This window comes from Triturus cristatus, chromosome 10 (assembly GCF_964204655.1).
Source record: "Triturus cristatus chromosome 10, aTriCri1.1, whole genome shotgun sequence".
In the NCBI taxonomy this organism is placed as follows: domain Eukaryota; kingdom Metazoa; phylum Chordata; class Amphibia; order Caudata; family Salamandridae; genus Triturus; species Triturus cristatus.
Genome location: NC_140593.1, coordinates 948,012,666 through 948,589,381, shown reverse-complemented (window position 1 = coordinate 948,589,381; position 576,716 = coordinate 948,012,666). Strand labels below are relative to the sequence as shown.

The 576,716-nt window shown below is 45.2% G+C and overlaps 1 protein-coding gene across 5 annotated transcripts; it reads right to left on the bottom strand.

The window, feature by feature from the left end:
- Positions 1 to 114,794: 114,794 nt before the first annotated feature.
- NKTR (natural killer cell triggering receptor) lies at positions 114,795 to 491,672 on the bottom strand. Of its 5 annotated transcripts, none has more exons than XM_085628781.1 (17): positions 491,535 to 491,672; positions 469,532 to 469,625; positions 410,643 to 410,717; positions 405,195 to 405,302; positions 360,635 to 360,679; positions 358,179 to 358,266; positions 316,542 to 316,571; positions 292,462 to 292,607; positions 289,721 to 290,366; positions 280,098 to 280,256; positions 224,385 to 224,472; positions 187,800 to 187,948; positions 184,584 to 187,433; positions 175,009 to 175,104; positions 148,449 to 148,511; positions 130,185 to 130,277; positions 114,795 to 116,401 (listed from the first exon to the last, which is right to left on the bottom strand). In XM_085628781.1, the coding sequence occupies exons 2-17, from the start codon at positions 469,608 to 469,610 to the stop codon at positions 116,326 to 116,328; spliced, it is 4,791 nt and encodes a 1,596-aa protein (XP_085484907.1). In that variant the 5' UTR covers positions 469,611 to 469,625; positions 491,535 to 491,672; the 3' UTR covers positions 114,795 to 116,325. The 5 variants fall into 5 exon arrangements, with proteins under 5 accessions (XP_085484907.1, XP_085484908.1, XP_085484909.1 ...); XM_085628782.1 differs by having other exon boundaries at positions 114,795 to 116,398; XM_085628783.1 differs by having other exon boundaries at positions 148,449 to 148,508.
- Between the last annotated feature and the right edge of the window lie 85,044 nt (positions 491,673 to 576,716).

Here is a 576,716-nt window from a genome sequence, read left to right as displayed (position 1 = left end):
GCAACCATTTCAGTATTTACCAATAAGAATCCTCCAGCGGCGTTTGTTGACAAGCGATCCACTACTGTTGAAAGTTTTCTAATTTTGTTCGCATTCAGAGATATTCCCACTGCGGGTATCAGTGCTCCAAAAATGTCACCTACAATTTCAGCCCAAGATTCTCTTTTACTTCGTGCTAAATGATTACCTAAACTATGTACACCATCTTCTCCTCTATCCATGTGAAAATCTTTGGAAAAACCAGGCCAACATAACATGTGCCATACCAATGGTCTGGCAAACGATAATATGCCCTGTTCCCACAAATGAAATACAGTCCTGGAAAGACTGGATCTCTTCCACCTTTAAATCCCCATCTTCCCATGATACGGTATGTATCATGGCACCAGGCCCGGACTGCCAATGCCGGGCACCGGGCAATCCCCCGGTAGGCTGCCAGGGGTGGGGGCCGGTTTTTGGGCCGGGGGCCGGTTTTTGGGCCGGGGGCCGGTTTTGTTGCTCACTGTTTGCTCTGTACTGTCTCTGCTGCGTGACTGCGTCTCCCTCGCTCGGTGCGGAAAAAAGCAAAATTTATGAACACAATAATGAATTTATTTAATCTGCTGACTGTAGGTCAGTGCTGGATAAATAGCGCGGTGCGCTGAAGTCTCCACCGCCGCGTCTGCGCGGCCTGCTCTTAGTCGCAGACTCGCAGTTCACCCACCTTAGGGGGGTGGGGCGGGTGCGGCTGTTGGTGGTGAGTTGACACATGCGCATTGGAGCTCACGCAATAAAAAGTGCGCGTGATCCCCAGGTTCCAGAACGCAGGCTGCAGCAGAGACTGAGACCTTGACGAGTCGACCAGAGGCCCTCTCTCGCCACCCCATAATTTAATTTATTTATAGCCCCCTAGCCCCTGCCTGTCCCAGTGTGTCCCAGTGCCGCCCGCCGCCAAGTGAGTGTTGTTTTTGCATTTTTGCTAATTGCATTTTCAATCAGATAATGCACAGCAGTAGGAGCGCGGGGTCAACGGGTAGGGATCGACCTGGTATTCTCCGATTGTCGTGTTCACCGAGCTCAGGTTTGTGTATGTAAGTTACGTAACAGAGCAACAGGAGAATCCAGATCAGAGTCTGATCTGGATTTTCCTTTTGCTCTGTTACGTAACTTACATACACAAACCTGAGCTCGGTGAACACGACATATGGGCAACTGCGTGCATTGTTCCGTCCTATGGTGTGGTGGCACTGTAGTGTCAGGGCAGTGTTCCTGGTGCAGGGGAGTCGCGACTCAAGACCGGGCTGGAGCGGGCCAGAAATTTCAAAAGCAAAAGGGGCCTAAGGAAGTAAGGGGCAAGGGGGCTACTACTAGGCACAGGCCCGGGTTCCGCAACGTAGTGGCACTGCACCGGATTTTGTTTGTTGCTGTTGCTTGCCTAATATGAATGTGAGCAGGGTGCGAGGTGGTGGCTGGCCTCAGGCCTGGCACTGCAGCCAGCACGGGTTTAGGATTATCGCCTACTGCCTGACACGCGACGCTGCTCCCTGACACTAAAAGCCGCAGGACTGGGTGACTGTCCAGCGCTGATTGACAGTCTAGTTCACGGTGCGATGTGCGTCCCCTGTCTCATTCCTCTCCTTTCTTTTATTTGCTCCCCTGTGAAATGGATCCAAAAAAAAAAAAAAAACACTTTTGCTGGAAATGTCGTATTTTTCTGTTATTTTATTTCCAAGGTGCAGCTTCGGGAATAAAAGGTTAAAATATGATAAAATAACTAAATAAAGTAAGACAGAGTGGTAGCAAGCTGGCCAGATTGATTTTATTAACACCCAAACACATTAGCGTCACTTTTACAGAGTTTGCCAGTGAAGCGCTATTTTTGTTTTCTTGTCTTTGTTTTTCCTGGGCTTGCACCTAGTGCACCAATCCTGGAGGTGCTGCAATGTGTGGATTGGAGAAAAGAAATGTGTACTGCGGCTCTGCGTCCAGGGATGTGGTCTTTTTTACCCTACTACTGCTTACATTTTGTAAGGATATAAGCAATGGACGTTAAAATGGGTCCATTCAGGGCCTTGTTGTCATGTCCTCAACTTTTCAGGCAAAAGCACTCACTGATTTCTGAATAGTGAGTGTAAAAGCGCTAAGCTAAGCATGTTGTTCCTGCTTACATTTCACATGGTTTGCTAATTTTGCATTCCCTTTGAGTGTTTGCTTTTCCAGGATGTTGTTACTATTTTTTGTAGGCCACATATTGCTCTTGTCTAGTGCGTCATTTAAATTGAGCCACATCCAGGTGTTTATAGCCGGCAACAATTGGGTTGTAATTGAAGGTAGTGTGAGTTTTTCTCAGTGGGGCAGTATGGTTTTCAGTGGGGGAGAGGATGTGGCACTATGGCCAGAGCTGCTGAATTTGGACCTGGTGAACCAGGTTCAGCCTTAATAACCAGTCCATTAGACCACTCTCCTGAGTGAGCACAACCCATGCTAGACCTTAGAAGGCTTCGCAAGACCTTAGAAGCTCTGGTGTCTTAGCACCAGCAGGCGGATCCTAGCAGTGGCAAGTGTGGTTTAACCTTCAAGGCTTGTCCACCACAATCCATACTGAAGTTCACCTCCAGTCTTGCGGGCAGGCCTATGAAGCAGCACACCCTAGAACAGTGACTGTCATTGAGGTCACAGGACCCTTGAAGGGCCAGCTCTAGGGCAGTGCAACCGGTGTGACCGCACCGGGTGCTGACTTTGGGTGGAGGCATTATGTTTGCAAGTATATTAAGATTTTAAAAGCGCTTGCTGCCTCCTTCCTGGCCTCCAGCAATTTTCGGCATCAATAAAAATGGCATGATGAATCTGGTGTTGAATGTTCTTCCTAGAGAGAGATCTGCATATTGTTTAGTGGAAGTTTTGACTTATGGAAAGGTAGCTCAGAGTGTTAATGTGCCTGCTGCAAAGAACATGTACCATGCAGATCACAAAGTGCACATAATGTAAATAGGTCAGTGGGCTACTGCTTTTGTCAGAGAGATCCTATTGTTACTTGCAGTTAATAAGTTAAAATCCTAACATAGAACAGTGAGCTATTAATGCAAAGGGCACCACCAGTGCTAAGGCCGTCCCTGCCCTTGAGGGCAGTCTTCCTCACTGACCTGGCTGTGCCTGAGGCTGCGAGCAAGACTCCGGCTATGCTAGCAGGCTGCACCATTACCTACCAGGCCCGGTTCTAGAGGGTGGGCCAGGCCCACCAAACATGAGCCTCCTTAGCCCTCGCAGTCGCAGTGAATCTGCCACCGATGTACAACAACAATAAAAACTGTTAACTTGTGATTTACGATCCTGCTGCAGAGCAACCATTTGTCGGTTGGTAGTTCGTAAATGCAGATAAACTGAATTTTATGGGAATAGCTCAGTGGGTTACTACCTCTGTCACAGATATCCTTGTGTTACTTGCAGTTCAGAAGTTAACATAAGACAGTGACCAATGAACTGTCATAAAAAAACTGCATACAAACTTCGCTTTTTTGTGTTGTGATGTAGTTAGAACTTCTCCATTCTTTCATTATTCTAATGTTACTAATAAGAGTTTGTTTGGGCAGTTATACATTTTTATCAGTAAAGCCAACCCTGACCACTGGAGTACTCTTTAAATCCTGACTTTGTGCTTCTCCGAGTCCCGACCAAACCCCCGTAAAATATACTGCCCACCAGAATGGATGAAGTGATTTCTACACCTTGTAATCCTCATTAGTTTATGTGACATTTCGCGTAAACTGATTTTGATTTATTGTCTCTGTATAATGTGTGCTGCTGTTATGTAAAGTACTGTGACACCTTACACTGATATGAGTAGTGCTATACAACGAATGGAATGGGTATGAGAGAGGGGCAATGGAGAGATAAGGGGCACTAGTGGAGGGTGGCAGTGAGGGAATACCAGAAAGAGGTCATGGGGTGGGGGGAGCTACGGAGAGATGAAGGGTGTGGGTGGCAGACAGTGAGGGAGGGTGGCAGTGAGGGAGTCAGAGGAGGAGGTCCCGGGGTGGGGGGGAACTACAGAGAGCTGAGGGGCACTAGTGGAGAGTGGGAGTGAGGGAAACCGAGGTGGAGTTCATGAGGTGGGGGAACTACAGGAGAGATGAGGGGTACTAATGGAGGGTGGCAGTGAGGGAAGCCAACGAGGATGTCATGGGGCAGGGGGAACTACAGAGCGATGAGGGGCAATAGTGGAGGGTGGCAGTGAGGGAATCTTATGAGGAGGTGGGTCACAGGCTGGAAGGGAACTACAGAGAGATGAGGGGCACTGGTGGGGGTGGCAGTGAGGGAATCCGAGGAGGAGGTCACGGGGTAGGGGGGGGAACTACAGACAGATGAGGGGCGCTGGTGGAGGGAGCGGTGAGGGAATCTGAGTAGGTCATGGTGTGGGGGGCTACAGAGAAATGAGGGGCACTAGTGGAGGATGGAAGTGAGGGAATCTGAGGAGGAGGTCATGGGGTGGGGGGGCTACAGAGAAATGAGGGGCACTAGTGGAGGATGGCAGTGAGGGAATCCGATGAGGGGGTCATGGGGTGGGGGCAAACTACGGAGTGATGAGGGGTGCTGGTGAAGGTTGGCAGTGAGGGAATCTGAGGAGGAGGTCATGGGGTGTGGGAGCTACGGAGAGATGAGGGGCACTGGTGGAGGGTGGTAGTTAGGGTGTCTGAGGAGGAGGCCATGAGGGGGAGTGGCTACGGAGAGATGCTTTATTTTAGCACTATTTACAAAACTCAGGATATAAAAATCATTTAATGTTTGCACATTGTCTTGTACACTTTTTACTCTGAACATTTGCACAATTGTTTGAAGTTAAGTGCGTTTTTAAATGTCTTTATGCTATTTTATATGAAGAATAAATTGGTTATATTTAAATTCATGTTTTGTGCTCGACATTTCATTTTTTAGTGTTCTCTGTAGGAATGTCTGTGTTTTATGACTGTGTATCTTGGTGCTCCTTAAGGTAATGATTTACTATGCTTTAAAAGTTAATACAATCCAATATGTAATGAAAAGTGTTGAAAAATACTTTTTTTTTTTGGCCTTTCTGTCTCCCAAATTTCTTGTGTGGGGGGGACAAGTTCAACCCCCCCAAACTCCCCCTAATAGGGGTTGCTCACTGCGCTTGCTCGCTACACACCATGTGGGGGCTGGTCTCACTTTTATTTCTCTCTGATTTACTACTCGTGCCTATTTTTGGTGCTCTATGGGTACATATGACTGGGTGGGTAACCTGGTGCTCTTGAAGGTCATCATCTAATATTTACTGTGGTTTGAAAGTTGATACAATTGAATATGTAATGAAAAATGTGCTGTAAAATTCACCATTTTGGTCGGTTGTTTTCCAAAATTCTCTTGGGGGGAGAACCCCCCCAAACCCCCCTAGTAGCGGTCGGGCTCGCTCGCTACGCGCTGGACGGAGGCTGGTCTGCCAAATTTGACGGGGGCTGGTCTGACAAATTTTGCCAGGGCTGATTTCAGTTCCCAGTCCGGCCCTGCATGGCACTCACTATTCCCTAGAAAATAATTGTCATATGCCGTCTGATTCCTTCTTATAAACAGTTTCCCTTTCTGAGGCCAATCTAAAGTCATAGTTGGACTCGATTCTCCTCTTAAATGTTTCTCCGTTTCTACATCCCAAACCGTTTTCTCCACTTTCCCTTCTGAAACCTTCCTTTGCATTTTCAATCTCCTTTCTTCAACCATATCCAAAAATGTCTTCTCCTCTTTCTTTAAACTGCAAGTCAAGTTATTTCTAAATATATATTCTAACGTTAGTTCATTTGTCTCTAAGAAAAATTCACCTAATACTTTTGCAGGTTTTACTTTGTTTAGCTTGTTAATTGCTGGTACTTGTGAAAATATAGTATCTACATCTGAAAAATAATACTCTAATTTACCTGTTTGATAAAACAAATTAGCTATTACACTACATGTTATTCCATATGTTACAGAGAGATGATGATAAGTCACTCCTTCAAATACAGATGCAGGTAATTACATACAAACGTAGCAATCCCTTACGTCCATAGTTTTTACATATTCATACAACAACTTTGAAAACACATTGTTAGAGAAATCTGTTATTGACCTGTCTTTATGTAAATAGTTTTTATCTATTCTAGTTGGAACTACCTTTTGAATCTTCCCTATTTTAGTTATGTTATCACTATGTCCTTCTAATGTATCAACAGTAACTTTAAATGAAATTATTAGAGCAAGAATACTCCAAAGAAGCATTAATAATACTGTACAACAACAACACATTTTGGACCATCTTCTAAGGAAGGTACATCTACTTTTGCTACTTTCTATGTTTGCCATCTTTCTAAAATGAGCCGTGTCTTTTGACTTAGCCTCTTCTACTTCACAATGAGTTTCTACCCCTAGGCTTCTAAGCACCTACGTGGTTCTATCAGTTTTTATTCTTTTTCAGTGTCTTATTGTTTTCCCATCAGTAACTTCCTTGTCTTATTCAATTTGGCATCTCATCATCTTTCACCTGCCCTTCGTTTTCAACATACAGGTTGACCTGAACATCCGCTTCTTCTCCAATATCGGACAAGATAACTCTCAGGATTTCCAATTCTTCGTCTTCCTCAACCACTTCCGGTACAACCACCTCTGGATTTCCTTGGCTATCCGCCTCTTCCTTCACTACAGGCAGGGCCACATATGTCCATTCCCGTGATTTATACTTCTGGTTAGGCTTTCTTGTTCGTTTGTTTTCTTTGACTACTGTCTGTTCTTCTTCTTTTGATCTTTCCTGACTCGTTACTTCATTCATTCATTATCAGCTTTATTTCGGCCACTAGGGCCATAAAAGAATAAAACAGTACAGAAATACAATAAGAAACACAATACTCACAGCATGTTAAAATACAGCAGTTAGGAGTTACTATTTAGCAGTAGGGAACCTATTCAAGCTCAGTGTTTGATTTTATACAGCGATTACGACTAATCCACATAGCTGTTAGGAATTTCGCAACTGCAAACACTATAGGTGCTGATAAGTCAGTTTTTAAAATTCTATAAGCTGGAATGTGGTGCTTAAAACCCTGATTTTTTAAAAGTGGAAGGAGCCAGTATTTTCTTGATCTATGGTATGCTCGACAAAAGAATATTATATGCAAGTCAGACTCAGAAGGATGGCCACATGCTGGACAATGTGTTACTAACTGTGAATGTGACCATCTGGCAGTGTGAGCTCCTAGAGGCAGAGTGCCATAACGCCATTGCAAATAGAGTTTCCTAGTTAGCATTGGTTCAATAGCATCTAGGACTACTTCTCGATTGTACATGTCTTTGAATCCCAGGAATTGCTCCGTTAAAGACCCAGGCCTAGCCTTCATAGATAGAATGCGTAAATTGTGCTCATAGTAGGCCAATGAGATGGTTTTACGAGAGGTCGTACAACATGCATTGGCTGGGTCGGACCACAGATCGGGTCTACCTATTGACTCGCAAGAGTGTTTGACGTACAGTAGCCATGGTACTCGGTCAGTTCTTACAAGAAGCAAGATCTCTTGCAACTCCGTTCTGTAGTTCTCGAGCTCTGGGGTACACCATAATTTGCGCCAAAAAATTAATGGTTTAAGGCCAAGTTCGACCACAATGGGTCTTAAACCCATATCTAATCTTAGAGGTAGTAGTGGTGTGCTAGTCGGAAGAGCTGTCAGCTGCCTCAAGAAGTTGTTCTCAGTGATCTGTAATTTCTGATTTGATGTATGTCCCCAGATTTCGCCCCCATATAACCCAGCCGCCCTAGCCTGAGTTTTATAAATGTGGAGACGTGGGCCTAGTGGTTTGTAATTCAGCCCACTCATCATCCTGGAGATGGCGCCTGTCATCTGTGTCAACTTCAGATGTACTTTTGTCTGATGTGAGTCCCACTTCATAGATTGGTTAAAAATGACCCCCAAGTATTCAAATGTATATACCCTCTCAAGGCTGGAAGTCCCTATCCGCGGGTTCGATCGGGTTGAGGCGGGCGGGTTGAAGATCATATATTTAGTTTTTGTGGTATTGATCTCCAAACCATGAGACTTACAGAAGTCGACAAATCCATCGAGGACCCTTTGTATGCCCATAGGAGATTTGGAGAGCAGCAGGGTATCATCCGCAAACATAATTGCTGGTACCCTGGTGCCCGCCAACCTAGGGGCATCAATGTTACTTAACCCGTTTAAATGGCTAAAAACCCCGTTGACAAAGAGGCAGAAAAGGGTAGGTGTAAGCACGCAACCCTGTCTAACTCCTCTGTCAACGGGAAAGGGTTCCGAAAGGGTTCCTCCTCTGCCACACCTTACCCTTGCATAATTGCCCTGATGTAATTTTTTCAAGATAATAAGTAGATCAGCGGGGGCCCCCAGGGCTGTCAAGACAGGCCAGAGTTTGTCCCTAGGGACTAAATCGAATGCCACTCGCAAGTCTACAAATATTGTGTATAGGCTACCCCCCTCAATTGTTACCGACTTCCAATAAAGGAGGTTCAAACAGAAGATTTGATCCACCGTTGAGACACCCCTCCTGAAGCCTGCTTGGAAGGGGTTCAGAATATTGTGTTCGTCTATCCAGACCTGAAGTCGGTTCAAAATCAGTCTACCAAAAAGTTTTGGGGGGACGTCTATGAGACTAATCGGCCTGTAGTTGGCTGGGAGCAGAGGAGAACCCTTTTTGTATATGGGGACGATCTCTGCGCCCAGCCAAGAGGAAGGGACTTCCATGCCACCCAAAATGCAATTAAATAGTAGGGCAAGATAGGGTGTTCAGATATCCGGCTCCTGCTTGAAAAGGTCACCCGGAAGACCATCCAAACCAGGAGCCTTGCCTGATGCCAGTCCAACAATGACCGCTCTAACCTCCTTGATTGTGAACAAAGGCATTTCTATGGGTTCTTCAGCCAATGGTAGGGGAGAAGCGGCCAATTCCCCAGCTGGTAATTGGTATAGCGATTGAAAATGGTCTGACCATACACTGGCTGAAATATTCGGCTCCAGTGCTGTGGCCAGATCCATCGAACCAGTATTCACTATTCGCCAAAATTTACGTGAGTCACCCATGGCAAGTGATGCAGAGAGGGTTTCCCATTTTTGGTGTTCCCATTCTTTTTTTGGCGTTGCTAATTAAAATTTTGTAAGCAGATCTCTTGGCCCTGATTACCTCACTTCCCATACCGGCCTTAATGGAAGTCAATAAGCTTGTTTTAGCGTTGCGGCAGGTTTTATTATACCAAATTGGTCCAGCAACGCGACCATTATCCCTCTTTACTTCGCAGGTGAAGATTGCGGATACTGAGCCAGAGAGGTCTCTATGGGACTGCCCTAGTTGTTCTTGGACACTCTGGGTTGTGTCATGAGCCATGAGTCCCTGGACCTTTTCAAGTATGGGAACTACCCTCGCGTAAAGCATGGGAATCTTCTCTGGGTTAGAGATTAATTTCTCCCACTTTACTCTGCGTCTGTTTTGTGTGAGGCCGAGCCCAGCCTCCGGAGGCGCCCACTGTCTCGGCGTTGGGTCTAGACCAGGATGGACATATTCCAATTCAAGCGCATTGTGGTCGCTGTCCTCCCTGGGTAGCACCCGGAAGTCAGCAATGCCTACCCAAAGAGCTAAAGGAACAAGTATATAGTCCAATCTTGACTCCCTACCCTTGCTATTAAAAGTGTAGCTAGCCGGTTTATCCGAGGATGCCCTACCATTACATGCCCGCAGACCATAATTCATGGTTAAGGCGGTAATTTGTGTGGCAAGAGCGGTCCAAGCTCTAGGAGCCGATGCTTGCAGGGGAGGTATGGACCATTCCGTGTCTTCCTCCTCTGCTAAATCCATCAATAGGCCCGGAAGGGGCTCATAGTGGGAATTAAGGTCTCCTCCTATCAGAAAGGGAATTCCATGGGAGACATCATCTAAAACAGCAGCCAGCTCCTCTATCGTGTGCGATGTCTGCGAGTTCTTAGTTGGTCTGAAGTATACATTGATCAGCAGAAGGCTGTTTGCGTTCAGCCATTCAAGCCGGACCACAAGAATATCGTCCGAGTTTTGTGAGTAAACATCAGCCCTGCATCCCAAGTCGCCAGATACCCAGATAGCCAAGCCTCCCGAGGGGCGTCCTATGCCAGCCCATTTTGCCTGCGCAGAGAATGTGGCAAAACCCGCGTGATAAAGATGTTCACTCGCCCAGGTTTCTTGAAAGAGGCAAATGTCTTGGGCCTGGATATATGCACACCATTCCGGACAGTTTACTTTGTTAACCAGACCCGCCACATTCCAGGATAGGATCTTAAGGCAGGGGCCGTTGAGTCTCTCTGTTGGTGGGGTTATAGGTACAACCTCCCTCATTACCTGCCCTAGGGGTAAGACGCCCTGTGTATACACCACTTGCAGTGGGGATTCCTCGGGAGAACTGGGTGTTGGGAGGGGAGTTCCGGGATCTATCTCCATGACCTGGTGTACCCCGTTGGTTTTAGTCTTTTCAAAGGGAACAACCAACCTGTCTTGTGTATCAGTAAAACCATAAGACTGTGGGATTTCCTCCCCCTCTATCTCCGTTGGTCATTCCACTATATCAAGACTGCTAAATCTATTATATGTGGGAAAATAGTCAAGGCAAGGTTGCCTGGTATGGGGAATTAGACTTGGTACTCTGGAAACCAGATTTCTTGCCCTTCTAGGCACTATTTCCCATTGGTCCTCTCGCAATTCGCAGTTAGGAGGTGGATAGAAAAAAGACAGGGGAAGGGAGTGTATTGATGACCCTTGTGTCTGGCATGGCCAGCTACATATGTGCGAGACAGTGAGGGGATCTCTAAAATTAATCAGGGCACAATCGCCTTGGATTGACTTCCTAGTATTGCCTATCCAGGGGATTCGCCTCGCCATCAGCACCTCGCTATATATTCCTTCTGGTAGTGGCCTGTTCATAGAAAGCCAGTGAATCACCTTATTCTTCAAAGCCCCCGGTGATTCTCTGATAGAAAAGTTTAGCTCTGGGATACCAGCTAGGATTACAGTGTATGGTATTGCTTCAGGCGGCAGATCAATGGTTCTGTAATTTGGATCATTACCGTTGGTGCCCATAGGAGGTGCCACTGTCTTTACTTGGTCACTTTGGCCTTTAACTTGCGTTGTGAGATTATGGTTAGATGGCACTGCAGGGGTAATGATTGGCTGCTGCGATTGTATAGGTTGTAAAATCGAGCAGCCAGCCTCCCCTAAAATCTCAGGTATAGGAGTATTAACGGCACCATGTGATTTATTCCTTGGGATCTGGTTGGGTAAGTTAGGACCCTCAACTACTGGTGTGGAATCCTTCTGTCGAGTAGCTAGTGCATTTTCTATCTTTCCTAAACAGCTTAAAATGGGGTTAAGTAAATCCCTCAGAAGTGCGCCAATATTCAGTAATGTGATGCCCTCCTCTCTTGGTGCAACATTTGTGCTTGATGTTTCCTTGGGTGGGTTATTAGAAGATAAAAACCCTTGATTTTGTATTCTAATCATAACTTGTTTGGTCATTCTAGTTGCATTGTTGGCCCTTGTGGGGGTACGTTTAGTGGGTTTATTTTTACCCCTTCTTATAAATTGAGCCCCTCTTTTGGTTTTTGGAATTGCTCCATCCCTGACAGGTACTGTGGTTGGGTCATGCTGAGCAATAAGAGTGGAAATTGACTCTCTGTTGAGTAGATTAGATTCGGTGATGGTTGTTGGCATCGATGCAATAGGTGGGGGGAGGGGTAATAGACTGAAATCAGTGTGAGTAGAGAAATCACATTCGGATGGTGAAGAATTGGAATTACCATGTACCAAGTGCTCAGATGTAATAGACACAATTCCGTTTGCCCCCCCTTCTTCTGTTAATATGCGACTAGCTAAGGGATCAGGGGATATAACATGTTGGAGGTGGCCCAGGGAAGATCTTTTGGCCCATTCTAGCTCTTGGGAAATACGCCTTTCTAATATGGTGATTTCATCTATGAGAAGGGGCCCCGCTTTAACAAAGTATGTGTCCAATGTACCTTTGGGGGCCCCCAGGGCCGACGATGTTTTACTCCTAGTTGTTCTTGGAGACATCCTCGCCTGAGTAGTGACACGGGAGGTGCCGGTGAACCTCAGCGCAGGATAGTAGTCCTCCTCCTTCCTCGTCCGCCCTCGAACGGCCTCAAACGGCCCGGTCTTCGCCCCGGGCTACGGCCCGCTCGCGTCCCGCTAGCACGTGTGGGCGGGGCTATGTTAATAAAGAGGGATAGGTTCAGCTCTTGGCGAATTTACACGTGTCAGCCGATATCTCAGTCTCTTTATTTTGTTTGGCCACACTTCATCTTTGGCCGCTCTTTTCAGTTTACTCCCTTTATCATTCTTTTCAGTTCTCCAAGCTCTCTTTCTCAGAACTCGGCCTTCTGGTATTTCATCTTCGCTTTCCTCAGATTCTGTTTCAACTTGCTTTTTACCTTCGACGAGTTCTTTTTCCACCTCTTTTGTTTTCCCTACTTCTGTCCCTCCTCGAATCTCCATCACGCAATCTTCCTGCTGACTGCTTGTCCCTGCTTCTAACTGGATGTTGGAGTTCCCTACACCTCCTCGGGGGTCTTCCCCAATAATCTTTCCCTCTCTCTCTGTATCTAGCACCTGTCCATCTAAAGGTGTTGTTTCAGGTGGAATTTCTCTCAATCTTTCATTTGGCACTTCCTTCTCACAGATTTCTTTTATTGTCTCTCCACTGTCCTTTTCTTTGTTCTTCCTTTGTTCTTTCTTGGATGAATGGGCTCTTTGTTCGGTCTCTGAGTCTGAACTGGATTCAGAAATCTGCAATCTTTTCCTCAGGGAGTTACTTCTGGGGACCAAAGTTAACCTTGGCTCTGTCTCCCCCCTTTCAGAGTTTTCTCCTTCCTTATCCTTTGGCTCTCCGTCATCTGACTGGATTCTGACTCATCAAAATACTCTCTCTTTACAATCCACTGGATTTGGAATTCTCAAGGTATGACTTGCATGGATCCAGTTCTTCAATCGAGCATACTTCACAGCTGTTGTCGTAGTCAAGATGACTTGCCTTGGTTTTCCCCACCTGGGAACCAAACAGTTTCTTCTTCTGTGTACTTTTATCCTTACCCAGTCCCCTGTGCTCAGATCATGAGCTGGCTTCTTTTCACGAGTTGTGGTATCTGCTCCAACCTGATGAAACACAGAATGAACTGCGTCAGCCAGGCTTTTACAGTATTCCAATACCATGCCATCAGTTATTGTCATCAGCTTGTTGACTGGTATAAATACATGTCTCATTGCGCGTCCCATGAGGATTTCATGAGGACTAAAACCAGTAGTTCTGTCTGGTATTGATCTAATAGGCATGAGTACTAGAGGCAAGACATCGGGCCATTTCATACCTGTGGCTAAACACATTTTCCCTATTCTGTTTTTGATAGTACCATTAATTTGTTCTACTACACCAGAAGCCTCTGGTCGGTAGGCACAATGCAGTTTTTGTCGTACATTCAATGCTTCACAAATCAGTTTTATGATCTCATTATGAAAATGTCCTCCTCTGTCTGATTCAATTGTGACTGGGAACCCAAATCTAGGTATAAATTCCCTCAACAATAATTTTGCCACTGTCATTCCATCATTTCTTCTTGTTGGGAACGCCTCTACCCACCTGGAGAATAGGCATACCATTACCAAAACATACCTCAAACTGTTACAAGGAGGCATGTCAATGAAATCTACTTGCATTCTGGTAAAAGGTCCTCCCTCTCGGCCTATTGTTCCTAGACTCACCACTGTTTTTCTTCCTGGATTGTATTGCTGACAAATTAGAAATCTTTGACAGATACTTTCTGCCACAAGCCTGAACTTGGCATTAAACCAAGTTTGTTTAAAGGACCGAATCATGGCATCTCTCCCTATATGTCCCTGTCCATGATACATCCGTGCCATGGCAGACATCATGCTATCAGGCATTACTGGTCTTCCATCTCGATAGACCCACACATGATCTTTCTCTCTTGGTGCACATCCTGCTTTTACCCACTGTTTTACCTCTTCCTCTCCTGCTTCTTCCTGCAATTGTCTTACCTCATTCCAGGTTCCCACAGTGTTAGTAAACATTGGGAAACACAAAACCAATTCTTTTTCCTTTGCCCGATTGATTGAATTCTGATTTCGTGCACAATACTGTGCCATGTCATTGGCAAACTTGTTTCCAGTGGCAATGTAATCACCACTGCGGCTATGAGCAGCACATTTTACCACAGCCAATTGCCTGGACAGCTGTATTGCCTCAAGCAACCTTCCAACCACTTCAGCATTCTTAATGGGAGTCCCACTTGAGGTCAAGAAACCTCTTTGCAGCCAAATTTGGCCGAAATCATGGACCACCCCGTAGCCATACTGGCTATCAGTTATCACAGTCACTCTCACACTTTTCCCAATCTTACATGCTCTGGTCAGGGCGATAAGTTCAGCTACTTGGGCCGACCTTACTCCTTTCGAATAGGATGCTTCCATCACTGCTGCAACTGTACATACTGCATATGCTGCACTTAGCACTCCATCATCTGTTCGCAAACAGGATCCATCAACAAACATGACGTAATCACTTTCTGGTAAAGGGTCATCTTTGATGTCAGGCCTTGGTTTTATACAAAAATCAAGTACATCCAAACAATCATGATCTGCTTCATCTCTTACCTCCACATGCTCCACATCAGGCAACAGTGTTGAAGGATTCACATTCACGCATCTCACAAGACTCACATTTGTTGCGTCCAAAATGACCTTTTCATACTTAGTCAGACGGCTGTGCGTCATATACTGAGTATGACTCCTTGTTAAAAGAATCGCCACATCATGAGGCACAAACACTTTCACAGGATATCCCATCACAATTCCTTCACTCTGTTCCAAACTTCGACATGTAGCAGCTACTGCTTTCAGACACCCAGGAAGGGCTACAGCTACTGAGTCCAACATGGATGAAAAATACGCAATTGGTTTCCTCAGTTTTCCATGCTTCTGCACTAGAACAGAGAGTGCACATCCATTTCTCTCACTGCAATACAACTTGAACTCCTTATCATAATCAGGCATACCCAGTGCAGGCGCTTCACACAATCCTTCTCTCAATTTCTTGAATGCTGCCAACTCCTCTTTGTTTAAATCAATTGGATCTCTCACATCACTTCTTGTCAGTCGTACCAAAGGTTTTGCAATCAAGGAAAAATTTCCTATCCATTGACGACAATATCCAACCATTCCCAGAAACATTCTCACTTCTCTTTGGGTTATTGGTGGACTCATTCGTTTTATGATCCTGATCCTATCTACAGTTATTTTCCTGTGTCCTTTCTCAATGCTGTGTCCCAAATATTGGACTTCTCTTTTACAAAATTGTAATTTTGATGGTGACACTTTTAGCCCTCCATCTGCCAAATGATTTAACAAAGCTACCGTGTCTACCTCACAATCTTCACGAGTTTTCGATGCCACAAGTTGGTGATCGATATACTGGACTAGTACTGAATTTTCAGGCATTTCCAGACTCTCCAAAGACTTCTTCAATAGCTGGTTAAATATTGAGGGGCTCTCTGTATACCCCTGTGGAATTCGGCACCATGCCAAAATACGCTCGCCGAAACGAAATGCAAAAATTTGCTGGCTGTCATGGTGTAATGGGATGGAAAAGAATGCATGGCACAAATCAATCACTGTGTACCATTCTGCGTCATGAGGAATCAGATATAAAATCGCAGATGGATTCGGTACAATAGGACAACATGGTACAACAATTTTGTTTATCTTTCTCAGATCTTGCACTATTCTGAACTTCCCACTAGGCTTTTTCAGTCCCATTATCGGTGAAGTACATGAGCTACTCATTATTTCTCTCAATATTCCTTGCCTTATCATTTTCTCAATCACAGGAGTAACTCCTTCGATTATTTCAGGAGTCAATTTATATTGTGGGACATTTGGATAACTTACTCCTTCTTTTACAGTTATCTTTATTGGATCTATATTCCTCATCAATCCTACATCTTCTCCTGTGAAGTCCCAAACTTCTGCTTTTACTGATTGTTTCAATTCTTTTGGTAGTTCGTCAGGGTTGAATACAGCATATGTTCCTGTAACCTCTTTCTCTCTGTTTGCCAGTGTCATTTTATACAACACATCATCATCTGGTGTTTCAAAGGCTATTCCATCTGGAGTACAAAATATAGTGCAATTCATCTTGCACCATAGATCCCTACTTAACAAGTTCACAGGACTAGTGTCACACACAACAAATCTGTGCAATTCAGAAAATTTCCCTATACTAACTTTCACTGGTTCTGTAAGGTAAGTTTTAATCTGTCTGTTGGAGACCCTGACTACTTGGATCGTTTCATCCGAGAGAGGAAGATTCTTAACATCAGCTGATCTAACAGTTGATCAAGTAGCACCAGTATCAACTAGGAAAGTAATATTTTCATTATTAACTTTTCCATCTACAAATGGGCCTGTCTGGTCTACTTCTAGAGTTGCGCCAAGTACGCACTCTTCTTCCTCCCTTCGGCACCGTCAGTAACCCTCTTCTGAATCGCTTTCATCGCGTTGCAGCCAATACTGCGAAGCAGCGCTAGCGCGTTGTGGCTTATTTACCTGTTCTTCGTTGTAGAATCCATTCTCCTTACTATACTTCTGGCAAATTTTGTTCTGTGGAAAAGGTGGTTTTGGTACCTGATTCTGTTGTGTTACACCCTGCTGCTGTCGTTGCTGTTGACCACTCACCTCATTCTGCACCTGTGGATTCAAGGATGAATTTTCATCCTTAGTACTTGGTGGATTTTTACACTTGGATTTCCAATTCCCTATCCTACCGCAATTATGACACGGAAATTTCTTTTTAGCTTCCTCAATATTCCCTTTATTTTTCCCAGGATTAAATCTCGGTTTTGACCCTGCTTGTTCCACTAATTGTGCTTCTTGTCTCTCTGCTACTTTTACCTGTGCCCACATTGCCTTCTCTTTTAGTTTTCGCTGTTTTGCTTCAATTTCATCACTGAAATATTTGGCATGTCTCAATACTTCGTTTATTTTCTTGTTTTGCCAATCTACCGTATGCGGTTTTATCATTTCACTAATTTCTGGACGAAGACCATATACAAACCTGTATACGAAATGACTCAAATCCTTGTCACTCAAATTCTCATCTCCACTGAATTGTTTAAAGGCTAAAATTAACCTCTCATAATAGGCATGTACTGATTCTTTGCTTTCCTGATGTGTTCTGTCAATTTTCACCCAATCTGTCTCCTTAGGGGGTACTTTGTTCTTCAAAAATGCCATAACCTGTTCGTATTTCTTCATTACCTCAGGGTCTGGAGCTCCTGTCTTAGTAATAGCAAAATAGTAATAGATTGGCCAACCCAGGTATTCCTGGGTTGGACAATCTATTACTATTTTGCATTCTGTCCATAAATCAGCTGGTACAATTATGTCAAACAGGCTATTCAAATCAATCCACAATACTTTGGATAATTCCACAAATCTGTCTACCTGTCTATACCACTCGACGGGCTTTTCACGCAGTTGAGGGAAGTCATTCGTAAATGACAAAATATCCTGTCTAGTCCATGGTACATGCACATATCCTCCTCCTGGAATCTCTCTCATAGGGTATCCTGTCACAACTTTCTCTTTTTCTCTCATCGGATAGGCTGAAAATGTTTTGTCTGAAACTTCGTCTTGCTTAGGATACCATCTGCTCTTCCATTTGTCCACGTCTTCCCATTTTCTCAATAAAATTATTATATCCTTAATCTGACCTATTCGTCCTGTAGTATTCATGTTTTCAATGTCTTTTTCAGGGAAATCTACTCGATAGGGATTCTGTAAGGCTTTTACCTTTTCAATATCAATACCCATTTCATTTGCAACTTCTCCTAATCTTTCATGAAGATTTTTCGCTCTCCATGTTACGCTTTTGCACAGAAATAACAATTCCTCATCTTGGTACGTTTTTTACTTCTCTGTCGGAATAGTTCCTACTATTAATTCTTCCAGTACCATTCGTAATTTAGCTACATCTATTGACTGAGATTCCTTGTCTTTCTTTTGCAAGCTTCTCAACCATTCACTCAACTCCTCTGTAGATGGTCCTACTGGCTTCTCTACATTTCCTTGTCCAAAATCTTTTTGTGTTTCTGACATGGTCTCTATCATTGTCATATGTTTCTCTGCACAGTTCTGACCTACAAACGGGTTGTTTGAAAAATTAGGTTCAATCATACTCATAGACTGTCTCCATGGATTCTCACTCTGACTCACTCTTGGTTGTTCAACTGATTTATTACTTTTATAAGGGACTGTCAAACAATGCACTCTGTCCTTTTGATTGTCAAAAATAGGCATTACTGGACCTATCTTTACTGGTACGGTTACTGCTTCCAGATTCTTAGTTAATTCTCTTATTTTCTCCGTTAGTTCTAGGGTTGTTTTGGCTAATTTTGCTGAATTTTCTCCATCCAATTTTCCTCCAGACTTCTTTTCTACCTCTCTAGTAGGATTGTTTCTTCCTAAATCTTGGAACTCCGGTTCCGATTTTATGATTCGTACTGTTTCTTTCATTGGGGCACTTGGAGTTAATATTTCTGGTTCTGGTCGGTATGGTGGCGGATTCTTATAGAACATATCATCAAGAACATCATCCTCGGATTCATTCACTCCATACCCTCTCGATTCCACATTATGTCTCTTTTCTACACACTTTCGTCCTTCATGCTCTCCTGCAGTTCTTATGGGAAACAAACCCTCAGTCATACTTGCATTCCGCCACCTTCTCATTCGATCATCATGTGTCTCATGTCTGTACGATCTGCCAAACAAGTACCTATATCCTCTACCATTTCTCTGTCTTTCTCGGCCATGCATTTCGTCTTCCCATTCCGTCAAAGCCTCAAATTGAGTCGGTTCTAAATTCATCATTTTCTCTCTCAAATTTCTCAAAACAGCCAAATTAAATGAACCATGTTCTAAAAAAGCTAATACTCCGTCCTCCTTTGTATACTTAACCCAGTTGTCTAACCAAATACAGGTGTGATATACATATTTTGCAATCATTAAAGATGCAGGGGTTTTCGGCGGAGGAAGTAACTCTCCTTCCCTAGTTTTGACCGGTTTGTCTTTCTTAAAGCACTTCTTAATTTTCCCGAACCATGACTTTTTCTCTTTTTCTGGTGGATCGTAATACATTTTTCCTTTCTTTTCGTGTCTCACTAGTTTCTCCTTACAACTGTACCGCTATTCTATCCAATCACAGCGCGACTCACACTAACGCACCAATCAGCAGCGTCTACGTCACTGTCACAATTCTCGAATCCCAGCGCGACTCACACTAACGCACCAATAGGGAGCGTTTTACGTCACCCTGTATTTCTCCACTCCTAGCGCGGCGCACACTAACGCACCAATCCAGAGCGTTTTATGTTTCTACCCGACTGTCCAATCCCAGCGTGGTCGTTCTGACGTCAGCAGCCGCTGCGGCAGCTCCTGCTCCTGTCTACCCCTCCTTTACAAATCTGCTCAGTAAGTTTTTGTTTCAATTTCTACAATTCTGTTAGTAACAACATAAAAACATCTCCATTGTCCGCTTCACTAACCAAAGAATAGCAATAGACCTTTCTCACGAGAATTCTGTCTTTCCCGAGAGCAGTGCTCACCTCTGCCCTACTACGGAATCGTTACTTCCGTTGATAAAGTAGCACATCCCTCTACTTCACCCTTCTAACAAGCATTAGCTAACTGTTTCTCTAGTATTTAAGACACATAGTTGGAGACCCAATGCTCCTGAGAAATAAACCCAGAGTTTCACAATGAACCCGAATGCCTTTACATTCACGCACTTTCACACATGAAAAAGTAGTACATTCACACAGAATAAGCTATTACAAGCAATAATCACCAAACCATAACAATAAAAACCATCATACTGCTACCAGAAAACTGATGCAGCGCAGAACGTCAAATTCCCCCTTCGGCACAGACCAACTACCTCGTCATTCAATTCACTCACATACATTCATTGGTGGGGCCCATAACACCAATATACTTACACTCGGTTGACCTGTTTTCTGAGGGAAAATACTTTTCTCAACGCTGACATGAGAGTAATACCTTTACCTTACCCTTAAACACATTGACCTCAGGCTTCTGAGATATCCCTCTCATAAGGGGATGGATCATTTAGTTGTTTTACTTGGCTTTAATGAATAATCATACATTACTTCCTTACCACATTTACTTTATTCAAATAACTGACAACGCATTTGTCAATTAATCAAGTACTCTTTATCTAAATTATTTTGCAAGAAAATTAGAAATCGTCATCATCAGCATTTCAGAGCATCATATTTACCTATTCTGGCTAAAGTCGTCCTCTAAGTCAATCAGTCAAATAAGAATTATTTCAAAGTTTAGGCCGCAATTCAGTCTCTCATAGATTCAGGATAACAGCTGTCCAGCAGTGTCACCGTCCTCTCCGTCAGCATAACGTCAGGAAATCAAGTTCGTCAAAGAAGAGCGAGCAATCGAGCGTGCAATCCTACCCTAATTTCCCTACCTACTTTTATAATGAAAATACTAACAAAACTGTAGCAAGATTAGAGAGTTCTAATTGGTCAATTTCGACTGGCGATGAGCGGTTCTCAGGGTGTCGAAGCTGAAGTCATCAAACTTGCTTGTTCCGGCTTTTAAATTGGGCATTGTGTTAGTCTTGGACGGGTTCCCGGAATTACCTTGGAAGGTACATGTTCTCCCAGGGTCAGGTCCAGGCCACTGTTGCTGGCGGTGACGCATGCGCACTTCACCCAGAACCTCGTGTTGTCAAGGCAGTCACGTTTACCATCCCGTTCAGCCATCTTGTATAGGCCAAAATGGTCAACTTAAGCAAAAGAAACACAAAAACGTAATTAAAAGATGGAAATGACAAATAAAATGTTATCCCCTTACTAATACCCATATGTGTGTGTATTTATCTAGCAGAAGCAACAATCAAAGCGGTTTATACTCACTGAATAAAGCACAAATCACAAATACATCACTTAAAGCAACATATAACATATAATATTCTAATTTTCTACTATTAATATGCGTACACAAGTTAATTCACAATTAATATAGCCATGCAAAGTGCAATTCCCACGTATATTTCTCTTGTTAATATAGTTGGTGAGTTAACACTTCAAACAGATTAATAATATTACAATTAATTGATTATTCGGATTAATATAAACGTGCAGAATGGGGGTATACAAAATGTTGTACTACCCGCTCCAGCACTACTACCAACTGAGAGCTTGTCTAAACCGTTTCTGGGGGGACGACCAAGTGTACCCCCTCTTGTAAAAGGATCTAGAAGGGGGCATGGCTAACCGTCGAACATGGTCGACGCATCTTAGCTGAGCTCCAGGCTGGGCCTTACATCCTGACAACAATCCTGATATTGCGAGGACATCCAGAGCTATAATACGATCGTCGGATACCTGAAACCCAGGGTCGAACTGACTGGGACGGAAGAACTCTGATTCTGGTGTGAGTAGTGACAATTGCTGAAGCAATGTCACCATTGCAGTGCACGCCGCAAAGGCTGCCGCGACCCATCAACACCTGCCGAGATTGCCCCAAAAGAGAATTTCGGAGTAAAACACGATACGCCGTCCTCCTGCCCAGACAACCAGCGCCCCCCTGCTACCAACGAGACCGGCCGCGCTAGTGGCGGAGAGAGACTGTAGTAGCCGGCCGCGGACTGGGTGTCCCACCTGCGATTGTGGAGCAGGGGCCTACCGAATCTGGGCCGCCGACACAGTGCTGGACAGAGTCCCTGCTCCTGGGGCCCTAGGACCTACTTCGGACTGCGTCCAAAGCTGCAATAACAACGGCGCAGCCCCCACTTGGAGAGCTGCCCGCGGCCTATCTCCGAATCCCAGAGGGCCCCGGAGCGGCAGTGCCGGTGCATCTCGAACATCGTAGACCTGGACTTTCAAGCTGAGGCGTCCTCACCAGCGATATAAAGATCCCGGATGCAGCGACTGCGGTACAGCGGCCAAACCCAGCAAAGTAGCTTGGGCAGTGAACATATGCCACGCTGGTGCCTGGGCCTGGTCGCCGCCTCGTCAATTCGGACGGCTGTGGGAGGAGTGTTGATGACCGATGCAGGAACAGGTATTTTACCCTCTGTTGCGGCGAGGGGTCCCCCGAACCAATACCATATATATTACATTTGTTGATGCCACTCCGATCCCCGAGGCCAGCATCAGGCCAGGACTGAGCCAGCATTGACCGCAATGTGATCCTTGGCAGATTCGTCACAAAACAAGGTTTGGCAGCCAGCGGGGACCCAGGAGTTTGACCTGCTATTGCCAACTGGATGCTATTAGACAAAGCCTAGACAAATTTGGCCGTACCCGAACTCGTGCAGCCCGACCAAGTAGGCCAAACTAGGCCCCAAACAGGCCTTGACCGTCTATGAATGCGACCTGAGGCCCGTTCCCTGAACCAGGAGCCTTGCCATAACCTACTGGTACCTCGATCTACTGGAATCCTCTGTTTATTAAAGTGCAGGCAAGTATTATGTAAACAAGGTGCTGAGGTACTCCCGGAGATCCGGTTCCTCACTACAGACACCGGTGGGCATTGATCAAGCAAGGAGCCCAACCCGGTACCTGCTCCCCAAAGGAACCTCAACAACCAGTGAGTGCGACAGGTCCAATAAGCTATACACTGCGTCAAGATCCCATAACCAGTCAAACGATCAAGACGATGCAGCCCAGGCACCCGACCCGACTGCATTCCACCAACAGCAATAGGGAACCCTTCAGATAAATTAGACCTTATCATGCAGGAAGTCTGCGAATCAAGGAAGGCGATTGAGCAACAAGCAAGCGCACTAACAACGGGCTTCACGCTAATAAAATGTGTTTAAAAAAAAAAAAAAAACAACGGGCTTCACGCCAATAAAAGCTGATCATGACAAAATAGCTTCGACAGTAAAAACAATAAATCGCTTCTCGCTGAGATGTTACCACAACATAAAATCCACTCAGACCAGATAGAACAACTACGACGTCAGGTGTATGACCTGCAGGACAGGGTTGTTGATGCCGAGGGCCGCTTACGAAGGAACAACGTAAGAATTGTAGGCCTGCTGGAATGCAGCGAGAAATCAAATCCGACCCAATTCATAGAACAGTGGCTGCGGGACACGATCGCCCCTGAGGGACTGACAGACTTCTTTAGTGTGGAAAGGGCACACAGAACTCCTACGAGACCACCGATGGTGCCCGCCACATGATAAAGAACTGCTGGAACTAGAAGACAAACTAGGCAGACTGGAACAGGCAGCGATCGCGGATTCCTCACAGGAAGCGGCCCTGCAGGATGCTCACATTACACACACTGAGTTACTTGAGCGCCTGCGCTTAATTGATTACCGTACTTGTACACAAAAACAACATGCGGAGGTACCCTTTTGGCCAGGATACTAAGGGATGCGCAATCCCCCACCATTATCCAAGAGAAAACTACACTTGCAGGAAACACAGCTAATACGCAATCGGACATAAACACAGCATTTAGGGAGTAATATGAAACACTGTATGCACCATCTAGAGATTTTGAAGAGGTTGCAGTAGAGGAATCAAAAATTAGCTAGCATTCGCGCCAAGAATTTTCAATTCTATTAAGGACACGGAGGCGAGGATTATGCTTCTCTTTCTATTTATTGCTACCCACAGCAGCCAATGAAAACTTTTGTTACATGAAAAAACAACACTTTTCTCATGATGCATATGTCACATCACTTCCTGCAGGGCCCCATAAGAGCCAGCCATACCGGAACTAGTCCTCTTTCTTTGCTCCGAGCAGAAGTCCAATAAGTATTAAAGTTCAAAAGTATTAAAGTTCAACAACAACAGCTTCCAACGTGGAAGAACACCAGACCAGCTGGGAAACACGCCACTCCGTACGACGGATCAATCCATCTTCTTGTCAGATCCTGAAAGAATAGAAATAAACAGCCCGTAATTTCTGTCAAAACAGAGTATATACAGCACGGGTGGGCAAGAAATTACATTACAGTAATTTAACCGGGTGGGATAATCCTCGCCTCCGTGTCCTTAATAGAATTGAAAATTCTTGGCGCGAATGCTAGCTAATTTTTTATTCTATTACAGGACCGGAGGCTTCGTATTATGCTAGTTTAACGCTGATTAAAAATAACAGAGGATATATCTCCCACCGGTTTATAGTAAAATTGTTTAAACGTGGATTCAGACGACCAGTCTGCAGAACGCATTATATCTTGCACCGTAGAACCCAACATGAAAGTCTTGGAGGCCATGGCGCCTCGAACAGAATGTGCACCAAACACTTGGGTATCTACCCCTGCCTCTTGCATAACACCTTTCAGCCATCTGGCTATGGTAGCCGCAGTAACAGGTTTATACGGTTTTTGCAGAGCAATTAACAGTTGTACCACACCATCAGGCCTGAGAGACCTGGTACATTCTTCGTAAGTCTTGAGACATTGAACCACACAAAGCTTAGCATTATCAGGAAAAGCATGATAATCCACACAACGTGACAAGGTTTTTGTTCTAGACGTAATATTAAACGAAACGCCCTCTGGAGTAAATACTCTACCTGTAATATCGAGCGCTTTAACATCCGAGGAACGTCTGCAAGCCGCTAGGCAAAGTAACATGGCCAGTTTGGCCGACAACTGCTTCCTGGACAACCTATTGTTGTCCGGCCAACTATTGAAGAGAGACAGAACCAGCGAGACGTCCCACAAAGAGGAATACTTTGGTTTGGGAGGATTGGCTACTCTAATGCCCTTTAGGAGTTTACAGATGAGAGGATGCATCCCCACAGGCTTGCCCTCGATCTGAGAGTGGCCTGCCGAGATGGCGGAGCGGAAGTTATTAACCGAGCGGTAGGCTAAACCCTGCGACGCCTTCTCCGAAAGAAAATTTACAACATAGGGTAATCCTGCCCCCACGGGATCCACATGTTGTCCCACGCACCAACGAACCCAGCATCCCCAGGCTGAAGAATATCATTTCTTGGTAGAGGGGGCCCATGCCTGATTGATAAAGTTTGCAGCCTGGTCCGAAAATCCTGGCATTTGCCAACGCTGCCTGAAAGTCTCCAGGCCATCAGGGTCAGGTGCCCCGATAGCACCATCGGGTGTGTCTCCCCCTGAGGGCCCTGGAGCATGGTCGAGGACCAAGGGATCCGCCTGGGGAAGTCGCAACTCGCCTCCATCAGCAACGGGAACCAAGGCTGCGACTTCCACAGGGGAGTCACCAGTATCACCTCCGCTTTCTGACGCATCACTTGAGTGAACACTCGGGGAATGAGGATGAACGGTGGAAACGCGTAGTTCAACTGTTGAGACCACTCCTGAGCCAAGGCATCCGTCGCCAGCGCCAGAGGGTCCGGCCTCCAGCTGAAAAACTGCGTCATTTGACGGTTCAGCCTGGAAGCAAATAGGTCGATCTCGCAGCGTCCCCAAATCTCCTGTAACCAGTGAACCATCCGCGGGCAAAGTTGCCAGTCGCTGTAGTCCTTGAGGTGGCGAGAGTTCCAATCCGCCACCACGTTGGACTGACCCGGAATGTACTCCGCTACCACCGATATCTGGTTGTTTAGGCAGTAATGCCAAAAGGCCTTCGCTACCTCCACCAGCATCGAGGACCTCGTGCCCCCCAATTTGTTGATGTATCGGACTGCCGACACGTTGTCCATCCGAAGAAGGATGCAACATGAGATCTGCCGGGGGGCCAACGTCCGGATCGCAAAGGATCCTGCGAGGAGCTCCAGACAATTTATGTGAAGATTTAACTCCTCCAGGGACCACCGTCCCCCTGTGGACATATTTCCGCAGCGCGCTCCCCAACCCCAACGGCTGGCGTCGGACTCTATGACCACCTCTGGCAACGAGCCGAAGATTGCTCTGCCGTTCCACGCCTCGACGTGGGCCAACCACCACTGCATCTCCTCCCTCACCTCCTGGGTGAGGGGGACTACGTCTGTGTAAGAAAGGCCCTTCTGTAAGTGCTGGATCTTTAGGCGTTGAAGGGCCCTGTAGTGCAGGGGGCCTGGGAATATCGCCTGGATGGATGACGCCAGGAGGCCCACTATGCGGGCAATCCCCCTGAGCGAGACCATCTGCTTGGATAGAAACGAGCGTAGTTCCTTCTTGATGTCCCGTAGCTTGGAGCTCGGGAGACAGAGTTGGGCCGTCTGAGAATTTATGACGAACCCCAGAAAGTCTATCGTCTGATTGGGAGAGAGGACCGATTTCGGTTCGTTGATCACGAACCCCAGGTTCTGCAAAGTATGAATGGTCATGCGCAGGTGCCGAGCCACTAGCTCCGGAGACTGCGCCATAATGAGCATGTCGTCCAAATAGACAATCATGCGAACCCCTTGTTCTCTGAGGTAGGCCACGACCGGCTTCAGCACCTTGGTGAAGCACCACGGTGCTGAGGAAAGTCCAAAAGGAAGGACCAAATACTCGTACCACCGGTTCCGCCATTGAAACTGAAGAAATCTGCGGTGGGGACGATATATGGGAACGGACAGATAAGCGTCCTTCAGGTCCAGACGGACCAACCAGTCCCCTTGTTTCAGTAGATCCGCCAATAGATGGATGCCCTCCATCTTGAAGTGTTTGTAGGTAAGAAAGTGGTTGAAATCCTTCAAATTGAGTACTAACCTGTAACCGCCTCCTTTCTTCTGTACCAGAAAAATATTGCTGCAGAAACCGCGAGGGCCCTCTCTGCAAGGAGCTATCGCGCGTTTCTGCAGCAATGCGTCTATTTCTGAATCTATGAAATCGCACTCGCGTTGGGAAAAAGAAAGCTGTCTGGGGCGCTGTACCTGACGGGGCGTCTGAAAAAACTCTAGTTGGAACCCTTGAACAGTCTGTAGTACCCAAGCGTCTTGTGATATCTGAGCCCAATTGTGAAAGAAATACCGAGTACGCCCCCCCAAGGGAAGAGGAAGTAAATCTGAAGCGCTCACCTGAGGAGTCAGCGGCTTGGAATCCTCCACGGTAGGAGCCTCTGTTAAAGCGCCGTTTGTTGAAGCGCTGTCTGGTGGGGTAGAAGGTACCACCACGGGTGGAGTCCCAGTCACCCCTGCCGCGTCCGAAATCTCCTCGCTGGGGACCTTGAGTGTGCTGACGGCCAAACGAGCGTCCCCGCCCTCGTCCGGCCCTATTGAAAACACCGGCGTGAAACACGCGCTTGATCCCTGCTTGAGCCTTGTCCAGGGTAGTAAACGTGCCCACATACTTCGCAACATCCTTAACAAACCGGTCCCCAAAGAGGTTCCCGTCCGCCAACGGCCCAGGTTCCGACGCGGCCAGCTCAGTAAGGTTGGCGTCCATCCGCATTAATATCGATTTCCTGCGCTCTGTCGATATCGCGCAGTTGGCATTCCCTAACAAGCAGATAGCTCGTTGGGTCCAGCCTGCTAGCACGTGTGGATCGATCGCACTCCGAGATTCCTGCGCCTCAAGGGTCATTTCCAAAATTTTTGCCAGGGGCCCGACCACATCCAGGAGCTTGTCTTGGCAACCCCGCCAAGCGCGATCAATCCCTTTCTTGGGATCCTTGGCGAACTTTTTTAGGAACGTTAGCATGCTGGGGTCAATGTCCGGCGTCTCCGCCACTTTGTCCGAGAGGTCCGGTCTTGGGCATTCTGACTTTAGCCTACTGCGCACCTCCTTGTCAAACCCCTTGCGTAAATTCTCGTGCAGGTACGCAGCCACCTCCGGAGCCGGTAACCAGTCCGATGATCGGGGGTGCACGATATCTGCGGGGTTAAAAGTAAAGGGTGTAGGAACCTCTGGGGGTTCCGCATGCTTGGTCTTCCTGGACTTCTTTTTAGGAGGGGAGTCGTCCGGTGTGTCCGAGGAAGTGGACGTAGACTCTGTATCAGTGTCTTGAACCTTCTCACGCTCTCGAGTTGGGCGCGGCAGCGCCTCATAGGACTGTGAGTGTGGCCAAGGCTGACCCCGGGAATCCCCTGACGTCCCCTCTGTTTGTTTAGGGAAGCCATGCTTCTTAGCAAACCTCTCCAGCTGTTTAGTGATGGGCTTTAAAGCCGTCGCCAGAGCTTGCTGTACAGTTCCAGGAACTGCTTTTTCTAGGGCCTTGCTGACCGACTCCTGGACAGAAGCATCCAGGGCCTCAACAATATTGTCCTCAATGGCAGGTCCTCCTACCTCCTCCTCGTACAAGGTATCATCCTCCTCATAATGCACCCACGTATCCATAGTGGAACCACACTTGTAGCGGTACTTGCTCATAAGGCAAGAGCAAAGAGGAATCCAAGGGGGGAGCCAACCCACAGCACAGCAGCACCGGTACCTAGCTCCTCAGCCAACAGCTGTAGAATAGTTATTTCAGCCCACAGGGCGTAATGGAGCCAAGAGCAATATTAAATATAAGGAGGTGTGCTCCCTCCAGGCCCAGGTCGTTCTTACAGCCAGCCAGGCGTCAGCAGTGCTCTTTCGGTAAAAACTACAGCTGAAATGCTGAAAACGAAACTAATCGGGTCGTTTCGATGTGCGTAGCCCAAATCCTACTAAATCCTACTAGATTGGGCTACGCACGTGGAAACGCTAACGAAACTAAAACTAACCGGCTCCTGGCGTCAGCGGCGTACAAGGGAAGCCCAGCGCCCATGAAAAATCAATTTTGAACCCACCGGAGGCGGGGCGGTACCAGGTGCTGATCGGTAAGCGCAACGCGCTAACGGGGCATGCGGTGCGGCCGAGCGTCGCGTGTAAATCCCCTAAGTTTGAAATCATGCGCTTTTCGCGCCTCGGCCCGCTAATCGGCAAAATATGCCGTCGATCGAACCGCGCTCTACCGCGGTGTTCACAAGGCGCCACAGCGCGATTCAAATCCCCAGCAAACCAAAGGCTGCACACAAGTCAGGGCGCGCGCGCCGGAACATAAGCATTATCAGCATAAGTTTACAATAGCCATCGCTAGTAAAACACATGAGCATTAAAATTAAATCAAATCGTAGCTCTCCACTTAACTGTCTGCGTGAGCAGCAAAGAAAGAGGACTAGTTCCGGTATGGCTGGCTCTTATGGGGCCCTGCAGGAAGTGATGTGACATATGCATCATGAGAAAAGTGTTGTTTTTTCATGTAACAAAAGTTTTCATTGGCTGCTGTGGGTAGCAATAAATAGAAAGAGAAGCATAATACGAAGCCTCCGGTCCTGTAATAGAATTCCTGAACGGGCTTGTATTTCCCCAGCTACTAGAAGCACAACAAAAAAAAACTAGCAGAACCAATTTCGACAAGCATTGGCATAGTCAATAGGTCTCACCTTTGGGACCATATACGTTTTTAGTTTTGCTTTACATTATCGTGGGTGGAAGCTTTAACATATGTATTCCGCATATTATTGAACTGCATTGAGAAGTACTTATTTAAATTGTTTTTTTGTACAACTAAACTGCAGGGGACATATGAACAATACTAATAATAGGGTACCAAATTAAACTGGCAGAGAATTTAACTGAAGGATTGGGATGGTAGAAACACATGGCAACAGCAGCTGGTATAATATGGTTAAGAAGTAAGTTCTTTGTGTGCATATATATAAGGGTCGCAGTGCCTGCCACGGATTAAATACGGTAGGATGTATTAAAAAAGTCGCAATACGTATATTGTTACCTTTTTGCACACTTTGCTGCAGAGCGAAAAGCTAACCTTTTGCCTGTTTCTGTTGCTGTTTAAATACCACCACAAACAACAACTTTTTAAAAGAAGCCTAGGTCAGAATTTCGGTCTTTTTTTTAAGTCCACGAACAGGAAACACGTATACTGAAGAAATCTGTGTGCACGCAGGAGCCACTAGTACAAATAAAAGCAGGGCTGACTCTGACTTTCATCCTTCCCACTGTTCATAAAGCATTAGCACATTACCATTACGTTAGGTAATAATAACAGCACATAATGTTATAGTACAAAAAACTAACAGCTTGTAAAAAGTGGTATGTAAATAGAACATTTTATTATTAAGAGTGATTCCCAAACAAAGGCTTCGGGCCACGCCTCTGCTTGGCGTCAACTTTACCTTAGCATAGGCGTACACAAGAACACTTATCACATTTTTTTTCATCGTGCACCTATTAATAAACCTCACTTGCAGAAAGCAGGGTTCCATTCCAAACTAATGCAATAAAATAACTATATAAAAAGAGCGATTTTCATGCATATCCGGAGGGTTGTTTATGCTCTCAACATTGTACATTTAGCATGCTCTGAAAAGTGCACACAATAAGAAATGGAAAGGGAAAAACGTACGAACAAGCAAACACAAATGGGCACCATAAATAGTTGTGTATACAAACAGAGAGAGCAAGCCACGGACAGTGAGATAGGGACAGGTATAGATATGCAAGCATACACAGGGATAGACAGAGATCAAGCAAAACAAGGGCAATGAGAAAGGCTATACAAATAACTAAACAGAGACAGTAAAAGACGGACATATACACAGAAACAAAGAAAGAGAGGCACGTTGCATTATCGTCACAGGATTACCACTGTCTTTATAACGTAGCCAAAAAGACACTTGGGAGCACCCGCTGCGCAAGACAACAGTTCCATACACAAGGGTTCAATAGTATATATAACAACGCGTTCAAACATATATACAAAAAAATTCACTGTCAGCCAATGCACTGCGACATGTTTTAATGCAAGGATTTTTAAGCTCACAACAAAACAATTTTAAGTCACTCGAAACCGAGTACGTCAAAGTTACCAAAAAATAACTTTACTGCTTTGTTACATATACTGTATGCCTCTGCTCTGTTAGCGGTAAGAAATAGAAAAAAAAGTGAACGTGCAGCAGCGAAACAGAAAGACACCACATTAATTAAAAACAGATGGCGCCCTGCGCGCTGCTGCCCGCTCCCGCAAGGTGGATGCCATGTCAGGAAACGTCTGCTTAAAAACTAAACTGAAAGACACCGCTCTAATTAAAAACAGATGGCGCCCTGCGCGCCGCTGCTCGCTCCCACAAGGTGGATGCTGTGGGAGAAAACATTTGCTTAAAAAGGTGGGACATGTACCCGCCTTTGGCCAATTGCGTGCTTTCTTTTTGGAAAGACGCACGCAAAGGCCAATTCAATTAATGCAAAAAAAAAGTAAAATATTGTCTCGCAGACTACTTAATTTTTTGCCTAAACTGATACTCGTAGATCAATGCGGCTTTGTGCCTGGCCGTAGCACCTCTCTCAATATTATACGACTACACCATGTTCTAATTTCCACATCAGCGGACAGCCCCGGAGCTGGCTGCATCTCCCTAGGCCTTAGGCAAGCTTTTCAAACATTAAACTGGAAATATATGTTTTAAGCCCTTTTGAAATTTGGAATACCGCAGGAGTATGTGCGTTGGGTCCGCTTATTGAACAAGGAACCCCCCGTATGGGCCCACACGGGAGCCAACATTTCAAAATCCTATTCAGTAGCCCGAGGCACACATCAGGGTTGCCCAATTTCTCCACTGCTGTTTGTATTAGCGCTCGAACCACTGGCTGTTAAACTCCGTACGGTGGCAGCAGACAGGGGCATCAAGATCGGAAATGCCACCCACACTCTCTCCGCTTACGCAGATGATAATATTCTCTATTTAAACAACCTTCGGGAGACCCCAAATTCATCCCAAGTATATTTGCTCAATTCCAGAGCCTCTCAGCCTATTCATTAATGAATCCAAGTTGTATGCCTACTATTTCAATGATACGGCACAGACATAGCCGGTCTATTTTGGTTCCTGGGTATTCCCAACAGCACCCACCATGTTTAAATACCTTGGGATACAAATACGGAGGGGTGCGCAGGATCTAATAGATGGCAATCTCGTACATGCTATCAACGCACTTAAAAACCAAATCGCATTTTGGATCTCACTGCTCCTCTCTGTAGCAGGGACAGTGGCCATCTCAAAAATGGTCATGGTCCCCAGACTGCTATATTTCTTTACAAACCTGCTCATATTGGTCCCAACACACATTTGCAAGACCTTGAACACGCTCCTATCAGAATTAATATGGAGTAAAGGCCGTAGTGGAGTGGGGATTCAAATTGACATTAGGGCATACTGCTATGTGAGCCAAATGCAGTGGCTATCATATTGGACCCCAGGTCATAACCTGCAAGAGATAGGAATGACACAACAAACACTGGACAAGGGAACCCTCCATACCCTATTATTACCAAGAGGAAAAAAAACAATTGCGCCTCCCCTCTACTGAAAGTAGCCCTTTAGTACTGTAAAAAAGCGCTCCAATATACTAATGGTTTACCTCCTTATGCCCCTAATGTTGCATTAATAGGGATCCCTACACCATCTAGGGTAGTCTCTACTAGATGCATTTCCAGATGGTCACGGGGAGAAGTGAACACTGTCGGGATGCTGTTTGCAGGTGGCACGATATTAGAGCATGAGAATTTTGTCAGGGAAAAATATCTTACATGCGAGCATCAGTAGATATATTAAACGGACTTGGGCTTCAGACAACAGAGAGCCCCCCACGCACGATTTAGTACATACATTGCACCTCAGGGGCAATGAAAGACATTTAACCTGATGGCTATATAGAGGTATTCGCTCCAATGCGGCAATACCACTGGAGACGCTCGGAGAAAAATGGAACTCAGATATAGGAAGAGAAATAACTGACAAGCAGGAGCGGTCCATGTGTGGAAATGTGCCTTTTAATGAGCTCACCAGTGCAGGGGTCACCCTTCTCTGTCCACGGGTCCTTAGACCAACAAAATAGAGAATGGCACTGAAGCTGGAATTCAAATAACAAGTCTATTAATCACTCATGAGTGGGACTACGTCCACACAGCACTCTCAAGTGCTGCCTGAGGTAGTACATTGAAGTCACAGAACACAGGACTTATATACAGCTTTTCCTGCACTGGTAAGCATGTGGATACAAATAGAAGGTACAGGCCTACACAGGAATAGTTACCGACAAACATGGGCAGATGGGAGATCACTTAGTCAGCAAAACGGGAGGGGGAGCAGGAGTGCTTATGGCAGCAGTAAGAGATTGACAGTTGAGTCTGAGACCAGGTGTTCTGGCAGCTACAAACTCTTAGCATGCATATTGCTTTTAGCTGAGTCAGGAAGTCAACTAAAATTGACAGCACAGGCAGGAAAAAAGACGAGCAGCAGAGGATGGGAGAATTACAAAGCCAGCAAAATGGATGCCACACCCAAGCTGGTTTCAGCTTATGCTAACAGAAATTATTTCAGATTTCCGCAGACGACCCTTTTAGCATATGCTGAAGACATCTTCCCATGCTTTTGAGGGAGTACAGAAAACATTGTGCACATCTATTTGCATTAATTCAGTAATTTCTTGGTCCATTGCCAAGCGAGCACTTACATTTGTGACATTTCGTTTAGTCGGTATACATGAGGTACAAGTAGAAATACATAGGGAAAAGAGCATTGGGCCACATTGAATACATAGGCAACAAGTAGAAAGAATCGCAACAATTATACATAGGGCTTACAATAATTTCCAATCCCATACAGTAAACATGTTCCATAGCCATCCAGTCAAAGTCCATGTCCCTGAATACTGGTGGATTTCAGTGGCTATTTTGTGCATCTTGGAAATTGCATCAAAAACATAAGGAGTGTGGTCAGGGATATAAACGCAGCAGCTACTCACGATGATGCAACATGCTCCACCACGGTCAGCCAGGATGACATCAAGGACCATCCTCTTTTGGAGCGTCACAATTCTCGCAATTTGTAGTTCTTCTGTGATATTTCCAAGTGCCATTGCTGTCTGATTGGTTATAGCCTCTACAACACGTGTCAAGCGTCGGATCTTTCTGCTGTTTAAGGCCGCACCAACAAAGAAGAATAGTCCCAAATTAAAGTCAATTTACTGCTGTAGTGCAGTATCAGTTTGATCCACCTCATCATTGTTTATTGTCCTCTTGAATCGACTCTTAGAAATGTCACTATACAGTTTATAGTCTTTATGGTAAGATGCAGGTGCCAAAAACACAGGTTGAAACAAAAAGGACACATAGCAGATGCCGGACAAACGAATAGGTAGATGATAATAACCTTTACTTCCGCAAATGAAATAGATGTTGTGTGAGGACAAAAAACTGCTATTGTTCATTCCAGTAATATTTAACACTAAAGTACAGTCACTTTTTTACCACAGGGATATCGCCAATACTGCTTACACAAAGATCCGCTCGAGCTCTAGTAACAGCAATAACAGGAGGCCCATTTCCCTTGATGGTTCGAGCGTTGGGGAAAAATTAGTGTGTGGAGGAATTTCCTCGATTATACTCCTCCATTTCCCATACAGTTCCTTTAGCTTGTGGATCTCCTTCCTCAACAGGATAACAGACTTTATTCAACTGAGCGTTAAGTCTTCCTACATCAAAGTTAGTAATATTAGTGATACGAGAAGCCCACAATAGTGCAAACCAGGCTCTGCGGGAGCCATTATGAGAAAACGGCAAAGGAATAGAATAAAAGGTGTTCCTCTCTTTTTCTGATGAGCTGGCATCATTCCACATACCCAGCAGTTGGTAACGTTTGTAGCATTGTGTGTATGGTGCAACATCTGAATGAAAGTGTTATTGAGGTAGGACATTCTGTGCTTCTGCTCATGATAAGGAAGAGTAAAGTAATGATGTTCAATGGGGACAGGAATAGAAGCAGTCAATAGATTTCGGACAGGAGCTACTTCCTCTACAATCCATATTATTATAGCAACAGTAATAACAGTCAAAGTAGGTACAGTAGCAATTATTGTTCTTCTGCTACAAACTCTTACAGCAGTTGGTTTCTTCTCCTTAGGCATATTCATTTCGACGACCAACAACAAAACAGATGGTGCCCTAAGGTCCTGGGCAGGTGTTGAGTTCTTCACTAACATTGAGACGAATAGTCACTAAAAGGCTACCCCCCTTTGTAGTCAGTCTTTAACCACCCAGGACAGTGGCTCAAACAGTCTCTTTCTGCGATGAAATGTCTTTCTTTCTGGATCGAAGCAGATATCTAGATGTACCAGGGATCGTGTGGTCCGGGAAGAATTCTTCAGGTCTTTCAGGTGACACAGCTCGTCCTCTCTCGGTGACCAAAATGTTGCGATGACCTGTCAGCACAGCAGGGCTCATGAAGGAAGAGCTTCCCGCACCTGCTGATAAATATAAGACAAGCTGTCAGTTAACTGGGACAAATAGTCACTCATCAACATGTCTGGGGTACATAATACTGTTGCAGAACGAAGAGCTTGGCGTAACTGTTGGAAGGTGCTCTGGCACTCAGCAGTCCATGGGAGGGGCATCAAAGTGTCTTTAGTCAAAAGGGCCAACAAGGGTTTAATAATTTACGAAAAGCTAGTGATCCACTGCCTACAAAAAGAAGTAAGGCCAATCAGTACACGAACATCCTTCTGAGTACGGGGCACAGGAGTATCTAAAATGGTCTGAATGCGGTCTGGTGTGAGTGCACGTCCCTCCTTAGACAGGAGGTGACCTAAATAGGTAACCTGCTGTCTACAAAATTGCGATTTCTTCCGAGAGACTTCGTGATGATGAGAAGCAAGAAATTATAATAATGACAGTGTTCCTTCTTTACACTGTTCAGAGGTATCGGCAGCCAACAAGATGTCATCGACATATTGAATAAGAGCCACCCCTTTTGGCATAGGAAAAGAATCAAGCTGCCTTTTCAATGCCTGACTATAAATGCTAGGACTCTCTGTATACTCTTGTGGAGCTCTACAGAAACTGTATGATCTATTATTCAAAGTGAAGCCGAACAAATAACGGCTATCAGGGTGAATAGGTATTGAAAAAAAAAGCATTTTTCAAATCAATTACACTAAATGTAGTGGCAGTAGGAGGAACCATAGTAAGAAGTGTTGCGATGTCAGACACTACTGGGTATTGGGACACCACAATTTTATTAACTTCTCGTAAATCAATAATGAATCTGTAAATTTTAGTATCAGTGTTTTTTTTTTTCAAAATAGGAAGGATAGGGCTATTATAAATGTTATAAGGGACTTCTTCCACAACCCCCACCTTGATCAAATCCTGAACAATGTGTGTCAATGTTTCCTCGCCTTCCCAAGATATTTTATATTGGGGCAGTCGAGGCAATGAAGCACCTTCCTTCACTTGAATATGCACTGGTGGAATATCCATTTGTCCCACATCAGTATCTGATGTAGCCCATAAAGTACTAGGTAATGATGCCAGAGCAATATCTTCTTTAATGAGACAAGACCTCTCAACCAGTGGATAGTTCTCATTTAATATAACACGCACACCTTCTGGGGAACAACGTATTGCAGCACGAAAACGTTTGAGCATATCGATACCCACAATGTTATCCGGCGTGGTAGGGGAAAGCAAAAATGGACATGCTGCAGTGAATTTATCAAGACTAAATGCAAGTGGCTGTGACAGTGGGCTAGATGTAGGTGTCCCATTGAATCCTATCGATGTTATCATTGCGCCAGACAGGGGAGCCCTAGTAACCAATTTTTTAGACAGAGCACTACGAGTAGCTCCTGTGTCAACCAGAAATCGATCAGTAGAGCCCAAGACATTTGCACCAACATATGTACCTTTCTGATCTACTGGGATCTCAACTGGTTCCTTACCCCATCCTAGGCATTCCTATGCATAATCAGAATCCCCAAGACCATCAGCTGAATAATCTGACATTTGATATTGATTTTGTCTATCAAAAGTATTAGAATAGGGGAGGAGCCAAGATGGCGACCGGGACGGCAGCGTAGACTCCCGGCTCCGTGAACCTCCGCATCCCGCACGGATATCCTGCACGAGATCCTCAACCTGTGCTACGCGGTTGTGTTTCTGAAGGAGAGTGGCACCCGACTGTGTGACTCCGAGGTTTCTGGCTGCGGTATCGCCGGAGAAACGAGCATTTGAACTTTGCGGCCTGTGCGGCCCTGGAGCCGGGACCTCAAGTGGACGCCGTGGCCGGGTGGCAGTTCAACAACAGCGGCCTGTTGTGACTGGGCGGAGGCGGTCCACCGGAGCGGTGCCAAACTCGGCCTACATTTCGTCGTGGTCGTTTCTACTGTCAAGTGTAGCGGTCCGAGTGCATGCCCGTGGGTGCAATTCTCAGATCCTCCGGTGGCTGCCCCTGCCTTTGATGGTGAGCTGCCCGGCTGCCGCCCGTATCCTGCCCTGATCCTTGCGGGCCGCCCCCGGCTTTTTACGGGAGCGGGTCCGTAGTGGGGACGACTGTTGCCCGTGACCACGCAACGGATAACTTTTCGCCTGCCCCCGGAACCCGGTCACCAGCGACGTGGCCATCGGGACGCTTGTCCCAGGGTCCCGGCCCCGGTGGGGGTCGGGCATACTTGGCGGCCATCTTGTTGCGATGAAGCCTACCATCCTGTCCGCTGGGTCGCAGCGGGATTGTGAGAGTGCGACTTTTGGGAGTGTGGCGGCGCGATCGCAGAGAGCTGTGCTGGGGTACGGCGACCTCCTCGAGGCCCTTGGTGCTCTTCACTCCTCCTTGATTCATGGTGTCGGGGTCTTGGGGAGTAAGCTCGACGGTGTGGCGTCGGCGTTGGGGCAAAGGCGGCCCGCCTGTCCGCACGTACATAGGGCCTACCCACACTGCGCACAGGGGGACACTTTGGCGGCCACCCCTGAGGTTAGTGCACGGCTGGACACTCAGGCCAGTATGCTACAGTGTGTTCGTCCAGCTGAGGGCCTGATCTGTCCCGGAGGCGTCGGACCTGAGTGGGGTGTGGTAGCCTCGTCCCGTACGTGCCCTCCTGCGACCCAGGGACAACTCCAGCAACTATTGTCTGCTTTGGCTGCTTCTGCCTTCCTGGACCTTGAGTGCAGCGCATATCCTGGGGCAGCACTGGGAAGCCTGTTTCTCCACGCTGCGGACTGTGTTGATGCTCAGAGACTTCCACCCCACCTGTGTGCGTCGCTTCTCGGACGTTTTTGGACAATTCTCTACCTTGGAACGTTGGATATGGTGCTGGGTCGAGGGGTAGGCATGGGCAGAATTCCAAAGAGTGGTCAGGGATAAGGCTGATCCTTCAGGGGTGGTCATCTAGTGGACGGGCGGGCTCAGGGGTTGCGTGCTCTCCTGGCATAGCTAACAGCATAATAGGTGCATAGTGCTCCCCATCTTGCTTTGAGAAGATCGCTTTTGTGCTGTTTATTGTTCACTTTGGGGGAAACTTACCGTGGGGTATGTTTTGAAGGCCCTCCTCCAGTTTATTAATACTTTCTCCACCCCCCCGTCTGGTGGGGTTCTTTTCCTACTTCTTTTTCCCTCTTCTCCTATATTTCGGGTCTGGTTCCAGGGCGACAGGCACACTGCTGGGGGGGGGGGCCGTACTCATCTGCAGAGGTGCAGGGTGGGGGGTTGGGGGAGGGGATTCTTTCGTCTTTTATCTCTTTTTCCATGGCCTCCTTTTTCTTCTCTGATTCTTTTTGTTTTTTCTTTTTCTGGGATCAGTGTGATACACCTCCTTTGCTATGACTCGTTGCCGCTCCATGTGTACCACAATTTCCGGGGTGCTCTCCGGGAGTTCTGGCGGGGGACTGCAGGCGCAACTGCTTATGATACTCTTCCTCATCCTGATGTTCTTGTGTTTGCGCCATTGACCTAATAGATTGCTGTAAATCGTTTACTTCTATTACTCTGCGTACCTGTAATTGCTCTTTGAAAATTGTCTGGCACCTGATCCTTCTGCCTTGTTTCATTATAAAACGAAAACCTTTTTCTCCTGGTGCCCTACCTACGCTGTTCACAGTATTAGCATCACGATTCTGCTCCCCGATGTGCTGCCTGTGTTTATACTTGCCTGTTTTTGCTCTGATCGCTTAGCGGCCGGCCCCGGGGGGTTGTAGGCCCATACTTGTTCTCTATTGAACTGTCAATAAAGGTTTTAAAAAAAAAAAAAAAAAAAAAAAAAAAAGTATTAGAATAATTTGGTCCGTGTCCAACTACCTCAAACATGGGACGAGTTCCTATTCCTACCCTATTTCCTGAATTCCCTGGGCGTCCTCTCATAGTTCGTCAACCCCGTTGATACTGCTGACCTCGCAAAAGGTAGAACGCCAATGTCCAATCTCTTTACAATAAGCGCACTAATCAGAAGACAAAGTTGATTGAGAGAAAGTGGGTACACCAGGGGGTATATACTGCATGTCCGCCTCTACCACCACCTCTGAATGGTGGACCATATACTTGAGCCAACATAACTTTCGTTTTTAACTCCTTTACCCTCTTTGCCTTTTGCTTCCAATACCAGACGCTCATAATACTGGGCCATAGTCAAAAGGGAGACTGGCGAAGGCATAGTCCATGAACTCTCGCTGGCCTTTAGGCGACTAGCTATTTCAGGCAACATGTTAGCAACAAATTTGTCGACGAACAGATACTTTCCCGTGTCATCTGTCAATGACTGTCCACAAAAGTCATGGAATGTCTCTTCAAATCGTGTAAATAAATCAGAAACTGACTCATCTGCTTTCTGTTTACAAGACGCTAACATTGTCCAATCTATTTTCTTAGGGGGTATGAGAGTTTTCAACTTAGTCACAATAGCTTTGGGAAGATCTAATATCTCCTGTTGTGGTTTCTGTGCAGACTCTCTAGCTGCATCTATTTCTTCTAAATGCACCCAAGTATCACCATATGCTCCATTATCATCTATTTTCCGAATTGTTCTCCACATATCAGGGGGTAAAATAAGTCCAAAAAACATATCAATATCTGGCAAGCTCATAGTGCAGGAGCTAATGGCGCCTTCCACTTCTTCATAGAAAGCAGCCGGATTTTTTCGCGGGTCAGGCAAAGCAGTTTTAAGAGCCAAAACATCTGCTTTACTCCAAGGAGTATAGACACAATTATACACAAAATATCCCTTTGCATCATCTGAATATTTATTAGCACTTGTTCCCGCACCCTTCGGAGAAACATACAAAGGCGTAGCTTCACGCATCGGTTTTACAGTAACTACAGTATCACTACGGTCATTATCTGTCCCTGAAATTTCTTCTTTCTGCCCTGGGGTCTGAACTGTTTGTGCAGTTTTAACTTTACTAGCTGATTTTTGCTCCGCTTTTAAACATAGTGTATCATGTCTTAATTTAACTACTCGCCTAATTAAATCAGGTATATTTGACAAAAGGAAAGTTCCATAATTTAATTGTTTATAATCAGAATTAATATCATTGGGCTCTAAGTTTTTAGAAACGTTTCTAAAACCAAGTATTACCTCCCAGGTAAACTTCTCTGCAAAATATAACTGCTCAAAATCCTTCCACTGCTGATCCATCGCTACAAGGTCTGGAGCAGAAGTAGTCCCACAAGCTTTTTTGCGAGCAGTGGATCTGATAATGGCTTTTTCGTCAACAGTCAAAGTAGAGAGAGTCTGCCGCCCATCTTACTTATCCAAGTCTTTATCATCTGAAGAAAGATGTTCTTCTTCAGAAAGATCATTCTCAGGGGCAGAGGGAAATTTATAAGGGGGCGGAGGTCGATCTAACAAGATGGAATCATCCTGAGGTTTATTAAGTATAGGATAAATGGGGCGCCTAATAGGGTACTGGGCAGTTACCTCTAAACGACGCTCCCTTTCCTCTTTTTCTTTTATTGCCTTCATCTCTTTATTTTTTAATTCCAATGCTTTTTGATATATCGTTTTTCGCTGTTCTTTTTCTGCTATAGCTTCGTCTTTCCTCACTCTCTCTTGCACTTCTTTCTCCCAAATACATACACAATCAAACATATCTTGTCGACTTTTTCTCTTGAATAAACACTGCTCTACATATTGAATCTTTTTAAAGTCAAATGACCCATCCACTGGCCATTGTAGATCAGGATCCTTTTTCGTGTTTGTGTTCCAAAGTGTACTATACATTATGGAAGAAATACCATATTTAACATACATATGTCTATTAGGTGTCCCCTTTGGGGAAGCCGGCTGACTTCTTTCTAAATCCATATTGGTACCACCAAGACAGCAGCACAACCTTCGGAGTGTGCTGGATACAGGCATGCTACCAAGTTTTTGTAAAATATTACTTTTCCAAAATATTCAAAAGTAGAGAAAAATCTCCACATTACCTGCCTTTATTTTTTTTGTAAAAATTCAATCAAACAAACAAAACCAGAATCTTGGCCAAGCAAACAAGAGTGCTGCTTCAGTGACCTTACCAAACAAGAGTCTCCAACCTCCAACTACCAATCTCTTGGTCGACCTAATGGTCACTGCAAAAATAACGCCAACGGATACCTCAGTTGGGACCGGCCAACACCTGGAGGGTCAAATCAAGAAAAACTGAAAAATCACTTTGGCTGCAAAGACAAGGGTCTCCTCATGCATGACGTTTCCTCAGTAATATTCCACTCTTCCGTCAAGACCACTCCTTTGGATGGCCTCATCTCCGATGAAGACCCACATATCGGGTGCCAACTGCGAAAATGTGCCACACCGGCACAGGGGTCACCCTTCTCTGTCCATGGGTCCTTAGACCAACAAAAGCGAGATTGGCACTGAAGCTGGAATTCAAATAACAATTTTATTAATAACTCATGAGTGGGACTACGTCCACACAGCACTCTCAAGTGCTGCCTGAGGTAGTACATTGAAGTCACAGAACACAGGCCTTATATACAGCTTTTTCTGCACTGGTAGGCATGTGGATACAAATAGAAGGTACAGGCCTACACAGGAATAGTTACCGACAAACATGGGCAGATGGGAGATCACTTACTCAGCAAAGTGGGATGGGGAGCAGGAGTGCTTTTGGCAGCAGTAAGAGATTGACAGTTGAGTCTGAGACCAGGTGTTCTGGCAGCTACAAACTCTTAGCATGCATATTGCTTTTAGCGGAGTCAGGAAGTCAACTAAAATAGACAGTACAGGCAGGGGAAGTGACGAGCAGCAGAGGATGGGAGAATTACAAAGCCAACAAAATGGATGCCACAACCAAAATTATTTCAGATTTCCACACATGCAGGTAACAGCGGTGGGGCCGGGTAACGGGGGAATTTCGAGGGACGATGCCAAGGGAAAATTATTTATTTATTTACCCGGCCCCACTGCTGTTACCTGCACGGACCGTGGCTGCTGACAAGGAATCGGACTATATATTGGAATACCCCAAAAAAGTATCTACTCTCGACTCAAATCTGCCTAGCCTCGCCCGCTTTGCTGCTGTATCTAAATCTTGAATGAATGCATTTAAAAGCGCCTTTCAGCAGCCATTTTGTAAATGCATTAGAAACTAAGGGAGTTATTTAGTGTTTTCCGGACACGGTACTCCACCGCAAACACGGGGGGAGTACAATGTCTGCCATAATGATGGTCCACCTGCTTTATTTAGAGACAGGGAACCATTATGTTTGTGCTGGTGGAGCCCCCGTTGGCTCTGCCGTCAGAGACCTTAGACTAGTGGCTTCTCGGACATCTGGCCCTCCGTCTAAGTATCTCAGACAATCCGCTGTTTTTAAGGTGGGCACTCTGTTTTTTTCCTGTGCGGGCCTGCCTAGATAATTCCATAGCCATTTGCATATGGCCATGTCTGAACTGGGGTGGCAGAGTGGGCTTAAGAACGGTGATGGATCAAACCCAGATCTGTTGACTGGGTGTGAGTGTTTGATTGGTTCTGATGCTCCGTCCATCACCACCCCCTTTTGTACCGCTTTGTTCGCTATAAGTTGGCAGGGTATGCTCAGACGTGAGTCCCTTGCTCACTTTGCCACTGGTTTCAAGCAAGCCTGGCTGAAGACGGCTGAAATGCCAGAAACCGGTCCTAGGAAGCTTGTTTCCGGTCCAGGGAAGACATGGCTTGGCAGTTCAGGCTTGACTGTTCCCATGAGGCACAGGGTCAGACTGATTTGCATATGGCCATGTCTGAACTGGGGTGGCAGAGTGGGCTTAAGAACGGTGATGGATCAAACCCAGATCTGTTGACTGGGTGTGAGTGTTTGATTGGCTCTGATGCTCCGTCCATCATCACCCCCTTTTGTACCGCTTTAGAAAATTCCATAGCCATTCCAAGCAGAAAAGATTTAAAATGACTGCCACACCCAGAAAGAAAAGACCCAGGGTTTCAAGGCTATTCGTTTTTTCCTTAAAAAAAAAAATAAACTCATTTGGGAGCTTGTTTTTGGAAAACATAAACATTTGTGAAATGGCCGCATAAACTATGGCATCCGCTCAGCAAACTTACAGTGCCTTCATCAGAGCCACCTTGGAGGGGGCACCTCCGAGGGCATAGACATCTCTGCCTGGAAGGTGTCTAAATATGGAGGGCTGTAGTTTGCCAGGGTGGCAGCGTACATACATACCTCTGCTGCACTGCTTTGAAAGAGTACAGCCTGCCAAACATTAAATAACTCCCCAAGTTCTTAGCTCACTCCCATCATCGTGTCTAAGTACCTCCTAATAGTCACGTCTGTGCTCCCTCATTACCCTGACAGGACAAAGCTCCACTTCATTCTGACTTCTTCTGCTTAAATGGCCACACCTCAACCCTTTGTGTCTGTTACTTTATCCATAAATATATGGCTTCCCCCAGAATACTCAACTCCCCTCCCATCAAGCCATGATGCCCTTGTTGCTGGTCATCTCAAACACCTAAAGCATCCATAACACATCTCCAAGAAAAGTACCGTAAACCTGAACCCTTCCCATTAAGACAGCATGCTTTACTTCTGTTCTCCCCACTTTTTCTCAGTATTTCCATTGTCACTGGTTTTCTTCTTTTTATTTATTTAGAGTTTTCCATAGCGCGGGCAAAACCCGAGGATATCAGAGCCTTTACAGACATTGTTCAAGGCAGTGTTGGATAAACATAAAGTATTCTATCTAAAGACTTCCCCATCTATGCCATCTCCTAATTCTTTACTGCATTCGTCAACCCCTAGGGTTTTATACCCCAGGAAGGATTTATATGAAAGAAAACACCGGTCAATGTGTCTCTTACGGCAGTAATTGGCCGGCCTATTTCGATCAAACCTAAACTAAGTGACACGCCATCATCTCTCCTCTATGCCAAGGCTCAGCCTGCCCTGTATCTTTTCTGTGCGTCTCTTCCCTGATGCTCTGTTGACATTGGTGCCAGCTAGCCTTCGATCAAGCACAGCATCTTAATTTGACCAAGCACAGGATTATCAACAGTATGCTGGTCGCCTATTGTTCTACTTCGGGTGCCAGCCAATGAAACGAGAGAAACTGTCAACAATACAGATGTTCCACCTGGCAATGTGGCACACAACAAAATGATGCAGTCATTGAGGCGCTATAAACCACTGCTATAGGTATTCTGGCACATACTTGTCTTTTGCTGTCAGTTTATTGACTTTGGCAACCTCAACCTCGTTGTCCACTTTTTTCAGCCATCTCCCTTCCCCATAAACAGACTGCGACTATTCATATGAAACGCTATTTACGGTTTTGCAGTTTTTTGTAGCAGAGAGTGGGCCTAGACTAGAGCATTAAATCGCATTACCACACAGCCAGACTAGTTATGCATATTTGTAAACCCCAGGAGATTGAGTGATTTGCCCAGAATCACAGGATGTTCAGCTGAGGCTTGGATTTGAACTCTGTTCCCAATTTTCCAAGCTCTGCAGCTCGAGCAAGTAGGCCACATCTCCTCTTCAATTTTTCCATCTCTTTGGCCCTTCTTTTCCACACCATTTCCTCTTCCGGTACAACCTGAACCACTGAGTCACCTGGGGCGGCTTTTGGCATGGGCGAGCTGGGAGGCCAGGGCACCGACCTTCAGAGGGGCTCACGGAGCTCTCTGCATTAAGGTCCTTTGCACAGCAAGGCCCCTCTACCTTGGCTCCAGTGTTTGAGTTCAAAGTTGTTATAATCTTTTTTTAGGTCTCGGCTGGCGTTGAGCGCGCATGCGCTCCTCGCCTCAAGACTTATAGTAATCAGCTTAGTTTGAGAGAAGGGGACTCGAAGCGCGCCACTCATTTTTATTGGGTAGCGTCAGCGTTTATGTTAAACGCTGGCTTCCCATTGAAAAGGAGGGTTTTAAGTTGCCTCCCTTTGGCTTTTTTGGACGGCCCACTTGGACGGGCTCTCCTGCTTTCCTTCTGGCGTAAAAGGTTTCTTATATTTATGGGGCCATGTATTGCAAACACATGGCCCCATAAAGACAAGAGATCCTCTTTTATTTCGGGACGGCGCCGCGCTTCTTTTTTTCACTGCTACAATGCATCTCCCCCACCGCACCCTATCACAGACCTCCCAGACTGTGCCATGCCAGGCCTAAAATATCCAGGTGACTTTGTATTCGGATACTCGTAACTTACATCTGGAATAATATGGAACACGACGTAAGCACTGGTTCGATTACACTTTTGCTGAAGGAGGAGGTAGTCTTTACTTTTATACAGTACATTGAATAGGATTTGGCATTTGCTTTAGTCAGAATAAAATTTGTGGTGCTGTAGTTTCAGCGAAGCACTGAAGGGTTTCCTGTAAAGATGCCTGCTGGAGTTCTGTGGGCAAAGCACTGGTTACCGATGGATGTTCTGAGTGAGGGAGATGTTGGAGCGTTCTAGTCCTGGAGATGCGGTGAGAGCTCTGGCAAAGTACTGAAAGATGTGATTTGGAGAAGAGAGGTCACGTCTGGAGCCCAGGCTGTGGTAGCCATTGAAAAGTAGTTTTGTGTAAGAATCTTTAACAGTCCTCTGAACAGATGACAGTCCGTATTTCAGGGGGCGACCATGGCTTTTGCTTTACCTATGCCGGAGTGTTGCCTCTGCAGTGGGGGTGGGTGGTGTTGGCTATGGATATGGAGCACTATATCATTAAACAAATGTGTGCTTCTCAGAAAGGGAGAGTTTGTAGACTGAGAAGCTTACGGGTTCAAGTCTGTACTTGCGGGTTGTCCTTTGGGTGTGAAGGGGCCCTCGCTGCTAACAAGAGGTCTGTCCCCCACTGTAGGATCTTTTCAGCCCACGGTTGCAGATCTTCACGAAGTTTCTCATTTCTCACTTCCTGGCAACAGGTGTATAAAACCGAGAAGTCTGCTAATGTATCTGGTTCTTGACGAACTGGTTGTGCGCCTGGGCAGCCACAGGGTTTGTTTTCAGGGAATGTTGGAGGGCAAGCTTTGTTTGTTTCTTGCAGTCATGGGTGGAAGCACTGTACCGGTCAGTATGTGCAGGGTTAACGAGGTTGGGGGTGACTACAATGTGCTTCTCTGCTCTCCTCAGACCTTATCACTTGGCTTCTCTGCTCCTTTACATGGCCTCTCTAACAATCTACTTTTCTGCTTTCCTCCGACTGTCTCACCGGGCCACTCTACTCTTTCACTGACCCTCTCTCTGTCACTTGGCCTCGGTGCTCTATCAATTAGTCTCTCCACTCTCTAGAACCATCCAGCGTAGCAATGGGTCTCTCTCCCCTCAAAAGGCTCTGTTTACTCCCACTAGCCCTCTCTTCCCTATCACGGACCCTCTATTCTTTATCCCTTGTCTCTGTTCTCTGTTTTCACCCTCTTTGCTCTGTCACCAGGCCTCTATTCTCTATCATTTGACCTCACTGCTCTTTTTCAAGTCCTCCCTGACTCCATGAATGTCCCTCTCTCTCTGCTCTGTCCCTGGCCATGTGCCTTCCAAAGTCCCTCGCTTGTCTCTTTAAGTCCCCCAGACTGTCTCTTCTCTGCTACTGGACCCTCTGCTCTCTCTCCATGAACCTCTCGGTTTTCTCTGAATTCACATCCTCTGTCCCTCTCATGTATGCCTGAGTCTCAGACACTCTTTTCATTTCTCTTTCTCCCTCTTTTCTCCCTCTTTCAAGCTCTTCATACCTTTTCTATTCTGTTCTTTCCCTCCATGTGATCCACTCCTTTCTCTCATTCTACTTCTATTCCTTCTTCCCTACATCCCTCTTTACCACTTCTTCTTTACCTCTTTTCTTCCCCTGTCTTTTTCCCCTCTTCTCCTGTCCATCCCTTCCTCTCTACTTACATATGTTTGTTAGCCTCCCTCCCGTCTACCAATCTCTTGCTTCCTCATCCTCTCTTCTGCTCTCCCTATTCTTCTGTATCCATCTCTACTACTCTCTACTACCCACTCTCTATTACTCACGCTCTACTACTCACCCTTACTACTCACCCCTACTACTCTCTACTACTCACCCCTACTACTCTCTCTCTACTATTCTCCCTCTACTACTCACTCTACTACTCTCTACTACTCACTCTCTATTACTCACTCTCTATTACTCACTCTCTATTACTCACTCTACTACTCTCTCACCACTACTCTCTCTCCACTACTCTCTCTCCACTACTCGCTCTCTACTCTCTCCAACTCACTCTCTCCTACTCACTCTCTACCACTCTCTACTACTCTCTAGTACTCACTCTAGTACTCACTCTCTACTACTCTACTACTCTCTACTACTCACTCTCTACTACACTACCACTCTCTCTCTACTACTCTCTCTCTACTACTCTCTCTCTACTCTCTACTACTCACTTCTACTCTCTACGATTCACTTCTACTCTCTACGTCTCTGCCTCTCTCTCCACTACTCTCTACTCTCTACCTCTACCTCTCCCTACCTTTACCTGTCTCTACGCGCGTGTGTATGTGTATATATATATATACATTTATATATATATATGTATGTATATATTTACATATAAATGCATGCATATGCATGTTATGTACATGAAAATTTGAAAAACACTAATAAAAGCAAAGCTAAAAAGCCACTTTATTACAAACAGAATTGCTTTAACTTAAACAAGGCCGAGACCTATTGCATTTTCAATGCTTGTTTAACGTGTTGCAATCGCTGTATTTAACACCCCTTCCGTGCCCTCCCATCTACTTTTAACCTCCTGCTGTCACGCACCAATACACCCCTCCCCTCCCCACCACAACAGACAACTTGGCGCCAGCCTGAAGGAGCGGAGCTGTGAGTGATTCAGGTGAGCTGGGGAAGGTGCAAGATGTTTGTGTTCAGAGGCCAGTCACCAGCAGCCAGGGCAGTATCTGCTGCCATGCTAAGTATTTCATTAGGTTCCGCCCGCATAGTGCTTGCGCTGTGCTTGTGAAATCTCTTGTATTTAATATATCTTAAAAGGGGGCTCTTATCAGTTCCCATGGCCAAATTACTGAGTTCATTCGCTTTTGTGTGGAACTTTTTTTTTTTTTTTAACTTCTCCTGGCAGCACACATTTACCATACTTCTACTAAAGCTGCTCACACTGTCAAGATAAGATTTATTCCCACGGAAAAGCCAGACAGCTTCTAACAGTATGTTGAAATGCTTGTTTTTTATTACTTCGCTGTGTTAAGCAGATGCTTTAGCCTTAGAACGTTTCTGCCATTTCCTCAGTACCTTTCTTTGTACTTGGTAGGCATTATGAAATTGATTTTTTCAACGTAATCTATTTGGTCATTATGAATCAAATTCTAAATGTTGTTATAAAGATTGCGCATTAAAAATAAAGGTAATATACAAGAGCTATGTTATATTTTGCTACTAAACTGGCAGCCACAAGTGCAGTTACCTTGCAGACAACAGGGCCATGGTTTGAATAGTGCAGCAGGTGCAGTAGCGCCGGCCCCAAAAGTTGTCAGAACTCCTCTAAACACATAATATTACCATATTTGACTACTAAACAGGCCGTCACAAGTGCAGTTACTTTGCAGACAACAGGGTCATGATTTCAATAGTGCAGCAGGCGCAGTGACACCGGGACCAAAAGCTCTAGGCACCCCAATAAACAACTAACATTGCTGTATTTTACAACTAAACAGGCAATCACAAGTGCTTTTACCTTGCAGACAATAGGTTCCTGTTTTGAATGGTGCAGCAGCACCAGGCCCAAAAGTTGTCAGAACTCCTCTAAAAACCTAATATTACTATATGTAACTACTAAACAGGCAGTCACAATTGCAGTTACCTTGCAGTTAAAAGGGACATGATTTCAATGGTGCAGCAGGTCTAGTGACTCTGGACCCAAAAGTTGTCAGAACAGCCCTAAACACCAAATATTGCTACCCTCAACTTCAAAATAAGCAGTCACAAGTGCAGTTACCTTGCACGCACTAAAGTTATGATTCCAATGGTGCAGCAGGTGCAGTGACACCAGGGCCCAAAGGTCTAGGAACCCTTCTAAACACCAAATGTTGCAATATTTTACTACTAAACAGGTAGTCACAAGTGAAGTTGCATTACAGGCAGCTGGGTCATGTTTGTAATGGTGCAGCAGGTGCAGTGGCACAGGGGCCAAAAGTAGTCAAAACTCCTTTAAACACCAAATATTGCTATATTCAACTACTAAATAAGCAATCAAAAGAGCAGTTACCTTGCAGGCAGTTGGGTCATGATTTCAATGGTGCAGCAGGTGCAGTGACACCGGGGCCCAAAGCTCTAGCAACCCCTCTAAACACCAAATATTGCAATACTTTACAACTAAACAGGCAGTGGCACTGATACCAAAAGTTGTCATAACTCCTCTAAACACCTAATATTGCTATATTTTATTAATAAACGGGCAGTCACAAATGCAGTTATCTTGCAGGTACTAGGGGCATGATTTGAATGGTGCAGCAGGTGCAGTGGCACCAGCCCCAAAATTTGTCAGAACTCCTCTAAACACATACTGCTATTACATCAATTAATTCTATTATTTCCTCCTTTCATTTTTCAAAATGTTGCTCTTACTTACCCGCACTATACCACTAGTAACAGCACAATACATTGCCTTTTTGTACATAAACAAGTCATAACACTTTAATAGACTTTATGTAACTTATATTGTACAACTACTCAGCAAGCTACAACTTACAACAAAAAACTGCTCATTATTAATCACATAGGTGAACATAATGCATTTACCAATGCTTGTGTCTTTTGATGCAGCCAGCCAGGGACAAACCAATGGCAGGGGGCCTCCTGCTGCCTCATTTTATTCACCAGCAGCATCCAGGGCGGCATATTTATTTGCTCCAAGGGGGCACTCCGAGCTCGGGTCTGCTCTGCTATCGTTGCAGCAGCGCCTGAACAAATTTCTATCTACCATGGAACTGGGACTTTTTGTAGACACTGCGGACAGCCCGCAAAAATAATTTCCACATCTATTTGCCTTCTCCTATTCTGTGTAAAACCCTCATCTTGACATAAACCCTTCTGGTGCGATCACCTTGCAAGCAACTTTTTTTTCTTCACCAGACCCAACAGTTGTATTTTTCTCAAATCACACTTTTCTTTCCTGCAGCCTCCTTCAACAAATCCCTTAACCTGTGAAGTTTATAGGGTGGTAGCCTCGACTTCCTCGACACAGTCCTGTTTAGTGCCAAGAATCGGTAGCTTGCCCATGGTTCCCTTTACATTTTTTCGATGTCAACTACACCACAGATGTAGCCTTTCTTCAGGTCAGGGCCGGCTTTAGCACTGGTGGCGCCTGTAATGTCTGGCGCGCGCGAGGCGTTCTAGCCTTCCGCGCTGCCGGAGTGCGCTAGCGCTGACGCGTGACGTCAGACGCCGGCGGGTATAAATAAAGAGGCGTGGCCTCGGCGAGTTAGTCGGGAGCCGCGTGTAAAGAGTAAATTACCGGCTCCTGTAATTCTTTAGCGCGAGCGCGCAAATTAGCGCTTCACAAACGCTACACTGGCGACGAGGGGTGTTTTGAACCCTGCATCTGCTGCATGTGGCCCCACAGAGATGAGCAGCTACCACCCATGTCTTTTGGGCCTGAGAGTGGTGTCCCATCCCAGAGAGGGCCCTGCTGAGCCAGCTGATAGTTCCTGTGGGACACACAGGGAGAGCCGGTGAGCCCCATCATTGTAGCCCGAGAGGTGTACGTCACGCCTGTGTGGTGGCAGGGCTGATGCCAAGAGGAACCAGACGACGGCCGCCCTGTACCCCGGAGCAGGCCCAGGCCCAGTGGGAGCATCCAGGACCCCGAGGACCCTGATGCTGGCTCCCGGAGGTATGTGTGCCCACTCAATGGTGTAGAGGCCCGGAGGGGGACCACGCTCGACGCACATCAGGGGGTGCCCACCACTCGCTTTCGACGAAGGGGGAGAAGCAGCCGGTCTTCACCGCACGCCACGCACGTGCCAAGATGGCGTCGATTCCCGCCATTGAGCCGTTTGTCGTTGACGGTGCCCTGTCGTCCCTTGCCCCGCGCTGGAGGGATTGGACAGACCGCCTATAAATATATTTTGAGGGGGCAGGCATCTCGAGGGAAAGACGCAGAGCATTGCTACTCCACCTGGGAGACAAAGACATCCACCGCATCTACAAGACCCTCGTGGAGGCAACGCCGAAGACTTACCTCACGCTGCTGAATGCTCTAAACGCCCATTTTGAACCCATGGCGAATAGAGACTATGAAAGATTTATCTTTCGTCAAGCCAAGCAGGAGGCAGAAGAGTCCCTAGATGCGTTCCACGGAGGACTGAAGGAGTTAGCCAGCACGTGTGGATTCCGGGATGAGCAGGATGAGATCCGAGGGCAGATCATACAAGGGTGCTACTCGTCCAAGCTCCGTGTCACGGTCCTCCAGGAAGACGGAAAGCCCCTAGCGGACATCCTCACTCTAGGACGGTCAAAGGAGCTCTCGCAGGCGAGGGCCTCGCACATGGAAGCAGCCCTGCATCGCCCCGTGAAGACTGAACAAGTGCAGGTGGCGGAAGCGGTGAATGTGGTACGGCCCAAGGTGAGACCTGCCGGAAGGAAAAGACAACCGGAGACGAAGAAGAAAGAATGCGGGTACTGCGGAGGTCAGCCCCACCACATGCAAGACTGTCCGGCCAGAGGGGAAAAAGTGCAGCGCCTGTGGGTGGATGAACCACTTCGCAGCGGTGTGCAGGTCCACCAGAGTCAAGAAAGAGGCGGCACATGCAGTGCAAGAGGGGGCGGATAGCGAAGACATGGACGATGACACCGAGGAATACCCAGTCCACTACGTGTTCGCGATCAACCAACCACAAAAGAAGAAGCGCAGACTTCCAAAATGTCGCATCTTGGTCCAACAACAGGAGGTAAAAGCGACCATTGATACAGGGGCGTCCATTGAGCTGATGGCCACCAACGTCTATCACCAGCTATGCACCAAACCTCCGCTGCGAGAGACAAAGATCCGAGTATTTGCGTATGGCCAGAAGACGCCCATCCCTCTCATCGGGTGTTTCAAGACGGAACTGCAACATGGGGAGATGAAAATAACCACCACCATCTGTGTCACGAAAGAGGGCAGTGGGATGCTGCTGAGCGGGCAATCGGGCGAAGAGCTGAGACTGATATCGTTTGCCATGGCGGTCCTAGAGGAGGAGCTGGATACCATGACGGAAGAGTTCGTCGAAGTCTTCAAAGGAATCGGGTGCCTGAAAGGGAAGGAAGTGTCCTTACATATCGATCCATCTGTCCAACCAGTGGCGCTGAGGCACAGGCAAATCGCGTTCCATCTGAGGCAAAAGGTCGAGGAGGAGCTGGAGGCTCTGGAGAAACAAGGCATCATAGAGAAGGTCAGCGGGCCAACCCCATGGGTATCCCCGATCGTCATTGCCAGGAAGCCGAAACAGCCAGGACAAGTCCGCATCTGTGTGGATATGCGCCTCCCCAACGCCTCCCCAACGCTGCAGTAAAAAGGAAACGACAGGTGGTTTTCGAAAATGGACCTACGATCAGGCTACCACCAGCTGCCACTCCATCCGGACTCGAGGTACATAACCACCTTCTCCACACACGTGGGCCTCAGACGGTATCGGCGTCTCAACTTCGGCATCTCGAGTGCCGCCGAGGTATTCCAAAATACCATTAGAGAAGTCTTCAGCGGGCTCCCTGGAGTGCTCAATGTGAGCGACGATCTGCTGATCTATGCGTCAACCATAGAGGAACACCACCAGAGGTTGAGGGGAGTCCTCAAAAGGATCCAGGAGTCAGGCCTGACCCTGCACCGGGAGAAGTGCCAATTCTTGCAGAACAAGATTAGTTTCTTCGGGTACACCTTCTCGGATCAAGGAGTGGCCCCAGACCCGGACAAGGTGAAGGACGTTCAGGAAGCCCCAGCCCCAACAAACATCTCGGAGGCCAGAAGCTTCCTGGGCATGGTCAATTTCTGCGGCCGCTTCATCCCTGACCTCTCCAACCTCACCAAACCTCTCAGGGAGTTGACGAAGTCATCGACTACATGGCAGTGGGGCCCTGAACAAGAGCAAACGTTCCAAGCAACGAAGGCAGCCCCTTCGGCGGACACCACCTTATCGTACTTCAACCCTGCGAAGCCCACCAACGTGGCGGTGGACGCAAGCCCTTTTGGTCTGGGAGCGGTGTTAGCTCAACTCCAGAGCAACGGAGAGTGGGCCCCCATCGCCTACTTGAGCCGGTCCCTGACCGAGACAGAACAGCGCTACTCGCAGATCGAGCGAGAGGCCATTGCCATTCACTGGGCCTGCAGCCATTTTCACGTATACATGTATGGCCACCACTTCACGGTGGCGACTGATCATAAGCCTCTCATACCTCTCTTCCAAGGGTCAGCATCGAAACCACCACCCCGGATCGAAAAGTGGATACTCCAATTACAAGGGTACGACTACCGGGTGGAGTACAAACCGGGGGCCACGAACACAGCGGATTACCTGTCAAGGCACCCGCGGAAAGCCACCACGGAAGAAAGGGAAGAGGCAGAGGACACAGAGGAATATGTCCGGCTCGTGACGGAGCGGTCACGGCCCCTTCCGATGAGCCTAGCTGCAATCATCGAAGCGTCGAGAGGTGACGAATACTTGCGAGCAGCGGCGGAGGCCGTCAGGTCAGGAGATTGGAAAGCAATCCAAGAATCGCTGAGTCGGAGGACACCCCAAGCCAAACTGACACTGGAATCCATCCTGAGAATAAAGGGTAAACTGTCCATCGACGGCCAAGGATGTCTTCTACGAGGCCCTAGACTGGTCATGCCGGCCAGCCTTGCCCAGCAGGCAGTAGACTTAGCCCACAGGGGGCATCAAGGAATGGTGAAAACTAAGGGCAGGCTCGAAGCCAAGGTATGGTTCCCTGGCATGGACGCTATGGTAGAGCAGACTGTGAGAACCTGCATTGGTGCCAAGCGGCAGGACAGCCGGACCGCCCTCACCCAGTGGTAACCGAAGCAAACCCCCAGAGGCCGTGGGAGTGTGTGAGTGCCGACTTCGGACACCTCCCAGATGGACGTTATGCACTAGTCATTATCGATGACTTTACCAAATATCCAGAGGTCGAAATAGTGGGGAGCCAGACAGCCAACGAGGTGATATCGAAGTTCGAGAAAACCATCGCCACTTATGGCATATTTGAAGTGGTCAAGACCGACAACGGACCCCCCTTCCAAGGGCAGGAGTTTGCAGAGTACCTCAAGAGTTGGGGGATCCATCATCGCAAGGTGACACCACGCTGGCCTCAAACCAACGGAGAGGTGGAGAGATTTATGCGGACCCTCAATAAGACCATACGCATAGCCATGGCGGACGGATCTCCATTGGAAAGGGCGATTTACAGTTTCCTGAGGGAATACCGGATGACCCCCCATGTCACAACGGAGGCAGCGCCGGGAACAGCCACCATGGGAAGAATAGTGAGTGACACGCTTCCCCACCACCCGACCTGGGTTCCGGTACAAGCCAGTAATGGGAAGACTCTGGCCAATCGGACGCGCTCGAATGATCAAGCCAGCCGACGGAGAGGAGCTAAGGAGTCCACGATCCAATGGCAAGATCAGGTGTATGTCAAGGACCGCTACCCAGGAAGCAAATTCAGACTCCCGTTCGAACCACGACCATGGACCGTCACCCGCCGGACAGGCATGATGGTGACCGCCCAAAGAGGAGCTGAAACTGTTACCTGAGACGTGTCCTTCTTCAAGAAAGTCCATCCTGGGACGCCTTCCCGTCCCGGGTGCGAGCCAGAGGGACAAAGCCCTGGCCAACTGAGCGGAGACCAGGAGGGGGGGGGAAGGTCCGAGTGAAGATTGTGACTCCCAGTCCCTACCAGCCACTCCCGGGGGTAACCTGCCCGGCTGCTCCCCGTCCCGGGAGGAGCATAACACCCCAAAGCGCAGGACCCCCGAGGTGGCCCTACACAGAGGCGGCCAATCCCGCTATGGTCTGCGGAAGAACCCCGCACCATCGTCCCAGTTGGCGGACTATCTGGTGTAACCTGCAAGGACTGGCAGACTGGTAACAGATCCATCGTTCATTTGCATTTTGTGTTTATTGGTTGTTGTTTTTGATAAAGGTTGGAAGGAGTGTAATGTCCGGCACGCACGAGGCGTTCTAGCCTTTTGCGCTGCCGGAGTGCGCTAGCGCTGACGCGTGACGTCAGACGCCGGCGGGTATAAATAAAGAGGCGTGGCCTCGGCGAGTTAGTCGGGAGCCGCGTGTAAAGAGTAAATTACCGGCTCCTGTAATTCTTTAGCGCGAGCGCGCAAACATGCAAATTAGAGCTTTAACAATGTTTGTTGGTGCCCCCCCAATGACCACCTCCACCACAGCTTCCCTCACTACCACTATTTGACAGTGCCCCTCAAGTCTCCATAACTGTCTCTTAGATTAATTTAGTTATATAGCGCCACTCATACCAGTTTAAGGTGTCACAGTTTACATCACACACACATTGCACAGAGACAATCATACGTGTGTAAATGAGTGCATAGGAAATGCTACATAAGACAGAGGCCTGCAAGGTGTACGAGTCACATGTCATCCATTCTGGTAGGCAGTATACTTTAAGCGTCCTTGGTCTGGAAAAATGCAAATGCAGAATTTAAAATGTTACACCATTGTTAGGGGTTTTCTTTAATAATAAGAATTGATTTCTACGGAAATGAACCCTTTTTGCAATATTAGGATAGCAAAAGACTGGGCAAAAAAAACATACAGCTCTAATACATTCCTTGCAGTTTGCATGCAGCCCTTTGATGACAGTTAATATATGAGGATTTTAATTTATAAATTGCAAGTAAAAAAAGGATCTCTTTGCCAAAAGCGATAACCCATTGACCAATTTATATTATATGCACTTAGTGACATGAATAGGACACATTCTTTGCAGCAGGCATATTAACCCTCTGCACTACGAGTCAAAATTTCTTAGGCAAGTCTCCGGTTTCTCTCCAGGAAGAACATGAATCAAATGAGTTATCTTGACATTTTCATTGCTGAGACTAGGAGCGCGGCATCAAGTTTTCTTTAGAACAATAAACATGGCGCCCCCATCCCGAGTAAGCGCCCGGTGCGATGGCACCGATCGCACCACCCTAGAGCCGGCCCTGCTTCAGATTCAGTGGCCCCGTATACTGCCCTTGGTCCCCTCAGCCTCACAAATAGGCAATCCAGGTAGTTCAAAAAAAGTTCGTGTTCGGACAGTTTTTTACCACCCACCCAAAGAAATTGCTGAACATCTTACACAATGTGTGGAACACTGAGCGTCCACAAAAATATGCGCCTTAAATTGTACTCCGAGCAAGTAAAAATATTCCTGGTGTAATTGTAAGAGAACTTGTTTCATCCTATACCACTCCCAAAGATCATTTCAGCATGTTACAACTCCAGGTAAGCATCTCGCGAAGCAGAACAAAATGTAATGCTTTAAAGGAATTTTCAAATACTATGTAGTACTATGTAAGACAGAAATGTGATGGTGTGACAATGGTGTCCCTCTCTTAGATGATCTAGTCCCGTCTACTATAAATCCCAAAGCCAGGATAGGTCAGAAAGAAAGGGAGGTGGGATAGCAGTGATCTGATGTACCCCAGAAGATTTGCCAAAGCGAAACACGCATTCAGCTAATTTAAGTGAACAGATGGTTTCATTTTCTCCTCTAAACTTTCTAAATCTTGGCTGATTATCTTTATTCTCTAGTAACTCCACAATTGTTTTTACCAGGTTGGAGGAGATATTGATTTAGCAGGCCATTGGTTTTGAAGAAACTAGTGTTAGGCCATTTTAATACCTGTGTGAATGTGATGTCTTATTTCAGCACTGTAGTTCTCCTGGACAATATGGAGACATTATGTACTTTGACCTTGCTCAGGGGGTAGATGACCCTTCACACTTGGCTTGGCATTCCCTTGAAATGATTTTTTGTTTTACTGATTATCTTAATAAATTGTTGGGACAGAATAGTCCCTGGCATGGGGATGGATGTGCACCCCTGCTTTGAGTGCCCCAACTCTAATGATGTTTGAATCCCTGAAGCTGATTTTGTTGTCATGGGCGAACACTGATCATGCGTTTGTGCCATGACATTGGCCTGTCTCAAGGCTTGAGGTATTTTTTGGACCCAAAGGGGCACCCAAAGCGCTACTCTCATTGTGGTAAAAGGCTACTAGGAGTTCAGCAGCTAAGAGGAGTTAAGCAGCATGAGCACTGTGGTGTCAGCACACCGTGTAGTGATCAGTAGGAGTGAACAGGTCCTTTTACCTTTGTCACTGAAGTGAGGCCTACAAGCTCACTTATTTAAAGGTCTGCTGATGTGGGCTTAATTTAACCATGGGCTACACCAGTTTAGAATTTAGTGCTGCTCAGTGTGTGTCTGTTATACATGTGCTGGGTGTCAGCATGTCTGTGAATGGTACAATACATGGAAGATTCTGTGTTCCATTGTGGGAGACCCAGGGCAAATTAACCCGTTCTGTGCCCATGACGAGCTGGACTCGTCATGGAGCACAGTTGCGATGTGCCCATGACGAGTCCAGCTCGTCATGACACCCACCCACGGGGGAAGCGCTGGCGCTCCCCCCGTGAGTGGTTGATCTTTTTTTTTTTTTACTGGCAAGGCAGGGGAAGACCTTCCCCTGCCTCCCCCATGCCCGTGTCATCAATGACGTCAGCGCGCGAGCCGCGCTGACGTCATTGGAGGTTTCCCCTTTGTTCTCCGTGGCGCAGGAAGCCATTTGCTTCCTGCGCCACAGAGAAGAAAGAGGTGAGTTTTGGGGCTGGGGAGGGGGGATTTGAGTTTTAACGACTCGAAATTGTTATTGTTTGGCCCGGGAGTCGGAATTCAATAGCTGTGTATTTATTTGTGTGCACTCTGACTGTGCACCTTATATAAATGCCAAAGTGCAGCAGGATGGAGAGAAATAGAAGGTTTTAAATAAGAAAAATAAATACATAACTAAATAAAGCAAGACAGAGGGGTTGAAAAGTGGCCAGCTTGTTTTTTATTTACATCCAAATACATCAGCATCACGTTACAGAGTTTGCCAGTAAAGCGCTACTTTCGTTTCTCGTCTTTCTTTGAACAGCATTGTTGTTCCCAGGTGGTTGATGGGTGGATTGGAAAACACAATGTGTACCATGGCTCTGTGTTTATGGATGTGGTCTTTTTATACCATACGGCTTACTTTTTTGTAAGGATATAAGCAATGGACATTGAAACGGTTCCCTTCAGGGCCCTCTAGTCATGTCCATAACTTTTCAGGTAAAACCACTCGCTGATTTCTGAATAGTGAGTGAGAGATCGTTAAGGTAACCATGTTGTTTCTGCTTACATTTCACATGCTTTACTTAATCTTGCATTTCCTATGAGTGGTTGCTTTTATTTTTTTGAGGCAGCATATTACTCTTATCAAGTGCATAATTTGAATTGAGCCACATCCAAGTGTTTATAGCGGGCACAATTAGGTTATAGCTGAAGGCAGTGAGAGGTTCTCTCAGTGGGGAAGTATGGTGTTCATTGGGGGAGAGGATGTGGCACTATGGCCAGAGCTGTCAAATTTGGAACTGCGGAACCGGGTTCAGCCTTCATGACCAGTCCACCAGACCACTGTACTGAGGGAGCACATTCCCATGCTAGACCTTCGAAGGCCCCACTAGACCTTAGAAGGCTTGATGTCTTAGCACAAGCAGGTGTACCCTAGTGGTGTCAATTGTGGGTTAACCTTGAAGGCCTGTCCACCACAATCCATACTGAAGTTCATCTCCAGTCTTGCGGGCAGGCCTACGAAGCAGCACACCCTAGAGCAACAGTGATCCAGTCGCTGTGACTGTCACTGAGGTCACATGAACCTTGAGCAGGTTAGGGCGATGCGAACGGTGTGACCTCACTGGGTACCTATTTCGGGTGGATGCGTAGTGTTTGCAAGTATATTATGGTTTGAAAAAAACTTGCTGCCTCCTTCCTGGCCTCCAGCAATTTTCAGAAACAATAAAAATGTCATGATAACTTTGGTGATTAATGTTCTTTCTAGAGAGAGATTGAGTTTTGTCTAGTGGAAGGGTTGACTCCTGGAAAGGTAGCATAGAGGGTTAATGTGCCTGCTGCAAAGAACATGTACCATGCAGATCACAAAGTGCACTGCTTTAATGGGGGGACCATGATGAATGGTCATTTAATGTCAGCTGTAGATGATGGATCCCTGAACAGTGTCATGTATGTGCATGTTTGCATTGTGCGGAGGGGATTACCAGGTAATTATTCACGCAGCTCTCTGATGGATGTCAAATGCGGTTTTTCTGAGTCCCCAGATAGATCATGCATTCTGTGTGTTCTCTTTTGTACTGCCAGTCACCGGTGTATTCAACTCTGTAGCCTTGGACCGTGTCATGTATGTGCATGTAACTTGCATGATCGAGGTAACTATTAGCGGTGATACTACGCGTCTCTCGGACCTCTTTCAAGTGGTCGCCGTCCTTTTTCCTCAGCAACCCCCCCCCCTCCCCAGGGGCGGCAATCTGAGAGATAGCCCCGGGCGCCACAAGCTCTAGCTACGCCTCTGCCCCCGATGTCTCTTTTATGCATTCCTGCTGCACGAACGTGCAGCAGGAATGGCCACTAGCGCCAGGGTTTTTTTGTCTTTTTTTAGGTTTGGGGTGGTTTGTGGGAGCGGCCCCTTAGGCAAGGGTCACTCGCCTTATGGCCACTTTATTTTTTTTATATTTTAAAGTGCAAACAAAATCAAAGAGGTAGCAGACGATACGTTACAAGAGGAAAAAGTGATGTGTGCATGTTACAAAAGAGTACAAAATACAAGTAGAGGTAAAATACTGCAATAAATGGCAGACACTCAGAAAACATGAGAAAACGTTACGTTACATGAGGCAATGGTGGTAATTGTGCATGTATCAAAAGCAAACAAAATACAAGAGGTAGTAAACAATACGTTACAAGAGGAAAAGTGACATGTGTGCAAGTTACAAAAGAGTACAAAGTACAAGTAGAGGTATAAAAGTGCAATAAATGGCAGACACTCAAAACACAGGAACACACTTGGAGGGCACTTCTATAGGCATGGAGAACAGAATTTCTTATAATGTAAAGACTTCCTTCAGACAATAGAGAGGGCGTGAATTAAGTTTGGAAGGTTCTTTGCAGGAGGAGAACTTTGAGGTCAGTTTTGAAGGACTGGGAAGAGGGGGTGGTCCGGAGCTGAGGCTGAGTTCCAGATTCTCGCCGCGTTGCCTGTAAAGGATTGGGCCATCGAACTTTCCTTCTTGAAAGTGGGAGGTTCAAGCAATACATTTTGCGCAGTACGTGATGGTCTAGAGCATTATATGCATATGTGACAATGTTTTTTTCTCCTTTTTATTCTAGTCTAAAGCTTTTGATTCCTGTTTCCGGTTTCGACAGTGGTTGTTCTGCAGTTTTGTGTAGTTGCATTTTTTTGGTAAGAATTGTTTTTTTTGTTGTATTTACTCCAAATGAGTAATATTGTAATGTTTGAATGAATTTTTTTGTAGGTGATGTCATAATGGCAGCATATTTAGTTAGTGGTTTGAGCATGAAATTCTTTGCGATGTGTTTTGCATAGTCTTATGTGTAATTTCTTTTCTCTTTCTTTTTTAGTGGGATATTGTTGATCCATACTGTGTCTGTGCAGAGTAGGTGGTGGTGAGTAGTTTAGCTGCCTCTGGCAAGTGAGTGGTATTGTTTTGGAGTATATATGTGTTTTTGATAAAGGTGCTTTTTGTTTATTACTTATTTTACAAAGTGTTTGTTGTTGTTGACTTGTTTGACAAGTTACCTTTATTAATAAGCATTATGGCTAGCCGTAGAATGACTGCTCAACAGGTGGTTGGTATGCTTCTTGAATCTTCCTCTGAGCAGGATTATGAGACTGACAGTGCGTCTGAGGGAGAGGAAGATTCTGGCAGTGAGTTTCCCCTCCACATGGAATCATCGGATGATGAAGGTACTCTCAGTGCAGATGAAGGTACTCTTGGTGTGGATGAAGTAACTCTCAGTGCGGATGAAGTGCCTGTCTTAGAGGAGGAAACTGCTGTGCCGATGGTGCAAGAGGCATCTGGATTGCAGTCTGAGGCTGCTAGGCTTCCTACTGGAAGTGCTGGACTTTGGGTTGATCCAAACATGGTTCAGCCGGTGTTGCCTGCCTTTAGCGGTGATGCAGGGTATAGAGTGGATTGTGAACACTTTTTGCCTATACAGTTTTTTCAGTTGTTTATGGATGATGTATTTTTGGGTGAGATTGTTGAGCAGAAGAATTTGTATACTGAACAGTTTTTGAGGGACAACAGTGACAAACTTAGGCCCCAGTCTAGAGCTACCCGGTGGACTCCCACATATCTGGAAGAGATTAAGAAGTTTTTGGGTTTGACTTTATTGATGGGTGTGATAAGGAAGCCAACCTTGGCTTCATATTGGTCTACTAGCCCCTTGTTGGCAACTGCCATATTTCCTGCAGTTATGACTCGTAATCGGTATTTACTTTTGCTAAGTATGCTGCATTTTGTTGATAATTCTATGGCGTTGCCACGAGATCACCCTGACTGTGACCGTCTTTTTAAGATTCGGCCCGTTCTTGATCACTTTGTAGATTGATTTTCTGAGATCTATACTCCAGGGAAAGAAATATCTATTGATGAGTCTTTGGTCTTGTTCAAGGGCCGTTTGGTTTTTAGGCAGTACATCCCTAGCAACAGGGCACGCTATGGAATTAAGCTGTATATGTTGTCTGAGAGTAGGACAGGATATGTTTTTAATTTTCGTGTGTACACTGGTAGAGATTCTACTATTGACCCCCCAGGTTGTCCGTCCACTTTTGGAGTTTCAGAGAAAATAGTGTGGGATCTTGCTAGAAGACTGTTTAACAGGGCCACCATTTGTACCTTGATAACTTCTATACTGCTGTGCAATTATTTAAGGAATTGTATAAAGTGGACACTTTTGCATGTGGCACAATCCGCTCTAACCGTAAAGGTTATCCGAAAGAGCTTGTTTGCAAAAAACTTCAGAGGGGCAGTGCAGTTCCTTGCGTAGTGATGAACTACTAGCTGTAAAATTTGTGGTCAGGAGGGATGTGTACATGCTGACTACCATCCATGATGAGAGTACTTCACCTGTGGCTGTTTGGGGTCAGGTTGCTGAAGTGCGCAAACCTGTGTGCATTCTAGACTACAATAAACACATGGGTGGTGTTGACAGAGTAGATCAGAGGTTGGAACCTTACTCTGCTATTCGGAAGCCTTATGTTTGGTATAAGAAGTTGGCCATCCATTTCTTCGAATTAGCAAATTTCAATGCTTTTATTGTGTTCAAGGAGTGTTCTCCTGCGTCAAAGTTGACATTTCTTTAGTTTCAGCACTCTGTGATAGCTAGCCTTGTTGTTGTGGAACAGGCAAGTGTTCCTAGATTTGGAGTGGTGGAGGATGTGGCTCGATTGAAAGATCGCCACTTTCCTGATTACATCCCTCCCACACCTTCAAAAGATTTTCCCACTAGGAGATGTAGAGTCTGTTGGCGAAGAGATAAGCGGAAGGAGTCTCGTTATTTCTGTCCCGGGTGTCCTTCTAACCCTGGGCTGTGTATGCCTGCTTGTTTTAGAGCGTACCACACGCAAAATAAATTTTGGGAGCTTCCATGAGTGGTAAAGTGTCCTGCCTGGTCTCTATTGTTTAAAAAAAATATTCTGTTTCAAGGTTGGCATTAGTGCAATGTATTTAGTTTCAGATTTTGTGTTAGAAGATTTGTATCTATTTGCAATTTGTTTGTGTTTTTTGGATATAAAATCCTAAATGTGATGGTGGTGTGTGTAGGTTGGCGCTTGGCTGGCGGTGTGTGTGTTCTGGCGCTTGGCTGGGGGTGTGCGTGGAGTGGCGCTTGGCTGGTGGTGCGCGTGGAGTGGCGCTTGGCTGGAGGTGTGCTTGGACTGGTGCTTGGCTGGAGGTGTGCGTGGACTGGCGCTTGGCTGGCGGTGTGCATGGACTGGCGCTTGGCTGGTGGTGTGCGTGGTGCGGTGCTTGGCTGGCGGTGGGCGTGGAGCGGTGCTTGGCTGGCGGTGTGCGTGGAGTGGCGCTTGGCTGGCGGTGTGCGTGGAGTGGCGCTTGGCTGGCGGTGTGCGTGGAGTGGCGCTTGGCTGGCGGTGTGCGTGGAGTGGTGCTTGGCTGGAGGTGTGCGTGGACTGGCGCTTGGCTGGCGGTGTGCGTGCACTAGCGCTTGGCTGGCAGTGTGTGTGGACTGGTGGTGTGTGTGGACTGGCGCTCGGCTGGCGGTGTGTGAGTAGTGACTTGCTGCTGGTCACTACACACACTGCTAGCTGAGCGCCACTCCACGCAATCCATCAGTTTGTGCAGTTGCTGTGTCAGGAATGTGGGCGTGTGGAAGTGGTGGGCCCTTGAATGGCGCTGTCTGCTGGTGTGAGTGTTGTAATGTGATGGGCCCGCGGCTGGCGGCGTGAATGTTTTGTATGTGTCACACGTATGAAAGGTGTATGAATGGCCTGTAAAGAGGTTGGTGCCTTGTCGTGGCTTTACAGCTCACGAGCTGTGAGTCAATGGTTCAGTTTCTCGTCCTTTCAATTATTAATAGTGCATTTCATTTTTGTGAAATCACTTGCTAATACAATTGTATATACTGAACCATTACTCACCCTCGTGCCAAATCCAACCAGTATGTGTGCGTGCTTTAGGATTAGATGGCTGGGCAGTAATATTTGTCTTTTTTGTCTTCCTGAAGCAGGGTGTACCTTGTCCCTTTTTGTGAATGTTGTGATGTGTTGGTTTTGTGCCTGGTGGTGTGAATGGTCTTGTTGTTATCACGTATGAAAGGAGTGTGAATGGCCTGTAAAGCGGTTGGTGCCTTGCCGTGGCTTTACAGCTCACGAGCTGCGAGTCATTGGTTCAGTTTTTTGTCTATTTAATTACTGACAGTGCATTTCATTTTTGTGAAATCTCTTTTTTATAAAATTTAATATACTGAACCATCACTCGCCCTCGTGCCAAATCTAACCAGTATGTGTGTGTGTTTGAGGAATAGATGGCTGTGCAGGAATCTTTGTATTTTTAGTTTCTCTGCCAAGGTGTATGTTCCATGTAAGAATAACCCACCAACTGTAGATATTGTCGTAAACCCATGGGAGTTTATGGTGATGTCTCTCTTGTGAATTCCAAAAAGTTATTTTATCCACAATGTCCTGCAAACCTTAAAATGTCTGTCACATTTTCCTTGCAATATTCTCACGCTGTAGAAACAACTAATTATGTCAAAACGATCTGGTTTTGCAAGTGGGTCAACTGTCTTTTTGGCTCGCGCTCAGCCACCCAGCGTTCCCCCAGGTCTCCCGGTAAAAATGGTGCCTCACTTGCGTGGGAGGCCCAAGTACCCGCGACAGGCAAGGGCCCAAAACGTAGTGAGGCGACATCAAAATTGCCTATCTCAAAACCACCTGGTTTTGCAAGGGGGGTCACCTGGGTTTTTGGCCCGGTGCTCGGCGGCCATCTAGGGAAACCTACAAAACCCCTACATTTCTGAAAACTAGACACCCGGGGGCTTCCAGGGAGGTATGGCTTGCGTGGATCCCCTAACCTTTCCTTTCCCAGAATCCCCTGCAAACCTCAATTTTAGCTGCAAAAAAATCACATTTTCCACACATTTTTGTGTGGGAAAGTTGTGGCATCACCGGGCTCACTCAAATTTCCCACCACCCAGCGTTCCCCCGGGTCTCCCAGTAAAAATGGTACCTCACTTGTGTGGGAAGCCCAAATACCCGCGACAGGCAAGGGCCCAAAACGTAGTGAGGCGACATCAAAATTGCCTATCTCAAAACCACCTGGTTTTGCAAGGGGGGGGGTCACCTGGGTTTTTGGCCCGGTGCTCGGCGGCCATCTAGGGAAACCTACCAAACCCGTACATTTCTGAAAACTAGACACCCGGGGGCTTCAGGGAGGTATGGCTTGCGTGGATCCCCCAACGTTTCCTTACCCAGAATCCCCTGCCAACCTCAATTTTAGCTGAGAACAAAATCACATTTTTCACACATTTTTGTGTGGGAAAGTTGTGGCATCACCGGGCTCACTCAAATTTCCCACCACCCAGCGTTCCCCCGGGTCTCCCAGTAAAAATGGTACCTCACTTGTGTGGGAAGCCCAAATACCCGCGACAGGCAAGGGCCCAAAACGTAGTGAGGCGACATCAAAATTGCCTATCTCAAAACCACCTGGTTTTGCAAGGGAGGGGGGGGGGGGGGGTCACCTGGGTTTTTGGCCCGGTGCTCGGCGGCCATCTAGGGAAACCTACCAAACCCGTACATTTCTGAAAACTAGACACCCGGGGGCTTCAGGGAGGTATGGCTTGCGTGGAACCCCCAACGTTTCCTTACCCAGAATCCCCTGCCAACCTCAATTTTAGCTGAGAACAAAATCACATTTTTCACACATTTTTGTGTGGGAAAGTTGTGGCATCACCGGGCTCACTCAAATTTCCCACCACCCAGCGTTCCCCCGGGTCTCCCAGTAAAAATGGTGCCTCACTTGTGTGGGAGACCCAAGTACCCGCGATAGGCAAGGGCCCCAAATTTTTTTTTGATAGGCAATGTTGATGTCGCATCACTACGTTTTGTATAGGTTTGCTAGGTTTCCCAAGGTGCCCGCAGAGCTCGGGTTCAAAAACTACAGCTAGGCACTTTGCCAAAAAAGGGCCATTTTTTACTGCGAAATTGAGGTGTGACCATGTTGTGTTTTGCGCCGTTTCCTGTCGCAAGCACTAGGCCGACCCGCACAAGTAAGGTACCATTTTCCTCGTAAGTCTTTGGGGGACGCGGGGTGGGTGGAAATTTGTGGATCCATGCAGATTCCGGAACATTCCACCACAGAAATGTGGAGAAAATATGTTTTTTTTGACAATGTTTTAGGTTTGCAAGGGATTCTGGGTAACAGACCCTGGTGGGAGGCAGTCAAGTCACCCCATCCTGGATTCCCCTGGGTGTCTAGTTTTCAAAAATGTATAGGTTTGCTAGGTTTCCCAAGGTGCCCGCAGAGCAAGGGTTCAAAAACTAGAGCTAGGCACTTTGCCAAAAAAGGGTCCTTTTTCACTGCGATATTGAGGTGTGACCATGTTGCGTTTTGTGCCGTTTCCTGTCGCGGGCACTAGGCCGACCCGCACAAGTGAGGTACCATTTTCCTCGTAAGTCTTTGGGGGACGCGGGGTGGGTGGAAATTTGTGGATCCATGCAGATTCCGGAACATTCCACCACAGAAATGTGGAGAAAATATGTTTTTTTTGACAATGTTTTAGGTTTGCAAGGGATTCTGGGTAACAGACCCTGGTGGGAGGCAGTCAAGTCACCCCATCCTGGATTCCCCTGGGTGTCTAGTTTTCAAAAATGTATAGGTTTGCTAGGTTTCCCAAGGTGCCCGCAGAGCAAGGGTTCAAAAACTAGAGCTAGGCACTTTGCCAAAAAAGGGTCCTTTTTCACTGCGATATTGAGGTGTGACCATGTTGCGTTTTGTGCCGTTTCCTGTCGCGGGCACTAGGCCGACCCGCACAAGTGAGGTACCATTTTTCTCGTAAGACTTTGGGGAACATGGGGTGGATGGAAATTTGTGGCTCCACGTAGATTCCGGAACTTTCCACCCCAGAAATGTGGAGAAAATATGTTTTTTTTGGACAATTTTTTAGGTTTGCAAGGAATTCTGGGTAACAGACCCTGGTGGGAGGCAGTCAAGTCACCCCATCCTAGATTCCCCTGGGGGTCTAGTTTTAAAAAATGTATAGGTTTGCAACATTTCACTAGGTACCGGCAGAGCTAGTGTTCAAAAACTACAGCTAGACACTACGCAAAAAAAGGGTACATTTTCATTGCGAAAATGTGGTGTGTTAACGTTGGGTTTTGAGCCATTTCCTGTCGTGGGCACTAAGCCTACCCACACAAGTGAGGTACCATTTTTATCGGGAGACTTGGGGTAATTCAGATTTGTAAAGGAACTGTTATTACCTATTGACTTTTGATGCATTTCTGCCTTCCAAATGAAAGACATTGTGTAAAAAAGAAGTCATTCTAAAAAATGACTGATAATTCTCATGCTAGTATGAGTATTCCCAATTTCGGAAATGTGCAAATATCTACTGTTTCTAAACTCTATATTTTGTTCCTATTTCAGAAATACATAGGTGTCTTTCATACCGATTTTTCCATGTACACATTTTTACAGAATAATTACTATATACCCGGTACATAATAAAAAACCATTGCAAGTTCTTGGTGAACCTACAAGTCCTATATATCCCCACAACCAGTAATGTCCAGCGGATGTAACGGTATATTGCTTTCAAAGAGCTGTCATAATTAGAAGAAGTTAATAATTTTCAATTTATCCTATATTTAACTGTTAGTTTCTATAAAGAAACCTTGATGGATCTACACAAATGACACCTTGCTGAATTCAGAATTTTGTCTACTTCTCTAAAATGTATAGCTTTCCAGGATCCATTATTGCTTTTGTACCCATTTCTACCATTAACTGGAAGGAGGTCGAAAGCACAAAAAATAGCAAAAATAGGCTATGTCCCAGAAAAATGCCAAAACTGTGTAAAAAATGTTGGGTTTGTGACAAAAGTCTGGTATCCCCTAAAAGCTGGGAAAATGGTTATTTCAACCCCACAAACCCTTTTTTGATAACACTTGCAGGGAAAAACCCAGATGCTTTCATTTGCAGCCCGTTTTTCCAATTTTTCCGAAAAAAAACCTAAATTTTGCTGTATTTTGGCTCATTTCTGTGACCCCTCCAGGGGAATCCACAAACCCCGAGTACCTTTAGAATCCCCATGATGTTGGAAGAAAAGGACGCAAATTTGACGTGAATACCTTATCTGGTCAAAAAGTTACAGGGGCCTCATCGCGCACTACCCCAAATAGCCAAAAAAAGGCTTGGCACAGGAGGGGGAAAAGGCCTGGCAGCGAAGGGGTTAAAGGAACATGAGGAGGTAGAGGAATCCTCCAAGACAGATTCAGAGATTGCTGCATTCCTGTCAGCTGGGTGGGGCACACTAGAGGAAGGGAGAGCTAGGCCCTTCAGTACACTTCAATGTGTGCTCTTTGATTCAGAGGCAGGTCTCTGAGAAAGGGCCTGGACACATCTCGGGAAAGAGATGGGGCTGGTAAAAGAATCAAAGCTTCTCAGGCTCTGGGGGTTACCTTTTAATACACATATAACTGTGGCTGACATCCAGGTGTGAACCTCTGGTCATTCCAATGGCCTGTGTTGTCGGGCTGTCAGATTTGCCATCGCTCCTGCTGTGGCAGACCGCTTTCTAGAGGAAGGCAGGGCAGAGGAGAGAGCACTTCAAAAGGAAGCGGACCCCAAACATAAACTTCAAACACTCAGACACTAAATCGCATTTGGTGTCTGGAAATGAACTATAAGAAGGGGAGCTCAAGGCCCCCAAAATTGTCAACTATCAACCAGCCAATTGAGTAGTGCAAGGAAAAGCTCTGCAAGACTTCTGCCTGTGACCAGGACTGGGGGTCAAGGCCTGACAGTCCACCAGCTGGGTGAGGGGATTTCACTCAGGGAATCCAAGACCACCTGCCCCTGGAGCACCAGTGCTTCCCAAGACCAGTGTGCTCTGTGAGAAAGAGGAGGGCGTTGGAGGTAGCCAGGTCCAGTGGGTAAGCCTGATAATTGGATCCCTGTGACGGGGTGTGAGGAGACGGCTGCTGCACCGCTCAGGTCGCTGCCTGTGTTCAGGGTAAAGTGTCCAGCTCCTTTATGCCAGAGGAGGGCCACTGTGAAGTGAGCCATAAACTCTGCTGCACTGATGGGGTCATCACCTATGTGCAGGTTTGAGGTTGGCGACACTGTATGCCAGGTGGGGCCGCTGAAATGATTTCTGCTGTGCCCATTGGGCCATAGCTACTGTGCAGAGTGAAATTGTTAACCCCGTATGCCAGGTGGGACTGCAGTGAAGATTGTTGAGTGTTGATCGGGCCACAGCCCGTGTGCCGAGTGAATTTAGCGACCTCCGTATGCCAGGTGGGGCCACCGAGAAAATTACTGCTGTGCCCATCGGTTGATAGCTCTTGTGCTGAGTGAAGTTGGCGACCAGCGCATGCCACGTGGGGCCGCCGTGAAGATTGCTACTGTGCTGATCAGGACGTAGCTCATGTACAGAGGGAGGCCAGTGACCTCATATGCCAGGGCCATGGCGGCCACTACTTAACAGAGGTGGGGGGGTAAATGGAAAAAAAAAGTTTAAAAAACCCACTTACCTGCAGGCCGGCCGCTGCCTCTCGGTCCTCTTCAGTGGACTCCAGGACTCCAAGAGCAGGAAGCAGGAACCAGGAAGCACACAGGCTCCCAGACTCCCTTAGCCAATCAAAACGCTGCGTTACAGCAGTGTTGTGATTTGTCTGAGTGCCATGGTTCAGCGCTCAGAGGGGGCTGGGCGAATGTGCATGTTCTCCATCCAGGCTGTGCAATACAGCCAGTGGAGAGCATGCAAAGTATGCATTACTGTTTGGCTGGTCGGCCAGTCAAACAGTCATGCACACTTGAGAGTGCCCACCACTCCTCCCTTGTTCCTGTGTGACAACCCAGCCTACCTTTAACCAGCTGAGCCATGACGAAAAATAAAATGATAATAACAATGCATTATCATGATTTTTTCCCCCTTTTTAAACTGCTCACAGAGCAGTGGGGCGACGCTTCTCTGCCTTATGGGAGGAGTGGCCACAGTGCCAGGGGTCCACCGGGACAAGTGAGTAAACATAGTCATTTGATTCGTGGGAAAAAAATAAAAAACACTGTAATGAATTTATTCTCCCTAATTAGAAAAAGTCCTTGTGGGAAATTAGGATGTTGGTTGAGGCCGGGGGGATAGGAGGGGGGAGTGAGCCCTTCTCAAGCAACAGCCACAATCCCTGTCAAGGTGAACCACTATAAATGTCACTAACTGAACCTGTGCTTAACCCTTTGGTAGCATGGCACAGAAGCAGTCAGGCTTAACTTATTGGGAATGAGTAAAGTAGTTATGCAGCGCACAACAGCAATAAAGTGGAAATACAACCCAAGAAAACTCCCACACAAATCTAGAAATATAGAGTAAAATATGATGAATTATTTGACACCAAAACAACAGAATTCCAATCAGTAGAACTAGAAATTCAGGTAAGTAACTCCTAAAATCGCAAAGCACCACTCATGGTTTTCTGGTCATGCAAGACCTGGTGAAAGTCACAAGTTTAGGTTGACCACAACGGAGCGCGGACCGAATACAGGGATAAGGTTAATCCAGTTGAAAACATTACCTTCTCAAAGTGTGGCTTGGAGAGCAGGTCAGTCATCACAACGATTGTTGCTGGAGCTTCACATTGGCAGTCACCACGGGAATGTCGATGCTGCAGTTTGAAGTGCAGATCACACATTGAGGGTCATCACTGACGGTCGCTGTAGTGCAAAGAGGCAGGTTTACCAGAGTTTTCCATTGGCGGTTGACATGGACACCACAATCTTGGCGTGAACAGGCTCGTTCGAGGTCGCAAAAAGCCCAAAACATCAAGCTTTCTCCTTTTCTTCAAGGAGGAGCTCAGTTCATGCCACACCAAGGATCCAGGAACTGGGAGGCACCTCCTGGAGATCAGGAAGTAGCATTTAATGTACAGACCCTGCGTACATGTAGTACCACTTTACTAGGGACTTACAAGTACATTAAATGTGCTAATTGGGTGTAAGCCAGTTTTATCATGTTTTGAGGAGAGAGCACAAGCACTTTAGCACTGGTTAAAAGTGGCAATGTGTGTAGAGTCCTAAACCCAACAAAAATGAATTCAGCAAAACAGGAAGGGTGAAGGCAAAATGTTTGGAGGAAGGACAGCACGAATAGCTTCCGTTATGCTCCGCATCAAGAGAGTTGCTTCCGGGGGATGACGCCTCGTTGCTGAATGGAAGGGCGTCTCAGGGTGGGCTGACCTTCCCCCTGCACAATTGAAGTTTGGCCTGTGGTGCAGATTATCGGAGGAGGAAGTGTGGTGGACTGGATTGCTCCACAAGCTGGTATGTGGTCCATAATGGGCCTCTGGCACTTGGTAGTGGAGGCGGCACCTGAGGCAGTACGTGGCTGTGAAGATACAGTACGAAAGGCGTGGCACTACGGTGAGGGAGCACCGTGGTTCGAGTCCCCCCCTACAAAGTAGGGAGCAGATTCTGGCAACCTTGGAGGAGCACGTTAGGTGCTTCCTGAGGACAGAAGGAGCTTGAGTGATCGCGGAGGCAGCCCTCCTAGGTGCGGGTATGGCTTGCTGCTTCCCAGCCTCTACACATTTGGACGCTTAAGGAGCAAACCCTTCCAAACTCATTGGAAGCGTTAAATGAAGGAGGACCTGTGCTGGAGCAAGTTGAATCACTAACTACCTGCTTTTTATCTATCATGAGACGAGACCTTTACTAAACTTAACATTAATAACATATTACAATCTGTGCATTTGTATTGTAAGAAAGGTAGGTATTATTTGCTAAGGATGGAAGTATGCAGCCTTCCTTCTACTGGGAACCACTTATCAAATATAGCACATGACTTTCTCAGGGTAGCGAGGCAGAGCAGTCCAAGGCCTACTCAGGGGGGCTGGTGTGGTCTAGTACCCCTGGCCACAGGCATACAACAAACATCTAATAAATCATTGTCCAGTCAGTGCTTTGTTAAAAAAGGAAAAGTACTTTATTAAGCTCACACAACTCAATTCTATGCTTTCAATTACACATATAAATGATGGCATGCGAAAATACCTATGGCGACACCATCCTGACATATCACACCCCTAGTGAGCCTTGAACCTCATCACCACAATGCCCCCACAAGCACTAGATACAATACAATGGGGTGTAGTTATAAAAAGGCAGGCCTACTAGCTTAGTTGGGTTGTCACAATATTAATAAATTCAGAAATGTCTCATAATATACCAAAGCAATACAAGTAAAATCATTAGGGAAGGCAGCATCCTAAACAACATTCATTAAAAGTACCTGTACCGATTCACTGTACAGAGAAAGTTGTGTTTTCCTTCTGATAATGCATTTTAGCCAACAGAAATGGTTTATTCAGGCCTCCTTTGCCTCTAAATTTGCTGTTCTTGAGGAGGCTGATTTTTACTGTTCTTCCTCTGATGGGCGAGACCTCAGGACCAGCCTACCTGCTATGTAGCTCCTTGCCCAGGGCCTGTCTCCTGTATGGGATCCTGACACCTCTCTTAGGCACAGGGGCTTCTTTAGCATCAGTTTCAGGGGACCCACGGCAGAGTACTCACCCAGTTTGCATTCCTCAGGTCCTAGGTTTCATAGGCTCTTGCAACACACCTGTGTGTCTGCAGGAGTTACAGGCCTCATCATTCTGGAGGTCGCACACCTGCAGGACTTGTCCACAATAGATCTAGAGGAAGCCCCGCTAAGTTTCCCTCTAGCAGGTCCATCCCTCTACTGTCCCCCCCTTGGTTGTAGAAGGCCAGCTCCACTGGCCCTGGAGTAACACACCCTAGTCTTTGGGTGAGAACTGAAGTCCTAAGATCCTGAAGTCCACCTCTGCCGCAGTCAGGTCTCTTCTCTGTTCCATCTGGGCATTCGTCATGCATCACTTCCCTCAGGTCCAAACTGTTCTCAAATGTTTCTCCCTTGTGCTTGGGATTTTAAGTGAGGATTGAACATTCTAGAAGGTAGTACCTCTACCCAATCCTAGGGTGACACATCATGCCACCAACTCTCCTGCAAAGCATTTAAGGGCACTCTAACATGAAGACTTGAAGTGGTCTGCTGAATGACCTCTCTAAGAGCCTGGAAACACATCTTTAACTGTCATAGCACCTGGTCCCTTCCTTCTAATACTTCAAAGGGAGCCCCTCCTGTGTTTGACCTCAAAGGGCTGGCCTTTTTCCTTCATATATCTGTGGGAATTAGCCAACCCAGGCAGGTGCAGTGTGAAAGGTAATTAGCACATACAGAGTCCGTCATCACTTTCTCCGCTCCTAGGAGCAGGCCTGTTTAATGGCTAATGTCCTTATTATGAGGTGAGCCTCTAGCTGGCTAGCAGAGTAATCAACTTGGACCACCAAGAGGAACAAAAGCCTGGAATCTAATTAAAAGTAGAGCCAGAGCAATATGACAATTCGTCAAGGGCCAAAAGGAATACAGATATGGCAAAGTGACATTGGATCTGCATCGGGGTTCATTTTTACCATTTGATCACTGCATCACGCTAGTCTTTAGGGCTCACATTGGTGGAATTATAGTTTAGAGGAGATGTCACCCATAGTGTATAATACACTGAAGCACACACTTTTCAGTAATCACTACAGATGTAAGTACTCATACTATTACTGTCTACTCATATAATAGGCATACACCAGGTAAGCAGCAATCCCTGAACGGTCCCTTCTGTGACAGGATACTTGTGTGCAGATACCAGGCTGAGTAAGATTAGTCTCATATGCTCAGCCCTTATACATGTTCACATGCAACCAGCACAAAGCTACTTACTCTAGCAGCAGGGGACGTTACTTAAACGTCGGACCATAGCAGTTAGCACCCTCAATCCATTATATTTTAATGTACAGTTAGAGAGACTCAGATAGTGAGTCTCACTCATGGAAGAAGTCCATAAACCAGGTATTGTAAAAAAAATCCATGGGGATTAAATGGGCAGAACCCATTTCTCATGTGATGAAGGGAGAGTTCTTCTCCTGAAGCACACTGTGTTGATGTTTAACTTAATGTTACTTTTAATGGAAATTTTCCTATGAAATTATGTCTATGGTGTTAATGAAAAGACTTTGGTGGTGGGACGGTTGCCTCCCTAAATCTGGTTTCACCTCCGCTTCTTCCACAAGAAGAACCTGCACTCGTAAAGCTTTTTTGTGCAAATATTTATTTAAATGCCAAGGTGAGAACATTTAAGGGCTTCGGCTATTGCTAGCCTTGCTCACGAGGCAAGACGCCATATTGAAAGTGCTTTACATACATCCCTAAGTGTAACGTCAACATGAATATAGAAGAAAGAATAAATAACATGTAAAAAGGAAAATGAAAAAAACAAGGTTTATAATCTGTTACATAAATATTCATAGTCCCAGCAACTATTTTTATTAATCAAAATATAATCAACGACAACACCCTTGATCATTAGATGAATTAATCTCACAATGTATCGTATGTCTCTGAATAATGCATTTCAGTATGAAAAAGTTTCATTCGCCCTGTTATACGGTACCCACTAGAAAATGTAGCACTGTGTATTAGGACAACATGACTTCAGAATTCAGGGACTGAGTCCATCTACATCATCAGAGACTGTTGGCCTAACTCCTAGCTTGCTCACAGTGACTCTCCACAAACCCTAACCCTTCTGGGGTAGCAGGTGATATTAGCAGCCTTGAACAGGACACTCTGATCCCTAAGGGAATCTTGGAAACCAATCTTACCCCTTTTATTGTTTACTTATGCAAGCCCTCAGTAAACACAAGAAAGATACAAAGAAAGTTTTCAATACATTTATTGAAACAATCGAAATCTTGTATAGAGAGAATGATTTGCAATATTTAGGCAGATATAAGAAAGCACGGTAATCAGCATTATGAACTCAAAAGAGGACCACATACAGTGGAACACAGGTAAACCACACAGGTCAAAAGCACAGGGATAGTCAACATTTAGTCCCTATAGCAAAGACACTTAAAAAACAAAACGGTATCAATCATTCACAACACAGTTGGATGGGTGATAGACCCATCACCATTTGGTCTCGAGGTGGAACATCCATTGCGGAGCAACAAAAAAAGGACCAAAATAGCACAAATCAGGAATAACACATGGTATGCCTAAAAAAACACTAGAAAATATAGAATATATCAAGGATGGAATCATTCTATAAATGGCATGAAACATGTTTACAAAGCCAGACACAACTGCTTAAAAAAGTGCACCACTCCAGCAGTGTTTGAAGCATTAAACATACGTTTCACAAGTTCACAGAAATGACAATGCAGTGTTGGGCATAGCAGGGATTGAATTTCAGAGGACAACCTTGCTACTTGTAGTTCAAAGGTTTCACAGGCGGATGCAAGTGCCATGTCCTTCTGAAAGAATAAGGCATTTTTGTCTGCTCAGTTTGTCAAAGTTAACCTACAATGCTGGAATGGAAGAACGCAAGCTTTCCCTGAAACCATGTGCGTTGGGGGAATAGCAGAGTATTACAACGTGACTATTTGAGATACCGAAACCACCTATGGGACACCTGCTCTCATCCAACAGCAACTTTGATCATTCAACATCAAAGAACTTCCATTCAAAAGTAATCTAATGACTGTATGAATGGAAGAAGCTGGTACTCCCTTCCAGTAACACGCCAGATTGGCCATCAAAGCAATGCACGCTCCGTGAAGTGTCACTTGTTTACAAATGAGTGAGTGGCCAAGCATAGATTCACATTCATTTAAACTAACAAACGCCTCTCATCCCCCACTAACACATCTGTAAACAAAGGGCAACGACCACACCTCGTGGACAACTCTCCCCCAGACTCATAGCTACACGTCTAAAAATGCTTCATGCAAGATGTAAACTGAACATTAAAATTGGTAATGAGATCACCCGAGTATTAACCTTACTGCTGACTGAGTTACGCTACTGTTGTAATTTCTCGATGTATAACATTGTTATTTAGCATCTTTCTTAGCCATCAATTGTTGCCTACGTGTTAAATTTAAAAGCAAAATTAGCTCTGTGGAGTTCAAGTAATTCCAGGGCATGAAGCAAGATTTTAAAACCGGTAGTGTCCAGCTAAAATGCATAATTGATGTTAGAAATTGGATCCCTAGCTGCAGAGGTATGCACCGTGTCCTAGTAGGGATCGCAATCCTAGACAGGGTAAGTTGGATACACAACCTAAATTAACCTGTGCTCACGCTCTGGTAGCTTGGCACACAGCAGTGAGACTTAACTTAAGAGGCAATAGGTAAAGTATTTATTCAACACCTGAATTAAAGTGACACAGTGAAGATACCACAAAAAGACTACACACCAGTTTAGAAAAATAGAGAACATTTATCGGAGTAAAACAAGACCAAAATTACTAAAATCTAAGAAGTAGAACTTGAGATATGCATTTTTAAAGAATAAACTGCAATATAGGGCTTAAACATCAATAACACTAAGGGGTTACTTGAGGTCGCACTAGACCTGGGTAAATCCAAAGTTTCAGGCCAATCATGATGGAGGGCAGGCCGGCTACAAGACCTATGCAGGGCCCGCTGAAAAAGTACCTTGGATGGAGCAAGTGTCGAAGACTCGATTGCGTTGGTTCCGATTCACACAGTCTGGTCGATGCATCGAAGTCAAACCTCGCAGTTAGGTCCCGCGTCTTTGTCAAACCCCTTATGATGCAGGTGCTGCATCATTGTCGAGGTTCGCAGTAGTGACTTCGGATCAGTGCTGTCTCATCGAGTGTCGCAGTCAGGACCTCGGTTTGGCACTGCATCATCGTCGAACCTCACAGTCGAGTCCCACATCGTTGTTGAGCTGCACCAGGATTCCCTCAGATCGGCACAGTGTCAGCGTTGAAGGTCACTGCGTCGGTTCCGATTGACGCAGAGGTCACGATGTGCCTATTTTGGAGCAAAACCACTGTAGAACCCACTTCTGAGGTCCAGGACTGGAGGGGCACTTCAGGCAAGAGATGACTCACAATTGGCAGAGTCCAGCAGCTGACGCAGAGTTGAAGGAAGTCTTTGATGGCCCTGAGACTTCATGAACAGGGTCCAAGCCCACAAGCCCTTGGAGAAACTTGAGTTCAAGGATGTAGAGAGCAGGTCTAGTTCACTCCCAGGCAAGAAGCAGCAGGCAGCAGGCCAAGACATCAAAGCAGGTAGCAAAGTGGCAGTCCGTCCTACAGCACAGCAATCAGCAGGCAGAAGGCCAACAGAGCAAAGCAGTTAGCAAAGTAGCAGTCTCTCCTGCAGCACAGTAGCTCTTATCTCAGGCACAATGTCCTTCGTTTCAGCAAAGTTCTGATTTGGTGGTGTCAGGGGTCCAGTATTTATACCCAGTTGTGCCTTTGAAGTTGGGGAGACTTTAAAGAGACATTTGAATTTAACAAGGTCTCTGCCTTTCCTGATCTGGCTCCAGACTCACTACAGGGGGGTATGCAGTCCTTTGTGTGGGGACAGGCACAGTCCTATTCATGTGCAAGTGTCAGCTCTTCTCTCCCAATCTTCCTCAGAAAGCCCAATCAGCCTTGTGATGTGGCCATCAGGATGGAAATGTCACACCCCAGCTCCCTTTGCATGTGACTGTCTAGAGGGAATATACAAAGCCCAGCTGTCACCCAACCCAGACGTGTATTCAGAGACAGGCAGAGGCACAGAATGGTTAAAGTAAGAAAATGCCAGCTTTCTAAAAGTGACATTTTCAGACTTGCAATTTAAAATCTGACAGCACCATAAATTGTGATTTTAAATTGTGAGTCCAGAAACATCAAACTCCAAATCTCTATCCTTTCCCAATTGGAAATTACACTTAAAAGATGTTTTAAGGCAATCCCAATTATGTCTATGGGAAAGATAGACCATGCAGTAGAGAAAAACGAATGCAGTAGTTTTTCACTACCAGGACATGTAGAACTCAAAAGTACATGTCCAACCTTTTAAATACACTTTACACTGCCCAGGGATGCCTAGGCCCTACCTAAGGGGTAACTTTTAGGTAATAAAAGGGAAGGTTTGGGCTTGGCAAGTATGTTGACTTGCCAGGTCAAAATGGCAGTTTAAAAGGGTACACAATTTTGGACCTTTTTGCAGTCCTGAGATATGTTTAAGGTCACTGAAGTGGGTGGAACAATCAATGCTGCAGGCCCACCAGTAGTATTGAATTTACAGGCCCTGGACACAAACAGTGCACTTTATTAGGGACTTCTAAGTAAATTAAATATGCCAATTATAGATAAGCCAATTTTACTATGTTTTGATTATATCACTTTAGCACTGGTTAGCAGTGGTAAAGTGCCCAGAATCCTAAAGCCATTAAAATGAAATCAGCAAAACATGAGGTCAGAGGGCAAAATGTCAAGGGAAACCAGGCCAAGGAATGCCAGGTCTAACAACTGACCTAAGCGGACTCTGCCCATGGTCTAAAGAAGACATGTCATTTTCTATAATGTCATTAGCAGACGATACAATGTTATGCAAATTGTAAATAAGAATTCACAATGTATTCATGCTATTATCAACAACAGCAAATACTTTTTTTAAAATAGCTTGATCAATTTGCCTTAAATGTATAGCAGCTTTCATCTGTGACACACTCCATATTTCATTGCATTTAAACCAAAGTATGCCATGTTGTACATGATGCAGACTTCGGTATGTTTTTGTCCTCTAGGTTTTTCCGCACCATACACCACTTCTTAGTAACCCCGCCAAAGCTTCCTCCTAAGTCACTTGGAACAAAACTGCTGGCTCTTTCTCTTTCTGGAAATTACTCTATTTTTCCTATGTCCTTTTCATGGATCACCAAATAATAAGGATGATGGACTAGGACTGGGGTTTGATATATCATTTGATGGGACATCTCAACACAGTACAATGTCTTTCTTCATCTTTATTGTAGCTGAAAGTACAGGTAATAAAGTAGTGCAGATAATATTTACCATATTCTATGGACTGGAAATATTTTATTTTTTCTGCATTAAAGCTTGAAAAATCCCCGTCCTGTTCTACCCTTAGTTATATTATAACTGTCAGTAAGGTGGCAGTGTTCTTTAATGACACTAACCTTTCACACCTAAAACTTCAGTTAAGTAAATATTACGTTTTGCTCCAACCACAAATCATCCTATCAGAAGTCAAAGCCTTGCTAAACTACTACATCTTAAATGCTGCAATGTAAAAGAAACAAAATGGTTACTTACCGGTAGTAATTTTGCAGTTTGATGATTTTTCTGCATTTGGTGTTTTGTTCACCAGCTTGCAGCCTCAAACCCATATGGCAGAATCCTTTGTGCGTGTTCGCCACCTTTCGACTATTTTCCACTTGACAACTTGTCTTGTCCTTTTTGGCTTCCTGCTGTGCTTGAGAGGGTCCTCTTTTTTCTTAGACTTAATGTCCCCATTTCTTGGGGAGGTAGGTGCATCACATGTGAATCCAGAACATTCTTCAAACTGAAAAACTACTCCTCCTGGTAAGCAAACATTTTGTTTTGCAGCATGAATCTTTTCTGGATTCACATGCTGTGTACTGATTTTGTAGCAGTATCCTTACTCACCCTTGGAGGTTAGGTTGAAATGGGATTGAACTTGCAAACATATGCTTCAATTCTCTTTGACCAATCTGCAACTCGATGCTCACTTGAATGTCCACACAGTAGTGTCTTGTTAATGTAAGAATGGATGACCAAGTGGCTGCTATACATGTTTAGTGGTATGCTTGCTAGAAAGGTTAAAGTGTCTCCCTTTCCCTTGTGGAATGTGCTGTGGATCTTGTCTGTAGCTACACACCAGTATTTTGGTGGCATATCTGGATTGTTTCGATTATCCGTCTTGCAATGGTGATTTTGTTACTTGTGAGTCTCTGTTTGAGTTCGGGAAGGACACAAAGAACTGACTTCCTTTCCAGACTTCCTTTGTCCTTTTTAGGGAGTATATTACTGCCCTACGCACATCCCGAGTAAGAAGGGCTTTTTCAGCTTCTGTTTTAGGTAGTTGGAAGAAAGCTGGTAGCTAAATTGTTTGGTTCACATGAAACTGTTAAATGACCTTTGTTAGGATGTGTGGGTTGCTTTGCCTGACTACCGTGTCTTTGAGTAGCTGCACGTAACATGGCTCGTTTAGGCCCAGGGAGAAAAAATGCCATTTTATATACACTTTTTTTAAGTTGCCTTCTTTTCTACATGTTGACATTTGACACACATTTGCTTGCATGACTGCGCAGGATATGGTTCTTAGAATCCACATTTGCTTATATTTCAACTTTGTCTGCACTTTATCACGACACCTTGAACATTTAGTACAAGGGACAAAGTTAATTGTTCAAATGTTTTTTGTTGATCGTCCGGTAGACGACATAGCTATAATAAGAGGACAAAACGCCAGCCTGGCTGAGGTCTCGGCACAGTAGCATGGATCTGTTTTATTATACAAGCATGAGCACTTCCGTGTTCTGTTGTCACTTGAAAGTTGCTGCTTGTCGAATTCCAGCCCAGCCATTCCGGTTTCTCTCTGTGAGGAGGGATGTCAAACTTGTGACCAAGATGTGCCCCTGAAGACACCTTCAGGTAATGGGAAGTCAGATCATCCAGGAGGGGATTTGGCAGATCTCCCGCCCTAGGCAACTAGGTTAGGGAGCACACTGTAGGAGTACACTATACACAGTACTTTTATACCGGCATATATACACTGCTTTAGCACAATGGTGGTATTGGTTATCCTTTTCACTGTTCTCGTGATGCTAATAACTCATTTGTGTCAGTCTATTAATCATTGCAGCACATATTTTATACAAGAATTGCAATGCTTCAATAAATATTGAAATGCCTAGTTGTAGACTTCTTGTATATCTCTTTGGGTATGCACGAGTGACTGAGTGAAAGGGTTCTCGATCAGTTACCATGATTCCTTGGGGGGTCAGGGTTGTCATGTTGAGGTTGCACAATCCATTTGGTGCCTTCCTAGGTTCAGGGGTACTTATGGTTGCATTGTGAGCTAGCAAGACTATAGGTCAACATATCCTGAGGGGACGCATAGTATCAGCCTGGCACCATCCCAACGTTTATGCTGTTCAACAAATGCAAGTTCCTACTGAGAAAGTAGAAGCCATTTGACATCTGGGTGGTTAGCGCTTACAGTTCGCTCACCTTGCATAGTGGTGCAACAGCAATTAGGCAGGTGGTCTTTGAGGTTAAGAACCAGAGTTCTTTCTTGTGGAGCAGTTCAACTGGCTGCTTCATGAGCTGTGTCATCCCATTAAGATCAATAGGGTCACCCTGTATTCCTCTGAACCTGGGTTCATAGTTATAAAGCTACAAGTGGTTCCGTTGGGTAAGTACCATGGGGTACTGGTTCAGAACTCGATTATTTCTTTCACAATCAATAGTGATTTTGTACTAGACGTTTATAAATGTTCCACACCTCAGTAAGTTTTTATCAAAAATATACATTTATTAAATAGTTTATGTTTTTCTATTTTACTCGCCAATTGTGTAAACAATTTTATACAAAAAGATAATAAAAATGGGGGCTGTCTGACAAAGAAAGCACAATAACAAATACACAGACAATTCAATGGGTGACTGTGGTGACATATAGTGCAAATGGGTGACCTTTCAAATTCAAACAATAAACAAGACCATAACAAATTCTCCATCCTTTTCAGGTCTTTCACTTTAGCTAGTCCTATTTCTTAAATTAATTGCTATAGTGAGCCAGGACATGACATGGTTGTACGTCGACGTTTCAACCCTGTATAATATATGTGTTTGTAGATACATCAAGAAGGGTCTTCTTCAGGACAAAAGAATGAAGTGTGCAGTTGATTACCTGCGACCCGGTTATGTCATGTTAATGGTGGTGACAGTTCACAAAAAAGGTTGCATAACCCAGGGGTAGTATAAATAGGTCATGTATGGCAGGTTAAGGGCAAGAATCAGTTACATATCAGATATGTCAGAAGGCCAGTTTGCCTATTTGTTTCCTCAACCTTGTTTGAACCAGTACTTACTGAATCCAAAACATGTATCCACTTGCACTCCCTGGTGTTAAGTTTAGACTCTATGTCTCCTCCTCTCGGGTCTCGTGTCACTTTCTCAATGACCCAACTCCTTAGGCTGTCCACCAAGAGTTTTTGTTCATGGAAGTGTTCCACCAGAGGCGGCCCTTGTGTCCCACATTGAATCCGGCAGCAATGTTGCATGATGCATTGCTTAACCCTTTGCTTCATTTGGCCTACATAGATCCTATTGCAGGGACACCTTATTGCGTATATAACCTCCTTAGTAACAGTTGGTATGATGGTGTGCTGTGTATGTACGACCCAAGTGATCAAAGTTCCTGCCTTCCGTGATAAGTTCACAGACCTTGCACTGCCCACACTTAAAATGCCCTACAAGTGGAGAGAGATTCAGTTGTGTGCGAATGTCGGAATTATTCTCCGTTTTCAAGAAGGAACTCACCACATAATCACGGATGTTTTTGTTCCTTCTGAAAGCAAAGAGATGTCTCGTGTGTGTCAATTTCAGTGGCGACCAAATTCCAGTACTTGTTAACGATTTTTTTGATGGCATTGCTCTTAGTATTGAAAGATGTCACGCAAACAAGTTTGTTCTCCGTTTCTTCTTTGGATTTGATTTCCAGTAAATTCTCCCTAGGGCAATACCATGCCCTTTTCCTCGTCCTTAGTAAGAGCCCTCTGGGATAACCTCTTTTGCCTAGGCGCTCAAGCAAAGTGCTAGTCTCCTGAAAGAAATCAGTTCTGCACACGCGGTTTCGTCTCAACCTCAGAAACTGTCCGTACGGGAGATTGTCTCTCAGATTTCAGGTTTGATGGGAATCATATTTGAGCAATTTGTTCCTCTCTGTAGGCTTTCTGTAGAAAGTGGTGTATAACTTAGAGTCTTCTACCTTGAGATATATGTCAAGGAAACTAATCGTGTCTCTGTGGTAAGTCATCGTGAATTGGATGTCTGATCTTGCATTGAACCAATTAGAGAAGTCAAAGAGACTCAACTCATCATCGGTCCAGATCATGATAATGTCTTCAATTAATCATTTCCAAATCGTTATGTTATTCAGGAAGGGGCCGTCATGGTCATATGTGTGCATCCTCATAGGCATCCATAAAGAGGTTCGCCAGACTGGGAGCAAATCCGGCTCCCATTGCTACTCCCTTACACTGAATGTAATATTGGTTCTGAAAGAGAAAATAATTATTTTTCATCGCCACACTTAAGAGATCTAATAAGAATTCTGCAGGGACCCAGTGTGGACATTCCCTCCCGTCAAGTACTTTGCACATGACTTGAAGAGCTTCCTCTTAGGGAATGCTTGTATAAAGCGATTCGACATCTAGTGTCACCAAGAATTGTTAGTCACATCAAATGGTTGCTCTTCTACCAGCTGTATAATATGCATTCTGTCTCTTATGTATGATCTTGTTGTTGTCACTATAGGTTTAAGGAAGTTGTCAATATATTTGTTGATGGGCTCCAGGACAGAACCACACCCAACACTATGGGTCTACCTGGTGGTTGTGTCTGAGTCTTGTGAACCTTAGGTAGTGTCTATATTGTTGGTATACGTGGATCCTTTTGGTTTATAAAGCCTTGTTCCTGTTCTGTCAGGTAACCCCCTTCCACCCCTCTCGTTGTCAGTAGGGTCGCTTGCAATTTTAAGGTAACTGTCTTGAACCCCCAATTGTTTCACAATTTCCTGAACATAATCAGTTGTATTTTGTAGAACTATTGCACCGCCCTTGTATATATATAATTATATATATATAATAAATATATATTTTTGATAAAAACTTACTGAGGTGTGGTACATTTATAAAAGTCTAGTACAAAATCACTATTAATTGTGAAAGAAATAATCAGGTTCTGAACCAGTACCCCGTGGTGCTTTCCCCATGAAGTCAGTGTAGTGTCAACAAGGCACTAACCATCCAAAAGGCACGGGTCTCCAGAGTCAGAACCTGTCCAATATGTTATAGGGAGGAAAACAGACCTAAGGAGGTAATACAAGTTATGTATGAAAGCCCTAACTCACCAACCTGGTTGGTGACATGCTTCATCATCGGGCTCCACTGGGTATGGCCGAATGCCATCCCAGTGTGCTACAACGCCAGGTTACTGCGGAGCGGGATTGTGTGTGGTGACAGTGAATTTAAAATTCCCAATTGAGTCAAAAAAATAATTTAATAGTTTTGCTAATTGGAAAAAATTAAAAAATAAAAAGGAGTGAGGGTCAAAAAATAACAGACCGGGTTCACTCCATGGCGGTCAACATGTTTCTGCCTTTATGTGTGTTCGACAGGCTTTCATCAGGACCAGAGTGGGAGTGTGGGAGCCCCGGTGGTATGAACGCGCTAAGGTTCACCCTACCGTGGGCTGCTGTGTGAAAAAATATATATTAAATTATTTTTTTGACTCAATTGGGAATTTTAAATTCACTGTCACCACACACAATCCCGCTCCGCAGTAACCTGGCGTTGTAGCACACTGGGATGGCATTCGGCCATACCCAGTGGAGCCCGATGATGAAGCATGTCACCAACCAGGTTGGTGAGTGAGGGCTTTCATACATAACTTGTATTACCTCCTTAGGTCTGTTTTCCTCCCTATAACATATTGGGCAGGTTCTGACTCTGGAGACCCGTGCCTTTTGGATGGTTAGTGCCTTGTTGACACTACACTGACTTCGTTGGTTTGTAACCTTTCCCTTGAGGGGACTAGTCGTGTTATTACCCTTCCTCTTCTGTTGTTAATTTGCTTTCCCCATGAAACCACTTGTAGCTTTATAATCATGAGCTGTGTCAGCACCAGGCTGAGCTGCCACATGGGATTTGGTGTTAATGTGGGAGGAGCCATTCTCTTTGCTCCCTCTAGGAAACTTTTGTTCCCGGGTGCCGTGAATAAGCATCTTCGTCTATGTACTCTTGTGTAGGCCACCATAGCTGCCAAGTGGACTTTTACCAAAGTGTTAAACTTGTCTAGTAGGAATGTTATTTACTTGACCACTGTGTTATCGTGTCCTGGTGTGGAACAGTTCCCTCTCTCTGCACTACGGGTATTATCTCACCCATTTTGCCATGTAGCATTTTCTTGACTTTGCCCTTTGAGCTTTCTTTAGGATGTCAATTGATCACTTAGGGAGATCTAGGCATTCCAAACTCTATGACCTTAGTCGCAAGGCTTCTAGGTTCAGGCTGTTGGGTTCCGGGTGGAGGACTCAGCCTCCTTGTATGGAAGCATGTCAAGAGTAGCTGGTAGTCTTTTTCAGTTTCCTTGATTAATTTAAACAAGGTCTGAGGACCATGTTTATCTTGCCCACTGTGGGGTGATTAAGATCAGTGTCATATTAGACTGTTTGCACTTGTTTATCACTAGAGATAAAAGGGAAATTGGCAGAAAGGTCTATACAAATTTCCTTGACCAGTCTATTGACAGGTCATTTCCCAGGGTGTGGCAGCCTGGGTTCGAGTTCTTGGCATTTTTTGTTTTCTTGTGCTACGAAAAAGTCCACCTCTGGAGTGCCACACTCTTGGAACACTTTGAAGTACTTGTTGGTTTAGATGCCATTCATGTGCAACGGATGCTTGTCTGCTTAATGCGTCTGATTCCATGTTTGCTACCCCTGTCAAAAGTATAGCTATCAAGGTTAGTCTTTTTCTCTGGTTGGCCCTTTTAAAAATCTCCTGGGCTAGCTTTGATAAGGCTTGTCCCTTCTTGTTTTTTTTAGATAAAACAATGTTAGTGTTGGACTTGCACAGTCTCTCCCCAAACCTGCATTTGGGAAGGCCTTTAAGGCCAGGAAGACCCTGGGGTCTTTTATTAGTGGACAAAAATGAGGGGTGTGTGTGAAAAGTTCAGTCAAGCCCCAATTGGTTACTAGAGGCACAAATGATAAACCAAATGCTCTCTTTTGTGGCAGCATGGGAGGGCAGTTAGGTTTATCAGAGAGTAGTGCTAAGCATTTACTGCACACACAAAGGCAGTTAAGTGAGACACACACTCAAAGAAACCCAACAGCAATTTATAAAAAATAACACTGATTCTTGTATGGATTTAGATACCAAGGTTATCGGTATCTGGTAAGTACTTTGAGTTAGGAATTTTGACGAAGTTCACTGCAATTTTTGAAGCGGTAATGTTATCATATGGGGGAAAAACATGTACTGCATTTGGGCACTTGTCAGCGACTTTCAGGACCCTTCTCCTGGACTGAAGAAGAGTATGGGGCAAGGCCCAAGGCAACACCAACAGATCACCTCTGGCTGCACTTGGGCGGCCAGGTGCAGAGGTGTGTTTCAGGATCGGGTGCCCCGTTCACTTCAATGGGAATGGTCCGGTTGAAGAGAAGCTGCAAGCTGCGACTGGGGGTCAGTCAGTTTGAACCCACAGGAGGACTCAATTATTGAGTGCTCAGGCACACAGAGACACAGTTGTTTCACTTCTCATCGGGCTGTGGGGCTCGGATGCAGTGATGTCTTTAGGCGGCGGGTCAGTGCGGCAGGAGACACCCGGGGGGCTCAGCCTTTGAGGGTTTCAGGATCCCATTGGCACCGTCACCTCCCTTGGACTCTGCCTGTGGGGTGCGGGTGCAGAGGTACTTTGAGGTGTCGGAGGCTCACTCTGTCTTTGCTTCTGCAGGAAGGGTCAACAGGACAGCTGGGCCACTCTGTGTGGTTCTCACTGTCCCTGAAGACCCTCGACGAGTAGGTCGGGTTTTCTCCGCATTGGGGTCTTGGCTGGACACAACAAGTCTCTGTTATTGCAAGAGGTCCGGTACCCCAGGTACTCAGGTATTGATGCTGTGCAACTCCAGCCGGTCCTGGTGTCCCCACACTTGGAAGGAGGATGTATCTGACCTGTTGGAGCAGGACAACCTCTTTCTGGGAGGCTTTTGTGTTGGTAGTCCCATTAAGTGGCAGGACAGTGAACCAAATCTTGCTTCTTTGTTGCCTGCAGTTGTGGAGAAGTAGGTCCTCTATTCCAAAAGAGTTCTCTGGCGATTTGCGATGCACTGGCAGCCCTCTGGGTTCCTTGGAAGCAGCACTGGGGCAGGACGGGTCAGTTTCTCCACGAGGGTCGGTGCAGTAGGCAGGCTGGTAGGGTTGGCACCAAGCGGGTCGTTGTGCCTCGGTTCTCATATCAGCAATCTTCTTTGTCCACTCCTCCTTTGTGTCCGTCAAATCGGAAACTCTGGTATCAGGGGTGCCACCTAAATAATGTATGTAGAGGCGTTAGAGGGTGTCTCGGGTAGTAGCTTATTCGCTACCTACCTCTTAGGGTGACAAGACCCTCTATATGACCACTTCCAGTGGGAAGTGGGCATAACCCTGAGCCAGAGGACCTAATTCCACCAAGAACCAAGATGGAGGAATGTTCTTAGGCATGCTCACTTCAGGTAGTCCACCTTAGGGGTGGTACTAGCCTGAGGGTGAACACACCTCCTGACTAGCCAATTATGCCGCCTGTCCTAGTGTAAAATGGGTCCTGGGTGGGGGATGGAATTTCACCTGTCTGGGAGAAGACAGGGTTGTATTTCATAGGCGGTGGAGGCCTTTGAAGCCACCTGCCTATACTGATTACTAGTCCTTCTGCTTGGAGGAGGTGACAACACCTCCCACCAGAGCAGGCATTGTTTCTGACCACAGAGCGTGGGCTTTCAGAAACACATCTTTGGTGGCAGGCTGGACAGGACCAGTCAGTAAATATTCTAGAGGTAGGTAGGTTTTCAGGGGGTACCTCTAAGGTACCATCTGGGTGCATACCTTAATAAATCCATCACTGGAATCAGTGTAGGTTTATTAATATGAGGTGTTTGATACCAAACACCATAGGTTTCAGTGAAGCCATTATGTAACTGGGAAACTTGTTTTAACCAGTGCCCAGTACATACATACCTTAAGCTGGCTTCCCCGTTCACTTGTACTGTCAGTATTTGTACTGGACAGCACAGGGGCATATCTACTCATGCTGATATGTCCTCACATATAATACAAGATACCCTGCCCTAGGGCTGTAAGGCCTGCTGTAGGGGGTGACTTATAAATATTACATGCAGTTAGGGGACATGGCAAACAGGGTGTGTGGCATGTCGTGTTTTCACTTTTCAGAGCACCTTGTCACGCAGCCTACATTAGTTTGGTGATGGGTCCCTTAGAGTGGCACAATATATGTTGCAGTTCTAAGAGACCCTCTTTAGTACCTATGCCCAAGGTACCAGGGGTACCACTTACCAGGGACTTACAGAGGTGCTAAAGGCCTTGGCAATTTGGGGATCAACTGACCAGTTACCTTGTTTTGGGGGAAGAACACTGGCACAGGGGACACGGTTAGCAGGAACCCAGTGCACTTAAAAGTTGGATCAAACACCAGGCAAAACGTGGAGGAGGGGTGGAACTACTGGAACACAAACCCAGTGTCCTACAGACCGTGTTGAGTTCCAGGACATCTGTGTGTTGGTTTGCTTCCTCTGCTTTCCATAGTCCCAGGATGTTGATTTCTCCCATATGCACAACCCAGTCCGTGTGGAATGTGTCTGTGGCAATGGTCATCGCTTGAGTTTGTTACATGAAAGGTATGCAGACAACAAGAATCTGGCTATCGGGGCACTTCTCACTCTTTTTAGTAGGACCGAGGTCAGAGGGTATTTACCTCAACCCAACAACTGTTTCAAAGATTATACAGTCTAGTACGGTCCTCTATGTACGGAATAATAGGTTAACTTAAAAAGGAATCACAAAACAGGTGTATGTCAGACCACTCACAACAACACATCCACTAGACATTAGAATATGTGTCCCACCAAGAAAATTTGTGTGGAAAAGAGAAAGTGCCTCACGTGCGCACCACCAGAGTAGGCCTACTTAGAACGGGTATATAACATGCTATGTTTTTAATATTAGGCAAGCTCACGATTTCAGAGTCAAAATTGTGTATGTGAGTTTTAGCTCATTTTTAACCTTGTTTGAGACAATTTGGTCTCTTGCACTTAACGGGGTCTGGTTTTCTTCTATTTTTTCTATTAGTGATTCTCTCACTAAGTACACCTCTACACATTTATTTTTCTGGACACTATTGTGAGAAAGTGGCTCTGTATATACTGTTCCTCAATAGGTACAGGGTGTACAGAGTCCACAGACCCCAAGGGTTTAACAGTGGTTAAAGTTAGATATAACCTTACTCTCCAAAGTGGTAGCCTGGTCGAGCAGTAAGGCAGTATCAGAGGACAGTGTAAAGCATTTGTTGTACACACTCAGTCAGCAAATAGTTCCACACACTCAATAACTGAACTCTAGGCCAATGGTTTGTATATATAAAAATATATGCTTGTTTTATTTTAGAACCAACACTTGGAATTAAAATATACTTTCCCAACAGGAGAGGTTTCATAAAAATACTTTTGTATATGCAATAGACTTTTTAGTAAACAGTTACAAGTAGTTGCAGTAAGCAACTCTATTTCTAAACACAATACATTGAGCTCAATGATAAATTCAAATTATATGCAACAGATTACTTTTTAGATTACTTTTGTAATTCCAGGCCTGGATCCTAGATTCAGTCCTGGGTCAGTTCTCAGAATCAGTTGTTGAAAGTCGACTTTGGTACTGTAATGATTTTTAACTAATATTTAGCTGTTTTAAAAGTTAGCACTTAGAAAAAATTTCAGAGCAAACAATCAATGATTCCCTATGGAAGAAAATTTAGGTTACAGGTACAGTAGGTTATCGTTACTTTTGTAATCCAGTACTGGGTGCCTAGACTCAGTACTGGGACCTTTATCCAAAACAGGCAAGTAATTACGTTTTCAGATGTTATACGATTTTTGAAGAATATTTAGAAATTGCAGAAATCAACACTTAGAAGAAATTTCACAGAAAAACAGTCAATGGTTTCCTATGGAAGAAAAATGAGTTAAAGGTAAGTATAGTTGTGGGTACTTTTCAGAGTCAGTGCTGGGCACCAAGATCCAGCACTGGGAGCTCACCTAAGAGCAGGTGAGTAAATTCGTTTTTGTCACTCGGCTGATTTTTGGTGATTATTTGAAGATTTGAAAAGTCCACACTTAGAAGAAATTTCAGGAAAAAGCCAGTCAATGTTACCCTATGAGGAAAACAGAGTTTGCGGTTTAAGGGTAAGTACTCGACTGGCAGAGTTGAGGTTCTGGGCACAGACTCAGGGGTCTCCCAGGGTCAGGTAGGTACAGTTGTTTCACCCTCAGCGACTCTAGGGCGGCCGGGTGCAGAGAGAGTTAGGCCCAATGTTATCCTATGAGGGATAGGGGGGCCTTGTTTGGTGGCTGCTGTCTGGCAAGCCACGCGGCTGTGGGAGCTTGGCTCCTGGTCACTTACTCAGGGCAAGTGGGGAAGTAGGTTAGAGTAGAGTTTTCACGGCCAGGGCCACTCGGGCGGCTGGGTGCTTGGTGCTTTTGAGCCTTCGGGCGCTCAATTGATTTATATGGGAAATCTATGGTTTGGAAAAAGACTGCAGGCTCGGGGACGAGGACTCTTCAGGTGCCACCACCACTTCGAGAGGTAAGTTGGGTAGTTGGAGGATAGGTAGGTACCCCGGGATTGGACACAGAGGGCCGTGGGGCGCCGGGTGCAGGGGTGCATTTTGGTGTCGGGAAATCTTACCCTCTGTTGATCGCGGTTGGGGTGGCACTCTGTTCTGAGGCTGCAGGCTTCTTCAGGATTGTCGAGGGGGGTCCTTGGGTGCCGGACTCGGGGTCACAGTCGCCGTGGGGTCGTCCTCGTGGGTTTAGTTCACTCCGGCACCGGCCAGGCTGGGCGGGTGCAGAGTGGGCTGGGATCGCGGTTCCGGGCTGCTGCCAGGGGTGAAAGGTAGGTTCTAAGTAGAGCCTCTACTCATGGGAGTCCCAGGGGATCAGAGTTCAAAGGTAGCCAGGTCCTCCGGGGTTTCTGACGTTGCTGGCCACAAGAGATGCCGGGTTTGGAGCAGGAGCAGGTTCGAGGTCGACAGGCCGGTAGGGCTGGGGCCAAAGCAGTTGGTGTCTCCCTCTCCTTCGCAGCTGCAGGGCAGGTCTTCGTTTCTTCTCGCTCTTCTTGTAGTTTCGGAATCTGGAATCTGGGGAAAGAAGGTTCAGGATGCCCCTAAATTCTAGATTTAGGGGCGTTAAAGGTAGGTGAAGGCCAGGGACCAATGGGTCCTAGTCCTGGGGTGGGTACACCCCCTATCCTGCCTCTCTCCTGTGGGAGGGGGGCAGTAGCCTAATCCTGATAGGGTAGGGCCTCCCATCTTCAAGATGGCGAGAGCCCGGAGATGTGCTTCACCTCGCCTCCCCCACCTGAGGGGTGGGGTGGGCAGTCTGGCACATCCCCTGTCCTTGTATGGGGTTTCCGGCCAAGCTTCCCGCCAGAGTGGGGGGTTGCAGTGGCCTGGGGAAACTCCTAGAGGCGGCAGGCCTTTGAAGCTTCCCTTTGCTCATCCTGGGGGAGGAGATTTCTCACCTCACCCAGGATGTGCATTGTTGCAGGCCCGGGAGAGCAGGGGCTCTCCCACCCAGAGGTCCAGCAACGTGTCTGCTGTGTGGTAGCCTCAGAGCAGACGTGGATTGTAGGTTAGTTGTAAGGAGGCATCTCAAAGATGCCCTCTGGGGTGCTTGGTACATTAAATCCCACACTGGCATCAGTGTGGGTTTAATGTGCTGAGAAGTTTGATACCAAACTTCCCAGTCTTCAGTGTTGCCATTATGGTGCTGTGGAGCTCGTGTTTGACGAGCTCTCAGCACCATGTACTCTTGAATGGCAGCACTGCACTTACAGTGCCCGGGAATGGACCTGGGTACTGTAGGGGCACAGGGCTCCTGCTCCTGTGCCCACACCATGGGCATAAGGCACCCAGCCAGAGGGGTGGCTGACATATGCCTTGGCAGTGTAGGTGATGGGCATGGCACACAGAGATGTGTGCCATGTCGACTCTTCATTTTGTCCTGCACCCAGACACTCAGCCTGCAAAGGCAGTGTGTGTGTGTGTAAGGGTACAGGGCCTCTAAGGGTGGCACAATGAGTGCCGCAGCCCTTAGGGGCCTTCCCTGGTCACAAGGCCCTGGGTACCTAGGGTACCATTTACCAGGGGCTGACATGTGGCCAGGGTTTGCCAATTTGGAGTTTGTGTGTTTTAAGGAAGGAACATAGGCCCTGGGCACCTGATTGGCAGGAGTCCAGGGTACACTCAGTCAAAGTACATTCAGCAATTTAGCAAAAAGTGGGGGCATACCGTGCAAGAAAGATGGCACTTTCTCACAAATATACATTTTTTTCACTTTACATGAGAAAGTTGCCGATGATGATGAATAAATGGGCAAGCTGGTGAGAACCTGCCAGTAGCTCCTCTGGTGGTGAGTGGTCTGACATACACCTGTTTTGTGATTCCTTTTTAAGTTAACCTATTATTCCAGGCATCGAGGACCATACTAGACTGTATAAACTTTTAAACAGTTGTTGGGTTGAGGTAAATACCCTCTGACCTCAGTCCCACTAAAAAGAGTGAAGAGTGCCCTCATAGCCAGATTCTTGTTGTCTGAATAGCTGATGGGTGGAGGGTGATCTGGCTTGAAATTGTCCCTCTATAACTCCTTGTTGTTTAGGAGACATGAAAGGTATGCCCATGTTTCACCACTTCATGTGTTCGCATACCTTTAGCATTACATCCACTGGATCGTTCCTCCCCATTGGCTTTTTGAGCCGTTCCTGGATCGGTCTCGCGTGCAGCCTTGCATGGAGAATTAGTGGGATGCAGGAGGCCATCATGCTGATAATTTCCCCCACACTCCTCACTGTCAGAGGCTGACCCCCTGCAGTAGCGGCAAGCCTGTTCTGTTTTTACCTGGATCCTCTAGATGGTGGGGAAGGCTTTTGCCTCTACTGTGTTGATTCCTGTTCCTAGAAAGAGTTTTTCGCTTTCTGGTGGTGATTTGTCTACGTTTATCCCAAACCCCAGCTTGTGGAATGTGTCCAGCTCCTTCTGCATCATGAGAACAGGCTTACTTTTACTAGCCAGTCGTCTATGTAGGGATATAGGTGTATCCCCTTCCTTTTCAAGTCGCCATCACTGTGGCCAGGCATTTAGGTACCACTCTGGGTGCTGGTTTTACGGCAAAGAGAAGCATTCTGAATTCTTCGTGTATCTTGTGTACCACATAGCACAGAAATCTCTTATCTGTTGTTCATGGCAATGTGTTTGTAAGCATCCTTTAGGTCTATATGTGCCATATAGTTATTTTCCAGCAGCAGCAGGATGACATTTCATACTACTGTTATCTTCAATTTTAGTGTTTCGATACATTTGTTTAGGAAGCGAAAGTCCAGGATTTAACGTAATGTTCTGTGTGGCTTTCACACATAATACAGTGAGTATTTGCCTGGTTGACATCCGGTGGGGGTACTCCTTCTGATACCTGCTTTTGCAATAGTTAATCTACTTCGCACTGCAGACATAATCTTTTGTGTTGTTTAATCTCAGTTCTGAGACCTGGAGTGGTTTTTACAAATGATATGCAATTCTATGATGTTGAGAATCCATTTGTCTATGTGGCACCCTTCCATTCCAGTAGGAAGGAACTGCACTCGTATTCTTTGGGAAGATTGAAGGCGCAGTTGTTCTGAGTCACTTGGTTGAGGATCTCACTCCTCTTGAAGCCTGTTCTATCACCCTTGCTGTGCATCAAAGGGTTGTGCTGTTTGATAGTGCCACTGTTGCAATGCCCCATGCTACTGACTTGCCTCCTGGTAGGATGGTTGTGGTGTAGCAGCTTGAAAGCTACTTCTTCCAGCTGCTCTCTTAATGGGGGTTGTCCCTCATCATTGGTGTCTTTGAAATTGCAACACCCCACATGGTTTTTGCGGTTTCATTGCACTTTTGAACTGCTGTAGTGTGCTGAACAGCTCTCCAGTGGGCTTGTTGATGATGCTTGCCTGCACCTCATTCTTGAGGGCTGACACCCGCAGTCAGGTGCATCTCCTCATGTTTATCCCTGTGACTGTCTGCAGCGGCTAGGCATATGTTGACGATGGTCTTTCCATACTCTATGACTGAGGCTGCCCGATTACGAAACTGATCCTGGGAGAGGTTTCATTACCTCCCACATTTCTTCCCAATGTTTTTGGGCGTAACCGTTCAGGAGGGCATTGGAGCTAATGAACAAGTTGCTTATCTCCAGTAATGCCTTGTCTGGTAGAGACTATCTAGTTGCAGATTCCTTACCTTAGAATTATCCACAGGAGTTAGACTGGATCTGGAAACTTTCTGAGCAATACCTCTTTCTGCCGGTAGATGACATTGTTCAGCTCCACGTCAGCGGCATCATCCAAACCGGAAGTGACATGCATAGTGCTATATAGGTGCCACACAAGTGCGCTGAGATCAGTTACTTTTAGCGACCTTTTCAGCCTCAAGCACAGAGCCACGAAGGTTGCTGACTTACCAGTGTTTAGACACTAAGGACCTCTTAAGAGTTACCTTGTATGGAGATGTCCATTTGCAGAGCAGGGAAGGATGGGATGATCGGTGAGGAATCTGCGGCTAGACAGTCTGTGATAAAGTGTTACTGAAGGTTAGTAACTTGTTCATCTGAGAGAGACTTCTAGCTGCAGAATCCCTACCTTAGAATAGCTACCCAAGCAATATCACTTCGGAGGTAGGTCTGCGAACAGTTTTAGACTAGGAAGTCCAGGAGGAAGAATGGGCAAAGTGCCCGTCACAACAGACTTGACGGTCCAGGTAATAGGGTTTGGTAAACGTGTGCAGACGCAACCACATTGCAGCGTGACAGATGTCCAGGACAGGGACTCTGCGAGCTAATGTTGTGGTTGCAGCCTTGGCTCTGGTAGAATGAGCATGCAAGCCCTCAGAGTGTTGCTTCATGGCCAATGTGCAACATCTTATTGCAGAGCACTATTCATCGTGAGATGATCTGTTTCTGCAAAGCTTTCCATTTCTTTGCCCCAATGAACCCAATAAAATGTTAATCGTCCACACTCTTTTTAGGTCCATAAGGGGGAGTCTCTCCTCTTCTTCGGATGGGAGAGGCAGAGCAAAGACGGCAGGCAAGGTGATGGTCTGGGTCACATGAAAAGGTGTCACCACTTTTGGGAGGAAAGAGGCACGTATTATGAGCACTAGTTCACTTGGGAAGAAAGATGTGCAAGGAGAGTGCATATAAAGTGCATGCTGCTCGCTAACTCTCCTGACCAATGTAGTGGGCACTAGACAGGCAATTTGAAGGATCACCACAATTTCAGTTTTGAGATATCTCTTTCGCTTGACTTCAAGCTGGAGTACGGTCAGCGTCCTTTTCTTCAGGGTCGGGGTTCGGCTACAGCTTCCTTTGTCCTCTCTCACTCCCAACCATCCTTTGACGTTGAAATTTCTCTCAAGGACGACCTTCGCTGGTGTCCCAGTGTTGGGACCCGGGGGCCCTTTTGCTTTGACTTTCCTCTGGTCGACAAGGGTTTCAGCGCAGAGGCAGTATTTTAGGGTCTAAGGGTTTGGCTCAGCTCAATTTCTTTTTGTGCATTACTTGAGCAAGCCTTTTGTATTCTCCCGCCTTGGGCTTTTTCGGCGGCTGCCATGGTGCGATATAGACAATCTCTCCTTGGGTGTTGGACCCTTCTGCCATCGCCACCTCTGCCTCTTCTATGTCTTTGGTGCTTGAGGGACCTAGGTCGCTCATTGACTAGCTTACCTTTTTTTGCGTGTATGGTGGCGTAGTGTGCATCCCTCCAGGTTCTTAGTGGTTTTGTCTGGAACTCAGCACACACTTCGCAGTCCTAAGTGATGTGGTCTCTAGGAAAACAGAGGTTGCAGACTTGATTTACTATGTGAGCCAGTGGTGGACCTTGACAAATAACTTAAAAGGCGTGTTTTCTATGTACCCCGACAAATTTTGCCTCTTAGACAGCATTCTTTGAACAAGTGGTTAGTCGCCCATGTGCTTCCGCCTACTTTTCAGTGGTCTTCAGTGGTTTTCGGTTACTTTTTGTGCTCCTTCACTACTGCAGTCCGTCATTTCCCTGATGTACTCCATGATCCATTGATAATCTTTTTTCTCTTTCTGTGTTTGCAGAGCTTTGACTGTTGCTTCCAGGCCCAACAGCGGAAAAAGAATGTGAAGATGGTGACTATGCACACGGGTTTCCAAGGCGCACATCTGACGTCACAAGGGGACAGACATTACCACCAAATGGTAAAAGATGAAGCCCAGCAACAGCAAAAAAGAGGACTAAGAAAAGTATTCTGGACCCAACCACTAGATATAAAGAATAAAGCACAGCATGGGAATCCCAAAAAGATGTATGCTTCAAAACTTACAAAGAAGTAAGGACTCCAACTGAAGGCAGTCTACCATCCTAAGTGGCCATCAAACGCCATTGACTGGATCCCAATTGAAGAAATTGGTTATTCAAAAAACTGTTCATACTGGCAACAGTGTTCGTAGTACGTACAAACCATCTTCAAGTACCAAAAAGCAACACAGGACTCTTGGCTAAAGAAAATGTGCCCTCCTAAACCACTGACTAAATATTTTTGAAGAAATGGGTGGTGGAGGTGAGGGAGGAAGAGTAGCATTGACTACTGAGATGCTTCTATGGAACCCTTGAAAACTACAGCCTCCATAAAGTATTGGGTCACGCACCAATTCCAGCAAACTAATAGGCACTTGTTCTATCTGCTGACATTGACAACTTCACCCTCTAAAATACTGAGAAAATATCTTTCTGATGGATACTATCAACTGCAGATTCCTTATTCCAATCACCAGACTAATTCCAGAAAACTTTCAATAGCTCTTCCTTGCTAGCAGAGGGTGCAGACTGCAAGTTGCCACCAGAAACTGCACCTTGGTAAAGTCCTTGGAACCATAACGTATGTTGTGGCGCACCGTAGAGCACTGACAGCCCGTGGACGACATACCCGTAGTAGACGGGAGTGAAGGAACTACATGTCCCGGCGCGCATTGCGGGGTGACGCTCTGACGTCATCACGCACGGCGCGAAGACGAAGAAAAAGGAACATCCGGCATCAAGCGGGTGCCGGTTATTTTGGTTTCCAGGTTCGAGGGCGGACGAGTGTGGCGTTCTGGTAGGGGTGCTCAGCACCAAACTTGATTCCTCGCTGACTTTGTTTCGCACTGTCGTTTTGTTGCGCATGTCCTTTCTAAGAACTGAGTTTAGTAACGGTACCTCTGCGGTTCCGTTGGAAGCCTCCCCTAGGCATTGCGGAATCGCCCGTACTGTGAGCCATTTCTCTAGAGTTTATTCATTAGCGCGAGCTGGCAACTCTAAAGCACTGAGCCGTACCTAGTTCCTCACAGACAGTGGGAAGCATTCCAGTGGTGCGGTGGTGGGCACACCTGCTGGTGTGGTTTGGACTTTCCTCCGAGACATTTGTGAAATCATCTCATATCCTAGTACGCTCTACCCCAGAAGCATGGGAGTAGCGCAAGGGGTGTGCTGAATCTGTGAAAGGAGTTGCAGGCAACGAACAGGTTCACAAGCTTCGCTGCCCCTCATTTGTTTATTTGTATTCTAACAGGGGCGGAGAGGTGACTTCTGTCATACGTCCTTCCCCTCCCCCTGTTATACCCGAGATCCAGGATTTGTGGTAGGTCCGTTTGTTCAGGGAGTGGACCAGTGTGGAGGGGAATTACCGATAAGGGTATTCATCGGCTAAACAGTGTCATTTCTGTAGGTTCACGAACTGCCCTGATCCCCGGCTCTCCAGGTCTCCCAGTTCAGGAGTGCTTTCTTTCTTTTACAGGTACAGCAGGGGAAGTAGGGGAAACATTGTGTACAGGAGTATAGGGATTGTCCTAACCATAGCGCCTTGTTATTTCTCTTTCAGGTCTCCCTCCCCGCAGTCCTCTTCCTTTCCTTTCCTTCCCTCGCCTGATCACCCTTCTGTGTCTGTCATATACATATACCAGACCAAGGGGTTATCGGGAGGTGGACCCCTTACAGCATCGTGCGACCCTGAGGACGTTGGACGGCGACAAAATAACCGGCCCACGAATAGCTGTCCTCCCAGTCGCACGGTGGGATGGCCACCTTAGAGGACGTGTTGGCTGCTTTGGCCCTGTTACAGGCCGAGGTAGTTGCTTCTAGAACAGAAACCGCCACACTACAGGCGCAGGTAGACCGCTTGGAGCGTAACCCCTTTGACGCGGGCTCCCCCCGCTCTATCCCAGCTGCCCCAGTGGTGGTAGAAATCCCCACGCCTGTTCCGTTAGCCACCCCCGAAAGGTTTAGTGGGGAAAGTGGGAAATTACAGGTCTTTCTCACGCAGGTGATGATGCATTTTACCTGTAAGGCCAGAGCTTTTAACACCAACCATTCGAAAGTTGCCTTCTTGCTCTCCTATTTATCTGGGGACGCTGCACAATGGGCCGTTCCATTGGTGAGAAGAGATGATCATCTTCTGTATGATTGGAATGCCTTTTTGGTAGAATTTGAGAAGACATTTAACCGACGTGCGGCCACACTCTCGGCCGACAGAGATCTGCTGGAGTTGCGACAGGGCAATAGGGACGTCATCTCCTATCTTAACGACTTTAGGAGACTGATCACGGAAACTGAGTGGCCAGAAGGTAAACATGCGGCCATCTTTCACCAGGGTCTAAGTGAAGAAATGAAGGATGTGTTGGCACAGATTGACTCACAACCCACCTCCTGTGAAGCTCTCATCAGTTTAGTCCTGCGGCTGGACCATCGCATGAGCGAAAGAAAAGGGGAGCACAGAAGGAGGGAGAAACCAGTGCCTAGTGTGGAATACTCTCGGTCTACAAACACCGCTGTGCAGAATAAACCAGAGCCCATGGAAATTGGCGCGGTTCGTTCCCCGCTCTCATCGGAAGAAAGAGATTACCGGAGGAAGCGAGGGTTGTGCCTGTACTGCGGTCGGAAGGGACATTTCATACGAGAATGCAGCCTAAGACCGAAGGTTCCCCGACCAGAACAAAAGGCCGCGGTCACCCAAACAAATGGCTCCACGGTGGGAAACGACTCGGCTTAAAGGATGAGGAAGGGAGTCCTTTGAGCACAATGTATATCCCTTCTTTGGAAGACCTACAATCGCACAACAAAAACCACTTCTATGTCGAAGTGCACATCCTGGTGGAAGAGGAGTGGATTCCGGTCAGAGCATTGGTGGATTCAGGGGCCACGGGGTGTTTTATGGATCAGGCCCAGGTAGTAAGGCTAGGCATCACCTTGCAAGAGAAACTCAAGCCTGAGATGGTGTTCGCAGTGGATGGGAAGATGTTGGATTCCGGACCGGTGAGATATCATACTGGGCCATTGACAACGAGACAGGGGACGGAGCATCAGGAACTTCTTTCCTTCAACGTCATACCGGCACCCCATTATGGATTAATTCTGGGGTTGCCTTGGTTACGTCTCCACAACCCTCTCATCAACTGGCATGAGAAGACCTTATTATATTCCTCAGCTTACTGCTTGGCTAATTGCAACGTTTCACCCAAGAATCCAGCCACATCGTTGGCTATCTGTTATCAGGTGGCGACTGCAGTGGAGCATGCAGTTACCTTGCCAGACGCATACAAGGAATACGAGGACGTCTTTAATGAAGACAAGGCAGAAGTCTTACCACCGCATCGGTCGTACGATTGTCAAATCGACCTCATCCCCGGAGCGGTCATTCCCGCTGGACGCGTGTACGCCCTAACCGAGCCAGAACATAAACACCTCAGGGAGTATTTGGATAAATACTTGAGCTTGGGCTTTATACGAGTGTCTAAATCTCCCGCTGCATCGCCTCTCTTTTTTATTCCTAAGGCGAATGGCGAGCTGCGCGCGTGTGTGGACTTCAGGGCCTTAAACGCCATTACGGTGAAAAACCGGTATCCCCTTCCTTTAATCAATGTACTGCTGGAGCAGGTAAAAGAGGCAGTGATATACACGCGCCTTGACCTCAAGGGGGCATACCATTTGGTCCGTATGAGGAGAGGAGACGAGTGGAAGACCGCGTTTAAAACGCGCTTCGGTCTCTATGAGTACTTGGTCATGCCGTTTGGGCTGTGTAACGCCCCAGCGGCCTTTCAGTTCTTCTTAAATGATGTCCTTCGCGAATACCTTGACCACTTCGTCATAGTATACATAGACGACATCTTGATCTACTCTATGGACACCCGAGACCATACACAACACGTTAAGACCATTCTTCAAACCCTGCGACGCCATCACTTATTTTGCAAGATCAGTAAATGTGAGTTTGGGGCAACATCGGTGGAATTCCTAGGAGTAAACCTCACCCCTTGGGGCCAGGAGATGTCGGAAAGGAAGGTATTAGCAGTAAAGGATTGGCCAACCCCACGTAACCTTAGGGATGTGCAGTGTTTCCTGGGGTTTGCTAATTTTATCGTCGTTTTATCGACCGCTTCTCGGATGTGGCAACCCCTCTCACGCAATTACTGCGTAAGCAGTCGACGTTTCAATGGACTGCAAGAGCCCAAAAAGGTTTAGAAGAGCTAAAGGAGGCCTTTTCGACGGCCCCGGTGTTGGCTCATGCTCACCCTGAATACCCATTCATCGTGGAGGCAGACGCTTCTGACACAGCGGTAGGAGCGGTTTTGTCTCAAAGACATTGCGAGACAGGACGTTTACATCCGGTGGCTTATATGTCCCGAAAATTGAACCCCGCTGAATGCAACAACAACATTGCAGAAAAGGAGCTGCTCGCCATCAAGGATGCCTTCAGTGAATGGAGGCATCACTTGATGGGCGCCAGACATGTAGTTACGGTCTACATGGACCACAGAAATTTACAGTTTATGACTGCAGCCAGACACCTCACACCCCGTCAACTAAGGTGGACACTCTTTTTTGCAGGATACAACTTTGTCACTTACAGACCTGGAAAGGAAAACAAGAAAGCAGATGCATTGTCCCGGCAAGCATCCCAGAACATCACCTCAGCTGTTCCTAAAGGAGCCATTATCAGCCCAGAACATGTGATAGGGGCGAAGTGCACGGATCCGTTCTTAAGGAGTGTATTACAGAACGTTCGAACACCAAAACTGGAAGGACTGGCTGAAAGATAATCCTGATTGGAAACTGGTACAGGGTCTACCAATACGGGGAAAACAACTACTCCTCCCCATCAGATCATTAAGGCTGCAAGCGTTCAAGTGATGCCATCACCTGCCCAGTGCCGGTCACAACGGCAGGGAGAAAACACTTGACAGGATCCTGAGACAGTTCTGGTGGCCTTCGGTGCGGAAAGATGTGGTCACATGGGTCCAGGAATGCAGAGTTTGCAGTCAAATGAAGGCATCTCATACCAAACAAACAGGACTGTTGCAACCTCTTACCACACCCGACCTCCCTTGGAAGAACATCTCGGTAGACCTTATTGTGGGCATGCCTCGAGATAAGAGATGCACGGTGATCACGGTGGTGGTGGATTATTTAACGAAGATGGCGCACTTCGTCGCTTGTAAAGCTCTGCCCTCGTCAGGTCAGTTAGCGCACTTGCTCTTGGAGAACGTGGTACGCTTACATGGATTGCCAAGGAAGATTGTCTCCGATAGAGGCGGCCAGTTCACAGCCCATTTCTGGAAGGCCTGGTGTTCAGCCTTGGGAATTGAATCCAACATATCCACCAAACCCTCAAGCAATACCTTCGGTGTTACTCCAGCGCTTCTAACAACGAGTGGGTGGATTTACTATGGTTAGCGGAGGTAGCCTATAACAGCGCTTCGCACACGTCCACCAAACTTACACCTTTGTATTGCTCTTATGGGTTCCATCCTTGGTTTTCACCCTTCCTAAACCCAGCACATGTTACAAAGGTACCTGAGGCGCAGAGTAGGATAGAACTTATACAGGCAAACTTACAGGTAGCCAAGAGCAATCTGAGGGCCGCGAAGCGCAACTACAAAGCATCCGCGGACAGGCATAGGAGGTCAGGGCCTGTCTATAAAGTGGGAGACTACGTGTGGTTGTCCACAAGAAACATACGTTTTAAGCGCTTTAGCGTTTTTAATCCCAAATTCATCGGTCCATATTGGGTGATTAAGATGGTAAACCCTGTGGTTGTGAAACTTTCTCTGCCTTCAACGTTAAGAATCTATCCTGCATTTCATGTATCCCTAGTGAAGCCCGCTGTGGTGGGGCCCACCCGTAAGCCTGCACCAGTGGTGGTACATAGCGAGGCGGAGTACGAAGTGAGGGGTGTCCTTGACTCCAAGATCTACCGCAACAGGTTGTGGTATCTCCTAGCATGGGAGGGATACGGGGAGGAAGAGAACTCGTGGGAACCTGCCTCCCAGGTCCACGCCCCTAAACTCGTTGCCCTGTTCCACAAGAAACATCCCACGAAAGCGTGCTTAGGTCAGTGCTCTTCGGGAGAGGGATGTACTGTTGTGGCGCACCGTAGAGCACTGACAGCCCATGGACGACATACCCGTAGTAGACGGGAGTGAAGGAACTACATGTCCCGGCGCGCATTGCGGGGTGACGCTCTGACGTCATCACGCACGGCGCGAAGACGAAGAAAAGGAATATGCTACTTACCAGTATGCATCTGTTCTTGGCATGTAGAGCTGCAGAGTCACACACTGAGGATAAGATCGCCATCTGGTGTTGGGCTCGGATGATTGCAGGTTGTTGTTGTCTTCGGAAGAAGCCTTTGGTCACGAGGTTGGTGACTCCTCCCCTGGACAACAGTGCGCATGGGCATCCACTCCATCGTCAGATTGTTTTTTCGCCATGATGGGAAAAGATGGAGTGTATAGGAATGAAAGAAAGGATGTCCATGTGCAATGTCTAAGTAAGACAGATGCTGGAACAGATACAGGTCCCGGGGAGGCGGGCGGGCGGGCGTGTGTGACTCTGCAGCTCTACATGCCAAGAACAGATGCATACTGGTAAGTAGCATATTCCGTTCGAGGCATATGAGCTGCAGATCACACACTGAGGATAGATTATACAGCAGTGCTTCCCCTTAGCGGTGGTCGCCTGTATCTGTTGCAGCAGTTTGAAATAAAGTTTTTAGGACAGCCTGGCCCACTGAGGCCTGTTGTTTGGCCTGCACATCAACACAGTAGTGTTTAGTGAAGGTATGCGTGGTAGACCACGTGGCTGCCTTGCAAATGTCTTCTAAGGGAATGTTACCTAAGAAGGCCATAGAAGCCCCTATTTTACGCGTGGAGTGCGCCCTAGGGGGAACTGTAAGTGTACGTTTAGCCTTTTGGTAGCATATTTGGATGCATTTAACTATCCACCGGGCTATACCGGATTTGGAGATGGGATTGCCGTTATGTGGTGGTGCGAAAGCAACAAAGAGTTGTTTTGTCTTTCGAAAAGGTTCTGTCCTGTCGATGTAATAATGAATGAATGAAAGGAAACTTATAAACGCGCTACTTAGCCCGAAGGCATCAAGGCGCCTAACCAAAAACAATTCAATAGTAAGGCAGATCATATCTAAGCATAGGCCTTGGCGAAAAGCCATGTCTTAAGGGCCTTCCTAAAAGCCAGCGCCGAGGGAAGAGATCTTATCTCCAAGGGCAAGGAGTTCCACTGCCTGGGAGCAAGAGTTGAAAAGGCTCTACCTCCCCACTTAGCTTTACGTATCCTGGGCACTAGAAGCAAGAGCTTATTAGACGACCGGAGAGTTCTAGGGGGTGTTTAGGGGACCAGCAGATCCCTCACGCCACCGGACCGTTTAGTTGCCAGGGCTCTGTAAATCAGAGTCAGGGACTTGAAGGATATCCTGGCCTCAATTGGGAGCCAGTGTAAGGTCCTTCTTGCCGTATGAGCTGAGGCCCGTTTGGGCAGGTCCAAGACCAGTCTAGCGGCAGCATTCTGCACCATTTGAAGACGGGTCACCAGGCCACTATTGATGCCTAAATAAAGAGCATTACAATAGTCAAGTCTGGAACCTATCAGTGCCAGGACAATTTGTTTCCTGGCCTGGAAAGACAAATAGTGCCTGATCCTCCGTAGGATGTTAATAAGGCCCCAACAGGTGGAGATGGTCCTCTTTACCTGTTGATCCATCCTCAAGAGGGGATCGATCAAAACACCTAGGTTTTTAGCCAGAGTCGTCGGTATGGGGCACACCCCCATAGTGGAAGGCCACCAATCAGCCGACCAAAGATCCTCCTTTCCCCCGAACACCAGAATCTCTGTCTTTTCCCCATTGAGTTTCAATGAATTACAAACCATCCATTGAGCGACTGACTGCCTTCATGCAGTTTTTAAAATTGGAGGCAGCCAGGATAGTAGGTTGGGTAAAAGACAGCAGAATCTGTGTATCGTCAGCATAAGAAATTACCTCCATCCCGAAAGATCTAATAAGCCTGGCCAGTGGGGTAACAGATGTTAAAAAGGGTCGGACTTAATGCCGACCCCTGAGGGACCCCACAAAGCACAGGAAGGGATGGAGACAAGAACTCCCCCAGCTTTACTCTCTGTTCCCTCTGATTCAGGAAGGATACCAGCAGACTAAGTGCCGTACCCTTGATCCCTATCTCTCTCAGCCTTGATGTTAGTACTGAGGGAGACAGGGTATCAAAGGCAGCCGAGAGATCCAAAAGGATGAGGAGAGTGGTCAGTCCCTTATCAACCCTGGTGCGAATGGTGTCAAGCACGATGGTAAGGGCAGATTCGGTACTGTGTTCTCTCCTAAAACCGTGCTGAGAATGGTCCAACCTATCATGGGCTTCCAAAAAGTCAACAAGATGCTTATTTAGGTGGATTTCCAGCATCTTGGCAGGAGCTGGGAGCAACGAGATGGGGCGAAAGTTTTTAAGCACACCCGGGTCAGGAGTGGATTTTTTTAAAAGAGGCTTGACCACCGCTTTCTTCCACTGAGGGGGGAAGGTCCCTTCCTTCATTGCCCCATTCATCACACCCAATAAGGGTGGAAGAAGACAGTCTTTGCACTGTTTAAAAAGTTTAAGGGGGCAGGGATCTAAGGGGGAACCCGACCTAACCTTAGCCAGGAGGACTTCAAGATCCAGTAGGGAGAGAGATGGAAAACTGGACAGACTTCCAGAGGACACCTCCTCAGATAAAGATGACAAGGAACAATCTGTGGAAATGGATAGAGTCACCCTTTGTAGCTCCAATGCTGAATGAATATCCACAATCTTGGTGTTGAAAAATTGTGCAATATCATTACACAACTGTTGTGAGCTTACCACAGGATCTGGCATCTTTAATGAGATGAGCGTGTCCACGATTTTGAAGAGATCTTTGGGAGAGGAAAGTGAGGCGGTAAGAGAGGTGAAATATTCTTGTTTGGTTTTTATTACCTCCTTCTTATAAGTCCTCAAGAGAGTTTTATGTCTGTCCCTCTCACACGAGTACCCACTAGACCGCCAACGACGTTCCTGTCTCCGTAATCCCTGCCTAAGCAGTCTTAGTGATTCAGAGAACCAGGGGGCCGAGGGAGTTCTTCTGGCAGAATAGCACAAGGTGGCCGGTGCAAGTTCGTCAAGGGCAATTGTGACACCGTTCTCCAACCTCTCCACTGCTGATGTTACATCCTCCCCAGGGGTAATCAATAGCCCTGCAAGTTTGGGAGCGAGTAAATTATTAGTTAGCTTTTTTAAATTACGTCTTCGTTCAAACTTACTAGGCTTATTACCCCTATTGCTGGGCAAGGAGGTCGTTAAGACCAAGGGAATCGCATAATGGTCGGACCATGAGAGGGGAAAAGGCAGTTCAGTGACCAACCGAGTGTCGTTAGAGAAAACCCCATCGAGCGTATGGCCAGCCGAATGGGTGGGTCCTCTGACTAACTGTGTCAGCCCACACCCAGAAAAAGTATCCAGAAGAGATTGGGTTTCGGACGAGTCCACCTTCTCTAAATGAAAATTTACATCCCCCAAAACAGTGAGATGGTCACAGCCAAAGTATGGCTCTAGGATCTTGAGCATTTGACTGCAGAAATCTGTTTTGATCGCTGGGGGTCTGTAAATGAGGAGGCCCTTAAACGGTACTCCATATGCACCATTAATAGAAAATTGGAGAGCCTGAAAGGACTCCTGAAAATCGTCTAAGGGAGTGATGTGGCAGGACAAATGGTCCCTGTAAAGAATGCCAATCCCTCCCCCCATCCGGCCCACTCTATCCATTCTCACTAGAGTATAGCCATCTGGGACTGCCTCCACAAGATCAGGACCTGAGGAATCCTTTGCCCAGGTTTCAGTTATGAAGACCCAGTCCGGGACTCTGGACAATACGAAATCCTTAAAAGCTAGGTTATTTTTGATCAGGGACCTCGCATTTAAGAGGAAACCCGTGTTGCTCCTCACCCTAGAATCGAATTTGGGCCTCTGAACAACAGCTGATGGAGACAATCCCAGGACAGGAGAGCCGAAACAGAGACAGGTGGGAGATGTCAGAAATCCCTCAGGTGCATACCCATGATGGCAAGGGAGTATGGACGGTTTTAAAACGGTGAAGTCCTGCCTCGTATATACTAACCTCGGTTTCTCCCGTGCGATGTCATCTACCCTTGCGCCATCCAGCCCGTCCTTAGCGCGGACGGGCGCAGACGGGCTGGACTCTGGCGTGACTCCGGCGGGAGTACGGCGGGAGTACGGCGAACACGCTGCGCGATCACGCTGCGCGTCAGCATGGCGAGGATATATAGGGCTCTACTCGGGGACCACCTGCGAGCTGGAGCGCTGCGATGCAAAGGTGACTACCAGCCTTCCCTATCCAAAATGGCGCCTAAAAAAAACACAATTCCGGGCGCCTAACGCGCTGGGGATAACCCGCTTAAGCAGCGGCGAGGAGCCAATTTAACGTGCGAGAAAGAGGGGAAATAAAATCAGGGGAGAACTGCGCTAAATAAACATAAAACAAATGGATAACAGGTAATTTTAAAAATATTGTCTGACACTACGCTTGAGGATGAGCAGCCTTAGGATGCTTGACAGACCTGAAAGGGCACCTTTTAAAGGCTTCCTAGTTGATTGCCTCTACTCGGGGACCACCTGCGAGCTGGAGCGCTGCGATGCAAAGGTGACCAGCCTTCCCTATCCAAAATGGCGCCTAAAAAAAAAACACAATTCCGGGCGCCTAACGCGCTGGGGATAACCCGCTTAAGCAGCGGTGAGGAGCCAATTTAACGTGCGAGAAAGAGGGGAAATAAAATCAGGGGAGAACTGCGCTAAATAAACATAAAACAAATGGATAACAGGTAATTTTAAAAATATTGTCTGACACTACGCTTGAGGATGAGCAGCCTTAGGATAAAGCAAGGCTCTTTTGACATCTAAGGTATGTAGGGCCCTTTCAGCTACGGAGTCTGGGTTTGGGAAAAAGACTGGTAGCTCTACTGATTGGTTAAGGTGGAAAGGGGAAATCACTTTTGGAAGAAATTTAGGGTTTGTCCTAAGAACCACTTTGTTACGGTGTAGTTGTAAGAAAGGTTCCTCTAGTGTAAGGGCTTGTATTTCACTTACTCTGCGTAGGGAAGTGATTGCGATAAGGAAAGCTACCTTCCATGTTAGGAATTGTAATTCACAATTGTGCATAGGTTCAAATGGGGGACCCATAAGTCTTGTTAGAACCACATTGAGATTCCACACTGGGGCAGGTGGCAATCTTGGGGGAAGAATTCTTTTGAGACCTTCCATAAACGCTTTGATGGCTGGTACCTTAAAAAGGGACAGGTGTTGCCTATTTTGCAAGTAGGCTGCCAAGGCTGCTAGGTGTAAACGTATAGAGGAATACGCTAGATTGCATCTTTGCAAGTGTAGTAGATAGCAAATGATGTTTTGGATGGAAGCATCCAATGGATGTATGTCATTATTAGCGCAGTAGATGGCAAATCGTTTCCATTTTGCGGCATAACATGCTCTAGTAGTAGGTCGTCTTGCTTCCTTTATGATATTGATACAGTCTGGAGGGAGATTGAGGTATCCGAACTCTAAGACCTCAGGAGCCAGATCGCTAGGTTTAGTGTTTGAGGATCTGGGTGTCTGATTTCTCCATGGTTCTGGGTTAATAGATCCGGGGAGAGGCGTAGCCTTTGATGTGGAACTAAAGATAGTTCCAGAAGTGTGGTGAACCACGATTGACGTGCCCAAGTGGGAGCTACTAGTATTAGCGTTAGCGACTGTTGTTTCAGTTTGCGTACCACAAATGGAACTAGTGGGAGAGGCGGAAAAGCGTAGGCAAATCTGCCTGACCAGTTCATCCATAGGGCATTGCCCTTCGACTGTGCGTGTGGAAACCTGGCGGCGAAGGTTGGGCATTTTGTGTTTTCGGGAGTGGCGAACAGGTCTATGTCTGGTTGTCCCCATTTTTGGAAGAAGGGGAGTAGAACCTTGGGGTGTAATTCCCATTCGTGGATCTGCTGCGTGTGGCGACTTAGGAGGTCGGCCACTTGATTGTGGATCCCTGGGAGATGTTCTGCTAACAGGTAGATGTTTTGGGGAATTGCCCATCTCCAGATTTGCTGTGCCAGTTGGGACAGTTGGAGAGAATGTGTCCCTCCCTGTTTCTGTATATAATACATTGTCGTCATGTTGTCTGTGCGTATGAGGACAGTTTTGTTCTTTAGGTGTACCTGAAAGGATTTTAGTGCTAGTAACACTGCTAAGAGTTCCAGGTGGTTGATGTGGAGCAGTTTCTGTTGACTGGTCCATCTGCCCTGAGTGGTATGGTGAAGGAGGTGGGCTCCCCACCCTGTGAGAGATGCATCGGTAGTTAGCACAACTTGTGGAAGAGGCTCTAAGAACGGCCGCCCTTTGGACAGGTTGATGGTGTTCCACCATTTCAGTGAGCGAAGTGAGCGACTGTCCACCAACACCAGATCGGTAAGTTGTCCGTGAGCTTGGTTCCACTGTTGTGCTAGACATTCCTGTAAGGGACGCATTTGAAGTCGTGCGTGTGGGACTATGGAGATGCATGACGCCATCATGCCTAGGAGCTGCATGAACACTCTTGCTGGAAGAGATGGATGAGTTTGAAATTGAGAGATGAGATTTTGTATACTGGCTATCCTGGTAGTGCTGGGATAAGCAATGGCTTTGGACGTATCTATGGTTGCTCCTAGATACTGATGTAAGTGGGAAGGTTGTAGATGGGATTTGGGGTAGTTGATAGTGAATCCCAAATTGTGGAGAGTTTGAATTGTGCGATGAGTGTGGAGAACGCATTTTTGGTGAGTATTGGCTTTTATGAGCCAATCGTCCAGATAGGGGAAGACATGGATCTGTTGTCTTCTGAGGTGCGCCGCCACGACTGCTAAGAACTTGGTGAACACTCTGGGTGCTGTCGTTACTCCGAATGGGAGAACTGTAAATTGATAGTGTTGCCCATCTACCACAAATCGTAGATATTTTCTGTGAGCGGGATGCATAGGGATGTGAAAGTACGCGTCCTTGAGGTCCAATGTGGCAAGGAAGTCTCCCTGTTGTAATAGTGGGAGGACTTGTTGGAGGGTGGTCATATGAAAATGATCCGAATGTATATACTGGTTTAGTAGTCTGAGATCCAGTATGGGCCTTAATATTTTGTCCTTTTTGGGAATGAGGAAGTATAGAGAATACACCCCTGTTCCCTGATGTTGAAGAGGGACTGGTTCTATCGCATGTTTTTGTAACAGGGATTGAACTTCTTGTTTGAGGAGAGAGAGATGATGTGAGGACATTGGACGTTGTTTGGGTGGTATGTTTGGGGGGGATTGTATGAGTTCGAGGCAGTAGCCAGACTGGATAATTTGTCTTACCCATCTGTCTGTGGTGATGGAAGTCTAGACAGGTAGGAATTGTTGGAGCCGCCCCCCCCGACCGGAGTGGAATGGTCTGGGGGGAGTGGTGGCAAGTCACTGTTTGGTGGCTGGGGAGGTGCGGGTGTTGTTGTTGCCCCGCCCTCGACCTTTGTTATTGTTTCCCCTATAACCTCCTCGGAAATATTCTCTGTTAGGGGATGTTTGTCCAGAATTTTTAAAGATGGACGTGGTCTCAGTTGCCGTGTTTTTGGAGCCTCCTCTATAAAAGGAGCGACGAAAGGAATCCCGGGTTTGAGGAGACTGCAGTGCTCCCATAGACTTGGCAGTCTCATTATCCTTCTTCATTTTTTCTAATGCAGTGTCCACTGCAGGGCCAAATAGCTGCTCTTGGTTGAAAGGTTGAGCTAGAATTGCGGTTTGAACCTCCGGTTTAAAACCGGAAATACGGAGCCAGGCATGTCGTCTGAGTAAGACGCTAGTATTGACCGCCCGAGAAGCAGTGTCTGCTGCATCTAAGGCGCATTTAATGGAGGCATTAGATATTAACTTGCCTTCTTGAATGAGGTCAGTGGCCTGGGATTTAAAGGGTTCAGGCAGATGTTGCAGAAGGTCCTCAAGTTGGTCATAATGCGCCCTATCATACCGGGCTAACAGGGCCTGGGTATTGGCAATACGCCAGTGGTTCGCCGCCTGTGCGGCGACTCGTTTGCCTGAGGCCTCTAAAAGCTTAGACTCCTTGTCCGGGGGAGGCGTTTCTCCAGTTGTCTGTGAGTTAACGCGCTTCCTGGCATTTGATACGACCAAGGAGTCTAAAGGGAGCTGGGCTTTAATGTATGCAGGGTCCTGCGGGGCTGGTCGGTACTTTTTTTCGATGCGTGGGTTGAGAACCCTAGCTCTAACAGGGTCTTTAAAGACCTCAGTGGCATGCTTTATAACCCCTTTAATCATGGGCAGTATGTGAACAGTTTTTTGTGACTGCTCAAAAGTATCGAGGAGAAAGTCCTCTTCAAGGGGGTCCGTGTGCATTGTGACGCCATGGAATGTTGCTGCCCTATTTATTAGTTGGCCAAACCCCAAATGGTGATCAGGAGGGGAGGGCTTGGAGGGGTAGGTAGTGGGGTCAGGCATGTCAGGAATTGGATAAGACCAGTCATCTACTGGTGCTGTGTCTGGAAATGTAAAAGGGTCGTTTGGATCAACAGGATCATTAAATAAATCAGGGTCCGCCCCTCCCCCTAAGTCATCATTATCATCCTGTGGAGGAGGTGAATGATAGGGAGATGGTAAAGGTAAAGGAGAAGGAGGAGGGGGACGGGTTAGGAGGTAATACAGGAGAGGAAGGACGAAGTGGTGAAGTAGCACAGTCCTTTTTCCGTATGGGAGCTGGAGGTGGTGTGATGTCCAGCTTCCGTTTCTTGTATGGGACGGCAGTCACATGTCCAGTTTCGGGATTGATGTAGATCCGCTTTTGAGTAGGATCTGGGCGAAAAAGTTCATCCGGCTCCGAAGGTGGTGGCGGTGATGGCCGTTTCGGGTCTTTATGAACTTTTTTCGGTGTGGACGTAGTTTTCGGTGCCGATGGATTTTTCGGTGCCGATGGAGTTTTCGGTGCCGATGGAGTTTTCGGTGCCGATGGACTTTTAGGCATCGATGTCGAAGAACGTTTCGGCGCCGGTGGAGACTTCGGTGCCGAGGAACGTTTCGGTGCCGAAGGAGATTTCGGTCTTGAAGCCTGTTTCGGTGCCGACAGTGGTTTTTTCGGTGCCGAAGGTGTTATAGGTACAATCACATGAGGTTTGCTCGAGCCCGAGCCACCTACAGGCTTAGATGTCTTCGGAACCGGGCCCGAGGGCGGGGCTTCTGAAGAGGATTTCCGGTCGCGACTGGGCCCAGCTGGCGGAGCCTTGACCAATGTCTTTTTGGATGGGGCAGGGGCAGGGGGGGGTGGTACTCACACGCTGCCCTGGAGTGATGAGGTCATCGGAATCGTCGGCCTCGGACACTATCTCGAGATCTTCGGTGTCATCTTCAGGAACATCCTGAGCAAAGATGTCCTCCGGTTCTGGAGCTGGTTTGGCCATAATATGGCGTCGAGCTCTTCGGTCCCGGAGGGTCTTCTTGGAACGGAAAGCGGCACAAGCTGGACAAGTCGATTCGTTGTGTTCCGACGACAGGCAGAGGTTACAAACCTCGTGGTGGTCACTGTGGGGGAACTTCGCTCCACACTGGGGGCATTTTTTAAAGGGTGTCCTGTCCATCAGCCGCTTCCGGAACCGGTCCGAGTTGATTTCGATGTCGATGGAATGAAGATTGAAGAGTTAAATCGATTGCTGGAAGTTTTCTGCTGGAGCGGAAAAAATTCATCCGAACCCAATGGCGGAAAAAAACAATCTGACGATGGAGTGGATGCCCATGCGCACTGTTGTCCAGGGGAGGAGTCACCAACCTCGTGACCAAAGGCTTCTTCCGAAGACAACAACAACCTGCAATCATCCGAGCCCAACACCAGATGGCGATGTTATCCTCAGTGTGTGATCTGCAGCTCATATGCCTCGAACAGGAACATCCGGCATCAAGCGGGTGCCGGTTATTTTGGTTTCCAGGTTCGAGTGCGGACGAGTGTGGCGTTCTGCTAGGGGTGCTCAGCACCAAACTTGATTCCTCGCTGACTTTGTTTCGCACTGCCGTTTTGTTGCACATGTCCTTTCTAAGAACTGAGTTTAGTAACGGTACCTCTGCGGTTCCGTTGGAAGCCTCCCCTAGGCATTGCGGAATCGCCCGTACTGTGAGCCATTTCTCTAGAGTTTATTCATTAGCGCGAGCTGGCAACTCTAAAGCACTGAGCCGTACCTAGTTCCTCACAGACAGTGGGAAGCATTCCAGTGGTGCGGTGGTGGGCACACCTGCTGGTGTGGTTTGGACTTTCCTCCGAGACATTTGTGAAATCATCTCATATCCTAGTACGCTCTACCCCAGAAGCATGGGAGTAGCGCAAGGGGTGTGCTGAATCTGTGAAAGGAGTTGCAGGCAACGAACAGGTTTACAAGCTTCGTTGCCCCTCATTTGTTTATTTGTATTCTAACAGGGGCGGAGAGGTGACTTCTGGCATACGTCCTTCCCCTCCCCCCGTTATACCCGAGATCCAGGATTTGTGGTAGGTCCGTTTGTTCAGGGAGTGGACCAGTGTGGAGGGGAATTACCGATCAGGGTATTCATCGGCTAAACAGTGTCATTTCTGTAGGTTCACGAACTGCCCTGATCCCCGGCTCTCCAGGTCTCCCAGTTCAGGAGTGCTTTCTTTCTTTTACAGGTACAGCAGGGGAAGTAGGGGAAAACATTGTGTACAGGAGTATAGGGATTGTCCTAACCATAGCGCCTTGTTATTTCTCTTTCAGGTCTCCCTCCCCGCAGTCCCCTTCCTTTCCTTCCCTCGCCTGATCACCCTTCTGTGTCTGTCATATACATATACCAGACCAAGGGGTTATCGGGAGGTGGACCCCTTACAGCATCGTGCGACCCTGAGGACGTTGGACGGCGACAACGTACTTGTCCGGTACCATAATTTCTTTTTTCTGCACCCATTGACGTGGATCCGGTTGTTCTGAGAATTTCATCATGAAAAACACTTGGCACTCCTCATCAATTCTGCCCAGCTGTCCATTCTGAAGGATGGTTAGAGATCAGAATTAAATTAATTCCAATTTAGATCATTGTACAGCACGGTTTTAGAATTATGTTCTTCTCCTGATAGTTGCTGCGAAGGGCATGGAAAACATAGAAAGGGAACTTAACTCAGAAGTTGTGGCGGGTGCTTTATGTACCAGTAATGTTACAGTGGCATAGTTTCCAACGCAGACATTGAGCCAGTGCCCATGTGGAAGAGCTATTGATTTATTCCAGATCCAGCCTGGCACCTGGGATATTCAAGAGAGGAGGAATCTGCAAGTAAAGCATTCACCAGAAGGATAGTTACAAAAGGTAAGCAACTTTTTCTCTCAACTGCATGTAGCACTATACTTAAAAAAGAGAAAACATTTAGCTTTCAAGAGACACTCGTATGCGGGAATCTCATAAGTCTGTGTTTTGGCTTTATTAAGCATTTTTATATTTGATAAATTTCAAGTCACTACTCATTTGAACATTTTCAGTGTAGGAAAGCTATAACAAGCACTAGAAATCCAACATGTTAATGGAAAACGTATGATGGCCAATCAAACGTTTTACTTTTATTTTTAGTTGTGCTTTTAGTTATTACACGATATAAAACATACACATGTGCACACCCAATATTGTCAATCCCTTCTTGCCCAAAAACAAAACCTACGGGACACTTGTGAATTTTAATTCCCTTTGTGCACCCCAGCACAGAAGTATATGGATAAATGTACATGCTACCTACTCTTGCTTTCATTCTACCATCTTTGCTGACAGTTTCAGTCAAGCAGCAACAATCTCATGACTAAGCCAATGGTTAAAGACTATACCTGCTAAAGCCTGGAATTAAAAGTCTACATGGTCTTGTTCTATTTAGAGGCAAGCCAAAAATGTACACGTTCCATTCATTTTACTGGGGAGTATTTTTATATAAGTGCTTGCATGTCCTGCGAAGTTTGAAATGCTATTTAGGAGAAATATTAATACATCACAATTTTATTTGTGCACATCGCTTAAAATGCTTGTCACGACAAAAAAATAACTGTGTAATCTCAATTAAGGTTTTGCAATGTTGCGACGCCTCACACGCCTGTTATGAAATTTTCTTTACGTAAGCCATTGCATATTGTGAATTAATAACATTTATATATATTGTAAACAAGATTTTGTGAAAGGAAAATATAAATATATGCAATGAAAAGTTGTGGCTGTATCAGCAACAGATTCCATTTTGGCAAATAATGTGAATTAATCTCATCATAAAAAGCCTGCTCTTCCATACGTTTATAAAATCCGAACTTAAGTTGAAAAATCAATAAAACGAAAATATTGATAAAGACGCAGAAACCAAGCATCAGCTCACCTTTAAATTGATCTTTATTGTAAACATATTTAGTCATATTTAACGCAAGGGGAAAATAAAACTTTCAACAGTTCGAGAGATTTGTGTACAATTCAGACAATGTTTGCTAAGCTGCAAAACTTCCCTTTACAAATCAGTGGAACAATTCCTTACCACCATAAGGTATACAAATCAATGCGAGCAGATATGTACAGCAGTCAGCAGCTAGGAACTATTTCAGTTTCACAACTGAAGCTGATCCTAGATAAAAAATAAAGATGTGTTTCACAATTATATAAACAAACCATTATGAGCAGGCCAGGATTACATTCGCTTGCAGAAGCATCAAAGTACATTTAATAGTGGTGAATTTAGCAGAAACCACCCTGAAATAAAATGACAAGTCTATTTCTTTAATAAATGTGATTCACATTAGTACAAACCTCCTCCACTCCATGTCTCCACCGAATATAGGAAATCCACATAAAAATCGTTAAACTTAGTAGAAATTTCATTTTTTTCCTGGAGGAAAAGCCACCGGTTATTGCTACCCTACATATTTACAGCATCTGTATTTTCCAAGCCTTTTGAAGTACGAGTAAATTGCGTTGAAATATCAAAGTCACAGAAACCAAGTTTATACAATATATTTAGAATATATACACAACACCTGAAAAAGGTGTTTAAAATAGAAAACATCTAACCATTATGAAACATAGATACAAGTCAACCGTTGTAAGCAGTTTGAATTGCGGTTGAAATATGTGTCAGTATAGTATACAGCGATCATGTAACATGAATTTTCACTGCACTTGGTCTGTTGCCATAAAAAGGTCACAGCTTGCTGAGGCATCAATATGAAATACTGTACAGGTACACCTCAAAGGCAGCAGGCACACTGTACTTAAATGAACCACGGACCGTTTAAGGGTGTTTCTTTGAAGTAACTGCTGAGCGAGTTCCTTTGTCCAAGGCTGAGCCTTTTTGTATTGAAGGTTGAGCATTACTGTGGTCCAATGGAACAAAGGTATGAAGTTACCTTATATTCAAAACTGATGGGTGGAGTAGTTATTGGGTCTAGTCACGGTTTACCGGCGAGTAAAATTAAAAGTGACGTCACCAACCCGAGAATGAGTTACTGAGGGCGTTTCCAGGAACAGCTTTTCTTTCAAGGCACAAATAACAACATATTCTGCCAATAAACATCCAGCAAAACCTATGCTGTGCAACTGACATTTTATTACAATATATATACGAGAATAAATATATAAAGGAAGCACTGTTCCGGGAAAGCTATAAAACAATATTAAATTACGAAATATTTTTGGCTTCGAAAGTGAAAAATAAAGATCAGTTTTCATAATTTTCTTAATGAGCATCTGATTGTAAACAATCAAATCTACGTCTTTTTCGTAAGCTGGCCCTTGTCTGCTACCAATAAACCAATAGTTTATCTTCCTGTCACATCGAATAGGGACTACTCTCCTTGCAGCAACTTGCCAGGGTTTGTAAATCGAAAAGCAATACAATATCCACAGGGACGTGTTCTCAGCCATCGGTGCTGCTGTCGCTGAACGAGTAACTGCGGTCACTTCTGCTGGAGGCATAAGATCTCCGACGTCTGCTTGAAAGGGGAACAAAATCAAATTAATCAATAATTTAATTGCTTTGCAAACAATTTATAAATATGGTGCTCTCTGGGGTAGGTGGAGCTGGGACAGGATGAAAGTCATTCCCTGTAACCCCCCCTACTCCTTACAGCACGGTTCAAACAGTGGATCAGGGTACAGCCATAGTACCAGTATCCACTGGCCATGGACCATGACCGAGGATGTGCAGACAAATTAGAGCCAGTTGTTAATGAATAGAATTACACATGTATTCGAAAAATATGAACATCAAACTTTTACTAGATTATGTTGCCTGTGCTCCAGTAGCCAGACACGTTTAAATGTTATTTTACTCTAAGAAAAAGAAATACAGGGTGTTTCTCCTTGCTGGGACACAGAATTATGCTGCACAAATTAACAGTGTTTGAAATTTGATCTAAAGACCAAGATACCCATAGCCAACAATGACACTGTGGTTTACAAGGTTTCTTTACTGTGTACGGACCCTGCATCACTTGACAATTAAAACTATAATAAAAACAAATTGGGCGTGTATAAAAAGTAAGTTTAGGGGTAGAATAAATGAACCTCTTAAGTTTGTAATATCTATAATGCAAGGTAGTTCTGAAAAAAGGTTTCTGAAAAAAGTGTTTTGCTAACACTGACTTGCAACAAGAAGCCAAAAATATAGGTGAATTCAGTGAGTATTACCAAATGTCTTACCCTCATGCTTTCTCACATTTCTCCTGATTAAAACAGTACTCCACATGTTTGGGTGGGCCTATAATCTGGGATGGGAATAGTCTAAGGATACAACAGTGGAAAGCAAAGGAAATTATGTTGATTTTTGGACAGCATCCACCTCCGTTAAAACACCAACCCTTAACATTTCTGAGAGCTACACCATAAGGGAATCCTGGGAGGTATGACTTGTGTAGATGTCACCATTTTGTATTGCCCAGAATGCCTCACAAATGCAACATTTTACACACAAAAAACCCCACAGAATGTCCTCACGTTTCTATAATAAGGAGTTTCTGATGAACGGCAAATGTCCAACCACCCTATGTTTCTAACAAGAACTAGCTCACATGTATAGGTGGGACTTTTGCCATGGAGAGGACATACAAAAAGAGACCATGTGAAGTGCATGGTCAATAATGGCTCCAGTTACACTTCTCCCGTTTTCCTGTCCTGTATAACATGCTCGCTCAAACATATGGCGTACTGTTTTTCAGCAGGCATTTAGGAACGGTGGGGTTTTTTACCATTCGCCAGTAGTTTTCTGGTTGCATTCTGGGTAATCATGTAAGCAGGGATTCATACAAGCCACCTAACCCTAGAATACACTAGGTGTCTAGGTTTTAGAAATGTCTGGAGATGGGTGCCCGCTTACCCCTGAACCAAATGCTGCAGACATCCCATATGGAAGCATACCCATTAAAAACATTCTAGTGTCTAGTTTGTGGATATCTGCTCAATTCCATTAAAACCCACAGGTCTGGTCCCCAACCCAGAAAGATGGGTGAACACAGATGTGAGCCAAACCTTGGTAGGGATAGCTTACTTTGTGAGGAACACTGAAGGGAACTGCCATGTTCGTGGAGAAAAAACTTGCTGAAAATATGGCAAATGTAATAAAGACATTGCCTGGGCCAGGCAATGAGGGTGAGAGTGGTCCCTATAACTATTCATCAAACGTGGAGGAAGGTGTTTCTGTGAGGAATCTGCAGGTATAGTATCCACCTGAGGGATAGTTGCTGCAGGTAAATAACTTTTTCTTCTGACTGATACTTCTACCTGCAGGCTCCTCACCTGGTGGATAGATTCTATAGCCATACCCACCTAGGAGGAAGGCTGATGAATGCTTATACCAGGAAATCCTGCAGAAAGGATCTGGCAAAACGGCCATCTCTACTCACCTCAGAATCCAGGAAGTAATGCTTGGTGAATGTGTGCATAGAATTTAACGTGGCTGCTATCACAGCTCCCCCTCAAGGGCAGAAGTGGTGGCTTAGGCCCTGGTATAATGGGGCTGGATTCCTTCTGGAAGCTCTTAGACAGCCATAGCAGTTCTTAATGCTGAGGATGATCCACCCCGAGAGGCGTTTTCTGCAACGCCTTGCCCTTTCTGGCACAACAGTATGCTATGAAAAGCTGATCATCCAGTTCTGTGTCTTTGGTGAGGTCCAGGAACTAGTTGACCGCCTGGCAATTATCCAATCCATTCAACCGCTGCTCCTTTGTGGTATGGGGTAAGGGGTAGAGATCAGCAGGGTAATGGATTTACTCAGTCACCACCTTAGGCAGGAGAGCAGCCCTGATCCTCCACATCAACTTGCATGGGCAAAAAAATAAATAAAAGGAGGATGAGAACGAAGAGCATGCAACTTGCTCACCCGTCAGACTGAAGATATCACTACTAGACAAAACTGCTCTCAAGGTCAACATCCTTAAGGGACAACTATGCAGAACGTTCCCATCAGGAAAAGTTAACACTAAATTAAGAACCCACTGGGGAATAACAAAGGAGGTTGGAAGATATAGATTTGTTAAACCCTTCAGAAAACACATCAGAATGGGGAATTTGAACAGGGATGACTGGTCTGGCAGACGGAGAAACACCAACAGTGCAGCAAAATACCCCTTGACAGTATCAATCGCACAACCCCGATTGACTAATTCGGCGTGATGAGAATTACTTGGGCTCTGTTTTGGTGCATCTTCCTAATGATCCAGGGAATCAAGGGTAAGGGGGAAATACATAGTACAGCAGAAAATTCTATTTAAACTGAAATGCACCCCCAAACGCTTCCCTTAATGGATACTGGAGGGCACAGAATTGGTGGCATTGAACATTGTTCAATGGGCAAACCGGTTCACGTGGGCGAAGATGTCCTGGGCTACCTTTGGCAGAAGTTACCACTCCTGATCAGCAAGATAATTGTTGTTCAGACTGTTAGCTTTGACATTCAGAGATCATGCTAGGGGATCAGTGGTTATCAAGATCCTTTGGTGGTGTGCCCAACACGACAGTCCTAACACTTGCCCACAAAGCACATCACCATTGTGTTGTCCATCAAGATCTGGACGAATCAACCTTGGATGGAGGAAAGGAAGGCCTTGAGCGCCAGCTAAATTGCCTGCAGTTCCAACAAGTTGATGTGAACAACCTATCCTTCCGGAGACCAGAGGTCTCTGATCTCCAGACCCTCCAGGTGAGCTTTCTAATCTACCATGGAGGCACCTGTCTGACGCAAGGGCAGGGAAGGCAATCCTCATCAGAGTAAAATAAAAGAATACATGAACGTATTCATAGAGTAACAAGGAGAACCAAAAATGGCTATGCCACCGGAAAGACAATCCAGAGAGCAAAATAAGTAAATACGGAGGCAAACATACCGCAATAAGGGAGCAGTAGTGCTTAATACTTCAACACCACAAAGTGCAACAATAGTAGCGGCAGGAAATAAGTCCTGAGCGTGACCTAGAGATCCACGACCATGACTATACAAAAGAAAAGCAAAAGACACTTCAAAATAGCTCTATCAATAGAGAGACCAACAACGCTGATACATTCATAGATATTAACATGAAAGAACTTCCCAAAAGGAAGGCACCCCCTTACAAGAGACCAGCCAAGGGCGCTGTAGCGCAGAATCTGCATGGCTGTCAAAATAAACGGACACAATCAAAAGTTATATCCGTTAAATTCTCTCGCAAAGTGTCAAGGAAATTCGACTCCCGCAACCAAGCGTGTCTGCGAAGAGCAACAGACCTAGCCATGGGTTTACCAACAGAATCAGTGGTGTCCACAGCAGACAATGGTAAACTTCGCCATATCACGGCCATCTTGCATAAACTGAAGGAGGTCAGGCCTGACCCCTTCAGGAAAAGAGCGAAGCAGATTGGCAACAGAGACCCAAAAAGCGTAGGAAGCTCTGCCCAAGACACAAGACGTGTTAAAGACCTCAAGGTCGAACTAGCTGAAGAAAAGATATGTTGGCTACACATATCCAACCAGTTGGATTCTCTACCTGGTGGAAGCAAAGGAGCAACATCTAGATCCGGTAAGGCAAAGCCGTAGCAGCTTTCACCTCAAGCCCCTTATTGGTAGGATGTCGAGAAAGACAGACAGGGATAGCCGGAGAAGGACAATGGTGATGGGAAATGACACAATCAACTGGCCTCGTCCAAGTTCCAAACAAAATATCATACAGAGACTCTCCATAGGGCAGAAGAGGGTTCAACACATGTCGCACACTGATGAAGTAGATCCTCCAAGGGATCAGAGGACAAAGTTACTGAAGTAAGATGCAACTGCAAGATACTAGCAGCTTTCTTTACAACCTCTGCATAAGCTGCACTAGCCTAAGTCCCCATTTGTGGCTGAGAAAGCAGGTCAGAAACAGGGGAGGGTTGCAGACCAATGTCCTCACCTAATGCAGACCAAGGAACCTCCATAAGAGGCTGAACATGACCAACCAAGCTGTTGACGTCCCTGGCGTCTTGCAACACTGGGGAAACAGCAGCAGAGACTCCGGAGTGCAAGGGAGAAGATCCGGGAACCGCACAGTGTCTAAAAGGTACATCTTTGCCGCCCACCGACATCAGGGTGTCGTCGTATCTACTTCAACCTCCATGACCTTGTCCGACGCCCCCAGCGACACAGCTGGAATCTGCACTGGGTTGTGCAGCGACGCCGTGACGACTCCAGTAACGTAGTCGGGGATCTTGATTGGCGCAGAGTGGGAACACGCCGGTGTGGAGCCAGTCAGAGTACCCTCTACCTCCTTGGGGCCCAAAGGTGTCCTAGGCGAAGGCATGGGCCCAAAAATGGCATGCAGTGCATGATAGTAGGTCTGCATCTGGGTCATAGTCGCCCAGGCTCAGGAAAAGGAGGAAGGCACAGAGTTGACCGCTGTGTGACGTCCTCCGCTAAGGAACGGAAGGAGCCGGACAAGACTACATCGTGACGCAGTGAGGCCGAAGGCCGCCGCGTTTTCGATCTCTTACAACAGGATTTTGATGACAGATAAGCTACACTCGCGATAATGGCTCTTCGACGGATCCTGGCTAGGAGCCTCTGAATTCGGAAGGAGATCGACGTTGCTTGGACCCAGAAGACAGAGAGCCGAACCATCAGAAGCTTCATCCTACTCTCCCGCAAGGCTTTAGGTTTCAGGTGCTTACAGGGATGGCACTCCTGGGAGTCGTGGTGCTCCCCCAAGCTCCACATGCAGATGGAATGGGGGTCCGTAGCCGACATCTGTCGAGCACAGGAATTGCACGTTTTAAAGCCTGAAGGCATAGGCTAACTGTCCCCTGACGCCAAAAGGGCATCAAAGTAGGCCCAAAAACGGCCTGAGGAACCGCTAGGCAAGGATCAAATTAGTAACAAGAGTGCACCACCAACGGCTGAGTGTAGAAGTCAAATTCGGGGTCGGGTGTCCAATGTTAACCAATGGATACTGGGGGGATCAAAGTTGCGCTGCTCACAGGCAAGTAAAGCAGTGGCAGGGTTCAATCGCCAAGAGTTAAGGTAAGCACAGGGGCCACAAGGCAGCACCAAACTTGCAGAGTGCAAACACAGCTTCGGGCACCCAATGCAAATCAATGGGGGAGATTGGTTTTGAAAAGAGGCTACGGAGTCGGCCAAGGAGGCTGAACGAAGAAAACCCACAACTGCCCAGGTAAGTTCTGATCCTAGGGGACGTAGGGCCACCGTTGGTCAAGCTCCCCAAGGCCCAGGAGATTCAGGGGTGTCATTTGGCATCTGGAACAGCCTCCCGGGAAATTGCGGTCAGGAATGGGTCTTCGGATTGAGGCTACAGGCATCGAGGGGAGTCCGGGAGGGGTCAGACCACGCTGGACTCTGACTCAGAATCGCTGGGGAACCTTTGCAGGACCGGTGAGCCACGTGGACTTGGGGAGTGGGCGTTGGGTGCTGAGGTGGGTCTGGAGGCGGTTTTGCAGTTCCTCAGGGCAGAGCTCCTAGGTTTTAAAGTTGATTTCTTCTTGGACAGGTCCGCTTTCCACTGGAGTTTCTTGATCTTTATAGAAGGCAGGTGGTCCTCCCAGGGCTTTGGACGTTGCTGGGCTTGCAGGACGAGTCGACTTGGATAGCAAGGGCGAGAGGCAGCAGACAGACTGGCAGGGCTGGCGCAGAGTCAGTCACTGGTTCTTTTTCTTCATTGCTGCGGCGGCTCTTTGGGGTACGGGCTTCGTAGGTCATTCTGAATCTGATTTCAGGGTCTGGGGGTGCCACAAATACTAGATTTAGGGGCGTTATAGGGGAGTGACAGGTAGGGACCAATGGGTTCCTTCCTTGGGGTGTCTACAGACTCTATTATGCCACCCTCCTGTGGGAAGGGGCAAAGCCCTAGACCTGATTGGTTAAGTCCCACCATCTTCAAGATGGTGCGCACTGAAATATGTGCCTCACTTCACCTCCTGCACCTGAGGGATGAAGCTGGTGAAGGGTGACACACCTCCTTTTCTCACCAAGTTTTCTGCCGGTTCTCCAACCAAAACTGGAGGTTTGATCCAGGGACTGCCACCTGCAGCTAGCAGCAGATACTAGAGTCACATTACAAAGGCGGCAAGGCCTTTGAAGCTTCCCTCTCGTGCACTGTGCTCATCCTGGGGGAGGAGGTTTGATACTCTGCCCAGGATGAGCTTTGATTTTGGACTCGGAGAACAGGAGGTCTCGACCCAGGGGTCCAGAAACATGCCTGGTGGCGGCAGGCTGCACAAAGCCAGTCAGAGACCACACCATGGTTGGTAGGTTTTCAAGGGCACCTCTGAGGTGCCCTCTGGGTACATGTTTTAATAATCCCAACACTGGCATCAGTGTGGGTTTATTAAGAGGAGTTGATTGGTACCAAACAGTGCTGAGTTCAGTGAAGTCATCATGGTGCTGGGGAACTCTAGTTGTTGAGTTTCCAGCCCATGTACTCTCTATGGCTTCCCTGGCACTTACAATATTAAGAATAGTCAAACATTGTAGGGGCATATCTGCTAATGCAGATATACCGCACCGGAGATATAGTGCATCCTGCATTAGAGCTTGTAAAGCCCGCTAGATGGGTGACTTAGCTATACCTTAGGCCGTGCTACTTTGACTTGAGGCACTTCCTCACAGACTTCATCACACTCTTAGTCCTGGACTCCAAGGACTACATCTTCCTTGGCGACCTCAGTTTTCACATCAGTGACCTGAGCTTCCACACAGACGACCCCAGAGACCACAACACCCCGCCCACCTCCTTGACAGAATGAAAAGCCTCAGACTGACGTCCATGCCCCCCTCCACTCCAGCAACTGCGTCATATAGTCATATACAGCCATGTCACAAAACTCATATGGACCGATCAATCCATGGTCTACTTCACCATCTCCAGTTCCTGCACTTCCACCCTCAAGACGGACAGCACCACCCCCACCGTAACTGGGGAAAAATCTCAGAGACCAGCTGGATAAACGCCCTCAACACCTCCACCTAAGCCACTACCTAAGCCACTACCACCAATTTGGAATTAATTAATTACTTCAACAAGTGGGTCACCAACTGTGTTGACAGAATCGCTCCCATCAACAGCAACAAGCAGAGAAGATTCACCAAAAAGACCAGCTGGTACACACAAGAACACGAAAGCAGGAAAGGAAACGGCTTGAGTGGAAATGGCACGCCCGCAAGAACACCTCAGACAGAGCAGCCTTCAGTTGCTCCCTCAACATCTACCACCCATCGATAAGGGCCATAAAGAAGACAGCCCTAGCTACATGCATGTAAACTAGCACCAACAACAGCACAGAGCTATTCAAGATCATTAAGTAGTTCTCGAACCCGGCCGCCAGCTTAAACACTATTACACCCTGACAGGAGCTGACGCAACAACCTCACCGACTTATTCCACGAAAAGATCGCAACCATTTATCAATCATGGCATTTGTAAAGCGCACTACATACCCGTGAGGGACTCAAGGCGCTGGGGGGATGGGGGGAGCTGCTACTATTCGAAGAGCCAGGTCTTAAGAAGTCTTCTGAAGGTCAGAAGGTCTTTGGTCTGCCGTAGGCGGATAGGGAGGGTGTTCCAGGTCTTGGCGGTGAGGTGGGAGCATGATGTGCCGCCGGCGTTCACTCTTCAGATGCAGGGGACGGTGATGAGGGCGCGGTCTGCGGAGCGGAGCTGGCGGGTGTAGAGGCTGAGTCGGCTGTTGAGGTACGTTGGTCCGGTGTTGTGGAGTGCCTTGCGTGCGTGGGTGAGGAGTTTGAAGGTTATCCTCTTGTTGACAGGGAGCCAGTGCAGGAATCTCAGGTGGGGTGTGATGTGGCTGCGGCGAGGGATGTCGAGGATCAGGCGTGCGGAGGCGTTCTGGATGCGTTGAAGCCGTTTCAGGAGTTTGGCTGGGGCTCCTGCGTAGAGTGCGTTTCCGTAGTCCAGTCAACTGCTGACAAGGGCCAGGGTGACCGTCCTTGTTTCGGTGGGGATCCACTTGAAGCATGCGGAGGCTGTTGAAACAGGAGGAGGAGACGGCGTTGACCTGCTTAGTCATGGAGACGGTAGAGTCGAGGATGACCCCTAGGTTGCGTGCGTGGTCGGTGGGTGTGTTCCTAGTGCAGTCGGCCACCAGAAGTCGTCCCAGGCCAAGGGGGTGGATCAGAGGATGAGGACCTCCGTCTTGTCCGAGTTCAGCTTCAGTTGGCTGTTCCTCATCCAGTCGGTGACGGCCTTCATTCCTTCGTGGAGGTTGGTTTTGGTGGTGTGAGGGTCCTTGGTGAGGGAAGAGGATCAGCTGGGTGTCGTCGACGTAGGGGATGGTGTGGAGGTCGTGCCGTCGTGCGATGTGGGCGAGTGGTGCCATGTAGACGTTAAACAACGTTGGGCTGAGGGATGAGCCTTGGGGTACGCCGTAGATCTTGGTGGCTTTGGTGCAGAAGGGGGAGAGAAGGACGCTCTGTGTTCTGCCGGAGAGGAAGGAGGAGGTCAAGTCCAGGGCTTTCTCTTGGATTCCGGTGACGTAGAGGCGTGTTCATAGTGTGCAGTGGCAGACCGTGTCGAAGGCGGCTGACAGGTCCAGGAGGATGAGGGCCGCGGTTTCTCCGTTGTCTAGCAGGGTCCTGATGTCATCGGTGGCAGTGATGAGGGCAGTTTCGGTGCTGTGGTTGCTGCGGAACCCGGACTGGGAAGGTCCAGGATGCTGTTCTCCTCGAGGAAGCTGGTCCGTTGTTTGTTGACGGCCTTTTCAATGATCTTCGCCGGGAACGGGAGCAGGGTCGGAAGTTCTTGAGGTCCTTGGGGTACGCCTTGGGTTTCTTGAGTAAGGCGTTGATCTCTGCGTGCTTCCAGCTCTCCGGGAAGGTCGCTGTCTCGAAGGAGATGTTGATGGTTTTCCGGAGATGGGGTGCGATGGTGCTGCTGGCTTTGTTGAAGATGTGGTGTGGGCAGGGGTCTTCCGGGGAACCGGAGTGGACGGTGTTTATGATCTTGATGGTGTCGTCGTCGTTGATGTTGGTCCAGGCGATCAGGCGGTGGTGGTCGTGGGAGCGGGGGTCTCAGTGGTTGCCGGGGTGGTGACGGCGTTGAGGCGGTCGTGGATGTCTGCGATCTTGCGATGGAAGAAGGTGGCAAGCGAGTCGCACAGGTCTTGCGAAGGTGAGATGTCGTTGGGGTTGGAGAGTTCCTTCACGATGTTGAAGAGCTCTTTGCTCTTGTGTGCTTTGTTGTCTAGGCGGTCTTTGAAGGAAGTCCCTTTGGCGGATCTGATGAGGTGGTGGTGTCTGCGGGTGGCGTTCTTGTGGGCTGTGTAGCTTTCCGGTGTTCGTTCACGGATCCAGTTTTTTTTTTTGTTTTCGGCAGGTTCGCTTGGAGGTCTTCGGTGAACCAGCTGGCTTTCTTGCTAGTGTGGGTGATAGAGGGCTTCTTGAGCGGGGTGAGGGTGTTGGCGCAGTCGTTGATCCACTGTTTGAGGTTGCGAGTGGCGGTGTCGGGGTCGGTCGGATTTACAGAAACTTCGATCCCTAGCCTTCATCCACAGACTTCGACAGACTCGCTCCCACTACAACGGACACAAGCCACAGACTGACCACCTGGAACCACCTCTACACCAAGGACACCACCTCAATCTTGAAGTCCATCCATTTGGGAGCCCCCACAGTTCCTTGCCCGCGCCACATTTTCAACCATGAAAACCAATGAATCGAGCTCACCACTCTGCTCAACACCTCAATCACCACCGCAACTTTTCCGGACACCTAGAAACGTGCAGAAGTCAGACCACTTTTCAAGCAACTCTCCGCCAACCCCAACAAACACAAAAATTACCAGCCACTTTACCTGCTAGCCATCAACAGGCAACTCATGACAGACCTCAACCAGAACTAGCTACTCAATGCCCTCCAATTCGGCATCTGAAGCAATCACAGCATGGAAACCGCCCTCATTGCAGCCAACTACAGCTAAACCATCCTTGACCGAGGTGAAACAGCATCTCAAATCCTCTTCAACCTCTCGGCTTCCTTCAACACTATATCACATCACACACTGATCAACAGACTCCACCAGATTGGTATCCAAGGGGAAGCACTCAGATGGATTTCCTCCTTCCTCACTATAACTCAGTGGATCTGCCAAAACACCCTACACCTCCGAACCCAAGGAAATAGTCTGTGGTGTACCGCATGGTTCAACCCTATGCCCCACTCACTTCAAAGGCTACATGACGTCACTCGCCAACATCAGATCCCACAGACTCAACATAATACACTACGCAGATGACCCCCAGCTGATTCTCTCACTCACCAACGCCCCTACCAGGAACAACTACATGAAGCTGAACACAAAAAAGACAGAAATACCCATCTTCTTAAAAAACAACTACTACACTTGGACCGACGCATGGCGACCCTCAGACCTGGGACATGCAACCATTCCCAAAGACCACGAAAGAAACCTCAGAACATCATAGATAACCAACTCAACGTGAAATCACAGATAAACGCCATCTCCTCCACCTGCTTCCTCACCCTGCGCACGCTATGGAAGATCTTCATTGCAACTAAGACCTGGAACGGCCTCCCTACACAGCTCTGAACTATCCCCTCTCTCCTGGACTTCCAAGGAGCACTCAAAACCTGCCTGTTCAAATGAGCCTGACACTTACAAGCTCCTGGATACCCTATCAGGTGATTAGCAGCCTATATAAATCCAGTTTGATGATCTGTTTTTGTGGCATAGTTTGCTAGGGCATTCTACTATGCCCTATTCAGCTAATGGATGACTCCTAAGAAAAGACCCCCCTCATTTGAAAGGCTGTCATCACCATTACAGAATCAATGGTAGTCTTCTTCTATTCAAAGAATCGAGTTTGTAGACCTTTCAATTTGTTGTTCATTTTTTGACAGAGAGATCGTACTAACTCTTTGAAGCTTATGCCTTCAAGATTTTCGTCTGTGCTTCGAAGGCCTCTCCCTCTTGATCATCTGCAAAAGTGGAGTTGAGGTGTTTTGACTTTCCTCTACCAGTGGCTCTCCTTGTGTGGAATCCGTGGGAGAATTATTTTCTGATTTCTCTTTAATGGATGATATTATCAAGCTAAAAGCTTTTTTACTATTCACTATTTTCTTAAAAATAAAAACATCACCAAACAAATTGAAGAATCTTTTGAGGCACTGTGGGCTTTTGTTCTTCACTTTTGGGAGGTAGTTGTCATTTTTTGTAGGTAGCCATTCTTGTACTTCTCTGCAATAAGCACCAAATTCCTTGAGGTCCAAATGGATTTTATGATCTCCTTGAGCCTCCTCTGCCTCAACATGCCATTACAAATAGGAGTTATACCATGCTCCTCTCCTGAGGCAAAATTAATTCCTTCAATGGTTGGAGCCAATCTCTCTTTTTAAAAGCACGTATTCTCCTGATGACTTCATCTCACCCCAAAATGCCAAAATAATGTTCTTGATGTATTAAAATTTGTGGCTTGAACAGCAAGCAAGCCTAACAGTCTTCAGACATATGGTCTTTATTAAGAAAGAACATGCTTATCAGGTGTTTGTTGCTGGGAGCTAACTTACAAATGCAGCTTGAGCAGAACTTGAACAGACTTTTTATACTTAAAAATGGAGTCAAAGAGACATTGAAAAACTCTGATAAACCTTTTCCAATCTGCCAGGAGAACCTACACAAAAACATGGTCTTCTGTATAATTCTGGTCTATTTTAGGTGAAAATCTCAATTACTTTGCTTTCATTCCAAGAGCTCTCTTCTACCACTTTCAAGCCCAATGAGGAAAAAAAAGATTCTAAAATATATGGTACGTTTTGGGGCATTGTGGGCTTAACGACGATTTCATAAGGTCTTCCATAGCTCCACCTTGGTGGATGCTCACTCTAAAAAAACATTTTGTTGGAAACATTTCTGGACCAAAGCAGTAGATGGTGGAATAATGCACAGCATGAGAATCTAGTAGAGAATTCTGACCCCAAAAACCTCCAAAAGCAAAACTAATGAACTGCGGTTGGCAAAGGAAAATGTTACCGAAGTCAAAGTTCCAGAGTACTCGGTGGTAGGTGTTATGGGCAACAGATGGAAAGGCAAACGGAACAGTTCGGATTTTAAATAGTCCCAACAGTCAATGTTCTATTTGGAAACACAGCATAGGCCCACCAAAGGAAATCCAACCTTAGAGGCCTAGAGAGAACATATTTCAACAACAGATGTTTTACGTCAAACTTTTCTCAAGGCTCTCATGCATAAAAAAACACTCTACAGACCCATTAGTTTTCATTGGCAACCTGCACCGGATTAGGATTACAGTTTTGTTGCATCCTTAAATAGCGATTCTGGAAACAGAGCTACCAGCCTCAGCTAACGAACGAACCCAAAAAAAAGAAAAAAACTCACACATCAAAATTCTTCTATTGTTATTCTCTAGCTGACGACACAATAATACAGGCTTGCACAAATTGAGGCTAGTCAAAGGCAATTCAGGCTCCCCTACAAGCACAGTGGCTTCATGACCACACGTTGCCATCCTTAAGGTACTTGGGACGTTGTTAGGACTGGCTACAATCACCAGACTGACTGCAGGCTCCTAATGTTCCTAGACAGGCTAATTTTGAGTAATCTTCCACACTGACTCAAGTCAGCTGGGGTTTCTCTTGTCCTCCACATCCTTGTTGCTCATATTCCCAAAATTGCTCATTTGACTGGACAGGTATCAAAGCAGAGCTTTCCTTTGTTGTTAACTTAGTCCCAGGTTTAGATAATACATTTCGATGTCATGATACTGGCCAAATATCTCTGGCTGTAGCTGGTGCTATACAGCTTATTTTGACCTCCACTCAAAAACAAGACCATCTCTGAAGGGCCAATATTTATGGCAAATTGGGAGCAGCCAAAGGAGACTAGGGTCAATCACAATATTGGCTGGTTTAGAATCAACAGTTATAGCTAAGAATTGCATGGAACATCTTCCTCACTGGAGGTGAGCCATTCTAACAGTTCAAAGATGTGAATGTAGAATTCCTTAGAAGAGTTGCTTGAGTTTTTCGACAGGTCCATATGGGAGGCCACAGATGGCCATTTAGATAAGTACTGTATTACAGAGGACAATGTGGAGGGACCCTAAGCAGGGGTAAGTTCTAGCTGGGCAAATGGGCAGCCTAGTTAGTTTTGGAGAGTCCTTTGTTCTCAAGCAGACTGAAAGAAGAAAGCATCAAAGGCAAGTCTAGATTAATCTAAAAGCAAACAACTTGCTGTATGTTATATATATTTTAAAAAATGAGCCACAAAATACCTGGACCGTCCATCATAACTGCGCGATCTGCTGTAACTCCTCTTGCTTCGGCTCCTACTCCTACTGTAGCTGTCGTATGTGTAGGATCTGCTTCTATGAGAAATACAATTTGAGAGAAAACATATTACATAAAATACACAAATACAGCTTTGTGATGGCACAGGTCTTCCTATTCATAGACCATCAACTATTACTAATAGGTGGCCTACCACAAGGCAGAAGGAAGAGAAACTGCTTATTTGAAAAACCTTCTGACATTAGCTGGACCTGGTTGGTGCCATACATTTTAAATTCAGCAAATATACTTTCTATAAATGTATTCCCTAAAATAAGCTTGACAGATCATAGAGGTAGGAAATAGCATAAAGGGTTGAAGCTGGGGTTTTAATAAAGGGGAGAGCGCACATGACAAAGAAGCCAGAACAGTCAAAAAACGTAACAACTTCCTTGTATGCCAACTCAATTGTATTTCTAACATGTAGGAGCTTCTCTAATAGGAAGGTGTCGGGGCAAAGTATCAGCTATACAAGCTTCAGGTTAAAAAGTTCATGCTCACTTCTCTGAGGAAACAGTGTCACTATGGGATCAGCCTTCCAGAGATTAAGATCTGCGAGTCACATAACATCTAAGTACCATAAAGATGTACTTTGCTGGCACATGTGTTAAAAAATCACCAAAGACACCTACACTTTGACTGAGCAAGCTTGAGAAGAACATATAATACGGAAACTGCCTCCCAACTACTGGCAGAGGACATGTGAAGGAGACTGCACAAAAGGAGGCATCCATGAACCCTTGTCCTACTCTTGTTCTTAACAATGGGCAGCCATCCATTTTCTTGACGATAACAATGCAGAACATTTGATACAGGTAACCACCTCCCAACTACTGACAGAGGACAAGGATGAACACTGGAACACTGAACATACACAGCAGGAATCCATGAACACGCGTCCTACTCTTCTTTTTAACATTGGGGCAGATAACCTTTTCTTTCTTTATAAAGAACGGGAAATATGAGCCTGCAAAGATTGAAGCCTTGACACATAGATCAACAGGTTACTAAAGATCAATACCAGAAGGACGGGGATTAAGATGATGCCTTATCAAATGCAGTTCTCAATTTGCAAGGAGGACAAAAAATCTTGTAAGAGATTTGGTTCAATCCCAAACAGGAACCCATACTCCAAACACTTGGAATTCGGCTGGACATCTGCCAGAAAGAGTCAGCGCAGTATGCCCTAGTTACAGTGTATAGCCATGTGTGCACTCTAGGGCGGACTGAATATATCCCGCATCTGCCAGGCTTCAACTATCCACCTTGTTAATTTAGAGTGGACGGACCAGTGACTCTTTTGGAATTAAAAATTATAACACAAAGACCAAGTAAATCAGTGTACGATGAAGGAATAGGTTACTTACCCTGTAAGCATCGGTTTGTTGCATTATTATGAAATCTGTTTATTGGCATTTTGTTAATATAAACATAGCACATTTGAATTACCTGACGGGCAATGAGTCAGCAAGTCTAATGATACATCCCCAATCATGAGCATGGTAAACAACAGGATCAAGTGCCGCACCCGTTTGCTATGAAAGATGAACCTTATGGGTCTCTTAACCAGCACCGTTATCTCAACATCCCACTTAGCTTTCACGTCACCGGGGGGTGTTCCCAGGGGAGCCACTCATAATACACCCATTGTCCCCTAGTGCAGTCCTCTAAACAGTTCCGTTAAACAATAAGAAGAAAGAGGCAAAACAACAAATGCCCCAGCATAACAGCAGCAGCAGGTTCGGTCCTTACCATAAACCCCCCCACGGTCCCTACCCCCCCCCCCCCCCCACCACCAGCTCCCCGTCCCCTGGTACAGACAGTGCCATTGATAGCAATTTTCTATTCCCCTGCACATCCCCTGATTCAGCTAAGGCCCCGCGGCATTTCCCATGCCTGACCCCCAGACCTAACCTCCGCTCCGCCCCCCCCCCCTCCTCAGTGAGTGCCTCCTCAACGTGTGTCCCACAGATTCTCAGGGCGTCCCCATCTAGCTGCATCAGGATCTGCAAATGTGTGCCCCACTGGTTCGCTATAGGTGTGCGCCTGAGGCCAGCGTTTCCTCCCGCAAAAGGGCCGTACCCTCCGCCCCTGCCCACACCAGCAGGGAACTTCACCATGCTTGCGCTCGGGGGTGGTTCTGCTGCCTTCCAGCGCTTGGTGAGCAACCGCTTCGCCACCACCAGACCTAAGTCGAAAAAACGAGAGGCAACCTTCGTGGAGGGGTTTCTACGAAACAGGTGCAGCAGGCAAGCCGGCAACTCCTGCGGCGCCAGTTGGCCCGTGCATTTACTTAATGCTCCATGCACCATCCGCCAATACGAGTCCAGCGCCGGACAGCTCCACAACATGTGCACCAGCCCAGCATCCAGAGCCTTGCAGCGTGGGCAGCTTGCATCCGCGCGATGGAAATACCGGTTTATAGAGTCGGGAGTGAGATATGCTCTGTGTAGTATAAAGTATTGAATTTGGCGAAACCGCATGTTTCTGGGAATCCGCATCGGCCCCCTTAGCGCATTACTCCATTCCTTGTCAGCCATGGGGCGATCCAAGTCCGCTTCCCATTTACGGCGCAATGGAGACAAGTCGGTCGCCACCTGTGTACGCAGGGAAGCTGCGAACCAACGCATCATATGGCTCCCCCATCCCATGACATGCAGGTATTGCATCATGAGGTGCTGCTCCGGTTGCTCCTGAAGAGCTCCCCACCGGCTCGCCAATGTCGTTATTAGTGAGCATCGGTTTGTTGCATGTAGTAATATAGATTTGCATGTTGTGCATACTCCTGCCATCTAGTGTTGGGCTCAATGTGGCAAGTTACTTTTCTTTCAAGAAGTCTTTTGAGTCACCAGGTCTGTGTGATTTTTCCTTTTGCATAGATTTACATGGTCACGGACTCCATTGTTGTATTGTTTTTATGTCCAAAGGATGAGGGTAAATAAGGAGTAGTGTGTATAAAAAAAGAACAGTGAGTATACAAGCACAAGGAAATGTATTGAAAGGAAAAGAAAATCTAAATGTCTGCGTCCGTCACTGGCTTTCGGGAAGAGTGTGTGCACGTATGATTCAACAGAACTACATGCAACAAAGAGATGCTTCCAGGGTAAAATATTCTGTTCGTAGCATGGGTGTGTAGATGCACATACTTTGCAGATTGAAAAGCAGTCTTCCTGTAAGCACTAGCTAGCCAGTGGATTTAGCAGAGGTTTGAAACAATGTTCTGAGGACAGCCTAACCAACTCTAGCCTGTTCACAAATTGTTTTGTAAATGAATGTAGAGTGGACTGAATGACAGCTTTACAGATATCGGCTTTGGAGGCATTTCCAATGAAAGTCATATTAGCACCCTGTTTGAGGATGAAATGTGGTTGGGGTGGGAGGGTAGGGTTCTTTTAGCTTTATTATACCAGGTTTGGGTGCACTTGATGATCCACCTGGCTATTCTTGCCGTTAAAATGGAATGTCCTTTATGGGGTTAGGAGAAGGCTGCAAATAACTGCTGTGTGTTATGATAAAGTTTAGTTCTGTCAATATAATACATGAGAGCACGTTTAATGTCTGGAGTGCGAAGTGCTCTTTCAGATACTGAAACAGGTTGTGGGAAGACGACTGGGAGCGGATTAGACTGGTTGGGTTAGAATGCAAAGACCACCTTGGGCAAAACCTTAGGGTTGGTTCTGAGAACCAATTTATCCTTCTTGAAGTGCCTAATTGAAGTAATTGTGATAAACAAAGCCAACTTCTATGACAGAAATTTAAGACGGCATGAATGCATGGGGTGAAAGGGTGAATTGTCTTGTAAGGGCAATGTTAAGGTCCTGAGAAGGGGCAGGGATTGTCTTGGGAAGGGGTGGTGAGTGTCCTGAGAAAGGGCAGGGAGTGCCCTGGTTGGAATGACCCATTTGAGGCCTTCCAAGAAGGCTTTGATAACTGGGATTTTGGAGAGAGAATAATGTTCCCCGTTTTGCATGTAAGCTGCAATAGCCGCTAGGTGTAAGCTGTTAGAGGTATAGACCAAACATGACTTTTGAAGGTGAAAGAGATCACAAATAATGTACAGCACGGAAGGGGAAAGTGGATTAATGCAGTTTTGAGTACAGTAATGCACACATCGTTTCCACCTTACAGGGTAGCAGGTGTGTGTGGTAGGTCTGCATGCCTCTCTGGGTATGTCCAAGGTAACCAAACTCTGACTTCAGGAGCCAAATCGCTAGGTTGAGCTGCAAGGGGCCAGCTGCCTGACATTGCCCAGATCTTGAGTGAGAAGGTCCGGCCTGTTGGGGAGATTCTCGTGTGAGATAAAATACATCTCGAGTGGGGTAGAGAACCAGGACTGTCCTGCCCATGTCGAAGCCACAAGGATGAGGGTGTTGGAAGTTTGCATGAACTTCCTGCCTATATATGGAATTAGTGGAAGAGGAGGAAAAGCTTCAGAAAATATCCCTGACCAATTGATCCATAGAGCATTGTCCATGGAGCGAGGGTGTGGAACCCTGGCTGCAAGGTTTTGGCATTAGGCTGTTTTTGCTGTGGAAAACAGATCCATGCCTGGGGTTTCCCACCTGTGAAAGTAGAGGAGCAGGACCTGCAGGTGGAGTTCCCACTTGTGGACATGTTGCAGCGTTGTCGTACTGCTGAGGTCTACAAAGTGTTCAGTCACCCTGGCAGATATGCTACTAGCAGATTAACTCTGTGGTGGATGACCCAGTGCCAAATTGGTTGAGCTATGGCTGATGAGGAAGGGGAGTGGATGTCCCACTGCTTCCATAGATAGAACATGGAAGTCATATTGTTGGTATGCAACAGGACTGTTTCGCCTTGAATCTGAACAAATGAATGTTCTCAGAGCTGTAAATGAGGTGGTCACAGACCTTGGACTGTCATGCTGTTTAGATGCTCCACCAATCTGGCAAGGATGAGTCCATGGTGGCGGTCACCTGTCGACCAGAGTCAAGGAAGGGCCTGTCCCACAACAATTTGTTGCCGTTTCTCCACTGCAGAGAGAAATGGGTACTGGCCCTCACTAACACAAGATCCTCAAGGCGACCCTGTGCTTGTGACCAGATTGGAGAGGCACTGTTGAAGCAGATGCATAGGGAGTTGAACGTGGAGCACTATGGCGATTTAAGATGCCATCATACCTGGCAGGCGCATTACAGTGCGAACTGGAAAGTGACTGAGGGGCTGAAAAGGATGCAATTGATGAGAGGCTTGCACCCTTTGCGAACTGGGTTAGGACTGGCCGGAGGGTGCCCTCCTTTTTGGCGATTAGGAAGTATAGGGAATAGACACCTTTGCCCTGGTGTTTAGGGTTATAGGCTCTATGGCTTCTCAGGAGAAAAGTACCTGAACTTCCTGTAGGCGTGTGAGATGTTCAAGGCTGAGGGTATGGGGGCGAAGTGGGATATTTGGTGTAGTGGTTGTGAGCTCTAGGCAGTAACTGTGCTCTATATTAGACAGCACCCACTTGTCTGTGGTGATTTCTTTCCAGTGGGGAAGAAATCCCTCAAGTCTTTCTCTGACAGGTGTGATCAGGGGGAATGCTGGCTGAATCCGTTTTTGGAAGCAAAGCTCACTTGGTGGAGGTGACTTTACCCAGTCTCTTAAAAGTTGTTATCCCTAAACCCCTTGTAAAACCTCTATCGGCTTGATGCTGATAGCCCTGCTGCTGGTATGAATGGGATGGTTCTGAGGAGGTGGTGTCTGTAATGGTGCCTGCAAAGGGAACAAGAGGGGGTCTGCAAGGCACCCACTGCCTTTGCAGTTTGTGTTCTTTTTTTATCTTCTCAAACACTGTGTCCACTGGAGGTCTGAAGAGGTGCTCCCCCTCAAACTGCAGGTTGATGAGGTGCTGTTGAACCTTAGGCGTAAACTGGACACACGGAGCTGCAAGATGATGGAGATGTTTACTCCCCTTGCAGCATTATCAGCTGAATCCAAGGCAAATCTAATGTTGGTGTTAGAGAGAGACGCCTTGCCTTCATTTACAAGATGTTCCTCTTTCTTCCAGTACTGGTTTGGAAGGTGTTGCAAGAGCCCCTCCATTTCCTCTCATTTCCCTGCAGCATCTATCACTAACTAACCTTGTCAAGAGGTGGAGTGTCTCCAGTACCCTAGGACGCTGCCCATTTCCTAGCTGTAGTGGCCACAAGGGAATCAGGAGAGATATGACCACTGATATAGAGCGAGCTGACTTGTATTTGTGAGGGAGCTGACTTGTATTTTTTTCTTAATGTATGGTGTAATCATGAAAGAACTTAGTCTCTTTCAAAATTCTGGAGTAGATATGCCCATTCCTTTTAGCATGAGGAGATACTGTACGGAGTGCTTGTCATGGAGACAGTCTCTAGAAGGAAATCCTGTTCCGTGGTATAGAGGTCCACTTTGTGGTAGGCGGTACCATGCTGAATGACGCTATGGCGAGGCCCTGACTAGAATGTGTTTCAAGTCTGCGGGTGAGTCTACATTGTAGTTTTCCTAAAGATTCCTGGGAGCACCATTGTGTACAGGTGCAAAATCTTCGGTCGATGAATAGGGGCTTAGGCTGGGGGTGTCATAATAAGATTCTGGGGTCCTTTGTGGGGAGTGCATTGGAGATGAGAGAGGGGGTGGAGTAGGAGGTGGGGATGAGTGTGGAAGAGGTGGAGGTGGTGAGGGTGGAGGATATGGTGAAGGAAGAGGAATATGAGGAGGCAATTTGTCCATGAGTTTTTGGAAGACCATGAACCTCCAGTGGCTGAGCATCCGCTGGAGAAATGTTTGTGCTTTTGGTGTAGAACCTTCTTAGAGGCCACAATCTTCCCAGTGCGTGGCTAGATGACAACTTTGGGCTATCTGACACCCAACTCCACCTGAAACCTCTCAGGCGTTCCTCAGATTGAAAGGCTTGAGTTTTTGATGCCACAGGTGGTTTAGACGCTGACAATGGTGCCAAATGTGTCTTCGGCACCGAGGATGGCTGGGATAGCAGATGGGGCTTGCGCCAGGAAGTCTACATCTTCGATGCTGCTTGTCTATAGATGCTGATTTGTAGTCTCAGCGTCAAGGCAGATTGAGGCTCGAGGGCTTGGCAGAGTCCATCCTGTGCTCTGCAGTCGCAGCGGTTCTCATCGTGGTCTGGCGAGTGGCACAATTTGCACACAGTGGAGATCGACCCAGGGATATTTAGCATGACACTGGGGGCATCTTTTGAAAGGCATCCCTTCCATCCCCTCAAGAGCGTTGTTATTCTCTGAAGGGAGGATGAAGCATGCAGTGGCCCAAACAGGCCTGGGCACTGGTCGTCAAAGGAAAGCGAAACCAACGTGCAAGTAGAGTGATGTGTCGAAGATTGTACTCGCAATAGGGTGGAAGTCAGCGTACTCAAGAATAGGACAGGAACTGACCAATTTGCCGAGATCAGGAGCACACTAGACCACAGCCGAACCAACGTTGGAGAAAAACAATCTAACAATGGAGAAGGTGACCATGCGCACCTACACCTAGAGTAGTCAACAAAACCTTGTGACTCAAAAGACTTCTTTGAAAAAAGAAAAAAAAAAAACTTGCAACGCCCCAGCCCATCACTAGATGAAAGGTGTATGCAGAGCATGTGTAACTACAGCCACTCATGCTAAGAACAAGTAGTTGTCCACCTTTAGCAATCCTATCTGGACGAATAATACATATTTTCTTACGGCATGAGGATTACCCCTCTAAACAACTGCAAGAAGAGATCAGAACAAGTGAAAGAGTATTTATGCCAGCAATACACCCGTCATTCATTTCTATTTGATCTTTGGGTAATGAGAGACTAAGTCATTTGTCTCAGATGTAGTAGGCCCAGCACACATGAACAACGATAGTTAAAAGATAACCTGTCAGAAACTAACCACAGAAACTGGAACTGAACGGCTAGACATTAGAGACACACTACAGGCTCCATTCAATTACAAAAATCTCATATTTAAAAATATCACCCAACAAACTTTTGTAATCAGTATCGCATCATGAACAATACTCCAATAAAACATTCAACGAAAGATTATACAATAGCGCTATGCTAGTTATTGTAAACTAACTATAGCAACAGTAGGCTCTGCGTTCCTATACCAAGATTGTGGTTTTCTGCCTTATGTTTTGCTCCAAACACATACACACAGGTACAAAGGAAAAGCTACTTTTTTCTGTGTTAAAGGTTGAATATCTCTGTGTATGCACCACATACCGGAGCACAATACTGCCTGGACACTTGAGTTGCTGGAGGACTCTATGGTCATACTCAAAGAGGTAAAGAGTTCTTCCACAAATAGAGGAGATTTTGATTATGGTGTATCAGTTGACAAGCAGACCAGAGAACTGGCCATTTACCTTATGCTCTTTATCTGGCAAATCTGGCAAGGTCTAGTTTACAGTTTTCTTTCACTAATGCAATAACTGATTTCCCCTGTATCTCCTTCTCATGCATCTTTCCTCATCTCAGTGATTAGAGATTTTGTGGAGAGGTTTAAAAAGTTTCTTCCAGTTAGACCTTCTCCTTGCTGGGAGATGAATGTGGCACTATTCAAGTTGCTGGGTCCCGCGTTTGAAACTTTGCATACAGCGGATTTGTGATCTATCCTGGAAGGTCCCCTTTTCAGCAGCTTTTACCTCTGTGTCATGATTCCCCAGGTCTTCCGGGCTGTCGGCTTGAACCCTGTCGCACCCCGAGACTGGGTAGTTTGCTGCATAGGCATTTTCCGTGCGTCCTGAAGGACGGAAATAAAAACTACATTTCCCATGATTCCTTGCATAAGAAACGCTGCCGTCAGGGACAGAGAAGGACTCAAAAGCATTTCCGCCTCCCTGCAGCGCTGCCGATACTTCTGGAGTGCCATGTGCTAGAGGTTTGGTGTGAGGCGTTCCTTTGCTCATCTCATGGGGGTATGTAAGGGTGTTGAAACACCACCTAAACGTTAGATCTCATTCTGTGGCGGCGTTTCCTTGACCTAAGAATTTGCTTGGTTGACATTTTTCTGACTTACGAGCTAAACCTAATAACGATCTCAAACACATACTTGTGGTGTCCCTCCCTGTTGGCGAGACACACGTTTGTGTTCTCATGCAGGTGGTAGGGATACCGGTAGCATGTATATGGTTGGAGATTCTAGAGTGCCATATTTGACATAACACTCATGTTCCTCACTGTTGGTGAGACACAAGTCTCGTGCAGGAGGAAGTCTTATTTCCTACGCTAAGAAACAACCAACAAACTTTCGAAGTTGGTCGTGCAGGTGTCCAGATTTGAGGGGCACTTTCAGTCGCTTTGTATTCTATGTTGTTTTCGCCAAATGTGTGTTATGTAAATATTCAACGTTATGGAATATATGCCCTGCATTACATGTGATTCGCCATCCATCTAGACAGAGGGCTAATTATACATATAATGCGTGTTTTTGTTATTCAATGATTTCTCTCTACGTTCAGGCCGCTTGAACAGGGAATGGTTGAAGAGTCTTATTGGTATCTCTTACTACCCTGTGACGAGAGGTCTAGTGTAAAGAGGGTAGGTTTGGAGACATGAACTACCTCTTGTGAATGTTATGTCATATACGATGTTTTAGACAGGGTGTTGTGGTGATCACTCATACATCTGTTTGTTTCCATATGTGTGCCAAGCAGCATGTGCCCCATCCAGAAGGCTTCTGGGTCCTGTTCCTATGCTGAATGAATAGGAAGTGTGATTACTTCCAGGGCGCATCTGACAAGTTCTTGTTATTTTCCTTTACAGGTATACTGTCTGTTACATTAGAAGCATGTCATATCTCGAGTGGTTTCTCTGCAAATTGCTGCTCACAGGATATTGTTTGTTGTTATTTTAGGTCTCCCTCCCCGCTGTCCCCTTCCTTTCCTTCCCTCGCTCGATCACTTCAATGATCTGCGCTATCACAGCATACAGACTTGAAGCTATCGAGAGGTGGACCATTTTTGAGCATCGTTCCGATCCTGAGGAGTTGGTGACACAACACTCTGTGAGGAGGGTAAGTGAGCTTTAGGCTATGTTTGCAGAGGAACTGCACATGGTTTTCCATCAGAACAAAATCATTATGAACACATTTATTTTCTTCCACAGGTGGTTTCAGATTTCCTCATTAAAAAGACTATTCTATGCCCACCTTCTTCCACAAATCCATCGACCGAGAGATCAATACATACCTTCCATGCATAACAGTAAAGGGTTTCATAAGGTCAAGCAATGCTTTGTGAACCATGGTGTTGTAGGACAGGTCTAGCTTACTATGAGCAGAACACAGCCATTTGAACAAGTTGCTTACTTTTGGTAAAACTATTTCTGGTGGACACTTTAACCACAAATTCCTCACCATTTGAATTATCCCAGGCGTCAGACTGGACCTGGAGTATTTCCAGCAACTGCTTCCAGGCACCAGTAGGTGGCACCATCACTTTATGGCAGTTTTGCACGACATTCCAATAGTTATGTCACAGAGCCACATGTAGGCAATACCCATGCACACAGATGTCAGTTTTCTTTTGAAACTGTTCGGATCAGTCATGACAGACCTCAACATGTCAGTCTGCAAAACTTAACTTGGGACATTGTTTTACAATCAAAAGGTTTGCTCCACAGAATGGGGAGGAGGAAAGATGGTGAGGCCGATGCGTTTATACAGGTTATACTTCTGAAAGCAGATTTCTAACCTTTTGAAAAATACTAAAGGAGAAGTTCCCAAAATGAGGAGGGTCTGAGGAGTGGACATACACCAGGCAAGATGCAGTACCGGGTGGGCTAAAAAAAAAAAAAGGCCCTCCTTACAGACTTTAGCATTGAGGAAACAACAAAAATCCAGCAAAAAGCTGATCACCCACCCAGTAATGCTTAGTCCAATCTATGTAAAAAGTCAGAGCCCTCTTTGGATCCAACCGATGGAGAGTGATAGACTAGCCTACAAGGAAGGCCAATTCTACTTTTCAGATTGAGGCACCAATTTGTCAGGTGAAAAATTAAGTAGATAGTGGCTTTGCAGACAGCACCTGCAGCTGATTGACAGGTGTGTAGAAGTACCTGCAATGAGGAAAACAGTAAAAATTGTTGGCAACGTCTGGAACAGCGGTACATATGTTCAAAGGAGGAGCAGATCAAAAACCTAAGAAACAAGTCAAGGTCCCACTTTGACATGACAAAGGGCGCAGGTGGAAACAGGGGTGTCCTTTCAAACCCTGCATCACACCTGAACTGGTGATTTAAACAATAATGGGTGGTCAGGCAAATGATAGAAAAGATGACAAATATCCTTGCTGCCCACAGACTTGATAGACAGGTGTCGAGCCACCAGGAAAATGACCACCACTTCAATGGAAAATTAAACCGCCCTCAGTTGGTTCCACTCAGTTTCCACCTGTGGAGGTATAGGTTTCGTTGCTGGGACAGGAGGTCCTTACAAAGAGGTAAACTGAATGTGAGACAAATGTTTTGACTCAGTAGGTCGGAGTACCACTTTGTCCTGGCCCAAACCATGGCTATAGGGATGATCGAGGCCAGTCATTCCTGATTTTCAGAATGTAGGGCAAAAGCAGCAGTGGTAGAAAGGCATACAAAAGACCACAGCCACACTGCAGGTAAAACTGTGAACTATGGGCGGTGGACAAAGTGATGGATGGAATGCTTGAATTTATCTCAGACACTTGTAAATACTCGTGCAGCATCCCAATCCATCGTTATTTTGCACGCCATCCCACTTCAGTTTGGACCCAGCTATATAATAATCAGTCGTCACCCTTTCCAGTCGGAACAGTCTAGCCCAAACTGCCAAGCCAGATCCTCCCTGAGCTGAACACAAGCATCCCAGGACTGGTTTTCCCTAGTTATGGACTAATCAGCCAGGTACAACTTGGGTCCATTGACACTATGTGCATGGAACCCACATCTGAGCATACTTAAGGTGACACAGTAAAGTATACAAAAAAGTGATGAATGGAATGCTTCAATTAATCTCAGCCACTGGTATTTTCTCGGGCTGCATCCCAATCCATCTTTGTTTTGCACACCATGTCACCTCAGTTTGAACCCAGCTCTATGGAAATCAGTCTTGACCTCGCTCCAGTCCGAACTGTCCAGTCCGAAATGCCAAACCAGGTCTTCCCTGAACAGAACAAATGCAACCCGAGACCAGTTTCTGGCCTCTGTCAGCCACTAACGAAGGTACTGGTCTGCCCCGTATGAGATATTAATGTTACCCAAAAATAAACTCCAGTACTAAGCCCACTGCAGGTGAAGTTCCACTGCAGAGAGTGCATGTGCCAACAAGCATAGAGAATCCATGGGATGACCGAGGGTAGGAGGCCCAGAACCCTCAGAACAGTCTACACTGTAAAACAAGTGTACCTTGAGATCCCAACCTGAATGTTCTGGATTCGCTGAAGGGCAGAAAGACGTTGAAAGCCACTGTTACCCAGGACTGCTCTTCTGAATAGAATCCTTAGGGTCAGGTGCAAGTGGGCTTTTGGTTTATTGATTGAGAACCCCAGGAAGGACATAAGTCAGAAGACTGTCTGCAGGTTGGCTGAAACAAGCTCGCTTTCAACAGCTTGTCATCAAGGTACAGGAATACATGTATCCATCCAGAAAAGATGTGCTGCAACCACTGCGATCACCTTCAAAATACCCACAAGGGCAAGGTGAGGTAGTAGGGTAGAAAGATAAACTGGAATTGTTCTGACCCCATCAAAAACTAAAGGAAGCATCTTTGAGGGTGCAGGATGTGCACATGAAAGTACATGTCCTGACAGTCATAGGACAACATACTGTCTTGGGCAGGGAAGATTTGAGTGAGAGTCAAGATCTTTAACTTGTCCTTTTTAAGGGAGGCGTTCAAACAAATATCTAATATCGGCCTGAAGCCTCTGCATTTTGTGGGCACCAAAAACCTAAGAGTACTGGGAGTTACACATCACACAAACCATTGATACAGCAGGGTAGGAATCACAATTTGTAAGGGACGCCCACTAAACACCCCTTCCAAACAGATTTATTATCCACTTTTAAACACACATACCAATATTAAGAGGCTTTCATTCGGTAGATGGGTTTAGTAAATCCAAAAATACTTTTCAGTGGTCGCAATCCCAATGATTAAGCGAATCAGAAGGTTTGTGACTGTTAAAAAGTTTTACATCTGGTGCATGTTGTGCACCACTCCCGGGCCTTGAAAGAAATACTGAAACCAGGGAATGTAACGAGAATCTTATCTATCAAACATATCCTTACATATTACTTAACATGATCTGTGCAAGTATTGGGGATGCCATGGATATCGGTCACAACAAGTAAGCCTACTGTGCTTGGACTGAAACTGGCATAAAAGGTAAAAAAAAGCATGGGTATAGGTAGCAATCTTATGATTTCAAGGCAAAGAACGTGGGTGTAGGAGTACAACCTCAAGGCAACATACCATGACCCTGCTTGCGTGCCATCAGAAATGAAGTAGTTTCCTTTTAGAGGGAATACTAGAAGCCTCCTGGCCATGCATAAAATAGCAAGGTTGAAGTCCACTTAATGAAATAAAGTGATATCTACTCATGGTGCTGTTCTGGTAGGAGGCTGACTTGATGACAAATGGCCGAATGCCATATTGTTTGTTTTAAGGTTGACAGCTGGTCAAAGTGCATGTCCCCCTATTTCTGGACACAGTACAAGGTAGTTAAGCTTGTCTGTTCTGATGAGTATCGTCTTCTTGCAAATCACTTTGTGAAAAACACTGAGTGCCAGATGCACTGCCATCAGTTTTATTTGCAGTACTTGCTGTGGCTCAAACGTGCTCCTCAACCTGTAATAGGCGTTCCTGGTAATGCTCCCTTGTGGCTGAGGGCTGTGAAGTGACCTACTCTAAAAAAATTGTTGTTCTGACGTTTTAGTCTGAGTTGAACTCTTGGCTCTACTAAAACTAGATCTTCTCACCAATCTGTTGCTTGAGACCACTGCCTGGTCGGACATTCCTATAGCGGGCAAATGTGCATGCAAGCATTAGGAACTATTAAACTACAAGATGCCATCATTCTCAGCAGTTTCATGATTGTTCTTGGTGTGAGAGGAAGCAAAGTACGGGGAAAAAAAGCAGCCTCTAAAAATGAGAGTGTGTTGGCATTTCAATCTATGCTTTCCATGTTTCTGGTTCAGTATGGCTCCCAAAAAGGCTAGGATTTGTTGGGGGAAGGTGTGACTTGCTATGGGGGCTGTATACAGTAGGAGATCGCCGAGACTACAGGTGGTGGGCAGCCGATGCTGATGGTGAGGTGTGCTCGCCGCTACCGTCCAGGATTTCCATTCCTGCTCCCGGACCAAGGGGGAAGGGGACACTTGCCTGCTGCTCCGGTTGCAGATCGCCCCCCCCGGCGTGATCCTCTTGAGCCGAGCGATCCAACGTGGGATTGACACCTTTGCCCTGCGGGGGCACCTTCTGGAGGTAGATGCTCTTAAGGCAGGCGCCTAATGCCAGACTTGGTGCGACAATTGTTGCAGCCCTTCTGGCCTACTTATGTGAAACTGGTGCATGCAATGCTGGGAGACCCTCCTGGGTCGCAGCGTTTCAGCGGTCTTGCAGGGGACGCTCATATCGGAGGGCTACAGTGGAGCCTGGTGCCTCTCGCTATATATCGGTGGACTTCCGCCATCATTGCAGTGTTACCTGTATTATCCTACTAGATATTTAAGGGCGCATTTCTCCTTAGACCGCCCCACTGCTTTCTGCCACACTTCGCACCAAATCTGTTTCCCGCGAGTGGACGCTCCCTTCCTAGAGGCTTCTTTTGAGCTGCAATCTGAATTGAAGGAGTAAGCAATGCGGCACTGGTCCTACCACTGGCAGTAGGGCGCTGGACTTGGGCTGAGTGACATGAGGGGGACACTGGTGGTGGGGACATGGGGCAGTGAAAAGAAACCTGCCAGGCTGCTTGGGGCTTGTTCCTGGGGTCTCTCCTATCTAGGGAGGCTGCACCATTGGTTGCTGCAGATCCCCCGCCTGTTGTGTGGCAGCAGTTTCTCGTGGCTGAGCAAGTTTGTCCTTCCTCGTCTGGTGAACTGTCCGGGCCCACTTACTACTGGTCATTGTTGGGGTGTCCTCCTCAGTCCCCTGTAGCTGCCACCAATGGTGCTATAGGAAGAGTGGGTGGGGGAGCAAAGAGGGCAATTTGATACTCACCGCCACCTGCCAAGGTACCTCAAAACAAGGGAACGATCCAGGTCAGCTGATTTGTTCCTGTACAGAAAGGAGTTTTATAGACACAGATATTCAGAGTCTTTTGAGGCAATATGTTTGGCAGACCCTCACTCCAGAGGGTTCTGCAGCAATTTATTTTTGTTGCAAAAGAAAGGATTGGTTGGTGATTATCTGGCAAGAATTCACTCACTGGATTGTTTACACACACTTCAAGGTGGCAGGAATCCATCTGTGGAGAGACCTACTCCAACAACATGACTGGATGGACAAATTGGATCTAAAAAAAAAGTCCTATCTAACACTCCTGATATTTGCCCCACACAGGAGAAATTTCTGCAATTTAAGTGCAATATATTATGGTATGAATTCAAGGTACTCCCATTTGAGCTGTCTTCAGCTCTATAGTGTTTAACAAAACTGACGAACCCAGTAGTTGAAGCAATGCCAAAGGTGCAAGACCAAAGTAGGGTGATTCTCCTTATCTCTTGGTTGATTCAACTGCTCCAGGAGTTGGGCTTTGTGATCAACATCACAAAATGCATACCGATTCTTTCCCAATTAATAGAATTCTTAAGTTTTCAAGTGAATTTCCTATGGGCCCAACTATAAAGAAAATCAAGAGTGATTGGAGGTAAGCATTGTCCAAAGCAATTGTTTCATTGAAGCTACAGGCCAGGATTGCGGGTTTGCTCTTTTAGTACTAACTTTAATGGTTTAAAAAAAAAAAAGAAAAATATATGTGGGCAATTTTGCATGTCAGTGAGAATGAGTGAAAGTGATGGACAGGAGGAGAAATGGGTGAGTAAAACAGTGAGCAAGAATGCATGAAAGTGAGAGAGTGAGGGGGGGGACTGCACATCAGGAGTTGGCCACATGGTCTGGCATTAGGTCAGGCTCTCAACCTGCTGATATTGTGATCAGCCAACCTGTAACAATAGACTGGGTCAACCCAATAATCCTCAGAACCAGGTAAGTGTAGATAGGTATCAAATATTGGGTTCACTCGTGGGTAGGGAAACAAGTAAAAAATTACACAATCAGCTAACTGTCACTGTGCTCAGTTTTTTTGGCCAATTTGTAGAAGGGTCTCACTGAATAATGTGCATTCTAGATCATGTGAAGAGGAAGGTAGGTGAACAAAAGAAGCTGCTTAGAGAATATGCTAGCACTTGATTCGAGGGGTGTGTTGCACTGCTTAGCTTAGCATGTTGGAACTGGAATTAAATTATGGATTTCTCTTTACCAATGGCTCTGTGGTAGTTCAACCTTAGACCCAGAACCAATTCAGCTATGCCTCTCATGCAAGGTCTCCAATAGGAATGGTGGCAAGAGGGTTCTGATCAAACAAAGCAGCTTTTTGATGTGGTAAAAGGACATATTTTTCCTGTAGATTCTCCATGCTTCTTCCAATCAGTCTTGGGACAAAAGTTAAAATGTTGTATTTTGCTTTAGGTGCCCAAAAAAAAACCTGCAAAAACTTTATAAGACTTATGAGACACACTTGAATATGAATGTAGATACAATTCATAAAGTGGGTTTCTTACTTGTACACATTTTCAATGTATTCCAGACATCAACTGGAAGTTTTTCAAATTTCAAGGATAACTGTACTTAGATCCATAAAGCAATCTCTTCATTTCTTAATTTTAGTTTAATCATTTTATGACAGGAATACACAATGTCATGTCGACTGATGTCTTGTCTGCCGAAAATAGTTGCTTCTTAAGAGCTTTGAACTCTGTTTGCACATGGCAAAAATGTATGGGTCCCAGTTAAAGGAAATTATTTGTTCTACATTCAAGGATATTTTTCAGGCATCAGAACCTCTAGGGCTAGTTGTGAGTGTAAAGGTAACTTTAGCCAACTGAGAATCCCATCTACCCTACTTCTAGAATCTGAATTGTTAAGTAATCATAGGCACTGACCAGGTAAAGCCTGGTTTTAAGTGCAAATAGGGGTGAATATGTACTTCCCAAAATAGAAACTTTACATTAATCTTCATTAGCCTCTATTTGTTAAGTTAATATAGGATTCAAAACTCATATCTTAACTAACCCATTCTCAGTGCTAATTATTACAATACCCCGAACTGAGCAAAACAGCCATGTATTCAAGAGCCATTATCAATTGGTCCAATCTTGCAGGATCGAAGACAATGTTCCACACTGTAGTAAATATGTTTACCTGGCCCCCCCAGACTCCTTTTAGTACAAAAATATTTTGTAGGCTCCCCCTAAAGACCATACTCGAGTATAATATGAATAGTGCCTGGATCAAAATCATTTGTACCCCACATTTTCTCCACTGATTTTCATTAGAATTGTAGCAGGGTTAGGAAATGCCACATGCTGGTTAGGGAAGGCCAAAAATGGACATCTAAAGCCAATTTGATGTTGGACATAAAACATGCAGATAAGATAGAACCGAGGAGTCCTTAATAAGGAAGATATCCTACCATGAATAAATTAGGGTAAGTCCAACCACCCGAGTCCCTTTGTGAGAATTTTTTGAAAAGAGAAGCTATAAACAAGAAGACAGAACCAGGAAGGTGATGTCAGAGAAGCAAGGGAAAATACCTAACAAAGGCTCGGAGGTCGTATATTTTAGCTGCAATATGAAGCCCTCCTAGACATGTGAGGAGGTGTCGGATGTCTTGGAGGACATCTCTTTAAGGCACATTGAGGATGTACAATTTACTGGTATGTTTGATAAAATGGAAAACCGCAAAGCTCCAGTGGCTGTGGCTTCTAAATTGTCCTTTTAAAGCTTTAATATATTATGTTAAGAACTAAAATAAAAAGGACGAAAAAATTATACCCAACGTAACGCATGTATTCAACCAAAAAAAAATCTTCTGTACCTAGGGAGATATTCTATGCTTCTGAATGGCAATGAAGTGCCCAGGCTAGATAAAAAAAAAATTGTTGCTTCAGAGTTCTACATTCCTTACAGGACTTCTTCATCAGTGAAAAGGTTGTATCAAATGTCATCAAGTAAGAAAATCTAATTAAAATGTACCTTGATCTTCTGTGGCGACTGTAGGAACGACTCCTGGAGTGGCTTCTGCTGTAGGTACTGCTACTATCGAAAAGAAAAAAAATTAAGATGCTAGTACCATGTGCATTTTGTATTACAGCCTTTTATATTTCAAACAGAATTCCTAGCAATCATTCAAACAGCATCCACTATTAATAAAAGACGTTCAAATGTTAATTTAATTCATGTTTGAGGATTGTAAGGCTATCAGCACAGTCCTACTCTATGCATTGAGATCTGGAAATACTTACTAGATTCTACTCACATAAAACAGGCACTTCACATGTTATGGAATACTTTAATTTCACCTAAGAAAAACATATTGTAAAACAACCCTGAAAATGTATTAAAAAATAAATAAGATTTGTGAACTGAACCCCCCTACCTATTGATGGAAAAAGGTGTGCACTATCAACCAGCCTGACACAAAATGGGTGCTTTGAAAAAACACCTGATTTTATTTCTACGTTTTAATCTAAAGAGGGGTTTTCTAGCTTTGTACGAATATCGCTGTTTATTGCATCTTCTGCTAGAAACCTTTATTTAAAGCTCTCCTGACTCCCTGCATCCACGCTACCCTTGCTTTCTTGTTCACTCACAATACCCTCTTAGCTTAGCACACTGCACTTCCTAGGTTGATAATTATTTATTTGTTCTTAAATGAATACTAGACTGTTCACGTTTAGTAAGGTCTGTGCTCTACAAATATAAAAGATATCGTTGTATACTAGAAAACCTATTTAACAATAAGCACTTTGTAACACAACAATTACTATCTAAAGTAAATAGTCTTCACTAATTTTACACTATTAGGGTGGGTTGCAGGGCTGCATTAGTAACAATATATTTGACTAGTTTAAGGGATATAGAAGAAATGAATCCAGATGTCAATGCTCAGAGCAGCTGTACTGCGCTACTGTCTTATTGGGCTTAGGAGCAGGACGGTAAGAGAATGCTTCCCATTTTGTATTCAAAACTTTCATTGGTAAAAAGTCACAGCTTACCTATCCTTGTCCTAGAAACTACTCACCAGTTCTGGCTTCCAAACTTTAAAAGCAAAGGCCTTTCAAAACCATAAAAGGATATCAGCCAAGCATGATGATCCATTAGCATGGATGGGTTGGGAAAAAATTACCATTCGCTCTACAGGTTCTTTCATTTGGTTTGAAAATCAATAGGGCTCTATCTGGGATAACCACCCAACCTCGTGGGAGCCACCATGGAAAGGCTGCTTAAAATATTGCCAACTTAAGGTTACAACGATTATGATATCACAGCTATTGAACCTAGTTTCTGAGATTCTTTATTAGCAACCCTGTTGTTTATAAGAAACTTTATTGCGTATAGTTCCAAAGAAAGCAAACACATCAACAACCTCCCCATCCCCACACCCCAGGTCACCAGATTACATACAATAGAACACCTATCATTCTTGTATTACAGTTACAACTACCATTCTTTGTATGGTTCATCATTATCCCAATACATTTGTCTGTAAAATCTTATGTGTTACTTTCCAGGTGGTCTATTGTTTGGCAGATTTATTAATTTCACTAACAAGTTGGCCCAGTCAGCAAGATCATTTGTCAGTTCCTTGTCCCTTCTTGTATTTCTCGAATGTTATTCAAGTATATCAGTTACAGCCCATTCTAGTAGATCCGTCCTCCAGTAATCCATTGGGTGTCACCTAGACCCCCTAAATACGATATTTAGGGGGTCTAGGTGACACTATTACTATTTTACGCTTCGCCAACACACTTTCCAACTTCTCCATTCGCGCCTTCTTTTTGAATTTTTGCATGGTAAGACATACCCCCCTGTAAGCATTGTTTTATTGACCTCTACGGCAAACCATCAACATTTGCAAAAAATGTAACCATTTAACCACTCTATCCCCCCCATGAGCATCCCCAGATCATATGCAGAAAGTCAGCCATTGTATGCTGCATCTAGGGCATGCGGAGGTTTCATCTTGGTAGATCATGGCTAATTTGTTTAAGCGTGAGATAGGTCATGTGGAGGTCATAAAACTAAATTAACCAGCCAGGGAGTCGAGCATTGTAATTACCTCTGTTGTGGAGGGTTCTTCCAAGAAAGCAGTCTGGAGTGCAATGCAAAATTGGCCTGCCCCAAGGTAACCCCTTCGATGCGTGCGTCGACCAACGGCCGTCACGAGCACTACCTCCGTAGTGCTGCGCACGTCCGTTGGCCGCCGCGGCCCCGCCCGCGAAAGATTTCAACCGCACCGCGGCGGATTTTATGCCGTGGTTAACGGGTTAAATGCATACTTCAACTCATCATTAGTAAATAAGACAATTCCGGACCCAACCACTAGATGGCGGAATAATGCACAGAATGTGAATCCAGAAAAGGATTCACGCTGCAACACCGATTGTTAAGATAGTGGTCTCCCACAGAACCACACTTACCCTCCTGCCATCTATTTACAGCCATAGCATTGCAAATATCTTTAAAAGGTTTCAAAACCCATCGCTGGATGTTTGGGACATATAGGGGTCTTCTCAAAACCACTGATCACTCTTACCCATATCGCAGCTGCCTGTTTCTGCCCGTTTACCCATCATGAAGGCTTCAGCCAGGTCATGTAAGGGGTGGGTTTCAGCCAATAATGCTCCTCCCAATTGTCATTCGGGTTAAATAGTGTGTTACTCAGCCCTGCATAATTCACATAAAGGTCAGGCAAACTCAGCCCACCCCTTGTCCATAGGAGCCTCAAAATATCCAGTCTAACCCCAATGCATTTTCCCTACCAGATGTAAGAGCCAAGTAACCTATCCAACTCACAAAAATATCTTGAAGGGCAGGGTATACATTGGGTTCAGTAATACATCCAAGAACCAGGACAAAACACCATCTTTGCCAATGCTATCCGATTCGGCCCATGATGGACAATGGTAGTGTACTCAAGAATGCTACCAAGCATGCTAATCCAAACATCACCCTTTCCATATTGAAGTCATACTGCGCACCAGAGTCAACCGTCACCTGGATGCCCATATATCGAAAGTGGTCTAGCTCCCACCTAATGCCCATATCCGGCAGTTGCTCCAGGGCTATTCACCCCTGCGAATACAACATTTACCTTTTACTATTCATCCTTAGATCAGATATATCACCAACTCTAAAAGAAGAATCTCTACCAACTGTTGTGGGGTCTTTAAATATACCAACATATCATTCATGTGAGGAAAGCAGTATATTATATGGTGTGGTTGTGTGACCTCACCATGTAATAAACTAACAAACCTGTTTTGGGTCCAGTTAGGCTCGTTATCAAAACCTTAAATCAACCCTGGGTAGCTGTGGCTTCAAGTAGTCAGGCTTTGTCAAAGGAACATGTGCAAAGCATTTGAAAGTACCAAAACAACTGAATAAGAAAGAAATGCAACACGAAAATTCAACACCAATTTATAAGAATCTGTTATTTTATGGATTTTTAGATAAATAACCAAAATGCACAGGCGAGTTCCAGAGATCTAAATTATTAAACAAATAGTAAGTCAAATTGCAACGATGCTTAGGCAACTACCACGGTTAGCGGTTACTTGGAAAACTTAAAAAAAAAACTTTTGCAAAGCAGAGTACTCCTCCAGACCGATCTGGGCAGCCAACTCCGAATAAGAGCAATTCACAGGGGCCAATGAGGCTTGGCAGGACAGTTACCTTGCACTTAAAGCAGTTTCCAGTCAGCGTCCAGGCTCTATGGGAAAAGTGCCATAGATATCAATGGAGTGGTCCTGATGCAAGGAATACAGGATGTTGAAGTAGCTGATCTGTTGGCGGGGTACTTCCTGGGGCCAACTCTCAGACCACGAACACAGTGGGGTGACTCTTGCCACAAGGTTCGAAGTCAAACCAAAAAACAAGTTGCCACTGGTCTACTGGTCTGGTTACAGCGAAACCAGGGGTCCCCTAATTGAGACTAGCGTCAGTCTTGGGAGACCAAACTGCACTTGGACAAATCTCCTATGTCACACGGAATTGGTGCAACTTTTGAGCTTGGTGGACAAGCGATTGCGACTACTAACTTTCCAGGGCAGGATTCTTCAGTTTTTGTGAAGCTAGGAGGACAGAAGCTGTCTCATGGCCAGCAACTGTAAACGGTCACTGGAAAGTATGGGCAACAGACTGGCGACATTCTAAAGTTGCCATTTACTGAAAAATTAAGTTAAATAGACTTCAGCACCAATTCAGGTTCAATGCAATGATTCTTTCGATACCCTGAAGTACCAAATTTAGTATACCATTCAGAAGTTAGCTCAACTGAGTAGTCAGCATGTAACACAGTGCTCGCCAATGGGGCGAGGAGCTTTTCTACAGTAAAAACACAATTTGGGGGTTTTCCTGTCTGGAAATATAAAAATACATGTTTTTCTTTTCAATATACAGCACACTGCCTTAGGCCTCAATTAGCCTACCTTAGAGGTGACATATACATCTTAAAAAGGAAGGTTTGGGCTTTGCCATTACTTGAAATGGCAAAGTTGAGTTAGCAGTTTGCTATACCAGCCTGCAGTGGCAGGCTGGCAGACATGCTTTAGTTTGTCACATGCAACAGTTTAACTTCCACACACCCAGTAATCCTAGTACAATATATTAGGGACTGATAGTAAGCTAACCTATGCCCAATTGGGTTTTAGCCAATTAAACATACACTTTTAAGGGTCAGTGCACATGCACTGAGGTCTGGTCAGCAGGGCCCAGTGCATCCCAGAGTCATTACACACGCATCTAATCAAAAAGCGCAACACAAAGCAGGGGTGAACCTGAAAAAATCAATTTCCCCTCAATCCATTTAACAGGATATCACGAGTCGTGACCTCCAGACCCATGCCCCATTCATAGATGCGCAAAGTGTACATGCCAGGGTTTCCATAGCAAAGGCAAACATTTGGGATAGCGTGCACCACGGTCACATCCCCCTCCCCCGAAACATGTACTCCTTCGACACTCAACCCCCCTCAACTTGTACTCTAGCTATGGGCAGCTTATATACCAAGCGTGCCCAAGAGTAAAAGTCAGGCCCAAACCCCATGTGCTCGATCACAACCCAGAGGTACTGCCAGGATACCGTATCAAATGACTGTTCTGTATTCAATTTTGCTTGTGGCAGAAGTTAAAGAAAGTCCACAAAAGAGCTCATTACATGGGTCAGACACCTAATATTGTGCATGGTGCTCCTGCCGGATATAAAACCGATTGGGCTGCATAGTCTTAAGCTCCCATGACCCAGAGCATCCTGTGTGCCAGGGCTTTGCTCAGTACTTTCACACCAGTACTTTCAATGATCATAGGCAGGGGGCTGCATGACATCAAAGGCGGATCACTATTTCCCTTTAGAATTAAAGCGATCACACTGGTCTCATGGACTGTGCCAAAATCCCCATCTTTTTAGCTTCATGAACACTTGAATTGGTTCCACCACTACTGTACCCAACATCACCTTGTACAGATCTACTAGCAAGCTGTTTGTGCCAGGCGACTTATTTTTCCATCTCGCCCAGGGCCTCTTTAAGCTCTATTGCCATAAGTGGCGCTTCTAGTTCATTTCTTTGCTCCAGGGATAGGAACGGAAAGTGCAAGTAGGTGAGGTAACTCTGCTCCTCATCTATGGGCGTATTTTCTGAGTATGTATGTATTGATTCTAGGTAATTTTTACATTTGTAATGTAGCCCTACTCTGGATATAAAGTCCTCCTCCTCTCGCAAAACATCAGTACAAGGCCTCTCTCTTGAACAGCCAGGGTAGGAGGCGAACAGGCTTGTCACCCTCCCTATAGAGCCTTTGCCTAGTATGGGTATATTTATCTAGCCTATCCCATGTACTGGACAGTTGTTCCTTTATCTACAAAAAATTGTGCTTTCCACAGGTCAGACTACTTTTTGATCACGCTTCACCACCTCTGTTTATGTTCAAACATCATTTTGAATCACACAATTTGGGATATGCATTCCTCTCTCAAGGCAACTTTGTAGGCTTCCCATTCAGCTGAATGAGTCTCTGCCGCTTGGCAGTTAGTTTTGAATAAATGTAAAGTCCTGAATATGGGATACAAATTGGGGGATCTACCAGTGTCAAGTTTCAGTCTCCAGAGTGGTATCCTAGAGAGCTTCCGCTGCTACTTCACTGTGAGCAGCACTCGGGAGTGGTAAGAAGGAAATATATATAAAATATGTGACTGTGCCATTCTCTCTAAAACATGCCTGTGTTGTTATAATGTAGTCAAACCTGCTGTATGTACCATGTGTGGGGCGAATTATACGAGAATTGCTTGTGCAATGTGTTCTGAAACTGCCATATTTCCACCATCACCATTTCCCATAATGTTTGTTTTAATCCAACCACCATATCAAGCTTTATCCTCCCTAGGTGGGAGTCTGTCCAGCAATACATTGAGCACACAGTTAGATGAGCTGTGTGTGTATATGTAGGGCCGCTAGTCAGATGATGTCCCTAAAGAATGTCTCATCATCTATGTTGGACATGTAGACATTTAACAAACAGGTATCTATACCATAAATTATGCCCCATACTAACATATTCCATTACTTTGGGTTGGAAATAGTTTACTTGCGCTGAAATGGTAACCTGATGCATTTCAGATCAACACCCCTCCTAGAATAAGTCAAAAGGTTATGATGCAGTGATATGCCTCCACCATTACCATATCAATTTATCGATTTCAGATTTCAGCAGATGTGTCTTCTGCCACAATGCAATTTGGGGACCATATCTCTTGAAATAGGTATAAACTCTATAGCGCTTAGGATGAAGTCTCTCTGATGCCAAGAAATTAATTTCCTGTCAGACATTTCCCAGTTTACAGGTGGTTGTGTCAGCCGTGGACTAGGTGCGGAAAAATGTGTCACGTACGTTTATGGGACCTTAGCGTGTGTAGCACACAGTGCTGTACAATGAATACTAAGTGAATTCTAAGCACATAAGCCCATCAAAAAGTACTGAATGGTCCCATCCACCAACACGGCAGATGCTTTAACAAAGAATAAATTAAGCATCCAAGCAATGAGTTTCTTGGCAGCTCCAACGCAACACAGCAACCCTTAGTACTACCTTCCCACCACTTGTAACACATAGAAAATAACTTCCTAGTAGAAAAGATAACTGGGAAGTTTAAGAGTATGACATAGCTCCCCAACCCCCAATTTCCAGGTGCGTTACAGCACCCAATAGCCTTTAGAACTTCATTGTTCTGTTCAGGGGACAGTAGCCTACTCCACTGGAGCCAATATCATTACATTAGTTTACCTCTCCCTCCCCAACTCAAATTTCCATTCTGCCATTATACACTCTTCCATCCTTCAAAATGTTTTTTTCCAGGTTCTGACAGGTCTCCTGCAGGCTTCACAAATTTATTTTATCCTAGCACCCCAACCAGCTCCCACTTTATCTGAAGTGAAAAAAAATGGACTTTTCCCATTTGTGAATACTATAAGGCGAGCTGGGTGTAGGATAAGTGCTGGAAGCTGATGCTTCTCTTCAAGGAATTTGTTTCTCTATGGTTGTAACTTTCTGGTGTAGTCGGGTAAAATTGGAGTGATTCTCGTAATTGGAAGTGGTTTGTTGTCGTACTGCTTGGAGTTTGGCTTCTCTATCCTGGTAATTAAGAAACTTTGCTATGATTGCCTGTGGCAGGGCACCAGGTGTCGGCCGAGTGGCGTGTCCGACAGACTGTGACAGACTACCTGCCTGCACTGCAGGGTTGTGCTTCTGGTGGATCTTTTCACCAGCAATAGGGAATGATAAAGGAATTTGGATTTCTATGAAAAGCCAAAATCACATGTGGGAAGATTATGGCATCAGGTTTGAGAAAATCCCTGAGCGCAAGACATCATGCAAGGCTCAGGAAAACACCCTCCTTATTTCCTTAGCTCTTCTAGTCAATGTAATAGTGACTACTAAAACCAATTTCCTCAAATAGGTGTTTGAGGTCAAATTTACGCGCAGCTTTAAATAACGATCTTATCACATTAGATAATATGTTCAGTTCCTAAGGAACAGAGGGTTTCCTCGCTGGGTGATGCCCTTTTTTAGGTGAAAATCTATGTACTGTTGTATTCAGACATGGGCTTAAGAGTAATCTTTAATAAAACAGCAACTCCACCATATAGCCAAAATGGACTTGTGGAGCATACATTCATGTTTTATATTCCACTAAGTAAACAAGCTATCTGAAGAAAACTGAGGTAATGGTGACTGACAGGGAAGAGGAAGCTAGGTGAAATTTGAAACAAGAAATCTCATTCCTGATCAGCGTACATGGATGAATGTTCCACGAGGTCCATTTCACAGTCGGTCCTCTCTCAAGATATCCCCCACCTCAACTAAGAATGAGGCCTGGATCTGCGGCACTCTCCATAAAATACTAACCAGTAGTTCAAATAGCAGGTGACAAAGTCACTTGTCAGGTAACTACTTCTCTCCAGTTATCCAAAAAGGAATGCCCCTTCCAGGGTAAATGCATGCTTTTCTTGAAATGGTAATAAAGGATGTTCCTTTAAGCTGCTTTGGCTGTTATATGAACATTAGTAAAGTAAAATTGCAAGCCAGATATTGCGAAACCAAGACAATCAGATGTAGCGTGTATTCTGGAAATGACTCTCCAGGGACCATGTGCAGAATGTCTTCCATTTAAAGTCACAGAGTTGCCAGACGTTTTGCCTCTTTTATAATGGTCATGCACTCTGGCAGCATTTAAAAGCTAAGTTGTCACTGTATGTGATGCTGGGCTGGAGAGAGAATAATCAGTCTGGTGTTGAAATAGAGGTTGAGTTATCTTCCTGACAAGAGAAATCGGCCTAGAAATCGTCACTTGCATAAACACTTAAGAGGTATGAGACTTCTTCTCATGTCACTTGAAGTAAATGACGATTTTTGGGAGAAGAGAAATATCTAAAACAAGTAACACTTCACAAAATGATCACAATTAATATTGTATGGTATATGTGACCTGGATACTTTGATACACTCCTGATATGTCACCTCTGCTGCAACAGAGATCTATTGGCAGCATCCAATACTGGTTGAAGACTTATTTTGAGGAAGACCTAGCAGACGACCTATTGGAATTATTTAAAGACACTTTAGCTTAGTTTACCGGTTTCACCTTATCTGCACTTGACCCATGAACTAATGCGGTCTCACAATCAAGAATTAGAAGTTAATGGCAGATAGGCTAAACCTCTTAGAAGATGGTCCTGGTTATTCTTTTGTTAAGTTATTATACTGACTTCATTTCGTCTGCTGGTGCCATGATTCTCTGTTAAGATTGTTGGCTGGGAAAATGGACTTGAGGGTTTGCTTGAGAGCTCTCAGTTCAGCATCTTGCTGGAATAGGATATTTTCAGCTCAGACTAGGATCCTTGATCTCTTTGATAACTAATGTGAATTCCCAATACCATCACAGATGCATTAGTTGCAATTGCTGGGATGGGCAGGCGCTTCTGGAGAGAATCCAACTTTTGTGGTTTGTTTAACCACCAAATTATAGATTTAAAAAAAAAAAGAGGGGCTGAAGTTAGGCAGCAAGGAAATACGCTGTACTTTTAAGTTTGGAGGTTAACTATGAAACTCTGGAACCTCGTGTAGTTCTTTATGATAGTAATATGCATTATACATCTTGTAGGCCTCTCACACTTTTCAAATCTTTTAAGTGTGCGTAAATTCTGTGAGACAAGCATTCTGAACATTTATTTATTGGTTCGCCTGTAGAAGATCTTAGGAGTAAATGCCTTTACTCTTGATTCTTTGGAACCTTATTACATCTATTTCTTAGAAGGGTAAGAACGTCTCGATTTAGAAGGTCAAGCGCAGAAGCTTGTGGTTTTTCAAAGGGAAATGCTGTAATGAGAATTCTCGACTATAAAAGTAAATGTGTCCTCTACTATATTGCAAATCAATTTGTTCTTTATGATTCTGTGATGGTACGTGACATGTACTCCCTCTGCAGTGCTTTCAAGTAACAACTTTAGAGGGAGTTAAAATACATAGGTATGGAGTCATTCTGGGTAGTATTTTTCAAGCACTGCCTAAAGTGGATATATTCCTCTTACCTCCCCTATGGCTAATGCTTCTCCATGTGTTGATGCGGACACCACTGCAAGTAAACCATCTCCCCAAGGAACTGGGCTAGAATTAATTCAACAACATACTCTTCTGCCGATGAATAGATGAAATTTTAAGATATCCACTTTAGCCTTTGCCTTTTTACCTAGTCGTTGCCAATTATGCCAAACGATAAAGAATGTCTAAAAGCCAAGTCCATAAATGTTTATTGGATATTAGGCTTAAGACTAGCTCGATGAAGCCAGCTGGCACACCAGACGACAGTGGAAATATCTATGCTGAGGTGTGTCAGCCACATCCTTCACTTCCATTGAGTGTTGCTCGAAATGCTTGCTTTCTGGAAGCAGTTATGAAAATGTATTCACAAACCCCAAAACAAGTTGTCAGAAACCTAGTAGAGGAGCTGAACTCACAGTCATTAGGATGCAGATTAAGAATCTACAGGCTTTCTCAAACTGAACCCATTTGATTATTTTCCTTGTGGATGGATGAGCACCAGAAGTGGATAAGGACAAACACTTTTTTCTGAGAGCAGAAACAAATACCAACTCTGGAGAACTGGTACTTTTCCGAAACAATTTGAATAGTGTTTCCCAAACTGTGGGCCACCAGCTGATTTTTGGTGGGTCACAAAAATCCAAACAATAAATAAAGAAGCCTTTAAATCATGTATTTATCTTGCCACCTTTACTGTGCTTCAAAGACAGAGGTCAAATGTCAGGCTATGTCTTCTCATAGTTGCTGCTTATGTTTTTTTTTCTAACATGGGGATTAGGGTCTACAAACTGCTCTCACTTTGCACTCAGAAAAAGACAAGTAAAGTTAAATATTTGATAATCTTCGTGGCGTACAGGAAGAGTGAAAGGAAAGGCTGCAGGATGTCATTTGTGTGTAACACAAACTGTTCACACCAGTAAAATATGAACTGTACACATTTAGCAGTTAGAAAAAGTAAAAATGAAGCCCAATTTTTTCGAAATTCTGAAGTGTGATAGAAACAAAGATCTTAATAATATGAAAACAAATCAATACACTTTATTTGGTGATGCACAAATGATAAATATTCACAGAAACCCGATTTCCACACATCATGTGAGTGCAATATAGCTGTATCACTCAAATTGTAGGTCAGTGTAAATTTCGTGGACATTTGAATCGAAAATGTGCTGTCTGTGACAGTGCGCTACCACATGATGATTTAGTCACATTAAAAAAAATAGCTTACCTATTGTCATTAAAGCTATTTGTCGCTCTAAAAATTGGGTTGTGGGTCTTAAAAGTTTGGAAGTAGTGAATTACAAGGTATATATTTCCTCTCTTGCCTAACGTATTAACATTTTATGGATGCAAGTCAATGGTAACACAATAAGTACCAAAGGAGTTGAAATGTGGCACAAGGTTGCAAAGTATCAAAAATTATTGAAATGTATACATGGGTAAGGTAGGCAAAAAAAAAGGTTTCTTAACAGCCATGTTGGAAACTTTATAAAACTTTGTGAGGTCATTCACCAGCAATGACCTTGAAAGTGACAGGATTAGGAACTATTGGGGAATGCACACTCCGACGTGTTCCCAGATTTCTTCTTTTGATGCTCACGTAAGGATAGGGTTGTTGTCTGTCTCCTAGAGTAGAATCTTCATGCAGGGCAACTGTCCACTGGAATTCTGTTCTATGTCCTAGAGTGAGACATCCACCTGGGTTGATGAGCTTTAAGTGTTCTGCAGGCTTCCAGATCTAGGACTTGAAGATCTTGGAAAGTGACGCTTGAAATGAGTATTGCCTACCTGCAAGGCTGCTGTGTGATCCCCCAGCTCATTCGCAAGATACAGAATCTCATTTAAGGGAATTGAATTCAAGCAACCTTATCATTGAAAATATCTCAACATCTTAGACTCCAGCCACTTACATCTTAAAGACTGAATCACTTGCTAGCAAAAGATGACTCAATGGCAAGTCTCTTGACTTTGAAAGGAATGATAAAGAAAGACAAATAAAGTGAGTATCCACGGACGCATCATAGGGCGTCTCTACAACATAAAAGTTGGAGCCAAGACACTACCTCTAGGCACTTCACCTAAATTGTGCACCAAGTCATTTTTGTCAGTGCACTTATGATAAAAAGACCCAATTTCAGTTAAATAATTGGCCTCATTTCATGTTTTAAACTTGCAATCAAAGTTACACTATTCTACAGCATGGCTATTAGACACCACAGACACAGCTGCTCGCTTTGATGAAGAAAAAAGTAAATATTAAGTAACTATAACTTGAGCCCCCGCCATACAGTATTCTCATCCATAATTTCACTGCAAATGTTGCAGTGATATTATAGATAATATCATAGAAGATAGCAGCATGGGTTATGCATATATGTAACTTATGTAATATATGGAGTAATTGGCACTGCATATCGAAGGCATGAGTTATAGTTGCCTTAGGGCATGAGTTATAGTTACTTGAGATAACTACAACTGGTGAATGTCTTTGGTATTCAGAGTTTAAAAAGCAACATTGCTACTGAACATTTCACCTAACTATAATGCAACTTTAATGTTTGTATTTGTCTGAATTACTACTTTTTTTTTTTTTAAACTCTAAGAGATATTTAATTAGCATACGTAAATCTAACCTCTGCAGGTTGACTTCAGGGCCTGGCCTGTGGACAGGCCCTGCCGTCAAACCCCTGCATGCAGCCAGCCCTAAGCTGGCCCTCTAGGCCCCAGCCCCCCCCAATGCAGTGGGAGCCAGCACGGTTCCTGTCTGGAGGGAGCAGCTAGTAATGGTGCTCCTTCTAGGAGGGAGTAATATTTCCATCTGTTTCCCTGCCTGCAATATTGTGGCAAACATTGTGTTAGCTCCTTTGTGGCAGGTCCTTTGAAAATGCTACCACCAAGCAGGAGCAAATGCAGGTTTCCCTGCACACACTGATATGGGCAGGGAAACCGCTATGTCCCGGAGGTGGCCTCTCCGTGATCTTGCTAGTGAGCCGGGCCAGGGTGATGGGGGTCCCTGGGGGGCAATAATGTCTTGGGGAGGGGGTCGCAAGCCCCCCCCCCCCCCCCCTTCATTTTACTTAATTTCACAGTCCCGGAGGATAGGGTCCCCGGGGCCAAAAGCAGCCTGGCGAGAGGGCCCTCAAAAAGACAACAGGCCACAGGGGATGGGGTCCGTGGGCCAAAAACAGCCAGGGGAGGAGGGTTGGGTGCCCTCTACCCCTAAATAAAATGTCAGGCCCAGGGGTTTTGGAGATCCTATGGTTGAAATAGGCCTGGAGAGGTGGGACACGTGCCCCCCCCCCCAAATAAATCCCTCTCCCCTCTGGACATTGATCTATCCCAGTTTTTTTTTTATAACACAAGTGCTGGAGCCCGAATTTTGTTTTTTAATTTTGCTGCAGATTCCCTGATCCTCCGCAAATTCACAGCAAAATTTAATTATTATTTTTTTAATGTTTTTGTCCAAGGCGGGCCTTTCAACACCAGGCCTAGTTGGTCAGGCCTATCGGAGTGGGGTAGATGGGAGTGGGGTAGATGGGGAGTGGGATATATTGGGGTAGAGTGGGGTGGTCGGGTTGATTGGGGAAGTTTGGATTTGGGTGGATTGGAGTGGGGTAGAATGGAGTTGGGTAGATTGGGAGGATTATAGTAAGAGAGTGGAGTGGGGTAGGAATAAGGCAGATAGCGGTAGACTGGGGTAGAGTGAAGTGGGATATATTGGGGTTGACTGGAGTGGAGTGTGATTGGGCGGGGTTCATTTGGGAAGATTGGAATGAGGTGGAGTGCAGTGAGGTAGATTGGGAGGATTATAGTAAGGTCGAATGGAGTGGGGTAGATAGGAGTAAGGCAGATCGTGGTAGATTGGGGTAGAGTGGAGTATATTGGGGTAGACTGGAGTGAGTTGGGTGGGGTTGATTGGGGAAGATTTAAATGGGGTTGATTAAAAGAGATTGGAATGGGTGGAGTAGAGTAGATTGGGAGGATTATAGTAAGGTAGAATGGAGTGGGGTAGATAGGAGTAATGTAGATAGTGGTAGAATGGAGTGGGATAATTTGGGGTAGACTGGAGTGGATGGGGTTAATTGGGGAAAAGTGGGATGGGGTGGTAGATTGGGCATATTAAAATAAGGTAGAACAGAATACAGTGGGGGTAGATTGGTGTAGTGTGGAGTAGGGTAGATTGGAGTGGAGTGGGGTAGATTGTGAGAGTGGGGTCTACTGGAGTGGTGCAGGGTAGATTGGGATGGGGTAGACCGCAGTGAGGTGGAGGGTGGTAGAGGGGGTAAATTGGGGTGGAGTAGAATGGGGTAGACTGGTGTGGGGTAGATTGAAATGGGGTAGGTAAAGTGAAGTGAGATATATTGGGGTAGATTGGAGTGGGTTAGATTGGGAATAGTGGAGTGGGTGGGGTAGACTGGAGTGGAGGAGGAAGAGACTGGAAAGGAGGAGACTGGAGTGGGGAGGACTGGAGTAGGGTTGTTTGGGGTGGAGCAGGGTAGATTTCAGTGGGATGGATTACGGTGGAATGGGTTAGACTGAAATGTGATGGGGTAGGTTTGAGTGGTATGTGGCAGAGTGGAGTGGGGTAGATTGGAATGGAGTGCGGGAGATAAGAGTGGGGTCGATTCTGTGGATTGGAAAGGGTAGATTGGAGTGGGGTGGAGTTGGATAGATTGGAGTAGAGATTGTAGTGCAGTGAGATTGGGAAGGAGTAAAGTGGGGTAGATTGGAGTGTAGTAAGATAGATTATGGTGGAGTGGGGTAGATTGGGTGGACTAGTGTAGAAGAGGGTTGATGAGGGGGTTAGTTTGGAGTGGGATACATTGGAGTGGGTTAGAGTGGAGTGGGTTAAACTAGGGGGGTAGAGTGGGGAGGGGTAGATTGCAGTGGGGTGGGGTGGAATGGGATAAATTGATGTATAGAATGGAAACGTAGAGTGGAGTACATAGGGGTATATTGGGGTGGAGTAGATTGGGCTGGAGTGAGGTTGGGTAGAGTGGAGTACATTAGATTGAAGTGGGGTGGGGTACATTTGGGTAGAGTGGAGTGTGGTAGAGTGGAGTGCGGTAAAGTAGGGTGGGGAAGAGTGGATTGGGGTACATTGGAGTGGGGTAGACTGTGGTTGAGTGGGGTAGATTGCAGTGGAGTGGATTAAATTGGGACTAAGGTAGATTGTAGTGGGTTGCATTTGGGTATATTGGAGTGAGGTGGGGTAGATTGGAGCAGAGTGGGGTAAATTTGAGCGGAGTGCTGTAGACTGGGGTGGAGTGGAAGTAAGAAGCTGGCTCTGTATACCAGTAGGTGGTTATACCGTGCACAGAGTCTAGATTCCCCCAGAAGTGTACAGGGCTTAATGCAAACCCAAGATGCTCCATTCATGGTAGTGTGGCCAAGCAGCCTTAGGCCTAGAGAGGCACAGAGGAGTGCAAGACATTTATTGTACACACAACTAATTACTGACACGACTCAAAAAGTAGATCCACACTCATTTTACAAAATAAGGTTTGTGTTTTAATTTAAGACCAAGATCTTCACAATTAGGCCAGTACGTTTAAAAAAAATACTTTTCACTTTCAAAAGTCAACACTAAGTGCAATTTCTGAACAGTTCAATGTTATTCTATGGAGGAAAAGAATATTGCCTTCATACAACTAAGTACCTGACTTACAGTTCCAGTCTTTGGAACCAAGGTCAGCAAGGATCAGGTGAGAACCAAAACTGCACCACCAGCGGCACTGGGGCGGCTGGGTGCAGGGTGCAAATTCAGCGTTGGGCACCCAATGCTTTTCAATGAAGAACTTGCTTCGGATAAACAGGCTTCAGGCTTTGCACCGGAGATTGCAGGAGGAAGGCCAATGACAGCAGAGGTAAGTAGAGGTGTAGGGGGTCGTAGGGGCACTGTCGATTCAGCTCTCCAAAGCCCAAGGGCTTCAGCTGCAGGGGTGCCTTTGGGCGTTGGAGTCTTCTTACCAGAGCCAGGCAGGGAAAGCCTCTGGAGTCAGGCTGCTGGCGTCATCGTGGAGTCCAGGCGGGTTCAGTCAATTCTGGACTTGAGGTCAGGATAGCTGGGGAACCTGTTCTGGGTCAGTGTGCCAACTAGACTCGGGCCGTAGGCATTGGGTGCAGAGTGGTCAGGACTCGCGGTTCCAGCTGGCACCGGGGTCTTTAGTGTAGGATTCTTAGGGACTGAACCACTGTCCTCAGGAGTTCTGGTCTTCGTCAACGTTTAGGCAGTCTTTCTCAGGTTTCTGGAAGTTGCTGGCTGCAGGACTGGTGTCGTCTTCTCGTAGGTTCCTTGAAGCTGGAGACAGGCCAGTAGGGCTGGGGCCAAGGCAGTAGTCATCTTCAGGCTTCACTGCACGGCGTTGCTTTGTCCTTTTTAGGTCACAGGTAACTAGTCTCAAGGTATGATAGAGCCTCCTAAATACGAGATTTGGGGGGAGTTTTAAGAGATTTACAGGTAGGACCTCACCGGACTACATCCTCTATTGTGTCACCCACCTGTGAGAGGGGCATAGTCCTAACTCATCGTCAAGATGGAGGGGACTGGGGGGCGTGGCCGGGCAAGGTGGCCGATCAGACCTAATCCGTCTCGGCTCCCGGGCCGCCTTGACGGGGATAGCAGCGTCTGCGGCAACTCACGTTCATCGCCACTGAGGGCTGCGGGTGCGTGGCACGGTGTGGCAGTGGCGGCGGGTGGTGGTGAGCGCTGCTCGTTGCTGGATTAGCTCTTCTGCCGGGACAGTGAGGGACACGCCGGAGCGTCATGGCGGCAGGTCCGTAGCGGCGACCGGAGCCCTGCGCGGACCCAAGGCAGCTGTGAGGACCTCTGGCGATCGTCGGACTGCGCGGTGAGCATGGGATGGCCTGGGGGCACCGGCGGTGGTGCCGGCGTTTCGACGCAGTGGTCGGCTGGTGTCTCTCCATGAATGCCTGACTTCAAGATGGCGGCAGCGCGAGGTACTGTGGCGATCCTTCGCGCTCCTGACCGGCGGCCCGGCGCCGACTGCCCGCTTTGTCGGAGAGGGCCCCTTTGAGCGTCAAGCCCGGAATCTTCGTTCTGCTGGGCATTGGGTGGCCTCTCTGGGTGAGGCCCGAGGGCACGGGACCTGTCATCTACTGCTGATCAGCCTTATCAAGCCTACACAGCTCCTCTTCATCGCGCGCACCGCCAGCGCTTTCAGTACGCGATCCTCAAGGCTGGGGACCCTGCTCCTCACCAGCTAGCATCGTACTGCCCCCACTGCGGTGGTTCATCGCGGGAGCACCGCGTCAGGAATGTCCGCTGGGCCCTGAAACTCTCCTGAACCTCACGATTCCACCCACTGACGGGGCCACGAGTATATTCCCGAGAGCTTCCTGACTGAGCTCCTGAGCGGCGCGCCCCGCTGGCGTTGGGGTGCGAGGCCTTGTGGCAAGGCAGTCAATCCTATTGCCGTCGTTTGCGATCACTAGCCGGTCCGGAGTTGGTGCACTCAGCGCTGCCTACACCAGCCCGACTCTGATAGTCCTGCCCTATGCCGCCTAAGAAGACAACAGTCAAGTCTGCAGGCAAGGTCTCCGATTTCTTTTCAACCACAGATAGGCGCTCTTCGCTGCGGGGTGACGCAGGCTCCGCTGAGATGGCGCTCACGAAAGCCGATCTGCTAACTATGTTTAAGGACTTCCAATCTGAAATACGCAAGGACATTTGACACGACATCAAAACTTCCATTGACCAGCTACGAGCCGACCTGACCGAGCGTCTGTCCTCCCTACAACGGGATGTGGACTCAGTCGGCACCAGAGTCCTGGACCTCGAAGCCCACCACCAGGAACAGGAGCAGCTCTCCACCGGCCTACGGGACGATGTCACCTTCCTTAAGGAGCAGCTCCATCAATCGTAGCTGCGGGCAGAGGACCTCGAGAATAGGGCTCGGAGGGAGAACATACGCATTAGGGACCTGGAGGAGGGCGCTGAGGGGCCTGACCTAGAGGCTTTTGTGGTCGGTCTCTTCTCGGAAATCGTGTCTCCACAGTCTCAAAATAAAACTGGACAGAGTTCACCGGGTGGGGCCTCTACAACAGGGAGAGAAGAGACGGCCGCGTGATGTCCTGGCCAAATTCCACTCCTACAGGGTCAAGGAGGCTGTGCTCCAGGCAGCCAGGGCTAGGGAGTCCATCGCATTCCAAGAACATACTTGCACCATCTACCAAGATGTTGCTCCAGCGACGTTGGCTCGGCGACAACTGCTTAGACCTATTACCACTAAATTGCGGGACGACAAGATCAGATACAGATGGACGTATCCTTTTGGGCTCAGTTTTGAATTTCAGAATAAACTATGCCATATTACCGACCTTCAGGAAGGCTTGGATTTGCTAGGCATTCCCTCTGGAGGAGATGCCAACGTCCAGGGCACAAGTACCGGACTCGCCCGAGGAGCTTCTTCATCATCTTCTGCCTGGTCCCGCAGGGGGAGGCGCTGAACGTCTGCTGGAGGCCCCGGGGGCTATACGACTCGTCTCCTGGCCTGCTTGCGGGCTTGGCAGCGGCCCCTAGGAGCCTCCGTTGATACACGGGGGCCCGGCTCCTGCCGGGGGAGCCCTGCACCCTGCTGGGGCCTCTGCCGCTGGGGCTGCGGATCCTTCCTATCAAGGAGATGGGGCCATGGACGCTGCTGACTGCATACGTAAGACTGATGTTGTTTCCTTTGGATACTAGTACCGTGGTCTAGTCAAGCCAGGGTGTATTATGGCTAGCTTGCGGATACCTTCTGTGAGCCACACTGTGATGATTGTTCTGTTTTCCAATATGGTTGCCTGCTTAGTGCGAGTGTCTAGGATTGGGCTGGCGTTGGGTCTGGCCTTACTGTTTCTGTGGCCTTCCTGAGAGCCGCTTATATTTGCTATTGGTTAACTTCCCCGCCGAGGCGGGCGTGGACCGGGTCCTCGGACCTGTTGTCCCCCGTGGTCTCAGAGGGGCCGTCTGGGCTCCACGAAGGGACCTTCAGTTACGTGTGAATTGTTGCTATGTTTTTCCTTGTTCATTCTTTCTTGGGGGGGGGGGGGGAGTGGGTGGTGGTGGTGGCTTTCTACCATGGCTTAAGGGGGTCTTTCACGCTTTCGGGAGGGGACGGCCAGTGGGCTCTGATCTTCTGCTTCTCCAGTGGAGCGGCTTGGGGGTGGCGGTGCGTTGGGAGTATTCAGGCTGGGGAAGGGATGTAGTTTTCTTTTTGTGATGTGATGCGGATCTCAATTGGAACTTGGAATGTTAGGGATCTCAACTCCCCCCAAAAGCAGCACAGGGTATGGAAATATATTACTGACCATCACCTCGACATCGTGGCCCTGCAAGAGACGCATCCAGCTAGGGCTGACGATTCACGTCTCAGACACAAGCTCTTTCCCCTAATTTATAAATCCTCTGCCCACACGAAACATCGAGGGGTGGCCATCATGTTTCGCTCTTCTACACATTTTCAACCATTGGGGGTTCAGAGCGATAGAGAAGGGCGTTGGGATATGACTAAAGGTCGCCTTAGAGGGAAAGTCTGCACTTTTGCGGCGTTATACGCCCCCAATACCGGTCAGACGGTTTTTCTCAACACATTTCTGGGGAAATTGACTGATTTTGCAGAGGGACCGCTGGTTCTTATGGGCGATTTTAATTTAATATGGCAAACAGAGCTGGACAGTTCCTACGCTCAACGGGCAGGCCTGGGTTCCTTCTCTGGGGAGACACAGCAACACATGCATGATCTTGGCCTCCTTGATACTTGGCGCGCTCTTTTCCCACAATCACGAGACTATACGTTTTATTCACATGTCCACCGTACATACTCCCGGTTGGACTACATCTTTGTTAGCCAGTCTCTGCAAGGTGTGTTACAGGACGCCAAGATCTTTCCCCTCTCGATATCTGATCACAGCCTGGTCTCAATTGGCTAGGGGCTGCCCCGACCACTCCCAGGTGGCATTTCCCTCCGTCGCTTTCGCGTGATAAGGAATCCTGTTCCAAAATCAGAAACGCCATCGCGGCATTCTTCGACACTAATAGGCCAGAAGACACGTCGGAGTTTATTACCTGGGATACATTGAAAGGCTGTTATTCGAGGGGAGTGTATAGTTAGCAGCGCGCCCACGAGAGAGAACTACTAGAGACTGAACTGACGGCTCTTGAACGTACCCACAAGGCCAACCCCACAAGGCGAACGCTACGCGGCCTTACAGCCCTCCGAGGTAAACTCAAGGCCATTTACAATAACAGGGCAGAATTCACACTTCTTAAGCTACGGCACCTATCATACACCCAGGGCAATAAAATTGGGAAACACCTTGCCAGACAATTGAAAGGCAAACGGGAGAAGGAATACGTGGACGGCATTCTGGGTCCCTTGGGGGAACTTACTCATAGGGACGGGGACAAGGCAGAGCTATTTGGGACTTTTTATGGGAACTTATATTCTGGCGATTCCTTGGACGCGGACGCTCAGCAGGAATACCTCCAGTCGCTGTCTCTGCCCCAGGTGTCGGCTGCTTGGAATGACTTACTCACTGCTCCTATCACTTTGGAGGATGTCACCAGGGCTATTCACAGCCTGAAATCTCACAAAGCCCCAGGGCCGGATGGCTATACGGCTCTCTTCTACAAAACATTTGCCCCCGATGTTTCTCCCTATCTTGTCCGTCGTTTCAACAAAATGGCGGAAGAAGGTTCAGCTTCCGGCACCATGTCTGAAGCCGTGATCTCCGTGATTCCCAAATCGGAGAAGGACCCCCAGCTTTGAGCCTCCTATAGGCCGATTGCCCTACTCAATCTTGATGCTAAACTGTATTCTTCGATTATCGCCAAACGCCTAAATGACCTTATGCCCGCCCTTATTCACCCAGATCAGTCGGGCTTTATCAAAGGGCGTCAGGCGCACGATAATTCCCATAGAATCATGCACTTGATTGAAAAGGCCAATAAACGTCAGATCCCTGCAGTCTTGGTGGGCTTGGACGCCGAGAAGGCCTTCGATCGGGTGGACTGGGGGCTCCTATTTTGCATGCTTGGGGCATTCGGTTTCGCGCCTAAATTTCTCAACATGATAAGAGCTAACTACCGTCTCCCCCGCTCTAGAGTGGTGATTAATGGGGTACACTCTTCTACCTTTTTCCACTCGAGAGGCACTCGCCAGGGATGTCCCCTCTCACCCTTACTATTTGAGCTCAGCATTGAACCCTTGGCTCTAGCGATCAGGAATAACCCTGCCATCCAGGGAATACCATTTACAGGAGAATCCCATAAGATATCACTGTTCGCAGACGATGTCCTTTTATCCCTGTCAGAACCGGCGTCGTCCCTACCGCCCTTGCAGGGGGAACTTGAGCGTTTTGAGCTCGTGTCAGGGTTCAAAACCAACTTAGGCAAATCATACATACTCAATCTTACCCTCTCACCTGCAGAGGTTCTCCGGCTTCAATCTCTCACCCCGCTGTCCTGAGCTACCTCCTCTATTCAATACCCGGGGGTTCATCTGACGCCGAGAATTGGGGGGCTCTATGCTGCCAACTTCCCTCCCATTCTAGCACGTATCCAAACAGAACTCACGAAATGGAAGCCTCTCTTCTTGCCTTGGCCAGGCCGCATTCATGCGATCAAAATGACTCTCCTGCCCAAACTTCTCTACCTATTTCAAGCTTTACCCATTGAATTGGAGCCTGATTTCTTCCGCAAAGTGAAGTCCATGATCCTGCGTTTTATTTGGCAGGGAGGTCGAGAACGCTTCTCTTATTCTCTGTTGCGTCACTCCTGCTCTGACGGCGGCGTGGGCCTCCCGGACATCCTCTTATATTACAAAGCAGTGCAGTTGAGAGTTCTAACTGAATGGTCCCAACGGGACTCCGAGAAACACTGGCTTCATATGGACCGTAGTGTGACGGGGCAAACCATCTGGGACCTGGTGTGGCGCGCGCGGCAGGATAGACCCCGGAACACGTACATCAGCACCCCTACACGCACCGCTCTTAAAGTATGGGATTCGGTCTCGGGTGACGATAGGTGGACCACGTTTCCGTCCCCGTTTACCCCGATCCATTTTAATCAAGCATTCACTCCTGCCCAATACGAGGGTCCTTTTGATGCCTGGAGAAAGGGAGGCTGCTTGGCTCTAACGCACTTGTTCCATAACTCTGACCCACTCACTTTTGATCAGTGCAAGCAAGACTATAAACTAGAGAATGCTGAACGATACCATTATACACAATTGATGCATTGGGCCCTCTCTCCTCCAGTGCGGGACGCTGCTACTCGGCCCCTCACAAAATTTGAGGCTTATCTCACCAAGACTACTAGTATGAAAGGGGTGATCTCGATCATATATCGCTTCCTTCTTAAAACAGCTTCATCCCCACGCCCCAGATATATGTCTATGTGGGAGGACTTAATCCACCGTCCTATCTCGGACGAGGAATGGATGCATCTTTGGTCCGACATTGCATGATTCAATTATTTTACAGAGGTCAGGGAGGCACACCTGAAGACTATGATGGACTGGTATTTGCATCCAGCCAAACTCCGGCAGACCTTCCCTGCCACCTCGGATAGATGTTGGAGAGGGTGTGGGTTGCTTGGGGACTTCCAACATATTTGGTGGGACTGCCCGACTATCCGCCCCTTTTGGGAAGAAATCCTGGCGCATATCAAAGATATGCTGGGTTACCCCGTCCCCACTACCATGGCGGGAGTGGTTCTGGGGCTTCGTGATGCCTCCCTAGAACATCAGACACGGGCCGATAAAATGATTATGTGGCTCTGTATTGGAGCAGCTAAAGTCACCCTGGCAGCCGCTTGGAAGCGGAGGGAGGCTCCTGCGGTTTCCCTTTGGCACTCCCGCCTCTGGAGATTGCTTAGCTTAGAGCGTATGGATGATATTTTTAGAGATAACTATAAGAATTTTGAATTTAAGTGGGGACCCCTTGTCTCCTTCCTTTCCAGAGTCCTCCCAGCTGCTGTTTGTCCCTCTTCCATAAGAAGCATCCACCTCTTTCAATTTTGATTAGAGCCATGTGTCGCATACCATCTCGAATGTTTGTGATTTGCCGCCACCACGGGTAGGGTGGGGGGTGGGCATTGGGGGGTAGGGGTTTTCCTTTTGATCTTATACTGCTAGTATCCCACGTTGGGAAACACCTGTACATGCTTTTTTCTTTTTCTTTCCTTATGTTTCTTTATGCTATGTTTGGCATTCCACTTGCGCAACTTGGGGAGGTTGCCATCGCAGAAGGAAGTTAAACTTTCTACAGACCTGCCTGTTTGCTTCGTACCTCGGCACAGACTCTTTTTAAGCTCCATTTTGTTTAGAAACTGTGTTCTCCAGTCGGCCTACCTATCGAGAAAAGGAGTTGGTTTTGTGTTGATGAAGGCAAATCATTCAACTGTTATGGTCATGCTGAAGTTTTCTGTTCCCCTGCGCGGGATCATGTGAAGGTACCATCCCCGATTGTAAGCTGTAAAAATTTAATAAACATAACTTTGAAGAAAAAAAAACAACAAAAAAAAGAAGATGGAGGGGACTGAAAAGTGTGCTCAACTTCGACGACTCCTGAGGAGTGGAGTTGGCAAAGGTGGGTACACCTCTCAATCTTTCAAAGTTTTCCTGCTCAAAGTGGTGGTGTAAACTGGGGACTGTCATCTGCAGCTAGCAGCAGATGCTGGGGTCCGCATTACAAAAGCTACAGGCCTTTGAAGCTTCCCCTTAGAGCACTGTGCCCATCCTGGGGGTAGAGGTGTGACAACTCCACCCAGGATGTGCATTCTTTCTGTTTCAGAGAGCAGAGGCTCTCCACCCAGAAGTACAGAAAAATGTCTGTGTCGCAGGCTGCCTAAAGCCAGTCAGTGACCACACCAGGGTGGGTAGGTTTTCAGGGGCACCTCTGAGTACATGGTTTAATAAATCTCACACTGGCATCAGTGGGGATTTATTACAAGGAGTTGTTTGGTACCAAACAGTCTTCGTTTCAGTGAAGCCATCATGGTGCTGGGGAACTTGAGTTGTCGAGTTTCCAGCCCATGTACTCCTTATGGATTCCCTGGCACTCACAATATTTAAGAACTGACTTAGTATTGTAGGGGCATATCTACTCATGCAGATATGCCCTCACCTGTGATATAGTGCACTCTGCCTTAGGGCAGTAAGGACTGCTAGAGGGGTGACTTACCTTTACCTTCAGCGGTGCTGGCTGGCATGACACCCAGGCAGGGTGCCATGTCGACTGTTTTTCACCTCACAGTGGCATGCAAGCTGCAAGGGAAGTGGCATAGTCCTAGTAAGGGGGTCCCAGGAGACCCTCTTCAGGTTCCAGGCCCTAGGGTGCGTAAGTACCAATTTTGGATATGTTTAGAAGGAAGAAGCACTGGCACAGGAGACCTGGTTGACAGGGACCCTGTGCACTACAATCCAATCCACATCAAGTACCATGCAAAAAGTGGGGGCTAACCATGTCAAAAGAGGCACTTTCTCACAGTGGGGTTGATTGAGTTAGACTGAGTGGAGTAGACTGGAGAGGGGTATATTGGGGTAGAGTGCAATGGATTAGAGTGGGGTAGACTGTAGTGGAGTAGATTGGGTTACAGTTGGGTATATTGAAGTAGGGCTGTTTGAAGTGGGGTAGACTAGGGTGGAGTGGGTTAGATTTGGATGAGGTAGAGTGGGGTGGGTAAATTGGTATAGGGTAGACAGGAGTGGGATAGACTGAAGTGGGGTAGACAGGGTGAAGTGGAATGGGGTAGACTGGACTAGAATAGATTGTTGTGGAGTGGGGGTGGGGTAGACTGGTGCACTGGAGTTGAGTGGGGTAGATTGGAGTGGGGTAAGTTGTGTGGAGGGGCGTGAGTGACAGATTGAAATAGCGTGGAGTTGAGTTTCATGTCTTAGAGTGGAGGGGCATTGAGTAGCACGCCGTGGAGTGTCATAGAATGAAGTGGCATGGTATAGAGTGGAAGGGCATACAGTGGAGTGGCGTAGTGTGGAGTATGCATGATGTGGTAGTGCAATGCCATTACAGACAACATATTTTAAGTTGAAATGACCATACATTTGCACCGAAATATGGTTTTACAACACACGAACTATAGTGTGCAAACTTCATCACAAAGTACACTGATGTGTTTTGATCGTATTCAAATATTTGTTTCCACCACACTTCAGAATAAAAATAAATTTTAAAAAATGTGGTTCATTCGTACTAATTTTCTTCTATTTTTTTTTTTTTTTAAAACAGACATTGATTTTCATGAAAATACACATTCAACCCAGCCGCCCACTGACTGGGCAACAGCGGAATGGTACATTTGTACTAATTCTGATATATTCCGAAACATCAGCACAGTTAATTTGTTTTGTTCTATACTAGAGAAAAAACACAGCCTACACCCTCTTCTCTTACACAGGTACTTAGCAGGATTGGCACATAAATTATCTCACTTTGAAGTAAGAGAAAAAAAAGTAAACACCAAGATCCCTTAGAAGGCAGAGAATTAAATTTGACCTCGGTCTCAGAATGCACATGTGACAAGATAAGAACAAGATTTAAAGGCCTATGTACAGAATGCAAGCTTGTGGAAGAATAAAGTAAACAAGGTCTTTGGAAACGGGAGGGATTACCTCAAGCTGGACAGCCTAAAACAAATAAAGCAAGCAAATGGAAAGCCAAAAAATATATTAGTTACCAACCACAAAGCCAATGGTAAGCAACGCGGGTGGGGAGAGGGGTTGCTTTCCTGGGTCAGATTTCTGAATGTCTGCAAGATGTCTTTAGCGTCTGGTAGACTTCGACCAAACAAAACTCGCTCTTTCTGGATGTAGATCTAACTTTCTGCCAAATTTGGAGTAAATTTGTTCAGCGGATAAAGCTGTAGCTGTGTCAAAAATGCCTCCATAGAAAATGAATGGCGAAAATCGGTTTTGGGACCCCTTGTTTTCCTTCAGTCCCCACCCTCCCCCCAGCTTGACGGTTTAATCACCCGAACCTTTGCATGCGCAAACTAGTCAAAAAGAAGCACTTAAAAAAAATTATTCATCGAGATTCATCAAACGCATCCAAAGTTATTAGTAACACAAAAAATGCATTATATATGTATATATGTGTATTCTTTTTTCAAGGATTTGGTGAAAACACAAAAATACTTTCCACTCATAAATTACAGAGATGCAGTCATGGTAATGATCACGCTGAAATAGACTGATGAGTTGATTCTGCAGACAGTTTAAAAGACATGATAGTACTATTAGTTAAAGCAGATTTTTTTAAACAAATGACTTTGCATTTGTAATCAATTTCATACAACTGAAACTGAAAAGGTAAGAAAAGTGTTTAGGCATCAGTACTGAAGAATGTAAAATGTGGTTGATGAATGAATATTGTTATATCTGAACTGGGCAATAATGTGATCAATAGATAAATCAGAAGAGCTCACCTACGACTTCTATAACGGTCTGAGGAGTAACTACGACCTCTTGTTCGATGTCTACTGTAGCGTCTTTTGCTGTGACTTCTAGAATGACTTCTTGACCTACAATTGAAATTAAGTTTTAAATTTAAGTATATATCAGTGCCAGAACAATATCTCCCTATTCTACTATACAAGCCAATTTAAACAAAAGCCTGACAAACTATGTATTGTGAACATAATTTGAGTCAAATTCTTGAAAACCACCACCAGAAAAAGTATGATAGGTTTACTCTTCATATCTATTATTAAATACTGTCTGTATCATTTAATATTCACAAGACAAAGGTTGTCCGATTCCTTATCGCACTAGGAACGCACCAAACTCTAACAGAGACATCCTTAAATGCATTTTCATTCAAGCAATCACAAGAGAACTCATTCTAATATCCAAGACCAGGATCAATCTACAACAACCATCAAATAAGGTATATGACTAGGGTGAAACAAATGGACTGTTAACTTGAACAAAGCTAATCATGGTCATGGTCAGAAAGGTCAAGAAATCTGGAACATGGCATCTGAAAGGTATACAAATGAAAAAACATATCCAATACATATACATGGGAGTAGTAATGGACAGTCGGGTCATCCCTCCCCCACAATTGATAAAATCAAAAGCTTCTTCCTTATTGCACGCTTGCCTAAGTCTTGCCAAAAAACACTTGGGCCCCACTTTGGAAACAAGTTTAAAAGTTATTCTTGCAAAGCTGCACATCAGGTGTAAAGAAAAGGCCAGGCTCTTGGATCAACTGATTATAAACATCTACCGACTAGTATTTTGCCTAGGAGACTCTGAAAGATGAGGGTCTTTTGCAAAAATTTGTTTAAAGCTAAGAACATCAAAGGAAAACACATCAGAACACCAATTGGATCTGCAGATTTCAAACCCAAGCACGAATATACCTGCACATGCTTTTTTTGAATAGTCTATGCAGAATCCTCAGATCACGGATTTCTGAGTCACACCTATCACTTCCACTACATTTAAAACACAGCTATTAAAAAACATGGAGTGTTTTTCATCAATAGAAGACAAACAGCAAATTGTGAAGCGTGCGTATGCTTGGATGATTAGTAACAACTATTCAAAGTTCAGGTGACAACCGGTCCCGAGCATGTGTTTTTCAGAAACCATCAAAAAAACTTTTGCAATATCGACTTAGAGGCTTGCCGACCTTAGATTTTCTTCCAATAGGCTGAAGTAAAACGACAATCAGCCACAGTAGACTGTGTAGGAATTACAAGGAACCCATTGTCCATTTAGTCTGCATGTAGCCTGAATTTTTACAGGAGAGGTAAATTATCTTAAAACCACTTTTTAACCAGTGTGGAATTCGTTCTTGCAAGCATGCAATTTAGGCTTGTGATGAAGCAACCAATATACATCATGTAGCACGATTCACGAAATTTATGGCCATTGTGGAAAAGAAAAGAAATTAAATCTGTACTTTCTGAAAAGGAATATGCTACTTACCAGTATGCATCTGTTCTTGGCATGTAGAGCTGCAGATCTACACACGTGTGCATAGATCGCCATCTGGCGTTGGGCCCGGATGTTTGCATTTTGTTTTTCCTCTTGGAAAGTCTTTGGAAGTCACGAGGTCGGTGACTCCTCCTTTGGATCGTATTGCGCATTGGCTTCGGCTCCATCCTCAGATTGTTTTTCGCCAGCAGGGAAAGATGGAGCGTAGTAGTAACAGTGAAGATGCCCATGTGTGTGCTATCTAAATAAGATAAGCTGGAACAGATAAAGGTAGCCGGGGAGGCGGGTGGGCGTGTGTAGATCTGCAGCTCTAAATGTCAAGAACAGATGCATACTGGTAAGTAGCATATTCCGTTCGAGGCATATGAGCTGCAGATTACACACTTGTGCATAGATTATATAGCAGTACCCACCATTAGCGGCGACCACCCGTATCTGTTGCAGTGGTTTGAAATAATGTTTTGAGTACAGCCTGGCCCACACTAGCTTGTTGCTTAGTTTGCACATCTACACAATAGTGTTTGGTGAAAGTGTGCGGTGTTGACCATGTAGCTGCTTTGTAGATATCATCTAATGGGATGTTCCCTAAGAATGCCATGGAAGCCCCTATTTTTCGTGTAGAATGGGCTTTCGGGGGAATGGATAGCGTTCGCTTTGCTTTATGGTAGCAGATTTGAATGCATTTTACAATCCACCTAGCTATCCCCCATTTTGAGATGGGGTTACCTTTGTGTGGTGGAGAGAAAGAAACAAACAGTTGGTTGGTCTTACGTAAAGGTTGTGTTCTCTGAATGTAGTAGAGTAAGGCTCGTTTCACATCCAGTGTGTGAAGAGCCCTTTCTGCAACGGTCTGTGGTTGCGAGAAAAACACTGGTAGTTCTACGGTTTTGTTTAGGTGAAAGGGAGAAATTACTTTAGGGAGGAATTTTGGGTTTGTACGGAGAACAACTTTGTTATGGTGCATTTGGAGAAAAGGTTCTTGAATGGTGCTTGTATCTCACTGACCCTTCTAAGGGAAGTTATGGCTACAAGAAAGGCGGTTTTCCATGTTAGGAACTGTATTTCGCATTTATGGAGAGGTTCGAAGGGAAGCCCCATTAGCCTTGTGAGAACGATATTTAAGTTCCACACAGGTGAGGGTGGCACTCTGGGGGGAATTATTCTTTTAAGGCCTTCCATGAAGGCTTTCATGGCAGGTACTCTGAAGAGTGAGAGATGTTGCCTGTTTTGTAGGTAAGCTGCAATAGCTGCGAGGTGTAGTCGAATGGACGTATAGGCTAGATTGCACCTTTGTAGGTGGAGTAAGTAGCCTATTATGTGTTGAATGGACACGTCCAGTGTATTGATGGTGTTATGGCAAAAAACAACAAAACGTTTCCACTTGGCGGCGTAGCACGCTCTAGTGGTAGGTCTTCTAGCTTCTCTGATGACGTTCATACAGTCAGGGGGAAGATTTAGGTACCCGAATTCTAAGATTTCAGGAGCCAGATCGCAAGGTTGAGCTGCGCTGGGTCCGGGTGTTTGATCTCTCCATGGTTCTGGGTTAAGAGGTGTGGAGAGAGGTGTAGTTTTTGGTGCGGCACTACAGATAGTTCCAGCAGTGTGGTATACCACGGTTGTCTGGCCCACGTTGGAGCTACTAGGATTAGTGTGAGGGAGTGTTGTTGTAGTTTGCGCACCAATAGTGGAATGAGTGGGAGAGGCGGAAAAGCGTACGCAAATTTGCCTGACCAGTTCATCCATATCGCATTCTCTTTGGACAATGGGTGTGGGTATCTGGCGGCGAAGCTTGGGCATTTGGCGTTTTCGTGGGTGGCGAAGAGGTCTATCTGTGGATGCCCCCACATTTGAAAATATGGGTGAAGAACTTGCGGGTGAAGCTCCCACTCGTGGATCTGTTGTGTCTGTCTGCTGAGCAGATCTGCCACTGTGTTTTGGACTCCTGGGACATGCTGAGCTAGGAGAAAGATTTTCTGGGGTATCGCCCATCTCCATATGCTCTGTGCTAAAAGAGAGAGCTGTGGAGAGTGTGTGCCGCCTTGTTTTTGGATATAATACATGGCTGTCATGTTTTCTGTCCGGATCAGGACTGCCTTGCCTGAAATTTGGGTTTGAAAGAATTTTAGGGATAAGAAGATTGCTAGTAACTCCAGATGGTTGATATGGAGTAACTTTTGTTGAGGTGTCCACTTGCCCTGTGTGGTGAGATGTAGTAGATGAGCTCCCCAGCCGGAGAGCGATGCGTCCGTTGTCAGTACTATTTGAGGAACCGGGTGCAGGAACGGTCGACCTTTGGAAAGGTTTGTGGTGTTCCAACACTGCAGAGAGCGATGGGTGCGACCGTCTACCAACACCAGATCTGTTAAGTGACCCTGGGCCAGGTTCCATTGGCGCGCTAAGCACTCTTAGAGAGGACGCATCTGGAGTCTTGCGTGAGGCACTATGAAAATGCAAGAGGCCATCATCCCTATTAGTTGCATAAACACTCGAGCTGGAAGGGAGTGTTGCAGTGCGAATTTTGCGCGTAGAGCTTGAATGCTTGCAATCCTGGCCGGATTGGGGTAGGCTAGTGCTCTTGAGGTGTCTATGGTGGCACCGAGGTATTGTTTTATGTGGGATGGTTGGAGATGGGACTTCTGGTGGTTTAATGTGAAGCCCAGCTGGTGGAGTAATTGAATGGTGGTAGATGTGTGTTGAACACACTGATTGTACGACCCGGCTTTTATCAGCCAGTCGTCTAAGTATGGGAAGACGTGGATGTGTTGTCTTCGTAAATGTGCTGCTACCACTGCTAGGCGGGAGCACCTTGAAATGGAAGTGTTGTCCGTCCACTACAAATCTGAGGTACTTGCGGTGAGCTTTGTGCACCGGAATGTGAAAATACGCGTCTTTTAGATCTTGGGTGGTCAAAAAGTCGTTTTGGGAGAGGAGCGGAAGTACCTGCTGAAGCGTTACCAAATGAAAATGGTCAGAGTGTATGTATGTGTTTAGGGGCCGGAGATCTAGGATGGGCCGCAGTCTCGTCCCTTTTTGGTATGAGAAAATATAGGGACTCCCATGTTTTGTTGGTTGGTAGGAACGGGTTCTATTGCTTGTTTTTGTAGGAGGGAGACTACCTCCTGCTTTAGGGGTATTAAATGTTCTTGTGACATTGGGCGCTGCCTGGGTGGAATGTTTGGGGGGGTAGATATCAGTTCTAGGCAGTAGCCTGATTGAATTATTTGTGTCACCCATTTGTCTGAGGTGATGGTAGCCCAGACGGGAAGGAAATGTTGGAGTCTGCCCCCGACCGGAGTGAAATGGTCTGGGGGAGTGGGGGGGAAATCATTGGGTAGGCGTTGTGGCAGAGCGGGCGTTGTTTGTTTTGCCTCTGCCTTTATTATTGTTACCCCTATAGCCGCCTCTTTGATAACCCCTCGTGAAGGTGGACTGAGTGGGGGATTTGTACGAAGTGGATGCGGTATCTGAGGAGTAGCCTCTAGATGAGCGGCGAAAGGAGCGTCTAGGAGGGTGTGACTGTAAGGCTCCCATGGACTTCGCCGTATCTGTATCCTTCATTTTTTCTAGGGCCTCATCTACCTTTGGGCCAAATAGATGTTCCTGGTCAAAGGGATGGTTAAGGATGGAGGCTTGTACCTCCGGTTTAAACCCTGATATTCTCAGCCACGCATGGCGACGCAGGAGGATGCTTGTATTGATGGCCCTGGAAGCGGTGTCTGCTGCATCTAAGGCACAGCGTATAGAGGTGTTTGTAATTGATTTACCCTCTTGAATATGTTCGTTGGCCCTAGCTTTATATTTCTCAGGGAGGTGGTGCATTAGGCTCTCTAACTCGTCATAATGTGCCCTGTCATAGCTGGCCAATAGCACTTGAGTATTGGCGATGCGCCACATATTGGCTGCTTGTGATGCAGTGCGTTTCCCTGATGCATCCAGTAGCTTTGACTCTTTGGTGGTGGGGCTTCGCCTGACGCCTGGGAATTTGCCCTTTTACGTGCAGTGGATACCACTAGAGAGTCTTGTGGCGCTGGCCCTCTGATGTAGGAGGGATCTGTGGGGGCAGCTATGTATTTTTTCTCGATGCGCGGGTTAATGACCCTGGCTCTAACTGGGTCCTTAAAAACATCTGGCGCATGCTTTACCACTCCTTTAAGCATAGGTAATATGGAGGTAGACCTATGTGTGGTGTCGAACATGTCGAGGAGGAAATCTTCCTCCACGGGGTCGGTATGTAAGTCTACCCCGTGATAGTGTGCCGCCCTTTGCAGTAGGTGGTGGAACCCCAATGAGTCGTCTGGTGGAGATGGCCTGGAGGGGTAAAGGTCATCTTGTGGGACGTTGGGGATATCAGGTATATTGTAGTCGTCCCATGGGTCTGGGGATCCTGTAGGAGAGGGGTCCCCTGTGGGTAGGTCCTGTGGGACATCCCCTGTGTCATCATATGGGTCCCCGTGATCATCATCTTGTGGAGAAGGGGTGGGAGAACGATGAGGTTGGGGTGGAGAAGGCGGAGGGGGTGGAGGTGGAGAAGGTGGAGGAGGTGAGGAAGGTATTCTGAACGGGGAGGTAGCAGAGTCCTTCCTCTTTGGAGGTGGAGCAGGCTTCTCCAAATGTCTCTTTTTGGAAGAAGGGTCAAATATCCAGTTTTTGGATTGTTGGTGAGTGTTTTTTGCAAGGGATCTGGTGTAAATAAGTCCGGTGAGGCTGGTCTGTCCGTCGGCGCCGAAGGAATCGGTGCCGTTGGCTTTTTAGGCTTTTCCGTGCCGGTTCGTTGTTTGGAACCTGGTTTGGGAACCTCCGGACGGTTGGTCGGCGCCGAGATGGATTTCGGCCTCGAAGTGTCGGTGGCCTTGTGTGCTTTGGTCGGCACCGAAGATGGGGTCGGTGTCGAAGAGCTGGGTTTCGATCCAGAGTGCTTCGGTACGGAGCTCGGTGTCGATATGGAGGTCGGCTTCTTTTTCGGCGCCGAAGCGTGTTTATCGGAACCGGGAGTAGGCTGGCTCGAGCCCGAGCCGCCGGAAGGCTTGCTTGGCTTCTTCACCGGGCCCGAAGGTGGGGTGTTGGAAGCAGTGTTCTTGGTCTTGCCTAGGCCCGGAGGCGAAGGCGTGACCGGAGCCTTTTTAAGTGCCGGCAGGGGTGTGGGGGGGTGGCATCAGTACTCACGACCCTCTGCGCCGGGGTGATGTCCTCCACTTCTGAGTCGTCGGCCTCGGAAGCGCTGACGAGGCCCTCTTCGGTGTACTGCTCTGGAGCGTCGATGCCTTCTCCGAAGATGTTGTCCGGAATAGTCGTCAAGGAGTGCGCCATAGTTCTTCTGGCTCTTCGGTCCCGAATAGTCTTTTTGGACCGGAAGGACTTACACGCCGGACAGTCTCGAGCCTCGTGTTCAGGGGAGAGGCAGAGATTGCATACCTTGTGGAGATCGGTGTGGGGGAATTTGGACCCACATCGAGGGCACTTTTTAAATGGAGTCCTTTCCATTAGCCAGGACCGAAGCTTGGAGAGGCCCGAAGGCCGTCGTCGACGACTGGAACTGAAGGTCCGTGCCGATGAGAAGGCGCGTCGAGTGGGGGAGATCGCGATCAAAACAATACCGCAGTTTAGGGTGAGGATTGCGCGTTGACCGTCGAACTGGAAGCTGTTCGGAAACGGAGCGCGAAGATCACATCCGAGCCCGATGGCGGAAAAAAACAATCTGAGGATGGAGCCGAAGCCCATGCGCAATACGATCCAAAGGAGGAGTCACCGACCTAGTGACTTCCAAAAACTTTCCAAGAGGAAAAACAAACTTCAAACATCTGGGCCCAACACCAGATGGCGATCTATGCACAAGTGTGTAATCTGCAGCTCATATGCCTCGAACACAATGTTCAACTACCAAAAGGCCAGGTTTCAACAATCCCACCGCATTATGCCAGCGTTGTGTCATCCTACTCCTAACTGCACATAAACCAACAATTAATATTTTGATGATCACACTGTAGAATTTAATTTAAGGAATCTTATTAGCACTTTTTTATCGTCAGTTTTTTAGTCTTTTCAATTGGATAATCAGATGTAACAATCAGAATGTTATCACTTCTAAACTATATTATGTTTATAATCTTTCATGCAAATGTTTTAATTAACTAAAGCATGAGATAAATACATTTGAAATTAGAGAACTTGTGCTTCCTGGTACCTTTCAGGTGTTGATTTTACTTGTACCAGACGTTTGTGTGGTGATACAATCATCTAGTTTGAAATATTTACCTAGAATGTTTAATGAAAGAAGAAGAAAATAAATAGTTAAACTATGTGAGTGCATGCTAAGGTGGGTCATTAGCTCTCATTAGAACAGTGGAATGTTGAGAGCTCCATTGAAGACAATGGAGTAGCTCTGGGCTTATAATGGCTAGTATAAGCCTTCAGCTCCAACATTCTAATGTGTGTCCTTGTTTCTCCCTTCTAAATTTAGAGAATTTTACCCCAAGTTGACAAAAATTTTAATAGCCTAATAGCCCATGTGCCTCAGGCTATACTGGTTGTTAAAGGTCCTCTACCTTGTTATATGACCTTACCTGCAGCTTGAGTCCATAACTTGGTTTTAACAACTGGACAGCCCTCAGCAGCGGGCTATAAGGATATAGAATTTATGCACAAGGAAATATGATGTGCTTATTGGGAGGAGTTTAAGGAGGGAACCAGGCTATGCAATAAAACTTGTTTATTTGATTTGATCTTTCGACCAATTAAACGCCCTCCAAATCTGGCTCTTACATCAATATGGATCTAGATGCTCTGTTTTCACTTGTATGGATATTATGGCCACATTCAGAATACATTTTTAGTGGCGGAAAGTTTCACAGATTCCACATTGCCTCCATTGAAACCTACAAAACATAAGAAATGCAGACAGTCTCTCCTCCATGGTGGCTACTTCCACCCAGTGCTGCGGAGCTGGCAGACCTCTGCCACCCAGTTCAATGTCAGTATCCTCCATCTGCCCAATCTTTGTAACAGACACACTAGAGACTTCTGAGTGTTAAGAATCAAATTTATCTGTGCCTACTTTACTCCTGCCAGGCCTAATCACTGACCCAGACTGCTATCGCTGTTCTTATACGACCGCAGATTTATTTTACATGATGTGCTCCTGACCTATCAGAGCTGGTTACTGGGAGGCAGTTGTGATGAGTTGTCAGAAGTATTGGACTTGGAGCTGGAACTCTCTCCTTTGCTGCTCCTCTTGGGGTGGATGATGGTGTGGGAGGCTCTGGGCAGACAGAGCTTTCTTGGAAACTGCTTTTGTAGTGGCTAAAAGAGATACTGCCGCCCAGTAGAAGGCCCCCAAGGCCCCATCACTAACATTATGGAGGTGTAGGAAGGACTAGTGCGCGCAACAAGAAAAACCTGTGTATGAGGCAAGGGGATGCTCGACTAAGCATGCAAATGTTTGAGGTACATGGTTTGGGGCTTTGGGTATGGGCACTGGAGCAGAATGAGAATGCAACAGATACAGGTCTCTTGTAGTATATGCTGGTTTGAATAAGCTAATGGGCTTGCTGCTAATTGTACTTGTCATCGGTAGGTGTGTTTTATGGACAGATAATGTGACTATGTGACATGTTCCCTTCAAAAACAATAACATTTTGTTTATAATAACAATGAAAAAAACCAGGGGGTGATAGCGTATCCTTGGGTAAAAAGCACTAACACCAATTTGTGTCTGGCAAATTAAAAGAAAGAACTGTCCAAAGACAATCAATAAACTATTCAAGTTTACTAATATGCATTTAACTTCTTTAATCTAATTTGAGATCACATTAACCAGTTGAACTTTATAAACTTCCTCTTCCCCATTGCCGTAACTCACTCAACTTCCAATGCAATTTAACCATTTCAATTTTGCTTTCGCTTTCGACATGGTCCTTGCCCTTTTTATAAAGTGTCTGCATCTTTGCTTTTAGTTCACTCAAATAACATATATAGTAACGAAATGTAAAGGAAAAATGTTTAGTAAAAAAACATAAAGAGATATGGAAGTTAAATTAAAGGAATCTCAAAAATCGCATACCTGGAAGTGTAACTTGAACTTCTCGATCGACTTCTTGAGCGGCTGTAGGAGCGTGAATTTGTGCGGGAATTGCTTCTGCTGTGAGACCTACTTGGACTTCTGGATAGGCTTTTACTATCTGAATTTACAGAACTTTCTTCACTTGAGCTCTCCTGGTTTCGAGGTCGCCGATTTAGGCGGGCAGTCTTTCGAACTTCATCAAACAGGGATCCAGGTCGCACTCTATTTTTGCTTTTTATCTCTATTCTCACGCCCTGAGGTTTACTTTCTTGTTCCGTGTTAGTACTGACAATGGCCATATTAAAAGGGGCCAAAGCTGCCTTTATGCTGGTTGGACCCTGTACAGGTTTCCATTTATTGTCCACCAAGTTATGAAAATTCGTAATATGTTCGTTTTGATTGTGATTGTTCTCACCAGTCACAAGTGGTAAAGCATTATTCAATTTTCCAGTTTTGTTAACTTTAAGATTTTCTTTTTCATTCCCACTTTTTGTGAGATTGGGAAAGCCTTTCTCAGCATGCTCTGCTAGTAAAGGCTGGCCACTGATAATTATGGAAGGACTTGTGACTAATGGGGAGGGCACTTCTGCATTATTCTCTGGTGAGATGTGATCAGGCGTACAGATATCCATATTGTCATCCGACTGAGAATCATCTTCTTTACCAACTTCACTTTTCTTTCCAGAAACAATAGCAAGTGCATCACCTGACTCATGATGTGTTGCCGGGTTTGAAATATTTGAAGAGCTGGTTGGGTCACTCGTCTCTTTACGTGGAAGGCTGGGACTCGTCAGCGGATTACATTCAGTTTTTCTACTGGTCTTGAAATTTTGAGTTGTTTTGTTTTCAGCCTGTTGCCGTTTTTCTTTTTTCACAAATTTAGATATTGGCTTTTCAATGACAACTTCCTCTTCTTCCTCCTCACCAAACTCCAATGGAGGCTGCCATATTAAAGCTGGCTTCCGTTTCTGAAGTTTTTCTTTCTTCTCTTTTTTCAACCTTGCCTTCTCTTTTGCTTTTTTTAAACGTGCCCTCTTTAGGTTCTTCTTCGTAGACCTATGCTTGTGTTTCTTTGACTTTTCTCTGTGATTTTCAGAAGCAGAGTGGGGCTTCTCAACGTCAGATGAGCCTGGCTGACTATTAGAATTCTTATCACAAATGACAGGTTTCTGAATTTCAGGGGACTGTGCTTTTGATTTCAAATCACTTTTAACATCGCAGACTTCCATCTCAGAGTCAGAACTTGCTTCACCTTCTTCCTTGCCAGAAGATGGAATGGGATCATCAGGGAGATGCTCGCTTTCTATTTTTTCTGTAACTGGTGTAGATTCAACTTTACTATTTGACTGTGCTGGTCTATTTGGGTTTTCATCATCAGGGTGTTTATCAGAAGATATTTCTTCTTCTGGTTCAGGTTTTTCAGAAAGCTCAGTGTTAGCATCATTTCCTAATACCAATTCCGGATCAACTGAGTTTGAAATTTGATTAGATGCACGTGTCTGATCGCATTTTATGTTTTTATTGGTGTTAAAATGGGAATTTTTTGTTGCTTTTTCATGAACTGTTTTGTGCATCCTCTTTTGACTACATTTTCCTTTTGTAGAATCTGTGAATTCCATAGCTGTGCTCTGCTCTGCTGCTTCATTACAATCTACAGTTGACTGACTGTTAAGTATACTTTCAGAGCTACTTTCGATTGTCTTTACTGTAAGGTTTTTCTTTTGTTTGATAGTTTTCATCTTATGATTACGTCTGGCACTTTCGTTATCAGAATTAGATGTTGATGACCTAGAACTAGATGAATTAGCACTGTGATATCTGTTCTTGGATTGAGATGTGGCTGAGTACCGAGACCCTGATCTAGAGCTAGTACGACTTCTTGACCTAGAGTAAGATCTGGTGTATGATCTACTTCTAGAAGATCTACTCCTTGACTTTTGTCGATAGCCTGAGCTCTCTTCACTATGATCGCTGTCTGAACGTGGTTGGCGCTTATTGTATGAACGGGCATACGTTTGCTTTTTCTGGGATACTCCACCACTCTGAACTGTTACTGCATTAGGAGTCTTTGATTTTATTTCTTGAATTCTTTCATATGATGGCTTCCAGGGCTTTAGGCCAGGTTTCCATCTTGAAGGTGGAGGGCTATCACTTAAAGGAATTATAGGAACATTTTCTGATTCAGCAGGTACTGTTTTCTCATTATGTTCTACAACTGGTTTCGAGAGCTCATTTTCTTTTGTTTTACCTTCAGCTCGTCTGGCGGAATTATTTTTGGGTGATTTAGAAACGGACCTGCGATGTCTGGACCTAGAGCTCGACTTAGATCTTGTTCTAGATCTTGTACTGGATCTAGACCGCGACCTTGATCTGGAGCTTGACCTACTTAGCGTTCTGCTTGAAGATTCAGATGCAGTTCTTGACCTTGAACGCTCTCTAGCGTATGACCTTGACCTGGACCTGGACTTGGACTTGGAGTACGACTTGGATTTTCTTGATGATGAAGAATAAGATTGCTCTTTGTCAGATTTAGACCACTCTCTTTTAGATGAATGTCTTGAAGACACAGAGGATGAAGATGGTGAAGATGATCTTCTTTCCTGACCGTGGGAACCTTTGGTCCGCCTGAGAGAAGAACGAGACACTCCCACATCTAGGCCTGCTTTTTTTTCTGGCTTTGGTTGTTTAATCTTTCTAGATTGTTTCTGTTTTTTTGACTTCTTTTTATGTTTTGTCCTTCTTTCCTTTTTGCGTTTTTCTTTACTTAAGTCTGAATAATATCCATCATGTGACCAAGACCTTGATCTTTGGGATAGACTTCTATGTTCCCGTCTTTTGCCATCATTTAACCTACAAAGAAAATTACAATGAATTGCTTGAGAAAAAGTTTTGACTATGCATAATTCTTTAACTGTAGTAAAACCAATACAACGTTCCATCCCACAAATTACAAAAGCAAGTCCTAACCAGTGCCTTATGGCTAACAAAGTATTTTACCAGGCCACATTGCAAACTGATGTGCCCTTTAATTGCAATCAAGGTACAAATATGCCAACTTCACCAAACATTGGTCTGCAAGCCTAATGTACAAATTATCTTCACTTAGAGGATATGACTTGTACTACTGACAGTCCTAATACTTGGAAAAAGGTCTGAATATTATGTATACACTCTAAATCGATATCTTCAACAGAGTTTGAAGTTTTAATAACCTACTTGTCTCCTTTACTCCATTTTTCTCCACTTGAAGGTTTGTAAGCTCTTACTCTTTGCATTTCTGCTTTCCAGTGAGGAGGTGTCTCACTGCTTTTATCATCATCTTCAGATTCTGAACAAGATCTTGACCGAGGCGGTGTGTGATATCGCTAAAACCACAGAAAATGGCAAATGAAATCAAATGGAGAGCAGACATACATGTACACTGTCAACCTAACTTCAAGGATCACATTTTGTATTGAAAAAAAAAAAAACTTACAGCAAGTGGTTTGCAGCTTGTAGTTCAGCAGATTCACATGCTTTGCAAACTGCTGCTATCTTGTGTTGGTCGCAAACATTACAAGTTGGTTATCTTCGAAATAAAGGTTCTCATTTCAAGACAACTCAAGAACCCACCCCAGAACCCATAAAGCAGACAGAACAAACATTTAGAATGCAATAGGTCTTACACTACTGAAAGTTTGAGCTATTAGCGCTGCATTATTATTTAAAATGCAACAGCTCAAACTTTCAGTAATGCAAGCATTAGGTTTTACGTGGCCGACTTGGTCACAAGGTACAATGTGAGCAACTGTCTAAAACAAGGAAAGGTCAAGCTACGATTAGGGGATTTATAGGGGTAGGGCTAAGCTGCAAAGTGGAAGGGTGTTCGGAAACTGAGGATGGAACATAGACGCCCTCAGAAAACAGCTCTATTCTGATAAATGTTCACAACAAGCTTTGCATGCCGCACTTCATAAATATATATATATTTTTCAAAATAAAAGGATTTTGGCAAGCGGCGCTACAAGACAGTCGCACGGCCACCATATGTGCTGCATAAAAAAAATATAATTTAAAAAAAAAAACAAAGGATTTAGGCGTGTTGTGCTATAAGTAAGTTGTGGGGCTGACACTATTGAAGCTCAAACGCGGCATGCTACCCCAGATTTAACAGTAAAAAACAAGCTTGGCGTGGACAAAAAGGCTTATATCCTTACCGCTCCATTAAAAAAAAAATATTTAAAAAAAGGATTCGGGGGAGCTGCGGTATAAGAAAGTCAAGTGGCCGCCATTACTGAAGCTCCAATGTGGCATGCCAGTGTGCTTCAAAAAGAAAATAATGTTCACAAAGGTCACAGAGGGTAAATAACAGATCTTGAGTAACCACACAAGTAACAGGGGCAGTCCTTATGGGAGGGTGCAACAGGAGAAAGGCGGTACTAGGGAGGGACTAGAAAAGAAATTAACCAAAGAAACAATAGCATTTGGAAAAGACAATCAAATGAGCCAATTAAAAATATGGGCGGAGCTTAATGCCCTTATCCTGAATACATGGCTGCCTAGGTGAGAGCTAAAAAGACTGCCTCTTAGATTGTGGTTTAGCAGGAGGGTGAGAGAAAGTATGTGAAGTGAAGCAAAAGAGACCATTGTATGCGCACTGGTTCATTAGAAATGTGATGAAATAAGATCCTATAACTAAATTTATAGCACTGCATGATATCTGCTACAAGAAAACGTTTTGGTGTGGTTTGAAGTATGTGCTACTGTAGATCACATGCTTCGCACAGACTGAAAAGTAACTCCTTCCTCTCTAAAGCAGAAACAGGTGGTTAGGATCAAAGTTTGAACTTAGTGCCCAACTTGTGTCTCCCAGCATCCATGAATATCCAAACAATACTGCTCATCAAAGTATGAGCGGTTGACCAGGTTACAGCTTTGCAAGTATCCTTCAGTTGGAAGTTGTCCAGGAAAGCCACAGTGGCTCTTTGTTTTACTAGCAGAGTGTGCCTTTTGTGCAGTATGCAATGCTTGTTTTGGCCTTGCATAACACCTGCATGCACACTTACCTATCCATCTTGCAATGCCAGACTTGAAAATTAGCCTTTCTAAGTCGAGACTGACAAAGACCACAAATAGTTACTTTATTTTTCTACACAATTTAAAAATGAGGGCTCTCCTAGCCTCGAAAAGTGTGTAAAGCCCTTTCTGCAATCTAGTGCGGTCATCGAAGGAAACTTCACAAGCAATAGTTTGAATAACATGAAAAGAAGAAATAACCTTAGGCAGAAAACGAGGGTGTGGCCTAAGGACAACTTGATCCATGGGCACCTAGATAAAGGGTTCCTCTACCATTAAGGCTTGTTGAGTCACTGAGTCTCTGCAACGAAGGGACAGCAGAGAGAAAAGCCACTTTCAATTCAAAACTGTAAAGCATGAGTGTACCAACTCAAAGGGAATCCCAAGAGCCTACAGAGGACATTAAGATCCCATAGGGTCTGGTGGAGTTCTGGAAAGGATGAACCTTAGGCCCTCTACAATGCTTTCACAACTGGAATTTTAAATCTAGACTTGTGGTGTCCATTTTGAATGTAAGCTGCTACGACTGCCAAAGGAGCTCTTAATGATGTGCAGGTTAAACCTGCCTTTTGCAGGTGCTTCAAGTATCAAATAAGATATTGTACTGAAGCCTGTCGTGGATGCTTATTGCTTTCGTGCTATAGAAGAGAACAAATCTTTCCCATTTTGCTGCACATAAAGCGTCTACAGTAAGCTTGCAAGTGTCCTAAAAAATGAGCATGCACTCGTGTCCGTTGAAAGTACCCAAATTCTAACATTTAACGTGCCCAAATGCAAGATTTAAGGTTGTGTGGTCAGAGAGATGCAGCCGAACCCAATACTGTGTGACAGTTCTGCATGGAGAGGTAGATTCTTGTGTGGGTTTATCAACATGTCTAGTAGTGCCGAGTACCAGAGTTGCCTCGCCCAAGTTGTACTGACTAGGATATCCTTCATTGGAGCCCATTTCATTCTCTTTACTACTGGATCAGTGGACATGGAGGAAAATATCACTAATCAGTTCACCCACAGAGCATTGCCCTTGGTCAGTGGGTACCTCAAAGCAAAGTTTGACCATTTTGCATTCTCTACGGTGTCAAAGAAATCTACTGCTAGAGTCCTTGGCCATCGTTGTCCACTCCTGGGGGATGTTCCACAAGAAGAAAGACCATGAGTCATATTTTTAATGCCAGGGTTGATAGTTGGGAAGAACGTGTGCCCCGTTTTTTTATTGTAATAAACAATGATCATGTTGACTGTGCCTATGAGGACAGTATTTCTGCGTGTTATTGTGCACAACACTTGTAGTGCAAGATGAACTGCCTTAAGCTCCAGCAGACTGATATGCTGTTTGCTGTTTTTGAGACCACCGTCCATGAATTTTCAGATAGAACAAATGTACCCACATCATGTGAGGGAGGAGCCTGTGATTATGGCTGCTTGTGGCTGAAGGTTCGACAAAGGTTCAGCCCAGTAACAAGTTCTTGTTGTTCCATCATTTTAATTTGTGCTGAACTGTGGGCTCTACTAACTTTACATTATCAAACTGACCTGATACTTGTGGATTAGACACTCCTATAGTGGGCGTTTTTAACAAATGCATATTTGGAACTACTTCAATAAATATTCTTCGGAGCAGTTTCATGTGCATTCTCACAGTCAGAGGATGCAACATCTAGCAATGGGGAAGAAGTCTTTGAAATGCCATCAGTCTATTGTTGGGATAGGTTTTCCCAGGTAACATGCTCACTATGACTCACAAAAACAGTTGTGTTTGGTGGAGAGAGATGTGTATTTTTTACATGTACATTGGAGCCTCTTCTGTAGAGGGACACTGCCTGCTGAAGGCAAGTAGGGCACTGCTGCCAACTGTTCTTACCAGCCAGCTATCCAGATATGGAAAGACATGAAAGTGCTCCGCCACCACTACTGCCACACATTTGGTGAAAGCTCTTGCGGTTGTTCTTACCCCAAAGGATAAGCCTTTGAAATGTTTATCACTTACCTCACATACTAGTGTTTACCCAAAGAATAGAATATGGAAGTCAGTATCCAGAGATCAAGGTTTCCTACATAGTCCTCAATGTAGAAATTAACTGCAGTGGAATGGCCTCCTATAGAGTGGTCTCATTGCAATGCTCAACTATGGAAAGGTTGAGCAGCCGTAGCTCTAGAATCAGCCTTTATTTTCAGTCGACGGATAGCATCCACTTTGTCTGGAGTTATTTCTTCCCACTGGAAAGGATATAAGCCTTTTTGTCCCCCAACAGGTGTTGTGTGATAGGTGGGGGAAGTGAGGGGCTGAATTCAGACCACCTTAGCATGCATGACCTTAAGAAAGATACTATTTAGTGTACAACTGGTTCCATACAGCACCTCAGAATTACTATTAAGTAAGAGGTTGGTATGTGTATAAAGCATAGTTTGTTTCACTGTTTTTTTTTTGGTACAATTTCAAATTTCTCATCATCCTACCAGAGTGTGTTACTTAACCCAGCGGCCATAATGCAATAGTCTAAGTACTTCCTCAAAGCAATAAAGCCAACTCCCCAACCCTAACCAAACCTAAATGTAAACCTGGTGAAGGTTACAGGGATTCATTCAGCGATGTCTAGGGAGCTCCGTGGTGAGGTAAGGGGCAGGGACGGCGATTGTCGAGGGTTGTGGGTTACTGTGGAGTGAGCAGGCGACAGGGTGTTCACTTGCATACTGTACCCAAAGAACAAGTTACTTACCTTCGGTAACGCTTTTTCTGGTGGATACAGTATCTGCCTGTGGATTCCTCACCTTGTGAATATCCCCTGCGCCAGCATTCCACGGAACTTTTCTTCCCCAGCATTCCACGTCGACGTGGGCGACGTCACAATACATCGGCTCCGCACGCGACTCCGTACGACGTCATCGGAGCCATAAGAAGCCCACGTCGGCGTGATGACGTCAGATCCACCCATTTTTTCCGTGCCTTCGAGGCGAACAGGTGAACCAACGACAATTCCAAGTATACACAGTATATAGAAAAACCAATACATATACATAGCATACAAAACAAAGGAATGCTAATCGAACAAGCATTACCTACAAATGTACAAGAGAAAATATAAGCATTTCAAACAAGACCTATTTCATGGTATACAAAAGGTGGACAACGGGGAGGCGGGTGGGTTGGTGAGGAATCCACAGGCAGATACTGTATCCACCAGAAAAAGCGTTACCGAAGGTAAGTAACTTGTTCTTCTGATGGATACATCTGCCAGTGGATTCCTCACCTTGTGAATAGATTCCCACAGCAGTCCCCACTCCCGGAGGAGGGTGTCCACCTTTCTATACCAGAAAGTCTTGCAAGACAGAGCGCGCGAAGTGGCCCTCCCTCCTCATCTCAGAGTCCAAGCAATAATGCTTTGCGAAAGTATGGAGGGAGGCCCAAGTCGCGGCCTTACAAATATCTGCCACAGGAACACCCCGGGCCAGAGCAGATGATGAAGACTTAGCTCTAGTAGAGTGAGCACGAATACCCTCAGGAGGAGTCTTACCAGCCAGGGCGTAGCAGATCTTGATGGTCAGTATTATCCATCTTGACAGCGTGCGCTTGTGCACCGCTTTACCTTTAGAACGACCAACGTAGCCAATAAAAAGCTGGTCATCAACACGAAAGTCCTTGGTCCTGTCCAAATAAAAACTCATAGCCCTCTTCGGGTCAAGGCGATGGAGTCTTTCTTCTTCTTTGGAAGGATGAGGGGGTGGATAAAAAACAGGGAGGGTAATAGACTGCCCCAAATGGAAAGGAGTAACAACTTTTGGCAGGAAAGCAGCCCTGGTCCTGAGAACCATCCTTTCAGCATGTAAGGTAAGAAAAGGAGGTTTGGAACTAAGAGCTTGAAGCTCACTTACCCTCCTTGCCGAGGTTATGGCGACAAGAAAAACCACCTTAAAGGACAACAGCCTCAAAGGACAATTATGAAGAGGCTCAAATGGGGACCCCATTAAAAAGGTTAAGACAAGATTAAGGTCCCACTGCGGCATTACAAATGGAGTAGGAGGAAACATGTTTGTAAGGCCCTTGATGAACCTCAGAACAACCGGAGATTTAAATAACGAAGGCTGATCTGGAAGGCACAGAAATGCCGATAAGGCCGAAAGGTAGCCCTTGACCGTGGCCACAGCCCTGCTGAGCCAAGGAAAGAGCAAACTGAAGCACATCAGAAAGATGAGCCTTTAAAGGGTCAATGGACCTCTCCCCACACCACTTTACAAACTTAGACCACCTGTAGGAGTATATGGACTTGGTGGAGTGTCGCCTGGCCGATAAAATAACGTCCACCACATCAGGTGGGAGAGAGAAGGAACTCAGGTTGCCCCGTTCAATCTCCAGGCATGAAGGTGTAAGCTCTGGAGGTGGGGGGTGTAGAACCTGCCCCTCCGACTGCGAGAGGAGGTCTGCCCTCAGAGGGAGACGGAGCGGAGGGCACGAGGAGAGGTGGAGAAGATCTGTGTACCACACCCTTCTTGGCCAGTCCGGGGCGACCAAAATGACTTGGGCCCGGTCTTGGCGAATTTTCCTCAGAACCCGAGGAATCAAGGGTATGGGAGGAAACGCGTAAAGGAGTCGTGAACCCCAACTCAACTGAAACGCGTCCCCCAACGCCCCCTGCATCGGAAACTGGAGACTGCAGAATGACGGGCAGTGCGCGTTCTCTCGGGTGGCAAACAGGTCCACCCGAGGAGTCCCCCACGTCCGAAAGACGTGACGAACCACCTCCGGATGGAGCCTCCACTCGTGGTCGGCGGAGAACTGCCGACTGAGACTGTCCGCACGCACGTTCAGCACCCCGGCCAGATGATTTGCCATCAGACAAATCTGATGGTCCTGAGCCCAGGACCACAGACGCAGGGCCTCTCTGCAGAGACAAAGAGACCCTACTCCTCCCTGTTTGTTTATATACCACATCGCGGTCGTGTTGTCCGTCAGGACTTGAACTGACTGACCGCGAAGGGAAGGGAGAAAGGCCTTGAGTGCCAAACGAATCGCCCGCAACTCCAGAAGGTTGATATGAAACAACCTCTCCTCTGGAGACCAAAGACCCTTGATCTCCAGATCCCCCAGATGAGCACCCCACCCTAGGGTGGAGGCATCCGTTATCACTGTGGCCACCGATGGAGGTAGATGGAAAGGCTTTCCTTGGGACAGATTGCCCTCCACGCTCCACCAAGACAGATCCGCTGCAGCTTCTCCGGAGATCTTGATCGACTCCCCGAGATCCCCGTTGTGCTGATACCACTGCTTGCGGAGGCACCACTGGAGCGCCCTCATGTGCCAGCGTGCATGGTTGACCAACAGAATGCAGGAAGCGAACAGACCGAGCAGGCGAAGGACCTTCAGAACTGGAACAACCGCTCCACTGTGGAATAAAGGGACCATCTCCTGAATGTCGAGAATCCTTTGAGGAGGAGGGAATGCTCGACACACAGTAGTGTCCAGTACTGCCCCTATAAACAGGTTGCGTTGAGAGGGCACCAGGTGAGACTTGGGCACATTGATCGAAAAACCCAAGTCGAATAACAGCTGAGTTGTCACCTGCAGATGACGCTGCACCATCCCTGGGGACTCTGCCTTCAGAAGCCAGTCGTCCAAGTAGGGGAAAACCGGAATCCCCGACCTCCTGAGATGAGCAGCCACCACTGCCATCACCTTTGTGAAGACTCGAGGTGCAGTAGTAAGACCAAACGGGAGGACCGCAAACTGATAATGTTGCGACCCAACCGTAAAACGGAGATACTTCCTGTGCGACTTCAGGATTGGGACATGGAAGTACGCGTCCTGCAAGTCGAGCGACACCATCCAGTCTCCTTGCTGCAACGCTTGAAGAACCTGCGCAAGGGTCAGCATCTTGAACTTCTCCTGTTTCAGGTAAAAATTCAAGATTCTGAGGTCCAGAATCGGACGCAATCTGCCGTCCTTCTTGGGGATCAGGAAATACCGGGAGTAGCATCCCTGACCCCTTTCCTGCTCCGGAACCACCTCTATTGCGCCCTTCTGAAACAAAGCTTGAACCTCTTTCTGCAGGAGAAGCAGGTGGTCCTCCGAGCAATAACCTTGGCAAGGAGGGTAAGGGGGAGGAAACTCCCGAAAGGGAAGGGCGTACCCAGTCTCTACGAGGTTCAAAACCCAAAGGTCGGTTGTAACAGATTTCCAACCCCGTAGAAAGTAGGACACCCGACCCCCCACAGGTCTTACATGATCCGGGATGGGGGATCTAGGGCTGCTTCCCTGAAGCCTCATTTGGAGCAGAGGAGGAGGAGGAAGAAGAGGGGTTACGACCAGAACCTCTCCGACCCCTTTGCTTCCCTCTATAGGAGCGATAGAGGGGATTCTGCTGCTGTTGTTGCTGCTGTTGTTGTGGCTGTCGAAAGGAGCGAAAGGATGACCTTCCGAATCCCCTAGCCTTACGGAAAGTTGAACCTCTCACAGGAACCTGCAGACCCAAGGACTTCGCCGTTAACCTACTGTCCTTAAAACGTTGAAGAGCAGAATCTGCCTTCTCCCCAAACAACTTTTGTCCATCAAAGGGCAGATCCACCAGCGTGGCCTGGACATCTGCAGAAAACCCTGAGGAACGGAGCCATGCTTGTCTCCTCGCGGCAATGGACGACCCCATAATTCTCGCCACAGAGTCCGCCGTATCCAGCCCAGACTGGATCACCTGCCTGGCAGCTGCCTGAGTGTCCGCCACAACCTCCATGAAGGACGACTTATCCCCCTCAGGTAACTTAGGGGCCAGAGTTTTTATAGAGTCCATCAGGGCATGAACATAACGCCCCAGCAAGCACGTAGCATTTGATGACTTCAATGCCATACTTCCTGAGGAGAAAGACTTTTTGGCCGCCTGATCAACTTTCTTCGACTCCCTATCAGCAGGAGATTGGGGGAAAGCACCCGAAGCATGTTTAGAACATGAAGCCTGCACCACTAAGCTCTCCGGAGAAGGATGCGTGGATAAAAAATCCGGGTCTCCTGGCGCAACCCTGTATCTCCTTGCCACCTGCCTGCAAACTGCTGGAGCTGACAGAGGCTTCTTCCACACCTCCAATACTGGTTCCAAGAGAGCCTCATTGAAAGGTAGCAAAGGCTCAGAAGCCGACGTCGGGGAGTGCAACACCTCTGTGAGCAGATTGGACTTGTATTCCACAGAGGGCAGCTGCAGATCTAACAACTCCGCGGCCTTCTTGATCACAACATGGTAGGGCGCCAATTCCTGTGGTGGAGAAGACCTTGCAGAAGCATGCTCCCACTCCGGGGTGGTATCCAAACCACTTGCTACCTCTATACCTCCAAACTCATCCGAAGAAGAGTCCACTTCACCTTCTTCCACCTCAGCCCGAAATCTTTCCTCCTCCAAAACCCTTTGGGCCTCCCGCCTCGATCGATTCCGGGGAGCCGGCGTCGTCGACGTCGTACGCGGCGTCGGTGGGGCCAAAGGCATCGGCGTCGGAGGCGCTACAGGTGGAGTCGGCGGCGCCGGATGCGGCGTCGATGGAGTCGGCCTCGGCGTCAAAGAAGGCTCCGAAGATTGACCATCCATCCGAGGTCGAGCCGGATTCCCAACCGGCGCCGGAAACTGCCAAGAAGGCGCCATCGGCATAAAAGGCAGAAAAGGAGCCTGAGCGTATTGCTGCGGCACTCCTAGAGAAAACGCCATCGGACCCACGGGACCTGCTGGTGCTCCGGATGGGAAGGATGCTCTCTGAAAAATGCCATACATGGCATTCAGAAATCCCGAAGGATCCGTACCTGGAGCCGGGAATTGGGGATAAGGAACTGCCCCTGTATCCTCCTGTGGAGCCACAGGCGTCGGCTCCTCCGAATCCTCCACCGGAACCACGGAGTCATCAGGCACCGGGACAGACTCTTCCTGCTCCTGCTCCACATCAGATTCCACCCGACCAGGAGTCGAAGCCTTGGACGGCGCCGGAGACGGCGTCGGGGAACGAGCCGGAGTCCGCTTCGGAGAGGGAGACTTCGAAGACTTATCCGGAGAAGGCGAAGGAGACAAGATCTTGCTCTGACGTCGACGAGGCGAAGCCGACCTCGACCTCTTAGACTTCGAGGACCGACGCCGAGAAGAATGCTTCCTCTTCTTATGGTGCTTCTTCGACTTCGACGACCTCGAAGTCGAAGACTCCCGCCTGGACTTCTCCTTTTTCCTCCCTCTCTTCTCCTCACCGATCTTCTTCATGAAGAGTTTGGTCTTCCTCTCCTTCAGTGCTTTAGGATTCATGCTCCTACAGCACCCGCACTCATCCACATCATGATCAGAAGAGAGACACCATAAACAATTCTGATGCGGATCCGTCATGGACATCAGGCCTCCGCACTCCCTACAGGGCTTAAAGCCCGACTTCCTCGTCGAAGACATTCCGATTTTAACAAGAATACACCACTAGATTACAAAGTATCTAGAGAGCACTGGGAAAAAACCGTTGCGCGTCGACGGCGCGGAAAAAAGGGAACTGACGTCATCACGCCGACGTGGGCTTCTTATGGCTCCGATGACGTCGTACGGAGTCGCGTGCGGAGCCGATGTATTGTGACGTCGCCCACGTCGACGTGGAATGCTGGGGAAGAAAAGTTCCGTGGAATGCTGGCGCAGGGGATATTCACAAGGAAAGGAATCCACTGGCAGATGTATCCATCAGAAGCGCTTTTCCAAATTGTTCACAATTGAACGTGCAAACAGGGCACTAGGTCCCCTGGCAGGACCCAGGGCCACACCGAGGGCCATCCTAGCTTGAATGTTCAACTTGCAAGATTATGATGCCATTCTTCAGCATGTCCGAGTACAAGGCCCACCTCGGCTTGGTAGCCGAAATATATCAATATTTTGCGATTAGACAAAAAAACGCAAGACCTATGAAAAAACAATATGACTGTTAAATTGACAATTTGATCCATCTTGCTAAACTACGAGTTTAGCACGAGGGCAAGGCGCAGTTCTTCACCACACCTAAGGTGATCAGCTGGGTAGATGCGCTGCATGAGATACTGCCGCGTGGCGAAGTCTCTGAGAAGCGAAATAAATCACAGGTGGTGAGACACTTGGTGAGACAGCACAGGTGGAACAGAGGATCATCCGACAGAGGCAGCCCTGGATGGACTAGACAAATTGTCTATTCCGATGGCACCCCCATGGAGATGATGTAGGGCTGGACACAAGCGCATTGTTTTCAGTGCATGGGGATCTGGTAGTGACAGCACGGAGAAGGGGCCGCCTTGAAGCTGATGTCACCCCACTGGCGGTACTATTGAGGCACAGGGAGGCTTGCTCCTGCCGGCCTAGCTGGCTGGGTCTGCAGGCCCTGGACGGCTGGATCTGCCTGGCTGTGACGTTAGATAATTTTAATTCAGGTGGAGCGGCCACATGAGGGGCCAGGACTTAAGATTCCTGTGTGGACTACTATGAATATGCTTATTATCCTTTCTTCCTCAGGTTTACTAAGCTGGCAGGAGTAGAAGTGAGGACCACAGTTCAAAGGGGGAAGCTTGAGAGCCTTAGGCCTCACAACTACCCCTGGAAGGAGAGCCTCCAGCACAGTAGGTTTATCGCTGGGGTGGTTTGGATTCTTGTTATACTGGGGATGGGACAATGGGCGCTGTTTTCCAGACTACTAGTTGCTGGGCTGGGCTGGGCTGAATGGGGTGGGGGCAATTGTGGGTCCTTAAGACTTTAAGAGTTGCTGTATTTAGGGGCTTTAACTGCTCTTGTACTGATCAAGCTTGGTAGAGGCTACACCTGGCCTGTGTATGGTTAGCCATCTGGTGCGAGTGTGCCGCAGTGTGGATGAAAGCTGTCAGGGACAATCTTGGGAATGGTGGGTAGGAGACCAAAGTTTCTGACTCGGAATGTCAAAAGCCTGGGTAGATTAGAAAAAAAGACACAGGGTCTACGCTTTTATGAAGCGTTATGGTGTCTACATCGCATTTCTTCAGGACACCCATGTTCGGGTGGATTGTGTGCCGCAGTCAAGAAAACGCAGGAGGGGTCAGCTCTACTCCAATTCCTGTAAAGTTTTTGCATATGGAACGTTTATCTGGGTGGCACCAGGGGTTCCTTTTTGTCACAAAATCAACACGGAGGGCAGATATGTGATCCTATTTGGGGCACTGGACAGAGTGCTTGGTCAATGTGTATGTCCCCCATACAGACTACCCAACCTTTTTCAGGTGGGCTACGACATCTGCAACTGCAGCAGACACATTCTGGCTGGGGATGTTAATTGTGTGATGAAAGCAGGGGTACCATTTACTGGGGATTTACAGGGGTGCTAAAGGTATTGCCAATTGGGTGAACAATTGCACCGTTTTCGGGAAGAGACCTGGCAGTGGGGAACTGGAAAGGAGGAACCCAGTGCACTTTTGTCAACATTGTATCAGATACCAGGCAAAAAGTGGGGGTGACCATGTAAACAAGCATTTGCAATGCAATAGGTCTCGCATTTGCGCGACTTTAAGCTAGTGTCATTTTAATGACAATGCCTTTTATTTAGGTTTTAAAAACGAAAACGAAAATAAAAGACATTGTTATTTGCAATGTCAATAGCTCAAACTCACATAAATGCGAGACCTATTGCATTGCAAATGCTTGTGTTTTATAGAATCTGGTCACCCTGTGGCGTTGCTATTCATAGCAATCGCTTCCTGTGACCGACTGATGTTAGTCTGCACAAGAGAACACACGCTCGGCTTGACAAAAGTGCAAAACTCGCCAATTAGCCTCTCTTGAGCTCTGGCAACACAACAAGGAAAAAATGGGAACTGAAAACTAAACTCGCTGACGAGACACAGGTTACCCCAGCAGCCCTGCCATCTCCGTCCTACGGTTTAAGCAAAAATGGAAGTGATCTCTGAAGTGTGGGAAAAGTCAGGGTCTGCAAGGAAAGTGCGTGTAAGTGTGCGTGCATTGAGCTCCGATGACCGAGTGCGTGCATCAAGCGCCGATGACCATGTGCGTGCTTCGAGCGCGATGACCGTACACCTTAAAGAAGCACGCTGCCTCTCGGCGCTCACTGGCACGAGGAGCCACACTCTTCAGCCAAATAAGAGGAACCCCATGGGTGGATGCCAGAGTTTTTATTCTATTTTTTTTATGGTATTAGAACGATTGTTATTAAAACGGGATTTGCGGATTCCAAATGCCAGCAAACGCTGGCCACCATATACGAGCTGGAGGATGCCTGGCAACATTCAGGCGCAGGCTGAGCACTCTTCCTGGTGTGCTGCAGGCAAAGGAGCTGCTTTAGAAGACGGGTTACCAAAACCCAAGCCTCACGCTAACCGAGGGGCCTCTGCAGTCTGGGGCTGCGCTGACCAAGTTCCCACCACGACCCTGCCCCAATACACCCAGTTCTTATCCAGACAGGCAACTTGCGAAGCCTGGATCCTCTGCCCCATTTTGCCAATTGAGCATCCACCCCCTGAATTGGCAGGTGTAACCCCCCACCCCCATCCCCCTCCCCCAGAGATGTAGCTGTTGACTGTGCCCCTCACCCAGAGACTTAGTTGAAGCTTCTACCAAAAGGGGCGTAGCTATCAATTGCACAGCAGGTGTGGCACCAGGGACCAAGGGTGTGAGGGACACACTCCACTCACACAATGACTGTTTCACTATCCTGCTAGTGGGTCCATTTTGCTTGTTTGCACTGGGGCCCATGGCACCCATACCACACCCCTGCCCACACCCACAGAGGAGGGCTGTTTGATGTAGTCTATTTAGTCCTCACGGTGTTATAAAATAAACGCCTCGAGAACAGTTGTGTTGCATATTTTCGTGCCAGTCTCATAAATCACGAACTACGCCTGTCTCATAAATGGGCGCTGGGCTCCGCCGGCCTGGGAGCGGACTGACCGCACGCCGCCTAGTCTGCCGAAATTCCTCGTTAATTTGCTTTGGAGTGAAGGGAGTAATTGTAGAAACAACAAGCGGCAGTGAAAGCGATCGCGAAAGTGAAAGCGATCGCTATTGTAAAACAAACAAGCCCGCGAGTGGTGCGCGCGCGCGCCACAGCGAGATATGTGGTTTCAATTATCGCGCCCGTGTCTGGGCACGATAATTGACCACATGGTGGCGGTGCGGGTAACCGACACCAATAGGCCATGGGCAGAGCAATGCGCCCACCTTTGGCCAATTGCGTACTGTCTTTGTTAAAAAGATGCACGCAAAGGCCAATAGTGTGTCCCAAAAGGAAAAGCACACACACGAGCGTGTGCGATTCCTAGGTCAGTTTTGAAACCCCCTACAAGAGGTCTCTCGCTGCTTGAGCAGTGCTACGCACTGCAACGCTAGGCGTGAGACCTAAAAAGGGGCACTTACCCACAGTCAAGATGAAGAGTTACATATTACAGGTCTTTCTATTCAGTGTCAAAACACTTCAGATGATATCACACCAGAGTTTTATTGATGGAGCACTCCTCAAACCAGTGTCTGATTTTTTTTTTCTTGGATCAAAAAATGGAAAAAGATATACTAATATGCATCATGATAATGTCTTAACGCAATTAGAATAATACGTTGGCAACATGATGTAAAACGAATAGTTTCTTACCTGTCGGTGTAGTTTTGCAGCTTGAAGATCTTTCTGGATTCACTAGCAAACCCACCCACCTCCGCCAGAAAGATGAGGCAGGAGAGGAAGGTGGAAGGACAGAGAGTAAAAGAACAAAAGAATACTGAAAGTGGATACAGTGAAAAAGGAAAATACTAAAGAACGCCTAGGGTTAAAAAAAAAAAAGAAAAGAAAAGGTAAACAAGAACCCGAAGATGGCGCCCCAAGGTGGGACTTCCGCAGGAAGCATGCCGACCTCAAGAGAAGTACACCAAATGGTGGGACGTCGACTCCCAACCACCAGACGGAATAATGCCCAGCATAGTGAATCCAGAAAGATCTGGTAAGACAGGTAAGAAACTATTCGTTTTGCAGCGTGAATCTTTCTGGATTCACTATGCTGTGCATAGACTTTGTAGCGGTTTGTCATCTTTGTGGCGGCTGGGTGGAAGATGAGCGTTGGTCGTTGAATATATGTTGAAGCACCTTTTGCCCTACTTGTGCTTCCTTGTTCATTTGTATATCCACGCAGTAGTGCTTAGTGAACGTATGCACTGAAGCCCATGTTGCTGCCAGGCATATGTCTTGAATGGGTGTGTTTGCCAGAAAGGCAATCATTGCTCCCTTCTTTCTTGTGGAGTGGGCCCGTGCCCCCTCCGTTAGCTCTTGCCCTGCCGGTTTGTGGCAGAATTGTATTGTTAGTGCGATCCATCGCGCGATGGTGCTCTTCGTTACTGGTCTACCCAGGAAGCTGGTTGCGAAGGACACAAAAAACTGCTTGCTTTTCCTGTGCTCCTTTGTTCTCTCGATGTAGTGCATCACCGATCTTCTAGCGTCTAGAGTGTGTAGTGCCCTCTCTGGGCTTGTGACTGGGGTTTGAAAGAAACTAGGTATTTGTATAGTTTGGTTCATATGGAAAGCTGACACGACCTTAGGCATGAAGTGTGGGTCAGTCCTCATTACGACTCGGTCCTTGTGTATTTGGATGTAGGGCTCTTGCAGCGTTAACGCTTGCAGTTCGCTCACTCTGCGCAGCGAGGTTATTGCTACCAGAAAGGCTGTTTTCATTGTCAGCATTTGTAGTGAGGCCTTGTGGATGGGCTCAAAGGGCGCCTTCATAAGTTCCGTCAGGACTATGTTGAGGTTCCATGCCGGCGGCGGAATCCTCTTTGGTGGCGCTATCCTTTTTGCACCCTCCAGGAATCTCTTTACTACTCGTGACGTAAAGAAACTTTCTCCCATCTCACCTCGTGTGTAGGCCACAATCGCCGCTAAGTGGACTCTTAGCGAAGACTAACATAGTTTGGCTTTTAGTAGATGCGTGAGGTATCTAAGCACCGTTGACTCCCTTGTCAACTTATTTTGCAGTTTATTTTTCCTGCACCACAGTGTGAACCTCTTCCACTTTTCCCCATAGCATTTCCGTGTGGTCGGTCTCCTTGCCTCCCGGAGCACTCGCATAGTGTTTTGAGGTAGCTTAAGGTGTGCGAACTCTATGTCTTCAGGAGCCATGCCGCTAGGCAGAGGCTCTCTGGCTCTGGGTGTAGAACTTCTCCGTTCTGCATGAAGAGTAAGTCTTTTCTTTTTGTGAACTTGTGTGGTGGCCCCTGTGCCATTTCCACTATTTGCGAGTACCATGTCTGTCTTGCCCACAGTGGTGCCACTAGGATCAGCGTCATGTTGCTGGTCCTGCACTTGTTGAGTACCCTGTGTATCAGTGGAAAAGCGTAGGCAAATGTTCTTGACCAACTTATCCATAGGGCATTCCCCTGGGATAGTTTTCCTGGTTGTCTGGATGCAAAGTTTTGGCATTTTGCATTTAGGTGTGTTGCAAACAGGTCTATTGTCGGTGTGCCCCACCTCTTGAATAGTTTTTGAGTTTCCTGCCCATTGAGTTCCCACTCGTGGGATGCTGAAGTCTGCCTGCTGAGCCAGTCTGCTTCCACATTGTCCTTCCCCGGTAGGTGTATGGCCAGCAGGTCTATTTTGAGCGTGATGGCCCATCTCCAAATTTCCTGTGCCAGGTTGGACAGGGGGAACGATTGTGTCCCTCCCTGCTTGTTTATGTAGAACATAGTTGTAGTATTGTCCGTTTGTATCAACACCCTTTGGTTGTACAGTTTTTTCTGGAAGGCCTTCAGTGCTAGCAGTACGGTCTTTAATTCCAGATAGTTGATGTGTCTGACCGCATCTGCTGGAGTCCACAGACCCCTCACTCTGAGCTTGTTCATATGTGCTCCCTATCCTATCTGGGATGCGTCTGTGGTGATGTTCACTGTTGGGCTTGGTGGTGTTAAGTGCTTCCCTATTGTTATGTTCTCCCTGTTCCACCATGCTATCTCTTCTTGCACTGCGTGCGTTACAACCACTAGATCCTCCCAACTTCCGTTTGCTTGTGACCATTGCTGTTGCAGCCATTCCTGGAATGGTCTCATGTGTAGGCGCACATTGGGAACTAGGTGAATGCATGACGCCATCATCCCCATGATCTTGCTCGCTGTTCTCACTGTCCGAGCTCGCCCCTTCTGGTAGAGGCGCGTCTCCTTCAGCAGGGCTAGTGTCCTTTTCTCGCTGGGCATCACCATTCTCTTTACAGTGTTGATCTGCGCCCCCAGGAAGATCTTCACTTGTTCTGGTTCCATTGATGATTTCCCCCAGTGTGTTGAGAACCCCAGCTTTGTTAGTGTTCTTGTGACGCGCTGAGCATGTTCCTCGCATTTTTCGCGTGAACTTGCCTTTATTAGCCAGTCGTCGAGGTAAGGATACACGTGAATCCCTTCCCTCCGCAGGTACGCTGCAACTGCTGCAAGGCATTTGGTGAAAACCCTTGGTGCGGAATTTAGACCGAATACCAAGGTTATGAATTGGTAGTGATCCTTGTTGATGGTGAACCTTAACAGATTCTTGTGCTGCCTGTTCATTGGGATGTGCAGATAGGCATCCTTGAGATCCACGGTGGACATGAAGTCTCCGTCTCTCATTTGTGGGAGTAATTTTTGTTGGGATGTCATTTTGAATTTTTGCTCCCTGCCGTACTTGTTTAGGAATCGTAGATCCAGGATGGGTCTTAGTGTTTCGTCCACCTTTGGTACCAGGAAGTAGCTTGAGTACACTCCCTTGTTCCTTTCTTTGAATGGTACTGGTTCTATGGCCTCCTTTTGGAGTAGCTGAAGTGCTTCCTCTACGAGTTGCGCTAGCTCTTGTCCTGAGTGTTCCCTTCTCTTTGGTTTTTTGTTTGGAGGTCTCCTTTCCAACTCTATGCAGTATCCGTACTGTATGATGTTGAGTATACATTTGTCTGTTGTTATTTTTCTCTATTCTTGGAGGAAAAATCTGAGTCTGCCGCCCACCGGTGTTGCATGCTCATAGGCGTTTGGTTCGTGTAACCCTCTTTTGCTGGTTCTTTTGTGCTCTACCCTTGGAGGGATGCTGTGGGTGAGCACTCTCCTCCGTGCGAAGTCACTTTGAGGCGGGTTGGTCTCCCCCTCTTCTTCTTGTGCCTCGTCCGTTTCCCCTACTGCGAAAGGAATGGCCCGAGGCTGGTACTGCCAGTTCTGTTTCTGCTGCCCCTGTTGCCTGTGACCCTCGCCTTGCTGGAATGTTTGATGTGACGTTCCCGGCTGGTTTCCTCCCCTTCCGTAAGGTCTCGGTGTCGGGGTACCTCTTCTCATCCCTCTGAATTGCAGGGCCCCCATGGACCTCGCCGTCTCATTCTCTTATTTGAGTTGGGTGAGTTTCTCATCGACTGGTGCCCCGAACAGCGTTTCTCCATTGAAAGGGGTGTTCAGGATGTTGTTCTGTACCTCTTGCTTGAATCCGGAAATTCTGAGCCAGGCCTGTCTCCTTTCAGTGATACCTATTGCCATCAGTCTGCTTGATGTCTCTGCCCCGTCCAACGCTGTTTTAAGGCATGAATTTGCTATATTCTTCCCCTCTTCCACTAGATGCGAAGCTCTTTGTTGGTATCGCTCGTCGAGATGCTTGATTAGGTCCCCCATTTCGGCCAAATGTTGGTACTGGTGCCTGTTCAGTAGTGCATTGGAGTTCGCCATGCGCCAGTGCATTGCCGCGTTTCTCTCTATTTTCCTGCCAGTGAGGTCCATCCTTCTTGCTCTCCTGGTCAGGAGGTGGCCCAGAGGTTGCCGGAACATTGGCCCTCTTTCTGGCTGTAGATGCGATAATGGAGTCTGCTGTGACAGATCCCTTGATGTATGGAGGGTCCTGAGAGGAATGTTTATATTTTTCTCTGTTCTGGGTGTGATGGATCTGCATGTTGCAGGGTCCTTGAACGCCTCCTTCCCCTGGTTCATGACACTCTGAAGCATGGGGAGGAACTGGCTCCTAGTTTGGATGGGGAGCAGTGTCTCGAGTAAAAAGTCCGCTTTCGGTTTTTCCTCCTCTAGTTTAACACCAAAAGCTGCAGCCGCGCTCTTTACGACCATGTTGTAAGCCCCAATATCATCTGGCGGCGAAGGCCTCGAAGGATAAGTCTCCACAGGCTCTTCTGGATTTTCGTCGTTGAGGTCCTGCCATTCCAGGTCTTGCGTCGTCGACGGCGCCGAGCCGTAGTTCGATTGCGGTTCCTCCTCTTCTTCTTCTCCCTCATAGTAGAGATCATCTTCTTCTTCTTCGGGAGTTTGACTGCTCTTCGGCGTCTAATTCGTCCTGGTCTTCGACCTCGACGATAACCGTCGGTGGTTTCGTTGGGATTGTAAATTTCTTCATCTTCTCGTCGAACTCCTTCCTCTGAAGGATGCTCTCCATCTCCGCCTCAAGCCTTCTCTTTTTCTTCTCCATTTCGGAGGCATGTTCAGCGTCGAGCGCTGGCCTTTTCGACGGAGCTTGCGTCGACGCAACCTTGTCCTTCGTCGTCGAACGCCCAACCTCGTGGGCCTGTTTCGACGAACTTTGTTTTTCGGCGTCCTTCGGCACCTGGGAGTCCTTCTCGAAGGATCCGCTGGGCCTTTCGTCCTTGGATCCACTTGCGGTCGTCGAAATTTTCGGCGCCGGTGTTCCTTTCGAGGACTTAGACTCTGGTTTTCGAGAGTCAGTCTCTGTTTTTCGGGGCCCTTTCGGGGTATTTGTGCTCGATGTCTCTCCTACCTTGTCAGACGTCTTCTTATCGGTCTCTGCGACCGTGAAGTCATCAGGTCCCTCGGCGACGTTTTCTTCGTCGTCGGTGGAGAGGCCCAGGTCGTACAGAGACGGGGCCTTACCCTTGCCTTCCATGTTGTAGTTGGCTCTCCTCTGCCTCTCTCTCACCTCGAGTGTCTTCGGTGTGAAGGCGGAGCAGGCGTTGCAGTCTTTGCTCTCGTGGTCGACTGGCAGGCAAACGTTGCAGACCGGATGTTGGTCCTTCTGCGCGTACTTGTGGTGGCAGTTACGGCAGAATTTAAAAGGTGTTTTGTCCATTCCTGCGCTCAGTGTCCCCGAGTGCGCATTCTCCGTTGGACGTCGACGATCAAGGTTCTCCTCCTTCTTCGTCGTCCCGGCTCGATGTTCTTCCTGTCTGTAGTCTCCTTTAATTTTCCTCCGATGAAACTCGTGCTCTTCTTCTTTCTTCGTCAAAAAACTCTGGAGCTTCTCGATGACGATCCAGACCCAACGGCGGAAAAAAGAATCTGAAGATGGCACCCCAAGGTGGGACTTCCGCAGGAAGCATGCCAACGTCACGAGAAGTACACCAAATGTTGGGACGTCGACGCCCACCTGGGCTACAAAAAAAAAAAAAAAAGACCAAAGAATGACTACGTTTTCGGACCCAACCACCAGACCGCGGAATAATGCACAGCATAGTGAATCCAGAAAGATTCACGCTGCAAAACATATTAATCATACAGCCAAAGGCATTTTTTTATTGCAAAAAGAAGGAAATGCTTCTAAATTTTTTATAACAAAAAAAGACGTAGTTGATGATGATTTGGATCTTGAGCAGAAACTATGGTACTCATGATGTCACTTTCTTTGGCGTTTTGTAGTTTCTACCATTGTACAGAGGTGCAGCAGGCTATCTGGATAGGTTTGGGAGTATTGTGCGACATGGCATGTACTTTCACATGTGGATAGAGAGCAGTGTTGCAGTGATTGAAGAAAACATACATAACCTACATGAACAATACTTCTCACATCAAAATGGCGCACGGAATGTTTTCCATAATACCTTTTAGGTAAGTCCGGCGTATTCGCAAGTCAAGGTAGCTTTTAACGGCCACATCATGCGAAAACCTCAAAGCATTGATTGAGAGTGCCGTCAGGCCAGACAAAACTAAGCTACACTAAGTGTCCATTTGCATGTTTTTCTTTCATTGTATTATACGTAGTGGTGGTGTTTTTCTGGTAATGTTGGGTGTATGGATTAAGCACGGCTCAGACTCCTTTCTGAAGACAGTTGACATTTGTTTGGCAATGTTATTAGAAATTGATAAGGGGTGGGGGAAAAAGAAGCACAAATAGAGAGAGTTAAGAATGTGCAGGAAACAGTAAAAAGTAAATGAGGACACCAGGCAGACATTCATGAACAATACTGCCATGGACCAGTTGACTAGAACCACACAGATGAAGAGATGTGCACTTTGGAACGCCAGTGAGATGAGTGCCCGCCAACAGGTATACTTTAAATATCATACATTTGGACATTATGCTAAAGGTTCTTTGGTAACTGAGAATAGCCAGTCACAACAAAAGAAATTACCGGCTCGGTCATAGTGCTGTAGCTCTTTCCCAAGAGAAACTTAAATATTTAACTGCTCACACTTTAGGTGTGCTGAACAATGAAAGAGCCATATCACTAAACACATGAAGGTGTCATTACAAATGAAGGGACAAATGGAGTGACGTTAACGAAAAAATACACAGAGGACGAATTCTGGGTGGAAGCGAGTTTTAACATTGCCCAGTGAAACTTATCAAGCTCCGCTTGTTTGCAATATTTGTATAACACAAACCCTAAATGTAGCGGCATGCAGTATATTAAAAAAAACAAAGATACAATCAGAGACTTGAGGGTGCCTTGGCTCTGAGAATGGAGGTGGTCTTCAGTTCTTTCCTAATTGGAGAAAGATTGGGGTAGTCCTGATGAAAACAATTACAGATCCTGGGGGCATAAACTGAGAAGTATTGTTGTTTTGCTTTTTTTTTATACTTCTTAGTCTCCAATATGATGGCGTCCTGGCTGCGGTTATGGCAAGAACCACTGGCAGGTGTTAACTTGTCAGCCAGATAGGGAGGATACCATTCGTGATGACCTTGTATATTATGCAGATGGTACAGGCTCGGAAAGGCAGTGGAGCTCTATCAGCGTGTGGCTGATATAGTTATAGTATTTTCAGGCCCTTGAGGTATGCTGTAGCTTTTAGGATGCCCTTAATGAAAGCAAGTATGGACTCTATGTGGCCTTGGAGCAGGGTGTTGATACCATCCAGATGCAAGATTATGAGGACTTGAATAGGAGTTCTGACTGTGCTCTGTGAGGAATGGATTAATTTTCTTCAAAGTCAAACTTTTGGGGGATTTAGATCTCATTTGAGATCAACAATATAAAGCAGTGAGAAAATGGTCATGAAAAAATTACCAACAAACAATCAAAACACAACAGCTGAAATAGATTTAAGAAATTTGAAAAGTTCATGACAAAGTAACTAATTTAGATGAGATTTTACCATGTCAATCTATTTATCAACTTGGTTTTACATTTACAAAACAATTGCCTTATAAATCGATTTCTAGCTTCAACAACTATCGTGTTCGGACAAAGAGTACATGGCTACTAAGGTCATGTACCCTACCATCACAGAAATCACATATTAAGATAGCATTGCTGGTGCCAGACCAATTTTTTTTATTAGGCCTTAAGGGCAAAATACCTAGTCTTAACATGAGTAGTGTTTGTCTGACGCTATGTTAGAAGCAAAGACATTTGGGTTTAGGTCTGCTTAAAAGACATATCGGGGTAAGATTTTTATGTTTTTAAAAACAAGCAGTGTTTAATGTCTATTAAAATTAATTCTATGGGCTGCTTTTTTTAAAAATAGCTTGAGGTGAGCAGGAGTCCAGTCTGTAAGTGAACAAATGCAATTGGTTATGGGCAGCCCTGAGATCGATATTAAAAGTATTATTTTTTGTACCTGTATCAAAGGTTTTCCGCTTTAACCAATCTCGCAGGGTACCATCTGAGGCGAATATAAGATTTTATGCCCGTAGGAGCACATTTGCCATAGATCTAAAGTAGGCATTAGTAAGTGCAAATTCCAGGCACAAGGCTTGAACACAAATTGCATGATTAAGGGAGAGTAATTTGCGGATAATCTTCCCTTCATATAAATTCATGAACAACCATTTGCAGAGGGGAATATACACAAGAGCATAAGAGAACAGGAGAAATATTATTTTAGAAATTACAGTGTAGCACCTTCTGGACGAATTATAAATTCTATTGAGGGCGCCTATGAAAGCTAGTGTCCTGTTCCCTATATGCGCTACATGTGACTTGTTTGCAGAGTTATGTGTATGTTAGTACAATATCTAAGAATTCTCCACCCCATTTCTGAATTGTAGGAACTGGACAGCTTCTTCCCCTAAAAGGCATCACCTTGCTCTTAATATTTATTTTCAGAAAGTTATCCCCTGCATACAGAAATAGAGCATTTAGATTTTGTTGCAGACCAATTGGGGGAAGATCAAAAATGGCAACACTGTCTTAATACAACAAAACATGCAAATCCTGTAAAGCAATTCGAAGAGAACAGTTCTTATTATGAATGAATTGAGCAGTTAAACCATAAAGACAAATAGAAAACCAAGGAGGAGCTAAAATACAACCTAATTCCAAACCATTTTCTGGGAGACAAACCCATGTTCCCACCCATCAGGACTTTACACCAAGTGGATAAATGTGGAGTAATAATCAAGCCCAATAAATGTATAGGTATCTTCAGTCTGACCAATTTTTTCCAGTAGGTTAGTCTATCCACCATGTCGTAAAATCAATGAATACAGACTATAAAATGTGCGATTTAGACCTCACATATTTATCAATCAGGGTTTGGACTATTGTGATGTTGTCAGATACTGAGTGTTTAGGTTTAAAGCAGACTGATCTTGATGGATCACTGCAGCGGAATACGGTCACTCCTATAAATGTGCTAGGTTGTTTGCCACTAATATCTTCCCTGTGGCATCAAGGAGGGCAATTTGTCAGTAGTTACATGGTGAAACACAATAACCAGCAATAGTATCATGTTTTTAAAGGGGTTGGGCACTGTTTTTTGACAACTTTTTTTCAACTTATTTTTTCTTTTATAAATATTTATATGTCTTTTGTTGTTTGACACAGAATGAAAGGATCATCTTATAGTGGAAACAAAATGCTACATTTTCCTAGCATTTTGCTATGTTTAAGTACAGACAAAAAATAAAAAACGATTCAATAATCAATATCATTATGAAGAGATAAATAAGCAGCACACAAAATTTAAAAGTTACTATGTCTGAACTAATACATGGTTCTTGTTCCAACATAAAGAATAACATTTTCTTAATCAATTATTACTTCATAGATGATTATGGCTAGTGGGCAAAATTTCGATAAACAGGTTAAAGTACATAGATAAATACGGATATGGTATAATAAATACACATTAAAAAAATAATATATATAAATATATGAATATATATGGAAAAATTATTGATATCAAACTTCTATAAATATAGCCATAAAAACAGTCATAAATATAAAAATGTTATAAAATCACATTTTACATTTAGAGAATTACAGGATAAATCCCTTCTTGAATATTTATCTCTAAATTGCTATTGTAGACTCAGTTAGTACCTACATTGTCAATATCTATATTCTGTTTAAATGTTAGCCCATTAGTTGTTGGATCGTTCACTGTTCAGTTAATTATTAGAACCTAAATTCCTCCTGTAGTCTCCTCACGCTTGGCCGACTTGAATTAATTGATCCAATAAAGTTCAGGTTTATGAAAAAAAGGGAATGTGTTGGTGAAAATACCAGAAAAAACCTCGCCCAAATTTTTTTTTTACATATACATATCTATATGTATAAATGTGCAACTTGTGCTTAAATATAAAATAATGAATAGAAAGATAAAAGATGATAGTAAAAAAAGAGAATATATATATATATATATATATATATATATATATATATTAGCAAGACGACTCCTTCATGATGTCTGTTTCCACAGCAAAGAGTCACAGACCCAAGAATGGTGGCTCAAACCGTATTTATTTCACCAAGCCTTATGACGCGTTTCGAGCATACAAAGTGCCCTTGATCACATGCGGAAACGCAGTCCGTTATTTGTTTTTATACTTTTTAGTGCTCAACACCTGTGATAAACATAAAGAAAATACTTTCCAGCACCGCGATAGGTGAGTCAGCAGCAGAGAAATATACACATTTGTTTTATATTTGATACTCATATTGCTAATCTTACTAGTTTAAATACATGTCAAAGAGTGGGCATATAGATAAATAAAAGTAGTGCAAACTTATTACACAATTGTTGTGTTAGCCAAGACAACATCTACTTAGCAGCGTTACTATAGTCTGTGTTTGTAAAAGTATAAACATGTAATTAAAACTTGTTTATAAAATCTGGATTTGATAAAAACCTAGAATAAATATATATAAATACAAATAAATATATATAAATACATATATCAGCAAATTCATTTGTTACCTGCACAAACCAAATTGTGGCTTGTGCTAGCCTATTACTGCATAAATGCTTAAAAGACTTAAGACCTTAGCTGCATGCAAACATGCCCACAAATACTGCATTCTTTAACCGATAAGATGTCTATTAACTCATGAGTGATAAAATTTCCAATCCCTGTATGTTGCATTAAGCTAGACTCCATCACTACAATCATTGTATTTTTATTAAAGTGCTATGTGCTAATATGTTTAAAAAAAATTTAGTGCATAAGTGCGTGGAATTAAAGTGTTTTACCTAAAAGAGAATAGATAAAAATGGAGGGAATAGCAGCTGACATAGAACTATAATATGTCATTTTAGAAATCTTCTCATAGCACCTACTAAAATTGTTAGAAATTATACACTATAATGGTCTATGAGCAGCCTACATTACATGGACTACGGTATTGTATTCTTCATACCGTATCCAATGGTGGACAGATGCGAAATTTCATGGTCAGGATCATACCAGGGGTTATTAGGGTGTTAGTTAGAGCTAAACCTTCAAGTATATCTAACGATCAGTTTGTGACCCTTCATGATGTGGATTACAGAAAGTTATGAAGGTCTTCTGTATTATTGAGTCCATTAGGATGTTTGCTATCCAACTCAATAATAAAACGTGATTCCACTTGTCGTAGAGAGCGTTCTCTATTACCACCTCTACGTGGTTTGGGTATTGAGCTAATGACAAAATAATTTAGGCATTTAAGATCATTGTTGTGGGTTTGTTTAAAATGCCTTGCAACAGGATAGGCATCATTGTTATTAACAATAGCTCGAATGTGCTGTAATATCCTGACATGCACCTGCAACTTGGTGCTGCCTACATATCTGAACCCACATGTGCATGTCAGGACATACACAGCAAACTCAGTTTTGCAATTGTAGTTGCCTATAATTTGCTTAGGTTTAGCATCAAATGGAGTCATATAGCTAGTGGTGTTAATCCCAAATTTGCAAGCTCTGCAACTTGAACATTTAAAAAAACCTTGTTTGGGTTGTAACCACATTTTGTTGAGACTTATCTCTGGGCTGTTTCTGACCAATTGTGTCCTCATTGATGTGCCTTTCCTAAAAGTGATCGTTGGACTGTCTGAAACAAAGGGTGCCAATACCGCATCAGTGAGGATGATAGGCCAGTTGCGCTTAACAATGGATTTGATCTTTCTCTCTTGCTGATTGTATGTGATGATCAGTCGTGGTGCCGAGTCATCATTATGTGTTGCTTCAGTGTTGTCTATTGTGGGTTCTAAAAGACCTTCACGATTTTTCAGTTTTACTTTGGCCAGTGCTTCTTGAAGGACAGCCTCATTATAGCCTCTCTCTCTGAATCTTGAAATAGCTTCATTGGTGCATTGCTCTAAATCTTGTTCATGGCTGCAGATTCTTTTAATACGTAAAAGTTCCCCAAACGGAATACTTCGTACTAGATGTTTAGGATGATTGCTAGAGGCATGGAGGGTTGAGTTACCTGCTGTAGTTTTTCTATGCAGTGTTGTAGTGATTTGCTCATTTTTGATAATGACCTCAACATCAAGAAATTCAATTCTTTCTGCGTTTATATTAGATGTAAACTTCAGATTGACATTGTTATCATTGATGGTATTGATAAACATTTGTGCATTATCTACATTGCCCTGCCACACCACAAAAACATCATCTATATATCTGAACCAATACTTAACATGTTGGTTGTATATTTCCGCGTGGGTGCCCCTGAGAACCTGCTCCTCCCACCAGCCTACCATCAAACAGGCCTAGCTGGGAGAGAAGCAGGATCCCATAGCCACACCACGCAACTGTTTATATACATCTGTGCCAAAGAGAAAGAAGTTATTATTGAGACACCAACATATACAATCCAGTAGCATGTTGTTGTGATCGTAGGATTCAATAGCTCTTGAATTTAGAAAATGTCTGATAGCTTGTAATCCTGTCTCATGTTTTATGCACGTATACAAGGATTCAATATCCAATGTCATAAGAATCATGTCTTTATCCCATTTGATCTTTTTGATTTTCCTTAAAAAATCTCCCGTGTCTTTTACATACGTTGGTAATTTTTTAACTAGTTCTTGTAAAAAGAAGTCAATATATTGGGATACGTGTTCGCTCATGCTGTTTATGGCTGATATTATTGGGCGCCCAGGGATAGGTACAGTTTTCTTATGAATTTTGGGAATGAAATAAATAATTGGAATCACTGGATGTGTTATCTGTAAAAACTTAAATTCTTCCAGTGAGATCATTCCTTCTCTTTTAAACTGGTGTAGTTTTTTGTCCAAAGAGTCTTTCGCTTTGTTGTACTCTTTCCAGTTAGATTTTGCATAGCAAGTAGAATCCTGTAATTGTCTTTGTGCTTCTTGGATGTATTCAGTTTTGGGCCAGATGATGATATTACCTCCCTTATCACTCTTAGTGATTACCACTTCATGATTTTTTCGCAATTTATTAATCAATGCTTGATATTGTAACTCGTTGTAATTCTTTTTACGCCTTTTCTTGTTCAGCTGAAGATTGAGTTTTTTCAATTCTTCCGTCACTGTCTCATGGAAGATATCTATGGCATCTTTGGGCATTATTGGTATAAATGTTGACTTCGATTTGAAAGGGCTGCTCCCTGCCCCTTGTTGCCTGATATCCATATTTGAAAGTTGATGTTGTGTGGACATTTGCAATGCAGTGTCCTCTGTGTGTGAAATCGTCCCTTCTTTCAATTCATGTACAGTACGCAGCAGTGGGATATCTGTAATTTGGAGACCCGATTTGTTGCTGGGATTATTCTTGTATTGTTCTTTTAAGCCATTTTTTATAGCAAAAAACTTTTTTAGCTTGAGTTTGCGGATGTATCCAAATATATCTATCCTAGTTTGAACATAGTTGAATTCATTGGGTGGACAATACGACAAACCTAGGCAGAGTATTTTTTTCTCCGCTGTTGTTAGAACTATTGATGATAGATTGACAATAGTTTTCTCATCTAGATTCTCTACTTGCGCCAAAAGTTTCTTTTTGATTTTGTTTTTTGTTTTCTTGCGCCGCTCTCTTCTTTTGACGTTGCATTTTTTTCTTTGGCTTGTTCTTGTTTCCGTGGTCTCAATGTGTTGCGCCGATCTACCGCTAAAAAATCCACTTCTTCCCCCAGACTCAGTCTTCTTAGTTCAGCATTAGTTGTGATGCTGTCGCTGTCTTCTGAGGCTATGTCGCTACTCAAGGTATTGATGTCCGATTCTGATAGCGAGTCTTTGGATGTACTTGCGATTTCTGATCTAATATTAGTATTGTCCTTGAGTGGGGCTGCTTTGTTATTTATTCTTTTAGCATTGGTAAATTTACGGGCAAAAGTATAGATCCTCCCTTGTTCATAATCTGCTAAATCGCGAGCAAATTTGTAAACTTTGCGTGTTTTGATTTTGTCCTCCTGTTTTTTGAGGCGTCCGAGGATCTCTAGTTTCATTTTAGCTATGAGTTCATTTGGTTCAAGTAAGCTTAGTTCTTCATTGATTTTATCGATCTCCTTGACGAGCTCTAATCGATCTATTTCAGCATACTTAATAAGGATGCGTACAAGGTTCATCGATGCATCCAAATTGCTTTGTCCCCATTCCTTTAACATAGCAGTATTCGGATTTTCAAAACTGGGAGCGAGGAAAATTCTCAATCCTCTTGGTACACGCCCTGCTTCCTCGTACTTGATTAGGGACTTGTTTTCCCACCATTTAGTGACTTCTGAACGTTTGCATTTTTCCAACTTTTTAAGAAGCTCCCTGGCCTTGGAATCTTTTCCAGCATTGTCGGTGTTAGACTGTGTGTTTCCTGCCGCCACCGGTATAGTAGGTAAATTTTTGAATAGTTCATCGGCAGCTGCCTCCCGCTCCCGGACCTCATCCGCTGACATAATTAGGCTTGCGCTGGTGCCGGGTCCCGTAAATCAGACCTCCGGCTATTGGTTTGCTGTGCCACACCTCCCCTCCTATGCAGATCCCGATATTGCACTCACCGCAGTGGCGTTCGATTTCGGCGGGTCCTCCGACCCGTCCTCCTTCGTCCTCACGTGCGGTGGTTTCCGTCGGTTGCCGTAGGGGGAGGCTGCCTTGGAATCCCTTCCGGGTGTGTAGAGTTTGTTGGTTGCAGGCAGCTTCCTTCTTCTGGCGAGGGGGTCCGTAAGCGGAATCAACCGGTATTCCGTAATAATGAATTAGCAAGACGACTCCTTCATGATGTCTGTTTCCACAGCAAAGAGTCACGGACCCAAGAATGGTGGCTCAAACCGTATTTATTTCACCAAGCCTTATGACGCGTTTCGAGCATACAAAGTGCCCTTGATCACATGCGGAAACGCAGTCCGTTATTTGTTTTTATACTTTTTAGTGCTCAACACCTGTGATAAACATAAAGAAAATACTTTCCTGCACCGCGATAGGTGAGTCAGCAGCAGAGAAATATACACATTTGTTTTATATTCGATACTCATATTGCTAATCTTACTAGTTTAAATACATGTCAAAGAGTGGGCATATAGATAAATAAAAGTAGTGCAAACTTATTACACAATTTTTGCGTTAGCCAAGACAACATCTACTTAGCAGCGTTACTATAGTCTGTGTTTGTAAAAGTATAAACATGTAATTAAAACTTGTTTATAAAATCTGGATTTGATAAAAACCTAGAATAAATATATATAAATACAAATAAATATATATAAATACATATATCAGCAAATTCATTTGTTACCTGCACAAACCAAATTGTGGCTTGTGCTAGCCTATTACTGCATAAATGCTTAAAAGACTTAAGACCTTAGCTGCATGCAAACATGCCCACAAATACTGCATTCTTTAATCGATAAGATGTCTATTAACTCATGAGTGATAAAATTTCCAATCCCTGTATGTTGCATTAAGCTAGACTCCATCACTACAATCATTGTATTTTTATTAAAGTGCTAATATGTTTAAAAAAAAAATATATATATATATATATATATATATATATATATATATATATATATTTTTTTTTTTTTTACCTACTGGCGGTCGCCAGTAGGTAGTTATAGTTAGGACCCTGTTTCCATAGGAAATCCGCAACATTCTATTTGGAATAACTTTGGCGCCGGTCGACGAATCCTCGCAAAATTTTCAAAACTAATGGGGCGCTACGCTCCTACCCTGAAAGTCTCGGGGGGACTCGTCAAGCGGGGGCTGAGAAAAAAGGGGGGTCCCAAAACGCGTTTTCCCCATGCATTTTTCCATAGGACCTTTAGACACCGCTACAGCCCGAACGGCTGAACAGAATTACTTGTAATTTGGCAGAGAGGTAGTCCTGAGGTCAAGGAAGTGCCTTTTGTACGTCTGGTGTAAATCTGTTCAGTAGTTCCTGAGAAAATAGCATTTAAATCAATATATATATATCTGTAAGCGCGCTCCGAGCGCGCACCGTAAGCTTACCGTACGCGTACGGTGCTGTGCGCGAGCGCGATTCTGATTGGCTGTTAGATCTTAGTAAACATTCGAAACGGTCGAAACCAGGAAGTGTCGGCCGCCATTTTCTCTCTCGCACTCGGAGGGGGAGGAAAAACAAAGTTGGATATCATAAAAAGGGGGCAGGCTAGACAGCTCCTTACCACCTACCCTTGGTTATGGTGTGCCAGAAGGCCATCCAAGGCAAAAAATATATTTATTTTTTTTGAAAAAACGCCGATTACGCTTACCATACGCGTACGGTAAAAAATTAATTAAAAAAAAAACCAAAATCCATATCCCCCCCCCCCCCCCCCTTCCCCGTGTGCAAAAGGTGCCTGCTGGGCACCTTTTGTGCATGGCATATCGAACATCAATAAACATGTAACATAAAACATTTCAGAACGAAGCGCATAATATATCCTCCGTGTGCGGACGGTGCGCGAAGGGCATCGTGCGTACATGGCCCATCCAGCCTAACGTGGGCACGCGGTGCGCATAGCGCACCGCGTGCCCACTGTGCGTGCACGGCACTAACTGCGTTAAGTGGGCGCGCGGTGCGCTTCGCGCACCGCGTGCTCACTGTGCGCGCACGGTGCGCTTCGCGCACCGTGCACGCACGGAACGAACTGCGTGAAGTGGGCGCGCACGGCACGAACGGCGGAAAGTAACTTAGCATTTAAAAAAACGTACAAATTTACTGAAAAAACCATAGGTTTCACACACGTTATAGTTAGGAATTAGTATTTAAAAAACCTTGCAAATTCACTGAAAAAACCATAGGTTTCACACAAGTTATAGTTAGCTGTACATTTCACTCGTAAAAAACCAATGAAATTCCACGTTATAGTTAGTGCAGGCAACTATAACTCACGCGACCGCAATCCTCTGCTGATGCTAATACTGTATTTAGACACTTATTTGCCCATGTCTTCTTCCATTAAATTTTAGCTATACATATATTACAAATATTTTTTTTTCATAAAGACACATATGTCATTAGCAGAGGATTGCGGTCGCGTGAGTTATAGTTGCCTGCACTAACTATAACGTGGAATTTCATTGTTTTTTTACGAGTGAAATGTACAGCTAACTATAACTTGTGTGAAACCTATGGTTTTTTCAGTGAATATATATATATATATATGGAAGCAAAGATATTTAGTAGTAGCCTTACTCTTACTAATGCGCCAACATATCGTATATATAATTATACTAGATGCTTAAGTTGGTCCAAATGTTTAACTAGTGTTGGTTTAGCTAGATGTCAAAGTTTGAATCGGGTTTTCAGTAAGGAAAGGTATAGAGTTAGCACCATCACGTACTTCCTAACCATTATAAACTGGCATGAAGCTCCTCCGAGCTATTAAGTTCGTTCGGGTGCTTACTGTCCAAGTTTAAAATATAGTACATTTCCAAAATCCTGAGCGTTTTTTCCCTGTCCCCACCTCTTTTGTTTTTAGGGACAGAGTCAATGAGGAAGTAACTGAGATCTTTGGGGTTACCCTCATGTTTCTCCTGGAAGTGGCGCGCTACTGGATACGCCTGGTCATGGTTCTTAATGGCACGTATGTGTTGGAGTATTCTTTTATGCCCTGGTAGGATGGTACTACCAATATATCTTAATTTACACGGGCACTCCAACACATATACCACATGATCCGTCTTACAGTTTAGAGATTTGGTAATTTCATTGTTGGGACCACCAAATGGTGTAGAGTAATTAGTTGTAGAGACCCCATATTGGTAGGCTTTGCACACCTTGCATTTGAAGAATCCCTGTCTTTGTGCCAGCCAAGATCCCTTGGCTGTCACACCACAAGGGTCATTGTCTACCAACACATCCCTCGTTGATACACCTCTTCTATATGTGATAGCTGGGCGTTTGGGGATCATTTTACCTATTACAGGGTCCTGTCTGATAAGGTACCAATTTTTATTGATGATTTTCCTTACTGCTCCCTCCAAGCGGTTGTATTAAAAAATGAATCTAAAATAATTTTTTGAAACTTCGTCTGGGGTGCTATATTTTGGGGTTTGATCAATCAGTGACCCTCTGTCGACTTGATTGCATTTGATTAAGGCTTTTTGTAAACATTTGTTGCTGTAACCTCGTTCCTTAAAACGGCCAATGCATTCCTGATGAGCTATTTTTAAGGTTTCGCCATTACTGCAAATACGCTTAATTCGCAGAAGCTCACCATAAGGAATGCTTTGTATGAGGTGCTTGGGGTGGGCACTACTGGCATGTAGAATTGAATTCCCAGCCGTCGGTTTCCTATGTAATTTTGTTTCCACTTTACCATGATCTATATACACCTCTACATCTAGAAATATTACCCTCGTGTTGCTGATGCTGGCAGTAAATTTAAGGTTTAAATCATTGATGTTGAGCAAATCAATGAAATCCCTAGCCTCATTTTTGTATATATATGTATTTTCTATATGCTTCGGGATCCCGCACATGGGCGGGGATTATTCATAGATTATGAATGTTGATGAGTATCCCCTGGATGAGAACTAGTTTGACAGAAATTGTTGCGTATATAATTCCACACCTGGAAGACCAAACCGTTAAACCAAATAAATGATGTTTGATCAAGATGCAAAAAAAAGGCTGCCTGAGCTATAGCTACAGTATTCTCCGAGACAATAGTTTTTACCATGTAAACTTCATCTAGCGCACTACTAGCATGGTTTACTGTGAGAAAGTGGCTCTGTATATACTGTTCCCAAATAGGTACAGGGTGTACAGAGTCCACAGTCCCCAGAGGTTTGGCAGAGGCTAAAGTTAGATATAACCTTACTCTCTAAAGTGGTAGCAGTAAGGCAGTATCAGAGGACGGTGTGAAGCATTTGTTGCACACACTCAGCCAGCAAATGGTCTCACACACTCAATAACTGAACTCTAGGCCAATCGTTTATATATATAAAAAATATATGCTTGTTTTATTTTAGAACCAACAATAGGTATTAAAATATACTTTCTCAGAATGAGATGCTTTGTATAAATACTTTTGCAATATGCAATTGACTTTTGTAGCAAGTTACAAGTGGTTGCAATAGGCAACACAATTTTAAACTAATGCATTGAGTTCAATGGAAATTTCAAGTTATTTGCCACAGATTACTTTTAGGATTACTTTTGGAATTCCAGGACCGGATCCTAGATTCAGTCCTGGATCAGTACCTGGAATCAAGTGATGAAAGTCGACTTAATTACGGTTATGATTTTTAGACAATATTTTGCTATTTTAAAAGTTGACACTTAGAAAATATTTCATAGAAAACAGTCAATGATTCCCTATGGCAGAAAATTCAAGTTGCAGGTATAGTATGTTCTCGTTACTTTTGTAATCCAGTACTGGGTGCCTAGACTCAGTACTGGGACCTTTATCCAAAACAGGTAAGTAATTACGTTTTCAGAAATTATACGATTTTTAAAGAATATTTAAAGATTGCAGAAATTGACACACAAGAAATTTCACAAAAAAACAGTCAATGATTTCCTATGGGAGAAAATTGGGTTACTAGTGAGTACAGTTATAAGAGTCCGTGCCGGGCACCAAGATACAGCACTGGGAGCTCACCTAAGAGCAAGTGAGTAATTTTGTTTTCGTTACTCGGCTGATTTTTGGTGAATATTTTACGTTTTGAAAAGTCCACACTTAGAAGAAATTTCAGGAAAAGCCAGTCAATGTTACCTTATGGAGAAAATTGAGTTATCGGTTTAAAGGTAAGTACTCGACTGGCAGAGTTACGGTTCTGGGCATAGACTCAGGGGTCTCCCAGGGTCAAGTAGGTACAGTTGGTTCACCCTCAGCGGCACAAGGGCGGCCGGGTGCAGAGAGAGTTAGGCCCAATGTTATCCTATGAGAGGTAGGGGGGGGGGGGGGGGGGGGGGGCCTTGGTTGGTGGCTGCTGACTAGCAGGCTACGCGCCTGTGGGAGCTGGGCTCCTGGTCACTTACTCGGGGCAAGTGGGGAAGTAGATAGGTGTAGAGGTTACACTGCCAGGGCCACTCGGGCGGCTGGGTGCAGGGTGCTTTTGAGCCTTCGGGCGCTCAATTGATTTCAATGGGAAATCTCCGGTTTAGAAAAAGACTGCAAACTCAGGGACGAAGATTCTTCAGGTGCCACCACCACTTTGAGAGGTAAGTTGGGTAGTTGGAGGATAGGTAGGTACCCCGGGATTGGGCACAGGGGGCCGCGGGGCGCCGGGTTGCCTTTTGGTGTCGGAAAATCTTACCCTCTGTTGATCGCGGTTGGGGGGGCACCTGGTCCTGAGGCTGCAGGCTTCTTTAGGAATGTCGAGGGAGGTCCTTGGGTGCCGGACTCGGGGTCACAGTCGCCGTGGGGTCGTCCTCGTGGTCTTTGTTCACTCCGGCACAGGCCAGGCTTGGCGGATGCAGAGTGTGCTGGGTTCGCGGTTCCGGGCAGCTGCCAGGGATTAGAAGTAGATTTTGAGTAGAGCCTCTACTCATGGGAGTCCCAGGGGGCGTAGAGTCAAAAGGTAGCCAGGTCCTCCGGGGTTTGTGAGGTTGCTGGCCACAAGAGATGCCGGGTTGGAGCAGGAGCCGGTTCAAGGGTCGACAGGCCGGTAGGGCTGGGGCCAAAGCAGTTGGTGTCTTCCTCTTCTATGCAGCTGCAGGGCAGGTCTTCTTTCTTCTAGCTCTTCTTCGGATTTTGGAATCTGGGGAAGGAAGGTTCAGGGTGCCCCTAAATACTAGATTTAGGGGTGTTACAGGTAGGTGAAGGGCAGGGACCAATGGGTCCCTGTCCTGGGGTGGGTACACCCCTATCCTGCCTCTCTCCTGTGGGAGGGGGGCAGTAGCCTAGTCCTGATTGGGCAGGGCCTCCTATCTTCAAGATGGTGAGAGCCTGGAGATGTGCTTCACCTCGCCTCCCCCACCTGAGGGGTGGGGTTGGCAGGCTGGCACATCCCCTGTCCTTATTTGGGGTTTCCGGCCAAGCTTCCCGCTAGAGTGGGGGGTTGCAGTGGCCTGGGGAAGCTCACAGAGGCGGCATGCCTTTGAAGATTCCCCCTGCTCATCCTGGGGGAGGAGATTTAGCACCTCGCCCAGGATGTGCATTGTTGCAGACCCAGGAGAGCAGGGGCTCTCCTACCCAGGGGTCCAGCAACATGTCCGCTGTGTGGCAGCCTCAGAACAGACGTGGATTGTAGGTTAGGTTTCAGGGGGCATCTCTAATATGCCCTCTGGGATGCTTGGTACATTAAATCCCACACTGGCATCAGTGTGGGTTTAATGTGCTGAGAAGTTTGATACCAAACTTCTCAGTCTTCAGTGTTGCCATTATAGTGCTGTGGAGTTCGTGTTTGACGAGCTCCCAGCACCATATACTCTTTAAATGGCAGCACTGCACTTACAGTGCCCAGGAATGGACCTGGGTACTGTAGGGGCACAGGGCTCCTGTGCCCACACCATTGGCATAGGGCACCCAGCTAGGGGGGTGGCTGATGTATGCCACGGCAGTGTAGGTGGTGGGCATGGCACACAGGGATGTGTGCCATGTCGACTCCTTGTTTTGTGTTGTACCCAGACACTCCGCCTGCAAGGGCAGTGTGTGTGTGTGTGTGTGTGTGTAAGGGTACAGGGCCTCTAAGGGTGGCACAATGGGTGCTGCAGCCCTTAGAGGCCTTCCCTGGTCACAAGGCCCTGGGTACCTAGGGTACCATTTACCAGGGGCTGACATGTGGCCAGGGTTTGACAATTTGTGTTTTGTGTTTTAGGGAAGGTACATAGGCCCTGGGCACCTGATTGGCAGGAGTCCAGGGCACACTCAGTCAAAGTACATTCAGCAATTCAGCAAAAAGTGGGGGCATACCATGCAAGAAAGATGGCACTTTCTCACATTTACTTTTTACAAAATATGTAGACCAACAATCTACTATACTGTAGAAATATTTTACATTGCCTCTTCTGCCACACAAGAACAGGTGAAATAACAATCAAGTTAAAACCATACCATAGTGCCTCGACCTTTAATTTTTCGTCCAGATTTTGAGACCGATGGCTTCTGGTCACTATCAACTGGTGTTAAAGAAACAGGTTTTCTGAAAAATAAGATAAAAGGATTTGAGCAATCTGTTTTTGATAAGAGGATAAAAGACACAGCATATGTACAGTAATCTGAAGCATGCTGAATGAGGCCTGTTAAGCCAACTGTGATGGACTTTAGACTTCATGGTATAACCTGACACAATGCAATAAAAAACACAAACTAATCCAAGTATACCCACTTACAGATAACAATAAATAAAGCCCAAAGTAATCAAAGGCAGGCCGACTGCCTTTGAAGGAAACAGATGGTGTCTAGCTAAAAGCAATGGCGAATGTTAAAAAACGCGACCTGGCAATTCCAAACTGGGGAAGTAAACACCATAGGATCTCTCGGACCTTCAGATGGAGCGTCGAAACAAGAGAAGATTGATGAAAGGTACATAAGACCAGCCACAACCAATTCAACATCGGACCATCCCTAGGAGGCCAGGTCTCCAGCCCATCCAGGAGGAACACCATTTAAAGCTTGCATTCAAGTGAATAGCAAATATGTCAACGGCTGGCCAAGTTGAAATGTCAAAGATGCAGTTGAAGATTTCTAGCAAATGTTCCTAATAGTGTTACAGTTATAGAAACCTGCTTTGGGTATCATTTTAGGTAAGGCTGATGCTCACAATGTTGGAGTTTAGCAGGATCTGGGAACATGTGTTGTAAGACTTATTCTCAACAACTGCCATCCAAGCTTGCACTAAAAATTGCTCATCACAAAATTGCTACATTCTTAAACAAACACAAACAACAACTACTCAAATCAGGAACCATAAGACTACTTATTTAAAGCAGGGGTGGAGGAAGAACCCAGGGTGCCCCTTAACTCGCGGGGCTCCAGGACAAGTCGTCTTTGGGCACACAATCGTCGAGGGTTGTAGACAAGCTGGTAGGGCTGCAGACAGGCCGGTAGGGCTGGGGCCAAGTCAGTTGGGGTTTGCAGTCTTCTCTGCAGGAGCAACGCTGTAGTGTTCGGCTCTTCTTAGGTAGTCAGGAATCAGATTTCAGGGTCCGGAGGTGCCACCTATATACTAAATTTAAGGGTATTACAGGGGAGTGACAGGTAGGGACCAATGGGTTACTTACCTGGGGTCTCTACAGTCTCTTATTAAACCCTAGCCTTAATTGTATAGGTCCCACCATCTTCAAGATGGTGGGCACTGAAAAATGTGCTTCACTTGGCCTCCAGCACCCGAGGGGTGGAGTTGTCCTCACTAAAGGTTCCTGTCAGTTCTCCCGCCAAACTTTGGGATTTGAACCAGGGGCTGCCATCTGCTTCTAGCAGCAGAGGCTGGGGTCGCGTAACAAAGGCAGCAAAGCCTTTGAAGCTTCCCTCTCGGGCACCGTGCTTATCCTTTGGGAGGGGGGGGGGGGGGGGGGGGGGTAGGGGCAACTCCTCCGCCTGGGATGGGCTTCGTTTCTCGGCTCAGAGAGCAGGGGCTCCTGACCCATGGGTCCAGAAACAAGCCCAGTGGTGGCAGGCTGCCTAAAGCCAGTCAGAAACCACACCAGGGTAGGTAGGTTTTTAGGGGGGACCTCTGAGGTGCCCTCTGAGTACATGTTTTCATAAATCCCACACTGACATCAGTGTGGGTTTATTAAGAGGAGTTGTTTGGTACCAAACACTCCTGGGTTCAGTAAAGCCATCATAGTCCTAGGAAACTGAGGTGTTGAGTTTCCAGCCCATGTACTCTCTATGGCTTCACTGAACCTTGCAATATTAAGAATAGACCTAAATATTGTAGGGGCATATCTACTCAAGCAGATATGCCCACGCCCGAGATATAGTGCACATTGGCTTAGGGCTTGTAAGGTCTGCCAGAGGTGTGACATACCTATACCTTAGGCAGTGCTGCTTGGCATGGCACGATCGGAATACGACACTACAGGATAAACAGAAAAGGCACGTAACTGACACAAAAGTTAGGTTTATAACCCAATATACCTCCCACAGTAATACTATTTTCAATATCTTCAGAAAACACTGGCATCTCTTAGTGGGGGTCCCAGGTTTAAGAGATGTGATTAATAACAAACCATCTATTACATACAGAAAGGGTACCTCCTTGAAAAGATCACTCTGTCCCAGCTATGTAACCTCTCACCATAAAACACAAACATGGTTACCGGAGAAACCAAAAGGATTCTTCACCTGTGGAATGTGCAATGTCTGCCCTCTAGGCAGGAACAAAACAGTTGCTTTCTGTTATAACAGCTCGAGAGAGTTTATGATTGAAAATTTCATAAACTGCAATACGACATATGTGGTGTATGTTTTGGGATGTAGATGCGGCGTAATCTACGTCGGAAGTACTATCCGTACCTTAAAACTTAGGATTCAGGAACACAGGAGGGCAATAAAAACCAAAGACATTAGATACCCAATTACCAACCATTATGCTAGTGAACATCCTGAGGATTTGGAATTTTGGTTTCACGCCATTGAACATGTTCCGAAACCAAAGAGAGGCGGCAACAGGGATCTGTTGCTGAGACAAAAAGAATCCAAATGGATCTGCCGTCTGAGAGCAACTAGTCTGGGGCACAACACGGATGGGGAAATGCACTATTTTCTATAGGCGGGGACAACTGTGGGTTATAACACTTAATATACCGGGTCCCCGTAACAAATCATCTGGTTTCTCCACCTATTTTTGGACTGTCTCACATATTTTGGTAAATATGATCCTCTGTATATCTGTTGGACAATTAGACTGGTATATTCCACTTTTATGCCTGCTCTTTTCATCTTTGTCTTATTTCAATACGGGACTAATTGCAGATAGCCATTAGTGGTCATCGTATTAAAAGTTCCACTGGGTACACCAACTCGCCTATTCTGATTATAGGGCATCTCGAGAGGAAAATCTTGAACAAATGACCATTTACCTTTATATCTCCAAAGGTCTTCTCTATATAACTTTGGTTTGATACTTGACCTTAATTTGTTCGTTCCGTCTTCTACGCCTTTCTCTTAAGTGATGTTTTCCATTGTTTAAAACTGGATTGAAATATAATGAAAAAACCTTTATATACCGAGCCCGTGGAGGGTTGGGCAATAATGTCTCTGGATATCGCATGTACAATCAGGCAGACAATTTATCTGATTACAGCAGAGCTGACAATGGCTCTTAATGATATATACACCAGGATTTGTTGCGTGTTATTCTTTTCGTTTTGGTAGAGATCGTATAAATATTAGGGAATGCTTTAACGTCACTTTACATAGATCGTATCTAGCCCATACTTGTTTCGCCCCCATTTATCAATTATTTTAGTTCAATTATCCATATTGATTTTATTACCTATATATATTTCCGACGTGTCACCTTTATATTTAGGGAACCCTGCATACCACCACCCCAGGGCTCCTTTCAATTCTCGATATCGCATCAGTTATTAGCATTGGCTATTGATTACGTGGTTTAATAGAGACGCTCATTTGGATTTGGAAATGGAAATAGAACCTTTTCACGTGTAATGGATTTAAAATAAAATATGCATATAAGCGCTAGGTCTTTATGTCATATTGGACACGGTACACATCACATCGGCATACCTTTCTTCAAATGACGCGCATAGGTCGGTAATTCAGCTCAAGCATTATAATCATATAACTATAATGGTTTTAATACGATATATTCTAAAGCACGTCGTTTTTACATAAATTTGGACGCTGCACAGATTACACTGGTATACCTTTCCAATATGGCGCCCAGGTGCTGGAAACCTAGCTAAAGTACCATATTGGTGAGTATATTACTGCCGCGATTCATCACGTGACAGGCATATACATCTAATCTCATATATTTCTACAAATGACATATATAGATGTATCTTGATTCGTCATGGGATTAGATATTATATACCAGAACACCATTTCAAAATGGCGCCCACAGTAGTAAAACTGAGCACCAATATTTGCGTGGTCACCTTACTAACATCGTGATTTGTCACGTGACATGTGGGCTGTGCCTATTTAAGACGTTTGACCTATGGAGTAGGGTTTCGCCGGTGACTCGAGATAGCGCCCGTTTTTGAAAGGTAAGACGAGAGTCGTTTGGTGTATGTGGAGGGTAGCTTACTGATGCGACACCCCTTTGGGGCTAAGTATGCGAACCAAAGGGACGCTTCTGCTAATTGGTCGACTTAGGTTTTGTTTTAGTATTACCGTTATCCTTGGGGCTAAGTATGCGAACTAAAGGGATGTTTCTGCTAATTGGTCGACATGGGCCTTGTTTTAGTATTATCGTTAGGATTATCGTTGATATCGCCTCAATAGTATTGTGTTTCTAAAATGATGTGAGGCAACCAAGGACAACTATATGTCCATGTCAGAAAAATGCTGTTGATCGTTCGCCTTTTAAAGCGTGTATGACGTTATTGCTCTACAATATTACATATAACTGAGTAGGACCCTCTTGTCTTTAAAGCTGTCCAATGTTAAATGGTTACACTTACGGCTTACAGCTTGTGATATATCAGCGTTGCACCAAAAACTTGGTACACTGGGTGCGGTGTTTATTATGTCGTATTGACAGATTTGCTACAGGACGATATTAGTTCCTGATAAAATTGCGTCATGACCTATAAACAAATGAACAATGTGAAATAGAAATCATTGGGTTAGAACTTTTAAATTCCGGAAATATGATTTAGAATAACTTCTTGTGAAATAGAATAAAACCAATAATGGACTCCTTTGACAACTTGCGTTTCATATTGTTCCTCTAGAATGATGGAGCCTACACATTGGGCCTAAATACACAACAACAAGGTTGTTTTACTCCTACTTGCGATACATAGAAACTGAACTAAGGGTTTGAATAATATTTGGACTAGCCGGTGATACATTTACGAGAGCTTCTATATTTGGAGAGGTAAGGTGTTTGTCGTTTTTTATGAACTACATGGTTATTTTAGTTGATTACGATTTTTCATGCCCACAGGAGGCCATAATGGAATTCCTATCTTCTCTCTTTTTTTGGAAAAATTTTCATTCTTACTGGGTCACATACAATTCTATATACCACTTGGAAGACGGCTATTTTTGAAATTATGGTGGCCGTTCCTTAGAAACAATCTATGGTAAGAATTGGCATTTAAATAAAAATTCTCTTCTTTATTTCTCTCTCTTAATAGATCAGTAGTTACCTCATTTATTGTTTTCGGTATCAAAAGGACCGCTTTCTTTATCTCTATCAATCAACTCGCTTGTAGATTAGGTTTCGAGGTTTTTTTCCCTTTTTAATTAATCCAAAGGAGTTCTCTATTCAAAAGATTGGACAGTGTGTATAGTTAGGCAGGACACAAAGTTTTTTCTGTGAAATTAGGCAGGATATATATGTGTTTTCTGTGGTATTTTTAACTTTTGTGATGTATATGTATTTGACTAATATGTGTGTTTTTTTAAAAAATACTTTTCATTAAATTTTGTGTGCAATATATGTATATGTAAAATTTATTTTGTATGTTCTTTGTGGTGTTTCTACTATTTTGTATGACAATATGTAATAATGTCACTTCTTTATGTAGTATTGGTAATGTAGTTTGTTGTGTTTTATGGTGTACTTTATGTGTTTTATACATATGTATGTTTTTATCTATGTTCTTTCACAGCCCTGACGAAGTTCGTAGAGAACGAAACGCGTTGGCTGAGTCTGATTTTTCTGAAAATTGAATGAAAATAAAAGAACAACAATTGGAACTATTGAAAAGATTTTTCCCTTGGTGCACCGTCTTTTTGTAAAAGAGGCAGTTTGCATGGCGTTGGTGAGAGGTCCCTAGGGGACCCGCTTCAGTTCCAATGCCCTAGGTATCAAGGTACCATTTACTAGGGACTAATAGGAGGTCTGAAGTTGCCAATCGTGGTACAGTTTGTAGGGAAGAAGCTCGGACACAGGGGACCTGGTTTGCAGGGACCCTGTGCACTTTTAATCAAACCATATCATTCCCAGGCAAAAAGGATGGGGGGCTAACCATGTCAAAAGAGGCACTTTCTCACACAACCATCTCCCCTTTCCTGCCCCTCAAATGAAAGAGGATGAAACTAACTTTTCCCTGATCAGACTTCATCTTCTAAGTAGAAGAACCGGGAAAGACCATCTGCACTGGCATGGGCAGTCCCAGGTCTGTGTACCACTGTAAAATCCATTCCCTGTAGGTATATGAACCACATTAACAGTTTGGGGTTTTCACCTTCCATTTCTTGTAGCCATCTGGGCCCAGACCACAAAAAATGTTTCCGTATCTATGGCATTCCAACACTGCTCTCTGGGGAGTAGTGTCCTGCTTATGAAAGCAACAGGTTGGTCATGTCCATCATTTATTTGGGCTAGGACTGCACCAATCCCATGCTCAGATGCATCTGTCTGCACAATGAACTGCTTGGAGTAATCTGGAGCTTTCAGGACTTAGGTAGAGCACATTGCATCCTTCAGTGTGTCACAAGCCGTTTGACAGCTCACTGCCCAGTAAACATTTTTGGGTATATTCTTGAAGTAGAGCTCTGTGACGAGGGCCATCATGGACCAATAATCCTTCACGAACCTCCTGTAACACCCAGTCAAGCCAAGGATTGCCCCAACTTGGTTCTGAGAGTTTTCCAGTCCAGAATTGTCTGAATCTTGGGTTGGAGTGGCTGAACTTGGCCTCCAACAGCGAGGTGGTCCAAGTACACAACCTTTCCCTGCCCTGGCACTTGCTTGCCTTGATAGTGAGGCATGCACTTTTTAGAGCCTCAAGAACCTTCCCAAGTTTGATCAGGTGGTCCTGCCAGGTGGAGCTATAGACAGCAATATCATTCATATAAGCTGCACTAAAGGATTCCAATCCCGCAAGGACTTTAATCCCAACCTCTGGCTGATGGCAGCCCGTCGTTTACACCCAAACTTTGGGCGGGAAAACCGGCGGAAAAATTCTAAAAGATAGGAGGTGTGCTCACCTCTACCTGCCTGAAGCACAATTTTCAGTCCCCGCTATCTTGAAGATGGTGTGACCCATCCAATTAGGGATAGATCTATGCCCCCTCCCATAGGAGGGTGGCATAATAGAGGGTGTAGTCACCCCAGATAAGGTGGCCATTGGCCCAACCTGCTACTCTCCTAGAACAAGATAATGCAGTGGACAACCCAATATACCCTTGAGGGTATGGGTAAAATTGAATGATAGAGTAAAAGAACCTTCAAGGGATTTTTTAAAAGTCTTGATTTTTATGATTTCAAACAATAAATTGTATATAGGTTGATTATATTCCTATACGTTTTTACTTATAATTACTTCTTATTCTTATTTAGGAAGCTTGGTTTTCAGATTGGAAATTAGAGTGATGTGAATAAATCACCACAATAAAGCATTAGTCGCATAGAGCAGAAAAAAGGAAGAAAACGAATGGGTGTATATGTAAAAAAATAAGTTTATATTCAAAATTCAAATAAGGGTACTAGTAATAACAACATTTGATGATATAGTGAAAGGAAAACAATCAATTATTAATGCCTTCACATTCCAATTAATCAAACACTTTTTCCAAAGGGATTAAATCAATTTGCTGGAAAACAGTGTGACAGTCGACGTTTCGGTCTTTTATAGATTTCTTTACAAGACCATCTTCAGGACAATGCGATTTAAAAATCGACCCCTAGTGAAAAATAAAAACATTATTTTACATCATGCAAAGTAATCACCCATCGTAAACAAGTATACAAAAAAATTTTTTTAGTCCATCAATTTACACTTGGTATATCTGTCTAATTGATATACATTTGTGTCGCATTCATTGGGACGAAAATTATTTGAAGAAATTCAAGTTTAAGTATGAAAAAAACAAATATGTACAAAATTAAACAAGTCAGCGAATTCTTTGTTCCAAAAAAGGAGGGCATTCTTGGATATATATACATCCAGAATTTTTGTACGGTATATCTTTGTCTCTGGTAGTAATAATTGGATATATATATTATTTATTTTGGACTGGCCTTATTTAGGAGTACAAAAATTGCAAGTCCAAACTGTTAGAAAAAACGCATTATGACATAAAAATATATATTCAACCAAACTCAAAGTTTTTGTACGATATATCTTTATCAGAGGTAATAGTAGTTGGACATACATGTTGTTTTAGTCCGACTATATTGTAGATCTTATTTTGTAGAAGTCAAGAGTTGCAAACCAAGACTACCGGGAAGAAAACCCGTAATGAACGATATTTAGTTTGTTAACCTCATTTTAAGCTGACACCGATATTGGTATAAAGTTGTGATTCAGATGTACTCCTAAAAACGAGTAACAAAGTTAGCTTTACAGGAATCTATGTGAAGTCTGAGTGAATACCTTATAGTTCTTCGTGTAAATCGTATATGACCAATAAGATGGTGGTCTTGACCAGTCCACAATTTTCTATATATTATTCGAATCTGGATTAGGGAGACATAGGTTAAATTAATTACATTCACATCAATTCGAAATATTAAAGCGTAGTTTGAGTATGTGGTAACTATTAGTCAAAGGATCCACACCATGTTATGTAAACTTTTTTGCAAAAATTGGCAGAGTCGACTGATTAGTCAAACAATAGGTTTGGAAGAAGATAATGCCAGCGTCATATATGTAAGACAACTATGTCTTAAGAGTTGTCTCAGGTACGTCAAGCATTATGTTATTATTTTAGGTTTAATAAAGCGCGTGGGTCTCTTAGGAGTTTTTAAGCGTCATAGGTTTTAATCCAGACGTACCTTGAAAAGCTGGAAGAATTTATTTCTTCAAGTTTCATAATCAGTTTAAAAGCCGTGAGTAATTCGAGAAGCCCAGCAATCAATCATGGGACATCTGTGCCAATAAGTCTCTATGGTTTGGCTCTGTAAGGTAAAAACAAGCGTTTTAACCAGCGATTCTTTAATTCAGGAACTGAATCAGGAGCTGGTTGGAGTTTAGGTATAGGTAGGGACAGGGGTTAGCGCGCATATCAAACATACCTTTGGTTTGTAGAAAAACATGCAGCGTGCTGTCATCTCGTTCGCAAGCGGACACTGCCGTGCGATCGTCAGAGTTATTTATGCTCATTAGAAAGTGAAAAAGGACTTGCGTAAAGGTGACTCAAACTAAACGAAATATTTTTGGCCGCCATCTTTGAAAGGAGTATCGTTTATAGCGGGGGGACTTACGTAAAAGTGACTCAGACTAAATGGATATTTTTGGCCCCCATCTTTGAAAGGAGTATGGCTTATAGCGAGGGTTAAGATATGATAACTATAATTCATCTAGATTTACGATGTATATATCCTGTGTATAATTATATGTATAATGAGTCAAAGACAGATGTTGGTCTTGGTGATTTAAATCCTGCCTATACAAATCTAAATTGCATGATGATAATTAACTTGAATTCGAAGAGACATGTATATATCAGAGCTTATTTGGAAGGACAAATTGACCTGCCTATACAAATCTATGTATTATTGCATTATGCCTATTGTTCAATCAATTAACACATTTTGGTACTATATGGTGGTATTTATGAAATCACAAATTACTATCCTGATTACATTTGTACATAAAAAATTTTTGTGTCAAAAGGACATCAGAGAAAGATTAAACATTACATTTCAAAAGTGTGTAATAAAACAAAAAGAAAAGTAAATATATATACAAAAATCACAATTCAGAATCAAGTGAATCATTTAGGAAAGGTGGTTAGAAGGGACTAGATATCTCGATATAGGAGTCAGTTTAGGTGAGACTGTATTAGTAGGATAACTGACAGTCTATGATTTGGCATTCAGTAAAAAACTAACTGGTCCTTTTTAGACAAATGTTTAGATGAGGCATGCCAAAGTATGCCATTCTGTTGCGGAGTTTAGGCCGCGATTAACTACATCAGTCTGGCAGATAAGTTTACCTTCTCTCGTGGTTAACAGTACGTCAACATTGTTTTGTCTTTTAGTTGGTTTAACTACTGCCAAAACCCACCATCGCATATCTTTTTCAGTATGACCCTGTCTGAAATAGTGGTCTACTAAAGGGGCATTTTCTGTAGAACACCGAATGCGTGATTGGTGTTGAAGAATTCTTTTTTTGATTGGTTGGGTGGTTTTGCCAATATAATGTAAGTTGCATGGGCATTGAATGCAATAAATTACATTCGGGGTATTGCAGTTTGAGAAGGCTTTCAGAGTGATGGTAATGCCATTGATGCTGCATGCTTTGATGGTTTGTGTAGTATTGCATGCCAGGCACCTATTGCATTTGTAATGGCCAATGATTGGGGAAAGTTGTCGCATGTTATCCACCAAATCTTTGTGATTGTCTTCATAGGCTCTGACTAGTCTGTCCTGTAGATTCGTACCTCGTTTAAACGCAAACAAAGGTTTTTTCATGAACTCAGGGATACTTTTCAAAAGACTCCAATGTCTATTGACAATTTTCTTGATGGCATTAGAGTGAGTGCCAAATGTTGAAACACAGACTATTTCAGGGTTATTTGAGCGTTCTTTCACTGTTAGTAAGGCATCTCTATCATTGTACCAAGCCCGTTTCATAGATTTTTTGAGCAATTTCGAAGGATATCCGCGGGCTTTGAGTTTTTCTTTTAGTTTCTTAGCTTCTGTAAAGTAATCTTGTTTGTACGTGCAATTTCTGCGTAAACGCAGAAATTGGCCAAATGGCAGACCATCCTTCAATGCTTGAGGGTGGTGGCTTTGGTATTGTAAAAGTGTATTTCTTGAGGTCGGTTTTGTATAGAGGGTACTATATAAATGATTAGAGGTGTCGTTTCTGATAGTTATGTCAAGAAAATTCATTGAATATCTGTCATATTCAATGGTAAATTTTAAATGAGGACTTCTTTGGTTCAGCCAATCATGAAAAGTAAGGAGTTCGTCATGAGTACCGTTCCAGATTACAAAGACATCGTCTATGTATCTTAGCCATTTCCTGATGTTGTTATGGAAAGGATTAGACGGATGTAGGATGTGTTCATTTTCAAATGTAGATACATAAATATTAGCTATGTCAGGGGCATAAATTGCACCCATTGCTACTCCTTTCTTTTGGAGGTAAAAGGTGTTTTGGAACAAAAAGAAGTTCTCACACAAAGAAATACGTACACATTCTACAATGAAGTTAGTCGGTACTGGATGGGGTCGAGGTCTTGTATCTAAAAGAGTATTCAGTATCTGTAACACTTCTTGTTGAGGGATGTTAGTATAAAGACTCTCTATATCCATAGAGACAAGAAGCTGATTTTGAGGATCAAATTCAAGGTTTTCCAATGCATTAATCACCGCCGTACTTTTGGTAGTAGGTAAATTGCAGGTATTGTTGGATAGTTGTTTAAAAGGAGAAAGAAAAATACAACGAGGAACTTTTAAAACAACTATCCAACACACTCCATTACAAAAAACTAGTAGTCAATCCAACCAGTAGGTTAACAACAGAGATTGCCAACTTAAGCAAGACAGGCTTCGATGGAGGTTGGCTTAACGAAAAGGAAGCCTCTTTCCTTATCAACAAGTCCCCCACAATACCTGCAATTTACCTACTACCAAAAGTACATAAAGACCCTGTGAATCCCCCGGGACGACCAATTGTGTCCGGTTGCAATTCCATTCTCAAACCCCTGGCACAATATGCTGACTTTTTCATCCGGCCTTTTGCGATTAATCACCCTACTTACATCAGAGACACTACGGCGGTGATTAATGCATTGGAAAACCTTGAATTTGATCCTCAAAATCAGCTTCTTGTCTCTATGGATATAGAGAGTCTTTATACTAACATCCCTCAACAAGAAGTGTTACAGATACTGAATACTCTTTTAGATACAAGACCTCGACCCCATCCAGTACCGACTAACTTCATTGTAGAATGTGTACGTATTTCTTTGTGTGAGAACTTCTTTTTGTTCCAAAACACCTTTTACCTCCAAAAGAAAGGAGTAGCAATGGGTGCAATTTATGCCCCTGACATAGCTAATATTTATGTATCTACATTTGAAAATGAACACATCCTACATCCGTCTAATCCTTTCCATAACAACATCAGGAAATGGCTAAGATACATAGACGATGTCTTTGTAATCTGGAACGGTACTCATGACGAACTCCTTACTTTTCATGATTGGCTGAACCAAAGAAGTCCTCATTTAAAATTTACCATTGAATATGACAGATATTCAATGAATTTTCTTGACATAACTATCAGAAACGACACCTCTAATCATTTATATAGTACCCTCTATACAAAACCGACCTCAAGAAATACACTTTTACAATACCAAAGCCACCACCCTCAAGCATTGAAGGATGGTCTGCCATTTGGCCAATTTCTGCGTTTACGCAGAAATTGCACGTACAAACAAGATTACTTTACAGAAGCTAAGAAACTAAAAGAAAAACTCAAAGCCCGCGGATATCCTTCGAAATTGCTCAAAAAATCTATGAAACGGGCTTGGTACAATGATAGAGATGCCTTACTAACAGTGAAAGAACGCTCAAATAACCCTGAAATAGTCTGTGTTTCAACATTTGGCACTCACTCTAATGCCATCAAGAAAATTGTCAATAGACATTGGAGTCTTTTGAAAAGTATCCCTGAGTTCATGAAAAAACCTTTGTTTGCGTTTAAACGAGGTACGAATCTACAGGACAGACTAGTCAGAGCCTATGAAGACAATCACAAAGATTTGGTGGATAACATGCGACAACTTTCCCCAATCATTGGCCATTACAAATGCAATAGGTGCCTGGCATGCAATACTACACAAACCATCAAAGCATGCAGCATCAATGGCATTACCATCACTCTGAAAGCCTTCTCAAACTGCAATACCCCGAATGTAATTTATTGCATTCAATGCCCATGCAACTTACATTATATTGGCAAAACCACCCAACCAATCAAAAAAAGAATTCTTCAACACCAATCACGCATTCGGTGTTCTACAGAAAATGCCCCTTTAGTAGACCACTATTTCAGACAGGGTCATACTGAAAAAGATATGCGATGGTGGGTTTTGGCAGTAGTTAAACCAACTAAAAGACAAAACAATGTTGACGTACTGTTAACCACGAGAGAAGGTAAACTTATCTGCCAGACTGATGTAGTTAATCGCGGCCTAAACTCCGCAACAGAATGGCATACTTTGGCATGCCTCATCTAAACATTTGTCTAAAAAGGACCAGTTAGTTTTTTACTGAATGCCAAATCATAGACTGTCAGTTATCCTACTAATACAGTCTCACCTAAACTGACTCCTATATCGAGATATCTAGTCCCTTCTAACCACCTTTCCTAAATGATTCACTTGATTCTGAATTGTGATTTTTGTATATATATTTACTTTTCTTTTTGTTTTATTACACACTTTTGAAATGTAATGTTTAATCTTTCTCTGATGTCCTTTTGACACAAAAATTTTTTATGTACAAATGTAATCAGGATAGTAATTTGTGATTTCATAAATACCACCATATAGTACCAAAATGTGTTAATTGATTGAACAATAGGCATAATGCAATAATACATAGATTTGTATAGGCAGGTCAATTTGTCCTTCCAAATAAGCTCTGATATATACATGTCTCTTCGAATTCAAGTTAATTATCATCATGCAATTTAGATTTGTATAGGCAGGATTTAAATCACCAAGACCAACATCTGTCTTTGACTCATTATACATATAATTATACACAGGATATATACATCGTAAATCTAGATGAATTATAGTTATCATATCTTAACCCTCGCTATAAGCCATACTCCTTTCAAAGATGGGGGCCAAAAATATCCATTTAGTCTGAGTCACTTTTACGTAAGTCCCCCCGCTATAAACGATACTCCTTTCAAAGATGGCGGCCAAAAATATTTCGTTTAGTTTGAGTCACCTTTACGCAAGTCCTTTTTCACTTTCTAATGAGCATAAATAACTCTGACGATCGCACGGCAGTGTCCGCTTGCGAACGAGATGACAGCACGCTGCATGTTTTTCTACAAACCAAAGGTATGTTTGATATGCGCGCTAACCCCTGTCCCTACCTATACCTAAACTCCAACCAGCTCCTGATTCAGTTCCTGAATTAAAGAATCGCTGGTTAAAACGCTTGTTTTTACCTTACAGAGCCAAACCATAGAGACTTATTGGCACAGATGTCCCATGATTGATTGCTGGGCTTCTCGAATTACTCACGGCTTTTAAACTGATTATGAAACTTGAAGAAATAAATTCTTCCAGCTTTTCAAGGTACGTCTGGATTAAAACCTATGACGCTTAAAAACTCCTAAGAGACCCACGCGCTTTATTAAACCTAAAATAATAACATAATGCTTGACGTACCTGAGACAACTCTTAAGACATAGTTGTCTTACATATATGACGCTGGCATTATCTTCTTCCAAACCTATTGTTTGACTAATCAGTCGACTCTGCCAATTTTTGCAAAAAAGTTTACATAACATGGTGTGGATCCTTTGACTAATAGTTACCACATACTCAAACTACGCTTTAATATTTCGAATTGATGTGAATGTAATTAATTTAACCTATGTCTCCCTAATCCAGATTCGAATAATATATAGAAAATTGTGGACTGGTCAAGACCACCATCTTATTGGTCATATACGATTTACACGAAGAACTATAAGGTATTCACTCAGACTTCACATAGATTCCTGTAAAGCTAACTTTGTTACTCGTTTTTAGGAGTACATCTGAATCACAACTTTATACCAATATCGGTGTCAGCTTAAAATGAGGTTAACAAACTAAATATCGTTCATTACGGGTTTTCTTCCCGGTAGTCTTGGTTTGCAACTCTTGACTTCTACAAAATAAGATCTACAATATAGTCGGACTAAAACAACATGTATGTCCAACTACTATTACCTCTGATAAAGATATATCGTACAAAAACTTTGAGTTTGGTTGAATATATATTTTTATGTCATAATGCGTTTTTTCTAACAGTTTGGACTTGCAATTTTTGTACTCCTAAATAAGGCCAGTCCAAAATAAATAATATATATATCCAATTATTACTACCAGAGACAAAGATATACCGTACAAAAATTCTGGATGTATATATATCCAAGAATGCCCTCCTTTTTTGGAACAAAGAATTCGCTGACTTGTTTAATTTTGTACATATTTGTTTTTTTCATACTTAAACTTGAATTTCTTCAAATAATTTTCGTCCCAATGAATGCGACACAAATGTATATCAATTAGACAGATATACCAAGTGTAAATTGATGGACTAAAAAAATTTTTTTGTATACTTGTTTACGATGGGTGATTACTTTGCATGATGTAAAATAATGTTTTTATTTTTCACTAGGGGTCGATTTTTAAATCGCATTGTCCTGAAGATGGTCTTGTAAAGAAATCTATAAAAGACCGAAACGTCGACTGTCACACTGTTTTCCAGCAAATTGATTTAATCCCTTTGGAAAAAGTGTTTGATTAATTGGAATGTGAAGGCATTAATAATTGATTGTTTTCCTTTCACTATATCATCAAATGTTGTTATTACTAGTACCCTTATTTGAATTTTGAATATAAACTTATTTTTTTACATATACACCCATTCGTTTTCTTCCTTTTTTCTGCTCTATGCGACTAATGCTTTATTGTGGTGATTTATTCACATCACTCTAATTTCCAATCTGAAAACCAAGCTTCCTAAATAAGAATAAGAAGTAATTATAAGTAAAAACGTATAGGAATATAATCAACCTATATACAATTTATTGTTTGAAATCATAAAAATCAAGACTTTTAAAAAATCCCTTGAAGGTTCTTTTACTCTATCACTCTCCTAGAACGCCTCCTAAATTTAGTATTTAGGTGGCTCCCCCAGACCTGGATCTCAGATCTGCAATGACCCAAGAAGAAAGAAGACACCCTGCAGAAGAAGCCTGACAACTGCCTTGGCCACAGCCCTACCGGCCTGTCTCAGACTTTGACGATCCTGCAACCTGTTTTGCAAAGCGACCTCCAAATCCCCTGGGAGAACTGTTGCCTTCAATAAAGACTCCAATCTAAAGAAGACAGTGTACCTGTCCAGAAGAAACTAACTTCAAAGATTCTGGATCCAGGCGGATCTGCGTCCCCAGCCCACTCTGCACCAGACCCCCACGACCAGAGTGGCTCACCTGTGCAGTGAAGTCTTCCTGGCGATCCTGACCTTGTGTCCAGCATTGGCTGACCTCTCCCGACCACAACATTGGTGCCTTCAGTGTGAATCCAGAGTCTACCCTGCTGTGACCAGCTCCGTTAAGAAGATTCCGACATCCAAAGGCACCCTGAGCCCCGGAGCCTTGCTGAGCTGAACAGACTGTGCCCTTACGACCCCTTACATCCCAACTTACCTGTGCTGCCAGTCTTACTCCTGCAACATTCGGTGCCACGCCTGCAGCCTCCTTACTGTCAAGAAAATCCTCATTGAAAAGCATTGGGCACCCGACACTAATTTGTGCCGCAGGTGGTGGATTCTTGGTGCTGCTTTGTGCCCCCCATGCTTGCGTAACCCCCAAAGCTTGGCCCCTGCAACTGATGTACTTACCTGCAAGCAGTGTGGCTCCAGACATCCTTTGACTCCACTGGAAAGCATTGGGTCAAACACCGATCTTGACCTCTCGACCCGGCCGCCCCTGTGCCACTGGTGGTGCAGTTTTGCTATTCACCAAACCCCTGGCCTTTGCTGAATTTTGACTCGAAGACTGAAATTGTAAGTTGGATACCTACCTGTTTAACAGCAATACTGTTTACCCCATAGGATAACATTGGACATGGTGATTTTTTAAAGTGAAAAATATTTTTATGAAAAACGTATTTACCTTAATACAAAGGCCTGGGTCTTCAAATAAAGTACAAACCAAGTATAATTTTATAACATTGGTCTCGATCTCCTTTTTGAGTCATGTGTCCATATTGATCATGTGTGTGCAATACATTTCTTATACTCCTCTGTGTTAGTCATAAGGCTGCTCGCCCACACTACTGCTAATAGAGCAGTTTGGGTTTTGCATTGAGCCCTGTACACTCTTGAGGAACCCCGGGATTCTGTGCACAGTATTACCACCTAGTGGCAGTACCATAACTAGAGCCAGCTCCTTACATTGGTTGTGCAGCAGTGGGGTAGAAGACTGACATTTGTTGTACCACTGGATCAATAAGTTTGGGATCCCAAGAAGGCTCATGACTGTAGACTGGAGACCCTAGCTGCAAAATAAGAGAAATACCTCTAGCCAACCTGCAGTACATGCAGTCACTAATGTCTAGGTAGGATCCCAGGTGTGGCCTGACCATGTCAGTGACCCCACTGAGGCAACTCTAGTCTTTGAGGGAGGGGTAGACGTATCCTGTGCTGCCTTTTTGACTAATTTGAGAAAATACAAGTAGTACCCCTTGATTAATGGTACCAGAGTAGAAGCCCTGAGAGATACTGGGGCTAGTGTCACCATGGTGGCAGAGCAATTGGTTCCCTCAGAACAGTACCTGATTGGAAGCACCTATCCAGTCACCATTGCTGACAATGTCACAAAGATCCATGGCTATGGTATCTTTTGACGAGGGGGAGGAGGGGAGTAGTTGGTCAGAAGGTAGTTGCTGTGTCCTCGTCCATCCCTGTGGACTGAAGTCGAGCTGAGGACCCATGAAAGAGTGCTAGGGATCCCAGAATTGGAGTGTGTTAAAACAAGCCCTGAGTGAAAAAGAGGTGCCGGATCCTGAAAGAGTGAAGGAGTAGTTTCTTACCTGTAACTCCAGTTCTGTAGTAGGGGTATCTCTGTTATAGTCATAATCTATGAATAATCCCCGCCCATGTGCGGGGACCCCGAAGCAATCAAAAATATCTCTTAAGCTGTCCCGCATTTGCAAACCTGCAAAGACACTTAAGAGACAGACAAAATAATACAGCCTAATCACAACAAGGCTGCACTGGCCAGCACTTCCTCTGAAGTGAACACAAAAGCCAAAATAAAGTTGAAATGTCATTTTTATTCACATTTGACATGTTCCTTTATTATCACACACTCCCTTCACCAAAATCCCTTTAAACAATAGAGAGGAAGGGGTGGACAGACAAGCCCTATAGGCTGTCATTATGTGTCTGCTAAAGGGATACCGTGCCTTTAAGAAACTCTCCAGAGACCCCCGGTATCCCAGGATGCACAGCCAACACAAGTTACTTTCAGTTCTTTTTGAAGGTGTATAACAACAGGCCTGATACCGTCAGGTTACTCCACCGGGGAGGAGGGAGGGTCGCTTATGACTATAACAGAGATACCCCTACTACAGAACTGGAGTTACAGGTAAGAAACTACTCCTTCTGTAGTAGGGGATCTCTGTGTATAGTCATAATCTATGAATAGAATGGCAAGCCCATCCCAACCAACAAGAAGCGGTGGAGTAAGACCAACCACCAACAAATCACTGTGCAAACAAATTCCTTAGCGAAGCCTGTCCAACCTGCGCATCTGCCCTAGCATCAGAATCCAGGCAGTAATGCTTTGTAAACGTATGGACTGACTTCCAGGTGGCAGCCTTACAAATGTCAGCAATGGGAACATTCCTAAGCAAAGCGGTAGTAGCCGCCTTGCCTCTAGTCGAATGTGCCGTAGGCTTACCCCCTAATGTTTTATTAGCTTTTTGGTAACAAAGCTGAATACAGGAAACAATCAATCTGGAAATGGACTGCTTTGAGGTAGCTAAACCAGTTCTTACCGAACCATAATTAACAAACAGTTGATCCGACCTGCGGATATCTTTTGTCTTATCCAGGTAGAATTTCAACACCCTACGCACATCAAGTGAATGCAGAGACCTCTCCGCCGGAGAGGAAGGATGCTGAAAAAACGTAGGCAAAGTTATCATCTGATTCACATGGAAATCTGATATTACCTGAGGCAAAAATTTAGGATGGGTACGCATCACTACTTTAGAAGCATGGAAAACAGTATACGGCTCTTGGCAACACAGAGCCTGAATCTCACTCACCCTCCTGGCCGATGTAATGGCCACAAGGAAGGCAGCCTTCCAAGACAAATGCTGCAACGAAGCCTTATGGATAGGTTCAAAAGGCTCCCTCATCAATCTCGATAACACCACATTCAATTCCCAAGGTGGAGAAGGTCTTCTAACAGGGGGAAACACCTTACGCAAACCCTCCAAAAAATCCTTAATCACAGGGATTTGAAAAAATGAGGTTTGAGAAGGGCCCTTCCTATACGCAGTCAGAGCTGCGAGATGAACCTTAATAGATTGAAAATTAAGCCCAGACTGAGCTAACTGCAGCAGATAAGGCAAAATAACGTCTTCTTTACAGCATGTAGGGTCAAAGTCCTTCGCCTTGCACCATAAGCAGAATCTCTTCCACTTATAGGCGTAGGAAGTCCTCGTAGACGGTCTCTTAGCCTCCTTCAAGATCTCCATACAGTCCTGAGGCAGGTTCAAGTGTCCATACTGCACTAGCTCAGGAGCCATGCTGCCAAACTCAAGGACGAGAGATTGGGGTGAACCATCTGCCCTCCGAACTTCGTGAGAAGGTCCGGCCGGCACGGCAGGCGGCGGTGTGGCAGAACAGACCGGTGAAGAAGGTCGGTGAACCACCATTGCCCCGGCCACTCCGGAGCAATCAGGATCATTCTGGCTCTGGATTGCGACAGCTTGATCAGCACCGCCGGAATCAGGGGAATGGGTGGAAAGGCGTAGAGAAAGCTGTTGGACCAGCTGATCCATAGGGCATTCCCCAGCGTCTCTGGTTGGTAGTACCTGGACGCGAAGTCGCGGCATTTTCTGTTTTCTGCCGTAGCGAACAGATCTATATCCGGAGTGCCCCATTCTGCGAAGACGTCTCTTAGCACGTCGTCGTTTAGCACCCACTCGTGGTTCTCTTGAACGAGCCTGCTGAGCGCGTCTGCTTGGGCATTCTGCACTCCCGGCAGGTGGGTCGCCGTGATCGTCAGATTCCTGGCCACCAGCCAGTTCCAGATCGCCTGTGCCTCCCGAGACAGGGTGCGTGAACGGGAGCCCCCCTGCTTGTTGAGGTAATACATGGTCGTAGTATTGTCCGTCTGAACCAGCAGGGAGGACGTCCTGAAGGAGGGCTGGAACGCCTTCAAGGCCAAGTGTACTGCTCTGAGTTCCAAAAAGTTGATATGGTAAGTCGTCTCCATCTGCGACCATATCCCCTGAATCTGAAGAGGGCCCGAATGCGCTCCCCAGCCCTGGAGAGACGCATCGGTCACTATGGTCTGGACCGGAATGACCTTGTGAAAACGAGTCCCCTTGCAGACATTCTCTGGGGAACACCACCATTTCAGAGACTGCCGAGCGTGCTGAGACAACTGGATCTTGTCCTCCCAACGCCCCCGCCTCTGGTCCCATTGATCCTCCAGACATTCCTGCAGGGGCCTCATATGCAGACGTGCATTGGGGGTGAGGAAGATGCAAGAAGCCATCGACCCCAGTAAGGAAGACACCGTCCTCACCGTAGGAGAGCGGGCTGAGAGGAGATGCAGAGCCTTCCCACGGATTGATAAGCGTCTCTCCTCCGAAGGACACACGCTTGCGGTCAAGGTATTGACTGAAGCCCCCAAGTACTGGAGACACTGCACAGGGATCGGCACCGACTTCGTCATGTTGATGTGCAGCCCCAGACGGTGAAGCAAAGCCGCCGTCCTGTTGAAATGGCACTGGGCTTCCTGATAAGTGGACGCTTTGATCAACCAGTCGTCCAGGTATGGGTACACAAACACCTTGGTCTTCCGCAGGTGTGCCGCGACCACTGCCATGCACTTGGAGAACGTCCGTGGTGCAGACTTCAGGCCAAACGGGAGTACGGAATACTGGTAATGGTTGTTGCCTACCAGAAACCTCAGGAACTTGCGATGCTTTGGTGCGATCGGCACATGAAAGTAAGCGTCCTGCAGATCTATGGCGCACAGCCAGTCTCCTCGATGCAACTGAGGGTAAATCTGATGCAGGGACAACATACGGAACTTTTCTCGGCGGATCCACCTGTTTGCTTGACGCAGATCCAGAATAGGCCTGAACTCGTTCTTGTCTTTTTTTCTTACGAGAAAGAACCGTGAGTAGAGACCTTTTCCTTTTTGCTTCAAAGGAACAGCTTCTATCGCCTTCTTTTTTAACAGAACGTCTGCCTCCCGCTGGAGCTCCCGCACCATGTTGGAGGAGCGCACTTTTGGAATCTGTGGAGGCGAACTGGTGAAACGAAGACAGTAGCCATTGCAAACAATATTCAGCACCCACTTGTCCTGTGTTATTGTCCTCCACTCTGCCAGGTAGTGTTGAATACTTCCCCCCACCGGAGCGGGTAACGGATGAGGGGGAAGTAACTTTTCAGGGCTTCGACCCGGCCGGGCCTTTGTTCCCCGCCGAGGACTGATGCTGGCCTCTGCCCCTCTGGCGCTTCTGAAAGGGCTGCCTCTGGTACTGCTGCTGTTGCTGGGGCTGTTGCTGGGGGCCCGACTGACGCCCTTGGCCCCTCTGCTTGGTGTAGCGCCTGCCCGAGGAACGGAAGGACCTCCTCTGCTCCTTAGGCCGCTCCAGCCCCACCGCCTTCAGAGTTTCCGCCTCAGCCTTCATGCGGGCCATCTCGTCATCCGCATGTGACCCGAATAGCGTCGTGCCAGAGAATGGTAGATTGGCGATCTTCTGCTGCGCTTCCGGCTTGAGCGGAGTCAGCCGCAGCCAGGAATGCCTCCTCATGTGTATGCCATGGCAGTACCCATGGGCCGCCAGCAGCGACACGTCCCCCGCCGCACTGATGATCTGATTAGAGACCATCATGCCCTCGTTCAGCACCTCTTGAAAATCCTCCCTCTTGTCTCTGGGCAGGGAGGCCGCGAACTTTTGCAGGGAGTCCCAAAGAGACCTGTCATAGCGCCCCAACAGAGCGGAGGCGCTAGCGACCTTCATCGTAGTGGCCGACGTGGAGCACATCCTCCTCCCCAAGGAGTCCATCTTGCGACTCTCCTTATCCGGGGGAGCCGTGGATGAAGGCGTCGTAGAGTGTTGCTTACGAGCCGCCGCCACGATAACAGAATCCGGTGGGGGATCCACTCTGAGGAACACCGGATCCGAGTCAGGAGCCCTGTACTTTTTCAACAGTCTCGAGGGCGCCGGCTTCACCACGGCCGGCGTTAAGAACACCTCCATAGCAGGTTCCTCCAACCCTGGGACCAGCGGGAGGAGGGGGCGCGACAGATGTACTTTATGCAAAGTCTCAAAAATCACAGAAGTAGTGGGAATAGGGGTAGTCACTGATATCCCCAACTTCGCAGCCCCTCTCAGCAACACCTCCTGGAACGTGGCAACGTCATCCACTGGAGAGACGCGGGTAGGCGGCGTCTCCGACAGCGAGGGCGAAAACTTGCCAGCCCCCGAAGAGTACGTGCCCCTCGACCCTCTGGAACGAGACCGATACCTCCGCCGACCATGTCCAGAGCGAGTGGAGGATCTGCGCCTACTCCGTGATCGTCTGCGAGGGCGAGATCTCTGCCGGTGAGGAACCCTCGGGGAAGGGGGCGGTGGCCGCGGTGGCGAAGCAGGCAGCTGAGGCACGGGCAGAGGCAGCGGAGGCAGCGGAGGAGGTGGAGGAGGAGGAGGAGGAGGAGGAGGAGGAATCGGAGGAAGAGCAGGCACCGGTGGAGGCGCCGGTGGAAGGTCGGGCACCGGAGGCAAAGGCGGCCGCTGGGTACGCAGCGGGGTCAGATGATCCGAAGCCCCATCACTTCTAGCCGGAGAGCCCCCATCATTGTCCGGGCTCGCGGCCACTCTCCTCTTCTTGGCGGGCCTGTCCCGCGCGGAAGCCACCGAAGGAGAACGTCCGCGCCTCCCCGATCCCCGACTGGAGATCGTGATCACAGAGGACGTATTCCCCGATGTCTGGGACGTCGAACTGTACGTCGACCTCGTCCGGCGTCTCTTCGCCCGCCGTCTCGACGTCGACCCACGTCTCCGCGACGTCGACCCATGCCTCCTAGGCGTCGAACCCCGCCTCGATCTCCGTCGCCGGGGTGTCTGCCTCGACGTCGACTGCCGCCTCGACGTCGACTTCTGGGATCTCGACGTCGACCGCCGGTGTCTCGACGTCGACCGCTGGTGTCTCGACGTCGACCGCTGGTGTCTCGCCGTCGACCGCTGGTGTCTCGACGTCGACCGCTGGTGTCTCGACGTCGACCGCTGTTGTCTTGACGTCGACCTGTGTCTCGGCGTCGACCTGTGTCTCGGCGTCGACCGCCTCCGCCTCGACGGCGGGCGCCGGGATCTCGGCGTCGATTCCGTCAGCGTCGAGCCGTGGATAGACGGTGACGGCGGTGAGTGAAGTCCATGGGGCTCGGTACGACGTCGATGTGTTGTGGACGTCGACCGTGACACCTGCGACGGCGACCCGGTCCCGGGTCTCGCCGGCCCCTCCCTCGACGTCGAACGCCGAGGCTGCCGCGATCCAGAGCCCTGGATCGACGGCGAACATACCGGTGCCTTCTCTCTCGCCGTCGACGTCGTCGCCTTCGACGTCGAACGCGACCTACCAGCCGGTAGGTGCCGTCTCTGCTCCTTGCTCTGCTTGGAGGTCCCTCCAGGGGCTGAAGCATGGGCGGAGGAGGGGGAATGGGACCCTCCATGCCCTGAAGTCCCACCGGTCCTCTGCATCTCCTGTCCCTGAAGGAGAGTCTTCTCCCTGTCCCTCAGGGTCCTTTTCGAAAAGGTGCTGCAGATGTCACAGGCAGCCGGGACATGTGAGGGCGACAAGCAGAGGATACACACATCATGTGGGTCCGTCTTAGCCTTCTTCCTCCCACACTCAGGGCATTTATCGAATAAAGCCATGCTGAGAGTGGGCCAAAACTGCTCCAGATTGCAGGCAGTAGTAAACAAAGGCTGTAGACGTCGAATGAAACCACTATTAATCCAAAAAAACCTATTTTAATCAATTAAACCACCCAAAAGGGTAGAGCTCAAGCTCCAGGGTCCTGCTAGCAGGAGCCGGAAAAAAGAACTGAAAGTAACTTGTGTTGGCTGTGCATCCTGGGATACCGGGGGTCTCTGGAGAGTTTCTTAAAGGCACGGTATCCCTTTAGCAGACACATAATGACAGCCTATAGGGCTTGTCTGTCCACCCCTTCCTCTCTATTGTTTAAAGGGATTTTGGTGAAGGGAGTGTGTGATAATAAAGGAACATGTCAAATGTGAATAAAAATGACATTTCAACTTTATTTTGGCTTTTGTGTTCACTTCAGAGGAAGTGCTGGCCAGTGCAGCCTTGTTGTGATTAGGCTGTATTATTTTGTCTGTCTCAAGTGTCTTTGCAGGTTTGCAAATGCGGGACAGCTTAAGAGATATTTTTGATTGCTCCGGGGTCCCCGCACATGGGCGGGGATTATTCATAGATTATGACTATACACAGAGATCCCCTACTACAGAACCAGCCTTCCAAGAGAAAAGGCAAGAAGACTAGGGTGTGAGAAGTTGGCATGGTAATTGCTGACCACTAAAGTGGGCACCTTGTACCAGTCCAAACAACCCTTGTTGATGATTAGGTTAAAGACAATCTTTATTAAAAGCTATCCTAGTGGTAGCTATGGAGAGCAGCCTTCAGGCTAAGTCTCAAAGGAATGTAAGCAGGTTGTTTTACCAGATCAGAACCTCCTGAATGACCAAATAAAATGAGAAGAGACACATATTTTGCATAACATGGCATGGACACATCATCTACTAATGTACCTTAGGTACATTGATGACATTTTGATTCTTTGGAGGGGCTCACAAAAAGAATTGGAAACTGCTCTAGAAGCCTTGAATAACTGTCATCCCCACATCAAATTTACTCACTCTATGAGTACCACAATGGTAAATTACATTGTAATTGAACGTAAAAGAGACAGTCTAACCACCAGGGTGTATAAAAAACCTACGGATAGAAACAATGCACTACATTTCAACAGTTTTCATTCACCTACTCTCAAAAACCACTTACCACTGTCACAATTTATTAGAATTAGTGGAATCAGCTCCAATGAGTCTCAGAGTGTACAGGATATTGAGTTCTTGTCTCCGCAATATAAAAAGAGAGGATATCCAAGCACAGTATTGGATGTAGCCAAACAAAAAGGTTTTGGGTTGGACCGGACACAGTTGTTAAGAAAAACAACAAAGGTACCATCAACAAGTGAAGTCTGTGTGTTGAAATTTTCAACTGCAGCTAATGCCATAAAGCAAAGCATACTAAAACGTTGGGAGATCATAGAGCAGGAAGAAGATTTCAAGCAAGTATTTATGGCACGACCTATGTTTGCCTATTCCAGGTCAAAAAACATTAAAGAAATTCTCCACAAAAAAAAAAAACTGTAATGCACCTTGATACTGGTAACGAGGGCATGCAAAAATGCCACAATTGTAGACATTGTGGGAATGTTATTGTTGGTGACAATTTTACGCATCCACACATAGGAAAATTGATTAAACTAAGACATACCACAGACTGCAACACTAGCATGGTAGTGTATGTCATAAAATGCCCATGTGGGCTAGTGTACGTAGGGCGCACAATGAGAAAAGACAAGGTTAGAATAACCGAACATAAAAGTATGATTCGGACTGCTAACATCAAGTCATGTTTAGCTGTACACTGGGGTGAAATGAAACACACCATACCACAGTTACGCTACACCGTATTGGAAAGGGTGTCAGAACCACCACATGTTGATGCCACTAAGCATCTAACAGAGAGAAATGTTTTGGATACGTTTTCAAAAAACTCTTATGCCTTGTGGTTTGAATGATAAAATTGAGAGGACTTGTTTTCTATGATGTACATACGGATATAATTTGTACTGTTGTAACTGTTACCTTTCATCATTTAAAATTATCATTGTCATTATGAATTTCTGTTAGAAAATAGTTTCTCGGGCTCATTGTGACAGAGACTTTGGCACGCAAAATGCTATATATTTTAGAGGCACTTTAGATATACAACGTACCTCACTTTATCACCATTCATATCAAAGCTTTTAATGTTTACCTAAAACCACACATAGCTTCGTACCTATAATTTCAGATTGGAAGTGAATACTTTAATTTAGTTACGTTACATACACAGGTGGAACATCGGAATTAATTCTCACACATTTATAGATATTTAAAAATGAGCTTAATACCATCGCTTCATATTAACAATTAGCCATGTCAGTTTTTTCCATGTAGCACTGAGTCTACGTCAAGCAAGCTCTTAGTCTCGTTTAACGCGCAGTTAAAACATAGGGAGAGATGTAGATAAATAAAGTTTTTGTTGAACACTATAACCAAATTGGTATCACATCGCCCGTTTCTATTTCCATTGCGTGCGTTATAAGTCACACGCTGAAACAGGAAATATTCGTAAAGAGCGAATCTCCCGGCAATCTGTGAAAACGCGGGTCGAACTGAAGTTGATAGTGAGCCACACCGTCCTTAATACAGGTACGAAACTGGGACAATCTATAAGAAGGGGTTTACATCATAATCAGGATGATCATACACTAATTAATTATCTTGTGTCATCTACAGCAGAACCAATCAATACCGGGTGGGAGAACATAGCTAGACGTCATTTGAAATACAAGTAGGTTACTTTCCTTGAAACCTTTTAAGTACACGCGTAGTTGACGTGGTTTTAGAACATTTAAGATTTTTTGAATTATTAATTTTAGTTTCGTTGCCACAGATGCCATATGCTGGCTGATTATTTGCTTCCAGCTCATTTAGAGGTGAGCATTTTGGTTTACCGGTGATTGCTTTCAATAATTAAATTTAGACATCTAGTTTAGACACCATCCCTCGAGTTTGACACAGGGTTTTAACAGTGCACGCAGTCTCACCTAGGGGTCCACTTTTCACGTGCCCATTCTACGTGGTCTGGGTCCGCATGAATAATGAGCAAGACAAACACAATTAACATATATCCTGTTGCGATGGGACCCGTGTTGCTTACCCAACACTCTTGTGTGTTACACATTACTAATATGTTAATTCAAAAAAACTTTTGTTAAAAGATTGAATTGTATTATTTACAATATTCCCCTGACGAAGGTATTTCACCGAAATGCATTGGGAAACTTAAGTACTCGACACGGAATACTAAGAATTGAAAAAAATAACATTCATGAAAATAAACAAGAAAATATTGTTTGTTATTTGATTGATGTATTGGTTTATGCTACTCCATGTAAAGGAAAAGCATTTTCATCTCCATGTAAACATATGAAATATTTGCAACTACAAAGGTGCACGAAGATGGTTTAAAGATTACATTACGCAGAGAATATACGAATAATTTGAATATGCCAATTAGCACCGTAAGGGCATGTGAATAGTGCGCCCTCATTGCAAACAGGGTCGGTTTGTGTGTTTTTGGAGTTTCAAATAAAAGGAGAAGCACACAAGAGATATATAAAATATATGTATTTATTACTAAACACTCTCCACTAACCTCTTTATGAGATTAGAGCACACAATATTAAATCACTAGAACGACAGTAAATAGCACAATACACAGCAGGCTCCAGGGGGAGACCAAACCATATACTAAGAAAGTGGTATAACAACCATGACTTAACTAGACATAGTGCCTAGAGCACGTAGAATCGCTGAGACCCCAAGGAACCACCCAAAGTAGTGACACAGGCGACCCACGGAGGACGGGTGCAGTGTGTGAACACAGGCATGAACTCCGTACAACTCTATGGGAAAGTCACGGTTGGAATTTTAGAGAGTTTAAGGACACTTTGGAGAGGACTTTAAGCAAACCCTTTCAAATATAGAAGGTTCTAAGCCCAGCACCCCTGAGAGTACCGAGATACCCGTGTTACCTATCCCAAAGGAGCCGGGTGCATAGGGGTAAAGTGATCTTGGAAACCTCCGTCGTTTTTAATGGCGTGATGCGAAAAAGTGCTGCTGCCGGGAAGATGAAAAGTGTCCGGTGGGATCCAAGCCTGGATCCGAGTTGAGAAGAACCTGAAAGCAGAGGGGACAGAGTCTGGGTCACTTCTGAGTGACCAAGGGCACTATAGACGAATGGCCACCGATGTTGGGTGCTTCAGGTGAGTAGATGCGATGCTTGACTCTGCAGCTTACGGGGACCAGGAGACGTCGACCAAAGTCCGGAGGTGAGCTGTCCCACGAAGGATGTCGAGTGCTGGGGGACCAGTGTCTGGATTGAACACCAACAAACCTTGGCAACTACAACCCACGCAGGAAGAGGAAATAAGCTTTGGTGAGGAACAGCAAGGTCCTGGGGACTCTCCAAGCTATGCAAAGTCAGGGCACTTCACAGGGACCCACAAGCCAACGGACCAGGGATCGCGAAGGGACCTCGAGCTGAATCACAAAATACCAGCCCACGGAACACTCGTGGAGTGTAGGCCGGAAATCTTCGGTGAAAATGCTGCTCGGGGTCAGAACTACAGGTAGCCCAAAGCACAGCCTTGGGGATCGACGAAAAGCATATGCTGCTGCAAAAGTACACGGTGCACAGGGGTTCGGGTTGCATGGTCCCCACGAGGGAACCCACCTCCTGTGTTGCAGAAATCTTCAGAGTCCTCAGGAGCTCGGGAGATGCAAACTGGTCAGATACCTTTAGGCTGCTGCACGGGAGTAACTCCTTTACTCCAAGGGAGATTCTTCAGTCATCCAGCGTAGTGTAGATCGTCGAAGTACTTGCTTTCATGTAGCAGAGTTTAGTCCAGGTAAAATCTAAAGTCCTGTCGTCAGGGTGTTCCTACTTTATACCCAAGGAAGGGGTGGGACAAACTCTGGGGACCCACCTATGGGAGGGTCAGGACAGAGTGGTGGCTACACCCATGTCCTTTGTCCAGTTTCGCACCAGAGCAGGAGTTGATGGCTCCTGCAACCGGTTTGAACTGGACTATTAGTTAGCAAGCAAAGAACAAACGACAGACCAAGGTCCAGCTCAACCGATCCACATGTACAATAAATTAAGGGGTGGTGCAAATCACTTCTTGCACCCATCGTCCAAAGGTGCAAGTCGCAGCCAAAGTTTTCAAGAAAACGCGGAAGGTGCACTCGTAGCGAAGTCCGACACTTGAGCAATAATTCCAAAAATACTTCTTTTATTCAATCAATCTTTAAAACCGGCACACAGCCAACGTGTTTCGTTCCCAGTTGTGCCAAAAGGGAACTTCATCAGGGCTCTTGAATATCCAACCAATCAGTAGTGATAGGCAATATGTTTGATGAAATAAAAACTCAAAGGGCACAGTCTGCCTGAGACATGGTGTAAATTGTAGAGGTCTCACACCAAATAATTTGTAGAAATGTCTCAAGGAATCCTGAATAGTAATTAAGGGGTTCAGGCCACCGTTTTTTTGCCAATAGATCCTGGCATGTACTCTCTAAAGCATATTTACGTAGAACGGCATGATAAGCGGCAAATGGCTCCTGCAACCGGTTTGAACTGGACTATGCACAGGAACACCAAATGTGACCCCAGTGCAGACTTTCAAACACTTTGAGTGCACCCACCCAGCCCCAATGCACTAAATCCTGTCTGGGAGGTGGTCACACCTCCCTGTGACAGGAAACCTATTGTCAAGCATTCCCCCTGCTCGAGCTTGGCTGAGCAGCAGGAGGGCAGACTCGTGTCTGTGGCTGGCAGCATCCATTTTGAGATGCCCAGGTCGAGAAAGCTGGTACCAGGTGTATCGGTATTTCACATAAGTCCCTGTAGAAGGGTGTAATCATACCTCCCCCGCCAGTTACTGGCGGGGAGGTATGATTCCAAGGTGTTTGACACCAAACATGACATGTTTCTAAGCAGCCGTTTTAAAGTTAGCATTTACCGCGAGGTTATAATGCACTTCAATATATATGGTTGGCAGCATCACAAACAACCCCAGAATATAGGGTCCGAAGGCTGCAGAGGGGCTCTGCTCATGCAGGTGCACCCTCTCACATAAAACACAGAACCCTGCCTTCAGGATTGATAAGGCCTGCCATAGGGGTGACTGATAGGTTTATATGTGCAGTGATATATAACGATGAACGATTTCAAACGATTTCAAAGCTTTCTTCGACAGCATGTCATAAAAGCAAGTAAACATCCTAACATATACTATAAATACTACAAGATAAAATTCATTATATATATTTTTAAAAAACTCATTAAATCATGATGCTGTCGATAACAGGGATTAAAAAAGGATTTCAACAACAATAGATAAAAACAATTCAGAAAGAAAACTTAATTTAAAAAGTTAATCATACATCCTTTGATGTCAAAAGTTCATTGGCCAACTTCTGAAGGCTTTAAGGTGCGGGAGCGTATGATCCAAGCGCACCCTAAAAATTTTGCGACAGCAATTGCCATACAGGGTGTGCAATCTGATTCGAGTATTCTTAAGGCCTCCTTGTACCTGCGTGTCCCCAAATTTATACACACTGGTTTTAGCCACCTACGGCGTGGGTTAGTGTACAGGGGACAAGCAAACAGCAGATGGCCAATGTCCTCGGTTAGATCTTTACAACGGTGACACTTGTTGTCCTGAGTAGAAGACCATTTATGGGTGAATGCTTTTACAGGAAGGGTCCCAATTCTGAACTGAAAGTACAGTTTTCTATCAGGGACCCTTTCTATAATGTCCCAGTAAGCCTCACAAAATGGTATTTATTTGATATCAAGAAAACGACCCGTTAACTTAGCATTTTGGCCAGGTCTAGGCACAGGCATCAAGGTCATATCCCAGTACATTTTTTTAAGGGTTGACTTCGATGGAATACTTGGGCCATTTGGATCATCCCATAGGTAATCTAATTCCAGTTTTGTTAACAAGCCCCTGATTTCCTTAAGCCATAGAATAGAATGAAAGCGATCAGCCCTGATGATATCCTTCAGGGCAATGGCATAATGGGCTAGTTCGGGAGTAGTCCTAATCCGTCGCCAATAAAGAAGGGGACGTAACCGTACTAGATCCTCTATTTTTTCCCTGCCCAAGTCATATGCGAGCGGAACTGTTGGGGTACTTTCAGGGGCGTAATACAGGCCCCCGCAGCCCCCGCGGTGCGGGGGGGCCCCAAGCTTAAGGGGGCCCCCTCAGCACAGAAGGGCTGAAAGCGTCAGCTGTTGCAGACAATAGCTCCGGTTGCCAGGAAGTCGGAGAATCACGTGAGGGCATAATTTTATAAATATTTAAAGCGCATGGCTAAGGGCTTTTGTGATGTCACAGCTCCCGCCCCCTGTGAAGGTCAGACTGTCATATTTGTTTAATTAGTGACCTTAGTGATGTCACAGCTCCCCTGATAGAAGGCAGGCTGACATAATCTACCTTTAACCTACATGTCTTTTTGATGTCAGAGCTCCTTCTGCTGGAGGGGAGGTGGACACATTTTACCTTTAAGTGTCTTTATGAAGTCACAACTGCTGTCCCTTCTGAAGGTCAGACTGTTTTCTCAGGAACGAGAGTGTGTGTGCCTTATTTGTAGAAAACTGATTTTTCATCAAGATGTGTTGCTTTGCTGGTTAAAGCAATTACACACGAAAGCGCCTACTCAGCGGATCTTTTCCACGATCGGCGCTATGTGTCGGAGGCATGCTTTGCGCAGGCTCCTGCTTGACAGTTTTGCTGTCCTCAGGGGCATCTCTGACAGCATCATTGTTGAATATGTGCTCTGCCAGAGTGGGAATTGTGGTGTTTTGTACGTAAAAAAGATAAGTGCACACACACAGTTGTAGTCCGCCGGAATATTGGTTTCAAAATTTAGACGTGTCCTTCTCAAAAATGCTTTGCAGATTATGAGAATCAAATATTCTTTCATTAAATTCATTGTAAAATGTTATCTCTAGCCATGTCACGAACTGAACTTGTGCACCACAAACCAGTTTTTCCAGTGAATACAAATATGTTAAATGTTTTAAAAAGTATTGTGTCTCTATATTTCGTTTTTTTAATGTGATGATGACCTCCTTTCTACTTTTACTGTACTGTTTCCTTCAGGGAAATTTTAAAATATCTAGAAAATATTTTTAGATTTAAAATGGTGTAAGACTGGCACGTTTAGCTTGAGCGAAGTACTTCAACAAGATCTTTTTTGGAGGGGGGAGTTTTATATTGCGCAAACTCGACCCGAATGTATCATCAGAGCAATTTACATGAGCACCAGTTGCGTTACAGATGGACACATTAATTTTTTCTGTTAGGCACGGGGAGATTACGGGGCATATTATCAAGAAACGGCGTTAAAATTAATTGGTGGCAGAAAACGGCCGCTAAAGCGGCGATAATGGGCTTGATAATATGCCCTGGAGAATTCCCATAGAAGCCCATGTTCTGGTGTCAACATGGGCTTCTATGGGAATTCTCTGCGGCATATTATCAAGCCCTTTATCACCGCTTTAGCGGCAGTTTTCTGCCGCTAAAGCGGCGATAATTTTAACGCCGTGCTTGATAATATGCCCCTAAATACTTTGCCAAGAATCACAAGATGTTGAGCACCCCTGACGAGACTCGAACTGGGGAGCATATCATCATGGATGGCGTTAAAAATTATCGCCGCTTTGGTGGCAGAAAACTGCCGCTAAAGCGGCGATAATGGGCTTGATAATATGCCGCAGAGAATTCCAATAGAAGTCCATGTTCTGGTGTGAACATGGGCTTCGATTGGGAATTCACAAGGGCATATTATCAAGCCCATTATCGCCACTTTAGCAGCAGTTTTCTGCTGCTAAACCGGCGATAATTTTAACGCCGTCCTTGATAATATGCCCCCGAGTTCCCTCGTTTGGAGGTTGACCACTCTAGTCATTAGGCCACATCCTCTCCTCTTCACAACGTATGATTTGATTCTAGCACTGTAGCATTCATAACCAGGATGTTTCTAGTGTAAGGTCTGCAATGCTAGCACATAGTAAAGTGAAGTGGTGTGAAACTCTTTCTAAGATGCATCAGTGAATATTATGCAGCAAAAATCATGACCTTTGTAATTTAAGTAGCGGCTGGCTACATCTGTGGGTGCACACCTTGGAGCTGTGCATTGCAGCGCTATAAAAATGTGCTTTCGGCCACTTAACTTTCTAAAAATAAATATAGAAACTAATATAAAATGCTCCATATACTAATTACAACCACCGCCTCTGATCAGCGGGATAAGATACGCCCTCTCGCCACTTCCAAACACTGCTCTGACAACTGCAAATAGACCGGAAATGAAAAATTAGACAAATCTTCCTGTCTCTGATGGATACGGCAGGTGGAGGTGAGCACCACTGGTGGAGGGTAAAACATTGCTTTATCACCAGCCAATACGTGGCTCTAAAGTTCACCCACTGCTGACACCGCACTCAGCCTCCTGATGCAATAGTGGGGAATATTCTGTATTGTTTGATGCACCGCACAGGAAGGGGGTAAAACCTCTCTTATCCAGGAGCCACATCATGTGAATCAGAGCAGCACACAGGAAGGGGGTAAAACCTCTCGTCTCCAGGAGCCACAGCATGTGCATCAGAGCAGCACACAGGAAGGGGGTAGAACCTCTTATCCCCAGGAGCCACAGCATGTGTATCTGAGCACCACAAAGGAAGAGGGTAAAACCTCTCATCCCCAGAAGCCACAGCATGTGGGTCTGAGCACCACACAGGAAGGGGGTAAAACCTCTTGTCCCCAGGAGTCCACAGCATGTGAATCTGAGCACAACACAGGAAGGGTGCAAAACCTCTCGACCCCAGGAGCCACAGCGTGTGAATATGAGGACCACACAGAAAGAGGGTAAAACCTCTCGCCCCCAGGAGCCACAGCATGTGCATCTGAGCACCACAGAGGAAGGGGGCAAAACCTCTCGTCCCTAGGAGCCACAGCGTGTGAATCTGAGCCCCACAAAGGAAGGGGGTAAAACCTCTTGTCCCTAGGAGCCACAGCGTGTGAATCTGAGCACCACAGAGGAAGGGGGTAAAACCTTACATCCCATTTATGAGCACCATTTACATTAGACAAGGTCACATTTATTTTTTATAGACACGTGAAATTAACTGATATGCCCAGAAATGCAGACAATTCAAGTAAGAATTACACCTGGTTCCCCAGTTCCTAAATAGGCAGTTTTGGCCGTAACATCACATCTTAGGTGCAGAAAGGGTGGCAGGGTGAAGCACAACTTAGAACTCTGGGCCTGATTTAGAAAGGGCCTCCGCACTGTATGGGGCTTTGGAGCTCAAATATGGAACTGTAAGGCACATCGAAGGATCACAATTAAAAGTCTCTTATAGTTTTGTGGAGATTGTAAATTAAAACAATCTGTAAAGGCCCAGAGTTTTTTAAATACATGTTGCTGCAACACTCGGGCCTTTCCTAAATTCTCACCCAGGCACATATGCTCAGTGTGTACGCCTGTGCATTTCAGAAAGAAATTGCCTTGACTTCAGACATGAAAATGCAGGAGTCACAGCCTCACAGGTATCCCTCTTATCCCATTTTCCATTGCCTTTCACCCTCAATCTCTGCCATGGCAAACCTCCTCCTCCCATCTGCCAAACCCCTCGCTGTGTAAAAAAATCGCTCCTGGACTGAAGTGATTTGTGAGGCAGTGCTCCATAAAACATTTCACACCAAAGCTGAAAATCCCTACAATGGCACATTTTTTCTAGTTCTGATACTTGTGCTTGTGTTTTAGGTGGTGCTATGTAACACTGAATGAGTTCCTTCCAGGGGCATGCTTGTGTAAGAATACAGACACATTGGCTCCAGTTTGAATTAGGTGTCACCAGAACTCCAGGTGTCCCTTGCTTTTCTTGTAGGTTAACTTAGTGGGTTAAAGTATCAGTAGAACACTGCATTAAACCTACAGGCTATGGTCTGAATATCTTCACGACAGACTTAGACCTTCATCCTCCCAAGAGTGATAAAATGAGTGTACCGTGTGTGTAAAGGTAACACATGTTGCAGTCCAATAGCATTTGGCACAAAGAGCTACATGTCACACAATGGTCTATGAGAGTGGACTCCTCCTCCATAGTGCTCTATGTGCAGCAAATGTGAGGCTTGCATCCAAAGCTTCATGCTGTCTGCTTTCTTTACAGCTATGAAACCAACCACTACATGTGGCAAAGCCAGGACCAGGACACTAGACAAGACCTATGTACATGGCAGGCAACAGCACTACACTGTTTCATATAGCTTAGTTAAATAAATGGATGAGGTGAAGCGGACGCAAACCTCTACTGTGCAGTCTCATCCAAACATGACCAAAACTAGAAACGCACATTTTAAAGGCAAGGCACATTGTGGGCATTTTAATTATGCTCCCTTTGTTAAGAATAATTTAACAACCATGTCAGTTCTTGACCATTGTTCATGCTTCTCCACGCCAACCACCCTACAAACGCTCATCTTTGAATCCTATCTAGTTTCTTCTCCAGCCACCCTCAACTTTTGACTACATGCATACCTTTTGTTTAATCTAAAAACCAGTCTTCCTTGAATATTCTCAAAACGTTTTGTCTATGATCCTGCATCCAGACATCTGTTTTTTTTGTCCACTCTGAATATCAGTCCTCCTTCCCATCCAGCATCCAATGTATTTTTTAAATCTCCCCTCCATTTCTTTCATGTTTTTGTCTTAATATCCCTCATGACCTCCTCGACTCGCCACTAGCACCCTTGAACTGTCAACCCTCATTGCTTTTTGTCCTCCACCTTTTTAAACTCAATTTTTTCATGTGTTTCATATTTGCATTTATAGGGCAATACAGTACTTGTTGATTGGATTTACCAATAATGAAATTGCTGTCAGGTAATCCCAGTGCGCATACGTGAATTTGTGTAATTTCTGTTGCTCTCAACATTGTTTTTTCAATAAGTATATTAACACAAATAAGGCTCTTAAGCTGCAGTCGCAGGTATGATTATCTCCCCCAACCAAGCCTATCATCTATCACTCTACCATTAACATCTAACACATGGTCAACTATTCTTGCAGACACAGTGACGTATGGCCTTTAACACTGGCTGCTTTACCCTAACTGGTTGTTTATAGGTAAACTATTTTATAGGTAACTGACTTAGTCACAACCTTACATGCATCAATCACGCTCCATGCCAAAACAGATAGGTAAAAGACATTGTAATATACAATGCCAATAGCTCTAACTCTCGCCAATGCGAGACCTATTGTATTGGAAATTCTTGTTGATTTTAACTGCTGCTTTCACAAATCCACATGTGAAGCAAGCTAACCCGAAGTTATTGAATCCAATTGTAACATTAGGTCAATGGAAAATGTTATATACACATTTTTCTACCTGTAAAGTTACTGTAAAATTTCAAGTCAGCTTGGTGCTTTATGAAGGGATTTTAGATTTTTCTGGTAAGAATCAACTGGGCATTGGGCACGAGTGACGAGACAAGATCAGAGAGAGTGCCTGCTTTAGCACTGATGGCACCTGGGGCAATACTGTTCGTTGGCACAAAAAAACCCTTCTCCACAGATTCCCCCCCACTATCACACTGACACTCCAACATTGCCCCTTATCTCTCCATAGCCCTTCTCTCATGCAATTCTGTTTTATACTGCTGTGTGTAGTGTGTACACTGTAGTTGTAGTGTAGGCTAAGGCGATAGCTAATGCGTTATGTATTTCAAAGTGAAGTAAAGGTGGAGACCGATGGTACGTTAACCTATGTATATCCTGCTGTCACAATCATTACAATACCCAGACTGTAAAAACCCACAACAATGGTTTCAATGCTTAGATGTTCAAGTCGTTGCATCAGTTTTGTACACTTTTATATTTCTTGTCTGGATGTGTGACTCCTGCTCTGGTCTTTTGAATGGTGAACTAAATGAGTCCACAATATGCATATCTCCTCTTATTCCACCCCCCCCCCCCCCATGGCATGGGAGTTGCCAGGTAGAATATCATATCACCATCATCACCAGTCAGGCAAGACGTTAATCCTAAAATTTCTTCTTGAATGCTGCTAGTTTGTGACCTGCTTAGTTGGTTGTTTGTTAAATAAAAAAAATCTGTGAGGTACTCAGCATTGCATCTCGAAGTCTGTTATGAAGCGCTGTGGTTATACTGAATAAGCAGCTACCTATGTTATTATATATTTCTTTATTAACGTAATAACTGCAATTTCACAATTGCTTTATTAACCTGCTTGCTTTCTCATATTTGCTTGAAAATGCACCATTTGCCTACTCGTTTTTCAAAATTTTCTCGGGGAGAATACCCCCCCAGGCTGTTCGGGTTCGCTCGCTGCGCTCGCCGCAGGGCATTGCAAAACAAATTTAATGCTCACCACTTTCAAATGTCACCAGCCGCCACTACAGGAGGGGGCCCCTCCACGTACCTTGCAGGGGGGCCCCCTCAAGTTTCGTTACGCCACTGGGTACTTTGTGGAACCCCAGCTAAGCAACGTAAAAACTTGTTTTCTGCCAGTCCTAGTTGTTTCAAGTTAGCGAAACTCCACAGTTCCGAGCCGTACAAAGAAGCACTTATGACTTTCATATTATAAATTTCTAAGGCAGGAGTAATGGGCTTAGTTAAGGAAGATTTATGTTTAGAGACAATTGCACCCGCCAGCTGGTGAAATTTTAAAGTAGCCATATCAATAGGACTTTTCCAGCTCATGTTGCGCTGGAGAGATATTCCTAGGTACGTAAATGCCTCAACCTGTTCCAATGGGGTACCATTAAAATTAATTACACCTCTGAATGTTTTCCGCTGATTCAGGGACATGAACTTGGTTTTGGAGGTGTTTATCTCAAGTCCACGCGTTTGACAAAAAACTCCAAACACGTTTAATGCCTTCTGGAGCCCACTCGGTGTCCGTGAAACTATCAGCGTATCGTCCACTGTTTCTTGGCCACTTTCTGTGTGTGCCTGTATATCTTTCTAGCTTTTCTCACACCTTCAATGTTTTTAGATCTAAGTTCAGCACCAAGGTTCTGGCGGGCTACTTTACAAGCTTTATTGTACCATGCCGCCTCAAATGTTTTTATTTTATTGGCCGTTTCTGTCTTTTCTATCTTTATGGTCTTCATAAAGAACCCTTGAAGTTTAATAAAGAAAAGAATATGAGCCTCAAGCATGACTTGGGGAAAATTTTGATTGGCAGATTGAATGTTTAAATTAGCCACTTCATTAATCACCACTTTTTAAAGATCCTCCAGTTTCTCTGGGTTCTCAATAAATCTGCTCCATTTAACGTGGCGCATGTTATTCGATGCTACAATGTCCAGAGTAGTTTTCTCCCCCCCTAATTTAGGTTCTCTAAACCCATTAGGAGCTTTGAATTCCATGCAAAGAGGGTTATGATCACTTTCCACCCTGGATATTATAATCATATCAATCAGCCTATGCCATTCTCTAATATCAACCAGGAAATCTATGCGGCTAGAAGACCTGCCATTGTCAAATGTTCTTACTCCCAGGCGATCAGACGACGTGGCTGCTCTAAGCCCCCTCTCTAAACATAGAGCTTTAAGTTGGATAGCTACTGCTGACCATCTTTTGACTGCGGGAAGATCCAACTGAGGGACGCCCCATTTACTGTCCTCCTCAGCAGCAAGAAATTGGTCCTCAGGTCCAAGTGGCTCAAATGTCGTATTAACATCGCCTCCCACAATAATAGACAACTGAGTTGGGAGTGCTGCAAGCTGTTGATCAAGAACAGTGATTACCTCAAATAAATGTCCCCCGGCCATCCCTCTAGCATAAATGTTGAAGATTGCCATTCCATGGCCGGTTGACCATGTGATATTCACTGACAAAATGTCATTTGATGGAGAGCTCTGTTGCTTGATTTTGCAGCTTAATGATTGACGGATCCAAATGATCAAACCCCCTGATGGTCGACCTTTGGTTTTTTTAAATGGCGGGTATTTGAAAATTAGGGAACCCCAAGCGGTATACCGGGACCAATGACCAGGATTCCTGAAAAAGGATAATGTCAAACTGGTCAACAAAGCTACACCATTCAGGAGACCCTAGCTTATTACCAATTCCAGCAAGGTTCCAAGAAAGAAGAGTCAACCCTGCCTCGGCTGCTAAAAAACAGGAAGGGTCTTGTATTGTTAATAAGCTTTGGGCCTTCCCCTCCGTCCCATTCTCATGCTCAGCATTAATACATGAGCTACCAGGTGGCTCTATTAGTAGTACCTTAGATCCTGGACTATCACATTCTGGAGGGCTGGAGCATATCGGTATGCCTGGGTCAGTTGTCTCGAACTGTCTCTCTATAAGGTTAGATGCTCCCCTCATTTCAGGTCGGGGGATAGGATCGACGTTTGATAAAATTAATCTCTGCACCATGGGAGCACACGGGCTATCAAACTTGTCTTTGTTCTTATTCTCTAATCTATCATCCCTATCAAGTCAATCACATTCGTTCAGATCAGACAAGACCCCGAACCTGTTTTCCAAGCTAATACTCCAGTTACTGTTTAAGTCACTCCTGCCCCAATTATTGGAGACGGAAATCCGTCTTAATCTTGATCTCATTGGATTCGCTTCGCTGTCTCCCTAACGATAGAAATATTCTAGCGTTAGTGGAATTATAGCGGTACACCTTCGTTGTGGGGGAAATATGTTGGTCAGGACATTGGGGAGATTTGAAAAATTAAGAACTATGCAGTCTCCCGCAAATTTTTTCGGATTGTTCCCTAACCATGCTACTCTTCTTGCCATAATAATTTCCCCTGCTAATTGTTGTTTACCCCAAGGAGACATCTTCATATTATTTGACAACCAGTGCAGCGATTTACTAATCAAAGAGGATGTAGATTCCGCTTTACCAGGTAACAGAGAGGGTACGTTAGCAAGAACCAATACAAGAGGGGAAGCCTCAACAATACATTGGAATGGGTCTCTAGCTTGGTCTAGTGTAGTAGGTCTTAATGGGGGACCTTCATTGGCTACATTCTGTACGTCCCTATCTACTATAGATTGAATAGGGGGAGGATTCACTATCATTTTTTTTTCAGCCCCTACCCCACACCTAGGGAGCACCACATTTGGTGCAGATCTACTTAGCACCGGGGTTGAAGAGCTATCCACCTCATTCACAGTCTTATTTATAAGAGCGCACAGTCTTGATACCTCTGCCGTAAGCAGTTCAATTTTAGCCACCAATGGTTTGATAATACACTTAATCTTAGAATCGATCATGCTGGCTATTTTTATGGTTAGCTCATCCTCATTCTCTTTGTTATCGTGTGTCCCATTTGCCTCATTCTTATCCAGGCTTTTAGATACGGTGGTTAACTTTTTCCTACCTGGACGAGACCCACTACTTTTGCACTGAGCTTTTCTACATGCTCTAACTGCTCTGGTCATAGGAGGGGGGACTGGAGACGGGGATTGCACTACTTCAACATCTGAAGCTACATCTGTTTCGAGATTAGATAGCAGGTTGGTGACAAAAGACACACTTTGTTCAGGAGGTGTCACTAACTAAAACCTCCACGTCAGCAACGACACTGCTATTAACCTGTAATGAGGAATCTAGCGAAGGTTCCGATAGGGATCTCGTCGTAGAGGGAATGGAAGAGCAGCTCAACCCTAGTGAGGCCCTCCTATCATTATTAATTTTACTTACAACCTGCACCAGATAATTGTCCATGATATTAGGCACAGAGGAGACCTTTAGTTTAGACATATCTCAAAAACAATTATGACAATACCACACTATTACTCTATACTGAATGTCCCAATCCGTGAGTAGGAATTGATGTTTCGACAGTTAAGATTGTCCACCGATATTTTGCAATGTTACGATGCTATGTAGACTAAACAAATAACACTCGAGGGTCAACAGTACCTTTATGTCCGTGCCATAATCGGTGACGGGTCCTTGTAGAAACTATAAGGGGGGTGGCCCGTCCCGTCCTCACACGACCTCGGACGGCCTCAGACGGCCCGCCCTTTGTCCGGGCTTCGTCCGGCACGTCCCGCGCGCGTTCCGCGCAGTGGATAGAGTCAGATTGTTATTGAGGCGTCAACCAATAGGCAGGTGGGAAGCCAGCTGGTGTAGCGCACGGACTCCTGGGAAACGGAGTCCAGTGCAGAGGCCCTTCACACGACAGCAGCAGCTCTGGCCGAAACAAAGTGGACACAGCCCCTCCTGGGACAACGGCAGCTGGGGGCACAAGTAAGCAAACAACAGCGATGCGGGACCCTATATCTAATATAGTGAACCTATATCTAAGTAAGGGGTGCATGCACCACCTTACACAGGTTACAGTAGCAGACCTGTGGTGTCAGTTTGAATGGTCTCTCAGGGGTGGCATAATACATGCTGCAGCCCCTGAGAGGCCTCTGGGATACCTATGCCCTGGGTACATAGTATCCCATATACTAGGGACTGATCAGGGTACCCTAGAATCCAATCTGGAGTGTACCTAAAGTACATGCAATCAATTTAGAGGAGAAATCAGCTAGACTGGGGTCCTGGATAGCAGGATCCCAGTCAGTCTAAGTCAAAAACAGTGATACATCAGCAAAAAGTGGGGGTAACCATGAGAAGCAGATCCTACTCTCCTACATAGGAGACCAGCTTCTAAACAGATTTCAGATGACAAGGAGTAGTTTCTTTTCTGTAACTCCAGTTCTGTAGTAGGGGTATCTCTGTTATAGTCATAATCTAGTGAATAGTCCCGCCCATGTGCGCGGACCCCGGAGCAATAAAAAATAATCTCTAAAAGGTGACAAATCATGCAGACCTGCATACACCTTTAAGAGAGAATTTAATTTAAAGACAGATAATGCAGCCTATACCCACAGGCTACACTGTCCAGTACTTCAACTAGAATTCCACCAAAATCCACAAACAGCACTGCCTGTCCAGTTTTTCTCCCCATAGGAAAAAACCCTGCCTCTACCAGCAAAAGCCACTGGAATGATAGAGAAGAAGGAGTGGACAGACAAGCCCCATAGGCTGCCATTATGTGGCTTGGAACAGGATACTGTGCCTTTAAGAAAACTTTCCAGTTTTCCAGAACTTTCCCCAGTATCCCAGAATGCCCAGCAGGTCCCATTTACTTTCAGTTCTTTTTGAAGGCGTAGCACGCCAGACCTGTAGCATTCTCCATATGAATAAGTATCTCTCCACCGGGGAGGAGGGCGGGCGCTTATGACTATAACAGAGATACCCCTACTACAGAACTGGAGTTACAGAAAAGAAACTACTCCTTCTGTAGTAGGGGATCTCTGTGTATAGTCATAATCTAGTGAATAGAATGGCAAGCCCATCCCCACACAACAAAAGCGGTGGAGAACACATAAGACACAACCACTACTGTGCGAACAAATTTCGCAGCGAAGCCTGCCCAACCTGAGCATCTGCCCTGGCATCCGAGTCCAGACAGTAATGCGCAGCAAAGGTATGGACCGACTTCCAAGTGGCCGCCTTACAGATTTCCGCAATCGGAACATTACGCAGCAAAGCCGTCGTGGCAGCTTTGCCCCTGGTGGAATGAGCCTTAGGTTTACCCCCTAAGGTCTTATTAGCCTTTTGATAACACAACTGTATGCAGGACACAATCCACCGAGAGATGGACTGCTTAGAGGTCGCAAGACCAGTCCTGACTGAGCCATAATTAACAAACAATTGGTCAGACCTACGAATATCCTTGGTCTTATCCAGATAAAATTTCAACACCCTACGGACATCCAGGGAATGGAGAGCCCTTTCCGCTGGTGAAGAGGGGTTCTGAAAGAACGTAGGTAAAGTTATGGTCTGATTGACATGAAAGTCAGAGATAACCTTAGGAAGGAACTTAGGGTGAGTACGCATCACAACCTTAGCAGAATGAAACACAGTATAAGGTTCTTGACAACATAATGCCTGAAGTTCACTCACCCTGCGGGCCGATGTAATGGCCACTAGGAACGCCGCCTTCCAGGATAGGTGCTGCAATGAAGCCTTGTGAATAGGTTCAAAAGGCTCTCTCATCAGTCTGGACAGCACCACATTCAAGTCCCAAGAAGGCGAGGGAAGTCTGACAGGAGGGAACACCTTCTTCAAGCCTTCCAAAAAATCCTTGACCACAGGAATCTGAAAGAAGGACGTCTGTGAAGGGCACTTCCTGTAAGCAGTCAAAGCAGCCAGATGAACCTTAATGGAATGGAAATTAAGGCCAGACTGCGCCAGATGCAAAAGGTATGGAAGGATGACATCTTCCTTACATGTTGTCGGATCAAAGTTCTTGGACTTACACCAGATACAGAACCTCTTCCACTTGTAAGCATAGGATGTCCTAGTGGAAGGTCGCTTAGACTCCTTCAGAATGTCCATACAATCGTCTGGTAGATTCAGATGACCGTATTGCACTATCTCAGGAGCCATGCCGCCAAACTCAAAGACGAGAGGTTGGGGTGCACCATCCGCCCCCCGAACTTCGTGAGAAGGTCCGGCCTGCACGGCAACCGCATGTGAGGAAGGAGAGACCGGTGAAGAAGGTCCGTGAACCACCACTGCCTGGGCCACTCCGGGGCGATCAGGATCATCCGCGCCCTGGACTGGGACAGCTTGATGAGCACCGCCGGAATCAGGGGAATGGGTGGAAAAGCGTACAGAAAGCTGTTCGACCAATCGATCCATAGCGCATTCCCCAGCGTCCCCCGCTGGTAGTACCTGGATGCGAAGTCTCGGCATTTGCTGTTTTCGGCGGTGGCGAACAGATCTACGTCTGGAGTCCCCCACCTTGCGAAGACTTCTCCTAGTACTTCGTCGTTTATGACCCATTCGTGGTTTTCCTGAATCAGCCTGCTCAAGGCGTCTGCCTGAGCATTCTGCACCCCTGGCAGATGTGTGGCCGTGATCGTCAATCCTCGGGCCAGCAGCCAGCGCCAGATCGCCTGCGCCTCCTGCGACAGAGTGCGCGATCTCGACCCCCCCTGCTTGTTGAGGTAATACATCGTGGTTGTATTGTCCGTCTGTATCAGCAGCGAGTTGGTCTGGAAGGACGGAAGGAAAGCCTTCAGTGCCAGGAAGACAGCTCTGAGTTCCAGGAAATTGATGTGGTACGTCGATTCCAAAGGAGACCACTTCCCCTGAATCTGCAGGTCCCCGGAATGCGCACCCCAGCCCTGGAGAGAAGCATCCGTCACCACATTCGCCGTGGGAATGTCCTTGTGGAAGGGAACCCCCTTGAGGAGGTTTTCCGCCGAACACCACCACTTCAGAGACTGACGAGCATGTAGAGACAGTCTGATCTTGTCGTCCCAAGAGCCTGTCTTCTGATCCCACTGATCCTCCAAGCACTCCTGCAGTGGTCGCATCTGTAGACGTGCGTGCGGAGTGAGGAAGATACAGGAGGCCATCGATCCCAGCAGAGACGACACCTTCCTCACAGTCGTCGATGGAGCAGTCCTGAGGTCCTGAGCCTTCCGAAGGAGTGATAACCGTCTCTCCTCCGAAGGAGACACGCTTGCTGACCGCGTATCTATGGAGGCCCCCAGGTACTGTATGCACTGTACCGGAGATGGGACCGATTTGGACATGTTGACGTGTAACCCCAGCTTGTTCAAGAGCTCGCACGTCCAACGGAAGTGTTCTTGCGCTTCCTCGAAGGATGACGCCTTGATCAGCCAATCGTCCAGATACGGGTAGACAAACACCTTGTTCCTCCGCAGGTGTGCCGCCACCACCGCCATGCACTTCGAAAAAGTCCTGGGAGCAGACTTTAGCCCGAATGGCAGTACTGTGTATTGATAGTGATTGGCGCCGACTTGGAATCGCAGGAACTTCCTGTGCTTCTGTGCTATGGGCACATGGAAGTACGCATCCTGTAGATCTATGGCACAGAGCCAGTCTCCCCGTTGCAGCTGAGGGTAAATCTGGTGCAACGATAGCATGCGAAACTTTTCTCTGCGAATCCACTTGTTTGCTTGTCGCAAATCCAGAATGGGCCTGAACTCGTTCTTGTCCTTCTTGCGAACGAGGAAGAACCGAGAGTACAGACCTCTTCCCCTTTGAGACAAAGGTACTTCTTCTACCGCCTTTTTTCTCAACAAGATGTCTGCCTCCGCCTGGAGCTCCCTCAGCTGGAAGCGAGAGCTGACCGGCGGAATCGCTGGAGGCGGGCTGATGAACCGAAGACTGTATCCATTGCAAACAATATTCAGCACCCACTTGTCCTGAGTAATTTTTCTCCACTCTGCCGGAAAAAATCGAATGCTTCCCCCCACTGGAGTGGGTAACGGTTGAGGGGGAAGTAACAGCTCAGGGCCGAGACCCGGCCGGGCCCTTGTTTGTGGTAGTAGCCTGCTGGCCACCTCTGCCCCTCTGGCGCTTCTGGAAGGGCTTGCGGAACTGCTGCTGTTGTGGCTGCTGCTGTCCCGAGCCCTGCCCACGCCCTCGGCCTGACGACCCGAACCTCCTCTGGAACGGTCGTTTCTTTTTCTCGGCCTTCTCTAACCCGACGGCCGTCAGGGTTTCCGCTTCAGCCTTCATGCGGGCCATTTCATCGTCCGCATGCTTCCCGAACAGGGTCTCCCCCGAGAAGGGCAAGTTGGCCACTCTCTGCTGCGCCTCCGGCTTGAGGGACGTCAGGCGCAACCAGGAATGCCGCCGCTGGTGGACGCCATGACAGTAGGCGTGGGCGGCCAATAGCGATATATCCGCTGCTGCGCTGATCGTTTGGTTAGAAACCAGCATGCCTTCGCGCACCGTCTCCAAGAAGTCCTCCTTCTTGTCTCGTGGCAGGAGGTCCGCATATTGCTGCAGGGATTCCCACAGGGCCCAGTCGTAACGGCCCAACAACGCCCCTGCACTCGCCGCCTTCATCGTGGTGGCAGCGGTACCACACACCTTCCTGCCCGCAGAGTCCAGCCAGCGGCTTTCCTTGTCCGGTGGCACCGTGGAGGCCGGGGCGGTCGCATGTTGTTTTCTCGCCGCCGTCACGATAACCGAATCCGGTTTCGGGTCCCCTCTCAAGAATGACGGATCCGACTCCGGGGCCCTATATTTCTTCATGAGCCTGGACGGAGCGGCCTTCGCTGTTGCGGGAGTGAGGAACAGTTCCAAAGCTGGTTCCACCAGTCCAGGCACGAGAGGCAGGAGGGGGCGAGACAAGTGTCTTTTATGAAGAGTCTCAAATATCACGGACGTCGTGGGTGTTGGAACCGTCACCGTGATATTCAGCTTCGCAGCCCCTCGCAACAGCACCTCCTGGAACGAGACCAAGTCGTCCACCGGCGACACCCTAGTCCCCGGGGAGTCCGACAGCGTCGGGGAAAGGTCCCTGTCCGAGGAGCGCGACCTGGACCTATACCTTCTGCGGCGTCGTCTAGAGTCTGACGAGGATCGCCCTCGGCTCCGCGATCGTCGCCTCCTGTGAGAGCGGGAGCGCGACCTCTTCGGCTTAGGCCTGTCCGCCGGTCTCGCTGGTCCAGGCGACCGTGGGCGTCGTGGCTTCGGGGTCCCTTGCGGCGGAGTCGGGTACCGTGGCAGGGAAACCGACCTCGGGGGGACCGGCGGCGGCACCGCAGGAGTGCTTGGCAGCAACAGAGGCCGGGGTGGCGGAGACAGAGTCCGCGGCCGCGGAGGAGGCGGTGGAGGAAGTGGAGACGGTGGTGGAGGAGGTGGCGGTGGTGGTGGTGGCGGTGGAGGAGGCGGTGGCAGAGGTGGGAGAGGAGGAGGAGGCGACGGAGACCTCCGAGGCGGGGTATACACCACTGAGTACACCGATCCCGGCGACTCTCTCTTCCTCGACGTCGACGTGTGCCTCGACGTCGACCTGCGCCTCGACGGCGATCTTCTCGGCGTCGATCTCCTCCTCGGCGTCGACTTATGTCTCGACGGCGACCTCCGCCTCGACGGCGACCTCCGCCTCGACGGCGACCTTCGCCTCGACGGCGACCTTCGCCTCGACGGCGACCTTCGCCTCGACGGCGACCTTCGCCTCGACGGCGACCTTCGCCTCGACGGCGACCTTCGCCTCGACGGCGACCTTCGCTTTCTCGACGTCGATCTCCTTCTCTTCATCGACGGCGAGTTGCGATCCGTCGACGCCGAACGCCGACGCCGGGTCTTCTCTCGACGTCGACCGCTGGACGCAGACCGATGTAGTCGACGGCGGCCTATTCAGGTCCCTCGACGCCGATCGTCGACGCCGTTTCTCCCCAGAGCCCTGGGGAGACGGCGAACAGACGGTGGTCATCCTCCTCGACGTCGCCGTCGACGCCCTCGACGTCGACGGGGAGCGGGAGCGTTTACTGGTCTTCCTGCCCCTGGGGAGCCCCCCAGAGGCCTCAGCATGGGCCAAATCAGCCCCTCCAGACCCACCTGGTGCCTTCAGTCTTCGCTCCTCCAGAGCTTGAAGCCTGCTCTTCATCCTGTCCCTCAGGGTTCTTGCTGAAAACGAGTGGCAGATGGTACAGCTTTCAGGCACGTGGGACTGGGGAAGGCAAGCTATGCACACCTCGTGTGGGTCAGTTTTAGCCTTCTTTCGACCACATTCCGGGCACTTGTCGAACAAGCCAGGCATGTTGACAGTACCAGCTATTAACCACAAGAAAAAGTGACAAAAATTGCCAAAATCTCAATGAAAACCTTGAAAAAGGTAGAGCTCAATGCTCCAGGGTCCTGGCTAGCAGGAGCCGGAAAAAAGAACTGAAAGTAAATGGGACCTGCTGGGCATTCTGGGATACTGGGGAAAGTTCTGGAAAACTGGAAAGTTTTCTTAAAGGCACAGTATCCTGTTCCAAGCCACATAATGGCAGCCTATGGGGCTTGTCTGTCCACTCCTTCTTCTCTATCATTCCAGTGGCTTTTGCTGGTAGAGGCAGGGTTTTTTCCTATGGGGAGAAAAACTGGACAGGCAGTGCTGTTTGTGGATTTTGGTGGAATTCTAGTTGAAGTACTGGACAGTGTAGCCTGTGGGTATAGGCTGCATTATCTGTCTTTAAATTAAATTCTCTCTTAAAGGTGTATGCAGGTCTGCATGATTTGTCACCTTTTAGAGATTATTTTTTATTGCTCCGGGGTCCGCGCACATGGGCGGGACTATTCACTAGATTATGACTATACACAGAGATCCCCTACTACAGAACCCCTCTTCTCGGGAAGAGGACCTGGTAGCCCCAGAGGGAACACAGCCTGAGTAGCTTGGACCTTACACGACAGGGCTCTTCAGCCCAGGGGGATACTCAAGGGAGGATCTGTGTCAGGGACAAGAAACTTGTCCCACTCTTGAGAGCCTGAGGCAGCAAGGTGCTGCACAGACAAAGCGTGATATCAGTGGCACCCGCAGGGTCTATTGGGAGGATGAGATCCTATACAATGAGGCGAGAGACCCCCCCAAACCTGGTGCAACCAGAAGAGTGGTAGTACCTCAGAGGTTTAGAGAGTTTCTCCTCACTTTGGCCTATGATATCCCCTTAGCTGGGCACCTTGGTCAGGCTAAAATATGGAGTAGATTAATCAATAACTTCTACTGGCCAGGGATGTCCCAGAAGGTGAAGGACTTTTGCCAATCCTGTGTCTCCTGCCAAGCTATTGTTAAGGCAGGAGGCTGCCTGAAAGCCCCCTTAATTCCACTTCCAGTGGTTGGGGTATCCTTTGAAAGGTCAATAGGGGTCAAAATTAAAGTTCAACCCAATGCTCTCCAATGGGGTTAAGGGGTGCCTGGAGCCACACTGCTTGTAGGTAGGTAAATCGGTTGCAGGGTCCAAGCTTTGGGGGTCACACAAGCACACGGGGGCCACAAAGCAACATCAAACATACACTACCAGCAGCATGGGGGCGGCGAGGTGAAAGGAGCAAATTTGACGTTGGGCGCCCAAAGCTTTTCAATGAGGATTTTCCGGACAGCAAGAAGGCTGCAGGCGTGGTAGCGTAGGTTGAAACAGGAAGACCAATGACAGCAGACGTAAGTTGGGATGTATGGGGTTGTGGGGGCCCTGCCAATTATGCTCACCAAGGCCCAGGGGCTTCAGGTGCAGGGATGCCTTTTGACATCAGATTCTTCTTACTGGAGCCGGTCGCATTGGAGTCACACTGCAGGCGCTGTTGTTGAGGTGTCACCCAACGCTGGACACAAGGTCAGGATTGCCGGGGAGACTTCACTAGACAGGTAGCTGTCTGGTCGTTGTTGCAAGACATGTCGCAGGGTCAGCGAAGCTGGAGACAGGCAGATAGGGCTGAGGGTCAAGGCAGTAGTCTTCTGGCGCAGTGTCTTGCTTCTTCTTAGGTCGTCGCAGATCTGAGAGTCAGGTGTGGGGGAGCCACCTTAATACTAAATTTAGGAGGTGTTTTAGGAGAATAGCAGGTAGGGGCAATGGGCACCTTACCTGGGATGACTACACCCTCTAGTATGCCCCTCTCCTCTGGGAGGGGGTATAGACTAAGCCCCGATTGGATGGGTGTAGGAAGCTGGCTCTGTATATACTTTGCCAAAGTAAGGTACAGTGTGCACAGAGTTCAGTGGATCCCCAAAGGGTTACAGAGGTAATAGTAGATAATACCTTACTCTCTATTTGTGGTAGTGCGGGCGAGCAGTAAGACTTTATCAGATGGTAGTGTTAAGCATGTACTGTACACACTCAAGCAAGAAATGATGTCACACACTCAAAGCCTGAACTCAGACCAATTGTTTGTATCAAAAATATTTCTTCGTTGTATTTTTATTCAAAGAACCAAGCACGACTAAATGCAAATACATAGAATTCTACTTTTCCAGACAGATTGTTAACAAGCAAGCTGGATGAGAATGACTTTTGCTACAGGTTTGTGCAAAGATTCAATTACAGTTGAAATGCCTTTTGATTACTTTTCAGGTTACTTTTTCTACTCAGTGCGATATGCCTAGATATCACACTGGGACATTTCCTAGATAAAAGGTGAGTAAAATTTTTTTTTATCAAAACACAATTTCTCAGGTTTCCATACAAAAGAGGGGAAAAACAGTCAATGCAATCCTATGGAGAATAATGAGGTTATCGCGTTGCAGGTTAGAAAACAGTCTTGAGGGTTGAGTTTCTGGGGTTAGAACAAGAGGTCTCCCAGGGTCAAGGATGAACTCAAAAAGCACCCTTAGCGGCATTAGGGCAGCCGGGTGACGAATGCTAAGGCCTAATATTAGCCTATGGGGCTAGGGGGTCGTCTGTTGGTGGCTGCTCTTGGTCAGGCCACAAGGTTGAAGAAACAAAGCTCCTAGGGTTAAGCTCATGGCAAAGGGGGATCCAGGTTAGCACTCAAGGTGCACCCACAGCGGCACAGGGGCCGCCGGGTGCAGGGTGCTGTTTTGGCATCGGGTGCCCTGTTGTTTTCAATGGGAGTTGCCAGTTTTGGCTGCAGGCTCGATCCAGGAAGTCTTCCGGAGGAACAAACAGCTGGGCAGGTAAGTTGGAGTGCTCGGGACGTAGGTGCACCTCAGGTCCTCTTCTCCAGGGTGCAGGGTGGCTGGAGGCAGGGGTGCCTTTTGAGGTCGGATTTCACCTTACCGGGCCACTCATGTTGGGGGGTGGGGGTCTTTGTGCAGAGGCTGCAGGCGACGTCTGGGAGTCCTGCAGGGGGGTCAACCCACGGTGTACTGACTCTGGAGCACTGGGGGACCTCGCTAGGACCAGTGGGCCACTCGAACTCTGGCTGTAGGCGACAGGTGCAGTGGTGGTTCCAGGCATCAGGTTTCTTGGTCTTCAGTAGGCTTGGAGTCTTTCTTTGGAGATTCTTTTGAACAGAGCTGCTGTTCACAGGAGATCCGGTCTTTGTTGAAGGCAGTCAGTCCTCCCAGGGGTTCTGGAGGTCGCTGGCTGCAGGATGAGGCGACTTTTGGTGCAGGATCTCTGGAAACTGCAGATTGGCCAGTAGGGCTGGGGCCAAGTTAGTTCTTCTCTGCAGTCTCCTCTGCTGTGCGTCTTCTTTCGTCCTCCTTCGTAGGTTGCAGGAATCTATACCATTTACTCTTTATGGCTTTATAGCACTTACAAGGTCTCAGAAGGGACTTGGGCACTGTAGGGGTACAGTGATTATGCAACTGTACCCTCACCATTAGTATACTGCACCCAGCTAGAGGGTGTCTTACCTATACACTAGGCAGTGGGTTGCAGGCATGGCGCACAGATGTGTGCCATGTCGACTCGTCTCATTGTTTCTGCACCAAAACATGCAGCCTGCAATGGCAGTGTGTGTGTGTTTAAGTACAAGACCTCTAACGGTGGCACAATATGTACAGCAGCCCTTAGAGGACTTCCCTGGACACATTTCCCTGGGTACCCTTTACAAGGGACTTACATGTAGCCAAAGAGGTGCCAAATTGGGGGTACAAAGGTACAGTTTTGTGAAACAACAAAGGCCCTGGGAACCTGATTGGCATGGACCAGGGCACATCAAGTCAAAGTGCATCAGATATCTGGCAAAAAGTGAGGGGGTTACTGCAACCGAAACCCACTTTCCAACAAAGGGTCCCCCATCTTCAAGATTTTGGGGACTGAAAGTTGAGCTTCACCTCACTTCCTTAGGGGTGGGGTTGGCAGAGGTGAGCACACCTACTTTCCTTTAGAATTTTCCCGCCCAAAGTGGGGGTGTTAGCACCAGAGGTCGCATTATAAAGGCAGCAGGCCTTTGAAGGTCCCCTTTCCAAATAGCACGTGGCTCCTTGCGTGGGCATAGAACTGTATCAGTGTCCCAGGAAGGAGACACTGTATCGATTTTTCCTTAGGATAAAGATAAAAATCTAAAATGTTTCTGGCTCCAGTGGTGCAAAGGCATGCAGCTCCTCCCTTTCACAATACTGCTCTCTCTTTGGCCAAGAAGCATTCTGAAATGAGCTGTGGGATAAGAACCAGAAGAAGAGAATGAAATAGAAGGGACTATAATATCCTTGCCCCTCCCTTTTCAATACACATCTCCTATTTCATTTTTTCTAATGCTGGGGTTGAAGGGATAATATAAGGTAAGTTGGGGGGTGTTGGGTTGATCCTCCCGTCTCTCTACCTACACATCAACATAAAAAAGGTTTAGTGTACTGTGGGGCATGGCTAGCGGGAGCAGTGACAGATGTCCTTAGCTTTTTTTTAACAACTAGATCTTCATTTTTAAGGTGCTCCTGTATCCTCCAGTTGGGAAGACTATTCAGTTCTACAATATACTGTTTATTAAAAACAGGAAAGAAAGAATGTGTGCATTCCCTTCTCTGGTGCCCACTGTCATGCCTGTCACCACCCCACCCACCATGGGGGCATTGATTTAACTTTATCTTTTTGAAGTGGACTCACAATTGTAACAAACTGTTTTTTTTTCTATGGATTCACTTGCGCCACTTTCTGCCCTAACTTACCTTCAATGTGCCCCACAGGCGTGACTCCCTACTGTAAGAACAATTGTGTGGGTGTACTTCGCCTTCCCACATGTAATTATGGTTGTATACTTAGAATATTTTGTTTTTCCTTAGGAAATGAAGACCTTCATCCTTTCTTCTAAGGAAGTGTTCTCTATTTTGGCCATTGCTGCAAGCAAACCTTGTTGCTCTCTGGTCTCATGTTATTTGCTACTGTTTTCCTTGCTTTCAGTTTGCATCTCAGGGCTCCTCCCAATATTCTAGTCTTGTTGATGACCAGCATCTCTCTAGGGGTCGAAACATTGACTATACCCATATGAACCTTTCCTTATTTATTCTTGCCAGTGCTGAAACTATTACATTTATCTAAGCAACTCAAGACTTTAGTTACCTGGTCATTTCTTCATGCGTTAAACAACAGTTTGTTGTGGGAATCTCTTGAGCAGCTAGCACGCTATTTCACTATCTTATCTTTTTGCCACTTGCAATCCTTTTGTATTCTGCTCCAATAAAATTGTGAGTTTCTTTCTTAGGATGTCTCTCTATAAATGCTTAGACATTAATTGTATAAGGCATTTACTGGTTTTTAGGTCTCGCCTAGCGTTGCAGCGCGAATGCGCTGCCATCTCTTTGCGAGGCATGCAGTATATATACTGTAGTGTGGAAGCTTTGTGGACGTTCCGCCCACTCTCTGCCTATTGGCTTTTGTCTTACATGCTGCCTTCCGATTGGTTTGAGGCTTGTTAGTCCCTCCTCATTCATCATTTGTATCCTTCCATGGCTATTAGCCCCTTTACTCCTGACACTATTTTCTTTTAGCTCTCATATAGAGTTGCAGCGCGAATGCGCTGCCATCGCTTTTCGAGACATGCAGTATATACTGTAGTGTGGAAGCTCCGCCCACTCTCTGCCCATTGGCTTTGTGTTAAATGCTGCCTTCTGATTGGTTTGAGGCGTGTTAGTCCCTCCTCATTCATCATTTGTATCCTTCCACGGCTATTGGCCCCTTTACTCCTAACACTATTTTCTTTCCTGTCCTACCACCCCACCGCCCCTCCCTCAGTCTGTGACTTCTCACTCTCCCCCGCCCCCCCCACCACTCCTGTTTGTGTTTTCTTACCTGCCGGTAGTTCCATTTTCTTCTTTAATATTGCCACCTTGAAATATGCGAGTTCAAGATGCGTGCTGTACAAAAACTTCTTGTGTTTAATGAACTAGATTTTAATGTTACTCTAAATATAATAAGACTCTAGGCAACATTTGGGGTATGCATAGCAACTGACACCTCTTAGTTCACAAATGGCATTGTTGATGGGCGGGAGGAGAGGCAGTGTTTTAACTCATGCTTAAAATGAGCACTTTTAATAACTTCCTCTCAATTCAGTGCTATAATCTTGTGTACTGAGGTGACGCGCTAAAGAAATGCACTTTTTTGAATTTTGAAGAGACGTTATCGCACATTTACCTAATGTTTACTGTATGGGTAACATGTCGATCATTTTCACGGCTCGCCCACTGGCTTGTATACGTTTGGCTCGTCTCTGGCTGGCTCTACCTGTTAATATATTGGCCCGTGCACCTCTAACAAAGAGAGATGAATGGATACATGAGAGTGAGCCTGGTAGATGGTAGAGAAATAGACTGGTGCAGACAAACAGACAAAGTCAGTCTCCATTGCCTCACGTCAGAATCATCACTTTCAATAACCTGGAAATCTGCCGCAACTACCGCATGCCCCAACCTCATCCCCCTCACCTATTCTTAGCAGAAGCGGCAGATTCTGAGCTGTGCCCTGCTGGTGAAGAAGAGCACTGCAGAGTCTGTAGAAGCACTGGGATCCCTAGCCTCTCCGGGCGGGCACCTAAGCCTTCCGGGTGCCTTCACACTCAGTATAAATGAATACATTTTGTTCTGTGCTTTAGTCGCCTCTCTGTGAGCAATGTCTGGTGGATGAAGCTCTTTCAGAGAGGTGGTTGTGTACAAACAATCAACAGCCACAATACCGTACGTTTTGAACATGTAGTTAAATACCTGCTCATAGAGTACCTCATTGGCTGATCATTCCATGGCACTACCAAAATTACATTTGGACACATTTACTCAACTGTAAAACACTTCCTTCTATGGGTCATTTAACAACTCAGGATTTGGGTTTAGGTAAACTACTTTGGATGCTGTGTAAATAGTAAATACAAAAAATAATGCAATGAAACTAAGCAACCAGTACTGTCTAAAACACTGTTTAAACTGACACGCATTCTGGCATTTTGTTTAGTTAATTTCGATTTTCTCATAGATGCGAGTAAAATACTCTTAATATCTTAATGAAATCTGCACACTTTTAACTAATAGCACCGGGCAACCTTTGACAACTAGGCAATGAATACATTTTCATGTACCCCCAAAGCCCCCTTGCCCCCCTGGCAAACTTCATTGCCTCCCAGAGTTTGGGGGATAACCAAGACGCAGGAGAGTGAGTCAAATAGTCTAGAAAATTAAAGAGAAGCCGGGATTCGGATTCATATGCTCCGATCCCGATGGTTAGTCTGTAAGCACTACTTTTATTAATGAGTTTCGCATTAGTAAAGCACCACGGTGTGCATGTGTGGAGACACTTCACCCATGAGGTACGTGCCAAGCAATTGTTGACACAATCCACACTTTGCGTCTTTTTCAACATATTTATTACGAAGTGCAGGACCTTTCCAAGGGATGTTGCACACTACATACATTCACTCCAAAAATAAAACGTGTAGGTAAAACACATTGCCATTTACAATGTCAATAGCTCTAACTCACAAATGCGAGATCTATTTGCATTGCAAATGCTTGTTTTTTAATGACCAGTATAATTTCATGAACCACTGTTGTGTCTCACTTCTCCAGCCTAAGTTCCTGTGTGACTTATAGGGTATCCCTCTGATGTATCCATAGGAAGCACTAACTGAAAAACGGATTGGCTTCTCAAACCACAAGAAAGTTTCAGTTTGTGTTACCTTATTAGATGACGAGACTGACATCAAAAGAGGAGTTTATCAGAATGAGTCAATTTAAATTAAGGTTTGACTACCACCACCAGCTCGTAGAGAATGGGTGCAGAATCATTTCTGCTTGCTCATACTTTTGGAACTTGACAGGTTGTCAGACAGTAGCTCTGGATTTTTTTTGCAAGAGAAACATTTGCACCATTAATAAACAACATTAATAGAGATCTCCATAACTCAGTCTAAAGGTCATGTAACAGTAAACCGGCATAGTTAAACCATTCCTAATGCAGTTTTGGTGGCAGCTGCAAAAAAGTAAAGAAAAAGGATTCCAAAAAGGAAATATAATCGTTCTGGCTTACGGTTCAGGCTCAGAAGTGGTAACTGGTACGGCTCTTCTCAACAAGAACTTATTTTCAGGCACTGGAGGGATTTCTTCAGGCCGTACAACTAGCTTTTCCCTTTTTGAGTTCAAATCTTTTGATGGCTCCTCATTCAAACTGTTTTTAACAGAGTGGTGGCTGTAGAAAAAAAAGGCAAAACAGTGTATTGTTTACTCATCATTAGTATGTTAATTTGATGCACGGAAACAAACATCTTGGTACACAATTCTAGGGTCTTTGTACTTACTGTAATTGCATTCAAAAGTGGGAATGAGGTCACCCTGTGTTAGGTAAATTGAGAGGCAATGAGGGTGAGTAAGTGTGTCTGTGTCCCTTTTCCCTTAAAAGTAGACTTCTGGTCAAATAGGTGGCATAGACTGGGGTTGTCTGCTCTCACATTTAAGGAATCCATTAGGGGACTGACAACAAGCCAGAACCCTTGAGCATAAGCCTTAGCACAAACCGACAACTTCAGCACTTCTAGGCACAAGAGGTGTGAGCAAAATCATCCAAGTTTGATGGTGTACAACATACTGGTCCTATTGTCCTTCAAGACATGTACTGAATGTTTGCGGATGGAGGGCAGGAACGTCTTTAAGACAAGGCGGATCACTTCAAGCTCTAGCACACTGATACTGCACCCCTGCTTCTTTGGGGATCAAGGCCACTGATCTCCAAATTCAGCAAATGTGCACCCCAACCAAGGATGGAGCCATCCACTACCTCTGAAGATACCGTTGGAGATGGACAGAATGGTTACCTGCAAATCAAGTGCTCCAATACTGACCACCACTTAGCATCTTGTGTGGCCTCTGTGAAGACTTAGATCCGGTCGGTCAGAACAACTCAATGCTGAGCACATGGGTAGTGGAGGCACCACTGGAGGGCCCTTCATATGACATGTATCGTGGCTCTTTAGAATTATTGAGACTAGGAAACCCAAAAGACGCAGGACTGTCAGAGACGGAAGAAGTGCTAACTCCAAAAATATCAGTATTATAGCCCGTATGTTCCGGGTCTTCTGAGGAGGAAGGAAGTCTGAGGGGTGTTCTATCCAGCTCTGGTGCGATATAAAAAAATGCGCTTAGAGGGCTCTAGATTAGAGTTTGGCAAGTTGTTGGAAAATTCAAAATTGAAGAGCAGCAGCTGCCTTTGAGAGCTGGAAGGAAGGGAGATGTACAAATAGTAGGGATATGCTCTCCAGATGCCTGATCTTGTGTTTTGGGGCAGTGATGCTGAAGAAGAAATCTTTAGGTAGATCCAAATCAGACACTGGGTCTTGGACCCTACCATAAAAACAGCCACAACAATTGACTTCATTAGAAAATCTACTTTATGAAAAGATTAGTTCTATTAATTTAATCTCCTTGGCATCTAAAACCTTAACAGATGCTCAGAAAAACACAAAAAAACATATGTAACTTCCATACAAGGTTGTTATGATCGGACTAGGAATCCACCTCTTTAAAAGCAATATAAAGTCATTTTTAAATGATAGCGGATACGTCAAACATGAGCAAGGCAGAGAATCTACTTTTATTCTCTACAGAACCCATACCACCCCGCTCAGACTACAGACTGGTGAGGTTTAATATGAGAATATTTTTGGAGGTAATCTTGTGGCCGGGTTTAGGAGACATTAGCAGATGACATGCCTGCAGATACCTCCAAAACCAAATTCATACTAGAATACAGGTCTCAAGATTGCCAACCACAAAAAGTGGTATAGGGAATCTATTTGATTGGGTTTTGGTCTTTAAAAGCATATGGAAATGTCTCTTGACTGAGAGGTGGTGGAGCAAAGAGATGAGGGGCTTATGTTTAAAATGTTTCTTTCTTATAGGGAATTCAATAAAACTATTAGCAATTAAACTTTAACAGAACTGGAAATGGTTCATGCATGTGACTCAAGTAAAGACTGAAGGCTGGGAAGCCTAATATTTCAACAATGGTGCTGCAAAGGTTACAACTGAATTTCAATAACTACTGACATGAGGAACCCATAATCATTGCATCATTACAAGTTGCTATCAATGCAGAACTGTTGCTTTTCTTACAACTGTCTATCTTCATCTTTTTTGGAGTCTTGTGCTTGTTGTCGAGCACAGTTGAAGGAAATAAAACTGGCACAGTATCTTGAACTGGAGAAAAAGAACCCCCTTGCTTGCTCACAAAATGATGTGATTAATGCACACCAGGGAGAGAGGAGTTGCCCAATAATAGACCACATCTTTGTTGGAACCGGGTGCAGATGACAATGTAGAGAGAGCCTCCAGCTAGGTGGATTCTACTTCACAGAATTGATTTGACAAATGACTCATTAACCTTCCTAGAATAATAAGTCTGGGAGTCTGATCAAACCCAGAAAACTCAGCCTTTTCATCAGTATTCTGAAGGAGGAAGATCACCCTCTCTGCCCAATGCCCAGTAGTACTGTAATTATGTCTTCAGGTTTGAATAGGTTGTCTGGTATTATGGAATCCTGACTTTGAAAAGGTTGTCTGGTACTGTGGAATTCCAAATCTTGTAGCCCAAGAAATTCCCTACTGGAAGGGTAATGGATTAGGCAATGTTCAAACTGTGACCAAGAGGCACTGTAAAAACAACTACCACACCCAGCTTCAAATCCCTCTTAGATGTGATAGATGGCGCACGGTCCCAACAGCAATGGTCACCTCAAGTATTAGCCCCAATCTTCGACATCAACAGCGGGTACATCCTCCAAAACCCTAACCAGATTCCTCTGCTGAATGAGTTGAATTAACTGCATGACATGTTATTAAGCAGGAAATGCAGAGCTTGGACAAATGAGCTGGGGACCCATTGACAAAAGCTACACTTTAACACCATATATGGAAAAGGAAGAATTGTTTAAAGCCAAACAGAACTAATAAACAGAAGAAAATAATCTGTTTTAAAAAAAATGGAGACACCAATACCTAAGCTGACATTCAAGAAAGGGTGCTCATTTAAAGAAACCTTTTCTAAAACCTTGTTTTTGATTGAAAAACCAGCAACTGGGTTGGGACTGATAGTAAGTGGAAGGGTCTGTGAGAGTGATCGGAGCAATCATTCTAGGATCATTTTCGCACAAATGTGAAGTGATTTTCTTATTGAAAAAAGTATTTTCTGGCCGTACATATCATGCAGGGAAACCCCAAACACATGTAAAAAAGAATACCAAGAATAAGAGTATGTATCCATTGAATATTGCTTCCTTGCCCAACTACTGAACACACCATGTATTGTGCACATAAGGAATATGCTACTTACCAGTATGCATCTGTTCTTGGCATGTAGAGCTGCAGAGTTGTACACTTAGCATAGATCGCCATCTGGTGTTGGGCCCGGATGTTTGCAGTTTGTTTTTGTTCTTTGGACAGTCTTTGGAAGTCACGACTTCGGTGACTCCTCCTTCGGTCCGTACTGCGCATGGGCTTCGGCTCCATCCTCAGATTGTTTTTCGCCAACAGGGAAATGATGGAGCGTAGTAATAACAGTGAGAAACCCATGTGTGTTGTATCTAAATAAGATGGACTGGAACGGATACAGGTAGCCGGGGAGGCGGGTGGGCGTGTACAACTCTGCAGCTCTACATGCCAAGAACAGATGCATACTGGTAAGTAGCATATTCCGTTCGAGGCATATGAGCTGCAGATTGTACACTTAGCATAGATTATATAGCAGTACCCAACCTTAGCGGCGACCACAGGTATCCGTTGCAGCGGTTTGAAAAAGTGTCTTTAGTACAGCCTGGCCCACACTAGCTTGTTGCTTGGAATGCACGTCTACACAGTAATGTTTTGTGAAGGTGTGCGGTGTTGACCATGTGGCTGCTTTGCAGATGTCATCTAAGGGTATGTTCCCTAGAAAAGCCATAGAAGCCCCTAACTTTCTAGTAGAGTGGGCTTTAGGTGGAACAGATAATGTTCTTTTTGCATTTTGATAGCAAATTTGTATGCACTTTACAATCCACCTAGCTATCCCTGATTTAGAGATGGGGTTGCCTTTATGTGGTGGAGAGAAGGAAACGAACAATTGTTTAGTCTTCCTGAAAGGTTGCGTTCTTTGTATGTAGTACAGCACAGCCCTCTTAACATCAAGTGTGTGTAAGGCCCTTTCTGCAACAGATTGAGGTTGCGAGAAAAAGACAGGTAATTCCACCGATTGATTGAGATGGAAGGGGGAAATGACCTTGGGCAGAAACTTCGGATTTGTACGAAGTATGACCTTGCTGTGATGTATTTGTAGGAAGGGTTCCTGTATAGTGAACGCTTGTATTTCACCAACCCTTCTAAGGGAAGTGATAGCTACGAGGAAAGCTGTTTTCCAGGTGAGGAACTGTAGCTCACATTTATGCATTGGTTCGAAGGGTGGACCCATTAGCCGTGTAAGAACTACATTTAGATTCCATACAGGGGAAGGTGGTGCCCAGGGAGGAATTACTTGTTTAAGGCCTTCCATAAAGGCTTTAATAGCGGGCACTCTGAACAGTGATAAATGCTGTCTGTTTTGTAGATCAGCAGCAATCGCTGCTAGGTGTAGGCGTATGGATGAATATGCCAGGTTACACGTGTGAAGATGGAGCAGATAGCATATGATGTGCTGTATGGATGCATCTAAAGGGTTGATTGTATTGTTACGGCAGTAAATTACAAATCTTTTCTACTTTGGGGCATAGCATGCTCTAGTGGTAGGACGTCTGGCTTCCATGATGATGTTCATGCAATCAGGGGGAAGGTTAAGGTACCCAAATTCTAAGATTTCAGGAGCCAGATCGCAAGGTTGAGCTGAGCTGGGTCCGGGTGCCTGATTTCTCCATGGTTCTGGGTTAGGAGGCATGGGGACAGGTGCAGTTTTTGATGTGGTACCACCGATAGCTGTAGTAGTGTGGTGTACCACGGCTGCCTGGCCCATGTTGGGGCTACCAGAATGAGTGTGAGGGAGTGCTGCTGTAGCTTCCTTACCACTAATGGAATTAGCGGGAGAGGTGGAAAGGCGTATGCAAATCTGCCTGACCAGTTCATCCATATCGCATTGCCTTTGGACAATGGGTGTGGGTATCTGGCGGCGAAGCTTGGGCATTTTTTTTTTCGTGGGTGGCGAAGAGGTCTATCTGAGGATGCCCCCACTGTTGGAAGAATGGGTGAAGAACTTGTGGATGCAGTTCCCATTCGTGTAGTTGTTGTGTTTGTCTGCTGAGCAGATCTGCCATGGTGTTTTGTACGCCTGGAACATGCTGTGCCAGGAGAAAGATGTTTTGGGGAATTGCCCATCTCCATATGCTCTGGGCTAAGCGGGAGAGCGTGTCCCCCCCTGTTTTTGGATATAATACATTGCAGTCATGTTGTCTGTGCGAATGAGGACTGCTTTGCCCGAAATCTGTTTTTGAAAAGATTTTAGGGCTAGAAAGATCGCCAAGAGCTCCAGATGGTTGATGTGGAGCGATTTTTGCTGTGGCGTCCATAGACCTTGCATTGTGAGGTGTAAGAGGTACGCTCCCCAGCCGGAGAGCGATGCGTCCGCTGTTAGAATCACCTGAGGAACCGGGTCCAGGAACGGCCGCCCTTTGGAAAGGTTTGTGGTGTTCCACCACTGCAGAGAGTGATGGGTGCGGCCGTCCACCAACACCAGATCCGTCAGCTGACCCTGGGCCTGGTTCCACTGTCGTGCTAGGCACTCTTGAAGTGGACGCATGTGGAGTCTTGCATGGGGCACTATGAAAATGCAAGACGCCATCATTCCTATGAGCTTCATAAACACTCTTGCTGGAAGAGAGTGTTGAGGAAGGAATGTTTTGCGCAAGGCTTGTATGCTTGCGATTCTGGCTGAATTTGGATAGGCAATACCTTTGGAGGTGTCTATAGTTGCCCCAAGATATTGCTTTGTGTGAGATGGTAGGAGGTGGGACTTTTGGTAGTTTACCGTGAAGCCTAGCCGGTGGAGTAGTTGAATGATGCTGTTGGTATGTTGCACACATTGATTGGAGGACGTGGCTTTTATGAGCCAGTCGTCTAGATAAGGGAAGACGTGAATTTGTTGACGTCTGAGGTGTGCTGCTACAACTGCTAGGCATTTGGTAAACACCCGTGGTGCGGTGGTGACCCCGAAGGGGAGAACCGTGAATTGGTAATGCTGACCGTCCACCACGAACCTGAGGTACTTCCTGTGAGAAGGGTGTATTGGAATGTGAAAGTATGCGTCCTTCAGATCCAATGTAGTGAGAAAGTCTCCCTGACAGAGGAGCGGGAGGACTTGTTGTAGGGTGACCATGTGGAAATGGTCTGAATGTATGTACGCATTTAGAGGCCGGAGGTCCAGAATGGGCCTCAGGGTCCTGTCTTTCTTTGGTATAAGGAAATACAGGGAGTAGACCCCTAGATTTTGCTGATTGAGGGGGACCGGCTCTATAGCGTGTTTTTGGAGGAGGGAGAGCACCTCCTGTTTGAGCAGTGTGGAATGTTCTTGAGACATTGGACGGTGTCTTGGTGGGATATTGGGTGGGGTAGATGTTAGCTCGAGACAGTACCCTGACTGAATAATTTGGTTCACCCATTTGTCCGATGTTATGGATTCCCATGCGTGGATACATTTTTGTAGTCTTCCCCCGACCGGAGTGGGATGGTCTGGGGGGAGGGAAGGGAAGTCATTGTGTGGGCGGGGTTGCAAAACGGGTGGTAGTAGTTTTGCCCCTGCCCTTATTGTTGTTGCCTCTGTAACCACCCCTTTGGTTGCCCTTTGAAAAGGTATTTTGAGGAGGGGACTTGTAGGAGGTAGAGGCGCTATCGGTGGAGTAGCCTCTGCCTGTGCTACGAAAGGAGGAGCGTCGAAAGGAGCGTTTAGGGGCCTGTGATTGGAGTGCCCCCATAGACTTTGCTGTGTCGGTGTCCTTTTTCATCTTTTCCAATGCTTCGTCCACCTTTGGCCCAAAGAGAGTTTGTTGGTCAAAGGGGTGATTTAGTATGGACGCCTGGACTTCAGGCTTGAACCCTGAGATCCTGAGCCAGGCATGACGACGAAGCAGGACACTGGTATTTATGGCTCTAGAAGCAGTGTCGGCTGCATCGAGGGCACACTTAATGGAGGTGTTTGTAATTAGTTTACCCTCCTGTATCCGGTCATGAGCCTTGCGCTTGTGTTTTTCAGGGAGGTGCTGCATAAGAGCCTCAAGCTCGTCGTAGTGTGCTCTGTCATAGCGCGCAAGTAGCGCTTGTGTATTTGCAATGCGCCACACGTTTGCAGCTTGGGAGGCGGTGCGTTTGCCAGACGTGTCTAAAAGTTTGGATTCCTTATCTGGCGGTGGGGCTTCTCCCGCTTTCTAGCTGTGGACACAACTAGGGAATCTAAGGGAGCAGGGCCCCTAATGTATGCAGGGTCTGTGGGTGCCGCCTTGTACTTTTTTTTCTATTCTAGGGTTCAGTACCCTGGCCCTGACAGGGTCTTTGAACACCTCCGCAGCATGCTTGGTGACACCTTTAAGCATGGGCTAAATAGACGTGGACTTGTCCTGAATGTCAAATGTGTCCAGTAGGAAGTCGTCTTCCACTGGTTCGCTATGCATGTCCACCCCATGGTAGTGTGCTGCTCTCTGCACTAAGTGGTGAAACCCTATGGAGTCCTCAGGGGGAGACGGCCTGGATGGGTATAGGTCGTCCTGAGGTATATCTGGAATGTCAGGGTTTTGGTAGTCTTCCCATGGGTCTGGGGTCCCCGGTGGAGTGGGGTCCATTGGGGCGTCCGCCGGGTCATAATCTGGATCCCCGTAATCCGGATCTGGGGATGGGGGTCGGGGAGCGATGAGGTAAGGGTGGCGGAGACCTGGGAGGGGTGGAGGGGGGGAGGAGGCAGAGGAGGAGATAGTGGGGAGGGCACTCTGAGAGGAGAAGTAGCAGAGTCCTTCCGCTTGGGTGGTGGAGGAGGGGCCGGTGTGTCAAGACGTCTTTTCTTGACAACTAAAGTCAATAGCCCAGTCTTTGGATCTTTAAATAGAGTCTTTTGCAAAGGGTCTGGTGTAAAGAGGTCCAGTGGCACCGAATCGTCCGCTGGCGCCGAGGTTTTCGGAGCCAAGGGTTTCGATGGTTTCTGTTGCTTTTTTGGAACCTCCGGTTTTTTCGGCGTCGAAGGAGTTTTCGGCGCCGGAGCGTCGGTGCCGACAGATTTGTGTTTGTGTTTTGTCGGCACCGAGAGTCCAGGCTTCGGCACCGGTGGTTTCGGAGTCGAGCTGTGTATCACTTTCTTCGGTGCCGGATGGTGTTTATCGGCACCAGGCGTCAGCTGGCTCGAGCCCGAGCTGCCGTGAGACTTTTGAGGCTTCGACACCGGGCCCGAAGGTGGGGTGATAGAAGCTGTGTGCTTGGTTTTACCCAGGCCTGCAGGCGAGGGTGTAACCTGAGTCTCTTTGGTTTTGGGCGCGGGGGTGGGAGGGGGTACAGTACTCACGACCCGCTGCGCCGGTGTGATGTCTTCCACGTCGGAGTCGTCGGCCTCGGAAGCGCTGACGACGTCGTCCTCCTGCTCGGCGTGTAGTTGCCCCGAAGCTCCGGCGTCGTCTCCGAAGATGTCCGGTGGAGCTGCGGTCGATGAGTGCGCCATGGTGCGTCGAGCTCTTCGATCCCGGATAGTCTTTTGTGATCGAAAAGACTTACAGGCGGGGCAGTCTCTAGCCTCGTGTTCTGGGGAGAGGCAAAGGTTACACACCTGGTGGAGGTCGGTGTGGGGAAATTTAGACCCACATTTTGGGCACTTTTTGAACGGAGTCCTTTCCATCGGCCGGTACCGGAGTCGAGGAGGGCCCGAAGGCCGGTGCCGATGTACGGGATGGAGAAAAGTGCCGCTTCGAGAGATGAAGATTGATGAAGAAACTCTAAGAACGAGGATATTCCGTCGAGGCTGGAACCGTAGAAGTTCGAAGCCGGAGCACGAAGTATCACATCCGAGCCCGATGGCGGAAAAAAGCAATCTGAGGATGGAGCCGAGGCCCATGCGCAGTACGGACCGAAGGAGGAGTCACCGAACTCGTGACTTCCAAAGACTGTCCAAAGAACAAAAACAAACTGCAAACATCCGGGCCCAACACCAGATGGCGATCTATGCTAAGTGTACAATCTGCAGCTCATATGCCTCGAACACTTAGTTTGATTATATATATATATACACATATATATATATACATACATACATACATACATATATATACACACACACTTCATATTGTGTTAGAGAAATAGAAAAAAAACACCTCTTCAAGTAAAGATTGTGAGCAACGGGGATAACATGCTCACCTAGGAATGCAAAACAATTGTATTATGATAGCAGACTCTGCTAAGTAATAAAGGTAAAGTAGTACTCCTTTACAATTTTTTTACGCAGTCGTAAATAGTTTAGTTTATTGCCCAAAAAACATCTAAAATTGGAATACATAGGAAGCAGTCATACACAATTACCCTTTTACTAATAGGATGTTGGACCTTTTGGGGGCGATTCGCAGAGCATTAGAGTACTCCTGAAGGACTACCTCTTCCTCATAATGCTTTGTGAATCATCCTCTATACAAGCTGCCCTTTGTCAGTGCATTTTAAAGCATTTAAAAATCTACAGCTCACCTTCTTTGATTTGCATGTCGTTTTGTCCTCGACTCCTCTTTCCTCCTCTCTTCCTTCCTGACTGCTTCTTTTCTTCTGTCTTCTTTTCTTGGCTGTTCATTCCTACGCTCTTCCTTCCTTCTTTTTTGTTCCTGTTTAGCTCTCATTTTAGTTTTTCTCTTTCGCTTTCTCTTCCGTGTCTTCTCAAGTTCAAGATCACTTTCAGAGATAGAGGTGTCTGAAGATGTTGCAGATTTGGAAGATGAATCTGTAGCCTCAGGAACAGATATGAGAGTTGTACTTTTTGCTGAAAGTAAACTTTCTGGGCCAGGTGAAACCTTTGCAATTTTTTTAAATCCTGGAGCTTCAGAAACAGTTGGAACTTTCATAATTTTCTCTGAAACAGACGTTTCTTTGGCAGATTGAACTTTTGCAATTTTGTCTAAAACAGCAGCTTCAAGGATTGGTGGACCTTTTGCTATCTTCTTTGAAATAGACGCATCATGACTTGGTAGGACCTTTGTATCTTTCTTTGAAAAAGATGCTTCTGGAACTGAGGGAATTTTGGAAATTTTCTCTGAAATAGATGCTTCAGGAACAGGCCCAACTTTTGTAATGGTCTTTGAAATAAGAACTTCAGGCACTGATGGAACACATGTGCTCCTGTCTTTAGTATACAAATATAAAAAGAAAAACAATAAAACAAACTAATACATCTGGAATAAAACCAACTATGGAAATTACATCAAATTATGTAAAACACTGTAATTTGGGATTTCTTTAACAAGAGAAGCAACTAAAGCAGTTCTGTCAAGAAGGGACCCAAGATGTAACAATTATGCATATCTTTCTAAATTTGTTTTTTCACACCTCTGTGCTATTATGCATTTGGTAGATATTTCTTCACTTTTAGATTCTCAGAGTTGCTTGGACCGACAGAAAACCTGTGGTTGGCCCTGTGTAGCATAGCGCAAAAGCACACCCCGTGCAGAGCTTAGGTGATGCTCTACTATCTGTACTCCCCAGTCTCTTTTAGTTTTCTGGTTGCTGTTGAGGACACAGGTCCGTTCAAGGAGACAATACTAGCATCCTAGAGGCCTGCGTTGCTTATACTTATCATAGAATTTAATTCCCTTAATATAATTGGCTATTTTTGGTTGTCACATTTTTACCCCATTAATAGTTGGTGAAATATCTAGATTTGTAATGGACCCAAAGAAGGGTATAGACAGGCCGGCGGGCCAGGGTCAGTTCTTCAACATGTCAAGTCCACTGATCAAAATTCTTGCTATGTGGAAGAGGCCAAAGAATACAGAAATCTGATCTCAAGAGATATATCCAGATTGGCACAAAGCACTGCATGTTTCCTGAGAAATACAAATTGTGTGCTATCTACGGAGCACATACGTTCCCTCCTCAAAGTGGAACTTGAACTTGCAACTTCAGAGGCAAGTCCAAGAGTAAAAGGTGAATGGGAGTCCCTTGCTCACTTTGCCACTGGATTCAAGCAAGCCTTGCTGAAGACGGCTGAAATGCCAGAAACCGGTCCTAGGAAGCTTGTTTCCGGTCCAGGGAAGACAGGGTTTGGCAGTTCGGGCTGGACTGTTCCCATGAGGCACAGGGTCAGACTGATTTGCATATGGCCATGTCTGAACTGGGGTGGCAGAGTGGGCTAAAGAACGGCGATGGATTAAACCCAGATCAGTTGACTGGGGGTGAGTGCTTGCAATGTTCAACACTCCGTCCATCATTTCCTTTGGTTTTGCTCTGAGGCATATGAAGACATTAGGAGTACGTTTTGACCAGCAGGAAGTCAACAGCTCTTGATAGCGATTAAGAAGCCATTTGGTGCTTTGTCATCTTGTAAAACTGCCTGGTGGGTAAGGTTGATAATGGAAGAAGGCTGAGGTGTTTGGATACCTTCCAGAAAGGGCAATATGGGGTTCAAAGCATTTGCTGTGGGGAGTCATCTGGACGATACCATGATTGTGGTAGAGGAGTCTTCTGACTGACCTTTAAGTTGCTGAGGTGGGACCTAAAGACAGCTGTGCATAAACTAATGCCCTAAAAGATCACAAAGTTTAGACAGTTTTGTAATGAGGAGCCGGCTAGGATTCTCCCAAGTAATGTGATGGACTGGTGAACTCTAACCAGTACAGTTTACTTCAAGTTACCACTGCTAAAGAGGGTTTCACCAATTCATTAAACGGGGTGCACTTTTCCCACCATGATACTGAATATTGTCAAAAAACAACAAGTCAAATTAGTGTTTGTTATTTATCACAGGCGGTTAAATTCATCTACTGTTACAAACTGGCGAAGACAGACTGAAGAGCAGAAATACATTAACAAATAAAACCATAAAATCATTTTCATATCACTGTATTCTCAATATTCCCAGACTTAACTTTTCTCTAAAGACCATTTAGATACATGACCAATTGAGACATTACCCCTCATTTCAAAACCCTGACATGGGTATGCCGTCACATGTAGCACTACACAGAGAAACATATGGTTTACTTGGACACACCCAGAAGAATTTCCTACCCTTCTTTGTTGGTTTCTAGTATAACTGGGTTGTATGATTAAATTAAAAAAGCTACCCACTACCCAAAGCAGACTATCCGTACCAAGAGGGGGTATAATTCTTAACTGTAGAAATTGTATAACTCCCTCGCGATTGCACATTTTAGGAGACGGTTGATATGAGTGGCCAAGACATACTATAGACAAAGCAGCTCTGAAAGTTGTTAACTTACCATCATTTGGTTGCTGTGTTTGAAGCAGTCCACAATCAATAACTCGTACATCAGCATATGGTCTACTTGCTGCATCAGTTTTTAGATTTTCTATAGTTTCGATAACCTCAAATCCAGAAATAACCAATCCGAATACTACATGCACACTAAGGAATTGCAAACAAATATAATTATTTTTTTTCTCTACAGTGATTCCGTAAAAATACTTAAACATTAACCTTACCTAAATGCAAACAAATAATTACAACTTATTCATTCTCTTGAATAAGTCTCAACACCTTAAATTCTTTGCAATGAAAACTTACACCACCATGGTTGAAGAATGCTTATATTTGTGTGTTGTGTGTGCATATTGGTTTAGTGAGTTTAATGGTAATGCCAATAAAGCAGACTTTTGGTTTCAATATCCAACAATCCTGCTCTGAAATCTTACCGTCCCACACAATGACAGTGTAAAGTAAAAAGAAGACCAAAGAGAAGCAATGTGGTAGTAGTAGCAGTTGAAGCCTGAGTAAGATGATCTGAGAGAAAGGATAAAAAACAAGAAATGGACACAATCAGATTTATAACCCATCCCCTTATCAATGGTATCAATTGCAGCTTCCCATTAGCACTCCCACTCTTTAGATCAGTGCCTATGAGCACGCGCTTCCCTACAAAGATCCAAGGAAAGCTGACTAAGAAAACCAATGACTGTTCTGTTCACAAACATGGGCAATAACTTGGGCAACTCCACTTTTATATTTACCCCAATTTACAAGCACACGGTGTACGTTTTCCAAACTGAATTTCACTTTCTTCTTTCACCCCTCTCAAATAATACTACTGTAACTTAAATCTAGTCTTTTAAATTCTGATTACAAATATCAACCAAACGAGCAACAATGTAATAGATTTCCAAAAGTGTTCATCGTGACTAAGTTCAAGTCAACTGCATGTATTTTTCAAATTACTCAAGTTCTTTGCCATGAAATCTTAGGCAAGGCACAGAACCCGAACATTCACGAATGCCCCGTTATAACCATAAGAAAAGGACTACAAAACTGAAAACCGGAGGTGGGGTTTACCCTTGTATGCATAAAGGACTACTCTAATATAGAACACACTTTTCTACCACTAAATTCCTGGATAGATCTTGCAACACAATTCCACAGCAGCTAAAGCAATGTGAAGGTTCAATCAAGCCAAAAGCCAACGCGGTATTAAAGTTGACTTTCAACAAGACTTGCTTTTTAGATTTAAAGAATGTATGTGAATGCAATACCAAATTTTATAACAGAAAGACAATGTCACTATTACTTTGACTATCAAAGATAAACACCTTACAAAGAAGTCCACACGGCGACTACTATCAATTTAAGGAAATAGAGACCATCTAACATGTAGTATGCACACACTTCGAGACATGCTGTATTTAGTTATGGACTGGAAGCTCTGCCCATCTTTTCAATTGGCTCCTGTTACTGTGCTTTGTACATTGCGGCTTTTGATTCTTGAATAGGCTTAGTAGTCCATCCTTAGTACCTCCTTTTCTAACCTCCCATGAGGACTGCCCCTCTTATGTGTTGTTACTCAGTATGTTTTATTTAGTCTGTGAGCACTATTTTCTTAACTGACTTTTTCCTATTGCACGCACGCCATGCTTTCCTGCAACCACTTTTTTTTTTTTTTTAAACAGCGCAGCCGCATTTTATCTTATGTTTTTTGCTCCGGAAATAGCAGCCGCACCATTAACGTTGTGCACGCCATAATACATTTTTTAAAAGCACCGCAGTTTTAAGCTGCGCTTTATGTTCTTTTTTTCAAACATGAGGCACGCTTCAGATTTGAGAATAGCGGCTGCGCATTTCTTTTGTTATGCATGGTTCGCCCAAAATCAACAAACACTCAACAATGGCGACCGCGCAGCTCACAGACCCTTAACCCTGTCCCACCCCCGTGCGCCACACTTTAGGTTTCAGCACGGCACCCGCTTTCATATTAACAACAGGGGCGCTGAGCTTTATGTCGCAACACAGCGCCTGCTTGTCTACTCTCTGCTTGACTGTCTGCTCCTCATCCCCATCTCGATCCCCGGGCGCAACACTTTAGGTTGCAGCATGGCGCCCACTGTCATATTAACAACATGGACGCCACGCTTAATATTTCAGCAGGCGCCCGCTTTTACGACAGTTTTTTTCTTTTAAATTAGCATGGCGCCCGCTTCACGGGCCCGCCATATGGATAACTTTTTTTTTTATTAGCAAGTTATTGATCTGTTTTCACTTTCACAATGACAGCCATGGGATGACTAGGGCTTTGCTGTAGTTTCTTGAAAATGGCTCTGCTGCCATACATCTTCTGTTTACTGCCACTGGTGTCTGTGATCGTTACAAAGTAGTGAGGTGCTTTACAAGCAACTTCTGAGGACAGCTAAAATGACATTAAATAAAGAGCACTCCAGCTCTGATAACACAAAGGAACCAGTTAGGTAGCATTTAAACAAACTCATTTAGACAAAACTGTTGTAGAAAGCAGCCATCAAGTGTGGGAAGAAAGGAATATGCTACTTACCAGTATGCATCTGTTCTTGGCATGTAGAGCTGCAGAGTTGTACACTTAGCATAGATCGCCATCTGGTGTTGGGCCCGGATGTTTGCAGTTTGTTTTTGTTCTTTGGACAGTCTTTGGAAGTCACGAGTTCGGTGACTCCTCCTTCAGTCCGTACTGCGCATGGGCTTCGGCTCCATCCTCAGATTGTTTTTCGCCAACATGGAGCGTAGTAATAACAGTGAGAAACCCATGTGTGTTGTATCTAAATAAGATGGACTGGAACGGATACAGGTAGCCGGGGAGGCGTGTACAACTCTGCAGCTCTACATGCCAAGAACAGATGCATACTGGTAAGTAGCATATTCCGTTCGAGGCATATGAGCTGCAGATTGTACACTTAGCATAGATTATCTAGCAGTACCCAACCTTAGCGGCGACCACCGGTATCCGTTGCAGCGGTTTGAAAAAGTGTCTTTAGTACAGCCTGACCCACACTAGCTTGTTGCTTGGAATGCACGTCTACACAGTAATGTTTTGTGAAGGTGTGCGGTGTTGACCATGTGGCTGCTTTGCAGATGTCATCTAAGGGTATGTTCCCTAGAAAAGCCATAGAAGCCCCTAACTTTCTAGTAGAGTGGGCTTTAGGTGGAACAGATAATGTTCTTTTTGCCTTTTGATAGCAAATTTGTATGCACTTTACAATCCACCTAGCTATCCCTGATTTAGAGATGGGGTTGCCTTTATGTGGTGGAGAGAAGGAAACGAACAATTGTTTAGTCTTCCTGAAAGGTTGCGTTCTTTGTATGTAGTACAGCACAGCCCTCTTAACATCAAGTGTGTGTAAGGCCCTTTCTGCAACAGATTGAGGTTGCGAGAAAAAGACAGGTAATTCCACCGATTGATTGAGATGGAAGGGGGAAATGACCGTGGGCAGAAACTTCGGATTTGTACGAAGTATGACCTTGCTGTGATGTATTTGTAGGAAGGGTTCCTGTATAGTGAACGCTTGTATTTCACCAACCCTTCTAAGGGAAGTGATAGCTACGAGGAAAGCTGTTTTCCAGGTGAGGAACTGTAGCTCACATTTATGCATTGGTTCGAAGGGTGGACCCATTAGCCGTGTAAGAACTACATTTAGATTACATACAGGGGAAGGTGGTGCCCTGGGAGGAATTACTCGTTTAAGGCCTTCCATAAAGGCTTTAATAGCGGGCACTCTGAACAGTGATAAATGCTGTCTGTTTTGTAGATAAGCAGCGATTGCTGCTAGGTGTAGGCGTATGGATGAATATGCCAGGTTACACCTGTGAAGATGGAGCAGATAGCATATGATGTGCTGTATGGATGCATCTAAAGGGTTGATTGTATTGTTACGGCAGTAAATTACAAATCTTTTCCACTTTGCGGCATAGCATGCTCTAGTGGTAGGACGTCTGGCTTCCATGATGATGTTCATGCAATCAGGGGGAAGGTTAAGGTATCCAAATTCTAAGATTTCAGGAGCCAGATCGCAAGGTTGAGCTGAGCTGGGTCCGGGTGCCTGATTTCTCCATGGTTCTGGGTTAGGAGGCATGGGGACAGGTGCAGTTTTTGATGTGGTACCACCGATAGCTGTAGTAGTGTGGTGTACCACGGCTGCCTGGCCCATGTTGGGGCTACCAGAATGAGTGTGAGGGAGTGCTGCTGTAGCTTCCTTACCACTAATGGAATTAGCGGGAGAGGTGGAAAGGCGTATGCAAATCTGCCTGACCAGTTCATCCATATCGCATTGCCCTTGGACAATGGGTGTGGGTATCTGGCGGCGAAGCTTGGACATTTTTTGTTTTCGTGGGTGGCGAAAAGGTCTATCTGAGGATGCCCCCACTGTTGGAAGAATGGGTGAAGAACTTGTGGATGCAGTTCCCATTCGTGTAGTTGTTGCGTTTGTCTGCTGAGCAGATCTGCCATGGTGTTTTGTACGCCTGGAACGTGCTGTGCCAGGAGAAAGATGTTTTGGGGAATTGCCCATCTCCATATGCTCTGGGCTAAGCGGGAGAGCTGGGGAGAGTGTGTCCCCCCCCCTGTTTTTGGATATAATACATTGCAGTCATGTTGTCTGTGCGAATGAGGACTGCTTTGCCCGAAATCTGTTTTTGAAAGGATTTTAGGGCTAGAAAGATCGCCAAGAGCTCCAGATGGTTGATGTGGAGCGATTTTTGCTGTGGCGTCCATAGACCTTGCATTGTGAGGTGTAAGAGGTGCGCTCCCCAGCCGGAGAGCGATGCGTCCGCTGTTAGAATCACCTGAGGAACCGGGTCCAGGAACGGCCGTCCTTTGGAAAGGTTTGTGGTGTTCCACCACTGCAGAGAGTGATGGGTGCGGCCGTCCACCAACACCAGATCCGTCAGCTGACCCTGGGCCTGGTTCCACTGTTGTGCTAGGCACTCTTGAAGTGGACGTATATGGAGTCTTGCATGGGGCACTATGAAAATGCAGGACGCCATCATTCCTATGAGCTTCATAAACACTCTTGCTGGAAGAGAGTGTTGAGGAAGGAATGTTTTGCGCAAGGCTTGTATGCTTGCGATTCTGGCTGAATTTGGATAGGCAATACCTTTGGAGGTGTCTATAGTTGCCCCGAGATATTGCTTTGTGTGAGATGGTAAGAGGTGGGACTTTTGGTAGTTCACCGTGAAGCCTAGCCGGTGGAGTAGTTGAATGGTGCTGTTGGTATGTTGCACACATTGATTGTAGGACGCGGCTTTTATTAGCCAGTCGTCTAGATAAGGGAAGACGTGAATTTGTTGACGCCTGAGGTGTGCTGCTACAACTGCTAAGCATTTGGTAAACACCCGTGGTGCGGTTGTGACCCCGAAGGGGAGAACCGTGAATTGGTAATGCTGACCGTCCACCACGAACCTGAGGTACTTCCTGTGAGAAGGGTGTATTGGAATGTGAAAGTATGCGTCCTTCAGATCCAAGGTAGTGAGAAAGTCTCCCTGACAGAGGAGCGGGAGGACTTGTTGTAGGGTGACCATGTGGAAATGGTCTGAATGTATGTACGCATTTAGAGGCCGGAGGTCCAGAATGGGCCTTAGGGTCCCGTCTTTCTTTGGTATAAGGAAATACAGGGAGTAGACCCCTAGATTTTGCTGATTGACGGGGACCTGCTCTATAGCGTGTTTTTGGAGGAGGGAGAGCACCTCCTGTTTGAGCAGTGTGGAATGTTCTTGAGACATTGGACGGTGTCTTGGTGGGATATTGGGTGGGGTAGATGTTAGCTCGAGACAGTACCCTGACCGAATAATTTGGTTCACCCATTTGTCCGATGTTATGGATTCCCATGCGTGGATAAATTGTTGTAGTCTGCCCCCGACCGGAGTGGGATGGTCTGGGGGGAGGGAAGGGAAGTCATTGTGCGGGCGGGGTTGCGGAACGGGTGGTGTTAGTTTTGCCCCTGCCCTTATTGTTGTTGCCTCTGTAACCACCCCTTTGGTTGCCCTTTGAAAAGGTATTTTGAGGAGGGGACTTGTAGGAGGTAGAGGTGCTATCGGTGGAGAAGCCTCTGCCTGTGCCACGAAAGGATGAGCGTCGAAAGGAGCGTTTAGGGGCCTGTGATTGGAGTGCCCCCATAGATTTTGCTGTGTCTGTGTCCTTTTTCATCTTTTCCAACGCTTCGTCCACCTTTGGCCCAAAGAGAGTTTGTTGGTCAAAAGGGTGATTTAGTATGGACGCCTGGACTTCAGGCTTGAACCCTGAGATCCTGAGCCAGGCATGACGACGAAGCAGGACACTGGTATTTATGGCTCTAGAAGCAGTGTCGGCTGCATCGAGGGCACACTTAATGGAGGTGTTTGTAATTAGTTTACCCTCCTGTATCAGGTCATGAGCCTTGCGCTTGTGTTTTTCGGGGAGGTGCTGCATAAGAGCCTCAAGTTCGTCATAGTGTGCTCTGTCATAGCGCGCAAGTAGCGCTTGTGTATTTGCAATGCGCCACATGTTTGCAGCTTGGGAGGCGGTGCGTTTGCCAGACGCGTCTAAAAGTTTCGATTCCTTGTCTGGCGGTGGGGCTTCTCCTGAGGACTGGGAGTTAGCCCGCTTTCTAGCTGTGGACACAACTAGGGAATCTAAGGGAGCAGGGCCCTTAATGTATGCAGGGTCTGTGGGTGCCGCCTTGTACTTTTTTTCTATTCTAGGGTTCAGTACCCTGGCCCTGACAGGGTCTTTGAACACCTCTGCAGCATGCTTGGTGACACCTTTAAGCATGGGCAAAATAGACGTGGACTTGTCCTGAATGTCAAATGTGTCCAGTAGGAAGTCGTCTTCCACTGGTTCGCTATGCATGTCCACCCCATGGTAGTGTGCTGCTCTCTGCACTAAGTGGTGAAACCCTAAGGAGTCCTCTGGAGGAGACGGCCTGGATGGGTATAGGTCGTCCTGAGGCATATCAGGTATGTCAGGGTTGTGGTAGTCTTCCCATGGGTCTGGGGTCCCCGGTGGAGTGGGGTCCATTGGGGCGTCCGCCGGGTCATAATCTGGATCCCCGTAATCCGGATCTGGGGACGGGGTCGGGGAGTGATGAGGTAAGGGCGGCGGAGACCTGGGAGGGGGAGGGGGTGGAGGAGGTAGAGGAGGAGGTAGTGGGGAGGGCACTCAGAGGAGAAGTAGCAGAGTCCTTCCGCTTGGGCGGTGGAGGAGGAGCCGGTGTGTCAAGACGTCTTTTCTTGACAACTAAAGTCAATAGCCCAGTCTTTAGATCTTTAAATAGAGTCTTTTGCAAAGGGTCTGGTGTAAAGAGATCCAGTGGCGCCGAATCGTCCGCTGGCGCCGATGTTTTTGGAGCCGAGGGTTTGGATGGTTTCTGTGCGCCATGCTTTTTTGGTACCTCCGGTTTTTTCGGCGAAGGAGTTTTCGGCGCCGGAGCGTCGGTGCCGACAGATTTGTGTTTGTGTTTTGTCGGCACCGAGAGTCCAGGCTTCGGCACCGGTGGCTTCGGAGTCGAGCTGGGTATCACTTTCTTCGGTGCCGGATGGTGTTTTTCGGCACCAGGCGTCGGCTGGCTCAAGCCCGAGCTGCCGTGAGACTTCGACACCGGGCCCGAAGGTGGGGTGATAGAAGCTGTGTGCTTGGTTTTGCCCAGGCCTGCAGGCGAGGGTGTAACCGGAGTCTCTTTGGTTTTGGGCGCGGGGGAGGGAGGGGGTACAGTACTCACGACCCGCTGCGCCGGTGTGATGTCCTCCACGTCGGAGTCGTCGGCCTCGGAAGCGCGGACGTCGTCCTCCTGCTCGGTGTGTAGTTGCCCCGAAGCTTCGGCGTCGTCTCCGAAGATGTCCGGTGGAGCCGCGGTCGAGGAGTGCGCCATGGTGCGTCGAGCTCTTCGATCCCGGATGGTCTTTTTTGATCGAAAAGACTTACAGGCGGGGCAGTCTCTAGCCTCGTGTTCTGGAGAGAGGCAAAGGTTACACACCTGATGGAGGTCGGTGTGGGGAAATTTAGACCCACATTTTGGGCACTTTTTGAACAGAGTCCTTTCCATCGGCCGGGACCGGAGTCGAGGAGGGCCCGAAGGCCGGTGCCGATGTACGGGATGGAGAAAAGTGCCGCTTCGAGAGATGAAGATTGATGAAGAAACTCGAAGAACGAGGATTTTCCGTCGAGGCTGGAACCGTAGAAGTTCGAAGCCGGAGCACGAAGTATCACATCCGAGCCCGATGGCGGAAAAAAACAATCTGAGGATGGAGCCGAAGCCCATGCGCAGTACGGACCGAAGGAGGAGTCACCGAACTCGTGACTTCCAAAGACTGTCCAAAGAACAAAAACAAACTGCAAACATCCGGGCCCAACACCAGATGGCGATCTATGCTAAGTGTACAATCTGCAGCTCATATGCCTCGAACATCATTTTTTTTTATAAAAAGTGTTAATAAAAGCACATCTGTTCTCCCAGGGAAAAGTGCTTTTATACATACCGTTGTTAAAACGAAACTGCAAATGCTTTAATTTGCAGAATATGTTCCCAGAAAAAAAGCAAAAGAATGTACAGACACTTCTAAAAATGCGATCATAACAGTTGTACAAAACCAAAAGTGTGCGCTTAAAGAAAAACAACAGCAACACCGGGAGCTCTGGGTGGGAATGAGAGAGGGGAAGCAGCACACTGGGAGAAAAGTAGAAGAGATATGCACTCTCATGGCATGCTGGTAGCAAAAGAAACAATCATTTGCAATGCAATAGGTCTCGCATTACTGAACGTTTGAGCTATTGGCATTGCATTATTATTTGCAACGCCAATAGCTCAAACTTATCAAATGCGAGACCTATTGAATTGCAAATGCGTCTTTTCTTTTAAATCTTGGACTAATTTTATTGCATTATAAAACAAGACTAAAAGTCCTACAACTCAAAATAAAAATCTTTGACTGGAGCCGCACATCATGCATGGACCTAGGAGACGTGGAAGGGCTGTACACAACCTTTTGAGAATTTTCATCCTAGATTTAAAACACAAACACATTAGCTCAGTAAACTACCTTACTTGAAGGGAATTAACTGCATAATGATTTTAGTCTGCAGTTTGGTGTTGGGGTACTGTAAGCTAAGAAGCAAGAGTTGGTGGCTGAAAATAAAGACGATCCCTACCACTTAGAGCAGTTTTGTCACTTCATAACAGATTTATAAAGCTTACAGAATTCTTCCATCCAATGGTGGAGCTCAGAATCCCTTTTTAAGGGAAGTTTGCAACAGGGGTATTAATAAAGGTGTGTCTCGAATTAGTCACTATGTTGGTATCCAGGATTTGGATCAACATCTTCAGAGTGAATTTCCCCAACATCTTTTGACATACACTAATCTTTATAATATATGCTTATTTGTCACACCTCATAACACTCAATAGGCAGAAATGGTTACATGTGGAAGGCAAGTTGCAAAGGTATTGCTACATGTAACATTTTTTTTCAGAGTGAAATTTTTATTAAATCCAATTCTTTGCAACAATGGCAAAGCACTATAATCTCATTTATGTAGCTCAATGTGAAGCTAGAATGGTAGCCAATCAATTCCTTAGTGCAGTCAGCCATAGCGCAGCATACCTAGAGTGCATGTCCATAAAGAAGTGTTTAATAATCATGCATGCCAGAGGCCATGCTACAGCCATGCATGTATCTGGCAATGATGTTTCGAATAAAATCTAAATAATAAATATATTTGCTACTTTTCATTTATGTATGTGATGTTGATTTTATTTATAGAGTTTTATGAGCTAGCATCAACCTGCACAGTTTACAATCTAACATCTAATACTTGCCTCGATCTACACTTTTGGAGAATCAAACTCCACAACAAGATGGTCTATCTTTCGAAACCCCTTTGCCAAACCAATGTAACACATTAGACATGTTCCATCTAGTGTATGAAGTGGTCTTTCTGCTATGATTAAGGGTTCGGAAAGAATGCAGGTGATGCTATAGTCTTATTTAAAAATAAACAAATTAGTTGTAAATGGTGGACGTCTTGTCATTACTACCATATCCATTTTAGCAGTACGAAAGACTCTTTAGTTGATAGCACTTGGTACTCATACAGTCCACCAAATGATGCACAGCTATCAGGGGCATCAAGAGGCATTTGAGCACAAGTTCAAATGTTGATCCCATTAACCTGAAAACCTAATGAAAACATAGGAGGCAGGTGGTGTTCTATGTAAAGACTATGCAAAAAGCATCTATTGCTCGTATTGTAAATGTTGAAGGACCCTTATGCATGGTGTAAAATCTGCTAGATGTACCTCAACAGATGCCCAGTTCATATTTCAATCTAGCAAATGTACAAATATGATAAGATTTTTACTAAGAAACAAAAACAATTATAATAAAAAGAGTCATTTCGTAATATAGGATAATGATGCATTATGATGGCTAACAAAAATCAAAAGGTGTTAGACGGAGTTGTGCAACAGGGGCGATTTTGGTGGAAGCCCAGAATAATTACCAGTCACTGACATTAATTCAAGCATTCAAAGTATTCAAACTATCATGTTTTGTTATTTTTTTGGTATAACTATAAGGCGGCAATTATGTCTGGATGTATGCCGAATATCCCGATATTCCATAGGAATCAGGCTGCACCTAAGTTATGAGGCCCAATAATGCTAAACCAGGTCTATTGTTGCTTGTGTTTCGTACACAAGGAACGTGGCCTTGTGGTAGGGCCAGGCTGTCCCTTTTGACAGGCAGTTGGTCTGTCTGTAGTGGAATAATAAACAAAAATAGACTGACCAAATAGACAGACTGTAACACAGCCCAGAGTAATTACAAATGGTGGAGACCACATCTTGTGGCGATTCATCATTTTTGAGCCCTGATTGAGCAGAGTTTTCAGATATGCGCATTTTGAAGGGATTATGCATATATGGTGTGCTATTTAAGACAGCCTTAAAGGTGGTAAAAGCCCAAAACAATAGAAGGAGGTTGTGACCAAGGAAACAGCAAAGTTGAGTGAATGATTTTAGGATTTAGGTACGGTGAGCAGGTGAAGAATAGTGCATTGCAGAGAACTTATTCAGGCATGGCAGGGTGGTATGAAAATCTTGGAATCTGAGGTACAGGACGGTGTGGAAGACCACAGAAGGCCTTTATACTGGACCTGCTGCGGGATGAGAGCCAAACAACAACTAAGCAGTGTAGGAAGCTGTCTCTTTATATGATATAGAGGCGTCAACCTCATCCAAATCTGGGTCCTCTTCCTGAGGAAGGTTCACAATTTTCATGTATGACATCCTAAGCGGCATGCTTTTAAGCCCACAGCACATTGCGCCCTGGATGTTTGAGCCGATGCTTATGATGCTAAAAGTGAAACTACTTATTAACAAAGGCAGTGGTGGTATCTGTGGGGCATGACGTGCCCATGCTTTTTTTTATTTAAGAAAACAATTTTCCTACTTTATGTGAAACGACAGCACAGACTTTATTCGGACAATTGAAATGCTTCAACTTAAGTGTAAGGCAGGGAGTTTCCTGTTCTGCGACCCCGAGGGAGGGGCAGAAAGCTTAACATGCCTCGACAGGGTGCCCGTTTCCCTGAAAGAAATGTAAATGTGCACAACTGGTCAATCTGCAAATTTAAATTGTGCTTGGAAGCCTGTATTGACTTTAATTGGTGGAATGACTTGAAGCTTCCTGATTACACATTTTTATTCTTTATGAGGCACTGTAAGGGAGCTACCAGCTAATCTGTGAAGTTTGTGCTTTTAAAAGACAGTTATAAAAAATTGCACTACATACAGTCTTCTATTACTAAAATCTATACTTTGGAAGCACATTTTCTGTTCATTTTGTAGCGGTCTACCATATACTGTGTGCAATAGAAGTTTAAAATAATGACTTGGATACCCTGATGACATTGCCATCAGTGAGCATGAAATGTCAGTTTGTCATGACCACTGTATTTATGGTCAGCCCTACTAATATATGTGAAGCAAATTTCAGTAAACCAAATAAGAGTTTGTTTTTTGTATAGCATGCACCCTTACTTCATGGCGCTCTCAAATTAGTTGGCCAAGGAAAATGAGCGTGTGAAGTAAAGTGATTTGCCGGACATGCCTCTGTCTTGTTAATAGCAGGTGCAGGAGATCCCAGAGAGGCAGCTCTTCAACTGGATAAATTGAGTGTTCAATACACGTTCTTCATTCGAATTCCAGTTTCCACTCAGCTGTTATGTATTCAGTGGTTTTTATATTTTAAGAACTACATTAGGGAGGAATAGAGGCACAGTTTGGAGCGCTGGGTCCACCTCCATTTAGGGTCACTAGTTCCATGGGGCAATGGCAGGGCCAGGGTAGATATTCAACTGGAGCCAGCTTCTAGCCTTGCCTGGCTTGATCATCTCTAGTTGGGAAGAAGCTGACACTGCTTGTTTCCTACAGCACTGTCTGGTCACCTATGGAAGAGAATGCTGCTGGTGTCTTACACTACTGGGGGCAGGACAGGGGACTAAGTGCTATCATGACAGTACTGACAGGGCATTGCTGGTAGAAAGCTCACACTGCTCAAGGAAGCTAACATTCCTGGGGTCCTACGGGCTACACTGCAGAGAGGTCACTACTACAGTCTTAGCACTCACAGGGCACTACTGAGGAAAGGTCATATTAGTTGAAAGGGTCCTCTGCTCCAGGTATTCTACACCACAAGCAAAGCCTGCCCCTCTTTCAGAACTCGATGTTCAGCACCGATCTGAAGCTTAGCCCCACAAGGGGCTGCTATATGCCAAGAAAAACAAGCAATAACTAGTCCAAACCCGGCAGCATGAACTAGGACCAATTTCGACCCAAGCTTTCATATAATACCAAGCTACTTGGATTCACCCTAGACGCCAACCTCGGTATCAAGGACCTCGCTTCCAAGTACTTATTCATCCAGCCCAGAAGCGGAGAAGAACAAGTTACTTACCTTCGGCAACGATGTATCTGTAAGAAACATTAGTTAGATTCCTCACCTTAGAATATCCCCAGGCGTCAGACTGGATCCGGAAGATTTTTCGTCAGCAATACCCCTTGCGCGTCGCTAGGCGTCGTCTGCGGCTCCGCGTCCGTCGTCGGCGTCGTGCGCCGGAATGACGTCGGAGTACTTAGACGCCGCCCTCGCGCGCTGACGTCAGTTCTTGTACATAGCTTTCCGCGCCAGGAACGCAGAGCCATGCAAAGACCGACACTGGTGCCAAAAATAAAATCTAGGGGCCTGAAAAGGACAACCTTAACCCTAGATGTCAGTTCGCAGAACGGGGAGGATGGGTGGGTCGGTGAGGAATCTAACTAACTAATGTTTCTTACAGATACATCGTTACCGAAGGTAAGTAACTTGTTCATCTGAAAGAAACACGTTAGTTAGATTCCTCACCTTAGAATAGATACCCAAGCAATACCATCCCCGGTGGTGGGTCTGCGAACCAAGATCACACCAGAAAGTCCTGGAGGACAGAACGGCCAAAGAAGCCATCCCTCCGGACTTGGCTGTCAAGGCAATAATGCCTGGCAAACGTGTGTAACGAAGCCCACGTCGCCGCCTGACAGATGTCCTGCAAAGGGACTCCCCGTCCCAAAGCAGTAGTAGCCGCTGTGGCCCGAGTAGAATGGGCGCGCAGCCCAACAGGAGGGTCCTTTTTTGCCAAAGAATAGCAAATTTTGATACACAAAACGACCCACCGAGAGATGGTCCGTTTGTGCACAGCTTTCCCCTTCTTAGCGCCCACGTACCCAACAAAAAGCTGGTCGTCCACCCGGAACTGTTTTGTGCGGTCCAGATAAAAGGAGAGCGCACGTTTTGGGTCCAGACGGTGGAGCCTCTCTTCCTCTTTGGAAGGATGCGGAGGCGGAAAGAAGGTGGGCAAGGTGACAGACTGCCCAAGATGAAATGGAGTCACCACTTTCGGAAGAAAGGAAGGACGAGGCCGAAGGACAACCTTGTCCGGATGAACAGAGAGAAAAGGAGGCTTTGAAGATAAAGCCTGGAGCTCACTCACCCGTCTAGCCGAGGTGATGGCTACCAGAAAAGCAGTCTTAAGAGTCAGAAGACGAAGAGGACAATTGTGAAGAGGCTCGAAGGGAGCACACATTAGAAATGTGAGAACAAGATTCAAGTCCCACTGAGGCATTACAAAAGGGACAGGAGGGAACGTGTGAGTAATGCCTTTTAGAAAGCGTGTAACCACAGGGGACTTGAAAAGAGAAGGCTGATCAGGAAGCCGCAAGAAGGCGGAGATGGCAGCAAGATAACCTTTCAGGGTGCCCAGGGCAGAGCCCTGCCGGGCCAGAGAAAGAAGAAAGAGGAGAACCTCAGAAAGAGGGGCGGAAAGGGGATCCACAGCCTTTGCTGTGCACCATGCCACAAATTTGTTCCACCGGCAGGCGTATACCGTCTTTGTGGAGGGACGCCTGGCTGCCAGAATGATATCACAGACTTCAGGAGGCAAGTCAAATGGCATCAACTGCCGCCGCTCAATCTCCACGCATGGAGGTGGAGGCTGGACAGGTTCGGGCGGAGGACCGTCCCCTGCTGCTGCGACAGAAGATCCTCCCGAAGGGGCAGACGTATCGGGGGATCGGTCAGCATACTGAGTAGCTCGGGATACCTTCTTCAGCACTCTGGGCAGAAGTGGTATAGGCGGAAAGGCGTACAACAGACCGCAACTCCACTCGTGACGAAAAGCGTCGCCTAGCGAGTGCCGCCTTGGAAATTCCAACGCGCAGAACTGCTGACATTGCGCGTTCTCTTCGGTGGCGAATAGATCTAACCAAGGCTCTCCCCACTGCTGAAAGAGACCTTGCGCCACTTCGGAGTTCAGACGCCATTCGTGATCCATCATGCACCGGCGGCTGAGTTCGTCCGCTCTGGCGTTCAGAGAGCCCGCCAGATGTTGAACCACTAGGGTGACGCCCTGGTGTTCCAGCCACGTCCAGAGGCGCAGAGCCTCCTGACAAAGGGTCCACGACCCCACCCCGCCCTGTTTGTTGCAATACCACATGGCGGTGGTGTTGTCCGTGAACACCTGCACGACATTGCCCCTGACAGAGGGAAGGAAGGCTTTCAGTGCAAGTCGGATCGCTCTCAACTCCAACAGGTTGATGTGGAGACGAGACTCCGCCGGAGACCAGAGGCCTCTGATCTCCGCCTCTCCCATATGGCCACCCCAGCCCAGGAGGGACGCATCCGTCACTACGACATGCTCCGGTTGGGGAAGGGAGAGGCTCCTGCCCATGACCCAATCGCGGTCCGTGAGCCACCACTGCAACTGTTGTGCAGTGCCCTCCGAGATCAAGACATGGTCGGACAGGTTGCCGTGATGCTGGGCCCACTGAAACTTCAGGTCCCACTGCAGAGCCCGCAAGCGCCGCCTGGCGTGATGCACTAGTAGAATGCAGGAGGCCATCAGCCCCAGAAGCCGCAACACTAGCCTGCCCGAAACCCAGGATAGAGGCCGAAAGATGGGAATCAGGGCCTGTATATCCCGGACCCGCTGTTCCGGTGGATAGACCCGGAACTGCGCCGAATCGAGAACTGCTCCGATGAAGAGGAGCTTCTGAGAGGGACTCAGGTGTGACTTCGGCACGTTGATGGAAAATCCCAGCGAATGCAGGAGATCCGCCGTAGTCTGGAGGTGGGAGACGACTGCCTGGGGCGAGCCCGCCTTTAACAACCAGTCGTCGAGATAGGGGAAGACTGGAACCCCTGATCTGCGCAGATGAGCTGCGACCACCGCCATCACTTTCGTGAACACCCGAGGGGCACTGGTGAGGCCGAAGGGGAGCACGGTAAACTGAAAATGCTCTTGGCCCACCGTGAACCGCAGGTAACGCCGGTGGGCCGGCAGGACGGGGATATGGAAATATGCGTCCTGCAAGTCCAACGCTACCATCCAGTCTCCGGGGTCTAGGGCAGCTAGAACCTGAGCCAAGGTTAACATCTTGAACCTTTCCTTTCGGAGGAAGGCATTGACGTTCCGGAGGTCCAAGATGGGGCGTAGGCCCCCTTTGCCCTTCTTGGGAACCAGAAAGTAGTGGGAATAACAACCACGACCTACTTCTGGACTCGGAACGCGCTCGACGGCCCCCTTGGCCAAGAGGGCCGAAACTTCCTCGCGGAGAAGATTCAAATGATCCCCCGAGATACGGTGGTGCTGCGGTGGCATGGCTGGAGGGGTCGTCTCGAAGGGGAGGGAGTAGCCCCTTCGGACGATTTGCAGCACCCACCTGTCCGATGTAATGGACCGCCAGTGGAGCAGGTGATGGCGAACTCTGCCGCCCATTGGCGTGGAATGGGCCTGAAAGCTCGGACTAGGAAGGCTTTGAGGCGGATGCTGCCGGGGTGGATGTGGGCTGACCACGTCGTCCTCCAGATCCGCCACGGCGGAAACCACGTCCGCGACCGCGCGCAGGTTGGTTCTGCGGCTGGGCGGACGTGAGGAGGCGCCCCTTCCTTGGCCACGAAAGGGGCGAAAAGCGGAGGTGTGCGCCCGCGGAGCCGAGAGGCCCAAGGACTTGGCCGTAGCCCGGGAGTCCTTAAAGCGGTTCAGCGCACTGTCCGCCTTCTCACCAAACAGGCGAGTGCCATCAAAGGGCATGTCCATGAGGGTGTTCTGGACATCCCCGGAAAATGACGTGGACCGCATCCAGGCGTGGCGGCGGAGCGCCACCGTGGTGGAAATCGCCCTACCCAGCGAGTCCGTGGTGTCAAGCCCACATCGTATGGCGTGCCGCGCTGCATCCCTCCCATCGGCCAAAGCCTGGGTAAGACGTGTCCGGACCTCCTCCGGACACAGGGGCAGCACGTCCTCCACCATATCCCACAGAGAATGGGAATAACGGTCCAAGAGACAGGCGGTGTTCAAAGACCGCAGGCCCAAACTAAGGGACGAGAACAGTTTCTTGCCAAACTGCTCGAGTCTCTTGGAATCCCGGTCCGGCGGAGCGGTCGGGAAGGAGGATTGGGAGGTAGAGGCCTGAATAACCAGACTCTCGGGGGTGGGGTGTTGGGACAGGAAACTGGGGTCGCCCGGAGCAGGGCGGTGGCGCCTGGCAACGTTCCTATCCACAGGAGGAACTGTGGAGGGCTTGGACCAGGTGCCCTGCAGAACGTCAGTGAGGGCCTCATTGAACGGCAGCAGAGGCTCAGTGGAGCTTGCTGCGGTTTGAAGCACCTCAGTGAGGATGTTAGTCCTCACAGCCACGGCAGGCAGCTCGAGCCCAAGGGCTGCGGCCGCCTTGCGCAGCACCACAGAAAATGCTGCACCCTCCTCCGAAGCCACAGTCGGAGGAGAAGTGAATCCAGTGTCTGGCAAGGTATCCAGACCACTGGCCTCCCCCAGTTCATCTGCCCAGTCCTGTGAAAGCTGCGACTGAACAGCCATAGGGTCCTCGAACCCCTCCCAGTCGCCCCCGTCTTCCGATTCCTGATAAACAGGAGAAATGATCGGAGCCGGACTGTAGAGATGATAGGTCTCAAGCGGCGCCGGACGCGGCGTCGGTCGACGCCGTTGCGGCGCCGGGTCCGGAATAGGGCTAAACTGGGGTTGGACGCCGTCCGGAGTCGGCACCGAAGGCGTCGGCGTCGCCGGAGGTGTAGGTGTAGGCGTCGCCGGTGGCGGCGTCGGTGGTTCATTCGCCGGCGCCGGTGGAGGAGTGGTTAGGTCAACCGGCGTCGACAGGGGCCCAGGCATGGGCCCCGCGGGGACCTGCGGCGTCGAGACCGGAGTCGTCGACGGCGCTGGGGCCGAAGCCGCCGGCAGGCAAGGTCGCCCAGTCGAGTCCGCGGGGCCCGAAGGCGCGCCAGCGGGCGTCGATGGCGGGGCCAGGCTCCTCATGGCCGAGAGGAAGGCACTGACCTCCGCCGGCGTCGCGTTAGTCCCAGGGACCGGAGGGTATGGGGACGGGCGCGGCGCCTGCGGCTCCGCCGGAGCCGCGGGGGTGGAACCACCCGGACCCTCGGCCGAGTCGCGCGACCGGCGAGGGGAGTCCGAAGAGCGATGTCGCCTCTTGGACTTCTTAGAGCGTTTGGACTTACCCGACGACTTGGAGCCCGACGATCGATGGTGGCGTCGGCTAGGGCTCCGCGAGCGATCCTTGGACCTCCTCCTGGACCGGGATCGCGCACGACGCGGAGCCGAGTGGCGAAGCTCGAGAAGCTTGCGGGACCGCTCCCGCCGAGCCTTCGAAGTCAGGGCCTGGCAATCGGAGCACGACTCCGCGTCGTGGTCGGGGCCTAAACAGTAGAGGCACCGGCGGTGGTGATCGGTCACCGACATCAGTCGATGGCAATCCTCGCAAGCCTTGAACCCAGGCATCCTACCGGCACCAGATGTCGACAGACAAGGATCAAAAGTGATCAAAAAAGATTTAGTCAAAAAAGACTAAAAGGGGTAGCTCTCCCGGATCTGCGCTTACTGGCGCGGAAAAAAGAAGAACAAGAACTGACGTCAGCGCGCGAGGGCGGCGTCTAAGTACTCCGACGACGTCATTCCGGCGCACGACGCCGACGACGGACGCGGAGCCGCAGACGACGCCTAGCGACGCGCAAGGGGTATTGCTGACGAAAAATCTTCCGGATCCAGTCTGACGCCTGGGGATATTCTAAGGTGAGGAATCTAACTAACGTGTTTCTTTCAGATCTCAATATTCATTCATGGCATCTCATTTCTTGGGTTTCATAGTCAGTTCTTTGATACATTGTTAGACAGGTCATTCTCATCTTTGTGAATATTGTAATTATTTTTACTTTCTCTGTCACATTCTCATCCCTTCATGAGCACTACCTGGAGCACTTCACTCACATTCTCACCTTGGAGCAACTGTTGATCATGTAAATTCTTGATTTATTCATTATATAGACCTTTTTCATAACCAAGATATCCTGGTCATTTTTCTAATTCATAATTGTTGGTTGTTTCACAATAAAACAATTGTTTTCCCTTGAGAAGCTTACCAGTCAGTTGGACCACTTGTTGTATGTACTATTACTGGCCCAGGTCCAGCTGTGTACACCCTATTGTTATGTAATAATAAGGAAACAAGGACTGCCTGGTACCATCAGACTGGAGGTAATAATGAGCAAAAAAGAAAAAAACTAGATTGCAGACGCAGACCTTTTTTATCAATGCACCCAAGATCTGAAACAATATTTCGGTCTTTATTAGGGCCTCATAAACTCTGCTCTGGAACGAGCTACAGGCACCTCTTTAAAGGGCACTACATCAGAACCCCGTGGCCATCCAATCAGTTACCGACACTGCATGGGACTCCACAGTGGTTAGAAGAGGATTACATCTATGAGTATAATGCCTTCATTGGCTTCATCCATATTATTTTCAGGGCGAAAAATAGAAGTACTCAAAGGCCGTGCTTAAATCCCACACCAGCCCAAAAAAGTAACGTAATGGGGTGCTGCATACACCGGCCAATAGATTAAGGGAGCAGAGGGTCGAAAACGTTTGGGAACCACTGGACTACCCGGCTTTAGACTTTTATGGCTAGTGAGTGTCACCAACGGAGTCTCAATCACTGTAAATTCTGTGGAAATGGGCTGTGTGCACGAACTGTCGATGTCCACCTTTTTAAAAAAAAATAGACCAGTTGCTGTGCAGCTTCGTAAGAGGCTATGGGCTGGTTACACACGAACATGTGAGCACACTTGTGTGGGATGAACATATGAAACTATGATCTAGCTCAATCCAGAGCTTGCGCACAGGTAGCCTGTTGCCAGAAGGGCCCAATCAGGGATTGGTACTGACATGGTGTAGGCCTTATGAGGTGAGTGGGAATGGACAGTGTACATCTGTAGTGATTACTGAAAAGGTTGTTTGCTCACTGCATTGTACCTCATGGGTAAAAGAAAGTACCTCGAGTGATTATACAAAAACACTTTTGTCAGAACTGTACTCCTTATAGCAGTTTGAAACATAATAGAACTTTGACAGTGCTTGACCCAGTTCTTGGGAAAGGAAGGGGTGAAAAGGAAATCTGCAAGTGTTACCCACATTAACCTGGCCTGGACAGGCACAAGACCCCAGAGACAAAGGAGTAAGGCTAGACCTCTGGAGTCAAACACAGGAGGGTCTCCCCTCTAAAGGTTTAGTGGGAAGGGATAATGTAGCTTTGTCAGTTACGGGAGGGGATGAGGCTCACAGACGGTGTCATCTAATAGACAACTTCAAGTCTTCATCTTAAAAAAGTCCCAGAATGCTGTGCAGGAGGGTGGGGATAGGGGTGGAGTGATGTGGCACCCTCAGATTGGGCACCTCCTTTTAAAAACCCTTGCACAAGGGAGAGACACTTGAGAACTCCCTGGAACCCGGAAGAGTCCACGCCAGAGGAATGCCCATCTAAAAGGAGTAGTCACCAGATTCCACTGGATAGACTGAAGAATTTTAACATCAACTGGCACCCATGGACTGGGAGTATTCTTCCCAATCCAGGGGTGCTGCACTGCCCCCTCTCTCCCCTTATACCTTCTGAGGGACAGTAGAGGGATGGATCTGCCTGGGAAAGACCTTGGAGGGTTCCTCTGGATCGTTTGTGGACAGGTACTGCAGCTGGATGACCCCCAGCAGGAGGGGAGACACTGACTGCACTGCTAACATAGGTGTACTTTAACAAAGCCTAAGCCATGGGGTCTGGGGAATTAGGAAGGGAGGTACTCAGCTGGCTGCTGAAAAAGCCCCCAGGGAAGACAGGTACCAGGACAGATTCAGCAAAAGGAGCATTAAAAATCAATTTAATCGGAAAAGCAATGTTTAGGCTACTGAAGAAATGCACCTCGTGGCTAGAGCTTGCCTACCGAAGCCAAACTACACTTTTCTCGAGCAAAACATCTCTACAGGGCCAGATACATTGAGGTAGAAAGCCTGATCTGGGGGAAATGGCTTTTTTAGCACTCTGTTCCAATTTTAAAAACTTCTCCTGGGGAGGGAGGGCTAAACTCTGGAAGGTCTGCACATACTTATGGATTTAATTTTTCATGAAGAGGTGGTGTGCATTGGGTCCCCACCCTTATATCTATCATAACCACAAGGACCCCATCCCTCAGTGCCCGATGCAATCAAGATGGTCCCTGGCGGTTCCATTTCCTAGTACCAACTACAAAAGAGGTACGGCAGATCCCTGTATAGTGGTGTGGTCCATGCATGGTGGAGCGAGGCAAATACAACAGGACTGCACCTGCTCACAGAGAAAAGTGGGATAAGCCAGATGATGGTTCCTGCGCGGCATCCAGGAAAGGTGCCCTGCGCACAGGGAGACGGTAGGGGCTGCGAATCCCCCTCCTGATGCTACTCCTAACAAAAGGGTACCCCTCACAAAATAAGAACATGGTGCGAGGACGCAGTAAGGGGAAAATAATTGCATGTGGCAATATTGGTAATCTATTGTTCACAGGTCTGATCAGCTGCACCAGGAGAGCCCCTTGGCAAGAGCTAAAAAGAAGGATCTCTTTCTACTAGAATGCCCGAGGTAGAGCAAAGGCACCACCAACGGCTTTTGAATGTATTTGTGGGGGCTGCCAAAATTGTAGCAGCTCCCCCAGGCCAGCTTTAATGCCCCCATTTTTGTTTCTGGATATCTAAGCACTTAAGGCTCTGGAGTGAGAGGACCCCTATTAATTTGTCCTAAAGCTGTAGTAGCAGCACAGCAGAAGTATGAACGATTGTGTCATTCCCACTGATTTCAATTGCATTGCACCGGCTGTTTCGAACATGTTTTTGTTGCTTTATTATGCCTTGGAGTGTTCTGCTCACTACCCTGAGAGAGCCAAGAGCAACAATGGTGTACTTTGCTCCCAGTAAAGACAAGCATTGGCATAGCCAATAGGTCTCGCTTTTGGGACCTTATAAGTGTTTAGCCATGCAACAGTTGCATAACTAAATACTTAAAAGGTCCCAAAAGCGAGACCTATTGGCTATGCCAATGCTGGTTATTGCATGTAAGCCTGCGCCAGCGTGGTTGCCCAGCCGTGGGGCATGTACCTTTCTGAGACTGGCAGTGCCTGGCTGCATCAGATGGCTCTTGGGTAGTGTCTTGTCCTTGTGTGACTGTGTAAGAAACGCTGGGGAGGGAACATTTCTGCCTTCCTCAGACTGGCAGTGCCCGGCTGCATTAGACTGACTCTTGGATTCTGTGTGGCAGGTATGTGACTGTGTAAGATACACTGTCTGTCACACTGGCAGTGCCCGGCTGCATCAGAGGGGCTCTTGGATTCTGTGTGGCAGGTATGTGACTGTGTAAGATACACTGTCTGTCACACTGGCAGTGCCCGGCTGCATCAGAGGGGCTATCGGATTATGTGTGGCAGGTATGTGACTGTGTAAGATACACTGTCTGTGACACTGGCAGTGCCCGGCTGCATCAGAGGGGCTCTTGGATTCTGTGTGGCAGGTATGTGACTGTGTAGAAAGCTCTACCCAGGGCACTGATGCCTTTTTCTGACTGACAGTGCGTTCGCCTGCCTGGGGGTGGGGTCGTTGGGCCGGATGTGCTAGATGGGTGACAGTAGGAGACCTGCCCAGGGGCACCGTTGCCTTTCTCAGGTAGGCGCAGTGGCAAGACTGTCTTTGAAAAACGCTGAGATAAGTGTAGAGGTCGTTTTAGAGTCTGTTAAACGTCTGTCACCGTCCTCATCAGGACACCTCTCCTAAAAAGCTGGCACTAAACGTATCCTCTTGTGCGGCGCCCCCTCCCATCCCGATCCAACAGAGAACAGCCGCAGGACTTTGGCACCTAAGCGCGGAGGTGATTTAACAAATAAATAAAAGATTTTGTCTCTGTACTGAAGTAAAGATGCAAAAATAAAAATCCAGGGTGAATGCTCCTAAATCGCAGGGCATGTGCCGAAGACTCGAAAAAGAGGCCCTGTACAGAAAGAAGTGCAATGAGACATTAAACAAGCCCGGCGGAGCGTGGCGCGCGCGCTTGGCGGGGGAGGGCATTCCAGGCGGGGGAGCGGACCCTTTGAAGTAGGATGCCAAACGTATTGCATGGCGGCACGTTGCACGTGATTGTGCGCGTGCTCGCAATGCAATCCGCTTTTGGGAGCACTTTTGGGAGCCCCTTTACTAGAGTCTCGCTGAGTGATCGCTTACGCGATAGCCAGCGAGACCTAAAAAACTTGCAGACTTATTAATCATGGACAACCTGCATCCTTCGCAAGTAATACCCCAATTTCTTAAGAGTATTTAGCAAAAACCACAGTGCAAGTTGGCAAATTTGAGCAGTAAGCTAAAACCAAGTTGAAGAGGCCTTGAGACTATTAAAATATCAGTTTCCTTGTGCAATGTATCAGTAGCACGCACTTTAAGATGCAGGGAATGGCGTGTTTTTCTCATGTTAATTTAAAGTACTGTGGTGGTAAACTGGAATTTTACATTTGAAAAGTAGTAATAAAGGGGCAACTGTGTGTTTATTCATAAATGTTCTCTAAATAACGTGTTATTGGGCCAATTTTATTATATAAATAAATTCACACAAAAAAATACACTTAAATGTTAGTTATGTTTCATTAAACATAAAACCCAAAAAGCCATGAAATAAATGTGCCTGTTACAGAACGCAAAGCACAAAATGCATGCCTTAACTTGCACCTCACCATGTTCTGTACACCTTCTATTAAGGGTATATTCACACACACAACTTTAAAAACCTCAAGAACGTGCATGTTCGATGAAGGTATGAAAATATTAACTTTTAAGAAAGAAACCTGAAGTACACCAGTAAAGTTGAAGATATTATTTTGCAGAAAAATTGAGCATGTTATTTGGAGAGGTCTGGCACCAAGGATTGCGTTTGTGGTTTACCTTTATTGTATTTTTTTTTATTCCTGACCAGCAAATGAAAATGGTTACCAAGTTATTGATACAGGAATGCCTCACAGAAGGAGAGAATGTGCTTTACATACAAATATCTCATTGGGATTGTTGTAACTAAACCACAGAAGATACAGCGGTGTAAAAAACGCCATACAGCCATGGCACACAAGAAAAAACACAGAACATAATTCTAGTTCAAGGCTATTCATAGCAGTTAGAAACAGACTTACTTATCGAGATGAGGAGCGGGTCTTGTAGTTCTGATTGTAAAAACATCAATAGGAACAATGATGAAAGCCACAGATTCAGGTGAAAATGGATGGTGGTTATGTTTGAAAGTAGAATGGTAAGAAAAAATGAAAAGTGAAAACGTTAGAATTGTTTACAGGAGCAGTCACAATACATAGCATTTGAACATGAATACAACCAATTTTCAGGTAAGAATTCACAGTCTCAAACATCAATCCGAAAATACATCTGTTACTGAATCACTACACTTGCCAGTTAAGGACAATGAGGATATATGTACGTATGTATATCTATATCTATATATAAATGCTCCATCGTATCTAATCCAAAGCACGGATTACTGCAGGATAGTAGGACTAAGAAGCAAAGCAGCACTACAGAGCTTCTTTTTATATATTATTTATTTATATCACCAGTGCATACAAGGGATAGTCTACGCATTTCGGCGCTTGCCTTCCACAAGCATATAATCTTTTTTGTGTTTTATATACATAAAACACGTGTAGCAAAGTTCCAACTGATTGCTTAATATTCCGTTTAAGACCAGAAAGTTATAACTGTCTCCCAACCACCATGTACTGAGAATTAAGAATGTTGTACAGACTTTTGCAATGACAAACAGCTTCAAGTGTGCATATATATGAACATTCGGTCAGAAATTCAGTGTCTTATATGTTGATCCTTTCCAGAAGGACACCATTTTGGTTTCACTGCAAAGATAACATTGTATTTGACTTTAATTTTTATAAAGAATGCATAAACCGGTTTCACTTTTTACAGTGCTGTTTTTTTGTGGCAGCAGGGCAAAGGGGCTATTTTGAATTAGGAGATTCATGATTTACTCCTAATACTCCTGCCCTCTGAGAAAGTGGTTCCAATAGCTCACATACTTTACCTCAGAGCAAAGGGAGGTCACGGGATATGTACAATTCAACTAATGAAATAATTTGGCATCTTAACCTTGAGCTCTGATGCCGCATCATGGAGCAAAAGCACTGTGGCAGGATTAGACAACAGAACTTTGCCAGGTGACAGGAAAGATTCAGGGACAATTTTACAGTCAGCACTCCGTATTATGTCCATTTGAGATGTGGGCTAAGTCAGATGTTCGAAACCATGGATTTGCAGTTCCTCTCAAACAGGGGGAATGGAGGGAGGAAAAACCCTTCTCATGTTCTAAGTTAAAGGAAAAAGCTCCAATAGGAAATAGTGCCCTCACACATCCTGAAAGGTGTCATGTTTCATCATTTGGGCATGCTCCACATCGGGCCGGCACTGCAACGCACCAGAGGGTTCTTTGCCGGTGATCTTTTGAATGCCGTTATGTAATGTGGTGGATTAAAATAGGTTCAGTGATGCTAAGCATCAGAGCATTTAATGAAAAAGCTCACTACCCCAAGTAAAAAAATGTGGTGCTCAATTGAGATATAATGGACTTTAGTGAGCGAGGTGCATCAATTGGTTGTATAATGTGGTTAATTAAGATGTTGTCAGGCCAAAGATGCACTCCATTGGTCTACCTTTATGTTCTGATGAAAGGCAGCGATGAGCAAGGCTGCTTAGCATAACTCAAATAAAGGAAAGAGTTTCAGGGGGTAAACATGAAAGTAACAGTTCCATTATTTTTTGTGAAAAAACTAAGCTCCAAGCTCACCATGTACTCTATGAGCTAAAAATGCAAATACTCGTGCCATCTAGTGTTGGACTTGGAAGATACAAATTGTTTTTTTCCATAGAAATTCTTCTGAGTCACAAGGTATACTGTGACTCCTCCCTTAATAGGTAATGTGCGTGGACTCCATTGTTATACTGATTTCCGCACAGTCGGTGAGTGTAAGTTTGAAGGGGTTGGGAGTGAGAACCATGCCAGTGGTATGTAAAGAAAGTCTAAAGTTAATGTTATAGACACTGGCCCTGGATAGGAGGGTGTGTGCATGTGAATCTACACTACTACAAGCTACAAACATATACTTACTGGGTTAGCAAAATATTACATTCATAGCATGTCATTTTTGTCAACGTAGTACATTAAGGCTCTTTGACATCTCAGGTGTGAAGAACTCTCTCGGCTACAGTCTTAACAAAAGAAAAAACAGGAAACTCAATTGTCTGATCAAGGTGTAACGGAGAAACAACCTTTGGAAGGAAAAAAATTGTTCCTGCTACTCACTTATGTGCGTTAACAAAGTTATGGCTATAAGAAAATCCACGTTCCAGGAAAGAAACTGCAGAAGACAGGAATGCAATGGCTTGAATGGGGATCAATAAGCCAAGTGAGAACTATACTAATGATCCATAGAGGGACAGGTGGCATTCTAAATAGATTCATTTTTTAAGGCCTTACGTAAAAGCCTTAACAGGAATTTCGAAAAGAGAAGAATGTTCTCTATTTTGCATATATAAACCAATGAATGAGATGTTCCTACCGCCACAGTCTGAAGCATGAACAACAAAACTCTAAGTCCAGGAGCCTCATAGGTCTGTGTCTGAAACCGATGATGGAAGAAAAACAATCTAACAATGGAGTCGGAATCCATGCACATTCCCTACTAAGGGAGGAGTCACAGCATACCTTGGGACTAAGAAGAACTTCTTTAAAGAAAAACAATTTGTAACATCCAAGTCCAACACTCAATGGCAGTGGTATGCAGAGCATGTGTATGTATAGCCTCACATGCTACAAACAGAATTTTACTACTTGCCTACTACTGAAACTGATCTTTCACCAACGCTATTTATCACTGAGAAAAGACTGATGTACTATAATGTAAGTGATTTAAAAACACTAATATGGGACGTTGTAAGCAACTTGCTTTGAGTAAACACAGAAAATTGGGTATTTTTTGTAGCCAGAAATATTCGAAAGTTAAATCATCATGGTGTAATGATACTTCCTGAATAGAAAGCACTCATCATACAAGTGATTCCATCAAACAGGAGATTCGCTATCAGCTTGGATATGAATGGCGTTTTTCCTGTTGCCTGGCAAATACAAAGTTCATACCATATACATAATTAATTTATTTTTCAGAGAAGGATAAGACTTATGAATAGCAGTCTGAGTGGAAAGTGACAGAATATGATCACTTATCTGGATAACAATGTTTATGCCAGAATAGAAAGGTTTAGTTAAGTCTTACTGGGATGACCATTCACTAAGGAGCATATGAACTATTTTAATAGTCATAAGAAACGTTCTATTTGTTCTGGGGCAAAACATGGTTGTTTGAGAGGTATATCCTACATATTGAGTGCAGTAAAGTATTCAGGCATCTGCTGATTACGCCAAATTTAAAGTTTGTCAGGGTAGGGATTGTATGAAATCTAAGAATCCACTGAAAGCCCTAGCAGTGGATGTCAAGATATTAACAATGAATCAGACAGTTTTTCAAAGAACCATCGCATTGCAGACTTATAACCGAAACCTCTCCGTGCACCCTCATAATGGAAGACAGATTTATGAAACCATTAGATAATACGAATGGGGGAGGCAGGGGTGTTGGGGGGCGCTAGGAGTTGTGTAGCAACGGTCTCAGGGAGAAAAAGAATCATCATACAATATAACCGCAATTATGGAGAATAAAAGTTAAATTATCTTGTGTGCCTTCTAAATTAATGGCATTATTGTAGTAGCGCCTAAGCAGTCTTACAGAAATAAAACTGAAGTATCTACCAAGGCTTCCTAAAGCAGGACCAGGCAATAATGCACTATACTAAACTATTAGAGCAATGGAATCATGAATCCGCATGTTTTGTGTAGAGTCACAACAGATGGGAGCAATTAGGTGTCTCTTTTTTCCCTTTTTCAGTTGAAAGCCAGACTAGAACACTTTTATAATTTTAGACTACGATTTCAAATCGTCAACTAGATGTACATTCCCCTGGTTTACGCAAACTGTCAGAGCATTTTTGCAGGACAAACGGCATAACTCCAGGTGATTAAGTTGGCCATAGTTTTCCTACATCATGTCAAGTGAAATGCTGTTAAAGGTTATCAATTCTACTTCATTGGCCTGTCACAGTTCTCTCAATCCAGACAGGAACTTGTATCAATTGGCAGGGTACCTGGTTCATTTGGCTTGGAAGAATCATTAGATTCTAGTACAGAAGTCCAGGAGCATGAGCCTGAGGATATTAGAAAAGCGCAGGCCCCAGGTACGTTCAATACTTGCAGAGTTATATGGAAGTTTTCCATTTCAACATTCATAGAACATATATTTCCTATAAATAAGACTGGATTTTATCTAGGAATGTGAGAATTTTAATGCAGTAAATTGCACAGGTCAGCAAGACAGGATATGAAGACTCTCAAAGTGTTCAATGTTGCGCTTGTTCTATGCAGTGCCACAACAAAACATTTTGATAAAAATTAACCCAATAATAGAAACCTTAAAAGATCTTTCCACTCTGGTTCTATAGATCTAAAACAACTATGATGGTATCATCACTAAGATAGCAATATTTATATGAACTGTTCAAAACTGTCTTGTTAAAAGATTCCAATCATATGAGACCATGGCTAGCTGTCTGAGATATGAATAGAAATTGTGACTGGTAGTTGCCATCCGAAAGCCTCATTTACCCAGTTCTTTTTTTTCTCTGTGTGATATACGTACTTGAGAGAAATTCCAGCAAATAAGTAGGCACAAGAACAGGAAAACGTCCCCAATAAGTATGCTTTTTCACCTGAACTAACCCTCAACTTTGGACTATGAAAATGTATCCCTCTAGCTCTGAGCAAAGCAAAGTGTAAGCAGACACATTCGCCGGTAGCCAACTACACTACTGTAATGCCCACTGAGTTAATCCCCAAAAAAGCTGTACACCATCTACAAAGACTACCAATAAATGCAAAGCACAAGCTGCAGTATTATGAAACCCTCACGCTAAGATCAATCCACTCCTTACCAACGTAAAAAGTATTGTGAACAATGCAAATGTGCCTATCACACCATGCTTTACATTACCACAAGAAGGAATGAAGCACTATAAGCAATCATCAGTGCAAGCTTATGAGTCACCCCTATACCTCACTCCTTCTCTAATGATAATATAGATTCTTAGTACTTGGTCAGCTGTGATTTTCTACTCAAGTTCTTGTATATTTCAACCAAAGTGGGGAAAACGTTTTAAAAAGTCCATTGAAATCCCAAACAGTTTGCTGCTATAAGTGTGAGAGAATCAATAGAAGTGTCTTGGGAATTATTTAATTTGAAGTGTGCCCCTAAATTCGGAAATCATAACTCTACTTGCCCTTCTGCTGCGATAGATAATTAACAGCAGCGTTTAATTTGCATGATGGGAAGTCTCATCATAAATTGGTACCCATTTTGGGAAAGTCACAGAAAACTGATATACCTTTCCAAAGAAGGCAGGAGCCTGCAGGGTGTGAAGTCCTTTTATATACCCTAATAATGGGTGACACGAGACACCATCAAAGGAAAGGATAATGTGTGCAAAACACATTTCCACAAACTCAAACAGCCTAGATGTGCTGTTGAAGTCTAACAGTGTACATGAAGTTTTATTACATGCAGATTTCCTATCTGAAGACACAAAGTACATAGGATATGGAGAATGCAGGGGATCAGCTGGTTGATACGGGGATCTTAAAACACATTAAGAATACAGATTAGTACTTCTAAAGAACCATGTATTGTCACAGAATACCAGAAGAGACTTAAGATAGAGAGCATGGAGAGAACCACAGCCTCCAAAGGATCTGAAATGTGTTTTGTCTCCAACAGAAACATGCATCTCCAGTATATAACTTCAAAAGCAACTGCTTGAATACGTCAGGCACACTTCCAAAATGGTTGAAAGCAATAGAGAAAAGGTCTATGAGGACCATTAGGCTGGCTCCAATGCCCCCCTTTTGCGGCGGCGTACTACTCATTTTTTAACAGATCCTGCTTCAACTCCAGGTTGTTGGAGATTTAGGTGCACCATTTGGATCAGCCCAATTCATCCTAGATAGAGCCGATTTCCACTTCTGCACTCAGTAGCAATTACTGAGTGTACTGATCTTCATTGTGAACAGATATCATTAGGTGAGACAGGGCCAGAATTGGTTGCGAGGCATTACTTTTTACATCTTAATAACTGTATGAGTCAGGTACATAATAAGAATTGAAACACCATAAAGATATTAGGTGGGAAGATACACAAGTATGTCTACAGTTGTTGCTATTTTTTGCAAACCCTTTATTAAATTTGTTGATTTCCACATGAGACAAGTTTAAACGACATGTGGAGGATGATTCTTTTTACACTAACTGAAATTTTTGTAAGCATGAATGTGATGTTTTATTATATTGCATATGCAACACTACTATGCCTTTTGTGATGCTGGATCACATACAGCATGTGATTCAATCATAGACACACTGCAAATACTGAATTTCAGAACCGCTTCTTCAGCAACCCTACTCATTTCATGTTGCAGGTAGAAATGGAACTTATCAAGAATGTATTGCTGCAGAAGACTCACATTCTTATTGCAGATTAAGGGCAATTATAACCATCACCCATGTTTGCTGTGCTCACTATCTTTAACCCCATCAGTAACACACTAATGAATAGGATTACACAAGAGGACATTTCCCAATCTGCGGCCAGAATGATTAACTCCCAATCAGATTAACAAGCCAGTAATTCTATGGTCAAGTAAAATGTTATTCCACTGGGGACTACATTGAAAGAGTAGCATAACCATGAACTCTGATGCAACATGGTTAGAATTTTAAACATACAGAAGATTTTGATCTGTTTGGCGAGTCTGGGCATTGAAATTTGTAGAGGGAATAATGATTTTTTTTATTTTTGTGAACAGTACTTTATGTTCTTTGCTTGGCACATAAGCACTTGATAAGCTACTCAGCTGATATCAGAAAGGAATAATTGAGGAGCACAGAAAATTCTGAGAAGAGGGACAGACACAATTTCAAGCCAGGTGAGAGTTTATTACCATTCAACATCATAGTCCAAATCAGCCAATTGTTTTTACAAGGGAAGACTTGGTAAGAGGGAAGAACCGGTACTTTATACTAGAGCGGCAGCGCTTATTTATTCACAGCAGACAGAAGAAGTGATTGCTAGCATGGGTGCATTAAATAAAAGGCCCCTCTTGCCAAAATCAGATTGGGCAATCAAGATTTGTTCATTTCAGCGCACAATTCTCCTACTTCAGATTTCACATATTACAAATAATGGTATTTTTAGGTCTCACGCCTAGCGTTGCAGTGAGCAGCACTGCTCGAGCAGAGCAAGACCTCTTGTACGGGGTTTAGAAAGCTACCCACACGCTCGTGCGTGTGGTTTTGCTTTCCCCGTCTGGCATTGGCTTGCGCGTGTTTTTAAAAAATTTTAAAAAACGGCACACAATTGGGCAAAGGCGGGACAATGTTTTGAACGCGGCCAAATGTGGATCCAATTAACTTTCCTCCCACAAGTACCTGTGACAGGGATGTTCTGGGGCGGGAACCAATGTTGCGCAGGTCTTCTTCCATAGTGAGTTTTTTTGTGTCACAACCACAACAAATCAGAAGCGTAATCATCTCCCTCAACAAACACAAATGTAAACCACATAATAGCCTAATTTGCTTTCTGCGAAAATAAAAAAAATAAACACATCAGTGAACTTTAGAGAGTGAAATTGCAGTTAGTGGTTATTCGCCTCGACAAGATAGAATGTGTCCTAAGATGCTTATTAAGTGGTTTCTTGTTTATTTTCAAACGTAATTATTTATGCGCGGCAGTGCCTTCAGTTCTGCAGCAAAGTGTTGAGGTCGCACGTTATAGGTCAGAATTCAAATGAGATTCCAGTTTTTAAAAAAAAGTTCAAGGGGCAAAATGGAAGCAAAGTCTATTGCTAATATTTATACGTTTCTTTCCGTCAGTCCACCGTCACCCTACATAGCTAGAAATCTGTGTTGCACTGGCCTATTGGGAAATTAGGCAGTGATTGATGGGCTAGTCTGGCAGACCAATGTGTGGGCCTATTTCGAGGTTGTATTGGAGTATGCACTGGAAGCCCCTCCCACTATCCGCCCATATTTGTCATTGTCTTGTGTCATTCTCCTTCATAAATGCTGGCTTCTGATTAGTAAATAGGATTGTTGGTCCCTCCTTGGTACTACCTTGTCTGCATTTGTTACCTCCCATATCGACTCGACCTTTTACTGCCGTTGTTACACAGACTGCACTATATGTGGGTGAGCACTATTTTGTTTATTGACTATGGGAACTAAGATGCTCCAACATTAAAAGCGGCTGTCCCATACCCCCACAGCACTCACTGCACTATTGCAATGCTTTTTTTTATTATTATTTCTTTTTAGAAGAACGTGGCATATGCTTCAGGGACACCGAGCATTCTTTCACCTTTTATTTTCATGAAAAAATATTGCATGCTGAGTGTGGCGCGCGCTTTAGGGACAACGTGCTGAATTTCATTACTTTTTTTTTTAACTATAATGTTGAGCGCCCCGCCCGCTTCAGGGACACTTCACTCTGTTTCTTTTCTTTTAAACTTTATTGGTGAACGCGGCGCCCACACCACGGACAGCACGCTCTATAATATAATATGTCTTGCTTTTGCTAAAATTTGACCTATTGGTATTGTAAATAACAATACCTTTTGATATTTTAAAAGGCATTCCTATTTACCACGCCAATAGCTTGAAAACTCGCTATTGCGAGACCTATTGCATTGTAAATGCTTGTTTAAATAAGAGTTTTCCTGTACACAGGCTAGGGATTTCTAAGCAGACCGACACACTTGAATGTGAGGTCTTCACGAAAAGATTAAAAAACCCATATTAAAACTCACTCAATTCCAAGCTTAGACTCTAGGCCTTAAACACAGTATCGTCCCACCCTATGTTCCAGTTTGCCCACAGAGGAGAATATGAACTTACCGTACAGTCCTGGGCAACGTTGTTGGATTTCCCCGGTTTGTAACTACTATTTATCATATTGTGAAATATTGTTGTACAGGACCATGTTGCCGAGCTCCAGCAGTATAATTTGAGCAGAATCATCCCCCTAGATCAACCAGCGCTCTTTCTGTGCGACCCATCCCGGTCAGGTGACTAACAACCAGAGGGTAAGCTGTGCTGTCAACCAAGACTACAGACCAAGCCAGTGCGGTGTTATAATTGCCAAGGTTCTAAATCACTGGTACTGTTTCCATTGAAACACATTTTAACAGTGGTCCAATAAACAAAGGTCAAACAAGAACAGACAACAGAAATAAGGCACTGGAGTTCCACTGAAATGGAACTACAGAGGGCAGACATTTATGTTTTGTAGTTTGAAAGGAATCTGGTACCCTTAATATGCGCACACCAATAAGAAGAAACCACTTTAACCGCAATGTTGGGAAGAAAACTATATTTACTCTTCAGGACACCCGGAACAGAGAGAACACACAAAATATGAAAGTAAAGAGCGGCTTAACTATCAAGAAAACACCAATCTGTGAAAGCATGCAAATATCCAACAGTGCACTACTGAGTGAGACTATAAAAGATAAATCTTTCTTAAGAGGTAATACCTATACTTTTTTTTAGCCAACATTGGGAATCTTGTGAATACAGGTAAAACTAGGTTTGTTTGAAGCAACAAATTGGTTGAAACAGAGATCTGGTTTTTAACTTACAGTTAGAGGACTGAATGTATATGCACTATGATGTTTCCATTCAAATATAGGTAGCTCTTACAAAGAAAAAAATGCTCTACACAGGCAACCCTCACATGGAAGCAAATGGTTAAATGTATGTTCTGGAACCAAACTCCTAAAAAAACACTGCAAAAGTACATTGTATTTTTCCTAATCTACTTTTAATTTCAAAGACGTTTTACTGAATTGTGATGGTTGGCAATATTTTTTAGGGACCTTAGAGAGTTTTTTTAATGAGTGCGAAACAAGTTGTAGTGTCATAGTAATTATTGTGCCTATGTGAAGGAGTCCATTGTCCACTAAAACATTATTAATTTCAACTAAAACACATAATTGTTTCTTATTTCGGTCCAACAGACGACATAGTAACCTGTAATTTTCAGAAGATGCAAATCTACTATGGTGCCCCTAAACAGGCTTGCAAGTATAAATCCTATCTAAAAGTGATGTGTTTGATTTTTCCGCTTTTAACTAGAACATTGCACAAAGAAGGCCTGCTCAGCCCCAAAAGACATTTGTGACAAACACAAGACAAAACTAAACAAGCTCCTCAGATAGTTTATGACCAAAGAATAAGAAAAATCTAAAAGGAAGTTATGATGGTACCTAGATGTTATATGTCAAATTTCACCTGCCTTGGAGATGTATTTAGCATCAGACATGCACAATTCAAAATGAAAAATGTTACTGACACTGAAAACTTAATTTTAACGTTCCTTTTGCCTAAAACTTTATATGCCAAATTTTGATAAAGTGTGTACAATTTTATTTTGTATTTACACCTTTGCAACACATTTTTGTCTGCTCTTACTTTTTACTAAAACATTTCTGCTGTTTTTGTTACAGAATTCAAGTTTGGATCAATTTTATCACAAATTGCAGACGTTTTTCAATATATACAATTTTGCTTCATAATTACTTTAAATATCAACAAAGATAAATTTGCATGTCTTTTTTTCAAAAACAATGATGACAATTTAGAATTATTTTTCAGTATACATTCATTTTTCCTAATTAATACCAAAACAGCAGCCAGCTGGTCTCAATGAACTGCTTAAAGAATAATGGTTTTGTCCCAATTTCATTTCATGCAGGATTTGTTTTAACTATGTCAATCCAGTTATTAACTAGTTTACAAAAAAAAGCCTAAATAAACACTTGTGTTGCAATTCATTCTACAGAAATTTCCTGTACATTATTGCTCTTACCATTCAAGGTTTTCTTCGTAGTAAAACAATTTCAGTCTCATTGTAACTTTTAAGTAAATGCAAAAGAATAATGTTAACTTCATGGTGACTCAGTTATTTCTTGCATATAGGTTGTTGCCTATCTAAAATCTGTGGGCATCCACAGCTTCATCCAAAAGCTGTTGTAAACCGAAGAACTGTGTTAAGAGTACCACACAAGCCTACGCATATAATACATGGTATAGCACTTCCAGTATCTCTCCTCTCAACTACCTCCCTCTGTTCCTGTGCTCAAAGAGTATGAACCTTTCTCCGTTCCCTTCCAGTGAGATGTTTCTGACTAAGGTGTATTGGTAATAGAAGAGTTTAACTTTTAGCACAACAGAGTTACCACACAGTAACACTATTCTACTCTTGTGTCCTTGGTCTGTGTTCTATCTCAAATGTTGGTAGATTCCACAACAAAGAGATAGGCCAAAGGGAGGAGAAAAGGCAGCAGTTGATCCTGTGACCCATTGGCTAAATTGTTACATGTAGGTGTCCCATATAGTCCGATTGGGTCTCTTGTAGACGCATACATGAAGACAAATGATGCCACCTTGGCTAAGGTAAACTGTGTACAGATGTTAGAAATGTCCATTTTGAACAAGGTTTGCCACTGGTGGCAAACTTTGCTTGTATCAATGCCACCATGAATGGCAAAGGTTGATGATAGGAACACAGTTCCCCTTTCCTTTCCAGATAAAATTGAAAAGCATGCCTGATATAAGTGTTGACCAACAGCCAGCCAAGGTATTGAGGGTGCTGAAATCACCAGGGAAAAATCTAACTGAAGCAAAAGTCTGGTAAGACCTTTTGAAAGAATGGGACAAACAACGGAAGATTATGAGCATCAGTGTCAGATGAAAGATGGCACACCCAAGATTTGAAGGTGCAAGGAACCACTCTGCTTTTTGATGGGTATCTAAGAAATGATGGCTACCAAGAAAGCAGTGGTCCAAGAAGTAGCCTTGGGTTCCATGAGGCCATCGTTTCAAATGGATTGTGCATAAACTGTGCAAGCATAATCGAAGTTAATCAGTGGTGATAAATATCCAGTCGAGATATAAACGGACTGCCCGCCTAATGTCCAGGCAATGTAGCAGTTCTTCTTCCTTTGTGGGATGGCATGGGGAACAGAAGGATGGGAGGGTAACAGCCTGTCCACAGTTGAAAGGAGTATCCAGTTTTGGGAGGAAGGCAGCCCTGGTTGACAACACCTGCTTATCAGAGAAAAAATTCATAAATGGGCAGGCACTCAGGGCCTGCAGCTCACTGCTCAACCATGCCGATTGACACCGTCTTTATGGTTAACAAGGGCAATTGACAAATGTGAAAGGGCCCAAACCAAGACCTCATCCAAAGTGTTAAAGACTTAGGTCCCACTAGGGAATAACAAAGGGAGTTGGAGGGTACAAATTGGTCAAACATTTAAGGAACCTTATCAAGTTAAGAGAATAGGGGATACAAACAGGGAAGGCTGGCCCGGGACACAGGAAAGTGGACAGCGCAGCTAAATATCCTTTTACAGTGGCTACTGCACACCCTCTCTGAGCTAGAATGAGTGCAAACTGGAGGACGTTCGATAATCAGGCTTGTAAAGGTTCCATATTGTTGTGTGCCCAAGATGAAACAAAATTGTTCCATCGCCCAGCATAAACAGAGCCCTGATGAAATTGCCGCAACTGAATTAAGGCAATTAAACATGTTGGCCAATCCTAAAGTGGTCTGTAGGGGGCGTGGCCAAGATGGCGGCGAGGTAGGACGCGCTTACCGGAGCTCCTGCCCGCCGTCCACCGACTTTAGCTTCTAACAGCACCCACGGGACCTGTGGACGGCTGCCGGCGCTGGTGGGGACTGCCCGGTGCCCCTCTACCTCCGACTGGCGAAAGGAGCAGTGATCGCCGACTACTTTGAGCGACCCGGAGGCAAAGACGGGAGGGCGGCCAGGCCTGCGGTGGGTGGCGCCCGGCTGAGGCTTCATCAACGCGGCGGCCCTGAACGAGGATCGCCGAGGCCAGCTTCCGCAATACCGGCCTCTGCCCCGCGGGCGGGCTGCCCTCGCAGGGCCCTAGCGGCTGCGGAGGCCTTGAACGAGAGAGGAGGGGCGGACCCCGCTGGCTGTGTGAGCTTTGGACTTGCCGGATGCCCAGAGGCATCCTGCGCTTCGGGCCTTGGTGAGGCTGGGATGGGGCCTCCCGCCCTCCTGCGTGTGTAGCGCCTGGATCGGCACTGGGACTCCCCCTGCGACGGGGGGTGCCGCGACGGGACCTCCTGGAGTCGGCCTGGGTGGAGTTGCGCGGCGGTGGCGGCGGCTGGAGCGCCTCGCACACTTGGCCCAAGCTCGGTGCTTTGCCCCAGCACTTGTACCCTGTGGTTGCTTCCCTCATGTCACCGGGGTAGCCCGGGACTCGGCGGTGGATCCGGTGGGGCCCTCGTCCGCTTCCTAGCTTTCGGCGGCGAGGGGTGCCGCGACATTGCCACACAGGCGCATTGGGGCCTAGCCGCGCGTCCGCCCGGAGAGGGAGTGGTCCCGGTTGGACAGCGAGGGGGGGGGGCCCACAGGTGGCGGGACCGAGGCGCCCCAGAGAGGAAGTGGGACTCTGCGATGGGGAGTTAGCGGGGGGCCCTACCCTCTGTTCTCTGGCGGACCGACCCGGGCCCCGCATGGGAGAGAGGAGCCGGCCTGAGCAGCGACCGAGCCGGCACCCGCCTGGGGCGGACGACGGAGGCGGAGAGGAGAACCGGAGGACGTGCAGACGGGACAGAAGGTATGTCACACCCGGACCCCTTCTCCCTGAGCTTCTAATTGGGAATCGCGACTGCTTAACTGACACCCTCACAAGGCATCACTACTAGCCCTGCTTGGTTGCAGCGGGGGTCAGACTGCGAACTGCCCAAGAGTCTGTCTTGCTTTCACTGGGGTTCCCGCTCTGGCGCTCCCCGGCGTCTGGCAGTGGTCTTGACGCCCCCGTCGGCCCCTGTCGCCTAGTGGAGATTATACGACTATGCCCTTGCCCAGGTCAAAGAAACCAAAACCCATGAAGGACATATTTGGGCGCGCTCAATCTGCCCCCAGCATTACTGGTGCGACCCCCGGGATGGCGGCCCCGCAGACGTCTCCCGGTGATGGGGATGAACCGGTCACTAAGGCATTTATGGAATCCCTCTTCCACACTCTCAGAGCTGACCTGCAGATGGTAAAGGCAGATCTCACCGCCGAGATAAAAGAGATCCGCAGGGATGTTGAGGAAGTTGGGGAGCGAGTAGTGGCGCTGGAAGAAAAGAGTGACGCTACAGTGTCTGACATGACTACGCTCCAGCAGGAGGTTCTCCGCTTGCGGGACCAGCACCTGGATATCCAGACCCACCTGGAGGATTTGGAGAACAGATCTCGCAGACATAACATCCGAATTCGAGGAGTGAAGATAGCGGACGACACCAAAGATCTTTTTGCATTCACCAAGGGCCTCTTCCGCCATATCTTGGCGGCTCCGGAGGACGCTGAGATAGTCGTAGACAGGGCGCACAGGGTCGGCCCGCCCCGAGCCCCGGGAGGCTCCCCAGCGGACATACTTGTATGTGTTCAGGACTTTAAAACTAAAGAAGCAATCCTCGCGAAGGCACGAGCACTACACCCCGTCTCCTACCGGGGACACTCTCCGGTGCTTTACCAAGACTTGGCCCTGATCACCCTGCAACACCGCCGTCAATTCCGCCCTGTAACTGAACATTTACGACAGCAGGGCATCCCATACTTGTGAGGCATCCGTTTCGTCGCATATTCCGACTCAATGGCAAGCTCCACATCGGGGTGGCAGCGGCAGGGAGGGCGCAGGCGGGCCTGGAGGCCCAACAAAACAGACATAGCAAAGAGTCAGCGGGAGGCGTTGGCCTCTGCGACGGACGCGCAGGCCGGGGCGACCCCCGGCGCCGAGTGAGCGGCTGGCACCTGTGGTCTGACGCAACTAGTCCAAGAGTACGCGGTGGACGGCGGGGGGAACCGGACCCTCCCTTTTGGTCACACTATGACCCCCATCTCGACGTTCCCCTGGTGTTGCCAAGGAGACGAACACTTTTGCTCGATCTTGACTTTTTAGTTGGTTTTTGTCAGTGTCCTTTTCACTGGCACATTTGTTTTGCAGAGGGGTTTTTTTTTGGGGGGGGGGGGGGGGTTTGGGATCCCTCGTCCACCTTCCCCTGTTGCACCTAGACAGTTGCCACACACTGGATCTGCCCACCGGGGTTGCCGCTCACATGTGCTACGTATATCCAATAGCGTACATCGCACTCCACTTTATTCCTTGCCTGTAGATGCCACACACCTCCCTTAAAGTCCTTATGTTTAATCTGCGGGGGCTGAACAATCCCATCAAACGCAGAACAGTCCTTAACTACCTGGAAAACTCGAAAGCAGACATCTGCCTCCTACAGGAGACCCACCTCTTGGCTAAGGACCAACACAGATTACGATCCCGGGCCTTCCCTACACAGATGTTCTCTTCTGCCAAATCCAAGACAGCTGGGGTGGCCATACTGGTCTCCCGATCCTTCTCCGGTAGGGTCTTACAAAAAGGGGCAGAGATCAAGGGTAGGCTACTCACTCATCAGTTTTTACTGGGAGGGGTGACCTTTAGTGTTTGCTCCATCTATGCACCTAACGAAGGGCAGATAGCATTCCTCCTCAATGCTCTTGACGAGGCCGCTGCAGCCTCAGACCGCCGGCTGCTGCTGGGCGGCGATCTTAACATTGTCTTCGACAACACGCTGCATCGTTCCTGGCAGAGAGCCAATCAGGCGGGGGTCCTCACGGCTGTCGGGCGGGCCCGCCTTCAGGACCTGGGGTTGTCGGACCTATGGCGCCACTTCCACCCGACCAGTCGCGGTTACACCTTTTATTCGGGGGCCCACAAAACATATGCACGCTTAGATTATTTCCTTAGCTCCCAATCATTGCAAGCCCACGCATTGAGCACTGATATCTTAACGGCCTCCTTCTCAGATCACTCCCCGGTTCTGGCCTCCTTCCAGCTCCCGCCTGCCCTGCAGCCCCTTCGGCACTGGCGCCTGCGCGATACACTACTACATCAACCCTCTGTCATCCAACAGCTTCAGAAAGCCCTCACGAACTTCCTCACCCTCAATGCTAATACAGACACGACACTAGCGACGCAGTGGTTGGCGTTGAAAGCAGTTCTGTGGGGGGAATTTGTAGCTATTTCCTCTGCCCACAACCGTGAGCGAAGCCGTGAGCGGGCGGAACTGGAGCAGATGCATCAGAGAACCGGCGCCTCCCGGGCCTGGCGACAGCTCTGCATAGAAAGAAAGCAGCTGGCAGCCCTAGACCAGGACAGGGCCAAGTTTGCAGCCCTCAGGCTCTGACACACATACGACACGGGAGGAGATAGGTGCGGCCGCCTTCTAGCAAACAAACTGCGAGAGGCCAGGCAGAAGCAGGGGGTGCGTATGCTCCGGACCCCTGGGGGGGGGGGGGGGGGGAGGGGGGGGGGGGGGAGTCTATCACTGACGACGTAGCTATAGCAGAAGCCTTTCGAGACTTCTATGCGGACCTCTATACCGGGGACCCCCTGCCAACCCAGGTCAGCGCTGATTACATAGCTGCGGCCCAGGGGCCCTCCTTAACCCCTATGCAGGCAGACCACTTGGACAGGGCTATTCAGACGGAGGAAGTTATCTCGGCAATCTCACGCCTCAAGCTGGGTAAATCGCCGGGCCCGGATGGCTACACAGCTGCCTTTTATAAGACATTTTGCAGCCAAGTGGCCCCGCTTCTGACGAGTCTGTTCAACACCTTTGACCAAGCGGGAGCTATCCCGGGAGAAATGCTAGAGGCCGCGATAGTGGTTATTCCAAAGCCGGGGAAAGATAGGACAGCTTGCAGTGCGTATAGGCCCATCTCTTTGTTGAATATAGACATTAAATTGTACACGAGCATCATAGCGGCTCGATTGGCGACACATATGGCCTACCTGGTGGCACCTGACCAGGCGGGCTTTATTCCACAGAGGCAAGCAAGTGATAATACTAAGCGCATTTTGCATCTGATTGAGAAGGCATCCCGTACGCAAGGGGAATATATGCTCCTGGCTATTGATGCGGAGAAGGCCTTCGACCGAGTACATTGGCCGTATCTAGAGATGGTCCTGGTGGGCGCTGGATTCGGGGAGAAACTACGCACTAGGATCTTAAACTGCTATTGTTTTCCCATGGCGACGGTTCGAGTTAAAGGCTATACCTCCTCCAGATTCCCTATAGGGAGGGGCACCAGGCAGGGGTGCCCCCTTTCGCCCCTCCTATTTGCACTCTATATGGAACCTTTAGCTCGTCGGGTTCGGTGGTATCCACTTATCACTGGGATTAAATTTGGAGGGGACATTCACACCATTAGTCTCTACGCGGATGATATTTTGCTCTCCCTATCCGATCCCATACAAGCTCTACGCGCCCTCTTTATCGAGCTGCATGGCTTTGCGCAGGGGTCGGGGTTTAAAATCAATCTCGAAAAATCCGTTGCGCTTAACATCTCACTCTCCCCGCACACTCTGGCCTACATCCAGGAAGAGCCCACTCTGAGTTGGGCATCTACCTCGGTCCCCTATCTAGGAATCCACCTTGCCCCTACCCTTCAAGCCACTGCGGACATCAATTATTCTAATCTCCGCTCCCACATACGTACAGTGAATAGATGGAAAACTTCCATGATCTCCTGGCTGGGCAGAATTGCGGCCGTCAAGATGACGGTCCTTCCGCAGATCTTATACCTCTTTCAGACCCTCCCCCTTCGCCCCCCGCCAGGTTGGATCCAACAGACCCCTCCCCCTTCGCCCCCCGCCAGGTTGGATCCAACAGACTCAGGCGGACCTAGCGCGCTTTATCTGGCACGGCCACAAACCCCGATTCCGCCATGCGGTGGCGGCTCTCCCACCGGAAAGGGGTGGGGTGGGGGTACCCGACCTTCACCTTTATTTCCATGCTTCACAGCTTAGGTACTTAGTGGAATGGCACCAACTGGAATCGGAGAAGCACTGGCTGTTCCAGGACCAAGCGGTGGCAGCCAGGGCATTCCCTTCCTTCATAAACAGCATAGACCTCCCAATCTTTATGCTTCCTATATCACAAGCACGATCCTGGACTCTTGGGATCGCACTAACATTGCTCACCAACTGACTTCCTTCCCGTCACCTCTCACCCCAATCTTTGACAATCCAGAGTTTCATCCGGGCACAGACGCCCAGGCCTTTCGCGCCTGGTGCACCTCCTCTTGCAGATCCTTAGGTCACTTATTTGACTTCGACGACATAATTACATTTCCGCAGCTCAGGGAACACTATGGCCTTCCGGAATCAGAGCGCTTGCCTTATTTGCAAGTCAGACACTGGGCACTCCACCCGCATGTCAGACCCCAGGCGCAGCGTCTCCTGACCCCTTATGAAAAAGGGCTGGTAACGCGCACGTCCGATAAGAAAATAATCTGACCTCTACAAAATGCTTCTGGATACTACCACACACACATACAATGCAGGTCGGGCTCGTTGGGAAAACGACCTAGGCAGATCCCTAAGCCATAGGGAGTGGGAGGGCATTTATTATAGAGCACGGCACTCCGCATATCACATGGGGCTCACAGAGACTGACTAAAATTGCCACTTACTGGTACTATACGCCAGAGCGCTTGCATCGCTTTGATCCTCGCCGGAGCGCGCTGTGTTGGATGGGGTGCGGAGGGGTGGGCACCCTGGAACATGTTCTCTGGAGTTGTACCTGTTTACAGCCCTATTGGTCCCAAGTTCTGGGCGAAATAGACTTACACTTTGAGACGCAGCTCCCGCGATTCCTCACGTATCTTCTTCTGGGCTTGCCCAACCCCCTGACAAACCCCCTCAAATCCCAGAGGGGCAGGTTGATTGCCATTGCGTTAGGCGCAGCGGCACAAAACATACTGGTGCACTGGCGCTCTGCCCAGCTCCCCACACACTCTGGATGGCTCCAGAGACTATGGATGGTGTTGGGTATGGATAAACTTACTCTTACTTTAGCTGGTAGAGGGTCCGAGATTCCAGAGTTATGGAGGCCCTTTCTCACTCTATTGGTGTCCGAGTTTCGTGAGTTAACCTGTCCCCGCTACCTTCGGCTGTTGCGTTTGGCAGACACACAGATCCCAAGTGTTCCTCCCCAGAATCGCCGCAAGCGGCGGCGTTGACCCTTAGACGTTGTCATCACCCACCCGGTTGAAGTGGACGAGGGAAGGGGAGGGGGGAGGTACTGTTGGGGTTCGATTCATTTCGGTATGTGTTTTTTTTATTTTTTTTATTGAGACTCGCTCCATGTTTATTGCCTTTAAGTGATGGCAAGCCGGGCAATTTAGTTGCCTCATTGGTATTGTGCCTCTGGAGTAGAGGGTGTTGTTCTTACTGTTTGTCTGCAATTAATAAACAGATTTAAACCATAAAGTGGTCTGTAACATGCAGTTCGTCTTTTAATCTTGAGTGGGCTCATAGCATTGAATAAAGTAGGGTCTTGTGCATGTGAGTCGCAACTCATTTTTAGTTTGGAGACATGTAGGTACGCTTTCCAATACCACGGGGTCTAATTTGACACAAGCACTTTTCTGTGCAAACTTTCTTTGTATTTATTCTTCACTTCCTATTTTCATTAGACACTGGATCTTTTCTTTCACGGGTAAGAAAGTCATTATGATGAGAAACGTAAGCAAACTGGTGACTTTTTCACACATTTTTTCTTTCTTTGTACATACCTTCAAGTGGGGGTACAAATGGGGTGGACTGATAAAATTATATAAAAAGCTTTTGGACATTAAGGATTGGACAAGACTGGCAATTGATCAACGCCAGCGGTTGGGCGGAGACATTAGTATCCTGCCCCCAAGATTTGAATGAGTTGTAGTATGTCCTAAGCAGTCAGGTTTATTCAGTATATTGTTTGCTTTTGAGTGGAGGGCGACCGGATTGTAGTATTCCCTCTTTTGCTCCTTAATGTGGATGTTGATTTATAGTCCACCTAAGCTGTTATTTCTTTTGAAAAAAGGTAGCACTATTCTTAGTGCTTACAAGTGAGCAAAGTAGGTTATATGGCAAATTTTCTGATAATTGATGCAGACATTTTTAAACAATTTGTGTACTCTTGAGAAATGTAATGCTGGAAAATGAACGCTTTCATAAAGTCAGTAATTAAAAAAACAAAATTTTGCAGATGGCTAATCTATAGCAAAAATATGGAGCTAGAATTTCTTATTGAAAGCTCAATGTAAACTTACATGGGGGAGAAAAAATGAACGAAATAGATAGAGAATGTCATACAATAACCACTTGCACTAAAGAAACATCAGTTGAAAGAGCATAGGACTGCAGCATTTGATCACCCTGTATAAAACTATTACAGAAATATCTATTAATGTTCAATATATAAAAAAAGTCAGAAGGCGCCTTGTAATGGTGCATAATCCTGCAACTTTCAATCGCTATATTATTTTTTCAAGGTAACAGTGTTACTGCGCCCTTTTGTAATTAGATCATATTAGTATAAGCATTGGCATTGTACCACAGGATTTAAGGTCAGAGTAATAACTAGTGATGATAATGTTAACTGGTCACATTATATATGATGTACCAAATAATATAGTTTATTTTTCTCACGATGTTGTGTTCTTGTGTGCTTTGTAGTGAGAGAAAGTTAAGGCTGGATAGCTCGAAGCTGGCGTATTTCAGCACCATTAAACATCGAAGACTGAACATTAATAGCTATTTTTCTGTAAATGTGTTTTCCAGGGAGATGAAGGCTGCAGTTACACTGACTTACTACATGCCTGCTGTTATTTTAGAAGGACAAGCACAGTACCAATATCCATTACTAGATGTCAACAGTGATGAAAAGCTTTAACCCGCATGACATGCACCAGCAATACAGTCTTATTTTCCAAGGAGCTGCAAATGTCCATACAGTGTTAACACATGCTTAGGATGTGTGGTCATTCTGTAGAAGTGGTGTAATTTCTTGAAATACTGCCAACATGTTTCTATAAGATGAGCTTTGCAGCTCTTTACAATATAATGTTATAACTAAGCAATCATATCATTAATGATTATAATTTTACAGAGGAAGTTATAACGCTCCTCAGCAATAGTGGCATAGCAATAGTATTTGCTTCGTTCTCCACCACAAATTGCTGTGAGAACACCCACTAGCGATAAGAAATATTTTAGTCTTATAACTTTGCTTCACATTTGCCATAGCAAAAGTGTTTTCTGTATGATGTTTTCGTTAAAAAATACCTAAGGTTACAGGTAATATCATTGTTGATATTATTGCCACTGTTCTGTCTGACACCATGAATAGTGTACTGGAAAGAACTTTAGTTGTGCAGCTCACCATACAGAACACGTTTCTGGCCCTTTTATGCTTAGGATCACACCATAACTTGCCTTCATTTGACGATTCTTCCGGGAATATTTATTTTTAACTAGTCAGTTTATGATCCAACTAAACATGGTATTTTCCAGAAAGCTGGTTTGATTTTATAATGATATACCTTGTTCACTGCCCAATTTTAAACCGCAGGATGCTTAGGACAGTATTATCTCACTCAGATTGCCTACTAACTAATGGATTTGTCTCAAAGCATGACAATGCCCTTGAGTAATTAATAAAATGCTAAACTATTTAATCAAGAAATGTGTTCACTCAGCAAAGGTAAACAAAGCCTACACACTACATGTCATCAGTAATACATAATTAGCTGAGAATTGAAAAAAGTGGATGTTCGATCCCAAATTTAGAAACTTCAACTTTCAAAAGAAAATGAAAAAAGAATTCAGCAAAACTCCTCTGGTACTGCATAATAAACGTGTTTTTCCAGTCATTTAACAACAGATTACAAAACTTCAAATTGTGAACTCAGACTTTTAGAAAGGATTTTCCAGTTTTCTTTCATGCCCTACTAAAACAAAATAAACCTGTACAAGAATAATGGATAACATATTATAGTCCAACAATGTAATGTCAAAATTATTATAACAAACCTCCCTGTCTCATGCTTTTTCATCACGTCGCCAGAAAACCCTTGAGTACATTAGAAGACCATAAAACACAGTGATCAATAACATATCTATGTGCTTCATTACACATCTAAACCTAAGGATAGCCTGAATCCTAACTTGAAGTGGTACCTGTATGGAGTATGCTGAGGGCATTGCAGGGTAGAATTATGAGTACTTACCCCAAACCAAAAAAAAAAAAATGTGTGCTTAATGTGCACACAATTTTCCAAAAACAAATGCCCCAAGTGTAATTGTGAAGATTTGTGTAAAGACTTGTACAAAAGTGGGTGCAGGGAGGAGCTTAAGGTAATAATTAAAAGTTAATTTCCCATTGAAATTCCCATATGGAGTTCTTGAAATTGATAAAGTAATAACAAAGCCTGAAGATCAAGCTCAGGAGGCACCGAGAGAAAGGAAATTGGGTGCGACGTATGGCCTGATGCGTGACCAGTAGCTTCTAGACCAAGGGAGCCACAGGACATGCTCAGTCCAAACTGGAGGCCTGGCAGGCCCACAGTGTACCCAGATGTCCCTTCTTTTCATGCAGCAGTCATTTAATAAAACCTATGGGCTAATAAATCTCATAGTGTAATGTCATAGGAAATGGAGACGCTGCAAAGAAAACAGTATATGGTTACATACATACGTTTCAATAAAGGTCTGTATGAAAGGACATGTAAAACAATCTGCAGAAAAAGATACTGGTGCATTGGTTTACTAGGAAAATCACACTATCAAAATCTTTTGAATGCAGTGTGATATTCTTTTTTTGTGTTTTTTTAAAGAAAACAACAACAGTATTAAATGCAAAAAAACAGACAAGAGAAAGAACAGAGAAAAGAAAGGAGAAAGACAGGACACAGCCTTAGAGAAATTGGATATTACCTTTGAAGCGTAGGATGCAACTGTTTCTGTAAATTTTATACAAAAATGGCATAAAATAAATTGCAATACATATCTAGACAAATCCGAGTCTCAAATTAGCAAATTGTGTTTTGTTCAAATATGAAAAAAATATTTTACAGTACTGTGCTCAAAACAGACTGGTTAAGCGAGAATTGTAATTGCTTTTCAATACAGGGCATGAAAGACAAGTTATAATTTTCTTTTCAGGTGAGAGACTGTGGGCATACCTTAAATATACTCCATGCTTCACATAAATTACATTAGAGTATCAAACATTACTAGATCAAATAAAGTGTCAAAAGTAGAAAATTTAAATTATTTTTTTTTCCTTCCATTATTCTCTTGCATGTAATAGGTCTGACTAGTCTATTCCTGTACGGACAGCTCTATAAATTAGGCCAGGTTCAGGTTTTCGTCTAGGCTAAAGCAAAAAATAATAGTATAGAATGTAACATAGAAATGTGGAAAACAATTATATTTCATGTTGGTTACTGATTTTGGGACCAGTAGACAGGAGTTTGATTGCTGGCATGCCAACCTAACAATGCATTACCCTTAAAAATGACTATCATCTCACAGTGCCTCTATTTGGTTACATGAAAACATTGGGAATCCTTAAATATAAGATAATTTAATTAAGCGGTACACCATTTTCTCACACATTTAGATTTTTTCCAAAGAACAGTTTAAATAAATGTGCCAAACCAACTATATCTGCCCATCTGATTATCACAAGAAAAGAAAAGAACACAAGTAATTTCCACAACAAAATGACTGATCCTTGTATTTCCCTCTTTATTCTTCAAGTATCTATTTCCTGAATCATTAGTTGACAGAGAAAGCTGGAAAACTAGTGTGAAAAGCAAGGGGTATTCGCAAATCTCAAATCAGAACAGAACTGGAACATAGCACCATTCTGCTGTTCTTCAGCTTCTATATTACCAAGAACCAGTCCCAGTTTCTATTTGACATTAATGTAATTCTAGAGAAGGGGAAACTATTTTGATGACAGAAAAATCTGTATAAAAGAAATGATCTTTCTTTTCCGGAGTGTATTAAAAACCTGGGTGAAATATCGCCTTGTAGACATTGGGGGGAGCCTTAATTTAATGTTCTCACCGCCTGTAGCCAATACACACCCTTAAATGGAAAGCCTAACAGATTGTAAGAAAGGTACATTTTAAACTTTTTATTTTTATTTTAAGGTCACAGAAAAAAAGATTGTATATGGTTCCATCAATTTTAAAAGAACTAAATGCTCCACAACAGCCATCTAAATGATTGAAATGAAGATGAAGTCTACAAAGAAACTTGAGTGTAAAGTTATCATTTTCACCAATTCTCAACTTTGGAAGTTTGTGAGAAGATTAAAAATAGGTTTATGTTGATGCCTCCAAAAAAGAAAACCTTTACTTTACAAATTGTGTTCTGATCATAATCTGCAATGCATATTTTTTTTGTAAGTTAAACATATATGGGAAGAGTACGACAGAACCGTAAACACCACATCCAGGGGTTTTGCTGGGGAAAACACGGATTAAAACACTTTTGAACTTCGTATATGATGATTTCTCCAATAGCCTAAAGGTTTAAGCACTTCTTAAAATGGTGTATCGTCATGTAAAGAGTTCACCAGTTAGGAAATAACGGTCAATGTTGGTGATGTGAGAATCAACAGGTCTGTTTAAAGGACTTTGAGAAAGTGTCTAAATCAGCCACCCAACAAGCATTTGAAACACTAAGCATATCAGCATAGTATGCAATTTTATGCTGCGCCAAAACTAAGTAGGACATACCTTGCACAACTAATAAACGTTTTCATGCTTTTTTTTTTTTTAATAAGAAGCTATTCTATGGTATTTTTCTGACAGGCATGAACATGTATTAGCACCAGATATCTGCTACTTTGATGACTGGCAAACAAATCCCGAGGGCAGGATAACCAGGAAAGGAAGCAAGAAACACTTTTCTCTTCTGTTCATTTCCATGCCTCTGTTGAGTGTCTGTATCTAGCCCTTGAATTGACCTACATAGAAGCAAGACAGTGAAACGTCTTGATAGAATGTCCCAACAGTTTCTAAACTTTCAAGGCATTAAATTACCTTACAAATGGAGTCTAAGCATCTGGTGCCAGCCCCGGTTAAAGAGAAATGCTTTACAGGCATAGATGGACCCCAAGAAGCAAAGGAAAGCTTAAATGTCATAACAGTTAAGTAGCCAAAATTAAAGTCCACTGTAATGGAAAGAAGTTTGTTCGTCAAAAGAGTTCACTTTTGTTGGCTTCTGTATTGTTCTAGAATGCAATTTTAACGGGAGAATGCATGATTTGATTTCATCAATTCAACAGTTTTGTCAGTAGGATGCATAATCTACTTTGTAAATGTGCACAAATCAACCTCTTCTAAATGAGATGGTAGGAACTAAAGCATGAGTTGCATGTCTGTCACACCACCACAACATTAAGAGGCAATTCAAAATGATTACCTGTTACAAGAAAGGCAATCATCTGTCAGTTTCACAGTAAGTGTCCGTCATCTAAACATTTGCCATTTCACCTAGTAATACAGACTATTTCTAAGCAACAAAGAATGTAGGCACAGGGTACACAAGTTCTAGTATCAATGGGAGAACTACAAAACTAAAGAGAGAACCTGTGTTTCCTCTTTATAGCATAAAATGTATAGGTCAAAACAAACAAACAAAAAGTAAGAAAACAGAAAGATTCAATTATTGAAGCAGGGACAGTCATGAGCCTAGAATGCACTAAGGAAGAACTTCAAAGGACGTAATTATAATAATCTTTATTATTAAATGGGTCTGTATATAGACAAATAGTTCCCCATCCTGTGTTGAAATCAATTTGGTTTAATGGGAAACATCCCTGTTGAGTACCTCCACAAACTCTTTTACACTCATTACTATGCAGTGTATAAAGTACCTACAATCACATTTTGTATTAAAAAAAAGTATGCAAACGTAGAGAGACTGCGGTTAGAATCAGGTTTTCTGGCTCAGCGGTCCAGAAAATAGACTGAATGTTTATTACCATCCTGCAATATACTGAGGATATCAGTTCTGGTGTCTTTAGGACCCTCGCTTCCTTAGTGGCTAGAGTTCATTTCTTAAATCACTTGCCAGAAGGTTAATAATTTCTGAATCAGATGTCATAACACTGCATCATTTTTTAATACTTCGAAGGAGTTGGCAGCAAATGCCTACCTGCGAAATGCTCATTAGTCTAGTGTGTTCCCATCACTCCTTAGTGGGGTCAAGGTTCTTGCCACTAGACCAGAAGGATATCCCTGGAATAATGAATCTGTAGTCTATTTGATGGATGCTCTGGAGTATTACCATACAGGCTTAAGTACATTTTAATATGACCATATCTTGGACCAGAATCCCATCCATACTTGTGCAAGGAAGATCGGTGAAAACTCGTGCAGCAATTTGTTTTGCAGACCTTCTGCAAATGAGTTTCAGTAATATCCTTGAGCCAATAGAAACACTTGTAAACTTCCTTTTCTAAGAAGACAGTACACATGGATTTGCCTGAGATGTGGTGATCCTGGGAGACCGGTAAAGATAGATTTGTTTGGTAAATGAGGCCACTTTGGTCAGCCAATACAAAAACATTGTGAAAAGGGGTTGGCGGGGTGAAGGATTTGTGGAATTAAACAGAAGATCTTTCAACTGCAAAACCACTTAGAAACGGAGGTAAAAACTAAGGGACCAGCGTGGAGATTTCGTTGCTGGCTTTTTACTTCATTAAGGTAATAACCCTCTGAGGCAAGGCTGGGGAAATCTCATTTTGAGATGCCCAAACCCCTCATGTTAGATCAAAATCAATTCCAAATTAAATTAGACTTGCACCCCTTAAAGGGGTTTTGCATGCAATAAGCTTGCTATATCCTAGAATGCAGTACTGAAGATAGCCACAAGTGAACACTAGTAGAAGGGATACATTTGTTTAAGGTCAGGAAAGACCAGGAAAAAATCCAACCAACTAGAGATAATATGTTCACTTATTGTTATACAATCCAGACCAAAAAACAAATCCCAGCAACATGAAAATAAGGATTGAATATAAATTGTATTGAACTGCACACTCTCTTGGTAGGTCTGATACCTCTCCTTTCCTTTATGATAGAAGTACTATACAAGACTTCTTAAATAAATAAATAAATAAAGGCTCAGTCATGCATTTACCAGACATTATGAACTCCTTCAAAGTATGACATGTTGTTGTAATGATCTGTAGCTGGTAATCTTAGTAAGGTTATAAAAACAAACCACATTTTGTTTTTTAAAACTTCAGTAGATGAGGCTCACAAACTGACCTGTTTTGCAAGCAGGTAGTATGTCCAATGAAAAGCATTTTGCATTTCTGATGCTTTTGGCAAGGTTTGAGTACATAGATTTGTAAAAACTGATACAATAATAGCGTTGTGCTTAATGAGTAGAAAAGCAAGGCTTAGAGGGTCAAAGTGGGTATGGAGAAGCCTTCATGTGGACCCACTTTCACATGTGAGTGCAGCTAAAAGCAAACTCAAAGTTCAGTCCATCAGCATGCGACATTGAAGCATACATACGGTTCATGTCCGATCAAGAATTGACAAACAATGGAGGCCAGCAGTGACTCCCTCTAACAGTTAATGGTTTCATATACACCACCTTCAGTATATGGTAATTTGGGTCAGAGCACATCTTTGGCTCGCACAAAGCACCCCTTCAATGTTTATTGGAAGAACTTCAGAACGTTCATGTCCAAATTCCCAAAAAATGACTTGAAAAATAAATGGATTTTAACAACAACAACGGACACGTTCTTGGCCCTCCAGCCAAATACAAAGCACCCCAGATTTGAAAGTAATGAACAACAGGGGCATTAGTACTCTAAATATATACACTAAGCTGCAGGAAACCCAATGAGTGGCTTCACACACTCCCCGACTCCAAAATGAAAGAGGGCAGGGAAAAAACATGAGTTACCCTCAAACTATGGCTTGAAGAAGAAAAAAAAGTACTCCTTTGCTTACACTCCAAGGTGAAAGAGAATCCTGAATCTAAAGGAGAGAGGAAATGACACAAGAAACAATCTAAATGTATCTCACACATAAAACGCAAACATTCTCATGGAAGCGGTTTTGTTTTCATCAGCGTATCCAATAGCTTTGCTATGCTACTTTTCATAATTAAAAATCTCTGTACTCCAATCTCTGCGCATTGGCCCCCTTTTCATTCCGTTCCATTCCACCACTTTTGTTTATCTCCTCACTGCTCTTTGCTACAAGTTTTTATCCATTCCACTTTAAAGTAACAACATCATCTTTTGATTTGCCTGCAATTGAACTGAATACATACTGGAAAAACCTCTAAGTTCCTTTATCTTCCTCTCTCCTCATCCTCAACTATTCGCATATCCCGGTTTCTACCGTCTCTAAAAGAAGCAGCACATAAACCTCAGCACTTTTCCAACACTTTCCATGTGGTACTTACTATGATAATGTCAATCCAATGTGTTGCTTACTTTAAATTGCTTTTCTCCATATTTGATAAAATGTATCATGCTGTTATTGAAATATGTACAGAACCATGAACCCCAAAGCCTAGGGTCTGTTCTGCTATAACAAAATGGTTACTTACCAGTAGGAGTAGTTTTGCAGCTTGAAGAGTTTTCTGGAGTCACATGCTGTGCATTATTCTGCCATCTAGTGGTTGGGTTTCTCTTTTTTCGTTGGGCGATCGTCAACAACTATTTGGTGCTAGGTCTATCCCTTGTGTGACATCAGACAGCACTCCGGAAGTTCCTGTGTGTTGTAGCCATTTTCGTATTCTTTTTTTCCCTCTTTCTTTAGTGAAATATTATGTCTCCACTTCTTGTCTTTTAGTTCTTGGTTTTCCTTTCACATGATCTTTTCTCCCACCTGTTTGCGTTCCTCTTCTGAGGAGATGGGTGGGTCACATTTGAATCCAGAAAACTATTCCTACTGGTAAGTAACCATTTTGTTTTGCAGCATTAATCCTTTTCTGGATTCACATGCTGGGCATTAGATTATGTAGCGGTTTCCCCTTCCTTGGGATGGTTGTGGTAAGATGATGACTTGCGTACAGGTGTTGAAGTACTTTTTGTACCAACTGAACTTATTTTGTCATCTGTATATTCACACAGTAATGCTTGGTGAAGGTGTGTGGAGATGCTCATGTCGCCGCTGCCCATATAGTGTCTATTGGTACATTTACCATGAAGGTCAGGGTTGTCCCTTTTTTCCTTGTCGAGGTGATCTTTTGGCCGGGAGTTTAGTGTTTTTCCCAAGAAGGAATAGCATACCTGAATTGCTTCTACAATCCAATGTGCAATTGTCCCCTTTGTCACAATTGCTCGTGTAGATAGTATAATAAAGCTCTTCTTATTTCCAGGGTATGAAGGTTTCTTTCTAGTAGTGTTTGTAGGTTTTTGAAGATAACTGCTAGCTGAATGCATTGATTAACGTGGAATTTGCTTACTACCTTAGGTAGGAATTGAGGTTTGGTCCTTAGAACAATCTTGTCCTTGTGGATTTGCATGTGTGGTTGTTTATTAGTTAATGCCTGTAGTTCACTTACTCTCCGTAGAGAAGGTTTAGCTAATAAGAAGGCAGTCTTTATTGTAATGTACAGGAGTTCTGCTTTGTGCATGGGTTTGAACGGTTGTCATTAGCTGTGTTTGAACTGTGTTTAGGCTCCACATCGGCGCTGGAAATTTCCTTGGGGGAACAATTCTTTTGGAACCTTCCAGGAATGTTTTTAATGACCGGTGATGTGAAAAAACATTTACATAATGCTCCGCTACTACAATCTACAATCACTGTCAAGTGCGGCTTGAGTAGTTGATCTTACTGTCCAGAAAGGATGTAAGATATATCTGCAATTTTGCCTGTGTCCGAATATGTACTCAGGCGCCAGGCTGCTAGGCTGAGTGTTGCTGGTCCCTGATGAAATATTTGACCCCCCCACCTTCACTATAAGAAGGTCCTTCTCTGCCTTGAATTTGATCATCTGTACCTTGGATATTTTGAGTAGGCTGGAGTACCAGGTTTGCCTTGCCCATTTAGGAGCTATGAGAATTGTGTCTGCTCCTGGTTGTCTGGCTTTTTCCAGTACCCTTTGTGATAGTGTTATACTCCCAAGTTTGGCCCATGTGGCAAGGCAGCTTGTTCCTTACACTGTCCTAGAAAATAAAGTTTCAACAGTGACCATTTGCACACATTTGCATGTATGACAATGTTGGCTTTGTTTTTCTGAAACTACTTTATTTATACATTCAGCTGCGCACAACTTTTTCATGATGCCCTAAACATCATGTACTAGGCCTTTCTATGCACTAGGTACTATCTTCATCCAGGGGGCGACAACGCTATCCACATAGCCATAACATCACTAATCTAGCGCGCACATCACGAAGGCTGCTTTTATTATAAATAATAGGCATCCCGATAGATTGGTAGAGGAGGCACTTCTGCTGACACCAAAGGCACCTGCCTGAGGAGAAATCACCAAGCACCGGTTTGACATTCCGTGAGGGGTGTCCAACTCGAGACCAATATGGGGTCCTTCATTCTCTCCCACCAGGAAATAGGGTTGGATCGTCCCTAGGGGGGAATTCTTGGCTCTACACCTACACGCACTTTTAGATCTACTCAGAGTAGGGTTTGCATCGTAGGAGTACAGAAGATTAACATATTGCATATATGCCTGCATATATTCATTGCTTCAGCACCATGGTAAAAATGTATCGGTTTACTCTTTTTGTGCTTGTAATCTCCTTGATTTACTTCTGTCTTCTAATCATTGCAGCACACGTATTTTAATTCAAGAAGAACGTTGGTTCAATAAATAATATTGAAAACGTCCCACTGTGTATCCTCTGTATATTTCTGAGAAGTGAGCACGAGTGACCGAGCGAAAGGTTCTGGACGGTTTCCACGATTCTTGAGGAATCAGGAATGTCATGTTCCGTGCTGGCCAGAAACGGTTTGCTCCTTGGTAAGTCAGGGGGCTTGCAGTGGCACTGTGAGCTAGCTGGTCTATAGGGCAATACATCCTGCGGGGATGTCCGGAATCAGTCTTGACACCAAGCCCTTAGTTTAGGTTGTCCACACAATGCGCAGATGCTACGGATTAGTGGGAACTACACGACAGTAGATGAATTGGAGAAAAAGCATATGCAAATGTACCTGACCAGTTTAGCTACATGACATTCCCTTTTGATAGGTGGTGTTGAAACCTGGAGGTGAAGGATTGGTATTTCTTGTTCTCCACTGTTGTGAATAGGTCTATTTCTGGTGTCTCCAATAGGCTGAAGACCCTTTGCAGGCTCATTTGCTTTATCTCCCAATCGTGTGAGCTGCTGTTCTACCTGCTGAGCTGATCTGCTTCTGTGTTGGCCATTCCTGGCAGGTGAATTGTCTGCAGGTTGATTCTCCTTGGTATGGTCCATTGCCATATTTCCTGAGCTAGCTTGCTTAGGGTACATGATTTAATTCCTCCCAGTTTGTTGAAGAAGAACATTGTCGTAGGATTGTCCGTCTAGATCAATACTGTCTTCCCTGCTATATGGGCTTGGAATGCCTTTAGTGCTAGAAACAAAGTCTTATCTTTAGGAAGTTGATATGTTTTATGGAATCTGCACCGTTCCATTGACTCTGTGCCCTCAGGTTTCCTGAATGAGCTCCCAACCCTTGTGGGACACATCTATTGTGATGGCCACTGAGGGAGTTGGTGATTTCAAAGGTCTTCCTAGTGTTATGTTCGTGGATGCCCACCATTGTATCGCCTTCTGAACCTTCTCTGTTACAACCGCTAGATCTGCACAACTCCCTGTGGTTTGTGACCAACTGTTGCACATCCATTCCTGTAGAGAACGCATGTGTAGACGTGCATGGGTAATGGGAGGAATGCATGATGCTATCATGCCCATCCCTTTCATAACTGTCTTCACTGTCAGAGGCCGTACCTTTTGGTAGAGGAGAGTATGCCGTTTGATAGCTTGTATCCTTCTTCGGGTTGGGTATGCCTGTGCCATCTTGGAGTTAAATCTTGCTCCCAGGAAGGTTTTTTTCTTGTTCCGATTAGGTGAGGATTTCTTGTGGTTTATGAGAAATCTCAATCCTTGTAGCATTGTGATCACCTGATAAACATGTGAGTAACAACTTTGCTTTGAGCTTGCCTTCACCAACGAGTAGTCTAGATAGGGATAGACGAGGATTCCTCTCCTTCTTAAGGATGCTGCTACTGCTGCTAGGTACTTTGTGAAAACTCTTGGTGCCAATCGTATTCTGAAGGGCAAGACCTTGAATTGGTAACGAGTGTCTTAGTGGACGAATTGGAGGTATCTTTTGTGTGCTTTGTTCATGGGGGATGTGCAGATAGGCGTTTCTTAGGTCTATTGCTGCCATGAAGTACCCTTTTTGTAGTTATGGGGTTACTTCTTGTAGTGTTGACATCTTGAAATGCTAGCGAATTAATTTGTTAATGAAACAGAGATCTAAGAGAAGTCATAACGTGAGTTGTTGCTTTGGCACCACGAAATAAGGTAAGTAGTTTCCCTTGTTGTTCTCCTTTGTAAGTACTTCTCTATTGCTTGTTTTTCTAGGAGTTCCTTTATTTCCTCCCTCAATTGTAAGAGGTTTGTTCTTTGGAACCTTTTCTTCCTTGGTGGATTTGGTGGAGGTTTCTTTGATAGTTCTATACAATAGCCCTGGCGTACCACATTTAAAATCCACTGTCTGTAATTATGCTTTCCGGTTGAAGTGGGTAATGCGCCATTTTGCCTGCCACTGGCATTGTGTGGGTTCCTCCTTTGTGGTCAAGTCCCTTGGAGTTTGCTCCTCCCCCTCTTAATGGTTGTCAACTGGCTCTTCCTCTGCCACGAAAGGAAAGCTTTGGTTGCTGCTGCCAGGATTGGTATCCAGACTGCTGTCCATTGCCTTATGGTTCATCTTGTTGTTGCCTTGTTAAGAAGACTCACCAACTTGTGGGTCTTCTGAGGTTAAATCCTCCTATTTTGAAGGTACCCGTCTGCTGCACGGCCCCCATAGCCCGGCTGTCTCAGTGTCCCTATTTATCTGCTGTAGGGTCTCGTCTACCTCACTTCCAAATAGGGCGTCTCCTGAGAAGGGTTTATTGATTATGGAAGTTTATATTTTTAGTTTGAAGCCTGAAATTCTGAGCTAGGTGTTCCTTCTTAGCGTTGTACTTATACTAACCCTTTATGGGTTTCAAAATAGCGCGCTACTCGCCGAAAAAGCGCTTCAACACCCCATCAAGGCAAGCGCTAAATAAATACAAACCTTTTTCCCCTTTCTATCCCTCCACTATCCTTCTCAATGCAAATAACTGACTAACATATCCACCACTCAAATTACTTCCGTATTTTCACTAGACTAATTCACCACTAATCCTTTATGGGTTCCGGAGTAACGTGCTACTCGCCGAGAAAGCGCTTTGACGCCTCATCAGGGGTAGTAAACACTATATAAATGCAAATACAATACAATTCATTTGTTTGCTGGCTGTATCGGATGCGTCTAGAGCTGATTCCCGATAGGTGTTTGCGATGTTTTTTTTCCCTCCTGTATGATGGATTTTGCTCTATTTATCTTCATCTGGAGTTTGTTCATTAGTTCCTCAATGTCTGTAGGAAAGTTCGAGTTTTTGCATGGTTGCCCCCCCACTTTTTTTCCTGGTGTTGAAGCTCTTTAACTCAGTGTCCCTTGGGTTCCTGCCAATCAGGTACCCAGGGCCTATGTTCTTTCCATAAAACTGTACTGTGTCCCCCCCAAATTGGCCCCTCTCTGGCCCCATGTAAGTCTCTTGTTAAAGGTACCCTAGGTACCAAGAGCCCTGTGATCAAAGAATGCCTCTAATTCTGCTGCACTTATTGTGCCACTCTTAGCGGTCCTGCCATTGCAGGCTGAGTGTATTGGTGCACAGAAAAGTGAAGATGTGACATGGCACCCACCCCTGTGTGCCATGCCTACAACCCACTGCCTATGGCCTAGGTCAGCCACCCCTCTTGCTGGGTGCACTATGCCACTGGTGAGGGTACAGGAGCATGAGCCCTGTACCCCTGTAGTGTCCAAGTCTATTCTAAGACATTTTAAGTGCAGTAAAGTCACAAAGAGTATACAGTCTGGGAGTTGGTCATCACGAACTCCACAGCACCATATGACTTTACTGAAATCTGGGAAGTTTGGTATCAGACTTCTCAGCACTTTAAACCCACACTGATGCCATTGTGGGATTTAATATAAAATGCACTCAGAGGGAATCTTAGAGATGCCACCCGAAAAGTTACCATTACTCTACTGTCTTGGCTGACTGGCTGCTCGCCAGCTGTACCCTCAGACATGCTTCTGGACTCCTGGGTCGGGAGCCTCACGCTCTAGGGGTCCAGAAACAAAGCACATCCAGGGCAAAGGTGCCAAGCCTACTTCCCCAGGATGGGCAGGGTCCACGAAAGGGAAGCTTCAAAAGGCTTGCTGCCTTTGTGAGCTGCCCTAGCCATTTCCTGCTCCAAGCAACTGGCCCCCACCAGTTCTGACCCACACTTTGGGTCGGAAAATCGCCGGAAAATCTGAGATAGGAGAAGAGGCGTGCCCACCATGGGCAACTCTACCCCTCAGGTGAGGGAGGAGAGGTGAAGCACAACTCTCAGTCCACCTCCATCTTGAAATGAGGGACCCAGCCAACAAGAGTGAGGCTTATGCCCCTTCCCACTGGAGGTTGGCATAGTAGGAGGTGTACCCACACCAAGGAAGGGACCCATTCGTCCCAACCTTTACCTACCTGAAACGTCCCTAAATTTAGTATTTAGGGACAACCGTGAACCTTGCCTCCTCAGACAAGAAGAAATAAGAAGGACCGAAGAGCCCTGCTGAAGGAAGAAGGAGGACACCAACTGACTTGGCCCCATCTCTACCGGCCTCTCCCGACCTCAACCTGCTCCAGCAGAATCCCGGATTGTTCTGCAGCCAGAAGTCCCCCAGAACCCAGAAGACCTGCCCTGCCTTCACTGAAAAGACTGTCTCCTGTGAGCAACGGATTTGCTGACCAAAAGACTCCAGCTCCGACCAAATTTACGAGTCTGCACCAGATGCCCACAGCCCAAGTTCAAGTGGCCCAACACCACAGGGAGGTCTCCCTGGCGATCCTGACCTGGGATCTTGTGATCCCTGACCTACCGCAAGTCTCCCGACCACACCTGCAGCCCCTTTCAGAAGGATTCCCCCCTCCCACACCGACTGGAGCCGATGAGAACAATTCAACGCCAAAAGACACTCCTGCACCCGACGCCACCTGGCCTTGGGTGGCTCAACCGACTTTGTCCCAGCATCCCACAACATCCCAACTTACCTCTCAAACCAGTGGTTACCTCCAGAAGATCTTAGTCCCTGAGCCAGCAGTGTTTGTTGCAACCGGAGAATCCCCACTGAAAACAAAAAAACACCCTGCAACCGACTGCTGCTGTGGGTGCACTTTGTGCGTTAACTTGAACCTCCCTCTGCCCTAAGCTTAATTCCAGGAGCTTGTGGCCTGCTAGTGAGCAGGCACCAACCAGAGGCCTCCTTTCCCCCATTGGATAAGATTGGGCCCCAGCACTCTGCTGAGGCCGCTTTCGGAGTGCATTCTTGACCCTGGGGGAACCCTTGTTCTAACCCCGGAAACTCAACCCTCAAGACCATTGACTCAACTGCAAAATGATAACCCCATTTTTCTTCATAGGAGTGCATTAACCTTTTTCCTCTGAAAAACTATTTAGCGTTGAGGGGGTTTTGTATGGAAACCTAAGAAACTGTTTTGATAAAAATTGTTTTACTCACCTTTTATGGAGGAAACTCTGTGTGATAACTAGGCATATCACACGGAATAGAAAGAGTAATCTGAAAAGTAACTTTTAAAAGTAATCACAAAGTAATTTCAAAGTAACTAAAAAGTAATTTCAACTGTTTCTGACCTACCTGTAATTGCCTTCAACTGAATTCAACTGTGTTACATCAGAAAAGTATTATTTTACTTACCTGCACCAAGTCTGGCTTGGTTCGAAAAATAAAATGCAACAAAGAAATATTTGTATACAAAACCAACTGGTCAGAGTTCAGTCTTTGACTGTGTGAAATCATTTCTTGCCTGAGTGTGTACAATAAAAGCTTAACACTACCCTCTGGTAAAACCTTAGTGCTCGCCCACACTACCACAAATAGAGAGTAAGGTATTAACTACTTTTACCTCGGTCCAGAATGCTTGGAATCATTGGAAGATATTGTGTACCTTTCGTGGATGGTGCTAATGTTTCTAGGAGGAAACAGGACTTTCCGTTCTCTTCCTCGAAGGGGACCCGGAAAGTATCAGCTGCTCTCTTGAGGGGGCTGTTGTAGAAGGCTATGTTGTCTGGATCTGAAGCCTTCAAGGGATAGCTACAGACCTCTTCAGGGCTTTCTATGTCACGGTCATTCCACTCTTCTTCAAAAGTTCCTGTCGCTTCCACCTCTTCTGGAACGTCAAGTTCCTTTTCAACATCCTCTTTGTGAGCTTCAGGGGTAGCCGGAGCTTCGAGGGTATCCTTTTCTTCCTCGGCCTCTGCGGTAGTGGAGGGTTTAGCAGAAATCCTGAACTCTTAGCATCTCAAACTCCTTTCGTTGAAGGAGTGCCGTTATTTTCTGCCTCCAGGCATCTTTTCTTCTCTTCCACCTAGAAGGCCCCTTCGGCGTCTGAAGCCGGGGAGCTCCTCTTCTTGGGTGTGGTGGGTTCTTTCTTCAAAGGTATGGTCTTATCCTTCGCGGTCTCTCATCCGGCACCTGTTTGTCGATTTCAACATTTTCCCCTTGTTGGTATTCCTGAAATGAGATCCGAGGGGCATCTTTCGGCCGTGCCTGACCCTCAGTCGTTGTTTTCTTCGACTCCTGGGCTGCCGTTTGTGCCTTGAAACCCTTGGTATCAGACGGGTGAGGGTTTTTTGTTACCTTGTCCGTTTTCTTCTCGACGCCCTTAGCCATCCTTTTTGCTGTACGCATCCTCTCTGCGTCCCCTTCGAGGAGCTCGATGTCCGACCCTCCGTGTGTTGATCCTGCGGTCACCCCTTGTTCGTCTTTGCCGCTTGAGAGGTTAAAGTCCCTCACCGATACTGGCTTTTGCCCGACTAGCATGGCTGCGTGATGGTCCTCCCTCTGCTTTGGATGGGCCATGAGAGTTTTCCACACGAATACCGCGCAGGCCTCGCAGTCCTTATCCTTGTGATTCCTGGGCGGGCAGAGGCTATAAATGTCATGTGGATCGCGTTGCGAAAACTTGTACTGGCAATTAGGGCAACATTTGAATGGTGCATTTTCCACTGCCCCAACACTCCTAAATAATCAAAGCTTCATGCGAATATATTCCACATAATAAATACACATTTAAACTGCCCCAACCTTTCAGTCCAAAGAAAGACAAACTAATTTAAAAAATATATCTTATCAAGCAGTAAGGATTCTCTCCTTGTGTGGTAGGTGGTTTGAAGCTCCAAAGGAACTACTGCTAAATATACAAGTGGCTAACTGCCAAACACACAGACCCACAATGGGTGTAAAGGAACTACATATGAGGAAACGGAGGAACAATGAAAAGTTTGAGAAAAATTCAGCATTTTATAAATTTTCCCTTCCTTAGACTAACAGCACTGTACTCCTGTGGCACATGGGGGTTGGTATTCTAGAGCGCTCAATGTAGAAATTATGCCTGAATGGCACAAATGGCTTTGGTAAGCTCTTGTAGCAGAGCCATTATGGGATGCAGACTGGTGCCTAAAAGATGAAGACTCTTAGTCATAACGGATTTCAAACTTTGAGCGGAGGCCAGTGCACAAGGTAGATGTCACTCAATAGACCCCCTGGAATACTCAAGTGAAGATGGGTTGTGATACAACCATTTACTGAAGAATTGTCATCTTCAAAATATTGCACGGCCCCTTTGACAGTCACATTGCTTTTCTGTGCAAAAGTTTACTAGAGAAGCTTCTTCACACGCTGCATCCTTGTCAATCAGGACATTTCCTTCTCTGAATAAAAGTCCTAGACTTAAATTACTGCTAAAGTCATAACCACCTGGTTCACAGCTAATCGAGTGGCAATGCACACACGTGTCCACCACAATCAACGTGACACTTTTCACAAGTAGAAATAAAATCAAAAACCTCTGTAAAGTCAAGCATTTAAAAATTGAAACACATTATAAGGACCATAACCTAGAGAAATAAAAAAATACTTTAAACAGCAATCGGCATAGTAATTAGGAAAACAATATGCTACTAGAATCAACTTTGATGGCAGACATATTTAATGCAGGTAATTGCAAACTACAGATTCACGGGTTCCTGGTACAATCATGAGGGATAATTACACACACTCCGAATAAGCCAATCAGCAATTTTGTAATTTGTGACCACAAAGTAGAAAAAGCATGCAAACAGGTCACTACATTCAATAGACATGTAACAGAATTGTCCTTTTGGTGTTTGATAGTAATCTGCCACATCCGGTCATCATCCGTGAATGGAAGCTCCAAATTTAGAAAAAGTAAAAGACAATTTCATTCTGCTTTTCAACAGGACAAAGGCCATAGGGGAACAGTGAAGGGCATCATAAACACAAATTGCCTGTGGTCATGTAGAAACACAAAGACATTCTGAAGATGGTCTTGAGGTGACAAGTTCTTCATGTGCTGAAATTGTGCATCAGCGTATGAGAAACTCCTCTCGGGTAGTCACTTCAATGTAAATTTACAAATCTACATGCATAACTAAAATATCTGCCAGTACACGGTGCCTCACGTTGGCAAATGACCACTTGTGCTTCAATGTGCACTCCTGTCAACAGAATTAAAATTTGCAGACAACACTGAATTTCAAGGTATGCATTTAAATGATGATATCAATAATGCAGGAAATCTGGATTTTCTGAGTTGTAACCCAGTATTAATTGCTGGCATTAGAACTCTGTGCACTTTACCCATGCGAACCAGTAGTAAAGTGCTTTTGCTCCCCTTTCAAATTTAGTTGAATCAACATATCATACTCCTAAGTGGTATTTACACCCATAAGTTCCTAGTATATGGTACAAGGTGTACCCAAAGGCCAGGAATGTAAATGCCACTAGTAAACTGCAGTGGTAGTGCAAACATGACTTCAGTCCTTCCCCGTGTAGCCAGATTATGACAGTGTGAAAAAACTACAATTTGACCTGTCAAAATAAGCCATTTTGTAGTTAAAAACCGTGGTGCATGGTATTTAAAAGCAGGACATATAGAAATGTAATATTAACATGTCCTTGTAGTGACTAGCACCCAAAAGCTACTTTCACTGTGGCAGACCTAGCTGTCCTATTTAGAAAACCAGAGAGCATTTTAAAATTCTTATACTGTATCTTGGGACTGGGACTAGCTAAAATAATTTGACAACTATTTGTATTAGTTAATAAAATCAAATTCAACAGTGAAGTTGAATTTTAAATAAATATTAAGGAAAAGTAACTTTTAGAAAGTTACCTTTTCTTTGACTGGATCTCCTGGAAGCTAATTTGCATTATTTTTGCAGCGTTACCCACTCTGTACTTGGCCCGAGTAATGTGAATGAGGTGCGAAATTCCCCTTAGGAGCTACCCAATCTATCTATGTGACTGAAAGGTTGACTTTAATATGCAGGGATGACTCTTCAAATCAGCAGAAGGGTGGGGCTGTGAGCATCCTTTTCGACATTACAATGTCGAATTCTGCTTGACAGGTCTGCTGGGTTCACATATGATTTGGGGTGCACTTGAAAGGAAGAGAACAGGATACAAAGATAATTCTGGTGCAGCCACTGTTCTAGTTGCTAAAGAACCATGCGTTTGTTCTACCAGACTTCTATCTCTGGGTTTATTGAGCTGCCTTGAGCTTCATTTTAGTGTTAAGTGTGGGAGGACACTCAAATTACCATAGAACACTCACCACACACATCCTCCAGTCATCCAAGCCTAAGCTGAGTGTGGCCCAAGACACTGGCCGTCTTGAAAATGCCCAAGGTGGGTAGAGTTGACCTCAGGAACCTTTAGCCCATGGGTAAAGGCATGACCAAGAGTGATTCCCACCCAGTAGCTCATGGCATGTCAGGCATGAATGAGGCACCTGCAGGCACCCACTTCAGAACACTGCTGAACATATGGAAGAACAGTAGATTACTGGACCTGCTGTCTCTGAACTACGATGCAGATAAAGGACTGGAACTGCTCCCTCTTGTACCCAGAACAAAGAAGTGGACTTTAAGGGCCATAAAAACGCCCTCCTGTTCAAACTACAGGGATAAAACAAGCTACAAGTGGGATTTCTTGCAACCGCCTAGCTGGCAACTGGACCTGGACTGGACCCTCCTGTTGGCCTCTGCTTGACATCCTTTTACTCTTAAAGTACCTACCTGGGATCCTGGGGCCTTTAGAATTGTACTCTTGTGGTAAAAAGGTTCAAGGACTAGGTCAGAAGGTAAAACTGTAGACCAGACTAACCATATTGTTTTATCAAACCTGCGCTCCATCGCAGTCAGCCTCACGTTGCGCCCAGGGCCCAATTTACTGCGACCGTTGAATATGGTTAGCACTTTGTGCTTTCTGGCGCTATTCGTACATAAAGAAAATTGAATTTATATCCCTAGTTCATCTTACTAGAGTTTTGTCGTTTTGGTGTCAACTTGTGTATTAAATTAATTTTACAACATCTGTTTGGGATTTTAAATTGTTTTGCATTTAGACTTTATTACTGGTTTGGTACAGCATAAATATTTTACAAAATGCCCTAAGTTAAGCCTGTCTGTGCCATAGCTACCAGAGGGTTGAGTTCCGCTCACTATAGTGATGGAAAAGTTCACCCCGAAAAGAGTTGATCATTCCTTGAGATGGGTAGTCACCCACTCCCATTTATCAGATTTCTTACAAATAAGCAGCAAAAGTTAATAATTTGCGTACATGAACAACCAGTGATCTCAATCAGTGAAGCCACTGGCAATTGAGGGAGGGTCGGGGAGTGGGGGGGGGGGGGGAGAAAGGTCGGAAAGATTTTAAAATACACTATAAAATGGAGACAAACCTTCTACTCAACAAAAAAAAAAATGTGATTGACGAAACCATCACCAAATATTGTTATGGCGAATTATTTTGCAGATACAATTTGCGTGTTACGAGAAGGCTTTTATCTCGCTTAAGTCAAGGCAAAAAACCTTGAGAACTGACAGGTACTGCTACAGAACACGTGTCTATAGAAAAATCATTCAAAGTTAGTTTTACACAACCCTTTTCACAATGAATAATTGTGAAGGTTGTTAAATAATGAGACTCTTCCTGAAGACACTTTATCCATTCGGAGTTTTTCTATCCGTTAAAGTACTGAAGTTATACAGTCTCGCCCGCTTCTTTTTCTAAAACACATCAAAGGGAAAGTGTTCCATGATCCCTGAGATAAGATGCCATTTCTGATACTTTCTTCCAAATTGCATACAAACTGTGAAAACCATATACTGTAACAAACACAATGCTGAGTTAAGAGGAACATATTTCAACAGGCAGCAGTGTATGTCTGCACTGTAAACATATCGATAAATGTTCACGCAAAAAAAAAAAGGAAGCTCACAATATAGTTCTCAGTAAGAATGCATCTGTTTCAAAGTCAAATGTTTGAATGTGGCCTACTCACATGAAAAACTGGGAACCATTAGTATGCTTCCCTCGGTTAGCCATTGATAAAAGGAATGCCCTGTCATGTTTGAGAATAAAGTTTTCATCTGTTTGGGGGGGAAAGAAATAAGGTTAGTCACTCCAACTGTAAAGCAATAGGTGAGATTAGTCACACATAAATGTCAGATACAATTCTATGTACAGCAGAGAGATTTTTAAATATGTTTACCTCTTACAAATAACTTTAAAATACAGGAAAAATGGCACAGAAATAGAGCATGCCAAATTTCTAAATGAAGATATGAGGCTTGATTTTCAGTAGCTACATCCTCTGTCGACAAAAACAAAAGCTAAGGCAGTTTTTGCTTGCCTTTCAGTGCACAATTTCAAGATGAGCATTTCGTTACAAGGCAACATGTGAAAAAGTACCCCTGAAATATCGCAGATTTATGGGGGCTGGAGCATTCCAGAAAGATAAGCCAGGAATCATGCAACCTTAAGAGGACAATTTCATAGGCTACATCTAGTAGGCAAGACTGAAAAATTGGTTGTGTTTACTTTGTTGCTTGGATTGCGAACAGATGATGAAAACAAAGACCAAGTATGAGAAGGAAAAAAGTACAAAACCAGAAAAGAATGCAACAGATGCTGCCTCTAAAAACAAACCTCCAACACAAAGTAGGATATAAACCACCAAAACAAGAAAAAGTAAATGAAAGCATGTGTTTTGTGTATATTTGTATATACTGCTGGACCCAAAGGAATATGGTCCATTACACTCTAGGCAAAACACTGGAGCATATTAGAAAAATACCTACAATTTACAGATGTTCTCAGGATGCACTGAAAAATAATACTTTAATGTACTCATTGCACAAACTTTTGTGATATGAAGAAATCTAAATGGTATAATTGAGCTATTACTACTACAATGTCAAACAAAACACACTGTTTGCTATTGGCATTAATTAAAATAGAAACATTACTTTAGCATATACATAGGACTTTAGCTTTTACTAGTAAGATTTTCATTAAGTCTCGACTATGCAGTTAAACTTTTTTTTGTCTACAGTAGTTGGTGTGCTCTATAGAATTAACTATTAGAAACCTAACACTGTTAAAATACAGCGCCATCAACTGCAATCCTATCCACCCAAAGCATGACAGACCTAAATCAAAAGTTTAAAAAAATGAATACTGAGAAACAGGAGCAGGATTAATCTATTCTTTTATTACCTACTATATAAAATCCTGTATGCAACCGACTAGATATAAACAACACAATCAGGGTTTCAATCTAGTTTCGAAACTCAACCGGTTCAACTGCTAACTTGCACCCAAAAAAAAAAAAATCTTCAAAAGGATTTGGCATATGAATGCTGCAAATAGCATTACAAAATGTAAACCCAATAAGAGGAATCCACACGATGCTTTGTAATCATGCAGCTTCAACAGAATGTACCTGCTCTTCTATCTTTGGTGCAGGCCCAGCTGGGATCCACCTAGTTATACACCTGAATAGAAATGGCACTTCAAGAAAATAAAATGCAGTGTAGAGATGGGTACTCAAAGATTAGAAGGTAAAACACCTGCGTATTACCACCTGGGTCAAGTAAAAAGGAAATTATGGAAAACACACACACACACACAAGATATCTGACAAACCAAAACTATTAGGAAATTCAATGGGCTTCATGATGCCTCATATATTTTTGTTCCTAACACACCTGCAATGAGGTTCAAACAATTGCTTAACTTGCGCCTTTCCAAGAGTAAACTTGAGCGAGGAGACAAGCCACCAAAAGACATGCTAAAAGTGAGAGGCCTTCAGTAAATCATACATTAAACTGAAGGTAATTTCAGGTGAATAACATACAGACTTTATATGTGAGGGAAAAAATGCCACATTTATGTCTAACTTTGTATCAAGAGGGGATAAAAAGGATTGTTATAAGTGTATTTATTCCAAGTGCAGATGAAATCTTCTGACAAATGATTATGGGTCGAAAAAATAAATTTAATAACTCTCCAAATCTTCAATCTACACAGAAATCCTGTTATGGAGTACCCATGAAGTAATCTGTGTACTAGGGGTGGTGCAAGGGAATAGAGTTTATTGTGTTACTGAGCTTTTGTCGCTTACCTTTTCATTTTGCAAAAGACCACATTCTCTATAAATAAAAGAATATGTTGACAGTTTTAGGCAGGAAGATAGGAGATTTTCATGAATAAAGTTGCCTAACCTCCATGCTGAAAGTCGCGTTTAACCAACAACATTAAAACTTTTTTTTGGGCTTTAATTAAGCTTCTAATAAAAATTTACTCAGAACATCATGCATAAGAAATATTTTCATGCAACATTAGCATCATGCATAAAGTAAGCTTATCAGTAGATAACATGACAATCTCGGAACTCAAACTAGCTTGTCACAAGCGGTGTGGTACACAGATGTTAAGAGGGTACTTCTCACTTACCTTTAAAATAGCCGCCATAAATAGATTCACCTCCTTTTCCATTACCTACAAAAAAAACTTTGTATGAGTGCAGGTGACAGATTCCCAGCAAACATTTTTCTGAAGAAATTTCTTCTTTGAGGTAAAGGCGAGAGTTGCGGCTACAAATGCAGAGACTGATCAAGACAGGTTTGTAAGAATAAAGGTAAAAATCATCATAATACATTTTTTCCAACAACCTCTCCATACACCCTAGACTAAGGTAGAAACAAAAAATATTTGTAGACTACTCTACAATCATGAGACTGTATCATGGTGGATAGACTGCTGTGATAACGCACCTGTTTGTAGATATGAACGTCACGGAGCAGGGATGCATTCCAGTTCACCAATGCCTTTAATAACTCACTATTTATGCAAGTTAAGTGCATGGCTGCTCAGACACACTGGGTACCGCCGTCATTATTTGTTTCTCTCCTGCTCTGAAGCACATACAATAACTCGCAAAGTTTTCGAGTTGGTGCAGACACTGCTGATCTCACTGTTTTACTGCTATTAAGAGCACTGTTCTCATTTGCATCCGAGCAAACTAGAGCCACATGTCTACTAAGATAAGGGCCCCTTGCCTACATCTAAATATGAACAAATTATCAAGCAGCCGGACACTGCATAAAACTCAATGCACAGACTGTAACAACCACTGATATTTTCACGGACTGAGTGGAGAAATAATTCAATTATTTGAATAAACAGGGGCGTGGCCTGAGGAGTCAGGATGGCGGTCACACTCTAAGAGTGCTCAGGACCCCCTCCGTCATCTGCCTTGTATCCGGTCGTTTGCAGCTGCCATTGGATCCTTTCATCTCCACGCGGAGGTTCCCTGCCGCACCAGCATTACTCCGATCCCTTTAGCTGGCGGATCAGAGCCTCCGCTGCCTCTGTTTGATCCCCTTCCTCCTGAGGCCTCGAGATTCCAAAATGGCAGCCTCCTCAGCGTACCGTCTCTGGGCCTGATGCCTATGCCCTGATGGTCTGCTGCCTGGCTCCCCCTGTCGTTGCGGAGTGGCGGCCGTGCCCAGCCACGGTCCGCTAGCTTTCCCCCACTGCCCGAGACTTGCACCTCAGTGGTGGCGTCTGCCGGCGGCGCATCGGTGCCTGAAGCTGCGGTGGGGGGGCTCGCCTCCCGTGAAGACGGAGCTGGGGAAAACAGGAGGCGAGCGCGGCCCTGCCGCGCTGGTGACTTCATCCAGACTCCTGCGCCTGCCTGATGTCTCCGGAGGGGCTCGGCCCAGGATCTCCTCAGAGTGCCCACCCAGTGAGTGAGGACCCGCTGAGCTCGGCTACCGCTGTCTGGTAGCGGGGCGAGGGGTCGGGCACCCTCTCAACCCTTGCCAAAGCAGTCTCCTCCATCCCGTGTTCAGCCAACCCACCCCCTGGGGCTGGAGGTGGGGGGTCGTCCTGGCCTGCCGGAAGCTGCATTCCAACCTTCCAACGCTGCGGCCCAGCGGATCAGGGGGGAGGCACTGAACTTGGCCGTTGGTGCTGCCCTATGATCACTCGAAGGGCCCCTCTCTCTGGCAACTCCCTGGCGCAATCCCGCAGCTGTGCGGACACCGGATCCGGCACGGTCCCTCCTGTCTGCCTTGATCTGCGACGGTGCTGCGGCCTCGTCTCTGCTTCCAAGAGTTGCTGGCTTCTGGGGGCAACAGGAACTCCCTTGTGGCCTCCATCAACAGACTGTCGGTGAGTGGGGTTAGAGATTGGGGATCGGCTGCCGTGTCGGGTGGTGGTGCGGAGGGGCATTGTTGGCGCTTCCGCCCCCGCTCCCTCATTGACTCACCCCCTCTCCCCCCCTACGCCACGCATCACATCTGGGGGTGCCTTTCTGCGATTATCGGCCTGTGAATACGAGATGTCTGGCCTGGCCGTCCCTGCCCTGTGTCAGCCCCCCATTGGCGGTGAGATCCCCCGTGGAGCTGAGCCCTTCCCCTTCCTCCCCTTGGCCTCCTCTATTGGTCGGAAAAACCTCCACAGCTGCTAAACGGATCTCGCCCGTCACTGTCGGGCGATGCGGGGCCCTGATATTGGCCTCCCCTCTCACTATCCATCCACTTGGACTTGGTCCCTGTCTTCACCCTGGTGCTTGGAGCCCGCTGTCTGCCCTCGGACGCCTCCATCGAGCGGCGCCGGAACCCTGCACGCTGCGGGCTCGAGGTGGCAGGAATAGAACCCGGCTGACTGCACTGAGGAGCCGCGGACCGACTTCCCGGGCCCCCCCTCACCAACCCATTGCCACCCATCTTGAGATGGGGGGTGGAGCCCTTATTATCGACCATCGCTTCGGGCGGAGGCGGGAGAGGGGTCCCCGGATTCGTTCTGACTGAGCCCTGGGGCTCAAGGGGACCTGGGAGGATTAGCCTTGATGCCTGGGCCAGAGTATTGACGGTCTGGGTGTCGGCTCCCCCCCCCCCCGCTCTGGGATTGCTGACTACCTCCCCCACCTGATCGGCAGCAGGGGCCTCCATCCACGGTAACGATGGGCAGGGACCGTGCCTCGAAGACAACTGCTCCACAGACCCAAACCAAAATGGACCAATACACCACCAACGACCAGGACCCCGGAGGGGGGCGTCAAATACCCCTGCCCTCGCTGGGGGAGATCTCTCCACTATCCTCCAAGCAATTGGCGCCTCGCAGGCTTCGGTGGAGAAGAAGATTGGCTAGGTTAGGGTGGACATGGCCCTTATTCATCAGGACTTGCGTAACGCCATGGATCTCGGAGGAGGAATCACGCATCTCCACGGTCGAGGTTGACATAGGCCAACAAAAGACCCAGGTGGCCCGGCTCCAGACTCAGACCTTGCAACTTCACAGTCGGGCCGAAGACGCCGAAAACAGGTCAAGAAGGAATAACCTACGCCTCATAGGATTTCCCAAGGGGGCTGAACAGGGTTGAACTGACACATTCGTGGAGACCTGGGTGAGATCCTGGGTACCTAATGAGTCCCTCTCACCATGGTCCGGGGTCGAGCGCGCCCATCGCTCCCTGGCTCCCCGGCCTCTGCGTGGGGCTCCATCCCGGCCCATGATCATGAGGGTCTTTAACTTCCGAGACAGGGACGCGATCCTTAGGGCGGCGAGGACACAGGGTCCAGTGACTTACCAAAACAGCACGATTATGCTTTTCCTGGACTATACCAGAGTGGTGCAGGCTCAACGACAAACTTATGACAACGTCAAACAGAAGATCTGTAATCTGGGACTTCGCTATGGTCTCCTCTTTCCAGCCTGACTCAGAGTTGTTTTTCAAGACAAGACACTCTTTGATACCCCCCAAACGGCCTGGATTTGGCTCACGGAGCAGTGGCCCCTACGGACTCGTCCCGCCTCTCTCCCTGCTCGACGGGAGCCTACGCAACCTCAACCACTCCTTATCAAGCCGCAGCGGCGCCGTACTCGGTCCCGCAATAAGGGTGGCCGACGCAGCGGAGCCTTACGATCACCGGAAGCAGTGTCCCAATTGCTCAGTACCTCTGAATTACCTCGGGTATCTGGGACTCACAGCCTGACTGGTTCCTTGATTGGTCTGAGCTGGGTCCCAGACCCCTCTGAAACACTGCGCCCTGCCAGATCTTACTCTGACTTGTCTAGGAGCCCTGCACTTCGAGGATCCGAGGAAGATGACGGAGTCTGACCCCTGAGGCCCAGCGGATTAGGGTCCATAAATTGCTTCTTAATTTTTCTTGCAGCTGTTAACATTAGCATATCCGTCTGCATGGAGGGGTCCATCTCCGCCACGACCATGCTCTGCTAATCGTTTTAGCTTAGCACTTAGACTTGTTTGTATCTTTGTTTTGTTGAGTTCCTTTTCAGGGCGCCAGATGCTTCAATTTCAAAAGTGCAGGGTGGGGGGGTTTTATGGGGCAGGGGGGGTGGGAGGACCGTTGTTTCCTGATTGTTTTTGGCCTCGTTTGGGCCAATTATTTCGTTCTTCACGGCAGCTCACTGCGCACAGACGCCACTACGAATGACCAAAGACCTATCATAATACACAAGCTCTATCCCTACACCCAGGCTATGAAATGTTACCTCCCCTGGGACCCCGGTCCATTCGCGCTGGTCCACACACACACCATTCAGTCATACAAAGTCAACTCTTAATAGACCTCTCCACATTTTGTCATGGAACGTCAATGGCCTACTAGACAGTATAAAACGAACCGCAGTTCTTCGCAGTGCCCAACCCCAAGCGACCGATATTCTCTTCCTACAAGAAACGCACCTTCTGGGAACTCAATGCACCTTCCTCGCCAGATATGGGTTTAATAGGGTCTGGCACACTGGTTTCACACGAGGCTCCCTTGGATTGGCCATACTGATTCGTAGAGGTAACTCATGACGGACATTGCAGGAACACGGAACTTTTGATCCCGGTCAGCCAGGAGTGCACAGGACCCAGGGGAGCCTTGTTTGATTGCTGAACACCTAGGTTGAACTGCGAGTACCAGCCTGCACAGCGCCATCACCACAGGTGCAGCTGGTGCCTCTTCCCGCCTGCTCCCGCCTGATCCACCCCTCTACATAAACCCCTGGAGTATCCGCGCCAGCGGGATGCGCGCGAGTCGAAGCGTGGGCAAAGACTGGGCAAAGAGTGGGCCGTTTGAGGCCGTTCGAGAACGGACGAGATAGGGATTGGGCCATCCCCCTTGATCCACGTCCTTCCCTTTTCACACACCCCACAATTACAATAAGATTATGGCTACAAGGGAGACGAGGAGTAAGACCACGCTGGCTGTTGGGAAGCCTAAAGGTACTTTGGACACTTACTTTGTTAAAGCTGGCTCACTCCTTATTGATGAAATTACTAATTTAGAAAGACGCATTTCGCAAGAAATTGAGTGGGTAAGGAGATCGTCTCTGGGCCCCCTTGCACATGCAACTACTCCTGAAAAAAGATTGGAATGTACATTATCTGATGCTGGGGGCAGGGGAACAAATGTTACACCTGATGCAGTTGATTTGAGTGGTTCCCTTGTTGCAAACATTGACTGTGATCTCTCGGCCCCAGTAGATTTCAGTATATTACCTTTACCTTTACCTAAGCCCCCCCCCCCCACCCACAACTGCACCTAATGCGACTTTGTCCATTATGGACGGAACTATTCTCAGGGAACATCAGTCTACGCAATTAAGGCAGGGGGAGAGGGAGGGCGCTATTCCAAAAAGGAAAAGAAGGGAACAAAATTGTAGGGAAAGAAAGTCTAAAACTGCAAAGAACACCACCTTGTGCGAGGGCAAGAAAAATGGCATACCTAGTAAGGGGCCAACCTCGCCATTGAAAAAAAGGGCACCACCCCCCCCACACATCGAGGCAGATATCCCCAAGTACAAATGTAAACTCTGGGGAGGAGGATATTACTCTCTCTGACATTCGCACTCTTATGAGGATAATGCTCAATCCTTTGGAACTGCGATTAGCAAAGATGGAAACTTGTCTACTGAATATTGAAAAGGAAACTGCATGCCTATTAGACGCCCCTAATAAGGACAGCCAATTAGTAGGAAGAGGGTCGAGCCATAGTGGCAAGAAGACTAAAATAGCGCCTGCAGTTAAGGAAATGGGCCTTGCACCCAATCCTACATTAATTCAACATCCCATATCACAGCCTAATTTATCAGCCCCAAATCACTTAGTAAATGTAAGCTCCCAGGAGAAGCCAGCTGTGCCTGAAAATGGGGAATTGGGCAATGACAATGTCAACAAACACAGGTTAGTCAATTTGCCACCAGAGGCAAGTCCGTATATAGTTATCTTAACAGGTATTCCCGAATTAAAATCATCCTCCCGGGAACCTGTCGAAGCCTTAAAAAAACAAGGTAATTAATTGTCTCTCTATAAATAGGCCCCTCCCTAAAGGAATAAGGAGCGAGGTCCTTATGGTAAGAAGAGTCCCTTGGCTGGGTGGTACCAGAAAATCTATTGACGGAGACTGTGTTTTGGTCAACTTCAGGGACCCTATGACTGTTTCATATATATGTAGCTGGCCATATTGTGACAAGGGGACTTCTATTCAAGCGCTACCTCTATCATTCTTCTATCCACCCACAAGACACAGACAAGAAGAGGAAGGTTGGAAATTTGTACAGAGAAGAGGTGGTAGATGGGGTACTAGAGAAAGTAGGACCCCCCACCCTCCCAGGACGCAGCGCTATGACCATTTCCCCACCCATAATAGATTCACCAACCTAGACATGGTAGACTGACTGAATGAGATAGGGAATGGAGAGGATAGAGGCTATAATGGTGTTCACGCCACCAAAATATGTTTAGCTACCCCCGGAGAGAAGGTCAACCCCGAGGAGAAATACAACAATGGAGAGGTAGCTATTAGGCCCGTTTCCCCCCCACGCATTGTAAGGGAGGCGACACTGCCCATAGATAGTAGTATAGATACCAATACACCATTGGGCCCGAAATCCAGACTGGGCTTGCTCCCAAACCCACTAAACAAGAGTATTATCACCTCTTCTTTGAAGATACTATCCTGGAATGTGGCGGGCTTGGGCAATAAATTGAATTGCCCGGACTGGAACTCATATATTGAGGGCAAAGATATATGCCTGTTTCAGGAAACCTGGGCGCGTGAAGAAGTTATCTGCACCGGTTTTGCTGCATTTTCTATAAATGCAAAATGGGGGGGTAGGGGGCGCCCCTTGGGAGGACTTGCAACCTGGGTGGCTAGCGATTTGGGATGTAGGGCTACTGTCCTCCCTCTCAGTAAGGAGGACATTCTTGTTGTACTGTTGGAATGGCCAAATTCACACAGGCTTCTGTTGGTAAATGTCTATTCTAGACCAGTGAATATCACGCAAGAGTCGCGTACTATAGAGGAGCTTGCGGATGTCCTAAGTGAAATCCCTGAGGGTACCCCTTTTTTTTTTAAATAGGAGGAGACCTAAATTGTCATTTTGAGCCGCTTTTCAGCTCATTGGACGGTCTAGCCCAAGAGGAGGATGCAGTCTGGTCCATACCCCCACTGGAGGCGCCGGGCCCAAGAGTGTGGACCCCTTTGGCCATACAAATAACATCTTTAACCTTAAAATATGTTGTCCGGGCCTGTAACGGTCGGATAAATTCTGACATTCCTCCAAAATACACATATAATAGAGGGGGTAGGGAATCAAGACTTGATTATATTCTCGTTCCATTGGCCACGTGGTCGCTCATCAGAGACTTTTGGGTAACCCCAAGGGTAGATAGCGACCACAACGCACTGGAAATGGAATATGACCTCCCCGGTTATGAGGCTAGGAGGGAACAGAGGGTGACACCTGAGGTGGGATTAGGCCTTATGAACAACAGACGTAGAGTGAAGTGGGAGAAACTAGCTTCTAACCCAGAGAAGATATCCAGGCTTTATGCCCGGGTCATCCCCACACTCGAAAAGGCCCTTGCATTATCAGAGCAAGATAGCACCCAGGACATATATACAACTGTGGGGATTGCTGCATGAGGACCTCATTAAATCAACGTCTGAAATCCTTTTCTCCACCCCAAAAAGGGCTAACGGACGTACCACTTGTCCCCTCTGGTACAACATCACATGCCGTAAGGCAAAAACTGATCTCCTGGCCTCGATAAAGGAGGGGAAGGGGAGCGAGGAGATCAGGACCAGGCGAAGGGCCTATAAGCACCTGATCAGTCATGCAAAAAGTGAATGGGAGCATGATAAATGGGAAAAACTTACCACCTCACTGGCACGTGGAGATTCGCGTACATTTTGGCGCTATGTGAACACTGGATCTGAGGAGCTGACCTCTGCAATAGAGCCCAACATTTCACCTAAGGTTTGGCAAAACCACTTCCAGTCTTTATATAGTGTAGTCGAAGGTGCACGATCCGATCCTATCCATCTTGACAGTGATGATTTGAAAGTGGTCCCATTTACATTAATGGAGGTCCGCGAGGCCATCGGACGATTAGCATCAGGCAAGGCACCTGGTTTAGATGGCCTACCGGGTGATCTATTTAAACATTAACCCGATGTCTGGGCACCCTATCTACTGACATTATTTAACTCCGTTCTGGGAGGCATGGAGGTGCCAAATACTTGGCTGGGCGCAGAGATTGTACCCATATTTAAAAAGGGATCGCCCCTGCTCCCAGCCAATTATAGACCTATCAGTCTTATCGATGTTCCCCAAAAGCTTTTTGGCAGATTGATACTTAACCGCCTCCAAAATTGGATTGAAGAACGTGCTATAATGAGCCCGTACCAAGCAGGGTTCAGAGAGGGAGTCTCAACCACAGACCAGATCTTTCGTCTGAACCTTCTATATTGGAAGACCGCGTTAATTGAGGGTGGCACCTTGTACACGGTCTTTGTGGATTTACGAGCGGCATTCGGCCTAGTGTCAAGGGCTAAACTATGGACTGTTTTAATGGACCTAGGGGTTCCTGCCGATATCTTATCAATCCTGATGAGATTATATCAAGGAAATTTTGCTAAGGTCAGGTGTGGTAGAGGGGGGAGTTCTTTCGGATGGTTTCGCCGTTGACGCGGGGGTTAGACAGGGTTGTGTGCTTGCACCAACAATGTTTTGCCTCTGCGTGGATGGGGTTATCAACCATCTTATTGGGTTGAACAACACTGATGCCCCTAAGCTAAATGGCAGCAGGGTCCCTGCAATCATGTTTGCAGATGATACCCTGCTGCTTTCTAAATCCCCCATGGGCATACAACGGGTGTTGGATGGGTTTTCGAACTTTTGTGTGAAGCGTGGACTGGAAATCAACGCTTCAAAAACTGAGTATATGATTTTTAACCCACCCTCCTCAACTCGCCCAAATCCGACGATAGGGTCCGTCAGATTAGAGAGGGTCACTACGTTTGATTATTTGGGGGTTACACTTAACCAAACTATGACTTGGGACTCGCACCAAACCAAGGCAAATATGAAATTAGCACAGCTAACGGGTGGTATATGCAGGATGATAAGCAGGTCGACTTATAAACCCTTTGGTCCACCCCTGCAAATTTACAAAATACAGGCTAGAGGGGCAGTAATCTATGGGGGCGAAATATGGGGGCATACAGCGGACCAGAAATTGCAGATCACGGAGAATAATTTCATAAGGCAACTGGCGGCATTACCGCCTAGTACCCCACTTCTCCCACTGAGATTAGACCTGGGCCTAAGACCTATTACGGAGGAGTTGGGACTTAAACCCTTAACCTTTTGGCGCAAAGTCTGGAGCACACCGGAATTATCTAATTACAGGGCTGAGCTCGTAGAGATTTTGCGCCTACCCAAAGCGGCACAAATCCCATGGTTAAAGTACATTAAGCAAACTTTTGAAATACTAGGAAGACCAGATTTGTGGCATAATCCAGGAAATGCATGTTGCAGGATCTCACGCAAATCTTTATCAAAGGTTTACTATGAGCACAAGCTAAGGGTCTCTATTGAGAGCACACGTGAGGGGTCTCTATCTAATTTCTTCCTTGTTTTTAAAGATTCATATCGTCTAGAGCAAGTCCTTGATGACGTAGGTCCGTCAAAAACAAAGAAGTTATATATGCAGTGGCGCTATGGTACTCTTCCCCTTAGGGCGTACACTGACCACTGGACTAAATTCCAGCTCACAGTCCAATGCCCAGCATGTGCATACCCGCGAGAGAATGATCTGCACATTATATTTTTCTGTCCAGCTTACCAAAGACCCCGGAACTACTGGCTTGTCCCTCTCCTCAAAAATTTGGGTTTTAGGAACTACCTTCCAGCATACAGAATTTTAAAGACAGATTCTTCCGCCCTAATCGTATTTGCAGTTGCTAAATTCTTAACAGCAATGTGGTTTATCCGTAATCGCTGCACTAAGCCTAATATGGTTATATGAATATTTTTTATGATTTTAACCAGATTGTTTTATGACCTTCTTTTTATTCATCTATATGTAATCATTTTATTGTGTAATTTATAAATTGTAATATTGTTGCATTCTTTTATGGTCCAAGTGACCGAAATAAAGATGATGATGATGATGATGATGATGATGATTATGATGATTCGTAGAGGTCTCCCCTTTACTTTGATACAGGTGGAGACCGACACACAGGGGCGTCATGTGGCCTTAACTGGTAGGATCGTGGGTCATCTTCTTAATCTCCTGTGTGCATACATTCCCCCCGCCTCAATGCACTCTGCACTCAGACGCATCACACTATTAATCTCGACTTTCCCTTAGGGTCTGACGGTCATTGGAGGTGACTTCAACGCTGTTATGCAGCCCTCTTGTGACACGACAGGTGCTCCCTCTGCGCCCCGCCTTGCCTTTGCTAAGCGCCTCTCTGATTGGTCCTCTGCCCTAGGTCTCTGTGATGCCTGGAGGGTATGGAACCCCCGCCGAGAACAGTACACTCATACTTCGGCGGCCCACCATACCCACTCCCGTATTGACTTGCTCCTGTTGCCGGCCATCGATTGTCAGTTGGTGTCTGGGGTTACTATCCTTCCCCGAGGTATCTCCGATCACTCCCCTGTCTCCCTCCGTCTCGGGCGTCCGCACGATTTGGTGGATGGATGCTTGGTTCCTGCAGGATGCAGAATTCGTTGAGACCCTCGGGCAAGAGCTGAAGCAATACTTATTGATCACCAAGGGATCGGTTCCCTCTCCGGGTAAACTGTGGGGGGCTGGCAAGGCTACTATACGGAGCGTGGCTAGAGGTTTGGTCCACACAACGCGCACGGCCCAGACCGCCCACACTGCAGCTCGAGGCCCAAGCTACACAGTTGGAATCAGCCCAGGCTTCTGCCGAAAGTGCTAGCTCCACCAGACAGCTGGCACTGCTACGTGAGGATATCGGTCAGATCTCTCTAGAATCAGCTAAAATGTTATGGTGTTCCTCGGTGGCATGTGTATACGGCTGGGGTGACAAAAACAGGAAGCTACTCCATAATCTAGTCTCATATCCCAACGCCAAACGCATAATCCCCGAGGTCTGCGATGCAGCCGGCACTCATCATTTCACCGCACATGCTATCGCCCAAGCCTTTGCAGGCTATTATGCTCAGCTTTATGCGGTCCGGTCTCCCGAGGCCTCCCTGGCCACACTGATGTCAGAGGCTACGACTCAGCTACCCAGTCTTCCCCAGGCAGTCTCGGAGACACTGGATCTCCCCCTTACACCGGAGGAGATACACGGGGCCATTTCACTCTTGCACTCTGGTAAGACACCAGGGCCGGATGGATACCCTCAGCAATACTATGCCACCTATCGCAACTTGTTGATTCCGCACCTGGTCGATCTGTTCCAACATGTGGTGGACACGGGGTCCTTCCCCCTCAGAGACCGACAGGCCACTATTGTGCTTCTTCCTAAAACACAACCGCCTTCCCACTCCTGCGCGGATTACCGCCCTATTTCGCTCATCAACACCGAGGTGCAAATCTTTGTCACTGCCTTGGCTCAACGCTTGCGCCCCCTCCTAGATTACTTGGTCCATCCAGACCAATGTGGTTTCATGCCTGCCCGTGGTACCCGGCCTTGCATACGCCGTCTTCACCTCGCCCATCGCCATCAGCTCACCCCGTACTTGGCCTTGCTTCTCATTGACTTTGAAAAAGAATTCGATACAGTGGACTGCACCTATTTGGAAGATGTGCTGGAGGCGATGGGATTTTGCCTCCCATTCAGGCGTTTCATCTGAGTTCTGTATTCTAGCCCCAAAGCACGGGTCCTAATTAATGGCGTGCTCTCTGAGGCATTCCCCATCCAGAGGGGCACCCGCCAAGGCTGGCCACTCTCGCCGCTCTTATTTGCGCTAGCAATGGAGCCCCTGGCCTCTCTCATACACAACGATCCCAGCATCCGGGGATGGGTCGACAAGGTCTCCCTTTACGCAGACGACGTCCTCCTTTTCTTAGCGGATCCTGAGGACTCCGGCCCACGGTGCTTGGAAGTCCTTTTCGCCTTTGAGCGAGTCTCTGGCCTGCGGCTCAACCCGGCAAAATCCACTCTGGTTCCCCTCCACCCGTCGCGTGCCTGTTTCGACTGGCAAACAACCATTCCCCTGCATAGGCAGTCCTTCAAATACTTGGGAGTCTGGGTAACCTTGCTCCCAGAACTTGAATGGGCCCTCAACCTTATGCCCCCGGTTACCAAGGCAGACCTCAAACGATGGCAGTCCCTCCCTCTTAATCCCCTTGGCAAAAGTGCGCTTTTTAAAATTATGGTTCTCCCCCGCTTTCTATATATTCTTCAAAACATAACCTTTCATCTCCCGGGGAGCTGGTTCCGCGAGATTGGTGGTCTGCTCACCCGGTTTTTATGGAGGGGTGGGAGGCCACGTATGGCCCTGGCTCACAGTCAGATACCTCCATATGATGGTGGCATGGGTGTGACCAATCTTCACCTCTACTACTAGGCCACGAGACTTATTGTGGTTCATGACTGGTTCACCGGCGGCTGGTCCGAAGGTCGTACCAGGTCGAGCTGAGGTCTATGGATTTTCCACATCTCCAAGCCTACTTGTACGGGCCCCCATACCTCAAGTCCTTCCCCCCCATCCCTTTGGCAGTCCTATTGGCTTGGCGCACCGACCCGCGCCACACGAAATGGGATGGGAAGCTTACCAAACATACACCCCTGTGGCATGGTACTTGGCTGCGTGAGACTTCAACTCTCCGGGACTTTCGTTAATGGGACCGCATTGGGCTCTCGCTTCTTGGGGACGTCTGTGTTGGGGACCACATCAGGGCCTTCGCAGATTTGCAGCAGCACTACTCTCTCCTCGCCTCCCAGTTTTACAAATACCTGCAACTTCGGCATGCCGTCAATGCGCAATTTACGTCTCCCACCTTCCTCCCCGAATTCAGTCCCCTCGAGGCTCAAGTGATGATGGGGCACCTTGGTAACGGAGGGGTGTCGCGGATCTACCGCTCTCTAGTGAACAGCCCTGCGACCCTAGATTCACTGCGTGCCCACTGGGAGGGTTGGCTGGGCCCATTGGAGGATGCAGACTGGCGGGACGCTCTCATGGCTCCCAAGACCTTGACGACTTCCTCCAAACTGCGCCTAATTAAACTCTACTATTTACATATGGCATATCTAACTCCTGCGCGTGTGTATAGAGCTTGACTGTGGCCCTCCCTGACTTGTACACGATGCGACCACGCTCCAGCTGACTTTTACCATATGATCTGGCAGTGCCCCGCCATTACGTCATTCTGGGCGGGTGTGGAACTGAACTTACACAGACCCTGGGGTAGGTAGTTCCCCACGACCCATTACGTCTGATTTTAGGTGTGTTTGATGGCCTGGATGGCTCTCGGGCCGACAAGCGCTTTCTAATGACTGCAGTGGCGGTGGCGAGACAAGACATTGCGGCACTCTGGTCTCAGGCCAAGCCCCCTACTGTACGGAGGTGGAGACGGGGGTGGACTGGTGCGGGACCCAAGAGGAACCCCTCTTCGAGGCCCGGAGCTGTCCTGAACTATTCAAAAAGATCTAGGGTAAATGGTTCAATCTACTGTCTTGATTGGTGTGTGTGCTCCTATGTGTTGCAATAAACTTGCACGAGAATCTAATCTGAAGCCTGATACACAGGTCTCACATCATCTTTACTGTTATTAATCATTGAGGTAATGTGCCTGATTTTGCTGTCAATGTAATTCTGTGGTTTCTTTTAAATGCCAATAAACTTGATCATCAAAATAATCATTTGAATAAACATCCATATTTGAAAAAGAATACTTGATTAAACCCAGACTACAATATTTGCAGTATTAATATTTTCGGTAACTAGACAATAATAGCTAAACTGAATGTGTCTAGTTGCAACTGGCATCAACATCAGTAAAGAGTCTCTGGAAGTTGGAACTACAGTGCCCAAAATGCCACAAGAGGATATGGACAGATGCTATTAAAATAAAGAAGGGTTTTAAATATGTTGAACTAAGTTGAAAAAGCTTACAAAGATAAATAAAACATTTTTTAAAAACCTTTGTTCTGGGATCGTGTCTTAACAGGGGAAAATAATTTAGGGAACATTTTCATAACGGTACCTGCTGGGTTTGTGAAAGTTCCTGCCTAAAAGGGACAGAGCACTTTCTGCTATGAGGTGACGTGCCTGTTCTTATTCTTTTCATTTGAAAATAAAATCTGTTTGAGCAGCAACAGCACTCCATAGGATTTCATCTCCACTTTGATCTCTTAGTGCTTTTTAATATATAGATTTTATTTTTGAGCTACAGACATGAAAAAAATTAAGCTTTACAAAGACAAGATTTTATGTAGTGCAAAAGGGCTTTGGAGACTAAATAATACAGGTAATACAGTTACAGTCAGTGAGACAAAATATACAACAGTATCGTAAGGCATTGTACACATTGATATTTACAGGTACTGTAAATTTAGGAGTTGTGGTTCTAATTGTTGAATGATTGTTCGAAAATTATATGAGAAGGGCTAGGACAGAGGGTAAATAAGAATTATCAGGTAAATTGACAAGTTGACCCACCGGAAGCAGTCACAGGTAGGTTTCCAGCATAAAGGGACATTTCATTGTTATAAGAGATTGGTATTCCTATCTAACCGCAAAATGTTCCCATGATGATATCAGCATCTTCTGTGTAAATCTGCACATCGCATAGGCTTAGTCAGTTTTTTAACCTTTGCACATTTGCATTTTGTGCAAAATTTGTCTACTATATACGCAGCAAATTTCGTATTAATGGCTGCTCCCCAAACAAAAAATTGTTCATGTTCAATAACCATTTTAGATTCTCTAATTTTATGTCTAGCAGTGTATGTCCTTTTGTCGAGGTTTATGGTTTTAATTGACTAAAACAAATTCAATACTACTAAGACCATGATGGCAATGTAAAGGTCCACTGGACTTTGTCTGAATTTCCTTTCAGGTGCAGTGAAAACTTTAAAAAGAATTAGCTCAAAACAAAGGCATTAGTGAGCTTTGGATGGCTGTTCGAGAAAACTGATGAAGAAATAAGTATGTTGCAGAACATCAATGTTGTCTCTAACAAGTTTCTTTCTCTTTTGCTGGAGGAGGATGGGGTGGCGAGTTCTTCTCTCACGCTCCCACACACTTTCTTGGATTAATATTTACACACTGCTCATCTAGACACCTTTGCGTCTACATTTTCATTTGATTTTGGAACATCTGGTACTAGTTGCCCTAGTGCAGTTCCAGTTCATGTTTTCAGGGATGAACTATGGGGATTCTTTGCATTCACAACCACTGATCAATGCTTTGTGATCATTATCTTTGACAAGCAAACTTTGCCTTTCTTAATTTTCACTGTTAACCATACTATTATGCACTCTTTGGCTCAAAAGAAAAAGAGCCAAGCCACAGTGTTTTCTTTGGGCGGGATTTAGTCTACTTCACACTTTGGGGTCCCTTTATAAAAGCAGTTCGGAGTATATAAAGTAGTACTACTGTAGTACTCGTTTATGTACCCTCATAACACTTTCTGAATCAGCCCCAAAAAGTCATACTCCATTAGTAGAAGTGCAAAACATTAGTCCTTTCTATTTGTAGTAGTTGTATATGAATATTTAAATTTTGGATGTTTTGAGGCCACGGCACTAAGTCACAAAGTACACAAAATAGTACTACAAGCGTACTACTTTACAAGTTTGAAAATTACTTTGTTTTGATCATTTAGATTCGCGAACAAATGCCTGAAGGCGTCAAGGCGCTAATGCCGTTAGTCTACTGGGGGAGAGAGCATCATTCCTGAGCTAAAATGACATTATAAGGCAAAAAGTCAGGTCTTCAAGGCCTTACGTAAAGGAAAATGGGCTTCCAGACAGGAGATGGATTGAGGGAGAGTATTCTAAAACTTAGATGTAGCCACAGCAATAGACCCACCTTCCCCTCCAAAACCTATGAATACCCAACAGATTTTTACCAGCAGAACACAACAGTCTAGAAGGAACATACCATTGAAAAACATGCTTAACTCCCTCAGGGCCTGAATTGTGAAGTGCCTTATGGACAATGCATAAGGCCTTGAAGGCAATTTGTTTATACGCCACAGGGAGCCAATGCAGTTTCCGAATAGTAGCAGAGACTGAATGATCTTTAGGAAGATCCAAAATTAGTCTTGCTGCAACATTCTGGAAAAGCTGCACCTTGTCAAAGGCTGCCTTATTAATGTCCAGATAAAGCACGTGGCAATAATCCATCTTGGACATAATCAGTGCCACAGCCACTTGTTTACACACAGAAAAGGAAAGAAACGGAAACACCTTGCTAAGGGTCTTAATCACCCAAAAACAGGATGATATTGTACTATTTACCTGCAGATTAAAGGACAGATTGTTGTCAACCAAGACGCCAAGATTCTTTGTGGAGTCAGCATGGCTGAGACATTGCCCCAGCATTTCTGGCCATCAAGAATGGGTCTAAATAGATTGTTGGCTACCAAAGATCAAAACCTCGGTTTTGTCTCCATTCAGTCGCAGGTAGTTTTTTTACCATCCATGTGGCCACGGCATGCATGCAGTTGTTAAAATTGGTGGCGGAGGCCTCGATGTCCTTTGTGATAGATACAATTATTTGTGTCGTCGTCAGCATAGGATAACGCCTGAAGCCCAAAAGATCAAATCCGTTTGGCCAGCGGGGAGACATGTATATTAAACAAAGTTGAGCTCATGGATGAGCCCTGCAGTACCTCACACAGAGTGGCTACGGGGTCAGAGTAGAAGTGGTCCACCACCACTGTCTGAGACCAATACTTCAGGAAGGATGACAAAAACGTCAAGGCTAAGTCTGTGACCCCAATTTCTTGTGGGCGGTCAATCATCCTGGTGGTAGATAGGGTGTTGAAGGCTGCAGATAGGTCCAACAGGTTCAGCACCACAGCCTGTCCAGCATCAACCAGGGAGCGGATGTTATTGACTGTGGATAATAGTGCTGTCTCTGTCCCATGGTTACTCCTAAATCCATACTGGGATATGTCCAGCAGATGCTGTGTTGTTCCAAGTAAGTCATCAACTGGATATTTAGAGGTTTCTCCAGGATCTTGGCTGGGACGGGAAGCAAAGAATTGGGCGGATAGTTTTTCAATTCAGAGGGGTCCAAATTGGATTTTTTAAGCAGATGCTTAACAATTACAGTTTTCCAACTTTGAGGATAGCATCCAGAGGCAAGAGCCTGATTAACAGTTGCTGTGAGGTGGGGGAATAATGATATACCCTCCCAACTGCATCAGTTTGGGAGACCAAGGTTCAAGAGGGCAGCCTGATTTAACCCTTCGAAGAAACTGTTTGGTCAGCTCATAGCTTAGAGGGGAAAAAGTAGAAAGACAGTAATCCCTGCTCTTAGTATGTGGAGGATTAGAACCTATGTAATTATTCTTTTGGGCAAAGACAGAGGGCTCAGGATTGCAACTGTCCAAGGAAGAGTATATGTCAAAAACCTTGGTATGAAAGAAATTTGCCATATGATTACAGAAGACATGCAAACTCTCGTTATTGGAGGAGACAGAAGATATAGAAAGAAGATTGATCAGTTTAAAGAGATCCCTAGCAGACTTGACGGATTCAATCTTCTCATTGCAGTAGAGGGATTTCTCTAGCCTAATGGCTGCTTTATATTCTACCAGAATAGCCTTATAGCCGCCTCTTTCGAGTGGTTCATAGTGTTTACGCCAAGCGTTTTCTTGGCTGGAAAGGCTCGTCTAAGTATTCTCAGCTTCTCTGAAAACCCAGGAGAGGTGGGCTTCTTCTTACATACATAAGATTCTTTAAGGGGAGCAAGAGAGTCAATAGCTGCCTTAAGCCATGTCGAATACTCTATAGCTGCCAGATCAGTGTTATTATGGTTAGTCCAGTTTTGATTGTTAAGAGCCCATAAAAAAGATTCCTAACTTGTACCTTTCTAATTTCTTTTAAAGACCTTCTTAATGTCCCTCGGAGCAGTTCCCATGTGTGGAGGAAAAGGAATGTGAAAAAGGGACAGCATGGTGGTCAGACCAAATGAGGGGAAGAGGTTTATCAACCCTAAGGCATTGGTCATTGGAAAAAAATGCTGTAAATAATGTGTCCTGCGCTAGGGAACTACGTCCCATAATTCTTATTTATTTTGTGTTTCTGTAGCTCAAACATAGCTTCATGGCTAAAAGAGTGCTTTGCAGACAACCACAAATACAAGCTGTAACATGACGTACATATGAAAAGAAGCATTAAACGTAAGCACATTAACAGCTAGTTGGGGATAGATTGTCTGAAGAGATAGGCTCTGTAAGTCTTTTCTGAAGTTTAAAGAGACTGTGCTGAGTCTTCTTTTGTGCGGGATACATTTTTGCCATCTGGAGGTTAGACAAGTGAAGGGCTAGTTTACAATCTTCTTTTTTTGGAATTTCTGGTAAAAAGCAGGATTTGTCCAGCATGATTTTGTTGGCTCTTGTATTGAGTAGTTTTTCCTTTCAGTACATTGGTAGACCGGACTGAAAGTTTTTAAAGTTAACTCCTAAAACATTGCACATGCCTGAACATGCTATACGAAAAAGAGGAAGCCCAAACCGATCCTTCTCATGTGGGATCTTCACAGCTAAATCACTCCTCTTCTAAGGGTATCTTTCAGTTCACCTTTTGTTGACTTAGTACAGCTCAAAGACCAATCCCAAGACATATCAAAGGGATGTGAGGATTAACATTTCAAACAAACAACACTACCGTAAAGAAACAAACCAAAATGTACCTAAATAATACTAAATATGTTTAACAAAAAAAAGGAGAAAAATAGATAACTTGCTCCAAGGATACATAGAAAAATAAAATAGTGCCGCAAAACCATAACAAACGACTAGTCAATAGGATTTCTTGACAAAAAATAAGAATCCTGAAAAATGACCAAGAATTTCATTACAAAACTGGAGGCTATCATTATGCATAAATCTTTTTAATGCCATTCCAACACAGCACTTTAAAGAACACATTACATTATACAATATTGACAATCCAGAATAGAACCTTCACCTACATAAAAATAGTCCAAGCATGGAATCATCTTTCTCTTAAATGCTGCTCCTCATTCAGATAAGTAGTACATTAATTTGCTTTGCATTTTTCCTTATCCTTAGTGGTTGTATTGCTGTTTGGATGGTTTCCAATCTATGTAAACAGGTTTGTTAGCCAATTGTCAAGGTGTTGGTTGAGATTTCTCCTTGTGAGGTTCCCTTATCTACCTTTCTGTTAGGCCCTGATTTCGAAGACATTTCATTTTCACAATTCGCAACATTGATCAAGTAGGGACACCTCTGCATTTTGATAAATTTACCCCCAATGTTACATTGTTTTTCTTTTTCTGAGCCTATAGCTTACTCTACTGTGGCAGCTCCTGACTGTTGAAAATGTGTGTCTCAGCGAGGTTCGTCTACTCAGGAAGCTCCCAATGTCGCTTCAGTGAGCGTCCTCTGCAACAGCATCCCTAGGCTCACTGAAACCAAATCCAGACTCCGTGCATGATCGCACATCAGCAAGCCACAATCGCCAAAGCCAGGCAGAAAGAGTCGACCTTTCGACGCGCCAGGCAAAACTCAGCGTATTAAAAGAAAGTGTTGGGCAACGGCATGAGGCCAAGCCAACGTAACATTTGGGGCAAATCTTGCTTTGTGCTAAGTCCTATTGCTTATTACTGCTATTACGCTGCCAATTCTGTAACTGTAACAATGTCATGATGTCAGTTACAGTACCCTTCTTTGGAGTTAAGGAGATTTGACAGGCATAGGTCATGAGAGGTTTCTTGAGAGGTTTCCAAGCTGAATTGATTTTTTTGAGATTGGAATATTATTCTGGTACTGATATTTTACTAGTATGGCAGAGAAAGTTCTAGAATCACCCGAGTTCCCAGAGGGGCTAATTAATGAAGAAATTATTAAAAAGCTCATAATGCATGAATTTAGAAGCTGTGTTCAAGAGACCACTGCCAACGTCATGGAAAAAAGGAAGAGTAAAATGGGATCAGATAATAAATATTGGACCTTATCTGAGGGAGACTGATAATGGAGAAAAGAAAGGAAAGAAAAGGAAGACTAAGCACAATGAAAAAGGGTGCAAACCCTTGAAGTGAGTATGAGGTCTTAGTACCTAAAAAGGGAGAGATACCTTAAGCGGCATACTACATAAAAGGAACTGTGTTCTATGCAGCACACAAGAGCTGGGTGTCCTCAGTGGCATGCAAGAGATGGACACTAAGGATGTTGAGCTTTTGGAAGATGCATATCAAAAAGGGGACAAAGAATTTTATGATGAATATATGCTTGACCTCCAAGATGAGGGCGATTACCTCTTTGCTGAGGATGTTATTCCTTCTACTCCCAAGGATAGTGTTAGAAACACCTTAGGGGAACAAATGTGCTCCCCCCATAATATAAAGCACCCACGAAGTCGGAACCTTGACTTTGTGGGAGGTTGGAGCCAAACAGCTATGGTACTTTTGGCCTCAACACCAAAAGACGAAAGGCGGTTTTGATGAACAAACCTTAAGCTAGAGGATGTACCTGGGAAGAAAACCAGCGAGAACCCGGAGGGCCCGTTATTCAGGGAAGACATGGTAAAATACCTTGGTAAATATGCTGTTACCTTCACAGCCCTGGACAAGTCTCAAAATAACATGCGCAGAGTGTGCGGTGGAGGTGTTTTTGGCACGGTCCACTGAAGGGGACTTTCTGCTGGCTGAGTCTATCAGAGGTCCCAGTTCAGTAATTTCAAGCAGAGAGGTTAGGGTAGAGAATATCAAGCCAGTACGGGTGCTCCCTTCTACCCTAAGGGAGGCTACTATCAGCTTGCAAGAGGCAGTAAGCCTCGTGGCCTTGGGCCTTCTGGATACCGGGGTGAGTACAGGGACTACTACTTCCCTGGGAAGACTAGGTGGTCTCTAAGATATTTTACCAGCATATGGGAGACTATAACACAAGACACATGGGTTTTAGAAACAATTGAGGGTTTCAAAATAGATTTCAAGGACATCCCCATTCAGTACTTTCCTCCAAGGGAGATGGCATTGAATTCATACCAACAGTGTGTGGTACATGAAGAGATAAAGTCTGTGTTGATGAAAGGGGCTATTGTAGAGGTGAGCAAAGAAGACAGTTTTTGTAAGAACACTCTTTCAGCACAAATTGAGCAACCAAACATATTCCTTCCTAACCTCCACCAGGTAGGTGAGCTTCTCTCTCCTCTAAATCCAGGACCTCACAGAAACCAAAGATTTTTAAGCTTGAAGTCAAGTTTCACACATTAGTCTGCAGGTACAGCAGGACATACACTCAACTGAGAATGGGGAGGCAAGGTTCCTGATGCAACAGATATTTTTTCTGTTAGTCAAGACTGAGGTGGAACTCGAGAATATTCCCCAGAGTTCATCCTGAGCAGGTGAAGGGTGAAGATCCTTCTAAACACTTCGAGGGTGGATGGGTCCACCATGCCATTACAAAGGTGTGTACAACAGTTCTTTCTTTTATCACAGTGGAAGATAAATCAAGACTTGAGAGTCGACCACTGGCCACAGCACTTCCAGTCTCAACAAAGGCTGCAGAGGCCTCTCTTGGGAAAGTGAAACTTCAACCTACGACAATACACCCATCAGTCATGTTTCAAAGTTATGCAGTGCGCACATGAGTACAGGAGACGTGAATCTACCATAGCTAATGAAAACACAGTGTAGCTAGAGCTCCAATGACAAAGGGAGAGATGAGTGATCTGATGATGCACATCAGATCTCAACAAGCAGAGACCAAAGTTTCCTTCCTCCAATATATAGTTTCAAAAGTCTTTGAATGCAGCAAAGGAGCTAGCCGTCAAAGGTCATCTGCATTTCTTGATTAAGATCTACCACCTATTTTCGTGAAGTATCCTTATTTACTAAGTGTCTGGATAAAGAAATATAATCTCTAGAAACGATATTCCCAAATTAAACTTTTAAATTCTATTTTGAAAGTAGGGACTTTTGAATTAAAGGCCCAGATATAGTCAATACTTGGTAAATACTCGACAATGCTAGGACATGGAGTAAAAATAGTCCTGGCCCCTTGATATACCTACGTAAAAAAATTGTTGTCCATAGATTTTCATTTTTGATTTGTGTTTTTGTATCATTAGAGAAGAAATTTAGCTTGGGTAGACATTGCTCATCTGGGTCGAATTTTCCTAGTCGACATTTTTAGAAATGGCAGAGGTGTTGCAGTGATGATGTAATATTTCAGGAACCATGAGACCAACATACTTCATTTTGGTGTCAAAACAGGTTTTGCTGGTCAAGTAGTCTTATGAAGACAGAAATAAATTCTTAAGAGCAACTCTTCTGACATTTTCCAAAATGGCGGCTCTATAATGATGCGCCATCATTTTGGCAATTTATTTTACTATTGTTTTTGTTTCAGGATTTATTTTGATTTAAATTCGTAAACATGAGCGAAGCAGGTGGTAGCAGAGGATCATCTCCTGACAGAGTGTTGCTAACTACAAAATCTGAGGACTCCAACAAAAATTTGCCATTTACCAAACTAATCAGAAAAAAAGCTGACCTCAACTGCGGCTGGACAGAAGCGAGTTTGAGATGAAGCAGAAATACTGCAAGACAAGGTTCACAAAAGAGTGAAAACTGATGAGTGAAGAGGATCAAATATTTTATCAAAGTAACAATAAGTGCTACAAGTCGTATACAATGGAAAAACAGACTGGAAAAATGTGTCAAAGAAGAGCAGATACCAGTGAATCACAACAAGAATCAGAGACTTCTGAGAAGGCAGCAACAACAACCCAACGACCATCCACCTGGCAGATCGATGGCTACCCCTCGTCCACCTCCAACTACTGATCAGAAAGCAGAGGATCTTCAAGGTGTTATCTGTGGCTTATCCATAACAAGGATGGGGAAAAAGTACCTCTTTTGCCTGGTTAGCCCCACGTTTTCCCTGGTTTAGATGTGGTTTCAAATGTAGTGCACAGGTTCCCTGCCAACCAGGTCCCCTGGGCCAGTGCTTCTTCCCTAAAAACAAATCCCCAATTGTTACTTCTATCCCCTGTAAGTTCATAGTAAGTGGTACCTGGGTACTTAGGGCCTGGGAGCTTAAGAGGGTACCTTGCCCCCCCCCCCCCCCTCAGCTTGCATGCCCCTGTGAGGGAGAAAACGATAAAGTCGACATGGTACCCTGCCTGAGTGCCATGCCAGCTAACATAGGTAAGTCACCCCTTTAGCAGGCCTCACAGGCCTAAGGCAGGGTCCACTATACCACAGTTGGGGGCATATCTGTATGTGTAGATATGACCCTACAATATTAGGGTCCATTTTCCAACTCTTTACACTAAATTCACACTTAGGCAGACAGTCACCACCAGACATGTTTCTGGACCCCTGGCTTGAGAGCCCCTGCTCTCTGGGACCAGAAACAAAGCACATCTTGGGCAGAGGTGTCATACCTCCTCCCCCAGGATGGGCCAGTGCTTGAAGATGGAAGCTTCAAAGGCCTTCTGCCTTTGTAATGCGACCCCCAGTCTCTGCTTTGGACAGGAAAACCGGTGGGAAAATTCGAAAGAATAGGAGGTGTGGCCACCTCTGCCAACCCCACCCCTAAGGTGGGGGAGGCGAGGTGAAGAATGACTTTCAGGCCCCGCCTTCTTGAAGATGGGGAGACCCCTCCAATCAGGGCTAGGTCTATGCCCCCGTCCCACAGGAGAGTGGCATAATAGAGCGTGTAGTCACCCCAGGTAAGGTGCTCCATTGGCCCTACCGGCTACTCACCTAAAAGCATCCTAAATATTGTATCTAGGAGGCTCCCCCAGACCCTGAAACTAGATCTGCGACAACCAAAGAAGAAAGAAGACGACCCTCCAGAGAAGCCTGAAGACGACTGGCTTGGCCCAAGCCCTGCGATCTGTCTTGCAGCCAGCAACTTCAGAAACCCCTGGGAGAACTGTTGCCTTCGAAAAATACTCCAATCTCCAGTGGACAGTGGGCCTGTCCAGAAGAAACCTACTCCAAGGACTCTGGATCCAGGCAGATCCAGGTCTCCTACCCACTCTGCACCAGACACCCAGAGCATGAGTTGGAGTGGCTAACCTGTGCAGTGAAGTCTCCCTGGCGATCCTGACTTTGTGTCCAGCATTGGCTGGCCTCTTCTGCCCTCCACAACGGCATCTGCAGTGTGAATCCAGAGGCTTCCTCAACCAGCTCAGGTAAGAAGGCTCTGACATTCGAAAGGCACCCCAGCAACAGAAGCCCCTTGGCCTTGGTGAGCTGAACAGACGGTGCCCCTACGACCCCTTAAATATCTACTTACCTCTGCTATCATTGGTCTTGCTCCTGCAACCTCCAGTGCCATGCCTGCAGTCTCTTTGTTGAGAGAATAATCCCCATTGAAAAGCATTTGGCACCCAACGGCGGAATTGCACCCGGCTGATCCTGTGCCGCAGGTGGTGTATATAACTGGTGCTGCTTTGTGGGCCCAACATGCTTAACCTAACCCCCAAAGCCTGGCCCCTGCAACTGATCGACTTACCTGCAAGCCGTGTGGCTCCAGACACCCCCTGTCTCCAATGAAAAGAACTGTGCCTAACTCAGATTTTGACCTCTGCATCTGGCTGCTGGTGGTGCAGTTTTGGTACTCACCTTACCCCTAGCTCTTGCTGACTTTTGGCTCCGAAGAATTGGATTGCAAGTGCAGTACTTAACTGTTTAACTGCAATATTGTTAATCCGCATAGGATAATATTGGACTGGGTTGAAAAGTTTGTTGATTTTTCAAAGTGAAAAGTATTTTTAATGAAAAACCTGCTTAACCGATTAGGAAGATCTTAGTCTTAAAATAAAGTACAAACAAAGGGGGAAGACGATGTGGTCTGACGGCTAGACTGCCGAACCAAGGATCCAGCCTCGGGGAGGACTCAACATCCTGTGATTCTGGGCAAATCACTTAATCTCCTTGTGCCTACCAAAAAAATGAATGTTAAGCGCTCTAATACCTTCGGGTCGAGTTTGCGCTATATAAATCTGCATTACAAAAAAAGCATAGTTTTCTAAAATTGGTGTGGATCTTCTTTTTGAGTTGTGTTCGTTATCGATCACAGTTGTGCAATAAATGTCTTACACTCCTCTTTGTTAGGCCTAAGTCTGCTCACCCATTGCAGGAAAGTAGGATCTGCTTCTATGGTTACCCCCACTTTTTGCTTGATGTGATGCTGTTTTTGACTAGTCTCAATCAATCATTTGTAAAGCGCAAAACATACCTGTGAGGGTCTCAAGGCGCTGGGGGGTGGTTGCTACTGATCGAACAGCCAGGTCTTGAGTATTCTCCTGAAGGTCTTGGGTCTGTCGTACGCTCAGTGGGATGGTGTTCCATGTTTTGGCGGCGAGGTGGGAGAAGGATCTCCCGCCGGGGGTAGTTCTTCGGATGCGTATAACGGTGGCTAGTGAGAGGTCGGCGGAGCGTAGCTGGCAGTTGGGGATGTAGAAGGAGAGACGACTGTTGAGGTAGGCAGGGCCAGTCTTGTGGAGTGCCTTGTGTGCGTGGATGAGGAGCTTGAAGGATATCCTCTTGTTGACGGGGAGTCAGTGCAGGTTTCTCAGGTGGGGGGTGATGTGGCGTGGTACATTGAGGATCAGTTGTGCCGAGGCGTTTTGGATGCGTTGCAGTCGTTTGATGAGCTTGGTTGGGGCTCCCGTGTAGAGGGCGTTTCCGTAGTCGAGTCTGCTGCCGACGAGGGCCTGGGTGACTGTCTTTCTTGTATCTGTTGGGATCAATTTGTAGACTCCTAGGACTCCACGACCCCAGGGGGGTCGTGGAGTCCTAGGAAGGGGGTCGCAGATACCCCAGCTTCACTTGTCCCTGCAAAAAGACAGCACTCCTGGGATGGCTAATTGAGATGGTTATCAGCTGCTTGCCTGAATGAAAGGCAAATGTGCCTTATCAGTTAATCTGCAAGTGTAAAGGATGCTTGGGAGCAGTTCTGGCATTTTGTGAAGACAAAGATGTGTTTTTTTGAGTGGAAGTGCAATGAGTTAACAACCGGGCTGGAAAGTTCTTGTTTTTAATTTTCACTGCATTTACACGGCACTTAGTGCCCCTAAAGAGGTGTTGAAGGGGCAGTTATGTAAAAAAAGAAAACTGCATTACATACGCTCTGGTATTATTAAAACCTACATTTTGAAAGCACCATTTTATCATAAAACTATTCGCACGTTTTGCAGCATTCTATCTTATCCTGTGTGAAATGCAAGTATAAAACATTTACTTACATATTCACAGTGCTTTTCTGTCACAGGCTGTGACTTCGTAGCGCTAAAAATACACATCACTATTCTCCACTGCAACAATCAAGATTTAATTTTGTGGTTCTCTGGTTACACACAGACCTCTGCAGTGCATTAACTAATAGAGGTTTCATAATGTACTGCAGTGCATTTCCCACTGAGTAATAACTATATTTACTTTTCATTTACGCTGCCCATTATTTTATATGTAGATACCTGAAGGTGAAAGACCTAAAAAAACGTACAGAATATTTTGGGCTTATTTATGGGAGGCTTGCATTGCCAGAGCATCACTTTTTTTGATGATCCGGTGGCGCAAGCATCTAAACCATATCTATGAGGCAATGCAAAGTCACCCTGCATGGCTTTGCATTGCCTCAACGATATGGAGTAAGACATAGCAGTGAAAGTCACTGTGTTGTCTTACTCTGCGTCAAGGAGGTGTTCCATGGGCTTTGCGTGGAGTTCCCACACAAAGCCCGTGGATTTTGATACTGACCCATATTTACAAAATCACGTAAACCTGGGGCAGCTCCAAAAACTGACGCCTCCCCAGTGGAGGCATAACGAGGAAAAATGTTTTTATTTCTCCTTGTTTTTTTCCTCTTTTCATGTGTGCTGCATTCCGCAGCTCACATAGAAATAGGAAAATGCCCCTCAGGATTGTTTTGGTGAAGGAAGGTGCCTCTTCCCGTACAAAAACAAGCCTGCCTACCTTGGTGCTAGGCAGCAATTTGTGAAGGAAAAAGGACTGGAATGCACCGCATTTCATATATATGGTGCATTTCTGCCCTTTCACATTGGCATAGAGCAGCGCCGCAAGAAACCTTGCTGCGCTGCCCTACGCCAATTCCTCATAAATGAGGCCCTATATTTTTAGCTACACTTTTGGCTACACCCCTACGCTCAATGACCTTTGCTAAACACTGTTTGATATAATTTTCCCACTGTAAAAATTATTTGCTGTGGTAATTGGGGGCTGTTAGAAATGGGGGTCTCTAGTTGGCAATGGTTTGCACCTTTGTTCAAGTAGGGACCCTTCCTTTTGGTCCGGGTAAGAGGGATATGCTACTGAAATAATAACCCCTTGCTCACCCCCTTGGTAGCTTAGCACGAGCAGTGAGGCTTATTTCAGAAGCAGTGTGTAAAGGATTTGCACATAACCAACAGTAATACAGTGAAAACACTACAAAAGGACACCAAACCAGTTTAGAAAAATCTCCAATACTTTATATATTCAAAACAAGACCAAAACGATATAAATTCAACATACAGTACTTAAAAATATGCACTTTGCGGGGGGCTGGTGTCGGTTGGTCTGGACTGCGGTGTGTCACAAGACTTACGAATAGTGTCCCCAAGCCACGGTGCGGTCCCGGTTGTCGAAGTCAGCGACGCATTGGTGAGACCAGGGCGGCGAAGTGAAGCGAGGCGGAGTGCGGTGCCCACAGGTCACGGTCCTTTCATTGGCCAAGGCAGAAGCAGCAACTGCAGGCCTAACCAACAAAGCAACAGCATAGCAAAGTTGCAGTACTCCTCTTGGCAGTTCTTCCAGCTCTTCTTCTTGGCAGGTTCCTTGATTCCAGCGAGTTCTAAAGTTCTGGCGTCTGGACCCCAATATGTATACTCAGTTTCTCTTTGTGCTTTTGGGCAGAAAGTGCCTGTGCCCAGCCCAAACCAGTTCCATTCTCTCTGGCCCAGCTTCATGGCAGGAGGTGGAGACAGCATTGTCCAAGGCAGACCAGGCCCATGCAGGTGCAAAGAAATTTCCTCCCACTACTATAAATACAGCCCAGGTCTGTTCAGCCCAGCCCTGCCTCATCCAGGAAAGGCAGGACACACCTTGATCCCCCCAGTGGCTGTCTGATGAGAATGCACATCCCCAAACCCTGTCACTCCAAAGCCAGACAGTCAATCCACAAACCCAGCAGAGGCACACAGGATGGCTAAGCAAGAAAATACCTACTTTCTAAAAGTAGTATTTTCAAACACAGAAAATAAATATCATATTTACTAAAAGATGCATTTTTATATTCTGAGTTCAGGCATACTAAACCCCTTTTCTCTATCTTGTCCCAATGGGAAGATATGCTTATAAGATGTTATAAGTAAAAGCCCATTCTATCCTATGGGACAGATAGCCTTTCCATAGTGAAAAATGAAAAACACTAATTCACTGCCAGGACATGTCACACACACCAGTACATGTCCTACCTTTAATATACACGGCACCCTGCCCACAGGGGTACCTTGGACCTACCTTAGGGATGACTTACATTCAAGAAAAGTGAAGATTAGGGCCTGGCAAGTGGATGCACTTGCCAGGTCGACATGGCAGTTACAAACCGCGCAGACACTGCAATGGCAGGCCTGATAACCCTTTTCAGGGCTGCGTGGATGAGTGACACAATCAGCACTGCAGGCCCACCAGCAGCATTTGATTTACAGGCCAGGACACCCTCAGTGCACTTTACTAGGGACTTTCTAGTAAGTCAAACATGCCAATCATGGAAACACCAATCCATAATACAATTTACAATAGGAGCACTTGCACTTTAACACTGAAAGCAGTGAGAAAGTGCACAGAGATACTGAACCAGCAAAAACAGAGTCAAAACTAGGAGATCAGAAAGGAAAAAAACATGGGAAACATGCCAAAAGATGTCAGGTCTAACAGGGGCATTTATGGTTGTCGATAGATGTTGATGATGAGGAGAGCCAGTTTCTAGAAAATTTTGGCAGAAAGGGTCCTTACGCCTAAAAAGGTTTCACAAGGCGGTCTCGACATCAAAAAGTTTGAAGACCACTGGTCTAGGATGATTCTCAGGTTGCGTGCGTGGTCTGTGGGTGCCGTCGGCCACCAGGCTGAAGGGTTGGAGCAGAGGATGAGGACCTCAGTCTTGTTCCGAGTTCAGCTTCAGGCGGCTGGCCCTCATCCAGTCGGCGACGGCCTTCATTCCTTCGTGGAGGTTGGCTTTGGCGGGGATGGGGTCCTTGGTGAGGGAGAGGATCAGTTGAGTGTCGTCGGCGTAGGAGATTATGTTGAGGTCGTGCTGTCGGGCGACGTGTGCAAGCGGGGTCATGTAGATGTTGAACAGTGTCGGGCTGAGGGAGAAGCCCTGGGGTACGCCGCAGATGATCTCGGAGGCTTTGGATCGGAATGGGGGAGGCGGCGCTCTGGGTTCTGCCTGAGAGGAAGGATGTGGTCCATTCCAGAGCCTTGTCTCGGATCCCTGCGGCGTGGAGGCGTGCGCGGTGTCGGAGAGGTCTAGGAGGATGAGTGCTGCGGTCTCACCGTTGTCCAGCAGGGTCCTGATGTCGTCAGTGGCGGCGAGGAGGGAGGTCTTGGTGCTGTGGTTGCTGCGGAACTCTGACTGAGATTGGCCCAGGATTCTGTTTTCTTCGAGGTATCGGGTTAGCTGTTTATTGACGATCTTCTCGATGACTTTGGCCGGGAACGGGAGCAGAGAGATGGGCGGAAAGTTCTTGAGGTTTCTTGGGTCTGCCTTGGGTTTTTTGAGTATAGCGTTGATCTCGGCGTGTTTCCAGCTCTCTGGGAAGGTCGCGGTCTCGAGGGAGAGGTTGATGACGTTTCGCAGGTGGGGTGCAATGGAGCTGCTTGCTTTGTTGAAGACGTGGTGCGGGAATGGGTCTGACGGAGAGCCAGAGTGGATTGTGCTCATGGTCTTGATGGTGTCATCGATGCGGACGCTGGCCCAGGCTAGCAGAGGGTCGTAGTCGATGATGTGAGGAGAGTCTGTTGTGTTGCTGTCTGTTGGGGCTGTCTGGGTGTTGAAGCTGTCGTGGATGTCTGCTATCTTGCGGTGGAAGAAGGTGGCGAGGGAGTCGCACAGGGCTTGCGACGGCGGGATGTCGTTGGTGTTGGAGCTAGGGTTGGAGAGTTCCTTCACAATGTTGAAGAGCTCCTTGCTTTCGTGTGCGTTGTCGTCGAGGCGGTCCTTGAAGATCCTCTTGGCAGCCTTGATGAGGTGGTGGAGGTTGCGGATGGCGCCCTTGTGTGCTGCGAGGCTGTCCGGGGTGTGTTCATTGTGCAGTTTCTTCTCTAGCTTCCGGCAGGCTTGCTTGGAGGCTAGGAGTTCTGGGGTGAACCAGCTGGCCCTCTTGCTGCTGTCTCTGTAGGGGGGTTTCTTCAGCGGGTGAGGGTGTTGGTGCAGTCCTCGATCCAGCATCTGAGGCTGTGGGCAGCGTCGTCGGTGTTGGAGGGTACGGTGGGTGGTCTGAGAGCGAGGTTGCATGAAGTTGATCTTAGGTGATTTTGCTCCAGCAGCGGCGGGGGATCTGTTGGGTGCGGTGGTGTGTGGTGGGTTTCTGGAAGTTGAAGTGGATGCAGCGGTGGTCGGTCCAGAGGAGTTCGGTGGTGTGGTCGAAGGAGACGTGTGGGCTTGAGGAGAAGACGGGGTCGAGCGTGGGGCCGGCGAAGTGGGTGGGTGGGTGGGTGCTGTGACGAGTCTGACTGGGATCCTGCTAATCAGGACCCCAGTCTATCTGCTTTCTCCCTACATTGTTGTTTTTAGTACTTCGGTACATCCCAGACTGGATACTGGGGTACCCTTATCAGTCCCTAGTATATGGTACTAAGGTACCCAGGGCATAGTTACCCTAGAGGGCTCCCAAGGGCTGAAGCATGCATTATGCCACCCATGTGAGATCATGCAAGATGGAACTACAGGCCTGCCGTTGCAGCCTGTGTAAGTTGGTGCTTGAACACTTACTTAAGATATAGGTTTCCTATATCGAAGGGTCACTGCACTTAAAACCTATAAGTCACCCCTATAGCAGGCCTTTACAATCCTGAATGCAGGGTGCTTATTTCTAAGTGAGAGGGTGCCCCTGCATGAGCAGGACACCCCTACAGCCAACAGTGTCCATTCTCCCAGGTTGTCAGTGAAGCAGCCATATACTAGATGACCATCTCGAAACTGGCTGCAACAAATCTTATCATGTTTGGTATCAAACATGTTGGAATCATACCCTCACGCTGTAAATGGTGTGGGAGGTATGATTCCAAGCACTGGAAGAGCCCTCCAATAGGCTCAGTGTTCCCGGTGCCAACCTTCTAGACCCGAACAGCACAAGATGGTTACTGCCGACCAGAGACACATTCTGTCCTCCTGCTGCGGAGACAAGCTCAAGCAAAGGAAGGTGGAACAATAGGCATCCTGTCACAGGGAGGTGTGACCATCTCCCAGACAGTATTTAGTGTATTTGGACCGGGTGAGCGAGATTGCCAGCACCAGAAATTCTGCATGAGGGGCACACTTGGTGTCCCAGTGCATAGTCCAGTTCTGGGGGCCATTGGCTCCCACTCTGGCGCGCAACTGGACAAAGGACATGGGAGTAACCTCCCCCCCCTTGTCCAGACCCTCCCCTGGGAGGGTACCCTGAATCTTCCTAACCCTTTCCCTCGGGTACTTAAGGGATTACCTGGGTGTAGGTCCCTAGATACGCCATGGGATAAGATTCAGATCAGACACCTCTTATTCTTCTACAGTCTGGGCACTGCGGCCTTCGCTGGACTTCGTGTGGGCCCGACTTAGTCTCCCTTCTGATCCAGCAGGTTACCAACCTCACATACTCACTTACTATCCATTTACTTGGGCCCATAAACACACTCATTCATATAGGCTAGTAAATACCGCTGGGGTCAATTTATTGTGCTAATACCTGTAAGATTAATTTTATCTGATTATATCTTACCAAATCTCTTGATCCAATGTATTTTCCTCTGGTCAATGGGCCATTTAGTTAGCTAAATACGTGAAACATTTCATATAATAACCTTTATTGAATAACCACAGACTCAGGAGAGTTTAAAATGTTTATATAATAAATTCATGTGAGCCAATAACCATTATACAGTTAGAACATAGTCTTTGACAAGGAGATGAAGAGAAAATTAATTCAATCAGAATAATAGTTAAACAAAATTATTACGATGACAGAACCTGTGGGGGAGGGGGGGTGGAGCAGTACATTGACATACTACACAGAGTTATATTTACCTAGTATGGTGTGGAAACTAACACCTTGGCCAAGGAATTGGGAAGGGCCCCTGGGACAGATCAGGCGACCAAAGCTCAGGACGAGATAGATGACCTCTTCTAGATACGGCGCCTGCGCAGCACCCCTCTCTGATGTTATTTTCCTCCTCGATTCTTCCGCGATGTTCTCCAATTATGAGCCTCCTCGATTCTTGCACGATGATCTCTAATTAGGAGCCTCCTCGATTCTTCCGCGATGTTCTCTAATTAATTTGCTCTAAATTCTAAATCTGGATTTGGATCTTCTTCAGTATTTTCTCAAATTTTGGACAGCATCTCGGTCTCTCAGCATTCTCCGTCTCTCGGTGTTGTCTAATCTAACTAACTACCTCTATTATACCTTTCTAATGGCATGTACCACCCCTGAATGTTTCGAATTTATTTAACTCTTAACTGACTGCACAAGAAAAAGGGAGATGATCATCACACCATGCTAAGTTTAATACTTTTCTTTAAGCTCATTGTTCTATGTTCCCTCCCCTTAATTTACTTTCCCATGCTTTATTTCCCACCCGTATTCATAAATTAATCAAAGTATACAGTTTTATCAAAATTTCTTCCGTTCTCAGGACATCATGCTTGTTCTCAGGACATATTTATTTTCTACTTTTGGATAACGTTCAAGGCTTTGCACCACGGCTCCTAGGTCATTTTGACTGTGCATGCGGAGTGGTCACCTGATGCGCGAGTTTCAGTCCAGCACGGAGGCCCAAATACGAACTAATAGAGAGGTCAGAGACAAAGAAAATTAAAATCAAAAATAAATGATTTGACTGTATACCACATCTCTACTCTATTCCCGTTTACTTACATAAATCTTACGCATTAGCATTTTAGTAAACTTGCATGGTTTAGTTTCAGCAAAGCATGCGTATTATCATGTGAGTTTCAAGCGGCCATTTTAAGAGCAACTGGGCAGCTGCAAAGATTTCCCTCCAAGCGATAGTACGTCATACTGCGTAGACGCATGCGCAATGCAGAATCCCGCGTTTAGCTGCCATTTTTAGAGACTCACTGGTTACTTGTTAGTAATATACATATGCAAGCTTCCCCTTGATTCTGTGTGTGGTTTTTCTGGTGCGTTATTAGTATTTACGAACACAATTATTACGGTATTACAAGTTATTTGAGAGGATTGCTTCCGAGCAAGTCTCTGTTATAAGAGTCCTTGCTCCATCACTTCCAGTCTGCTGCATCGTCTGTGCATCATACAGGAGCCTTCCAAGGCCTGTGAAGCATCAAAGACACTTGACGGAATTTCCTTGGAGTTGAGGAGTTACTCTCCTTCATTCGCAGGCACTGCAACTAAGTCGACCGGTCTGCTGATCCTGAGATTCTACGGACTCCATGAGGTTCTGCAACACAGGTGGTGGTTTTCCACAACTCCCGAGGCCTGTCCTGCCCTCTCACCAAGTTTGAGGCCAGTATCCCTCGTGGGGGTTGCAACAACCGAACCCCTGTGCATCACGTCCAACTTGCAGTTGCAAAGGCTTGTTGGCTTCCTTCCAAGAAAATCTTCGGGCTTCAAGTAGCCCCAACCTCGAGCATCTCCAGTGACCAGAATCTTCAGCCACACCACACCATGCGCATCGTGGCCTGCATCTTTTTGTGAGATACGTGAGATCCTCTTGTGACTCAAGTGCCTCTGGCCTGTGGGTCCATTTGAGGGTCACACTTGTTTCTTTTGGGCTCCCCTGATTGCTCGGGGCCTGCCCTGACTCCCCTGCTTATGGAGAGTCCCCTGGACCTTGCTGGTTCAGATGTTGCTCCTTCTTTGATGCCTTGGTTGGTTGCATTTGCCAAGGCTTGTTGGTGCTCCCGCCGAACACCGACCTTTCAGCACTCTACATCCTTCGTGAGACAGCTTGTGCACGGCTCCTGGTCCTCACAGCTGCAGAGTCTAGGTCGTCACCCATTGTGCAACACCCGACTTGAGAGAGCATTCATCTTCCAAGTCTCCTGGTCACTCCTGAGTGACTTAGACTCTGTCCCCTCTGCTTGCAAGTACCTCTCATCAAGAATCCATCCTCGGATTCCACTGGACACTTCTTTCTTATTCCACAGCGGCACTTTCCTGAAGTCCTCCATTGGGTTCCACAGCGGTTTCCGACACCACTTCACATGTATGCACCCGGCTTCCCTGGTGTAGGTAACGTCGGTATTAGGGTGTCCACGGATGGGGTGGCTTTCCAACCTTCAGTCTTCCACAGGATTTCTTCAGGGTCCACTGGAAAGGGTCCTTATTTTTTCAAAATCCAACCATGACTTATACGACTTGTACGGAGCATGCGGTCATGTTCCCACACTGCACACACTCTCCGCGGGGGTACCCATCTACTTACCTTGGGTGGTTCTGAGTGTCCCCAGCATTTCTACGCCCTCTCAACATCGCCCGGACTTCAGTCATGGCTCTTATACCACTTTCTCAGTATATGGTTTGGTTCCTGCGCCCCCCCGCCCCGATCCACGGTGTATTTTGTGCTATTTACTGTGTTTCTTTGCTAAAGTATTGTGTGCATTGTGTTTATTTATCTCTGTGTAGAAGATATTTGAATGTACTAGAGAGTATTATATAATAAATAACTATTTTTATAAATACTTGTTGTAGTTCTTTTCACTTAATCTATACTGTAAGTTTGCATTGTGGTAAAACAAGCTGCTTTACACTTCTTCTGGACTAAACCTGAAGGCTGCTCTCCACAGCTACCACTAAAAGAGCTTTCTAAGGTTATCTAAGACCTCTTAAATTACCGTAAGGGTTGTCTGGATTGGTGCAGGGTGCCCACTTACATAAGTGGGCATCATATACCAGGCCAGCTTCTCACAACCACACTACCACTAATAGATCACTTTGTTTTTTACATTGAGCCCTGTACACCTTTGGGCAAGCACTGGACTCTGTGCACGGTAATACCACCCAGAGCCAATATCATATACAGAGCCAGCTTCCTACAAAGGGATTGACAAAAGAACAAAGCACAAGGCATGCGAGTATCAAAGGGCAAACATGTTTTTATTTGGAGCCAATTTCTTGCAAGATGAAGTTTTCAGCCAAGTAGCTGATCTAAACAGAGAGGTGAAAGTATCTGCAGTAAATTTGTATGCCCACCCGAACTGCATGCATTCAAAAATATGAATGTACAATGAGTTCCCAGCAGTAACACAAGAGCCAGCCTTCAGTTACGTTTCCACTCTTTGAAAAAGCAAATGAAGTTTTAAAGCCACTCGAGTGCTGGATACGTGTTCACAAATAATGGTCAACATTGAGGAAACTGTATTAATCCATAATAATGAAATTAAGATTTTTCTGGTGAGAATGTACAATGACAAAATTTGTTTTAGTCAGCCTAACAAAAAGAATGAGCCACTTATGCTGTTGTCAGCTGATCTGACTCCTGAATTTCTTGCTCCCAAAAAAGATCACAGGCTGAAATAAGCAGTAGGAACCATTTTAAGAAACATCCTGAAAGATTTCGATTTTGGACTTAATAACAAATTATGCGATGCCCCAGAGCTCTGCAAATCATGGGAGTCAACAAGAGAGCCTGATGAGGTCTTAGCATTTTTTACATCATTGTTTAATATCAGCAAAGCAAAACTGTTACGATCTAAAGTTCTTGAGTTCAGAACTGAAGCTGACAACATTGATGATACCTTTGAAGATAAGCGAAGAAGTGGAAGACAATCCCATGAACTGACAGGCAGTGCAAATGTACTGTCTTTTCCAGATCATGTTTTATTAATTACATCAAGGCAAAAAGAAAACTTCGCTACACATGATGACGGCTCACGTAATCTATGTGAAGAGCAAAAGTAGAGAGTTAATCACTACAATGAATAGGACCGGTGTATCAACAAGTTATAATGACATGCTATGGAGCAGGAACTGGTTAGCAGTTCATGCTGTAAAATACTGGAATCGGACAGCACACCCCTTCCAAGTCACTTCACCAGGAAAGGATTTACAATTGCTGCTCTACATAATTTTGATTTTGAAGACAGATCTTCTTTGTCTGGAACATCCAACACACAGGATACTGCCATGGTGCTTGAATGAAGTAGCTGCTGGAAAAAAAGCTGCGTCAGCTGTAGGCAGAAACAAACGAATCTGTGAACTTACAATCCAACTGCCTAGCCAACATGTGCAAAATCACTACAAGCCATCAACAACTCCCATTCCACCAGAAAGTTTCAAAGTGGCTGAGGACATGGATCTTCTTCTACCTGATGCTGCGGTCCGCAAAGCTGATTTAACTGAATTGATCACATCGCTTATTCAGTGTGGACTGAAGGATGAAAAAAAGCCACAAAAAAAAAGCCAGTTCCTCCGTGGTCTGAAATTCATGCTCTGATCTCCCAGAATACTGTTCCACTTAAAGTTGGGTTTTTACCAGTAATGCCATCTCGGATCACAAACTATGCAACAGTATACAACAGCTTTAAAAAAATGTCCAAAAAGTGTGTTCTGTGCTTGAAGACTAACCTGTCCTGCCAATTTTCTGCGATGAAATTGTTTTCTGTATTGTTGCTGATATTTTTATGGGCAATCCAGTAGAATTTGATGATCTTTATCCAATGATGGGTGCCTTCCACATGACAAATGTGTTGCGGTGTGCAGGAAGTCATCTCAGGGGATGTGACATAGATTATGTATAGACATAGATTATGCACTTATTGAGACTGCAATCTTTGGGAGCAAAACTGTACAGTCAGTATTGAGCTGAACTCATTATGTCCGTTCATTACAAGGTATGTAAATCATATCTGGGGCTATGGGAATGCTTTCTGGAACAAGAATGATAAATTAGGTTTTGCATATCTTATCCAAGAAGCGAACAAGGCACAAGGTGCACTTCATTCAAAAGACTCAATGCAAAACCAGGCAATGGTCAATATACTCAGTTAAAATCAGAAAACCAAGTTCGCAAAGTTTGTCAAAGAATGTGAAGAAAAATCTTAACTTTGCAAGTATTGGGGAAATGCTTTACAGATGATAGCTCTAGTGAAAAACTTGGTACATGCAGATCGGGAAGGTGATTGGGAGCTGCACATGAAGACTGTGGAGTCACTGATTACTATGTTTCACGAATTTGATTGCATAAACTACCCAAGATATTTGGAAAGAGTGAAGAAGCTAGGAGGTAGAAAAACCATACTACTGTGAAAAATGTATCCAAAGACATTTTGTGGTGAAAGACAAAGAGGGAAGGTTCAATGCTGTGGCTCCAGACAGGAAATTGGAACAGACGATCCAGAGATCACAGAAAAGCTCCAAGGGAATTGTCAGACACAAACGTAAATATGTTGCGTAAAGGCAGCTAGTTTACCATGAACTCCATTCTGTTTGCAATGTTTTCAGAGAGAAGACAAATTCAAAATTAATGGGCCATCATGAAACTGTTCCTCACCACGAACTTGTGGCAAAGAGAGGGGAATGTTTCAATAAACATGTTGACAGCCTTCCTTTCATGCAACAGCAAGGAAACCCCATTGAAATGACTGAGCCTGTGCGACTACACAGCTTTGTCACAAAATAATATGTGGCAAATGTTATAAAGACATGCCTACTAAATGTCCTGGAACATGGATCGAAACTCTATGCAGAAGTCAAGCAGGAGAAATCTGTATAGAGATAGAAAAAGTGGTTTGACAATCACTAAAGCTAAACTTCATGCTTTAATTGCCATAGTAAGAGTTTCATCCAACCAGCCACTAAAAAACAGGGCACAAAAAAAATAACTTTTGCAAGCACACAGAGCTGGATGTAGCTAAATAAAGGGGTAAATTTATCAAGGATATTCTGTCGCGTGATCTTCATTCAAAAAATGCATTTGATGGAGATGCTGCAACCAAACCAGTTAAGCACAAACTCGCACAAGAGCTCGAAAAAAACTTTCACCTGAAGAATTTCAATAAAAAAAGGTGACCTCTTTGAAAACTGCTGTTGGTGCACTATATGTCAAAATTGCGAATGATCAAGATTATCCATGCAAAACTTCTGACTGTTCTGCAGATATCAAAGTCAGCGTGCACCTTGCAAGAACTGCACATGGTCTCTGACAGTTATCTTGAACAATCGGTCAAAGAATGGGGGAGAGTCAGACGAATGTCTACATTTGGAACAATTGACCTCGCCTGTATCAAATGTTTGACCCCTATACCTGTGCAATTTGATAAATTCTGTGCAATTTGATGAATTCTGGTCATCAACATCAAACAAGATGAACTTGGAGATGTTAACTCACCAAAACATTACTGAAGCTTCAGTGAACAGTGAATTTCCAATTTTTGCAAGTGGAATGATTGTCAATGAGGTGTTGGTGCCTGCAGAGAGATATTATAAAGCTAAGGGCTATATTGTTCAAGAACTTAACAGCAAATTGGAGGAAGCGGACTTTCGTGGTTGTGCCACATGTTGAGTGGGTAGTTCGAAATGTTTCCAATCGAATCATTATACTGCCAATGACACAGATATTATTGTTCTACTTAGATTTGTTGCAATGTTCATAAATCAAGGATTGTTAAAGTTATGGGTAACTTATGGAATAGGCGAGAAAAGACACTTAATCCCGCTTCATAGTCTGTATAAGAAATTTGACCCAGAGTTGCCCAGTGTTCTTATCAAGGCACATATTCTTACAGGTGATGACACCATGAGCAAAATTGGAACACAGTTTGGAGCTTTAACTGATGGAACCTGTGAAGTTTCTAAAAGGATTTATAGAGACAGAAGAAGAATGCGACTTTAAAGACGTAGAAAATACCTTGTACCTGTGTGGAAAACGAGTTCCAACTGTCACACATTTGACGATCTTTGGTATAGTGAGTTCAAGAGATCAGTCCAGCTAATTGTCCTTCCACCAACGTCATATTCTTTGCGTGGACACATTAATAGAGCGTCCTACTTGATCAGAAGATGTGCAAATGTTTTGGATCATGCATATGTAGAGAAAGATCCGTGTAAATTTGGCTGGGAAGATATTGATAGGGTGCTACAACTTATGAAATTTCTAAAGTGTCTACCCACAGAACTTACACGTACAAGTACTTGCAAAACCTGTGCTTCAAAAAGATGTTCCTGTGGATATGCTCTTCTCAAATGTTCAAGATTCAGTAAATGTACCACAAGCTATTGCCGAAACAAAGCAATCCAAAAACTCAAATCAAAAATGTAAATCTCTGGCCAACAATTTTTTTCTTAACGGAGGTATATCAGGGGGCTGAGATTAAAAGTACAACTGCCAATGAATTATTGCACAAGTTCACCAAATACCAGACCAGGTGGAAGACACTGTGCGCTGATAACTAATATTAGTCACACTGCAGTGACAGCATGACTGCTGTCTAATGGCATAACAAATATCAGTGGAAAAATAAAAAACCTAACTTAACCAATGTATACATACCAAAAATAGACAGTTTCATTTAAAAAAAAAACTTGGCCTGTGGGCAAACAAATCATCACAAAAATAAAGAAAAGTATAAATATTTTTAATCATTAAAAAAGTATTAACAACGTTCTATAATGCATCCTAAACACCATTAACAGATGAACTGTAAATATACTGATCATGTAAATATCAGTACAGCATCAGATTTGTAAAGAAAACAGTGCTAATATGAACTGTGGAAACCACGTTTACAAAAACCAAGGCTTTAAACAACAGGATAGGTAAACATCTTAGTCTGATCCTGTGTATTTAGCAAACCTTGAGTATAGTGTTAGGAGAAATCTCACAGATATTCACTTGTCAAACCAAAGAGATGGCTATGACAACCTTCTGTATGTCTTACTTTGCCAAAAAGCTTTGCAGAAGCCAAATTTTCTGTTATGTATCCAGAGTTTGGGAACACCTGCTGCTCATGGGATCTTTGTGGAGTTATAAATTGGACTGAGGACCTGAGGGGCAATTCACATCCACAAGCAAGAGATGTGCACTTTGCACAGCAACTACTCTGCAAAAGGGAACGAAATTTGCAATGCTATCTATGTGCTAACTTGTTGCATTGCAAATTGTACATTCGCAAAGGGTCTCAAAACGACCCACCGAATGTTGCAATTTAGAAACCCCTGTAACTGGCTGCAAATGCAACAATAGAGACTTGCAAGGATCAGCTGACCTATAACCCTGCATTTGCATATTTAAATCAGAAATACATTTTTATAGCAACCCACGTACATTAAAGGGACAGGTTCTGCTTTGAAGAAAATAAGTCTTGGAACACAGTAGAAGAGAGAAGGCCGTGGTCTCCCTGATCACTGCATGCTCTTCCAGCGGTTGCCAACATTCACAAAGAAGAAGCCATGTCCATAGGACAGCAAAACACACAAGATGATGGACGGAATTTGCACATTGGCAAAACATTCACCCCCCAGTCACAGATCTGGGTTTAATCCATCGTTATTTTGCTTACCACGCCACCCCAGTTCAGACATGGCCATATGCAAATCAGTCTTGACCCTGTGCCTCATGGGAACAGTCCAGCCCGAACAGCCAAGCCATGTCTTCCCTGGACCGGAATCAGGCATCCTAGGACCGGTTTCGGGGTTTCATCCCTCTTCAGCCAGGATAGTTTGACTACAGTGGCGTAGTGAGCACGGGACCCACGTCATAGAACAGCATCCCCTTGGCAAATCAGATATCACCCAAACTTAGATTCTGGCAAATGATCCATAGTTTGCGGCCACAAATGCGGTTACAAATCACTGCCACATTCCACTATGAATCCCAAATGGTGGGTATGACTACATTGGGCAGAGATGCATCTTTTTTCCAAGAAAAAAAGTATATAGAGGAACTACTGAGGACGCCTGGAGTTTACTCACTCACCTGACAAACAGTGTTGATGGGAACATGTGGATGAGCCTCTTCAGACCTTGTATCGCAACACGAGTAAAAAAAAAAAAAAAATTATGTATGCCTTATCTCTCTTGATCTTCTGTACCCTGGCAGGAAAGGTAGGGTGTAAAGGCGTACAGGAGCTGGTGGGAGTAGGCTCCAAGGTAAGACTGCCTTCGGAATTCCAACTCACAACATTTTTAACAAAGCACGTTTTCTGCATCCTCAACTCAACAATGCAGCCAGTCAGATCACAGTCGAGAAGGCACCACTGTAGCTCTTTTGCAGTCTCCTTCAACACCTGAATGGAGTCTGAAAGGTTGTCTTGGTGCCGAGTCCACTGCAACTTCAGATGCTACAGCAGAGCATGCAAGTCAAGAGACCAAGAAGCCTTAGAGCCACTAAGGTCTAAGGTTGAAACATAAGGATCAGATCCCAAATTTCCTGGACTTGTTGAGACGTAGGAATGATTTGAAAGAGCATGGTATTCAGGATGGCTTCAGTTAAGAAGAGGTGTTGAGTGGGAGTAAGGTATGACTTTGGCAGGTTGTTGGAAAAACCCAGCGGAACCAACAGGGCGGCAGTCGTCTGAAGGTGGTTGATAATTTAAGGTAAGCCCGACTTCAGCAGTCAGTCGTCGAGGCATGGGAAGATTGCCATTCTCAACCTCAGTAGTTCGGCTGCAACCACCACCATCACCTTGGTAAACACTCGAAGTGAGCTGGTAAGGTCAGAAAGGAGCACAGAGAACCAAAACTACTCTTGGTCTACCTAAAACCGTAGGTAACGTCTGCTGACTGTATGGCGGGGATGCGTAAATATGCGACCTGCAAGTGCAGCATTACCATCCAGTCTTTTGGATCCAGGACAGACAGAACTTGAGTCCGGTGAGCATCTTGAAGTTGTCCTTATGGGGAAGGAAGTTCAGAGGGTGAAGGTCTACAATGGGGCAAAGGCCTCCATCCTTTTTCGGCACCACAAAAGTATGGGAGTAGCAACCAGTCCTGATCTTGGATGCCAGCACCATCTCTATCGCTCCCTTGGCCAAGAGAATCTAAATATCTCAGCAGAGTATGGACAAGTGGTCCTCTGGGATGCGTTACCATGTAGGTGGAATGTTCAAGGTGTTAGGAAAGGAAGAGTAGGGCATACCAGTTTTCCATGATCTGGAGCACATTTTGGTGGTCTAACGTGATGCTCCAGCATCCAGGGAGGTAAAAAGTGACTCTTCCGCTTACGAGTAATCTTGTGCCTCCAAGAACATTAAAATGGTTTAGCTGCAAGGGTGGGGTTGGGGATTGGCTACAGCGTTACCCCAGGGGTCCTGGATTCTGTCAGCATGCTCCCTGGTCTCTCCCTCAAAATGAGAAAGAGGCCTGTTGCTGTTGGGCCAGGTATGGGCACTGCCTCTGTTGATATCCCCTACAAAAACTTCCAAAGGGGTGCTGTTGCTTTGGAACTGCCGAGCGGCAGAGCTAGGCCTAGAGGGAAGGTGGTGGCCTTGCTCTCTATCTCTCTCTAGGGTAGATTCAACCTTTGCTGCAAATATTTTCGACCACCAAAGGGCATGTCCATATTGGCTTGATCCACATCTGATGAAAAGTCTGAGGAGCGAATCCAGGTGTGGCAGTGAAGTACCACGCTGGTCCCAATGGCCCTACCCAGGCAGACGGTCGAGGCCATACCTGAGAAGATTTTGCCAAATCTTCAAAATCAGTCATTGGAGGGTCTGTTTAATCTCTTCAGAGACAACAGGAAAAATGTCCACCACCCTGTCCCACAATGTGTGTCAGTACCTGCCCAGGAGGCATGGATTGACCTAAGGGCAAGACTGGTGCAGAAAAACACCTACTTTGCAAAAGTGTCGGGTGGGGTGGTAGGAATGAATTAGGGTGCGGGTGGCTGGAGGATGCCTGTACCACCAAACTCTCTGGTAGGATGCTGGAGCAGGAAGCCAGGGTATTCAGGTGCAGGCCTATGTTATCTCACCACTAGTCTGTTTACTGGAGGGCAAGATGATTATTTCGCTCAGATGTCCACCAGCACATCAATGAGAGCCTCATTAAAAGGTATTAAGCATTCTTCATGTGCTGGATGGAGTGCCACAGTCAAAGTGCTGTGGAGGGTGCCGAACATTTTGCTGGAGTCAGTGGTGCTATGCTCGAGGAAAGTGCCGAACTCAGCAATAGGTCAAGTGGCACGGTTGGCATAGAGTACGGTTCTGTTGATAGTTTCCCAACTGACAGCCAACTTGGATCCTTGGTGCCTGGAGCCGCTCAAGTAGGATCGGGTGGAGTACCAAATGTTTCCTCTGCAGCCTCTTTCAACCTACAAAGCTCATCTACTGTAGCAGTCCACTGCAGGGGAAGCCAGAAAGCAAACACTGCTGGAGTCCGTTCAGCGGAATAGCTCAGCAGCCTGGAGATACCTGGAGCATCGCGTGACTCCAAATGATGCAAATGGTGGGGTGAGATGGCACAATGCTTTGAATTCCTATTTTTTGTGGGATTTCCTCGACTTAACCGAAACCCGCAACTTCAAACATTCACGTGTGCAGACATGCTTGGGAACAAGAGCGCATCTATGCCCTTACCAGGACCATTACTTCATTCAGAGTTTACCGACAGGAAATTTGGCTTTGCGGTCGCAAATGGTGTTGCAATTCTTCTTCGCACAGCAAGGACACGACTCAGTTGTGCGGGCGCAGAGGTATCAAAGGCAGAGACATCACAAGTGCTCGTCACCCACATCTGTCTGTAACAATCGCAGCACTGCTTAAATGTTGGTGTTTTAGGGCCCATATCTGCACTACTGTTGAGCTTTTTGGGTACAAAAAATAAATCTTTCTGAGGGAAAAGTCTGTCAGAAGACAACACTGCAAGCTTTGGATCCGTGTGGAAAGAAAGGAACTGTCACATGCGCCTTTGACAAACAAATGGAGGCCAGATGTCATATCGGACCACGGATCTGATTCAGGGAATTGATGGAAAGTTTCCAGATCCAGTCTGGCACCTTTGGAAATTCACACAGTGAGGAATCTAGTGTTAGAAGTCCCTTATCAGAAGCCTTTGTACATGAGGACCAAACGTTCTAAGGTGGCATTTTCCACCAAAAATGTTTAAGTGCTTTATAAGTAGATATGTGTGATTTTATTCAGGCAGGTGTTAGATTTGCAGTTTGCATACACACCCTTTTCAAAAAATATAGGCTTCTGATGGGCAAAATTAATTCAAGTAGACAACATTTCTGAGACCTTTACGCATATTATACAAAGTACTGTTCCAACATGAAGCCAACAGGTGCTTAACAATCTCATTAGATTTAGTAATTGTAATCCCTGAATATATATAAAAAACGTAGCAATAAACATTACCAAAATGAGCATTTTGGACATTACCTTCACTGAAGTCCCCACCCTGAATCATAAAGTTTTTAACAACACGGTGAAAAGTAGAGCCTTTGTAGCATAGCTTTTTTCCAGTTGTCTTTCCCATTCCTTTTTCACCTGCAAATGGGAAATACACAAAAATGTGGGCATTTATTGAGAAAGCCATGGGCTCCGGTCGAAACAATTACATAGCCAACACACTTCAACACAGTGCTAGTGAATGCAATGCTAATTCAAATCTAGCTTAAACTAACAATGCTGCATAAATGTTACGTCTCAGACAATAAAAACAACCACCAGGCTGTGATTCACTTAGAAAGTTGGAAGGCTGGATATGGAGTTAAAACACAGAAGGGGTGAAGGAATTGGAGGTGGGCAACAGGAGGGAGATTTTTGTAGAGTGGAAATTATCAGAAAGGATTAGTTCTCTACATGACAAGGGCTATCGCTAAAACATGAATTTTTATAAAATACTAGCCAGCGTTGGCTCCTATGAAACATGTAAAACAACAAATAAAATAAGAAAAAAAAATCAGTACCAAAACATGTTGCCATCCTCTAAGGCAGGAGTATGAAAAATGGATTGCCCTGGTTTCAATTTTAAGCTTTAATGCAAAGAACAAAGAGCACCAGTCATCTCTGGATCTCAGAGATCGTTTTGGTTACCATGAGGGCAACTGTTGCAGGGAGAACAACTGTTAACAAAATGCACTCCATAGATCCATCACTCTCAGAAGAATACCAAGCAGTAAAAGCTTGGGCACTCACCCAGTGAGCAAAATATTCTGTTAAAACCTGGCAATGCATTTCTTTCCATGGTTACAGAAGGCAGCATCCCGACTAAAACTACCGGAGATTTAAGGTATTCTCTTATCCTGAAGATGCTGAGCTTATTTTGAGATTCAACAAATCTGCTGAGGAAATGTAAGATTGGGTGAATGTTAACTTATCTTCCATGTTGCCCATCACGATCAGAAGCCTCTTGATGCAGATTGACGTACTACATACATTTAATATTAGGGCTTTAATTAACTAGAGGTGCAGTTTCATTTAAGGACAACCTAGAGGTCAGTCCTGCAATTCACAAGGCATTACCATCATCACTTGCTGAGAAGAACTCGTTAAGGACACTCTTAGCAAGACGCTCTTAACGTCCCAGCATAAGAAGACCAGGTGGTACTTCTGCAATACACACAGTGCATTGAAGTAGAAATTCAATGTCTGGGAATACTGGAAAACCTGGCTTGTCCCTCATGCAAGAAGTATGCACTAATAGTCTAATGAGATAATAAGTACCCTGGGGAACTGTTAAGCCCTTCTGACCACTTACTGGATCTGTCCTGGACATGAAATGCTCTGGTAGAATTCCTGACCACAGCCAATACGCAGGATCAAGCAAACCGACCGAAATACCAGCTGAGGATAATCCCATCAAGGTAAGCCAACACTTAAAGTCAGTAAGGGAAGCATTTACTTTTTTGGCATAACTATGATGCATGATTATCACCATCAGGGAAAGTAAGCGGATAAGAAGGGCCAAGAGAAGAGTGGGCAAGAGAGGTGCATTTTGGAAGAAATGGGCTTCTCCAGTAATAGTCTAGAGATGTTGCACAGGTTCTCCATCCTGGTGCTTGAAGGAAGGTAGGTGAGCATGTTCACCTGAAGTTCTGAAACAATCAAGAGGATAAAAGAGGTTTTATGCCTTTGGAGGACCTAAATGATGCCACTCTGGAACCCACTTGCATTGTTGAGCAAGATTTAATCAGGACAAGCTATTTTTAGGGACTCCCCGCCCTTTCTATCAAGATGAAAATCCTAGAACTTCAGTCACAGAACAAAAAAGTAAATGTAGGAAGACAAACTGACTTTTGACCTTCATCTCTGAAAGTGTAGCAAATGTGACAAGATAACACAATTTAAAGGCATCTTTATTGCTTACAAAGTGAAAGAGCAATAAAGATGCCTTTAAATCATATTACCTTGTAACATTTGCTGGCTTTCAGAGACAGGGGTCAAAAGGCAGATTGTCTTCTTACATTTACATTTATTTAAGTGACTGAAGTTAGAGGATTTCATAAAGTGAACTGTGTGAAAATCGAACTGGGCAAAGCATGTGAAATGAAAGGCTGTAAGATGTCAGGCTTTTTTCCAAAACACAAATAGCCAAGTGAACTGTTCAAACATTTCGAATATATTTCACTAGTTATGAAGACACATTTTTGGAATTTTGTGGTGAAAAAAATATTTTTATAGGATCAAAACAAATTAGAACACTTTACTTGGTGATGTGCAAATTTAAAATATTTGTGCCGAAACCCAAATTCCAGACATTGCTTATGTGCTATTACCAGTAAAACTACATTTTAGTGGGGAAGTTTTGGGGTCATTTCAATGGAAAATATGCTATCTGTAAATGACAGTGCACTACCAAACCATGATTTAGTAACATTTTATGAAAAGTAAGTGTTTAAACCTGAAATGGGAATTATTACTGCTCCTGCCTAGATGACAATGCTATTAGTGAACTAAGAGGCAAGCCAGGGATCATGTGTACCCTATGTATGGGCTCGATTCTTTCATACATGGAGCAAACATTTAGTCTAGTAAATTAAAAAAAAAAATGTTTTTGTACAGCAGAAATTGTGAACTTGAAAATTTGAAGGTGCTCTCTTATGGGATAATAAAGAAAAAGGCAGCTCCGTAAGACAAAATATTTGCCTAGAATCACAGAATTTGAGACCAGTTCATGGGTCAAGTACATTACAGGTAGGTTGAGTAGAATTATCAAGTTACTAGACATGGAGGTCTAGTAACTTTTTTTATTTTTTTATTTCGATTTTATTTATTGCTTTTCCAATAACATAACAAATACATTATACAGGTACAGGTTATGGGTACAGTACCAAGTACATTAGTGAAGTCATGTAATAGACAGGAAGTCTGAAATCAGGACCATATGCAATTGTAATGTCAGTGATCTGTTGGCATACTCCTAGATAGGCTTAAAAAGCAATTGAATGAAATTGGAAGAGAACATAGTAGCAGAATGAGGTTTAGGATGAGTCAGATAGTGGAAGTAGAGGATTTACAGAAAGAGGTATAGGATGAGACAGTGTAGTGTGTTTGAGCGAGTAAAAGGTTTTTTTCCTACAGTGGGGGTAAAGTGCTAAATATATAGATACATAACTACATAAAAAGGTATACATGTATATGGAAAACAATAAAGAGAAAAAAAGTTGTATTTATACAAAGTCCCATATGTACATGTACGGAAAAATATTTAGAAACTCAGCCTTTTAAGTGTTGCTGTAAATAAAGCCAATTTATTTTTATACATATTTTAAAAAATTTAAATTTATCATTTTGCTTTTTAAAAATTATTTATATTATATTTTTCCCAATATTTAATAGTGAAGCATGTATAGATACAGTTTTTATCATAGTTACACATTGTGATAGATAAAAGACTCATAAGCATAATCAAATAACAACTTATCACACATTGTGATGGATAAAAAAAAAAAAACTATTTGAAACCCACAGGCATATAATCAAATAAATCATATGTAAACTAATGCAGTGACCTATAGACATGTTAGGCATAAAATACATATATTGTAATCATTAGTAATATATACATTTGTTCAGCAGACCTATAAGAATATCTTTAAATTTTTAAACCATAAGTAGCATATACAGCTGAAGAAAGAAATGCACATATCTAAATATAAACATATAATCAAATTATACATGTTTCCATACACAAGCATAGCAGGCTTTTTCCATCTATGCACCCAGGATTTATAATAGCATCCCTGTATTTATCATGGCAACCACAACGCTGCTCCAATTTAGGAAAGAGTTGGAGAATCAACTCTTCAAAAGGACACTACACCACAATGCATGAACCACCCACCGCCCAGCTTCTTCTCCTCTTACTCACTGGGTTTATGCTCCTCTTTGACCAGCACTCTGCTGCGTTTTGGCTAGGTTCACACTATAGATATACCATATACATACATACATATCCTCCATGAATGAGGTGTCCTAAAATGCAGAAGACTAATAAGCTTGAACGTTCATTTTCCTTTTTAAAAAAACTCTAGCTTATAGCGCTGTACAATTCCTGCTGCTCTTCTGTTTGAATTGGTCTGTTTTTTGGTGTCGGGGCGGGGGGGGGGCGGTTCAGAGGAAGCAAGTATTCTCAGACTCCTTCAAGTATGCAAATTATGCGGCTTCATGGGGCAGTCAGACTAGTCAACAGATGATAGCTGAACAGAGTGAAAAAAACAACATTCTCAACTCCATGTAGGACCCAGCAGTGTGAGATCATCTTTGAAATCCCTACAACCAAAGATGGAACAAGAGGATTGGAGAGGTTTGTTACATGTCCTCTCAAATCAAGTTTAAAAAAAAGAAAAAAAGTGAAATAATACTAGTGTGTGCAATGTAAGGACTGTGAATATTTCTGTGTATTGAACTGATGTACTTCTGTTGCTATGGGTTGTTTTATGAAACCCAATAAAATAAAAAAAATAAAAAAAAAAAGAATGAAAGAAGCTCAGACCTCTGTTCAAGGAGACCACCATTTCGCCATTCTGAAATGTTGGCTGCCTTTTTAAGTGGTTTCAAATGTTTGGGGTTCACTGCCCAGTATATTAGATTTTATGTGAGGGGTAGAATTATGTCTTTATGCGATGGCTATTTCACTTTAATGATCATATGAGGATTACAGGGAAGAATGAACCTTTGAGAGCACATACTCCAATTTGCTAATACTGAGGTGAAAAAGAGTTTGGCTAGCCTCAACTTCAGGGTGAATGGTATGCTTTACATGATGCTGGCAGGCCACTGCATGTCAAGCAGCAAGTACCACCTTTTAGAATGGTGGTGGTTAAGGACCTTCAACGATTAAATTAATGTTCACTAAGACCTCCAAAATACTGTCTAAAGAGCTTAAACTACATTTAAAGTGGATGATGTTTCCATACTTCAGAGAACAGTGCCATGGTTTAAGTTTCACAACTTTCTATAAAACTAAATTAAATTTGTAGATTTATATGGTGCGGCTTATAACCCATGAGAGTATCCAGGTGCTGTACATGGGCACGGGGAGATTAAGTGATTTGCCCAGAATCACAGGTTGTTGAGCAGATGCGGATACTCGAACCCAGATGCTCAGCTCTTGAGTCAGCAGCTCTGGCCGCTAAGCCACACCCTTGCCTAATAATATATACTAATTTTGTAGAAGTAGTGGAGGGTTTTCATTCAAGCAATTTTAGGGACTTTTCACGAAGCTAATGAACAGACAACAACAAAAAGACTTTCTCAAAAGGCACTAAACGATTGTTAAATATTTTCGGATACTAAGGTAGTACGTAAGGTGGAAGACTTGACAAACATCAAATCCAAAAATGCGCCCAAGCCAAGTAAAATGTATAGTTAATGACCATTTACCTGTGCATAAGTACAGAAAGTTTTTGCACGTTTTCTGACACACATCAGAGAACAGTTGAAATATGATACGGCCAACTGCAAGAAAACAAGAAAAAAAGGGTGTGAGAAATGCATGTCAAATTCAACAACCATTTTATTTACTGAAAGCAAATAATGAGGATGCTTCGAATTACCTCAATACACAGAATTCTTTCGGCAAGTCACAATTACTTTGAAATACAAAACAGACCTACTAAAACAAAATGTTCTTCACTAGAAGGAAGAGGATACTTGAAACAAATTCTAAAGGTTTAGATATCAAAAATGTCTGCGCAACAACTTGGATCACTAAAGGGGCAAGTGTAACGATGTACTCATAAAAGTAAGAATATAATGACTTAATTTACAAATCACTGCAATTTCAATTTTGTTGACCTTTAAATCCTGAATAAAAGCAAACAGCCACAGCAGCAGAGAGGAAAGTACAAGGTTCATAGTTAAGCTCCAAAGCACTGACATTTAATAAATATGTTAAATTTGCCAAAGAGCTGTCAGGAAAGATGTTCGGCATTGGCACAGCCAACAGGTATCGCTGTTCGGACCGATTTGCTTGTTCAATGCTGTTTGACGATGCTCTGCAGCACTCCTAAAAGGCATTTTTGTCAATGCTGTAAAGCACTGGCCATAAAAATTCTCTTTTAAAATGTAAAGAAAAAAAAAAAAAAAAGACGCAGCCACTGGCCGCATCATATATGTGCTGCATGCGCGGTGATATTTGAGCTTGCATGCATCACCACGCCACAAAGGATATAAGTTACGTGAGCACCATTTTTTGGTTTGGGATTTACTTATCTAACATGGCAGTCGGTGACCAGGGACCCTTTCTTCATGCAAAAACGTATATGTTAAGTTTGTACAGTTTGGCATTGCAACAGTTACATTCCTTAAACCCTCGAAATGTTAAGGACAAGACGTTTACGTCCTTCACATTACCTTATTGATGTGAAAGTCGTTACAATGTTATCCTCCACATTAAACAAGAAAATGCTTCTGGTGCAAGCAATTAAAGGTTTTTCTTTTTTTAAATAAGATCAGGACGCAAGAGAAGAGTTTCCCTAGCACCCTAGCATTTATGTTTTTTTCCTTTGTGTGATTTATCACACAATTCAAACTGAAAGCAGTCTGCTTCAGTTTGATCAGTTCCCGAGGCGGATACCTCTGACCAATGTCCTCTTTCCAGCTGTAGTTCTCTATACTAGATCCAAGCGAGGATCCAACGACTACACACCAGGAATAGGTTTTAGGGTGAGGGCCCCGCCCAAAAACACGTAATAAACCATTTAACCCACCCCACCGCAATTGGGTACTGGTGTGTTTACCCCCAATTTTCTCACCTCACCATTGGGAACAGAAGGGTAAGATAAAGTAGTGGAATCCATGCTAGTCACCCGTGAGTATTCAGTTTTCAGAAAGGCTTGGATTTGGTAGGTTTCCCTGGGAGGTAGTCGAGTTCGGGCCCAAATATGAAGCTACCCACATCACTAAAACTGGTTCTTTTTCAAAGAGAAAATTTGATGTGTCGAACTTGCATATTGAGCCTTTATTGAGATAGGTGATAGGCCAGTCATACAAGTGGGATATAATTTTTACAAAGTGTGGGAATACAGGATAGCAGAACATCTTTTATCAATAGAATTTTCTTAATTTTTTGGTTTATAAACGTAAGCCATTGCACAAGAAAGAACACATTTTGCAAAATGCCATCTGAACGAAATGATATACCCATTTTGTATTAATTAGTTTTTACTATATTTATTACTATATCATGATTATACAATACATTATTGTTAAAGCTAAAGCTCAGTTGCTGACTCGGGGTACTGCATGTTTTGAGACAACTTACAAACACACAATAGCCCTGTGACCAGAAGGATTAGTTCACCCAGTCTTCCAAACAAATCACTGAGTTGACCTAACAGGAGCATTGTTGATGGCACACCTAGATTATTAATAACTAGTCTCATGGTATGCAAGGGTGTAAATGCTAAGCTGTCAGACTGTTCCTGAAGAGCGACCATATGGAACCTGTCCTGAAAGCACTTCACTTGCTCCTGGTGGAAAAGACTGTGTAAAGCAGAGTGAACCTTGAATTTGACAAAGTATATTGGGGCAGCGGCCAAATGAACATGGAGAAACTTGCTGCTCTTACTTATCCCCACATCCTAGCCCCCAAACGACCCTGCAATCAATAAATGCTCAGTCGGTCAGCCAAAGTCTTCAAACAGCTAAACAACAGTGGGAAGACCATTACAGTCGGTCCACACTCCTGGATTATGGAATGCAGAGTCCAGGGTAAGAACCAAACTTCATGTGCTTCAAGAATATTTTTGAAATAGAATTGTTCTACTTTAAACAAAAAAACAAACTCCACTTTTGTGAGTTTTCATTAAGAATATCAGACTAGAATATCCCCCTTCACTGACTGAGGTCTGAACTCTTATCTACTCCTGTTGTACTTTTCCTGATCCATACTGAGCACTCCGGAGTAACTAAAATATTATATGCAGTGCTATGTAAAAATGTATAATAAATAAATACAAATAAATACATGGGATGATTGTGGTAAAATAAAGGCTATCAATATCATCAGTGTATGTGCTTTTGGTGCAAACACCAGCAGGGCTGCTGCCACGTAGCACTCCTGAGAATGGGACACGGTTCCAATACGGCCCCTCACCCAAGACCCCACACCTCAGCACCTTCGAGGTTGTCATTAGGAAATGTTGAGAGTGTAGGCCATCATGAGGAGGAGGTGGTGGTAAGAGTGGAATGGGTTGAGCTTGGTGAGGAGAGGTAGGCAAGTAGACTAGTATAGGAAGAGGACGACAAAACATTCAAACTGGCAGTAAGGGATGTGGGACGAATGAGTGAAGAGAAATCAAACAGTGTGAGGACGCATAACAAGAGGGTGGTGTCTGCGTAAGGAGCGGGCATTGACATGTGGGGGCGGTGGCAGTTCTCCACAGTTCCTTTAGGTAAAAAAAAAATTTATTCATCTGTAACAAATGAAAATACATTGGTACTTGTCATCTATAATATTTGTATGATGTAAGGTTTTGTGCATGTTCTCTTAAAATACAATATTTTCCATGCTTCATTTTATCTGGAACCAGGTGAACATTATATGTTGGATATTTCTGATTTGGTCTTACCCATGCCAGGGCCAAAATAGGGATGTAGGTAATTATTAGAATGCATTTTAAAACCATTTAGATTAAGTAATTTGAATAAATGCAAGATTTAAAGATTGAAAGCATATTTACTTTTGACTTTTAGGTGTGGGAAAATAAGGTTCACAACTTAAATTTCCAAATCCTTTGGTTTCCAACTGCCTTATCTGGTATTACAGAACTAGGTTTGAGATTCTGCTGGAAGAGGCCTGAGTAAGCTACCCAGTTGAGCGAAATTATTTGCCCATAACAGGAAATGTACCATGATCCTTTCGAATAAGACAAAGACCCACAGAAGGAGGCAGAAATAGTCACCCAGCATCTTCAGGTTTGGGAGTCATTTTAATAACACAAATGATAGTCAATAATGTATCGGAAAATCAGCTTTGTCTATGCAAATCCTTGCACATACACATTTTTAACAAGGCCAGGTTTGTACGTAAATGTGTTTCTTTAAAGATCAGAAAAGACACATTTAAAATTAGTTTTATGCCTTTAAAATACACGTGCCAGAACGTGGGATGTACAGATAGACTCTTCCAAAGGGCAAGAGGTTTTTTCCTACATCCAAATTTATTCTCTCAGAACCTTCAAAATTTCTGGGCCCTGCAAAGGGAGTTTCACCTGTAACTAAGAGTCGTGGGGTGGGGTGGGGGGGGGGGTGGTTGGACCTTTTTAGGTCTCGCCTGGCGTAAGACTGCGCAGACATTGAATGATTTGAAGAGATTTCACTAGTGGGCTTTAAGCCCCGCCCCTCTTTTCCATTGGCTGGTGTCACCGTTTATGCTAAACGGTGGCCAGCCATTGGAAAAGAGCGTCTAGTGACGTACACTTTTCTCTTTTAGAGCCGTCCCAGTTGGACTGGCTGCCCGGACTTATTGCTGGCGTAAAAGTTTTTTTTATCTTTATGAGGCCAAACACATGGCCCCATAAAGATAAGAAACCAGTCATGTGAGCCAGTCCAACTGGGACGCTCTAAAAGAGAGTTGTTGTTGGCGTTGCAGCGCGCGCTATATATTTTGTAGTCCAGATGGCGTGTAGAATTTCGAGTATCATAAGAGTGCACCTTGGGCGGTGTATGCGTAGGTGGTGGTTTGTTCGCTGACGTCTGGCTTCACAATACCGCCGCTATTGATCCTGAATGATAAGTTCTGTTATGTGTGGAGACGGTTTTGTAGTGGCACTGTTGAATTGACATGCGGAATACAAAACCGGACTAGAGCACTATATCACGCATCTGGACCTGGGAAACTTGGCAGGGCTGCTTTTACTCCGGTAACATGGGCAATGTTATGCTGCAACTGCTGTGAATGTACTCCTCCACTGGTGGGCCAATGTGTGATTTCGCACGTACTGAAACCTGCTCAGATACCGTGCTCTACCCTCGCTGTTGCTGTTCTCTCTCAAACGCCATTACATTTTTTTTTTTTTTTTTGTTTTTTTTAATCGAAGTTCTCTTTTTCTTCAAACTTCTTCAAGATCGCTCTCACAGTGCCTTCCAATTTAACGTGCCTCAGCCTATCACATCTTTGGGATTCGAGTCGACCAGGACGCTTATATTTGGACGTGGTTTATTAAACACTAGACTGCATGCAATAGTTGGACGTAGTTCATTGATCACTAGACCGCATGCAACGAATAGATTATAGATACATCAGTCGCAGGAGCCTAGAACGGTGTTTAATTTCACCTAATATGGCTTCACCCGCCTCGCACTAGCCCTAAAAACATACACATTGTCTAGTTTCTGAAAAGTTTCGCTAAACCAATCCTATCATTTACATCTACAATCGATGAAGCAAGAACAGGGACATTAAAATAAAAATCAACCTCATTTGACGCTTTGAAAAGCGGATGCATGACGCGTGTGGCTATTGACTGTGCCTTCTTCGAATAACAAACTAACGTTTCTTTTTTTTTTTTTTTAAATGTGCTATCGTGCTGTGCGGATTTTTTCTTTATATTAAAATCTTTCTGCTCTTTAAAATGGATTGTAAACTAAAATGTAGTCTTCTATTGCTCTGACACTGGGTAAAGTACATGCTATACACCCTAAAACATGGAGCACTTGAGATACCGTCAGGGTGACGTTTAAGTAAGCGACTGGCATGAGCCAATTGGCCTTCCTGTCCGGAGCGTCACGTTCCTAACTAAGCCTATCGCAAGAGTCGCGCTTTTATCGTGTCCTTTCCTTCCAAAATGGCGTCCACTGCACCGACATCCGGATCCACAGCCTCTAGGGTGCCAGTTCCAGCAGCAACTGCACCCGGTGTACTGAACGGACCAGTGGTGCGGGTACACCCTGTGGTGTTGGCTTCAATCGTTGAGAGCTACGAGAGACAGAATGAGGGAGCCGCCCACGTGATCGGGACTTTGTTAGGTGAGGAGGCTGGAAAAGCGATGTCTGCAGCACTCACGGAGCCACTGGGTGTATGGGTCCGTAACAATTTACCGACGTGGCCATGTTTAAGTCAGGCACGTGAAACACGCTTCATCGATGACAATGGGAGGATATTTCATAGCTGCGTTCGGTTCAGGGAATGCTAGGAGGCCTTTTAAGAAAAGAAATAAAGGGCCTAAGGAAACCGAAAAGCCCAGCACACATGGTTGATCTCAGCTGCCAAGTTTTTAGAATGCGTATGTGTTGCATTTCATGGATTTTAACATGCCGGTCATGTGACTGCCACTTATATTGCCGATTGTGTGACATTTTAAAACCACTTTTCATTGCAGTCTCTCACAGCTTTCACCCTGAACCCCAGAGCTCTCAGTTTTTGCACACCCACTAAGAGCTTGAAGATATCTAGGCACCCAGAGACGACTGATTTCATAGTATAAGCTATACAAGCATCACATTTTGATTAGAGAAACAAAAATACTAAAACTCAACATCTAGAAGTGAAATGTAAACAGGGTCCTAGACTGCATCACTAACATGGATTACCCTAAGGCAGCGGTTCCCAAACTGGGGGTTACCGCAAGCTGATTTTTGGTGTGTCTTGAAATTCCAGGCAATAAATAAAGATGCCTTGAAATTCTGTATTTTTCTTGTCTTGTTCGCTTCTGTTCAAAGACCGAGGTCAACTAGGTCTTCTGACAAATTGCAGCTTATTTTTTAACCTGGGGTTTGTTTTGCAGTGAAAGAAAGAAAAGCAAAGTGAAATAAATGACAGTCTTGACCCATAGGATAAAGGCAGTGTCAAAGGATGTCATTATTATTTTTGTAATGTACAGCGAAACGTAAATACTTGTAAAAATGAACAGCACACGTTGCAACAAGCATTTGCAATGCAATAGGTCTCGCATTTTTGCGAGTTTGAGCTATTGACGTTGCAAATGACAACGCCTTTTATTTATGTTTTAAAAACAAAAATAAAAGGCATTGTCATTTGCAATGTCAATAGCTCAAACTCGCGTAAATGCGAGATCTATTGCATTGCAAATGCTTGTGAAGTCTAGGGGCTGCTTCTTTCTAGGGATTCTTGAGGAGATCCCAAATTTCTCAAGCTTCTAAAACATTTAGTTTAACCTTAGAGAGCCAAGAGACAATGCCTGAAATAGAAAAATGCAATCATGATAAATTCATAAAAATCGCAGCCAACTGCCCCGATACCAAGGAGGCCTTATGTCTTTGAAATGGTAAGAATGTGACTATACTAAATAACAGCTCAATACATTACTGATCACAGCACAACTGCAGAAGTATCACATCTCTCTACTTTCAACAGTGAAAGTAGAGAGGACTTGATGGATTTGTTCATCTGGATTTACCCCTAAAGATCATCCCCGAGCAGTAATGTTAAACATCTGCAGAAGCAAATCAACCCTTAGTTAAAGATCCTGTGAAAAGAAAGGGGGGTTCCTTATTTTCAACTTTGTTCATTTAGGCGGCTTCTTTCAAGGGATCTTCTGGTGTTCTCCAATTCTACAAGCTTGTTAACCTGTGGTTCAGCACCTTTGCCTTCACACAGGACTATTTGCAAACTATGGTAATGCAAAACGGTTTAACCTTAGGGTCATGTCTCTGGCAAACGAAAAGGCCACAGGAATAGATACATTAAAATCACAGACAGCTGCCTTGACAAGCTAGCTGTCACAGAAAACCAAGGTGGCTTCCTGAGAGTACTTAACCACTGAGACAAAGAAGCGACTTTCAAGCCTTTTTCTTCTAAATATAAGAACATTCACAATGTGTTCCATAAACACGTACATTTCTGTTTTGTTTTAGGCTATGGCAAAATATTGTGCTGATCTGTGACACTCAAATGCCCAACTTAGCAACTAGAAAACAACGAGAAAGAACCAGAGCAATCGTATCGAATCAAAGAACACAGTTCAAAAGAAAGAAAAAAAACATGAAAAGAATTAGCAGTGTCCTTGAAGCATGTGAACCAGCCAGAAATAGAACTGGAATGCAGAAGCTGCCTTTTTTTCAGGGTCTATCTGCAGATATGGTTATACATTTTTTTGTAAAAATGGAAATTGAGTAAGAAGCAATATTTACAACACTTTGTAGAATGCTCTAAAACGGTGTTTGCCATGAAAACTAGGGCTCCTCTCAACAATACATTTAAAGGGTACACAATAAGAGGTTGTGGTGGGACAAGAAGTGTATGTTTTAAAATGCGCCTTCTAGTGACTGATGTCTCAAATGGTTTTACATCCAAACCAGACCCCATCTATCAAAGGAAGAACTCTCCTAAACCCTCATTGTTAATAAGGGTTGAGCATGAAAGAATGGGTAAGAGGACACTTTATTTTCATTAGTTGGGCAGATTAAGACTATATGTGCATCTTATGTAAAGCACACACTGCGTTAGTTGCCTGCTGTGCAAAATCGCAATTTTTTTATAGAAGTAATCACACACAAAAGGATTCTAGTGGTAGTCACAGGAAATGAAAGAAATTGTTGCCTTATGTGATATTTATGGAAATCATTTAAAAATAAAACAAACCCTGCTTTTCACCATTATCTTTACAATCCCCGTCTATGTTTATGATAAAATAAAAAAAATACAAAAGAAAAAAGAAAACACAAAAAATGTCTTTTCTGAAGCAAATGGTTTACTTCACCATATGGAGCTACCACTTAGTCAGCATTACTTCTTAAAATAAATAAATAAATAAATACATAAATAACAAGAGGTAACTCCTCCAGCAGCACTACTTTCAAGTGAGGACCACAGGTTTTTCTTCATCAGACCACTTGTGAGGACTAAAGTAACCCCTTCGAATGTACCAGCTGTCCAATACTACCATTTCAATGTCTTTTGAGTAGCCCAAGACCAGAATTGCCTCGACCCTGCATGACCCAAGCCTTGGGAAGATGCGTCCTTAAACACTTCACTGACAGTCCTGTAAAGGTGTTTAAGTCATTTGTTGAGGCGATGATCACCTTTCAGTGGCTTTTTGGTGCATTTGGGAGTTCAATTGGTGCTAATGAGGCGAAACCATTGCCCAGGTAATGTTAACATAAAAAAACAAGCATTGGCATAGCCAATAGGTCTCGCTTTTGGGACCTTATAAGTATTTAGTTATGCAGCACAATATCCTTGATGCAACAACATCAACTGTTGCATGGCTAAGCACTTATAAGGTCCCAAAGGCGAGACCTATTGGCTATGCCAATGCTTGCAATGCAATAGGTCTTGCATTTGCAAGAGTTTAAGCAATTAGCATTGCAAAAAACAATGCCTTTTATTTATCTCTTTTAAAAAACCAACACATAAATAAAAGGAATTGTCATTTACAATGCCAATAGCCCAAACTCTCGCAAATGCGAGACCTATTGCATTGCAAATGCCTTTTAACCCCTTCAGCGCTGCGCGGATTCCCCCGCGGTGCTGAAGGGTTCTAGCGCGGGCGTGGTCATGACGGAACGGTTCCGTCATGAGCACAGCTCAACCGATGCTCATGACGGAACCGTTCCGTCATGAGCATCGAAGGGGTTAATAAGTATTTTTGTTTACTGGATGTCCTTGCTTCTTGCTGCCTCACTCCAAGAACACAGTCAGGGTGATGGGAGACATTGGCTTGCAAAGGGCTGGGAATAAAGGTACCAGTGGGTGAAGAGCAAACCCTGATCTGGGGCTCACTGCATTTGTAACCCACTACTACAGGCCTGAATTTGGAACTGGTTTCAAAGTCAGATGCATTATAAATAAAAATGTTATAAAGTTTATGGCTGCTTACTCCTGTTTTTGATATTGCTCTGGAGGTTAGGGGAGGGGGGGTTACAGAAGGAAGATAAACAAAATTGCAGCTCTGCAGCTGTTGGAGACATTAAAGTTGCCTTCGCTAGCTTCTTTGTAATATGCAGACTAATCACCCAAAACAGTTCAAAACAAAACACATTCAACATTGTCAAGATCCCTTAATGTGTTGTCAACTTTTACTGCTGAAGGGTAAAGAAACTTGTTTTTTTTCCTTTTTTTTAAACTTGTATTTTCCAGATTACCTCACTGACAACATAGTTCTCAGTTGACATTTATTTTGAAGGCATGCAGATTATACTTCAACTACTTTCTTCGTGTCACAATTCAAAATGTTTTATGCAGTTCTGTGCATTTCACAGATACCGCTAGTGGACCAGCATTGAGTGTGAGGTGATCGTCATTGCGAACTGACAGACCCTGGAGCTAAATATTCACTGACCAATTAAAAAAACCATTGTGGCTCAAAGCGATCCTCCAGTTTTGTAACGGGATTTAGATTGTGTACACTGGGGTTAAGACTGCATTTGTGCATTGTGTGTTTTTGATATTGTTGATTCAATGCACAACATTTAAGGCACATAACATGTTTTTTATCAAAATAAAAAAAACCGCTGAGTGCGATGCTTTTACTGTTTAGTTTGGTATATCAGATGATGCAGGGCATTGCTTATGTTCTTTGATATTAGTGTTAATATTGAGCTTTGCCTTTTGTTCCGATCTTGCCTCCGCACTGTACTCCTACTGCCAGCCCAGCCTGTCACTTATTTTTCAATCAGGAGATCCTTGTGTACCAATGACTACAAAAGCATAGAACATGCCAACCCTAGCAACATTTCCGACCCCGCCTGCAGCTGTAACACACAGGAAACACTAGGCGACGTCAAAGGTGAAGTTTAGACTGCGCATATGCAAGGCAAAACAGCCCACCTCCCCCATTAAAGTCAGGCAGCTTGTTAATGACGCCATACATTTTGCAGTTTTATATAGTGCGAATTAGACCTAAAGATATCGGAGCGCTTTAGGTGAGTACCAGCTTTAGTACACAATGGAAACATTCATGTTTCTGTAGGCACGAGTAAATACATTTTTTTTTTTTAAATCACATTATGTGGAGCCGACGCCGAGACTCGAACCTAGTACTCCAGGGCCAAAGTCGGTAACTCTGGTTGTTACGACATATTCTTAGTGGTAATAATACACCCACCCATCGCCACAGCATTTAGAAATGAGGACCCTATTGCCTTATGTAACGTAACGTTTGATTTTGTAACATGCTCACTTGTAATTTTTCTCCTTATGTATCCTTACTGCTCCTATTGTGAAGCGCTCTGACACCTTCGGGTAAAGTCTGCGCTATATAAAAACGCATTAAATAAATAAAATAAATAAGACCCTTTACGGGCGCTGTGCTGAAACGTATAGCATGGCACCCGCCTGAGGTGACATTGCAGACAAAGTCCCGAGGCACATAAGTCACATTTGGTTGTGTAAAAGCAAGCTTCAGAGTTTGTTCTGGTTTGGTGTGGGAACGTGATTGTGCCGAAAAGATCGTCAATCGTGTGAGAACTGTGCCTGAGGTTTCGGGTGTACGTAACTGCTCAAAGTGAAAGAAAGCATGGCTCCCATACTCAAACATTGCACGCATTGTGGCCCGTGAAGCGGGCGACATGGTAATAACAAGCAAGTGCGGGGAGGATGTGGGATGTGGTGTAGAGACAGCAGGGAGTACAGGGGCAGCAGTGAAGGGATGGGTAGGAGGGTTGAAGTAGCAACACGGAAACAATACAAAACAAGTTCAAAAAAGAAACAAGAGATAAAAAGCATTATAGGCCGCAGTACGCAGAGGGCGGGGAGAAAGATGTGGCTTTTACCACCAGGCCCTGGAAGGTGGAATATACTGCAACTGGTGGAACGGGCTCTACGGCTTTACCGTTACCTACTTCGAAGAGCAGCTAGAAGGCGCTATGGAACCGGTTGTGAGCAGTGCCTGCCCTGGCCCCTGCAAATCCGGGCCGAGCCGCAGCCTGAGGCGATGTGCTTGCCCACTTGTCGCAAAACGCGGAGAAGGACTCAACCAACCGGTGAGCTGGATTCGGTTCAACAAAAACAAGATAGTGAAGCAAATCCATGTCTGTGGCAATTCGGATACGGGTCTTAAATGTTAAGCATGGGCACCTGATGTCTGAGGGCTCGTGCAAACAAAACTTGCTCTACCGGCGTGAAAAGGTAAATGCTACAAGGAAGTGAGTTCCGCATTAGGGGAGTTTTCGTAAGGTGTGTATTGCTCGGCCCGAGTGGAGCAGGTGTAAAAAGATTGGCCGCACGCGCGCCTCGCGCTTGAAGTTTAAAAAAAAAAAAGAAAAAAAACAAGCCCGGCGGAGCGTGGCGCGCGCGCGCGCGCTTGAGGGCGGGGGAGCGGACTCTTTGAAGTGCTCCCAAAAGGCAGATTGCATGGCGGCACGATGCGCGTGATTGTGCGCGTGCTAGCCATGCAATCCGCTTTTTGGGAGCACTTTTGAAACCCGTATTCTATAGTCTCGCTTTGCAATCGCTTATGCGATAGCAAGGCGAGACCTAAAAAATGATGTCTGTTTGACTGTTCAGTGAAGCATGGACCAAGAACGACTTCCCTCCACTGCTCAGTGTCCTGCCACTGGTCACGTGCTTTAGGAGGTACTTATTTTTTACTATAGCTGTAGCACTCCTTAAGAGTGAATGTATTGTAAGTAGTCTCTCCTGCACTGCGTCGTTGCTTGCCCCGCAGGCCTCCCTCCTCTAACTGTCAGTGGTGTTGCTTGACCCTCCTGCAGTCGTTTTGCTGCCCCCTCCAGCTTCCTGACATCTTGCCCCCCCTTCCAGCTAACCTTTGTGGTGTCTGTCCCCTCCAGATGTCCACACTTTCTGCCATAACAATGGAGGAGATATGGCACGGCCAGCGCTTGCCACATCACAGCCCCACCAACTTTTTTTAGCTCTGTCTCACCCCATTCCTTGCCCTCATCTGAATTGGAGCTCAGGGAGGGAGTCAAGAAAACAAAGCTTTTCATCGTCATTTGCAGTGAAGGAGTAATTCAAGTGTAGTAAAGAGGATCTGTTCCCCTACCACCCCACACCTCCTTGGCCACCTGGATTATTAAAAGGGGCCAAGTTACATAGAAGAAAATGCCACCTCTGTGCAGCTTTTGTGTTCAGTAAAAACGTGTTTGCTTCTGTTTCCAAGCCTTTCTGTTAACCTATTGAGTGCCCGTGGAAATAAGGCACCCAACTACGTCTATAGGGAACACTGGTGGATACTAAACTGACTTTGGGTAAGAAAATCTTAAATCATGCTTCGTCAGAGATAAAGAATACAGACAGTGGTTTCCAGCGTGCACCTCCACACTGAAAAGTTTTCATTCGAGCCGATATAACCCGCAATGAATTTACCACTCTATGAACCAGAAAAGGCGGAGATGGGATTTCAACCTGTGATCGTCAGGTTACATGTCTACCCAAGTAGTAGAATTAATATTCCTCTAGGCTATTCTATCACCTAAATTATACCTCCAGAATCCCTGGTCTCTAACTGGTGATTATAGGCTAATAATAATTTCTTACAGCTGGCTTCATTGAACAAATAGCCCAGCTCCTTATGGGAAAGTATTACAAAGTCGACTAGGTTCTGGGACTTATGGCAACAGGTGCAGGTATCTGGCTGATACTTGAGTTGAAATGTATTCAGGGTGACAGTGGATTGAAACCATTCATAATATGAAGATTCATAAAAATAAAACATATGTATGTAGATTCATCTAACAGCGCCAAAGTTATTAAAGAAACAAAAAATCCCATTCCTATGCAAAGCTAGAACTCACTAGAGCAACACAGGTGCTAGAACCAGCAATATTTTGCATTTTATATTTGTAATATTAGTTGATGTGGAGTTTATCCCATCAAACAGCAGCTATGAGGTACTGAGAGAACACAAAAAAACTCACACAAACATTGGAAACATCATAAGAAAATGCAAAAGTTAAAATCTGTACAACCTGAACTCTTTCGATTCTAGAAGACTCGGGCAATTGGGTTTGAATGCTCACATGACGTTCTAAGTGTACTACTACTGCTATGTAATTACCCAACGAACTCCCCTTCTCTCCTTTCGATTACATTTCTATTGTAATGTTTTTGGGAAGATTCAATAAACAGAATTTAAGTTTAAAAAAAATAGGATTCAAACTTTCTCCACTCTACCTCCACCCTGATACTGTGACTGACGACCACACTGGCACGTACAATCATTAGGTTTGTTTATTAGAAGGAACTAAATGATGTCTATTTGATGATGGCTATTTTTAGGTCTCGCCTGACCCAGCGCATGCGTTGGTCTGGCGAGACATTTTATGAGGGCTCCAAAAAGTGCTACCAAGGCAGCCTAGAGCTACAGTGAATGTGCGCGGGCACGCGCGCCGCGCTTGACCGAGCTTACTTTCACTTTCGCGGCCGCAGTGGATCGACTCCTGAATTGGTTGCCATGGTAAAGCCAGCCCAGTACCTCGGTTCAGGCTCGGCTCTTGTGGCTTGTAAACCTCTACTTTAAATGTACACGTGTTTGCATATTTGTTTTCACTTTTTTACGGTATTTTCATGCGTCGTCTTTCTTCTTAGGCTGGGGATGTGAAATTGGGAACTTAAAATCTGAATCTATATTTGCGCTAGACAGTACGATCAATTGCAACAGTTCGGCAAAAATGAACTTTATGTAAAACAAAAGATATTGCGCCACCTACTGGTTTTAAGGGTATTTCTTTTCTTGATCCTTCCAAAAGGAGAAATTCACTGGCTGCAACTCGTGCAAAATGCTTTTACTTCACCCCCCACATACAGTACCTATCTCACCGGTGAACATTCAAGTCTATTTCTTGCAGAATAACTCATCATTTAAGTGGTAGCATACAGGCTGCTGGTGGTTGAAATGCGGTACCAATATAAGCTGCAAGTTCACTCCTTCAAACGGGATTGGATGGAAGAGGGAGTCTTTTCTGCAAGTGCAACACGGCTATGAAACCAGCTCCCTTTTGAGTTACCCAGAGAAGCCGGTTTATAGCAATACAGGGAAAGTCTAAAAAATGGGTATTTCCTGCAGCATCAGCATGATGTGTTGTGTCACCCGTCAGAAGTTCAATGACAAGTGTGTAGAGTGCTTTGTAGCCTATGGGCGAAAGCAGCGCTCTATAAAACCCAATACTTCTAGATATGGCACGACCCTTTAATCTCCCAATATCTCAGCAAGGCGTATTAGGGTTAAAGCAACAGACGGGCGCAGGACCCCTGGCCCAGTGCAAACTAATATACACACACGAGGCACCCCAGCTCAAAAACCAAGCATGTGGCAACGATCCTTCAAAACCTGGAAACCATATCTATCTAATCTGCAAAAAAATAAAAACAAGCATTTGCAATTCAATAGGTCTTGCATTTGAGAGAGTTTGAGCTATTGACATTGCAAATAACAATGCCTTTTATTTTTGTTTTTGTTTTAAAAACATAAATAAAAGGCATACTCATTTACAATGCCAATAGCTTAAACTCGCGTAACTGCGAGACCTATTGCATTGCAAATGCTTGTTTAAATTTTGAGGGATGCTTTTGTAGCACGTACAAGCACACTTCACAGCAGAAAGCTAAGTCCTCAAGAAACAATCTTCAATTTGCAGGCTATTATGAGTACAAGGATTTATGCATCAATGTAGTTTTAACCAGGTTGAGATCATACAGCACTAGACCAGTGGGAACATGGCATTAGGCTAGTCAGATGTTGCTTGACAATCTCTGACTCACTGACAACCTAATTAAAGACACTTGCTCAGCACTTAGGAGGATCACCTGGTTCACAAATACAAAAATATTGGCAAAAAGCTTTGAACTCCTGTCCCTCAACAGGGAATGTTATTCAACACAACAATGCAAATAAGTAGACCTGGGCAAGAGAGAAATGAGTCCCCAAAGGACACCACCTCTATGGGGTCAGGAGGATCTTCCCTAGACTTCAACAGTCTGAGGAGGATTAAACAAACTGTGTGGTAATGGAGGAAAAGGGAGTGGTGGTGGGTTTCAGATAAAACCAGATGTTATAGAGACGAGATAGTTAGGCTGACATTTTACTCGTACAAAACCAGAGAAATTCAGCCATTATAGTTGGCTGAGTTACCTATAACTCGCACCCCCCACAATGCACTGCTTATGACCTCATATATTACATCACTCATGACATGGTCAGTGACATCCCTGATGACCTCCCAAATGATATCAGGGATGACCTCATCCAGTGACAGTGTTTTTTTCAAGTTAATAAGTGATAAATATATACCAAGGTGTATTGGTAAATCAGTGGGTGTATGAGTAACTGTATGGATGACTCAGTGGTTGCGTGGCTGACTATAGAAGTGAATGATTAGGTGGCTCAGTGAATGTATGGGTGAGTGACTGGTTGTGTGAATGTGTGTATCTGTCCGTCAGTTGATGTCGAAGTGGGTGTATGAGTGGCGTTTTGTTAGTGTGTACTTGAATGGCTATATGGTTGATTGATGAATGATTGGTTGTCTGACTACGTCCATGGTTGTCCGGGTGTCTGTTTTTGTGGGTGAGGTGTGCAACTGCCTGTATGGATCAGTGAGTGGGTGAGTCAGTGGCTGTATGGGGTACTGTTGCATGTGTGAGAAGTTGTATGGGTGAGTGTGTCTGTATGGCTGTGTTGGTGATTGAGTGCATGTGTCTGTATGGGTGAGTAACTGAGTATGTGAAAGGCAGTATATGTGAGTGGTGGGGTATGAGTGACTGTATGCGCAAGTGAGTGAATGTGAGAGTGGCTATATATATGAGTGCATGCTTCTATCAGTGACGGTTTAGCTGAGTGAGTATGTGTTACTATTTGTATTAGTAAGTAAGTGGGTGGGTGTGTAACTGTTTGGGTGCATATGTGGCTGTATGGGTGAGTGTCTAGGTCTGTGAGGAGTTCTATGGGTAACTCACTCAGTGTGTGTGTGCCTATATGGCTGTATGAGTGGATATGTCAATGGCTTTATTAGTGAGTGGGTGGGTGGGTCTATGAGTGGCAATATAGGTGAGAGTGGATTTGTGTATAGATCAATAAATCAGTGAGTGGGTGTGCAAGTACTGGTATGGCTCTGAATGGGTTTGTGAATGGTTGTGTGGGAGTGGCAGTGGATATTTAAAAGATTCTATAGGGGTGTGAGTGGGTACGTCAGAGATGCTGTAGATGACATCAGTGATGTCACTGACCATGTCATGAGTGATGTAGTATGTGAGGTCATAAGAAGTGCATTGCAGGTGCACGAGTTAAAGTGAATAATCTAACTGTAGATTTTCTCTGGTTTAGTACAAGTGAAATTTGAGCCTGACTATAACGTACCTGTAACCTTTTTTTTTTTCTGCAAATTTCTAAGGTTTTTCAAATTCTATCTCCCAACTAGAACATCCATGTAGCCTACGATTTTTTAAGGTTTTTAAATTTAATTTTCTATCTAAAATGGATCTCTAAGGGGTATTTTTTATAAGCTTGTATTTTCTTAATTGGATTAATAAGAATTGGGTTTTTATTTTAAAATTTTTATTTTCGCGACATCGCAGTCCCAGCGGACACGTCGTAAAAACAGAAAACAAAAGCAGACATTCAATGGCCACCACCACAGGAGGGACGTAGCTAACCACCGGAGGGAATGGCTGCTCGGTAGCTCTGCTCTGGGCGCCACTCTCGTATCATCCGCTTTATTGTACCTCCTGCCCGCCTAATTCCTGCCCCACGGCCCTAGAAGTGCTGATCGGATGCCCACCAACACTCGGTCCGAGTTTGAAACTGATCGCAGCTGTAGTTTTTGCGGAGCTCCACGGACCGGACTGGCTGCGAGGCCCGCCGCTGCGAGGGTGGGGGCGGGGGGTCTTCACGGCCCGATTCACGCGAGGCCGCGGCTTCAGCCTATCTCATCTGGGAGTTTCAGTCGCGCTGCAGCTTGACTTGGCCGATACAGTTTGCCGCCCGGAGCCTGGATGCGGCGGCTGGGGACACCGGATGGTCACTGGAGGGCCGGGGGCCCGGGAGTGGCGGTCGGAGCCCTGAAGACGACCTGGATTGAGGGATTTGCTGAAGGTCCGGTGTCCAGGCTGGTGTGCTCTCCAGTGACTGGTGCAGGCCCCCGGGAGCCAGAGTGAGTTGGCCCTTCATGTTTTACACGGTGGAGGCCCCGGAGGCCTGAAGGCTGAACGCCGGTGATCCGCATGGTCCTGGGTGAACCCATGGAAGTGGCCTCATAATTTGTGGGTGCTGGCCCGGATGGACTTAACAAGCCTGAAGTCCGTGAGGAGAGGGTCGGGTGCGAGAGTGACCCCCTGGGTTGTGGGGCTGCGTTTCGAGGAGGCGCGGATTGCGGCCTGGCGCTCCAGGTTGAGGGCTACATACCTCAGGCTTTGCCCACTGCTTCCAAAGTCTGATGCCTTCCTCATGCTGGACTTGCTGATGTGTTGGGGGGACAGTATATGAAGGGGATATCACCGGCAGGCGCAGTCCCCCGGAACGTCACATAGTCACCCGGGCTGCGCGGAGGGCCGAAATATTTGGGGAGAGACTCTGAGGCCTGGGGCCTTCCTTCTTTGTTCATACGATGCTTCATTGCTGCCTCCCCTCCATTGCGAAATCAGCACCACTGACGTTGGTCTCTGGCTGGATACAGGGGCTCCGTAAGGGGGAAGGCTACCCTGACGACCGAGGACATCCTCTGGGCAGACATTGTATCAAAAAGTGCTGGGTGTCGAGGGCCCCCATAGGTACTTGGCTGGAGAGTAGAGCCCGGTGCTGCTCTGCTCGGAGGGGGTGTGCCACGCGAAAACCAACAGGCCGGGTAGATTTCTCACCGCAGGCGGCGGGGAGTAGCGAGTGCGCCCTGGCTTTGGGTGGGGCGGCCCTGAGGAGAATAATGGCTATGGGACGCAGTGGCCGGACGGCAACCCAATCTAAGCTGGATAAATTTGCCTGGCAGAAACAGACTGATGACTGGGTGGATTCAGTGACCCCAGGAATAACGACGGACCCTTCAAATAGAGATCTCCTCGATGCCATAACAACGATATAGATACAGTTGCAACGGATGTGGGACTGATCCGGGAAGATATGAAAAAAGTGGTGGAAAGGGAGGCCACGGTCGAGAGCACTGCTAAAGACTTGGTCAGCGATACCGCCCTGCTTAAGACCCAAGTCTCCGAACTGTGTGTCGCACATGAGGCGATGGTCCTGCAGCTTGAGGACTTTGAGGGAAGAATGCGACGCAATAACATCCGCATTCTTGGGGTTCCGGAGCGAGCGGAGGGGCAAGCAGCGGACCTCTTTGTCGAAGAGCTGGTCCTCAAACACCTTCAGCCCAGAGGACTCTCCAAATGCTTCACGATTGAGCGGGCTCATCGGGTTCCGGGGGGCCATCCGAAGCCGGGGGCGCCCCCTCGTCCCCTCCTGGCTCGAGTCTTCAACTTTCGAGATCGCGATGCAATACTCCAGACTGCACGGGCAGCCCCTCCATTAACTCTTGACAACAGCAAAGTTATGTTCTTCCTGGATTTCACTCTGCGGGTGCAGAAGCAGCGCCGTAGCTTCCTGGACGTGAAGCGGGCCCTGCGTGATCAGGAAGTTAAATACGCCATGCTGTTTCCCGCTAAGTTGAGGGTGGTATCGAACGGAAAAACGTGGTTCTTCACCCGTCCAGAAGACGCCTGGGACTGGCTCGAGGGTTGGCGTGTGGCTGAAAAGAAATCAAGGAAGGGGCACTCTGCGGCCTCTGATGCAGCGGACTGGCGCCAACAGAGACTTTCTCCTCCAAGCTGCGATGTTGATTCCCAGGGCCCGACGGGTGGACGCTAAATCATGGTATGGTAAGGTTGCACGGAATGGGCCCTGACCCCTTGGGGTGCTCTGGAACTTTGCCAGGCATGTTAGTGTGGATTTGGTCCCTGGGCGGATGGATCGTGGAGGCGCAGCCTCGGATGGGACTCGAGGGGTGCGCTGCGATCGTCGTGTGTTGCTATGGACCGTGGCCCTGGGGACGGATCGGGGCTCGCAGGGGACCTACCGGTGACTCTTATTGATTGGCCTGCCCACAGGTTACCGGATATTCAAGTACCGTAGCTTGAACTCAGGGGCACGAGGGGTGGAAGCACCAGGACGTGGGCTCTAAAAGTCTGCTCGAGGCCGTGTTAAACCTCAAGGCTGTATAATGGTTGGTGGGGAGGACCGGGGCGGGGGGAATTAGTTTTTTTTTTTCAGTGTTAGAGTGTACGGCTGGGGAGGGGGGGTGGCGCACGCTCCTTGAAGTTGTTTATGGGTGGGCGACAGGCACTCTGCATGTTGGGAGGGGCGGGTGGTTTTGTACCCACTGAGCAGGGAAGCAGCTGTGTTTTCAGGGGGTGGGGTCAGTTCGGGGTTTCCTTTTTGGGGGGTGCTCACCAGGCAACGGTGTTTTTTTGACTACGCTTATCCTATGTGACACTAGTAAGATGATCAGAGGTACATTATTTCCAGATGGGTACAGAGTTGAGGAGCGCTTTGGGCTGACCCGGGAGGTGACTGATGCGCTTAGAGTGCGGTCGCCCCGCCTTTCAGGTCAAATTGAAGGGGGATGGTTGTGTCCTGATGGCTCACGGACAGGGACTTAGAGTGTCAACTTGGAATGTTAACGGCCTGGGAGATAAAATCAAACGAGGTGTAGTTATACAGTATATTTATCGACAGGCCCTCGACTTAGTACTATTGCAAGAGACTCACCTGATAGGCAACACGTGCAACACTTGTAATGCACTCAACAAGAAGGGCTACAGCATGTGCGTCCATTCTGGGTTCTCGACAGGCTCCCGGGGAGTGGGGATACTTCTTTGTAAGGGCTGTAACTACATTATACAGCGCACCTGGACTGACTCACTGGGCAGATATGCAGCGGTTTCGGGACTCTGGGAGGGCAAGGTTGTAAATGTCATCTCAGTATATGCACCGCCGGGCTTGCAGCGTCCAATCCTACAGGAGATTGGAACATTGGTCCTGGCATTGCCAATGGGCTCTTTGATACGGGGGGGGGGGGGGGGGGGGGGACTTTAACATAGTAATGGATGGTCTCAGAGATAGAGAGATAGACTCACGCCAAGACAAGATCCACAACGGGGCTCCCAGCTCCAGAGGTTTGCGGATGCCTTCGGGATAGTGGCGATGGCTAAACTCCCAACACACACACTACACACTTCAGTCGGGAGTGCATGGCTGTCAATCCCGGCTAGATTATCTATTCACACGACATACAAGATTTTGTGAAACCCGCGATGCTCGCGCGGAGTATTTCACTCCCTGGTTATGGCAGTCTTTGGTGCCCGGCAGTTCGTACGTCCTGCCACCATCAGAATACAGCCGTGGGAGTTGAAGGTTCCTCACATTAGGGAGGGACTCCACCAAGACACCGACTTTTACTTTACAGAAAATATGGGGTCAGTCGAGTGGGCGGCCACACTTTGGAGGGCGTATGGTGCAGTGATTAAAGGGAGTGCACTGTCGCGGATGGTGGGGCATAAACGTGAACGCAACAAGAGGGTGACGGAGCTGGAAGCCGATATTCTACACTTAGAGAGTGCCCTGGCCTCGGACCCAAATCCAGAGACTCAACATAGTATCAGCCTTCAGAGGCACGACTACAAACAACTCCTGCTAGAAGACGCCTCTCTGAGAGCTCTGGCCACGCGCCATCACATATATGAGCATGGGGAGCGCACGGGTAAGCTTCTTGTGTGGTTGGAGCACAAGGAACAGGCGGCTAGGTGGGTTAAGGTGATAGCGGGTCAGGGTGGCGAGCTAGTCACGGACCCCCAGGGAATTACGGACGTGTTTGCCGTGCATTTTGAAGAAGTCTACCGGGTGCCACAGAACTCAGGCCCGGTGGGCCACAGACCTCCTTGCCACTTTAAATGTGAAGTGTCTGTCGCCGCAAGATTGCGAGTCACTCGAAGCTGACCTTTCACCGGCAGAAGTCCAAAAAGCTATAGTAGACATCAAGTCGGGCAAAGCGATGGGCCCTAATGGCATGGCCATCGAACTCCTCAAACTTATGGCTGTGAAGTTGGCACCCTACCTGATGAATCTATATAATGAATGCTACGAACTTGGCCGCCTACCGCCCGAAATCCGTGATGCGGCGATTGTGGTGATCCATAAGCTGGGCAAGCTGGCGGAGGACTGCAGATCGTACCACCCCATTTCGCTGTTGCCGGTAGAAGCGAAAATCCTGGCCAAGCTGGTGGCCAATCTCCTACTCCCCTATCTCTCCGACCTGATCCATCCAGATCAGTCAGGCTTCATGCCGGGTAGGAATACCGCCAGGAATCTCCGTCGTGCTAATGGTGTGTTGGGACGGGTTGATAGAAGAAGAAGCGATCTTACGGTCACTTGACGCCACTATGGTGCTTGATACAGTAGAATGGGAATATCTCTTCGCCATGCTTGCCCGTATGGGATTGGGCCCTAAATTGATTGGGTGGATCAGGCTGCTGTATGGGCTACCTACGGCGCATGTCTCAGTTAATAACCACCGTTCTGCCTCTTTCCCCCTTCAACGGGGCACGAGGCAAGGTTGCCCGCTGTCACCCCTCCTTTGTGCCATGGTGCTGGAGCCTCTGGCAGTCTGGGTAAGGAGTGACCCTGAGATTAGGGGCCTAAAATTGACCCATGACCATGAAGATCGTATATCGCTCTACGTGGACTATATATTACTGTATCTGGCCTCACCGGCACGATCCATACATCGGGCTCTCCATATCTTCGGGGCACACGCGGGTTACCGGATTAATTGGTCCAAATCACAAATGTATGTCCTTTGGGGCGAGCCCCTGCCCAGCCCAAGGGGTTACAGCATCCCAGTGGTGACTCAGGGCTTTGTATATCTGGGCTTATTCCTCACACCTGACGAGAATCTTCTTATGAGCGTAACCTCAAGAAGCCCCTGGAGCGTTTGAGATCTGATGTCATGCATTGGAGGTCACTGCCCCTGACGTTGCTGGGACGTGCCTCCCTGTTTAAGATACTTGCGCTTCCGCGGTTTTTATATGCCCTGGAGAATGCCCCATATTGGATCCCAGACTCCTATTTTTCCCAAATCGATGGGGTGGTACGGGAGTTGCTCTGGGACGGTCAGGCCCCTAGAATTGCTGTAACTAAGCTCACTATGGGCTGGTATGAAGGGGTATAGGGCTGCCAGATGTGCGCCTTTACTATAGGGCGTCACAGCTGGCACCCATCAATAGATGGGCATTCGGCTCACACGAAGACCCCAATTTCCACACGGATCATTGGCTGATGGGAAGGGGGATTACAATAAAGCTCTCTACACCAATCCCCGTAAATTACGTTTGACCGGCCCCACGGCCCGTGCGGTCGAAGTGTGGCACACGGTACAACGGCAGCTGGGGTGGCACAAACGCCTCACGAAGGCCACTCCTCTATGGGAGCCGGATCTCTTAGGACACCTTAGTACATGCCCGGGATTCGACAAGTGGGACATGATCGGAATTTACAGGGTTGGGGACCTTTGGGTTAAGGGTAGGAAAGCCACGTTCGCAGACCTACAAGCGAAAAACCAACTCGCCCCTACGGAGACCTTTAGATATCTACAAATCAGCCATGCGATTGACTCGGCCCTCCCCCGAGACTGCCCTCCCCCTTGGAGGATCGACTCTTATTACACCCAATGGACCGTAAGGCACTATCTCTAACCCATAAAAAATTAGTAAATAACCGGATTGACCCGATGTTGAAACTAAGAGTGGGATGGGAGCGGGTCCTCGGTGGGATGGAGGATGAGGATTGGAGAGATGCGCTCGCCTCCCCTCGGGAGGTGGCGATTCCGCAGAGGCTGCGACTGGTTCAGTACTCCACAGGGTTTACATTGATGCCCCATTATTGTTTAGGTTGGGTAGGAGGCACGTTCACACACATACTCTGGGACTGCCTCCACATACAAAAGTATTGGATAGACCTTACGCGACAAATGTCTAGGGCTTGCGGTAAACCCGTTCATCCCTCCCCCAAGACTTGCCACCTTAACATATGGGACGTAACAGACCTTACCCAGATGGAACAATCCTGGGTAACAATGGGTTGGATTATAGCCAAACGTAATATTGCCCAACAATGGGGTTCGGGGAGCTGCCACGGGTGAGAGACTGGGCCTCTAATATGGATTACGCTATGGTGGCTGAAAAGACGGTGTTCAAGGGGCGTGGGTGCCCTAAAAAATGGGATGGTAAATGGGGGAAATGGAATAAATATAGGGGTGATATATGCATCTCTCCTACGGTGGAGTTGAGGAGGGAGAGGCGGGCACTGTCGGCTCTGCAGGATGGGATAGGTACACCGGTCCCACCGGTTGGATGCCGTTAGAGCTCTGCGATGTGGAGGGTTAACACATATTCCCAGGTTTTTTTTTTTACCTTTCAGATGTTGTCCGCCGCCAGAGAAGACTCAATATAGCACTATGTAAGGTGTAGCCACCACCACATTCAAAAAGTATAACTATATAATTAATTCTTATCAAAACAGTATATAATTCACTATCGAAATAACTCCATAAAAACATTTATCAGAATCCCAATATCTCAATAACAATGTGTCTTAACCCCTTCGACGCTCATGACGGAACGGTTCCGTCATGAGCGTCGGTTGAGCTGTGCTCATGACGGAACCGTTCCGTCATGACCACGCCCGCGCAAGCAGCGCTCAGCACAGCGGGGGAATCCGCCCCGCATGGAAGGGGTTAATGAATCACAGATTCTTTTTATATTCACATCAATATTTGCGACGACGTTGATAGTAGAGATGTCCCTGTGACAATACACGGGGGGCCGAGCTGGTGGTCACGTTGTCGCAAGTTATGTGCCCAATTTTGGACACATAACTTGTGTCACTAACACCCCCATTTCAAACCATGTGGTCAGAGTATCTCAACCCTAACTCCTTATGTGGGATTTCACACAAATTTTTAGCCCTGGGAATCGTTCCTGATAGATAAAATGGCGGCCGTACCTTTCTGTTCAGGTTGCGTCCAGCCAATGAGAGCATTCACGTTGGCGCATGCATTTGCGAAACCTCAGCGAAATATCTGTGGCCAGGGAGGTCGCTATCATTTTAAACTTACATTTTTCAACAACTACTGAACGGATTTACACCAAATAAGCAAAAGCCACCTCCTTGAACTGACATCTACCTCCCAGCCAAATATGGTGGAAGTCCAGTTAGCGGTTTGGGCTGTGGCTAAAGGTTCCTATGGGAATTAACATTACATAAGCAACCTTATTTCTACCCCCAAATTCTCGGTCCCCACTGCACGGATCACCCCCAAACTTTCCATGACAACAGAACCCACCTTGACACTTTTTTGGGAAAATTTCAAGAAGATTGGTCATATGACACCAAAGTTGTAGTCAAGTCAAAATATGCTTTTCCTATGGAAATTTCCTGGTCCTATCTATAACTACCTACTGGCAATCCTTAGACGTGAAGGATGACGCGGACGCTTTAATCAAAAGTAAGTCTTTACCAACGCATTTCAGCCGTAGTATTGATCACTGTAAGGGAATAGAAACTGACGTCAGTCGGTAAAGACTTAATTTTGTTAAAAGCGCATTGAAATTTCAAGTGTGTCCGCAACATCTGTCAAGTATGAGGTTTGTTTTTTTTTGGTTATATTGGGGCTTGCGCAGCCCGACCCGGACCGCAGCGTTCAGTGCCCCATGACTCTGGCACAGATCGACAGATATATCGGGCAGGGGAGTGGCATGACCGCCACAACGGAGGGCCCTAGACTTTGTGCCTCAATTTGTCACACTCCGTTGCAGATCCCATAAATTCACCACAAATCTGCTTTTTAAAACTAGTATCTCCCACAGGATACAGGCATCCATATGTCATCTGCATGCCCTTCAGGAAGCCCAAAAGCTACCTGGTAGGGAAGGAAGCACTAAAAGTGCATATGCACAGCAAATGACTGTGGTCTAAACAGGCAACACAAAGGTTGAGGGTCTGATGCTGAAAACGGTTGGTGACTGGATTGAAAATCTGTGTATGATGTAGCCATGCATGTAAGGTAACTGGCATACAAAGTTCTAACGAAGAGTTATTTTAAAAAAAAGTAGTCACAGGTTAAATCACTTACAGTGCATAGTACCCTAAGATTGGGAATGAGAAAGTATCAGATTTACACAGGAAAGTTATGCCCTACAAAAGGGGGATTGAAAAGAGCTAAGATCCGATAAGAATAGGACTCAGCACCTTTTCCTTTCAGAGTCCATTTTGCCCAACATTCTCTGCACAAACCTGATATGGCATGAATCAAAGAATTTAGATTGGCTGGAGTGGCTCAAATTACATTCTCTTCTACATTTTAATGCAGATATTTTGACAATACAGCAGTGAAACCAGTGACATCTCTAGTTTGGGAAACTAGGAACTTGGAAAACAATATTTCAAATGACGTGCATATTAGAAGTATTGATAAAAGCATTTACATCGTCTTGTCTGTGCACCTACGACTCTTTGATAGGGAATGCGTGATAGAGCACCACGTTATTCCGAAAATTGTAAGGGTGCATCATATTCACTGTCAGTCCGCACCCACATATTAATCGAAATTGTATCAAAGTGTGACTTAGTAATGTATCACTCAAAACTGCTTATATTAATATGATTAAAAATGTAACCATGCTTTTCATATAGAGCAATATCGTAGTTTACAGCAAATGTATTTTAGTCAATGCATGATGATTGGTTTTGATGTAATGCGATGCATTGGGTTTAAATGTGCACTATATTAAAGTCTGCACATGTAGTCTGCTTATTCATATATAAAGTGTAATGAAATTAATGCTTGTAGTGTGATTTTAGAGGTGTGTGTTTAACCCCTTCGGTGCTCATGACGGAACGGTTCCGTCATGAGCGTCGGTTGAGCTGTGCTCATGACGGAACCGTTCCGTCATGACCACGCCCGCGCAAGAAACGGTCAGCGCTCAGCGGGAATCGGCGCCGCATCGAATGGGTTAAACTGTGTAAAGGCCTGATCGCATACAAGTTTAAAGAGAACGGCCTGTTCATTTCTTATGTTAGCTAAATGCTGTAGGCCGAAAATGATTTCCCTTGGCACGGCTTTGGGTTTCAGGATGTTAGAAAATCTTAGAGAAGTGGATAGTTTCTCGTTCTCATGTTTCTGTTGCAGGTGCAAGGACACTTAGCTCGTTAGAGAGACTAGGCCTTTGTTTTAGGAGTTAGGATGGTGCGAGAAGCCAATATGGGAGTATACCAGAATTTAGGGATGATACTTTCGGCAGAGAAGGTGCCTGGGACCCAAGGTCAAGCTAACCGTTGTTGGATGGGATACAAGTTTCACTGGAAAAGTACTGGAAGAAGACCTGACTGAAGAGGTGTGCCGGAGGGCGTGTTATATGTTTTTGGGATTTTATATTAGGGACACTACCCAGGAGGGTCGAGCAGTTGAGGCTTAGATGGGAAGCTAGAAGGAGCATCTTAGAGCGAGCTCTGACTAAGTGAGTGCACTTCTAAGGAAGTCTTCACTTCTGACACCTTTTACTCTCTTGCCTGGGAGGGAAAATGCTAAGTAGGGATGTCACCTTAGAGATAAAGTAGGGATAGACTAACTGATTTTCTTTTAGGCTAATGACTTCTAATATAGAGACTGAAGTAATTATCGCATTGTACGAGTTACTTTCCTTCGGTAACGATGTATCTGGTAGAGACGATTCTAGCCGCAGATTCCTTCACGTAGTATTATCCACAGGCGTGAGACTGAATCCGGAAACTTTTTGCCACAGCATCCCTGCGCGCCGGGGGCGTGGCGACATCACGTGACTCCGCCCAGGCGTCATCCATGTACGGGACGTCAGCGAGGTCACATAAGACCCGCCCCGGCGCGCCCAAGTCAGTTTTCTTCAGAAAACTTTTCCGCACCACAACACGGAACTACCAGATAAAAAACTGTAGGAGCATGGAAACAGTGTGCGAAGAGCAGAAAAAATGGAAAGAAACGATGACTACCACCACCACCAGGGTAGTGCCAACACCGCAGAACTCAAGGGCAGGGAAAGAATAAAGAAGAAGAACAAGCAGAAACCTGCGCAGTCACCCTGCCCGCACATAACCTCCCATCCCTGTGCCCTGGCGGCAAGACCAGGCGTAAAAGTCATGGCACACGTAGGAAGCCCACCCCCCTCATCCTGAGCAAAAAATGGGACCAGTCCCAAGACAGACAGGGACAAGAAATCTCCAAGCCACCCCAACCTAGAGGGCAACCACCCACAAGGGCATGGCAAGGCCAGATGACCCTTAATCAGAGGATAGCAATGGAAGGAAGGGAGTGGAGGGGGGACAGGGATAGAAAGCAATCCCCCTAAAACCCGGAGTAGCCAGAGCAGCAGGGCACCGGAACACCGGAACCCCATCCTCCAAGGACCAAAGGAGGAATGAACCACCCCAAGACGGAGTCACCCGCAAGAACAAGGAAGGCACTCACAAGAGACACAGCCTCCCACCGGGAGGCGAGTACCGAAGACCAACCCAAGGATCCTCGCAGAATAGGGGAGGAAGGGCGGGCCGGGAGGAAGGGTGGGCCGTGAAGGAATCTGCGGCTAGAATCGTCTCTACCAGATACATAGTTGCCAAAGGTAAGTAACTCGTACATCTGATATAGACTACTAGCCGCAGAATCCTTCACGTAGAATAGTTACCCTAGCAATACCCCCTGGGAAGGAGGGTCTGCGAAAGGACCCCACCAGCCAATGAAGAACAGGGGGCCCCACAGGAGACCAGAGCTGTGGACCAGGTAGAACCTCGCCCCTGCCAGGCCAAGGGAACCCCCACAAGCAGAACCCCACCGACCCCCAAGGGGATGTAAGAGGGAAAGAAGGCTGAAGAGGCCCATACCCTTACAGCAGAGGAACCAAGGGCAAGGACTGAGAGGCCGAAGCACCCCACTCCCCTCACAAGGCAACACAGCTTCCGCCCAATGCCAAGACAGGAAAACGGAAGAAGAAGCCTAGATGACCCAAGGAAACTAGGGAAAAGGCGAACCCACTCCAGACGAAAAGCAGCCTGCCAGCCAGAACAGTGCCGGCAGTCAAAGCCAGAAGTAAGAAGAACAGCCCGAGGCCCCAGGAAGGCCGAGGAGGCGACGCCTAGCAAGGGAGAACACAGGATCATCCCAGACCTCAGGACAGGAGCAGGGAGAGGAGGAGATGCCGGGGCCACCACTACGAGTGGCCGCACACACTACCTCAGGAAGCAAAAGCAACCTACCTAAACGCCATGGAGAACAGGTACCCGAAGGCAACCAGAACCCTCTAGCAGAGCGCAAGCTATAGGACAGCTACCACTACCCCACATAGGGTACGTTAAGTCCCAAGACATGGGAACCCTTTTTGGAAGAACTTCCGCCGCAGAGGAAAAAAACAAAAGAGCCACGGGGAAAAAAACACCCCCCGCTGCAGGCTTGACAAGCAGCCCAAACAAAGCAGAAGACCAAATTTTAGAGCCAAGTCAGCGCAATAACTCCTGCAGAACCACACACAATCAACACAAGGGCCGTCCAGCAGCCAACAATGCCAAAGTCCCAAGGAAGGATGTAAACGGCTAGAAAACACACTGCACAGTCAGAAAAGCCAGCCTAAGAAGGCCCAGAATCAACCCAACTTAGAAGTCACTGAGGAGGGGACGGAGGAGGAGGAGGACGGAGCCCTGCCAAGAGCCTTTGGATTGCGCTGTCGGCCGGGGCATGGAACAACAAACTGCTATCAAACGGAAGGTCGATGAGTCACTCCTGAATATTCTCAGGGAATACTCCGTCCCGAACCAAAGCATGGCGACGGAGAGCAACAGAGGAAGCCATGGCCCGGCCCAGCACCTCCGAGATATCCGGAGCGGAGAATAAACACCGCAAGCTCCCGGCCATCCAATGCATGATGCCGTAAGTCTACCAGGCCCGACTCCTAGGACGCTGCAGATCCCAGAGACTCAGCGGAGTCCCACAAACCGGAGGAGGCCCGAGCCAGCAAACACAAGGTGTTAAGGGCCCGCAGGGCTGCGCTGGTCAAGGCAAACATGTTGCGTCCCCAAGAGTCTAGCCAGGGACGGCGGAGTCGACAGCGGCGGCAGGGAGGGAAAAGCAGTCTGCAAAAGGGGGCTGGCGCCTGAGGGGTGAAGGGAAAGACACGCCGGGTCACGCGACACAGGGAGGTGCCTGTGCAGAAGATGCTGAGGCACCGGGTCCCCTGAGGCAGGACGCTTCCAAGCCCCAGTCAGGGAAGAAAGGAGCGAACCTTCAAAGGGAAGTAAGATTTCCCTCCCACCAGAGTCTTGGTGGAGGACCTCCAATAGATGGTCCGCCGGAAAGTGAGCCACCGGATCACCCATGTGCAGGATGCCCAGAGCCGTGGACACTGAGTGGGCGAAGTCCGCACCCGCCTCCGTAGGGCCCCACGATGGAGAAATCAGCTCCTCCGTGGGCGACGGCTGCAAACTAAGGCAGCCGTCCGAGAGGCAGGCAAGCGCCAGAGCTGGAAGTCAGAAGGAGCCAAAGAATGAGGGACCTGCCGCTCTTCCAACGAGCACCTCTGCCCCAGGAAGGGCGGGGAGCCGCCCTTCGACGCCGGTGAAAAAGACACCACACGGCGACCAATATGCATGCCTCCGTAGAAGGAGCGCCTAAAGACGAATCCGCGGTACGACACCTGCAGGGGGCCGTAGAATCCGCTGCCTGAGGTAGGACGTCGGCACCAGCCGGTGTTGCCGGACAATGGACCTCCAAGTCACCCCGCACCAGGGACCAGAGTGGAGACCGGAGTAGAGCTGGAGCCGCACCGGCCCCAGGACGGCGCCGGAGTGACGCTGACCCGACCCCCGCTGAGGCAGCCACCTGTGCGGGGGATCGAGACGGGCCTGGGGAGTGGCACGAAGCCCTCCAGCCGCGGCTGCTCAGAGTGAGGCGAAGATCGCTCGGCAACCCATGCGGCAGCGCCAGGGACGATTCAACCTCCGACTCGCCCTCCAATGAGGCAGCCACCTGTGTGGAGGGACAAGAGGGGCCCGGAGAGGGACGAGGGGTCTCCCCTCGGCCTCGACCCAGAGCGGGACGAGGAGGGTCCACTGACCTCCGTGGCTCCGCAAGGTCCAGCCGCTGCTGGCGCCGTAGTGGCGTCACCACGGACTTAGACAGGACCACCCTGTCAAAGGACTGAGAGGGGCTCGGGGATGCGTCCTGAGCTCCGGCGACCTCCCGCGACACCACAGGGACGCCCGCGGGAGTTTGCGGCGAGGCAGAGACGCCGTGGCCTGAAGGAGGTGCCCCAAAGGAGCCGCACCCCAACAGTACCACATCCTCCAAGCCTGGATCCGAACCAGTCAGCGCCGTTGCCGGAGCCAAAGGTGGCGCCGCAGAGGGCCCTACGCAGAGAGAGGGATCTGCCAACGCCCCAGGAGGAGGAAGGAGGAGGAGACGCCAGCGAGGCCTGCAAAGCCGCCGCGTATGTCTCTATTTGGACTCTTTACGCCCCAACACCGGGAAAAGGTGGATAGGACGACACGCGGGGCCGCATCACCCGCAGAGAGTCCACGCCCCCGGGAGGCCGGAAACCAGCCCCGGGGGACAAACTGTGCCACATTTACCCACCGGGGAGAGACGCTCACGTGACATCGGAGAAAGGCAAGGACGACGACCAAGGCCGAGCCTGAAGCCGTCCATCGAAGCAGACCGAGGGGAGGACGTTGACCTGGAGAGACGCGGCGAGAGAAGTTTCATCCGGCGCTCCCGTCGCGACTTCGGCTTCAATTGTTGGCACTGCGTACAGTCTGTGGTGCCGTGATCCTCCCCCAAACACCACATACAAATGAGGTGAGAGTCCGTCGCCGACATAAGATGCCCACAAGACGTGCAAGTCTTAAAGCCCGAAGGCATTCGCACACTGTTCCACTAAAAAATGGAAGGACAAGCATTGGCATAGCCAATAGGTCTCGCCTTTGGAACCTTTTAAGTATTTAGTTATGCAGTACAATATTCTTGGTGCAACAACATCAACTGTTGCATGGCTAAACACTTATAAGGTCCCAAAGCAAGACCTATTGGCTATTCCAATGCTTGTTGGTTCTGAGATAAACCCTGTTGAATGCTAAATATTCCTTTGCTAATGTTCAGAAAGAACGTTTCCTAGAGTTACCCATTCCTCTTTTCTACAGGTACATTTTATTATTTTATTGCACATTATACAATCACATTCATCAATGCAGTTTATAGCGCACACTGCATAAATGAATCAGCTATAGGCACTGTTGGCTGGTGTTATTATCACTCAGTTTAATGGTACTTACTGTACACCCCCTCGAAAAGATGAGTGGGGGAGAGTAATCAAGAGTACGAGCTTTCTTGTTTCACACAGACCTATGCATTAATACCTGAAGCTGCGTCACTGGCTTCGCACAGGGAGCATTGGTATGGTAACCCCTTAGGCCGGATCAGAACAATAACTCGCAGCTAGAGGATCCATCGTCGGGGATATGTGAGGAGATGCCCAATATCCCACGACAAGTAGCTAAGCTAAAGAAAAGATCACAACTGCCCAGAGACAGGACAAGACTGCGTGTTTATACCACAAACGCGCTGGGAGGCTGCAGTATCTAAACGCGCAGATATAGCTGAAAGGAGGAGTGGAGGGGACATGGCTGAGACGCTAACGTTGCTAAAAGCGTTTCAACTGAATAGAATTCCTAGAAGTAGAGACAATGGGCCTGGAGGGCTGGAACCACCTATGTTTTATGTCACGTGACTTAGACAGGCCTTCACGATGAAACACCCACTGATGTAAAACGAAACGACAAAGAACGCCCACCACAAACCACTGCAGCTACAGTACACGCACATTCATTAAAAAAGCACCACGCCCACTCGTTTGCCCTAAGGTTCAAAACTTCTCTTCGTTGAATTAGACCTATTTTGGTGTAAACCGTGATTTGCAGCAAGTGCATAACATAAGCAGGTACCCCTGAACACTTAGCCCCGTGATCAGTGCAGTCGAGTCCAGGAGGATAAAATCAGTCTGCCTCTATGTCACTTTTCCTGCTTGTGGTGTGGAATGACTACAGACGCTACCAAAACGGGCTCTAAATGACCCACAGCAGCACAATGGAGGCCAAATCTGATTTAACTCCAATTTACACGATATGGCGGGAGAATAAAATCCGACAACGCCTCACGTTCCCACCCCTCCCCCAACCATGTGGCTTTCAAACCACGGCGGGTGCGCCTGGGTTCCCTGCTCTATATTTGCATAGAGTGACGCACGCAAAGGTCATTTGATAATGATGCTTTTTATGTCTCTAAGTCAGTCAGCCCTCGCCAGAGCACACACCCACCACATCTGAAGCCAGACTGCCTCCCAGCGGTCTCGGCACGTGCCGGTGTTCAGGATGTCCCATTCAAAGCGGACACCTGAGCTCCTTGGCTTTCAAAGCCACAATACACAGCAGTTTGTTCACTGGAGTGTGGCTGTCAATATTCCATTGTGATCAGTCCTTTGGAAATGTCGACCCATTGGCAAGCTTTATGCGCCTAACAATGCACGACGGGAAATGAAGAATCTATGTTTAGACAAGTGCGGGGTTTCTGTAACAAAGTGGAATTCCCAAACACGATTCAAAAGAAACAAGCGCTCGCCAGGCAGCCTATGACGTTTACGTTTGGCTTTTTCTGCCGTCCCACTTGGACGGCCTGCTTTCCTTCAGAAGTAAAAGGTTTCTTATCTTTATGGGGCCATGTGTTTGACCCCATAAAGATAAGAAACTTTTTACTGCAGAAGGAAAGCAGGCGAGGCCGTCCAAGTGGGACGGCAGAAAAAGCCGAGCGAAAACGTCACCATCAGCTCTTTTCCAATGGCTGGCCACCGTTTAGCATAAACGGTGACACCGGCCAATGGAAAAGAAGGGCGGGGCTTAAAGCCCTTTACAGAAAAGACCTAAAAACATTAAATCTCGCCAGCGAGACTGCGCATGTGCGCAGTCCACGCAGGCGAGACCTAAAAAAGGGCCTAACAGGCCCGTAGCAAGGATCGGATCCGTGTTGTACGCCGGGGATTCTGATGTTACTGGAATTAATTATTCTTCTTATTCGGATGGGACTCCTGCGTAGAATCTCTTTTGTATTAGTGCCCATTTATTTCCTTCACCTTGTACTGAGGTGTTTGTATGTGCAGTTCTTGGTTGAAATAAATTCCTAAAATTTAAGATTCGGAGTCAGTGGTCCTTAAGAGATTAAATTCAATTTATTGATTATGTGTTAAAATTTGATTTCCTTTCCTCTACACTATTTAGCAGATCAAAAGATCCTGGCGACCCGAGAGGATTCTTGGTGATGGTAAGGTAGATAAGAATCCGGCGTCATCAGTTGGTAGCAGAGTAGGATGGTTATCTCGGATAGTGAGGGGAGATCTAGATCAAGATAAGAGATTCTAGAGACCCATAAAATTCGAGGGATGGTGACCCATCGGATGGTGAGCGGCAGACGACGGCAGTTGATGGAGACTGATGGAAAGTAGCGGTGCGGTGGGAAGCAGCAGTTCGTGGAGGAGGGAGTATGAATAGGGTGATGTGTTTTGTAGATTGCGGTGTTGATTTGATTGTGTGATGTCTTGCAGAGTTGGAATGAGAGATCAGGCTGTGAGCGCGCGCAGCCCGGGGATTCTTAGTTGCCAGGTTTGAGGTCAACAATTTCGAGGGACTGTCGTAGGCAGTCAGAGAAGTGATTGTCCGGTCGTTTTGTGGACAGATAATTACTTCAGAGTGTGAATGGGACGAATGCAAGGGTGAGACACGAATTGTGAAGGAGGGGGAACTGCTGCGAGCGGAGGAAGTGTGATGTCAGAAGGTGTCGTGCTGCGATAGGTCGGTTGGTGTGAATCGCGCGGCTATTGTTGGATTGACATCAGGAAGTGAACAAAAACATTCAGCGCGATCAAAAAAATTTTCATCATGAAATGTTTTAAGGTTTTCCGAGAATTATGTAGAGGTGAGGAACATGTGGTTACTCGAGGGGGAGAAGAAGCCCCTCCCCAGGATACTCCAGCGCATTATATGGCAAAGATTGTGGGATTGCATACTATAATTCCGCTTAAAAATTGGCATAAAATGACTCATGATGAGGGAGAATTGACTTTTCCACGATATGGTACATTCAGGTTGTATGTGTTGTATCAGTTGAAATCTGTGATGTCTTCGTAGCGACCTCTGCCGAGACCAACTCAGTTAGAGGCATTATATGCATGGATCAGAGCAGCGTATGACAGGAAAAGAGACAAAAGTCAAGAAAGAGTGAAGAAGTCAATCAGGGCATTCCAGGATGCAAGGTGGGATGCGCTAGAGAAGAGGTGGAGAGTGGAAACGATTGAGGGGGGATAGATTGTGGCCGCTCCTAGAGAAAACAGACAGTGTGAAGGCAAAGAGTGTAGATGAGGATGATAGTGATACGGATGACAGCTTGGTAGAGAGGTTGTTATCCGAAAGACCGCCTCCATTCAATCCAGATTCCTATGAAGGAAAGTCGGCTCCAGCGGAAGGGACTAGTGGAGTACAGACTCCGTCAGAGGTGAGAGTAGTGGGGAAAATCGACAGGAACGGAGGACATGAGAATTCAGTCTGTAGCAAGTACAGAGGTTGGGAGAGGTGTTAGGTTACCAAATGCTTTAAAAGTGCAGGTTACCATTGGACCCATTGTTTCAGTCTACGATCCAGACCAAGAGAGAGTTGATAGTCTAGCACAGTCAGCTACTGGATCAAGGAGTGTGGCTGAGGGAAACGGGACAGCGAGCGGGATGGAGCAGACTCCGAGACCTATAGAATGGAGTACGCCATTACCAGCCACCGCAGATTCCTCTAGGGGACAGGTGGATGGGAGACCGACAAGACCAAGGTCTTTGGCAGAGTCGAAATCAGATTTGAGAATGCGGGCACCGCCTGCGAGGAATCACTGTGAGCGAACTGTAGAGAGTGAGGAGCAAGGTAATTCAGGAAACCGACCAGTCCCTAGGAACATGAAAGAAGAGAGTGGATCTCGAGATCAGAGCTGCGAGTATAACGAACGGAATGGTGCAGCTTGTCGAGAAATATTGAAAGGCGCCCTGAAAGGGAGGATGTTAGATGTAGTGAGATTGAAAGCATAAGTAGACAAAATAATAAATGGAAATTTGCCTCTTGAAAGGATATACATGTATGAACAAGATGAGTAACTTTTTGTAGCGGAGGATGTGACTCGCAAAGCAAAAACTGCACATGAGAAACTGACAGATGGCCAAAAAGTATGAGGTGGATTTGTCTAAAATGAAGTCATTACAGGGAAACCATAGGTTGCAGTATGGTGACCAAGAACTGGAAGAAAAAAAGGGTCATGGGGTTGAGAACCCATATCAGAGACTTGATTATAGCGATGCGTGCATGGATCATGCTTGATAAATGGGTGGAAAGGTAGTCCAAGAAGAAGAGTTCCAAAAAGATGGTAGGAGAGATGCCACCTCCAGGGACGGTAGGCATAGGGAATTGCCCTTTACGAGAGGTACAGAATGGAGGGTATGTGCATGTGCCTTGGAGTAGGGGTGATTTGGCTGCATTTACGAACGATTTCCCTCGGATGAGGGAGAAGCCTGTAGAATGGTACAAACAGGTTGATCGCTTTGTCAAGACCTCAAAAGTGTTGTGGATTGATCTGAACACGGTGTTTGACATCGTGGTTCAAGGGGACCTATGGTCTGCATGCAAGATTGCTGTTGAGTGGCCTACTTCAGAGCCAGAAAGGAATCCTATCACGAATGGCCCGTCACCCTTCGTTATGAAAAAGTTTGAACAGGTGATCACGTGGTTAAAGTCGAAAATTTCGCCTCAGGATATTGATTGGGTTAAGATAGATCGGACAGTCCAAGAATCAAAAGAGACGATTCACGAGTACTATGAACGCCTGTGGCAGGCTTTCAAACAGTACAGCGGATTAGATGCCTTAGATACAAAAGACATGGGACAGTTTGTTTCGAAGTTCGTGTTAGGGTTGAGGCCAGAAGTTAGTCTCATGATACAGCAACATCTGATCTGTTGGCAGAACAAGCCAGTGGATGAGATCTTGCGGTGTGCTAGATACTGCAGTGATGAGATAGATTCTAAGCACAAGACAAATTGATGCTTGTTCAGATGCAAACAGCTCAAGTTCAGCCTAGCGGAGGGACGTTAGGAAGGAGACAGGGAAATAACCAAGGAGGAAATCAGAATGTCCAAGGTCAGGGAAGACCAAAGCCAGTTGATCCTAAGACTGGAATGGAATGGATGTGGCGACATTGAAGAAGACCACTGCGTGTCATCTTTGTCACCAGATTGGACATTGGACACGCGAGTGTCCCTTGAATCCGATTAACCAAGGGTAACAGGAAGTAGCGACAGTTCAGGTGCCTGTACCTGAAGCAGTCCCTACAGTGACTAGACCAAGGTCGATGAAAGGGGGGACATTCAGTCCGCAGGTACAAGTTCCCTAGCCACCTAGAGTTCAATATGTTCAGCAGGGAGCTCTGACTTATCAACAGATGCTCTTGTTCGAAGGGAATGAGGAGTTCAGCCCAGACCCGTTGGCATGACGGTGCCTGAGAGGGGAGGAGGACTGTACCCTTGGAGCAGTCCTGGAAGTAGACCAGAGGGGACAATTTGTAGAAACAGACGTTGATGATGGTCACCCTATCACCTTTTTGTTGATACTGATGCTACCCGGTCTACTTTGAGATCCGCAGTAGTCCCTAACCTACCCCTCTCGGGACAATCAATCCAAGTTGTTGAAGTAGCAAACAAGAAAATGACTAGTCCATTGACAGAGCCAATTCCTGTGAGAATAAGAACTTTCCAAGATCGACACCAGTTCGTGGTGTGTGACTCGAGTCCAGTTTGCTTGCTAGGAAGAGATCTTTTGTGCAAACTAAATTGCACCATCTATTGCACACCGAAGGGAGTTGAAGTACAGACAAAGGATGACTATGTAACCTTTAAAGTTGCAAATCAACATTTGTGCATAGAAATGTACCAAGCGCTGACAGTGGAGGAACTTCCACTTGACTTGAGGAATTCGGTGTCACCCGAGGTGTGGGACTTCACCGGAGAAGCGATTGGGTTGATCAAAGGTGTAGAGCCAGTGAAGATTCAGGTCAAACAGAACGTAGAATTCCCTAGGACACCCCAGTACAATTTGTCACCCGAGACTATTGCAGGGATCAAACCTGTAATCGAGTCTATGATCAAGGAGGGAATTCTGAAGGAGATAATGGGTAGCCCATGTAATTTCACCTATCATGGTACTACAGAAACCAAGTGGGAAATTCAGGATCGTGCAGGACCTGCGAAAGGTCAACACAATAGTTGTTCCATGCTGTCCGGTGGTACCAAATCCATCTGTGATTCTGTTTCAGATTCCGTGTGAAGCTGAGTGGTTTACAGTGATTGGTCTGTGTCAAGCATTCTTCTCGATCCAACTCCATGAGGAGAGCCAATTTCTTTTTGCTTTCCGGCTGGAAAACAGTGTGTTAACGTGGTGTCGTATCCCCCAGGGGTACGACGTGAGTCCGTCGATCTTTAATCAGATCTTGAAGAAGAATCTTGAGTCTCGTGTTGCCACAGCAATCAGTTCTGGTGCATTACATTGATGACTTGCTCATTGCCTTAGAAACAGAGGATGCTTGCAGGATTGATACCATTGCTTTACTGAATCATTTGGCAGAGAACAGACACAAAGTGCCCCCAAATAAATTGCAGTACTGTCTGAGTGAAGTGCAGTATTTGGGTCACAGAATTGAGATGGGGAAGGTGTCACCAGATAGCATTGAGGCAATCGTGAACATGCCTGTGCCACCACGCAGAGAGAAGTCAGAATGTTCTTGTGGATGGCTGGCTACTGCTGCCATTGGATTCCCATCTTCTCCTTTGAAGCAAAGCCTTTACAGAGCCCGACACACAAGGATGTGAGTGATCCGGTACCGTGGGACAACAACTGTTTAATGTCGTTTTTAAGGCTGAGAGAGGCTATGTGTCGCGCTCCAGCTTTGGGAATGCCCGATTACGACAAGGCTTTCTCGTTGTTCTGTTGCGAGAGAGAAGGTTGCGCATTGTCAGTTTTGACTCGGAATCATGGAGGTGTCCGTAGACCAGTTGCCTACTTTTCAGCTACTTTAGATCCAGTAGCTTCTGCGTTGCCCGGATGTCTGAAATCCGTTGCTGCAACAGGTGTCAGTATTGAGAGGTGTGAGAGTATTGTCATGGGACATCCACTTACAGTTTATGTACCACATGCTGTTGAACTGTTGATGACAAGGACCAAAACACAGCACCTCACAATTAACGGATTAACACGCTATGAGCAAGTTATACTTGCCGCAGAAAATGGGACCTTGAAGAGGTGTTCTGTTTTGAGTCCGGAAACCTTGATGCCCATTCCAAATGCAGATGGTGAAGATTGTGAGGACCATGATTGTCTCGATGTGATTGAACTATGCACCAAACCGAGACCAGACATTGTTGATGAACCGCTCCCTGATCCTGATGAAACTTTCTTTGTGGACGGTTCATGTTTAAGGGACAATGTTGGTCGATTAAGAGCAACATTTGCTGTATGTACCATCACTGGAGTTGTTGAAGCTGCTTATTTAGAAGGAGTACACTCCGCACAAGTAGCTGAAATCATTGCTTTGACCTGTGCCTGTTTGGCTGCTGATCAGATTCGGATAACAATCTACACTGACAGTCAGTACGGGTTAGGTGTGGTTCATGACTTCGGACAACTATGGTCACAGAGAGGTTTCATGACATCTTCAGGTTTGCCCATCAGAAATGGGGAATATCTGAGACAATTGTTGGAAGCATTACAGTGTTCCAAGGAAATTGCGGTTGTCAAATGTTCTGCTCATAGCCGAGGGACTGATTTTGTTTCATTGGGTAATAACTATGCAGATGAGGTTGCCCGTTTCTGTGCAGAACAAGGATGTATTTTCACCTGAGGTTACACTGGAGAAAGCCAAGAAAGAACCGAGCTCAGCATGATGTTAGCCATGGCAGACACTTGGGAGGAACTAAAACGATTGCAGGATGAGGTCACCGACCAAGAACGAGATGCCTGGATAAGATCAGGATGTGAGAAAGGAGGTGTGGATGTGTGGGTCTCGAGTGATGGTCGAGCTGTGTTGCCGGAAAGTTTGTTGAGCCCAATGGCAAGATCGATACATGGTGCAGTACATCTTGGCAGGGATGCAATGGTGCGAGTGTTTAGACAGACATGGTACAATCCGAACTTTGTGCGGTTGCTGAAGCTGTATGCCAGAGGTGTGTCACGTGTCAACAGATGAATGCAGGAAAGAAGACTGCCGTAACTGAGTCACATTGGGAGGTCAGGAGGGCCTTTCAATAGGATGCGGTTGGATTTCATTGAGATGCCAAAGTGTAATGGGCTGAGGTACATTCTAGTTGTGGTATGTGTTTTCAAGGTGGGTGGAGGCTTACCCAACACGTAGATGTGACACACTCACTGTAGCTAAACTATTGTTGAGGGAGCTCATCCCGAGGTTCGGTTTTCCGACCTCTTTGGAGTCGGACAGAGGGACACATTTCCATAGTGAGATCATGAAGTTGCTCTGTGCTGCATTGAATGTGGATCAGAGGTTATATTACAGCTACCGACCAGAGGCTTCTGGGATTGTGGAGCAGGTTAATGGAACTTTGAAAGTACCGATGGCAAAAGTATGCACTTAGACATCTCTGATAATGGCCTGATGCACTGCCCTTGGTCCTCATGAGCCTTCGTAGTGTTCCCGATAGGAGAACGGGGTTGTCACCTCACGAGATCCTGATGAGGAGGGCAATGCGATTACCAGCGATACCTGCTACTGCTCTAATTAGCATCACTGATGACTTAATTCTCAACTACTGTAAGGGACTGGCTGACGTAGTCCGTTCTGTGTCTCAGCAGGTATAAGCAGCAACTGTTCCAGCCGCAAGTGACCTGTGCAACGACCTGTGCCCGGGAGATTGGGTGCTAGTTCGCAAACACGTGAGGAAGAGCTGCCTGGATGTTCGTTGGCGTGGCCCGTACCAGGTAATACTGGTCACGAACACAGCAGTGAAGCGTGGAGGGTTGCCGAACTGGGTGCATGCCTCCCATACCCGCAGAGTTCCAGCACCCTTGGAAGAAACAGCCCCTCTCGTAAATGAAAATCCAGCTGAGGTGGCAGGGCCATCTGAGAGGGCAAGTCAAGCTGTGAGGGTTGCTGACGCAGTTGGTTGTGCACTGGATCGAGCTGAACAGGGTGGTGTCAATCAGAGCCCCGAATTTGACTCGGACGGAGAAAGCATTGCTGTGGGTGGAGTAGAGTCAAATTCAGCCGAAGAAAGAAGTAGTGCACAGGGTACCCAGAGGGAGAGCAGAAGTGCCACAAGAGCAGAAGAGGTATGGCCCGTGAGCCAGAGGCGGCTGAACCGGAGGTTGGCACCTGAAAGAGATCTTGCTCCAGTCTCTGAAACGTCTGAATCTGAACAGAGTTACAAAGAATAAACTCGAGGTGGTCTGAGAAGATCTCGGAGAACAAGAGTGCTGTGTCAAAGATACGCCTCACCGGAGTGGACATACGCTGTGACTGATGCCAGGAGTGGTGAGCTCGGGGAGGCTGAAGTCCTTGACGCTGGTCAGCGAATTTCCGAACCTGAAAGTGGATGTGTTGCTGTTGGTTCCGGGAGTGGAGATCGAAGGAATACTGAGTCTCACTATTCCGAATCCTCAACGTCTAAGCAGAACTCGTGAACTAGTTCTGGAGAAGCTGGTTTTTCCAACATTTGGTTATGTACCACCGCATCAGGAATTAGTGTGGCTTCGTCTTGAACTTTTGCAGCATGTGTTAGAGATTCTGGGAGCTGATCTAATTTTGGACTGAAGGTGAACTTTGTTGTAAATAAAAGTCTAAAAGAAGATAACCTAGGCCCGAGTTGAAGAAAGAAAAAATGTAGGGACTTTCCGTCAAGACGACGAAAGAGGGCTAGGGAAGTCTTTTTGTGGACTGTGTAAATAAGGAACTGAAATTGCAAGGGGATTTCCAGCTCTTGAAATATCGTTCGAACTGGTTAGCAAGCGACATCTGGAGAAGAAAAGAGACTCTTAATTGTTTGCTGCTGAAACCAAGAACTTTGAGAACTTTGCGAGATCATGGATGCTGGAAATACTCTTCGTAGATCTAAATTAGTAGTAGGTACACTTGTAGGGTTAGTGATAGTTTCTATAATCGTAATAGTTGTAGCCTCATATCGTTTCACATGAGCAGGAAGCGGAGGTACAGGGAACACCTACGCCTACCACTTCTAGCCAAAAGGAGGTCACTATAGGAGCTAAAAGAGATTTACCAATCGAAGAGAGTTGTAGATTTCACATAGATTTGTATAGAAGTGATTAAGCTTAATGCGTATGCAAAGCTGCTATATGAGTATGTGGAAGCGATGGATGCGAAAGACTGTTACGTGTGCATGCGGTTACCTGCCTTAGTGGACGAGAGTATCAGATATCATCTTCCACTGACGTATGGCATTTCCTGCAGCTTGTTGCTTAGTATCTTCTATGACAGAGGTCAGTTGGAGTATTTCTTTTCCAATTACGATGCTGTGCTTCCTGTAGTTCCAACTTACAAGCATTTGAATAAGTATGATTATTACAAGTCAGAAGACAGACTCCAGAAGTATTTCATACCGTCTTTGGAACTGGATATGGCTTATGCTCATCGGCATAACTTGACCTGTTCATTATCAGATGTAGAGAAGAAATTTGTAGATCAGGTAGAAGATAGATATAGAAAACTAACACAAACACGAGATACAGGAGACAGTCCAGTAGATTGGACTAATGAAGAAAGATTACACAGATCCAAAGGGAGTTATGGTCCCATAGCATTGGATAAGGAGCAGAGAGGGAAGCTGTGTGTGAGACGTTAACAGACTTATTATGAAAAGGTTCCGGTAGGCCAGAGTACGTGTGATCATGTCTTCACCATGGAAGATTCTGCTAAGAACTTTCTGCAAGGCTCAGTGCAAGTGATTCCAACTGTTTTATTATGTGTGTGGAAGGAATGCCCATGTCAGGTTGCCTGCGAATTGGTATGGTACGTGCTATTTGGGAATTATCTTTCCGAAGATTTACCATGCAGAGTATTTGGAGCTTTTGGAGAATGGACAGCCTTCGAGAGCCGCAAGTGCAGGGATTGTGATTGGAGACATCTTTGGAGCAATGATACAGAGTTTGGGTGTGGTCCTGAATGATGTGAAGATCAGAAGACTGGCGACTGTGGTTGATGAGTTGTCGATGAATACATCAGTCATTGATACTTGTGGATGGAAAGATGTTATCGATAAGGACGATGGTTTCGCAGAACCACCTTGCTTTAGACGTATTATTAGCAAAAGAGGGCGGAGTCTGTAAATTATGGAAAGTTCAGGAATGTTGTACGTATATTCCAGATAACAGCAAGGATCTGGAGAAATATATAGACAACATTACCACGATCCATCATGAGATAGAGGATTTGACCGAAGAGGGGGTGTGGGAAAAGATCGGTAAAGGATTTGGTCGCGTGGGAAGTTGGTTTGCCAATCTGGGGAAAGGGTTCCTTGGCTTTGTGCTAAAACCCCTCATCGTTGTTGTGGTTTGCTTGTGGGGGATTCATCAGAGCTTATAAGTGGTACAGAGGAAACAGAGTCGAGAGAGCTCCCAGAGTGAGTGAGATGCGAATGGCCAGACTGCAGAACAGTCAATATCAGAACCTTAAGAATAGAGAGAGACTCCAACGGGGGAGGATGTCGACATGTACTGTTTAGGTCGGTTCTTTCTCCAAGGGAGTTGTGAAATGGTGTGATGACATTTGTACTCAAAGGGGGGGGAACTGATAGAGAGCCACGTTATTCAGAAAATTGTAGGGGTGCATCATATTCACTGTCAGTTCGCACCCACATATTAATCGAAATTGTATCAAAGTGTGACTTAGTAATGTATCACTCAAAACTGTTTATATTAGTATGATTAAAAATGTAACCATGCTTTTCATGAAGAGCAATATCGTAGTTTACTGCAAATGTATTTTAGTCAATGCATAATGATTGGTTTTCATGTAATACGATGCATTGGGTCTAAATGTGCACCATATTAAAGTTTGCACATGTAGTTTTTGCTTATTCATATATAAAGTGTACTGAAATTAATGCTTGTAGTGTGATTTTAGAGGTGTGTGTTTAAACTGTGTAAAGGCCTGATCGCATATAAGTTTAAAGAGAAAGGCCTGTTCATTTCCTATGTTAGCTAAATGCTGTAGGCCGAAAATGATTTCCCTTGGTAAGGCTTTGGGTTTCAGGATGTTAGAAAATCTTAGAGAAGTGGAAAGTTTCTCGTTCTCATGTTTCTGTTGCAGGTGCAAGGACACTTAGCTCGCTAGAGAGACTAGGCCTTTGTTTTAGGAGTTAGGATAGTACGAGAAGCCAATATGGGAGTATACCGGAATTTAGGGATGATACTTTCGGCAGAGAAGGTGCCTGGGGCCCAAGGTCAAGCTAACAGTCGTTGGATGGGATACATGTTTCACTGGAAAAAGACCTGACTGAAGAGTTGTGCCGGAGGGCGTGTTCTGTATTTTGGGGATTTTATATTAAGGACAGTGCCCTGGAGGGTCGAGCAGTTGAGGCTTAGATGGGAAGCTAGAAGGAGTATCTTAGAGCGAGCGAGTGAGTGCACTTCTAAGGAAGTCTTCACTTCCGACACCTTTTACTCTCTTGCCTGGGAGGGAAAATGCTAAGTAAGGATGTCACCTTAGAGCAGAGGTCTTCAAACTTTTGTAGGTTGAGCCCCCCAGTTGAATTTTTTTTTATATGTTGGGCCCCCCCACCACCTGACAGAAGTTTCTAGAATCTGGTACACTACATAATCGACTGCCACGCGCATAGCACGGGCCATATCCGGCAAATAATGTTCAACACAATAAGAGTGTTTAGTAAACTGCAGGTTTGTGAATGGGTGTGGAGGAATGACAGAGGCTTATTACACAGCTCAAAACACAATTTTCCAAGATAAAATGTGCGCAAATTATTTTTACTAGGATGCTTTGTTTTATACAGGACATAGATTAATAATACCACCAACATAAATGTGACGGGTGTGCCGGTTTTTATCCACATAGACTGTCAATCTCTGGATGGATTTTTGCTACTGCCATCCACAGGTTGTGCTCCATATCCAGTCTTGTACGGTACTTAGTCTTTAATACCGCAAGTGCTGAGAACCCAATCTCACATAAATAGGACAAGCTGAAAATAAAGAGTTTTGATAGCAGTTTCTCTCAAAGCTGAATACTCTGCCGACATTTTCAGCTAAAACAGTGACTGTAAGGGAGACCGTGTTATCAGATTTTTCGAGCACTCCCTAGCTCAGAGTTGGTACACGGGCAACAATTCTTCTCTAGAAAACATTAGCAAATGTTTTAGACCGCATTATAATGGGATAATTGCCCACCAACCAGTTATAGATCTGAAGAGAAAGGTGAAAGTCCACAGAGAGGGCGCTGAAAGAACACCTAATTGAGAATTCCTTAGTGGTACAATAAGTTGCTTACCTGAAGCAGTGGGGGTTTAGGACACGTCGGGCTTATGTTTAAAAAAAATAGAACTGATAATAAATTGATGATGTTGCTATTTTACTTCAGAGCACTATCGTCTGACAGACTTTGTGATTGCAGGAACATGTTAAGGAGTTTGGGTGCCCTGGGCCAGTACTATTTTGGGGGCCCCTGTTCAGAACAGCTTTGAGATTAAATGATTCACTTTCTCTGCAAATAGTAATAGACTCTCTCACAACAATCACATTAAAAAGAAATGTATTTACAAGAATCCGTTTAGGAATTATTCCAGGCCATCAGGGCAAAAATAGAGCTGCCTCTATCAAGGTATCAAGGAACCCCCTGAAAGGCTGGATTGCAGTGCATGTAAATGTGTCCTTTTGTAAATTAGGACGAAAACCTTGATGGGGCACGACATGCCCATACTTGTGACCAGGGGCACAACTAGACCCAAACTTCGGGGGGGGGGGTGGGGGGGGGGGAGGCTAACACTTCCAACCAGGCTTGCCCTAGCACTGGTCGCACACAGTGCAACGGTCTGTTTTGGTACCCCCTCCTTCATTTCCTCCTTCTCCATGAATTTCCTCACTACCGCTCACCAACAATGCACCCCATCTCGCTATACCACCTTTCTGACAAACATTTCATTTTTTTATAGCGCTACTCATAGTTTACCCACAATCAGTTCTTTGATCTGGATGGTACGCGTTCTTTGTAGCAGGCACATTAAACCTCTGTGCTGTGTGGGTGGCATGAGTACCCATGTGAGTGCAGGGTGAGCCATGCAACAGTGTGAGAGTAGGGTAAGAGGAGCGAGTGCAGGGTGAGTGAGGTGACCATATGAATTTGTGTGTGGATTTAAGTGCAGAGTGGGACAAATGAATGTATGGTTAGTGATGGTCTTATTTGAGTGAGTTTGCACAATGAGCAGTAAGGCGGACATGTGAGTAAAGTGTTGCATGAGTGCAGGGTGAGTAGTGTGCTTGTGTGACTGCAGGGTGAGGTACAGGGTGAACAGCACAAGTGCATTGTGAGTGCAGAGTGATTACTGAGTTCAGGGTGAGGAGTGATCAGTGTGAGTGCATGGTGATCAGTGTGAATGCATTGTGAGCGCTGTGAGTGCAGGGTGAGCATGAAAGTGAAGGGCGAGAAGGAGTACTGAGTTGTCTGAATGCATGGTGCATTCCCAGACACTTGAAGTAACTCAGCAGGTTATTGACGGCAGCGTAGGGTTCCAGATATGTGGAACTATTGCTATTATAGCATTACCAGGGATCAGGGTGGAGGAAATAAATGTGCTGATCTTGCAACAAACTACAGTTTTATGATTAGGGTTGCCAGCTCATTATTTTGATGTCCCATGCAGTACAAAAAATAAACAGTCACCTAAAACTGTATTGCCAGCACTTGTCTGTGTATACTTTGAACAGCAAATATAAATAGTAGCACCTTTAATTGTGTTCTATAGCTGGCTGAATTGTCCATGACTGATAATAAAATGGAACAAAGACAGAAAAGTCACATTTCAAATGTATATATACTTATTTATTTATAAGCATATTTAGTGTCAAGACCAGCAATTTGCAGGCTGTTTAATAAACACATGGCTGGCTGGCATTTTTCGGTTGCTAACTTGAAGCCCTGTGGGCGTTGTGGCGCCTGCCTGTGTAAATTTAAAAGAAACGTTGTCTCCTTTCTGCTAAGAGCTAACCCTCCCAGGATGGGGTTAAACTTGTAGAGCTGAAATGCTTCAGCTGCAGTGGGAGGCAGGATGTCTCCTCTCCTAAAACTGAAAGAAAGGAACAGACAGTCATTCAGCTGCAGTGGGAGGCAAGAAGTCTCCTCTGATATGAAATCGAATGCAAAGGATTTGCTTTTGGTTTTAGCAGAGGAGACACTGCCTCCCACTGCAGCCCAAGTATTTCAGCTCTACTAATTAACCCCCTCCTGGGAAGGTCAACTATTAGCTCTTTACAGGACAAAAGCGCAAGTTGTGCCTCACATATTTCCCCTCCTTCCCCACTCCAACCCTCTGTTACCAGAGCTCCCCAATAAAAAATTCCCATTTTAAATGGGTGAAGACTTGTGAGGCCTTGGGACAGTAAAAGTCCAACAAAGGTAAAATCTTAGCTGGAGTGCGCACCCCCCCTGAGATGGTGTCCGCCCCCCTGGGGGGCGCGACACGCAGATTGAAGAACTCTGCCTTAGAGAGAGTGTAGGGATAGACTAACCGATTTTCTTTTAGGCTAATGACTTCTGATATAGACTGGAGTAATTATCACATTTCTGATGTTACTGGAATTGATTATTATTCTTATTCTGAGTCGGATGAGACTCCGGCGTAGAATCTCTTTTGTATTAGTGCCCATTTATTTCCTTCACCTTGTACTGAGGTGTTTGTATGTGCAGTTCTTGGTTATAATAAATTCCTAAAGTTTGACATTCAGAGTCAGTGGTCCTTTAGAGATTAAATTCAATGTATTGATTATGTGTTAAAATTTGATTTCCTTCCCTCTACACTATTTAGCAGATAAAAAGATCCTGGCGACCAGAGAGGATTCTTGGTGATGGTAAGGTAGATAAGAATCCGGCGTCATCATGCGCAAGGAGAGAAACACGGGGGCAGAACTTAGCCGCAAGACTGACAGACAGCTTCTGAATGAGCTCTGGGACCCCACTGCCTACAAAAGGATAAAATGGTGTGATTTGCTGGTTCTGGTTGGGACAATACAACATGGTTAAAGTGGTAGACGCAGAGGGGAATGCTTTTGAGAGGATGGAAAATCAGTTCTCCTCCCCAATTTAGATAATTTGGGACCGAACTGCCAAAACAGTGAGACTACAAACATGCAGCAAAAGATGGTGAATATGCCGTGCAGCACAGGACTACATGACATTCCACTGGCTAGCAGCTCTCCTCGGACTTCACGGAGCCCATATAAAGTGCTGCTACAGCCAGTCTCGAGGGAGCAGCAAACTGCCTACCAAACAAAGATGAGACCCGACCAGGGGGCGGCAACAGAACAAAAACTGGGAAAACGGCAATGCCTGCAACAGTGGACACCCACATGAAATTATCTCTGAAAGGCTCTACATACAGTGGCTGCAAGAACTACTCTAATCTGCTCTCCCCTTGAGGTAATTTTGGATCAAGATGGCCGCATTTTAATGACATCTGCGGCCCGGATTGAGGCAGACATCTTTATGTTTACCAGCTTTTCAACATTGTAAAATAATGCACCAGCGTCACTTGCTGGATACCTGCAATAATCACAAGAGACTACTTGTGGTACTTATGACACAGCAATTAGATATTGTCCTTTCAAAATTCAGATAACGCAGTAACGCTGCTACTGCTGGGCTCGGCAGCCCACTTTGCAACAAGTAACATGCGGATTCTCCCTAAAAAGCCTGCAACTTGATAATTAATGTGAAGAGATAGTTCTACCTAAATAAAAAAGAAATATCTCTCGGACCTCGCCTGTTCCTGCACCCATGCTATATCAAAACTTCAAGCACTGAGGCAGCTGAAAGTGCGGCTACCAGTACCAACCCTACACAAAAATCAACAATATCCAACATAGTAAACTTGGGCGTATGCTGGAACGCAATGACATACAATAACAAATAGAAAACGTGACAATAACTATAGCATCCACCAATAAATGTTTAAAACTGATATATGATTCAAGTCACAATTGAAATTATCCTAAAAATGGATCAGCCATTTGGATGAAAGGTTCTTAACAGTACCGAAAGGAGCAACAAATATGGAACCTCAAGAAAAAAAGTGACCGGTATCGAAGACAGAAGTAGGGGAAATAATACACTCATTATAGGCTGGCCTAGACAAAGGGACAGATACTATACTCTTAAGACCTTAATACCTACTATAACAGGACTAACATTTGATCGCACTACCTGCGACAAAAGACATTTCATCCTACTAGATCACCCCAACTATTATTGCTGGATTACTCTCATAAAACATGTATGTCTACTTCTCAACGGGTACAAAAACAGACTATATCAGCACAAAAAATGTGATTTCTTTCTCCGCAAACTGCTCCTATGACACAAGTGTAATCAGATAAAAAAAAAATCCTACCATATTCCCACAACCAAAAAAACTAAATGTCTGATCTGGAGAGTTAGAACCGGCAGTCGCGATTGTAATGTTAGATGGGATAACCAGAGAACTTCAAGATCCAAAGGAACTAGAAGGGTTCATATCATACTTGACAGACAATGAGATGAAAATAGCAAGGCACCAGCAAAAGGGTAATGATTCATATTTACAGAAACCCAATAATGAGACTGATCACAATCCGGACACTACGCAAACGAAACCATTGAAATCACAATGCCTAAGGGAAAGCTACAGAGAGAGAATTGATGAGCAAGAACCCTTGAAATTGAGCAATAAGTTCAGATTCCTGTTGAAATTGTGACCTTGACTGTCCCCTGTAATAGACGCAACACACAAAAGCTGAATCAGATAAACTCAGATGAGCCTCTAAATAAAGATTCTAAAGACATGACATGGAAGGGAGATTTGTCTTTCCAAAACTGAACAACCAGAACCACTGCATCTTAATGGGATCAATATATGCCCCAAATACTAACAGGGTAGCATTTAGCTCTAGAACAGACACTAGCACTGAATAAGGCCAAACAGCTATTAATTGAAGGAGACCGTAAAGTAGTGACTGATCCTGTACATGACCAGTCCAGCAAACCAGATTTCAGTAACAACCATGATAAGAACATGCAGAGGGACTTGATGAGCGATTATGGCTTGAGAGTTCCATGGTAACTGTTTTAGCCCACTAGTGGAGGCAATAATTACTTATCCTACCGCAGAAAATAGACACAAAATAATAGATTTTTTTTCTAATACCAAACATCTTCTAAAGGTAGGCACTTGCAGTACACCACCCATCAGTATCTCAGACAACGCACTGATAACAATCTCACTGGAGCTTCAGTTAACTACCACCAAAGCACAAGGAGAATGAATATCCTACATCACAGACTGCGCATGGTTGTGGAATTCCTATAGCTCGGCGCCCAGGACATATTGTTATAAGGACATATTGTTTGGGGTCAAGGACAACAAGATTTCATGCTTATATTGTCCTTGTGACGAGTAGGGCCAACACCCTGAACCTCAAACCCTTTGGCTGCCAGTTTACAGTACATTATGGACCAGGGAAGTGCTTTGTCTGCAGTTATGGTAATATTTGTGTCCAAATGTTAATGTTGTTGGAACTTCTATTTATGGTTCATTAATGCAAAGCCTTTATTATAAGGGTGAGCGCTCTAAAGAAATATCGTACGCTCGGACTGCACTACTGACAGTGGTTCAAGGATAAAAATGTGTACACGCGTTTGCAGAGTTTAACAGTATGAAGCTTAATATTTGCAGAAGATTGAAATCAAGATTGAAGATGCTTTAATTTCAAAATAAAATATTCACACAAAAAAATAATGCAACTAGGGAAAATGTTTTGCTAAACTACTGTGAAATGTTAGGTACCATTTCTTTGAAGCATTGATTAGAAAGATACATGCTGGCATTTCCAAAAATATTCATAATGGAAAATCAGTGTAACCAGTTTTCAACAAGATCATGGAAACAAAAATAAAAGCATTAGCAAAGCCAGTAGGTCTGACATTGGTATTCAGCGTTTAGGTTTTATCAATGAGTGTCTTGTTGTTGGCAGGCCCTCACCATTATAACCAATCTTGGCAAAAATACTTTTTGGTCTCAAAAAACACACTGCCACAGTAGTCCCTGACAAGGTGTGCCGATATGCTACCTGTGAAAGAGCAGAATGCGGTTACTCGCATGAAGCCTGCCAATTGACAGATAGAATTTTATTAAAAACAAAAGGTCTTGGTTAACGCTAGACCTAATTAGGGGCCCAACTCCTAAAGAACGTTACAGAAGTGAACCCATGGTATATGCCCTTGCATTAGTGCAAATTTACAACTTTCATAAATTTACGAGAATTTACAGAAGTAGGCCAGGAAATGGTACTCCTAAAAAATATTTGTAAATTGCATTTTAGCACGAACAAATTTGTATGTATAGATTTGTTAATGTGACAATCTGCTGAGCGTTTACAAGATCACTTATCCTCCAACCCCTTTTTTCCCCAACCCTGGAAGAATTTTTACTTCTTTTGCCCTCGCTACCACCAGCTCCAAAATGTAGATGTGCAGAAAGGTGACAAAATCAGTGAATTGCTAGTATTCAAATCCAACTATAGTGTGAGCCCTGGCATAATCAAAGAGGCTATTATCAGAGCTCTAATATATGGAGATTGCTGCCATAATTTGTCACACTATGTGGCAACAAAGGGACAAGTCATATTTTTACAGGACCAGTAGATTAATAAAGCAACCTGTCCCATGGACAAGTAGGATATTTTATTAAATTCCACACCCCTGCACTCGACGGATAAAAGACAGTTATGTGAGCTGGTGAAAGAATTGCTGGTCCACAACAAGAACTCTGCTGCATCAGCTCAAATTGTATAGGCTGTACTTAACTGGTACGGAGAAAGTGTTACAAAGAATGTATGTTCATCTCTATGAACACGGGGAGATAGATGGAAGACTCCTAGCCATGCAGCTAAAACAAAGAGATGGCTGGTGCAATACACAAGTCAAATTGGACTCAACTAACAGACCCTGGGTATTTTACAAAGGAACTATATCCAGAGATTATCCAATCCCAAATGGAACAAGAAATCACAAATGAGGTTGGTGAAGCCATAAAAGAGGTTATCTGGAAAAACGCCAGGAGTTGACAGTTTTCCTGTCCACTTCTATAAAATTACGGCGCAGATGACAATACCATGGCTGACGCAGGATCACAGAGAAGCTACTGATACAAGCAAGCTTAACTGAGAATTCAACAAAGTATATTTAACATTTATCCCAAAGCCCGGCACAGATCCTCTGCATTATACCATCTACAGACCAATCTCACTTTTGAATTGTAATACTAAAATTCTGGCAAAAGTTCTCATAAACAGGCTTAAGAAAGCAATACCTCACATCATAAGCAAAAATCAAGTAGGATTTGTTCCATGAGATCCTGCAGAAACCACCTGCAGACCCTACTACATATATTCTGGTAGACTAGAAACAATATAAATGAGGCAATGGCCCTCTCTCTCGAAAGCAGAGAAAGTCTTCAGTTGAATGTAGTGGTGCTACCTCTTCTGTACACTATCCTGAATGGAGTTTGGCCAGCAGTTCTTGAAGATGGAGCAGATTCTTTACAATAACCCAACAGCCCAAGTAAACTGCAGCAGTTTTCTATCACACAACAACACTGCGCAGGGGAACGAGGGCAAGGATGCTCTCTTTCACCTCATGGCATTAGAACCACTGGCAATAGCTATCAGAGAAGACCCTGACATTGCAAGGATAAAAAAAAAATTAAAAAAAACAGTATTCTCCATCTTTTCTGGGTACTCCATGAGCTGGTCCAAAAGTCGGGCCATGCCCATGACGAGAACTAATGCAGCTTATCAAGCGGTTTTCCTTTCAAATGGGCCTCTTGTAAAATGAAATATCTAGGAACCCTGATTAGTAACAATATAACCTGCATGGTACAAGAAAACAAAACACGGCTAATTATCAAATGCAACAAGATTTTATGACATTGAAACAAGTTTAACTGGCTATGGGGCAAACGTCAAGCTATTAATAGGATGGGGGCCCCCCAACTTATACATTGGAAGATGGGGGGGGGGGTATATAAAACAGACACAGTATACGGAGGACTGAGACTCTCCAAGATTAAATATTAATATACTGCCCAGTGCCCACCAATTATCACAATTGGCACACCATTCTGGAGACAACATGGAAACCCCCCATAAGGTTGTAACAGAACCACATTTAAGAGGGATGCATCGGGGGCTCAGGTACTCTAAAGAAGAAATACAGAATCTACTGACCCCTCAACCCAGATATTAATTGAATTAGCTAACAAGCAGGAGGTCCATCAACCGCATTCTTAAATAAAGTGGGTTTCTACAACTGGGTGCCCCTCTCTGGCGTAACATAGAAATATATATATATTTTTTTAAAAGACAATGCTTCTTTCATCTGGCCAAAATACACCGCTTAAATCCTGATGATAATCCCCAAAATTATATGGGGATTCGAAACGCATCAGCGTTTTTCTTTTTGCTATGAGGGATGGTATTTATACAGGACTCTAGAGAGGGATTTGTTAGCACAAATATATCCCCACAGAGACTCCAATTATTTCCCCATAGGCAGCTTGTCTCTAAATAGAAGCCAAGTACAAGGCGTATGTTCAACCAATATAGATTGGTGTAATGGTTTGCAATATTATGTATGCAATTTTAAATTTTTTGTTTTTCACATTGTTGTTCACTTGTATGTTTTAAATTTTGTATGCAAAATGAAGATTGTGTCTTTTGAATGTCCCATTGAATATTGAAATGGTTGTATGATATGTCTTAAACAATACAAAGTAGTGAAGTAAGGTACAGTGACTAAACGCATTGTTCCTCAGTCTGCTGAAATAAATAGCAGCCATCTAAACTGGTGGCCAGGTAGTTTCTTTTTTCGTAGACATTAATGAGCAGCCATTCCAAATGAACTCCTTCAAAGGACTGGACACTCCTCTACAGCAAGGTAAGTCTCTCATTCCTACAGGTTATACTTAATTCTCATGGATCTTATGTTATGCAATTGTGAATTCTGTTTCATGAACTATCGCGTGGGTGCTCTACTCCTTAGAACCATGTACATACATTCACTCTTACAGTGCTCAGAACTAGTGGCAAGTTTACAACAGGTCCCGCTCTCATAATCATGGAGAATCTACAATGAAGGTAGGGTCTTATAAAATTACAGTTTCTCCAACTTTCTTATGGTTACATAGCATTGTGCTACTACCGAACTTGCGGCATCAAATTGACGATTCTACTGACTACTATACTCTGAGCTGCTTTTTCAGCCTCTCCACACCACTACTTTGTCTGGTCGCTCTAAGTCGCCCAACTGACCACCTGTCTGTCTCTCTTACCTTGCAACAAGGCTAACTCCAAGGACATCAAAGAAAAAGAAGGTAAAGGAAACTTAACAAGCATTTGCAATGCAATAGGTCTTGCATTACTGAAAGTAATAATAATGCAACGCCAATAGCTCAAGCATATAGTAATGCAAGATCTATTGCATTGCAAATGCATGTTTACTCCATAGTACAGGTCCACTAATGATCCAAATTTTTTCTCTTAAATGTCCACAAATAGGAAAATTGACTTTAGTGGTTCTAGAATTTTGAAGAACCTTTTGAGTGTGTATGAATACAGGATGTTTGTTGTGCCCAATTCCTGCTGTTTGTATCTGCATCAGTTTAAAAGACTTCCCTTTAGAGTTCCGCTTGTACAGTGGTCTTGGGCAAACCGTTCAACTGCTGAAGTTTCAAGCAATTGGCTTCCATGTATAAATGTGTGAAAGCTGGCTGTGAGCAGTACCACACTACATTAAAAGCGCTTCTTGTCGGAGAAATCATTATGCACGGAAAACGCTTCACCAGAAACAATTTTAATTGATCTAAACTTGCAACGTTACTTTGCCTACATTTAGAAGTTTTAGATCTTTATCCAAATTATGGGGCAGATTTATGAGCCCCTTGCCCCACTTTTGCGTCACTTTTAACATGGGATAAGTGACGCAAAAGTGGCGCAAGGGGCTCATAAATCTGCCCCTTAGAGTTTTAGTGAACTACTAAGGTTTAAGAGGTGCTGCTTTGATTCAAGTCTCATATGTATATTACAGTATTCAAAAACAAGCGCCTCACACCTTTTTTAATTAGCAAAGCATGCAAACTTCTGTAATAGTTGAGGTTGAGAAAAAACATTTTCGGCTGTAGTTCAAGAGCCTTCTCCCTCCTGTGTCCTTCCATCCCTTCCCCTACTTTCCACATTGGGCAGAAGTCTTAATAGAAACATCCTCCCATTGAAGACTAGGGCAGGGTCGGAGCCAATGTAACTCCTGCTGCAAAAAGGATTAATTATTAGTTGGGCTAGCATGTCTTTGATTGTGATGGGAGGCCCAGGATACTGGCACTACTGCAATTTTAAAGTCAACGGTGCAGGAAGAAGTGAGTACAATTTTTCTCCGTAGAATGTGGCCTTTCAGAAAAATCTACGATTCATGAGAAGCTGGTATATCCTCCTAGAATGCAGATAATTTGCCCGTTCTCAACACTGATCAATTTTTCACCTCAATAGGGCGTAATTGAAGATAAGCTGCAGGAATTCATGTCTATGTTCTGATCATGCTCTAAATGAACTCTTCCAAGAATCAGATCCCAGATATGATACTCTCTCTTTTTTATATCTAAACATTCATTCAAAATGCTGTGAAAATTACTAGTGAGCCCCCCCACACAAAGGCTAGCGAGTAATAGTTTTGTTCCACTATTAAAGCTCAATCGATAAATTATTCCAGACTCCGTTAAAAAGATTAATATACCAGAAAATTAAAGAAGAAATTGAGACAACTTTAGTCACTGAAACATCTTCGCTGTTAGGATCTGAAGGTTAGACCCTAGCTTCTAAGCGCAGAAGCACCTATAGTATCAGATCTCTGGAGGCATTTACAATTAGTGTTGATATCCTAATGCCAATTCCACAGTTAATTAGAAAGGTTACAAGCCAACTGATGTATAGAAGAAAAGAAAATTCAGCCCTACACTCCCAGAAGCTTGACCCATTTAATGGGTTTCTCACCTGGATCTGAAACTCGTTAGATGCTCAAATTCAGTTAAAGTTTAACAATTTGGTAACAGATTCCCAAACTTTGTGAAAGAAAGTCTCAAATGTACCTTCAAAGTAAATTCTTTCTTTGGGATTCAGAAAGCAAAGTAGGAGAACCACTGTAAGCCTGCACTGACTGAAGATGTTTGGAAGTTCTGAAATGCTTAAAATGTTCTGCATGCGAAATTGCAACAAGTGGACAGTTTTTCAGACTGGCAAATGATGCAAGAGTATATTAACACGTTTTCCCATCACGGTTTCAGGTAAATAAACTGCTAAATACCATCAATTTGCGAGGGGTGGGGTTCACGCCCTTTTCACAATGCCAATACACAAACGACTGCCCTTCAGAGAACTAATCCTGTCTGCATTTCTCAGAGTAGAATTTATCTACAACCGGTTAATCAATACCGGAAAAAAATCCATGTTTGGAGTGTGCAACAACTTTTAACAGGAGATCCACTCATAAATGCCCCCAAAGCAGCACCTACTGCTAGACAAGATGACTATTTGACTACTCTGGCAAAATTTCAATAATGGCAAATTGTATTTGCGAGGGTTAAAGACTGGTAATCACAACTCTGTGAAGCACAACCGTACCTATTTGTGTAAGTTTTTTTTACAAGTTCAGACAGAGGAGTAGTGTGTAAAAACTTCATTACAGACCCTTTCGACAAAAGTTTACGAGATTCTTTAGATGAAGGTTAACTCACATCAATCTGCTGACTGTTTCACAATTTTCTTGCTTGTAAACTTATTCTATTGTGACCCGATTTTAACACAACTGAAGATATTTTAACCAGCATAAGCACAAATCATATTTTGGGGTTCAAAATTTGTCACTGTATTAATGGACAAACCGTTTAGCCATAGCAATAATATACTAAATGAAAGTTGCAATGCGGTTATATATGCCGATAAAGGAGTGCCATGAAAATATCATGATTTCAGATTACTACCTCTAATAAACAAATATGATCCCATGCCATGTGGACTGGTGCAGCAGACATTGCATGCAAGGTCAACTTCAGCAATTTTTTATAAAGGGGAATACTTGCTTGGATCGTTAATAAGGCAAATATGGTTTTACTGCTTATGTGCAATAATGGGAATGAAAGTTGTTACACTACCCAGGCACGCTAGGGGAGCACTGTGGACTGAAAGTAGCAAAACATTATTGGTTTTAATCATTCAACAAAGAGAACCTATTTATACTTTTTTTTTATAGTCCGTTTTCTTTTTAATGGGACCAACAATGTAAATTCCAATGAACTAACACTGTAACATATGTCATGGATTTCTAGAGGCTGTGTACTGTTACAGCCATCCTGTATGAACCACTGTGCCAATGATGAGTGAGGAAGTAAAGCAGGGGCATTAGCATACTTAGCTACCTCCATGCACAGAAAATAGTGCTGGATACCTTCTCTTTTTTTATTTCCCAAATGTGAATGATGCAAAGGTTATAAACAGGAATGTTCACAAGACAGTTAAAGTAAAAGTGGCAAAAGTGTCTAAGACGTCTCAAAATTGTGTTTTAACGAGTGGGCGCAAACTTTATACTAGATGTAATACATCAGTGTCTACGGAAACTTTGCTGGTTATTAGAGGAGTCAAATTATAATCATCCTATCATGTAAAGATACTCCACTTAAAGCATATATGATCGCTGTTCACCTGTCTTCTAAATTTGGGAATGATACAAATGCAGATTTGAGAGCAATGTAGCACCGAGCACCAGTCGCACATGAAGCAAACAAGCCTCATCGTGCCATCAGCAGAGAGGTCCTTCTTTGCAAGAACTGCGCAAGCTAAGGCCCTGTCCCCACCATGTGAGTGCATAATCAGGTGAATAGAGTAAAACAATTCTCTTTCATGTAGCGAAGGAGCAACTGCTTGGTTTCCTGGTGTGCTATTTTACAGATACAAGCCAAAATTCCTCTTAAAACGTGATACCCAGACACTGGAATTTAGCAGATAAGTGATGGCCTCCATACCGACACAAAATATGTTTTACTGTAAACCACAAACAATCTGGAAAAAAATAACGCGTGGGCATTCAGTTAACCAACTAAACCTGCACATTCTACTGCACACCACAAAAACTTCAAAGAGATTTTCTCCAATCCAGCTAATGAAATAAATCTAAATAGTATTTAAATGTGTCAACTCATACTGATGAGATATTTTAGCCCTCTGAAGAATAATCTCTCCAGCGCATCGTCCCACATTATTAAAAACACAGAAACCATTAGTCACTGCGCAACAAATAAGCCATGGCAGTTTCCTTGCAATTTTAAACAATGACTGCAGTGACTGTATGTTGGCCCCAATGTAATGGTGACAGCTGACCCCCCCCCCAGGAACTACGACTTTCAAAAGAGCCGCCTAAAGAAATATATAGAGAGTTAACAGGCTTTAAATAATAAACACGAGTCGCAGAAAAGATGATATACCTTTCTCCTACAGGCAGATTTGGAGCAGTAACAATTTTTGTCAGGTATCATTTATTCCACAAAAGGAATCCCGACCATTTCCGCTACACACAGGAGCACAGATACACTGTAAAAGTGCCGATCTTAAAAATCAACAGAAAACATTTGTGTTGGAGAAAGGAAAATTATTTTAAAACAGTTTAAATTAATTCAAAAATAAACACTTTTCAACTTTTACCGGGTTATATTACAGATTTTAAAAAATGCTTTAGAGACATTAGTAAGCGTTGTTGAAGGCATTAAAAATGTACACGATTCATTTAATATTCCACTGTCGTGGCATTTCCGACAACAACAAAAAGGAAATGTGTGCAACTTTACACTACACCGATCATAATTGCCTGCGTTACGCTGAGCAAAACAATAGGAAATTAATCTTTAGAGTTCTCTTACCAGGTTCCCGGTTGATTTCGATGTCAAAGTAGCACTGGGGCCGAACTTTCACCCCCATGGCAGAGGCAGCAACAGCCATTGGCAGGGACTGGCCCTTTAAACAAAGAAACACGGAAATCTATAAGGTTACTTTATCAGACTGAAAGAGAAAGTTCGACAGGCAGAGGCGTGAGGGAGGAGTGGCTGTGTTTTCAAAAATTCAGCACACTTCAGATTTTATTCTTGCAACGCCCAGGTAGCTTTGTCCAATACCATAATGTTGACACACTGCCATCTGCAAACACTCCCTCCCCCCTGCTGCTGAGCAGTCCACGTCAGCCCAAAAATAATTCTCGACACACCAAGCACGGGTGAAGGTCTCGGCAGCACGCGCGCCCCCACTTACAATTGATCCACTGTCTCTGCTGCATGGGTCAACGTGTTACGGGGAGGCCAGGGATCACATCACGCCGTCACCTCTCGGAGCAAGCACACACACGCACGCACATTAGCAAACTACATGACACACAATTGAACGCTGTTACAGGGGGGTACAGCAGACAACACGAACAGTCGACGGTAGAGACGCAAAGGCAGATTCAGTTCTCTTTTGACGCACTGATAGGACCTACCAGTCGGTGCAAAACGATGGCCACTCACAAAATCAATGCAAGAGAAACTTGTTCTGCAGCACTATTTTGTGAAAAACATGCTGATGGTTGCTATAGATCTGCTTAATTTCAATTGCTAGGAGTGAAAACGGCTTCGAAATCGAAGCCGCTTTAGAAATGGATAATAGCAAGATTTAGCCAAACCTCCTTCATTATGCTTCGAGGTGAAAACTAAAACTTGTCGACTAACACTAATCTGGAGAGCACTAATCTGCTTCCCAAAAGAATCTCTCATTGACGACTAAATACAAACTCAAATGCTATCAGGGTGTGCCTGGCCACCAAAAACACCATAAAGTCAGCATGTGATTCTCAACAGAGCACAAGTGCTTAAAAAGAAAAAAAAAAAAGAAAAAAAAAAAAAGTGTGGGGACTAACCTAGTTAATCAGAATGTAAGTGGCATCACAGCGCGTGACATCACGGCGCGTGACATCACAGGAAGTCACACTTTTGAAAGCTAGACATAAAACAATGGTGCCTTTTGTCAGCGTAAATTTCCTCTCTCTACCCATGGAGCTTTAGAAGAAAAAAATAGTGATACTTAAATTATTTCAACTCCTCCTCAGGGGTAGTAAGCACTATATAAATGAAATTTATTTTGTGTAAATACATTCTGACATTGCATATATATCTCCTAAACAGGGACTGAACAAAGTGAAAAGCTGCCTCCCTTATGCATGTGTGAAGTGCTAACAAAGTGTGAGCCTTTGTTTCCCCCTCCACTTCATTTGCATCAGGTGTGAGGCTCCCGACTGCTCCCAGCCAGAAGACTCAAACAAAAGGACGCCCGATGCCCCTCCGATTTAGCCTATGTTATGGGCCCAGCAGGAGTCTGAACTAAGAAAGCCCGATCCAGCCCCTCCTGCACGTTGTTGTGATCGAAAGCAAATAAAGTGCAGCGCTGCTGCTGAATGTGTCCCGGTGTTTGCAATACACTGGAACGAATTCAGCATATTTTTCAGAGGGGCCCAACTTCTTGGCAGGGTGGACAGGGTACACCCTGTGAAAATAGTTGTCGGCTGCCGTCCACCCGCGTGTACTCCAGACTCGTGCCCGGATTCTCAAAACCAGATTTCAACATCAGTGTCGTGAGAAGAAGCTGGCCCTTGACAGAAACACCCACCCTGAAAGCAACTCTTCTGGATTTCCAGATTGATTTGTAGAAACAACAATTTTAAGATGTTAAGGACCACAGAGAACAGACATCTGTTAGGAGAGGCATGTTCCTTTTTTGCGGACAACCCCTAAAGCTAAGTGTAACTGCATGTACATCTACAGTGTTGGAGGTTTTTATCAAGCTACGGCTATGCCCTACTGTACGGCTTATAACTTGTCTTCTGTAAATAAGACATTGCGGATGTACTATCCCAGTACCAGGACTTTCTAACAGGGTGCGTTATGAATACAGTAAAAGATATGCGATCCTGCTAGAAATCTAAAATGAGATAAGTCAACAAAATTTACTAAATTGCGGGCCCTGCAAGACAGCATGTTTTTGTTGCTATTTTTTTTTAAAACAATTGTTTCCTTGCTACCACAGTATTAGCCTATCACACCTTGAGTTCCAAATTCAAATATTACAATAGGTTAAAAAAAAAAAAAAAAGAGCTAAAAACAAAATTATCTACAACTCTCTGAGTTCAAAACATATTGGACATCCACCAATGAGAGAAGAAAGGCTATTTTGGAGGCAAATCACAAGTGTAGGCCTCACTCTCCACATACAGGCTCGAAGTGGCAGTGTCAACAGCTGCATCTGTTCATGCAGAAAGAGGGAGTTCAGTAAACGTGTCAAATACCATTCAACTTAGTAACACCTGTCACAGTCCTTAGAAATGGTAGAAGTACCGTAAACAAATAAAAGTCTTGTTAAGTTTAATTTTGAATGAAGAAGTGATATACATAAAAGATCTGTGATCCGGTAAGCTACAGTCACTAGGGTAGAAAGGAAAAGACAACAGTGTGGCTGCAGGATAAAAGTAAAGAACGCAACAAAAGTATTCTACCATGTCCACAGAAACTCAAAATAAACTGTCTGAACAGCTGCTGCTTTTTGTCATTGCCAAACACGATCGCCCAATGCTCACCTCTACAAACTTAGTGAGACGACTCTGAGAACAAAAAAATAAAACGCAATCAGGAGTTACAAAATCTCGTGGAGCCAATCGCCTGTTTACCTGGATACACAATTCACATCGGTCTGCTGGGACACCCTACTTACATCGCAGTCATTTGGCATTTCAGGACAAGTAGACCACTGTAGGAGAGTGTATTTCATACGCTGAGTCCATAAAAAAAGCACTAATATACTGAAAGCTGCAATCAAAAATCCTTGTAGAAGCCTGAAGCACGAGCAAAATGAAGATACTTCCAGCAATAGAATGTACTCCAGCTAAGCCCCACTGATCCTTCCAGTAAAGATAAACCAATTGTAGAGTATGGGTCAGCGTTTACAGCTCACCTGCAAGCATCAAGTAAGAATGAGGGGTGTTCGTTACAATTTTTCTTCTTTAAATAAACCATCAGTAAGCCAACTGAACATCTACTGATCTGTGTTATTAGCCATCCAGAGATAACAGAGATAACAGCAAAACCAGATAAGTTTAAAGGTAGGCATTCTTCAGAAACCAGTTTCATCCAAAAACATCACAGAGAGCAGAAACAGTCACAACCATCCACAACACTTCATGATCCATGACCTGCATTAAGACACATTCAAAGTTTTCAAAGGAGGTTCATAATTTCATGTTCTTATCTGAACAACAAAGAGACAGTAAATTCTAGTGAAAATACACCATGATAATGCTCCATTAGGAAGCTGCAGGGAAGAGGATAAAGGCCATCAACAATACCTTCTTTGGATAAGACTCCAGTTGATTAAACATATTCATTTTCTAATAAAGCAACACCATCAGCAATAAATTCACAATTAAGTACATTCATTTTTGTAAAGCACTGAACAATGCTAAATACCCTTCATTCACACCATACTGTCCACAGTTACCCACAAATATTCCACAACACAGGTATACAAAAATATTACATCCACTACATTGACAACCCCAGCATCGTTACGCATATATTCACTATTCTTAAATCAACATCTACTTTGACATTATAGTGGTAGTCAATAAGATCCGTTTGTCTTACGATAGGTATAGTAACTTATTCTGGCATGCCATTCTACATTGTCTTAAAATCTCAATTCCTCTACACAGACAAAGAGTAGTTACAAGGGCCACGATTATCCTCATGACTTTAGTTAAAAATGTATGCTGTATAGATCTTAGCTACAAAGTAGAAAACATGCCTCTCATTTACCCGGCATAAGTGAAAATACCGATGAGAAGTATTCATTTACCAACAAGATTTCGAACCAGAGCGTTAACTGTGAGAAACTGCACTGCAACATTCATTAATTCATAAATACTTTATTTTGGTTCTTTTATAGACCATAAAAGTACATAAACAATACAAAATACATATCACACATATAAACACATTTCAAGTAAAGTGCCAAATAGAGAAAACTTGCACGTGTTACCACAAAAAACAACATTACCAAAGAAAAAGACATAGAATAGTGCAAATACGCTTGCTGACACGCCGGCACTCTTGACTGCTCAGTCTTGATTGATTGAAACCTCTTAGCATCACGTAAGTGTTTTGCGTCATCCCCACACCGCCTCGCTTTTTAATTACTGTATTGTCCTGCGCGTACTTTGTTGATTCACACACCTCTGACCTTTTTCCGCCTGGCACTTAACTTCTTTTACTACTTTTATTTTTGACTCTTTTGACATTTCACGTATAGTTTGCCTGTCTTTTCATTTTTCTCAATTTTGACTACGCACACTTGTAACGTTCTTTCCTCACGCCACCTAACTTCGACCAACACTGTTTTTTTCTTATTTCTTTCACGCTCGCATGTATTTAATTTCAAAACACCTCATCCGTTCTCCAGGATTTACCACCCACGCTCGTGACTTCAGTTCACTTTTTTAAACTTTGTCACTACTTGATGCATTTGTCCATGCACTACCGTTTTGTTGAAACCACACCATCACAACCTCGCTTACACTCATGTTTGTTTCATTCATATTTAATTTAGTAATCCTGAAAGTTGATTTATGTTTCCTGTATACTGCTCTCTAGATTGATTGACTTATGATACTATTGTATTGAGTAAAGCTGTTTCCTTGTATCCTCCCTTTATAGTGCTGCCCCTGACGAAGGGCCTCATTGGCCCGAAATGCATTGGGCTACATCGAGTTATGAATCTCAATATACTCGTTTGTGATGTTTAATCTTCAGTGAAAAGCATACCTTTTCAAAGGAACGACTAAATATATATAAATTGAATAAATCAATGAAATACAGAAAACGACCCTCACTTGATTAATTTCTCCTTCGGAGTGCAATTCGAGTGACACGCTTCTGACCAGAACGTGCTTTCACAGAATTTTCATCCCTACTCAGGGGGATCTACTCGTCTGCACCCATACCTCGCTTTACAGGAATTACATTGCTTGAACACGAGTGCGCTTCCTCTCTCTTCATCAATTATTTTGTATCATGTCATTTGAGTGTGATCACTGTTAGCAGGTAGGTCTCCTTGCTCAAGCACAGAATGTCCAATCCTTTAGTGATGTGCGACAGTCAAGACTGGAAGTGGCATTAATGTCAGTTAGCAACCTAATAGCTTGCAGTTAGGAACTTCCATTCCTCCTTCATCACCTGTGCACAGTCAGTGTTATCGAATACACTAGTGCATTTTCCTTTATATTTTGTTTGCAAACAACAGTACAAGAAGGAGCAAGTCCATATTGTCTTACAACTATAGGGTTGAGGAGAGCAAGTGCTTTGAAATGTTACGGTTACCGTACGGTCTTGCACAAGTTGTCGAGTGGGAGGGTTGCATGTCCATGGAATACAAAAACTGACCAAAGTACTCGCTCAATTCACTTCAGAAGTACTTGCTGCATCTTGAAGGGAATAGAGGCAAGCTGCGTGTATGCTGCACATAAAACTATATTTTTATTTACACAAAGGTCAATGTGGTAAAATAACTCAAAGACACGTTCTTCACACAAATCTGTTAAGCTTTATTCATCAGAGACAGTCATCACCCAACAGTCACGGCCGGCGCAAATAAAATCCTTTCAACTGCTGAAAAATGGAATATTCAAAATGCCACAAAGAACTATAATCATGTCATAGCAGTATTGGCATGGTTGAGACTGCCGAATAATATTAGAACACATCTTCTTTTCTTCTTATTGGCACAAAAGAATAACAATGAAATACAAACGAACTCAAACTGATGAGGAACGAAACCTCCAATAGGTAAGGTAAACAGGAAGCAACAACACGAGCAAACATCACACATCCGGTAGATGGGCAGGGATGGGTTGGAAAAATACACAAGGAAGAACACAATGTAGGACAGCCATAGATGACAATCCACACCCCTTGTACAGTACTCCTTTAACACGTAAAAGAGTGCACAAAATGAAAGTACAACTCTATTAATTTCCTTGAACACCATTTTCTGACAAAAATTACCCACACAATCCTTCAAATAGCTAGGAGTCCTTTTCAGTCTCACATCTCTTTCCTTTTGTACAGAAACCCTTGCTTCATGCACCTCTTCCCTTGAAGACATAGTGGCATCGTCCTGACTTTTCTTGAATTCGTCATAACTCAGTCGCCAACAGAGATCGCTGCTGCGAGGCTTCCACTTGGCGACACGCGCCGGTGTGTAATACAAATAGTGCGCAATTTTGAGGAGCATTTCCTTCCCCCGATGTACTGCACGATGATGCCCGGGCCCTGTGACTAATGTCCGCCCACTCTTTGGGTGAGAACTCCTGAACCAGCTCCGATTCCCACCTACTCTGCGCTGGGGATTTATCCAGAATCTTTGCCTTGATGAGAAAACCATAGATATCCGACAGAAGGCGTTTTTTTGAGGTGCGGGTAATGTACCAGAGCTCAAATTTTGTAAGGAGCCAACCGGCATGTAGGCGGACCTGGGGCTGTGTGACCAAATGGCGCAACGCCAGATACTGCCAATAGGCTTCCTTGGGGATCCCATAGTGAGTTACTACCTGGGGAAACTCCAGGATACCCCATTCATCAAAAAGATCCCCTATACTTTTACAGTGTGCTTCTTGCCCCGTCAAATAGGCATTCCCTACGAGAGCCGGGGGGATTGAGGGGGGGGGGGGGGGGGGGGGGAAGTCCAGGTTCCCAATGAAAGGAGTCAAGGGAGACATAGCCGAGGACAGCTGACACCTCTCCTGGACTCTGTCCCACACCTTCATAGTGGCGCGCAGGACCGGGGAGATGGACACGCCCAGGGGACCTTCCAGAGGTGTATCCCTGCCACACGCCTATCCATGAAGCACCAATGTTTTTCCGACTCTAGTTGGTACCATTCTATCATCCAGCGCAGATGCGCTGCCTCATAGTAGCGCCCAAGATGTGGGACACCGTGGCCCCCTTCGTCCTGCCTCAAGTACGTGAGGTGACGAGCCAGGCGCGGTTTCTTTCCCCCCCAAATGAAGCGGTTGATGAGTTGCTGCATTTGAGCCAGTGTCGTGGGTGGTGGACATAGGGGAGCGTCTGCATAATGTAAAGCAGACGGGGTAGAATCATCATTTTGACAGCCGCTATCTTGCCTAGCCATGAAAGGGCATGGTTCTACCAACTGTTCAGCTTGTGGCGGACTTTGGCCAGTGCCTCCGAGTAGTTCACCTGGGCAGTCTTTGCGGTGGTTGAAAAAACCCCTGAGCCCCAAGTAGGTGATATCGCTAGAAGGCCAAGAGAATAGAAAGAACAGTGATAGTTGGTGTCGGTCCACGCTGGCAGCGTGAGGCTCAAAGAAGTAGTCTTTTTCAAGTTGATTTTAAATCCCGACGCCGCACTAAAGACATCAACCTTCGCCAGCAAAGGGAGAAGAGATAGCAACGGGGGGGGGGTTAAAAAAAGGAGCACGTTGTCAGCGTACAGCGAGATCTTGTGCTCTCTATCTCCCATCCGGATCCTAGTGATCATAGGGAGTTGGCGGACCCTTTCGGCAAATCGCTTCAAATAGAGCGCGAAGAGGAGGGGGGAAAGGAGACACCCCTGCCTCGTGCCGCGTCCAACCTGGAAGGGACAAGAGACCACCCCATTGACCCGAATGCGGGCCTGTGGACCGTGATACACGCAGTTCACCCATTTCCGGAATCTCTCCCCGAGCCCAAATCTGCAGGGGACCGGTTGCAGGTAAGTCCAATGGACCCGGTCAAATGCCTTTTCGGTCTCCACCGAGAGTAGTATCGTAGAAATCTGGGTCCGTTGCGTCTTATCCAGTAACTGGCATAGTCGTTGCGTCCCATCCCCGCAATTGCGATCCAGGATAAAACCAGATTGGTCTGGGTCCACCAGGCCTTGCATGTGGCGAGCGAGTCGGGAGGCCAAAATACTGGTGAAGATCTTCAGGTCCGCGTTGCGCAGAGAAATAGGGCGATATGAGGCACACTCTCGGGGATCCTTTCCCGGTTTGGGAATGACCACAACCTCTGCCATGGACAGATGGGGTAAGTTTCCCAGAAGTGCTAAAGGTGTTAAACAGCCATGCCAAGAGGAGGGGGGGGGAAGAGAGGTCCAACGCAAAAGTTTTATAAAAGTCGACCGGGAAGCCATCCTCGCCCAGAGACTTACCAACCGAAAGTCCCTGGATGGCCCGCAGAACTTCATCAGAGCTGATGACCGCGTCCAGACTGGCCGCAACAGAGTCCACAAGGGGGTCACTGGCGCCGCTTGCGCATACTCCTCAGCCACAGTAAGGTCCAGACTCTCGGCAGAATAGAGAGCCTTATAGAAGGCCTCAAATTCAGACGCTATGTCCCCATCAGCACGGAGGGTCTCATCCCCATTCGTTCGTGAGTTCCGCTCCCCGACTTGTCGCGCTCTCAGCCCGCAGAGCGTGTGCCAGGAGTCTCCCCGCCTTGTTCCCTCCTTCGTAGTAGCACTGCTTAGTGTAGAGCAAGGCGTATTCGGCACGGTCGAGATCTAACGCCTGCAGTTGCTTCCTCGCCTGAGTAAGTAGGCGCCGGGTTTGGACCGCCCCCGAACGGCAATGAACCCTCCCACCCCCTCTAGCTCCCTAATTTGGTCCTCCAATTGCCCCCTCTTGGCCTTATGGTCCTTATTGAGGCCCGCCACAGTGGCAATACAGTGTCCGGAGGAAAGCCCTCAGGGCGTCCCAAAGCATGTTGACCCCCACCGAGCCTACGTTGTTCACTTCCAGGTAGCTTTTCATAGCACCCCAATAATATTAGCGTCGTATGTGAGCAATTTGCGGTCTAAGCGCCACAAACTCTGCCGTGAGGGGCCCCCAGGGAGAAGCAACGTCAAGGCGACCGTGGAGTGGTCCGAGAGCGCCGCCACCCCAATAGATACATTGGGGCTGCCGCGCCGCCCAGGCCGCACTCTCACCTCCGGGGCTGCCCACAGGCCTCACCACCTCACCGATGCGTCCTGCCGGCTGGGCTTCCCAGCAGCTCCGCAGTCGGTCTCAGCTGCCAAAAGCGCAGGCACAGCGCCCTTCCCCCTCCAACGGGAGCTTCGACGCGCCCTCCACGTTACCGCCGCCACTGAGCTCTTGGAGATGCGGTGGCCGCTCAGCACCGGACTCCGCACTTCTCATCAGGTATGCAGGGTCTGCTCAAATTCCGGTCGTCCTGAGATCGCAATCCTACTAGCTACAGGTCTCAAGGCTGCAAATGGATGCACTTTATCAGCCTCGGCGAGCGGAGCCCCTGAATGATGGTGCTACTCTGCTGCCATCTTGGCCCCACCCCCCCACCCACACTGTCTGTTTTATATGCAAGTACTGCCTCAAAGCTTAAGGTATGCACATCACCTCTGCTGGGAACGTGCTGTGGTCCTGTCAGGAATGCCATACGCAACCTCCACGGAGGCTTGCCTTGCTTCGTCCACTTCCTGAAAGCTCGTCTAAAGCCAGAGCTGAAGACAGCATTGAAGTCGCCAACCACATAGCAGTGCACACAGTAAGAACCAATGCTTAGACTGCACACGCTGTGTAGACACTTGCCGCACAAGTCCTGTGGCTGGTGCGGCATGACCCCATATTGAAGTCGTGCTTGCTAAATGCACTTCATGTTTGTAAAATAACAGTTTCTCTCAGCCAATTAAAGGAATGGAAGGCTAATAATACCAGCTTTGTCGATGTGCCCCACTTCTAACGAGCCTGTTGCGCTGTATTAATTTTAAAGTCACATACCTTCCAGACGAAAGACTCACACGGCAATACCTCGCAGGAAAGTTACTCATTTGACAGTGTGTCAATCGTCTACTAAATGCCGCTTGACGGTTACTCCTAGGAGGCTTGGCACCGCAGGTTCATCAGGGTGATAGACTGCCTCATCCTAGCACCTGGCTAAATCGTTGCCAAAAATGTGGTAAAATAACTCGATGACACATTCTTCACAGTCCTCTGTTGAGCTTTATTCATCAGAGACATTTATCACACAACCATCAAAACCAGGCACAAATACAATCCTGTCAACTGCTGAACAAAGGAATAGTCAATATGTCCCATGGAACTATAACCATGTTATTCATAGCAGTCTCAGCCTGGCTGAGACTACCCAATAATAATAATAAAAGTCAAGGTTTACAAAAACTTGTCACTTTGGACCAACACACAAGAGGCTGCTGATCGCAGTTAAAGAGAGAAAGAGTTCGGGTATAGTTCCTGCACTATGATGTTTTGCAAAGAGGAAAATTCCTGCTGAGGAGCCTGCGCTACATTGGAGTACATGGCATAAGCAGCAGTGGAAAGATACACATGTAAGGGGTTTCTACATTTGTAGGGTACTATGGCAATGTTTAGTATTCTTGAGCTGAAATCAACTGTTGAGCCATGAATGTGGGGACAACGTGAACGTTTTATCTCTTATTCCAGCAATTTTCTATAATTCACGATAGTGTTGAAGAGCATAACAGGTGCCACCACATACCCAAAAGGTGGCAGAGAACCTTCCAGGCTCTTCCTTACGTTCACTACATATGGTTTGGCAACGTAGCCTTCATTCGCAAAGAGGTGCAACATGCACTATACAGTCACTTATCTTACTCATCAGCATATTTTGGTTCCCAGGTTAATAGTACACTTCTCCTCGTTTAGCTAAATACTTGAAGGGGGTTGGATTATACCATGCTTTATTATGCATACATTTTCCATTTATTTACTTGGCAGGCAGAGAAAAGCATAGATATGTTTAGTTATTGCTTTACGGGTCATGTTACCGGGTGTTAACAGGTTGAGTAGTGTGCACTAGTGTTACTATGCAGGTCTTGAAAAGTGCAATCCTATATAATGTTGCACCCTAACGCACACGTATTGTGACAAGAGTTGAAAGCCAGAGAACAGCTTTTGCAATGAGCGTGCATATGAGAGTACAACGATGCGTCTGCGAGTGCTGTCAGAGTTCTTTTTTTTACTTAAAATGTTTAGGCCTTCTTGTGGTTCTATATGCATGTTTGGAGTTGCTTGTGTTGTTGCATTTTCTCCTTGAGAAAGAGGTGTTTTGCAGTGTGATCCATGCAAAGTTCAGTGGATGGGATAAATGTAGGTAAGTACATTTTTATTGGACAGTTCATTAAAACCATTACAAACGTACATCTCATAATACATTTTCGTGGTGACAGTTTGAATCCAGGTAAAAACCACGGTTACAAAAAAATGGAAGCAAAAATCTTTAAAATACGGGTTGACATAAAACATGGCCCCCTAAAACCATCATGAATAAATAAAATGCAAACTGGAAATTTATTGGCATGATATTAGCAGCTAGACAAACCTGATTAACCTCATTAAGTGCATACTTAGCAGCAGAGTGTTTCCGACCAGCGAGCAACATGTGCAGGGGTATGTCGTGGAGAGTGCAAGAATGACTCCATGGCCAAGAGCAGGGCAGTCAGGAAAAACCAGGCGAGGGTCATTGAGCATTCTTCTTTGATATTAAAGCCTATGAACTGGAATAACGCTCACACATTCGTTTGTGACCCTTAGAAAGCTGGAGGGAGCTGAATGTGCAAAATGGCAACGGTTTCTAAAAAGCAATTTAGTTCAGACAACTGATTTTAAAATTCATACTTCAAATGGAACAACGAAGTGCGGGATGTGCAAAAGTTTGCCAGTACTAGAGTTCGCGCAAAAAATAATATAGAAGGCTGGCGACTATTATAGGCGTGTAATTAGCGGAAAAGCCGGGCTAATTACCCTATTTGGTCAAGTGCTTAGCAGAAGTATGGCTATGAGCAGCGAATGTCATGGCGTGCAGGGGGGAGGTACACCGAGTGCGAGAACGACGTGATGACCGGGTGCAGGACGGCCAGTAATGACCTGCCAAGGGATCTTACACTATCTTCTTCTACGTTTCAATTCAAAGTTAGTTAAGACCTGCGTTATACAGTAACACAAATGCATTCGTATAAAAACCATTAAAAGGAACCAAAAAACTGATTATACAAAATGGAGGTGGTATCTGAAAAACAATGAAGACCAAATAACTGGATTGAAAGTTTGTTGCTGATATTCCGCGGCTTAAGGTCATGCTTCAGAGGGGGAATGCAGAAAAGCTCTCCCCGTGGCCATTCCGGGTTGTTTGGTGTTACGATTGCCAGCGCTAGAGTTCTTGGTGACGTGAAGATGCAGACATTGTCTATCTCGATGATCACGGTAATGCATTCCTCACTACTTCTGGAACCGTGTCACCTACTAGGCCATTAGATAGTTTTTAGGTCCCGCCTGACCCAGCGCATGCGCTGGTCTGGCGAGACTTTTTGAGAGGGCTCCAAAAAGTGCTGCCAGGCCAGCCTAGAGCTACAATGCATGTGCACGGGCGCCCCCGCTTGACCGCGATTACTTTCACTTTCGCGGTCGCACAGCCGCTTTGATGTTTGATCGCGATCCGATCACTTTCGCGGCCGCTTGGCATAGCCAATAGGTCTCGCTTTTGGGACCTTATAAGTTTTTAGTTATGCAACGGTTGCATGGCTAAACACTTATAAGGTCCCAAAGGCGAGACCTATTGGCTATGCCAATGCTTGTTTAATGTTGAATTCCGTAGCTATTAGAAATTTTACCAGGCGACAGCTCAGTTGAACATCATGGCCGGAGAAGCTTGCCAGCACTGCTTGCCTGCAGGGCCGTATATTTATTAAAAAGTGGTCTCGGGCGGGAGCAGCGCTCCCGTATTAACTCCTGGCAGATCGTGATGAGGTGCACTAAGTCCTCCTCACCATTCCCACAGAGTCAACAGGTTGCTGGCTTAGGAGGACGTAGCCACGGCGGCAAGTGGTGTGCAGAGAGCAGTAATCCTAGGCGGAATCTCAGGAACTTCTCTTTCGTAATTTTAGTGAAGCTAGTGTGGCGATATGCTTGAGGCGCAGCTTTGGTGTAGGACTGTAAGGTAAGCCAGCCGTGTGCCTGTTCTGTCAGGGAGGCTTTATCTTGCATAAGGGATACTTTCTTGACTATGTTATTTACTGTTTTTTTTTTAAACTTGCGCAAGTCCCCGATTGTTCCCAAAGGTGTTGTGACCCCAGTTGGTCAAGAGCAGCATCCAGGCAGCATCTGGCGGGGCAGGCCTCTTTGGCTTGTTGTTCTTTCCACAGAAAGGCATTTAGCGGTTCCGGTTCTCCTCTTCTGACTTTATGCCAGCTTTTGATGAATGCACCTTTACGTGCCAGCTCTTCTCTTTGTAACCCAAATTCAAGCCTCATTTGTGCGGGGGATGTGTATCCCGGTAAGCCGTAGATCATTCGCAGCGCTCTTGCTATCGTGCCATCTAGTGTTTCGGCGTCCCTTCCTCTCATAGCTGGGCTACCATAGGTGATGAATGGTATTAGTTTTGCGTGTAGCACCCTGGTTAGGCCCGAGGTCTTGTTTAAGTTCCTTATTGCCGCTGCTGTCATTATTCCTCTTTTTTAGGTCTCGCTTGAGCCAGCACATGCACTGCACGGAGAGACATTTAGTATACGGGTTTACAAAGTGCTGCCACAGCCTGCCTAGCGCCTGCGTTCACGTGAGCGTGCGCAGCCGCAATCTGCCTCCCTTCCAGCGCGATCACTGCTGCGCGCGCACCACTCGCATGATTGACACAGAGTGCATCCGATCACTTTCGCTTTCATACACAACTTGCATGGCGTCCTCTTGTTCTTTTCTACTTCCTAATTGGATAGCGCAGGCAAGGCATCACTTTCGGAGTGCAAGTAAGCAGTGCGTGCCCCCAATAACTGCCTCTGGGGAACAAAAAGCACTCTTCCATACATCAAACAGGGATCACGCAACTACTCGAGGTCCACTTTCTGAAGACCTATAAAATCTAGCGACTGGCCTATGCACCTCTCCTCTTTCGGTCGTCTTTCTTCAGTTACGTTCCTTCCTTTCTTTTATCACCCCCATCCCCTCTTCACGTCGCCCCTCCCCCATCCACTCATTGCCCTGCACGTATTTTGTCTAACTACCCTGCTCATTTCTCGGCATCATGTGCCTCTACCGGGCCCATTCTCATACAGACTTCTGTCCCACTCAGCTGTGTCTGATCCATGCTGCTTGCTCACCCGACACCCATGCCAGATTTTACCATCACTCTACTCCATTCTATGTGGTCGTTGGCATCTCTGTCCCACTTCGTTAACTCTGGTGCACTTCTTTGCCCAAGGTATTTGTCGCAGCTCCATCCTGCATGCTCGTTAGACTCCCTGCCAGGCTCTCTTATTAACTTTTCCCTCAGTTTGCCTCAACCCACTCGCTGTTTCTCCCTTATACACTCCATCACTGCTGCCGCTGTGTGCTTACGCGACAACGAATTAACCCCACAAGCGATCCAACGTCAACTGCTCTGTGCGTTCCTGTCTTACCTTTCATAAATGTTCATAAATCATGCTAAGTGGGCTTCCACTCTTGTTACTTGTGCTCTGTTGCTTCCTATCACCGTAGTTGTTTAGGTCTCGCCTGACCCAGCGCATGCGCTGGTCTATCGAGACTTATTGAGAGGACTCCAAAAAGTGCTACCAGGCCAGCCTAGAGCTACAGTGCATGTGCGCCGCGCTTTACCGCGATTACTTTCACTTTCGCGGCCTCACAGCCGCTTTAATGTTTGCTCGTGATCACTTTCGCGGCCGCTTTGCATAGACAATAGGTCTCGCTTTTGGGACCACCAGGGTCTTAGTAATATTAACCCCCAGCAGACACAGGTTTGAGGTACTGTATTATATAGCGCCCACTATTTGTTAGACGCTTTAATATCTATAAAACTGCATGTGCCTTAAAGTATTCCATTCCTGGTAGCAACGACTATTCTCTGAGAGTTCCTTTACTTTTTATGGACGTGGCACATTAAATATGCAATACGTGCGTTATCGAAGAATACGGGCTTCGGTGTAACACCCTCCATGCTCAGATGTCATCGTTTTCTACTTCTTCTATCCTCGTCTGGGCCCTCTGTCGGTTGCAAGGCCCTGGTATACACCCTAGCAACCCACACCCCACCTTTCTGTAGGAGACTCGCTTGAGCTATCATCAAGACGCGTGTCCCACAGCTCTCTGCACTGTACCCATTTTAACCTTTCGTTACCAACACACAAGCACTTCCTGCAAAGACCTGTGTTTGATCTGCTTTGATACAGCAGAGTAAAGGGCTCCCTGCTTATTTGGGTGTCAGCAGCTTGTTGGGCCCCCTGTGTGCTTGGCTATCAGCAATGTGCCAGTGGGCTTTCTGTGAGCTTGGGTGTCTTCAGTGTGTCTGTGGGCTCCCTGCTTGCTTGGGTGTCAGTAGAGTATCCCTGGGCTCCCTGCGTGCTTGCATGTCATCAGGGTGTCCGTGGGCTCTCCGTTTGCTCAGGTGTCAGCAGTGTGTCAAGCATTGGCATAGCCAACAGGTCTCACCTTTGGGACCTTACAAGTGTTTAACCATGCAACAGGTAATGTTGTTGCACCAAGGATATTGTGCTGCATAACTTAATACTTATAAGGTCCCAAAAGCAAGACCTATTGGCTATGCCAATGCTTGTTTTTTATGGACTCACCTTGGGGTCTGTAATTGCCTTTGTTATCGATGATAACCCCCAGATATTTATATTCTTGTACGGTCTCCAGCTTGCGTGTTGCCAGGTACCAGTTATTTGTTGTTTTTGTTTTACGAATGTTCACACTAATAACTTTATTTTTTTCTTTGTTGATACTGAGTTTGATAGTTTCCGAGTATCGAGAGGTGATGTCGAGCAGGCGCTGTAGGCCTACGGTGGTCTGGCTGATGGGCACCAGGTCGTCTGCAGTTAGATAGCTGGAAAACCCCTAACTTAGGAGCGTGCGAGTTGCATTCATTCAGAGAGACTGATAACTCTGCCATTAAAAGATTAAAAAGTGTTGGTGAGAGGATTTACCCCTGAGCGTGTTGAAATCTTTGTTAAATAATCTCCTACACCCAGTTTTACTTGCACCCAGGTATCACTATTCAAAACAATTAGTTGATTTAAGAGTAGCGATGGAATATTCGAATGCTGAACTATAGTCAATAAAACACAGGTGTAATGGCTGTTTGGATTCAAGCGCAGCTTCAATCATTAGTAAGAGAGCTAACATGTTAGTAGTGGTCCCTATATTCTAACAGAAGCCTGATTGGTTAAGTGGAATTACTGTAATTTCTGTAGCCCAGGTCGTAAGTTCTTGAAGTAATAAACCTGCATAATATTTGGCCTTGTTGTCCAGTAAAGCTACTAGGCGGTAGCTTTTTGGGGTCGCTCACGTTTCCTTTTTTGTATATGGGTGAAATAATCGTGCCCCTCCAAGATGATGGAATTATTGATGTTTGCAGGATGTTTTCAAAGATCTGCTTGAATACGGAGGCCCAAAATTCCTGCTCTTGTTTAAACAATATAGGAGGGATCCCCCGTTTGGGCCTGGAGCACCCTCGCGTCTGCCCTTAGCGATTCTTTTGCAAATTTGTGCGTTCGTGATTAAGATGTCCTGTTCCGTTACAGAGTTAGGGACGGTTCGAAATGGGCAAGCTTTTGAGTCAAGCGAGAGGTTGTTTGTACAAGTTAGAGTTTCTCGATCTTTGTTCAAGTGTGATTCAAGGAAGGTTACCCAGGCCTCCTCTGTAACGTGTGATTCTATACCCCGGCACCATGGATTGGTCAGATTGTTAATCTTCTGCCAAACTTGTGCACTACTGTTGTTTTTAATGTCATGTAGAAGTTTAGCCTAAAGTGTCTCGTCTGCTTCTTTTCTAAGACGCCAGGTTAATTTCCTGCGGGTGGCTTTTAACTGCCTCAGTTCTTTCAGGGCCGCAGGATCTTTCCTCACTCTCTGAAGCACTCAATTTATCGTGGCTTTTAACTTTTTTAGTTGAGCATTATTTCTGATGTTCGGGTGTAAGCATTGATTTGGCGCATGGGCCATTCCTTTATTTCGGAGATTCCCCTTTTTGGTTCCAGAGCTATGTCGTAGTGTTTTTGTGAACGCCTCCCAGCATTCAATTATGTCGGACTCTGCTGCTTGCACTTCTTCGAGTAACTGCTTTGCGAGAGAGAGTAGGCTTTTTGGGTCATCTGTTCTGCATTTGACCCTTTTGTCATTGGAGGTGTATTCTAGGCAGTATGCTTTTGCTGGCAATGGGTCAGATACTAGCGGTGTATCTACCGTACTTTCCTGGGGCAAGTGGTCGCTGTAGTCTCATGATCCAATGCGGTAGTCCCTTACCTTTGGGAACATGCAGCGAGAGAAGAATGTCAAATCTATTGTTGTGCTTGCCACTGCATTGTGGAATGTTACTGCCTTTGGACTGTCTTCTGGTAATCTTCCATTAAGTGCACGAAAGCCCAGCTGTTCTAGTGTTGCTAGAAGCTTCTGCGCCGTTTTCGTGTGTCTTCCACCTGAGGTACTGTCTTATGGTTTTTATTTTCCATGCAATGGGTCCTCCTCAAGGTGGATATCTTCTGCTGAGTTATCGAGCATGTTTAAATTGAAGTCCCCACTGATAATCAGGCTGTTTGTTTTCTTATCCCTTAGTATTTTTACTAGCTCTTCCTTCAGCTGTTTGCTTCCTCTAGTTTTGTCACGTGGGTGCAAGTAGAGATTTATCAGTATTAGGTGCTCATTTTTTTTCCAACTCCTGGGAGGTGATTCGTAGAGCTTGCATTGCGCTTGGGGGAGCTAACTTATATGCCAATGACTTTACTACATAGATGGTCCTTATAGAGCTGGGTGTAACAAGGCCACCCTTACTGTGGCCAAAATGTGCGCTCTTTGTGGCTGGTAGGAAGTGCAGGTTATATCCCTGGAGTGCTGTCGATGAGTCAGACCAAGTTTCTTGGAGTGTGATGATGTCGAATTTTTGTAAGTAAGTTTGCAGTTACGGATCCATAAGCTTGTCTCCTAAACCATTAATGTTCCAAGAGCAGAGTTTGAGAGTTTTCACTGCAATTGGCTCGGTAGGTCACAGATTTTCAGTTTTGGTGTTGATGGTCCTGGAAAGCCAACGCCACTCTTGGTGGACTGTGCGTTTAGTTGTATTTGATCTATGGTTCAGCTGTTCTCTGGGTTCTATATTCTCTGGGGTTTTGCTGTGAGCCCCTCGCAGCGCAGAGAATGATCATGTGCTAGAGTAGACCTGACCAGGGTCTTTTCGATTTTCTCTGTCAATTATTAGGGGGTTCGGATATCTAGGTTTAGTAAAAGGTCGTAGCTCAACACCCCAGGTATTGAATTTAGATTGGTTTTTAAGCACTTTCTCAGCTAGTTCTGATGTGGCCCAGACTTTTTTTTATTTTTATTCCATCCCTGGTTGCTCCGTTGATTCAACGAATTCGACTGACTCCCAAGTCCTTGGTTTTTAGATTCTTCAGGCTGTTGATGGAGCTTAATAGACGTATGATGTTTCCCTTTGATTTGTACTCCAGGTGGAACACAATTGTGGAAGTGCTGGTAGGCCCGTTCTGTTGGACTGGTCTGTTTGGGGGTTGTGGGTTCTACCGTCAATGTTGCCCGACCCTGGGTCCACGCTTCCTTTACCCGGGCCGTCTCTATGCCAGTAAGAATTGTTATTCCTCTTTTGAGTCATCCCTGTATTTCCCCCCCCCCCCGATTCATTTTTAAGAGCAGTGCCGTTGATGCATAATTTGTTGAGAGGTACTTCCTTCAGTTTCTCCCTCTCTTCCCGGATCGGCCTTTCTCTTGTGTCTCCTTCCGAGTCTATTGCATCGCTCATCTGGGGCGGACGTATCTTGTGGATGTTCCATTGACTCATTTCCAGCGCTATTAGTCATTCCCCTGATAAATAGCGTGGGATGTGTTGTCTTTTGATTTCGCCCCTTCCTCCTCTGCTTTCTCCGCTGTTTGGTAGGACGGTTGCTTCCCCCCCACCCGACCATTTTTTGCGGGGATTTTCTAGATGGTGCTGGGTTACTTTTTAATGGTGCTTGGGCTCCTAGACTCAATGGGTTGTTGTTTGGTCCTAATTTTTTTGTTTCCACGGCCTCTCCATGCTGCCTTTCTTCTTGCGTCGGCTTTGGCCTCTCCATGCTGCCTTTCTTCTTGCGTCGGCTTTGGTGTTACCTAAGCCGTAGCCTGAGTTATAGGTTTTGTTGTCAGCTGGTCTTCATTTCTCATCTTGGCGGATCAGTTTACTGATTTATTTTTTACAGTCTATCTTATTTCGAAGAGAAGATTGTCCATTGCTGTCGGTAGTGTTGCCAGCTTGTCCACAATTGTTGTACAGGTGCAGTTGTCTTGTGTGAATTGTGTCTCCGTTTGAGCCCTTCTGACCAGGCTGTTGAGCTCTGCCAACTTGTCGATGTTGGCGACGAAAATAGAGAGTGAGTTGAGAACTGAAGGTTGAAGATCCATCTTGTCCGATTGATATTGGATGGCATTTACGGACATTTGCATTGTGTGCAGCAATGAGGTCCAGATGTCTTCTTTTGCCTGCAATTTTTCCTTATCGGTGTTGAGTTTTGGGGAACTAATATTTTTTCCTAGTAGTTCGTTTTGGGGGGCCATGGAATAAGAAGCTACCAATTCTTACCATTCCTCAGGTGTGAGGTAGGATGATTCTGGTTCCACGCCCTGAGATGTTGATATAAGTGACCTCTGCATGTTTAGTTGGGCTTGAGTAATGCTTTGTACAAGTTGTTCATGCAATGGTTCAAAATTTTGGTGGGCAAGCAGTTATTGCATAATTGTTTAAGGTACGTTTTGTGTTTTTTCAACTATCGTATTGTTTGATTATTTTTCGAGGTCTTTATTGCCCACGATGATCTCTGGTGGCTCAAGCATGGATAAGATTGTGTGGGTTTCTTGGTCAGGTTCCCTCTCCGGCTGTGCCCGGTCATGTTGGGAGAAGTCCTGGGCATACTGTGTCTTCCCTTAGGGTGGTGCTACTGTTCGGGGGCTGGTTGGATACTTGTGGTTCCTGCCCCTCTTTGTTCTTTCGGTGTAGGAGCCTTTTATCCAGAGTTTCTTCCTTTGTAAGCCTGAGTGGGCTACAATTTTTAGTACTTTCATTCCCTTCACTTTTTGTGGCCGCTGCAAGACTCATGCCATGTCCTAGGCCATCATTCTTGCTCCAGTTCCGAGTGTCATTTTGTTTAAGCTCCGCCGGATCCCATGTCTCTTGGTTTGGTAGTTTTCTTCGTTGGTTTTTCTGTGCTTACGAGTGCTTTTCTAGTTGCGAGATTTTCTCCAGCATCTGCCAACTCTCCATGGGCAGTTTTCAACAGCTGCAGTTGACCCGTCTGTTGTACCCAAGTAAGTTGCTTGCATTATTGCTGTTAAGGCACTGGACCGGACAGGCGTCTTTTATGAACGAAAACTTAGTATATATTTTAGGTTGGTGGCTTAGTTTGCTCGGAGTAGACATTTGCTGCACCTTTTGTCCTGATGTTTGACAGGACTTGCGGGCTGGTGTGGAGTGGCGAGATCAGGAGTCCTCCTCCATCTACTCCTTCTTCCTCTGATTGTTTACACTTTCCTTGGTAAGAGCAATTTGGTTGCCCTCCGCGTTCTTTTGTTGGGATTAGCTGCCCCCCCCAGCGTGCTTGACCGTAATCCAGTCCAGTCACACGCCCAATCCGGCTCACTCCGGCTCCGCTGTCTCGCTACGTTGCTGATGAATTATCCAGCAGGAGTTATAAATGGCAGAAGAATGAGACATGGAGCAGGGAGATCCTACTCCTGGTGAGCTGATATCTACGTATATAAGAGTAAATGGGAAAAATGAACAAATGTCATTGCTTTGGATTGTGTGCAAGTGCCCAGCTGAGTTTATTGCCCACATTGGCAAAAATAGCCAGCAGTGCCCACGTCGGTCTTCGCTCCACCCGTGATCTGCTTATCCACATCGGTCTACGCACAAACCGTGATCTGCAATTTTGCAAGTCCTCTCTAGTGCACAAGCAAAGTAAAAACGACTACCATCATTCTTTGTAACAAGTATCGCTAGATATGTCAAATGCGCTACCATGTCCCCAAGGCGAAAGGATAGACCCAGCATTCCAAATTTCCGGAGATAAAACCAGATACACTCAGGAAAGCTTCCCATGACCCCGAGACATTCACGTCTGCCGTGTAAAACCATTCTCTGCATCGACTGCTTTGTCCACGGTAGACATGCACCCTTCCTTGCGTATTTGCCCAGTCCCACCAAAGGTACCCGTCACTACCTTAGCCCCAAAACACCCAGTACTGCTTTCCTGTATCCACCATGCAAAAGATGTTTTGGTAGGGATATTATTATCCGTCGAGCCACATCATGAAGTGAAATGGAACACAACATAATCTTAAACATCACTTGGAGAGTTTAGCCCTCTACATTCTTGGTGGTTACACAAAGGCCGCATGGATTTAATCTGGGCGATCCTCACAACCAAACGATCCAAACTTTTAAATGTGTTCGTCACCCTCAACTTTAATTTGCTCCACCTGGTAATTTCACTATCCTTTAAGGTTGGGTAGGGGGAGCGAGGTCTAAAAGAAAGGGGAAAACTTAGAGACACAGAGGACAGGAATAGACTATGGGTCATATCTCAAACGGAGAGTAAAGCAAGCCTGTCATAAATGGCAACGGAGAAAGCAAAACGGTGATGTATACGTCTTCGGTACGTTAATAAGAAAGACTCAGGTCACCCTCCCCCGCGCATGAAAAGTAGCTACGTGAGACAGTGACGGTTCACACTCCACCCGCCTTACAAATGGAACGTCCCACACTGTGTTAATAAACAACGAAAGCGTTAGGAGAGGGTTAGCTCAATCCCTACTAATTTTTATTACCTGGGCCCCCGGACTATCGGTCAAATCGGCGGCCGGGGGGAGAGCGTGGGGTGGGTTCAACCCTTCGGGACCCGTGTCCAAACGAAAGCATCCACCTCAAGAGAGGAGGGGCCAGGTCCTTTAGAGGAATGACCGTTCACAACGATGTAAAAGCACGTGACGAAGACGTCACGCCGTACTTTCTGTGTCATGCGTAGCGCAATTTATATTAGAGGAAGGCCACTTAGCAACGACTTAACAATCTAACATTATCTCCTACTTTATTTAGTGCGTCTTGTTGCAGAATCTAATAGGTGTTGAGCAAGCTTTATGGCGTAATCTATTAGGTTGTGTCGTATTCATGACATGCATGGAACCTTGGGTATCAGGTTGTATTGGAAAAGTTTGTTGTGGGGATTCAATGTTTAGTAGTTTGGAATGCTATTCAGGAGAAAAGATGATGTGTTGTTTTATTCTGTATTCTTATATTGTTTTATTCCTTATTATTTTAATGTTCATTTTCCATTTATCCTTTTATGTTCTTATATGTTTAGATACAATGTGTTATTCTAATTGTAATATCTTTTATGTGTTTTAGAGATAACGTTTTGTGCCTATTAATTATCCTCTAGGCAATGTTTGTATTTTGGATCAAGGTGAAAAGGGAAGGATGTGTGTGGTCGTAAAGAAGACTAAGCTGAAAGGTAACAAAGCTCTTCGACTTTTTAGGGCTCGCCTGGCAAAAGCAGCGCATGCGCTGCTCTCGCCATGCAAAAGCCTTTTGCGATCAATTCAGCCAAAGCTGAATGCACGCGCATACAGATTGACAAAGATGGCTGCTCTCGCCATTCACAAAGCTAAACATGCACGCGTATGGACAAAAAAATGCACGCGCATGTGGACAACCCGACGCCATCTTTGTTTACTTTAATTAGCGTAGAGATGTGCACACGTGCTCGCATTTTTTTGTCCGTACGTGTGCATGGCGGCGTGCTTTCGCTATCCCCCCCCTCCGTCGGAGTTTGGAACTGTTCCCAGACGTGCTGAAGGGCCTGGCCGCAGTGCTGAGGAATCCGCCGCGACGCATTCAGTGATTTGTTTAGGTCTTGAAGCCACCCGAGTTGACCTCAAACCACTCGCGTTAGTGACAAGGAAATGACTGGCAGGTCAGACAAAGAGCGCTGGGGCCTACCGGATCACCTCATCTACACAGAGGCTTCAATCAGATCTCTGCCGTACGCACCTTCCGGTGTATCCCCACCTGGAGAGAGTGCTGGCGAGAGGGGGAGTTTTATCTGTCTTTTTGCCCATTTCTATCCATTCACTCTCTCATTCGCCTTCCTTACATCTCTCCCTATTACCCCATCAATATTTCCACCTACCTAAATCCTTGCCTCTCTCTGCATATATTCTCTGCCACAGTACTTTGCTCATTCCTTACCACCTCTAACATTTCCCCCATCTCTCTCCTCCCATTTTTCTTGCCAGCTGATCCCCATTTCTGTCTTTCCCTTTATGTATTTCCTTATCCTTTTTACACCATTTATCTTTTCCTCAATTTCCCCCTCCCGTCTCCCCTCTTCCCCTCCTCCTCTCAGATTGGCATACCATCCTGCTGCCGTTTAGCTAAAGATATCACATCTCATTTGCTATGTTAGCAAAGCTCCCTCCAGGGAGAGCGGATCTGTTCCCCTTCATTAGACACACACTATCTTCTCTATGATTCAGTGCCAATCCAAGGCTCACAGGCCTCCCCCGAGGCCCGCCCGCCCGACAATCCAGCTAGAGCTCTGCAGGCCCACGGTGTGACACCGAGAGGCCTGCGTTCATCAGGAGCCTTTCTCGTAGACAGGCCGATGCTTCATAAGCACAAGCAGGGGCAGAGTCAGCGAACTGTATCTTACCAGACCAATGCCTCTGGAAGACGAGCTGATGCGCGGCACAGTCATTGAACCTGACAGGTGATACATGAACTTATTGCCGTCACTTTTTTGCCTTTCCAATCGTATTGAGTTGTATTGTATTGTACTTGGATTCGTGTAGCGTCTCATACCCCTGTACCGAGTCTCACATGTTGTAGCAGTAAGAATGAGCAGCGTCCCTGGTACTGAACCGGCTGGCATGCTTGGGGGTCCGTGAATCTTCTAAAAGTATTAAGGTGTTACTTACCATGTTTTATCGTCCAGTTGCATATAAACTGTTTATGCAAATGTAAAAGACTGGCACGATGCAGCTTTCCCTTTTGTTTTTCACAGATCCTATTTTTGTAGCCTCGCACAGTATTATCTCACTGATTTCACAGTCTTGAACAGAAATAGCTCCTCTGAGTGTAAAATTAATGTAATTAACACTGTGCCCATGTCACCATAAAAGTCAATGCTTCTTCCAGCAGAGCTAAGAAAATCAAACACACATACACTCTACTTCTCCCCCTATTATCGGAAAAAATACTATCTCCGCTCTCCCTCTCACTTTCCCAATTCCCTCCACTCCTCTCCTATCTGCATCAACAGATTCTTTTATTAGAGGGAGAGAAGTTTCGATCCGGGAGTGGAGCTGCCCAGAGAAAGCAGTTTGTCAAGTAAGTGTGCCTGAATGAATCCACGGGTCTCCAGACCTCTCTACCTAGCTAAAGAATTAACCCACGGGTCTCCAGACCTCTTTACCTAGCTAAATAATGAACCCACGGGTCTCCAGACCTCTGTACCTAGCTAAAGAATGAACCCACGGGTCTCCAGACCTCTTTACCTAGCTAAAGACCAAGATCACCAGTGATAGCTCACCTGATTGCTCACTTCTGCGACCACGGAACTGCTGATAGGGGAACATTTGGTCATCAGCTTGGAGGACTTGTCGTAAGCCAGCCATCGCCTTTATCCGTCTCATCGATCCAGGGGGTGCTCAACTGCTGTCTACACTCGGGGGTGAGCCGCTGTAGGACCGCAGCCGCTGGGAACTACGTGTCCCACAATCCCCTGAAGGCCTCCTAATCACCTGCGCTATAAATCGCAGCCAGAGCCCCACGGGCCCGTCCCCACCCGTCAAAACCCGGAAGAGACTGGACTGGGCCTCCCCTCGTGGTTTTCTTAATTTGGAACATTTAAAGGTATTCTCCTGACGCAAATGAAGATTATTTCTTGTTTGGCTTTATGTAAAGTGTTTGGCGGATCGGTACCTTTCTATGGACTTCATAGAAGATTATATTCTTTTTCCTCAATTTCTGTTATAATTTTGCATTAATTACACCAAACTTGGATGGGATTAATGTGTGTAGCCTAGCTACTATGGGGAAGCGAAGGCTGCAGATCAAGCCCAGGAAAAAGCTAAGCAACCTAAAAAATCAGGGATTAAAGTTACAAGCAGCCTAGAAGAAATAAATCATCTAGTAGAGGAAGCTGTACTTCTCTTCGGCCCAACCATCCCCAGCTGAGTGAGCCCCCAAAAGAAAGCAAGCAGATGTATGCCCCACGAAATGTCTAGAGATAGTGGCAATCCCAAAAACAAACAAGCATTAGCATAGCCAATAGGTCTCGCCTTTGGGACATTATAAGTGTTTAGCCGTGCAACAGTTGATGTATGCCCCACAAAATGTCTAGAGATAGTGGCAATCCCAAAAACAAACAAGCATTGGCATAGCCAATAGGTCGCGCCTTTGGGACAATATAAGTGTTTAGCCATGCAACAGTTGATGTTGCACCAAGGATATTGTGCTGCATAATGAAATACTTATAAGGTCCCAAAGGCGAGACCTATTGGCTATGCCAATGCTTGTTTGACATAGTACCTGCCCATTTCGGTCAGGCACAAACACCCCCAACGTCTGACATGGAATCCTATGATGTCATCGCTCCAGGCAGCGTGACATCAACGGAGTTCCATGCGAATTGCAGGAACAAGATACTACATATACCCTTTCTTTCCACTAAAGAACACCACACAGGTACCACAAATACAAAATATGCAAGAAAGGAAACCGACAACCGGGGAGACGGAGGGCAAGATAAACAAAGACACTGTTATGTGGGGACAGCTACTGAATATGGCTGGGGGTGGGGGGTGGCACAATAAATTGGCCAGGTCGTTGCAATGAATTGACTCACACACTCTCGTTTGCTAGTGTGGTCACTGGAATCCTAAGGTCCGGGTTCAGGTCACTTTTATTAACGTCACAAGACAGCCACTCCCCTTTCAGGCACCTACCACGTTCTTACTGGGTGAGCGTCCTAACGGCGGCACACCCCTCATGTTTTCATGGTGGGGAAGCCCACTAAACATAACATTCCACCTATATTTCAAATAGAAGAAAAAGAAAGAAAGGAAAAGAGTGAGAAAAGAGAGAGAGAGAGAAACATATACCACAAACACTGGTTGATACTTCAGATCAACACAAAGTCCTTCAGGCGGGAGTATGCTGCAGGACATGGTTGAAGATGGTACCTCCCAGTCCCGCGCCGACGATCACTCTCCTGGTCGTCATCTCCTCTGGTCCCATGCGGATGCTGACAGTCATCAGGGACTTCCTGGGGAAAAACTTGAGATGCAGTGCAGGGTACAGTCACAATATTTCCAGCAGAATCCACGCCTAGTGTCCCTGGCAAGAAGACCTCATCATCAAGGGGTTTCGGAGAAGTGTAGACACCATCGGATTCTGCCCCCCCATCCGTCACTTTTGAGGGAGTATCTGTCCCTGGACTGCTCGGACTTCTGTACTCTTTAAAACAAGATACATTCCTTGTGATGGTCTCTCCTGCCCTCTGGGCCATGAACATTGTTCCTTTCCCAGCTTGGATTATCCAGAGGTCTATCTCAAAAGGGAGCGTGAATTTTCCCCATGGATAGCAGTTCTTCACCATAACTGCATCTCCAACAAAAAAAGGATTTGTCTTAGCTCCCTGTATCCTGGACATATGATCGTTCTTGACCTGCCGTTGCCTCAGTTTCACCACAACACGTTCCTGTAGATTTGACGGCTCCCCCACTTGAGGTACGATGTCACTCACTGCTCGGTTAATACAGAGAGAGACCGGGCTTGCTTGAGTTGTTGAGTGGGTTGTGAGTCTACACTCTCTCAGGAACGTGTTCAGCGCACGTTCCATGTTCTGGCCATGGGCTAGTGCAATCTGAAGAACTTTGTTTAGCGTGCGCATAAAACGATTCGCCTCCCCATTGGCTTGAGACCAGCGTGGAGTGATTTTCCGATGCCGAACACCCAGAGACAGTAAGTATTCTGAGACTTCGGGGCTGGAAAACAGAGGGCCATTATCTGTACACCATTCTGTAAGAAGGCCGTGTGTGTTCATTATCTTCTCCAGCTGTGGTATGGTGTTGCATGGCGTTGTTGAATTCAGGATTTCAACTTCTGGGTACTTCGAGAAGTCATCAATGACAACCGGCATGTGTCTTCCATCCGGGAGACATCCAAAGTCAGCACTGGCTCTGTGCCAGGGATGAGGTGGTATTTCTTCTGTAATAATTTGAGCAGGAGGTTCTGCTCGGCCAGTCGCTTGACACAGGGCACTGGCGAACAGTCTGCTCTACAATATTGTCGAGGTTGGGAAACCACACTTTGCAGCGCAGACGAGCTTTAGTCTTTACAATCCCCTGACGGGCGATATGCGCCAGATCAACCACCTGCTGCTGCAGTGTCCTCGGAATTACTAGACGAGATCCTCTCATGAGGCAGCCTTCTGGAGACACGGCTAATTCAACACAAATATTGTGTAACGCACTCAGGGCTGTACGTGCGTCCTCGGTCCTACAAGATAGTTTCTCCAGCAGCAGGTGCCATCTCCACGAAGTCACAGCAGCGATGGCCAGCTGCAGGCACTCGTCTCCCGATGTGCACTCACGATCTCCTCCAAGGAGATGGGCTGTGGGCGTGATCACTCTACCATGAGCCTGACATAGTCCTCCACCTCCTCTGCCGCATACTTATCCTCATCTGAGGCCGGTCTAGCGTGCCTGGACAGAAAATCGGTGGGGTTCTGCACCTGAGTGATAGATCATCTGGAACTGATACTCCTGTAACTGCAAAATCCACTTCTCAATCCTCGGCGGAGGCTTCGAGAAACGGCCCATAAAAAGTGGAATCAACGGCTTGTGGTCCGTGTGGATTATAAACGGCTGACCATGAAGGTATAGTTGGAAATGGCGACAGCCCCAGTGAATGGCTATCGCTTCCTTTTCGATGTGCGAGTATCGTTGCTCGGTATCCGTCAGAGCCCGACTCGCGTAGGCTATGGGAGACCATTCTCCGTCCTTATGTTTCTGGGACAGTACGGCGCCAAGGCTAGTGCGGCTTGCGTCCACTGACAATTCAGACTCTCGGGCTGAATCGAAATACACTAGAGTGGTGTCAGCAGGGCCGGCCCCCAGTCCCATATGGCGTTGGATTTCGTTAGCTCTTTCAGTGGGCGGGGGCAGTGAGGCCTGTCAGATTTTGAATGAAATGTCCACAGTATGTAACCATGCCTAAGAAACTCCTTATGCCGGTCACTGTCGTGGGAGCCGGCTCCATCTGGATGTCAAGGACCTTGGACAGATCGCATGATACTCTGTGCTGGGTGAAACGGTAACCAAAAAACGCAATCTCCTTCCCGAGTAACACACATTTTTCTCGGTGGAGATTAAGGCCACACTCCTGCAGATGCTGAAAAGTGACAAACAAATGGTCCATGTGTTCTTCCAACATGGGGCATGCACAAGAATCAATAAATCAAAAAAGTCTGATGGTCTACACATTCAAGAGAGACAAATAGAAAACTTGCAAAAGGTAGGAGAGAAACTTTAAAGTGCTGTTTGACTATAAAGGATTTCCATCAACAACCAGTGATTGGTCAGTATCATCAACTGGATATCCAACCTTCCCACCACTATAAACCTCTCCAACAAGAGGTGTTCCGTGTGGTGTAGGTGTCAACCTGCGCACCTGAATGTAACCCGGGAAGGGGAAAAAAAGCAGACAGCAAAGATCACTGGCTTAGTCAAGAAATATATATATACCAGAAATGATATTTGAAAAGTGCAGTGCAGAAACGTGAAGGTTAAAAAAGGATTTAGAGGAAAGAAGACGTTTTATTCAAGATATTCCTACTAATCCTTTGAGTAAAAATTGGTGCAAAAACAGCTTTCAACAAATAGGCTGTGTGACAATACGGTCGACATGTTTCAGCCTTCTTGACCCCATGGTCAAATGGCTTTCTTCAGGACCTTATAATATACTTGTATTGCTACTGCAACAATAAATGTGAAAAAATTAATAAGTAAGTGTATAAAATACAACCTTTGTGGTGTATGACTCTTCGTGCGACCAGTATATATGAATTATCTGTGCAAAACAAAGAAAAGAAAACACAATTGCAAAAATAAACATTGTCTCTCAAAAATAAAATAGTGCATATTGGACAAGACCAATAGCATATTTCCAAGTGCTTACCTGATTAGCACGAGGAGTAAGCCTCACCTCACCCGGTGCTGACTCAGGTTAAGGGAGGCCCCACCCTGTAAAATATAGGGAAGGATTGTAACGCTGTGGTTAGAGATGAGAGAGACTACTTAGTATTATACCAATAGTCAACGGGATTAAGGGATCGCATATAGGATCCAAAAAGACAAGACACCGTTCAAATACCCTGTTAAAAACTCCCCAAGCAGAAAGACGATATAGAATGCTACAATCAAACGCAATTTGGGCGTATATTCAGTCTTACACCATTTGCTGCAAAACTAAGTGTCTGTAGACAAAGTGGAACTGTATCGGCAAACTCTACAGCGGTGTAAGCGTACTGTGTCGGCAAACTCTGCAGCGGTCTAACCGTACTGGGGATGATTTCTAAACTGACCATCTGGTGGACTGCGGGCAAGAGCCGAAAGAAACTCAAGCACGCATCAGTTAACCACCCCTCTTAGCAGAACGCGCGACAAGTTGTATGCAAAAACTCATTGTAGAGAAGTCGTTTGCCTACCTCTCCGTCGGTACCTCGGGATATGTCCGAGCCGTTTGGGAGGTAACTGCAGACTCAAATCGTGGTCATTTAAACAACCCCGGAGCACGTAAAATTACGTGTAGATTGATCGGCCAATGACCGTCTTGTGACGTCATTGGTAGAAACTGAGTCACCAATCCTAGTGTAGTAACGCTGAAAAACCACTAAATGACGTGAGCACACCAGGAAGTGGTAGTTCTTTGAAAAGTGACAACTTTATCGATCGTGATAGTGGGGGAAACTATGACAAATCCACAAAAGGCTGGTATGTGTGTAAAAGTCCCAGACTAGCTCCCATAAACAATTAGTTCAGGATAACACCTTCTTTAAAGTTTCTTTAAAGACGAGGGCAATTAGTTAGAGCATCTCGTATGAATGCACGTTTCAAGTATGTGTGTAAAAAAGCGTGTGAAAAAAACGTGTACGAGATGCCGTATGTTAAAAAAAGATGATAGTAATGAATACTAATAACCACAACTGTCTGTGCTGGGTCGTGTGAAACGATGGAACTATCCCTGTCGATCCGTGTGCTGAAAAAAACGCCATGCAAATGCATGTCATTGCAGTATTTGTGCTAAAGAGCATGTGTTTAAGCAGTTCATAGAATGTGAAAACAAAAACTGCAAAAAGTTTACCTCACAAGGAAGCCCAAGGGATACCATCGTTTAGGCCTTCTAAGTCACTGTGAATTTTAAAAACCCATCTTTGTTCTTTATGGAACAAAAAACGAGATATATCACTGACATGAGACGGTACAAAAGGTTTTTCTAGAACCGTCCAAGAAAAATCGTTGGCTTGGTGATTGATTTACCTGATCGAGTGCCCATGCAAATTTCGATATGTGGGTATGACTACCCGCAAAGTTAGACAACGTATGCTTGAGCACAAGAGTACATTCCGATGCAAGAAAATGAATACCAGGTTAACACAACACTTTCTTGAGGCTAATCACCAAGCCAACGATTTTTCTTGGACGGTTCTAGAAAAACCTTTTGTACCGTCTCATGTCAGTGATATATCTCGTTTTTTGTTCCATAAAGAACAAAGACGGGTTTTTAAAATTCACAGTGACTTAGAAGGCCTAAACGATGGTATCCCTTGGGCTTCCTTGTGAGGTAAACTTTTTGCAGTTTTTGTTTTCACATTCTCTGAACTGCTTAAACACATGCTCTTTAGCACAAATACTGCAATGACATGCATTTGCATGGCGTTTTTTTCAGCACACGAATCGACAGGGATAGTTCCATCGTTTCACACTACCCAGCATAGACAGTTGTGGTTATTAGTATTCATTACTATCATCTTTTTTGAACATACAGCATCTCGTACACGTTTTTTTACACACGCTTTTTTACACACATACTTAAAACGTGCATTCATACGAGATGCTCTAACTAATTGCCCTCGTCTTTAAAGAAACTTTAAAGATGGTGTTATCCTGAATTAATTGTTCATGGGAGCTAGTCTGGGACTTTTACACACATACCAGCCTTTTGTGGATTTGTCATAGTTTCCCCCACTATCACGATCGATAAAGTTGTCACTTTTCAAAGAACTACCACTTCCTGGTGTGCTCACGTCATTTAGTGGTTTTTCAGCGTTACTAAACTAGGATTGGTGACTCAGTTTCTACCAATGACGTCACAAGACGGTCATTGGCCGATCAATCTACACGTAATTTTACGTTCTCCGGGGTTGTTTAAATGACCACGATTTGAGTCTGCAGTTACCTCCCAAACGGCTCAGACATATCCCGAGGTACCGACGGAGAGGTAGGCAAACGACTTCTCTACAATGAGTTTTTGCATACAACTTGTCGCGCGTTCTGCTAAGAGGGGTGGTTAACTGATGCGTGCTTGAGTTTCTTTCGGCTCTTGCCCGCAGTCCACCGGATGGTCAGTTTAGAAATCATCCCCAGTACGGTTAGACCGCTGCAGAGTTTGCCGACACAGTACGCTTACACTGCTGTAGAGTTTGCCGATACAGTTCCACTTTTTCTACAGACACTTAGTTTTGCAGCAAACGGTGTAAAACTGAACATACGCCCAAATTGCGTTTGATTGTAGCATTCTATATCGTCTTTCTGCTTGGGGAGTTTTTAACAGGGTATTTGAACGGTGTCTTGTCTTTTTGGATCCTATATGCGATCCCTTAATCCCGTTGACTATTGGTATAATACTAAGTAGTCTCTCTCATCTCTAACCACAGCGTTACAATCCTTCCCTATATTTTACAGGGCGGGGCCTCCCTTAACCTGAGTCAGCACCGGGTGAGGTGAGGCTTACTCCTCGTGCTAATCAGGTAAGCACTTGGAAATATGCTATTGGTCTTGTCCAATATGCACTATTTTATTTTTGAGAGACAATGTTTATTTTTGCAATTGTGTTTTCTTTTCTTTGTTTTGCACAGATAATTCATATATACTGGTCGCACGAAGAGTCATACACCACAAAGGTTGTATTTTATACACTTACTTATTAATTTTTTCACATTTATTGTTGCAGTAGCAATACAAGTATATTATAAGGTCCTGAAGAAAGCCATTTGACCATGGGGTCAAGAAGGCTGAAACATGTCGACCGTATTGTCACACAGCCTATTTGTTGAAAGCTGTTTTTGCACCAATTTTTACTCAAAGGACTAGTAGGAATATCTTGAATAAAACTTCTTCTTTCCTCTAAATCCTTTTTTAACCTTCACGTTTCTGCACTGCACTGCACTTTTCATATATCATTTCTGGTATATATATATTTCTTGACTAAGCCAGTGATCTTTGCTGTCTGCTTTTTTCCCCTTCCCGGGTTACATTCAGGTGCTCATGTTGACACCTACACCACACGGAACACCTCTTGTTGGAGAGGTGGGAAGGTTGGGTATCCAGATGAGGATGTATGTCGTTACAACGCACACTTTTACAACACATGCACTTACAATGCATTTTTTACAACGCAACATCCATTACAACGCATTCCATTACATAGCATGACACTACAACGCATTTTTAAAAACTACCTTTACAACGCATTCCATTACATCGCATACTACCTTTACAACGCATACCATTACAACGCATAATATTAAATTGCATTTAAGGTAAGTATTAGATAGTATAGGGGTAAAAATTACTTTTCTAACTCCAGGGAGTGCAACAGTAGGGTACGTGTTGGATAGTATAGGGGTAAAAATTACTATTCTAACTCCAGGGGGTGCAACAGTAGGGAAAGTGTTGGATAGTATAGGGGTAAAAATTACTATTCTAACTCCAGGGGGTGCAACAGTAGGGTAAGTGTTGGATAGTATAGGGGTAAAAATTACTATTCTAACTCCAGGGGGTGCAACAGTAGGGTAAGTGTTGGATAGTATAGGGGTAAAAATTACTATTCTAACTCCAGGGGGTGCAACAGTAGGGTAAGTGTTGGATAGTGTAGTGTAATATTATGCGTTGTAATGGTATGCGTTGTAAAGGTAGTATGCGATGTAATGGAATGCGTTGTAAAGGTAGTTTTTAAAAATGCGTTGTAGTGTCATGCTATGTAATGGAATGCGTTGTAATGGATGTTGCGTTGTAAAAAATGCGTTGTAAGTGTAGTGCGTTGTAAAAGTTGCGTTGTAAATGTTGTTCCCCTCCAGATGATGATACTGACCTATCACTGTTTGTTGATGGAAATCCTTTAGAGTCAAACAGCACTTTAAAGTTTCTCTCCTACCTTTTGCAAGTTTTCTATTTGTCTCTCTTGAATGTGTAGACCATCAGACTTTTTTGATTTATTGATTACTGAACAGGGGATTGAGTCTGTCTGGTCTTTAAACAATCCCTTGGACCCTCCCTAACTGTTTTCTAACTGCATGCACAAGAATACCATCGCTGACATGAAGGACCCCTTTTAGGCTCACCAGCACCCCTCGGATGGTGTCTTGGAAGACCTCGGCGACACTGGATACTCCGAAGCTAAGGTGTTATACCTCAGAAGACCGACATGTGTCGAGAACGTGGTTATGGCTTTTGACTAAGGATCAAGTAGCAGCTGATGGTATCCTGCTCGCAGATCCATTTTGGAAAACCATTAAGAGCCACTCACCTCAGCCACAATGTCGTCCTTGGTGCGGGTCAGATGATTCTCTCTTCTGATTGCGTGATTGGGTAACCTCATGTCCACGCAAGGGAGACGGGCAATCAACCCGTTCGATGATATCAGCCTGCTCAAGTTTTCTCAACTCTTCCTTCACTTTTGGCCTCAGATGAAACGCTACTCTACGAGGCTTGAGGGCCACTGGCTGAATGGAGTGATCAATGTGAAGATGGACCATGTGGTTTTTGAGGCATCCCATGCCCACGAATAGAAGTGTAAATTCCTCCACTAATGATTCCACACTCAATGAATTGCAAAAGCGAAGGCCACTAATTGCAGATGTTCCGCTGTGCGACAGCTTAACAGCATCCACTCTCCCTCCTAGGTTACATAAATCTTACTGCGAGTAGAATAAGAATCATGGGAGATACTGGTGGTGAATACTGCAGCCAACGAAAGAGGAGAGTGGATCCATATGTGAACACTTAAGTTGACGTACGTCGTAGAGCCGGTTGTATGGGAAGAGTCTGCAGCATTGAGTGCGCCATGTTGTTAATAGATGCCCCGGTGTCGATCAGTGCTGGAATAGGTTGTCCTGCGATCAATACCTTGCACTTCGGTATCCTCCTCCCTAGATCTCCGTTTGGTTGCATGACGTGAATGACATGGATGGCTCCCTCCACCAGGGGCGTAACAAACGCCCCCGCAGCCCCCGCGGTGCGGGGGGGCCCCCAGTCTTCGGTAGGTGAAGGGGGCCCCCCTCAGCTCTTCGGTAAAGAGCTGTGTGAAAGGCTTGCTCTAGAAAGCAGGTGCAGTCTGCAGCCTGCTCAGAGCTCCTCGCGCTGACCCAGGGCAGGACTGAAGAGAAACAAAGTAACAAGTTACATTGTTTCTCTTCAGTCAGAGCCCGGCCGGAAAAGGATGGGGCCCCGCACTCTTCAGAAACACCGGGGCTTTCAGGGAGAGAGGTTAGACTTGTAAAGAGCAGGACAGATAACATTCTGCAGCGTTGTCGGTAAGTCTAGCAGTTTTAATTGTGAGTTTTCATTGTGAGCTCCTTCAAAAAACATGCTATGTTGTGGGTTGATAACAAATGCCTGATATGTTTTAAAATGCAAGCATTTATATTTCTACTGATAGGTTATCTAGGACTTTAATTAGTCCCAGCTGTAAATATCCTCCTGTCGCTGACCCTTTTCTTTGTTTCACACCACTAACAAGTGCAGGATATGTTACCTCCTGCTAGGCCCTGGCCCGGTTAAACATGAGCCATGGCCCTCCCAGTGAATCTGCCACCAATGTACAACTACAATAAAAACTGTGCAGATAACTGGTGATTTACGATCCTGCTGCAGAGTAACCATTTGTCTGTTGGTAGTTTTTAAGTGCTGATAAACTGAATTTTATGGGAATAGCTCAGTGGGTTACTACCTCTGTCACAGATATCCTTGTGTTACTTGCAGTTCAGAAGTTACTATCCTAACATAGGACAGTGACCTATGAACTGTCTTTAAAGAGCTGAATACAAACTTCGCTTTTTTGTATTGTGATATAGTTAGAACTTCTCCATTCCTTCATTATTCTAATGTTGCCAAAAAGAGTTTGTTTGGGCAGTTATACATTTAAATCAGTAAAACCAACCCCCAACCACTGGAGTACTCTTTAAATCCTGAGTTTGTGCTTCTCCAGTCCAAACCCCCGTAAAATATATTGCCCACCAGTATGGATGACGTGATTTCTACACCTTGTAATCCTCATTGGCTTATGTGACATTCCCCATAGACTGATTTATTGTCTCTGTATAATGCGTGCTGTTATGTAAAGTACTGTGACACCCTACACTCATATGAGTAGCGCTATACAACAAATGAAATGGATATGAGAGAGGGGCAATGGAGAGATGAGGGGCACAAGTGGAGGGTGGCAGTGAGGGAAAACGAGGAAGAGGTAATGGGGTGGGGAGCTACAGTGAGATGAGGAGCACTGGTGGAGGGTGGCAGTGAGGGAGTCAGAGGAGGTGGTCACGGGGTGGGGGGAACAGCAGAGAGATGAGGGGCACTAGTGGAGGGTGGCAGTGAGGGAATCTGAGGAGGAGGTCATGGGGTGGGGGGGAACTACAGAGAGATGAGGGGCGCTGGTGGAGGGAGCAGTGAGGGAATCTGAGGAGGAGGTCATGGGGTGGGGGGGCTATGTAGAAATGAGGGGCTCTAGTGGAGGTTGGCAGTGAGGGAAGCCGAGGAGGAGGTCCTGGAGTGGGGGTGGAGCTGCGGAAAGATGAGGGGCACTAGTGGAGGGTGGCATTGAGGGAAAACGAGGAAGAGGTAATGGGGTGGGGAGCTACAGTGAGATGAGGAGCACTGGTGGAGGGTGGCAGTGAGGGAGTCAGAGGAGGTGGTCACGGGGTGGGGGGAACAGCAGAGAGATGAGGGGCACTAGTGGAGGGTGGCAGTGAGGGAATCCGAGGAGGAGGTCACAGGGTGGAGGGGAACTACAGAGAGATGAGGGGTACTGGTGGAGGGCGGCAGTGAAGAAATCTGAGGAGGAGGTCATGGGGTGGGGGGGAACTACAGAGAGATGAGGGGCGCTGGTGGAGGGAGCAGTGAGGGAATCTGAGGAGGAGGTCATGGGGTGGGGGGGCTATGTAGAAATGAGGGGCTCTAGTGGAGGTTGGCAGTGAGGGAAGCGGAGGAGGAGGTCATGAGGTGGGGGAACTACAGAGAGCTGAGGGGCACTAGTGGGGGGTGGCAGTGAGGGAATCCAAAGAGGTCACGGGTGGGGGGATCTACGGAGAGATGAGGGGTGCTGGTGGAGGGTGGCAGTGAAGGAATCTGAGGAGGAGGTTATGGGGGTGGGGGGAATAATGGAGAAATGAGGGGCACTGGTGGAGGGTGGCAGTGAGGGAATCTGAGAAGGAGGTCAGGGGTGGGGGGGAACTACAGAGAGATGAGGGGCACTGGTGGAGGGTGGCAGTGAGGTAATCCGAGGAGGAGGTCATGGGGCTCGGGGGAATTACAGAGAGATGAGGGGTGCTGGTTGAGGGAGCAGTGAGGGAATCTGAGGAGGAGGTCATGGGGTGGGGGGGCTACAGAGAAATGAGAGGCACTAGTGAAGGATGGCAGTGAGGGAAGCCGAGGAGGAGGTCATGGGGTGGGGGGAACTATAGAGAGATGAGGGGCACTAGTGGAGGGTGGCAGTGAAGGAATCTGATGAGGGGGTCATGGGGGGTGGGACTACAGAGAGATGAGGGGCACTGGTGGAGGGTGGCAGGGAATCCGAGGAGGAGGTCATGGAGTGGGGGGAAATACGAAGCTATGAGGGGCGCTGGTGGAGGGTGGCATTGAGGGAATCTGAGGAGGAGGTCATGGGGTGTGGGGGAGCTACAGAAAGATGGGGGACACTGGTGGAGGGTGGTAGTTAGGGAGTCTGAGGAGGAGGCCATGAGGGGGAGTGGCTATGGCGAGATGAAGGGTACTGTTGGAGGGTGGTAGTTAAGCTATCTACAGAGAAAGAGGTCAAAAAAGAGGTCAAAAAGACGTTTGCACCAGCACTAAAGCCGGCCCTGTCATGGCCTTTCTGTTTTCATTTATTTAATTAACAGTCAGGTGATTAGGACAACTGTGGAGCATACTTTAACATGCATGCTAATTATTTTTACTGCTATATTCAATGTTTCAAGTTTGAAGGTGATTTTACTATTGTTTTTTACTGGGAATAGTGAAAGTGGAACTGAATGGTGGCTGATATGGGGCTAGGGCCCAAGGTCAGGTGTGAGATAAGGTGTAATGTAGAAGGGTGGTAGAAAAGTGGATAATCAAGCCTGTAAGAGAGTGCGCTGCAGAGTCAGAGGTCAGGTGGAGGTAGTAATGAAGAGGGTTTCTTCCTGAAGGCTCGCACAGAGGAAGCCCGGGTAGTGTCACTTGCTTGATACTCCCACCTTAGAAACCTCCTCCTCCCATCAAAGGGACATTGCATGGAAGAAAAGCACTTTTTGAGAGTGATAACATTTAGAGAGAGACTTTGAAAAGAGTGCGTTTTACTGTGCCTTGTAAGAGTAAGGAGAGATAAAGGAGGGCCCAGAAGCAGGCCTGGCTAGATATATAAGCGATAAATTGGGCCAGCAGTGGCCCACCCGAATGTACCCTTGGCCCACCCAAATAAAAATTCCTGGAGCCGGGCCTGCCTCCTGCCCCCAATTTTACCATTCCCCGTCCCACCCTTCGTGTTAGTTGGCACTAGCTTGGTTTTATTTTACCTTTGCCAATGCTTGATTACTTGCTTCACAAGCATTGGCTGCCGCTGCATGGCTCCCACGTGCTGGCCTCACACTTCGGAGCTGAGGAGACCCGTCCCCTGTTGCTGTAGACGCCTCGGTGCTGTTGCTCCACCCTGGTGTAGGCTGCCAGCTCTTCACCCTGCTCCTAAACCTCTAACTCATCAGCTCACAGCCTCACATCTACCGGGGCACATGAGCTGAGCTACCGGGAGCCGTTTGTGTTGGCCTTGGCGCTGTTCTGTGGTATTGGTTGCTGTGCTGGAAGGAGAGAGGGCTCCTTCCTGTTCACCTCTAAACAGGTGCCGGGGACTACAGAGAAAGGGGGCCGGGATTGACAACCCTTGTTGCATGTGACAATAAATGACCTAGTATTACATTCTCTCTATAATGGTGAGTTCAAATCAGAACATGCCAAATGTGGCCCTCGGGGTAAACGCACTGCTACTGGGTGCCAGAGACACACAAAAATCACTATTCGGCTCCCGGGCATCTGCTAAGCTTTATCCAAACAGTTCTGAAGTACTGCTCACGTGGTATTAAGAAGTCTTTTCTTGCACTTTTTCGTCGAACAGCACGTCACAGAGACCGGTCTGTGTGCAACCCATTAATAAAACAAATTGCACCTCTGCCAGTGGCATAGCGTTAACTTTTGTTGAAATAGTGCCAAGAAGCACGCTTATGCTGTTTGTGAGCGCTATAAAACACATAAATTGTACCTATTTCAGCTGCACGCAAGTTACCAACTGAAGCGTGTTACAATAGTGCTTAATGGAAGGTCCTTGCTCTTCATCTGATGTGTGCATAAATTGAAAAGCATGTCATGCTTTGTTAGCACTGGAGTTGTAGAAGAATATGGAAGGATTTGCTGTCTTCGTCTTTCTTTTCTCATCTTGGTCTCTTTCAATCTTACTTTCATTAATCTTGCACTTAAGTTACTAACTTTTCCTACTTATGCCTACTGCTTATTTTTGTTTCTACTCATATGTTGCATACTTCCTCTTACTGTGCTACGTAACCTCTTAATTTTACCTTTCTCTTACACCTCATATTTGTTCCCACTCTTACGTTTTATTATTCCAACATACTCTTGCTTCCACTTACAATTTATTACGCCTATTTCCTCCTGCTCTTACTCATTTCTCCTCTTACTCCTATTACGTCTTCTAACTGCTATACTTACTTTTGCTACCGTATTTACCAATGCCCTTATTACCATTAACTTAGTCCTACCTACTCCTACTTGCACTCTTACTCCTGCATACTCCTACTTGAACCTACCTTCCACTACTTTTACATCTAAATACTTCAGCTCTTCTGCTTAGCCCTTCTTATGCCTATTCTTACTCATACTTGGGAGAGGAGTTGGCCTAACGGCTAGGGCGGTCGACCTCGAATCTGGGGAACTGGGTTCGAGTTTCAACAATGACGCTGAACATCCTGTGATTCTGGGCAAATCACTTAATCTACCTGTGCCTAACAAATATGAATGTGTCCTCATGTAACGCAACTGGTGCTCATGTAAAGCGCTATGATACCCGATACGGGTCAAGTTCGAGCTATATAAAACTCCATAAAATAAATAAAAAAAATGAACAGGATCTGCTCGGTCGCATTGGAAGGTAAACAAGCAATTCCAATGCAATTGGTCTCGCATTTGTGAGAGTTAGAGCTATTGACATTGTAAAGGACAGTGTATTTTACCTATGTGTTTTCTGCTTGGAGTGGAGTGAATGTGTGTGGTGTCAAGTGGACATATATGTGGTTTGGATTGGAATTGTTAGTTGTGGAATTGTATTGTGTGGATTGGATCTGTGTAGCGAAATAATGTAATTATGTGGATAGTAATTGTGTGGTATTGAGTGTACTGGAATTATGTGGAGTGGGATTGTGTGTCATGGAGTGGGATTGTGTGTCTTGGAATGAGATTATCTGGAATGGTATTTTGCGTTGTGGAGTAGTATGTAGTGGAATTTACTTATGTGGTGTGCTGTTAAATATTATAGCATGATGTGGAATTTTGTGGTGTAGATTGGATGTATGTGGTGTGTTATGTAATTCTGTTGTTGGCTTGAATTATGTAGTTTGTTGTTGAATTATGTGGTGTGGAATGGAAATGTGTAGAGTTGAAATGTGTGACGTGGAAGTGTTCGCTGCTGGGTGAAAATTATGTTGAGTGGTATTATGAGGCATGGTGTGAAGTGTAGTTATGTGGAATGTTGCTACGTGACAGACTGGATTTATGTGGAGTGTATTTATGCAATATGGATGAGAGCATAATTATGTGGAGGTTAATTATGTGGTGCTGAGTGGTATTATGTGGAGTAATTATGTGTGATGAATTGTGTGGGGATGAATTGTGGAATTGTGACGTGTGGAATTATGTGGCATGGTGTGGTGTATAATTGTGCGGAGTGGAATTATGTAGCATTTTGCAGAGTTGTATTTTGTGGAGGGTAATTCTGTGTTTTGGAGTTGCGTGTAAATATGTTGTGTGACGTATAATTATATAGGTTGAAGTGGAATTATGTGTACTTGAATTGTGTAGTGTGGAGTGTAATTATGTGGTTTGGAGTGCTATTAAGTTGTGTGGAATGTTATTATGTGATGTGGAATTATGAGGTATGGAGTGAAGTAGAAATATATGTTTTTTCATTTTTAGGATTGTAATTATGTGGTATGGAATGTAGGGTTAAATTATTTATAGTTGAATTGTGTGGCATGGAATTATGAGAGGTTCAAATGTGCTGAGTTTGGTAGAATTAGGTAGCGTGGATTTGAGCAAGCTGTGCACGCTAAGGCTTTTATGTCATGGGGTATAAAGTTGACGATTGTCTATTTTTCTTTGTAAAAATAATTTGGGCTGTTTCTTTACCTTCCGGTACATTTCTGAACAATTTGTTAAGCTAAATAGTGATGTTGTGCGTATGCAGGAAAGAACGAGTGTATGTGGAATGTTGCTAAGTGGCATAGACTAGATTTATGTGGAGTGTATTTATGCAATATGGATGAGAGCATAATTATGTGGAGGTTAATTATGTGGTGCTGAGTGGTATTATGTGGAGTAATTATGTGTGATGAATTGTGTGGGGATGAATTGTGGAATTGTGAGACGTGTGGAATTATGTGGCATGGTGTGGTGTATAATTGTGCGGAGTGGAATTATGTAGCATGTTGCAGAGTTGTATTTTGTGGAGGGTAATTCTGTGTTTTAAAGTTGAGTGTAAATATGTTGTGTGACGTATAATTATATAGGTTGAAGTGGAATTATGTATACTTAAATTTTGTTGTGTGGAGTGTAAGTATGTTGTTTGGAGTGCTATTAAGTTGTGTGGAATGTTATTATGTGATGTGGAATTATGTGGTATGGAGTGAAGTAGAAATATATGTTTTTTCATTTTTAGGATTGTGATTATGTGGTATGGAATGTAGGGTTAAATTATTTATAGTTGAATTGTGTGGCATTGAATTATGAGATGTTCAAATGTGCTGAGTTTGGTAGAATTAGGTAGCGTGGATTTGAGCAAGCTGTGCATGCTAAGGCTTTTATGTCATGGGGTATAAAGTTGACGATTGTCTATTTTTCTTTGTAAAAATTATTTGAGCTGTTTCTTTACCTTCCGGTACATTTCTGAACAATTTGTTTAGCTAAATTGTAATGTTGCTTTGTGTGCGCATGCAGGGAAGAACGAGTGTATGCAAAAAATCATCCTATGTCTCAGTATTAACTTCCACACCTCTAAACAATAATCCCAATCCTAGAATGAGTTATCCGTTTGCTTTACAACAGTTAGTAAAACAAGGAAGTGCTTTGCGAGTCTGTAAGTAGCAAAGGTTTTAAAGGGACTTGTTTTTGTGCAAAGTATTGCTTTTCCCAGTTCAAGGAAGGGATAAAAAAATATCTTCAGATAATAATAGGGGTGACAGGATGGTGCGATAGCAGAATATTGATTTGGGTGGATCTGGCGAGGACTGCGGGCAGCAAGTGCTTGATACGCTATTTGCATAAGAAAATACTATATTTTTTTTTCGTTATCCTCCATTAGTTATTAGTAAGGAAGGGGGAAGAGAAGCGTTCACCGACAGCATTCGGTTAGTCTTAGGGACACAAAGAATGCTGTGGTCTGTGGTAGATGGCGCCCAGAAGGCATACGTATATGTATCAGGAGCTGCCAAAGAAAGGAAGTGGAAATGCGCTTTAGACGTTGCTGGTATTGATGGCTACTGTGCGGTTGCAGACTTCGCTGGGCTGACAGTTGGTGGGGAAATGCTACGTTGTCATTGTAGGTTTAATTCATGAATCGCTCATTCTCTCTGGTGTTTGTCCTTGGGGTACTTGTTGACTGGTGCTACATATGGGATCTGGTTTGCCTTTGACAGGAGGTATGGTTTAGTGGGGTACATAGTGTAAATTAATGTTGGCGTGAGGAAACAAAAATCTGACCTTTTGTACATTTGATATTATTGTGTGCATCATGCAGAGGATGAAAAGTAGCAGGAACGGCTTTGATGCCGTATAGGCTAGCAGGAAGAAATGTTTTGAGGTGGTCAGTTGCAGAGATTTTTCAACATTTTTAAACTTCCATAGTGGCATTGGGGAGGCCAGCAGCTGAAAGGCTCTGTCTTTACTGGTAGGCAGTGGTTAGATGGTGACCGGTCATCAGTCTTTCTGTGGGTGATGGACAGGGGAGCAGTAGGCGGCGGTCACAGGTTTGCAGTGACATCCGAGGGGTGGTTTTAAAGGCGGGCAGAAAAGCATAATTGCGGGTTTCATAGGGGTGAGGGTAGAGTGTAATGGATGAGTTAGTAGCAGGCACGACGGAAGTGATCTGAGTTTGGAGGTGGTTAACTGAGAGGGCTTCGCTTGAAGGTGGCTCATCAAGTAGGAGGATGTGTTTGGTGGGCCGGCTGGAGGCAGTGTTATGTAACTTTGCTGGAGGGCGCAGCAGCATTTACTTATGTATGTAAATCGCTCGATGAGAGGGCGGATGTGACCAATAGAGGAACCAGAATCCTTTTTTTATGGCTGGGGTGAGCCCCTGCAGTATGGCGGGTCGCTGGCCTGAGGGCTCTTGACTGGCGAGGAGAATGGGGGGCCCCCTCCATGTACTTTGCAGGGGGGCCCCCTCAAGTTTCGTTACGCCACTGCCCTCCACGTCGTCGTCATCCATGTCCTCATCAACTTCCATAGATTGAGGAGTGTCCAAGATGTTAACTTCTGTGTTTTGCTGTCCCCTACGGGCGGCAGAGCGACACACCTTTGTGAAATGGGGAAGTTTATTGCAGGCAGAGCACCTTTTTCCTTGGGCAGGGCATGGGCCTTGGTGGGGAAAAGGCCTACCACATCCATAGCACGTTCTGTTGGATGTAGGTGCCTTGCTGCGCACCAAATTTCTGGCAGAAGTACCAGATACCACGGCGTTGCCTGGCTCTGTCTTCACCTGATGTTTTAATGCTGCTTCCATGTGCGCCACTCTCACCTTCGACAGCTCCTCTGACCTTCTCATCGTCAGTATGTCCACCATTGCCATCTCCGGGACTTGGAGTATGTGTTCCCTCAATTTAGCAGACGCACACCCTTGGATGAATTACTCTCGTATCTCATGGTTGGCATCCGGCAGTGTGCACGTACTTGCCAGCTCTTTGAGACGGGCGTAGAAACCATCCACGGACTCATCTGGGAGCTGTCTCGCCTGTTGCAGTAGGAAGCGTTCGTAGTCAGGGTTAGTAAGATGTCCAAAATGGGCGGTCAGGGCTGCGTTCAGCGTAGCATAAGTATGCAAGGGTCCAGCTTCCAATACTGATTTCCCAAGCTTGTGTAGTGCAGCACCACCCAAGTGCAGTAACATGGGGCGTTGGCGTTCGGCTTGTAGTCCCACCGCCTCAAAGTAAGTCTCAAGGTGCTCTACCCGTCTCTCCAGTTGGCTGCCTGCGCCGATGGTGGGCCATCGAGCATGAACGGTTCGATGGGTGGCACAGTGGACATGTGAAGTACAGATGTTAAAGTGCAGATGACCCAAACGCATTCACATATGCAGGACAATGATGTACAGACCTCTGACACTGGAGAGGGAGAGGCCCACTCTCAGTGCAACCAGAAGGAGGCCTGTGCTGACTGCCAGGCTCGTGAGAATGCCCCCTCAGCCAATGATACAGCTTGCCTTTCCTCTTTCTGTTTATGCAGCTCTGTGGTACTAGGTCTGTTATGTCTCTTGTAAACGGGTGTTTATCTGCTGTTCCTAGCGTCCCCAGCTGCTGTGCACTCCAATGGAGCCCAGATAAATATAATACTGCTCCAGCGGCATGCAAGGCGCCCCGTGGCCACAAGCAAACAGTCTCTGGGCAGCCGTAGTGATGTGCGGTGCGGCTGCACAATGCAGGGCTGGGCATAACCTCTCGATCATACCGCAGCGGTGTTCACCACACGGGGCCGCTGGTGTTGGTGGGCCGCAGGAAGATGCTACACGGGCAAGAGCGGGCAACAAAACAGGCTATCAAACAGTCTCACCTGATGTTCACGGCGCACACAATGCTCCGAGACCACATCACCTCCACACCAAATCAAGAACGGTGGCCTCAAGCAAAACGCAAACCGCTGGCCAGGATCAAACCCGCAGGATGCAGGTATCAATAGCTGCAGGCACCAGAGTTCATCCCACCTTTGTCACCAGTCTGTTATGTGGGGGCAGCTACTGAATATGGCTGGGGGGGGGGCACTATGAATGGGCCAGGTCATTGCAATGAATTGACTCACACACTCCCTTTTGCTAGTGTGGTTACCGGAATCCCGAGGTCCGGGTTCCGGTCACTTTTATTAAGGTCACAAGACGGCCACTCCCCTTTCAGGTGCCTACCACCTCCTTACTGGGTGAGCGTCCTAACGGCGGCACACCCCTCATGTTTTCTTGGTCGGGAAGCCCACTAAACATAACAGACACCACGCAAACAAGACACAATACGGCAAACACACAACACATAATTATCCCACCAGGGATGAGTGAACACTAGGGGGAAGAACTAACAGAGAACATAATCATCCAACCAGGCAGGACGTCTGCTTACCCACACACCACGCATGCTAGAATCCTCACCGCTTGCACCTGCATTCACAGCCTTCCTGGTGTCTATGTCTTGACATCTCACAAACTCAAATCTATGAGGGACCAGCCAGGATTATCACCTTGCTCCTCAGACAAGGGAACAATGAAACCTCGCTCTTTCTTTCCAAAGAAAGCTACTCTTCTGAGATTCCAAGTTTGTCCATTCTCCAGTCTGACCCAATTGCCTCCCACCTCCTTCACTCTATATGAGTCACGAAATTTGGATAAACCTCCACTGACTCCACCCGGCTTGACTTTTGCCCAATTGTCAACACTAATCAAACCAGGGCCTTTGTAAGACGTTTTGAGATTTTTGATGGCCTTGGTATCCACGATGGAACTAATTTGGTACCTGGTTTCCTGCCTCTTATAAGTTCAAAGGGTGTCTTTCCCGTCCCGGAATTTACTATGGTACGGTATCCCCACAACATTACTTGATCTCTTTCTGCATGTCAGTGGTCACTCTAACCGCCAGTTCCATAGTTTCTTTGACTAATCGGTTGAGTCTCTTGACTTGGCCATTGCTCTGTGGGTTATATGCTTAATGGCCAAACCATTAAAAAATGTTGCTTCTCCATGGAGGTCAACTGTGTACAATTATCTGTGATTAGGCTGGAGGGTTGCCTTCCCTTCTGAATATTTCCCCATCACAGAAATGGTTGCTCTTGTGTTGATAGACCTCATGAAAACAACCTCTGGCCACCGCTATTTAACATCTACCAAAACTGTTGCATACCTTTCATGCTCCTGACGCATGACGAATGGGCCAATGAAATCCAAGCACAGTTTTTCCCACATTTACATGCTGATTGTGCTCTGTCACCCTCAAGCCAACTCTAAGCCTTTTTCCTGAGTTCATGCATGTCTCACATCTCTCCACCCACGCCTTGGTCTAAGCAGCCATTCCAGGCCACCAAATTTGGTCCTTGAGACTCTTAATGGTAAAAATGTGGCCCAAATGTCCTTCGTGAGCTAGCCTCCTGAGTTTTTCCCTCACAGCTGTAGGCCGCACAAATCTTTTGTTAAGCATGATAAGACCATTCTTCACTAGGAATAGGTCTTTCAATGCGATGTGAAATGGTCTAACTGCCGGTGGTAATGTGCTTTCTCTTCTCGAATCACTGCCCTAAGGACCTCATCAGATTCAATGGCTACCTTCCACTCACTCATGGAGACACACCCGTGTAGACTCTCAATCGTATCCTCCACGTCAGCTACTACTTCTTCTGTTTCAAAAGTGTGCTCATCAGCCGACTTATCAGGCAAATGAGATAAAAAGTCTGCTACACCATTCTTCCAACCTGGTAGGTATTCAATTGTGCAATCGTACTCCAGTAACTTCACAGCCAACCTAGCTAAATGACCTGAATACCTGGTAGATCCATTGGGTACCAACACTTGTAATAGCGGTTTATAGTCAGTTCTCTGAACAAATTTCCCACCCCGCAAAAACACATGGAAATGGTTGGTAGCCCATGCTACTACTAGCGATTCGTGCTCAGTAACTGAGTAGTTTTTCACCGCTTCAGTCACAAGCGCAACACGAAAACCACAGTTTTCTCAGAACGTCCGTGCACCTGGGACAAAATGGCACCTATACCATTCGCACTGGCATCAACGCTTAGAAACGTTCTTAAACCACATTGAAAAGGAACCAACAAATTAGCTTTTACAATGTCCGTTCTGAGTTGCTCAAACGCCATCTGTTGGATCTTGCCCCACTCAAACTTCTTTCCTTTTTAGGTCTCACCTAGGCAGCGTGCATGCGCCGCACTAGGAGGACCTTTAGCCATCGGTCTTCACTTTTCAAGCACTGCACTCGTGCTTGTGGCGGCATCCACCTTGCAGGAGCGAGCAGCGGCGTGCCACAAGCACAACTGCAGTGCTTGAAAAGTGAAGACTGTTCTCCCATGCGCGAGCGCGCGCGCACCACTCGCGGGCTCACCTCCTGCTCCTCCGCTTCCATCCAGCGCATATGTTTCTGTTTCAGTTGGTTCCATTCGTTGACCCAGACCTTCTGTGCTAATCATCTTTTTGACCAGAACTAGATACATTGTTTTCTACCCACACTGCTTGTGGGACACAGCTGTGCTCTGGGTGACGCCCCCTACCCAGGTGGCGCTGTTCTCTCAGTTTTTTTACACCCTTTGACCAGAGGGTGATAACCTAGATAGCACGCAACAAAATGACAAACACTCATCATATTGGTGTGCTCGGTCCACACTTGCTTGCTTAAATGAGTAGGAGTCCAATAAAGAAAAACAAGAGCCACCCTTTCAGCAGTGGGAACTCGGGCATGTATTCTGTAAAGAGAACAGTGGTTCACCTGGAACTCATTAAAATAATTCATTCTTTTGAGGACAATAGGGTCAATGCATCAAATAATGAACAGAAACAAGATTTTGGTCTAGCCTTAAATGTGGGACCTTATAAGTGTTTAGCCATGCAACAGTTGATGTTGTTGCACCAAGGATATTGTGCTGGATAACCAAACACTTATAAGGTCCCAAAGGCGAGACCTATTGGCTATGCCAATGCTTGTTTAAGTATGTTGCTCAACGGAATGGACTTTCAGCAAAGTCCCTCACAAACATCGAGCAATACTCAGGGAGTCCCATGAACGATCTTAACATGTCTTTGTCTCTGGGAACTTGAGCATTAACAATTGCGCTGATCAAATTAAACAGGCTTTATACCTTCCCCAGTAATCAAATGGCCTAGATACTCCACCTCCTTAAGTAGAAACTTGCATTTGTCCTTGTGCAGGATCATGCCTTCAACCGCAAGACGACTTAGTACTTGCTGCAAAAACCTGTTGTGCTCAGAGACACCCTTGCCAAAAAGGAATATGTCGTCTTGAAAGAAGACTACATTAGTGATATCAGCCAACACGTGTCATGAGCATCTGAAACACACTGGCAGCTGATGATAGTCCAAAAAGGTAATCTTTTGAACCAAAATATGCCGTCAGTGGTAATGAAAGCCGTCAAGTGCTTTGAGTCACGATCTAGTTTCACCTTATGGTAGGCACTTCTAAGGTCTATTTTAGAAAAAAACGTACAATCGGATACCAGAGATAGCAATTTGTTGATATTAGGCAGTGGAAAACAGTCCATCACTATCTCTTTGTTTAGGCTGCGCAAGTCCACACAGAGCCTAAGAGAGCAATCCACCTTCTTGGTGACCACAAACCGTGATATCCATTGAGATGTTTCTATCGGTTCAATGATTTTGACGCTGAGCAATTGATTGATGATGGATTTGACTTCAGCACAAGCAGCTAGGGGAACCTTCCTAAGACGGTAATTTATGGGAAGGGCATCAAAACTATCTTATATTGGTAGTCTTTTTGATTTCGCCAATATGATCCTTAAACAAACTTTCAAACCCCTTGAGTAACTCACCAGCTCTTCTTCTTCAACCACCATCACTTATTCTCTGACTCTGGGATTTACGACAATGTGCAGATCGTACTGGTAAGACCACCCTAATTTTGGAGGTCCAGATACTGCCACATAAACTCTACCCTTCGCCGTGCGACCTTTGAACACTATCTCTGCAGTGAAGTACCCCATGACACCAATATCAGCTCCCTGATACCCTTTCAGGACTACATCTGAAATTTCCAATTTTTCTTTTGACCACAATTCATCAAACATGTGCCCTTGGAACGATGGGATATAAGTAGCCTGAATTTACCATCAACGTGGACACTTTGTAGTTAATCTTAAATTCATCCTTAGGCATACTTTCCTTTTCTCAATTTGGTTGTCATCATCATCCACCATCAACATCGTGTGTTCTGTATCGTCACTCAGTTCCTCCAGAAAAGCAACTCTTTTGCTCGAGGCATGCAAACTCGTAAGAAATGACCCTTTTCCCCACATTTATGACAGTCTCTTCCAATGGCAAAGCAGTTCTTGGAATCTGCCAAGTGCGGGAAACTGCCACACCTATGGCAGGACTGGGTGACTTGACTTTTCAGAGTGGCCAAGATTTCTCCACAGTACCTTTCCCTGTGGATTTGGATGCACTCACGTTTTTTAAATCGAGTTTTTTCCTTACAGCATTAACCAGTTGATCTTCATCATTTAACATAGCTACAGCACCGTCGGATTTAAAATCTGGTTTCTGCATTTCTTTCGCGCATCTCTCCGACTCCTCCACAGTCTTGGCTATTTTTATTGCATCTTTAAGGGTTGGGTCACACATGGCCCACAATCGTTCCTGGATCTTTTTTCTACTACATTAAACGATGAGTTGATCACTGATCATGTCCTCAGTCATGGGGCCAAACTTACATTTAGCTGCCAATGCATGTATCCAAGCTACAAACTCATCAATAGTTTCCCCAGGTTTCTGCGGTTGTGTATAGAATTTGTGACGTCTCATTACAGTATTGACAGTTTTAGCAAAGTGAGTTTTCTACCCTCAATTTGGCTTCCTTAAAAACATCCTCTATAATGTCATTCAGTGCTCCAACAACCCACCAAGATTGCCTTCTTCCATGCAGGTGAGAAGTTGGTACCTCCCAGTGCCAAAATATAATTGTCATAAATTTCAGACCAATCTTCCCATTTGATGGGAGGTTCCCCTTGTTGCGACAGAAATGATGGTGGAACAGTGATCAACGCACTGTTATTGATGTTGATAAAGAAAACTCTTGCTGCCAAGATGAAATAGATGGTGTGGTGAGTGAATAAAACAAAGAGAACGATAATGTAGGATGTCAGTATGGTATAGACCTGGGGAGCTGAGCTGGTCAGGGGTGTAAGTAGTTCACTTTGCCTCTCAGTAGATAAGGTCTGGCACAGTCACAATTGAGCTCACGCTGTCTCTGGTATTAATGAATAAACCCAGGGAACAGAGGTACAAATGTTCCAAATGTCACAACCCTGTTAAAGTGAGTAAGTCAAGAAAAAAAAACGTGTTTGAGTACTCACTAGGCGTCTCAAAACTTCAGCAGAAGAACGATGAAAATAAATTAAGAATCCACATCTGATTTCTCCCGAATCACTTTTGCAGGAATATTGAAGGCTTCACCACACCGTGGCAGTCAAGCCCAGGACGTCGTGAAGCTGGCACCACTCCACCGGAAGCAAAGAGGAAGCAGGTGTGATAGCCGACAATTCCCTTCACACCCCAAAAAAATGTGCCGCTCCGCTGGGTGCCGCTTTGTAGGACACAGGAACCAGCCTTTCCACCATAGACTCAGGACGCAGATACACTGGAGAAGCTCTGCAGACCTCGGTAGAACCTTCGCTGCAGCCAATCTCCTCAGAAGATGCATGCTCCTCTGCCAGGACATAAAACCAGTGCATGACCATGGAAATCCCACCTGTCGCCAAATAATGTGGCGATAAAGAAGACACTCCGCTGAAAGGTAAGAAAGCTCTTCGAGATTATTGACATAGCAACCTGCCCATTTCTTTTTTTTTTTTTAAAACATATTTTATTGTGTCAATTTGAATATCACAGCGCAGGGCTCTGCACTCCAGAGACGTCTGCCATATTCATCATACATATTCCGGCAAGCAAATGACAGATATGTATTAAAACATAAGATAAACAAGAAAAAAAGGGGGGTAAAATCACACAACCTGCCCATTTCTGTCAGGCACAAACTGCCCTAACGTCCGACATGGAATCCTATGATGTTTTCACTCCAGGCAGCGTGACATCAACAGAGTTCCATGCCATCGGCAGGAACAAGATACAACAATGTGTTGTATTTATGACATGTGGACACAAATAGTTTCTTACCTGTCGGTGTAGTTTTGCAGCTTGAAGAATTTTCTGGATTCACATGCTGTGCATTATTCCGCCATCTAGTGGTTGGGTCCGAAATTGTTGTATTTCTCTTTTTGTTGTTGTTGATGGTGGGCGTCGACATACCACCATTTGGTGTCCTCTTGTGACGTTGACGGGCTTCCTCCGGAAGCTCCCACCTTTGGTCGCCATCTTCGGATTCTTTTTTTTACCTCTTCACATCTTTCCTGGTGGAGGAGGGTGGGTTCGCTAGTGAATCCAGAAAATTCTTCAAGCTGCAAAACTACACCGACAGGTAAGAAACTATTAGCTTTGCAGCGTGAATCTTTTCTGGATTCACATGCTGTGTATAGACTTTGTAGCGGTTTGTTAGCCTTGTGGTGACTGGGTGGAAGATGAGCTTTGGTTTGTGAATAGATGTTGTAAGACTTTTTGTCCTACTTGTGCTTCTTTATTTATTTGAATGTCCACACTATAATGTCTTGTGAATGTGGGCACTGAAGACCATGTAGCAGCCATGCAAATGTGTACATTGGAGTATTTGCTAGCAAAACGATAGTAGCTCCTTTATTTCTTGTTGAGTGTGCCTGAGGGACACCTTGTAATGCTGTCCTGCTTGCTTGTGGCATAACTGTATGGATTGCGCTATCCATCTTGCAATGGTGTTTTTGGTTACAGGTCTTCCCAAAAAGCTATTAGCAAAGGATACAAAGAACTGTTTTGTTTTTCTGTATTCCTTGGTTCTTTCGATGTAATACATGACCGCCCTTCTAGCGTCAAGCGTGTGAAAACTTTTTCTGCATTGGTCTTTGGGTTTTGAAAGAAATTTGGTATTTGTATACTTTGGTTTAAGTGAAATCTTGATACCACCTTTGGTATGAATCGTGGATCTGTTCTCATGACAATCCTGTTATTATGTATCTGGAAGTAGGGTTCCTATAGTGTAAGCGCTTTTAGTTCACTAACTCTACGTAGAGATGTAATTGGCACTAAAAAGGCAGTCTTTAATGTGAGCATTTGTGGCATTGCTTTGTGTAGTGGTTTAAATGGTGCTTTCATCATTTGTGCAAGAACTATATTCAGATTCAATATTGTAGGAAACTGGCTCTATATATACTACACCAAAATGAGGTAAAGTGTGTATAGAGTCCAGGTGACCCCAGAGGTAAGCAGAGGTTAAAGGTAGATAGAACCTTACTCTCTATTTGTGGTAGAGTGGTCGAGTAGTAAGGCAGTATCAGAGGACAGTGTTAAGCATTTGATGTACACACTCAGTCAGCAAATGAATTCACACACACAAGAACTGAACTCCAGGCCAATTGTTTTTGTATAAAAAATATACAGTTGTTTTATTTTAGAACCAAGCAAGCCTGGCACGGGTAAGCATAACATACTTTGCAATATTAAGTTGCTGTATGTAGAACAGTTTGAAAGTGCAATAGAAATTGTACATTGTTTGATTTACAGGGGATGCAGTAAGTTGCAACACTTAGCAAATACAGTACATTGAAATGAATAGGCTTTTTCAGTACATTACAGGTAAGTTACTTTTTACATTACTTTTCTAACTCAGTGCTGGATACCTGGATTCAGCACTAGGACATTTCCTGCAAACAGGTAAGTAAATACGTTTTGGTTATTTGTGCGATTTTTAAAGAATATTTTTAGATTTCAAAACTCCACACTTAGAAAATTGTCAATGTTATCCTATGGAGGAAAAGCAGGTTAACGGTTCATAGGTAAGTTATCGAATGTGGAAGTTAAAGTTCTGGGGTTAGACTCAGGGGTCCACCAGGGTCAGTGATGCACTCTTGTTATACCCTCAGCGGCACTAGGGCAGCCGGTTGCAGAGTGTTGAGGCCCAATGTTATCCAATGGAGGATAGGGGGCCTCCGGTTGGTGCCTGTTGGCAAGCAGGCCACTGGGTTCTGGGAGCAAAGCTCCTAGGGTTTAGGTCAGGGCAAATGGGGAAACAAAGTAGCACAAAAGGTGCACCCTCAGCGGCACTGAGGCAGCCGGGTGCAGAGTGCTGTTTCGACGTCGGGTGCCCTGTTGTTTTCTATGGAGAACCTCCGGTTTGCAAAAGCACTGCAGACAGGGAGACAAAGGACTTCTGGGTGCGACCACCACTTCGAGAGGTAAGTTGGGAAGTTAAGGGTTGGTTAGGCACCATTGGTTTGGGCACACACGGCCGTGGGGCGTCGGGTGCAGGGGTGCCTTTTGGGGTCAGATCTTCTTACCAGCTCCGAGTCACGGTCAGGGGAGTCTTCTGGATTTAGACTGCAGGCGTCAGCTGGAGGCTTGAGGCAGGTCTTTGGAAGTGAAGGCAGGCAGGTCCTCCGGGTTTTCTGAGGTTGCTGGCTGCAGGACACACCGGGATTTCGCAGGAGCAGGTTCGAGGATAGACAGGCCTGTAGGGCTGGGGCCAAGTCAGTGGGTGTCTTCCTCTTGTTAGCTGGCTGCACGGCTGTTCGGTCCTTCTTCTTCTTTTCTTCTTGTCGTTTCTGGATCTGAGGAAGCAAGGTTCAGGGTGCCCCTTAAATACTCGATTTAGGGGCGTTACAGGTAGGTAAAGGGCAGGGACCAATTGGTACCTTCCCTGTGGTGGGTACACCCCCTATCGTGCCACCCTCCAGTGGGAGGGGGGCAGGAGCCTGTCCCTGGTTGGTTAGGTCCCCCCATCCTCAAGATGGCAGGGACTCAGAGTTGTGCTTCACCTTGCCTCCCCCACCTGAGGGATGGAGTTGGCAGAGGTGGGCACACCTCTTTTCCTCACTTGTTTTTCCCGCCGATTCTCCTGCCTAAAGTGGGGGTAGAACCAGTAGGGACCAGTTGCTGAAAGCAGCAAATGGTCTGGGGAGGCTCACAAAGGCAGCATTCCTTTGAAGCTTCCCCTTCGTGAACCCTGCCCATCCTGAGGGAGGAGGCTTGGCACCTCGTTCCAGGATGTGCATTGTTTCAGGCCTCCGAGAGTAGACGGCTCTCGACCCAGGGGTCCAGAAACATGTCGGTTAGTGGCAGCCTAAGCAGCCACTCAGTTTGTTCACTAGAAGTTGGTCGAGTTTCAGGGGGCATCTCTAAGATGCCCTTTGTTGTGCATTTTACATTAAATCCCACACTAGCATCAGTGTGGGTTTAATGTGCTGAGGAGTTTGATACCAAACATCCCAGTCTTCAGTGTAGCCATTACGGTGTTGTGGAGTTCTTAATGACAAACTCCCAGCACCATATACTCTTAATGGCAGCACTGCACTTACAAAGCCCAAGAATGGACTTGGGCACTGTAGGGGTACAGGGCTCATGCCTCTGGACCCTCACCACTGGTATAGTGCACCCTGCCAGAGGGGTAGCTGATCTATGCCAGGGCAGTGGTTTGTGGGCATGGCACACAGAGATGTGTGCCATGTCGACTCTTCACTTTGTTCTGCACCAAGACACGCAGCCTGCAAAGGCAGTGTGTGTGTGTGTCAAGGTACAGGACCTCTAAGGGTGGCACAATAAGTGCTGCAGAAGCTCCCATTGCCTATCCCGTGTGGCTCTTGATATGTCAGATCGAATTCTGAAATTACAGTCTTCTTTCGTAAAAGTACCAGCCTTCAGGGCTTCGCTCAGGATTTTTTCTTTCAGAGCTTAAGTTTTAAAATTGATTAGAATTCTCTGCGCATTTTTCTTTAGTTTCCTTTTTTTGAAGGGGTCTCTATGATCTCTTTGAATATCGTCCTCTAATGCCTTATTGTCTATTCTGGGATGAAATATTTTAGAAGATTGATCACAAAGTTCTTTATATTCTCTCCTTTCACCCCCTCTGGTATAGTGAAAATTTTGAGGTTATTTCGTCTCGCATTGTTTTCTAGTGACTCAATCTTGTCCCTTAGGTCCTTCTTGTTTGCTTTTAAAGTCTGAATTTCTCCTGACTATCCATTACTTTTCTCCTGAGTTTCTCTACCGTTGTTTCTACCACTAATACTCGGTCCATTAGTGTGTTTACTTTTATTTCAAGATCTTTGCATGTTGCCTGTATTTTTTCTTGTTTTTTTCTGATTTTGCGAAATATGCTCTTATTTCTACGATTAGGGTTTCCATTAACTTCACCATCTCTGGTTGTGCGAGTTGATTTGGCATTTTCCCTTGGAGTGGATTTTCATGCACAGTGCTCTCATTACGAGGGGTATTCTGGTTTGCTGGTTTTGATGATGGTGATATTTCTACCTCTGGCCCTTCCATGGCTAATACTTGAAATCTATTGCTTGTGTCCATCCCTCCACTCCTAGAGCTTTGGGCGTCTCCTTGCATGTTCGTGTCTTTGCAAAGCTTGTTTCCACACTCCTCTTTCAATCACCTAGCTATAGTACTAATGGTAGCTTGTTTGTCTTGGATTTTGAAAAAGGAGCGTAGGGAGGGGTTCATTTTAATTTTCGCTCCTTGTTTGCTTTGTGCAGAGTTAGAGAATGAAGAGGTGGTGATGGTCACCTCCCAGTTCTGATTTACTCCCTGTTTTTCTCCTGCCTTACTGGTTGTCGGGAGTATGACTGGGCTTTTTCGTGTTGTACCAAGTCCTGTGTTTTCTATATCAAAGTGTCTTTTTCTCAGGCAGTAGCTAGTTCCTTGGCCTCGTATCCCTCCTTTGTTTAATTCTTCTGAAACTGTGTGTTTTTGGCCTTTTCTACCTTTAATGGCAGTTGAGTTGTGATTGTTGTGGGGTTTTCTGGGTTACGCAATCTCTGGGGGCTCTAGGGGCGAGATCACTTCTCTTTCCCTCCAACCACCTCATTACACGAGTCATGCACGCCTTCTCCTTCTCTCTCTTGACGTTGTGACTCCCAGGATCTAGCACACCGTTTCCCCAGCCACTTGTTGGCCCCCGGTAGGCTATTCGAGCGGCAACCCTCCAGCTCCACTGCAGCTCTTCGGTTGTCTCTGCTCATACGCAGACGCTGTGTGCGCGTGTTCTCGCGATGTATGTTTGTGACTGTTGTGATTTTTTTGTCATTACAGATTTGTCATGGCAGGTATTTAACTGAAGATAGCCTTTTTCAGGCTTGTACTTGGAACTGGTTAAAGGGGACCACGCGGCCCATTTCTAATTTATACAATCTATTATTTTCAGGCGCGGTATATTGGTATTCATTGACATATTCTGCCTGGCACCTAAGGCATCCTACCTTCCTATCTGAGTCTTTGATATTGGCATTTATTGGCAATTAGGAGGCGCCCTTCCTGTGTGATTGACTAATTTGGTATCTTGGCATTTGGGCGGGTTTATAGTTTATGTATATTATACGCTGTTGATAAAGTCTCTCTGACCTGCTCAGGCATAGAGGATGTGTAAGAGAAAGCATCCCATCACTACAGATAAATGCATGTCCCCAGAAAAAACACACACATCAATAATGAAATATATTACAACTGCTATGGGGGTGATCGAAAATCAAATCGCGTTGAAGAAAGCTTGTCTACTTGCACCAAGGGGTTGTCAGTACCCTCTATGAAGGACCAATCGCAACCCGTTAACCTAGATCCTGATATATCTCCTTGTGTAACTGACATAAATGTAATAGGCAAAGGAAGCAACGGCTGTGTACAAACCTTATCAGACCCTATTTCCTTATGTGACCTTGACTCCCAACCATCACCTAAATGCCCTAGAACTCCTGGACCTCTTTGAAAAAATTCCGATCCAATCCTAGATAAGGAACAGGACATTAATACCAAGTCCAAACATAAACTTCCCTCTAGATAAGCGGCTACTAGAGCCATAACAAAAACAACTTCTCAACACTCCCTCTGAAGATCTTTATGTGCTATGGTTAAATCTTTAGATTCATTTGTCAGATCTACTTTGACCAAAAGTCTAAAAAAAAGTGCAAAGTCTCACAACAACTTGCCTGGATTTATTAAAGACCAAAACCGTCGTGCCACCTCACCCCGAAGCAATTGCGTTTTCTCTCCAAGCAGTTACTGTGCCCACTAACGATAGGCAGTTTCCCCCTTCTGTACTACCATCCCCTGGGAGGGCTTACTAAATCTTGACCCCGATATCACACACTCAAGCTGCGCTCAGGGATCCTCAAATTTTCCAAATGCACAGGCTCCCTGTGACTGCATGCCAATCTAACTATGAAAGACCTCCATATCCGATAACAAACATCATTCCTCGTAGTGAGCCAAATTTAGGCATACCAGCTAATAATTCTGGACCTGCCTCCAGCCGCAGCCCCATATGTAATAGTTCTGGCTAACGTTTCCACCCTATCACCTTCAGAAAACGAAACATGGGACTCACTGGGAAATAAAACCCTGAATTGTGTAGGCATAAAAACAGGACCAACAGGGGCCCTCTTGCAGACATAAAGATGGACAGGAGAGTAAAATGGGTCAGAAGGAGTTTTACCGGATGACTTTTAAATCACAGCGCTTGGTTGAAACCCTTTTATGAAGAACACGGCCCAAAACCATATCTCCCCACAATATAACACCATTACCACTAGGCTATTTCTTCCAACCTGTAAATAAAATTGATGCCTTTTGACTTTGGGCATGACCGAAATTTGGAGGCACTGTGGATTCTCATTATTCTGATCTGACCCCAAATCGTTTTGACAACCTGGCAACATTATATGGAATAGAGTGACTCAATGTTAAACCATCAAGGTATTTTGAGATTGAGGAAACGGGGTCCCTCAAATCAGGTAGGTCTGACATAGAAATTCCATTGCATTCTGATGATGATCCACGTTCTCCCCCTATTCTAACCACTCTGTCTTGAAGCAATATATCTGTAGTACTTGAACCATTTAACTGCATCATTGCAAGGTCCACACACACCCCCATGGGGATTTTATGTTGGAATGTGGCGGTTCTTCATAAAAAGATCAATAATCCAGAATGTTTAGATTTTACAGCAGGTTTAAAAATTCTTTGTTTACAGGAGACTTGGCTCGTGGATCCTCTGCATGTTAACGGCTATACAACGTATCATGTCCCAGCTGTTGCGTCCAGTTCTGGTAGACTGAAGGGGGGGTTTTGAACATATAATTCTACTTACTTGTACTTCCCCAAAATAACCATGGTGGCTCATAACCCGTATTACCAGATTATTGACAGTGTAGTCTCAACTTCAATAATGTTGGAGGTGATAAACTTTTATAACAAACAACACTACGTTGGCTGGCTAGACAACGACTTGGAGTTTCTTCATGAAGGCAACTACAAGGAACCGATCATACTGTAGGGTGGAGATTTTAATATGTATTTGCGTAAAATGCCCTCCAAATGGTATGTGGTTTTACAAACTCTGATAATTCGGCACAAACTCACTTTTTGCATAATTGTTATGGGGACAAATTGAATGATTTGATGTTTAAATATGACATGACATTCTTCAATGAAAATTTGTATTCCATATAGCTCCATTTAAATGTAGCTTCAATGGTAGAGGTGACAATAGCGTAATAGACTACGAGTTACTTTCTGAACATCATTCTTCCAGGGCCCTCAATTTTATTACCCGCAACATCTTGATAAGTGATCATTTTCCCCACAGTGTTCAGTTTTTTCTAAATGTTGCCTCTAATCAGTCAAGAAGCCATATTCCTTTTGTGGTTTATACCATTGAACTGGCTGAATGTATGACGCTACACCGCAAGCAAATACCATGCGGTAGGTTACAACGCGGTCGTTACAACGAGCGCGTTGTTACCACGCGTGGCTTTACATCGCAAGTCGTTTCTACGACTTGCACTAGATGGCATGCTGGACTTAGGAATAGTATAAATTACTATTCCTGCGCCAGTTAGCGCAACAGCAGAGAATGTGTTGGACTTAAAATCCATCACATTCCCTGGTGTTGCACGCCACCTAGCGCAAGTCGTAGACACGACTTGCGATGTAAAGCCATGCGTGGTAACAACATGGTCGTTGTAACGACCTCGTTGTTACCTACCTGCGTGGTATCAGCAGCGTTGTAAATGCTGTTTCCCGAACTGTCTACCCTAAATGGATACTCCCAGCTATAGTCACAAATTGAGCCTGACCGTTTCATAGAAGAGTTAATTAGCAATCATAGAGAGCCTTTTAAGACTTTTTAGATGACTCTGCAGACCCAGGCAAAGTTATTAAGGTTGTCTTGGTGGCCATGCGAGGGATTAAGGAGGGCCTATCTCCTTTCAGGAGGCATACAACATGTAAGAGGAAAGGGTGGTTTGACTCAGCCTGCTCTAAAGCCCATAAAAGACTAAAATATATCCTACATAAATCTCCTAGATGCAGGCATGAGGTTCAGAGTTTCAGACGGGATTACAAGGCAGCTGTGAAACAGATGAAGAAAGGACTAAAAGACAAAGCCAGGGAATCTTTGCACAAATCAAACATTAGCACCGATAATAGCGCATTTTAGCTTGCAATCAACTCCCCCTTGTTGAGAGAAGAGGAGTGCCCCAGGCTGAAGGTTACGATTATGGAGATGGGTGAATTTGCTCAGTTTTCTAGTATTTACTCAAAACCCGCATTAGGTCAATCTACTGCTGACGCTTTAGTTGATGTACCATCCTATTGCACAACTAGTTTTTTTTTATAATTTAGAGGAGGTTATTAGGGCAATACATGCACGTAAAGGGGGAAAAATAGAGGCCCAGATGGTATCCTGTGGATTTACATAAGACAAATATTCCATTGTGGGGCCCTGTACTGACTCTGGTACTATGTGCATGCTGTAGGGTACATTTTTTGCAAACCTGGTCAGAGTCAATTATTGTCCCTAACTATAAGAGGGCGACTGAATTAATCCTGCGTGTTACTGGCCAATCTCCCTATTAGATTAAAAAGTGAAGGTAGACAGCCGTAGTAACCTGAATAGACCACAGGACTTGCCAGAATCTAATGAAATTCTTTCAGACCTACAATATAGTTTTCATTCTGGCATAGGGAGAATCAAGCAGGGGTTAAACCTCAGTTTTCTAGATTGTCAGAACTTGGGGTGGAGATATCAATTGTCCAGTCCCTGAGGGAGTTCTACTCAGTTAATAAGTTCCCGGGTTCGATACGGGATCAGGGGAGAGTGCACCCAGTCATTCCATATAGAGGGAGGGGCTAGGCAGTGTTGCTTACTTGCACCCTTCCTTTTCTGACTATAAATAAACAGTTTAGGGAGTGAGTTAGTTAACAAATGTAGGGATCTTCTTCAAATTGGTCACTGCTCGATCCAGGCCCTCCTCTATGCAGCTGATGCAGTTCTTATGGCCAATGCTCCATGGGGTCTCCAGATCCACTTACTAATTTCGTTATCTACATGCAGGATTTAGGGTTATTTGTTACTCAAAGCAAAACATTCATTTTGAAATGCGGCAGGAGGTCTACGAAGTGTCGAGAGCTAACTATTAATGGCGCTGTGAGGCTCACCTGGGTTTTCTGCAGGAGCAAAATGGATGGAACAGATGGTAGGTCCCCACTTCCCTCACCCACCTCCTTCGCCCAACACAGCCAAAGCAAAAGAGTGAAGGTGGGGATGAAGGGGAGACAAAACAAGGAAAGAGAGAAGGGGTTGAATCCACTGGATCGTCTGATGAGGTATCACCAAGACGCCTGTTAAAGGATCCGTCTAATCATAGTAGAGGACATATACAACTAGAACGTAGAACCAACATAAGGTATCCTAATAGGAACCACCTTCAAACATCAATAGACCCATACAAATATCATCCTGTCTGATTGAACCAGGAAAAAAACCCAAAACTAATTTCCCTAGTCAGGAGGAAACAGAATGCAAAAAAATAATGTGTGGCAAAAAATGCTGGATCAAACTATAAAACTAATGTAAGTCTTTTTTATATAATTCTACCGGTAGGAGCGCGTGACAATAAAAGAAAAATTAAGCAAATACCAGGCGGAAACAACACTACTCCACAAAGGAGCCTAGCAATCGGATAAGTATAGGAGGGGTTACAGGAAACAATATGCAGCATAACCTACAATCACTCAAACAAAGATTCCTTAAAATACCTATTTTCCCTTCTTTCAGTGGCAGAACACTGGAAAACAAAGAGTTAAGATTCACTGCAATGCTAGGAGGAAACAATATTGCGAGCCAATGCAGCAGCACCTAAGAATCTCCTAACCCCGGAAGAATAACAAAATAAAAAAAAAAACAGAAGCAGAAGGACGCACGGAGAAGAACACAGGATCAACACTCCTCCCTGGCATGGAATCAGGAATACGGCAGGTAAGTTTGCAAGAACTGGGGAAATGCACGGGAGGCCTGGCGGGGTCAGATCAGGAACCAGAATCGTGTTTCCATTGTGGACCCCTTCCTATGAAGGCTTCACACGCCGCCTTCAGTAGCTGGTGGGAGGCGGCAGGCGGGGCCTCCGTCAAAGGCATCGGGCGGGTTCAGAACGGCTGCCACGGACCGCACAGCCTGACAGGCGCAAAGATCTGCTTTATAGCTACCTTGTTATATTTGGGTATTTTATGGAGGGCTCGTGGGCTCATGCCATTAACAATAGGAAGCTTCAATTCATGAAAACAACTATGGCCTTGTCCGATTTTGCAAGGAAACTTGGCATAAATCCCCCAAGAAAATGTTAACCATCTATAAGGCCAAATGTTTGCCCACTGCCACTTATGGGCCGGTCGTGTGGGATGAACCACTTACCAAGCATTGCAAATTGGTGAAGAACATCTTCTTGAAGCACCGCCTTGTTGTTTCCAATAGTTCTTCTTCCTCTGTATGTAATACTGAACTAGGGTTACCCTTCTTAGTGGATACAATGAAGACTCCACCTATTATGCTCTGGCATAAAATCTGGACATCAGAGTTCACTAGCTTAATTTTTGTTATTCCCTATGCATCCCATGGGTGAACTACATTAAACACCTCTCAGGTGACCTTGGACGCCCAGAATCCTTTTAAACAGTCCGAATCCCTGGAAGGGATCAGTAGAAAAAATTAAAAGTGTAGTGTTTGGCACACTTCGACGATCTCAGGCTATCCACAGAACTGACGAAGCCTAGTGTTCTTAAGAATCAAACAATGTTAGTTACGTAGAATATGCAGTCTTATCTTAAGCTAATACCAAACTCTAGGCATCTGTTTGTCCTTATTTGTTTCAGCATGGACATATTTAACCGCTTAACCAGCTTTCCCTTTATAAACGACTGGTCTTTGACCTTAGTACACTGGCCCTGTGATTGTGTCAACTCAGAGTACTATGTACATTGGCTTTTTTGTAAATTGTATAATAGCCAGAGGAAATGCTTTCTTATACCATTGTCAAACTCTTATAATTTTTTGCAATGTCGACGTGCATATCTTTTTTTACAAACCTTTCCCACTCTGCAAATATGCATTGTTATGTCAAATTTCTTGTGGGCGACGATTAATCGCAGGAAGATCCTCTAACAGCTTGCATACTGTTTTCATGGATATTAGATTATATGTGCTTATTTTTATTCCCGTGCATTCAAAGTGTTTTTTAAGAATCATGTATATATGTTTGGATAAAGTTTTTGTTGCTATGCAATGTTTTGTAATATTGTATGAGGCTTTTATGATTTTAAAATGAAATCGAATAAAGCTTATTTGATTGATTGATTGACTTCAGTAGTTCATCGTTACAAGGATTGTTATTCTTGTTTGAAGGGGTTTCCCACTCCCTTCAACTAATATTCCAATTTCTTACAAATCCTATATAACATTTACGTCAGCGACTTTGGAGAAAGAAGTTTTGGAAAGCGTTTCCTTAGAGCAAAGATGTGTAAAATACAACTCTTCTTTGACTTAAAGTCTAATATGTTTAATAGCAAAATAGCCAACATGCAAGCAAAATATTAGGCAACAATTGTCATTTCAATGGGCTACATACAGCATACACTAAAAAAGGCAATTGGAACATAAAAAGCTAAAATCCACACATTTTCACACCTTTTTGTACCCTTGTCTTTCAACACAACTGGATAGAAATGTGGATATGTGATAGAAACTTATTTCAACGAAACTAACTAATAAAGAGGAGGCAGGATCTTCACATCATAAAGGAGGGATAAAACTACATAAACAAATGCTGATTTCTCTTGCAACGAGGACGTTACAACGACTGCGTTGTTAGAACGCAAACCATTACATCGCAAGTCATTACAACGACTTGCTGTAGGGGGCATGCTGGACTTAGGAATAGTATAATTTACTATTCCTATTCCAGTTTGTGCAACAGCAGGGTAGGTGTTAGATTGTAAATCCAACATTGTAAATCCAACACCTTCTGCTCCCTACAGCAAGTCGTTGTAATGACTTGAGATGTGATGGTTCGCGTTGTATCAACGTAGTTGTTGTAACAACCGCGTTGGAATGGAATGCGTTGTAGCGCATTCGATGTAAAGGATGTCTCCCCTTTTGCTGCCAAATTTCATAATGAAGCTATGCTTACTACACAGTGAAGAAAATGTGCAGGTGTACAACAATGGATAAAATGCCTTTTAGATCTCAGAAATATATGAAACATTACACACGTTATATGGACTTCTGATTAATATAAAAACAATGTTAAAATTACACCACATAACATGCATATTGAGGCTTACATGTGTAATGGCATGTTCATAACAAAGCACTAATATCTAAACACAACTATATGATTTTGCTTTCTCAGAGGAAAATATATAAACTATAATCTATTACCTAAAATATTAGGCAGAATTAAAATGAATATGGGATTCTCAGTAGAGGATTTGCAGAGTAGCTCTTCTGAGTCTGTACTGAGATAATTTCACAAAGCACCTTCTTTGGGCCTCCCTTTAAATGAGTGTGTATTGGGCGTGGGTTCAGAAAATGTAAGGACCCTGATAAGAAATCTATACTGAGATTTATGGCCATATTATACACCTTGGAAATGATGGGTGTTATGGAAGAAATAAAATATGAAAACACGGCTCAACAGTAGACAACAGCAGAGTGTCACATAGCTATACGTGGTGAAAGAGCACTACAGTCCAAAAACTTGTGCTGATGAAAACGAGATGAAGAGTTTGCTAGAGAACAGAGTGCATGACCTGTAGGGTCATAGTTAAAGGAAAACCTGTGTTTGACAACCTTAAAGGAATTTATGACCTTAGCACACAGGCACACCAGCCTGCATTCTATGTTTTCAATAGATTGGAAAATGATTAGACAATGTGAACAGGAGATTGAACTAGCCTAGAACACACGAAATCTGATAAGTGGTCTTAGGAGCATAATGATAAAGCACATGAAAAAATGAACATGCATTCAACCCAGATACACATGCATTCAAAAGTAGAATACTTAGTTTTTAAGCATTGTTAGAACTGCAATAAAGGATGTGTAGAGAATTAGGTTAAAGTCTAGGGTTACAGGTGACCTCATGTTTTTCCATAACTAATGTGTAATAATATGTAACTGCCTAGTAATTAATTGTTTGAACTTTTGCAACTAGCATTGTTTTTTTGGATTTATTTTTATTTATTTATTGATTTTCATAGTATAACATCCATTACATACATCACTTTGAATATATGGTTACAGAACACAAACATCTTTGTTTGTGGATACATTGCTTTATAGTGTGATAGTGACAGCAGTACATAGTGCATGACATTAACATATAGTATTTAGGGTATCATCACATGGAACGCTCTTAGTCCTCTGTTCTAGTCATCATATACTCGGTGAATAAAGTCCAAATGTCCCGTGGCCTAGATGCACTTAGCAATTCTTCAACATAACATGTAAGTTGGTCACGACAATATGCTATATCTTTTAACCAATGCTCATGCTTGGGCGCCGGCCTACCACCCCAATGAATTGAGACTCTACGTTTCGCCAGAAGCAGAGCTACTGTCGCCAGTCGTCGAGGGATTCCTTTAAGCTTGAGCACCATTCCCAATAAACATACTTTCATATTACATTCTATCCGTTCACCTACCATTTCTGTCAATGTGCATGTGACCCTTCCCCAAAATGCCTGTACCTTTGAGCAGCTCCACGCCAAATGCTGGACGTCAGCATACTCCGCATCACACCTTATACAGCAATGTGAATCCCTCAGACCATACTTATAGAGTTGCGCAGGCGTATAATACATTTTGTGTATATATTTGTAATGTATGAGCCTGAGATTCCCATTTGCGGTTAGTTGGCTGGTTAGCTTACAACATTCTAGCCATTCTTCTTCTACTAAGGACTGCGCAAAATAGTATTCCATTTCTCCATGGGACCCTGTTTAACCTCCATCTCATCTGCTTGTGACATACTGTATAATCAAGTAACAAGTTTGACCCGTGTCTGCGTAGTGTATATTAATTGCAATACCCCCAATGCCAGTGGTTCCTCCGGAAAACATGGATATAAAGCCCGCAGTGCCGCTCGTAGTCTATTATAAATGAACGTTAGCATGGTTGACCCCTCATTTTCGCCTACAAATCGTGGGAGCTCAATAAATTTTCCTTCTGGAAATAAATCACCCATTTTACATATACCTGCGTCTTGCATGGCCCATATTAAACCCGTCTCACCTGTGACTGAGAGTGCTGTATGATGTAACAGCGGCATTGCCGGTGCGTACAGCGGCAATCGCCATACCCTCTTCCCCAGCTCTTGCCATGCACGAGTTGTACAGCTCACTGCATCTACTTCGCCTTTTTCAAATACTGTAGTGGTATTTACAATCATTGCTTTGAGTGGGATTGGGTGGACTGCTCCAGCCTCCACCGCCACATGTGGGATGAATTGTGGCTCTTGCTGCCAATAGTAGGCGTACTGCGCACAAAGATAATATAGTCACTGTGAGAGGGTACCGATCCCACGTTACCACTTACCCGGAGTGGCCCACCATGGACACGGGAATACGGAACCTGCGGGAACCTCCGCACGACCTCGGATGTCTATCGCGGCGTCTGCTGAAAGGATAACTTTCCCCCCTTGTCCTCTGCCCCACAGGAACGTGACGTCGGCGCCGAGATCGCGAAGGGAGGAGGGATTAAAACCGGAAGTGATACAGTCCCGGAAGTAAAAAGGGCCGGAACCCACAGAGAGGGGCGCGAAGCAGACGGAGGACGGGAAGAGTCGGGAAGCGGAGAAGAAGCAGCAAAAGAGGACGTCGGAGTAGAAGACGATGGAACGAAGACGGAAGGCGAGGAATACAGAGAAGAGGACGAGAAGTGGTACGAAGAGTGGTGGTCCTCACCGGAGGAGGCTGGAGAGCGGCCGCAACTCAGGAGAGTTGCGGCGGAGCCGGTGAGTAACCACAAGCAGGAGAAAGAGTGCATTGGGAGGCGGGAAGTGAACGACGGAGAGTGAAGGGTGGAACTTGAATTCAGACACAGGGCTTTCTTTCTGCATGCACCCATTTCCGCACGCCTATTTGTTTTGTTTGCGATCACTTTGGACGGGCAGGAGGGGAGGAGGAACAGTCTTGGCTTAAGACTGGCCAGAACATACAATCGGCCCCGGGAGTAAAAAAACCACCCTACCCTGACCCTATCTCCATTACCCGGTACCCCACTATTGACACCTGCCTCGAAGTAGGGTTTCACACATTAAACCACGGTGGTGTGATGACGGTTGCATAAGCCCTAGGGCTTATTATTTCGAAGGTGACTGATGGCTCCTTATTTTCCCTCTCTTATGAGCCTCCGTTGGAAACCCATCAGCCCAGGGGAAGAACAGCCGGAAGAGAGCTCCACAGAAAAAGACGAGCTACGAAAAGCAGAGACGACCGGGGAGAAAGCTGACAGCCCTACAAAGACTTTACCCAGTCCAAACTTTATCACCTCAAATAAAACACATCAAGTATCTCACTATATACAGCCTCCTCGTCTGATTATCCAGCCTGTGCTCCCACAGTCACATATCTGGCACCGTAAAGCCACCAATTTCATATGGTAGCGTTAGCATTTCCCATTTAATTTGCGGTTTCTTACTGCCCCAAGCTAGCGTAATTAGTAAGGAGCAAAGTGTGTTAAAGAAATGCTGCGTTAACTTAATAGGGATATTTACGAAGAGATATAAAAACTTCGGGAGCACTACCATTTTGATTAATGCAATTCTATCTGCAAATGTTAATGGCAATTTGATCCATCTAGAGACCTGCTCCATAAGCTGCGTGATTGCCGGTCCATAGTTGGTCCGTATACACACTTGCGGATCTTTATGAATCCAAACACCCAAATACTTAACTGGGTCCGTTCTCCATTCTAGTGGATAGCCCAATTCAACCCGTGTCATGCAGTCTGTCAAGGAGAGAACAACTGACTTACTCCAATTTATTCCCAGGCCTGAGTGCCATTCAAAACGAATATATTCTCTAATTAGCCGCTCTAAGTGTACCGCTGGTTCACGTACATATAGCATCATATCGTCGGCATACATGGATACCGCCAGCGGTCACTTATTATAAACGCAGCGCTGCTTGTGCATGTCGTTGCCGCAGCACACAGGCCAATGGCTGCAAGATCACCACAAATAATAAAGGCGACAGGGGGCAGCCCTGCCGCGTACCACGGCTGATTCGGAACGTGTCGGACGTCTGGCCATTAACTAGGACATGTGCCACGGGGTCTGTATATAACAACTTGATCCAGTTCGTGTAGATGAAGGGCACCCCCATGCGGTGCAACACTGCAAACATATATCTCCAAGAGATAGAGTCAAATGCCTTAGCGGCGTCAAGGAGAACCGCCGCTGCCGGCAGTGTTGGTTCAAGGAGATGTAACACTGCATAGAGTGTCCTCAAATTATGTGCGGTAGAGCGAGTTGGGATAAACCCTGACTGATCAGGGAGCACCATGACCGGTAGCAGCAACCGCAGTCGGGCTGCCAGGACCTTCGCCAATATTTTTACATCCGTGTTCATTAGGGAAAGAGGTCTATATGAGTCACATCTATCCAGCGTTTTCCCCGGTTTCAATAGAGCTATAATCAGCGCTTCCCGGAGTGTATCCGGAAGCCTTTGTTGCTCATATGCCTCTTCATACATATTATGGAGGTAAGGGACCAGTATATCAATGTATTCTTTATAAAATTCTGCGGGTAGGCCATCCGTGCCCGTAGACTTTCCATTTGGTAGCGCAGTAATAGCGTCTCGAATCTCATCTACTGTCAGCGGATGCATTAGTAAATCTTGCTGCGGTCGTGACAACCATACCAAAGCTATGTCCTCTAAATATTGCGCTATTTCATCTTCTGTTGCTGTTTTCCTACTGTCATACATAGCCTGATAGCATTGCACAAAGGAATTAAGAATGCCTGGCGTGTTACAGCTAACCGTATACACCACAGGTTTCAACTATATCGACACCACATGCTTCAGACACTGGATGGTGTTAGGAATTGACATAGCAACTGAGGAACTTAAAAAACTGACTATTGAAATATCTGGAGAAACTGATTAAAGACAATACCCCCATCAGTGAGAGTAAAAAACTTTTAGAAGAGGTACAAAAAACCATAGATGAATTTCACAGACTAGAGCAAAATAAAAAATCAAACAAAGTGCGAAAGGACATTAAAGCTTTCACACAAGAACGGGCATACCCCTATTTGGCTAAAGATTACTAGACAAACCGGACATATAGTGCCCCACAGAATCAACGACCGTGGGGACGTTTCAATCGACGCCATCATTTGGTTGGATTCTCAGATACCTCTGCAGAATCCTCGGACAGCTCAGATCAAGGAGACAGACCCAGTACCTATAACAGGACACCTTTTCTAGGCCGTGGCCAAGGGGAACCTCCCAAGAGAGGACGAGGAAAACAACAGCAACGACGGCCGAATCCCCCAGGCGAGCGCTATACACTCCGCCAGCATTATCAATGGTAACAGGAATTTCATCCAACACCACGCTCCCTATTTTTAATCTGTCTAAGCACCAACTTTCAATATGTGAACAATCCATATTAAGTAAAGGCTTGTCCTTTGTACCCACTATTTGTCCCAATTTTCTGGACATCCAAACAGAAATTCTCAGATTTTTTCGAAAAATACGTCTGCATAGTTACTTCCTGCTAAATCCCAAACCTAAAACTAATACCAATACGCTCCTTAAACCACCTTCCACCTTTTCACCATCGGCCAATATGGTTCCAAGGGAAATCTTGACCTTTGAGAAACTAGTCCTCAATGATATCACTCTGCTTGAAAACCGCAGAACTTTCATACCCTACAATATCTCATTAGATGAGAAAAATGCACCCTCTGCCCTTAAAACAAACACCTCTTTTGTCATTAAACCTGCTGACAAGGGAGGTGGGATTGTCATGCAAGAAACAGAAATATACAAAAATGAAATTCTAAGACAATTGAGCAATACTGACCATTATTGCTGACTCTCAAACAATCCTACTAAGGAAATACAGAAACTTATTACCTAGGTCACCAATGAAGGCCGGGTTTCTAAGTAAAAAAGAACACCTATACCTTAACACCAAGTCGCCTAGGACACCAGTGATATACACGTTACCCAAAATTCATAAAAATTTAGAAACTCCTCCAGGCCGTCCAATAGTTTCAGGTTGCGGCTCAATCCTTGAACCATTGGGCCAGTACGTCGATCATTTTATTAAAGACTTCATACCCCGCACCGAGTGCTACATACGCGACAGTATGGTGATGATAAATCTGATTGAAGACTACCCGTTTGACCCCACAACCGACACACTATGTACGTTGGATGTGGAGTCACTGTACACAAACATTCCTCAAGTTAACTCCTTGTTGGTCATTGGAAAAGTCCTCAATACCCGTCCACGCACACATGCTGTCCCTACACTCTTTATCCTACAACTTCTAGAAATCTGTTTAACAAAGAACTTCTTCCTCTTTGATGAACAATACTACGGACAAGTTAGAGGCACTTCCATGGGAGCAGTTTTCGCTCCTAACTTAGCTATTTTGTACATGGACAACCTAGAAACAGGTCGCATTCTTACCCCCACCAACCCCTTCCACAGTGGCATAGCACTGTGGAAGAGGTATATAGATGACGTTTTCATGATCAGGCATGACTCCTATGACTCTATGACGCATTTCCTCCACTGGCTGAACAATAATTGCAGTGGCCTCACATTTACCCTATCCAGCGATAAAGAAACCATATCCTTTCTAGATTTAAAAATACAACATGAGGAATGGATGTTGATAACCAGTTTGCATCGCAAACCCACTGAACGCAATACACTCCTCAGATATGACAGTCATCACCCCCGTGCCCTTCGGGACTCACTCCCTTATTCTCAGTTCTTACGTATAAGGAGAAACTGCTACCGTACTGAAGCAAAAACTCTAAGTGGCATACTGGGAAAGAGTTGAACTCCAGGTATGGAGACGAGCTTCTGGGATGTCTGGTTGTTACCTAGAGGCTAAAATTATACCTGCGCTATAACCATATTGGGATCTAGTTGCTAATGTCGGTGACAGGAAACTTTACTTCCAGTTCAGAGCTGGTTCTCTGCCCCTTCGGTCTTTGACTGGAAGGTGGGCTAGGGCGCAGGAGGAATCATGCCTTGTTTGTGGGGCACAAGCAGAAACAACTGCCCACTTTTTGTTTGTCTGTCCGGCATTCATTACCCCAAGGCGTGTTTGGCTCTCCCCCATGTGTAAGATCTTAGGTACCAGGAGCAGTGCTGTGGCACTACGAATTTTGCGCACTAGCTCCTTAACAATTATTTCTGTGGCCCTAGCTAAATATCTGGGATGGGCGTGGTCTCTACGGAAAAAAAGCGATCAAGCACACCCTAGAAGTCCCTTAATCAAAATTGGGGCTCGGGTTTCTTTTTATGTATTATGACTTGTTTTATAACCTAGTGATTAATATGTTGTAGTAGTTCGCGAGTTTTTTTTTAACCATGTATATCCATTCATCAGTATCTCGACTTGTTTAATGTTTTTTTTTTAATACTTTTTAATGTATTTATTGATGTCTTGTACTTCTCTGGACACAAAAAACTGTGTTCTTTGTTTCATGTTTGTGTCTTTTATGATTCATTTTAAATCGAATAAAGACTGATGATGATGATAACCAGTTTGCATTGCAAACCCACTGAACGCAATACACTCCTCAGATATGACAGTCATCACCCCCGTGCCCTTCGGGACTCACTCCCTTATTCTCAGTTCTTACGTATAAGGAGAAACTGCTACCGTACTGAAGCAAAAACTCTAAGTGACAAACTCTGCAGTCGAGGTTACCCCCGCAGACTTGTAAGAAACTCTCTCAAAAGGGCTTGGTATTATCCTAGAGATGTACTTCTGGAGCCCAAGCCCAAAAAGACGCAAGACCGGCTGGTCTGCGTTAGGACCTTTTCACAAGTCTCACATGCCATAAGAAAAAGTATCATGAAACACTGGAAAGTAATCAATGCAGGGGCACTGAGCCTAGAACGCCCTTTCTTTGCTTTCAAAAAAGCCAAAAATGTCAAAGACCATTTGGTTCATGCAGCACTGCCCACCAACGAAACCAGGGGAACTATTAATGACCTTTGGGGGTTACCGCGCCTCACAGGCCATGTAAAATATGGGGAATGTATTGCATGTGAGACCACTATTGAAGGTAAAGACTTTTTGTTCAATGAAGTCAAGTTTGAAAGGAAAAATTTCACTAACTGTAACACCAGCAATGTTATATACGCAGTTTTCTGCCCTTGCAACAAAATATATGTTGGACAGACAACACAAAAGGCCCGCATTCGGATCAGTCAACATTGCAGCAGAATACGCTGCAGAACCCCAACGCACCACTGGTTGATCACTTTATTGCTACTGAACACTCTGAAATGGATCTAAAATGGACAATTATAACTGTGATCAAAATACCACCAAGAGGGGGTGACATGCACCAGTTGATGAATAAAGAAGAACTTAAATGGATACTGAAAACTAACAGTATCCACGATGGCCTTAATTGACTTGAGGATTGGACCTCTTTATTGTAATTGAATCATTGCAATGTTTCAAAATTATTAGCCCATCTTGATTGTTGAATATAGCGCACGCATTCCCTTTTTAATTGTCACAAATAACATGTTTTTTTAAATCTTAACTGTTCCTTGCTGTCCATGAATTATATCTGGTTCTCCTCTCCTCTGATTCTGAAATACCTTCATTTCACTTTATTTTCATTTACACCAAGATGGCCACTGTAAGTTTCTCCCACACTGGGCCTCTTGTTTCACTCTGAAACCTTTTCTTCCCTTCTCAAAATGTCCGCCACCATTCCCCATCACATGACCGCGATCACATGATCGCTTCTATTTTACTCCCGTGTTCCTCTCGCTCCCCCGTCAGACCATGAGCATTGACTCAGTCTGTTCCTGGAACGCATCTGCTGGACCCAACCCTCTCCGGTGAGTGACCCGCACACGGGCGCTAGTTTTCTACCATAACCTTCCTCACTCCTGTTATAGCTCCTTAAATGCAGCTCTCCATTTACAGCTCACTTTCGCTGGATTGTGATTCGACCATCGCAAGTCGCCAACCCGAAGCACTTGATCTCTATCCTGGATCTCAATTCCTCACGGCGCCCTCCCTTGCGCCTTCCTCTGTCTCCCCCGACCTACTCGGTAAGCTGGACCTCCCGTCCCGTGTACTCTGTTACAATTATAATACAGGGCAATTTTCACTTTTCTATCCTTTACCTTAATTTCAGACTCACCCGAAGTCTTTTTACCGCATTGGCTCCCCCGTGGCAACATCGGATTTTCGTTCGTTGTCCTCCCTTTTCTCCATAAAGTAAGCCATGCATGCCCTCTAACTAATCAGTCACCAACACCCGCTCCCCAGTAGCAGTCTTACCGTGAATTACAGCTTCAATCTGCCGCTTACTAGCAGCGGTTCATAATGCCTTCCTCCAATGTGTGTCCTAGGCGGCAGAGATGCTGAGGATTGCATTTTTTATGGTGAAGGAGATCCAGACTGAGATTATCCCTACATGCGGAAATGTTTGCACGTGTTGCAAAAATATGTCAGGCAGCACAATCCCCAACATTTTGCCAGTTCGTTTGTCAGATGCCCCTAATACGCAAGGGACCTGGGGCACCCCACCATGTTCCTTGGCCACAGACGGAGAAGGAGAATCTTAAGAAATCATTACCGCCGATTACAGAAAGAGCATGGAAATGAATTAGAGCTTTTGAAAAGCAGACTGCAGGCATCACCTTGGCAGTAGGAGACATAACATTTTGCTTAACCCTCTTATAGGAGATGAAATAGACACTGTTTTTCAGAAATCTGTAGTGAGAATTATTACTCTCACTGAGACTTGATCTGATGGATCTCCATTTAACTTAGTTAGGACAGTAGCTTGGAATCAGCTGAGGAAAATGTATTCTGACAGGCCGGAGATTGGGTCCCTCATGGCTCAATCGGTGCAGTCAAATGAGGACCACACTTAGTTGCTCAGCTGTGTGAAAGAAAAATGGACCCAAGAAGTAGTTCAGTATTGGGAAGTAACAGGAGTAAATCTGTGTTATTTTACAACATAGTGAAGAAAGGGTTACCCTCTGATGTATAGGATAAACTTGATAACATAGTGGCATTGGAAGTCAATCCTTGGACAGAGATACACGCACATATAATTGATTTTTGTAAGAAAAAGCAGGCAAAAGAGGGAAAGGAGCAGGAAGTGACAGAGAAAGCAGCAGCATAGTTAGTGCAGCAAACATTGGCAAATAAAGGGGCAATGGAAGGAGCTGTAGTAGCAGCCACTACTCAGATGACTGCAAGGTCTGTGGGATCGGTCCCAGGGACCACCCAACAAAACTACCCACAACAGCAGGATAATATAAGGGCACAAGGAAGTAGTCGAGGAGAAATAGAAAGAGGCCAGATAGGTTCCCAAAGGATAGATCAAGTATGTCATTACTGTCACAGATATGGACATTTTAACAGAGATTGTAGAGCTAAGAGATGGGATGAACAAAATGGAAGGACAAAAGTTTGGAATCAGCCATGGAATACTGCAGTACAGCGACAGTCAAACCCACAAGTAATATATGTGCCTCAAACGCCACCACAAAATGTGCAGCAAACTGTAATGCCTCAAGCACAACTACTGCTGCCACAGCAAAATAACCAAGCACTCCCAATGGCGTCTCCACCTCAAAGTGGACAGGGAGGTGGAATTGTGAGAGGAGGAAATCCTTTCCTAACCATTTATGTGGGAGGATATACACAATGAAGGTACCCACAGAGTATTTCCATTAGCCGCGGCCGGGAAGGTAAGAACAGTGGGGCCGAGTGGGGGGGGGGGGGGGGGGGGAGGAGGGGGATTCGACAGATGACAACGAGGGAAGATTAAATAAATAATTGATGTTCCCTTGTGGTCATCTGTCGAATCCCACCCACAACCCGGCCTCACCGCTCTTACCTGCGCGGGCCGCAGCTGATTTCCATGTGTCCAGTATTGTCAGTGACGAACAGGCCAGATGAAGAACCCACTGTGACGTTAGCTATCAATAACAAGAGGTATGCATTCCTCATAGATACAGGAGCAACTCAATCTTGTTTTGGAGAGGGAGACGTTCCAATTTCTAATAGATCCATGGACACAAAAGGATTCCCTGGGGAAGTGATGAGGGTTCTATTTAGAAAACCAGTGGAGATGGAAATGGGAGTGAGATACATTGATGGCTGTTTTCTGTTTTCCCCAGCTGCCCCAGCTAATCTCTTAGGGAGAGATCTTATGGCCAAGTTAAATATGACCATTCATTTTTAGTCTGATGGTCTGATTTGTTCTACCACTGGAGTGTCACCTCCAGGATTATGGCAGTAACTGTAGATTCGTCTACTAAAGATCAAATTAGAGCACGACCTGCTGATATGGAAGCATTTACCACAGCAGTATATACCTTCATACCAGAGACAGAGTTACTGGAAAGGCAGTTTCAGTTACCCAATGAATTCCTTTTTGCAACAACATGGACAAGATTCGTGGACAACAGTGTTGGACCTAAAGTCCTAGGGTAGCTTGGCTCAGGTGGAAAGGCTTCATTCCGGAGTAACATGTCGTGCTTGCATCACACTCACCTCAGCACTCCAGCGTATCACCACTAAAAACGACACTACACCAAGGTATTATAAAAGTTAGAAAAGCTTTATCTTTCCTTTTATCAGGTTTCTCTTTTCTTTCAAATGAAACCAATCAGTTGTTATCTACACCACATTAGGGTCAAAACATTTCGTTGTGGTTAAATTGGCAGTACTTAAGTACCTTAGCCCTGATGTGAAATCAAGCGCGCCACCTGGTGGTCAAACCCAGCACAGCAAATTCAATAACGCTTTAAATAGAGTCATTAAACATAGCGCTGCACATAGCAATTTCATAGCGCCTTAAATAGAGTCATTAACATAGCGCTGCACATAGCAATTTCATTTCATAGCGCCTTAAATAGAGTCATTAACATAGCACTGCACTTGGTAACTTCATAGCGCCTTAAAAGTGGCCCTTTCGCTTAGCGGTGTACTCAGTACCTCATTAGTGCTATCCCCGGCAAGTACCTAAGGCCTTAACGGGACTCTCCGTCTGAGGCGAGGTCCTCGGGCCCCAAACTCCCTTGTCCTGGAGCCCTACAGAGGCAGGAGATGCTGGTGAGGTGGGTCCCAGGTCAGGGGGAAATGTTGTGGCTCACTGGGCCTCCCCAGGGGAGGGGCGAACTCTGGGCCTCTTTACGGCCTTCCGCCCGCCTCCCCCAGGGGTTACCTTTCTCCTCAGCCTTCTCTCGGCCCTTGCGCTGGTTTTCGCCCCTCACGGGCCTCCTCTCAGTCAGCACTCCACCCGGCGCGGTCCGGCGAGGTGGTGGGGGCTCCGCAGGACTCCAGACGGCTCCGGAGTTTCCCTCAGACTTCCAGGGCCCGCGCCCGCAGCCGCCGATGCAGCGCGACCTGCGGGGCATGGCCCAGTCGGAAAATCACCCGGCGGCGGGGGCGGCGTCTTGCAGTCCGCCCCCGTCACGTGATGGGGGGAATCCGCTTCACGGCCTTGCGCGGCCCTCACAGGATGGCTCCAGGCCTGGTGAGGCCTTCGCAGGGTTCCAGTGGGCTTTCCTGCCTTCTGACTGCAGCGATGGGGCCCTGGGCTTCTCCACGGGCCCCGATGACTATGGGGGCGATCTTTCCGGCCCTGGGCCGCAGCGGTGAGCTATTCTCTGGGACAGCCCCGACGGGGGTGGCACAAATTAAGGGGTGGCCTGCAGTTCGGGGGTGGCGAAGTGTTCGGCGCCTAGCGCCCCCTGTCTCCTCACAGCGACGCCCAGGCTCAGGACAGGTTGGTTGGAATGCGGCAGGCCACACGCCAATGGAAGAACAAGATAGGGGGGACCCAGGCACATTCAGGAAAATGGTGGATAAGGTCAGAAATGGTCACTCTCTTCCCCAGTTCTCTTTAGGGGTCCTGACTAGGCGGGGAGCACAAAAAGTTGACGTGATCCCAGGGTCAGAGGCTGAAGGCAGGGCTAGGTCACGAGGTAGGGGGTGGTGTCAACCGAGGGGGGAGAAAAAGCAGGCCCTAAGAACAGTCAGTTCCCCCCCTCTGGCGCTCCTACCTCCACACTCAGGTGCCTTACTTCTGACTACCTCAGTTCACTCAAAATGGCCGTCGCACCTCACCTCTATATATAGCCTGGGCCCTGACTGGCTAGAGTGGCCCAGAAGGTTCTGGAACTCCTCATGCCAGCCTATGGCCCAGGTTCTAAGGTGACAGTTTAGGCCACCATTTTGTGGAGGAGCTCTCTCCCTCCCTCCATTTTAGGGAAGCGCCCTGCGCCACACCATCAATTAGTGATGATGGGGCACCCAGAGCCTCTAAGTCAACACAAAAAAAACTAGTGGACAGAAAAATTAGAGGGTAAAGGAAGAAAAAATGCGGAGGGGACAGCCAAAGGGCTGGCAGGTCTAACAAACAGGACTTTGATTACAGCACATTAATAGCGTCTTTGCTAGCTTCTACCAAACAAGCAAAAGACAGAAATGACAAGATACCATGCATACCAGAAATGAGGGAGACTCTTCAGAAACTGAAGACTGAAATAACAAATGCTACAGTTTTGGGACCTCCTGATTGTACCAAGGAGGTTTATCTCGTTTGACATTGCAATGGTCAAGTGATGACAGCTCTCCGTACGCAGAAATATCCTCTAGGACACAAATCCATTGCATTTTTCAGTAGACTGTTGGATTCAGTGATGAGAGGACATTATCCTTGAGAGCAAGCTCTTGCCACTGCAGACTTTGCAGTGCAGAAGAGCACCCCCATTGCTATGGGGGCACCTTTAACGCTCTATGCAGGGCATGCAGTGTTTGCTGTCATTCAGAAGACTAAGACTGCTCTGACTACACAGAAAGTGTTAGGGTATGAGGTGATACTGTCACTACCATCTTTTAAGGCTGTGAAGTGTCATACAGTGAATCCTGTGACATTATTTGCTTATCCTATATTAGAATCTGAGGATGATGCGCATGCCTGTTAAACTTACCTTACTAATGAATCTAGTCAAGCAACAAAGGATCCTACACTAGGTAGCATTGTCTATTTTGTTGATGGTTCTTCTACTATTGACCAGGATACAGGAGTAAGACACACAGGTGCAGCAGTAGTTGGAGCACAACATCATGATTCTTTAGATAAACTTCACATAGAAGAGCAGTTAACACTACCAGCACACTATTCTGCACAAGCATCAGAATTAATAGCTGTGATGGCGGCTCTTAAGCAAGGAGCAGGAAATGGCATCATGATTTATTCAGAATCAGCTTATGTGACAACCACTGTACTTCCCAGAGTTATGAGATGGATTAGGAGAGGTTTCATCAAATCAGACTCCTGTACTGCATATCAATTCCCTAGAGGCTCCAATAGAGGCACTTGCGTTACCACACGCAGTGGCAGTTGTGAAATGTGTGGCACATACAAACGGGCAGGAGTTTGTGTCACTGGGTAATACACTAGCACATTGGGAAGCTAAAGATGCAGCTAGGCGTACCCCGGCCTGTGCCATCGGGTTCACATGTCCCTGTTTGGTGGTCCAGACTGCCTCATCATCTGAATCTGAGTCTAACCCTTCCACAATGTCACGCCTCATTATGCTGAGACAGCATGTTTACATCTTCGAGATTTGCAGGAGGCTGTTCCACCCCATAAAAAACAGTAATGGGAGGCTAGAGGATGCTCCCAGTCAGGGGATGACCTAATATATAGACAAATATCCACAGGTAAGCCATTGATTACTCAGGCTTTACTTATGATAGCTCTTGATCAGTTGCATTTACCAGCTCATGTTTCAAGACAGCATTTGTCTATGCAAACACAACAAGACCGGTTGGTTCCCAATTTGCATCATATGCTTACCATGTACCTTCACAACTGTATTGTCTGCCAACAATCCTACCTCAATCTCGAATTGCAAGTGATCAATTATTCCATTCCACAACCATAAGGTCCTTTTAAAACTCTTCATATCCAATTTGTGGACATTCCAGACAGGTGCAACAACTACTGGTATCTCTTAGTTGTACTTTGTCCTTTTCCTCAATGTATTAAAGCAGGGCCGTGCGTCCATTGTGATGCTAAGTCAGTTGCTACATTTCTGATTTGTGAGGTGATTTCACGCTGAGGAATTCCCTAAGGGATACGAGCTGACAACGGCACACACTTTGTTAATGCAATGTATATATATCCTATGACAATGTTAGGAATAATAACATAAACTATCCTCTGTTTACGATCACCAAAGTAATGGCATCGTTGAGTGTCTGAATGGCCTATTTAAGAATATGATCAGCAAGCTATGTGCTATGTTGCATAAGAAGTGGTTGTATTGCCTACCACTGGCACTCCTGTCCCTCAGAATCACACCTGATCGTCACCTGACACCCCATCAGACAGTGTCCGGGAGACCCATGAATGTGCAAGTACCTGCCACTGGAAGTAATTTACAGGCAGAAAGTTCAGCGAAAATCCTAAATGATGAAACGTGTGTTTACCTTTATGAACTAATCAAGGTTGCAAAGTATGTTTCTAAACAGGTAACCAAAAGGAAGGAGAAGTGCCCCATCGACAAGGTCAGTCTCCAAGCTGTGCACATAGGCGATAAGGTTTATATATGCAATTTTACCCAGAAATAGCTAGAGGCAAGATTTGACCGACCATATACATTGACCCCTACTGTCCTCAAGGTAGGTGGCAGGAAACCATGGATCCAACAGGCCGATATCCCTCTGAGTCCAGCATCACACCAAGCATCATAGACAATGTAAATGGAACAAGAGGGGGAAAGAAGATTGTCATCATAAAAATACCCCCTGCACCTCTACCTTGGGACAAGTATTTGGATTAACGGCACAAAGGTTATATATTTTTGTTTTCCTTTTTCTTTTTTGTCTCTTCATACTATATTTTTTATTGTTACTCTTTTATAGCAACGTATCTTCTAGCTCTAACCTCACACACCTATGAAGAGAACTTTCTGTTCTTGCTAATGTGCCCCATAATGTTCATACCAGATTATTAAATAATATGTGGTATTAGCATATGTCAGACATAGGTTCAGAAAGTACCAATGAAACATGTTGTGTTTGCTCTCTAGTTCCTCATGCTACAGGATCTGATAGGCTACATTCAACTAACAAAGTACCCTCAAGCACAGCTCTATGTCTATTGCATCTATACTTGTGTAGGATTAAGGCCCAAATGCAATTAACACATGTTAAAGTAGCGCATTTTCTAGTGAATTCCACAGCTTGTTCCCACTGGGTTCAACAATTTCCTGCATAACTCTCTCTAACTTACTATGTCCTCGTCCAACTTTTCATCCCTGTGGCAGGCTTTCATGTGTAGTTCCTCCCCCAGAGACCACTCTCCCACATCTCTCATCCAGCTCGCAAAAGAAGGAGCCCGCTCATCCATCCTGCAAATAGCCACCCTCCGTTTAGCTAACACTAATGCTAGCTGTTGTAGCTTATTAGCCATTTTCCTTTTTTTTGCTTTGTGGTACCGGCCCCAGGAGGCACTGTTCAGGCATAGCTGCTAGTGCAATTCCCACCCCACCACGGAGCCGTGCTACTTCATCAAGCCAATACTGATGAACTTCTGGACATTCCCATGCCAAATGCATGAACTCTGTTATAGTGCAGCAACTTCAGCCCGGCATTGCAAGACACCTTACACTTTACGGTACATACTCTCACCCAGTCCCTCTCCGACAACAGCACCTGCAAATCCTCGTTCCAAGCGTCCCATGCCCTAAGGGCCAGAGATCCAGCGTTCACCCTCATGGCCTTGTACAACAAAGACACCAGTCTTCTCTTACCGCCACACGTTAGCAATATGTCTAAGGTCTCAGTGGTCCGAGGCATGTCTGGGTAAGTGGGCCATGTATCCATGGCCAGTTCCATCAGGCCAGCGTATTGAAGATATTGCCCCTGTCCCAGGTCAAACCCTTCACACGCATGCTCAAAAGTAAGGAAAATGTAATTGACATATAAGTCTGTCAAAGCCATGCAGCCACCCTCTCTCCATGTCTGGAAAGACATGCTTTCCACCATCCTCCGCACAGGGACTAACTGCCAGATGGGCAATTCCGGGTGAAAGGAAGCCCGCCCCAACACTTGTTCCACAACTTTCTGCCACAGACAGGCCATTTGTCTAACCACATATGGTTGGTACACACTCACCCCGGCACCCTCCATCAAGATCACAGGTAGGTCCCCTTGTTGCACTCGACCGCCAAGTAAACGCTTTTCCCAATGATCACCCTCATCCAACCATTGCACAGCATGCTGAAGGTGCGCTGCGTACTAATAGAAATCAAACCTGGGCACCCGTAGCCCCCCTCCTCATACCACTTCAGGAGTACCTGCAGTGCAACTCTACAGTGCTTCCCCGCCTAAAACAGGGTCACCAGAAGGGAGTTCAACTGCCAAAACACCTTCGCAGGGATCGGGCACAGTGCATTCTGCAGGGCATACAAACATCTCCGCAGCATCACAATCTTTGCCACAGCTATTCTACCCATTTGGGACAGTGGCAGCGTATTCCAAAAATCCACAGAGTTCCTCAGTGACTCAACCACCCAGATCATATTCAGCTGGAGCAGCTTAGCGTCGCCGTGTGCCACCTGCACCCCCAGGTGTCTAAAGTGGTCCATCGACCATCTCAGTCCCAGGCTAGGCAGCTCATCAGCCCCACTGTCTCTCAATCCTGTCAGGGGGAACACCAGGGATTTACGCCTGTTTATGTGCAGTCCAGAATAAACCGCAAACTGGTCCATCAGCCTCAGCAGCTTCGGTATAGCCTCACGCGGAGACGTGACATAAAACAACGCATTGCTTGTATACAGTGAGATAAGGTGTGTGCTATGCCCAATTTGTATGCCCCAGTGGCATAGATCCTGCCTTGCCCATAACGCCATGGGCTCAATAGCCAGAGTAAACAGCAGCAGCGGGCACTCCTGCCGTGTGCCACGTCCCAACAACCACTGCACTGACCTGGTTTGACCCAACCGCACACGTACCGCAGGGTTCATATAGAATATTTTAACCCATCTACGAAAGTGCAGTCCAATCCCCAACTTTCCAAGAATTTCCAACAAAGACCCCCAGTCCACCGTGTCAAACACTTTTTCAAGGCCGATAGACACCAACGCCATCTCCTCAGTGGCCGTCTGCGTCTCATGCAATATATACGCCAGCCATCGTATGTTCATAGACTGTCTACAGCCCGGGATAAACCTGCACTGGTCCTCCTGAACTAAATAGCCCATGTGCGGTCCCAGCCGTTTAGCCAGCACTTTGCATAACATTTTAACGTCTGTGTTGATCATTGTCAAAGGTTGATATGCTGCCGGATCCTGAATCGTCACCCAGCTCTGCGATCATACAAATGTCAGCCACGCGCATCGAAGGGGGCAATATTCCATTGTGAAAGGACTCATTAAAGTTCGTCAAGTATTGTTAGAACAGCAATAAAGGATGCGTAGAGAATTAGGTTAAAGACTAGGGTCACACGCGACCTCATGTTTTTCCATGACTAATGTGTAAAAATGCGTAACTGCCTAGTAATTCATTGTATGAACTTTTTCAACTAGCATTGTTTGTGTGCCTAAAAATGGGTGGCTGTGAAGCAGCAAATTGAGACCAGCTGTTTGCTTGTGTGAAGACGGTAGCTCTCCCTGTAAGTAAAGTGCTGTTTTTGCATTGCCCTGCAACATGAGCAACAGAGTCTGTCGCAGTGGTAGCCAGTCTGTTGGGTCATACTTATGTAGCTGAAGAAAGCTCTCTAACTGGTTTTCTAAACTGTGGTTTGAGTTATCATCTAGGACAGGGCACTCACAAATATTTACTAAGGGGCCACCTGTAAAGTTTCAGGGTTTAACTTGGGGCCACATTGGTGGGGCGTCGGTGGAGGAGGGTTGAGATAGCAATCATAGATGCAAAGTAAGATTGAAAACAACAAATGTATGCTTTCTTCTGAAATCTACTTAAAACGTACAATACTGTATAATTTATTTCCTCTTCGTCATGTGTTTACCAGAGAAAATAAGTTGAGAAAAATTCACCTAGAAAAGCAATCCTGAAATAAGTACATGATTTGCATTTTAAAATGCTAATATGATATGCTAAAGTGCCTTCCTATAAATATGTTAATTTCCTCTTCTCTGCGGTTCTGCAGTGCCCTGTATTGAACTGTATGTTTACTTTTCGATAATTAAGCAGGGAAGCACTCTGACATGAAAGTGGCTGCTTTCACTGGTTGAGGCTTCAAATATCAATGGAATACTGACAAGTAGGGCCACAAGAAAAGGGCCTAGTGGGCCACATGTGTTGCCCGGGCCGTACATAAGTATCAGTGGTCTAGAAGAAGTGCTACATTTTCAAATGAAGGATGAGCAAGCATCGCAGAAAATCAATGTGAATTGTGGAGATCCTGTGTCATCAGCTCTCCTGCCTGAACAGATTCCTTGGCATTGGCAAGGCCTCTACAATTCAAGAGCGGTGAGACCAGAAACCTGGGTTGACCTGGGCATGGCGGATCAAGCACTTCGATGTCAACACCACCCCATGGGCATCAAAGACATGGAGTGCAAGAAAGGTCTTTTGCTGCTTAGTGCTGAACCTGAATTTGAAGACAATGCTTGATATAGAGTATGGTGGCGGGCCATACTTAGAGATCTCTAGCAGGAAGACGGCGATCTCTCTGCCTATATCAGAGCATCTGTCACGATGGCTATATTAAAGGGATTGACTCTTTGCTGAGTGGGTGCTATGTTTAATGCACATCCTCCGTTAAATGTTTGTTCTTGAAAATTAATCCCCCCCCCAAAAGCTGGAGTTTGTTATTAAAAAATAAACCAAGCACGTGGTGTTAATTTTTCTGGTTTCTTGATCAAGACCATCACGCTTTCCCCTGGCAGGCCCAAACAGAAAAAAATACATCAGAATGTCCAACATAAATAGTATGAGGCTCTAAGGTACTTTGAAAAAAGGCCCATTGTCCGGTAGACCCAGCATAGTCTCTGCTGTCGCAAACATGACACTCCCCCCAATATTAAATTGATTGGAAAACAAGAGTTTGGTGGACTGGAGAAGTGCTATGTTTTTGATTAAGTCCCCTGAACGCCAAACTCTAATACGGCCAATAGTTTTTGAACTTTCCAAATCAGACACTGACACATGATGAAATTAAAGACATCTTAATGAAGTACTTTCTACTAAGAAAATGTTCTTATTAAAGCTTAATGTTTGACACTACGCATCCGAAACTGGTGAGTAGATGGCCACTTGAAGTTGCATATTAATAAGTGAGATTTTTAAAACTCCAGTGGTGGACAGGGTTCAAAACTCTGAATCCTTCCTGTCAGTCAGTTGTCAATTTTCAGCATAATCTTGCTAAAGAAACCTATGCAGCTAGATGGTATTTTGGCCCTGGGGCTTGCCGCTCTCTCCACTGATGTTTAGGCAAAGGGGGAAGGGAAGTCAAAAACATGTTGGGAATGCCCATATTGAACTGTCATGGGTAAGTGAAACCTGCACACTTACCCAGAAGATAGGAAGTACTGTACACAATGGGAATGCTGTCTCTCGCATGCATAGCATTGTTTTGTACTTCTAGGGAAATGCAACACTTGCAGAAGGACCATTCCATTCGGTATGCTGTTTCTAGAAAGTCAGAAAGGGCAGTCCTAGGGCGTTAGCATATTAACTAACGATGACATCACTGAACTTGAGCTGGATATTATTAGTTAAGTCAAAATCCCCCCTTATGGTTGATACATGGGCCACGGTCAATTTGATGACTGACAGAATTTATCAAACATACCAGGTGATATCACATTCAAACACTAACGTCAAGACACGCATATGGGCCACATACCCTTTTGGCCATTTATGGGCTGCCTCTGAGATACTCCTTCACATGACATCCATTAAGGCAAGTTTCACATACATGTCATGGAGGTCACTGGTTGTTCAGGGTGCTTGCTAAATTTCTGAAGCTCAGTAAAACTGGGTCTGTTACAAGTACTTTGCCATCTTATTGCTAGAAGGAAACTTAAGGCCCATAATGTCACAGAAGTCTTTGCCAATCAAGGACTCATCATGGTGAAGAACAGGCAAATTTGAAAGCAAACCCATGATATAGTAAAAACTGTAGATCAAAGACATAGGAGCGTCGTTTTTAACATCCAGAAGCAGGTCAAGGTTCACATAGACAACCTTTTACATAAGACATTATAAAGGCGTAGACGGGTCCCAGCCATGGGTATCATCTATTGTTCAGTGGTTAAGTGAAAAAGCACCATCCGGCTACCAGTGTTAAAGACATAACACATCAGCTTAAAAGAATGAAAATGTTAACAAAGTTTTATCTTAAAAAGTGTGTCACCAGCTAGAGATTAAGGAGTAGTTATACTATGTAACTATGATTGCCACCCACCTGTGTTTGTATGTGGTTTCTTCCATCACACTCTAAAAGGCAAGGGACGAGAGGATAAAGCTTTCCCTAGTCCTCCCCAAGTGTTACATATACACACACGCAAAAAAGGGAAAGCCTCTATGTTCATTTAATTTTTCCCAATCTGTGTTAGGAAACCCTTAGGGTTTATATATACTGTCCTCACCCACTAGTTAGTGGCATGCTTCATCATAGGGCCGCTTCTACACCCTGCTGCTGGCCAAAATACAGGGTGGAGTGCAAAAATAATGTTTTTGAAAAAACTCTAGGGATCCATTTATGCAGATCCCTAGAGTTTTTTTTTTCAACGAAAAATGTGACTTCTGTCAGCCAAATTCTCTGGGCACATATTTTCTTGTGAAGGCATGAAACCTGACCCAGAAAAATGCATTCACCTACCTCAGAAACAGCATCCTGCTCAAACCTAAGACAGCATACTCACAAGCTAAAAATAAACTTCTGACGAGTTTTCAGCTGTTCTTACACTAGAAAGCTTTCTCTGCTCTTACAGATCACCATGCCATCATCACCATTTTCGGCAATCCAATGGCGAATGGGACTCTATGGAAAGAACAACCAAGCCCATAATTCTACACTTCTGGCAGCTGCGGCCCGTGTAGGTAAGAGCGATGGGGCAGTGGGGCTAGGTGGGGGGGGGGGGGGGGGGGCGAAGGTTCAACAGATGACAATGAGGGAAAAGTAATTATTGATTTCATTTTCCCTCCTGGTCGTCTGTCGTATCCCCCCAACCCAGCCTCACCGCTCTTACCTGCAAGGGCCGTGGCTGACTTCCCGTTTACGCGTCGTGGATAGGACAGGAAACAAAAACAACCTAGAGATTTGTGAAATGGGTTCTGTGATCCCCACTAAATTGCAATTGGTAAGGAGCATGAAAGAACCTTCCAAACTACTATTTGGTAACTTATATTTCAATGGATTATAACCACAATTCCCCTTCCACTTTGGGAATTGAGATGGCAGTCTCTGAGATAGGCAGTGTTCCATGGAATCAGTGCCTTCTCCCCCTGAAGTTCTCCAAAATGGAAAACGTTTTTTTAAGCAGCCCTAGATCCTTTTACGGAAAAAACAAGTTTTCAATTTTTGAACGCAATCACAGGGATTCGGTCTGCTGTCCTTTGTAGACCAACATCCCTGTGATTTCAGCCAATGACCGGGAGTTGCAAATTGTTAACTGTCTAACGAATATTTATATGTCCTATGTGACTCTCTAATTTGCGAACCAATCTATTAGTACATTAATCTGACTGTATTTGCAAAAAGTTGGTGCGCAACTAGCAACCACTTTTTGGGAATCAAACCTTAGTGCATCTGGCCGCTAGCTGACACTTTCTATATTTTTCCTTTTTCCTTTGGCAAAAAGCTAATCAGCCCCTTCATTGTTGAACATTATCTCAAATACACAGTTAAATCTTGTCCTGAGGTAATGAAATATGAACCTCATGAAACTAATAGCATTTCATTATGTAAGCTGGCACAACATATTAAGGGTCCACTTGTGAGTGGAAACTCAAGTCATCCCGAAATCACTATGAGAACAAGTTCTTGGCCTAGCACACAAGAGCCACAAGGCACACTGGCCACAAAGAGGTTGCACAGACAGCAAGTGCGGATCCTTTTTCTGGATAAGTGAGTCCTGCCACATGCCAAAGCTGCCAGAGTCTTGGAAAGAGAGCTTCCCTGAACTACTTCAAATGCCTCTGCTGCCCTACCATATCTGGGAAGAAGTTGCAAATATTTTCTTGGTTTGCATTCACTCCAGTCAGTATCTATTGGTGACTTGGACAAATATTCCTGATTTCCTGAAATCAGATCTGTTCCTAGCACAACAGGCAAGGTAGTCAGTACATGTTACCCAATATCATCAAGTAAGGAAAGGGGCACCCGTTTAGAAGCAAAGACTCAATTGATTTTGCTGGCTATATTATTTTTTGTCACCCACAAGTACAACTGGGTGTCTGAAGGTAACAGCATGGTGAAATGTTTTATGGCCACGCTCAAGAGACAATGCAAATTGTCAAAATTAATAAAGGCCTCATACGAAGAGTTTTTTTGTTAGACCCTGAGAGACTAGCAAGACCCACCCAGTTTTTCACTGGACTCCTGTTTGTAACAAGAATTCCTCAGACATGAGCTGACACTCCCTGGAGCCGTGACGAGGTTTTCCAGAAAGATGCTCACAAAAGAGGTACATGAAGGAATATGTGGACAGGATATATACCAAAGGTACATGGCAATGTCCAAATTGCAGGAGGTCACACAAAAGTATCCTGCTTTTGACCCTAGTCTATATCTGATCACTGTGTTCAGAGAGTGCCAAGAAATTCTGCATTCCTTTGCTCAATGAAGTCCTTTGTGTTTTGGCTTCTGATGATCCAGACACTGACAATTAAAATCCACCAAACGAGACTTGATTTTACTTCCAACTGTTGAAAGAACAGTTTTCCAAGTTTGCTTGCACTTCTCCCAGTTCAACAACTTACTACTTAATCTAGCCTGTCACTGCGCTATTGCCTGCTAGCCCTAAGGCAAATTTAGACCTGCAGAGAGACTTATTGCAGTAATGAACTGAGTGCCATAAGCATTCATCTAGGTGAAGGGGGTAATACTGCTGCCGACTACGGCGAGGGTCAGTTGGAAGGTACAGGGCATGGCCCAGGGCAGACTGGAATGAGGCACCTAGAAGAGCAGTGATGCTTTAATAATAATCTCTTGACAGCATCAAGAAGAGCGGCCATATGCAACTACAAACGGCTTTGTAAATAGTTACCAATAAAGATTTTGATTCTGCATGTTACGTATGTGTGTGTTAGGGTTACTCACAACTGTATGTGGATGACATTTAATAATAAGTACGTTTCTAAACTTCGAGGGATTCAAGGGCCATCCACATGCTCGAACAGCGTCATGAACACTATATGCCATTGATAATATTATCAAATAGAGTAGCGTTATATTTTAGTAAACCATGTAGAAATGAAAACATTTTTCTATAATGCATGCTCTGAAATTAATAACTTAGAAGTGCTCCAAAATCTAGCATTTAAAGAAAATTATATACTGTAAAATAATGCAAATGAATAAAGTGGCTTTGGGTCATGCAGTTTGGTCAAGAGGGGAAGCTGGGATTTCATCCTTGGTTTCCTGGTCACGCAGGGTACACTTCAGTCACTGAATGATCTTTTCTCTCCAAATTATTCCCTGTATGTGTCTTCGATGGCTAAACTGGTGCACTGGGTTCAAATTAAAGCTAAAGCATACTCAATGACTATTTGGAAAATTAGGCAAACTGCATATATTAAAATTGGTCTGCGCTGTTCTCCATAGTTGAAGTACAGTGTAAGGAAGGAAATCACTTGGCCTTATGTTAGTATCAGTTGCTTTTACTAACTTTTTCAAATCTGGTTGAGGGAAGACACAGCATCCCAAGGAAAATAAATATATATGTAAAACAGCGAGTGCATGGAGCACCCACTGAGTTTTTGCTCTTACTACAGACTTTAAGTGGGACATGTAAGTAAGTGCAATCCAGCTGCAGACTGTATACTTCTGCAATTTGCTCCAACGTTAAAGCAAACAAAGCTAAAGCAGAAAAGCACACTTTCAGATTTTATTTATGCCATAAACAGCATCTTTGCTAGTAGTCTTTTATTTAATATCAAAAACTGCATTACAGAGGGAAGGGTGCAATGTTTGGGATGCTGCACTCGGCCCTGAAATGGTTGACTTGTGTGATGGTGTTGTGGAGGCTGGACAAACCGTCCATGGTTCCTAAGAGCAGGTAATTAGGAGTTGCCACATGAAAGCAATGGTACATTGCGGATCCTTGGTGATAGAAGGATAGCCGACCTTGGAGACATAGAGAAGGGCAATTTGAGATTCAATGCAAAAGGAGGACTGTTAATATGTCCCGTGAGGAGGCAACAGGGAAATGGAACAGTGTGTTAGGCAGAGACAAATTGAGCATCTGAGCGGAATCGAAGAGGTATTGGTAAAGAATAGAGATACATTGGGGTAAAGAAATTGGGAAACTGGAGTGCACAGAGGGAAAGGGCTTGCGGGCACACATGATGCAACTGTGTGGTGGTAAAAAATGAGGGGAGAAGCTAGTGGACTGGATGAGTATACCTAGGGGCATAGTGGGGGGGTTGGCAAATGGGTCACTGAGGATTGAGATCCTCGAAGGACACAGAGACACAGTGGATGGAAATCTTGGTTGACTAATTTCCAAGAGGCATAGAAGCAATAGTCTAGGGGATCTCTGCAGATTAATAATTAGGTATTTAGGTTAGTCCCTTGTATTATATATATATAATTTTCAATTTAAAGATACGTATTAGAGTACATAGGTCATCATATTCTTATATAATGGTTTATTAATCATGTGGTCCTTAATGATCTAAAAATTCAAATTTTAATGATTACATGGTATTCCAAATAGTTCCCAGCCAACACGTGTTTCACCCCATGCAGCGCGTATGCCTGGCAATTTTTCAAGGCTACTTCATAGAACCCACAAGACAGAGATATAAATAGTAATAAGATTTCAAATTAAATGGAAAATAAGCATTCAGGACATGCATTGTATCCGACAAATAATGCGTTTCAAACATTTTCAATGAACAAAAGGCGTAAATCATAATAAAGACATACAACATGAAAACAAACAGTAAAGACAAATGTGGAAATAGAGAAACAACAAAGATTAATAAGTACGGACATTTCATTGGTCTGTTCTTACATCATAGTGTGTATACAGGTTCCATATAAGGTTATCATCTTTATTGCTCCAACGGATGTAACACAGTATAGATATCAAACCCAAATTGTAAGGAAGCAGAGTTGGTGTTCATGCAGAAGGCTTTGCAAATACCTATGTGTAATTTTATATTGTGTAATCGGTGTTCGTTACACTAAAGAATATATTTAGCAGTATCAGAAATGAGGACACCAGTGCCACTTAGTTAAAGAAGATTAAGGCAACGGGCAATTTATATAGGGTGATGCTCAACAAAGTTTCCAAAATCAGTGCCCACTGAAGAAATATTACGGATGTGGATCTTCAAGTTTGGTCTATGAGTGAAAAACAGCAAAAATATTAGTATATTAAACTAAATTAATTGTTAATTTTTATAATGCCATGCAAAGAAGAGTAAATAAAGTCTAGAATCTAGAGTCACTACATTCCTGTCACAGTTAACCAAAAGAAACAAGTAATTATGTTTATAAATAACCCAGAGAAAAAGAATTTTGGGAGTCAGAAGTAAATATGGGCACCCAGAAAGTTACAATGGACTAATATGGCGCCAATCAAGGGAGTGTGAATCCATGCTAATCGTCAGGATTCCAAAAAGACTTTATAGTTATTCCAACTATAGACCAATTTCCCTATTACCTTTACTTGCAAAAACTTTAGAAAGGTTTATTAATAAACCACTTTCAGCCTTTCTTAAAGCTAAGTGCAACTTGGATATCTTGCAATCGGGCTTTAGAGAGCTTCACAGCACTGAGACTGTTCTATTGTCTGTGTCAGATAATATCAGGCACTCCCTTGAAATTGGAACTCTGGTCATGATGGTATTGTTGGATTTATCTGCAGCATTTGACACAGTCTCCCACCCTATTGTTATCTGCAGGCTTAATGAGGTAGGGCTATATGGCCGGATGCTACATTGGCTCATGGACTTTCTTGCCCACCGAACACAGCAAGTCTGCTTGGATTCTTTCAAGTCTTGACTGATGTATATGGACAAGAGAGTCCCCCAGGGATCGTGCCTGGCCCCTACATTGTTTAACATCTAAGTGGCACCATTAGCCCGAATCGTTAGAACCTGCGGTGTGGAGATCATGTCATATGCAGATGACATGGAACTACTGATCTCCTTTGGTCCTGATGCTGACAAACTGAAGAGTAAATTCATAAACTGCATGATGGAAGTCGCTGTTTGGATGAGTAAAAACTGTCTCCAATCAAACAACGACAATACAAAGATCATGCTTTTTAGTAAGGCCACCGAGATATGATCAGCCGATAGGTGGCCTGTAAAACTTGGCTCAGCTCCTACACCTAAGCAGGTAGTAAAAAATCTTGGCATGAAGCTGGACCAATCTCTTGCCATGAAAGTTCATGGCAACTCCACATGCGGCATATGTTTTGCTACCTTGAGGCTTTTAAACAAAGCCCTGCCATAACTTTCAGACACCGACAGGAAGACTTTCATTCAGGCTGGTATCACCAGTCACCTGGAATTTAGGAACGCCCTGCTGATCTCAGTAAATGATACTCTGCTGTTCGAAACTGCAGGTGGTCCAGACTACTGCAGCGTAACTAATCTGTAACCGTCCTTCTCACTCGCCCTCCTCTCCAATCCTTAGAAAGATTCATTGGTTGGCTATTAGGAAGCATGTCATCTTCAAACTATGTTGTTTGACACACAAAGCTCTTTTTAAGTCACAGCCAGCTTATCTGTCATCTCAGCTAAATCCTTACCTTCCTTCAAAATGCCTGAGATCGTTGCTAAAGGCGCTTTTGGTGATTCCTTGCATTCACACATCAAAATACGGGAGGCTACACTGCCTCCTATCACTGGAACAAACTTCCTCTTAGCCTTCGCTCTTGCCCAGACTTCCCTTTCTTCAAGAAGGGGCTTAAGATGTGGCTGTTTTAGACTTACTCTTTTTCGCTTCTTGTGCAGTACAACGCTGAAATGCTCCTTTGGAAGTGAGTCACACGATGTCAAATGATCAAAATAAATAAATAAATAGTGAAGAGACTAAGTACCATATTTATGATACGAGAAAAGTAACATAGTTAGTCAGTTCGGGGAGGCCAAGATTTGTTTTTACTGCGTGAATGGCAGCAATATTCACATGTTTATAACATGGTGGCCATCTATAAGTAGTTATAGTTTAATCTATAAAACTGGAAAGGTTGTGGCAAAAGAGCTCGCTCCGTTAAAGATGAAAGTGCAACAGTAAAATACTGTTATAAAAATGTGTGTGTGTGTGTGTGTATATATTTATATATATGATCAAGGACACCGTCTTGTGTCCGAAACGCGTCAGAGACAGCACCGTTGAAATGCACGCTAAATTAAAAATCTGGCACCAGCTATATAGTGTGTCTATGTTCCTGTGTGTGCAGACTGCACTTGGGAGTTACGCTGTGGATATATATATATATATTCACTTAAAAAACCATAGGTTTCACACATGTTATAGTTAGGTGGATATTTCACTCGTAAAAAAAAAAATGAAATTCCACCGTTATAGTTAGTTCATATAACTATAACTCGCGCGCCCGCAATCCTCTGCTCATGACGTCACATATTACATCACTCATGACATGGTCAGTGGCATCACTCTTGACATCACTGATGACATCATCCTTGTGATAGAGTGGCGGTCGCGCGAGTTATAGTTATCTGAACTAACTATAACGGTGGAATTTCATTGGTTTTTTACGAGTGAAATATCCACCTAACTATAACATGTGTGAAACCTATGTTTTTTTAAGTGAATTTGCAAGGTTTTTTAAATGCTAATTCCTAACTATAACGTGTGTGAAACCTATGGTTTTTTCAGTGAATTCGTACGTTTTTTTAAATGCTAAGTTATGTATGTATTATTATTTTTTTTATATATTTATTTTTCAATAAACTACGTATTAAATTTTAAAAAAAAAGTTTTTTAATGGTTTTTCACCGTGCGCGCACGGTGCGCGCACCCCCGCGAATTTTTTTTAAAAAAATGTAAATGTTTTTTTCTGCCTTCGGGGTCCTTCAGGGACCCACTGACAAAGGCTAGGGGGTCAGGAACTCTCTACCCTGCCCCCTTTTCACGTTCGCCACCTTCCTTTTCCACTCTCGCACTGAAAACAACCAAAATGGCGGCTGACACTTCCTGATTTCGACCGATTCGAACGTTGACTGACATGTAACAACCAATCAGAATTACGCTCGCGCACGTTAGTGTGCGCGGCTATAGATATGTATGTGCTTTTAAATGCAATTTTCTCAGGAACTACTGAACAGATTGACTCCATATATGCAAAAGGCACATCCCTGACCTGAGGACTACCTCTCTGCCAAATTTCAAGTAATTCTGTTCAGCCGTTCGGGCTGTACCTTCGACTAAAGGTCCTATGGGAAAATGCATGGGGAAAACGCGTTTTGGGACCCCCCTTTTTTCTCGGCCCCCGCTTGATGAATCCCCCCGAGACTTTCAGGGTAGGAGCTGAGCAGAGCGCCCCATTAGTTTTGAAAATTTCGCGAAGATTCGTCAACCGGCGCCAAAGTTATTCAAAATAGAATTTTGAGATTTCCTATGGAAACACGGTCCTAACTATAACTATCTACTGGCGACCGCCAGTAGATAATATATCATATATATATATATATATATTTTTTTTAAGTGGCGTTCCCAAAAACAAACTCAATATTGAAATGCTTGTCAGAAAACCTTTATCTAATACTCTTTTGTAATCGGTACTAAAGTAATGAAGAATTTATGATCTTGAGAAATATGACTCTCCAAGATGGGATTACCTAAGGTCATCTGTCATAGAAGGAAGTCAAAACACTGGGTTCTCATAGGCATTTATATTCAAGAGTAATATCTAATATACAAGTAGTGAATACGCTAGTGTAATGCAACATATATTACAATATAAAATAGTGAGTAAATAACAGCCATTTGATTCCCTTAACCATATTCACAGAACATAAATATATACATTTTTACAATCAACAGTGGACTTCTGCATCTTCATTCAGTCAATTTTTAGCCCAATTTCAATATAATTTCACTTTCTCTTCTCCTCATTGTAAGTTCTCTGTTACTACCTCTAGAGTGTGTTTTGATTTGTTCCAGTCAGAAAAAGGTAAAGGTTTTATAATTGAGATGGTACAGGTGTTAAAGTTCCGTTAGTGAGTGACCAACCTCTGGTTTGTTAATATTTCAATAATGTTTCAAAATTCAGGGTCGTAATGGTCTGATAGTGCTCCCTACATAAAGCTGGTTACATGGACATATAATAATGAAGATCGCATAGCTGCTGTTGCAGTTGACCCAGTCTTTAATCTGTAACATGATTTCTGATTTTGGGGAGAAGACTTTCTTTTCATTAAGTCCAAAATTACAGGCTCCACAGTTATCGCATGCAGGCCTCGAGAAATCTACTCGCCCACTCGCTATGGCGAGTCAGATTTTATCAGGGCGATCTATTTTTAGGTTCTACTTACCCGTTCTGGCATGTTGACAAATAACAGCTGTGCTGTTCACTCAAAAGTCAATAAGCAATAAAGATGCTTTTAAATCTTGTTTTTGTTTTGCCACATTTGCTCTGCATTCAGAGATAGAGGTCAAAAGTCAGTTTGTCTTCTTACATTTGCCTTTCATTTTCGGGTTGTGAAGTTAGAGTATTTTGTAAAGTGAACTGTGTGGCAATCGTGCTGTGCAAAATGTGGGAAATGAAAGGCTGTAGGATGTCAGACTTTTTTTCCAACACATCATTGAAATAGCTAATAAGTGAACAGTACAAGCATTTCAAAATATATTTCAGTAGTTATGAAAACACATTTTTGTATTTCTGCCCGGTGAAAGTTTTTTTTATAGGACGAAAACAAATCAGAACACTTTACTTGGTGATGTGCAAATGATAAATATTTTTGCTGGAACCCGATTTCCATACATTGTTTGTACGCTATTAGTTTTATTGGTAAAACTGCATGTTAGTGGGAATATTTGTGGACATTTCAATGGAAAATGTGCTGTCTATAAATGACTGCATTACTACATCATTCTTTAGTAATATATTTATTAAAAGTGAGTTTTTAAACATTAACTGAGAAATATTCCTGCCCCCACCCTGGTGACAATGCTATTAGTGAACTAAGAAGCAAGTCAGGGGTCATGTGTACCCTATATGTGGTTACATTTGTATTACACATGGAGTAAAGTTTTAATGTATAAAATAAAAAAAGAGTTTTTTTGTACATCAGAAATGCTGAACTCACATATTTGAAGGTGCTCTTATATCTGATAATGAAGAAAAATGTAGCTTCATAAAATAAAATATTTGCCTTGGATCACACAATTTAAGACCAGTTTACGGGTCAAGTACATTACAGTTAGGCTGAGTAGATCATTCAAGTTACTGGACCTGCAGGTCTAGTATCATTTTTATGATTTTTCGAGGCCTGGAATGTGTAGACTTCACATGGTTTTGTCAAAAAGGTAGTTTTAATTTGTCTTTTATCAACAAAGTACAAAGTATTTGTTTAAGGGTTTTCACTCTGTGAAATCCCATTTGTGGATATTCTGTAATTTCTTCATTGATAGATGGATTGTTCAACAATAGGTACCAGTGTGTTCGGTAGCCCCTGATTTTGGAAACTTTTTTGAGCATCACAATGACACTTCTAATTCTCCTAACTATATTCTTAAGTCTGATAAACACCAATTACATAATATAAATTTAGACATATATATTGTGAAAGCATTCTGCAAGCACACCAGCACATGGGCATTGTTTGTTTACAATATTGGCTTGATATCTATTCAGTGTCCACCTGTGGGAGCAATTAAGAAGTGTAACCTTATATGGAACCTGTATAGGCACTATGATGTAAGAACAGACCGATGAAATTACCTTACATATTAATTTTTGTTGTTTGTCTATTTTTATGTTTATCTTTACTGTTTGATTTCATGTTGTGTGTCTTTCTTATGATTTACGCTTATCGTTCCCTGAAAGGTCTTGAACTGCATTATTTATTGGATACAATTAATTTTCTGAATGTTTCATTTCTATGTTATTTGAAATTTTATTTCTATTTATATCTCTGTAATGTGGGTTCTATTTAAAGGCATAAGCAGACATGAAAATGCCCCAGTCATACGCGCCACATGGGGCGAAACACGCATTGGCAGGGAACTATTTGGAATACTTTGTCAATCATTAAAATTTGAGTTTTGAGATCATTAAGGCCCATGAGAATAAACCAGTATACAAGAAAATGATGACCTATGGACTCTAATACTTATTTTTACATTGCAATTTGGATATTTATAATACAAGGGACTAACCTATATACCTAATTATGGAAATCATAGTTGAGAACTGAGGCAGGGATATCAGAATGCGCTCATAGCAAACCTTCTGAACTATATTTCTTCAACAGATTAACATAGTGATCAGTCAACATTTTCAATAGAACATTATAAAAGATTGCTTCTCCATAGGGCCAGGAAAATTCTTACTGAGAATTAAACTCTCATATGTTAGGCACATGCCACAGTACAGAGATACACATTTCCAGAATATATACTCAATATGTAATTAAGGTTTAAAAAAATTAAAAACTACAGACTTTGCAGCATAGATTATTCTGGCAAGTGTTTCAAAGGAAATAAGGTTCACCTCATACATATTCCCATTAGAGTATATTAATATTGCAAAGTGCAACACATATGTTGATAATCTTACTAAAGCCCTAACAGGCGTATATGCAGTATCAAATGTTGTCTTAAAATCAAAGCTGAAATCATCACTCTCGGTGGGAAAAGAATGTAATTATATGGTTAAAAGTAGCCTGACACAACATAATCAAGGAAAACCCAATTTGGTGTGCATCAATACTGACACTGGCATTTCATGTTGTATTAGATTCATGTATGATACTTAAAGACTGCAAAGGATCATTGTTTGTCCCCATATTGTGGAGGGGTGGTCCAAAAGAACAAGGTGATTATCATACCTTAGCCGTGCTGAGCTCACCAGCTAAGAAATTCACAAAAAGCATTATTGGATTAAATTACCTACTGGGTTGATTCTAAACTTTATCGCATATAACCTAAATAGCTTTCTGTAATGGAATATCCATGGTACACAGTGTGTTGGCCAAGGCATTACTGGCTACCATTGCTGTGGGCCCTTGGCGTGGTTCCAGTTTCCTGTGCATTCGTGGATTTTTCAAAATCATTTGATACCATTGACCATTCCAAGGTTTGAGAGAAGATGCTGATGTTTGGCATTCCCTCACTATTGTTGAATATATTAAGCCATTTATAATCAGATAACTGGATTTTATGTCGGCTCTAAATGCTATCACCAATTGTCATCACATACCCAAAAACTCTGGTGTGTGCAAGGGCTTTGTGCTGGCTCTCACATTATTAACACTAACATAATCTAGCGCCTCCACGAGCTACTATAAATTATTTTCCACAAAAACATGGATCAGCATAGGATGTACTCATTTTGGTTTTAACGCCAAAGGCTACATTACCAATGACAGTTCTTGTAGGCTATCCATCTGAAAATGGCTTAAATGTTTTCATGCTAAAACACATATTATTTATGCTGTTTAGATATGAAGATACAGTGGGAAATGGGTTATGGGTTAAAACATTATTTCTGGCATAGACAATTATAAATATCCGTAGGTACAGATGTTTCATGGAGCTTAGTTTAGATGATTAATACAAAATAATTAATTATGATTAAGAATGTATTTGCGGGCTTTAAATACAGGTATAGTGTTTTTTCTAGACATCCTTTGGAAATGGCTGTGAAGCCAAGTGTTGACCAGTCCAGACTTAGTGCTGAACTTTGGTTCAAGAAGTTCCCCAAAAGCCAACAACAATACAGAAATTATGATCTGAGGGAAGCCGCTCCCGTTAAGATCTTCAAACCCAACATGAATTGTGAGACTTAAGATGGGAATTTGGTCAGTATGGACCATAGAGTTACCATTGAAGTTATGCTGGCTTTTTAAATTGAGCAGAACCCCTGCAAGTTGTCTGGGTGTTTGAATTACATAATTGTACTAAGAAAGGGTTCAGCGGTCATATACATTTTTGCTTGAGGTGGATTCATTTTCTTGCTTTCAAAGACTATTCCACTAGTTTGCCAAGATTAAAGGCGAGATTAATTCCAACATTTTGAAACTTTCGAGAATTTCTACCTTATCCATTGTTAGGAATAAAATATTTAGAAGTTATTCTAAATATTTCATGACCACCTTTTCCTAAATTACTGAATGATTGTGGTACCCAATTAAGATTAGAATGTTGTTCCGTGTAAGATATGGACAGTTGCCTTCCCATTGGATTACGGAGTTTGGTCTAAGACAGAAGCTAATTGGGGTGATGGTAGTGCGGGACCAGCACCTGGTATTGCAGCACTGCTTGTGGTACTGTGACACCGGTACATTGGTATCAAAAACCAGACCAAACTCTGCAGTCAGCCATCATTTGCAGGCTATGCGCAATGTGGGTTGGCCACATGTAGTGGTTGCCCAGCAAGCGCAGGGCCAAACCACTGCTACAAATTGCTGAAGGCAGTGCACAGGTGAGAGGCTGGGCACTTGTGGGGGGTTGGCTGCCTGTGGAGGGTAGGGTACCCACTGGGGGGCTGGGCGAAAGGCCTTGCTGAAGGCCAGACCTATTGATGGGACAAGATAGGGGCTTTATTTAAGAGGAACCTTAGCATTGTATTGGTCTCTCTTGAAAAATTATTGGAGGTTGCAACAAACATTACTTCTTCTCCATGTTACAGACGATATGATCATGCATAAAATAGTTTTCTCACTCAGGGCATTGTAGAATTTCACTTGCCTGTACAACCCCATTTCCTTGCAGTGTTATGACCACTATGGGTGTCAAAGCAAGGAATATATTTCTATGAAGCCACTAGGGCCATGACCAGCAAGGAGGCCCCAAGATTTTACTACAATCATGAAATATAGATACATTGCCATGTCAGGAATCTACAAACCATGTTAACAGAAGATGCTCCCACACCTTAGAACAAGTAATCATGACTGCACATTGCCAGGAACAGAGACAAACTTAGTGCATATGTGAGAAAAGAAGATGCTCCGGAAGCAAACAGAAGCCCACTCCAACAAAGTATCCTTAAGACTCTACTCTACTTACTGTCCAAACCCTTCCAGAACCAGACGGACCCAGTAAAGTAAATAAGTCCAGCCAACAGGTCTATAATGTGCAACCCATGTAAAGAACAGGTTTAAATCCAGTTCTTCTGTAATTAAGGTGCTACTTTGGGAACACCTGCTTAGAAAACCAAACCCATATATAACAACTGGTTTCTTACAGAGGTGTGATCAGGTGGAGAGCTGAGTTTGGTGCTCCTCCTGCTTAAGAAAGTGATCACCTGTGATGCTGTGGCCCTTATGCAGCCTTCTTCTGCAGGACCCACATTGTGCGGACAGCCACCAGTGATCCTTTGACATCCTTGGAAACTCCTGCAGAAGAAAGTACAGATAAGAGAAAACCTTAGCCTTTACCTCTAGCAGTGCAAGGGACCACTGGTGCTTCTGGACAAGTTAATACCTATCTTTTATCGACATAGACCTGGCTATGTAGATCTCTACGCACTGTAAAGAGGAGAAGTACAGTGCTACAACCTACCATAGTAGAAAGAATTGAGAAAAGCAAAACAATTGATTGTTCAGAAAATAAAGAGTACTTAAGGCAAATCTTTAGAGAATAACTGATTGAAAGTCATTTACTCACCTGCATTTAGTTGAAAATTCATGAGTATTACGGGAAAGAAAAAGAGATGCTAGAACAGGCATATAATTGTTGTGTTTATGATGTGCTAGTTCTTCAGCTACCTCAAAGAGTGAGATAACATGAAGAAGCGAGGCAACATTGTGAGCATTGTTATTCACCTAGGACCTTTCACTTTTGAAACAGGAAGTGACTCACTGTCCCACAAACCATGTAGCTCAATGACGTGTAGACCCTACTAGGCAAAGAGGAGAAGGCTAGGTGACTAGTGAACATTTATTGTCTCTATTGTGGTTTCAGAGTCTCTCTTTCTAAGGGAATTCCCCAGAAATACCCAAGAAGACTTGGTTTGGGATCACAATGTTCAGAGTTCGGTGGGATCAACATGCTGAACTATTCAACCAAGAAATGGTGAACATGGTATGAATGAATGAATGAATGATGAATTCTCTTATTTGTGTGGGTAATAAAATCCAATACAAAAACAACCAATATATAAAAAGAAATAAAAGTGAATAAATATATCCACAACATATTCTTAAAACCTCCTTTGCTGTTTTTAGTTTAAAACAATGGAAATAGTAACAGTCTTTTAGGCACAGCAAGTCAGTCTTTCAGTGGTGGCCAAACTGGGTAGGACCCTCACCCGGATGATTGCCACAAACAACTTGTAGAGACTTATCCATAAGGGCTGTGCGGGTATAATAATACATACATTTAGCAAAGTTGGCCATATGCTTCACAGTGACCAATGAATATAGCTGTTGGACTGCCGCGTTTGCAGTGCGCGTGCCTAGTTGAAGGAGAATGGGCTTGAGGTGGATTTGGCGGACTAGCCGCAAGGCGGGACAGCAAAGTAGGATATGAGCCAGTTTATAGTTGCAGAGGCGACACTCCGTGATGAACGGCCTTACTTTCACTGTTGGATACAGTTCTTTTAGGGGGAGAGGATGTCATCTAACTGCAAGAATCCTGTGTAGGGCTAGTCTCCCCACTGGCTGCGGAAGATGTGGTTTAAGGCCGAGTGATATGTGGGGGAGCTTTGGGTCTCGTGGAAGCCCCTGGCTACCAGAGTTTCAATGTCCAACATATGAGAGCATGATCGTACTTGCTTTTTTATCACTGTTTTTATGGTAGTATACTTAATTATGTTGGAGTCCCAATTCTCTGTGGCTAGTTGCAAAAGTTCTTTGGCAGAGGTGAGGCCGGCAAAGATATGGTTTATAACAGCCTTCATCGAGTGCTCCAGTGCCGCCGTTGTTAAATGAAAGTATTTCGCTAGAGCTGCTTGTTCTTCTAAAGTTTGTCAATTGAGATCGAATTCCAGACAAATTGAAGTATTCCTGGTGCAAGCTGGTAGACTAAATAACTTTTTATAAGCAGCACAATGTATCTTTCCAGGTCCTGTGCGAATTTGCCTGGAAACGCCTGTTGAGCATAGTTGAGGGAAGGTAGTAGTTTTGCCCTCAAGACTCTTTGAATAGCCGTTGTTGTTATGCTTTCTAAGACGGCATAAAGTTTGCAGAGAGCGTAGATGACCATTTTCCCTTTCTGCTAGAGTTTATGATGGTGGACCCATGAATGGCCAGTTTCACAGATCCAGACCCCCAGATAGTTATACGATTGTGCACAATTCAAGATTGACGGGCCCAACTTCCACTTTGCCACTTTTTTTTCCGGATAGTAGCCAAAGGTCACTATCTTGGATTTAGTTGGGTTGGCGACCAGCTTATTTTTGGCATTATACTCTGAAAGAGCTGTCAATGCTTTTTGGAGACCAATCTTGGTATGATCCAAGAATACCAGGTCATCAGCATATTGCATCAGCTGGATCTTATTTTGCCCGATCCTGGGGGTCGCTAAAGTGGCTCCATGCAGAGCACTGCCCATATCCGCTGTGTATAAGTTGAAAAGCAACTGGGCGAGGACGCAGCCCTGCTTTAGCCCGTGGCGATTTTTTCTGTAGCGGAGTCACTGGAGAATGTAACTCTCACCCAGGTTCGCGAATACAGGGATCTAATGGCTTGTAGCAGAGACGGGCTGATGTTCCAACGTGCCAATTTCTGCCATAGGATGGTGCGGTCTACCCCATCAAAAGCTGCTGTATAATCGATGAAGCAAGCCATGAGCCACCGCTTGGTGTACTATGTATGATAGGGCAATGATATTATCAATGGTGGAACCACCTGATCGGAACCCGGTCTGGTAGAAGGGCAGGAGACCTTCCCTGCTAACACAATCCGCTAGTTCTGCCAAAAGGGTGCTTGCATAAGCCTTGCCCTCAATGTTCAATAAGGCAATCATACGATAATTTCTAGGGTCAGTGCTTGGCCCTTTTTTGTATATTGGATGAAGCAGTGACCCCCTCCAGAAGTCTGGAACGTCCTCCAGAAACCTGCACTCGGCATACAGCTGGGCCAAATTGTCATCCCAGAAGTCCAAGTCCTCCCTGAAGAGAGAACCAGGCAGGCCATTAGGGCCAGGTGCTCCATTATGCCGTATCTTTTTCAAGATGGTTCGAATTGCTTGTTTATATGGGGAGGTAAAGTCGACCAGATGTTCAGTAAAATTTGTTGTGACGTTGCCAGATTGCCCCCAAGTGTTGTGGTTCTACCTGATGGTGAACATGGTAAATGGTGCACGCAGTAGCTGTGTACCTAACATTGTGTATCCTTACAGTCCCATGGTGTTATTCATTCCCAGACAGCCATATTAATATCTTTTGGGGCTAGTAGAATCTTTTGTGGCGGACAGTCACATTATGCCAAAAGAAAGACATGAAACAGTTCTGTGTTGTCGACAAAATAACATTAACCTCATAAGATAGCTTCAAAAAATGTTGTTGTTGTCTGTGGCATAATAGACAAGTGTTCCCTTGTTCTACATGCTTAGAATGATTTCAAGTAGTTGTGTACTAATTAATTAAAGTGCATTTTTCGGTTTTAATTATGTATTTAGTACTGTTTAAAGAGTGTATTTCACTGTTTGAGTGTATTTGTTTGTTTTTCGTTATCAGGGTGCTAGGTCGGTGTAAGTTGAGCAGCACCCTGCGGGAGGAGGGGGTTGGGGTGTGGTATGTGGGGTGGCAGAGGCTGATGAGTAGTGGGGGACTCACGCGAACCAGTTTGGGGCAGCACATGGGGAATGTGTCTGGCCGCACATTTTGGCCTCACATGAGGTGAGAAGACTGCCTCTGCCCTCAAGGACTACTCAGGAGGCATGCACGGGCAGTAGTTTCTCCATCTTTACTCCTGGACACTGTGCAACCAGCCATTTTAGAATCAGCTGCAGCATGCAGATATAAACTAAAAGAACTGAGAGCCTGATTAACAAAGGGACTCCGCACTCATGACGGAGGTCCAGCAGTCGTGGCGGGGGTGCCAGACTGCAGTTTCTCATTGCAGAGGTCCCGTCCTGAGTGCGGGACCCCTGCCACGACTCCGGGGCCTTCGCCATGAGTGCAGAGGCCCTTTGTGAATCTGGCCCTCAGAGTTTGATGTGAGAGCATTTGGATAGCTAGGGACCAACTGACTGTGCCTTAGTTTTGGCAAACAGCAGTTTAGGTACCTCGGGCTAGCAAACCTGTAAGTGCTTTGGGTGCAGCTTTCAGATAGATAGCTTTGATGTAGACACAGTTGCTTGTTTAAAGTCTGTAATACCTACACATATATTGATATTGACCAACGTATCATGACAGAGGACCACAGATATCACAAGCAAGCAGACTCTGTGGCAGAGGAACATGAATCCTAGTGCACGTACTTAGAGTTCACCTTTATGCTGGATGCAGTAGTGAAAAGGTCAGTGGAGTGCAATGAAAGAAGCCGGATGCAGTTACAGAAGGCCCTTGCCCCATCCCCTCTGGTTTTGAAAGGCACTTTCGCTTACATGCTCCTTGAAGGTACCAGGTCAGGAGCTCAGGTGTAAGGTGGTTCCTTTTGAGAAACTCCACAGGAAGTTCAAAACAAGATACATTACTTACAGAGGGGGCAGTAGGGCCCAGTCTGTTTCTGTTAGACCAGAATGAGGGGCAGAAAATCTCTCCAGAAATGGAAAAAATGCTCCAAACACAGCAAGAGCCAGAATGGTAAATTGCTTGAGAGTCATTGGCTTCCACCTAAGAGATCCAGAACCCTGCTCAATCTACTAATCCGTCACACTGGATGATGATTGAATAAGAAATCCATGACTTTAATTAATGAAAGTATTTCTGTTCTCTGGCCAACTGCAATTTCATCAAAAACCAGGGAGATGTGTATTAGTTCAAGCACAGACTCACATTCCTTTCCATAAATCACACTCTACCGATGTCTACCATAGGTTAAGCAAGATTGTCCAGCCATACCAATCCTAACATCTATATCATATGAATCCTTATGACTCTTGACCAAATACTGAATCTTATCTCATATGCAATGGAACTTATCAGAGAGTAGGCTATAGATCCAGGATGCAGCCAAAACCAAATCACCGCAGCTTCCCACTTGCAGCTGCATATATCCCAATCTGGATAATTTGAAAACAAAGCTAAAGTGAAACTGAGATTGAAATTACCCAAACATGAAACAGAAAATCATAAGTGACATACATTGAGTAAAGGAGGCCCCCAGGCAACAGTGAACCCAGAAATGTTACTGTATACTACAGCCAATCCAGTAATAACAGTGTCAAATTATTGCCTTTAGTATAGCACACAAGCTGGTATGGCACTTGAGTGCATATGGTCGTCTAACGGTGATGTCCCTGTTGATCCCAAGATTTCCATTGCAGAGAACAATCTTATTTGGATTTTAAAGGTATACTATCTGCAATGTGTATGGGTATGTGTTATACCTACTGCTCAGCCAGTGTGACTGGGGTTGTGGAATGTTGGTATGTGGTGATGCTGTGGAATGTTGGGTGAGTGAGAGAGCGAGTTGTAGAATGGGCTGAGCAGCAGGAAGGCTGCTCGAGGTGGGGCTATTCATCATAACTACCTAATAAACTTCAATCTTAATCGATCTTGGACTACTGGACTTGTTTAAGTACTACAGTATGTCTGCCCCTATCAAAAAGCTGGCCTTGGTATAATGCACCCTGTAATTCCTGACCTTCGGTGTAAACCCACAGCATGATCATGCCCACCTTTGGCATGCTGCTGCCCCTAGCATAATAGCTGAAATTCGTGGCACATTGTAGACATCGGTCTTATGAGAGGGTGATACATAGGTACGTTTTGTGCAGCCTATACAGTGTGGCCATATTACATGTGAATCTTTGATGGGCAAAATACACTGATGTTTGGGCACAAAACAAATAGTAAAAACGAATATCTGGCATGTTAGGATAAATAGTGCTGTTTTCATAAAAAAAATGTATTTGAGAGCATAACGCATGCATTTTCCTAAACTGAAGTGGTGTTCAATGACAAAATATTTGCATTTCCAATTACATACAGATATTTGAAGCAGGTATGTGAATGATAATCACTACCACTGTCTGAAACACTAATCTGTAAAATTAGTGTGATCCATTTTAACTGTATGGTCTCCATAACCTGCACTGCAGTATGAACCTGTGAAATCTCTACTGCCGGATATTGAAAGCTTGTGCAATAGTTTAATTTTTCTACACTAACTCTTCCAAGGAGATTCTCATTCATGACATATGATTGAGAATCTACTTGAAAGGAGTAGGATGGAAAAATAAACTGAAGTGAAATGAAGACGAGTAGTTAAATGTGAGGCAAGATGTAATTGCATTTTATAACAAGTGTTCTGAAGGGATAATGTGCTGAAAAGGCAATATTTTGCCACTATTCTCTACAAATTCTGTTATAACAGCTGAACCTGCAGCACTCAACAGTGGTGTCAGGCATGCTTGACATGAAAGTACTATAATGTTTCATAACTGCCCTTTCGAAGCATATGGCTTTTTAAAAAATGTATGTGAAAATTGTGCTGTTACTTGCAACTCGTCCCCGAGGAACTCAGGCTTGCTTGCGTTCTTTTAGTGAAAGTATTACAATACTCCACTTTCAAAGATCACCAGCCACCTCTGGATTACTTCAGTTAGTTACAGGGAGTATGTAAGAGTTGCAAGGTGAAATGTGTTATGTAGTGTAATGTGTAGCACACAGACCGATGAGTATGGTCAAGTCCACCTTTTTCTGACAATGGCAATGGGTTTCACCCACTCCTGTCACGATTAGCACATTTTGTATTTACATTCTCCTATAGGGTGGGTGGGGATATGTTTAATTTCGACATTAGAAGGTAACAACCTAGGCAATCATCAAGGCTAGAAACAATTGCTAAACGTGTCTATTAGTCTAAACAACCTAAATCAACAATGAATAAGATGTAAAATATAGAAAATATGAAGTATTTTTGTATTTAATTATCCTTAATTCATACATTCATAACATACAAGTTGCATGAAATTACAGTTGTATTTTACATCAACATATAATAAAATCATTACAATCATAAAAATCATTTTTTGTATAAAAAAACAAGTAAACAATGCTGTGGCAAGACTGTATACTTTCGGAAGATTAAAATATTTTCAGTGGGTAAATATACAACCTAAAAAAGAAGTGCTATGCATTACTCCGATTGATCCCTTATCACTAGCTGGATGAATACATAATCAATAAGGTATTTACCCACTGAACATATTTTAACTTCCGACCTCCAACTATTCCATCTTGGAGTACAGGAATTGTGGCATTTTCCTGACAAAGGCATAATTCACGCCGAAACGCGCGTCGAGAAGTATACAGTCTTACCACAGCATTGTTTACTTGTTTTTTTATACAAAAATTGATTTTTATGATTGTAATGATTTTATTATATGTTGATGTAAAATAAAACTGTAATTTCATGCAACTTGTATGTTATGAATGTAGGAATTAAGGATAATTAAATAAAAAAATACTTCATATTTTCTATATTTTACATCTTATTCATTGTTGATTTAGGTTGTTTAGACTAATAGACACGTTTAGCAATTGTTTCTAGCCTTGATGATTGCCTAGGTTGTTACCGTCTAATGTGCATTACCCTGTCCTAGGAATTAGAACTATCAGAGGGTTCTTGTTACTTTCAAAAAGATATGTTTAATTTCTCCATGGAGTGGAATTTGTAAGTTCTCTTCAACAACATCAAGGGGAACTTTGGTCTTAGATGTTGTTTGTTAAATCATATTGGATTTGTAGCATTGGCAGAAACATGATAGGATGTAAAGACTACTTTACAGAGGGTTTGGGTTTGCCCCAAGGAACCTGTATGAAATGTAGTTGCAAGTAACACCTTTTAAAGATCATTAAACAAGAAATGTTGTCAATAGATCAGTTAATCAGGAAGTCTGAGTGTTCTTGCTCTCAGGCAACCTTTTGGCAGAATGTGCATTTTGAAGCACGTTGACCTATAATTATTGATAACAACTGGATAGGTTTTATAAGGGAATTCCAATTAGTGGTTGATCATAAATGTTGAATGTTAGTAATTGATTCCCTTAGTATGA

What these genes read in the sequence shown, in the direction of transcription:
- NKTR (XM_085628781.1), bottom strand. Translation starts at nt 469,610, where the DNA reads ATGGCTGTTGCTGCCTCTGCCATGGGGGTGAAAGTTCGGCCCCAGTGC. An exon ending in CTTTCTGTACTTATGCACAG is followed by an intron (nt 405,303 to 410,642) that starts GTAAATGGTCAT and finishes TCCCATTTGCAG; the next exon opens with GTGAAAAAGGAATGGGAAAG. An exon ending in AGTTATGATGGACGGTCCAG is followed by an intron (nt 116,402 to 130,184) that starts GTATTTTGTGGC and finishes TCCCCTTTCAAG; the next exon opens with CAGACGTCGGAGATCTTATG.